Here is a 565438-nt window from a genome sequence, read left to right on the forward strand (position 1 = left end):
AATGTCACAGCAGTGGCACATGTGAACCGCCAAGGCGGGACAAGGAGCAGAGTCGCAATGGCGGAAGCCACCAGGATTCTTCGCTGGGCGGAAAATCACGTAAGCGCTCTGTCAGCTGTCTTCATTCAGGGAGTAGACAACTGGGAAGCGGACTTCCTCAGCAGACACGATCTCCATCCAGGAGAGTGGGGACTTCATCAAGAAGTCTTTGCAGAGATAACGAGTCTCTGGGGAATTCCTCAAATAGACATGATGGCGTCACGTCTCAACAAAAAGCTTCTGAGGTACTGTGCCAGGTCTCGGGACCCTCAGGCAGTAGCAGTAGATGCCCTAGTGACACCATGGGTGTTTCAGTCAGTCTGTGTTTTTCCTCCTCATCGCAAAGATTTTGAAGATTATAAGACAGAAAAGAGTACAGTTGATACTCATTGTTCCAGACTGGCCTCGAAGGGCCTGGTACTCAGATCTTCAGGAAATGCTCACAGAAGATCCTTGGCCCCTTCCTCTCAGGGAGGACCTGTTGCAGCAGAGGCCCTGCGTATTCCAAGACTTACCGCGGTTGCGTTTGACGGCATGGCGGTTGAATGCAGAATCCTAGCCGAGAAAGGTATTTCTCCGGAGGTCATACCTACTCTGATAAAGGCTAGGAAGGAGGTGACGGCGAAACATTATCACCGTCTCTGGCGGAAATATGTCTCTTGGTGTGAAACCAAGAATGCTCCTACGGGAGATTTCCATCTGGGCCGTTTCCTCCTCGTCCTACAGACAGGAGTGGATATGGGCCTAAAGTTAGGCTCTGTTAAGGTACAGATTTCGGCCCTATCTACATTCTTTCAGAAGTAATTGGCTTCTTTACCAGAAGTCCAGACTTTTGTGAAAGGAGTGCTGCACATCCAGCCTCCTTTTGTGCCCCCAGTGGCACCCTGGGACCTTAACGTGGCGTTACGGTTTCCTTAAATCTCACTGGTTTGAGCCCCTTCAAATGGTTGAATTGAAATTTCTCACCTGGAAGGTGGTCATGTTATTGGCCTTGGCATCTGCAAGGCGCGTGTCAGAATTGGCGGCCTTGTTTCACAAGAGCCCCTATTTGGTTTTTCATGTGGATAGAGTGCAATTGAGGACTCGTCCTCAATTTCTGCCTAAGGTGGTGTCTTCATTTCATATGAACCAACCTATCGTGGTGCCTGTGGCTACGAGCGACTTGGAGGACTCCAAGTCCTTGGATGTGGTCAGGGCCTTAAAAATTTATGTAGCCAGAACGGCTAGGGTTAGGAAAACAGAGGCTCTGTTTGTCCTGTATGCAGTAGAGATAAGCGGATTCGGTTTTACTCGGTTTTCAAAACGGCATCTTATTGGCTCACGGATGTCACGTGTTTTGGTTAGCCAATAAGATGCCGTTTTGAGAACGGAGTAAAACCGAATCCGCTCATATGCAGCCAACAAGGTTGGTGCACCTGCTTCGAAGCAGACTATTGCTCGCTGGATCTGTAACACGATACAGCAGGCTTATTCTACGGCTGGATTGCCGTTATCAAATTCGGTGAAGGCCCATTCCACTAGGAAGATGGGCTCTTCTTGGGCGGCTGCCCGAGGGGTCTCGGCATTACAGCTTTGCCGAGCAGCTACTTGGTCGGGTTCAAACACTTGTGCTAAATTCTACAAGTTTGATACCCTGGCTGACGAGGACCTTGCTTTTGCTCAGTCGGTGCTACAGAGTCATCCGCACTCTCCCGCCCGATCTGGAGCTTTGGTATAAACCCCATGGTCCTTACGGAGTCCCCAGCATCCTCTAAGACCGGTAAAATCTTTTTCTCCTAGTCCGTAGAGGATGCTGGGCGCCCGTCCCAGTGCGGACTGGATCTGCAAGACTTGTATATAGTTGTTGCTTACATAAGGGTTATGTTACAGTTTGGAATCGGTCTCTGACTGATACTGTTATTGGTTCATACTGTTAACTGGTTATGTGTATTCCAGATTATATGGTATGATTGGTGTGGGCTGGTATGAATCTTGCCCTTAGATTAACAAAATCCTTTCCTTGTATTGTCCATCTCCTCTGGGCACAGTTCTCTAACAGAGGTCTGGAGGAGGGGCATAGAGGGAGGAGCCAGTGCACACCCATACTAAAAGTTCTTTATAGTGCCCATGTCTCCTGCGGAGCCCGTCTATACCCCATGGTCCTTACGGAGTCCCCAGCATCCTCTACGGACTAAGAGAAAAAGATTTACCGGTAGGTTTAAAATCTTATTTTCTGTATTCTGAAGAGTCTCTGCCCATACACTTCAGAGCACACCGCTCTGACAGTAGACTAGACCAAGCTTGCCTGATAAGTCTCCTAGGTAACAGCATACCCTGTGTATTAATACAACAGTCCTGCACATTGGGGGTAATTCAGACCTGATTGCAGCAGCAAATTTGTTGGCAGTTCAGCAAAACCATGTGCACTGCGGGGTGGGGGGTGGGGCGGGGGGGCTTGGAGATGTAACACGTACAGAGATGTTAGGTTTGAGCGGGTTATTTTGTTTCTGTGCAGGGTAAATACTGGCTGCTTTATTTTTACACTGCAATTTAGATTTCAGTTTGAACACACCCCACCCAAATCTAACTCTCTCTGCACATGTTACATCTGCCCCCCCCGCAGTGCACATGATTTTGCCCAACTGCTAACAAATTTGCTGCTACGATCAGGTCTGAATTACCCCCATTGTCCATTAGCTATATACCACCACTAAGCGTGCAGAACAGATGAGGCAAATATCACATTAAACACATTCTTTATTCCAAACAGAAGTATACAGAATAGAGCAGAGATCCGATCCTCAGAGAGAAAGCCTCCATGCGCAGTTCTACTTATCCTATTGAAGCAATTAAAATCATTCATTTTCCTAAAACTTTAGGTTCATTTCTTTTTTACTTGGTAAAAGAATTGGTGCTTCTGTCCTGAAGCAGATTTAAACCCAAAGAGTTTAAAATATCAAACGGGATCATTTTGAAAAAAAACTTAGTTCAGACTGAAGTTAGAGGATCCCAACAGTAAATCAGGGGTCTCTGTCCAGCGAGAGATGGCTGCAAGTGACCAGTAGTTAGCCTGCTGCCCATTATCCCACCGTGCACACCTCCCAAACACACACAGCAGTTGCAAACCTATACAAGGGTGCAGGTTTCGAGGACAGGAAATTTATGTTTTAGGAGACCATTTGGAAAAGTAAAACAATCCATCGATAGAAAACACAGGTGCTCATGAAACTGCAGCAAGATGGGCCAACGTATAAGCATAGTAGCTTGTTTTCTGGGGGAGGGGGCAGTCTACCCCAACAGCTTACGAGTAAAAGGTGGACAAGTCTATCTCAGCATGTTCGGCTGCAGTCTGGCCCTGGATAGGAATACAGAGCCAACGTTTGCTATTGATGCAGAGATAACAAGATGGCCTTTGTTCCAAAAGTTCCTTTGTAAAGATGGTGTCTTGTAGAACCCAACTCTCTGCAATCAAATCGCCGGAGTGAGGAGTCGTAAGCGGTTATAAATGCAAGGTAAATGAATAAACTAGGCTAAATAAAAATAAATTACCCATAATATTTGGCTGCACAGAATGGCAGCTTGCCATGTGACCGGCACTAGCCCCACTCTGAATGGCCACTAATGAGCAACAGTCCAAGATAAAAACTAAGATATTCCTAAGGAGGAAGCCAAGCACTTGGTAGAATTCCAAGTCCGACTGTAACTAATAGGCAGAAATGTGCAGTCAGTTGGGAGCACAGGGGTGGCGGGGTGATAAAAACAGAAATTAAATTCCAAATATATATGATTAGCCCCTGTACCGCACTCTGTAAGCAGGGCCCCAGCTGAAGGTGGTGGTGGTGGGGCTCATTATCTCAAATGTCCATCAAGTCTCCTCCCCAGGGGACAGTGATGGTGAATGAGGTAATTTCCCGCGCCTGGTAAGACATCCTGGTACCGCAGAACACGATTCCGGCCATGGGTTAAGAAGATTCTTGTGTAGAAGAAAGTGGGATGAAGTCACCTTGTCCGCTCAGTTGTTTATTTTCTCAATCTCGTCAATGTCATTGGAATCGAGCTCCTCAATCTTCTTATCTAGAGGGGAAACGGGAAGGAGAGCATTTAGCAGAACCAGAAAGCCAGCTGCGTCCACCGCGTCAAGTCATTTACATAACAGATTAAATCTATATTTATTCCAAGACAATATGACACCTATTAAAAGCTTGACCAACTGCGCCATGCATCCCATGTAACTTCAATGTCTCCTCTTATAGACCCAACTCAGCCCCCTGTACAATAAATAAATAGTAACCTTAGCAGGCCCAGCCTGACGTTATGGAATGGGGGGGTCGTGTGGCAGCACCAATTAATGGATGCCTGGCAGCATAATTTAACTGTTGCTGCGATCGAGTGCATATGCTGCAGGAGCCCACCTTTCTGCCTGCAGCTTCCTGAGAGGTGAGCAAACACGTGCTAAAAAAGGTTCATGGCTTGGGCACTTCAACCCGGAATCTATATTGGTTTAGCTGCCACACATCCATGTGGAATTGCTGCTCTATAATGTACGTGTCAACCTGAGAGAGTAGAGGACAGACTGTAAGCCTGCCCCCTGCTGCAAGTAACAAATTGAGACCGGACAGTAAATACGTACTGAAGTGCTGCTGGATTTGCATCAGGATGTTCATGCTGTGTTTGCTGTCCACCATATTGATAGCCAGACCCCTCTTGCCGAAACGGCCAGTACGGCCTATTCTGTGGAGATAAGTCTCGTTGTCTGGATTGCCATCTTTGTCCACGGGGAGGTCAAAGTTTATCACCACGGAGACTTGCTCGACATCAATGCCTGGCGGAGGAAAAGGAACAGGTTTATACGCAGAACACGGCAAACTGTTAAATTAACGGGCCCATTAACGACTGCATATTTATAGCATATTCCAACACTTTCACAAGCGGCCAGGTAAAAAGCTTTTCCATTTTACAGTCTAGACATGCTACAAACACAACTGCCCCACTCCGGAAGGTTCCCTGATGTGTTGCAGTCAGGAGACCATAGGTGCATAACACCCCTATTTCTCATCGTCACTAGTGGTGCGAACCTTTGTTGCTGCTTCAATTGTACTAATGTGTTATATCGTGGGCGTCCTTGTCCCCTTGCACGCCCAAGAAACGTTCCCAGGTATATCCTGTGATCTTATGAACGCTGCGCTTCTCCAGTGGGAAGAAATACAGCGTCAAGATTTAAATAAAAAAAAATAAAAAAATATAAACACGCATGCAGAATGAGCTCACCTCTGGCGCACACATTGGTGGTAACCAGCACCTTCTCTTTTCCTTCTCTAAATCGGTCAATGACCGCTGCCCTCTGCTCCACCATCATCTCTCCGCTAAGCAGCGCCACCTGGTGGCCCTCTTTGGACAGCTCACCTGCCAACCAAGATGCAGTCTTACGAGTCTGTACAGAACACAAAACACATGTATTAGACAGAACGATGGTTCCAATTCACAGACCCAGCCCCCCCGTTCTAGGTTCCAAACTCACGTGGCAGAAGATCATTGCTTGCGCGATGGTTATGACGCCATAGATGTTGCACAGTGCATGGAACTTCTCTTCCCGGCTGTTGCAGAGCACATAGTACTGCTTAATGGTGTCCAGCGTCTCCTCTTCTCGCTTCAGCTTGATGATGTTGGGCTCGGGGACCACTTTCTGAGCAAATTTCCACACCGAATCCTCAAAGGTAGCCGAGAACAGGAGCATCTGGCAGTCGCTCGGCAACATCCTACAATATAACAGCTCCCATCAAGTTCCACACACACACACACACACACACACACCGGCCACAGACAGACAGACAGAAGGGGCAGTTCCACCACTTACCTCTGGATACGGATGCTCTGGTCCTGGTGCCCCTGCGTTGCTATCATGACATCGGCTTCATCCAACACAAACACCTTCATCTTCTTGGGATCGATGAACTTCAGCTTGGAGCACCAGTCCAGCACCGTCCCAGGTGTTCCGATAACGATCTGTTCCGGGATTTTATAACCGCGCTCCACTGAGGACACAGCAGAGGAGAATGTTACATGACGGTATCAAAACCCAGACGGGAAACAAGATATTCTCTTCATAAGTATGAAGGCTTGTCTCAGAATGAGTTTCCATCACAATAATGCAGCCTGTCCATACTCTACAGCCATAGATCTCACCAGTTGACACTAAGCTATGCGAGACGCTTACTACCAAGCACTTAGCAGACCCTTCTGCATTATAATCTAATAACTACTGCGATACGGGTCTCCCATTGCTCAGACGTGCTGTTAGATCTTAGATCCACGTGAAACGCCCCCCCTACAAGTCTTGTGCAACTTCTGCCTAATGTACGCTTCTGGTTACTGCCATGGTAGAAGACAGGTGGAGTTACACAAGATTAAACACCAAGAGGTGTGTTTAGCTACAACGCCACCCCCCCCAAAAAAAAAACAAAAAAAAAAAAAAACACCCCATTGCCAGGCCAAGCCAGATCTACACAAGGTCTATGAATGTTTTGGATGACTGCTCAGGAAGTTCAGTTCTAGAATACAGGTCACCAATCAGAAGACCGCACTCTGCTCCCTGCAGAGAGAGCAATGTTTTCCACAAGCGGAACCCTGACAGTACAATGTCTCGTCACTGGCTCCTAGTCGATGCATGTTCTGCATTCTTAGGAAAAGTAAAAGCGATAGATCCACCCTGCAGATTAAGACATTTAAATATTCCCCATTGATGTTACACTGTCAAAGTCAAAAATATTACATAGAAAGAACATACAAACTACACACATTTAAGTCGCTATACTTGCAAATATGCGCAGCGAGCACAGCAATATATGGTAACACACGCATTTGCTCAGACATGGCACGGAGATGGATTCGGCGCTTGTTTCATACAGTACATGGTTATGATAATGTCGGGCACCAGACATCATGGAGATTTAGAATTGGCTGATGAATTGATGTCATGAATGTGTATTATTTGAACAGAACCAGATGCGCCCGTCATGTTTGGTATTGAAGCAAGCAGATTGATGTGTGGGTTAGTTTGAGGATTGTTGTGAAGTTGTGGGACATTGCAGCGGATAGATATGATTATATGTATAAAAGCGAAGATCATTTTGTTAGAACAATGAATGATCAAGCCAACCCTTTACTAAGATTTCAGGGCTGAACCTGATTAGCATATACAAAGCAAGAGAGACCCCTCCCCCAGGAACTAGGAAAACAGGCATGGCTAGAAAAGAAGTCAGTTTCAGTTTGCTTGGGGCCTCTGAGGACAGATATACTGTAGCTACTCACACAGCTACCTGGCACCCAGCAGCATGGCGGCTACATCCCCAGGACTGACCTCCAAACTAAAGGCTAAGTATTGAATTCACATGGCTAGATAAGGAAATATAGACAGATTGCTTTAAGGTCAATGGTGCTGGTTTAAATAGGATATTGTAACTTGTTTGTGTGATAGATCTGGGAATATGTGCTGGTAGCAATGGCAGGCTGATATGTGTGGTTACATTGTGATCTGGTCTTGTGATGAATATGCTCTGGTTATTGAGATACTGAAGTTGTTTGGAATGTGAAATTGAATAAGATGGTTCTAGGAAGTTGGATTGTAATTGTGAAAGGTGATTTAGATGGTTTGGAATTGTAAAATCAGAACATATGCATTGTTTTGAGGCTTGGACATTTTGGAATAAAATGGAGTCTTGTGTCTTCTGCTATGTGATTGTGGTGTAGCAGAGAGTGCCATGTGTTTGGACCTGCAAATCTAAAATGGCTGCTGCCGGGTATTTTCCCCTCCCCCTTTCAACCATGTGGTGCAGTCTTTGGAATCATGGGAGTTTTCCCAAAATGGAGTCTAGCTTCTGTCCCATGCGGTATTGTAGGGTTGTGTATATAGGGACAGCCAGTATGGGTAAGGTCAAGTATTTTCTCCACAAAGATTCTCAGCATTGACTAACTGTGCAGCGATTGTCTCTCACATGTGTAGTTTTATCTGCAATCATATTGTTCTTATTGTTATTGTGAGCCATATCTCTCTCTTCTCCTCTTTCTCCCTCATTTTCCCTTAAACGTAAATTGTATTGTATTTCCTGTGTAGTTATCTGGTTAGTTAGTCTATGTTACATTGGTAGTGTATAATTGTATTGTATTATTCTTTTGCAAGCATACCATCCAATATATATATATATATATATATATATATATATATATATATATATATATATATATATATATATATATATATATATATATATATATATATATATATATATATATATATATATATATATATATATATATATATATAAGGCGTTAGACCCTAAGCCCAGGTATCTGTGTATTTCTTATAGTGTTAAGTATTCTCAGAGCGTCGGTGACGCTCAAACAGCTTTTAAGTTAATAAGGTTATACTGTGCTGCATCTACACTCTATCACTACACTAAGGTCTTACTGCATAATACACTGTTTATGGTTTAGATATAAAGGTTTAACATTGTGAGCGTCAGCGCCGCTGGTGATCTCCTCGTGGTCCCGAGCGTCCGCTACGCTATAGCGAATCATTACGTTAGTCGGCAGCCAATAGCGTGCCTGCCTGTGATCTCTTGGCCGTGAGCGAACGTGACGCTTGAGCGTCTCGACTACGGCTAAGCGATTGTTACGCAACGTGCGTACCCTTACGGTACACCATACGTAAATAGCGTACAGTGTTCTTAGACCTCATAAAGGGTATTATATAAGATAAATATTTAGCTTTATCAACACCCATGTATTGTTTTAAAGTGGTAGCACGCACTACTCGGTGCAATTCTTCCGAGTGCACCATTACACTGCGGAACACGCATCCCGTGATAATCAGGCGTGTTCCATCAGCCATTACTTACACTTGTTTCCTCTGACAGCATAGGCCAGTTTCATCTCTGGATAGAACTTCCCCATCTGCTCAATGACTTTTCCTGTCTGCAATGCCAACTCATAGGTGGGTGAGAGACACAGGCACTGCAGGGAAACGAAGGGTTACAGATCAGTGCATGGTCTAGTACACAGGGACACACCCACATGCAACTATGGTTACAGATTATAAAATAAGAATTTACTTACCGATAATTCTATTTCTCGGAGTCCGTAGTGGATGCTGGGGTTCCTGAAAGGACCATGGGGAATAGCGGCTCCGCAGGAGACAGGGCACAAAAAAGTAAAGCTTTACTAGGTCAGGTGGTGTGCACTGGCTCCTCCCCCTATGACCCTCCTCCAGACTCCAGTTAGGTACTGTGCCCGGACGAGCATACACAATAAGGGAGGCATTTTGAATCCCGGGTAAGACTCATACCAGCCACACCAATCACACCGTACAACTTGTGATCTAAACCCAGTTAACAGTATGACAACAGAAAGGGCCTCTTAAAGATGGCTCCTTAACAATAACCCGAATTAGTTAACAATAACTATGTACAAGTATTGCAGATAATCCGCACTTGGGATGGGCGCCCAGCATCCACTACGGACTCCGAGAAATAGAATTATCGGTAAGTAAATTCTTATTTTCTCTATCGTCCTAAGTGGATGCTGGGGTTCCTGAAAGGACCATGGGGATTATACCAAAGCTCCCAAACGGGCGGGAGAGTGCGGATGACTCTGCAGCACCGAATGAGAGAACTCCAGGTCCTCCTTTGCCAGGGTATCAAATTTGTAAAATTTTACAAACGTGTTCTCCCCCGACCACGTAGCTGCTCGGCAGAGTTGTAATGCCGAGACCCCTCGGGCAGCCGCCCAAGATGAGCCCACCTTCCTTGTGGAGTGGGCTTTTACAGTTTTAGGCTGTGGCAGGCCTGCCACAGAATGTGCAAGTTGAATTGTGTTACAAATCCAACGAGCAATCGACTGCTTAGAAGCAGGTGCGCCCAACTTGTTGGGTGCATACAATATAAACAGCGAGTCAGATTTTCTGACTCCAGCCGTCCTTGCAATGTATATTTTTAAGGCTCTGACAACGTCCAACAACTTGGAGTCCTCCAAGTCGCTAGTGGCCGCAGGCACCACAATAGGTTGGTTCAGATGAAATGCTGATACCACTTTAGGGAGAAAATGCGGACGAGTCCGCAGTTCTGCCCTATCCGAATGGAAGATTAGATAAGGACTTTTATAAGATAAAGCCGCCAATTCAGATACTCTCCTGGCAGAGGCCAGGGCTAGTAACATAGTCACTTTCAATGTGAGATATTTCAAATCCACCTTTTTCAATGGTTCAAACCAATGGGATTTGAGGAAATCTAAAACTACATTTAGATCCCACGGTGCCACCGGAGGCACCACAGGAGGCTGTATATGCAGTACTCCCTTGACAAAAGTCTGGACCTCAGGGACAGAGGCCAATTCTTTTTGGAAGAATATTGACAGGGCCGAAATTTGAACCTTAATGGATCCCAATTTGAGACCCATAGATAATCCTGATTGCAGGAAATGTAGGAAACGACCCAGTTGGAATTCCTCCGTCGGAACCCTCCGATCCTCGCACCACGCTACATATTTTCGCCAAATGCGGTGATAATGTTTCACGGTGACTTCCTTCCGTGCCTTAATCAAGGTAGGAATGACTTCTTCTGGAATGCCTTTCCCTTTTAGGATCTGGCGTTCAACCGCCATGCCGTCAAACGCAGCCGCGGTAAGTCTTGAAAAAGACAGGGACCCTGCTGTAGCAGGTCCCTTCTCAGAGGTAGAGGCCACGGTTCGTCCGTGAGCATCTCTTGAAGTTCCGGATACCAAGTCCTTCTCGGCCAATCCGGAACCACTAGTATTGTTCTTACTCTTCTTTGCCGTATGATCTTCAATACCTTTGGTATGAGCGGCAGAGGAGGAAACACATACACTGACTGGTACACCCAAGGAGTTACCAGTGCGTCCACAGCTATTGCCTGTGGATCTCTTGACCTGGCGCAATATTTGTCCAGTTTCTTGTTGAGGCGAGACGCCATCATGTCTACAATTGGTCTTTCCCAACGGTCTATTAACATGTTGAAGACTTCTGGATGTAGACCCCACTCTCCCGGATGAAGATCGTGTCTGCTGAGGAAGTCTGCTTCCCAGTTGTCCACGCCCGGGATGAACACTGCTGACAGTGCTATCACGTGATTCTCCGCCCAGCGAAGAATCTTGGCAGCTTCTGCCATTGCACTCCTGCTTCTTGTGCCGCCCTGCCTGTTTACATGGGCGACCGCCGTGATGTTGTCCGACTGAATCAACACCGGCTTTCCTTGCAGGAGAAGTTCCGCCTGGCTTAGAGCATTGTAGATTGCTCTTAGTTCCAGAATGTTTATGTGAAGAGACTTTTCCAGACTCGTCCATACTCCCTGGAAGTTTCTTCCTTGTGTGACTGCTCCCCAGCCTCTCAGGCTGGCGTCCGTGGTCACCAGGATCCAATCCTGAATGCCGAATCTGCGGCCTTCTAATAGGTGAGCCTTCTGCAACCACCACAGAAGTGACACCCTTGTCTTTGGTGACAGGGTTATTCGCAGGTGCATCTGCAGATGCGACCCTGACCATTTGTCCAACAGATCCCTTTGGAATATTCTTGCATGGAATCTGCCGAATGGAATTGCTTCGTAAGAAGCCACCATTTTTCCCAGGACTCTTGTGCATTGATGTACTGACACTTTTCCTGGTTTTAGGAGGTTCCTGACCAGATCGGATAACTCCTTGGCTTTTTCCTCTGGAAGGAAAACCTTTTTCTGAACCGTGTCCAGAATCATTCCTAGGAACAGCAGACGAGTTGTCGGGATTAAATGGGATTTTGGAATATTCAGAATCCACCCGTGTTGTCTTAGCACCTCTTGAGATAGTGCTAAAGCTGTCTCCAGCTGTTCTCTGGACCTTGCCCTTATTAGGAGATCGTCCAAGTATGGGATAACTAATACGCCTTTTCTTCGAAGAAGAATCATCATCTCGGCCATTACCTTGGTAAAGACCCGAGGCGCCGTGGACAATCCGAACGGCAGCGTCTGAAACTGATAGTGACAGTTTTGAACAATGAACCTGAGGTACCCCTGGTGTGCGGGGTAAATCGGAACGTGTAGATACGCATCCTTGATGTCCAAGGATACCATAAAGTCCCCTTCTTCCAGGTTCGCTATCACTGCTCTGAGTGACTCCATCTTGAACTTGAACTTTTTTATGTAGAGGTTCAAGGACTTCAGATTTAGAATAGGCCTTACCGAGCCATCCGGCTTCGGTACCACAAATAGAGTGGAATAATACCCCTTTCCTTGTTGTAATAGGGGTACTTTGACTATCACCTGCTGAGCGTACAGCTTGTGAATGGCTTCCAACACCCTCTCCCTTTCGGAAGAGACGGTTGGTAAGGCAGACTTCAGGAAACGATGAGGAGGATCCGTCTCTAATTCCAACCTGTACCCCTGAGATATTATCTGCAGGATCCAGGGGTCTACCTGCGAGTGAGCCCACTGCGCGCTGTAATTTTTGAGACGGCCCCCCACTGTCCCCGAGTCCGCTTGAGAGGCCCCAGCGTCATGCTGAGGTTTTTGCAGGAGCCGGGGAGGGCTTCTGTTCCTGGGAAGGAGCTGCCTGTTGGTGTCTCTTCCCTCTTCCTCTGCCTCGTGGCAGGTACGACAAGCCCTTTGCTCTCTTATTTTTGTAGGAGCGAAAAGGCTGCGGTTGAAAGGTCGGTGCCTTTCTCTGTTGGGGAGTGACTTGAGGTAAAAAAGTGGATTTCCCGGCAGTAGCCGTGGCCACCAAGTCTGATAGACCAACTCCAAATAACTCCTCCCCTTTATACGGCAAAACCTCCATGTGACGTTTTGAATCCGCATCGCCTGTCCACTGTCGTGTCCATAAGGCTCTTCTGGCTGAAATGGACATAGCACTCACCCGAGATGCCAGTGTGCAAATATCCCTCTGTGCATCACGCATATAGATAAATGCATCCTTTATTTGTTCTAACGACAGTAAAACATTGTCCCTATCTAGGGTATCAATATTTTCAATCAGGGATTCTGACCAAACTACTCCAGCACTGCACATCCAGGCAGTTGCTATAGCTGGTCGTAGTATAACACCTGCATGTGTGTATATATTCTTTTGAATAACTTCCATCTTTCTATCTGATGGATCCTTAAGTGCGGCCGTCTCAGGAGAGGGTAACGCCACTTGTTTGGATAAGCGTGTGAGCGCCTTGTCCACCTTAGGGGGTGTTTCCCAGCGCGCCCTAACCTCTGGCGGGAAAGGGTATAATGCCAATAACTTTTTTGAAATTATCAACTTTTTATCAGGAGCAACCCACGCTTCATCACACACGTCATTTAATTCTTCTGATTCAGGAAAAACTGTTTGTAGTTTTTTCACACCATACATAATACCCTGTTTTACGGTATCTGTAGTATCAGCTAAATGTAACGTCTCCTTCATTGCCAAAATCATATAACGTGTGGCCCTACTGGAAAATACGTTTGAATTTCTACCGTCGTCACTGGAATCAGTGCCCGTGTCTGGGTCTGTGTCGACCGACTGAGGCAAAGGGCGTTTTACAGCCCCTGACGGTGTTTGAGGCGCCTGGACAGGCATTAATTGATTGTCCGGCCGCCTCATGTCCTCAACTGACTGTTTAAGGGAAGATAAACCATCACGTAATTCCACAAATAAAGGCATCCATTCTGGTGTCGACCCCCTGGGGGGTGACATCTGCATATTTGGCAATTGCTCCGCCTCCACACCAATATCGTCCTCATACATGTCGACACCACGTACCGACACACACCGCAAACTCACAGGGAATGCTCTAATGAAGACAGGACCCACTAGCCCTTTTGGGGAGACAGAGGGAGAGTCTGCCAGCACACACCACAAAGCGCTATATATACAAGGGATATCCTTATATTAAGTGCTCCCTTATAGCTGCTTTAATATATATATATATATATATAGCCATTAATGTGCCCCCCCTCTCTGTTTTACCCTGTTTCTGTAGTGCAGTGCAGGGGAGAGACCTGGGAGCCGTTCTGACCAGCGGAGCTGTGACAGAAAATGGCGCCGTGTGCTGAGGAGATAGGCCCCGCCCCTTTTTCGGCGGGTTCTTCTCCCGCTATTTTTCCAGTCAGGCAGGGGTTAAATATCTCCATATAGCCCCTATGGGCTATATGTGAGGTATTTTTAGCCTTGTATAAGGTTTATATTTGCCTCTCAGAGCGCCCCCCCCCAGCGCTCTGCACCCTCAGTGACTGCCCAGTGAAGTGTGCTGAGAGGAAAATGGCGCACAGCTGCAGTGCTGTGCGCTACCTTATGAAGACTGAGGAGTCTTCAGCCGCCGGTTTCCGGACCTCTTCACGCTTCAGCATCTGCAAGGGGGTCGGCGGCGCGGCTCCGGGACCGGACTCCACGGCTGGGCCTGTGTTCGATCCCTCTGGAGCTAATGGTGTCCAGTAGCCAAGCAGCAAATCCACTCTGCATGCAGGTGAGTTTACTACTTTCCCCCTAAGTCCCACGTTGCAGTGATCCTGTTGCCAGCAGGACTCACTGTAAAGAAAAAAACCTAAACTAAACTTTCTCTAAGCAGCTCTTTAGGAGAGCCACCTAGATTGCACCCTTCTCGTTCGGGCACAAAATCTAACTGGAGTCTGGAGGAGGGTCATAGGGGGAGGAGCCAGTGCACACCACCTGACCTAGTAAAGCTTTACTTTTTTGTGCCCTGTCTCCTGCGGAGCCGCTATTCCCCATGGTCCTTTCAGGAACCCCAGCATCCACTTAGGACGATAGAGAAATATATATTACAGTCTTTATTGACTATTACAGGTAGATGCAAACCACGATGAATCACAGAAGCCAACCAGCGATCAGGTTACATCTAGACAATGAAAGCATGTGTCCGTTTGGTTGCAAGATCTCCTGGTAAAATGCTATGAATAGAAGGAACCCTGATGTAGTGGACAGTTCTCCACCCATGTGTCCTTACGAATCCACTATATCCTGATAGACGGGATGCTGATGGTCAGAATAAAGACAGCGGTATCTCGACAGCCCCCCAGGAAGTACCCTAACCCTCCCCTGACCCCAACCCTCCCTTGTGGGTGCCTAACCCTAACTTCACCACTGCCTATACCTAACCCTCCCCGCTTGGTGCCTAACCATACCCTTCCTGTCCCTGCACCATAATCCACCTTCTAATAACCAACCCCCGCAGAAGGCTGGACAAACAATAAAGAATTTGACGCCGGGATACCGCCCTGACCTCAGTCAGTATTTTAAAAGCAGCCTTACGCAATCGATCGGAATTCCGAAAATTGGCATTTCGACCGCCAGGATCCCGTTTGGCGGCATTTTAACTGCACCCCGTCCTTACCTGTGGATATCTATTTGCAGGATTGACCCGAGAGAGCATAGCTAGAACGAAGGCAGCTGTTTTTCCTGTGCCGGACTGCGACTGAGCAATTAGGTTCTGGGGTCTGGGGAAAAATAAATAAAATAAAAATTATAATACCCTGCAAGGGAGAACACACACGGTACTGCAGGACTGGGTTTACAATTTACTTCAACGTTCCAGGGTCTGAAATCTCATTGTCAGGAAACAGCATATAAGCGCAAGTGTACGTGACTGGGCGTCCAGCAAATGCGCTATGGGCAGAACTTTACAATGAATGATCCATGGCACGAGCGCAGGTCGAGGCTTTACCCACACCCCCAGCACTACACACTTACGGCTCTGCCAGCATCATCGGCAACGCATTCTCTTGGATTTTAGACGGTCGGTTGAACCCCATGGCGTAGACCCCTTCTAGGAGCTGCGGCTTTCTGAAAACAGAGAATGTAAAAAGCTGTAAAAGACGGTCACAGAACTGGGGACTGAACTGTATTCCAGAAGTGTCAACACAAGGAGGGCGAGAAAATGAGAATGATTCTTTTACACGAACAGTGCTGCAATGTTAATTCTGTTAATTAATTTTAGCAGCAGGCTGTTCATACAATAATAAAGATTGTTAGTGTAGCCATAGACTAATTGTTCCTACGGTACTCGGGACGCTGGTCAGGAGAGTGGGGAATTATCTACTAAGCGCAGGCCTGATATAGCTCCGTGCAGACGCGGCTTCTTCCAGCCAGTTGCCGTGGAGACACAGGCGAGAGATTTGGCTCCGTAATGTAATTATCACTGTTCTCTTGCAGCGGCTGCATTTTACCAGGGAAGAAGCTGCCTAGCGTGTACCAGGGAGAGAACAGCCAATACATACATAACGTGTCAGGACATAGAATGATACCAAATGTGTTACTGATCAGACGGGGTCAAGCTAAAAAAAATGTAACCTACAGATTACAAGATGGGGCAGGGACATTAAGACCTACAGATCTGAGAATGTTCCTGACGGCTGGTTATGTACCGTACACAGCCCAATTAGTGTCGTACTACAGATCCCAGCACAAGGTTCCCGTTGGGTTTGAGTAATGTATGGGGGAGAGGTCTCAGTTATTGAGCGCCAGTACTTACAGCCTCAGCTCCTCAAAGGATTTGACAGAATACAAAGGAGAGTTCGGATCTCGCTGCAGAACTTCCACTTGGTTTGTGGTGTTAACCAGGTTATTTCGTATAAGTTTGTTGAGCAGCGACTGTGCAGCTTTGTCCTCTGAGAAAAGAAATAAAATGTATATACACATTATCCACCTCATTGCAGAGATAGCAGCACTGATTGTGAACATTTCTAGGTCAAACATAACCATCGTGTCCCCTCTTAGTACACATCACTGACGTGATCTGCCATCTATTCCATCTGCAATTGTGATACACCTACATTATCAGGCGGAGGTAGAGATGGACTCTAGGCCGTAACTGCATGCATGAAGATATAGGCATATGTTTGCCTGTATATAGGGCTGTACGCATTGGGACCACCCAACATGTACCAGGGATGTGGAGTCGGTATACTAAGCCTTCGTCTCCTCATCTTTCAGTGCTCTCTTTCATATGAGGCAGATGTATATTAGCAATAACAAATCTAATCTAGGAAAATGGCAGCACAAGGCATTTGCGTCACCGCCCCACATAAATTAGGCTACGACTGAACATAATGTATTTTTTGTACAAATTCTTAAAGATCTTTGCTAAATTCCATTCCAAAGTGAATAAGAGTCAAATCATAGAAGGGGGATATGACGGCAGAATCGGCACAATGCACCTGCATCACAAGTTGAATTGAATCCCCTACATAAATAATGGGGGGGGAAAAAAAATAATAGGATTTTAATTACCTACCGGTAAACCCTTTTCTCGTAGTCTGTAGAGGATGCTGGGGTCCACATTAGTACCATGGGGTATAGACGGGTATACCAGGAGCTATTGGCACTTTAAGAGTTTAATAGTGTGGGCTGGCTCCTCCCTCTATGCCCCTCCTACCAGACTCAGTCTAGAAACTGTGCCCGAGGAGACTACATACTTCGAGAGAAGGATTATACACAAATAGTGGTGAGATTCACACCAGCTCACACATACAAGGCACCTCAAGCCTTCTAGCTTGAAAACTCAACAGCTGAACAAGATTACTTACCAAGTAACAAAACAGTACTTACAAAGAACTAAGCAGTACTGAACTAAGTAACCACTGCAGGATCACGAAGCGTTGGGCAGACACCCAGCATCCTCTATGGATTACGAGAAAAGGATTTACCGGTAGGTAATTAAAATCCAATTTTCTCAAACGTCCTAGAGGATGCTGGGGTCCACATTAGTACCATGGGGATATACCAAAGCTCCCAGAACGGGAGGGAGAGCGACGGGAGGGAGAGCGCGGAGGCTCCTGCAGAACTGATTGACCAAACTAAGTCCTCAGAGTCCAAAGTATCGAACTTGTAGAATTTAGCAAACATGTTCAACCCCAACCAAGTAGGCGCTTGGCAAAGTTGTAAAGCTAAGACACACCGGGCAGCCAGAAGAACCCACCTTACAAGTAGAGTGGGCCAGATTTTGGACACCGCAATCCTGCCGTAGAATATGCATGCTGAATAGTGAACCTGATCCAGTGAGAAATAGTCTGCTTAGAAGCAGGACACCCAATTTTCTTGGGATGATACAGGACAAACAGAGAGTCCGATTTTCTGTGATGAGCAGTCCTCTTCACATAAATCTTCAAAGCCCTCACCACGTCCAAGGACTTTGATGGAATTGAGGAGTGAGTAGCCACTGGCACCACAATAGGTTGGTTGATATGAAAAGCCAACACAAAATTTGGAAGGAACTGCTAACGCGTCCTGAGCTCAGCTCTATCTTCATGGAAGATTAAATAGGGGCTTTTACAGGACAAAGCCCCCAATTCAGACACGTCGAGCAGAAGCCAAGGCCAACAAAGTGACAGCCTTCCATGTGAGAAACTTGACCTCAACCTCCCGTAGAGGCTCAAACTAATCAGACTGCAGGAACTGCAACACCACGTTAAGATCCCAGGGTGCCGTCGGCGCCGCAAAGGGAGGCTGGATGTGCAGAACCCCTTTCAAAAAGGTCTGAACCTCAGGGAGGGCAGCCAATTGTTTCTGGGAAAAAATATATATATATAGATAAGGCCGAAATCTGGACCTTTATGGATCCCAAACGCAGACCCATATCCACACCTGCTTGCAGGAAGAGGAGAAACCGTCCAAGTTGAAACTCCACCATAAGAAATTTCTTGGATTCACACCAAGACACATTTTTTCCCAAATGCGATGGTAAGGTTTAGACGTTACCCCTTTCCTAGCCTATATCAGGGTAGGAATAACCTTGCTCGGAATACCCTTACAGGCTAAGATCTGTCGTTCAACCGCCATGCCGTCAAACGTAGCCGCGGTAAGTCCTGATAAGTGAACGGTCCATTGCAGAAGGTCCTCGCGTAGAGGAAGAGGCCACGGTTCTTCCAGCAGTAGAGCCAGAAGATCCGCGTACCAAGCTTGCCTTGGCCAGTCCGGAGCAATGAGAATTGCCCGAACCCTTGTTCTTTTTAGGAGCTTCAGAATTCTTGGAATGAGTGGAAGTGGAGGGAATACATACACTGACTTGAACACCCACGGAGTTACCAGGGCATCCACCACCACTTCTTGTGGGTCTCTTGACCTGGAACAGTACCTCTGGAGTTTCTTGTTGAGACGCGAGGCCATCATGTCTATTTGAGGTACACCCCAACGACTGGTCACGTCTGTGAACACCTCCGGATGAAGGCCCCATTCTCCTGGAAGGAGATCGTGTCTGCTGAGGAAGTCTGCTTGCCAGTTGTCCACTCCTGGAAGGAAGATTGCTGGCAACAGCAACACGTGCCTTTCTGCCCAGAAGATTCTTGTCACCTCTGACATTGCAGCCCTGCTCTTTGTTCCTCCCTGTCGACTTATGTAGGCCACCGTTATCACACTGTCCGACTGTACTTGAATGGCCGGATCTTGCAGAAGATAAGCCGCTTGGAGAAGACAGTTGTACACGGCTCTTAGTTCCAGAATGTTCATTGGAAGAATGGCTTCCTGATTTGACCACCTTCCTTGGAAGGTTTCCCCTTGGGTGACCACTCCCCAACCTCAGAGACTTGCATCCGTGGTCAGAAGGATCCTGTTCTGGATTCGAACCTGCGGCCCTCCAGAAGGTGAGGCTTTTGCAACCACCAGAGGAGATAAATCCTTGCCTTTGGTGAGAGACGTATCCTCTGGTGCATGTGCAGAGGAGATCCCAACCATTTGTCTAGGAGATCCAGTTGGAAGGGTTGAGCATGGAATCTCCTGTACTGTAGAGCCTCGTAGGAGGCAACCAACTTCCCCAGAATGGGAATGCACTGATGAACAGATACCCGGGCAGGTTTCAAGACATCCCGGACCATGAATTGTATCACCAACGCTTTCTCTCTTGGAAGAAACACCCTCTGCACTTCTGTGTCGAGGGCCATTCCCAGGAAAGAATCTCCTCGTCAGCTCCAGATGTGATTTCGGAAGGTTCAGAATCCAACCGTGATTCCTGAGTAGTTGAGTCGTAAGAGTGATGGACTGCAATAACCTCTCCCTGGACACTGCCTTTATCAGTAGATCGTCCAGGTATGAAATTATGTTCACTCCCTGCCTGCGGAGGAGAACCATCATCTCTGCCATCACCTTGGAGAACGCCCTCGTTGCCGTAGAGAGACCAAACGGCAGTGCCTGGAACTGAAAGACTGTCTAACAGTGCAAATCAGAGATAAGTCTGATGCGGCTGCCAAATTGGAATGTGGAGGTACGCACCCTTGATATCCAGGGATACCAGAAACTCTCCCTCCTCCAGACCTGAGATCACTGTTCTGGGAGACTCCATTTTGCATTTGAACTCCCTCAGACAGGAGTTTAACGATTTCAAATTCAAAATTGGCCTAACAGAACCATCCGGTTTCGGTACCACAAAAAGGTTCGAATAGAAACCCTTGTTGTGCATATGAGGGGGAACTGGGACAATGACCTGTGACCCTTCCAATTTTTGGATGGCTTCCTGTGGGATAGCCCTGTCTGCTGGCAAGCCTGATTTGAAGAAATCGGTGAGGCGGAAGTTCTTGAAACTCCAGCCTGCACCCCTGGGACATAATATCCTGTACCCAGGGGTCCAGGCCAGACGACACCCACACATGGCTGAATCGTCTGAGCCTCGCCCCCACCGGTCCACCATCATGCTGAGGATTTTGATGTACCAGAAGCAGGCTTCTGGTCTTGGGAGCCTGCAGTAGCAGTTTTTTGGGGATTTTGCCCGCCATCCTCTAAAGAAGGTGTTATGCGGCTTGTTCTCTTGTTTTAGGAGTCCAAAAGGACTGTGACGTAGCTGAAGAAAAGGGTTTCTTTGTAGCAGGCGCAGCTGAAGGAAGAAAAGGTGACTTACCTGCAGTTGCCGGGGAAATCCACACATCTAGCGCTTCCCCAAATAGAGCCTGACCTGTGTAGGTTAGGTTCTCCACGCCTCTCCTTGATTCCGTGTCGGCAGACCATTGGCGCAGCCATAGTCCTCTACGAGCAGAGACCGATATGGAAGATATCCCTGCAGCCATCGAACCAAGGTCTTTCATGGATTCCACTGTAAATCCTGCAGAATCCTGTATGTTACGCAAGAACAATTCAACGTCACTTTTATCCATTGTATCCAGTTCCTCTAGTAACGTGCCTGACCACTTTACTATAGCCTTAGAAATCCATGCACAGGCAATAGTAGGATGTAGTATCGCCCCTGAAACCATGTATATGGATTTGAGCTTAGTGTCAATTTTGCGTTCAGCCGCTTCTTTCAACGCGGCAGATCCCGGGACAAGTAAAACCACCTTTTTTGACAGTCTGGATACAGACGTGTCAACTATGGGTGGATTTTCCCATTTTTCCATCTTCCTCAGGGAAGGGGAATGCAACCAGAACCTTTCTTGGGATCTGGAATTTTTTCTCTGGGTTTTCCCAGGATTTTTCAAATATAGCATTTAACTCTTTAAACGCAGAAAAGGTTAGCAAGGCTCTTATTATTTGTGAAGTAAGCCTCCTCAACCTGTTCAGGTATTGCGTCAGCAATATTTAACACATCTCTAATGGCTTCAATCATCAACTGCACCCCTTTCGCAAGAGATGCCGCCACCCCCCACCCGCAGCACGTCCCCATCACAGTCTTAGGTATCTGTGTAATCTTGCATAATCTTGGCAAGAGCACGTTTTTGAGAGTGAGTGCCAGAGGGCTCTGAAGGTGCCGACCCGGAGTTTTGTAAAACCCGAGTTGCAGTTTCATTCTCTGCTACCCTAGTAGAAATCATACCCTTAATAGAGGTTAACCACTCAGGTTCTCTTATTGGAATCTGTGCTAAACCAGAGCAATCCTGATTATATGGAATGGGATCATCCTGAAAGGACATATCCTCTGCAGCATATGATACAGAATCCCTAGACATGGCTTATGTGAGACAGCAAGCACCCCACACACACACAGGGAAATGGCAGAGTTTCCCCCCTAAGAATGCCAAGAGAGAGACAGAGTTCGGAGCCAATCCACACACAGCTCTTTAGGAGACAATGGACACCCTTTACCAGCGCCAGCTGTGTACCTTAATAGGTTACACAGTCTATTGCACAGTCTCTCCCCCCCCCCACAACCCTCTGGTACCGTACAGATAGCTGGAGTTGGAGGGACAGCTCTCCGTCAGCGTGTCTGCATGCAGGAAAGATTGCGCTGAACGCTGCTGGGTACGCTCCGAGAAGCTCCGCCCCCTTTTCTGGCACTGCTTCCCGCTCTGTTCGAATTTTATACTGGCCTGCGGAATTGTGCTGGCATTGTTCTGGGTTCCCCCTTAGGCTCGCCGCCCAGTGTAGGGGCTGGATCAGGGCGCCCCTCACAACGCCGCACTATGTACCGCTAGCCCCGGAGAGCAGTTAGTACTGCGCTCATACTCTGTCGACGCCATCTTCACACCAGCTCCCCGCTTGCCAGGGGGACTGGTGACTAACTCGCCACCGACATCTTCTGGCTCTGTAAGGGGGTGTCGGCATGCTGCTGGGGTGAGCGATCCCCTGTGGCGGGTAACGATCTATCCCCTCAGGAGCTCAGTGTCCAGTCAGCGGAGATAGTGGCTCAGACCCCGCAGGGCGGACACTACTCCCCCCCCCTTAGTCCCACACTGCAGGGAGGTTGTTGTCAGCAGCCTCTCTGTAAAATAATAAACTCTAAATAAATTTTTTTTTTTTTTTATAAAACACCCTTTACTAAAGAAGCTCTGTAGAGCTCCCCTATCTGTGACCGGCTCCACCGGGCACATTTTCTAAACCGAGTCTGGTAGGAGGGGCAAAGAGGGAGGAGCCAGCCCACACGCAAACTCTTAAAGAGCCAATGGCTCCTGGTGGACCAGTCTATTCCCCATGGTACTAATGTGGACCCCAGCATCCTCTAGGACGTGAGAAACAAAAAGCCTAAAAAAAAACTTTTTTTTATTTTAACAGAAACACAGGACAAACCTTAAAAATAAGATTTTACTTACCGATAAATCTATTTCTCGTAGTCCGTAGTGGATGCTGGGACTCCGTAAGGACCATGGGGAATAGCGGCTCCGCAGGAGACAGGGCACAAAATAAAAGCTTGAGATATCAGGTGGTGTGCACTGGCTCCTCCCCCTATGACCCTCCTCCAAGCCAGTTAGGATACTGTGCCCGGACGAGCGTACATAATAAGGAAGGATATTGAATCCCGGGTAAGACTCATACCAGCCACACCAATCACACCGTACAACTCGTGATCTGAACCCAGTTAACAGTATGATAATTTTAAAGGAGCCTCTGAAAAGATGGCTCAACAATAATAACCCGAATTTTTTGTAACAATAACTATATACAAGTATTGCAGACAATCCGCACTAGGGATGGGCGCCCAGCATCCACTACGGACTACGAGAAATAGATTTATCGGTAAGTAAAATCTTATTTTCTCTAACGTCCTAAGTGGATGCTGGGACTCCGTAAGGACCATGGGGATTATACCAAAGCTCCCAAACGGGCGGGAGAGTGCGGATGACTCTGCAGCACCGAATGAGAGAACTCCAGGTCCTCCTCAGCCAGGGTATCAAATTTGTAGAATTTAGCAAACGTGTTTGCCCCTGACCAAGTAGCTGCTCGGCAAAGTTGTAAAGCCGAGACCCCTCGGGCAGCCGCCCAAGATGAGCCCACTTTCCTTGTGGAATGGGCTTTTACTGATTTTGGCTGTGGCAATCCTGCCACGGAATGTGCAAGCTGAATTGTACTACAAATCCAACGAGCAATCGTCTGCTTTGAAGCGGGAGCACCCAGCTTGTTGGGTGCATACAGGATAAACAGCGAGTCAGTTTTCCTGACTCCAGCCGTCCTGGAAACATATTTTCAAGGCCCTGACAACGTCCAGCAACTTAGAGTCCTCTAAGTCCCTAGTAGCCGCAGGTACCACAATAGGTTGGTTCATGTGAAATGCAGAAACCACCTTAGGTAGAAATTGAGGACGAGTCCTCAATTCCGCCCTGTCAGAATGAAAATTTAGGTAAGGGCATTTACATGATAAAGCCGCCAATTCTGACACACGCCTAGCTGAAGCCAAGGCCAACAGCATCGACACCTTCCACGTGAGATATTTTAAATCTACCGTAGACAATGGTTCAAACCAGTGTGATTTTAGAAATCTCAACACAACATTGAGATCCCAAGGTGCCACTGGAGGCACAAAAGGAGGCTGTATGTGCAGCACCCCTTTCACAAATGTCTGAACTTCAGGTACTGAAGCCAGTTCTTTCTGGAAGAATATCGACAGGGCCGAAATTTGAACCTTAATGGACCCTAATTTTAGGCCCATAGACAGTCCTGTTTGCAGGAAATGCAAGAAACGACCCAGTTGAAATTCCTGTGTAGGGGCCTTCTTGGCCTCACACCACGCAACATATTTACGCCAAATGCGGTGATAATGTTTTGCGGTTACTTCCTTTCTGGCTTTTACCAGAGTAGGGATGACTTCTTCTGGAATGCCCTTGTCCTTCAGGATCCGGCGTTCAACCGCCATGCCGTCAAACGCAGCCGCGGTAAGTCTTGGAACAGACAAGGCCCCTGCAGTAGCAGGTCCTGTCTTAGAGGTAGAGGCCACGGTTCGTCCGTGAGCATCTCTTGAAGTTCCGGGTACCAAGACCTTCTTGGCCAATCCGGAACCACGAGTATAGTTCTTACTCCTCTCCTTCTTATGATTCTCAATACTTTCGGTATGAGGGGCAGAGGAGGGAATACATACACTGACTGGTACACCCACGGCGTTACCAGAGCGTCCACTGCTATTGCCTGAGGGTCCCTTGACCTGGCGCAATATCTGTCCAGTTTTTTGTTTAGACGTGACGCCATCATGTCCACCTTTGGTCTTTCCCAACGGTTTACAATTTGGTGGAAGACTTCTGGGTGAAGTCCCCACTCTCCCGGGTGAAGGTCGTGTCTGCTGAGGAAGTCTGCTTCCCAGTTGTCCACTCCCGGAATGAACACTGCTGACAGTGCTATCACATGATTTTCCGCCCAGCGAAGAATCCTTGCAGTTTCTGCCATTGCCCTCCTGCTTCTCGTGCCGCCCTGTCTGTTTATGTGGGCGACTGACGTGATGTTGTCCGACTGGATCAACACCGCCTGACCCTGAAGCAGAGGTTTTGCTTGAATTAAGGCATTGTAAATGGCCCTTAGTTCTAGAATGTTTATATGAAGAGATGTTTCCATGCTTGACCACAAGCCCTGGAAATACCTTCCCTGTGTGACTGCTCCCCAGCCTCTCAGGCTGGCATCCGTGGTTACCAGGATCCAATCCTGAATGCCAAATCTGCGGCCCTCTAGTAGATGAGCCCTCTGAAGCCACCACAGGAGAGACACCCTTGTCCTTGGCGACAGGGTTATCCGTTGATGCATCTGAAGATGCGATCCGGACCATTTTCCCAGTAGATCCCACTGAAAAGTTCTTGCATGGAATCTTCCGAATGGAATCGCTTCGTAAGAAGCCACCATTTTTCCCAGGACCCTTGTGCACTGATGCACTGAGACCTGTCCTGGTTTTAGGAGGTTCCTGACTAGCTCGGATAACTCCCTGGCCTTCTCCTCCGGGAGAAACACCTTCTTCTGGACAGTGTCCAGAATCATTCCTAAGAACAGTAGACGTGTCGTTGGAATCAGCTGCGATTTTGGAATATTTAGAATCCATCCGTGCCGACTTAGCACTACCTGAGATAGTGCCACTCCGACTTCTAACTGTTCCTTGGTTCTTGCCCTTATCAGGAGATCGTCCAAGTAAGGGATAATTAAGATGCCTTTTCTTCGTAGAAGAATCATCATTTCGGCCATTACCTTGGTAAAGACCCGAGGCGCCGTGGACAATCCAAACGGCAGCGTCTGAAACTGATAATGACAGTTTTGTACTACAAACCTGAGGTACCCTTGGTGAGAAGGATATATTGGGACGTGGAGATAAGCATCCTTGATGTCCAGCGACACCATATAGTCCCCCTCTTCCAGGTTCGCTATCACCGCTCTGAGTGACTCCATCTTGAATTTGAACCTTTTTATGTAAGTGTTCAAAGATTTTAGATTTAATATTGGTCTCACCGAGCCGTCCGGCTTCGGTACCACAAATAGTGTGGAATAATACCCCTTCCCCTGTTGTAAGAGGGGTACCTTGATTATCACCTGCTGGGAGTACAGCTTGTGAATGGCTTCCAGAACTGCCTCCCTGTCGGAGGGAGACTTTGGTTTTGTCTGAGTCTGCTTGTAAAGCCCCAGCGTCATGCTGAAGACTTGGCAGAAGCAGGGGAGGGCTTCTGCTCCTGGGAAGCGGCTGCATGGTGCTGCCTTTTTCCTCTTCCTCTGCCCTTGGGCAGAAAAGAGTGACCTTTTGCTCGCTTGTACTTATGGGAACGAAAGGACTGAGTTTGAAAAGACTGTCTTTTTCTGTTGATGTGAAGTAACCTGGGGTAAAAAGGTGGATTTTCCAGCCGTTGCCGTGGCCACCAGGTCTGTTAGACCAGCCCCAAATAACTCCTCCCCCTTATACGGCAATACTTCCATGTGCCGTTTGGAATCTGCGTCCCCTGACCACTGTCTGGTCCATAATGCTCTTCTGGCAGAGATGGACATTGCGCTTACTCTTGATGCCAGGGTACAAATATCCCTCTGCGCATCACGCATATATAGCAATGCATCCTTTAAATGTTCTATAGTTAACAGAATATTGTCCCTATCCAGGGTATCAATATTCTCAGTCAGGGAATCCGCCCATGCGACTCCAGCACTGCACATCCAGGCTGATGCGATTGCTGGTCGCAGTATAACACCAGTATGTGTGTATATACTTTTCAGGATATTTTCCAGCCTCCTATCAGCTGGTTCTTTGAGGGTGGCCGTATCAGGGGACGGTAACGCTACTTGTTTAGATAAACGTGTGAGCGCCTTATCTACCCTAGGGGGTGTTTCCCACCGTGCCCTAACCTCTGGCGGGAAAGGGTATAGTGCTAATAACTTATTAGAAATTAGCTGTTTTTTATCGGGGGAAACCCACGCTTTATCACACACCTCATTTATTTCCTCAGACTCAGGAAAAACTATTGGCAGTTTTTTCACACCCCACATAATACCCGCCTTTGAGGTATTTGTAGTGTCAGAAAGGTTCAATGCCTCTTTCATTGCCGTGATCATGTAACGTGTGGCCCTACTGGACATTACGTTTGTCTCGTCACCGTCGACACTAGATTCAGTATCTGTATCTGGATCCGTGTCGACCCACTGAGGTAGCGGCCGTTTTAGGGCCCCTGAGGGTGTCTGAGACGCCTGAACAGGCACTAATTGATTTGCCGGCTTTCTCATGTCGTCAACAGTTTTTTGTAAATTGCTGACATTATCACTTAATTGCTTAAACACAATCATCCAGTCAGGTGTCGACTCCCTAGGGGGTGACATCACTAACACAGGCAACTGCTCCGCCTCCACCTCATTTTCCTCCTCATACATGTCGACACACGCGTACCGACACACAGCACACACACCGGGAATGCTCTGATAGAGGACAGGACCCTACTTAGCCCTTTGGAGAGACAGAGGGAGAGTCAGCCAGCACACACCCAGCGCTATATATATACACAGGGATAACCTTATATAAGTGTTAATCCCTTATAGCTGCTGTTAATCTAGTTATTTGCTGCCAAAATGCCCCCCCCTTCTCTTTTTTACCCTGAATCAGATGCAGTACTGCAGGGGAGAATCAGGGAGCCGTCCTTCCAGCGGAGCTGTGAGGGAATAATGGCGCCAGTGTGCTGAGGAGATAGGCCCCGCCCCTTCACGACGTCCTTAACTCCCGCTTTTTTGTGTAAAATGGCAGGGGGAAAAATACATCCATATAGCCCTGGAGCTATATGTGATGTATTCCTTTTGCCAGCTAAGGTATATGTGTGTTATATTGCGTCTCAGGGCGCTCCCCCCCAGCGCCCTGCACCCTCAGTGACCGGAGTGTGAAGTGTGCTGAGAGCAATGGCGCACAGCTGCGGTGCTGTGCGCTACCTTAGTTTTGAAGACAGGATGTCTTCTGCCGCCGCTTTCACCGGACCTTCGTCTCTTCTGGCTCTGTAAGGGGGACGGCGGCGCGGCTCTGGTGACCCATCCAGGCTGAACCTGTGATCGTCCCTCTGGAGCTAACGTCCAGAGGCCTAAGAAGCCCAATCCACTCTGCACTCAGGTGAGTTCGCTTCTTCTCCCCTTAGTCCCACGATGCAGTGAGCCTGTTGCCAGCAGGACTCACTGAAAATAAAAAAACCTAACTAAACTTTTATTCTAAGCAGCTCTGGAGAGCTACCTAGTTTGCACCCTTCTCGGCCGGGCACAAAAATCTAACTGGCTTGGAGGAGGGTCATAGGGGGAGGAGCCAGTGCACACCACCTGATATCTCAAGCTTTTATTTTGTGCCCTGTCTCCTGCGGAGCCGCTATTCCCCATGGTCCTTACGGAGTCCCAGCATCCACTTAGGACGTTAGAGAAATGTATCATCAAGTATTCTCCAGTAACTAATGCACAATCCTACTAACCTCAGCCCTGCTGTACAAGCGTCACCCGCACCCTCCCCCCAGCACTGTACCGCTCCACTACCAGTCCTCCCCCCCCACCCCCCCCCAGCACTGTACCGCTCCACTACCAGTCCCCCCCCCCCCCCCCCCAGCACTGGACCGCTCCACTACCAACCCCCCCCCCCCCCCCCCCAGCACTGGACCGCTCCACTACCAGTCCTCCCCCCCCCCCCCCCCCAGCACTGGACCGCTCCACTACCAACCCCCCCCCCCCCCCTCCAGCACTGTACCGCACCACTACCAACCCCCCCTCCCTCCAGCACTGTACCGCTCCACTACCAACCCCCCCCCCCCCCTCCCTCCAGCACTGTACCGCTCCACTACCAGCCCTCCCCCCAGCACTGTATTGCTCCACTACCAGTCCTCCTCCCCTCCCTCCAGCACTGGACAGCTCCACTACCAGTCCTCCTCCCCTCCCTCCAGCACTGTACCGCTCCACTACCAGTCCTCCTCCCCTCCCTCCAGCACTGGACAGCTCCACTACCAGTCCTCCTCCCCTCCCTCCAGCACTGTACCGCTCCACTACCAGCCCTCCCCCCAGCACTGTATTGCTCCACTACCAGTCCTCCTCCCCTCCCTCCAGCACTGGACAGCTCCACTACCAGTCCTCCTCCCCTCCCTCCAGCACTGTACCGCTCCACTACCAGCCCTCCCCCCAGCACTGTATTGCTCCACTACCAGTCCTCCTCCCCTCCCTCCAGCACTGGACAGCTCCACTACCAGTCCTCCTCCCCTCCCTCCAGCACTGTACCGCTCCACTACCAGCCCTCCCCCCAGCACTGTACCGCTCCACTACCAGCACTCCCCCCTCCCTCCAGCACTGTACCGCTCCACTACCAGCCCCCCCCTCCCTCCAGCACTGTACTGCTCCACTACCAGCCCCCCCCTCCCTCCAGCACTGTACTGCTCCACTACCAGCCCCCCCCCCTCCCTCCAGCACTGTACCGCTCCACTACCAGCACCCCCCTCCCTCCAGCACTGTACCACTCCACTACCAGCACCCCCCTCCCTCCAGCACTGTACCACTCCACTACCAGCACCCCCCTCCCTCCAGCACTGTACCGCTCCACTACCAGCACCCCCCTCCCTCCAGCACTGTACCACTCCACTACCAGCACCCCCCTCCCTCCAGCACTGTACCGCTCCACTACCAGCACCCCCCTCCCTCCAGCACTGTACCGCTCCACTACCAGCACCCCCCTCCCTCCAGCACTGTACCGCTCCAACTAGTTAGTGAGTGTGTGTTTAGGGCAGACTAGATGGACCAAGTGGTTCTTATCTGCCGTCAATTTTTAGGTGTAGAATTTGCCAGTAGCGCTTGATTCCAGAGTTAAGAAACTCTACATAACTACATTTACCACTGCTGTGTCACGCCAATGTCACTCATTGAGACCAGCCTGGTCTTTCCCACTTTGTACTAAATAGTTAATGATGAAGCGTTTACAAGAAAAGTAATTAGCCTTAACCCTTCTACTGCTGCACCACACAAGACCACTAGATGCACCAATGACCACACAAGGATGGACCCAGGATTTATGCCCTAGCACTGGGTATACTGATCTACCAGATACTCCATCAGATCAGCGACCACACACGGCAATACAGTCCAGCTCACCTTTGTCGTCCTCCTCCGATTTCTCCTCACCGTCTCCATTGCTCGCCTTCTCTGCGCGATCACCAGCAGCTGCCAAGTCCGTGCCTGGAACAATCAACAGTAAGGAGATCGGCTGCAACAATCTAATACTACAGGTCAAGACATGTTACTCTGTCTGCTATAAACTAATACACAGTCCACCTGGCTACACCAGGCCACCCGCACAGTTACCACCGGTACACCGAGTACCTTCCTAGCTGCAGACAGCCACATAGGATCCTATCTACAGAAGGCCAGGTATGATCAGACATGCCAGCCAGCACTCACCGTTACTCTCAGGCTTGAGGGTCGGCTCCTTATCGTCTTTCAGTTGCAGCTTGTTGAACTACAGAGAAAGCAGGAACAGTGCTCAGAATTAAGGAAAGGCAGCGTTACACATAGACCTCAGCTTACCCTCTGACAGGGAAATATACAATTTCAGGATCGTTTCACAAACGACTTATCTGTAATCCTGGGAATCAGCGCACGAGAAGGAAGCAGACAATAGATTGAACAGGGCTCTAGCACCGTTCTACCATTTTGTCAAAACAAAATTCTGACTAAATGTACTCGCCGACTACAGTTTATTTCAGGACTAAAATAAGATTTTACTCACCAGTAAATCTATTTCTCGTAGTCCGTAGTGGATGCTGGGAACTCCGTAAGGACCATGGGGAATAGACAGGCTCCGCAGGAGACTGGGCACTCTAAAAGAAAGATTAGGTACTATCTGGTGTGCACTGGCTCCTCCCTCTATGCCCCTCCTCCAGACCTCAGTTAGGATACTGTGCCCGGAAGAGCTGACACAATAAGGAAGGATTTTGAATCCCAGGTAAGACTCATACCAGCCACACCAATCACACCGTATAACTCGTGATACTATACCCAGTTAACAGTATGAAATATAACTGAGCCTCTCAACAGATGGCTCAACAATAACCCTTTACTTGGGCAATAACTATATACAAGTATTGCAGACAATCCTCACTTGGGATGGGCGCCCAGCATCCACTACGGACTACGAGAAATAGATTTACCGGTGAGTAAAATCTTATTTTCTCTGACGTCCTAGTGGATGCTGGGAACTCCGTAAGGACCATGGGGATTATACCAAAGCTCCCAAACGGGCGGGAGAGTGTGGATGACTCTGCAGCACCGAATGAGAGAACTCAAGGTCCTCCTCAGCCAGGGTATCAAATTTGTAGAATTTAGCAAACGTGTTTGCCCCTGACCAAGTTGCAGCTCGGCAAAGTTGTAAAGCCGAGATCCCTCGGGCAGCCGCCCAAGATGAGCCCACTTTCCTCGTGGAATGGGCTGTTACTGATTTAGGATGCGGCAATCCAGCCGCAGAATGCTCCAGCTGAATTGTGCTACAAATTCAGCGAGCAATAGTCTGCTTAGAAGCAGGAGCACCTATTTTGTTGGGTGCCTACAGGATAAAAAACGAGTCAGTTTTCCTGACTCCAGCCGTCCTGGAAATATACATTTTTAAGGCCCTGACTACGTCCAGTAACTTGGAATCTTCCAAGTCCCTAGTAGCCGCAGGCACTACAATAGGTTGGTTCAAGTGAAAAGCTGATACCACCTTAGGGAGAAACTGGGGACGAGTCCTCAATTCTGCCCTATCCATATGGAAAATCAGATAAGGGCTTTTACATAACAAAGCCGCCAATTCTGACACACGCCTGGCCGAAGCCAAGGCCAATAACATGACCACTTTCCACGTGAGATATTTCAAATCCACAGTTTTAAGTGGCTCAAACCAATGTGATTTTAAGAAACTCAACACCACGTTGAGATCCAAGGTGCCACAGAAGGCACAAAAAAGGGGCTGAATATGTAGCACTCCCTTTACAAATGTCTGAACTCCAGGCAGTGAAGCCAGTTCTTTCTGGAAGAAAATCGACAGAGCCGAAATCTGGACCTTAATGGAACCCAAATTTAGGCCCATAGTCACTCCTGACTGTAGGAAGTGCAGAAAACGACCCAGCTGAAATTCCTCTGTTGGGGCCTTCCTGGCCTCACACCACGCAACATATTTTCGCCAAATACGGTGATAATGATTTGCGGTTACTTCTTTCCTGGCTTTTATTAGCGTAGGAATGACTTCCTCCGGAATGCCCTTTTGCTTTAGGATCCGGAATTCAACCGCCATGCCGTCCAACGCAGCCGCGGTGAGTCTTGGAACAGACAGGGCCCCTGCTGTAGCAGATCCTGTCTGAGCGGTAGAGGCCATGGGTCCTCTGATATAATTTCTTGAAGTTCTGGGTACCAAGCTCTTCTTGGCCCATCCGGAACCACGAGTATCGTTCTTACTCCTCGTTTTCTTATTATTCTCAGTACCTTTGGTATGAGAGGCAGAGGAGGGAATACATAAACCGACTGGTACACCCACGGTGTCACTAGAGCGTCCACAGCTATTGCCTGAGGGTCCCTTGACCTGGCGCAATATCTAGTTTTTTGTTTAGGCGGGACGCCATCATGTCCACCTGTGGCCTTTCCCAACGGTTTACCAACAGTTGGAAGACTTCTGGATGAAGTCCCCACTCTCCCGGGTGTCGGTCGTGTCTGCTGAGGAAGTCTGCTTCCCAGTTGTCCACTCCCGGAATGAACACTGCTGACAGTGCTAAGACGTGATTTTCCGCCCATCGGAGAATCCTTGTGGCTTCTGCCATCGCCATCCTGCTTCTTGTGCCGCCCTGTCGGTTTACATGGGCGACTGCCGTGATGTTGTCTGATTGGATCAGTACCGGCTGGTTTTGAAGCAGAGGCCTTGCCAGACTTAGGGCATTGTAAATGGCCCTCAGTTCCAGAATATTTATGTGTAGGGACGACTCCTGACTTGACCAAAGTCCTTGGAAATTTCTTCCCTGTGTGACTGCCCCCCAGCCTCGAAGGCTGGAATCCGTGGTTACCAGGACCCAGTCCTGTATGCCGAATCTGCGGCCCTCTTGAAGATGAGCACTCTGCAGCCACCACAGTAGAGATACCATGGTCCTTGGAGACAGGGTTATCAGCCGATGCATCTGAAGATGCGATTCCGACCACTTGTCCAAGAGGTCCCACTGAAAGGTTCTTGCATGGAACCTGCCGAATGGAATTTTGCTTCGTAAGAAGCTACCATTTTTCCCAGGACTCGTGTGCAGTGATGCACCGATACCTGTTTTGGTTTCAGGAGGTCTCTGACTAGAGATGACAGCTCCTTGGCTTTCTCCTGCGGGAGAAACACTTTTTTCTGTTCTGTGTCCAGAACCATCCCCAGGAACAGCAGGCGTGTGGTAGGAACCAGCTGTGACTTTGGAATGTATAGAATCCATCTGTGCTGTTGTAGCACTTCCCGAGATAGTGCTACTCCGACCAACAACTGCTCCATGGACCTCGCCTTTATAAGGAGATCGTCCAAGTACGGGATAATTAAAAACTCCCTTTTTTCGAAGGAGTATCATCATTTCTGCCATTACCTTGGTAAAGACCCTCGGTGCCGTGGACAGTCCAAATGGCAGTGTTTGGAAACAAATCTGAGGTACTCCTGGTGAGGATGGTAAATGTAATCCCCCTCCTCCAGGCTTGCAATAACCGCCCTGAGCGATTCCATCTTGAACTTGAATTTTTTTATGTATGTGTTCAAGGACTTCAAATTTAAAATGGGTCTCACCGAACCGTCCGGTTTCGGTACCACAAACAGTGTGGAATAGTAACCCCGTCCTTGTTGAAGTAGGGGCACCTTGACTATCACCTGCTGGGAATACAGCTTGTGAATTGCCTCTAGCACAGCCTCCCTGCCTGAGGGAGTTGTCGGCAAGGCAGATTTGAGGAAACGGCGGGGGGGGAGACGCCTCGAATTCCAGCCTGTACCCCTGAGATACTACTTGAAGGATCCAGGGATCCACCTGTGAGCGAGCCCACTGATCGCTGAAATTTTTGAGGCGGCCCCCCACCGTACCTGGCTACGCCTGTGGAGCCCCCGCGTCATGCGGTGGACTCAGAGGAAGCGGGGGAAGAATTTTGATTCTGGGAACTGGCTGACTGGTGCAGCTTTTTCCCTCTTCCCTCGTCTCTGTGCAGAAAGGAAGCGCCTTTGACCCGCTTGCTTTTCTGAAGCCGAAAGGACTGTACCCGATAATACAGTGCTTTCTTAGGCTGTGAGGAAACCTGAGGTAAAAAAATTTCTTCCCAGCTGTTGCTGTGGATACGAGGTCCCAGAGACCATCCCCAAACAATTCCTTACCCTTATAAGGCTCTATCTGCCTTTTAAAGTCAGCATCACCTGTCCAGTGTCGGGTCTCTAATACCCTCCTGACAGAATGGACATTGCATTAATTCTGGATGCCAGCCGGCAAAATATCCCTCTGTGCATCCCTCATATATAAGACAACGTCTTATGTTCGCAAAATAGTATCCCTGTTTGACAGGGTTACAGACCACGCTGCAGCAGCACTATCTGCAGGTCTCAGTCTAGTACCTGAGTGTGTAAATACAGACTTCAGGATAGCCTCCTGCTTTTTATCAGCAGGTACCTTCAAAGTGGCCGTATCCTAAGACGGCAGTGCCACCATTTTTGACAAACGTGTGAGCGCCTTATCCACCCTAGGGGATATCTCCCAGCGTAACTTATCCTCTGGCGGGAAAAGGTACGCCATCAGTAACTTTTTAGAAATTATCAGTTTCTTATCGGGGGAACCCACGCTTTTTCACACTTCATTCACTCATTGGATGGGGGAACAAAACACTGCCTGCTTTTTCTCCCCAAACATAAAACCCTTTTTTAGTGGTACTTGGGTTAATGTCAGAAATGTGTAACACATTTTTTATTGCCGGGATCATGTAATGGATGTTCCTAGTGGATTGTGTATATGTCTCAACCTCGTCGACACTGGAGTCAGACTCCGTGTCGACATCTGTGTCTGCCATCTGAGGGAGCGGGCGTTTTTGAGCCCCTGATGGCCTTTGAGACGCCTGGGCAGGCGCGGGCTGAGAAGCCGGCTGTCCCATAGCTGTTACGTCATCCAGCCTTTTATGTAAGGAGTTGATACTGTCGGTTAATACCTTCCACCTATCCATCCACTCTGGTGTCGGCCCACAGGGGGCGACATCCCATTTATCGGCATCTGCTCCGCCTCCACATAAGCCTCCTCATCAAACATGTCGACACAGCTGTACCGACACACCGCACACACACAGGGAATGCTCTGACTGAGGACAGGACCCCACACAGCCCTTTGGGGAGACAGAGAGAGAGTATGCCAGCACACACCAGAGCGCTATATAATGTAGGGATAAACACTATCACTGAGTGAATTTTCCCCAATAGCTGCTTGTATAAACAATATTGCGCCTAAATTTAGTGCCCCCTCTCTTTTTAACCCTTTGAGCCTGAAAACGACAGGGGAGAGCCTGGGGAGCTGTCTTCCAGCTACACTGTGAAGAGAAAATGGCGACAGTGTGCCGAGGGAGATAGCTCCGCCCCTTTTTCGCGGACTTTTCTCCCGCTTTTTTATGGATTGTGGCAGGGGTAATTATCACATATATAGCCTCTGGGGCTATATATTGTGATTATTTTGCCAGCCAAGGTGTTTTTATTGCTGCTCAGGGCGCCCCCCCCCCCCCAGTGCCCTGCACCCTCAGTGACCGGAGTGTGAAGTGTGTATGAGGAGCAATGGCGCACAGCTGCAGTGCTGTGTGCTACCTTGGTGAAGACTGAAGTCTTCTGCCGCCGATTTTCCGGACCATCTTCAGGCTTCTGGCTCTGTAAGGGGGACGGCGGCGCGGCTCCGGGAACGAACACAAAGGACGGGTCCTGCGGTCGATCCCTCTGGAGCTAATGGTGTCCAGTAGCCTAAGAAGCCCAAGCTAGCTGCAAGCAGGAAGGTTCGCTTCTTCTCCCCTTAGTCCCTCGTTGCAGTGAGCCTGTTGCCAGCAGGTCTCACTGTAAAATAAAAAAACCTAACATATACTTTCTTTCTAGGAGCTCAGGAGAGCCCCTAGTGTGCATCCAGCTCGGCCGGGCACAGAAATCTAACTGAGGTCTGGAGGAGGGGCATAGAGGGAGGAGCCAGTGCACACCAGATAGTACCTAATCTTTCTTTTAGAGTGCCCAGTCTCCTGCGGAGCCCGTCTATTCCCCCATGGTCCTTACGGAGTTCCCAGCATCCACTAGGACGTCAGAGAAAATTACATTAACATGAAACCGGAGATGCACTAACTCTTAACTAAAGAGAAATAAAAAAAAAACCACCCCAACTAAATTTCACAAAATTAACACCGGAAGTAGTTTTATATTTTCAAACCTGTTCTAGATATTTGTAGAAAATAAATGGTCTGCTGTGAAGGAAACAGGATTGTGTATTACACCAGTTTGCTATAACAAACATAAGGCATTTATTGGTATATATGGGAGCACTACAGTAAGTCAGACTCAGTATGTAACCCATTCTCATCCTACTGAGCCTAGATTACTAATGATATATGGGAGCACTACAGTAAGTCAGACTCTGTATGTAACACATTCTCAGCCTACTTTACTAAACACAGTTAAACAGGTATGCAAATTTCAAGAGAATTTTAGAGAAATGTTCAGCAATATCCATTACAGTATCATTAAGCCATTTTCAAGAGTTAACTAAAACATTGACTAAAATCCATGCTCTGTATCTTATGAAAAGCTTTTCTGTACTTCATGGTTTCTGTACTTATTAACAGTTTCTTATATAGTGCAGCATATTCCGTTGCACTTCACAATTAGAACAGAAATAAAATAAAACTGGTTAAAAACAGAGGTAGGCAGGCTGTATTATGTTCATTCCATAAACACGTTGAGTCCTACTGAAGAAAGGGCGCTATATAAAATTATAAAATGAAAGCGGAGATCCACTGACTAAAATGAAGACTAAACCAACTACAATTCTAAGTGACTAAGACTAAAACTAAATTGAAAATACTTGTCAAAAATTAACACTGTGGGGGGGGAATTCAGTTGTTTTGGGTGTCTAATTATCCTATCTAAATGGGACTGTTTAGACGCCCAATCAATTCTAACTATGGGGTCGATTCAATTCGGCAAATTATGAATAGCGCCGGGAATTAGCTCCCGACGCTATTCAATTCAGCTCCAGTTAAGTCGGCAATGGCCCGTTCTCGCCGACTAAACAGGTTGAATTGTCGGGAGAACGGGCATTCTCCGACTTAACTCCCCGGCACAAGGCTGATTCCCGACAGATTCAGCCTCGCGCCGGCCGCGCGGCAGCACTTTTGTCGGGTTTCTTCTCTCATCCCCTGGGGATGAGAGAAGAATTCCCGACAATTGCTGGTAACTAGCAGCTGAATTGAATAGCGTCGGGAGCTAATTCCCGGCGCTATTCATAAATTGCCGAATTGAATCGACCCCTATGCATATTGCACATGTCGTGCCCACACGGACAGCATTTAGACGTGTAAACTGGCTAACCCCATCTAAAGTCCAGCTTTGGGTATCCAACTACAGTGCATTCCTTCTCGCACCTCAGGAGGCTGCGCGAAATGTCATGCCTGTGGCTACCAGGAGTCTAAACGGAGCAAAAATTGAATTACTCCATCTTGCACCCCCTAGTGTTAGCAGCAGGTTAAAACAATTGAATCTGTCCCTGCGCTAGAGACACAGGAACCCCCCCCCCCCCCCCCCACACACACACTTTAGTTATTCATTTAGGTTACAAGTTTGCATTTAATGAATGACAATTCCCACAGATCCCCCACCCACAACAGTGAGATTTGGAGCAATGTCAGATGCCACAATTCAATGCTGTTGATAAGGAGATGGAAACCTCTTCCTCTTATTACAGAGATGTCTGCCTCAAAGTCCTACTCTTAGGATTAGGAGTGGGGAGTCCCTAAATCAATGTTTGTGCTTCTGATGCTCATGCAGGGACACTCAAACAATACACTAGTGCAGGAGTTCCCACACTGGTTCCTCAAGGCACCTTAACAGTCCAGGTTCTAAGTAGATCCATGCTTAAGCACAGGTGACTTAATTAGTACATCAGTCAGGTTGATTATAACATCTGTGTGGATATCACTAAAACCTGGACTGGTGAAGACGGAGTTTGGGAAGCGCTGCATTAGTGGCTGTATACTAATTCACTAACTGCAGAGCAGAACCACGGTAAAGGGAGCGCATGCAGACTGCGTTACTGCCACAGCTAACGCTACATACATAATATCTGTCACTGGCTGCAGAGCAGAACCACGGTAAAGGGAGCGCATGTAGACTGCGTTACTGCCGCAGCTAACGCTACATACATAATATCCGTCACTGGCTGCAGAGCAGAACCACGGTAAAGGGAGCGCATGTAGACTGCGTTACTGCCACAGCTAACGCTACATACATAATATCCGTCACTGGCTGCAGAGCAGAACCACGGTAAAGGGAGCGCATGCAGACTGCGTTACTGCCACAGCTAACGCTACATACATAATATCCGTCACTGGCTGCAGAGAAGAACCACGGTAAAGGGAGCGCATGCAGACTGCGTTACTGCCACAGCTAACGCTACATACATAATATCTGTCACTGGCTGCAGAGCAGAACCACGGTAAAGGGAGCGCATGTAGACTGCGTTACTGCCACAGCTAACGCTACATACATAATATCCGTCACTGGCTGCAGAGCAGAACCACGGTAAAGGGAGTGCATGCAGACTGCGTTACTGCCACAGCTAACGCTACATACATAATATCCGTCACTGGCTGCAGAGCAGAACCACGGTAAAGGGAGCGCATGCAGACTGCGTTACTGCCACAGCTAATGCTACATACATAATATCCGTCACTGGCTGCAGAGCAGAACCACGGTAAAGGGAGCGCATGCAGACTGCGTTACTGCCACAGCTAACGCTACATACATAATATCTGTCACTGGCTGCAGAGCAGAACCACGGTAAAGGGAGCGCATGTAGACTGCGTTACTGCCACAGCTAACGCTACATACATAATATCCGTCACTGGCTGCAGAGCAGAACCACGGTAAAGGGAGCGCATGCAGACTGCGTTACTGCCACAGCTAACGCTACATACATAATATCCGTCACTGGCTGCAGAGCAGAACCACGGTAAAGGGAGTGCATGCAGACTGCGTTACTGCCACAGCTAACGCTACATACATAATATCCGTCACTGGCTGCAGAGCAGAACCACGGTAAAGGGAGCGCATGCAGACTGCGTTACTGCCACAGCTAATGCTACATACATAATATCCGTCACTGGCTGCAGAGCAGAACCACGGTAAAGGGAGCGCATGTAGACTGCGTTACTGCCGCAGCTAACGCTACATAATATCCGTCACTGGCTGCAGAGCAGAACCACGGTAAAGGGAGCGCATGTAGACTGCGTTACTGCCGCAGCTAACGCTACATACATAATATCCGTCACTGGCTGCAGAGCAGAACCACGGTAAAGGGAGCGCATGCAGACTGCGTTACTGCCGCAGCTAACGCTACATACATAATATCCGTCACTGGCTGCAGAGCAGAACCACGGTAAAGGGAGCGCATGCAGACTGCGTTACTGCCACAGCTAACGCTACATACATAATATCCGTCACTGGCTGCAGAGCAGAACCACGGTAAAGGGAGCGCATGCAGACTGCGTTACTGCCACAGCTAAAGCTACATACATAATATCAGTCACTGGCTGCAGAGCAGAACCACGGTAAAGGGAGCGCATGCAGACTGCGTTACTGCCGCAGCTAACGCTACATACATAATATCCGTCACTGGCTGCAGAGCAGAACCACGGTAAAGGGAGCGCATGCAGACTGCGTTACTGCCACAGCTAACGCTACATACATAATATCCGTCACTGGCTGCAGAGCAGAACCACGGTAAAGGGAGCGCATGCAGACTGCGTTACTGCCACAGCTAACGCTACATACATAATATCCGTCACTGGCTGCAGAGCAGAACCACGGTAAAGGGAGCGCATGCAGACTGCGTTACTGCCACAGCTAACACTACATACATAATATCCGTCACTGGCTGCAGAGCAGAACCACGGTAAAGGGAGCGCATGCAGACTGCGTTACTGCCACAGCTAACGCTACATACATAATATCTGTCACTGGCTGCAGAGCAGAACCACGGTAAAGGGAGCGCATGTAGACTGCGTTACTGCCACAGCTAACGCTACATACATAATATCCGTCACTGGCTGCAGAGCAGAACCACGGTAAAGGGAGCGCATGTAGACTGCGTTACTGCCACAGCTAACGCTACATACATAATATCCGTCACTGGCTGCAGAGCAGAACCACGGTAAAGGAGCGCATGTAGACTGCGTTACTGCCACAGCTAATGCTACATACATAATATCCGTCACTGGCTGCAGAGCAGAACCACGGTAAAGGGAGCGCATGCAGACTGCGTTACTGCCACAGCTAACGCTACATACATAATATCCGTCACTGGCTGCAGAGCAGAACCACGGTAAAGGGAGCGCATGCAGACTGCGTTACTGCCACAGCTAACGCTACATACATAATATCAGTCACTGGCTGCAGAGCAGAACCACGGTAAAGGGAGCGCATGCAGACTGCGTTACTGCCACAGCTAACGCTACATACATAATATCCGTCACTGGCTGCAGAGCAGAACCACGGTAAAGGGAGCGCATGCAGACTGCGTTACTGCCACAGCTAACGCTACATACATAATATCCGTCACTGGCTGCAGAGCAGAACCACGGTAAAGGGAGCGCATGCAGACTGCGTTACTGCCACAGCTAACGCTACATACATAATATCCGTCACTGGCTGCAGAGCAGAACCACGGTAAAGGGAGCGCATGCAGACTGCGTTACTGCCACAGCTAACGCTACATACATAATATCCGTCACTGGATGTTCCTGGTAACGCCACATAAAGAGCAGGTCTGTGCATGCTAGAACCCACCTCAAACAGTGACATAATACCAGCAAATAGAACACGGAACATTCCAGGTTTTAAGGATAGCCATACCTGAGCACAAGCGAGTTAATTAGTACCTCATTTATATGGGATACGGTCATTAGGTCGACCACTATTGGCCAACATGGAAGGACAACATGCGTTTCACTCCATACATTACATAGCACTGTAACCGATGACCCTCAGTACTGACGACATACGTTACAGTGTTCACTCTAGAATCCGGGCAGGGCGCCGGACAGAGAGGCACAAGCATGTGCGGCTCTGCCGCGCGCACCGAAAATGGGACGAGACCACGCAAAGTAGGGGGTGGGGTCACTACGCATAATAAAAGTGGGCGGTTCAGCCCACAGATGTAAAAAAAGGGGGCGTGGGCGGCGTCACTGTTGGGGCGTGCCCAGCACCTACGGAGGTGCTGGGCTTCCCCCAAGCTCTCTCTCAGCATGAATGGATGCCGCGCGCATGCGCACGGCATCTTTACATGCTGGGAGCGCAGGAAGCTGGCGGCTGTTTTAGCAGGGCGCCGCAGAAAGGGCAGGGCGGGTTTTGCCCTGAAAAAAAAAAAAAAAAAACACAAAATCGAGAAGGGCGCGGCACCCTGCTAAAACAGCCTAGCGTGATCAACTACGTTACATTGACCTCATCTATACACGCTGAGAACGGCTGTACTTGTAGATGTCACCTCACAGACCCCGCATCTATCACCTATTGGAAAATAAGAATTTACTTACCGATAATTCTATTTCTCATAGTCCGTAGTGGATGCTGGGAACTCCGTAAGGACCATGGGGAATAGCGGCTCCGCAGGAGACTGGGCACAAAAGTAAAAGCTTTATGACTAGCTGGTGTGCACTGGCTCCTCCCCCTATGACCCTCCTCCAAGCCTCAGTTAGGATACTGTGCCCGGACGAGCGTACATAATAAGGAAGGATCTTGAATCCCGGGTAAGACTCATACCAGCCACACCAATCACACCGTACAACTTGTGATCTGAACCCAGTTAACAGTATGATAAACGTAGGAGCCTCTGAAAAGATGGCTCACAACAATAAACAACCCGATTTTTGTAACAATAACTATATACAAGTATTGCAGACAATCCGCACTTGGGATGGGCGCCCAGCATCCACTACGGACTATGAGAAATAGAATTATCGGTAAGTAAATTCTTATTTTCTCTGACGTCCTAGTGGATGCTGGGAACTCCGTAAGGACCATGCGGATTATACCAAAGCTCCCAAACGGGCGGGAGAGTGCGGATGACTCTGCAGCACCGAATGAGAGAACTCCAGGTCCTCCTCAGCCAGGGTATCGAATTTGTAAAATTTAGCAAACATGTTTGCCCCTGACCACGTAGCTGCTCGGCAAAGTTGTAAAGCCGAGACCCCTCGGGCAGCCGCCCAAGATGAGCCCACCTTCCTTGTGGAATGGGCTTTTACAGATTTTGGCTGTGGCAGGCCTGCCACAGAATGTGCAAGCTGAATCGTACTACAAATCCAACGAGCAATCGTCTGCTTAGAAGCAGGAGCACCCAGCTTGTTGGGTGCATACAGGATAAACAGCGAGTCAGATTTTCTGACTCCAGCCGTCCTGGAAACATATTTTCAGGGCCCTGACTACGTCCAGCAACTTGGAGTCCTCCAAGTCCCTAGTAGCCGCAGGCACCACAATAGGCTGGTTCATGTGAAACGCTGAAACCACCTTTAGGGAGAAATTGAGGGCGAGTCCTCAGTTCTGCCCTGTCTGAATGAAAAATTAGGTAAGGGCTTTTATATGATAAAGCCGCCAATTCTGAGACACGCCTGGCTGAAGCCAGGGCTAACAGCATGACCACTTTCCATGTGAGATATTTTAATTCCACAGTGGTGAGTGGTTCAAACCAATGTGACTTTAGGAGACTCAACACTACATTGAGATCCCAAGGTGCCACTGGAGGCACAAAAGGAGGCTGTATATGCAGTACCCCTTTGACAAACGTCTGAACTTCAGGCACTGAAGCCAGTTCTTTTTGGAAGAATATTGACAGGGCCGAAATTTGAACCTTAATGGACCCTAATTTTAGGCCCATAGATAGTCCTGTTTGCAGGAAATGCAGGAAACGACCCAGTTGAAATTCCTCTGTAGGGGCCTTCTTGGCCTCACACCACGCAACATATTTTCGCCAAATGCGGTGATAATGTTTCGCGGTTACATCCTTCCTGGCCTTGATCAGGGTAGGGATGACTTCATCTGGAATGCCTTTTTCCTTCAGGATCTGGCGTTCAACCTCCATGCCGTCAAACGCAGCCGCGGTAAGTCTTGGAACAGACAAGGTCCCTGCTGGAGCAGGTCCTTTCTTAGAGGTAGAGGCCACGGGTCCTCCGTGAGCATCTCTTGAAGTTCCGGGTACCAAGTCCTCCTTGGCCAATCCGGAGCCACGAGTATAGTTCTTACTCCTCTCCTTCTTATGATTCTCAATACTTTGGGTATGAGAGGCAGAGAAGGGAACACATACACTGACTGGTACACCCACGGTGTTACCAGAGCGTCCACCGCTATCGCCTGAGGGTCCCTTGACCTGGCGCAATATCTGTCTAGTTTCTTGTTGAGACGAGACGCCATCATGTCCACCTTTGGTTTTTCCCAACGGTTTACAATCACGTGGAAGACTTCTGGGTGAAGTCCCCACTCCCCCGGGTGGAGGTCGTGTCTGCTGAGGAAGTCTGCTTCCCAGTTGTCCACTCCCGGAATGAACACCGCTGACAGTGCTGTCACAATTTTCCGCCCAGCGAAGAATTCTTGCAGCTTCTGCCATTGCCCTCCTGCTTCTTGTGCCGCCATGTCTGTTTACGTGGGCGACTGCCGTGATGTTGTCCGATTGGATCAATACCGACTCACCCTGAAGCAGAGGCCTTGCTTGACTTAGGGCATTGTAAATTGCCCTTAGTTCCAGGATATTTATGTGAAGAGACGTTTCCATGCTTGACCACAAGCCCTGGAAATTTCTTCCCTGTGTGACTGCTCCCCAGCCTCTCAGGCTGGCATCCGTGGTCACCAGAATCCAGTCCTGAATGCCGAATCTGCGGCCCTCTAGAAGATGAGCACTCTGCAACCACCACAGGAGAGACACCCTTGTCCTTGGAGATAGGGTTATCCGCTGATGCATCTGAAGATGCAATCCGGACCATTTGTCCAGCAGATCCCACTGAAAAGTTCTTGCATGGAATCTTCCGAATGGAATCGCTTCGTAAGAAGCCACCATCTTTCCCAGGACCCTTGTGCATTGATGCACTGACACTTGTCCTGGTTTCAGGAGGTTCCTGACTAGCTCGGATAACTCCCTGGCCTTCTCCTCCGGGAGAAACACCTTTTTCTGGACTGTGTCCAGAATCATCCCTAGGAACAGTAGACGTGTTGTTGGAATCAGCTGCGATTTTGGAATATTTAGAATCCACCCGTGCTGACGTAGCACTACCTGAGATAGTGCTACTCCGACCTCTAACTGTTCCCTGGACCTTGCCCTTATCAGGAGATCGTCCAAGTAAGGGATAATTAAGACACCTTTTCTTCGAAGAAGAATCATCATTTCGGCCATTACCTTGGTAAAGACCCGTGGTGCCGTGGACAATCCAAACGGCAGTGTCTGAAACTGATAATGACAGTTTTGTACCACAAACCTGAGGTACCCTTGGTGAGAAGGGTAGATTGGGACATGGAGATAAGCATCTTTGATGTCCAGAGACACCATATAGTCCCCTTCTTCCAGGTTCGCTATCACTGCTCTGAGTGACTCCATCTTGAATTTGAACCTTTTTATGTAAGTGTTCAATGATTTCAGATTTAAAATCGGTCTCACCGAGCCGTCCGGCTTCGGTACCACAAACAGCGTGGAGTAATACCCCTTTCCCTGTTGTAGGAGGGGTACCTTGATTATCACCTGCTGGGAATACAGCTTGTGAATAGCTTCCAATACTGCCTCCCTGTCTGAGGGAGACGTTGGTAGAGCAGACTTCAGGAACCGGCGAGGGGGAGACGTCTCGAATTCCAATTTGTACCCCTGTGATACTACCTGCAGGATCCAGGGGTCCACTTGCGAGTGAGCCCACTGCGCGTTGAAATTTTTGAGACGGGCCCCCACCGTGCCTGAGTCCGCTTGTAAAGCCCCAGCGTCATGCTGAAGACTTGGCAGAAGCGGGGGAGGGCTTCTGATCCTGGGAAGAGGCTGCCTGCTGCAGTCTTTTTCCCCTTCCTCTGCCCCGGGGCAGAAATGAGTGGCCTTTTGCCCGCTTGCCCTTATGGGGACGAAAGGACTGAGTTTGAAAAGACGGTGTCTTTTTCTGCTGAGAGGTGACCTGGGGTAAAAAGGTGGATTTCCCAGCCGTCGCCGTGGCCACCAGGTCCGATAGACCGACCCCAAATAACTCCTCCCCTTTATACGGCAAAACTTCCATATGCCGTTTGGAATCCGCATCACCTGACCACTGTCGTGTCCATAAACTTCTTCTGGCAGAAATGGACAGCGCACTTACTCTTGATGCCAGGGTGCAAATATCCCTCTGTGCATCTCGCATATATAGTAATGCATCCTTTAAATGCTCTATAGTCAATAATATACTGTCCCTATCCAGGGTATCAATATTTTCAGTCAGGGAATCCGAACAAGCCACCCCAGCACTGCACATCCAGGCTGAGGCGATTGCTGGTCGTAGTATAATACCATATGTGTGTATATACTCTTAAGGATATTTTCCAGCTTCCTATCAGCTGGTTCCTTGAGGGCGGCCGTATCAGGAGACGGCAACGCCACTTGTTTTGATAAGCGTGTGAGCGCCTTATCTACCCCTAGGGGGTGTTTCCCAACGCGCCCTAACCTCTGGCGGGAAAGGGTATAATGCCAATAATTTATTAGAAATCAGCAGTTTTTTATCGGGGGAAACCCACGCTTTGTCACACACCTCATTTAATTCATCCGATTCAGGAAAAACTATGGGTAGTTTTTTCACACCCCACATAATACCCCTTTTTGTGGTACTTGTAGTATCAGAAATGTTCAAAGCCTCCTTCATTGCCGTGATCATGTAACGTGTGGCCCTACTGGACATTACGTTTGTCTCGTCACAGTCGACGCTGGAGTCAGTATCCGTGTCTGGGTCTGTGTCGACCATCTGAGGTAACAGGCGCTTTAGAGCCCCTGACGGTGTTTGAGACGCCTGGACAGGCACTAACTGATTTGCCGGCTGTCTCATGTCGTCAACAGTCTTTTGCAAAGTGCTGACACTGTCACGTAATTCCTTCCATACGACCATCCAGTCAGGTGTCGACTCCCTAGGGGGTGACATCACTATTACAGGCAATTGCTCCGCCTCCACATCATTTTCCTCCTCATACATGTCGACACAATCGTACCGACACACAGCACACACACAGGGAATGCTCTGATAGAGGACAGGACCCCACGAGCCCTTTGGGGAGACAGAGGGAGAGTTTGCCAGCACACACCAGAGCGCTATATATATACAGGGATAACCTTATATAAGTGTTTCTCCCTTCTATAGCTGCTGTATTTGTATTATCTGCCAATTAGTGCCCCCCTTCTCTTGTTTTACCCTGATTCTGTAGCAGGACTGCAGGGGAGAGTCAGGGAGCCGTCCTTCCAGCGGAGCTGTGAGGGAAAATGGCGCTTGTGTGCTGAGGAGATAGGCTCCGCCCCCTTTTCGGCGGCCTTTTCTCCCGCTTTTTTTAGGAAAACTGGCAGGGGTTAAATGCATCCATATAGCCCAGGAGCTATATGTGATGCATTTCTTTAGCCATATAAGGTTTAAAACGTGTTTTATTGCGACTCAGGGCGCTCCCCCCCAGCGCCCTGCACCCTCAGTGACCGGAGTGTGAAGTGTGCTGAGAGCAATGGCGCACAGCTGCAGTGCTGTGCGCTACCTTATTGAAGACAGGAACATCTTCTGCCACCGATTTTTCCGGACCTCTTCGCTCTTCTGGCTCTGTAAGGGGGCCGGCGGCGCGGCTCCGGGACCCATCCAAGCTGAGCCTGTGATCGTCCCTCTGGAGCTAATGTCCAGTAGCCAAGAAGCCCAATCCACTCTGCATGCAGGTGAGTTCGCTTCTTCTCCCCTTAGTCCCACGATGCAGTGAGCCTGTTGCCAGCAGGTCTCACTGAAAATAAAAAAACCTATTTAAACTTTTACTCTAAGCAGCTCAGGAGAGCTACCTAGCATGCACCCTTCTCGGCCGGGCACAAAAATCTAACTGAGGCTTGGAGGAGGGTCATAGGGGGAGGAGCCAGTGCACACCAGCTAGTCATAAAGCTTTTACTTTTGTGCCCAGTCTCCTGCGGAGCGGCTATTCCCCATGGTCCTTACGGAGTTCCCAGCATCCACTAGGACGTCAGAGAAAAGTGAAAGTAACCAGATGCCTGGAAGGTTTTTATGGAGAAATGTCCTAAGTGTGAAACAGCTGAACGTGTGCACCTAGAGGTGCGTGTACCGCACATTGCTGCAGACATTACACAGTCACAGTTATACGTCACGTTACAGCTGAACGTGTGCACCTAGAGGTGTGTATACCGCACATTGCTGCAGACATCACACAGTCACAGTTATACGTCACGTTACAGCTGAACGTGTGCACCTAGAGGTGTGTATACCGCACATTGCTGCAGACATCACACAGTCACAGTTATACGTCACGTTACAGCTGAACGTGTGCACCTAGAGGTGTGTATACCGCACATTGCTGCAGACATTACACAGTCACAGTTATACGTCACGTTACAGCTGAACGTGTGCACCTAGAGGTGTGTGTACTGCACATTGCTGCAGACATCACACAGTCACAGTTATACGTCACGTTACAGCTGAACGTGTGCACCTAGAGGTGTGTATACCGCACATTGCTGCAGACATTACACAGTCACAGTTATAAGTCACGTTACAGCTGAACGTGTGCACCTAGAGGTGTGTGTACTGCACATTGCTGCAGACATCACACAGTCACAGTTATACGTCACGTTACAGCTGAACGTGTGCACCTAGAGGTGTGTACTGCACATTGCTGCAGACATTACACAGTCACAGTTATACGTCACGTTACAGCTGAACGTGTGCACCTAGAGGTGTGTATACCGCACATTGCTGCAGACATTACACAGTCACAGTTATAAGTCACGTTACAGCTGAACGTGTGCACCTAGAGGTGCGTATACTGCACATTGCTGCAGACATTACACAGTCACAGTTATACGTCACGTTACAGCTGAACGTGTGCACCTAGAGGTGCGTGTACCGCACATTGCTGCAGACATCACACAGTCACAGTTATACGTCACGTTACAGCTGAACGTGTGCACCTAGAGGTGTGTATACCGCACATTGCTGCAGACATTACACAGTCACAGTTATACGTCACGTTACAGCTGAACGTGTGCACCTAGAGGTGTGTGTACTGCACATTGCTGCAGACATCACACAGTCACAGTTATACGTCACGTTACAGCTGAACGTGTGCACCTAGAGGTGTGTATACTGCACATTGCTGCAGACATTACACAGTCACAGTTATAAGTCACGTTACAGCTGAACGTGTGCACCTAGAGGTGTGTGTACCGCACATTGCTGCAGACATTACACAGTCACAGTTATACGTCACGTTACAGCTGAACGTGTGCACCTAGAGGTGTGTATACCGCACATTGCTGCAGACATCACACAGTCACAGTTATACGTCACGTTACAGCTGAACGTGTGCACCTAGAGGTGTGTGTACTGCACATTGCTGCAGACATTACAGTCACAGTTATACGTCACGTTACAGCTGAACGTGTGCACCTAGAGGTGTGTATACCGCACATTGCTGCAGACATTACACAGTCACAGTTATAAGTCACGTTACAGCTGAACGTGTGCACCTAGAGGTGTGTGTACCGCACATTGCTGCAGACATTACACAGTCACAGTTATACGTCACGTTACAGCTGAACGTGTGCACCTAGAGGTGCGTGTACCGCACATTGCTGCAGACATCACACAGTCACAGTTATAAGTCACGTTACTGGAGGGTTTCTTGTAGCTACTGTTTTACACAACCTACTATACATAAACATTTGCACCTCAAACTAACAGGAGAGTGAATAGTGATTGCAGAGTGAGCGTATGAGTACAGGCAGTCACTGGAAACACTGCACACAATTACCCGGCTGTTCCCCATTCCATGCAGGGGCGAGAGTGGTGGAGGCAGGAGTACAGGAGCAGGTATATGCACCCTACCTAACGTGGCCGTATGAAACTTGTTTCATCACAAAGAGCCAGTATACAGTGCTCCAGGCCAGAAAGAACACACGATACATTACGGGGGGTGAGCCGTCGGCACACATGTATGGCAAATGCTCTGCAAGAGAACAGGCGCAGCCATGACGACCAGTACCCAGAGGCGGTGTAACAGCCAATTACAACGCTGCCCCACACACTAACCACAAATCACTCATCAGTAATACAGGGGAATAGAGCGACACCAATCTGTGGCCCATCTATTACTAACAGAGAGCAAGCCTGACACCAGTGTAGCTGATCCCTATAGTAACACTTCAGGGACAGGAATCACCCCAATCCAGGGGCTACAGGAGGGATGGGGCGCTGGACAGGGATCACCCCAATCCAGGGGCTACAGGAGGGATGGGGCGCTGGACAGGGATCACCCCAATCCAGGGGCTACAGGAGGGATGGGGCGCAGGACAGGGATCACCCCAATCCAGGGGCTACACGAGGGATGGGGCGCTGGACAGGGATCACCCCAATCCAGGGGCTACAGGAGGGATGGGGCGCAGGACAGGGATCACCCCAATCCAGGGGCTACAGGAGGGATGGGGCGCTGGACAGGGATCACCCCAATCCAGGGGCTACAGGAGGGATGGGGCGCTGGACAGGGATCACCCCAATCCAGGGGCTACATGAGGGATGGCGTGCGGGACAGGGATCACCTCAATCCAGGGGCTACAGGAGGGATGGGGCACGGGACAGCGATCACCCCAATCCAGGGGCTACAGGAGGGATTGCGCGCAGGACAGGGATCATCTCAATCCAGGGGCTACATGAGGGATGGGGCGCGGGACAGGGATCACCCCAATCCAGGGGCTACAGGAGGGATGGGGCGCTGGACAGGGATCACCTCAATCCAGGGGCTACAGGAGGGACGGCGCACGGGACAGGGATCACCCCAATCCGGGTGTTACAGGAGGGATGGGGCACAAGACAGATCACCCCAATCCAGGGGCTACAGGAGGGATGGGGCGCGGGACAGGGATCACCTCAATCCAGGGGCTACATGAGGGATGGGGCGCGGGACAGGGATCACCCCAATCCAGGGGCTACAGGAGGGATGGGGCGCGGGACAGGGATCACCCCAATCCAGGGGCTACAGGAGGGATGGGGCACGGGACAGCAATCACCCCAATCCAGGGGCTACAGGAGGGATGGCGTGCTGTACAGCGATTACCCCAATCCAGGGGCTACAGGAGGGATGGGGCACAGGACAGGGATCACCCCAATCCAGGGGCTACAGGAGGGATTGCGCGCGGGACAGGGATCACCCCAATCCAGGGGCTACAGGAGGGATGGCGCACGGGACAGGGATCATCCCAATCCAGGGGCTACAGGAGGGATGGGGCACGGGACAGCGATCACCCCAATCCAGGGGCTACAGGAGGGATGGGGCGCGGGACAGGGATCACCCCAATCCAGGGGCTACATGAGGGATGGGGCACGGGACAGGGATCACCCCAATCCAGGGGCTACAGGAGGGATTGCGCGCGGGACAGGGATCACCCCAATCCAGGGGCTACAGGAGGGATTGCGCGCGGGACAGGGATCACCCCAATCCAGGGGCTACAGGAGGGATTGCGCGCGGGACAGGGATCACCTCAATCCAGGGGCTACATGAGGGATGGGGCGCGGGACAGGGATCATCTCAATCCAGGGGCTACATGAGGGATGGGGCGCGGGACAGGGATCACCTCAATCCAGGGGCTACATGAGGGATGGGGCGCGGGACAGGGATCACCCCAATCCAGGGGCTACAGGAGGGATGGGGCACGGGACAGCGATCACCCCAATCCAGGGGCTACAGGAGGGATGGGGCGCGGGACAGGGATCACCCCAATCCAGGGGCTACATGAGGGATGGCGTGCGGGACAGGGATCACCTCAATCCAGGGGCTACAGGAGGGATGGGGCACGGGACAGCGATCACCCCAATCCAGGGGCTACAGGAGGGATTGCGCGCGGGACAGGGATCACCCCAATCCAGGGGCTACAGGAGGGATTGCGCGCGGGACAGGGATCACCCCAATCCAGGGGCTACAGGAGGGAATGCGCGCGGGACAGGGATCACCTCAATCCAGGGGCTACATGAGGGATGGGGCGCGGGACAGGGATCACCTCAATCCAGGGGCTACATGAGGGATGGGGCGCGGGACAGGGATCACCTCAATCCAGGGGCTACATGAGGGATGGCGCACGGGACAGCGATCACCCCAATCCAGGGGCTACAGGAGGGATGGCGCACGGGACAGGGATCACCCCAATCCAGGGGCTACAGGAGGGATGGCGCACGGGACAGGGATCACCCCAATCCAGGGGCTACAGGAGGTATGGGGCACCGGACAGGGATCACCCCAATCCAGGGGCTACAGGAGGGATGGGGCACCGGACAGGGATCACCCCAATCCAGGGGCTACAGGAGGGATGGCGCACGGGACAGGGATCACCCCAATCCAGGGGCTACAGGAGGGAATGCGCGCGGGACAGGGATCACCTCAATCCAGGGGCTACATGAGGGATGGGGCGCGGGACAGGGATCACCTCAATCCAGGGGCTACATGAGGGATGGGGCGCGGGACAGGGATCACCTCAATCCAGGGGCTACATGAGGGATGGGGCGCGGGACAGGGATCACCTCAATCCAGGGGCTACATGAGGGATGGCGCACGGGACAGCGATCACCCCAATCCAGGGGCTACAGGAGGGATGGCGCACGGGACAGGGATCACCCCAATCCAGGGGCTACAGGAGGGATGGCGCACGGGACAGGGATCACCCCAATCCAGGGGCTACAGGAGGTATGGGGCACCGGACAGGGATCACCCCAATCCAGGGGCTACAGGAGGGATGGCGCACGGGACAGGGATCACCCCAATCCAGGGGCTACAGGAGGGATGGCGCACGGGACAGGGATCACCCCAATCCAGGGGCTACAGGAGGTATGGGGCACCGGACAGGGATCACCCCAATCCAGGGGCTACAGGAGGGATGGGGCGCGGGACAGGGATCACCCCAATCCAGGGGCTACAGGAGGGGTGGCGCACGGGACACCGATCACCGCAATCCAGGGGCTACAGGAGGGATGGCGCACGGGACAGGGATCACCCCAATCCAGGGGCTACAGAAGGGATGGGGCGCAGCACAGGGAACCCCCACCGTCCCGGGGCTGCAGGAAAGCCGGGGACTGAGTCAGTGACGAGGGGTAGACACAGGCCTGGGCCACACACAGGGGCTGTGGGTACAGGAGTGGCCCCCGGGGCAGCGCGGGTCAGAAGCCCATGGGGTGAGGTCCCGGGGCCCCAGCTCTCACCGTCTCGGCCGCCGCCTCCTGCTCATCCACAGCCTCTGCCCAGGAATCAGTCGCCATCGTGCTGCGGAATCACCACCGGAAGCCGCCTGTACCGGCCCCGCCCCGCCCGGTGCAGCCAAATATCGGCCCGGCCGGAAGCATATGCTGCGGACTTCCGTTCCGTGTCCATCCTACCCCGCCCCCTCATCGTGACGTCACCCGGGCGGCTGGGTGACATCACCATTACCTGGCGGCGGTGCTGAGAGCAGAGAGCGGCCACTTACCTGCCCCTCCCACGGCTCACCTGCAGAACGATTATACATCAATGGGTCGACCTGAATTAGGTCTACAGTCAATAGGTTGACCACTGCTGGTCGACATTGACATGGTCGACACAGAAAGAGGTTGACATGAAATTTTGATTATTATTTTTTTGTGTCGTTTCTGCTGCGGGGTACACTGGGCTCAAAAGGGAATGACATTGGGGTATAGAGTAGGATCTTGATCCGAGGCACCAACAGGCTCAAAGCTTTGACTGTTCCCAGAATGCCTAGCGCCACCTCCTCTGTCCCCGGTAGTAATGCCCCCAGTAGTAATGCGTCCCTGTAGTTATACCTCCAGTAGTAATGCCCCTGTAGATATGTCCCTGTAGTAATGCCCCTGTAGTTATGCTCCCAGTAGTAATGCCCCTGTAGTTATGCCCCCAGTAGTAATGCCCCTGTAGTTATGCCTCCAGTAGTAATGTCCCTGTAGTTATGCCTCCAGTAGTAATGCCCCTGTAGTTATGCCTCCAGTAGTAATGCCCCTGTAGTTATGCCTCCAGTAGTAATGCCCCTCTAGTTATGCCCCCAGTAGTAATGCCCCTGTAGTTATGCCTCCAGTAGTAATGCCCCTGTAGTTATGCCTCCAGTAGTAATGCCCCTGTAGTTTGTCCCCAGTAGTTTGCCCCCAGTAGCTTGCCGCCTTGTAGTTTGCCCCCAGTAGATTGCCCCAGTGGTTAGCCCCCTTTAGCTTTCCCTCTGTAGATTGCCCCCAGTAGTCCCCCCCCCCCCCCCCCAGTAGCTTGCCCCCAGTGGTTAGCCCCCTGTAGCTTGCCCCCAGTAGCTTGCCCCCAGTAGCTTGCCCTCCTGTAGATTGCCCCCAGTAGATTGCCCCCAGTAGATTGCCCCCAGTAGACGCACTGCAAATACAGTCAAACAAGTTAAAAAACAAAACATACTAACCAAGCCCCGCTCCCACGTCCGACCGCAGCAGTCCTCCTGGCGTCCGTTCCCCGACACTATGAGAGAGACGTCATGAAGTTTCTCCCATAGCGCGCACTGACAGAGCCGGAAGCCAGAGCTCAGTAGTGAGCTCCTGCCGCCAGCTTCCGCTGTGAAGAGAGAGACGGGCGCCCGCTGGTAACACAGTCTGAGCGGGCGCATGGCATCTCCCTGTGGCGCGGGGCACACATCGGGTGAGGTGAGGCAGAACTGCGTTCCGTCTCCAAGTGGAACTGACGGAACGCATTTCTGCCCCATTCCGGCTCACTTTAACCTCTGCTCGCCACTCTCTGGATACACTTCTTTTGCCACCCTCCGGGCACACTTCTCTCACCACGCTCTGGCTATACTTCTCTCGCCACGCTCCGGGCACGCTTCTCTTACCACGCTTCGAGCATGGTTCCCTAGCCACGCTTCGGGCACACTTCTCTCGCCACGCTTCGGATAAACTTCTCTCGCCATGCTCTGGGCACGCTTTTCTCGCCATGCTCTGGATGCTCTTCCCTCGCCACGCTCCGGGATACTTCTTTCGCCACACTCCAGGCATGCTTCCCTCGCCATGCTCCGGATACTCTTCTCTCGCCACGCTTCGGGCACACTTCTCACGCCATGCTCCGAGCACTCTTCTCTCGCCACGCTCCAGGCATGCTTCTCTCGCCATGCTCCGGGCACGCTTCTTTTGCCACACTCCGGGATACTTTTTTCGGCAAGCTCCGGGCACGCTGCTTTCGCCACGCCTCGGGCACGCTTCTCTCGCCACGCCTCCCTCGCCATGCTCCGGATAAGCTTCTCTCGCCATGTTCCGGATACACTACTCTCGCCACGCTCTGGGATACTTCTTTTGCCATACTCCAGGCATGCTTCTCTTGCCATGCTTTGGCAACGATTCCCTCGACACGCTCTGGGCACGCTTCTCTCACCACGCTTTGGCCACGATTCCTTCGACAAACTCCAGGCACGCTTCTCTCGACACGCTCTGTGCACGCTTCTCTCGCCACGCTCCGGGCACACTTCTCTCACCACGCTCTGGCTATACTTCTCTCACCACGCTCCGGGCACGCTTCTCTCGCCACACTCTGGATACACTTCTTTTGCCACGCTCCGGGCACGCTTCTCTTACCACGCTTTGGGCATGCTTCTCTGCCCAGGCTCCGGGCACACTTCCCTAGCCACGATTCGGCCATGCTTTCCACACCATGCTCCGGGCATGCTTCCCTCGCCACGCTCCGGGCACGCTTCTCTCGCCACGCTCCGGGCACGCTTCTCTCGCCACGCTCCGGGCACACTTCTCTCGCCACGCTTTGGCTATACTTCTCTCGCCACGCTCCGGGCACGCTTCTCTCGCCGCACTCTGGATACACTTCTTTTGCCACGCTCCGGGCACGCTTCTCTTGCCATGCTCCGGGCACGCTTCTCTTACCACGCTTTGGGCATGCTTCTCTGCCCAGGCTCCGGGCACACTTCCCTAGCCACGATACGGCCATGCTTCTCACGCCATGCTCTGGGCATGCTTCCCTCACCACGCTTCGGGCACGCTTCCCTAGCCATGCTGTGGGCACGCTTCCCTCACCACGCTTCGGGCACAGTTCTCTCGCCACGCTTCGGAAAAACTTCTCTTGCCATGCTCTGGGCACGCTTTTCTCGCCACGCTCTGGATACTCTTCTCTCGCCACGCTCCGGGCATACTTCCCTCGCCACGCTCCGGGATACTTCTTTCGCCACACTCCAGGCAATGTTCCCTCGCCACGCTCCGGATACTCTTCTCTCGCCACGCTTCGGGCACACTTCTCACGCCATGCTCCGAGCACTCTTCTCTCGCCACACTCCGGGATACTTCTTTCGCCAAGCTCCGGGCACGCTGCTCTCGCCACGCCTCGGGCACGCTTCTCTCGCCACGCCTCGGGCACACTTCCCTCGCCATGCTCCGGATAAGCTTCTCTCGCCATGTTCCGGATATGCTAGTCTTGCCATGCTCTGGATACGCTTCTCTAGCCACGCTCCAGGCACGCTTCTCTCGCCACGCTCCGGATACGCTTCTCTCACCACACTTTGGCCACGATTCCTTCGCCAAGCTCCGGGCACGCTTCTCTCGCCACGCCTCGGGCACGCTTCCCTCGCCATGCTCCGGATAAGCTTCTCTCTCCATGTTCCGGATACGCTACTCTTGCCACGCTCTGGATACGCTTCTCTCGCCACGCTCCAGGCACGCTTCTCTTACCACTCTCTGGATACGCTTCTCTCGCCTCGCTCTGGGCACGCTTGTCTCGCCACGCTCCGAGCACGCTTCCCTCGCCACGCTCTGGGATACTTCTTTTGCCATACTCCAGGCATGCTTCTCTTGCCATGCTTTGGCAACGATTCCCTCGTCACGCTCTGGGCACGCTTCCCTCACCACGCTTTTGCCACGATTCCTTCGACAAACTCCGGGCACGCTTCTCTCGACACGCTTCTCTCGCCATGCTTCGACCACGATTCCCTCAACATGCTCCGGGCACGCTTCTCTCGCCAGGCTCTGGGCCACAGATTACTATTCCCAATAGATGTTCACGTGGACAGTAGTAACCCACTCCTGCACCTAATCACCAACTTTTATACAAGTAAAATCTGTATAGATCTCACTCCTGAATCAGGTGGTCTCCTGGACCCCTGAGAGTGCAGGTCGTCTGTCACGGGTTGGTCTGATTGTGTTCCCGGTAATGACCTGGGTGAGCCAGTGGAGGGCGCAGGGAGGCAGATGTTAGGTGGCTTGAGATATGGACAAGTCATATGCTGGAGCACTCTGGAAGATTACACAGTGAGCACAGAGAATTGGCGAAACCTGAAGCAGAGGCGTGGATTCTAACTCGCCAGGGGTTTTCACCAGTGACCCCCGCCAGGGGATATGGTCTTCGCTGCGCCTGACGGGCAGGACACGGCCCTCTGCTCAGGTTCCTCTGTGGAGGATGTGAGACACTCGGGTATACAGGGATGCTTAAAACCGGATTATACTGAAGTGCTTAACCATCGATGGTGAGTCCGATGGTGACGTGAAAAGGTAAGTATATCGGAGTTGGTGAACTCAGGAGTGCTTGGGTAGCTGAGGATATCCGGAGCCTGTGAGGGAATCCTGGAGTGAGTACCGCAGACTGGTAACACACTGAGATGGAGATAGTGGAAGTCTCTGGCGGCAGGTAAGTAACCAGGAAAACAAATGTCAAGGGATGGTGGTGTACCTTGGGCGCCTGACCTTTCGGTGGACTTATAGCAGGACCAAAGCAATGGTCACCTCACAATACGAATAATTGTATGGGTGCGAATTTGCAAAACTAATAACATACAGGGTAATCATAAAATTAACACATTGTTTAATACACAATTTCATAAAACAATTTCATAAAACAATTAAAGCGTACCAAAACGGTAAGCTAGGAGCCGCAGGTGTTATAATGGGGCAGGGTGGTCGGAACCTTCACCCTGCTCTGGCCCCTAAGCTTATCTGTGGATCGATGTCCCCGGATGGATGATAATACGTGTGGAATGTTATTCAAAAAGAAGCTGAAAACGTACCGGTAGGGTAAATTAGGAGCCGCAGGTGTTTGAGAAAAGCAGGGTGGTCCAGACTTCACCCTGCTCTGGCTCCCAAGTATTACCACTGGTCGATGTCAGGTGTATAAGCAGTCAGAGTTCTTCCTAAGGTCCAGTTGCTGAAGATCAGGTAGCCAACGCGTTTCGAGATCTGTAATCTCTTCCTCAGGGCTCAATGGTCTCTCTCCTCTTCAGATTCGGCTTTTAAAGATGGTGGGAAATTAGTTCCAGGTCAAAAGGTCACTGAGACCGGAAGTGCTGAATAAAGTCTCAAAAAAGGTTTTTCAATACTGATTTACTTCATGTTCATAAGGTTGAAGTGCTTGTGAGAAAGTATACCAGTAAAATAGGTGTAAATAAGGTATTTAACCCGATATGATGTGAAAACGAGTGACCGGAAGTGAGTGTCGCCGGAAATTCGAAACCGGAAGTGACGTGGCGGGACGATCGGCCGCAAACGGAGTATAAAACTAAGTATATATGGGTGTTTAGACCACGCTAGTTTAAACAAGCTAGGTAGGGTGCTGGAGTGCATATACTGGGTAATGCAGGTACTGAAACATGCGCGAATGCCGTGACCGGAAGTGACGCTAGGAAATGCGTGTCACTGGCCGGAAGTGACGCTAGGGAATGCGTGTCACTGACCGGTAGTGACATCGCGGGAAAGGTGAAATGATGGTGAACTCTTGAGGACCAGTAAAATAAAAAGACTGAAAGGACATGCGTGATGATTATAATGCTGGGAAATAATATCCAGCTTGGACAGGTTGTAATAAATTTCAGTTTTAATCAAATGACGTGTGTGTCCTTGTACCGGAAATGACGCGATACTATGCGTGTCAAAAGGCTGGGGTGGGAATATAATAAAGGGTAATAAACCGCAGGTGACAATCAATAAAGGAAAGTGATCGGCTGTTAAAAATAATGTGTATGTGGAGTCCTACTTCCGAATTTGGGAATTATGAACTGCAGATACAAATTACTTATCAAATTCATCAAATTGGGAACTTTAGTGGAAATAAGGTGGCTGTGCTGATAAATTCAGCCAATTAGTCAAACGTGGGAGTGGTTGCTGAACACTCTCAAAAATAGTCCCAGAACAATGGAGTAAAATTTATAAATGAGTCCGATGTTCAAAATATGTCCATGAGTGCCAAAAAAAGTACTTGATGGAAGTTCATAATCGATTGATTGAATAGTCATATGTCCCCGAAAAAACATAAAAAGAGAACAGAAATGTGTGTTAGGACAAATTCTGTGGAACGCTAATTAATGTGGTGACTGAAAAAATATGCTAAACTATCAAATATAAAGAATGGACTTCTCACACATAGGGGTATATGCAATTCACGGCGAATCGCGGCAAATTATCGCCGTTTTTTAATTCGACACAATTCGACAGGTGAATTCCGGCAGGTGGCTGCCGGAATTCACCATATTCAATGAAAAACGGATTCGACAGTTCCGCGGGCGAAAAACGGCCGATTTGCCGGATTTTGCCGCGATTTAAAAAAAACGGGAAAAAAACGTAAAAAAAATGGCGTGGGGTCCCCCCTTCAAAGCATAACCAGCCTCGGGCTCTTCGAGCTGGTCCTGGTTCTAAAAATGCGGGGAAAAATTGGGCAGGGATCCCCCGTATTTTTAAAACCAGCACCGGGCTCTGCGCCTGGTGCTGGTGCAAAAAATACGGGGGACAAAAAGAGTAGGGGTCCCCCGTATTTTTTACACCAGCATCGGGCTCCACTAGCTGGACAGATAATGCCACAGCCGGGGGTCACTTTTATACAGCGCCCTGCGGCCGTGGCATTAAATATCCAACTAGTCACCCCTGGCCGGGGTACCCTGGGGGAGTGGGGACCCCTTCAATCAAGGGGTCCCCCCCCCCAGCCACCCAAGGGCCAGGGGTGAAGCCCGAGGCTGTCCCCCCCCATCCAATGGCTGCGGATGGGAGGCTGATAGCCTTGAGTAAAATGACAAGAATATTGTTTTTTCCAGCAGTACTACAAGTCCCAGCAAGCCTCCCCCGCAAGCTGGTACTTGGAGAACCACAAGTACCAGCATGCGGGAGAAAACCGGGCCCACTGGTACCTGTAGTTCTACTGGAAAAAAAATACCCAAATAAAAACAGTACACAGACACAGTGACAGTAAAACTTTATTACACACTGCCGACACACACATACTTACCTATGTTGACACGCCGACTGCCACGGTCTCCGACGATCCGAGGGTACCTGTGAAAAAAATTATACTCACCTTCCAGCGTCCAGAGGTACATCCACGTCCAGAGATACATCCACGTACTTGTTAAAAAAAAAAAACGAACACCCGTGCCATGCCGGACTGAAAGGGGTCCCATGCTTTCACATCAGACCCCTTTCCCCGAATGCCGGGACACCACGTGACTCCTGTCACTGAAGTCCCTTCAGCCAATCAGGAAGCGCTACTTCCGTGGCACTCACCTGATTGGCTGTGCGCTGTCTGAGCTGTCAGACAGCGCATCGCAAAGCCTCTCCATTACTTTCAATGGTGAGAACTTTGCCGTCTGCGGGGGTTACCCGCGGTCAGCCACTGACCGGCGGGTGACCTCACCGCTAGCCGCTAAGTTCCCACCATTGAAAGTAATGGACGGAGCTGTGCGATGCGCTGTCTGAGTTCAGACAGCGCACAGCCAATCAGGTAAGCGCAACGAAGTTGCGCTTCCTGATTGGCTTTAGAGACCTTTCTGTGACAGCTGTCACTGAGAGGTCTCTCTGCATTCGGGGTAAGGGGTCCCATGTGTAAGCATGGGACCCCTTTCAGTCCGGCATGGTACGGGTGTCCGTTTTTTTTTTTTTAACAAGTACGTGGATTTATCTCTGGACCCTGGCTGAGGTGAGTATATTTATCTTTTCTTTTCAGGTGTCTGTGGATTCTACATGGAGAAGAGGACCGATGTCGGCGTGTGAACATAGGTAAGTATGTGTGTGTCGACGTATGAAATAAAGTTTTACTGTCACGGTGTGTGTGTCCTGTTTTTATTTGGGTATTTTTTTCCAGTAGAACTACAGGTACCAGCGGGCCCGGTTTTCTCCCGCATGCTGGTACTTGTGGTTCTCCAAGTACCAGCTTGCGGGGGAGGCTTGCTGGGACTTGTAGTTCTTCTGGAAAAAACAATATTCTTGACATTTTACCAAGGCTATCAGCCTCCCATCCGCAGCCCTTGGATGGGGGGGACAGCCTCGGGCTTCACCCCTGGCCCTTGGGTGGCTGGGTGGGGGGGACCCCTTGATTGAAGGGGTCCCCACTCCCCCAGGGTACCCCGGCCAGGGGTGACTAGTTGGATATTTAATGCCACGGCCGCAGGGCACTATATAAAAGTGACCCCCGGCTGTGGCATTATCTGTCCAGCTAGTGGAGCCCGATGCTGGTGTAAAAAATACGGGGGACCCCTACTCGTTTTGTCCCCCGTATTTTTTGCACCAGCACCAGGCGCAGAGCCCGGTGCTGGTTTTAAAAATACGGGGGATCCCGTGTCAATTGTTCCCCCGCATTTTTAGAACCAGGACCAGCTCGAAGAGCCCGAGGCTGGTTATGCTTTGGAGGGGGGACCCCACGCCATTTTTTTCAGGGATTTCACCATTCCATCTATAAAAAATAAAAAAATATATTATTTTTAAAAATATATAAATAATACTTGTGCCTCCAAAAAAGACAAACCAAGTACCTAATCCCTTCTAATATAAATAGATCTGATATTACCATGAAAAAAACCCACAAAAAAAACATGTTTTAATTTTTTTTTATTGGTTTCACCCTCCAAAGTGTGGCGGATTGAAAATGACGAATTTGCTGTCTAAAAGCACTGCTGTCGAATTTCCAAACTTGAATTGAATATGCTTTTGTCGAATTGCAGCACTTGTATCATTGCAGAAAAGTCGAATTTGCAAAAAGTCGAATTTTGAAAGTCAGTTTTTTTGACGGAAAGCACTGAATTGCATTGACGAATTTTTTTTTTTGGCGAAAAATACCCGAAATTCGACAATTTCGGGAATTCGACCGCAATTGCATATACCCCATAATCTGTCCGAACATTTCAAACTGGAACACAACTGTTCATATACACACGTAAAAAGATTCGTAGGACTACTACATATAAAATCCACTTGGCGAGACAGGAATACGGAAATAAATCTTGCTAAAGCAGAAATGATAATGATCCATAGACTCCAGTCCCTGTGCCCCAAGGGCTTAAACAAAGACTTTGAGCTGAAATGGTTCTTACTATAATTTGATAGTTTAGCATATTTTTTCAGTCACCACGTTAATTAGCGTTCCACAGAATTTGTCCTAACATACACATTTCTTGATTGTCACCTGCGGTTTATTACCCGCTATTATATTCCCACCCCGGCCTTTTGACACGCATAGTATCGCGTCATTTCCGGTACAAGGACACACACGTCATTTGATTAAAACTGAAATTTATTACAACCTGTCCAAGCTGGATATTATTTCCCAGCATTATAATCATCAAGCATGTCCTTTCAGTCTTTTTATTTTACTGGTCCTCAAGAGTTCACCATCATTTCACCTTTCCCGCGATGTCACTACCGGTCAGTGACACGCATTCCCTAGCGTCACTTCCGGCCAGTGACACGCATTTCCTAGCGTCACTTCCGGTCACGGCATTCGCGCATGTTTCAGTACCTGCATTACCCAGTATATGCACTCCAGCACCCTACCTAGCTTGTTTAAACTTGCTGAGCGTGGTCTAAACACCCACATATACTTAGTTTTATACTCCGTTTGCGGCCGATCGTCCCGCCACGTCACTTCCGGTTTCGAATTTCCGGCGACACTCACTTCCGGTCGCTCGTTTTCACATCATATCGGGTTAAATACCTTATTTACACCTATTTTACTGGTATACTTTCTCACAAGCACTTCAACCTTATGAACATGAAGTAAATCAGTATTGAAAAACCTTTTTTGAGACTTTATTCAAAGGTCTCAGTGACCTTTTGACCTGGAACTAATTTCCCACCATCTTTAAAAGCCGAATCTGAAGAGGAGAGAGACCATTGAGCCCTGAGGAAGAGATTACAGATCTCGAAACGCGTTGGCTACCTGATCTTCAGCAACTGGACCTTAGGAAGAACTCTGACTGCTTATACACCTGACATCGACCAGTGGTAATACTTGGGAGCCAGAGCAGGGTGAAGTCTGGACCACCCTGCTTTTCTCAAACACCTGCGGCTCCTAATTTACCCTACCGGTACGTTTTCAGCTTCTTTTTGAATAACATTCCACACGTATTATCATCCATCCGGGGACATCGATCCACAGATAAGCTTAGGGGCCAGAGCAGGGTGAAGGTTCCGACCACCCTGCCCCATTATAACACCTGCGGCTCCTAGCTTACCATTTTGGTACGCTTTAATTGTTTTATGAAATCGTGTATTAAACAATGTGTTAATTTTATGATTACCCTGTATGTTATTAGTTTTGCAAATTCGCACCCATACAATTATTCGTATTGTGAGGTGACCATTGCTTTGGTCCTGCTATAAGTCCACCGAAAGGTCAGGCGCCCAAGGTACACCACCTCCCTTGACATTTGTATTCCTTTGGGGGTAAGAAGGAAAACCCCGTAGGTGTAACCTAGGCTGCCTGTTCACCTTCCAGCGCCCAATAAGTTTTCCAAATACCTGGCAAGTAACCAGGAAAGGCAGTTACGGCAGGACACAGGTAAACGGATCTCGGGAGCAAGCCTGGAGCCTTGACAGCGACGCTGGAGAACTTGCAGGAGAACTGACAAGTTGTTCAAGGCAGTGAGGACTCTGGGAAGCCTGCTTATATCCCCCCAGAAGGATGCTGATTAGTTGCTACCGGCAGCAGCAGCAGCAGCATGCACAGAACCAGGAAGTAATTACCTGGATACCTGGATCATGTGACTCTGACTCTGGATCATGTGACTCTGCCAGAGTCAGTGGAAATCATGCTAGTAACCATAGAAAGCACCAGCGGCTGATCTGCGGCACAGAATACACCAGCCTGCCAGTAAGTGGCGTGTGCGAGCAGTGCGTGAACTGTGGTTCCTGACATCGTCCTCCTGGTGAGCAGCATTTAGGTGTAGTCATGGGATATGGCCCTTGCTTCCTGCTCCCATCCGCGTGCCTTTCCCAGCCCACTTGGTGATGTCTAAGCTGCATTTCGCATACGCCCTGAGTCCCTGCGCACAATGTATTGGGCGTTCCTGGGCAGTGCCAGGGAAGGAGGTGGCTATGCAGATGCGAGAAGATGGTCCGTCATATGGACCTCTATCACTTGGAGTACCGCAAGGCTCATTCTTTGGCCCTCGCTAGTAAATGCATTGTCCCTTTAAAAATCTGGCATAAATGAGCTCAAAAGTGTCGGGTTTTACAACCTAATTCTTCGTACATAAACCCCTAAGTCTCCATTAGATTTCTTCTCTTGTTTTAATGCTAAGGCATCGTTATTGGCAATCTGGCCGTGGGACACGTAGCGGCAACACCTGTATTGGAACCTCTTGCACTGAAAAACATTTCACCTGTGCAGAACGGCCTTGCGATAATGGCCCTCATTCCGAGTTGATCGCTCGTTGACATTTTTCGCAGCGTAGCGATCAGGTGGGGAAAAAAAACGGCAATTATGCGCATGCGCATGGTACGCAGCGCTCATGCGCTAAGTACTTTCACACAAAACTTTGTAGTTTTACACAAGCTCCAGCTGCGCCTTTCAGTTGCTCGAGTGTTTGTTGTTTGATTGACAGGAAGTGGGTGTTTCTGGGCGGCAACTCAGCGTTTTCAGGGAGTGTGCAAAAAAATCGCAGGCGTGCCAGGTAAAAACGCAGGAGTGGCTGGAGAAACGGGGGAGTGGCTGGCCGAACGCAGGGCGTGTTAGTGGCGTCAAACCAGGAACTAAACGGACTGCAGTCATCGCAAGATAGGAGTAAGTATCGAGCCACTCTGAAACTGCATGGAATTTTTCACGCGCAGTTCTGCAAACCTTTCGTTCACACTTCTGCTAAGCTAAGATACACTCCCAGAGGGCGGCGGCCTAGCGTGTGCAATGCTGCTAAAAGCAGCTAGCGAGCGATCAACTCGGAATGAGGGCCAATCATTCCGAGTTGTTCGCTCGCAAGCTGCTTTTAGCAGCTTTGCACACGCTAAGCCACCGCCTACTAGGAGTGAATCTTAGCTTATCAAAATTGCGAACGAAAGGTTCCCAAAATTGCGAAAAGACATCTCTGTGCAGTTTCTGAGTAGCTCGAGACTTACTCTGCCAGTGCGATCAGTTCAGTGCTTGTCGTTCCTGGTTTGACGTCACAAACACACCCAGCGTTCGGCCAGACACTCCTCCGTTTCTCCAGCCACTCCCGCGTTTTTCCCAGAAACGGTAGCGTTTTTTCACACACTCCCATAAAACGGCCAGTTTCCGCCCAGAAACATCCACTTCCTGTCAATCTCACTCCGATCTCCAGAACGAAGAAAAAACCTCGTAAAGCCGTGAGTAAAATACCTAACTGCAGAGCAAATTTACTTGGCGCAGTCGCACTGCGGACATTGCGCATGCGCATTAGCGACTAATCGCTCCGTTGCAAGAAAAAAATAACAAGCGAACAACTCGGAATGACCCTCAATGTCCGTAGTTCCCCTCTGCCATTATCTGATTGACAGGTGGCGGCGTTGAGGGGGTGGGGAGGGGGCGGAGGTCGGGCTGCATTCGTGGAAACAGGGTCGTGTCGCCCCCGTTCTCTGGGAGGGAAGAGCCAAGGGTCTGCGGGTCACCACTGAGAATTATGAACCTTAAACAATATGTGGATTGTATGACACCCAATTCAGACTGCATGGATCGTTTCCGGGTGAGGGGAAGAGGGGAAGAGCTACAGCAAAGCGTTAATGATTTGCACGGACTTTTCCGATTCGCCCGCTGTAACTTGCACTTGTAGCCTAAAGTAAGTAAGAGAGACGTCCGGACGTCTCCTCTGATCTCTGTCTAATTGCTCCTTCAGCCAGCGTGCTGCTTCCATGGCACATTCAGGAGTCTGACATTTCTTCAATCTCTTAATTGTCCCAAAAAAAAAGAAAGGAAAAAATTATTTCCCAGAAGATCAGCGGCGTGCGGAGGGACCAGCTCAGTAATAATGAGCGTCACGTGGCAAAGAGGAGACGTCTTTATCCTCTCCAGACTGCGCGATGATTCCGTCTGTCGGAGTAGAAGAGTTATTCTCTCTCTGATCTCAGCAACCTGTCAGACCTCATCGTCTTGTAAGGGACCCCCAGTGTGGTCTAGGGGCGTGACTCTGAGATGTGAACAATCCACACGATCCATGTAACCATGGAAATCACAAATCCCTTATTCTGCGGGAACACTCGTACTATGGGGGTCATTCCGAGTTATTCGCTCGCTAGCAGTTTTTAGCAGCCGTGCAAACGCTATGCCGCCGCCCACTGGGAGTGTATTTGAGCTTAGCAGAAGTGCGAACGAAAGGATCGCAGAGCGGCGTCAAAGTTTTTTTTGTGCAGTTTTAGAGTAGCTCAAAACCTACTCAGCGCTTGCGATGACTTCAGACTGTTCAGTTCCTGTTTTGACGTCACAAACACGTTTTTCCTGGCACGCCTGCGTTTTTCCGAACTCTCCCTGAAAACGGTCAGTTGACACCCAGAAACGCCCACTTCCTGTCAATCACTCAGCGGCCAGCAGTGCGACTGAAATGCTTCGCTAGACCTTGTGTGAAACTACATCGGCCGTTGTGAAAGTACATTGCGCGTGTGCATTGCGCCGCATGCGTAGAAGTGCCATTTTTTTTTGCATCATCGCTGCGCAGTGAACATTTTCAGCTAGCGATCAACTCGGAATGACCCCTCATGTGGGGTGACGGTTTTCCCAGAATTAGTTGGACATAGGCGCTGATAGAGATGTACACAAATGCTGCCGCAGCTGTCTGGATTTGTACTGAGTCGCCCAGTGGCGGCGTCTCAGACACGCCACTATGCGTACAATGATGCAATCATCGGACGTGCATCGGTCAAACATCGACACGCCCTTGTAACTGTCGCAACACGCCTGCATTTAAGTCGCCTTCCCCGTCACCTCCCACAAATGCTCCCTGACTGTCAGTCACTTTGCAAATAAATCACACAGCACTTACACCCAGACGGCTACCTCCGAGACACAGAACCTGGATGCAAGAGATGTAGATTCCAGTGGGTGTTCCCACGAGGGTAACGGGGGGTGGTAAGACAGGTGCAGGCATGTTTGCAGTCAGCGGCTGTGTTTAATGATGCAATTGCAAGAACACAGGCTGCCATGCTCAGACGGAGATCCTGCGCCTCTGTGAGGTTGGTCCAATCTCTGATTGTGCGTCATAATACGCACAGCAATGGGTTAACGCCGCTGCAGGTGGCATCTCAGCAGGAAGACCATTGGCTGCGACATTAGCATAAAGACGCAGTTGCAGCTGCGTAAAAAGTTGCGGTCACGGCTGCAACTGCGTCCGCCTCCTGATCAAGATTAATGCTTTTTTTGCAATGCAATGTATTACGCATTCAATAAAAATACCTTGTAAAAACTATCAACCGGCTGCTGATTCTCCCGTGTGGTTGGGCTGGGGACAGATAGGCAATTAAAAATAAAATTTCTTCCTGTGGGATGCTTACCTGGGTTCTCGAAACTCCGGTCCAGTATGGTATTAAGGGGGTCATTCCGAGTTGTTCGTTCGTTATATTTTTCTCGCAACGGAGCGATTAGTCGCTAATGCGCATGCGCAATGTCCGCAGTGCGACTGCGCCAAGTAAATTTGCTATGCAGTTAGGTATTTTACTCACGGCATTACGAGGTTTTTTTCTTCGTTCTGGTGATCGTAATGTGATTGACAGGAAGTGGGTGTTTCTGGGCGGAAACTGGCCGTTTTATGGGTGTGTGCGAAAAAACGCTACCGTTTCTGGGAAAAACGCGGGAGTGGCTGGAGAAATGGAGGAGTGTCTGGCCGAACGCTGGGAGTGTTTGTGACGTCAAACTAGGAACGAAACTGACTGAACTGATCGCAGATGCCGAGTAAGTCTGGAGCTACTCAGAAACTGCTAAGAAGTGTCTATTCGCAATTCTGCTAATCTTTCGTTCGCAATTTTGATAAGCTAAGATTTACTCCCAGTAGGCGGCGGCTTAGCGTGTGCAAAGCTGCTAAAAGCAGCTTGCGAGCGAACAACTCGGAATGAGGGCCTAAATGCAGCCGGAGCATATGGACACTGTCCAACAACCACTGCTGGGTCCTGGTCTCTCCTCCAGTATTTCCCAGCAGGACATTCTGCCAGCTCATTTTCCCACCAGGATAATGGAGAAGAGATGGGCTACACTCCTTCCCTGTGCAGTACTCTGTCTGCACACCTCCTCAGATGGGGCACCATATACAGTATACTCGTAGGGGTATATTCAATTGAAGTCGAAAGCTGCCGTCTGTCGAAAAGATGGCAGTTTTCGACTTTTTTAGGTCAGAAGGGGTTCCGACCTATTCAATCTAACCCCAGATTATTCGACAAGTTGAGGAATTCGACTTGTCGAAAAGCACGTGGATCGGCGAAATAGCTGCCTAATCGCGTGCTTGTGTCGAAAACGGGGCCAAAACCGACAGGTTTTGGCCCCCGTTTCGACCATCTCAATTCGACTTTAAAAAAAGTCGAAGTGAGATGCGTGAGCAGAGACGGGGGACAGCCGCGGGCAGATGGGGGAGAGCAGTGCCAGAGGATGTACCACAGCCATCCGCTCACAGCACCGTCCACCCGGCTCCAGCAAGTGAGTCTTTGGGAGAGGCAGAGACGGGAGGGGTGGGTTGGGGGGAGAGGGGGGGAGAGCCGCGGGCAGACGGGGGAGAGCATTACTACAGCAGCGTCTATGCTCCCGCATCTCAATTCAACTTTTTTTTAACGTAGAATTGAGATTGCATTGAATAGCCCAGGTCGGATCCATTCCGACAAATGAATGTCGGAATGGATCCGACTTTAATTGAATATACCCCTTAGACACTATGGGGCATATTTACCAAAGCGCAAGTATTTAGAAGTGGAGATGTTGTCATAGCAACCAATCAGATTCTAGCTGTTCTCTTCTAGAAGGTGCTAGATAAATGATAAGTAGAATGATTGGTTGCTATGGGTAACATCTCCACTTCTAAAAAAAACTCACACTTTAGTAAATATACCCCTGTTTCAGAGCTTCATCGCGTGTACAAGTGTGAATGGTAGTTTGCCCTGAGCCCAGCGCCAGAGGAGGGCTAATGGCAGGACCAGAGGTGTGTGTGTGGTGCACATGACCTCCTCGGGTCCAAGGGGGGTCCACACTGCACACCCTGACTCCAGTTTTCCTGTTCTCCGGGGAGGCTTCATGCCCTATCCAAAGATGGCCACCAAGATCACTACTGTGTATGTGTGGGAGCAATCTTGAGACTGTATAGAGTGACACGGTGGGAGACAGAAGTCTCCTGCTTAGCGCCTATGAGAGACCTGGTTATTACCTGCAGAGAAATCTGTTCCAGAATCCCTGCACTGCTGCCCATTTGCAGCATACACTCACCGTCTGGTGCGCTGTATAAAACCCTTCTCCGCTCAAGCTCACCTCCATCTCCAGTGTGCATGCAACAGTGAGTACGGCGGTTCCTGCTATCTATCAATAAACCTCCACGTAATAATGGGCCTGATCTATAGGTGGACGCAAGCACCGAATGTTTTACTTATGAGCATGCATCTGAGACGCACTGTGAATGCGTCCCGTTGGTTACCTCCATGGAACGCAGATTGGAACTGCAAGGAGATCCATGCGGTTACCACAGGTGTTCCGGGGTGGTGACGGGGGTTGGTTTGCTCGAGTCGGCAGGCATGTCAGGGGCGTGGACACTGCGTCAAAAGATGCACTGGATGCAAAATACTGTCGGACATTGCAAGCAATCCGATGGTTCGCCTGATGTTGGCTCGATGGTGCGCCTTTGTGCGCACCACGGAGGAACAGTGCTACTCATTGGCTGCGGCGTTAGTATAATTTCGCATGTGACGGCTGCTACAAAAGTTGCAGCTGCTACAGCTTAGCGTCTACCTCTATCCCTTTGTCTTAGGGGTCATTCTGAGTTGATCGCTAGCTGCAATCATTCGCTGTGCAGCGATGAGGCAAAAAAATGGCAGTTCTGCGCAGGCGTATGCGGCGCAATGCGCACGCGCTACGTACTATTACAACGAACGATGTGGTTTCGCACAAGGTCTAGCCAAGCTTTTCAGTCGCACTGGTGGCCGCAGAGTGATTGACATGAAGTGGGCGTTTCTGGGTGTCTACTGACCGTTTTTAGGGAGTGTTCGGAAAAACGCAGGCGTGCCAGGAAAAACGCAGGCGTGGCTGGGTGAACGCAGGGCGTGTTTGTGACGTCAAAACAGGAACTGAACAGTCTGCAGTGATCGCAAGCGCTGAGTAGGTTTTGAGCTGCTCTGAAACTGCACAAAAAAACTTTGTAGCCGCTGTGCGATCCTTTTGTTTGCACTTCTGCTAAGCTAAAATACACTCCCAGTGGGCGGCGGCATAGCGTCTGCACGGCTGCTAAAAACTGCTAGCGAGCGATCAACTCTGAATGACCCCCTTAGACTTGTTATGTAAGTTTCCTTCCCTTTACCCCCTTCCTCCCCTCCTCTCCTCCTCATCACCATAATTACCTTCCCTTCTTTGCCCATATTCCCTTTATCCCACTCAGCGGCTGTTCCCCCTTCTTGAACTCATTTTGTTTGTACCCATCGTCACTTGTGTCTGATCTGAAAATACTGTATAAGATTTTTCTGTTGGTAACAGCATAATCTTTCAGTTACAAATTCTATCTTTATGCTTCTTTCATTGCGATAATTAACGTCTTTAATTAGTGCAACTTCCACTCATGCTAATTATTGCATTACCTTCCAGGAGCCTGTACCTTATTGCCGGCGGGCTTTAATTGCTAGAGATGTAAATTTGAGAATTAACGAGCAAGGTGCACTGACCACTTATCTGCGGCAGATGCTAATTGGACCGAACGCTGAGTGAGCAGCAAACGTAATTGAAATGGTAATTATCCGCCACATTCGGCAGCAGATTCTTGGCGACCGGACAGTGGTGTATTTGGAAGAGTGAGCGTTGGCAGCGGAGACGTGACTTGCAGAATTTATATGGAAAATAGAACTGTTACTGATTCATGCAAACAGTCCCACAAGCAAGAGCAATGCATTAACTAAGTGTGAGCCTATTTAAAGGTCCAAACAGGAAACAGTATGGCCGCCGGTGCTGCTGCATTGGTCATCTTAGCTGAGGCCAGTGGCGGCCTCCGGTGGTCAGGGTTAGAAGTAAAAATCGCACGTGAAGAGCCGCCCAGAAAGGAAAAAGATGCCCCTCGACGGTGGCGGATGACCCAGGGCTGCTCAGAATAATGCAGTCGCCATGTTTTAAGTCGCAGCTGACGTCAGATGCGCGCCCGAGAAAATGGGCAAGACACGCCTGCGTTTCCCCAACCACTCCCCACGAACGCCATGTGTACGAGCACGAATGCCCGCCATCTATTAAATCAACCTGCAAACGCATGCCGGCAAGATGCGATCGCAAAAGAATCGTGGGTTGCGCACGCGCAATGCGTTCACAGCGCAAGCGCAGTCGTCCGAGAACCGGCTGGTTTGCAGCTGAGGCTGAATAAGGCCAGTTCTTTAATCCATGAAATAAAATGAGCAATATATGTATCTGTAAGGAGTAGGAGGAAGCAATTACAGACGATGTAACATTTAACGGCTTCAAGAAATATTAAGTTGATTATGAAATTGGGCATGTAGTCATTATGCCCATGTTCAGAAATTCGACACCAGAATGTTGACGCGGCCGAAATGTAGACAGTGAAAATTTCGTTTTTCGCAATGCCGAGATAGACATAATGTTAATGGTACATGTCAGTGACGGGGTTAGGGGGTAATTCAGAGTTGATCGCAGCAGTAAATTTGTTAGCAGTTGGGCAAAACCATGTGCACTGCAGGGGGGGCAGATGTAACATGTGCAGAGAGAGTTAGATTTGGGTGGGGTGTGTTCAAACTGAAAATCTAAATTGCAGTGTAAAAATAAAGCAGCCAGTATTTACCCTGCACAGAAACAATATAACCCACCCAAATCTAACTCTCTCTGCACATGTTACATCTGCCCCACCTGCAGTGCACATGGTTTTGCCCAACTGCTAACAAATTTGCTGCTGTGATCAACTCTGAATTACCCCCTAGGTTGACATGCCGACTGTCGGGTTGCACAATGATTATGTTGACACGTCACCTGTCGTCATGATGTCCACGTTGATATTCTGAATGTCGGCACCCAGAAATTGCATGCTCTAGATTTTATGAATCGGAATGACCTCAAATACCTCTTACGACGTTAGAGAAAAGTCCTTCTCATCCCTAGTGCATTGGTTATAATTGGCTGCATAGTATCACGTGTAAGTAGCAGACAGGGCGTGAGACGCACACAAGTTGGTCCGTGGTCGCATCTGCGCCATAAATAGACGCCGGGGAATGCGCATGCAATGTATCCGGCCTGATCACACGGACCGAGGTAACAAGTGCGATTGGACCGCTTATTCTGTGAATCGGCCGTTTCTGGGCGGTGACCATTCGATTGCACAGAACTGTTCCGTCTAGTGGGAGTGACATGGCTGGTAAGCCAACTTGCGGACGGAGATGGAGCACCAATTTCAGGCCTTTTGCACCCAGCATGGGGCGAGTGTATGTCCAGCAGAGGTGCCGCTACCATTAGCCAGCTATAGACAGCTGCGTAGGCCGCCGGTACCTGGGGACAGAGCTGCTGCAGCGGCACGACACTACAATAAGGATGTCGCTGAAAGAGGCATACCTATTGCACTTTGATGCTTGCGGTGGCCGTGGATGTTGTAAACCAACACCCAACCCTTGTACTTTACCCCCATTCGCACTGGCCATTCTCCTGAGTCTGTGCTAGACAGCGTTGGTGGTTCAGGAAGCCAGGAGACAGTCCCTCCCTGCCAGGGAATGGAGTCTCAGCTCCGCCGACGGAAAATAGCAAAACTGCAACTGCTATCACTTGAATGCATGGTTTGCCGCCCAGCACAGGGCAAAGATGGTGGTCAGCGATGCGATTGCAATTCAATTGCGATCACATGCCTAAATAAGTGAAGCCTCCCTGCCTCCTCAGTCTGTCCGCGCAGGAAGACGGCCCCCCGACAGTTTCCTGTTTGCAGTGGCTGCATGTGATGTCATGTGGCCGCCCCGAACCAGACTCTGTTTTCCGACACCATGCCCCTGCACTCGCCATCCCTGCAACGCTGCATTTCTGCATTAGTTAGATGCGATCGCATCTCATTGCATGTGCAGTACAGCTGTTGCGCGAGAGTACTGGGCAGAAACTTGTCAGTATGCGATCCCATCTCTGATGTGAACCATACTGAATAAGGCCCACATAGTTACGGCTATTAAATAGGGGCTACTGGGGGTCATTTCGAGTTGATCAGTAGCTGAAAATGTTCGCTGCGCAGCGATGATGCAAAAAAAGGCACTTCTGCGCATGCGTATGCGGCACAATGCACACGCGCAACGTACTTTCACAACGGCCGAAGTAGTTTCACACAAGGTCTAGCAAAGCTTTTTAGTCGCACTGCTGGCCGCAGAGTGATTGACATGAAGTGGGCATTTCTGGGTGGCAACTGACCGTTTTCAGGGAGTGTTCGAAAAAACGCAGGCATGCCAGGAAAAACGCAGGCGTGACTGGGAGAACGCAGGGCATGTTCGTGACGTCAAAACAGGAACTGAACAGTCTGAAGTCATCGCAAGTGCTGAATAGGTCTGAAGCTACTCTGAAGCTGCACAATTTTTTTTTGCCGCCGCTCTGCGATCCTTTCGTTCGCACTTCTGCAAAGCTAAAATACACTCCCAGTGGGAGGCGGCATAGCGTTTGCACGGCTACTAAAAACAGCTAGCGAGCGATCAACTCGGAATGACCACCATTGTCACTACAGAGAAGTTTATCTAACTTGCTGCAGTTTATTTCCTTATAATATGCTTTATGCCCAGGCCAAGTAACTATATTATTCATTATAATAAGAATTTACTTACCGATAATTCTATTTCTCATAGTCCGTAGTGGATGCTGGGGACTCCGTAAGGACCATGGGGAATAGCGGCTCCGCAGGAGACTGGGCACATCTAAAGAAAGCTTTAGGACTATCTGGTGTGCACTGGCTCCTCCCCCTATGACCCTCCTCCAAGCCTCAGTTAGGATACTGTGCCCGGACGAGCGTACACAATAAGGAAGGATTTTGAATCCCGGGTAAGACTCATACCAGCCACACCAATCACACCGTATAACCTGTGATCTGAACCCAGTTAACAGCATGATAACAGAGGAGCCTCTGAAAGATGGCTCACAACAATAATAACCCGATTTTTGTAACAATAACTATGTACAAGTATTGCAGACAATCCGCACTTGGGATGGGCGCCCAGCATCCACTACGGACTATGAGAAATAGAATTATCGGTAAGTAAATTCTTATTTTCTCTAACGTCCTAAGTGGATGCTGGGAACTCCGTAAGGACCATGGGGATTATACCAAAGCTCCCAAACGGGCGGGAGAGTGCGGATGACTCTGCAGCACCAAATGAGAGAACTACAGGTCCTCCGCAGCCAGCCAGGATATCAATTTTGTAGAATTTTACAAACGTATTTGCTCCTGACCAAGTAGCTGCTCGGCAAAGTTGTAAAGCCGAGACCCCTCGGGCAGCCGCCCAAGATGAGCCCACCTTCCTTGTGGAGTGGGCATTTACAGATTTTTGGCTGTGGCAGGCCTGCCACAGAATGTGCAAGCTGAATTGTACTACAAATCCAACGAGCAATAGTCTGCTTAGAAGCAGGAGCACCCAGCTTGTTGGGTGCACACAGGATAAACAGCGAGTCAGATTTCCTGACTCCAGCCGTCCTGGAAACATATATTTTCAGGGCACTGACAACGTCTAGCAACTTGGAGTCCTCCAAGTCCCTAGTAGCCGCAGGCACCACCAATAGGTTGGTTCAGGTGAGACGCTGAAACCACCTTGGGGAGAAACTGAGGACGAGTCCTCAATTCCGCCCTGTCCGAATGGAAAATCAGATAAGGGCTTTTTCAGGATAAAGCCGCCAATTCTGACACGCGCCTGGCCCAGGCCAGGGCCAACAGCATGACCACTTTCCATGTGAGATATTTTAACTCCACAGATTTAAGTGGTTCAAACCAATGTGACTTTTGGAACCCAAAACTACATTGAGATCCCAAAGTGCCACTGGAGGCACAAAAGGAGGCTGTATATGCAGTACCCCTTTTACAAACGTCTGAACTTCAGGGACTGAAGCTAGTTCTTTTTGGAAGAAAATTGACAGGGCCGAAATTTGAACCTTAATGGACCCCAATTTCAGGCCCATAGACACTCCTGTTTGCAGGAAATGTAGGAATCGACCCAGTTGAATTTCCTCCGTCGGGCCTTACTGGCCTCGCACCACGCAACATATTTTCGCCAATTGCGGTGATAATGTTTTTGCGGTTACATCCTTCCTGGCTTTGATCAGGATAGGGATGACTTCATCCGGAATGCCTTTTTTCCTTCAGGGTCCGGCGTTCAACCGCCATGCCGTCAAACGCAGCCGCGGTAAGTCTTGGAACAGACAGGGTCCTTGCTGGAGCAGGTCCCTTCTTAGAGGTAGAGGCCACGGATCCTCCGTGAGCATCTCTTGAAGTTCCGGTTACCAAGTCCTTCTTGGCCAATCCGGAACCATGAATATAGTGCTTACTCCTCTCCATCTTATCAATCTCAGTACCTTGGGTATGAGAGGCAGAGGAGGGAACACATACCCTGACTGGTACACCCACGGTGTTACCAGAGCGTCTACAGCTTATTGCCTGAGGGTCCCTGGACCTGGCGCAATACCTGTCGAGTTTTTAATCATGTGGAAGACTTCTGGGTGAAGTCCCTACTCTCCCGGGTGGAGGTCGTGCTGAGGAAGTCTGCTTCCCAGTTGTCCACTCCCGGAATGAATACTGCTGACAGTGCTATCACATGATTTTCCGCCCAGCGAAGAATCCTTGCAGCTTCTGCCATTGCCCTCCTGCTTCTTGTGCCACCCTGTCTGTTTACGTGGGTGACTGCCGTGATGTTGTCCGACTGGATCAACACCGGCTGACCTTGAAGCAGAGGTCTTGCTAAGCTTAGAGCATTGTAAATGTCCTTTAGCTTCAGGATATTTATGTGAAGTGATGTCTCCAGGCTTGACCATAAGCCCTGGATATTCCTTCCCTGTGTGACTGCTCCCCAGCCTCGCAGGCTGGCATCAGTGGTCACCAGGACCCAGTCCTGAATGCCTAATCTGCGGCCCTCTAGAAGATGAGCACTCTGCAACCACCACAGGAGGGACACCCTTGTCCTTGGTGACAGGGTTACCTGCTGATGCATCTGAAGATGCGATCCGGACCATTTGTCCAGCAGGTCCCACTGGAAAGTTCTTGCGTGGAATCTGCCGAATGGGATTGCTTCGTAGGAAGCCACCATTTTACCCAGAACCCTTGTGCATTGATGCACTGAGACTTGGCTCGGTTTTAGGAGGTTCCTGACTAGCTCGGATAACTCCCTGGCTTTCTCCTCCGGGAGAAACACCTTTTTCTGGACTGTGTCCAGGATCATCCCTAGGAACAGAAGACACGTCGTCGGAACCAGGTGCGATTTTGGAATATTGAGAATCCAATCGTGCTGCCGCAACACTACCTGAGATAGTGCTACACCGACCTCCAACTGTTCCCTGGATCTTACCCTTATCAGGGAATTGTCCAAGGAAGGGATAACTAAAATTCACTTCCTTCGAAGGAATATCATCATTTCGGCCATTACCTTGGTAAAGACCCGGGGTGCCGTGTACCATCCATACGGCAGCGTCTGAACGGATAGTGACAGTTCTGTACCATAAACCTGAGGTACCCTTGGTGAGAAGGGTAAATTTTGACATGAAGATAAGCATCCTTGATGTCCCGAGACATCATGTAGTCCCCTTCTTCCAGGTTCGCAATCACTGCTCTGAGTGACTCAATCTTGAATTTGAACCTCTGTACGTAAGTGTTCAAAGATTTTAGATTTAGAATCGGTCTCACCGAGCCGTCCGGCTTCGGTACCACAACAGTGTGGAATAATACCCCGTTCCCTGTTGCAGGAGGGGTATCTTGATTATCACCTGCTGGGAATACAGCTTGTGAATGGCTTCCAAAACTGTCTCCCTGTCAGGAGGAGACATCGGTAAAGCCGACTTTAGGAAACGGCGAGGGGGAGACGTCTCGAATTCTAATTTGTACCCCTGAGATATCACCTGAAGGATCCAGGGGTCTACTTGCGAGTGAGCCCACTGCGCGCTGAAATTCATTGAGACGGCCCCCCACCGTGCCTGATTCTGCTTGTAAAGCCCCAGCGTATACTGAGGGCTTGGCAGAGGCGGGAGAGGGTTTCTGTTCCTGGGAACTGGCTGATTTCTGCAGCCTTTTTCCTCTCACTCTGTCACGGGGCAGAAATGAGGAACCTTTTGCCCGCTTGTCCACGAAAAGACTGCGCCTGATAATACGGCGTCTTCTCATGTTGAGAGGCGACCTGGGGTACAAACGTGGAATTCCCAGCTGTTGCCGTGGCCACGAGGTCTGAAAGACCGACCCCAAATAACTCCTCCCTTAATAAAGCAATACTTCCAAATGCCGTTTGGAATACGCATCACCTGACCACTGACGTGTCCATAACCCTCTACTGGTAGAAATGGACAACGCGCTTAGACTTGATGCCAGTCGGCAAATATTCCGCTGTGCATCACGCATATATAAAAATGCATCTTTTAAATGCTCTATAGGCAAAAATATACTGTCCCTATCTAGGGTATCAATATTTTCAGTCAGGGAATCCGACCACGCCAACCCAGCACTGCACATCCAGGCTGAGGCGATTGCTGGTCGCAGTATAACACCAGTATGTGTGTAAATACCTTTTAGGATACCCTCCTGCTTTCTATCAGCAGGATCCTTAAGGGCGGCCATCTCAGGCGAAGGTAGAGCCCTTACAAGCGTGTGAGCGCTTTATCCCCTCTAGGGGGTGTTTCCCAACGCACCCTAACCTCTGGCGGGAAAGGATATAATGCCAATAACATTTTAGAAATTATCCGTTGTTATCGGGGGAAACCCACGCATCATCACACACCTCATTTAATTTCTCAGATTCAGGAAAACTACAGGTAGTTTTTCCTCACCGAACATAATACCCCTTTTTTGGTGGTACTCGTATTATCAGAAATGTGTAAAACATTTTTCATTGCCTCAATCATGTAACGTGTGGCCCTACTGGAAGTCACATTCGTCTCTTCACCGTCGACACTGGAGTCAGTATCCGTGTCGGCGTCTATATCTGCCATCTGAGGTAACGGGCGCTTTAGAGCCCCTGACGGCCTATGAGACGTCTGGACAGGCACAAGCTGAGTAGCCGGCTGTCTCATGTCAACCACTGTCTTTTATACAGAGCTGACACTGTCACGTAATTCCTTCCAACAGTTCATCCACTCAGGTGTCGACCCCCTAGGGGGTGACATCACTATTACAGGCAATCTGCTCCGTCTCCACATCATTTTTCTCCTCATACATGTCGACACAAAAGTACCGACATACAGCACACACACAGGGAATGCTCTGATAGAGGACAGGACCCCACTAGCCCTTTGGGGAGACAGAGGGAGAGTTTGCCAGCACACACCAGAGCGCTATATATATACAGGGATAACCTTATATAAGTGTTTTTCCCCTTATAGCTGCTGTATAGTTAATACTGCGCCTAATTAGTGCCCCCCTCTCTTTTTTTAACCCTTTCTGTAGTGTAGTGACTGCAGGGGAGAGACAGGGAGCTTCCTTCCAACGGAGCTGTGAGGGAAAATGGCGCCAGTGTGCTGAGATAGGCTCCGCCCCTTTTTCGCGGACTTTTCTCCTGCTTTTTTATGGATTCTGGCAGGGGTTAAATGCATCCATATAGCCCAGGAGCTATATGTGATGCATTTTTTTGCCATCCAAGGTGTTTTTATTGCGTCTCAGGGCGCCCCCCCCAGCGCCCTGCACCCTCAGTGACCGAAGTGTGAAGTGTGCTGAGAGCAATGGCGCACAGCTGCAGTGTTGTGCGCTACCTTGTTGAAGACAGGACGTCTTCTGCCGCCGATTTTCCGGACCTCTTCTGCCTTCTGGCTCTGTAAGGGGGCCGGCGGCGCGGCTCTGGGACCCATCCAAGCTGAGCCTGTGATCGTCCCTCTGGAGCTAATGTCCAGTAGCCTAAGAAGCCCAATCCACTCTGCACGCAGGTGAGTTCGCTTCTTCTCCCCTTAGTCCCTCGATGCAGTGAGCCTGTTGCCAGCAGGTCTCACTGAAAATAGAAAACCTAATCTAAAACTTTCACTAAGAAGCTCAGGAGAGCCCCTAGTGTGCACCCTTCTCGTTCGGGCACAGAGATCTTAACTGAGGCTTGGAGGAGGGTCATAGGGGGAGGAGCCAGTGCACACCAGATAGTCCTAAAGCTTTCTTTAGATGTGCCCAGTCTCCTGCGGAGCCGCTATTCCCCATGGTCCTTACGGAGTCCCCAGCATCCACTTAGGACGTTAGAGAAAATAGGATGACACGGATCCTCTACTTGCTGTTACATATAATACATATGTATAGAATTGCAAAACCATTTTACAATCATTTTTTCAATTGATATTTTAATTGAATTTAGCAACTGTAATTTTTTTTTTTTATCGTTAAGAGTTTTGAAAAATTTACAGTAGACAATGCTGCCGTATTCTGTGGGGCATATTCATTATCCATGGGGCGTTCTGCGGGCTTTTAGCGGCAGGGTTAGGAGCTCAGAGCTAATAAATGACTACAAAAAAGATGAATATCGCCAAGTGGGCGCGCTGATATGAGTCGGTAATGCACATGCGCAAAATGATCAAATATTTATGATCACAGCCAATTGATTAACACACTAGAACAAATTTAAAACTATTTAGAATGTGGAGGGGGGACGCCCAGCACAGGGCTAGTCCGCTCCGCATGTCTGGCTTTGCCCCGCCGCACAAGTACAAAAGCATCGCACGACGGCGCTGCTTTTGTATCTGAAGAGTAGCTCCCTACCAGCACAGCTGACAGGGAGCGACCCCTCGCTCTTCGAGTTGCAGCGGTTGCGCGTGACGTCACGCAGCCGCCGCCGCGGACCACGCCCCATAAATGGCGGCCCGCCCAGCAAACGCCTACGTCTGTCAATCATCTCTGGCATGCGCCGGCGTACTGCGGCGCCTGCGCAGTTCAGACCTGATCGCCCGCTGAGCGAAAACCCATAGTGTCCAGATATTTGCAGTATATAAAGAGTTTATTGGAAGTATTTCTCTCCTCCTGACGTACAGAGGTCAAATAGAATCCCACCTGTAATCGTCCTCAGATCCAGACAGCAGTGTACGCTTCATTACCCACTGGCTTGTTGTTCAATTGTAGCCGGATATTGCTATTCCTATTCTGTTTTCTGTAAAGCCTTGTGTCTCCGAGCAGTAGACGTAAATAGCCGGCAGATTTTCCCAGCCGTCCATGATTTGGGAGAGTGCGGCTGTCCGGATGTGTAAAAAGCTCGCCCCTCGCTTGTGCACTGTAGCAACCACAGCTGGGTAATAATAATAGAATATTAATGGGTGTGAATATTAAAAGGACGCGAGTCTTAATGCGTCGGGGCGCTCCTCGGGCCAACATATCAGGCAGCCATACACACGGAGCGATCCGGTGCAAGACCCAACCACCACCGCCATCTGCATAGCGCTGCATGGGATCGGCAGCCGCTTCCCCTGATCTTTTGAACACGCAGTAAGATCAGGGGAAGCGACGGACGACACCACTGAGGAGCGTCATGCATTATATCGTGCATACACACGGAAAGATCGATCGAGAACGCCCCAATCGTTGGACAAATCGTTCCGTGTATTTGCATCTTTTAACAGCAGGGGTCTTCTGAGGTGATCAGAGGTGCAGGGTTCAGTTTATAAATAACCCTTGACTAGTTTCTCTGGCTATATAGTCCAGCGCAAAACTCCTAGCCCATCAAAGACACGGAGATGCAGCGGCACCCGCTCCATGTTAAATGTCAGCGTTCTGTGTGGCTGCGTCCAGGTTCAGTAAAAACGCTGTATGAGTAAAATGATGGGTTCAAAATCCAATTAGCCATGATTTAGTGACGAGTGGGAGTGAGTGCAGCTACGTGCCGCTCATACTGTACTGTCGGATTCGTGGATTATTATTCGCAGCCCCCATAGGAATCCAAAAATTTGGGGTGGGAGGGGGGCAAGTTCTGAGTGCCGGCGTTACTCTCAATGGCAAACCGCCTCCGTCGCATGTGGGGAAGAGTTAATTGGATTGAGCACTGTGGCCCAAATGTATTAAGCCTTAAAAAGTGATATAGGATAAAGAGAGATAAAGTATCAGCCAATCAGCTCCTAGCTGCCATGTTAACCCTCCGTCAGGCAAACCTCTGCGACTCCCGGGTTCAGGTGCCTGTTAGAAAATCGTCATTAGCACCTAATTAACTCAATTCCAGCGCTCTTAAAGTGATCAGTGACCTTCATGAGGACGTACAAAGAGAGAAATCCTAGAGGATGTTGGGGTCCACATTAGTACCATGGGATATAGACGGGTCCACTAGGAGCCATGGGCACTGTAAGAAATTAATAGTGTGTGCTGGCTCCTCCCTCTATGCCACTCCTACCAGACTCAGACTAGAAAATGTGCCCGGAGGAGCCGGTCACGCTTATGGAAGCCCCTGAAGAGTTTTCTACATTTATTTTCTCTGTTTGTTATTTTCAGGCAGGGCTGGATGGCACCAGACTGTCTTCTTCGTAGGACTTAGTGGGGGGAACGGCCCAACCTGTTGAGGGTTAATGGTCCCGTTCCCCGCTGACAGGACACTGAGCTCCTGAGGGAACTATTCGCAAGCCTCACCACGGCGATCGTACAGACCCGCAGCACGCCACCACCCCTAACAGAGCCAGAAGAATGAAGAGTGGTGAGTACGGAGCCGGCGTCCCGGTTAGCGCGGCGCGGGCCATTATGGCGGCACGGGGGTACGGAGATGCACGGCTTCTAACCGGGGCGGAATGCATCTCCAGACACAGTACCCGACTCCGTCACAGTACACTGTACACAGTACCGAAACTGGCAAACACAGCCTTAAAACGATTCTGCTCCATTTTAAGCACACAAATTACCTCAGCCAGTATAAAAAAAGCGGGAAGACCGTGCGCCATTGAAGGGGCGGGGCTTCACTATGAAAGGATCCAGCAGCACACCAGCACCATTTTCCCTCAGCAGTGGACATGCAGCTCCTCCGGTGTGACTCCAAATGACCTCATCGGTACCAGGGGGTCATAGCACGGGGGGAGCGATTACTAGTGTACTAAGTCCCCTATCAGGGTACTTAGTCTGCGACCCGGCTAAGCTTGGCATTAGCGGTAAGGGTGCGTTAGGGGCTGGCTCCAAACAACTCTGTGTCTCCCTGAAGGGCTCTTTGTTGGTTACTTGTGCTTAACCTTTTCCAGTGTGTGTGTGTGTGTGTGTGTGTGTGTGTGTGTGTGTGTGTGTGTGTGTGTGTGTGTACTGTCACATTTACATTATGTCAGGCAATGAGTGTGTTTCTTGTACCGCAGAGTGTTCCTCTTCACCAGGGGGCTCACTACTGGGTACTCAGGATTCATAGAATAGCGGGCTGAACCGGAGTGGGTTAATTCTCTTAAGGGAATGATCTCCACTCTTTCTACAAAATTGTCCCGCAATGAGAAAGAGACGCAATACTTAAAACAGACTGTGGATGAGTTTATGAACAGAGACTCAGTCCCCAAAACAGCGTCTCAATCCCCTCCCATTTGTCCGCAAAAGCGATCTCTGGCCCATATCCTGCAATCTAACTCTGACGCTGATGGGTCAGACTTGGAGGAGGGTGAGGTAGACTTGGAGGGGGTGGGGGATGCGGCTCTGTCACAGGGAATAGAGGCTCTCATAGAGGCTATCAGTGATGTTCTGCATTTTCCTGATACGGTGTCAGAGGAGTGTGAGGAATCTTATTTTAATGTCAAAACGAAGTCCTCAGTCACTTTTCCTGGGTCAAAGGAATTGAATACCCTGTTTGAAGAAACGTGGGTTAATCCTGATAAGAAATTTCAGATCCCTAAAAGGTTGCTCTCATCTTTTCCTTTTCCTCTGGACGATAGGAAAAAATGGGAAAATCCTCAGATAGTGGACGCATCAGTCTCTAGGCTGTCATGTAAAATTGTATTGCCTGTTCCTGGTGCAGCCTCCCTGAAAGACGCGGCTGATCGTAAAATTGAGACTACACTTAAATCATTGTACACTGCTGCTGTGGTGGCTCGGAAACCCACTATTGCATGTGCGTGGATCACTAAAGCCTTTGCAAAATGGTCAGGTAACCTAACTGAGGGATTAGATTCCTTATCTAGGGGGGATGTTGTTTTACTCCTGCAGCATATACAGGACTCTGCGAACTTTATGGTGGAAGCCATAACAGAAATAGGCTTGCTTAACGCATGCACCACCGCTATGGCAGTGTCGGTACGCAGGGGCTTGTGGCTACGCCAGTGGACTGCTGACGCGGACTCCAGGAAAGGCGTGGAAGGCCTACCATTCACAGGAGAGGCCCTGTTCGGAGATGAATTAGACAAATGGTTCTCCACAGCTACTGTGGGTAAGTCCACATATCTTCCTTCCGCAGCTCCCCCAACCAAGAATACTTGTTCAGCTTCTAAGTTACAGTCCTTTCGGACGGCCAAGTTCAAGGGCAAATCCAGAGGTGCTGCTATGTCCTCCAGCGCCGCAATAGGTAAACCACGCAAACCAGCAACTGCAGGTGCTCAGGAACAGAGCTCAGGCTCTGCTTCCTCAAAGACTTCAGCATGACAGTGGACCGCAGTGCCTGGAAGGCTGTCAGGTGGGAGCCCGCCTACAATTCTTCAGTCAGATCTGGTCACGTTCGTGCCAGGATCCCTGGGTCATAGATCTTTTTTCCCAGGGCTACAGACTGGAGTTCCAAATGCTCCCACCTCACAGATTCTTAAAATCAGGCTTGCCAGTTTCACCAGAGGCAAGTATAACTTTACAGCAGGCCATCCAAAAACTGGTACAGACTCAGGTCATTGTTCCAGTTCCACCTCATCTGCTCAACAAGGGGTACTATTCCAAATTGTTCGTAGTACCGAAACCGGATGGTTCGGTAAGACCGATTCTGAACCTCAAGTCTTTGAACCTGTACTTATGAGTATTCAAATTCAAGATGGAGTTTCTGATAGCGGTAACCTCTGGTCTGGAGGAAGGGGAATTCCTAGTGTCTCTGGATATCAAGGATGCGTACCATCACATTCCGATCTGGCCACTTCATCAGGCTTATCTACGGTTTGCACTGCAGGACTGTTACTACTAGTTCCAGGCCCTGCCATTTGTTCTCTCCACGGCACCGAGGGTGTTCACCAAGGTGATGGCAGAGATGATGTTTCTACTCCGCAAACAGGGAGTGAACATAATTCCATAGCTGGATGATCTTCTGATAAAAGCACCGTCCGGGGAAGGTTGCTGGACAGCATTGGTCTTTCAACCAAACTGCTCCAGGATCACAGGTGGATTCTGAACCTTCCAAAGTCTCACCTAGAGCCAACACAGGAGGCTCCCATTCCTGGGAATGATACTGGACACGGAGTCGCAGAAAGTGTTCCTTCCATTGGAGAAGACATTGGTAATCCAGTCAATGGTGCGGGATGTCCTGAAGCCAACCCGGGAGTCGGTGCATCTGTGCATTCGCCTTCTGGGGCAAATGGTGGCCTCTTACGAGGCTCTTCAGTATGGAAGGTTTCTTGCAAGACCCTTCCAGATCGATCTGTTGGACAAATGTTCCGGATCGCATCTTCATATACACCAGAGGATCCGTCTGTCGCCAAAAGCCACGATCTCCCTTCTGTGATGGCTACAGACTTCTCACCTCGTCGCGGGTCGGAGGTTCGGAATTCAGAACTAGATTCTGTTAACCACAGACGCAAGCCTCAGAGGTTGGGGAGCAGTCACTCAGGGGGTGCAGTTGCAAGAAAGATGGTCAAGTCAGGAAGTCATCCTCCCAATCAACATTCTGGAACTCAGGGCCATATACAACGCCCTTCTGCAGGCCTCACATCATCTTTAAGATCGGGCCATTCAGGTCCACTCGGACAATGTGAATTCTCCTCTGGGCACAAAGAATTCTCCTCTGGGCATTTTCAGCGGTCTTTATTCCAGGAGTAGACTACTGGGACGTAGACTTCCTCAGCAGACACGACCTGCACACGGGGTAGTGGGGCCTTCACCCGAAGGTGTTCAGGTGCTTGAGAAGTCGATGGGGATATCCACAGATCAACATGATGGCCTCTCGTCTCAACAAGAAGCTCAATCTGTATTGTTCCAGGTCAAGAGACCTACAGGCAGTTGCGGTAGACGCCTTGACGACTCCATGGGTCTACCAGATGGTGTACGTGTTTCCTCCACTTCCTCTGATTCCAAGAATTCTAAAGAGAATAAAAAGGAAAACGTTCAAGCAATATTCATTGCTCCAGACTGGCCAAGAAGGGCCTGGTATGCGGACCTTCTGGAGATGCTCCTCGAAGATCTGTGACCTCTTCCTCTTCGCGAGGATCTTCTGCAACAGGGCCCGTTCGTCTATCAGGACTTACCGCGGCTACGTTTAATGGCATGGAAGTTGAACGGCTGATTCTAGCCAGGAAAGGGATCCCTTATAAGGTTATCCCGACTATGATCCAAGCCAGGAAGGGGGTAACGTCTAAGAATTACCATCGTATTTGGAAAAAATACGTCTCTTGGTGTGAGAACAGAAATTATTCTGTGGTGGAATTTCATTTGGGACGTTTCCTGCTTTTTCTGCAGGCAGGTGTGGATGTGGGCTCCATAAAAGTCCAGATTTCGGCCTTGTCCATTTTCTTTCAGAAACAATTGGCTTCTCTCCCTGAGGTCCAGACGTTCTGGAAAGGTGTTCTGCACATCCAACCTCCCTTTGTGCCTCCCACGGCACCTTGGGCTCCAATCAGACTGGTTTGAACCGTTACAGGAGGTGGACGTAAAATATCTTACATGGAAGACTGTCACACTGATGGCATTGGCTTCAGCAAGACGTGTGTCGGAGCTGGGGTCTTTGTCTCACAAAAGTCCCTACTTAATTTTCCATGAGGACAGAGCTGAACTCAGAACTCGTCAGCAATTTCTCCCTAAAGTGGTGTCCGCATCTCACATCAACCAACCTATTGCGGTTCCGGTTGTCACCGACACCTCTGCTACATCAAAGTCTTTTAATGTTGTGAGGGCTTTGAAGGCAGTGGCGGATTTAGGGGAGAGGGGCACCAAGGCACGTATCCCCCCCCCCTGTCATTTAGGAATTTATATATTTTTTTTTTACTGCGCGCACCCACCCGACATGAGGCTGCTGGATGTCCCTTCCCTGTCAGCTGCTCTGCTCCACCTTCCTGCATTGCCAGGACAGTGTGTTCCTCTTCCTGATTGGCTCCCTGAAGAAATGTGACATGCAGTGAGTGCAGAGGAGCTGAGCAGGAGCTTCCCAGTTTCAGCCCCGCCGCTGCTGAGGGACAGCGCACCGGACCGGCAGCCCACAAAGGCACAGCGCACCGGCACCTCCGCGGCCGCCAAGGGTCCGGGACAGCAGCCGCTGGCGCCGCCCGCCAACGAGGGACAGCACACCCGCCAGCAGCCAGCCCACGCGTTACAAGGAAAGAAGACACACGCTGGTGCTGCGGACCGTACGCCCAGGCCAGCAAACAAGAAGACGCCAGGCCCTGCTTTCTTCACTGGTGGTCAGGTCAGTGTCTAGTGAGCGGTGTTTTGCTGGGTAACCAGGGTGAGGGTAGAAGGCCCAGGAATTTAGGAGCCTGCTGCTGAGGTGGGGGGTCTCAAGTGGTGAGGACAGAGGCCTGGTGCTGCTGGGGAGGGAGAACCGAGGAGTTGTGCTGTGAGTGACTGTGTATTGGAGGGAGAAAGCAGAAGAGCCTCCCGTTGACAATGGGAATGGGAATAAAGTGGGGGGCGGGGCCAAGCACTGGGCTGTAAAAGCCCATTGAAAAAAGACAAGAAAGCGTTACTAGTATAAGCAGGGCCGGCTCTAGGCATGTTCGAATAGAGCGGCCGCGCAGGGCGCCACCCTTAATGGGCGCCGCGCGCTGGCGCCGCCATATTCGAAGCTGGAGCCGGCCCCGTGCAGCATTGGCCCGGCCGTGTGTGCGCTATGCGCGCTGCGCGGCGCCGGTGTCTAACGTCAGACGCCGGCGCCGCGCAGCGCGCATAGCGCACACAAGTGGCCACCCGCACCCGCACTCGCCCGGCCGCACTCCCGCACTCGGACAGGCTCAGCAGTACTCCTCCCCCTCTCAGCGCCGCAGGTATTGGGGGGGCATATCTGGCACCGTGGGAGCATTTTTGACACACTGGGGGCATTTCTGGCACACTGGGGGCAGATCTGGCACACTGGGGGCATATCTGGCACACTGGGGGCATATATGGCACTGTGGGGGGCATTTCTGGCACTGTGGGGGCATTTCTGGCTCTGTAAGGGCATATCTGGCACTGTGGGGGCATTTATCTGGCATACTGGGGGCATTTATCTGGCACTGTGGGTGCATTTATCTGGCACTGTGGGGGCATATCTGGCACTGTGGGGGCATATCTGGCACACAGGGCATATCTGGCACTGTGGGGGGCATTTATCTGGCACACTGGGGGCATTTATCTGGCACACTGGGGGCATTTCTGGTACATTTCTGGCTCTGTGGGGGCATATCTGGCTCTGTGGGGGCATATCTGGCTCTGTGGGGGCATTTATGTATTTGGCACACTGGGGGCATTTATCTGGCACACTGGGGGCATTTATCTGGCACTGTGGGTGCATTTTTCTGGCACTGTGGGGGCATATCTGGCACTGTGGGGAGATTTATCTGGCACTGTGGGGAGATTTATCTGGCACTGTGGGGGCATTTATCTGGCACTGTGGGGGCATTTATCTGGCACTGTGGGGGCATTTATCTGGCACTGTGGGGGCTTTTCTGTATCTGGCACTGTGGGGGCTTTTATCTGGCACTGTGGGGGCATTTATCTGGCACTGTGGGGGCATTTATCTGGCACTGTGGGGGCATTTATCTGGCACTGTGGGGGCATTTATCTGGCACTGTGGGGGCATTTATCTGGCACTGTGGGGGCATTTATCTGGCACTGCTGGGGGGCATGTCATGTGTAGCTGGCACGGCTGGGGAGCATATCATTTAGTGTTCCCGCTAGGCGTTTGTGGCTAGGCAATGTGTCTAACAGGCTCTGCCTGGCGCAAAGTGTCTAACGTGCTCTGCCTGGCGCAAAGTGTCTAACGTGCTCTGCCTGGCGCAAAGTGTCTAGGAGGTTCTACCTGGTGCAGTGTGTATTAACTGCACTACTGTGTGGTGTAATGTGAATTGCCACTATTATGTGGCCACGCACCTTCCCCACGAAGCAACGCCCCTAAATTTTTGTTGCGCGCCTTTGGCGCGCACTGTCCATGCTTTACCATGTAGGTAGATGAGCAACAAGCATTACAGTATGTACATCATTTTGCCCTCCTAACTTAAAAATGTGCCCTCCCTGCCCTAAAAAGTGAACACTATCATGTAGCTGGCACTGCTGGGGGGCATATTGTGTGTAGCTGGCACTGCTGGGGGGCATATCATGTCTATCTGGCACTGCACATTGTGTATCTGGCACTATACTGGAGACATTATGTGTATCTGACACTATACTGGAGACATTGTGTGTAAGGAACACTACTGTGGCTGTTATGTGTAAGGCTGCTAATTGTGTGCGTAGAGGGGGTGTGAAAACATTTATTTATAGTCTAATAATAGGAAGTTATGAGGCCACGCCCACTTTCCAAGAGGCCACACCCACTTTTACTGGAGCGCACCTTCGACGCGCGCATGGGGGGGGGGGGGCGCGCTTTTACATGTTTTCGCTCAGGGTGCTAGTAGGCCTGGAGCCGGCCCTGAGTATAAGTGCCCTGATGACAGGGCCAGATGTGATTGGACAGCGGATCCAGGGCTGGATCCGCTGGTCCAATCACCCATACGCTGCGGCATCAGTGCTCACCTCCCTCTCCTCCTCACATTCCGGCGCCGTACCCTCCTCCGTTACCCCGCCGGGATGTGAGGCGCCCGCTTCCACACCCCCTCACACAATTGGTCACACCCACTGAAACTCGGTCACGCCCACTCCACTTCTAACTTCACCCCTCCTTGATAGCCCAACCACTTATGGTGCCCCCCCTGTAATTTTTTTCTGGATCCTGTTTGAAGGTGTATGTGAAGCGGACAGCTCGTCACAGGAAATCGGACTCGCTGTTTGTTCTTTATGATCCTAATAAGATTGGGTGTTCTGCTTCAAAGCAGTCCATTACATGCTGGATCAGGCTCACTATCCAGCATGCTTATTCCACGGCAGGTTTGCTGTGTCCAAAATCGGTACAGGCCCACTCTGCTAGGTCGGTGGGTTCTTCCTGGGCGGCTGCCCGGGGTGTCTCGGCCTTACAGCTCTGTCGAGCAGCTACTTGGTCGGGTTCGAACACGTTTGCTAAGTTCTACAAGTTCGATACTTTGGCCTCTGAGGACCTTCAGTTTGGTCAGTCAGTTCTGCAGGAACCTCAGCACTCTCCCACCCAGTTTGGGAGCTTTGGTACATCCCCATGGTACTAAATGGACCCCAGTATCCTCTAGGACGTAAAAGAAAATAAGATTTTATATACTGTACCTACCGGTAAATCCTTTTCTTGTAGTCCGTAGTGGATACTGGGCGCCCGCCCAGTGCTTCATTTTTCCTGCACTGTTACTTAGTAAAGTAATGTTGGTTCAGCTGTTGCTGTTCCTGGTTTGGTTAGCTTGGCTTTCCTCTTGTTGTGTGTGCTGGTTCGGAATCTCACCACTTTTCTTATCTATCCTTCTCTCAAAGTATGTCCGTCTGCTCGGGCTGAGTCAGGTAGGAGGGGCATAGAGGGAGGAGCCAGCCCACACTAACAAATTCTTAAAGTGCCCATGGTTCCTAGTGGACCTGTCTATACCCCATGGTACTAAATGGACCCCAGTATCCTCTACGGAATACGAGAAAAGGATTTACCGGTAGGTAATTAAAATCCTATTTTTACGGGCCATTTCAGCACAAAATCAGCACAGAAAACATGAACATGAGTATAAGTTTGGGTGCATTGTGGCTGAGAGGCCACCCTGGACAAACCTACGTATTTCCGCAAAATATCCACAACCTTTGTAATTTTCATTCATAAAATGAGAAAAATAAACAATAGATGAAAATAAAAGGAAAAACGAACCTTCAAAAGTCGGAGGAGTTTGGGCGCAGTGTACCTGAGAGGCCAGGAGGGGCACTACTGCACTCCACGCGGGCGGCGGGAAAAAAACCTTGGGGGTTTCGAACAGCACCTAGAGATAGGAAGGTACTAGGAAGGACATGTCACGATCTAGGTAATTCCTTATCAGTATTTACCTTCCAAATGCCTCCTGAGACTGTCCCAGTGTTCCAAGCCTGGATTCCATCTGCACTGTCTGTGTGCAGCACGCTGCATCTCATTGTCTCAAATCTCTTTACTGTGATTCTGGCAGCTTCATGGTTAAAGCTCACATTCAAGTTACAAACAATCTTTCCCTCCAAAAGCTACCATGGGCGCAGCCATGTTTTCCTAATCACATGTTACCTTTCAGCCTATCAGCTGCACTCTGACCCCAGCCTGATTACACAGCAGCTGCACTCTGGTCTCTGGTTAATCAGCCAGCCAATCCCTGCTTCCCAGCAGGTATAAATATCCTGTTCCTGGGGTGGAAAGATGTACGTGCTTCAATTGTCTTCAGTAATTCCAGTGTGCAGTTCTCCCATGGACTTTCTCTACAGTACAGCCTGACTCCCTGGTGATTATACTCTGCAGTGTAACCTGACACTCCAGTGATTAACCCTCTACAGTCTACCCTGATTCACCTGTGTCTGAACTCCGGCTTCCCAGCAGCCATTCCCAGCTTCTTCTCCAGCGATCCCCAGCATCACTTCATGCTTCACCTGTGCTTCTAAGTACAATAGTGCATTTCTATCTGCGAACCCCAGCTTCACTCAAAGCTTACCAACGATCCCAAAGTAACCATCGGTGTTCCGTCATCGATTCCAAGTCACCATCGGTGTTCCGTCATCGATCCCAAGTATTTCTCTGAACTGTGTTTCCTATTACCAGTACTAAGTCATCAGTATTCCTCTGAACTGTGTTTAATAAAACCTTTGAACTTTCCCTTGTTGTCGTGGTCACGCCTTCGGGCATTTGTTCTAAAGGTTCCCTGCATGTCCAAGAACCCTGTACTGCCTCCCAGGTACACATATACCTCAGCCCCTACAACTGAGGCTTCCCCCTGGTCAGCACCAGCCCTCAGTTGTGACAGGACAGACCCCTGCGCCCCCTTAGGGCGGAGAGGGGAACGAGAACAGCTTTGTGGCGCCTGTCAGGCCAGCTGCACCTGACTGAGGGTTAAAGGCTGTGTTTGAAAAATGGCAGGAGCTGGTTGGCTGGTGCTTTATCACCCTTTATCCCTCTCTACTCTATCACTTTTTAAGGCGCAATACACTTGGGCTTCAGTCGCATATTCAGTGCTTTAAGCACCCACTAGCCGTTGGTGCTCTAAACAACCATATAGAATGTGCTGTCACTTCCTGGTCCTGATCACGAAGGGAACATAGACACAACCGGTTGTGTCTATGTTCCCTTCGTGATATGGACCAGGATGTGACAGCTCGAGAGGGCAGTAGATAACTTCCGCCCTTACAGCACAAACGTTTTCCGTTTCTTTGAGGTAATTTTTTTTTTATCCTCGCGGGCTCGCTTCGCTCACCACGCATCGGGCTCAGTGTCTCGTTTCGCTCGCACAGATTACTATTCCAAATAGTTTGTGACATTGACCCAGGGGCTTATGGGAAAGGTCCTCTCCACGAAGGGTAACTAGATGCTACCGACTCGGCAGCCCTTGCTACATCCCCATTCCGGAACTTAAAACATGGCGGGTATGGTGATGGCTTTAAGTGCTTTAAGTGCGTGCCTTATTTTTAGCAGGAAGCCGCAGACAATGATCTGCGTGTAATGAATAGGCAGGAATGAGCGAGATCACATTACGGCTCTTTTCAGAGCCTGACGCGAGCTGTGCAAGTGCTCGCTATGATTTAATAGCTGCTATGATTCAGCGTTGCTCAGTTCTCGGCGGGAGGAACAATGGAAGCTCATGAATGTGGACAATGAGCTGGCGCATTTATATCTTGCAGCCTGAACTTGAACGACATGAAAAGATTTGTTTAACAAAATCTGGCAGCTAGACAGAGCTGCGCACAACGATCTTACTCGCTTTTGTGTTTATTATATACACTCCGCGCGCCGTGTGCCGGCGACCTTCGCCGTTGTTCGCAGAGAGCGGAGACAGTCTTTAGTAACTCAAGGTCACTTGCTGGAGAGGAATTTACTCTTTAAACGCCACCGTTTTCCCGTAATAATAGAAGCAGGGAGAGATCTTTTTTTGGCACAAATTAACTCATTGACACATGGAACGTGATGGGGATTGCTCAGCTGGCTGGTAGGAGGAAGGAGCGGGGAGTTCTCATCCTGGCCCTACATCTTGCCAACTTTTTGTCCAAGATGGCTCAAATAAGCTTCCGCCGAGGTGATCCGTAGCTCTAGCCTAACACAGTTCATTCCTCTATAAGATCACGCAATTTGTCCAGCACCGATCGCCGCATCCACAGGAACCAGCACCTTTATAAAACCTCACCTCCATCCGAACTCTGTCCCAATTGGTTGGTGTTAAACTCATGTTTTCCTGTTCCTGAGTTTTATTGGCAGATGCCTACAAGTTGGTAGGTGCGCAGAGGATGTGAGTAAGGGGGTTATATTGAAGCGGATGTGAGATTAGGTTATATTGAAGATAACAGGATACAGGTAATTATAATAGAAGATAAATAGCAGTCAATATGATCAAGTATCAGTCTCTCCTGGGCTAAGTACTGTACAGCAGTACCGCTCTGTGACGCTCCAATAACACAATGACAGGCTTGGGCATATGCAGACCAATTTTACAGAGCCACGTAAACAACACGCACCTGCAGTATAATCAGCCTGACCTTTAAGTCTGGTGACTCAGACAACTGATGTTATTGTGGCTGATGAGTCATGCACAATAACACTGAGAGACAGCTTGTAGCGTTTAACCATTTAACTATATTTCTAAGTTTGACAGCTTCCTCTTTCCCTACCTAAATCTGAATAGCCCATGCGTACCGTTTGACCAGTCTGAATGCAGCTGCACCCTGAGATCTGTCAGCAGGAGTGAGGGTAGAATCACTTACAGACACCTGTGGTAAGTCTCTTACTTTACCACATATCCGTTCCGCTAGCTTCATCTATTTAGGTGGCGTGGTCTCTGTAGGGAGCACAAATTTCATTGACAGTGCTGCTGACATCTCGAATTCAGGACTCAGGAGGAAGGATACATTTTACTGGTTGGAATGGTCCCATTCTATTTACCAAAAAAAAAAAGATAACGTGCGCGGCTGCTCATGGGCGTATATCTGTAGCTCCACCCACACCATCAGCAATCGGGCACTGTTCTAACCTGCCCTGCCTTGATGGCTGATTCATCAGGTGCCATGGCTTTTACTAGCAAAGTTAAGCAATCTTCAGCTTGCCTTTACCATGGGATATATATATATATATATATATATATATATATATATAAACATTCACAATGAATTGTTAATAAGGTGTTTTTGATCAGTTTAAGTCCATTATAGTCGGCTGAAGCTACTAACTCCTACGTGACTTTACTATATCAATAACACTGTCGGGTATATTGAAAGACACAGTATATTACTATTATATTATGGTTCTTATACCGTCAATTGAACGAGTATACCTCATTTGAGTATTAATTATTGAGTCCTCCGATCTATACATGAATTTTATATGACGGGAGTGAAACCAATCAATATTCAAGCCTCTAATTAACTCCGTCTATTCTCAGCAAATAAATGAGTGTTATTTATACATTAGTGAATGAGCAGACTGTACTATGGACGGAGATATAATCTCATACACTGAGTCCATGGAGATGAATTGTCCATTATTGATTCTCTGTGCCGGCAGGATAGCTCATATCATCGGGGCATTAATAGGTGGTTATTGTACAGGGTTCTCTCAAGATGATTATAGTCTCCATAATTATTTCAGTGCATGTATTTATATCAATAGACGGTGAATTTACCAGCATCATTAAAGTTATCAACATATGTGCAAGGTACAGGAGCCAGTGTACAATATGAATACAGGGTATACATGTGTATAGTGGCCCTCATTCCGAGTTGATCGCTCGCTAGCAGTTTTTAGCAGACGTGCAAACGCCATGCCGCCTCCCACTGGGAGTGTATTTTAGCTTAGCAGAAGTGCGAACGAAAGGATCGCAGAGCGGCAAACTTTTTTTGTGCAATTTTAGAGTAGCTCAATACCTACTTAGCGCTTGCGATCACTTCAGACTGTTCAGTTCCTGTTTTGACGTCACAAACACGCCCTGCGTTCGCCCAGCCACGCCTGCATTTTTCCTGGCACGCCTGCGTTTTTCCGAACACTCCCTGAAAACGGTCAGTTGACACCCAGAAACGCCCTCTTCCTGTCAATCACTCTGCGGCCATCAGTGCGACTGAAATGCTTCGCTAGACCTTATGTGAAACTACATCGTTCGTTGCAATTGTACGATGCGCGTGCGCATTGCGCCGCATGTGCAGAAGTGCCATTTTTTTTGCCTCATCGCTGCACAGCGAACGAATGCAGCTAGCGATCAACTCGGAATGACCACCATTACATATTACATAAGTGACCTTCAAGCCTCCGCACATGCGTTATATCTATAATCCACCAATATACTTACCTGGATTGAGAATATACATTTAATAACTAATTGTCACATATAAGATAATACGAACACGTGTGCGTGTGCTATCACATGTCAAAGCGTCTTGTCAGCCTCAGCGCGAGGCGTGATATTAACGTCTTTGCCTTATATTTGCCAGTGCTATAAATATATTTTGTGCATTATTATAGGGTAATAGATCATCAAGCAGGATATTATCAATATAACACTTGGGGGGTCATTCAGATCTGATCGCTAGGAGGCGATTTTTGCAGCCCTGCGATCCGATAGTCGCCGCCTACAGGGGGGTGTATTTTAGCTGTGCAAGTGTGCGATCGCATGTGTAGCAGAGCGGTACAAACAGATCTTGTGCGGTCTCTGCGCAGCCCAGAACTTACTCAGCCGCTGCGATCACACCAGCCTGCTCAGGACCGGATTTAATGTCAGACACCCGCCCTGCAAACGCTTGGATACGCCTGCGTTTTTCCAGACACTCCCAGAAAACGGTCAGTTGCCACCCACAAACGCCCTCTCCCTGTCAAATTCCTAGCGAACGCCCGCGCGAATGGATCCTTCGCACAATCCCGCTGCAGGGCGCCAATCCTCATTGCAGCGGTGCGACGCTCCGGTGTAGTGCGGCTCTGACGCATGCGCAGTTCAGAATTGATCGCCCGCTGTGGGAAAACGCACAGCAGCGTTCAGATCTGAATTACCCCCTTGGACACTATGTAATATGCAGCCATAGGAGTGAAGTTAATTGGTTACATAGGGTTGCACCCCCAACTTGAATTTAATCAATAAGTAGTATTCATAGGGACCGTCTCACAATTACGCCCCTGATAATTAATATCAGTGTGCAAATATACCTGACTAGTTTTTTTTAAGGATATGCAGCATGACTAGATAATACTGACACGGCCTGGGCAAGTGTAAATAGTATTTTAATGTTTGACCAACTACTTGCGTTTCATTTCCTGTCTCTGCTGATTCCTGTCAGCAAATGTGTACTCAGCGATCTGTACTTCTGTTTCATTAGTCAGAGGAGAGCGACATGTCTGCAAAAACCACTATTATACTAGTGTATATATCGGGAACGCGCCAGCTCACCTGGTGCAGCAAGAGCTGAGTATGGGAAGAGCCCGGAACTGTTGTTTGTTCCGGCAGTAAGCTGGTCCACCAGCAGTGCCACCCCAACCACACAACAGGGTCCGCACTACAATAACGTCACCTATACAGATGGGACCATTATTGCAGGCGCAGGGACTGTGTCATGTGACCTCGCATTTCCCAGACATCATCAATCACTTCTCAGGAGGAAATGAATAGCGTGGTGACTGGCCAGATCTTGTCTGTGCCCTCCTGACTCCAAATCTAATCCGGGCTTTAATGTCCTCTTATCGCCGAGGAACAGTTTCAATCTCATGTGAAAATGAAATAACAGGCTGGAAGATCTTTCTGCACTTGTATTCCGTTGTGGAATACTGAAGCGCGTTCCCCCTCCCCGGACAACGATGCACTGCGGAAGAGGCAGAAGTAGGCTTTGCATTGTATCCAGGGCCATCTTAACATACAGGCACACCATGATTTCATTTTAGGGGCCTTTGAGAAAAAGTGGGCTGGTGCCTCCGAAGCTCTGAGAGGCAGGTAGAGAATGTTGGCCGGCTGCTCTGATTGGGAAATACACACCATCAGAGCGGCCAGGCAGCTTTCTGTGTCTGCCTCCCCGCCTAATGCCAGGCAGTGAATGGCTGTCAGCAAGCTGCTTTGTGAATGGCTGGAGCTATCCACCTATCAGAATGCTGATAGCCATTCACTGCCGATGTGAAACTTTGCAGAGGTAAGTATTAAACAAGAGTGCATGCAGAAAATTTCTGAAAACCACCGCATGCGTTACACAGAGTGTGCGCACAACGGCGCTGTTGCGATCGGGACTGGCTGTATCACAAATGTGGCAGAAAAGTGACAGATGTTCCTGGGCGGTGGCTAGTAGTACGTGCAAAAATGGTCCCTTTCAATGGGCGCTTTATGGGAGTGTTGTGATCGTGTCAATGCCACCGCAGGCATCGGAGGTTGTGGCCAGATGGAGAAACTGCACCTGCCATATTGCTGCTTCATGTTTCGATGGTGCGACTGTTCAATAAATTGATGCAAACCATGGCTCCGCCCCCTAGAGCATGATGTCATGATTCCCATCATTGCTCAGCGGGGGAGGGACTCTGATAAGGCGGTCACATAGCCACGCCCCCTGCTCTTGCCAACAGTCAGTGTGTATGATCTGCCGCTTTGTAAGAATGAGCAGATAACTCATAGATAGGCTTCAATTGTTTTTTTTTTAATTAAAGATGTAATTAATAAAGTGTTTGAGCAAAGTCAATTACAAGATACATTAAAACTGTAGTTCCCTGCGCTTCTGCAATACCTCCAATAAAATAGATCAACACAGTGGTTCCCAAACGTTTTCACTTTAAGGCGCCACAAGTAGCTCATCCGTTTTATCGCCGCAACCCTAGGCCAAAAGAAGATACCTAACCTTATATCCCAACAGCTAAAAGAATAATAACAAATCAGTAAATTGAAAATAAATAAAATAAATTACTTCTAATAATTAGGCGCTGGGGGCGGGTCGGAGATGCAGAGACATGCGGACAGGTGATGATGAAGGCACGGGATGCGGAGACCCAGGGGGATGTGTAGAAATAGGGGGATGTGCTGGAGAGAAACAGGGAGGAGCGGATGAGGCTGAGAGATGCGGGGGGAGGCTGAGAGATACGGGGAGGAAGAGATGAGGCCGAGAGACACGGGAGGAGGCTGAGAGACACAGGGAGGTGGGGAGGAGGCTGAGAGACAGGGGTGGGGGGCTGAGAGACACAGGGAAGAAGGGATGAGGCGGAGAGACACACGGAGGGGGGAGGCTGAGAGACACAGGAGGGGATGAGGCTGGAGATATACAGGTGAGGAAAAAGTAGGAGAAACAGGGGTTCCTGGAGATTTAGCCAATGGCTGACCAGCCTGTACCTACGTAAAATGTAAGGATAAAAAAAAATTAGGAGTAAAATAAATATAAAATTATATATATTCATTTCTACACTACCTCTGCTTAGACAGGTAGCACGCAGCCCGCCCATATGATTTGCTGTCAGACCATCCACCTATGGCACCCCTGCATAAGCACTGCAGTACCCCCTGGTAGCTACCTGCGCCCCTGCTCCTGTACTTAACACTGTAGCTACCTGCGCCCCTGCACCTGTACTTAACACTGTAGCTACCTGCGCCCCTGCACCTGTACTTAACACTGTAGCTACCTGCGCCCCTGCTCCCGTAGTTAACACTGTAGCTACCTGCGCCTCTGCACCTGTACTTAACACTGTAGCTACCTGCGCCCCTGCACCTGTACTTAACACTGTAGCTACCTGCGCCCCTGCACCTGTACTTAACACTGTAGCTACCTGCGCCCCTGCTCCTGTAGTTAACACTGTAGCTACCTGTGCCCCTGCTCCTGTAGTTAACACTGTAGCTACCTGCGCCCCTGCTCCTGTACTTAACACTGTAGCTACCTGCGCCCCTGCACCTGTACTTAACACTGTAGCTACCTGCGCCCCTGCACCTGTACTTAACACTGTAGCTACCTGCGCCCCTGCTCCTGTAGTTAACACTGTAGCTACCTGCGCCCCTGCTCCTGTACTTAACACTGTAGCTACCTGCGCCCCTGCACCTGTACTTAACACTGTAGCTACCTGCGCCCCTGCACCTGTACTTAACACTGTAGCTACCTGCGCCCCTGCACCTGTACTTAACACTGTAGCTACCTGCGCCCCTGCTCCTGTAGTTAACACTGTAGCTACCTGCGCCCCTGCTCCTGTACTTAACACTGTAGCTACCTGCGCTCCTGCACCTGTACTTAACACTGTAGCTACCTGCGCCCCTGCTGCTGTACATAACACTGTAGCTACCTGCGCCCCTGCACCTGTACTTAACACTGTAGCTACCTGCGCTCCTGCACCTGTACTTAACACTGTAGCTACCTGCGCCCCTGCTGCTGTAGTTAACACTGTAGCTACCTGCGCCCCTGCACCTGTACTTAACACTGTAGCTACCTGCGCCCCTGCACCTGTAGTTAACACTGTAGCTACCTGCGCTCCTGCACCTGTACTTAACACTGTAGCTACCTGCGCCCCTGCTCCTGTACTTAACACTGTAGCTACCTGCGCCCCTGCACCTGTACTTAACACTGTAGCTACCTGCGCCCCTGCACCTGTACTTAACACTGTAGCTACCTGCGCCCCTGCACCTGTACTTAACACTGTAGCTACCTGCGCCCCTGCTCCTGTAGTTAACACTGTAGCTACCTGCGCCCCTGCTCCTGTACTTAACACTGTAGCTACCTGCGCCCCTGCACCTGTACTTAACACTGTAGCTACCTGCGCCCCTGCACCTGTACTTAACACTGTAGCTACCTGCGCCCCTGCACCTGTACTTAACACTGTAGCTACCTGCGCCCCTGCTCCTGTAGTTAACACTGTAGCTACCTGCGCCCCTGCTCCTGTACTTAACACTGTAGCTACCTGCGCTCCTGCACCTGTACTTAACACTGTAGCTACCTGCGCCCCTGCACCTGTACTTAACACTGTAGCTACCTGCGCTCCTGCACCTGTACTTAACACTGTAGCTACCTGCGCCCCTGCTGCTGTAGTTAACACTGTAGCTACCTGCGCCCCTGCACCTGTACTTAACACTGTAGCTACCTGCGCCCCTGCACCTGTACTTAACACTGTAGCTACCTGCGCTCCTGCACCTGTACTTAACACTGTAGCTACCTGCGCCCCTGCTGCTGTAGTTAACACTGTAGCTACCTGCGCCCCTGCTCCTGTACTTAACACTGTAGCTACCTGCGCCCCTGCTCCTGTACTTAACACTGTAGCTACCTGCGCCCCTGCTCCTGTACTTAACACTGTAGCTACCTGCGCCCCTGCGTCTGTACTTAACACTGTAGCTACCTGCGCCCCTGCACCTGTAGTTAACACTGTAGCTACCTGCGCCCCAGCTCCTGTACTTAACACTGTAGCTACCTGCGCCCCTGCACCTGTACTTAACACTGTAGCTACCTGCACCCCTGCTCCTGTAGTTAACACTGTAGCTACCTGCGCCCCTGCACCTGTAGTTAACACTGTAGCTACCTGCGCCCCTACGCCTGTACTTAACACTGTAGCTACCTGCGCCCCTGCTCCTGTAGTTAACACTGTAGCTACCTGCGCCCCTGCTCCTGTAGTTAACACTGTAGCTACCTGCGCCCCTGCACCTGTAGTTAACACTGTAGCTACCTGCGCCCTTGCGCCTGTACTTAACACTGTAGCTACCTGCGCCTGTACTTAACACTGTAGCTACCTGCGCCCCTGCGCCTGTACTTAACACTGTAGCTACCTGCGCCCCTGCACCTGTAGTTAACACTGTAGCTACCTGCGCCCCTGCGCCTGTACTTAACACTGTAGCTACCTGCGCCCCTGCGCCTGTACTTAACACTGTAGCTACCTGCGCCCCTGCGCCTGTACTTAACACTGTAGCTACCTGCGCCCCTGCACCTGTAGTTAACACTGTAGCTACCTGCACCCCTGCACCTGTAGTTAACACTGTAGCTACCTGCGCCCCTGCACCTGTAGTTAACACTGTAGCTACCTGCGCCCCTGCTCCTGTAGTTAACACTGTAGCTACCTGCGCCCCTGCTCCTGTACTTAACACTGTAGCTACCTGCGCCCCTGCTCCTGTAGTTAACACTGTAGCTACCTGCACCCCTGCACCTGTAGTTAACACTGTAGCTACCTGCACCCCTGCACCTGTAGTTAACACTGTAGCTACCTGCGCCCCTGCACCTGTAGTTAACACTGTAGCTACCTGCGCCCCTGCTCCTGTAGTTAACACTGTAGCTACCTGCACCCCTGCACCTGTAGTTAACACTGTAGCTACCTGCGCCCCTGCACCTGTAGTTAACACTGTAGCTACCTGCACCCCTGCACCTGTAGTTAACACTGTAGCTACCTGCGCCCCTGCACCTGTAGTTAACACTGTAGCTACCTGCGCCCCTGCTCCTGTAGTTAACACTGTAGCTACCTGCGCCCCTGCTCCTGTACTTAACACTGTAGCTACCTGCACCCCTGCACCTGTAGTTAACACTGTAGCTACCTGCGCCCCTGCACCTGTAGTTAACACTGTAGCTACCTGCGCCCCTGCTCCTGTACTTAACACTGTAGCTACCTGCGCCCCTGCTCCTGTACTTAACACTGTAGCTACCTGCGCCCCTGCTCCTGTACTTAACACTGTAGCTACCTGCGCCCCCTGCACCTGTACTTAACACTGTAGCTACCTGCGCCCCTGCACCTGTACTTAACACTGTAGCTACCTGCGCCCCTGCTCCTGTACTTAACACTGTAGCTACCTGCGCCCCTGCACCTGTAACTGTAGCTACCTGCGCCCCTGCACCTGTACTTAACACTGTAGCTACCTGCGCCCCTGCACCTGTACTTAACACTGTAGCTACCTGCGCCCCTGCACCTGTACTTAACACTGTAGCTACCTGCGCCCCTGCTGCTGTAGTTAACACTGTAGCTACCTGCGCCCCTGCTCCTGTACTTAACACTGTAGCTACCTGCGCCCCTGCACCTGTACTTAACACTGTAGCTACCTGCGTCCCTGCACCTGTACTTAACACTGTAGTTACCTGCGCCCCTGCACCTGTACTTAACACTGTAGCTACCTGCGCCCCTGCTGCTGTAGTTAACACTGTAGCTACCTGCGCCCCTGCACCTGTACTTAACACTGTAGCTACCTGCGCCCCTGCACCTGTACTTAACACTGTAGCTACCTGCGCCCCTGCACCTGTACTTAACACTGTAGCTACCTGCGCCCCTGCTCCTGTAGTTAACACTGTAGCTACCTGCGCCCCTGCACCTGTACTTAACACTGTAGCTACCTGCGCCCCTGCACCTGTACTTAACACTGTAGCTACCTGCACCCCTGCTCCTGTAGTTAACACTGTAGCTACCTGCGCCCCTGCTCCTGTACTTAACACTGTAGCTACCTGCGCCCCTGCACCTGTACTTAACACTGTAGCTACCTGCGCCCCTGCACCTGTAGTTAACACTGTAGCTACCTGCGCCCCTGCACCTGTACTTAACACTGTAGCTACCTGCGCCCCTGCACCTGTAGTTAACACTGTAGCTACCTGCGTCCCTGCACCTGTACTTAACACTGTAGCTACCTGCTCCCCTGCTCCTGTAGTTAACACTGTAGCTATCTGCGCCCCTGCACCTGTAGTTAACACTGTAGCTACCTGCGCCCCTGCACCTGTACTTAACACTGTAGCTACCTGCGCCACTGCACCTGTACTTAACACTGTAGCTACCTGCGCCCCTGCACCTGTACTTAACACTGTAGCTACCTGCACCCCTGCACCTGTAGTTAACACTGTAGCTACCTGCGCCCCTGCACCTGTACTTAACACTGTAGCTACCTGCACCCCTGCACCTGTAGTTAACACTGTAGCTACCTGCGCCCCTGCTCCTGTACTTAACACTGTAGCTACCTGCGCCCCTGCACCTGTACTTAACACTGTAGCTACCTGCGCCCCTGCTCCTGTAGTTAACACTGTAGCTACCTGCGCCCCTGCTGCTGTAGTTAACACTGTAGCTACCTGCGCCCCTGCTCCTGTACTTAACACTGTAGCTACCTGCGCCCCTGCACCTGTACTTAACACTGTAGCTACCTGCGCCCCTGCACCTGTACTTAACACTGTAGCTACCTGCGCCCCTGCTCCTGTACTTAACACTGTAGCTACCTGCGCCCCTGCACCTGTACTTAACACTGTAGCTACCTGCGCCCCTGCACCTGTACTTAACACTGTAGCTACCTGCGCCCCTGCTCCTGTAGTTAACACTGTAGCTACCTGCGCCCCTGCTCCTGTACTTAACACTGTAGCTACCTGCGCCCCTGCACCTGTACTTAACACTGTAGCTACCTGCGCCCCTGCACCTGTAGTTAACACTGTAGCTACCTGCGCTCCTGCACCTGTACTTAACACTGTAGCTACCTGCGCCCCTGCACCTGTACTTAACACTGTAGCTACCTGCGCCCCTGCACCTGTAGTTAACACTGTAGCTACCTGCGCCCCTGCACCTGTACTTAACACTGTAGCTACCTGTGCCCCTGCTCCTGTAGTTAACACTGTAGCTATCTGCGCCCCTGCACCTGTAGTTAACACTGTAGCTACCTGCGCCCCTGCACCTGTACTTAACACTGTAGCTACCTGCGCCCCTGCACCTGTACTTAACACTGTAGCTACCTGCACCCCTGCACCTTGACAATGCTAAATTCCTTTGTCGTATAAATAACCCTTATGAAGCTAAGAACACTGTACGCTGCTTACTTAAGAAATACCGTAATGATACGCTATTTGCGTAACGATCGCTCAGCCGTAGGCGAGACGCTCAAGCGTCACGTTCGCTCACGGCCCAGTGATCACAGGACACGTTATTGGTTATGTCTAGGGGAAAGATTCGCTGTAACGTAGCATACGCTAGAGACCACGAGGAGGTCACTAGCGGTGCAGACGCTCACAACACTATACCTTGATATTAAACCTTATACCGATGAAACACACAGAATACCTTAATGTGAGTACAGGGTGTAAATGCAACCTTGTGTAACCTGACTATCTACAAAGCTGTTTGTGCGTCACCGACGCTCAAGTGAACACTTAACACTATAGTAAATACACTGATACTGGTTTAGGGTTCCAAAGCCTATAATCTGTATTATATCTAGTATACTTGTAAAAGAGTAACACAGTACAAATGATACACTACAATATAACAAAGACTTCCTAACCAAACACCTAACTAAGGGATAAACTACAATGCTATCCTGGTCTAACACAATACAATACAATAATACTACGAAGTATTTAAGAGAAAAAGAGGAGAGGAGAGATAGAGAAAGAAAGAGAGATATTGGCTCACAGAAAGACAATGATTACGGAGAGAACTTACGCACAAAGGGTATGATCGCCAGCGCCTCGATATCCAGCTCCCGATTATCAGCAGATAACCGTTGATGAGAGAGTGAGAGCTGGATGTGGTCGGTCTGCCTATTTATGCCCCACACACAATGCAATCTCCTAGTCCCTACAATCCTACAGTTTATTGGACACAGGAATTCGGCCCTGTACTGTAACCAAAGGTCATAGGTTGATTCATACAGGTGGGCTGTGCTGATTTCCAACAGCTCAGGTGGGTGGGGAACTGGGTTTCCCGCCGCATACCTGAGTATGTGCAAATCATAGAAATGGACATAAACTTCTTATGTCCATAACTATTCGCACGAGCGATTAATACGCTCCAAACCAACACCGGAATATTGCTAATTAAATACTCTTCCGATGGGTATCAAACACTGCTGTATGACTCCTGTTAGACCCTTCGTGCAATACAAAGAGGGATTCCTCCGCTCAGGGACATTCTATCTAAACCAAACTTACAGAAACTATCAAAGGGATCATGATCTATAAACTACATTAATTGTGAACATTTGTAACTAATGAGTCGCACGCTACGATCACATAAACTCTACCGTAAATGCGCATACTGCGCGTGCGAGTGCACTCTATTGCGGGTATGCGCTTCCACGGGAGAGCGTACGCATGCGCAGCACGGACCAGTGTGCGGTGCAAATATGGCAGTGTGCACTAAGACATTTTTCTGACTTTGACAGTCCACCCTTTGGCAGTCAATAATAACTGCCACAAAATATTTAAGGAGAAAAATGTAAGTCAGGGGTTAATTGATTTCCATGGTTGGGTAGGGGAGGAGAGAGGAGAAGGTGTGAAGAGGGTATGACCTAGTGAGAAAGCAGAAGCATGTGTGTATGAGTCCATGTTTGGAGGGTCATGTATCATCGTGCCGTACGTGTGGTAAATCAAGCTTCGAGGTATTGCGAAGTATACATTTGAATTCCTTCTTATCCTGTGGTACAGGTCTGTGGATGGGCTGTCAAACTCTACCGAGCTCATTTCGGCTGTGGTTGTAACAAAATGGGGATGCACATTTTAGTTGATGATACATGAATTGGGGGGGGGTATGTGGTTGCTGCTATCTGTGCCTGTATTCCCTATCGACTATGTGTGTTATTGCCTGAGGGTTGCAGAGATGAAGATAAAGAACACTTACGAAAAATGCAATGATATTCTATGTCAGGGTAATGTACGTTCGTCGATTGAGGTCTTGATTGGTGTCGGTTGATTGGAGTCTTCTTCTTTGTGCTTTTGCTCATAAATCGTGAGTAAAGCATACAACGTCCATGGATTTACAAAAAAATGTTGGGCTAGCGTGGTTTTAAAGTTCCTAGGGAAACTGGGGTACCCATGGCATTGTCCATCAAAATCTTGTTTATCAGGTCGCCTGCTCTTCTTCTTTCCATCTTTCCGTTGTCGGCCCCTTGGCTCATCAAATCCTTCGTCTACGTGGGTCTTTGTACCTCGGAGGGAAACATAGAAATGGGTGAAAGGCGGACCGTATACTCATTACATCATTACGTCATGGTTTCTAGCATTGGGTCATAAATCAAATCCAGGTTAATTACAGTTTCCTCACTCCTCAAGCTCATCACTTTTGTACTTTGTTTGCACCTCATCAAAGCCTGCCCGCATCTAAATATCAATCCAATAGATATAACAACACCTAAGATACACAGGAGAAACTTTCCAACATCCATTATGACTCCTTGAGCCCAGTCTCCTAAACCGGAGAACCAATTTCGCGGGTTCAACCATGACACCCAACCAGTCAGCTCATTACCTACAGCAGCAAGGGTGAGATTGTGTTTTCGACGAAATTCCCACTTTAATTGCAGAATATCGTCCATCTTTTGGTCTATGACCTCTACCGGATCCTCTGTGCTATTTGTGATATACGTGCAACACTTTATGCCGTACTGTGTTGCCAATGTAACACAATATCCGCCTGTTACTGCTGTAAGATAATTAAGAACCATCCTATGCTGAACTAGTTCTGTTTTGTAAGCTTGAAGTTCTCTTCCAGTGTATCTAAACGTGTCATCATACATTTCAGTGATATTATCTAACAAATTGGCGAGTGCGGAAATGTATCTATAATTCATCACACCTCGAGCGGTGCGAGTGAAATCTAACGCTACCAGAACCTGAATCCCGGTGGATTCATGGATAAGATCAGAGGCCGGATGCTCTAACCTTTCTGACAGTTGTCTTTTAACAAGGTGCTCGTAGTGAGTGTGAGTATAAGGAGTTTGGGCACCACGGTGTATGTCCTTCATTTTGTCATGTGTAACAGTCATTACTTCAGGCAATACTTTTCCAATATAACACAATCCTTCAGAGTTTGGGGCAAGCCACTTGTACGCCTTTCTCCCGCATATGAAATATGCATCATCGGGGAGAACATAAGGGACGGAGAAGGACATGACCATATTACAAACCTTCCAGGTGAAATCTCCTGACCCTAATTCTTCCATCTGCTTAATGCACGTATCAGTTTGTACGATATGTGCACAGTATCCTGGTGATACCTCTCCAACTTTAGTAATCCTATTTCCTAAGGTATATCGATACCGGAATGATTTTCCTCTACTGGCTATGTGGCGTACGAGCTCTGTATCTGTAGGCATTCTATCTGCTCTGTGTGAAAAGGTCATGGTTTGGTTGCTCCATGACACTTCCCAATTTCCCGGTTTTCTAGGATTGGAGATGTTAAAACATAAGAGGGACCTATCCACATGGTATTGGTGGAGCTTCAAACTAGGAGGGCTGGAGATGTTAAACCTCCGGTCCACCGGTCTCCCACCACTTAGCTCAAGTACCTCCCCTAACGTTAAAGGAAATGGTACTAGCCCTGATTTACTGTGACCCTGAGGTACTTGAGAGCATACCCAACAATCTGTTTGGTTTAACACGTTACCCACTAAGGAGTGATAGTCACTCAATGGATGCCGGTCTATATGGATATTAAAACTAGATTGGCATTTCTTTATGCATCCATCTTCAACCAGATTATCACAGAGCCTACAGATACAATTTTCTTCAGCTAACAATCCATCACAATTTCTTCTATCGGATCGTTTTCTGATACTCGCCTTTGCTTGTTGGCTTGGTTGATCTTGGAAAACTACGCCTCCATCATCATAATCGGAACCCATTCCAGAACCTCTTTCGACCTCTATGGTACTCTCGCCGGAACAGACTGCTCTGGTCAACATCATGGTTAACATCAAAATCCGGACCACAGTCTCTTGGGGCAAGTCCATCTTTGAGGAGGAAATAGAGAAGAATGAGAAGGGGGAAAAAGAAATTTTAAAGGAGAGGGGATGGGAAGTGGAGAAAACAATAAAAGGGAGAGGGGAGTCGACAGCTGCTTTCGGTCTTCAAGGCTCAGGTGCCGCCTCAGTCCTCCTGGAACAGACACTCTAGTGATACAACCTCTACCGTCTGTTCCTTATCACGGGACTTCTCTGGATCAGCAACCTTCTTGCAGTGGGATGAATGGACCCAAGTCTCTCTCTCAGCAACCTTCAATGCTGTGGTGCTAGTCAATAAGACCTGGTATGGTCCTTCCCATCTATCAATAAGACAACCTGAGCGTAGAAAATTTCGTATCATTACATAATCCCCAGGTTCAATGTCATGACAATTACTATCTGGTAAATCAGGAATCACCAACTTCAGATTATCATTTTGATTCCTCAACTGTTTACTCATGTTAATCAAGTACTTTACAGTTACTTCATTGTTACATTTCAAATCATCCTGAGGGTTAATCATGACATGCGGTTGTCGACCAAACAAGATTTCAAAAGGGGACAGATTAAGAGGGGACTTGGGAGTGGTTCTGATGCTATACAAAACAATGGGTAAAGCTTCTGGCCACGTCAATCCTGTCTCTGCCATTACTTTACTCAATTTATTTTTAATAGTGCTGTTCACTCTTTCGACCTTCGCGCTCGCCTGTGGACGGTACGGAGTGTGCAGCTTACTATCAATTCCCATCAACTTACACATTCCTTGAAAGACATCACCTGTAAAATGGGTACCCCTATCACTTTCAATGATTCTAGGGATACCATATCTACATACAAATTCCTGCACAATTTTCTTAGCTGTAAACATAGCGGTATTTGTAGCTGTTGGAAAAGCTTCGACCCAATTTGAGAAAACATCTATACAAACAAGTACATATTTCAAATTTCTACATGGGGGTAATTGAATGAAGTCAATTTGTATTACTTGGAAAGGGCCGCCGGCAGGTGGGATATGGGATGGTTCTGTTGGTATTGCTTTTCCAATATTCTTTCTCAGACAGGTAAGGCATGACATTGCTCTTTTACTAGCATGAGAGGAGAATCCTGGGGCGCACCAGTATGCTCTTACCAACTTGCACATCCCCTCCTTGCCTAGATGAGTCAGCCCGTGAGCTGCTTCAGCCAGACACGGAAGGTATGCCCTGGGGGCCACTGGTTTACCATGTCCATCCGTCCAGAGCCCTGAGGACTCCTGGCCATATCCCTTTGCCCTCCAGACTGCCTTCTCCTGAGTGGAACACAAATTCTGCATTTCACACAACTTTTGTGTGTTGATGGTATTAAATACCATCAGTTGTGTGGTGTCTGTCCGTATGGGGGTAGCAGCTGCAAGCTTTGCAGCTTCGTCTGCTCGGCTGTTACCAAGGGATACTGGGTCTTGACTATATGTATGTGCTTTACATTTGATAACAGCCACTCTGTCGGGTTCCTGTATCGCTGTTAGAAGCCTTTTTATGTGAGCTGCATGCGCTATCGGTGTACCAGCTGCCGTCATGAAATTTCTGAGACGCCATAGCGCTCCGAAATCATGGACTACCCCGAACGCGTATCTAGAATCGGTGTAGATATTGGCAGACTTACCCTTAGCCAATTCACATGCTCTGGTTAGGGCGACCAGTTCAGCAACCTGGGCTGAGTGAGGTGGGCCTAGCGGTTCCGCTTCTATGGTGTCTTGGTCATCTACGACTGCGTATCCAGTACACAAGTCTCCCGAGTCTGACTGTCTGTGACAACTACCGTCCGTGTAGAACGTGAGTTCTGCATCTTCTAGTGGATTGTCACTGATGTCAGGCCTTGCGGTAAAATTTTGGGTCAAATATTCCATACAATCATGTGTATCTTCCTTTGCATTAAATCCTCCTTCCCCATCACTCTCACCTCCCACCCTTTGTGCCTGTCCAGGCACACCTGGGAGAAATGTTGCAGGGTTTAATGCACTGCATCTCCTTATGGTGATGTTTACGGGGGCCATTAGTGTTAATTCCCATCTCGTAAACCTGGCTGATGAGACGTGTCTGGTTTGGGCAGAATTCAATAAGGCAGATACCGCATGCGGTGTATGGATTGTGAGGTTGTGGCCTAGCACGACATCTTCGCTTTTCGTCACTAGCAATGCTATCGCCGCAACGCTACGCAAGCATGTGGGGAGGGATCGCGCTACCGTGTCTAGCTGAGCGCTGTAGTATGCAATTGGCCTGCTGGCATCACCGTGTTTTTGTGTTAGTACACCTGCTGCGCACCCAGCACTTTCTGTTCCGTATAGTTCAAAGGGTTTCCCATAGTCTGGCATACCTAGTGCTGGTGCCTGCGTTAGGCACTGTTTGAGTCTCTCAAATGCTGTTTCAGATTCGTCTGTATGCGAAATCCGATCAGGTTTGTTTGAAGAGACCATTTCCTGCAAAGGTAGCGCCAATATGGAAAACCCTGGGATCCAATTACGGCAATACCCACACATTCCTAAAAACGTCCTTATCTGTTGCTGGGTTTGTGGCAGTGTCATGTCTCTAATGGCTTGGATTCTATCAGCGGTCAGGTGTCTCAGTCCTTGTGTTAGACAGTGTCCCAAGTATTTTACCTTAGCTTGGCATAATTGCAACTTGTCTTTGGAGACCTTGTGACCTGTGTCTGAAAGATGAAACAGGAGCTGTTTCGTATCCTTCAGGGATGCCTCCAATGAATCAGAACACAGTAGTAGATCATCCACGTACTGTATCAACACTGATCCACTTTCCGGTTGGAAAGACTGTAAACAATCATGCAAAGCCTGAGAAAATATACTTGGACTATCTATGAAACCTTGGGGTAACCGAGTCCACGTGTATTGGACTCCTCTGTATGTGAATGCAAACAAATATTGGCTGTCAGGGTGCAGAGGTACCGAAAAGAAAGCGGAGCAGAGGTCAATAACAGTGAAAAATTTGGCAGTGGGAGGAATTTGCATTAGGATGACAGCTGGATTAGGCACTACGGGGAACTGACTCTCAACTATTTTGTTAATCCCCCTTAGATCCTGCACTAGCCTGTAACCCCTCCCCCCACTCTTTTTAACAGGGAAGATGGGACTATTTGCTGTGCTGGACGTTCTTACTAGAATGCCCTGTTGTAGCAAGCGCTCTATTACCGGGAAAACTCCTAACTCCACCTCTGGCTTCAGAGGATACTGTGGGATTTTTGGAGCTATCCTACCATCTTTTACTTGTACTACTACTGGAGCTACGTTTGCCATTAATCCAGTGTCCTGTCCATCTTTTGTCCAAAGTGACTCTGGTATCTGAGATGTCATCTCTTCTACTTGGGATGGATTCCTATTTGTCATAATGGAATGTGACATTAATTTTGATGGGGAGTCTAACATGTCTCGTACTTCCTGAGCGTGATTCTCAGGGATGTCCAAGAATACACCTTCAGGAGTACAATAAATGACGCAACCCATTTTACATAGTAAGTCTCTTCCCAGGAGATTGGTCGGTGCCGATGCAGCCAGCAAGAAGGAATGCTTGGTATGCAAAGGCCCTATTGTAATCTCGGCTGGTTTGCTAACAGGGTAGTGCTGGACTACTCCTGTTACTCCTATGGCTGGAACTGTCCTACCAGTGGTTCTCATGCCCACTGTCGAATTGATCACTGACTTGGCCGCCCCTGTGTCTACAAGAAAGTTTAAAGTTTTACCGGCTACATTGATTGCAATCTCTGGTTCGCTTCCAAGACTGGCAATCAATTTAACTGGTTGCAGATTACAGGTATGGCCACACCCCTATTGGGTATGCTGACCTCCCTGAATCCCGCTGGCAGCAACTACTTGTGAGGGAGTTAGCTGGGAACTACCAGAGGCATGCCAATCTCTGTTTGGGGGATATCTTTTTTGTTTCCCCTGTATGTGGCTCAAAACTCCGCCTCTGTGGACCCTGCTCCCAATGTCGTGTGTGGTGTTGTTGTCTAGGGGGTTGAAAAGATCTTTGTACATTTCTTACTCTACAGTCTCGTGCAAAATGTCCTGGTTTGTTACAAGAAAAACATGTTATTACACTTGCCTTACCCACAGGATTCGGTGGTACATACGCAGGCTGCCTTGTGGTCAGCGCCTGTATACTTACGGACATCAACTTATCACTTTGCGACTCCCTGTGCCTAGTGATATTTCTGTCGTGATCAATAGCAGCCTCTCTCAAGGTGGACACTGACAGACCTCGCCAACATGGCTGCGTGGTCTGTACCCTAGCTTTTAATGTTTCTTTCAAACCATCCATCAGTACAGATACTGCTACATCTCGATGGTTTGGGTTGGTCTTTATGTCTTCTATACCAGTGTACTTTGCCATTTCTAATAGTGCCCGGTGAAAATATTCTGTTGCCGTTTCGGACTCCTTTTGCTTAATGGAAAATATTTTATTCCATTTAACAACGGCAGGGAAATACTCCTTTAGCTGTAAATTTATCCTTTTTACATTATCCTTGTTGTACACGTCTGTAAGCGGTACATCTTTATCCAATGCACAATCAGCTAAAAACTGAGTTGCATCAACATTGGAAGGTAAACAAGCTCTTAGCAGTATCTGCCAATCCTTGTTGTTGGGTTCTACCGTGTTACCTAAATCCCTGATGTATTTTTGGCTAGCAACTAAGTCCTTCCTGGGGTCAGGAAATTCGGACACTATTGTTCTTAATTCCATTCTGGAAAATGGAGTATACATGGCAATGTTCCTTATGGGAGTGGCTCCAGACACATCTGTTTTTCCATTGGGAACTGCTATTACCCTTACAGGAGCAATTCTAACAGCCTCTTCCTGTGTAGATTCTACAGCTTGTTGTGGTACAATTGTTTCAGTGTAGTGCATGGTGCCGTACTTACCCGTTGACACGACCTCACCTATCCCTCCGCTAGGGGCTTTCACTAATCTCGTGGGTGTCGCTGTGCCTACTGTGGTCTCTGCTATGGTGGCTGCAAGAGAGAGAGCTGAAATTGTTGCTGAATCGTCTTCTTGATCACACTCCTGAGGAAGGTTCAAAACAGGGTACATCTTGCACGGGTTAATACTTGCATGAGTTATTTGGTTAACATCATTAACATTTACAGTGTTACTAAGAGTTTGTGTTTTACAACCCAGTGCGTTTCTCTCCGCAATCAACTTCTCTCCTGCAATGTATGGTGGAGGAGGAGCTGTGGCAATCAACTTCCTGACTGCCCCAGATCCCGCCGCCAGAGCCAAACCTCTTTGTATCTCACCTTCCTGGTGCCATAACTGTAAATAATCATGATGCTGAATTCGTCTCTTTGCTGATTTTACGAGACATATCCTCCTCCTTAAATTTTGTAACACCTCTGGACTGAAGCTACCTATTCTTGGGAACTTGTCCCTGTCTTGTACAGTCATTCTCTCCCATTCATCACATAAAGATTCGGTGTGAATTCCATATTTTTCACACATTACATATCGTGCCGACCCAACTGGTCGGTTCACAGAATCAACCTGAACCAGGGTTGATCGCCCCCTACCTGAGCAACTGGCCCCCATAGTCTGTAGGTGTTGCTTAGTCCTCCTTGGATTTTCTGTATCAAGGTTTTCAGCAAGCCTTTACAGACAACCAAATTACTCCACAGTAGGCCGGCGGTGGCGGTTTACCGAGTACCCCACTCACTCGCCCACCTCGACCAATACGACCTGTAAACACCGTTATGATGCCAGCGTACTCGATACAGGGCCCCTATGGAACCTTCAGTTTACTGGAACATATGAGGGTTACCCGCAGGACACTTACTCTTTCCAGTAAAGTTGGGGTTGTTAGATAGTTCCTGAGTGACCAGCGAACTTCCCTTCCAAAAATAAAAAATTACACAAATCACGTCAGAATGTACAAATAGCGTTTGTGACCACTTTACTCTAATGGTATTTAGGTCAGATTACTAACTACTGCACACAATTACGTGTGGTCCAATCGTTCAGTACACGAGCACTACTTGTCATGTACTGAAAGATCAATGGAATCGATGTTTCCGGCTGCGATTCCTTCAACCAGAGCTTGTATGGCCTATATGGGTTCTGCACCAACACCCCAGGCGTTGTGCCACTGGACTTTTATAGCGGACCTTTTACCTTACGACCTCCTGGTCTTGTTCCTTATGACCTCCTGGTCTTGTTACCTTATGGTCCGCTATAGTCTAATGCTCAAATATTATTTAACCAGAGATGCCTCCCTGGCCACCGTATATGTCACTTACACGTATGTTCCTTAACGAGTACCCGACTTTCCTTTTGGTTCCACCTTTAAAATTGTATAAACTTTTATATACAAAACACACTCACTCAACGCATGTACACTTTGTTTCTATATCTATTTCTGCGCAGAAATTGTCTTCAGGCCAAAAGTGTTACCAATTAGGAGCAGGATCTGTTAAACTAAATTTCAGATTTTCTAAAAACAGATTTGCGTTATTTACCGCGTCGCGTTATCTACCGCTGTGTGTTACTTATCGCTTTTGCGCTAATTATCGCTTTGCGCTAAAATCCACTTTATCACAACTTGAGCTACGTGGGCGTAACCAGACGCTACGTTGCGTAATGTACGCTGCGTGCGTCTGCCTTTTGGATTGCGTACGCTAGTCTTTGTTAGCGACACGTGTACGCAATGCAAAGGATCCACCGTAACACAATATATTTATCAATGTAGATGATCCCTGATCATCTACCGCAATCCACACTGACTGCCTTGTATCTCAGACAAACCGTGTGTTTGTTCTATACTTTAACTATTACCTCTACTTTTAAATAACAGCAAATCTCTTTTTTAGCACTTTCTATCAACTATAAAAAATTGGCAAACAGGAATAGTGATATACGAAATTTGAAAAAGAAATGCAGATAAATGTATGCGTACGCAAGACAAAAGAAAAATAAACAGTTTTAAAAGACACAAGCGTTTTGTTCTTACTTCCGGTTACCGGGTTCCTTCAGCACTCTTTGTCTAAGCGAAGCAGACGCTTATCCCGTCAGCACTGTGAGACAACCTCCCACCCTTTGCTGGAGGGATAATGTCTGCTGATCTACCTAGTGCAGATATGAGAAGTATAGGACGAGCCCGCAATTGACAATGCTAAATTCCTTTGTCGTATAAATAACCCTTATGAAGCTAAGAACACTGTACGCTGCTTACTTAAGAAATACCGTAATGATACGCTATTTGCGTAACGATCGCTCAGCCGTAGGCGAGACGCTCAAGCGTCACGTTCGCTCACGGCCCAGTGATCACAGGACACGTTATTGGTTATGTCTAGGGGAAAGATTCGCTGTAACGTAGCATACGCTAGAGACCACGAGGAGGTCACTAGCGGTGCAGACGCTCACAACACTATACCTTGATATTAAACCTTATACCGATGAAACACACAGAATACCTTAATGTGAGTACAGGGTGTAAATGCAACCTTGTGTAACCTGACTATCTACAAAGCTGTTTGTGCGTCACCGACGCTCAAGTGAACACTTAACACTATAGTAAATACACTGATACTGGTTTAGGGTTCCAAAGCCTATAATCTGTATTATATCTAGTATACTTGTAAAAGAGTAACACAGTACAAATGATACACTACAATATAACAAAGACTTCCTAACCAAACACCTAACTAAGGGATAAACTACAATGCTATCCTGGTCTAACACAATACAATACAATAATACTACGAAGTATTTAAGAGAAAAAGAGGAGAGGAGAGATAGAGAAAGAAAGAGAGATATTGGCTCACAGAAAGACAATGATTACGGAGAGAACTTACGCACAAAGGGTATGATCGCCTGCGCCTCGATATCCAGCTCCCGATTATCAGCAGATAACCGTTGATGAGAGAGTGAGAGCTGGATGTGGTCGGTCTGCCTATTTATGCCCCACACACAATGCAATCTCCTAGTCCCTACAATCCTACAGTTTATTGGACACAGGAATTCGGCCCTGTACTGTAACCAAAGGTCATAGGTTGATTCATACAGGTGGGCTGTGCTGATTTCCAACAGCTCAGGTGGGTGGGGAACTGGGTTTCCCGCCGCATACCTGAGTATGTGCAAATCATAGAAATGGACATAAACTTCTTATGTCCATAACTATTCGCACGAGCGATTAATACGCTCCAAACCAACACCGGAATATTGCTAATTAAATACTCTTCCGATGGGTATCAAACACTGCTGTATGACTCCTGTTAGACCCTTCGTGCAATACAAAGAGGGATTCCTCCGCTCAGGGACATTCTATCTAAACCAAACTTACAGAAACTATCAAAGGGATCATGATCTATAAACTACATTAATTGTGAACATTTGTAACTAATGAGTCGCACGCTACGATCACATAAACTCTACCGTAAATGCGCATACTGCGCGTGCGAGTGCACTCTATTGCGGGTATGCGCTTCCACGGGAGAGCGTACGCATGCGCAGCACGGACCAGTGTGCGGTGCAAATATGGCAGTGTGCACTAAGACATTTTTCTGACTTTGACAACCTGTAGTTAACACTGTAGCTACCTGCGCCCCTGCACCTGTACTTAACACTGTAGCTACCTGCACCCCTGCACCTGTAGTTAACACTGTAGCTACCTGCGCCCCTGCTCCTGTACTTAATACTGTAGCTACCTGCGCCCCTGCACCTGTACTTAACACTGTAGCTACCTGCGCCCCTGCTCCTGTACTTAATACTGTAGCTACCTGCGCCCCTGCACCTGTACTTAACACTGTAGCTACCTGCGCTCCTGCACCTGTACTTAACACTGTAGCTACCTGCGCCCCTGCTGCTGTAGTTAACACTGTAGCTACCTGCGCCCCTGCTCCTGTACTTAACACTGTAGCTACCTGCGCCCCTGCACCTGTACTTAACACTGTAGCTACCTGCGCCCCTGCACCTGTACTTAACACTGTAGCTACCTGCGCCCCTGCTCCTGTAGTTAACACTGTAGCTACCTGCGCCCCTGCACCTGTACTTAACACTGTAGCTACCTGCGCCCCTGCACCTGTACTTAACACTGTAGCTAACTGCGCCCCTGCTCCTGTAGTTAACACTGTAGCTACCTGCGCCCCTGCTCCTGTACTTAACACTGTAGCTACCTGCGCCCCTGCACCTGTACTTAACACTGTAGCTACCTGCGCCCCTGCACCTGTACTTAACACTGTAGCTACCTGCGCCCCTGCATCTGTAGTTAACACTGTAGCTACCTGCGCCCCTGCACCTGTACTTAACACTGTAGCTACCTGCGCCTCTGCTCCTGTAGTTAACACTGTAGCTATCTGCGCCCCTGCACCTGTAGTTAACACTGTAGCTACCTGCGCCCCTGCACCTGTACTTAACACTGTAGCTACCTGCGCCCCTGCACCTGTAGTTAACACTGTAGCTACCTGCGCCCCTGCACCTGTACTTAACACTGTAGCTACCTGCGCCCCTGCTCCTGTAGTTAACACTGTAGCTACCTGCGCCCCTGCACCTGTACTTAACACTGTAGCTACCTGCGCCCCTGCACCTGTACTTAACACTGTAGCTACCTGCGCCCCTGCTCCTGTAGTTAACACTGTAGCTATCTGCGCCCCTGCACCTGTAGTTAACACTGTAGCTACCTGCGCCCCTGCACCTGTACTTAACACTGTAGCTACCTGCGCCCCTGCACCTGTACTTAACACTGTAGCTACCTGCACCCCTGCACCTGTAGTTAACACTGTAGCTACCTGCGCCCCTGCACCTGTAGTTAACACTGTAGCTACCTGCGCCCCTGCACCTGTACTTAATACTGTAGCTACCTGCGCCCCTGCTCCTGTAGTTAACACTGTAGCTACCTGCGCCCCTGCACCTGTACTTAACACTGTAGCTACCTGCGCCCCTGCTCCTGTAGTTAACACTGTAGCTACCTGCGCCCCTGCACCTGTACTTAACACTGTAGCTACCTGCGCCCCTGCTCCTGTAGTTAACACTGTAGCTACCTGCGCCCCTGCTCCTGTACTTAACACTGTAGCTACCTGCGCCCCTGCTCCTGTACTTAACACTGTAGCTACCTGCGCCCCTGCACCTGTGCTTAACACTGTAGCTACCTGCGCCCCTGCACCTGTAGTTAACACTGTAGCTACCTGCGCCCCTGCACCTGTAGTTAACACTGTAGCTACCTGCGCCCCTGCACCTGTAGTTAACACTGTAGCTACCTCCGCCCCTGCGCCTGTAGTTAACACTGTAGCTACCTGCGCCCCTGCACCTGTACTTAACACTGTAGCTACCTGCGCCCCTGCACCTGTACTTAACACTGTAGCTACCTGCGCCCCTGCACCTGTAGTTAACACTGTAGCTACCTGCGCCCCTGCACCTGTAGTTAACACTGTAGCTACCTGCGCCCCTGCACCTGTACTTAACACTGTAGCTACCTGCGCCCCTGCACCTGTAGTTAACACTGTAGCTACCTGCGCCCCTGCACCTGTACTTAACACTGTAGCTACCTGCGCCCCTGCACCTGTACTTAACACTGTAGCTACCTGCGCCCCTGCATCTGTAGTTAACACTGTAGCTACCTGCGCCCCTGCACCTGTACTTAACACTGTAGCTACCTGCGCCTCTGCTCCTGTAGTTAACACTGTAGCTATCTGCGCCCCTGCACCTGTAGTTAACACTGTAGCTACCTGCGCCCCTGCACCTGTACTTAACACTGTAGCTACCTGCGCCCCTGCACCTGTAGTTAACACTGTAGCTACCTGCGCCCCTGCACCTGTACTTAACACTGTAGCTACCTGCGCCCCTGCTCCTGTAGTTAACACTGTAGCTACCTGCGCCCCTGCACCTGTACTTAACACTGTAGCTACCTGCGCCCCTGCACCTGTACTTAACACTGTAGCTACCTGCGCCCCTGCTCCTGTAGTTAACACTGTAGCTATCTGCGCCCCTGCACCTGTAGTTAACACTGTAGCTACCTGCGCCCCTGCACCTGTACTTAACACTGTAGCTACCTGCGCCCCTGCACCTGTACTTAACACTGTAGCTACCTGCACCCCTGCACCTGTAGTTAACACTGTAGCTACCTGCGCCCCTGCACCTGTAGTTAACACTGTAGCTACCTGCGCCCCTGCACCTGTACTTAATACTGTAGCTACCTGCGCCCCTGCTCCTGTAGTTAACACTGTAGCTACCTGCGCCCCTGCACCTGTACTTAACACTGTAGCTACCTGCGCCCCTGCTCCTGTAGTTAACACTGTAGCTACCTGCGCCCCTGCACCTGTACTTAACACTGTAGCTACCTGCGCCCCTGCTCCTGTAGTTAACACTGTAGCTACCTGCGCCCCTGCTCCTGTACTTAACACTGTAGCTACCTGCGCCCCTGCTCCTGTACTTAACACTGTAGCTACCTGCGCCCCTGCACCTGTGCTTAACACTGTAGCTACCTGCGCCCCTGCACCTGTAGTTAACACTGTAGCTACCTGCGCCCCTGCACCTGTAGTTAACACTGTAGCTACCTGCGCCCCTGCACCTGTAGTTAACACTGTAGCTACCTCCGCCCCTGCGCCTGTAGTTAACACTGTAGCTACCTGCGCCCCTGCACCTGTACTTAACACTGTAGCTACCTGCGCCCCTGCACCTGTACTTAACACTGTAGCTACCTGCGCCCCTGCACCTGTAGCTAACACTGTAGCTACCTGCGCCCCTGCACCTGTAGTTAACACTGTAGCTACCTGCGCCCCTGCACCTGTACTTAACACTGTAGCTACCTGCGCCCCTGCACCTGTAGTTAACACTGTAGCTACCTGCGCCCCTGCACCTGTAGTTAACACTGTAGCTACCTGCGCCCCTGCACCTGTACTTAACACTGTAGCTACCTGCGCCCCTGCTCCTGTAGTTAACATTGTAGCTACCTGCGCCCCTGCACCTGTAGTTAACACTGTAGCTACCTGCGCCCCTGCACCTGTAGTTAACACTGTAGCTACCTGCGCCCCTGCACCTGTACTTAACACTGTAGCTACCTGCGCCCCTGCACCTGTACTTAACACTGTAGCTAACTGCGCCCCTGCTCCTGTAGTTAACACTGTAGCTACCTGCGCCCCTGCTCCTGTACTTAACACTGTAGCTACCTGCGCCCCTGCTCCTGTACTTAACACTGTAGCTACCTGCGCCCCTGCACCTGTGCTTAACACTGTAGCTACCTGCGCCCCTGCACCTGTAGTTAACACTGTAGCTACCTGCGCCCCTGCACCTGTAGTTAACACTGTAGCTACCTGCGCCCCTGCACCTGTAGTTAACACTGTAGCTACCTCCGCCCCTGCGCCTGTAGTTAACACTGTAGCTACCTGCGCCCCTGCACCTGTACTTAACACTGTAGCTACCTGCGCCCCTGCACCTGTACTTAACACTGTAGCTACCTGCGCCCCTGCACCTGTAGTTAACACTGTAGCTACCTGCGCCCCTGCACCTGTAGTTAACACTGTAGCTACCTGCGCCCCTGCACCTGTACTTAACACTGTAGCTACCTGCGCCCCTGCACCTGTAGTTAACACTGTAGCTACCTGCGCCCCTGCACCTGTAGTTAACACTGTAGCTACCTGCGCCCCTGCACCTGTACTTAACACTGTAGCTACCTGCGCCCCTGCTCCTGTAGTTAACATTGTAGCTACCTGCGCCCCTGCACCTGTAGTTAACACTGTAGCTACCTGCGCCCCTGCACCTGTAGTTAACACTGTAGCTACCTGCGCCCCTGCACCTGTACTTAACACTGTAGCTACCTGCGCCCCTGCACCTGTACTTAACACTGTAGCTAACTGCGCCCCTGCTCCTGTAGTTAACACTGTAGCTACCTGCGCCCCTGCTCCTGTACTTAACACTGTAGCTACCTGCGCCCCTGCACCTGTACTTAACACTGTAGCTACCTGCGCCCCTGCACCTGTACTTAACACTGTAGCTACCTGCGCCCCTGCATCTGTAGTTAACACTGTAGCTACCTGCGCCCCTGCACCTGTACTTAACACTGTAGCTACCTGCGCCTCTGCTCCTGTAGTTAACACTGTAGCTATCTGCGCCCCTGCACCTGTAGTTAACACTGTAGCTACCTGCGCCCCTGCACCTGTACTTAACACTGTAGCTACCTGCGCCCCTGCACCTGTAGTTAACACTGTAGCTACCTGCGCCCCTGCACCTGTACTTAACACTGTAGCTACCTGCGCCCCTGCTCCTGTAGTTAACACTGTAGCTACCTGCGCCCCTGCACCTGTACTTAACACTGTAGCTACCTGCGCCCCTGCACCTGTACTTAACACTGTAGCTACCTGCGCCCCTGCTCCTGTAGTTAACACTGTAGCTATCTGCGCCCCTGCACCTGTAGTTAACACTGTAGCTACCTGCGCCCCTGCACCTGTACTTAACACTGTAGCTACCTGCGCCCCTGCACCTGTACTTAACACTGTAGCTACCTGCACCCCTGCACCTGTAGTTAACACTGTAGCTACCTGCGCCCCTGCACCTGTAGTTAACACTGTAGCTACCTGCGCCCCTGCACCTGTACTTAATACTGTAGCTACCTGCGCCCCTGCTCCTGTAGTTAACACTGTAGCTACCTGCGCCCCTGCACCTGTACTTAACACTGTAGCTACCAGCGCCCCTGCTCCTGTAGTTAACACTGTAGCTACCTGCGCCCCTGCACCTGTACTTAACACTGTAGCTACCTGCGCCCCTGCTCCTGTAGTTAACACTGTAGCTACCTGCGCCCCTGCTCCTGTACTTAACACTGTAGCTACCTGCGCCCCTGCTCCTGTACTTAACACTGTAGCTACCTGCGCCCCTGCACCTGTGCTTAACACTGTAGCTACCTGCGCCCCTGCACCTGTAGTTAACACTGTAGCTACCTGCGCCCCTGCACCTGTAGTTAACACTGTAGCTACCTGCGCCCCTGCACCTGTAGTTAACACTGTAGCTACCTCCGCCCCTGCGCCTGTAGTTAACACTGTAGCTACCTGCGCCCCTGCACCTGTACTTAACACTGTAGCTACCTGCGCCCCTGCACCTGTACTTAACACTGTAGCTACCTGCGCCCCTGCACCTGTAGTTAACACTGTAGCTACCTGCGCCCCTGCACCTGTAGTTAACACTGTAGCTACCTGCGCCCCTGCACCTGTACTTAACACTGTAGCTACCTGCGCCCCTGCACCTGTAGTTAACACTGTAGCTACCTGCGCCCCTGCACCTGTACTTAACACTGTAGCTACCTGCGCCCCTGCACCTGTACTTAACACTGTAGCTACCTGCGCCCCTGCATCTGTAGTTAACACTGTAGCTACCTGCGCCCCTGCACCTGTACTTAACACTGTAGCTACCTGCGCCTCTGCTCCTGTAGTTAACACTGTAGCTATCTGCGCCCCTGCACCTGTAGTTAACACTGTAGCTACCTGCGCCCCTGCACCTGTACTTAACACTGTAGCTACCTGCGCCCCTGCACCTGTAGTTAACACTGTAGCTACCTGCGCCCCTGCACCTGTACTTAACACTGTAGCTACCTGCGCCCCTGCTCCTGTAGTTAACACTGTAGCTACCTGCGCCCCTGCACCTGTACTTAACACTGTAGCTACCTGCGCCCCTGCACCTGTACTTAACACTGTAGCTACCTGCGCCCCTGCTCCTGTAGTTAACACTGTAGCTATCTGCGCCCCTGCACCTGTAGTTAACACTGTAGCTACCTGCGCCCCTGCACCTGTACTTAACACTGTAGCTACCTGCGCCCCTGCACCTGTACTTAACACTGTAGCTACCTGCACCCCTGCACCTGTAGTTAACACTGTAGCTACCTGCGCCCCTGCACCTGTAGTTAACACTGTAGCTACCTGCGCCCCTGCACCTGTACTTAATACTGTAGCTACCTGCGCCCCTGCTCCTGTAGTTAACACTGTAGCTACCTGCGCCCCTGCACCTGTACTTAACACTGTAGCTACCTGCGCCCCTGCTCCTGTAGTTAACACTGTAGCTACCTGCGCCCCTGCACCTGTACTTAACACTGTAGCTACCTGCGCCCCTGCTCCTGTAGTTAACACTGTAGCTACCTGCGCCCCTGCTCCTGTACTTAACACTGTAGCTACCTGCGCCCCTGCTCCTGTACTTAACACTGTAGCTACCTGCGCCCCTGCACCTGTGCTTAACACTGTAGCTACCTGCGCCCCTGCACCTGTAGTTAACACTGTAGCTACCTGCGCCCCTGCACCTGTAGTTAACACTGTAGCTACCTGCGCCCCTGCACCTGTAGTTAACACTGTAGCTACCTCCGCCCCTGCGCCTGTAGTTAACACTGTAGCTACCTGCGCCCCTGCACCTGTACTTAACACTGTAGCTACCTGCGCCCCTGCACCTGTACTTAACACTGTAGCTACCTGCGCCCCTGCACCTGTAGTTAACACTGTAGCTACCTGCGCCCCTGCACCTGTAGTTAACACTGTAGCTACCTGCGCCCCTGCACCTGTACTTAACACTGTAGCTACCTGCGCCCCTGCACCTGTAGTTAACACTGTAGCTACCTGCGCCCCTGCACCTGTAGTTAACACTGTAGCTACCTGCGCCCCTGCACCTGTACTTAACACTGTAGCTACCTGCGCCCCTGCTCCTGTAGTTAACATTGTAGCTACCTGCGCCCCTGCACCTGTAGTTAACACTGTAGCTACCTGCGCCCCTGCACCTGTAGTTAACACTGTAGCTACCTGCGACCCTGCACCTGTAGTTAACACTGTAGCTACCTGCGCCTCTGCTCCTGTAGTTAACACTGTAGCTACCTGCGCCCCTGCACCTGTAGTTAACAATGTAGCTACCTGCGCCCCTGCGCCTGTACTTAACACTGTAGCTACCTGCGCCCCTGCTCCTGTAGTTAACACTGTAGCTACCTGCGCCCCTGCACCTGTACTTAACACTGTAGCTACCTGCGCCCCTGCACCTGTACTTAACACTGTAGCTACCTGCGCCCCTGCTCCTGTAGTTAACACTGTAGCTACCTGCGCCCCTGCTCCTGTACTTAACACTGTAGCTACCTGCGCCCCTGCACCTGTACTTAACACTGTAGCTACCTGCGCCCCTGCACCTGTACTTAACACTGTAGCTACCTGCGCCCCTGCATCTGTAGTTAACACTGTAGCTACCTGCGCCCCTGCACCTGTACTTAACACTGTAGCTACCTGCGCCTCTGCTCCTGTAGTTAACACTGTAGCTATCTGCGCCCCTGCACCTGTAGTTAACACTGTAGCTACCTGCGCCCCTGCACCTGTACTTAACACTGTAGCTACCTGCGCCCCTGCACCTGTAGTTAACACTGTAGCTACCTGCGCCCCTGCACCTGTACTTAACACTGTAGCTACCTGCGCCCCTGCTCCTGTAGTTAACACTGTAGCTACCTGCGCCCCTGCACCTGTACTTAACACTGTAGCTACCTGCGCCCCTGCACCTGTACTTAACACTGTAGCTACCTGCGCCCCTGCTCCTGTAGTTAACACTGTAGCTATCTGCGCCCCTGCACCTGTAGTTAACACTGTAGCTACCTGCGCCCCTGCACCTGTACTTAACACTGTAGCTACCTGCGCCCCTGCACCTGTACTTAACACTGTAGCTACCTGCACCCCTGCACCTGTAGTTAACACTGTAGCTACCTGCGCCCCTGCACCTGTACTTAACACTGTAGCTACCTGCGCCCCTGCACCTGTAGTTAACACTGTAGCTACCTGCGCCCCTGCACCTGTACTTAATACTGTAGCTACCTGCGCCCCTGCTCCTGTAGTTAACACTGTAGCTACCTGCGCCCCTGCACCTGTACTTAACACTGTAGCTACCTGCGCCCCTGCTCCTGTAGTTAACACTGTAGCTACCTGCGCCCCTGCACCTGTACTTAACACTGTAGCTACCTGCGCCCCTGCTCCTGTAGTTAACACTGTAGCTACCTGCGCCCCTGCTCCTGTACTTAACACTGTAGCTACCTGCGCCCCTGCTCCTGTACTTAACACTGTAGCTACCTGCGCCCCTGCACCTGTGCTTAACACTGTAGCTACCTGCGCCCCTGCACCTGTAGTTAACACTGTAGCTACCTGCGCCCCTGCACCTGTAGTTAACACTCTAGCTACCTGCGCCCCTGCACCTGTAGTTAACACTGTAGCTACCTCCGCCCCTGCGCCTGTAGTTAACACTGTAGCTACCTGCGCCCCTGCACCTGTACTTAACACTGTAGCTACCTGCGCCCCTGCACCTGTACTTAACACTGTAGCTACCTGCGCCCCTGCACCTGTAGTTAACACTGTAGCTACCTGCGCCCCTGCACCTGTAGTTAACACTGTAGCTACCTGCGCCCCTGCACCTGTACTTAACACTGTAGCTACCTGCGCCCCTGCACCTGTAGTTAACACTGTAGCTACCTGCGCCCCTGCACCTGTAGTTAACACTGTAGCTACCTGCGCCCCTGCACCTGTACTTAACACTGTAGCTACCTGCGCCCCTGCTCCTGTAGTTAACATTGTAGCTACCTGCGCCCCTGCACCTGTAGTTAACACTGTAGCTACCTGCGCCCCTGCACCTGTAGTTAACACTGTAGCTACCTGCGACCCTGCACCTGTAGTTAACACTGTAGCTACCTGCGCCTCTGCTCCTGTAGTTAACACTGTAGCTACCTGCGCCCCTGCACCTGTAGTTAACACTGTAGCTACCTGCGCCCCTGCACCTGTACTTAACACTGTAGCTACCTGCGCCCCCTGCGCCTGTACTTAACACTGTAGCTACCTGCGCCCCTGCACCTGTACTTAACACTGTAGCTACCTGCGCCCCTGCACCTGTAGTTAACACTGTAGCTACCTGCGCCCCTGCGCCTGTACTTAACACTGTAGCTACCTGCGCCCCTGCACCTGTAGTTAACACTGTAGCTACCTGCGCCCCTGCACCTGTAGTTAACACTGCAGCTACCTGCGCCCCTGCGCCTGTACTTAACACTGTAGCTACCTGCGACCCTGCACCTGTAGTTAACACTGTAGCTACCTGCGCCCCTGCACCTGTACTTAACACTGTAGCTACCTGCGCCCCTGCTCCTGTAGTTAACACTGTAGCTACCTGCGCCCCTGCACCTGTACTTAACACTGTAGCTACCTGCGCCCCTGCTCCTGTAGTTAACACTGTAGCTACCTGCGCCCCTGCTCCTGTACTTAACACTGTAGCTACCTGCGCCCCTGCTCCTGTACTTAACACTGTAGCTACCTGCGCCCCTGCACCTGTGCTTAACACTGTAGCTACCTGCGCCCCTGCACCTGTAGTTAACACTGTAGCTACCTGCGCCCCTGCACCTGTAGTTAACACTGTAGCTACCTGCGCCCCTGCACCTGTAGTTAACACTGCAGCTACCTCCGCCCCTGCGCCTGTAGTTAACACTGTAGCTACCTGCGCCCCTGCACCTGTACTTAACACTGTAGCTACCTGCGCCCCTGCACCTGTACTTAACACTGTAGCTACCTGCGCCCCTGCACCTGTAGTTAACACTGTAGCTACCTGCGCCCCTGCACCTGTAGTTAACACTGTAGCTACCTGCGCCCCTGCACCTGTACTTAACACTGTAGCTACCTGCGCCCCTGCACCTGTAGTTAACACTGTAGCTACCTGCGCCCCTGCACCTGTAGTTAACACTGTAGCTACCTGCGCCCCTGCACCTGTACTTAACACTGTAGCTACCTGCGCCCCTGCTCCTGTAGTTAACATTGTAGCTACCTGCGCCCCTGCACCTGTAGTTAACACTGTAGCTACCTGCGCCCCTGCACCTGTAGTTAACACTGTAGCTACCTGCGACCCTGCACCTGTAGTTAACACTGTAGCTACCTGCGCCTCTGCTCCTGTAGTTAACACTGTAGCTACCTGCGCCCCTGCACCTGTAGTTAACACTGTAGCTACCTGCGCCCCTGCACCTGTACTTAACACTGTAGCTACCTGCGCCCCCTGCGCCTGTACTTAACACTGTAGCTACCTGCGCCCCTGCACCTGTACTTAACACTGTAGCTACCTGCGCCCCTGCACCTGTAGTTAACACTGTAGCTACCTGCGCCCCTGCGCCTGTACTTAACACTGTAGCTACCTGCGCCCCTGCACCTGTAGTTAACACTGTAGCTACCTGCGCCCCTGCACCTGTAGTTAACACTGCAGCTACCTGCGCCCCTGCGCCTGTACTTAACACTGTAGCTACCTGCGCCCCTGCACCTTTACTTAACACTGTAGCTACCTGCGCCCCTGCACCTGTACTTAACACTGTAGCTACCTGCGCCCCTGCTCCTGTAGTTAACACTGTAGCTACCTGCGCCCCTGCACCTGTAGTTAACACTGTAGCTACCTGCGCCCCTGCACCTGTAGTTAACACTGTAGCTACCTGCGCCCCTGCACCTGTACTTAACACTGTAGCTACCTGCGCCCCTGCTCCTGTAGTTAACACTGTAGCTACCTGCGCCCCTGCACCTGTAGTTAACACTGTAGCTACCTGCGCCCCTGCTCCTGTAGTTAACACTGTAGCTACCTGCGCCCCTTCACCTGTAGTTAACACTGTAGCTACCTGCGCCCCTGCACCTGTACTTAACACTGTAGCTACCTGCGCCCCTGCACCTGTACTTAACACTGTAGCTACCTGCGTCTCTGCACCTGTAGTTAACACTGTAGCTACCTGCGCCCCTGCACCTGTAGTTAACACTGTAGCTACCTGCGCCCCTGCACCTATAGTTAACACTGTAGCTACCTCCGCCCCTGCGCCTGTAGTTAACACTGTAGCTACTTGCGCCCCTGCACCTGTAGTTAACACTGTAGCTACCTGTGCCCCTGCTCCTGTACTTAATACTGTAGCTACCTGCGCCCCTGCACCTGTACTTAACACTGTAGCTACCTGCACCCCTGCACCTGTAGTTAACACTGTAGCTACCTGCGCCCCTGCACCTGTAGTTAACACTGTAGCTACCTGCACCACTGCTCCTGTACTTAACACTGTAGCTACCTGCGCCCCTGCACCTGTACTTAACACTGTAGCTACCTGTGCCCCTGCACCTGTAGTTAACACTGTAGCTACCTGCGCCCCTGCACCTGTACTTAACACTGTAGCTACCTGCGCCCCTGCACCTGTAGTTAACACTGTAGCTACCTGCGCCCCTGCACCTGTACTTAACACTGTAGCTATCTGCGCCCCTGCACCTGTAGTTAACACTGTAGCTACCTGCGCCCCTGCACCTGTACTTAACACTGTAGCTACCTGCGCCCCTGCACCTGTAGTTAACACTGTAGCTACCTGCGCCCCTGCACCTGTAGTTAACACTGTAGCTACCTGCGCCCCTGCACCTGTACTTAACACTGTAGCTACCTGCGCCTGTAGTTAACACTGTAGTTCCCTGCGCCTCTCCCAATGGCTTTTACGGTCCACAGTAGGGAACACTATAGAAGGCAGTATGCGCATAAATAGGCATTAGAGGCGGATGATGATCTCTGGGTGGCTCCGTTCTCCTCTTGTGCTTGGAAAATATATTATCATAGCTACAAAAGCCATAATTGCTAATCTCACTAATGACCATATAATGGATATATATCTCTTCTCTCTCTCTATACAGTACACTGCCCTCATCCGGGCATCCTCTGTCACTAGGGGGGGTATACAGTACACCACCTTATCCAGGCAGACTCTGTCACTAGGGAGGGTATACAGTACACCTACTTATCCGGGCAGCCTCTATCACTAGGGCGGGTATACAGTACACCACCTTATCCGGGCAGCCTCTATCACTAGGGAGGGGTATACAGTACACCACCTTATCTGGGCAGCCTCTATCACTAGGGAGGGTATACAGTGCACCACCTCATATGGGCAGTCTCTGTCACTAGGGAGGGTATACAGTGCACCAACTTATATGGGCAGACTCTGTCACTAGGGATGGTATACAGTACACCACCTTATCCGGGCAGCCTCTATCACTAGGGAGGGGTATACAGTACACCACCTTATCTGGGCAGCCTCTGTCACTAGGGAGGGTATACAGTGCACCACCTCATATGGGCAGCCTCTGTCACTAGGGAGGGTATACAGTGCACCACCTCATATGGGCAGCCTCTGTCACTAGGGAGGGTATACAGTGCACCACCTTATCCGGGCAGCCTCTGTCACTAGGGAGGGTATACAGTACACCACCTTATCCGGGCAGCCTCTGTCACTAGGGAGGGTATACAGTACACCATCTTATCCGGGCAGCCTCTGTCACCAGGGAGGGGTATACAGTACACCACCTTATCCAGGCAGCCTCTGTCATTAGGGAAGGTATACAGTAAACCACCTTATCCAGGCAGCCTCTGTCACCAGGGAGGGTATACAGTACACCATCTTATCCGTACAGCCTCTGTCACTAGGGAGTGGTATACAGTACACCACCTTATCCGGGTATCCTCTGTCACTAGGGAGGGTATACAGTACACCACCTTATCCCGGCAGCCTCTGTCACTAGGGAGGGTATACAGTACACCACCTTATCCGGGCAGCCTCTGTCACTAGGGAGAGGTATACAGTACACCACCTTATCCGGGCATCCTCTGTCACTAGGGAGGGTATACAGTACACCACCTTATCCCGGCAGCCTCTGTCACTAGGGAGGGTATACAGTACACCACCTTATCCGGGCATCCTCTGTCACTAGGGAGAGGTATACAGTACACCACCTTATCCGGGCAGCCTCTGTCAGTAGAGAGGGTATACAGTACACCACCTTATCCGGGCAGCCTCTGTCACTAGGGGGGTATACAGTACACCACCTTATCCGGGCAGCCTCTGTCACTAGGGAGAGGTATACAGTACATCACCTTATCCGGGCAGCCTCTGTCACTAGGGAGGGTATACAGTACACCACCTTATCCAGGCATCCTCTGTCACTAGGGAAGGTGTACAGTACACCACCTTATCCGGGCAGCCTCTGTCACTAGGGAAAGGTATACAGTACAACACCTTATCTGGACAGCCTCTGTCGCTAGGGAGGGTATACAGTACACCACCTTATCCGGGCATCCTCTGTCACTAGGGAGAGGTATACAGTACACCACCTTATCCGGGCATCCTCTGTCACTAGGGAGAGGTATACAGTACACCACCTTATCTGGACAGCTTCTGTCACTAGGGAGGGTATACAGTACACCACCTTATCCGGGCAGCCTCTGTCACTAGGGAGGGGTATACAGTACACCACCTTATCTGGACAGCCTCTGTCACTAGGGAGAGGTATACAGTACACCACCTTATCCGGGCAGCCTCTGTCACTAGGGAGGGGTATACAGTACACCACCTTATCCGGGCAGCTTCTGTCACTAGGGAGGGGTATACAGTACACCACCTTACTCGGGCAGCCTCTGTCACTAGGGAGGGTATACAGTACACCACCTTATCCGGGCAGTCTCTGTCACCAGGGAGGGTATACAGTACACCACCTTATCCGGACATCCTCTGTCACTAGGGAGGGGTATACAGTACACCGCCCTTATCCGGGCAGCCTTTGTCACTAGGGAGGGTAAACAGTGCACCACCTTATATGGGCAGCCTCTGTCACTAGGGAGGGTATACAGTACACCGCCCTTATCCGGGCAGCTTTGTCACTAGGGAGGGTATACAGTACACCACCTTATCCCGACAGCCTCTGTCACTAGGGAGGGGTATACAGTACACCACCTTATCCAGGCAGCATCTGTCATTAGGGAAGGTATACAGTAAACCACCTTATCCATAGTAACATAGTAACATAGTATCTGAGGTTGAAAAAAGACAATTGTCCATCGAGTTCAACCTATTTGTGGTGTCCTCTGCATGATGATTTGACTAAATAGTAACTATAATGCATGACTATGCACCATACCCCTGGATATCCTTATCCAATAGGAATTTATCTAACCCATTCTTAAAGGTGTTGACAGATTCCGCCATTACAACTCCCTCGGGCAGGGAATTCCAAACACGTATTGTCCTTACCGTGAAAAAGCCTTTACGCCGTATTGTGCGGAATCTCCTCTCCTCTAACCTGAGCGAGTGTCCACGAGTCCTCTGTGTTGATCTAACCAAAAACAGGTCCCGCGCAAGCTCTGAGTATTGTCCCCTTATATATTTGTAGATGTTGATCATATCCCCTCTTAGTCTCCGCTTTTCCAATGTAAACATGCCTAGTCTTTCAAGCCTTTCCTTGTATTCCATCGTCTCCATGCCCTTAATTAGTTTGGTCGCCCTCCTTTGTACCTTTTCAAGCTCCAGGATATCCTTTTTGTAGTACGGTGCCCAGAACTGTACACAGTATTCAAGGTGTGGCCTCACTAGGGATTTATATAATGGGAGTATAATACTCTCGTCCCTAGCATCAATACCCCGTTTTATGCATGCTAATATCTTATTAGCCTTCTTTGCTGCAGTCCTACTTTGGGTACTACTGCTTAGCTTGCTATCTATGAGGACACCTAAGTCCTTTTCCAGTACAGAATCCCCTAGTTTTACCCCATTTAGTAGGTAGGTGTAATTTTTGTTCTTGTTACCACAGTGCATTACCTTACACTTGTCTGTGTTGAAGCACATTCTCCATTTGGCTGCCCATGCTTCTAATTTAACTAAGTCGTTCTGAAGAGACTCTGCATCCTCCTCTGTATTTATAGCCTTACACAATTTGGTATCATCTGCAAAAATTGACACCATGCTCTCTAGACCTTCTGTTAGGTCGTTAATGAAAATATTGAACAATAGCGGTCCGGGCAGCCTCTGTCACTAGGGAGGGTATACAGTACACCACCTTATCCGGGCAGCCTCCGTCACTAGGGAGTGGTATACAATACACCACCTTATCCGGGCAGCCTCTGTCACTAGGGAGGGTATACAGTACACCAACTTATCCGGGCAGCCTCTGTCACTAGGGAGGGGTATACAGTACACCACCTTATCCGGTCAGCTTCTGTCACTAGGGGGGTATACAGTACACCACCTTTACAGGGCAGTCTCTGTCACTAGGGAGGGTATACAGTACACCACCTTATCCGGGTAGTCTCTGTCACCAGGGAGGGTATACAGTACACCACCTTATCCGGGCATCCTCTGTCACTAGGGAGGGGTATACAGTACACCACCTTATCCGGGCAGCCTCTATCACTAGGGAGGGGTATACAGTACACTACCTTATCCGGGCAGCCTCTGTTACTAGGGAGGCTATACAGTACACCATCTTATCTGGGCAGTCTCTGTCACTAGGGAGGGTATACAGTACACCACCTTATCCGGGCATCCTCTGTCACTAGGGAGGGGTATACAGTACACCACCTTATCCGGGCAGCCTCTGTCACCAGGGAGGGTGTACAGTGCACCACCTTATCCGGGCAGCCTCTGTCACTAGGGAGAGGTATACAGTACACCACCTTATCCGGGCAGCCTCTGTCACTAGGGTGAGGTATACAGTACACCATCTTATCTGGGCAGTCTCTGTCACTGGGGAGGGGTATACAGTACACCACCTTATCCGGGCAGCCTCTGTCACTAGGGAGGGTATACAGTACACCATCTTATCCGGACAGCCTCTGTCACTAGGGAGGGTATACAGTACACCACCTTATCCGGGCAGCCTCTGTCACTAGGGAGGGTATACAGTACACCATCTTCTCTGGGCAGTCTCTGTCACTAGGGAGGATATACAATACACCACCTTATCCGGGCAGCCTCTGTCACTAGGGAGGGTATACAGTACACCACCTTATCCGTGCATCCTCTGTCACTAGGGAGGGGTATACAGTACACCTTATCCAGGCAGCCTCTGTCACTAGGGAGGGGTATACAGTACACCACCTTATCCGGGCAGCCTCTGTCACTAGGGAGGGTATACAGTAGTGATGTGCACCGGAAATTTTTCGGGTTTTGTGTTTTGGTTTTGGGTTCGGTTCCGCGGCCGTGTTTTGGGTTCGACCGCGTTTTGGCAAAACCTCACCGAATTTATTTTGTCGGATTCGGGTGTGTTTTGGATTCGGGTGTTTTTTTCAAAAAACCCTAAAAAACAGCTTAAATCATAGAATTTGGGGGTCATTTTGATCCCAAAGTATTATTAACCTCAAAAACCATAATTTACACTCATTTTCAGTCTATTCTGAATACCTCACACCTCACAATATTATTTTTAGTCCTAAAATTTGCACCTAGGTCGCTGGATGACTAAGCTAAGCGACCCTAGTGGCCGACACAAACACCGGGCCCATCTAGGAGTGGCACTGCAGTGTCACGCAGGATGTCCCTTCCAAAAAACCCTCCCCAAACAGCACATGACGCAAAGAAAAAAAGAGGCGCAATGAGGTAGCTGTGTGAGTAAGATAAGCGACCCTAGTGGCCGACACAAACACCGGGCCCATCTAGGAGTGGCACTGCAGTGTCACGCAGGATGGCCCTTCCAAAAAACCCTCCCCAAACAGCACATGACGCAAAGAAAAAAAGAGGCGCAATGAGGTAGCTGTGTGAATAAGATAAGCGACCCTAGTGGCCGACACAAACACCGGGCCCATCTAGGAGTGGCACTGCAGTGTCACGCAGGATGTCCCTTCCAAAAAACCCTCCCCAAACAGCACATGACGCAAAGAAAAAAAGAGGTGCAATGAGGTAGCTGTGTGAGTAAGATAAGCGACCCTAGTGGCCGACACAAACACCGGGCCCATCTAGGAGTGGCACTGCAGTGTCACGCAGGATGTCCCTTCCAAAAAACCCTCCCCAAACAGCACATGACGCAAAGAAAAAAAGAGGCGCAATGAGGTAGCTGTGTGAGTAAGATAAGCGACCCTAGTGGCCGACACAAACACCGGGCCCATCTAGGAGTGGCACTGCAGTGTCACGCAGGATGTCCCTTCCAAAAAACCCTCCCCAAACAGCACATGACGCAAAGAAAAAAAGAGGCGCAATGAGGTAGCTGTGTGAGTAAGATAAGCGACCCTAGTGGCCGACACAAACACCGGGCCATCTAGGAGTGGCACTGCAGTGTCACGCAGGATGTCCCTTCCAAAAAACCCTCCCCAAACAGCACATGACGCAAAGAAAAAAAGAGGCGCAATGAGGTAGCTGTGTGAGTAAGATAAGCGACCCTAGTGGCCGACACAAACACCGGGCCCATCTAGGAGTGGCACTGCAGTGTCACGCAGGATGGCCCTTCCAAAAAACCCTCCCCAAACAGCACATGACGCAAAGAAAAAAAGAGGCGCAATGAGGTAGCTGTGTGAGTAAGATAAGCGACCCTAGTGGCCGACACAAACACCGGGCCCATCTAAGAGTGGCACTGCAGTGTCACGCAGGATGGCCCTTCCAAAAAACATTCCACAAACAGCACATGACGCAAAGAAAAATTAAAGAAAAAAGAGGTGCAAGATGGAATTGTCCTTGGGCCCTCCCACCCACCCTTATGTTGTATAAACAGGACATGCACACTTTAACCAACCCATCATTTCAGTGACAGGGTCTGCCACACGACTGTGACTGAAATGACGGGTTGGTTTTGACAATGCTAAATTCCCTTGTCGTATAAACAACCCTTTATGAAGTCTAAGAACACTGTACGCTGTGTACTTAAGAAGTACCGTAATGGTACGCTAGTTGCGTAACGATCGCTCAGCCGTAGGCGAGACGCTCAAGCGTCACGTTCGCTCACGGCCCAGTGATCACAGGACACGTTATTGGCTATGACTAGAGTAATGATTCGCTATGGCGTAGCGGACGCTCGAGACCACGAGGAGATCACCAGCGGCGCAGACGCTCACAACGCTATACCTTTATGTCTAAACCTTATACCAATGAAATTCACAGAATACCTTAATGTGAGTACAGGGTGTAAGTGCAACCTTGTGTAACCTGACTAACTACAAAGCTGCTTGAGCGTCACCGACGCTCAAGTGAACACTTAACACTATAGGAAATACACAGATACTGGTTAGGGTCCAAAGCCTATTAACTGTATTATATCTAATATATTTGTAAAAGGGGATAACAGTACAAATGATACACTACAATATAACAGAGACTTCCTAACCAAAATACAATACTATCTAATACAATACAATACTAGTCTAGGGGAGATACGAGAGAGAGAGAGAAGGGAAAGAGAGAGAGAGACGGAGAGAGATGAGAGAAATTGCTCACAGTAAGACAATGATTACGGAGAGAAACTTACGCACAAGGGTAAACGATCGCATGCGCCTGGACATCCAGCACCCGATTTTCAGCAATGAGAACCGTTGAAGAGTGAGAGCTGGATGTGGTCGGCCTGCCTATTTATGCCCCACACACAATGCAATCTTACAGTCCCTACAATCCCATTGTCCATTGGACGTCGGAATTCGGCCCTGCATCATAACAAAAGGTCATAGGTTGATTCATACAGGTGGGCTGTGACGATTTCAAACAGCTCAGGTGGGTGGGGAACTAGGTTTCCCGCCGCATACCTGAGTATGAGTAAATAGTAGAAATGGACATAAACTTCTTATGTCCATAACTATTCGCACGAGCGATTAATACGCTCCAAACCAACACCGGAATATTGCTAATTAAATACTCTTCCGATGGGTACCAAACACTGCTGTATGACTCTTGTTAGACCCTTCGTATAACACAAAGAGGGATTCCTCAGCTCATGGACATTCTATATTAACCAAACTTTCAGAAACTATCAAAGGGACCATGATCTACAAACTACATTAATTATGAAAATATGTAACGAATGAGTCGCACGCTACGACTACATAAACTCTACCGTAAATACGCATACCGTGCGCCCGCGGGTGCACGCTATTGCGGGTATGCGCCTTCACGGGAGAGCGTACGCATGCGCAGCACGGACCAGTGTGCGGTGCAAATATGGCAACGTGTATAGGGATATTTTTCTGACTTTGACAGTCCACCCTTTGGCAGTCAATAATAACTGCCACCTTCTAAACCATTTCAAAAGGAGAAAAATATATGTCAGGGGTTAATTCATTTCCATGGTTGGGTGAGGGAGGAGAGAGGAGTAGGTGTGAAGAGGGTATGACCTAGTGTGATAGCAGAAGCATGTGTGTATGAGTCCATGTTTGGAGGGTCATGTATCATCGTGCCGTACGTGTTGTAAATCAAGCTTCGAGGTATTGCGAAGTATACATTTGAATTCCTTCTTATCCTGTGGTACAGGTCTGTGGATGGGCTGTCAAACTTTACCGAGCTCTTTTCGGATTTTGAACAAAATGGGGAGCACATTTTAGTTGATGATACATGAATGGGGGAGGTATGTGGTTGCTGATATCTGTGCCTGTATTCCCTATCGTCTATGTGTGTCATTACCTGAGGGTCGTAGAGATGAAGATAAAGAACACTTATGGAAAATGCAATGATATTCTATGTCAGGGAAATGTACATCTGTCGTCGAAGTTGTGTTCGGTATCTGTTGAGAGTCGTCTTCTTTGCGCTGTATTGCTCCTTGGGCATGAGCAAATAGCTTTGTCAGAGCCATCGGATTTACAAAAAAATGTTGGGCTAGCGTGAGTTTAAAAGTACTAGGGAAACTGGGGATCCATGGCAAAGTTCATCAAATGTCCATTTCTCAAGTGGTCAAAACTTCATCTTTGGTGCTTGTCTGTTGTCTGTTTAGCGTCTCGTCAACTTCCTCGTCCAAGGGGGTCTTTGTATCTTGGAGAAAAGCAGAAAAACAGGTGAAAGAAACGGACCGTATAATCGCATTTTCATCACATTCTGGTTTCTATCATTGGGTCATAAATCAAATCCAGGTTAATTACAGTTTCCTCACTCCTCAAGCTCATCACTTTTGTACTTTGTTTGCACCTCATTAAAACCTGCCCGCATCTAAATATCAATCCAATCGATATAACGACACCCAAGATACATAGTAGAAACTTTCCAACATCCACTATGACTCCTTGAGCCCAGTCTCCTAAACCGGAGAACCAATTTCGCGGGTTCAACCATGACACCCAACCAGTCAGCTCATTACCTACTGCAGCAAGGGTGAGATTGTGTTTTCGACGAAATTCCCACTTCAATTGGAGAATATCGTCCATCTTTTGGTCTATGACTTCTACCGGATCCTCGGTGCTATTTGTGATATACGTGCAACACTTTATGCCGTACTGTGTTGCCAATGTAACACAATATCCGCCTGTTACTGCTGTAAGATAATTAAGAACCATCCTATGCTGAACTAGTTCCGTTTTGTAAGCTTGAAGTTCTCTTCCAGTGTATCTAAACGTGTCATCATACATTTCAGTGATATTATCTAACAAATTGGCGAGTGCGGAAATGTATTTATAGTTCATCACTCCTCGAGCGGTGCGAGTGAAATCTAACGCTACCAGAACCTGAATCCCGGTGGATTCATGGATAAGATCAGAGGCCGGATGCTCTAACCTTTCTGACAGTTGTCTTTTAACTCGGTGCTCGTAATGAGTGTGAGTATAAGGAGCTTGGGCACCACGGTGTATGTCCTTCATTTTGTCATGTGTAACAGTCATCACTTCAGGCAATACTTTTCCAATATAACACAATCCTTCTGAGTTTGGGGCAAGCCACTTGTACGCCTTTCTCCCGCATATGAAATATGCGTCATCGGGGAGAACATATGGGACGGAGAAGGACATGACCATGTTACAGACCTTCCAGGTGAAATCTCCTGACCCTAATTCTTCCATCTGTTTAATGCACGTATCAGTTTGTACGATATGTGCACAGTATCCTGGTGATACCTCTCCAACTCTAGTAATCCTATTTCCTAAGGTATATCGATACCGGAAAGATTTTCCTCTACTGGCTATGTGGCGTACAAGCTCTGTATCTGTAGGCATTCTATCTGCTCTGTGTGAAAAGGTCATGGTAAGGTTGCTCCATGACACTTCCCAATTTCCCGGCTTACGGGGGTTGGAGATATTAAAACATAAGAGGGACCTATCCACATGGTATTGGTGGAGCTTCAAACTAGGAGGGCTGGAGATGTTAAATCTCCGGTCCACCGGTCTCCCACCACTTAGCTCAAGTACCTCCCCTAACGTTAAAGGAAATGGTACTAGCCCTGATTTGCTATGACCCTGAGGTACTTGAGAGCATACCCAACAATCTGTTTGGTTTAACACGTTACCCACTAAGGAGTGATAGTCACTCAATGGATGCCGGTCTATATGGATATTAAAACTGGATTGGCATTTCTTTATGCATCCATCTTCAACCAGATTATGACAGAGCCTACAGATACAGTTTTCTTCAGCTAACAATCCATCACAATTTCTTCTATCGGATCGTTTTCTGATACTCGCCTTTGCTTGTTGGTTTGGTTGATCTTGGAAAACTACGCCTCCATCATCATAATCGGAACCCATTCCAGAACCTCTCTCGACCTCTATGGTACTCTCGCCGAAACAGACTGCTCTGGTCAACATCACGGTTAACATCAAAATCCGGATCACAGTCTCTTGGGGCAAGTCCATCTTTGAGGAGGAAATAGAGAAGAATGAGAAGGGGGAAAAAGAAATTTCAAGGAAGAGGGGATGGGAAGTGGAGAAAAACAATAAAAGGGAGAGGGGAGTCGACAACTGCTTTCGGTCTTCAAGGCTCAGGTGCCGCCTCAGTCCTCCTGGAACAGACACTCCAGTGATACAACCTCTACCGTCTGTTCCTTATCACGGGACTTCTCTGGATCAGCAACCTTTTTGCAGTGGGATGAATGGACCCAAGTCTCTCTCTCAGCAACCTTCAATGCTGTGGTGCTAGTCAATAAGACCTGGTATGGTCCTTCCCATCTATCAATAAGACAACCTGAGCGTAGAAAATTTCGTATCATTACATAATCCCCAGGTTCAATGTCATGACAATTACTATCTGGTAAATCAGGAATCACCAACTTCAGATTATCATTTTGATTCCTCAACTGTTTACTCATGTTAATCAAGTACTTTACAGTTACTTCATTGTTACATTTCAAATCATCCTGAGGGTTAATCATGACATGCGGTTGTCGACCAAACAAGATTTCAAAAGGAGACAGATTAAGAGGGGACCTGGGAGTGGTTCTGATGCTATACAAAACAATGGGTAAAGCTTCTGGCCACGTCAATCCTGTCTCTGCCATTACTTTACTCAATTTATTTTTAATAGTGCTGTTCACTCTTTCGACCTTCGCGCTCGCCTGTGGACGGTACGGAGTGTGCAGCTTGCTATCAATACCCATTAACTTACACATTCCTTGAAAGACATCACCTGTAAAATGGGTACCCCTATCACTTTCAATGATTCTAGGGATACCATATCTACATACAAATTCCTGCACAATTTTCTTAGCTGTAAACATAGCGGTATTTGTAGCTGCTGGGAAAGCTTCGACCCAATTCGAGAAAACATCTATACAAACAAGTACATATTTCAAATTTCGACATGGGGGTAATTGAATGAAGTCGATTTGTATTACCTGGAAAGGGCCGCCGGCAGGTGGGATATGGGATGGTTCTGTAGGTATTGCCTTTCCAATATTCTTTCTCAGACAGGTAAGGCATGACATTGCTCTTTTACTCGCATGAGAGGAGAATCCTGGGGCGCACCAGTATGCTCTTACCAATTTGCACATCCCCTCCTTGCCTAGATGAGTCAGCCCATGAGCTGCTTCAGCCAGACACGGAAGGTATGCCCTGGGGGCCACTGGTTTACCATGTCCATCCGTCCAGAGCCCTGAGGACTCCTGGCCATATCCCTTTGCCTTCCAGACTGCTCTTTCCTGTGTGGAACACAACTTCTGCATCTCACACAACTTTTGTGTGTTGATGGTATTAAATACCATCAGTTGTGTGGTGTCTGTCTGTATGGGGGTAGCAGCTGCAAGCTTTGCGGCTTCGTCTGCTCGGCTGTTACCAAGGGATACTGGGTCTTGGCTATATGTATGTGCTTTACATTTGATAACAGCCACTCTGTTGGGTTCCTGTATCGCTGTTAGAAGCCTTTTTATATATGCTGCATGCGCTATCGGTGTACCAGCCGCCGTCATGAAATTTCTGAGGCGCCATAAGGCTCCGAAATCATGTACTACCCCGAAGGCGTATCTAGAATCGGTGTAGATATTGGCTGACTTACCCTTAGCCAATTCACATGCTCTGGTTAGGGCGACCAGTTCAGCAACCTGGGCTGAGTGAGGTGGGCCTAGCGGTTCCGCTTCTATGGTGTCTTGGTCATCTACGACTGCGTACCCAGTACACAAGTCTCCCGTGTCTGACTGTCTATGACAACTACCGTCAGTGTAGAACGTGAGTTCTGCATCTTCCAGTGGATTGTCACTGATGTCAGGCCTTGCGGTAAAATTTTGGGTCAAATATTCCATACAATCATGTGTATCTTCCTTTGCATTAAATCCTCCTTCCCCATCACTCTCACCTTCCACCCTTTGTGTCTGACCAGGCACACCTGGTAGAAATGTTGCAGGATTTAATGCGCTGCATCTCCTTATGGTGATGTTTACTGGGGCCATTAATGCCAATTCCCATCTTGTAAACCTTGCTGATGAGACGTGTCTGGTTTGGGCAGAATTCAATAAGGCAGATACCGCATGCGGTGTATGGATTGTGAGGTTGTGGCCTAGCACGACATCTTCGCTTTTCGTCACTAGCAATGCTATCGCCGCAACGCTACGCAAGCATGTGGGGAGGGATCGCGCTACCGTGTCTAGCTGAGCGCTGTAGTATGCGACTGGCCTGCTGGCGTCACCGTGTTTTTGGGTTAGTACACCTGCTGCGCACCCAGCACTTTCTGTTCCGTATAGTTCAAAGGGTTTCCCATAGTCTGGCATACCTAGTGCTGGTGCCTGCGTTAGGCATTGCTTAAGTCTCTCAAATGCTGCTTCGGATTCGTCTGTATGCGAAATCCGATCAGGTTTGTTTGAAGAGACCATTTCCTGCAAAGGTAGCGCCAATATGGAAAACCCTGGGATCCAATTACGGCAATACCCACACATTCCTAAAAACGTCCTGATCTGTTGCTGGGTTTGTGGCAGTGTCATGTCTCTAATGGCTTGGATTCTATCAGCGGTCAGGTGTCTCAGTCCTTGTGTTAGACAGTGTCCCAAATATTTTACCTTAGTTTGGCATAATTGTAACTTGTCTTTGGAAACCTTGTGACCTGTGTCTGAAAGATGAAACAGGAGCTGTTTCGTATCCTTCAGAGATGCTTCCAGTGAATCTGAACACAATAATAAATCGTCCACATACTGTATCAATACTGATCCACTGTCTGGTTGGAAAGACTGTAAACAATCATGCAAAGCCTGAGAAAATATACTTGGACTATCTATGAAACCTTGGGGTAACCGAGTCCACGTGTATTGGACTCCTCTGTATGTGAATGCAAACAAATATTGGCTGTCAGGGTGCAGAGGTACCGAGAAGAAAGCGGAGCAGAGGTCAATAACAGTGAAAAATTTGGCAGTGGGAGGAATTTGCATTAGGATGACAGCTGGATTAGGCACTACGGGGAACTGACTCTCAACTATTTTGTTAATCCCCCTTAGATCCTGCACTAGCCTGTAACCCCTCCCCCCACTCTTTTTAACAGGGAAGATGGGACTATTTGCTGTGCTGGACGTTCTTACTAGAATGCCCTGTTGTAGCAAGCGTTCTATTACTGGGAAAACTCCTAACTCCACCTCTGGCTTCAGAGGATACTGTGGGATTTTTGGAGCTATCCTACCATCTTTTACTTGTACAACTACTGGAGCTACATTTGCCATTAATCCAGTGTCCTGTCCATCTTTTGTCCAAAGTGACTCTGGTATCTGAGATGTCATCTCTTCTACTTGGGATGGATTCCTATTTGTCATAATTGAATGTGACATTAATTTTGATGGGGAGTCTAACATGTCTCGTACCTCCTGAGCGTGATTCTCAGGAATGTCCAAGAATACACCTTCAGGAGTACAATAAATGACGCAACCCATTTTACATAGTAAGTCTCTACCCAGGAGATTAGTTGGTGCCGCTGCAGCCAGCAAAAAGGAATGCTTGGTATGCAAAGGCCCTATTGTAATCTCGGCTGGTTTGCTAACAGGGTAGTGCTGGACTACTCCTGTTACTCCCATGGCTGGAATTGTCCTACCAGTGGTTCTCATGCCCACTGTCGAATTTATCACTGACTTGGCCGCCCCTGTGTCTACAAGAAAGTTTAAAGTTTTACCAGCTACATTGATTGCAATCTCTGGTTCGCTTCCAAGACTGGCAATCAACTTAACTGGCTGCAGATTACAGGTATGGCCACACCCCTATTGGGTATGTTGACCTCCCTGAATCCCGCTGGCAGCGACTACTTGTGAGGGGGTTAGCTGGGAACTACCAGAGGCATGCCAATCTCTGTTCGGGGAATATCTTTTTGTTTCCCCTGTATGTGGCTCAAAACTCCGCCTCTGTGGACCCTGCTCCCAATGTCGTGTGTCGTGTCGTTGTCTAGGGGGTTGAAAAGATCTTTGTACACTCTTTGTTCTACATTCTCGTGCATAGTGTCCCGGTCTGTTACAAGAAAAACATGTCATTACACTTCCCTTACCCACAGGATTCGGTGGTACATACGCAGGCTGCCTTGTGGTCAGCGCCTGTATACTTACGGACATCAACTTATCACTTTGCGACTCCCTGTGCCTAGTGATGTTTCTGTCGTGATCAATAGCAGCCTCTCTCAATGTGGACACTGACAGACCTCGCCAACATGGTTGTGTGGTCTGTACCCTAGCTTTTAATGTTTCTTTCAAACCATCCATCAGTACAGATACTGCTACTTCTCGATGGTTTGGGTTGGTCTTAATGTCTTCTATACCAGTGTACTTTGCCATTTCTAATAGTGCCCGGTGAAAATATTCTGTTGCCGTTTCGGACTCCTTTTGCTTAATGGAAAATATTTTATTCCATTTAACAACGGCTGGGAAATACTCTTTTAGCTGTAAATTTATCCTTTTTACATTATCCTTGTTGTACACGTCTGTAAGCGGTACATCTTTATCCAATGCGCAGTCAACTAAGAATTGAGTTGCGTCGACATTGGAAGGTAAACAAGCTCTTAGCAGTATCTGCCAATCCTTGTTGTTGGGTTCTACAGTGTTACCTAGATCCCTGATGTATTTTTGGCTAGCAACTAAGTCTTTCCTGGGGTCAGGAAATTCGGACACTATTGTTCTTAATTCCATTCGGGAAAATGGAGTGTACATGGCAATGTTCCTTATGGGAGTGGCTCCAGACACATCTGTTTTTCCATTGGGAACTGCTATTACCCTTACAGGAGCAATTCTAACAGCCTCATTCTGCGTAGATTCTACAACTTGTGGTACAATTGTTTCAGTGTAGTGCATGGTGCCGTACTTACCCGTTGACACGACCTCACCTATCCCTCCGCTAGGGGCTTTCACTAATCTCGTGGGTGTCGCTGTGCCTACTGTGGTCTCTGCTATGGTGGCCGCAAGAGAGAGAGCTGAAATTGTTGCCGAATCTTCTTCTTGATCACACTCCTGAGGAAGGTTCAAAACAGGGTACAACTTGCACGGGTTAATAATAGCATGAGTTACTTGGTTAACATCATTTACATTTACAGGGTTACTAAGTGTTTGTGTTTTACAACCCAGTGCGTTTCTCTCCGCAATCAACTTCTCTCCTGCAATGTATGGTGGAGGAGGAGCTGTGGCTATCAGCTTCCTGACTGCCCCAGATCCTGCCGCCAGAGCCAAACCTCTCTGTATCTCACCTTCCTGGTGCCATAACTGCAAATAATCATGATGTTGAATTCGTCTCTTTGTTGATTTTACGAGACATATCCTCCTCCTTAAATTTTGTAACACTTCTGGACTGAAGCTACCTATTCTTGGGAATTTGTCCCTGTCTTGTACAGTCATTCTCTCCCATTCATCACATAAAACCTCTGTGTGACTTCCGTATTTTTCACACATGATGTATCTTGCCGACCCGACTGGTCGGTTCTCTGAATCAACCCGAACCGAGGTTGATCGCCCCCTACCTGAACAACTGGCCCCCATAATCTGCAGGTGTTGCTTATTCCTCCTTGGATCTTTATATCAAGGTTTTCAGCGAACCCTTACAGCAAACCAAATTATTCAAAAATAGGCCAGCGGTGGCGGTTTACCGAGTACCCCACTCACTCGCCCACCTCGACCAATACGACCTGATCACACCGACGTGGTGCTGGCGTACTCGATACAGGGCCCTACCAAAAGAACCTTCGGTTTACTGGAACATATGAGGGTTACCCGCAGGACACTTACTCTTTCCAGTAAAGGTGGGGTTGTTAGATAGTTCCTGAGTGACCAGCGAACTTCCCTTTAAAAATAAAAAATTACACAAATCACGTCAGAATGTACAAATAGCGTTTGTGACCACTTTACTCTAATGGTATTAGGTCAGATTACTAACTACTGCACACAATTACGTGCGGTCCAATCGTTCAGTACATAAGCACTACCTGTTATGTACTGAGAGATTTAATGGAATCGATGTTTCCGGCCGCGATTCCTTCAGCAAGAGCTTATGGCCTATATGGGTTCTGCACCAACACCCCAGGCGTTGTGCCTCTTGTACCTTTATAGCGGACCTCTTTGTCTATTTTACCTGTTACCTTATGACCTCCTGGTCTGTTACCGTCTGTTAATGACCTCCTGGTCTGTTACTGTTAATGACCTCCTGGTCTGTTACCGTTAATGACCTCCTGGTCTGTTACCTTATGGTCCGCTATACTCTAATGCTCAAATATTATTTAACCAAGGATGCCTCCCTAGCCACCGTATATGTCACTTACACGTGTGTCCCTTGACGAGTACCCGACTTTCCTTTTGGTTCAACCTCTAAGTTATATAAACTTATGTGATAAAAACACACTCACTCAACACATGTACACTTTGTTTCTATATCTATTTCTGCGCAGAAATTGTCTTCAGTCCAACTGTGTTACCAATTAGGAGCAGGATCTGTTAAACTAAATTTCAGATTTTTCCAAAAATAGATTTGCGTTATTTACCGCGTCGCGTTACTTATCGCCTTTGCGCTAATTATCGCTTTGCGCTAATTCAACTTTTCGTGACTTGAGCTACGTGGGCGTAACCAGACGCTACGTTGCGTAATGTACGCTGCGTGCGTCTGCCGTTTGGATTGCGTACGCAAGTCTTTTGTTAGGGACACGTGTACGCAAAACAAAGATCCACCGTAACACAATTTCTACCTTTATCAATGTAGATGATCCCTGATCATCTACCGCACACCACACTGACTGCCTTATCTCCCAGACAAGCCGTGTGTTGGTCTATACTTTAACTATTACCTTTACTATGAAATAACAGCAAATCTCTTTTAGCACTTTCTATCAACTATAAAAATTGGCAAACAGGAATAGTGATATACGAAATTTGAAAAAGAAATGCAGATAAATGTATGCGTGCGTGTATACGCAAGACAGAAGAGAAATAAAACAGTTTTAAAAGACACAAGCGTTTTGTTCTTACTTCCGGTTCCCGGATTCCTTCAGCACTCTTTATCTAAGCGAAGCAGACGCTTATCCCGTCAGCACTGCGAGACAACCTCCCACCCTTTGCTGGGGGGGATAATGTCTGCTGATCTACCTAGTGCAGATATGAGAAGGATAGGACGAGTCCCCAATTGACAATGCTAAATTCCCTTGTCGTATAAACAACCCTTTATGAAGTCTAAGAACACTGTACGCTGTGTACTTAAGAAGTACCGTAATGGTACGCTAGTTGCGTAACGATCGCTCAGCCGTAGGCGAGACGCTCAAGCGTCACGTTCGCTCACGGCCCAGTGATCACAGGACACGTTATTGGCTATGACTAGAGTAATGATTCGCTATGGCGTAGCGGACGCTCGAGACCACGAGGAGATCACCAGCGGCGCAGACGCTCACAACGCTATACCTTTATGTCTAAACCTTATACCAATGAAATTCACAGAATACCTTAATGTGAGTACAGGGTGTAAGTGCAACCTTGTGTAACCTGACTAACTACAAAGCTGCTTGAGCGTCACCGACGCTCAAGTGAACACTTAACACTATAGGAAATACACAGATACTGGTTTAGGGTCCAAAGCCTATTAACTGTATTATATCTAATATATTTGTAAAAGGGGATAACAGTACAAATGATACACTACAATATAACAGAGACTTCCTAACCAAAATACAATACTATCTAATACAATACAATACTAGTCTAGGGGAGATACGAGAGAGAGAGAGAAGGGAAAGAGAGAGAGAGACGGAGAGAGATGAGAGAAATTGGCTCACAGTAAGACAATGATTACGGAGAGAAACTTACGCACAAGGGTAAACGATCGCATGCGCCTGGACATCCAGCACCCGATTTTCAGCAATGAGAACCGTTGAAGAGTGAGAGCTGGATGTGGTCGGCCTGCCTATTTATGCCCCACACACAATGCAATCTTACAGTCCCTACAATCCCATTGTCCATTGGACGTCGGAATTCGGCCCTGCATCATAACAAAAGGTCATAGGTTGATTCATACAGGTGGGCTGTGACGATTTCAAACAGCTCAGGTGGGTGGGGAACTAGGTTTCCCGCCGCATACCTGAGTATGAGTAAATAGTAGAAATGGACATAAACTTCTTATGTCCATAACTATTCGCACGAGCGATTAATACGCTCCAAACCAACACCGGAATATTGCTAATTAAATACTCTTCCGATGGGTACCAAACACTGCTGTATGACTCTTGTTAGACCCTTCGTATAACACAAAGAGGGATTCCTCAGCTCATGGACATTCTATATTAACCAAACTTTCAGAAACTATCAAAGGGACCATGATCTACAAACTACATTAATTATGAAAATATGTAACGAATGAGTCGCACGCTACGACTACATAAACTCTACCGTAAATACGCATACCGTGCGCCCGCGGGTTCACGCTATTGCGGGTATGCGCCTTCACGGGAGAGCGTACGCATGCGCAGCACGGACCAGTGTGCGGTGCAAATATGGCAACGTGTATAGGGATATTTTTCTGACTTTGACAGTTTGGACCCCCACCAAAAAAGAAGCAATTAATCTCTCCTTGCACAAACTGGCTCTACAGAGGCAAGATGTCCACCTCATCATCATCCTCCGATATATCACCGTGTACATCCCCCTCCTCACAGATTATCAATTCGTCCCCACTGGAATCCACCATCTCAGCTCCCTGTGTACTTTGTGGAGGCAATTGCTGCTGGTCAATGTCTCCACGGAGGAATTGATTATAATTCATTTTAATGAACATCATCTTCTCCACATTTTCTGGATGTAACCTCGTACGCCGATTGCTGACAAGGTGAGCGGCGGCACTAAACACTCTTTCGGAGTACACACTTGTGGGAGGGCAACTTAGGTAGAATAAAGCCAGTTTGTGCAAGGGCCTCCAAATTGCCTCTTTTTCCTGCCAGTAGAAGTGCGGACTGTGTGACGTGCCTACTTGGTTGCGGTCACTCATATAATCCTCCACCATTCTTTCAATGGTGAGAGAATCATATGCAGTGACAGTAGACGACATGTCCGTAATCGTTGTCAGGTCCTTCAGTCCGGACCAGATGTCAGCATCAGCAGTCGCTCCAGACTGCCCTGCATCACCGCCAGCGGGTGGGCTCGGAATTCTGAGCCTTTTCCTCGCACCCCCAGTTGCGGGAGAATGTGAAGGAGGAGATGTTGACAGGTCGCGTTCCGCTTGACTTGACAATTTTCTCACCAGCAGGTCTTTCAACCCCAGCAGACTTGTGTCTGCCGGAAAGAGAGATCCAAGGTAGGCTTTAAATCTAGGATCGAGCACGGTGGCCAAAATGTAGTGCTCTGATTTCAACAGATTGACCACCCGTGAATCCTTGTTAAGCGAATTAAGGGCTCCATCCACAAGTCCCACATGCCTAGCGGAATCGCTCCGTGTTAGCTCCTCCTTCAATGTCTCCAGCTTCTTCTGCAAAAGCCTGATGAGGGGAATGACCTGACTCAGGCTGGCAGTGTCTGAACTGACTTCACGTGTGGCAAGTTCAAAGGGCATCAGAACCTTGCACAACGTTGAAATCATTCTCCACTGCACTTGAGACAGGTGCATTCCACCTCCTATATCGTGCTCAATTGTATAGGCTTGAATGGCCTTTTGCTGCTCCTCCAACCTCTGAAGCATATAGAGGGTTGAATTCCACCTCGTTACCACTTCTTGCTTCAGATGATGGCAGGGCAGGTTCAGTAGTTTTTGGTGGTGCTCCAGTCTTCTGTACGTGGTGCCTGTACGCCGAAAGTGTCCCGCAATTCTTCTGGCCACCGACAGCATCTCTTGCACGCCCCTGTCGTTTTTAAAAAAATTCTGCACCACCAAATTCAAGGTATGTGCAAAACATGGGACGTGCTGGAATTTGCCCATATTTAATGCACACACAATATTGCTGGCGTTGTCCGATGCCACAAATCCACAGGAGAGTCCAATTGGGGTAAGCCATTCCGCGATGATCTTCCTCAGTTGCCGTAAGAGGTTTTCAGCTGTGTGCGTATTCTGGAAAGCGGTGATACAAAGCGTAGCCTGCCTAGGAAAGAGTTGGCGTTTGCGTGATGCTGCTACTGGTGCCGCCGCTGCTGTTCTTGCGGCGGGAGTCCATACATCTACCCAGTGGGCTGTCACAGTCATATAGTCCTGACCCTGCCCTGCTCCACTTGTCCACATGTCCGTGGTTAAGTGGACATTGGGTACAGCTGCATTTTTTAGGACACTGGTGAGTCTTTTTCTGAGGTCTGTGTACATTTTCGGTATCGCCTGCCTAGAGAAGTGGAACCTAGATGGTATTTGGTAACGGGGGCACACTACCTCAAGAAATTGTCTAGTTCCCTGTGAACTAACGGCGGATACCGGACGCACGTCTAACACCAACATAGTTGTCAAGGCCTCAGTTATCCGCTTTGCAGCAGGATGACTGCTGTGATATTTCATCTTCCTCGCAAAGGACTGTTGGACAGTCAATTGCTTACTGGAAGTAGTACAAGTGGGCTTACGACTTCCCCTCTGGGATGACCATCGACTCCCAGCGGCAACAACAGCAGCGCCAGCAGCAGTAGGCGTTACACGCAAGGATGCATGGGAGGAATCCCAGGCAGGAGAGGACTCGTCAGAATTGCCAGTGACATGGCCTGCAGGACTATTGGCATTCCTGGGGAAGGAGGAAATTGACACTGAGGGAGTTGGTGGGGTGGTTTGCGTGAGCTTGGTTACAAGAGGAAGGGATTTACTGGTCAGTGGACTGCTTCCGCTGTCACCCAAAGTTTTTGAACTTGTCACTGACTTATTATGAATGCGCTGCAGGTGACGTATAAGGGAGGATGTTCCGAGGTGGTTAACGTCCTTACCCCTACTTATTACAGCTTGACAAAGGCAACACACGGCTTGACACCTGTTGTCCGCATTTCTGTTGAAATACCTCCACACTGAAGAGCTGATTTTTTTGGTATTTTCACCAGGCATGTCAACGGCCATATTCCTCCCACGGACAACAGGTGTCTCCCCGGGTGCCTGACTTAAACAAACCACCTCACCATCAGAATCCTCCTGGTCAATTTCCTCCCCAGCGCCAGCAACACCCATATCCTCCTCATCCTGGTGTACTTCAACACTGACATCTTCAATCTGACTATCAGGAACTGGACTGCGGGTGCTCCTTCCAGCACTTGCAGGGGGCGTGCAAATGGTGGAAGGCGCATGCTCTTCACGTCCAGTGTTGGGAAGGTCAGGCATCGCAACCGACACAATTGGACTCTCCTTGTGGATTTGGGATTTCGAAGAACGCACAGTTCTTTGCGGTGCTTTTGCCAGCTTGAGTCTTTTCAGTTTTCTAGCGAGAGGCTGAGTGCTTCCATCCTCATGTGAAGCTGAACCACTAGCCATGAACATAGGCCAGGGCCTCAGCCGTTCCTTGCCACTCCGTGTGGTAAATGGCATATTGGCAAGTTTACGCTTCTCCTCCGACAATTTTATTTTAGGTTTTGGAGTCCTTTTTTTTACTGATATTTGGTGTTTTGGATTTGACATGCTCTGTACTATGACATTGGGCATCGGCCTTGGCAGACGACGTTGCTGGCATTTCATCGTCTCGGCCATGACTAGTGGCAGCAGCTTCAGCACGAGGTGGAAGTGGATCTTGATCTTTCCCTAATTTTGGAACCTCAACATTTTTGTTCTCCATATTTTAATAGGCACAACTAAAAGGCACCTCAGGTAAACAATGGAGATGGATGGATACTAGTATACTTATGGATGGACTGCCGAGTGCCGACACAGAGGTAGCTACAGCCGTGGACTACCGTACTGTGTCTGCTGCTAATATAGACTGGATGATAATGAGATGAAATCAATATATATATGTATGTATATATAATATCACTAGTACTGCAGCCGGACAGGTAGATAATATATTTATTAGGTAATGATGACTGATGACGGACCTGCTGGACACTGTCAGCTCAGCAGCACCGCAGACTGCTACAGTAAGCTACTATACTATAGTAGTATGTACAAAGAAGAAAGAAAAAAAAAAAACCACGGGTAGGTGGTATACAATTATGGATGGACTGCCGAGTGCCGACACAGAGGTAGCTACAGCCGTGGACTAACGTACTGTGTCTGCTGCTAATATAGACTGGATGATTGATAATGAGATGAAATCAATATATATATGTATGTATATATAATATCACTAGTACTGCAGCCGGACAGGTAGATAATATATTTATTAGGTAATGATGACTGACGACGGACCTGCTGGACACTGTCAGCTCAGCAGCACCGCAGACTGCTACAGTAAGCTACTATACTATAGTAGTATGTACAAAGAAGAAAGAAAAAAAAAAAAAACCACGGGTAGGTGGTATACAATTATGGATGGACTGCCGAGTGCCGACACAGAGGTAGCTACAGCCGTGGACTAACGTACTGTGTCTGCTGCTAATATAGACTGGATGATTGATAATGAGATGAAATCAATATATATATGTATGTATATATAATATCACTAGTACTGCAGCCGGACAGGTAGATAATATATTTATTAGGTAATGATGACTGATGACGGACCTGCTGGACACTGTCAGTTCAGCAGCACCGCAGACTGCTACAGTAAGCTACTATACTATAGTAGTATGTACAAAGAAGAAAGAAAAAAAAAAAACACGGGTAGGTGGTATACAATTATGGATGGACTGCCGAGTGCCGACACAGAGGTAGCTACAGCCGTGGACTAACGTACTGTGTCTGCTGCTAATATAGACTGGATGATTGATAATGAGATGAAATCAATATATATATGTATGTATATATAATATCACTAGTACTGCAGCCGGACAGGTAGATAATATATTTATTAGGTAATGATGACTGATGACGGACCTGCTGGACACTGTCAGCTCAGCAGCACCGCAGACTGCTACAGTAAGCTACTATACTATAGTAGTATGTACAAAGAAGAAAGAAAAAAAAACCCCACGGGTAGGTGGTATACAATTATGGATGGACTGCCGAGTGCCGACACAGAGGTAGCTACAGCCGTGGACTAACGTACTGTGTCTGCTGCTAATATAGACTGGATGATTGATAATGAGATGAAATCAATATATATATGTATGTATATATAATATCACTAGTACTGCAGCCGGACAGGTAGATAATATATTTATTAGGTAATGATGACTGATGACGGACCTGCTGGACACTGTCAGCTCAGCAGCACCGCAGACTGCTACAGTAAGCTACTATACTATAGTAGTATGTACAAAGAAGAAAGAAAAAAAAAAACCACGGGTAGGTGGTATACAATTATGGATGGACTGCCGAGTGCCAACACAGAGGTAGCTACAGCCGTGGACTACCGTACTGTGTCTGCTGCTAATATAGACTGGATGATTGATAATGAGATGAAATCAATATATATATGTATGTATATATAATATCACTAGTACTGCAGCCGGACAGGTAGATAATATATTTATTAGGTAATGATGACTGATGACGGACCTGCTGGACACTGTCAGCTCAGCAGCACCGCAGACTGCTACAGTAAGCTACTATACTATAGTAGTATGTACAAAGAAGAAAGAAGAAAAAAAAAACACGGGTAGGTGGTATACAATTATGGATGGACTGCCGAGTGCCGACACAGAGGTAGCTACAGCCGTGGACTAACGTACTGTGTCTGCTGCTAATATAGAGTCTAGACTGGATGATAAATTATTGATAATGAGATGAAATCAATATAATATCACTAGTACTGCAGCCGGACAGGTACTATATATATTTATTATGTAATGACTGATGACGGACCTGCTGGACACTGTCAGGTCAGCAGCACCGCAGACTGCTACAGTAAGCTACTATAGTAGTATGTATAAAGAAGAATGGAAAAAAAAAAACCACGGGTAGGTGGTATACAATATTATATATATATATTATATACAATTATATATATATATATATATATATATATATTAAACTGGTGGTGATTGATTATTAAACTGGTGGTCAGGTCACGTTGCAACTTGCAACTAGTACTCCGAGTCCTAAGCAGACAATCACAAAATATATTATTATACTGGTGGTCAGTGTGGTCACAACAATGGCAGTGTGGCACTGACTCTGGCAGCAAAAGTGTGCACTGTACGTTATATGTACTCCTGAGTCCTGCTCTCAGACTCTAACTGCTCCCCACTGTCAGTGTCTCCCCCACAAGTCAGATAATTAATACAATACACAGTCACACTATCTAATCTATATCACTTCAGCAAGTAGTATAGTAGTATAGTAGTACTCCTCCTAATAGTAATAATGCTCCCCAAAATACTGTGTCTCTCTCGTCTCTACTGTGTCTCTCTCTTCTCTAAACGGAGAGGACGCCAGCCACGTCCTCTCCCTATGACTCTCAATGCACGTGTGAAAATGGCGGCGACGCGCGGCTCCTTATATAGAATCCGAGTCTCGCGAGAATCCGACAGTGGGATGATGACGTTCGGGCACGCTCGGGTTAACCGAGCAAGGCGGGAAGATCCGAGTCGCTCGGACCCGTGAAGAAAAAACTGAAGTTCGGGCAGGTTCGGATTCAGAGGAACCGAACCCACTCATCTCTAGTATACAGTACACCATCTTATCTGGGCAGTCTCTGTCACTAGGGAGGGGTATACAGTACACCACGTTATCCGGACAGCCTCTGTCACTAGGGAGGGTATACAGTATACCACCTTATCCGGGTAGCCTCTGTCACTAGGGGGGTATACAGTACACCACCTTATCCAGGCAGCCTCTGTCACTAGGGAGGGGTATACCGTACACCACCTTAGCCGGGCAGTCTCTGTCATTAGGGAAGGTATACAGTACACCACCTTATCCGGGCAGCCTCTGTCACTAGGGAGGGTATACAGTACACCACCTTATCCGGGCAGCCTCTGTCAGTAGGGAGGGTATACAGTACACCACCTTATCCGGGCAGCCTCTGTCACTAGGGGGGGTATACAGTACACCACCTTATCCGGGCAGCCTCTGTCACTAGGGAGAGGTATACAGTACACCACCTTATCCGGGCAGCCTCTGTCACTAGGGAGGATATACAATACACCACCTTATCCGGGCAGCCTCTGTCACTAGGGTGGGTATACAGTACACCACCATATCCGGGCAGCCTCTGTCACCAGGGAGGGGTATACAGTGCACCACCTTATCCGGGCAGCCTCTGTCACTAGGGAGGGTATACAGTACACCATCTTATCCGGGCAGCCTCTGTCACTAGGGAGGGGTATACAGTACACTACCTTATCCGGGCAGCCTCTGTCACTAGGGAGGGTATACAGTACACCACCTTATCCGGGCAGCCTCTGTCACTAGGGAGAGGTATACAGTACACCACCTTATCCGGGCAGCCTCTGTCACTAGGGAGGATATACAATACACCACCTTATCCGGGCAGCCTCTGTCACTAGGGTGGGTATACAGTACACCACCTTATCCGGGCATTCTCTGTCACTAGGGAGGGGTATACAGTACACCTTATCCAGGCACCCTCTGTCACTAGGGAGGGGTATACAGTACACCACCTTATCCGGACAGCCTCTGTCACTAGGGAGGGGTATACAGTACACCTTATCCAGGCAGCCTCTGTCACTAGGGAGGGGTATACAGTACACCACCTTATCCGGGCATCCTCTGTCACTAGGGAGGGAAATACAGTACACCTTATCCGGGCAGCCTCTGTCACTAGGGAGGGTATACAGTACACCACCTTATCCGGGCAGCCTCTGTCACTAGGGAGAGGTATACAATACACCACCTTATCCGGGCAGCCTCTGTCACTAGGGAGTGTATACAGTACACCACCTTATCCGGGCAGCCTCTGTCACTAGGGAGGGTATACAGTACACCACCTTATCCGGGCAGCCTCTGTCACTAGGGGGGGGTATACAGTACACCACCTTATCCGGGCAGCCTCTGTCACTAGGGAGGGTATACAGTACACCACCTTATCCGGGCAGCCTCTGTCACTAGGGAGGGTATACAGTACACCACCTTATCCGGGCAGCCTCTGTCACTAAGGGGGGTATACAGTACACCACCTTATCCGGGCAGCATCTGTCACTAGGGAGGGTATACAGTACACCACCTTATCCGGGCAGCCTCTGTCACTAGGGAGGGGTATGCAGTATGCCACCTTATCCGGGCAGCCTCTGTCACTAGGGAGGGTATACAGTACACCACCTTATCCGGGCAGCCTCTGTCACTAGGGGGGGTATACAGTAGACCACCTTATCCGGGCAGCCTCTGTCACTAAGGAGGGGTATACAGTACACCACCTTATCCGGGCAGCCTCTGTCACTAGGGAGGGTATACAGTACACCATCTTATCCGGGCAGCCTCTGTCACTAGGGAGGGTATACAATACACCACCTTATCCGGGCAGCCTCTGTCACTAGGGAGGGGTATACAGTACACCACCTTATCCGGGCAGCCTCTGTCACCAGGGAGGGTGTACAGTGCACCACCTTATCCGGGCAGCCTCTGTCACTAGGGAGGGTATACAGTACATCACCTTATCCGGGCAGCCTCTGTCACTAGGGTGGGTATACAGTGCACCACCTTATCCGGGCAGCCTCTGTCACCAGGGAGGGTATACAGTACACCACCTTATCCGGGCAGCCTCTGTCACTAGGGTGGGTATACAGTACACCACCTTATCCGGGCAGCCTCTGTCACTAGGGAGGATATACAATACACCACCTTATCCGGGCAGCCTCTGTCACTAGGGTGGGTATACAGTACACCACCATATCCGGGCAGCCTCTGTCACCAGGGAGGGGTATACAGTGCACCACCTTATCCGGGCAGCCTCTGTCACTAGGGAGGGTATACAGTACACCATCTTATCCGGGCAGCCTCTGTCACTAGGGAGGGGTATACAGTACACCACCTTATCCGGGCAGCCTCTGTCACTAGGGAGAGGTATACAGTACACCACCTTATCCGGGCAGCCTCTGTCACTAGGGAGGATATACAATACACCACCTTATCCGGGCAGCCTCTGTCACTAGGGTGGGTATACAGTACACCACCTTATCCGGGCATTCTCTGTCACTAGGGAGGGGTATACAGTACACCTTATCCAGGCACCCTCTGTCACTAGGGAGGGGTATACAGTACACCACCTTATCCGGACAGCCTCTGTCACTAGGGAGGGGTATACAGTACACCTTATCCAGGCAGCCTCTGTCACTAGGGAGGGGTATACAGTACACCACCTTATCCGGGCATCCTCTGTCACTAGGGAGGGAAATACAGTACACCTTATCCGGGCAGCCTCTGTCACTAGGGAGGGTATACAGTACACCACCTTATCCGGGCAGCCTCTGTCACTAGGGAGAGGTATACAATACACCACCTTATCCGGGCAGCCTCTGTCACTAGGGAGTGTATACAGTACACCACCTTATCCGGGCAGCCTCTGTCACTAGGGGGGGGTATACAGTACACCACCTTATCCGGGCAGCCTCTGTCACTAGGGAGGGTATACAGTACACCACCTTATCCGGGCAGCCTCTGTCACTAGGGAGGGTATACAGTACACCACCTTATCCGGGCAGCCTCTGTCACTAAGGGGGGTATACAGTACACCACCTTATCCGGGCAGCCTCTGTCACTAGGGAGGGTATACAGTACACCACCTTATCCGGGCAGCCTCTGTCACTAGGGAGGGGTATGCAGTATGCCACCTTATCCGGGCAGCCTCTGTCACTAGGGAGGGTATACAGTACACCACCTTATCCGGGCAGCCTCTGTCACTAGGGGGGGTATACAGTAGACCACCTTATCCGGGCAGCCTCTGTCACTAGGGAGGGGTATACAGTACACCACCTTATCCGGGCAGCCTCTGTCACTAGGGAGGGTATACAGTACACCATCTTATCCGGGCAGCCTCTGTCACTAGGGAGGGTATACAATACACCACCTTATCCGGGCAGCCTCTGTCACTAGGGAGGGGTATACAGTACACCACCTTATCCGGGCAGCCTCTGTCACCAGGGAGGGTGTACAGTGCACCACCTTATCCGGGCAGCCTCTGTCACTAGGGAGGGTATACAGTACATCACCTTATCCGGGCATTCTCTGTCACCAGGGAGGGTATACAGTACACCACCTTATCCGGGCAGCCTCTGTCACTAGGGTGGGTATACAGTACACCACCTTATCCGGGCAGCCTCTGTCACTAGGGAGAGGTATACAGTACACCACCTTATCCAGTCAGCCTCTGTCACTAGGGAGAGGTATACAGTACACCACCTTATCCAGGCAGCCTCTGTCACTAGGGAGGGTATACAGTACACCACCTTATCCGGGCAGCCTCTGTCACTAAGAAGGGGTATACAGTACACCACCTTATCCGGGCATCCTCTGTCACCAGGGAGGGTGTACATTGCACCACCTTATCCGGGCAGCCTCTGTCACTAGGGAGGGTATACAGTGCACCACCTTATCCGGGCAGCCTCTGTCACTAGGGAGGGTACACAGTACACCACCTTATCCGGGCATCCTCTGTCACCAGGGAGGGTGTACAGTGCACCACCTTATCCGGGCAGCCTCTGTCACTAGGGAGGGTATACAGTGCACCACCTTATCCGGGCAGCCTCTGTCACTAGGGAGTGTATACAGTACACCACCTTATCCGGGCAGCCTCTGTCACTAGGGAGTGTATACAGTACACCACCTTATCCGGGCAGCCTCTGTCACTAGGGAGGGTATACAGTACACTACCTTATCCGGGCAGCCTCTGTCACTAGGGAGGGTATACAGTACACCACCTTATCCGGGCAGCCTCTGTCACTAGGGAGGGTATACAGTACACCACCTTATCCGGGCAGCCTCTGTCACTAGGGAGGGTATACAGTACACCACCTTATCCGGGCAGCCTCTGTCACTAGGGAGGGTATACAGTACACCACCTTATCTGGGCAGCCTCTGTCACTAGGGGGGGTATACAGTACACCACCTTATCCGGGCATCCTCTGTCACTAGGGAGGGTATACAGTACACCACCTTATCCGGGCAGCCTCTATCACTAGGGAGGGGTATACAGTACACTACCTTATCCGGGCAGATTCTGTCACTAGGGAGGGGTATACAGTACACTACCTTATCCGGGCAGATTCTGTCACTAGGGAGGGGTATGCAGTACACCACCTTATCCGGGCAGCCTCTGTCACTAGGGAGGGGTATACAGTACACCACCTTATCCGGGCAGCCTCTGTCAGTAGGGAGAGGTATACAGTACACCATCTTATCCGGACAGTCTCTGTCACTAGAGAGGGGTATACAGTACACCATCTTATCCGGGCATCCTCTATTACTAGGGAGGGGTATACAGTACACCACCTTATCCGGGCAGCCTCTGTCACTAGGGAGGGTATACAGTACACCATCTTATCCGGACAGCCTCTGTGACTAGAGAGGGGTATACAGTACACCATCTTATCCGGACAGCCTCTGTGACTAGAGAGGGGTATACAGTACACCAAGTTATCCGGGTTGCCTCTGTCACTAGGGAGGGGTATACAGTACACCACGTTATCCGGGTTGCCTCTGTCACTAGGGAGGGTATACAGTACACCACCTTTTCCGGGCAGCCTCTGTCACTGGGGAGGGGTATACAGTACTCCACCTTATCCGGGCAGCCTCTGTCATTAGGGAGAGGTATACAGTACACCACCTTATCCGGGCATCCTCTGTCACTAGGGAGGGGTATATAGTACACCTTATCCGGGCAGCCTCTGTCACTAGGGAGGGTATACAGTACACCACCTTATCCGGGCAGCCTCTGTCACTAGGGAGTGTATACCAGGGGTGTCAAAGACAAGGCCCGCGGGCCGAATCCGGCCCGCCAGACCTCGTCTGATGGCCCGCGGTGCCGCCGCCATGAAACCCCCTTCTCCCGAGTGCCCAGCTCGGGGGGGGGGCGGGGTTTCGCGGAATGACGCGATTGCGTCGTGACGTCACGGCGCAAACGCGTCATTCAACGAAACCCCGTCGGAGGAGGGAGAAGAAGGGAGCCGCGCAGACGAGGAGGGAGAGGCGGCTGAAGAGCGGCGAGAACCGCTTCAAATGTAAGTCAGCCCCTCTCCCTTCCTCTCTTTCTCTCTCTCTCCCTCCTTCCACCACCTGCCGCTATGTGTAAAATGGGGACCTGTGCCTGCCACAATGTGTAAAATGGGGACCTGTGCCTGCCATAATGTGTAAAATGGGGACCTGTGCCAATGTGTAAAATGGGGACCTGTGCCTGCCACAATGTGTAAAATGGGGACCTGTGCCTGCCACAATGTGTAAAATGGGGACCTGTGCCAATGTGTAAAATGGGGACCTGTGCCTGCCACAATGTGTAAAATGGGGACCTGTGCCAATGTGTAAAATGGGGACCTGTGCCTGCCACAATGTGTAAAATTGGGACCTGTGCCTGCCACAATGTGTAAAATGGGGACCTGTGCCAATGTGTAAAATGGGGACCTGTGCCTGCCACAATGTGTAAAATGGGGACCTGTGCCAATGTGTAAAATGGGGACCTGTGCCTGCCACAATGTGTAAAATGGGGACCTGTGCCAATGTGTAAAATGGGGACCTGTGCCTGCCACAATGTGTAAAATGGGGACCTGTGCCTGCCACAATGTGTAAAATGGGGACCTGTGCCAATGTGTAAAATGGGGACCTGTGCCTGCCACAATGTGTAAAATGGGGACCTGTGCCTGCCACAATGTGTAAAATGGGGACCTGTGCCAATGTGTAAAATGGGGACCTGTGCCTGCCACAATGTGTAAAATGGGGACCTGTGCCTGCCACAATGTGTAAAATGGGGACCTGTGCCAATGTGTAAAATGGGGACCTGTGCCTGCCACAATGTGTAAAATGGGGACCTGTGCCTGCCACAATGTGTAAAATGGGGACCTGTGCCAATGTGTAAAATGGGGACCTGTGCCTGCCACAATGTGTAAAATGGGGACCTGTGCCAATGTGTAAAATGGGGACCTGTGCCTGCCACAATGTGTAAAATGGGGACCTGTGCCTGCCACAATGTGTAAAATGGGGACCTGTGCCAATGTGTAAAATGGGGACCTGTGCCAATGTGTAAAATGGGGACCTGTGCCTGCCACAATGTGTAAAATGGGGACCTGTGCCTGCCACAATGTGTAAAATGGGGACCTGTGCCAATGTGTAAAATGGGGACCTGTGCCTGCCACAATGTGTAAAATGGGGACCTGTACCTGCCGCTATGTGTAAAATGGGGACCTGTGCCTGCCACAATGTGTAAAATGGGGACCTGTACCTGCCGCAATGTGTAAAATGGGGACCTGTGCCAATGTGTAAAATGGGGACCTGTGCCTGCCACAATGTGTAAAATGGGGACCTGTGCCAATGTGTAAAATGGGGACCTGTGCCTGCCACAATGTGTAAAATGGGGACCTGTGCCAATGTGTAAAATGGGGACCTGTGCCTGCCACAATGTGTAAAATGGGGACCTGTGCCTGCCACAATGTGTAAAATGGGGACCTGTGCCAATGTGTAAAATGGGGACCTGTGCCAATGTGTAAAATGGGGACCTGTGCCTGCCACAATGTGTAAAATGGGGACCTGTGCCTGCCACAATGTGTAAAATGGGGACCTGTGCCAATGTGTAAAATGGGGACCTGTGCCTGCCACAATGTGTAAAATGGGGACCTGTACCTGCCGCTATGTGTAAAATGGGGACCTGTGCCTGCCACAATGTGTAAAATGGGGACCTGTACCTGCCGCAATGTGTAAAATGGGGACCTGTGCACTATAAAAGGGGGCACATGGCTGGGCACTATAAAAGGGGGCACATGGCTGGGCACTTTAAAAGGGGGCAGATGGCTGGGCACATATAAGGCAGGTGGAGCGGTAAATTTTGGATATACTGACCTACAGATACAACCGGCCCTTTGATGGGGACCAAACTGCTGATGCGGCCCCCGATGAATTTGAGTTTGACACCCCTGGTGTATACAGTACACCACCTTATCCGGGCAGCCTCTGTCACTAGGGAGAGGTATACAATACACCACCTTATCCAGGCATCCTCTGTCACTAGGGAGGGTATACAGTACACCACCTTTTCCGGGCAGCCTCTGTCACTAAGGAGGGTATACAGTACACCACCTTATCCGGGCATCCTCTGTCACTAGGGAGAGGTATACAGTACACCTTATCCGGGCAGCCTCTGTCACTAGGGAGGGTATACAGTACACCACCTTATCCGGGCATCCTCTGTCACTAGGGAGGGGTATACAGTACACCTTATCCGGGCAGCCTCTGTCACTAGGGAGGATATACAGTACACCACATTTTCTGGGCAGCCTCTGTCACTAGGGAGAGGTATACATTACACCACCTTATCCGGGCAGCCTCTGTCACTAGGGAGGGGTGTACAGTGCACCACCTTATCCGGGCAGCCTCTGTCACTAGGGAGAGGTATACAGTACACCACCTTATCCGGGCATCCTCTGTCACTAGGGAGGGGTATACAGTACACCTTATCCGGGCAGCCTCTGTCACTAGGGAGAGGTATACAGTACACCACCTTATCCGGGCAGCCTCTGTCACTAGGGGGGGTATACAGTACACCACCTTATCCGGGCAGCCTCTGTCACTAGGGGGGGTATACAGTACACCACCTTATCCGGGCAGCCTCTGTCACTAGGGAGGGTATACAGTACACCACCTTATCCGGGCAGCCTCTGTCACTAGGGAGGGGTATACAGTACACCACCTTATCCGGGCAGCCTCTGTCACTAGGGAGGGTATACAGTACACCACCTTATCCGGGCAGCCTCTGTCACTAGGGGGGGTATACAGTACACCACCTTATCCGGGCAGCCTCTGTCACTAGGGAGAGGTATACAGTACACCACCTTATCCGGGCAGCCTCTGTCACTAGGGAGGGTATACAGTACACCATCTTATCCGGGCAGCCTCTGTCACTAGGGAGGGTATACAATACACCACCTTATCCGGGCAGCCTCTGTCACTAGGGAGGGGTATACAGTACACCACCTTATCCGGGCAGCCTCTGTCACCAGGGAGGGTGTACAGTGCAGCACCTTATCCAGGCAGCCTCTGTCACTAGGGAGGGTATACAGTACATCACCTTATCCGGGCATCCTCTGTCACCAGGGAGGGTATGCAGTACACCACCTTATCCGGGCAGCCTCTGTCACTAGGGAGGGATATACAGTGCACCACCTTATCCGGGCAGCCTCTGTCACTAGGGTGGGTATACAGTACACCACCTTATCCGGGCAGCCTCTGTCACTAGGGAGAGGTGTACAGTACACCACATTATCCAGTCAGCCTCTGTCACTAGGGAGAGGTATACAGTACACCACCTTATCCGGGCAGCCTCTGTCACTAAGAAGGGGTATACAGTACACCACCTTATCCGGGCATTCTCTGTCACCAGGGAGGGTGTACAGTGCACCACCTTATCCGGGCAGCCTCTGTCACTAGGGAGGGTATACAGTGCACCACCTTATCCGGGCAGCCTCTGTCACTAGGGAGGGTATACAGTACACCACCTTATCCAGGCATCCTCTGTCACCAGGGAGGGTGTACAGTGCACCACCTTATCCGGGCAGCCTCTGTGACTAGAGGGGTATACAGTACACCACGTTATCCGGGTTGCCTCTGTCACTAGGGAGGGGTATACAGTACACCACGTTATCCGGGTTGCCTCTGTCACTAGGGAGGGTATACAGTACACCACCTTTTCCGGGCAGCCTCTGTCACTAGGGAGGGGTATTCAGTACTCCACCTTATCCGGGCAGCCTCTGTCACTAGGGAGGGGTATACAGTACACCACCTTATCCGGGCAGCCTCTGTCATTAGGGAGAGGTATACAGTACACCACCTTATCCGGGCATCCTCTGTCACTAGGGAGGGGTATATAGTACACCTTATCCGGGCAGCCTCTGTCACTAGGGAGGGTATACAGTACACCACCTTATCCGGGCAGCCTCTGTCACTAGGGAGTGTATACAGTACACCACCTTATCCGGGCAGCCTCTGTCACTAGGGAGAGGTATACAATACACCACCTTATCCAGGCATCCTCTGTCACTAGGGAGGGTATACAGTACACCACCTTTTCCGGGCAGCCTCTGTCACTAAGGAGGGTATACAGTACACCACCTTATCCGGGCATCCTCTGTCACTAGGGAGGGGTATACAGTACACCTTATCCGGGCAGCCTCTGTCACTAGGGAGGGTATACAGTACACCACCTTATCCGGGCATCCTCTGTCACTAGGGAGGGTATACAGTACACCTTATCCGGGCAGCCTCTGTCACTAGGGAGGGTATACAGTACACCACATTTTCTGGGCAGCCTCTGTCACTAGGGAGAGGTATACATTACACCACCTTATCCGGGCAGCCTCTGTCACTAGGGAGGGGTGTACAGTGCACCACCTTATCCGGGCAGCCTCTGTCACTAGGGAGAGGTATACAGTACACCACCTTATCCGGGCATCCTCTGTCACTAGGGAGGGGTATACAGTACACCTTATTCTGGGCAGCCTCTGTCACTAGGGAGAGGTATACAGTACACCACCTTATCCGGGCAGCCTCTGTCACTAGGGGGCTATACAGTACACCACCTTATCCGGGCAGCCTCTGTCACTAGGGGGGGTATACAGTACACCACCTTATCCGGGCAGCCTCTGTCACTAGGGAGGGTATACAGTACACCACCTTATCCGGGCAGCCTCTGTCACTAGGGAGGGGTATACAGTACACCACCTTATCCGGGCAGCCTCTGTCACTAGGGAGGGTATACAGTACACCACCTTATCCGGGCAGCCTCTGTCACTAGGGGGGGTATACAGTACACCACCTTATCCGGGCAGCCTCTGTCACTAGGGAGAGGTATACAGTACACCACCTTATCCGGGCAGCCTCTGTCACTAGGGAGGGTATACAGTACACCATCTTATCCGGGCAGCCTCTGTCACTAGGGAGGGTATACAATACACCACCTTATCCAGGCAGCCTCTGTCACTAGGGAGGGGTATAGAGTACACCACCTTATCCGGGCAGCCTCTGTCACCAGGGAGGGTGTACAGTGCACCACCTTATCCAGGCAGCCTCTGTCACTAGGGAGGGTATACAGTACATCACCTTATCCGGGCATCCTCTGTTAACAGGGAGGGTATGCAGTACACCACCTTATCCGGGCAGCCTCTGTCACTAGGGAGGGATATACAGTGCACCACCTTATCCGGGCAGCCTCTGTCACTAGGGTGGGTATACAGTACACCACCTTATCCGATCAGCCTCTGTCACTAGGGAGAGGTATACAGTACACCACCTTATCCAGTCAGCCTCTGTCACTAGGGAGAGGTATACAGTACACCACCTTATCCAGGCAGCCTCTGTCACTAGGGAGGGTATACAGTACACCACCTTATCCGGGCAGCCTCTGTCACTAAGAAGGGGTATACAGTACACCACCTTATCCGGGCATCCTCTGTCACCAGGGAGGGTGTACAGTGCACCACCTTATCCGGGCAGCCTCTGTCACTAGGGAGGGTATACAGTGCACCACCTTATCCGGGCAGCCTCTGTCACTAGGGAGGGTATACAGTACACCACCTTATCCGGGCATCTTCTGTCACCAGGGAGGGTGTACAGTGCACCACCTTATCCGGGCAGCCTCTGTCACTAGGGAGAGTATACAGTGCACCCCCTTATCCGGGCAGCCACTGTCACTAGGGAGTGTATACAGTACACCACCTTATCCGGGCAGCCTCTGTCACTAGGGAGTGTATACAGTACACCACATTATCCGGGCAGCCTCTGTCACTAGGGAGGGTATACAGTACACTACCTTATCCGGGCAGCCTCTGTCACTAGGGAGGGTATACAGTACACCACCTTATCCGGGCAGCCTCTGTCACTAGGGAGGGTATACAGTACACCACCTTATCCGGGCAGCCTCTGTCACTAGGGAGGGTATACAGTACACCACCTTATCCGGGCAGCCTCTGTCACTAGGGAGAGGTATACAGTACACCACCTTATCCAGGCAGCCTCTGTCACTAGGGAGGGTATACAGTACACCACCTTATCCGGACAGCCTCTGTCACTAAGAAGGGGTATACAGTACACCACCTTATCCGGGCATCCTCTGTCACCAGGGAGGGTGTACAGTGCATCACCTTATCCGGGCAGCCTCTGTCACTAGGGAGGGTATACAGTGCACCACCTTATCCGGGCAGCCACTGTCACTAGGGAGGGTATACAGTACACCACCTTATCCGGGCATCCTCTGTCACCAGGGAGGGTGTACAGTGCCCTACCTTATCCGGGCAGCCTCTGTCACCAGGGAGGGTATACAGTGCACCACCTTATCCGGGCAGCCTCTGTCACTAGGGAGTGTATACAGTACACCACCTTATCCGGGCAACCTCTGTCACTAGGGAGTGTATACAGTACACCACCTTATCCGGGCAGCCTCTGTCACTAGGGAGGGTATACAGTACACTACCTTATCCGGGCAGCCTCTGTCACTAGGGAGGTTATACAGTACACCACCTTATCCGGGCAGCCTCTGTCACTAGGGAGGGTATACAGTACACCACCTTATCCGGGCAGCCTCTGTCACTAGGGAGAGTATACAGTACACCACCTTATCCGGGCATCCTCTGTCACTAGGGAGGGTATACAGTACACCACCTTATCCGGGCAGCCTCTATCACTAGGGAGGGGTATACAGTACACTACCTTATCTGGGCAGATTCTGTCACTAGGGAGGGGTATACAGTACACTACCTTATCCGAGCAGATTCTGTCACTAGGGAGGGGTATGCAGTACACCACCTTATCCGGGCAGCCTCTGTCACTAGGGAGGGTATACAGTACACCACCTTATCCGGGCAGCCTCTGTCAGTAGGGAGAGGTATACAGTACACCACCTTATCCGGGCAGCCTCTGTCACTAGGGAGGGGTATACAGTACACCACCTTATCCGGGCATCCTCTGTCACTAGGGAGGGTATACAGTACACCACCTTATCCGGGCAGCCTCTATCACTAGGGAGGGATATACAGTACACTACCTTATCCGGGCAGATTCTGTCACTAGGGAGGGGTATACAGTACACTACCTTATCCGGGCAGATTCTGTCACTAGGGAGGGGTATGCAGTACACCACCTTATCCGGGCAGCCTCTGTCACTAGGGAGGGGTATACAGTACACCACCTTATCCGGGCAGCCTCTGTCAGTAGGGAGAGGTATACAGTACACCACCTTATCCGGGCAGCCTCTGTCACTAGGGAGGGGTATACAGTACACCATCTTATCCGGACAGCCTCTGTCACTAGAGAGGGGTATACAGTGCACCATCTTATCCGGGCATCCTCTATTACTAGGGAGGGGTATACAGTACACCACCTTATCCGGGCAGCCTCTGTCACTAAGAAGGGGTATACAGTACACCACCTTATCCGGGCATCCTCTGTCACCAGGGAGGGTGTACATTGCACCACCTTATCCGGGCAGCCTCTGTCACTAGGGAGGGTATACAGTGCACCACTTTATCCGGGCAGCCTCTGTCACTAGGGAGGGTATACAGTACACCACCTTATCCGGGCATCCTCTGTCACCAGGGAGGGTGTGCAGTGCACCACCTTATCCGGGCAGCCTCTGTCACTAGGGAGGGTATACAGTGCACCACCTTATCCGGGCAGCCTCTGTCACTAGGGAGTGTATACAGTACACCACCTTATCCGGGCAGCCTCTGTCACTAGGGAGTGTATACAGTACACCACCTTATCCGGGCAGCCTCTGTCACTAGGGAGGGTATACAGTAAACTACCTTATCCGGGCAGCCTCTGTCACTAGGGAGGGTATACAGTACACCACCTTATCCGGGCAGCCTCTGTCACTACGGAGGGTATACAGTACACCACCTTATCCGGGCAGCCTCTGTCACTAGGGAGGGTATACAGTACACCACCTTATCCGGGCAGCCTCTGTCACTAGGGAGGGTATACAGTACACCACCTTATCTGGGCAGCCTCTTTCACTAGGGGGGGTATACAGTACACCACCTTATCCGGGCATCCTCTGTCACTAGGGAGGGTATACAGTACACCACCTTATCCGAGCAGCCTCTATCACTAGGGAGGGGTATACAGTACACTACCTTATCCGGGCAGATTCTGTCACTAGGGAGGGGTATACAGTACACTACCTTATCCGGGCAGATTCTGTCACTAGGGAGGGGTATGCAGTACACCACCTTATCCGGGCAGCCTCTGTCACTAGGGAGGGGTATACAGTACACCACCTTATCCGGACAGCCTCTGTCAGTAGGGAGAGGTATACAGGACACCATCTTATCCGGACAGCCTCTGTCACTAGAGAGGGGTATACAGTACACCATCTTATCCGGGCATCCTCTATTACTAGGGAGGGGTATACAGTACACCACCTTATCCGGGCAGCCTCTGTCACTAGGGAGGGTATACAGTACACCATCTTATCCGGACAGCCTCTGTGACTAGAGAGGGGTATACAGTACACCACGTTATCCGGGTTGCCTCTGTCACTAGGGAGGGGTATACAGTACACCACGTTATCCGGGTTGCCTCTGTCACTAGGGAGGGTATACAGTACACCACCTTTTCCGGGCAGCCTCTGTCACTAGGGAGGGGTATACAGTACTCCACCTTATCCGGGCAGCCTCTGTCACTAGGGAGGGGTATACAGTACTCCACCTTATCCGGGCAGCCTCTGTCATTAGGGAGAGGTATACAGTACACCACCTTATCCGGGCATCCTCTGTCACTAGGGAGGGGTATATAGTACACCTTATCCGGGCAGCCTCTGTCACTAGGGAGGGTATACAGTACACCTCCTTATCCGGGCAGCCTCTGTCACTAGGGAGTGTATACAGTACACCACCTTATCCGGGCAGCCTCTGTCACTAGGGAGAGGTATACAATACACCACCTTATCCAGGCATCCTCTGTCACTAGGGAGGGTATACAGTACACCACCTTTTCCGGGCAGCCTCTGTCACTAAGTAGGGTATACAGTACACCACCTTATCCGGGCAGCCTCTGTCACTAGGTAGGGGTATACAGTACACCACCTTATCCAGGCATCCTCTGTCACTAGGGAGGGGTATACAGTACACCTTATCCGGGCAGCCTCTGTCACTAGGGAGGGTATACAGTACACCACCTTATCCGGGCATCCTCTGTCACTAGGGAGGGGTATACAGTACACCTTATCCGGGCAGCCTCTGTCACTAGGGAGGGTATACAGTACACCACATTTTCTGGGCAGCCTCTGTCACTAGGGAGAGGTATACATTACACCACCTTATCCGGGCAGCCTCTGTCACTAGGGAGGGGTGTACAGTGCACCACCTTATCCGGGCAGCCTCTGTCACTAGGGAGAGGTATACAGTACACCACCTTATCCGGGCATCCTCTGTCACTAGGGAGGGGTATACAGTACACCTTATCCGGGCAGCCTCTGTCACTAGGGAGAGGTATACAGTACACCACCTTATCCGGGCAGCCTCTGTCACTAGGGGGGGTATACAGTACACCACCTTATCCGGGCAGCCTCTGTCACTAGGGGGGGTATACAGTACACCACCTTATCCGGGCAGCCTCTGTCACTAGGGAGGGTATACAGTACACCACCTTATCCGGGCAGCCTCTGTCACTAGGGAGGGGTATACAGTACACCACCTTATCCGGGCAGCCTCTGTCACTAGGGAGGGTATACAGTACACCACCTTATCCGGGCAGCCTCTGTCACTAGGGGGGGTATACAGTACACCACCTTATCCGGGCAGCCTCTGTCACTAGGGAGAGGTATACAGTACACCACCTTATCCGGGCAGCCTCTGTCACTAGGGAGGGTATACAGTACACCATCTTATCCGGGCAGCCTCTGTCACTAGGGAGGGTATACAATACACCACCTTATCCGGGCAGCCTCTGTCACTAGGGAGGGGTATACAGTACACCACCTTATCCGGGCAGCCTCTGTCACCAGGGAGGGTGTACAGTGCACCACCTTATCTAGGCAGCCTCTGTCACTAGGGAGGGTATACAGTACATCACCTTATCCGGGCATCCTCTGTCACCAGGGAGGGAATGCAGTACACCACCTTATCCGGGCAGCCTCTGTCACTAGGGAGGGATATACAGTGCACCACCTTATCCGGGCAGCCTCTGTCACTAGGGTGGGTATACAGTACACCACCTTATCCGGGCAGCCTCTGTCACTAGGGAGAGGTGTACAGTACACCACCTTATCCAGTCAGCCTCTGTCACTAGGGAGAGGTATACAGTACACCACCTTATCCAGGCAGCCTCTGTCACTAGGGAGGGTATACAGTACACCACCTTATCCGGGCAGCCTCTGTCACTAAGAAGGGGTATACAGTACACCACCTTATCCGGGCATCCTCTGTCACCAGGGAGGGTGTACAGTGCACCACCTTATCCGGGCAGCCTCTGTCACTAGGGAGGGTATAGAGTGCACCACCTTGTCCGGGCAGCCTCTGTCACTAGGGAGGGTATACAGTACACCACCTTATCCGGGCATCCTCTGTCACCAGGGAGGGTGTACAGTGCACCACCTTATCCGGGCAGCCTCTGTCACTAGGGAGGGTATACAGTGCACCCCCTTATCCGGGCAGCCTCTGTCACTAGGGAGTGTATACAGTACACCTCCTTATCCGGGCAGCCTCTGTCACTAGGGAGGGTATACAGTACACCACCTTAACCAGGCAGCCTCTGTCACTAGGGAGGGTATACAGTACACTACCTTATCCGGGCAGCCTCTGTCACTAGGGAGGGTATACAGTACACCACCTTATCCGGGCAGCCTCTGTCACTAGGGAGGGTATACAGTACACCACCTTATCCGGGCAGCCTCTGTCACTAGGGAGGGTATACAGTACACCACCTTATCCGGGCAGCCTCTGTCACTAGGGAGAGGTATACAGTACACCACCTTATCCAGGCAGCCTCTGTCACTAGGGAGGGTATACAGTACACCACCTTATCCGGGCAGCCTCTGTCACTAAGAAGGGGTATACAGTACACCACCTTATCCGGGCATCCTCTGTCACCAGGGAGGGTGTACAGTGCACCACCTTATCCGGGCAGCCTCAGTCACTAGGGAGGGTATACAGTGCACCACCTTATCCGGGCAGCCTCTGTCACTAGGGAGTGTATACAGTACACCACCTTATCCGGGCAGCCTCTGTCACTAGGGAGTGTATACAGTACACCACCTTATCCGGGCAGCCTCTGTCACTAGGGGGGGTATACAGTACACTACCTTATCCGGGCAGCCTCTGTCACTAGGGAGGTTATACAGTACACCACCTTATCCGGGCAGCCTCTGTCACTAGGGAGGGTATACAGTACACCACCTTATCCGGGCAGCCTCTGTCACTAGGGAGGGTATACAGTAAACCACCTTATCCGGGCATCCACTGTCACTAGGGAGGGTATACAGTACACCACCTTATCCGGGCAGCCTCTATCACTAGGGAGGGGTATACAGTACACTACCTTATCCGGGCAGATTCTGTCACTAGGGAGGGGTATACAGTACACTACCTTATCCGGGCAGATTCTGTCACTAGGGAGGGGTATGCAGTACACCACCTTATCCGGGCAGCCTCTGTCACTAGGGAGGGGTATACAGTACACCACCTTATCCGGGCAGCCTCTGTCAGTAGGGAGAGGTATACAGTACACCACCTTATCCGGGCAGCCTCTGTCACTAAGGAGGGGTATACAGTACACCACCTTATCCGGGCAGCCTCTGTCACTAAGAAGGGGTATACAGTACACCACCTTATCCGGGCAGCCTCTGTCACTAAGGAGGGGTATACAGTACACCACCTTATCCGGGCATCCTCTGTCACTAGGGAGGGTATACAGTACACCACCTTATCCGGGCAGCCTCTGTCACTAGGGAGTGTATACAGTACACCACCTTATCCGGGCAGCCTCTGTCACTAGGGAGTGTATACAGTACACCACCTTATCCGGGCAGCCTCTGTCACTAGGGGGGGTATACAGTACACTACCTTATCCGGGCAGCCTCTGTCACTAGGGAGGTTATACAGTACACCACCTTATCCGGGCAGCCTCTGTCACTAGGGAGGGTATACAGTACACCACCTTATCCGGGCAGCCTCTGTCACTAGGGAGGGTATACAGTAAACCACCTTATCCGGGCATCCACTGTCACTAGGGAGGGTATACAGTACACCACCTTATCCGGGCAGCCTCTATCACTAGGGAGGGGTATACAGTACACTACCTTATCCGGGCAGATTCTGTCACTAGGGAGGGGTATACAGTACACTACCTTATCCGGGCAGATTCTGTCACTAGGGAGGGGTATGCAGTACACCACCTTATCCGGGCAGCCTCTGTCACTAGGGAGGGGTATACAGTACACCACCTTATCCGGGCAGCCTCTGTCAGTAGGGAGAGGTATACAGTACACCACCTTATCCGGGCAGCCTCTGTCACTAAGGAGGGGTATACAGTACACCACCTTATCCGGGCATCCTCTGTCACTAGGGAGGGTATACAGTACACCACCTTATCCGGGCAGCCTCTGTCACTAGGGAGGGTATACAGTACACTACCTTATCCGGGCAGCCTCTGTCACTAGGGAGGGTATACAGTACACCACCTTATCCGGGCAGCCTCTGTCACTAAGAAGGGGTATACAGTACACCACCTTATCCGGGCAGCCTCTGTCACTAGGGAGGGTATACAGTACACCACCTTATCCGGGCAGCCTCTGTCACTAGGGAGAGGTATACAGTACACCACCTTATCCAGGCAGCCTCTGTCACTAGGGAGGGTATACAGTACACCACCTTATCCGGGCAGCCTCTGTCACTAAGAAGGGGTATACAGTACACCACCTTATCCGGGCATCCTCTGTCACCAGGGAGGGTGTACAGTGCACCACCTTATCCGGGCAGCCTCTGTCACTAGGGAGGGTATACAGTGCACCACCTTATCCGGGCAGCCTCTGTCACTAGGGAGTGTATACAGTACACCACCTTATCCGGGCAGCCTCTGTCACTAGGGAGTGTATACAGTACACCACCTTATCCGGGCAGCCTCTGTCACTAGGGAGGGTATACAGTACACTACCTTATCCGGGCAGCCTCTGTCACTAGGGAGGTTATACAGTACACCACCTTATCCGGGCAGCCTCTGTCACTAGGGAGGGTATACAGTACACCACCTTATCCGGGCAGCCTCTGTCACTAGGGAGGGTATACAGTAAACCACCTTATCCGGGCATCCTCTGTCACTAGGGAGGGTATACAGTACACCACCTTATCCGGGCAGCCTCTATCACTAGGGAGGGGTATACAGTACACTACCTTATCCGGGCAGATTCTGTCACTAGGGAGGGGTATACAGTACACTACCTTATCCGGGCAGATTCTGTCACTAGGGAGGGGTATGCAGTACACCACCTTATCCGGGCAGCCTCTGTCACTAGGGAGGGGTATACAGTACACCACCTTATCCGGGCAGCCTCTGTCACTAGGGAGAGGTATACAGTACACCACCTTATCCGGGCAGCCTCTGTCACTAGGGAGGGGTATACAGTACACCACCTTATCCGGGCATCCTCTGTCACTAGGGAGGGTATACAGTACACCACCTTATCCGGGCAGCCTCTATCACTAGGGAGGGATATACAGTACACTACCTTATCCGGGCAGATTCTGTCACTAGGGAGGGGTATACAGTACACTACCTTATCCGGGCAGATTCTGTCACTAGGGCGGGGTATGCAGTACACCACCTTATCCGGGCAGCCTCTGTCACTAGGGAGGGGTATACAGTACACCACCTTATCCGGGCAGCCTCTGTCAGTAGGGAGAGGTATACAGTACACCACCTTATCCAGGCAGCCTCTGTCACTAGGGAGGGTATACAGTACACCACCTTATCCGGGCAGCCTCTGTCACTAAGAAGGGGTATACAGTACACCACCTTATCCGGGCATCCTCTGTCACCAGGGAGGGTGTACAGTGCACCACCTTATCCGGGCAGCCTCTGTCACTAGGGAGGGTATACAGTACACCACCTTATCCGGGCAGCCTCTGTCACTAGGGAGGGTATACAGTACACTACCTTATCCGGGCAGCCTCTGTCACTAGGGAGGGTATACAGTACACCACCTTATCCGGGCAGCCTCTGTCACTAAGAAGGGGTATACAGTACACCACCTTATCCGGGCAGCCTCTGTCACTAGGGAGGGTATACAGTACACCACCTTATCCGGGCAGCCTCTGTCACTAGGGAGAGGTATACAGTACACCACCTTATCCAGGCAGCCTCTGTCACTAGGGAGGGTATACAGTACACCACCTTATCCGGGCAGCCTCTGTCACTAAGAAGGGGTATACAGTACACCACCTTATCCGGGCATCCTCTGTCACCAGGGAGGGTGTACAGTGCACCACCTTATCCGGGCAGCCTCTGTCACTAGGGAGGGTATACAGTGCACCACCTTATCCGGGCAGCCTCTGTCACTAGGGAGTGTATACAGTACACCACCTTATCCGGGCAGCCTCTGTCACTAGGGAGTGTATACAGTACACCACCTTATCCGGGCAGCCTCTGTCACTAGGGAGGGTATACAGTACACTACCTTATCCGGGCAGCCTCTGTCACTAGGGAGGTTATACAGTACACCACCTTATCCGGGCAGCCTCTGTCACTAGGGAGGGTATACAGTACACCACCTTATCCGGGCAGCCTCTGTCACTAGGGAGGGTATACAGTAAACCACCTTATCCGGGCATCCTCTGTCACTAGGGAGGGTATACAGTACACCACCTTATCCGGGCAGCCTCTATCACTAGGGAGGGGTATACAGTACACTACCTTATCCGGGCAGATTCTGTCACTAGGGAGGGGTATACAGTACACTACCTTATCCGGGCAGATTCTGTCACTAGGGAGGGGTATGCAGTACACCACCTTATCCGGGCAGCCTCTGTCACTAGGGAGGGGTATACAGTACACCACCTTATCCGGGCAGCCTCTGTCACTAGGGAGAGGTATACAGTACACCACCTTATCCGGGCAGCCTCTGTCACTAGGGAGGGGTATACAGTACACCACCTTATCCGGGCATCCTCTGTCACTAGGGAGGGTATACAGTACACCACCTTATCCGGGCAGCCTCTATCACTAGGGAGGGATATACAGTACACTACCTTATCCGGGCAGATTCTGTCACTAGGGAGGGGTATACAGTACACTACCTTATCCGGGCAGATTCTGTCACTAGGGCGGGGTATGCAGTACACCACCTTATCCGGGCAGCCTCTGTCACTAGGGAGGGGTATACAGTACACCACCTTATCCGGGCAGCCTCTGTCAGTAGGGAGAGGTATACAGTACACCACCTTATCCGGGCAGCCTCTGTCACTAGGGAGGGGTATACAGTACACCATCTTATCCGGACAGCCTCTGTCACTAGAGAGGGGTATACAGTGCACTATCTTATCCGGGCATCCTCTATTACTAGGGAGGGGTATACAGTACACCATCTTATCCGGACAGCCTCTGTGACTAGAGAGGGGTATACAGTACACCACGTTATCCGGGTTGCCTCTGTCACTAGGGAGGGGTATACAGTACACCACGTTATCCGGGTTGCCTCTGTCACAAGGGAGGGTATACAGTACACCACCTTTTCCGGGCAGCCTCTGTCACTAGGGACGGTTATACAGTACTCCACCTTATCCGGGCAGCCTCTGTCACTAGGGAGGGGTGTACAGTGCACCACCTTATCCGGGCAGCCTCTGTCACTAGGGAGAGGTATACAGTACACCACCTTATCCGGGCATCCTCTGTCACTAGGGAGGGGTATACAGTACACCTTATCCGGGCAGCCTCTGTTACTAGGGAGAGGTATACAGTACACCACCTTATCCGGGCAGCCTCTGTCACTAGGGGGGGTATACAGTACACCACCTTATCCGGGCAGCCTCTGTCACTAGGGGGGGTATACAGTACACCACCTTATCCGGGCAGCCTCTGTCACTAGGGAGGGTATACAGTACACCACCTTATCCGGGCAGCCTCTGTCACTAGGGAGGGGTATACAGTACACCACCTTATCCGGGCAGCCTCTGTCACTAGGGAGGGTATACAGTACACCACCTTATCCGGGCAGCCTCTGTCACTAGGGGGGGTATACAGTACACCACCTTATCCGGGCAGCCTCTGTCACTAGGGAGAGGTATACAGTACACCACCTTATCCGGGCAGCCTCTGTCACTAGGGAGGGTATACAGTACACCATCTTATCCGGGCAGCCTCTGTCACTAGGGAGGGTATACAATACACCACCTTATCCGGGCAGCCTCTGTCACTAGGGAGGGGTATACAGTACACCACCTTATCCGGGCAGCCTCTGTCACCAGGGAGGGTGTACAGTGCACCACCTTATCTAGGCAGCCTCTGTCACTAGGGAGGGTATACAGTACATCACCTTATCCGGGCATCCTCTGTCACCAGGGAGGGTATGCAGTACACCACCTTATCCGGGCAGCCTCTGTCACTAGGGAGGGATATACAGTGCACCACCTTATCCGGGCAGCCTCTGTCACTAGGGTGGGTATACAGTACACCACCTTATCCGGGCAGCCTCTGTCACTAGGGAGAGGTGTACAGTACACCACCTTATCCAGTCAGCCTCTGTCACTAGGGAGAGGTATACAGTACACCACCTTATCCAGGCAGCCTCTGTCACTAGGGAGGGTATACAGTACACCACCTTATCCGGGCAGCCTCTGTCACTAAGAAGGGGTATACAGTACACCACCTTATCCGGGCATCCTCTGTCACCAGGGAGGGTGTACAGTGCACCACCTTATCCGGGCAGCCTCTGTCACTAGGGAGGGTATAGAGTGCACCACCTTGTCCGGGCAGCCTCTGTCACTAGGGAGGGTATACAGTACACCACCTTATCCGGGCATCCTCTGTCACCAGGGAGGGTGTACAGTGCACCACCTTATCCGGGCAGCCTCTGTCACTAGGGAGGGTATACAGTGCACCCCCTTATCCGGGCAGCCTCTGTCACTAGGGAGTGTATACAGTACACCTCCTTATCCGGGCAGCCTCTGTCACTAGGGAGGGTATACAGTACACCACCTTATCCGGGCAGCCTCTGTCACTAGGGAGGGTATACAGTACACTACCTTATCCGGGCAGCCTCTGTCACTAGGGAGGGTATACAGTACACCACCTTATCCGGGCAGCCTCTGTCACTAGGGAGGGTATACAGTACACCACCTTATCCGGGCAGCCTCTGTCACTAGGGAGGGTATACAGTACACCACCTTATCCGGGCAGCCTCTGTCACTAGGGAGAGGTATACAGTACACCACCTTATCCAGGCAGCCTCTGTCACTAGGGAGGGTATACAGTACACCACCTTATCCGGGCAGCCTCTGTCACTAAGAAGGGGTATACAGTACACCACCTTATCCGGGCATCCTCTGTCACCAGGGAGGGTGTACAGTGCACCACCTTATCCGGGCAGCCTCTGTCACTAGGGAGGGTATACAGTGCACCACCTTATCCGGGCAGCCTCTGTCACTAGGGAGTGTATACAGTACACCACCTTATCCGGGCAGCCTCTGTCACTAGGGAGTGTATACAGTACACCACCTTATCCGGGCAGCCTCTGTCACTAGGGGGGGTATACAGTACACTACCTTATCCGGGCAGCCTCTGTCACTAGGGAGGTTATACAGTACACCACCTTATCCGGGCAGCCTCTGTCACTAGGGAGGGTATACAGTACACCACCTTATCCGGGCAGCCTCTGTCACTAGGGAGGGTATACAGCAAACCACCTTATCCGGGCATCCACTGTCACTAGGGAGGGTATACAGTACACCACCTTATCCGGGCAGCCTCTATCACTAGGGAGGGGTATACAGTACACTACCTTATCCGGGCAGATTCTGTCACTAGGGAGGGGTATACAGTACACTACCTTATCCGGGCAGATTCTGTCACTAGGGAGGGGTATGCAGTACACCACCTTATCCGGGCAGCCTCTGTCACTAGGGAGGGGTATACAGTACACCACCTTATCCGGGCAGCCTCTGTCAGTAGGGAGAGGTATACAGTACACCACCTTATCCGGGCAGCCTCTGTCACTAAGGAGGGGTATACAGTACACCACCTTATCCGGGCATCCTCTGTCACTAGGGAGGGTATACAGTACACCACCTTATCCGGGCAGCCTCTGTCACTAGGGAGGGTATACAGTACACTACCTTATCCGGGCAGCCTCTGTCACTAGGGAGGGTATACAGTACACCACCTTATCCGGGCAGCCTCTGTCACTAAGAAGGGGTATACAGTACACCACCTTATCCGGGCAGCCTCTGTCACTAGGGAGGGTATACAGTACACCACCTTATCCGGGCAGCCTCTGTCACTAGGGAGAGGTATACAGTACACCACCTTATCCAGGCAGCCTCTGTCACTAGGGAGGGTATACAGTACACCACCTTATCCGGGCAGCCTCTGTCACTAAGAAGGGGTATACAGTACACCACCTTATCCGGGCATCCTCTGTCACCAGGGAGGGTGTACAATGCACCACCTTATCCGGGCAGCCTCTGTCACTAGGGAGGGTATACAGTGCACCACCTTATCCGGGCAGCCTCTGTCACTAGGGAGTGTATACAGTACACCACCTTATCCGGGCAGCCTCTGTCACTAGGGAGTGTATACAGTACACCACCTTATCCGGGCAGCCTCTGTCACTAGGGAGGGTATACAGTACACTACCTTATCCGGGCAGCCTCTGTCACTAGGGAGGTTATACAGTACACCACCTTATCCGGGCAGCCTCTGTCACTAGGGAGGGTATACAGTACACCACCTTATCCGGGCAGCCTCTGTCACTAGGGAGGGTATACAGTACACCACCTTATCCGGGCAGCCTCTGTCACTAGGGAGGGTATACAGTACACCACCTTATCCGGGCAGCTTCTGTCACTAGGGAGAGGTATACAGTACACCACCTTATCCAGGCAGCCTCTGTCACTAGGGAGGGTATACAGTACACCACCTTATCCGGGCAGCCTCTGTCACTAAGAAGGGGTATACAGTACACCACCTTATCCGGGCATCCTCTGTCACCAGGGAGGGTGTACAGTGCACCACCTTATCCGGGCAGCCTCTGTCACTAGGGAGGGTATACAGTGCACCACCTTATCCGGGCAGCCTCTGTCACTAGGGAGTGTATACAGTACACCACCTTATCCGGGCAGCCTCTGTCACTAGGGAGTGTATACAGTACACCACCTTATCCGGGCAGCCTCTGTCACTAGGGGGGGTATACAGTACACTACCTTATCCGGGCAGCCTCTGTCACTAGGGAGGTTATACAGTACACCACCTTATCCGGGCAGCCTCTGTCACTAGGGAGGGTATACAGTACACCACCTTATCCGGGCAGCCTCTGTCACTAGGGAGGGTATACAGCAAACCACCTTATCCGGGCATCCACTGTCACTAGGGAGGGTATACAGTACACCACCTTATCCGGGCAGCCTCTATCACTAGGGAGGGGTATACAGTACACTACCTTATCCGGGCAGATTCTGTCACTAGGGAGGGGTATACAGTACACTACCTTATCCGGGCAGATTCTGTCACTAGGGAGGGGTATGCAGTACACCACCTTATCCGGGCAGCCTCTGTCACTAGGGAGGGGTATACAGTACACCACCTTATCCGGGCAGCCTCTGTCAGTAGGGAGAGGTATACAGTACACCACCTTATCCGGGCAGCCTCTGTCACTAAGGAGGGGTATACAGTACACCACCTTATCCGGGCATCCTCTGTCACTAGGGAGGGTATACAGTACACCACCTTATCCGGGCAGCCTCTGTCACTAGGGAGGGTATACAGTACACTACCTTATCCGGGCAGCCTCTGTCACTAGGGAGGGTATACAGTACACCACCTTATCCGGGCAGCCTCTGTCACTAAGAAGGGGTATACAGTACACCACCTTATCCGGGCAGCCTCTGTCACTAGGGAGGGTATACAGTACACCACCTTATCCGGGCAGCCTCTGTCACTAGGGAGAGGTATACAGTACACCACCTTATCCAGGCAGCCTCTGTCACTAGGGAGGGTATACAGTACACCACCTTATCCGGGCAGCCTCTGTCACTAAGAAGGGGTATACAGTACACCACCTTATCCGGGCATCCTCTGTCACCAGGGAGGGTGTACAGTGCACCACCTTATCCGGGCAGCCTCTGTCACTAGGGAGGGTATACAGTGCACCACCTTATCCGGGCAGCCTCTGTCACTAGGGAGTGTATACAGTACACCACCTTATCCGGGCAGCCTCTGTCACTAGGGAGTGTATACAGTACACCACCTTATCCGGGCAGCCTCTGTCACTAGGGAGGGTATACAGTACACTACCTTATCCGGGCAGCCTCTGTCACTAGGGAGGTTATACAGTACACCACCTTATCCGGGCAGCCTCTGTCACTAGGGAGGGTATACAGTACACCACCTTATCCGGGCAGCCTCTGTCACTAGGGAGGGTATACAGTAAACCACCTTATCCGGGCATCCTCTGTCACTAGGGAGGGTATACAGTACACCACCTTATCCGGGCAGCCTCTATCACTAGGGAGGGGTATACAGTACACTACCTTATCCGGGCAGATTCTGTCACTAGGGAGGGGTATACAGTACACTACCTTATCCGGGCAGATTCTGTCACTAGGGATGGGTATGCAGTACACCACCTTATCCGGGCAGCCTCTGTCACTAGGGAGGGGTATACAGTACACCACCTTATCCGGGCAGCCTCTGTCAGTAGGGAGAGGTATACAGTACACCACCTTATCCGGGCAGCCTCTGTCACTAGGGAGGGGTATACAGTACACCACCTTATCCGGGCATCCTCTGTCACTAGGGAGGGTATACAGTACACCACCTTATCCGGGCAGCCTCTATCACTAGGGAGGGATATACAGTACACTACCTTATCCGGGCAGATTCTGTCACTAGGGAGGGGTATACAGTACACTACCTTATCCGGGCAGATTCTGTCACTAGGGCGGGGTATGCAGTACACCACCTTATCCGGGCAGCCTCTGTCACTAGGGAGGGGTATACAGTACACCACCTTATCCGGGCAGCCTCTGTCAGTAGGGAGAGGTATACAGTACACCACCTTATCCGGGCAGCCTCTGTCACTAGGGAGGGGTATACAGTACACCATCTTATCCGGACAGCCTCTGTCACTAGAGAGGGGTATACAGTGCACTATCTTATCCGGGCATCCTCTATTACTAGGGAGGGGTATACAGTACACCATCTTATCCGGACAGCCTCTGTGACTAGAGAGGGGTATACAGTACACCACGTTATCCGGGTTGCCTCTGTCACTAGGGAGGGGTATACAGTACACCACGTTATCCGGGTTGCCTCTGTCACAAGGGAGGGTATACAGTACACCACCTTTTCCGGGCAGCCTCTGTCACTAGGGACGGGTATACAGTACTCCACCTTATCCGGGCAGCCTCTGTCACTAGGGAGGGGTATACAGTACACCACCTTATCCGGGCAGCCTCTGTCACTAGGGAGAGGTATACAGTACACCACCTTATCCGGGCATCCTCTGTCACTAGGGAGGGGTATATAGTACACCTTATCCGGGCAGCCTCTGTCACTAGGGAGGGTATACAGTACACCACCTTATCCGGGCAGCCTCTGTCACTAGGGAGTGTATACAGTACACCACCTTATCCGGGCAGCCTCTGTCACTAGGGAGGGTATACACAGTACACCACCTTATCCGGGCAGCCTCTGTCACTAGGGAGAGGTATACAATACACCACCTTATCCAGGCATCCTCTGTCACTAGGGAGAGGTATACAGTACACCACCTTATCCGGGCAGCCTCTGTCACTAAGGAGGGTATACAGTACACCACCTTATCCGGGCATCCTCTGTCACTAGGGAGGGGTATACAGTACACCTTATCCGGGCAGCCTCTGTCACTAGGGAGAGTATACAGTACACCACCTTATCCGGGCATCCTCTGTCACTAGGGAGGGGTATACAATACACCTTATCCGGGCAGCCTCTGTCACTAGGGAGGGTATACAGTACACCACCTTATCCGGACATCCTCTGTCACTAGGGAGGGTATACAGTACACCACCTTATCCGGGCATCCTCTGTCACTAGGGAGGGTATACAGTACACCACCTTATCCGGGCAGCCTCTGTCACTAGGGAGGGGTATACAGTACACCACCTTATCCGGGCAGCCTCTGTCACTAGGGAGGGGTATACAGTACACCTTATCCGGGCATTCTCTGTCACTAGGGAGGGTATACAGTACACCACCTTATCCGGGCAGCCTCTGTCACTAGGGAGTGTATACAGTACACCACCTTATCCGGGCAGCCTCTGTCACTAGGGAGGGTATACAGTACACCACCTTATCCGGGCAGCCTCTGTCACTAGGGAGGGTATACAGTACACCACCTTATCCGGGCATCCTCTGTCACTAGGGAGGGGTATACAGTACACCTTATCCGGGCAGCCTCTGTCACTAGGGAGGGTATACAGTACACCACCTTTTCTGGGCAGCCTCTGTCACTAGGGAGGGTATACAGTACACCACCTTATCCGTGCAGCCTCTGTCACTAGGTAGTGTATACAGTACACCACCTTATCCGGGCAACCTCTGTCACTAGGGAGGGTATACAGTACACCACCTTATCCGGGCATCCTCTGTCACTAGGGAGGGTTATACAGTACACCTTATCCGGGCAGCCTCTGTCACTAGGGAGGGTATACAGTACACCACCTTATCCGGGCAGCCTCTGTCACTAGGGGGGGTATACAGTACACCACCTTATCCGGGCAGCCTCTGTCACTAGGGAGGGTGTACAGTACACCATCTTATCTGGGCAGCCTCTGTCACTATGGTGGGTATACAGTACACCACCTTATCCGGGCAGCCTCTGTCACTAGGGAGAGGTATACAGTACACCACCTTCTCCGGGCAGCCTCTGTCACTAGGGAGGGGTATACAGTACACCATCTTATCCGGGCAGCCTCTGTCACTAGGGAGGGGTGTACAGTGCACCACCTTATCCGGGCAGCCTCTGTCACTAGGGTGGGTATACAGTACACCACCTTCTCCGGGCAGCCTCTGTCACTAGGGAGGGTGTACAGTGCACCACCTTATCCGGGCAGCCTCTGTCACCAGGGAGGGTGTACAGTGTACCACCTTATCCGGGCAGCCTCTGTCACTAGGGAGGGGTGTACAGTGCACCACCTTATCCGGGCAGCCTCTGTCACTAGGGAGGGTATACAGTACACCACCTTATCCGGGCAGCCTCTGTCACTAGGGAGGGTATACAGTACACCACCTTATCCGGGCAGCCTCTGTCACTAGGGAGGGTATACAGTACACCACCTTATCCGGGCAGCCTCTGTCACTAGGGAGGGTATACAGTACACCACCTTATCCGGGCAGCCTCTGTCACTAGGGAGAGGTATACAGTACACCACCTTATCCGGGCATCCTCTGTCACTAGGGAGGGGTATACAGTACACCTTATCCGGGCAGCCTCTGTCACTAGGGAGAGGTATACAGTACACCACCTTATCCGGGCAGCCTCTGTCACTAGGGAGGTTATACAGTACACCACCTTATCCGGGCATCCTCTGTCACTAGGGAGGGGTATATAGTACACCTTATCCGGGCAGCCTCTGTCACTAGGGAGGGTATACAGTACACCACCTTATCCGGGCAGCCTCTGTCACTAGGGAGTGTATACAGTACACCACCTTATCCGGGCAGCCTCTGTCACTAGGGAGGGTATACACAGTACACCACCTTATCCGGGCAGCCTCTGTCACTAGGGAGAGGTATACAATACACCACCTTATCCAGGCATCCTCTGTCACTAGGGAGAGGTATACAGTACACCACCTTATCCGGGCAGCCTCTGTCACTAAGGAGGGTATACAGTACACCACCTTATCCGGGCATCCTCTGTCACTAGGGAGGGGTATACAGTACACCTTATCCGGGCAGCCTCTGTCACTAGGGAGGGTATACAGTACACCACCTTATCCGGGCATCCTCTGTCACTAGGGAGGGGTATACAATACACCTTATCCGGGCAGCCTCTGTCACTAGGGAGGGTATACAGTACACCACCTTATCCGGACATCCTCTGTCACTAGGGAGGGTATACAGTACACCACCTTATCCGGGCATCCTCTGTCACTAGGGAGGGTATACAGTACACCACCTTATCCGGGCAGCCTCTGTCACTAGGGAGGGGTATACAGTACACCACCTTATCCGGGCAGCCTCTGTCACTAGGGAGGGGTATACAGTACACCTTATCCGGGCATTCTCTGTCACTAGGGAGGGTATACAGTACACCACCTTATCCGGGCAGCCTCTGTCACTAGGGAGTGTATACAGTACACCACCTTATCCGGGCAGCCTCTGTCACTAGGGAGGGTATACAGTACACCACCTTATCCGGGCAGCCTCTGTCACTAGGGAGGGTATACAGTACACCACCTTATCCGGGCATCCTCTGTCACTAGGGAGGGGTATACAGTACACCTTATCCGGGCAGCCTCTGTCACTAGGGAGGGTATACAGTACACCACCTTTTCTGGGCAGCCTCTGTCACTAGGGAGGGTATACAGTACACCACCTTATCCGTGCAGCCTCTGTCACTAGGTAGTGTATACAGTACACCACCTTATCCGGGCAACCTCTGTCACTAGGGAGGGTATACAGTACACCACCTTATCCGGGCATCCTCTGTCACTAGGGAGGGTTATACAGAACACCTTATCCGGGCAGCCTCTGTCACTAGGGAGGGTATACAGTACACCACCTTATCCGGGCAGCCTCTGTCACTAGGGGGGGTATACAGTACACCACCTTATCCGGGCAGCCTCTGTCACTAGGGAGGGTGTACAGTACACCATCTTATCTGGGCAGCCTCTGTCACTATGGTGGGTATACAGTACACCACCTTATCCGGGCAGCCTCTGTCACTAGGGAGAGGTATACAGTACACCACCTTCTCCGGGCAGCCTCTGTCACTAGGGAGGGGTATACAGTACACCATCTTATCCGGGCAGCCTCTGTCACTAGGGAGGGGTGTACAGTGCACCACCTTATCCGGGCAGCCTCTGTCACTAGGGTGGGTATACAGTACACCACCTTCTCCGGGCAGCCTCTGTCACTAGGGAGGGTGTACAGTGCACCACCTTATCCGGGCAGCCTCTGTCACCAGGGAGGGTGTACAGTGTACCACCTTATCCGGGCAGCCTCTGTCACTAGGGAGGGGTGTACAGTGCACCACCTTATCCGGGCAGCCTCTGTCACTAGGGAGGGTATACAGTACACCACCTTATCCGGGCAGCCTCTGTCACTAGGGAGGGTATACAGTACACCACCTTATCCGGGCAGCCTCTGTCACTAGGGAGGGTATACAGTACACCACCTTATCCGGGCAGCCTCTGTCACTAGGGAGGGTATACAGTACACCACCTTATCCGGGCAGCCTCTGTCACTAGGGAGAGGTATACAGTACACCACCTTATCCGGGCATCCTCTGTCACTAGGGAGGGGTATACAGTACACCTTATCCGGGCAGCCTCTGTCACTAGGGAGAGGTATACAGTACACCACCTTATCCGGGCAGCCTCTGTCACTAGGGAGAGGTATACAATACACCACCTTATCCGGGCAGCCTCTGTCACTAGGGAGGGGTATAAAATACACCACCTTATCCGGGCAGCCTCTGTCACTAGGGAGGGTATACAGTACACCACCTTATCCGGGCAGCCTCTGTCACTAGGGAGGGTATACTGTACACCACCTTATCAGGGCAGCCTCTGTCACTAGGGAGGGTATACAGTACACCACCTTATCCGGGCAGCCTCTGTCACTAGGGAGGGTATACTGTACACCACCTTATCAGGGCAGCCTCTGTCACTAGGGAGGGTATACAGTACACCACCTTATCCGGGAAGCCTCTGTCACTAGGGGGGGTATACAGTACACCACCTTATCCGGGCAGCCTCTGTCACTAGGGAGGGTATACAGTACACCACCTTATCCGGGCAGCCTCTGTCACTAGGGAGGGGTATACAGTACACCACCTTATCCGGTCAGCCTCTGTCACTAGGGAGGGTATACTGTACACCACCTTATCAGGGCAGCTTCTGTCACTAGGGAGAGGTATACAGTACACCACCTTATCCGGGCAGCCTCTGTCACTAAGGAGGGGTATACAGTACACCACCTTATCTGGGCAGCCTCTGTCACTAGGGGGGGTATACAGTACACCACCTTATCCGGGCAGTCTCTGTCACTTTGGAGGGTATACAGTACACCACCTTATCCGGGCAGCCTCTGTCACTAAGGAGGGGTATACAGTACACCACCTTATCTGGGCAGCCTCTGTCACTAGGGGGGGTATACAGTACACCACCTTATCAGGGCAGCCTCTGTCACTAGGGAGGGTATACAGTACACCACCTTATCCGGGCAGCCTCTGTCACTAGGGAGGGTATACAGTACACCACCTTATCCAGGCAGCGTCTGTCACTAGGGAGGGTTTACAGTACACCACCTTATCCGGGCAGCCTCTGTCACCAGGGAGGGGTATACAGTACACCACCTTATCCGGGCATCCTCTGTCACTAGGGAGAGGTATACAGTGCACCACCTTATCCGGGCAGCCTCTGTCACAAGGGAGAGGTATACAGTACACCACCTTATCCGGGCAGCCTCTGTCACTAGGGAGGGTATACTGTACACCACCTTATCAGGGCAGCCTCTGTCACTAGGGAGAGGTATACAATACACCACCTTATCCGGGCAGCCTCTGTCACTAGGGAGGGGTATACAGTGCACCACCTTATCCGGGCAGCCTCTGTCACCAGGGAGGGTGTACAGTGCACCACCTTATTCGGGCAGCCTCTGTCACTAGGGAGGGGTATACAGTACACCACCTTAGCCGGGTTGCCTCTGTCACTAGGGTGGGTATACAGTACACCACCTTATCCGGGCAGCCTCTGTCACTAGGGAGGGGTATACAGTGCACCACCTTATCCGGGCAGCCTCTGTCACTAGGGAGGGTATACAGTACACCACCTTATCCGGGCAGCCCCTTGTCACTAGGGAGAGGTATACAGTACACCATCTTATCCGGGCAGCCTCTGTCAGTAGAAAGGGGTATGCAGTACACCTATCATCTGGGCAGCCTCTGTCACTAGGGAGGGTATACAGTACACCACCTTATCCGGGCATCATCTGTCACTAGGGAGGGTATACAGTAAACCACCTTATCCGGGCATCCTCTGTCACTAGGGATGGTATACAGTACACCACGTTATCCGGGCATCCTCTGTCACTAGGGAGGGGTATACAGTACACCACGTTATCCGGGCATCCTCTGTCACTAGGGAGGGTATATAGTACACCACCTTATCCGGGCAGCCTCTGTCACTAGGGAGGGTATACAGTACACCACCTTATCCGGGCATCCTCTGTCACTAGGGAGGGGTATACAGTACACCACCTTATCCGGGCAGCCTCAGTCACTAGGGAGGGGTTTACAGTACACCACCTTATCCGGGCAGCCTCTGTCACCAGGGAGGGTGTACAGTGCACTAGAGATGAGCGGGTTCGGTTCCTCGGAATCCGAACCCGCCCGAACTTCATGTTTTTTAACACGGGTCCGAGCGACTCGGATCTTCCCGCCTTGCTCGGTTAACCCGAGCGCGCCCGAACGTCATCATCCCGCTGTCGGATTCTCGCGAGGCTCGGATTCTATCGCGAGACTCGGATTCTATATAAGGAGCCGCGCGTCGCCGCCATTTTCACACGTGCATTGAGATTCATAGGGAGAGGACGTGGCTGGCGTCCTCTCCGTTTATAGAGAAGAGAGTGAGACAGTAGAGAGAGACACAGTAGTAATTTTGGGGAGCATTAGGAGGAGTACTAGACTAGTTACTTGCTGAAGTGATAGATAGTGTGAGTGTGACTGTATTATCTGACTTGTGGGGGAGACACTGACAGTGGGGAGCAGTTAGAGTCTGAGAGCAGGACTCAGGAGTACATATAACGTACAGTGCACACTTTTGCTGCCAGAGTGCCACACTGCCATTGTGACCACACTGACCACCAGTATAATATATATTGTGATTGTCTGCTTAGGAGTACTACTTGCAAGTTGCTGATAATGTGACCAGTGACCTGACCACCAGTTTAATAATCACCACCAGTTTAATATATATATATATATATATATATATATATATATATAATTGTATATAATATATATATAATATTGTATACCACCTACCCGTGTTTTTTTTTCTTTCTTTCTTCTTTATACATACTACTATAGTAGCTTACTGTAGCAGTCTGCGGTGCTGCTGAGCTGACAGTGTCCAGCAGGTCCGTCATCAGTCATTACATAATAAATATATCTACCTGTCCGGCTGCAGTACTAGTGTGATATAATATATATTGATTTCATCTCATTATCATCCAGTCTATATTAGCAGCAGACACAGTACGGTAGTCCACGGCTGTAGCTACCTCTGTGTCGGCACTCGGCAGTCGCTCGTCCATCCATAATTGTATACCACCTACCCGTGGTTTTTTTTTTCTTTCTTCTTTATACATACTACTATAGTAGCTTACTGTAGCAGTCTGCGGTGCTGCTGAGCTGACAGTGTCCAGCAGGTCCGTCATCAGTCATTACATAATAAATATATCTACCTGTCCGGCTGCAGTACTAGTGTGATATAATATATATTGATTTCATCTCATTATCATCCAGTCTATATTAGCAGCAGACACAGTACGGTAGTCCACGGCTGTAGCTACCTCTGTGTCGGCACTCGGCAGTCGCTCGTCCATCCATAATTGTATACCACCTACCCGTGGTTTTTTTTTTTCTTTCTTCTTTATACATACTACTATAGTAGCTTATTGTAGCAGTCTGCGGTGCTGCTGAGCTGACAGTGTCCAGCAGGTCCGTCATCAGTCATTACATAATAAATATATCTACCTGTCCGGCTGCAGTACTAGTGTGATATAATATATATTGATTTCATCTCATTATCATCCAGTCTATATTAGCAGCAGACACAGGCCCTCATTCCGAGTTGATCGCTCGCAAGGCGATTTTAGCAGAGTTACACACGCTAAGCCGCCGCCTACTGGGAGTGAATCTTAGCTTCTTAAAATTGCGACCGATGTATTCGCAATATTGCGATTACTAACTACTTAGCAGTTTCAGAGTAGCTTCAGACTTACTCTGCCTGTGCGATCAGTTCAGTGCTTGTCGTTCCTGGTTTGACGTCACAAACACACCCAGCGTTCGCCCAGACACTCCCCCGTTTCCCTGGCCACTCCTGCGTTTTTTCCGGAAACGGTAGCGTTTTTTCCCGCACGCCCATAAAACGGCCTGTTTCCGCCCAGTAACACCCATTTCCTGTCAATCACATTACGATCGCCGGAGCGATGAAAAAGCCGTGAGTAAAAATACTATCTCCATTGTAATATTACTTGGCGCAGTCGCAGTGCGAATATTGCGCATGCGTACTAAGCGGAATTTCACTGCGATGCGATGAAAAATACCGAGTGATCAACTCGGAATGAGGGCCACAGTACGGTAGTCCACGGCTGTAGCTACCTCTGTGTCGGCAGTCGCTCGTCCATCCATAATTGTATACCACCTACCTGTGGTTTTTTTTTTTCTTTCTTCTTTATACATACTACTATAGTAGCTTACTGTAGCAGTCTGCGGTGCTGCTGAGCTGACAGTGGTCCGTCATCAGTCATTACATAATAAATATATCTACCTGTCCGGCTGCAGTACTAGTGTGATATAATATATATTGATTTCATCTCATTATCATCCAGTCTATATTAGCAGCAGACACAGTACGGTAGTCCACGGCTGTAGCTACCTCTGTGTCGGCAGTCGCTCGTCCATCCATAAGTATACTAGTATCCATCCATCTCCATTGTTTACCTGAGGTGCCTTTTAGTTGTGCCTATTAAAATATGGAGAACAAAAATGTTGAGGTTCCAAAATTAGGGAAAGATCAAGATCCACTTCCACCTCGTGCTGAAGCTGCTGCCACTAGTCATGGCCGAGACAATGAAATGCCAGCAACGTCGTCTGCCAAGGCCGATGCCCAATGTCATAGTACAGAGCATGTAAAATCCAAAACACCAAATATCAGTAAAAAAAGGACTCCAAAATCTAAAATAAAATTGTCGGAGGAGAAGCGTAAACTTGCCAATATGCCATTTACCACACGGAGTGGCAAGGAACGGCTGAGGCCCTGGCCTATGTTCATGGCTAGTGGTTCAGCTTCACATGAGGATGGAAGCACTCAGCCTCTCGCTAGAAAAATGAAAAGACTCAAGCTGGCAAAAGCAGTAGCACCGCAAAGAACTGTGCGTTCTTCGAAATCCCAAATCCACAAGGAGAGTCCAATTGTGTCGGTTGCGATGCCTGACCTTCCCAACACTGGACGTGAAGGGCATGCGCCTTCCACCATTTGCACGCCCCCTGCAAGTGCTGGAAGGAGCACCCGCAGTCCAGTTCCTGATAGTCAGATTGAAGATGTCAGTGTTGAAGTACACCAGGATGAGGAGGATATGGGTGTTGCTGGCGCTGGGGAGGAAATTGACCAGGAGGATTCTGATGGTGAGGTGGTTTGTTTAAGTCAGGCACCCGGGGAGACACCTGTTGTCCATGGGAGGAATATGGCCATTGACATGCCTGGTGAAAATACCAAAAAAATCAGCTCTTCGGTGTGGAAGTATTTCAACAGAAATGCGGACAACAGGTGTCAAGCCGTGTGTTGCCTTTGTCAAGCTGTAATAAGTAGGGGTAAGGACGTTAACCACCTCAGAACATCCTCCCTTATACGTCACCTGCAGCGCATTCATAATAAGTCAGTGACAAGTTCAAAAACTTTGGGTGACAGCGGAAGCAGTCCACTGACCAGTAAATCCCTTCCTCTTGTAACCAAGCTCACGCAAACCACCCCACCAACTCCCTCAGTGTCAATTTCCTCCTTCCCCAGGAATGCCAATAGTCCTGCAGGCCATGTCACTGGCAATTCTGACGAGTCCTCTCCTGCCTGGGATTCCTCCGATGCATCCTTGCGTGTAACGCCTACTGCTGCTGGCGCTGCTGTTGTTGCTGCTGGGAGTCGATGGTCATCCCAGAGGGGAAGTCGGAAGACCACTTGTACTACTTCCAGTAAGCAATTGACTGTCCAACAGTCCTTTGCGAGGAAGATGAAATATCACAGCAGTCATCCTGTTGCAAAGCGGATAACTGAGGCCTTGACAACTATGTTGGTGTTAGACGTGCGTCCGGTATCCGCCGTTAGTTCACAGGGAACTAGACAATTTCTTGAGGTAGTGTGCCCCCGTTACCAAATACCATCTAGGTTCCACTTCTCTAGGCAGGCGATACCGAGAATGTACACGGACGTCAGAAAAAGACTCACCAGTGTCCTAAAAAATGCAGTTGTACCCAATGTCCACTTAACCACGGACATGTGGACAAGTGGAGCAGGGCAGGGTCAGGACCATATGACTGTGACAGCCCACTGGGTAGATGTATGGACTCCCGCCGCAAGAACAGCAGCGGCGGCACCAGTAGCAGCATCTCGCAAACGCCAACTCTTTCCTAGGCAGGCTACGCTTTGTATCACCGGTTTCCAGAATACGCACACAGCTCAAAACCTCTTACGGCAACTGAGGAAGATCATCGCGGAATGGCTTACCCCAATTGGACTCTCCTGTGGATTTGTGGCATCGGACAACGCCAGCAATATTGTGTGTGCATTAAATATGGGCAAATTCCAGCACGTCCCATGTTTTGCACATACCTTGAATTTGGTGGTGCAGAATTTTTAAAAAAACGACAGGGGCGTGCAAGAGATGCTGTCGGTGGCCAGAAGAATTGCGGGACACTTTCGGCGTACAGGCACCACGTACAGAAGACTGCTGCAACACCAAAAACGCCTGAACCTGCCCTGCCATCATCTGAAGCAAGAAGTGGTAACGAGGTGGAATTCAACCCTATATATGCTTCAGAGGTTGGAGGAGCAGCAAAAGGCCATTCAAGCCTATACAATTCAGCACGATATAGGAGGTGGAATGCACCTGTCTCAAGCGCAGTGGAGAATGATTTCAACGTTGTGCAAGGTTCTGATGCCCTTTGAACTTGCCACACGTGAAGTCAGTTCAGACACTGCCAGCCTGAGTCAGGTCATTCCCCTCATCAGGCTTTTGCAGAAGAAGCTGGAGACATTGAAGGAGGAGCTAACACGGAGCGATTCCGCTAGGCATGTGGGACTTGTGGATGGAGCCCTTAATTCGCTTAACAAGGATTCACGGGTGGTCAATCTGTTGAAATCAGAGCACTACATTTTGGCCACCGTGCTCGATCCTAGATTTAAAACCTACCTTGGATCTCTCTTTCCGGCAGAAACAAGTCTGCTGGGGTTCAAAGACCTGCTGGTGAGAAAATTGTCAAGTCAAGCGGAACGCGACCTGTCAACATCTCCTCCTTCACATTCTCCCGCAACTGGGGGTGCGAGGAAAAGGCTCAGAATTCCGAGCCCACCCGCTGGCGGTGATGCAGGGCAGTCTGGAGCGACTGCTGATGCTGACATCTGGTCCGGACTGAAGGACCTGACAACGATTACGGACATGTCGTCTACTGTCACTGCATATGATTCTCTCCCCATTGAAAGAATGGTGGAGGATTATATGAGTGACCGCATCCAAGTAGGCACGTCACACAGTCCGTACTTATACTGGCAGGAAAAAGAGGCAATTTGGAGGCCCTTGCACAAACTGGCTTTATTCTACCTAAGTTGCCCTCCCACAAGTGTGTACTCCGAAAGAGTGTTTAGTGCCGCCGCTCACCTTGTCAGCAATCGGCGTACGAGGTTACTTCCAGAAAATGTGGAGAAGATGATGTTCATTAAAATGAATTATAATCAGTTCCTCCGTGGAGACATTGACCAGCAGCAATTGCCTCCACAAAGTACACAGGGAGCTGAGATGGTGGATTCCAGTGGGGACGAATTGATAATCTGTGAGGAGGGGGATGTACACGGTGATATATCGGAGGATGATGATGAGGTGGACATCTTGCCTCTGTAGAGCCAGTTTGTGCAAGGAGAGATTAATTGCTTCTTTTTTGGTGGGGGTCCAAACCAACCCGTCATTTCAGTCACAGTCGTGTGGCAGACCCTGTCACTGAAATGATGGGTTGGTTAAAGTGTGCATGTCCTGTTTATACAACATAAGGGTGGGTGGGAGGGCCTAAGGACAATTGCATCTTGCACTTCTTTTTTCTTTAATTTTTCTTTGCGTCATGTGCTGTTTGGGGAGTGTTTTTTGGAAGGGCCATCCTGCGTGACACTGCAGTGCCACTCCTAGATGGGCCCGGTGTTTGTGTCGGCCACTAGGGTCGCTTATCTTACTCACACAGCTACCTCATTGCGCCTCTTTTTTTCTTTGCGTCATGTGCTGTTTGGGGAGTGTTTTTTGGAAGGGCCATCCTGCGTGACACTGCAGTGCCACTCCTAGATGGGCCAGGTGTTTGTGTCGGCCACTAGGGTCGCTTATCTTACTCACACAGCTACCTCATTGCGCCTCTTTTTTTCTTTGCGTCATGTGCTGTTTGGGGAGTGTTTTTTGGAAGGGCCATCCTGCGTGACACTGCAGTGCCACTCCTAGATGGGTCAGGTGTTTGTGTCGGCCACTAGGGTCGCTTATCTTACTCACACAGCTACCTCATTGCGCCTCTTTTTTTCTTTGCGTCATGTGCTGTTTGGGGAGTGTTTTTTGGAAGGGCCATCCTGCGTGACACTGCAGTGACACTCCTAGATGGGCCAGGTGTTTGTGTCGGCCACTAGGGTCGCTTAGCTTAGTCATCCAGCGACCTCGGTGCAAATTTTAGGACTAAAAATAATATTGTGAGGTGTGAGGTATTCAGAATAGACTGAAAATGAGTGGAAATTATGGTTTTTGAGGTTAATAATACTTTGGGATCAAAATGACCCCCAAATTCTATTATTAAGCTGTTTTTTAGTGTTTTTTGAAAAAAACACCCGAATCCAAAACACACCCGAATCCGACAAAAAAAATTCGGTGAGGTTTTGCCAAAACGCGGTCGAACCCAAAACACGGCCGCGGAACCGAACCCAAAACCAAAACACAAAACCCGAAAAACTTCAAGTGCACATCTCTACAGTGCACCACCTTATCCGGGCAGCCTCTGTCACTAGGGAGGGTATACAGTACATCACCTTATCCGGGCATCCTCTGTCACCAGGGAGGGTTTACAGTACACCACCTTATCCGGGCAGCCTCTGTCACTAGGGAGGGATATACAGTGCACCACCTTATCCAGGCAGCCTCTGTCACTAGGGTGGGTATACAGTACACCACCTTATCCGGGCAGCCTCTGTCACTAGGGAGAGGTACTGTATACAGTACACAACCTTATCCAGTCAGCCTCTGTCACTAGGGAGAGGTATACAGTACACCACCTTATCCAGGCAGCCTCTGTCACTAGGGAGGGTATACAGTACACCACCTTATCCGGGCAGCCTCTGTCACTAAGAAGGGGTATACAGTACACCACCTTATCCGGGCATCCTCTGTCACCAGGGATGGTGTACAGTGCACCACCTTATCCGGGCAGCCTCTGTCACTAGGGAGGGTATACAGTGCACCACCTTATCCGGGCAGCCTCTGTCACTAGGGTGGGTATACAGTACACCACCTTATCCGGGCATCCTCTGTCACCAGGGAGGGTGTACAGTGCACCACCTTATCCGGGCAGCCTCTGTCACTAGGGAGGGTATACAGTGCACCACCTTATCCGGGCAGCCTCTGTCACTAGGGAGTGTATACAGTACACCACCTTATCCGGGCAGCCTCTGTCACTAGGGAGTGTATACAGTACACCACCTTATCCGGGCAGCCTCTGTCACTAGGGAGGGTATACAGTACACTACCTTATCCGGGCAGCCTCTGTCACTAGGGAGGGTAAACAGTACACCACCTTATCCGGGCAGCCTCTGTCACTAGGGAGGGTATACAGTACACCACCTTATCCGGGCAGCCTCTGTCACTAGGGAGGGTATACAGTACACCACCTTATCCGGGCAGCCTCTGTCACTAGGGAGGGTATACAGTACACCACCTTATCTGGGCAGCCTCTGTCACTAGGGGGGGTATACAGTACACCACCTTATCCGGGCATCCTCTGTCACTAGGGAGGGTATACAGTACACCACCTTATCCGGGCAGCCTCTATCACTAGGGAGGGGTATACAGTACACTACCTTATCCGGGCAGATTCTGTCACTAGGGAGGGGTATACAGTACACTACCTTATCCGGGCAGATTCTGTCACTAGGGAGGGGTATGCAGTACACCACCTTATCCGGGCAGCCTCTGTCACTAGGGAGGGGTATACAGTACACCACCTTATCTGGGCAGCCTCTGTCAGTAGGGAGAGGTATACAGTACACCATCTTATCCGGACAGCCTCTGTCACTAGAGAGGGGTATACAGTACACCATCTTATCCGGGCATCCTCTATTACTAGGGAGGGGTATACAGTACACCACCTTATCCGGGCAGCCTCTGTCACTAGGGAGGGTATACAGTACACCATCTTATCCGGACAGCCTCTGTGACTAGAGAGGGGTATACAGTACACCACGTTATCCAGGTTGCCTCTGTCACTAGGGAGGGGTTAACAGTACACCACGTTATCCGGGTTGCCTCTGTCACTAGGGAGGGTATACAGTACACCACCTTTTCCGGGCAGCCTCTGTCACTAGGGAGGGGTATACAGTACTCCACCTTATCCGGGCAGCCCCTGTCACTAGGGAGGGGTATACAGTACACCACCTTATCCGGGCAGCCTCTGTCACTAGGGAGAGGTATACAGTACACCACCTTATCCGGGCATCCTCTGTCACTAGGGAGGGGTATATAGTACACCTTATCCGGGCAGCCTCTGTCACTTGGGAGGGTATACAGTACACCATCTTATCCGGGCAGCCTCTGTCACAAGGGAGTGTATACAGTACACCACCTTATCCGGGCAGCCTCTGTCACTAGGGAGGGTATACAGTACACCACCTTATCCGGGCATCCTCTGTCACTAGGGAGGGGTATACAGTACTCCACCTTATCCGGGCAGCCTCTGTCACTAGGGAGGGGTATACAGTACACCACCTTATCCGGGCAGCCTCTGTCACTAGGGAGAGGTATACAGTACACCACCTTATCCGGGCATCCTCTGTCACTAGGGAGGGGTATATAGTACACCTTATCCGGGCAGCCTCTGTCACTAGGGAGGGTATACAGTACACCACCTTATCCAGGCAGCCTCTGTCACTAGGGAGTGTATACAGTACACCACCTTATCCGGGCAGCCTCTGTCACTAGGGAGGGTATACAGTACACCACCTTATCCGGGCATCCTCTGTCACTAGGGAGAGGTATACAATACACCACCTTATCCAGGCATCCTCTGTCACTAGGGAGTGTATACAGTACACCACCTTATCCGGGCAGCCTCTGTCACTAGGGAGGGTATACAGTACACCACCTTATCCGGGCAGCCTCTGTCACTAGGGAGAGGTATATAATACACCACCTTATCCAGGCATCCTCTGTCACTAGGGAGGGTATACAGTACACCTTATCCGGGCAGCCTCTGTCACTAGGGAGAGGTATACAATACACCACCTTATCCAGGCATCCTCTGTCACTAGGGAGGGTATACAGTACACCACCTTATTCGGGCAGCCTCTGTCACTAAGGAGGGTATACAGTACACCACCTTATCCGGGCATCCTCTGTCACTAGGGAGGGGTATACAGTACACTTAATCCGGGCAGCCTCTGTCACTAGGGAGGGTATACAGTACACCACCTTATCCGGGCATCCTCTGTCACTAGGGAGGGGTATACAGTACACCTTATCCGGGCAGCCTCTGTCACTAGGGAGGGTATACAGTACACCACCTTATCCGGGCAGCCTCTGTCACTAGGGAGAGGTATACAGTACACCACCTTTTCTGGACAGCCTCTGTCACTATTGAGAGGTATACAATAGACCACCTTATCCGGGCAGCCTCTGTCACTAGGGAGGGTGTACAGTACACCACCTTATCCGGGCAGCCTCTGTCACTAGGGTGGGTATACAGTACACCACCTTCTCCGGGCAGCCTCTGTCACTAGGGAGGGGTGTACAGTGCACCACCTTATCCGGGCAGTCTCTGTCACTAGGGAGAGGTATACAGTACACCACCTTATCCGGGCATCCTCTGTCACTAGGGAGGGGTATACAGTACACCTTATCCGGGCAGCCTCTGTCACTAGGGAGAGGTATACAGTACACCACCTTATCCGGGCAGCCTCTGTCACTAGGGAGAGGTATACAGTACACCATCTTATCCGGGCAGCCTCTGTCACTAGGGAGAGGTAATACAATACACCACCTTATCCGGGCAGCCTCTGTCACCAGGGAGGGTATACTGTACACCACCTTATCCAGTCAGCCTCTGTCACTAGGGAGGGTATACAGTACACCACCTTATCCGGGCAGCCTCTTTCACTAGGGAGGGGTATACAGTACACCACCTTATCCGGGCAGCCTCTGTCACTAGGGAGGGGTATACAGTACACCACCTTATCCGGGCAGCCTATGTCACTAGGGAGAGGTATACAATACACCACCTTATCCGGGCAGCCTCTGTCACTAGGGAGGGTATACAGTACACCACCTTATCCGGGCAGCCTCTGTCACTAGGGAGAGGTATACAGTACACCACCTTATCCAGTCAGCCTCTGTCACTAGGGAGAGGTATACAGTACACCACCTTATCCGGGCAGCCTCTGTCACTAGGGAGTGTATACAGTACACCACATTATCCGGGCAGCCTCTGTCACTAGGGAGTGTATACAGTACACCACCTTATCCGGGCAGCCTCTGTCACTAGGGAGGGTATACAGTACACTACCTTATCCGGGCAGCCTCTGTCACTAGGGAGGGTATACAGTACACCACCTTATCCGGGCAGCCTCTGTCACTAGGGAGGGTATACAGTACACCACCTTATCCGGGCAGCCTCTGTCACTAGGGAGGGTATACAGTACACCACCTTATCTGGGCAGTCTCTGTCACTAGGGGGGGGTATACAGTACACCACCTTATCCTGGCATCCTCTGTCACTAGGGGGGGGGTATACAGTACACCACCCTATCCGGGCAGTCTCTGTCACTAGGGAGGGTATACAGTATACCACCTTATCCGGGCAGCCTCTGTCACTAGGGAGGGTATACAGTACACCACCTTATCCGGGCAGCCTCTGTCACTTGGGGGGGTATACAGTACGCCACCTTATCCGGGCAGCCTCTGTCACTAAGGAGGGGTATACAGTACACCACCTTATCTGGGCAGCCTCTGTCACTAGGGGGGGTATACAGTAGAGATGAGCGCCTGAAATTTTTCGGGTTTTGTGTTTTGGTTTTGGGTTCGGTTCCGCGGCCGTGTTTTGGGTTCGAACGCGTTTTGGCAAAACCTCACCGAATTTATTTTGTCGGATTCGGGTGTGTTTTGGATTCGGGTGTTTTTTTCAAAAAACACTAAAAAACAGCTTAAATCATAGAATTTGGGGGTCATTTTGATCCCAAAGTATTATTAACCTCAAAAACCATAATTTACACTCATTTTCAGTCTATTCTGAATACCTCACACCTCACAATATTATTTTTAGTCCTAAAATTTGCACCGAGGTCGCTGTGTGAGTAAGATAAGCGACCCTAGTGGCCGACACAAACACCGGGCCCATCTAGGAGTGGCACTGCAGTGTCACGCAGGATGTCCCTTCCAAAAAACCCTCCCCAAACAGCACATGACGCAAAGAAAAAAAGAGGCGCAATGAGGTAGCTGTGTGAGTAAGATTAGCGACCCTAGTGGCCGACACAAACACCGGGCCCATCTAGGAGTGGCACTGCAGTGTCACGCAGGATGGCCCTTCCAAAAAACCCTCCCCAAACAGCACATGACACAAAGAAAAAAAGAGGCGCAATGAGGTAGCTGTGTGAGTAAGATTAGCGACCCTAGTGGCCGACACAAACACCGGGCCCATCTAGGAGTGGCACTGCAGTGTCACGCAGGATGTCCCTTCCAAAAAACCCTCCCCAAACAGCACATGACGCAAAGAAAAAAAGAGGCGCAATGAGGTAGCTGACTGTGTGAGTAAGATTAGCGACCCTAGTGGCCGACACAAACACCGGGCCCATCTAGGAGTGGCACTGCAGTGTCACGCAGGATGTCCCTTCCAAAAAACCCTCCCCAATCAGCACATGATGCAAAGAAAAAGAAAAGAAAAAAGAGGTGCAAGATGGAATTGTCCTTGGGCCCTCCCACCCACCCTTATGTTGTATAAACAAAACAGGACATGCACACTTTAACCAACCCATCATTTCAGTGACAGGGTCTGCCACACGACTGTGACTGATATGACGGGTTGGTTTGGACCCCCCCCAAAAAAGAAGCAATTAATCTCTCCTTGCACAAACTGGCTCTACAGAGGCAAGATGTCCACCTCATCTTCACCCTCCGATATATCACCGTGTACATCCCCCTCCTCACAGATTATCAATTCGTCCCCACTGGAATCCACCATCTCAGCTCCCTGTGTACTTTGTGGAGGCAATTGCTGCTGGTCAATGTCTCCGCGGAGGAATTGATTATAATTCATTTTAATGAACATCATCTTCTCCACATTTTCTGGATGTAACCTCGTACGCCGATTGCTGACAAGGTGAGCGGCGGCACTAAACACTCTTTCGGAGTACACACTTGTGGGAGGGCAACTTAGGTAGAATAAAGCCAGTTTGTGCAAGGGCCTCCAAATTGCCTCTTTTTCCTGCCAGTATAAGTACGGACTGTGTGACGTGCCTACTTGGATGCGGTCACTCATATAATCCTCCACCATTCTATCAATGTTGAGAGAATCATATGCAGTGACAGTAGACGACATGTCCGTAATCGTTGTCAGGTCCTTCAGTCCGGACCAGATGTCAGCATCAGCAGTCGCTCCAGACTGCCCTGCATCACTGCCAGCGGGTGGGCTCGGAATTCTGAGCCTTTTCCTCGCACCCCCAGTTGCGGGAGAATGTGAAGGAGGAGATGTTGACAGGTCGCGTTCCGCTTGACTTGACAATTTTGTCACCAGCAGGTCTTTGCACCCCAGCAGACTTGTGTCTGCCGGAAAGAGAGATCCAAGGTAGGCTTTAAATCTAGGATCGAGCACGGTGGCCAAAATGTAGTGCTCTGATTTCAACAGATTGACCACCCGTGAATCCTTGTTAAGCGAATTAAGGGCTGCATCCACAAGTCCCACATGCCTAGCGGAATCGCTCCCTTTTAGCTCCTTCTTCAATGCCTCCAGCTTCTTCTGCAAAAGCCTGATGAGGGGAATGACCTGACTCAGGCTGGCAGTGTCTGAACTGACTTCACGTGTGGCAAGTTCAAAGGGCATCAGAACCTTGCACAACGTTGAAATCATTCTCCACTGCACTTGAGACAGGTGCATTCCACCTCCTATATCGTGCTCAATTGTATAGGCTTGAATGGCCTTTTGCTGCTCCTCCAACCTCTGAAGCATATAGAGGGTTGAATTCCACCTCGTTACCACTTCTTGCTTCAGATGATGGCAGGGCAGGTTCAGTAGTTTTTGGTGGTGCTCCAGTCTTCTGTACGTGGTGCCTGTACGCCGAAAGTGTCCCGCAATTTTTCTGGCCACCGACAGCATCTCTTGCACGCCCCTGTCGTTTTTTAAAAAATTCTGCACCACCAAATTCAAGGTATGTGCAAAACATGGGACGTGCTGGAATTTGCCCATATTTAATGCACACACAATATTGCTGGCGTTGTCCGATGCCACAAATCCACAGGAGAGTCCAATTGGGGTAAGCCATTCCGCGATGATCTTCCTCAGTTGCCGTAAGAGGTTTTCAGCTGTGTGCGTATTCTGGAAACCGGTGATACAAAGCGTAGCCTGCCTAGGAAAGAGTTGGCGTTTGCGAGATGCTGCTACTGGTGCCGCCGCTGCTGTTCTTGCGGCGGGAGTCCATACATCTACCCAGTGGGCTGTCACAGTCATATAGTCCTGACCCTGCCCTGCTCCACTTGTCCACATGTCCGTGGTTAAGTGGACATTGGGTACAGCTGCATTTTTTAGGACACTGGTGACTCTTTTTCTGAGGTCTGTGTACATTTTCGGTATCGCCTGCCTAGAGAAATGGAACCTAGATGGTATTTGGTACCGGGGACACAGTACCTCCAACAAGTCTCTAGTTGGCTCTGCAGTAATGATGGATACCGGAACCACGTTTCTCACCACCCAGGATGCCAAGGCCTCAGTTATCCGCTTTGCAGTAGGATGACTGCTGTGATATTTCATCTTCCTCGCAAAGGACTGTTGAACAGTCAATTGCTTACTGGAAGTAGTACAAGTGGGCTTACGACTTCCCCTCTGGGATGACCATCGACTCCCAGCGGCAACAACAGCAGCGCCAGCAGCAGTAGGCGTTACACGCAAGGATGCATCGGAGGAATCCCAGGCAGGAGAGGACTCATCAGAATTGCCAGTGACATGGCCTGCAGGACTATTGGCATTCCTGGGGAAGGAGGAAATTGACACTGAGGGAGTTGGTGGGGTGGTTTGCGTGAGCTTGGTTACAAGAGGAAGGGATTTACTGGTCAGTGGACTGCTTCCGCTGTCACACAAAGTTTTTGAACTTGTCACTGACTTATTATGAATGCGCTGCAGGTGACGTATAAGGGAGGATGTTCCGAGGTGGTTAACGTCCTTACCCCTACTTATTACAGCTTGACAAAGGGAACACACGGCTTGACACCTGTTGTCCGCATTTCTGGTGAAATACCTCCACACCGAAGAGCTGATTTTTTTGGTATTTTCACCTGGCATGTCAACGGCCATATTCCTCCCACGGACAACAGGTGTCTCCCCGGGTGCCTGACTTAAACAAACCACCTCACCATCAGAATCCTCCTGGTCAATTTCCTCCCCAGCGCCAGCAACACCCATATCCTCCTCATCCTGGTGTACTTCAACACTGACATCTTCAATCTGACTATCAGGAACTGGACTGCGGGTGCTCCTTCCAGCACTTGCAGGGGGCGTGCAAATGGTGGAAGGCGCATGCTCTTCACGTCCAGTGTTGGGAAGGTCAGGCATCGCAACCGACACAATTGGACTCTCCTTGTGGATTTGGGATTTCGAAGAATGCACAGTTCTTTGCTGTGCTGCTTTTGCCAGCTTGAGTCTTTTCATTTTTCTAGCGAGAGGCTGAGTGCTTCCATCCTCATGTGAAGCTGAACCACTAGCCATGAACATAGGCCAGGGCCTCAGCCGTTCCTTGCCACTCCGTGTGGTAAATGGCATATTGGCAAGTTTACGCTTCTCCGACGACAATTTTATTTTAGGTTTTGGAGTCCTTTTTTTACTGATATTTGGTGTTTTGGATTTGACATGCTCTGTACTATGACATTGGGCATCGGCCTTGGCAGATGACGTTGCTGGCATTTCATCGTCTCGGCCATGACTAGTGGCAGCAGCTTCAGCACGAGGTGGAAGTGGATCTTGATCTTTCCCTAATTTTGGAACCTCAACATTTTTGTTCTCCATATTTTAATAGGCACAACTAAAAGGCACCTCAGGTAAACAATGGAGATGGATGGATTGGATACTAGTATACAATTATGGACGGGCTGCCGAGTGCCGACACAGAGGTAGCCACAGCCGTGAACTACCGCACTGTACTGTGTCTGCTGCTAATATATAGACTGGTTGATAAAGAGATAGTATACTCGTAACTAGTATGTATGTATAAAGAAAGAAAAAAAAACCACGGTTAGGTGGTATATACAATTATGGACGGGCTGCCGAGTGCCGACACAGAGGTAGCCACAGCCGTGAACTACCGCACTGTACTGTGTCTGCTGCTAATATAGACTGGTTGATAAAGAGATAGTATACTCGTAACTAGTATGTATGTATAAAGAAAGAAAAAAAAAACCACGGTTAGGTGGTATATACAATTATGGACGGGCTGCCGAGTGCCGACACAGAGGTAGCCACAGCCGTGAACTACCGCACTGTACTGTGTCTGCTGCTAATATATAGACTGGTTGATAAAGAGATAGTATACTCGTAACTAGTATGTATGTATAAAGAAAGAAAAAAAAACCACGGTTAGGTGGTATATACAATTATGGACGGGCTGCCGAGTGCCGACACAGAGGTAGCCACAGCCGTGAACTACCGCACTGTACTGTGTCTGCTGCTAATATAGACTGGTTGATAAAGAGATAGTATACTCGTAACTAGTATGTATGTATAAAGAAAGAAAAAAAAACCACGGTTAGGTGGTATATACAATTATGGACGGGCTGCCGAGTGCCGACACAGAGGTAGCCACAGCCGTGAACTACCGCACTGTACTGTGTCTGCTGCTAATATATAGACTGGTTGATAAAGAGATAGTATACTCGTAACTAGTATGTATGTATGTATAAAGAAAGAAAAAAAAACCACGGTTAGGTGGTATATACAATTATGGACGGGCTGCCGAGTGCCGACACAGAGGTAGCCACAGCCGTGAACTACCGCACTGTACTGTGTCTGCTGCTAACATATAGACTGGTTGATAAAGAGATAGTATACTCGTAACTAGTATGTATGTATAAAGAAAGAAAAAAAAACCACGGTTAGGTGGTATATACAATTATGGACGGGCTGCCGAGTGCCGACACAGAGGTAGCCACAGCCGTGAACTACCGCACTGTACTGTGTCTGCTGCTAATATAGACTGGTTGATAAAGAGATAGTATACTCGTAACTAGTATGACTATAAAGAAAGAAAAAAAAACCACGGTTAGGTGGTATATACAATTATGGACGGGCTGCCGAGTGCCGACACAGAGGTAGCCACAGCCGTGAACTACCGCACTGTACTGTGTCTGCTGCTAATATAGACTGGTTGATAAAGAGATAGTATACTACTAATATTATATATACTGGTGGTCAGGTCACTGGTCACTAGTCACACTGGCAGTGGCACTCCTGCAGCAAAAGTGTGCACTGTTTAATTTTAATATAATATTATGTACTCCTGGCTCCTGCTATAACCTATAACTGGCACTGCAGTAGTGCTCCCCAGTCTCCCCCACAATTATAAGCTGTGTGAGCTGAGCAGTCAGACAGATATATAATATATATAGATGATGCAGCACACTGGCCTGAGCCTGAGCAGTGCACACAGATATGGTATGTGACTGACTGAGTCACTGTGTGTATCGCTTTTTTCAGGCAGAGAACGGATATATTAAATAAACTGCACTGTGTGTCTGGTGGTCACTCACTATATAATATATTATGTACTCCTGGCTCCTGCTATAACCTATAACTGGCACTGCAGTAGTGCTCCCCAGTCTCCCCCACAATTATAAGCTGTGTGAGCTGAGCAGTCAGACAGATATATATAATATTATATATAGATAATAGATGATGCAGCACACTGGCCTGAGCCTGAGCAGTGCACACAGATATGGTATGTGACTGAGTCACTGTGTGCTGTGTATCGCTTTTTTCAGGCAGAGAACGGATTATAAAGTAAACTGCACTGTCCTCACTAGTAAACTCTCTCCACTCAGTCTCTACACTTCTACAGTAACAGTACTCCTCCTAGTCAGCTCCAGTAAATCTCTCTCAGTCTCTTATAATCTAAACGGAGAGGACGCCAGCCACGTCCTCTCCCTATCAATCTCAATGCACGTGTGAAAATGGCGGCGACGCGCGGCTCCTTATATAGAATCCGAGTCTCGCGATAGAATCCGAGCCTCGCGAGAATCCGACAGCGTCATGATGACGTTCGGGCGCGCTCGGGTTAACCGAGCAAGGCGGGAAGATCCGAGTCGCTCGTACCCGTGAAAAAAAACATGAAGTTCTGGCGGGTTCGGATTCAGAGAAACCGAACCCGCTCATCTCTAGTATACAGTACACCACCTTATCCGGGCAGCCTCTGTCACTTTGGAGGGGTATACAGTACACCACCTTATCCGGGCAGCCTCTGTCACCAGGGAGGGGTATACAGTACACCACCTTATCCGGGCATCCTCTGTCACTAGGGAGAGGTATACAGTACACCACCTTGTCCGGGCATCCTCTGTCACTAGGGAGGGTATACAGTACACCACATTATCCGGGCATCCTCTGTCACTAGAGAGGGGTATACAGTACACCACCTTATCCGGACATCCTCTGTCACTAGGGAGGGTATACAGTACACCACCTTATCCGGGCATCCTCTGTCACTAGGGAGGGTATACAGTACACCACCTTGTCCGGGCATCCTCTGTCACTAGGGAGGGTATACAGTACACCACCTTATCCGGGCAGCCTCTGTCACTAGGGAGGGGTATACAGTACACCACCTTCTCCGGGCAGCCTCTGTCACTAGGGAGGGGTATACAGTACACCTTATCCGGGCAGCCTCTGTCACTAGGGAGGGTATACAGTACACCACCTTATCCGGGCAGCCTCTGTCACTAGGGAGGCGTATACAGTACACCACCTTATCCGGGCAGCCTCTGTCACTAGGGAGGGGTATACAGTACACCTTATCCGGGCAGCCTCTGTCACTAGGGAGGGTATACAGTACACCACCTTATCCGGGCAGCCTCTGTCACTAGGGAGTGTATAGAGTACACCACCTTATCCGGGCAGCCTCTGTCACTAGGGAGGGTATACAGTACACCACCTTATCCGGGCATCCTCTGTCACTAGGGAGGGGTATACAGTACACCTTATCCGGGCAGCCTCTGTCACTAGGGAGGGTATACAGTACACCACCTTTTCTGGGCAGCCTCTGTCACTAGGGAGGGTATACAGTACACCACCTTATCCGGGCAGCCTCTGTCACTAGGGAGTGTATACAGTACACCACCTTATCCGGGCAACCTCTGTCACTAGGGAGGGTATACAGTACACCACCTTATCCGGGCATCCTCTGTCTCTAGGGAGGGGTATACAGTACACCTTATCCGGGCAGCCTCTGTCACTAGGGAGGGTATACAGTACACCACCTTATCCGGGCAGCCTCTGTCACTAGGGGGGGTATACAGTACACCACCTTATCCGGGCAGCCTCTGTCACTAGGGAGGGTGTACAGTACACCATCTTATCCGGGCAGCCTCTGTCACTAGGGTGGGTATACAGTACACCACCTTCTCCGGGCAGCCTCTGTCACTAGGGAGGGGTATACAGTACACCATCTTATCCGGGCAGCCTCTGTCACTAGGCAGGGGTGTACAGTGCACCACCTTATCCGGGAAGCCTCTGTCACTAGGGTGGGTATACAGTACACCACCTTCTCCGGGCAGCCTTTGTCACTAGGGAGGGTGTACAGTGCACCACCTTATCCGGGCAGCCTCTGTCACCAGGGAGGGTGTACAGTGTACCACCTTATCCGGGCAGCCTCTGTCACTAGGGAGGGGTGTACAGTGCACCACCTTATCCGGGCAGCCTCTGTCACTAGGGAGGGTATACAGTACACCACCTTATCCGGGCAGCCTCTGTCACTAGGGAGGGTATACAGTACACCACCTTATCCGGGCAGCCTCTGTCACTAGGGAGGGTATACAGTACACCACCTTATCCGGGCAGCCTCTGTCACTAGGGAGGGTATGCAGTACACCACCTTATCCGGGCAGCCTCTCTCACTAGGGAGAGGTATACAGTACACCACCTTATCCGGGCATCCTCTGTCACTAGGGAGGGGTATACAGTACACCTTATCCGGGCAGCCTCTGTCACTAGGGAGAGGTATACAGTACACCACCTTATCCGGGCAGCCTCTGTCACTAGGGAGAGGTATACAATACACCACCTTATACGGGCAGCCTCTGTCACTAGGGAGGGATATACAATACACCACCTTATCCGGGCAGCCTCTGTTACTAGGGAGGGGTATACAGTACACCTTATCCGGGCAGCCTCTGTCACTAGGGAGGGTATACAGTACACCACCTTATCCGGGCAGCCTCTGTCACTAGGGAGGGTATACTGTACACCACCTTATAAGGGCAGCCTCTGTCACTAGAGAGGGTATACAGTACACCACCTTATCCGGGCAGCCTCTGTCACTAGGGAGGGTATACTGTACACCACCTTATCAGGGCAGCCTCTGTCACTAGGGAGGGTATACAGTACACCAACTTATCCGGTCAGCCTCTGTCACTAGGGAGGGTATACTGTACACCACCTTATCAGGGCAGCCTCTGTCACTAGAGAGGGTATACAGTACACCACCTTATCCGGGCAGCCTCTGTCACTAGGGAGGGGTATACAGTACACCACCTTATCCGGGCAGCCTCTGTCACTAGGGAGGGTATACAGTACACCACCTTATCCGGGCAGCCTCTGTTACTAGGGAGGGTATACAGTACACCACCTTATCCGGGCAGCCTCTGTCACTAGGGAGGGTATACTGTACACCACCTTATCCGGGCAGCCTCTGTCACTAGGGAGGGTATACAGTACACCACCTTATCCGGGCAGCCTCTGTCACTAGGGAGGTGTATACAGTACACCACCTTATCCGGGCAGCCTCTGTCACTAGGGAGGGGTATACAGTACACCTTATCCGGGCAGCCTCTGTCACTAGGGAGGGTATACAGTACACCACCTTATCCGGGCAGCCTCTGTCACTAGGGAGTGTATACAGTACACCACCTTATCCGGGCAGCCTCTGTCACTAGGGAGGGTATACAGTACACCACCTTATCCGGAGATCCTCTGTCACTAGGGAGGGTATACAGTACACCACCTTATCCGGGCAACCTCTGTCACTAGGGAGGGTATACAGTACACCACCTTATCCGGGCATCCTCTGTCTCTAGGGAGGGGTATACAGTACACCTTATCCGGGCAGCCTCTGTCACTAGGGAGGGTATACAGTACACCACCTTATCCGGGCAGCCTCTGTCACTAGGGGGGGTATACAGTACACCATCTTATCCGGGCAGCCTCTGTCACTAGGGTAGGTATACAGTACACCACCTTCTCCGGGCAGCCTCTGTCACTAGGGAGGGGTATACAGTACACCATCTTATCCGGGCAGCCTTTGTCACTAGGCAGGGGTGTACAGTGCACCACCTTATCCGGGCAGCCTCTGTCACTAGGGTGGGTATACAGTACACCACCTTCTCCGGGCAGCCTCTGTCACTAGGGAGGGTGTACAGTGCACCACCTTATCCAGGCAGCCTCTGTCACCAGGGAGGGGTGTACAGTACACCACCTTATCCGGGCAGCCTCTGTCACTAGGGAGGGTATACAGTACACCACCTTATCCGGGCAGCCTCTGTCACTAGGGAGGGTATACAGTACACCACCTTATCCGGGCAGCCTCTGTCACTAGGGAGAGGTATACAGTACACCACCTTATCCGGGCATCCTCTGTCACTAGGGAGGTGTATACAGTACACCTTATCCGGGCAGCCTCTGTCACTAGGGAGAGGTATACAGTACACCACCTTATACGGGCAGCCTCTGTCACTAGGGAGGGATATACAATACACCACCTTATCCGGGCAGCCTCTGTCACTAGGGAGGGGTGTACAGTGCACCACCTTATCCGGGCAGCCTCTGTCACTAGGGAGGGTATACAGTACACCACCTTATCCGGGCAGCCTCTGTCACTAGGGAGGGTATACTGTACACCACCTCATCAGGGCAGCCTCTGTCACTAGAGAGGGTATACAGTACACCACCTTATCCAGGCAGCCTCTGTCACTAGGGAGGGTGTACAGTACACTAACTTATCCGGGCAGCCTCTGTCACTAGGGAGGGTATACTGTACACCACCTTATCAGGGCAGCCTCTGTCACTAGAGAGGGTATACTGTACACCACCTTATCAGGGCAGCCTCTGTCACTAGAGAGGGTATACAGTACACCACCTTATCCGGGCAGCCTCTGTCACTAGGGAGAGGTATACAATACACCACCTTATACGGGCAGCCTCTGTCACTAGGGAGGGATATACAATACACCACCTTATCCGGGCAGCCTCTGTTACTAGGGAGGGTATACAGTACACCACCTTATCCGGGCAGCCTCTGTCACTAGTGAGGGTATACTGTACACCACCTTATCAGGGCAGCCTCTGTCACTAGAGAGGGTATACAGTACACCACCTTATCCGGGCAGCCTCTGTCACTAGGGAGAGGTATACAGTACACCACCTTATCAGGGCAGCCTCTGTCACTAGGGAGGGTATACAGTACACCACCTTATCCGGTCAGCCTCTGTCACTAGGGAGGGTATACTGTACACCACCTTATCAGGGCAGCCTCTGTCACTAGGGAAGGTATACAGTACACCACCTTATCCGGGCAGCCTCTGTCACTAAGGAGGGGTATACAGTACACCACCTTATCTGAGCAGCCTCTGTCACTAGGGGGGGTATACAGTACACCACCTTATCCGGGCAGTCTCTGTCACTTTGGAGGGTATACAGTACACCACCTTATCCGGGCAGCCTCTGTCACTAAGGAGGGGTATACAGTACACCACCTTATCTGGGCAGCCTCTGTCTCTAGGGGGGGTATACAGTACACCACCTTATCCGGGCAGCCTCTGTCACTAGGGAGGGTGTACAGTACACCACCTTATCCAGGCATCCTCTGTCACTAGGGAGTGTATACAGTAGACCACCTTATCCGGGCAGCCTCTATCACCAGGGAGGGGTATACAGTACACCACCTTATCCGGGCATCCTCTGTCACTAGGGAGAGGTATACAGTACACCACCTTATCCGGGCATCCTCTGTCACTAGGGAGAGGTATACAGTACACCACCTTATCCGGGCAGCCTCTGTCACTAGGGAGGGTATACAGTACACCACCTTATCCGGGCAGCCTCTGTCACTAGGGAGAGGTATACAATACACCACCTTATCCGGGCAGCCTCTGTCACTAGGGAGGGGTATACAGTGCACCACCTTATCCGGGCAGCCTCTGTCACCAGGGAGGGTGTACAGTGCACCACCTTATCCGGGCAGCCTCTGTCACTAAGGAGGGGTATACAGTACACCACCTTAACCGGGCAGCCTCTGTCACTAGGGTGGGTATACAGTACACCACCTTATCCGGGCAGCCTCTGTCACTAGGGAGGGGTATACAGTGCACCACCTTATCCGGGCAGCCTCTGTCACTAGGGAGGGTATACAGTACACCACCTTATCCGGGCAGCCTCTGTCACTAGGGAGAGGTATACAGTACACCAGCTTATCCGGGCAGCCTCTGTCAGTAGAAAGGGGTATGCAGTACACCTATCATCTGGGCAGCCTCTGTCACTAGGGAGGGTATACAGTACACCACCTTATCCGGGCATCATCTGTCACTAGGGAGGGTATACAGTAAGCAACCTTATCCGGGCATCCTCTGTCACTAGGGATGGTATACAGTACACCACCTTATCCGGGCATCCTCTGTCACTAGGGAGGATATATAGTACACCACCTTATCCGGGCAGCCTCTGTCACTAGGGAGGGTATACAGTACACCACCTTATCCGGGCATCCTCTGTCACTAGGGAGGGGTATACAGTACACCACCTTATCCGGGCAGCCTCTGTCACAAGGGATGGTATACAGTACACCACCTTATCCGGGCAGCCTCTGTCACTAGGGAGGGTATACAGTACACCACCTTATCCGGGCAGCCTCTGTCACTAGGGAGGGTATACAGTACACCACCTTATCCAGGCAGCCTCTGTCACTAGGGAGAGTATACAGTACACCACCTTATCCGGGCAGCCTCTGTCACTAGGGAGGGGTATACAGTACACCACCTTATCCTGGCAGCCTCTGTCACTAGGGAGGGGTATACAGTACACCACCTTATCCGGGCAGCCTCTGTCACTAGGGAGGGGTATACAGTACACCACCTTATCCGGGCAGCTTCCGTCAGTAGAGAGGGGTATGCAGTACACCTATCACCTGGGCAGCCTCTGTCACTAGGGAGGGTATACAGTACACTACATATCTGGGCAGCCTCTGTCACTAGGGGGGGTATGCAGTACACCTATTATCTGGGCAGCCTTCTATTATCAGCATTGGCCAATAACACAGTATATTTATATTACAGTCTTATTTTTGAGTACGTATCTGATCAGAGAAATAACACACACACACACACACACACACACACACACACACACACACACACACACACACACACACACAGACACACACACCTCCATTTTTTGTTGCAGCGCTCAAGACTCTGCATTAGCTAACCTGAGGGAGAATGTTACAATTCTCTGCCTGATCCTTTTACTTTATCCCCTCCCTGAGCGTCTCGCTGTCGGCAGCGAAGCCTGTTGCGTGTAACTTAATTATTTGTTATGACTTATTATTGACTGTCAGATGTCAGAGGATGTCTAATTGCCTTTCCAAATGCAGGGTGGGGGGTTGGTGGAATTGGGAGGGGGTGCTTGGTGAGAAGAGCAGTCTGTATACTAGGAGTTTCTATGGTAACCTATCTGACTATAGTGTCTCTGTGCAATGATGGTCACCCAGCCCGCCATAGCACGGAGTGCAGTGGGCTTCCAGGAGCAGAGCCCACCCTGGTGATCAGGAGGGGGGGGGGAGACAGTCCTCTCTCCCTCCAGCTGCTGCTTCTCTCGCAGACACATGTTGCTGATGCCTGTTTGCAGAACACTTGTTAGACTACACAAGCTCCTGGATTGATGCTGGAGGATTCTAGGGGGGGGGGGCTTCAGAGTAAATTAAGGGCTGGGGTCCATTTGCCAGGGACTCATCCAGCCTTCCTGGTTGTGTCACCCACACTTGTGCTATGCACAGTAGACTCACATCTTCCTAAAAGAAATCAGAGGATCTGTGGAGAGTTATCCCTGTACCCTGTCATCTCTTAAGTCCCCAGGACCCTCTGAGGAGGTGTTTGGGGGGCACTAGTTGCAACTGTCCCCTCTTCAGACAAGGACAGGTCCACCCTCGCTCCTCAGAAGACAGGAAAGGCTGTCTTCCCATTTCATCAAGTCTTCTGCACAGATACCTCCTAATAAGACCGCCAGTGTGACAGCAGCCAAGGTGAGTGGCCCCCTGGCATTTGCAGACCCTCTAACCCTTCTTGAGGGTTCTAGCTGTCCTCTGCGTTTTCTTCTGGAGATGTTGCTCTGTATAATTGCCTTTTGCATGTGTTTCATGAACTGTGCGTTGTCTCTGATGCCCTGAATGGATCCTTGGTGTTACCTAAGCAGCAGCAGGGGACCTGGGTGGGAGGCCCCAGTGGCGTGTAAGGGGTTAACAACGTAGGGCAATCCAGGATTTTCCTGCCCTAGTCATAAATGGTCTATGGGCTGCTGCAGCTGCTGGAACTCTCCAAGGTGCTGAAATTCAGACCCATTCATTACCAGACCAACCTTAATGGTGCCAGGGAGGCTCTTTCATATCTGCAGATGGATTTTCTGTGCTTTAAATCAAGCACTTCAATTAAGGTAATTAAAAGGCGGCTGTTCCTGGAGCAAAGTGCTGTCAGGATCTGAAGTAGCTTTCTCTCCTTCCCAGGGAACAAGTTATTGGTTCCATACATGTGATGTGATTACCAGGAATTTCCCTATAATATCTATAAGAATGCTTTTGGCTCTTTTCAGTTTAAATTGGGGTCACTATTTATGGCTGTCATTTTTTTTTGGCTGGTAAAGCCGCCTTATGGACTGACAGGGCAGACTGGTATTTGTAGTTCCACAATGGCTAGAGGGTCGCAGGTCGCCGTCCGCTGCGTTATAAGGTCTCTACAATGGATGGATCATGTACAGAGTTTTTTCTTTTTGTTAATGTTAAATGAGAAGCACTGCAAAAGGTATGAAGTTTTTATAACCTGAACATGATAGAACTGTAAATATAATGTTCAGTGTGATGAATCTGTGTCTATAATATTACACTGGAGATAAAAAGACTACATTGCCCTGTTATGTTTATTATACATCCCCTGGTCGTAACAATCTCCTAAATCTTTTAACAGATAGTGAAGCTGTAAAATGCACATTATGGAAAGTTTTAACAAGCCAGGTTGTCACTTATACCAATGCTGAAAAAAAAAACTGTCTAAAATTCACTTTGCAACCTAAATGTTCCCTAGTAATTTGCTCCATCCCCTCCCGAACCTTTGACGTAAATGCTACTAAAACGCACTTAAACCTCCTGTGAAATTGCTCGGCGTGCAGCGAGGTCTTAAACTCCCAATTAAATATGTCCTCAGGCAACAAGATCACTGAACTACAAACTCAGTATGGAGGAAATTTCACCAGCTCCCCCCCCTGCCAGGGACACAAACCCCCGGAACTGGGGGGACACCGTACATGTTTGTTTATGTCCTGGTTAAATTGGTTCTATGTTTTATTTTTATTTTTCAGCAATAAAGTCTACTCTTTAACTGATTTCTCTATGATCTGTGAACGACTCCTGTGTATTAGGTACAAAAGACTGAACACTGAAATTAATGAATTTGTGGTGTCCTTAGGCTGGTGATTATTCTGCTTTTTTTATTTTTTCATTTGTAATTTTGCTTTATAAAACAATAAGGTTTTGCGCCTCATCCTTTGTGCTAGGAGAATATTGACGTTTTGCAATTCCCATCTTATTTGCTTATTGCCATAAAGACCTCAGTGTGAACCTCTGCAGAGTGCCATGTCGAATGTAATATCGTAGATTAATGAGCCTGTTCCAAGTGACGCAGGTGTCAGCCTCAAGAAATAATAAAACGCAGGATTTTCAGGTCGATCCTCTAGGTGCATTAAACCGTCTCACCGCAGGTGGGTCAGTAGATGGCATTAGATCCATGCTTCTCTGCGGGTCAGTGGGCTCCTGACCTGCCTTCATCCTCACAGGGTTAAATATGATTAACCATTCTCTAATTCCACATTGCACCCAGACTTCCCCTATGGCTATCTCAGACTTTAGATAAGTTATTGAATCATCTCCCATGATTGCTAATGGAATATGAATATGATTATACTATGATTATAATTTACATGTTCACTGCTCGAGGTATTCCATAGAACTATATAATTAATTCGTCCCCCATTACTCAAATTCAATATTCATAAGAACGCAGCCCATGTTTATACAAGGTGACATCAACAAGGCATGAGGCACTTGGTGCCTCAGTGATGTCACTAGTTCCTAGGAAATTGATAGGCTGTACTGTAGTCTCAGGAGAATTCACTAAAAATGCAGGTCCCCGCTGTGTGTTAGCAACAAGTACTGTACACTTGAAATAATATGTATTGACATACTGACATATGTGGAGGCGATCTTACTGCAAGCTTCAAGGAAGATGCGTTGCTTGGTTGTTTGAGCCTCGTCTTATAGTAACAATTGAATAAGAGTATTGGAATACAATGTCTTTTAGATAAGTAAGTACTCCTTTACACTTTACATTGAACAGAGCTAGTGTAAAGGCCAGGACTAAGGCAATTTATGTATTTTACATTTTGTTGGTGTAGTTTTATGTAATTGACTTATTAAAACAATTACTCAGGGTTCCCTCTTTGTACAATGGCCAGTCTAGGGGCTACCTTGATTACTATGGTGACAAAGTAGAACCTACGATAGAGAGAGCTGGTGACTCTTCTATATCATCAAATAAATAACACTTTAGGGCCAGAATGCGAAACAGATTAAATACATCCTGAAAACTTAAACTGAACTCTTGAGACGATCCCCTTTACCACTTTGTTACTGTAGGTAGGGTCATTAGTCTGGTGGTCCCAGGTTACAATAAAATCCCTAGTGGATGTCTGTTATATACTAGCCATCGTAAGGGAGGTCTGGCTATGCATTAGCCACAAGATCGGAGGTTTGGCTCTACACCAGCCACCAAATTTCATATCTGCTATATACTAGCTACCAGATTGGAGATTTGGAGACCATGTTGTAGGATGTCGCAGTAGTGAAGGCGGGAGTTGATGAGGTTACAGTAATCAAGGGGGAAGATTATGAGGGTACAGTAGTCAAGGGGAGAGATTATGAGGTTCCAGTAGTTAAGGGGAGAGATTATGAGGTTTCAGTAGTTAAGGGGAGAGATTATGAGGTTCCGGTAGTTAAGGGGAGAGATTATGAGGTTTCAGTAACCAAGGGTAGTGGTTATGAGGTTACTGTAGTCAAGGGGGGAGTTGTGAGGTTACAGTAGTCATGGGGGCGTGGGGGGGATTATGAGGCTGCAGTAGTCAATGGAGGTAGATTATGAGCACTGTATGGTCATAGATTTTGGCACAGGTGTTGGTGGGGGAGCCAGAGTGAGGTAGAAGGGAAGGAGGCGGTGGTTAGTTGTTTAAGTTATTGGAGATACCACAAAGATTGGTGGACATAAGGTCCCAACAGGAAGTACATGGTGTTTAGAGGTGGCAGTGCCAGTATGGATGAAATGGGATTGAAATGCCAGTGGTCAGAAGAACGACTGCTACAACCTGATGGTGAGAATCCCGACAGGGGCTAGGTAAGTATATTTACCTTTTCCCATTGCCTCCCTAACCCTAACCCTCCCTTCCTACAGCCTAAACCTAACCCTTCCTCCTCCGCAGCCTAACCCTTCCCAGGTGGTGCCTAAACCTATCCCTCTCATCCTGCACCCTAAACCTAACCCTTCCTCCCCCCACAGCCTAACCCTCCCCGGTCATGCCTCAACCTAACCCTCCCTTCCCGCACCCTAAACCTAATCCTCCCTCCCCTACAGCCTAACCCTAACTATTGCCGGGAGTGCATAATCCTTACCAGGATTGTGTTCCTTGTCGGGATGCCGGCACCGGCATTCTGAGCAGTGTCCGGATTCCTGTGTTGGTACTTCGACTGCCGGGATCCCCACCTGATCCCATATGGATGGAACCAGATTTCAGGAGTCACAAGAAAACTGCAATAGTCTGCGAGTCGATTACAGTTTGTTGCAGACAGGCCTGGTGTGCCGAGCATACAGGAAAGGGGGAAAGTGGAAAGTTTGGATGAAGGAATGTGAACAGACATTGGGGACTGCGGTCTGAATTTTGGTGAAATGTTGTCAACAGCCAAGAAGAAGAGGAGGTGAGTGAGAAAGGTGACCAGGGAAGGAGATGTGTAGGAGAGGCATTGGTGATGGTGCAGGGCATTTGTAGCCAGAGGAAGAGGAGGAGGTGAGTGAGAAAGGTGACCAGGGAAGGAGATGTGTAGGAGAGGCATTGGTGATGGTGCAGGGCATTTGTAGCCAGAGGAAGAGGCGAAGGTGAGTGAGAAAGGTGACCAGGGAAGGGGATGTGTAGGAGAGGCATTGGTGATGGTGCAGGGCATTTGTAGCCAGAGGAAGAGGAGGAGGTGAGTGAGAAAGGTGACCAGGGAAGGAGATGTGTAGGAGAGGCATTGGTGATGGTGCAGGGCATTTGTAGCCAGAGGAAGAGGAGGAGGTGAGTGAGAAAGGTGACCAGGGAAGGAGATGTGTAGGAGAGGCATTGGTGATGGTGCAGGGCATTTGTAGCCAGAGGAAGAGGAGGAGGTGAGTGAGAAAGGTGACCAGGGAAGGAGATGTGTAGGAGAGGCATTGGTGATGGTGCAGGGCATTTGTAGCCAGAGGAAGAGGCGAAGGTGAGTGAGAAAGGTGACCAGGGAAGGAGATGTGTAGGAGAGGCATTGGTGATGGTGCAGGGCATTTGTAGCCAGAGGAAGAGGAGGAGGTGAGTGAGAAAGGTGACCAGGGAAGGAGATGTGTAGGAGAGTCATTGGTGATGGTGCAGGGCATTTGTAGCCAGAGGAAGAGGAGGAGGTGAGTGAGAAAGGTGACCAGGGAAGGGGATGTGTAGGAGAGGCATTGGTGATGGTGCAGGGCATTTGTAGCCAGAGGAAGAGGAGGAGGTGAGTGAGAAAGGTGACCAGGGAAGGGGATGTGTAGGAGAGGCATTGGTGATGGTGCAGGGCATTTGTAGCCAGAGGAAGAGGCGAAGGTGAGTGAGAAAGGTGACCAGGGAAGGAGATGTGTAGGAGAGGCATTGGTGATGGTGCCGGGCATTTGTAGCCAGAGGAAGAGGAGGAGGTGAGTGAGAAAGGTGACCAGGGAAGGAGATGTGTAGGAGAGGCATTGGTGATGGTGCAGGGCATTTGTAGCCAGAGGAAGAGGCGAAGGTGAGTGAGAAAGGTGACCAGGGAAGGAGATGTGTAGGAGAGGCATTGGTGATGGTGCAGGGCATTTGTAGCCAGAGGAAGAGGCGAAGGTGAGTGAGAAAGGTGACCAGGGAAGGAGATGTGTAGGAGAGGCATTGGTGATGGTGCAGGGCATTTGTAGCCAGAGGAAGAGGCGAAGGTGAGTGAGAAAGGTGACCAGGGAAGGAGATGTGTAGGAGAGGCATTGGTGATGGTGCAGGGCATTTGTAGCCAGAGGAAGAGGAGGAGGTGAGTGAGAAAGGTGACCAGGGAAGGAGATGTGTAGGAGAGGCATTGGTGATGGTGCAGGGCATTTGTAGCCAGAGGAAGAGGCGAAGGTGAGTGAGAAAGGTGACCAGGGAAGGAGATGTGTAGGAGAGGCATTGGTGATGGTGCAGGGCATTTGTAGCCAGAGGAAGAGGAGGAGGTGAGTGAGAAAGGTGACCAGGGAAGGAGATGTGTAGGAGAGGCATTGGTGATGGTGCAGGGCGTTTGTAGCCAGAGGAAGAGAAGGAGGTAAGTGAGAAAGGTGACCAGGGAAGGAGATGTGTAGGAGAGGCATTGGTGATGGTGCAGGGCATTTGTAGCCAGAGGAAGAGGAGGAGGTGAGTGAGAAAGGTGACCAGGGAAGGAGATGTGTAGGAGAGGCATTGGTGATGGTGCAGGGCATTTGTAGCCAGAGGAAGAGGCGAAGGTGAGTGAGAAAGGTGACCAGGGAAGGAGATGTGTAGGAGAGGCATTGGTGATGGTGCAGGGCATTTGTAGCCAGAGGAAGAGGAGGAGGTGAGTGAGAAAGGTGACCAGGGAAGGAGATGTGTAGGAGAGGCATTGGTGATGGTGCAGGGCGTTTGTAGCCAGAGGAAGAGAAGGAGGTGAGTGAGAAAGGTGACCAGGGAAGGAGATGTGTAGGAGAGGCATTGGTGATGGTGCAGGGCATTTGTAGCCAGAGGAAGAGGAGGAGGTGAGTGAGAAAGGTGACCAGGGAAGGAGATGTGTAGGAGAGGCATTGGTGATGGTGCAGGGCGTTTGTAGCTAGAGGAAGAGGAGGAGGTGAGTGAGAAAGGTGACCAGGGAGGGAGATGTGTAGGAGAGGCATTGGTGATGGTGCAGGGCATTTGTGGCCCCAGGAAGAAGAATGAAGGGAAGGGTAGAGCTGGGGGAAGACATGTTGGTGATGTTTCTCATATGTTTTCATGCTTTTGTTTTTATATTGTGACAAATATCTTCCTTGTTTAGTCACAGGACAATATCTCAAGTCCTGATAATAACGAAAATAATATGCATCTGAAACTTCCAAGGGTCAGTTGCACTAACCCTGGACGCCATGCTTAGACGGACATTCTGCACCACCATAGGGCCTGTGCAATGTCTGATGGTGCGTCTTTGTGCGCACCACTGCGGATTAGAGCTGCAGCCAGCGGGCATCTGGTAGGAAGTCCATCGCCTGCGGCATTAGCACAAAGACACGGTAGCGGCTGTGGAAAAGACGCTGATATGCGCACCATCGATCGGTCATTGGTTACACCATCGTACATTAGAGTAACCTTATGGTTGCTGAGAATGTCCGACGGTACATGGCTACCGGTGGCAGTGGAACAGCATCTTTTGACACAGTCCCTGACACCAACATGACCCCGGCATGACCGCCATCAATAGCCACAGCCCAATCACCGACGAGGAACACCTTTCAAAATTGCATGGATGTCCATGCAATTCTGATCTGCATTTACCGGTAGTAATCATTGGGGCACAAGCGGAGTGTGTCCTGGACACGTGTGTTATGATTCCTGAACTCCAGACCGGAGGAGATCTTATGACAGGGATCTGAGTTCAGGAAAATAAGCTGGTTGTGGGAGCTGGAAGGCCTAGTAACCCCTGGCGCCCTAACTCCGTTGTCTCGCCCGTGTTATCAGAAATCCCCTGCGAGACTATGGTTGCTTGAGCCCATGGCAGCCGCGTTCGAAGGGCGGATTATGTCTGCCCAACCCCGATGCCCCCGCAGGTCTTAATGGGAGACAAGGGGAAGTCCGAGACAGGGTGATAACAAGGGGCCCTCTAACTAAGCAACACGGCCAGGGGTTACAAGCTGACTTAACTAAATCAAAAGGTATGTGCGGATTTGCCGCCAGGAAAAAGGACAACCAAAGATCCACTGATCCGACACTCCTATCCGGCACCGCTGGACACCAGAGTGGATCTGTGGAAGCGGAATCCTCCGCAAAACTCCAGAACACAATATAAACAAAATAATAAATAGTAGCGGACTAGCCGCAACACACGGCTGCGCCGCGACTCACGAACACCACCAGATGTTAAAGGTGCTCGGTCAGACTCCAGGAACAGATGGTAACTTCTGAGTACAGGATCTCTGAGAACAGGAACAACCAAATAGACCGGGACTGGGAACTCTCTGCAGCAGACAAGGCAAACAGGAAACTATCACCGGCGTCTGTAGGAAGTCCTGAGGATGCCTTTATTCAGGCACCCTCCAATCAAGATCCAGACAGGACAATCAAAAGAAATGCCGTGCAGCTTGCATGCTGCACGGCCAGCACATAATCAGGGCAATAGGATAGACCCAGCAACGGGGAACGCGGCTGCACGTGGCGTCCCCGTTGCTAAGGCCAGAGGCGGCTCCGTGCGCCCAGCGTCTCAGCGTTGCCAGGGAGCCGGCGGCTGAACGCGCCCGGCGTCCCTGGTTGCTAGGCGCCGGGCCGCACGGCCGAGCGGACCCCGGCGCCTAACAACGTGGAGCAGTAAAACTTGCATTCTCCTCTGAATCACCCCCTAAATCTGACACAGGAAGTCTGGTGCAAATGGGCACAGGCAGCCCCACCTTGCACGTGATACTGTAGAAGAAAAGAAGCAAATCCAGGGTTATTACATTATTTTGGGGTGGTGCGGACGGTGCTCCGCACACAGCACAAGTCACCCGAGTGAGGGGGGGGGAATGTCTAGTTACGGCACAGCATATACCATACCTATCTTACGTCAGTTTGCCTCTGTCCTACTTCTACCCGTTCAAGCAGCACTTGTAGCTGTATCAGACATGACAGAGAGATGCCTAGTAATTGTGCTGCATTACTATTCAGAAAAGCAGTGTAATGTATGGCAAACATTTGTCAGAGTCTGGTGACAGCCTGACACAATGAAATTACATTAGGAAACCTATTTTCAGAAATTGCCTGTTGTGTCGCGCATAGGAAACAACGCAGGAATATGCAGCTGCCTAGAAGGCGTGTAATGTATTGTAGGATAAACGCAACACCTGTCAGCGCCGTGGCTGCTAGTCAGTGGGGTAGCCAGGAGGGGGCGCAAGAGAGCTACTGCTGAAGATGATGAAAGACAGTGAAAACAGGATGCGTTTAGCATCCTGGCAGTCAGGGTGCCGGCGGTCATGTGACCAGCGCCGGAATGCCGGATCACTAACAGCCGACATCCCGAAAGTTAGTATCAGGAATCACATCACAACATCACAGGAGTGTGGTCACAATGAGGCATTTTGTGGCGTCTGTCCTACGTGGCCCATCCACCCCTGGAAGGGAACTGGACCCCCTTCCCCAGCAGACTATACCGAGTGAGAAAATAACAGATCTAAGGGCTGATCCTGAGCTGGGAGCAAATAATAAGCAAGTAACTATGTACAACCTGGAGAAACCATGCTGCAGCGCAGGGGGGAGGAGGGGATACGGTTATTATGTTTGCATGCAGGGAAAATACTGGCTGCTTCTGCATGTAGCCCATAAGTTCTGGAGATGTCACACTGAGAGGGTGGGGCCGGTGGCATCAGGAGGAAGAGCACCGTCAAATGCCTCTGGGCAAGGAGTGTGTCGCACGGCTGTTTGGAAGCAGGCGCTCTGCAAGCTTCGCGCTCCTCCATCCATCTGCTGTTCTGCTCTAGTCTTTGTGTTGCAGCTGGCCTTCCTTGGGGATGGGGGGGGGGCAATGGCGCATCGCCAAACAGCGACAGGATGGTGCAAAAACGTCAATTGCACGGGCGTTCGCAAAGTGATTGACAGAAAGCGGACATTTGTGGGTGGTAACTGGCCGTTTTCTGGGAGTCTCAGGAAAACGCAGGCATTCCCGAGCGTTTTCAGGGCGGGTGTGTGACGTCAGCTTCGGCCCCGATCAGCCTGTGTGTATTACACTGTAGGAGTAAGTCCTGGGCTGCGCACACACTACACAGAGTAGAAAAATCATTAGATGGCGAGTGAGGTGCGAACGGATTTGCAGATGTTCGCACGGTCTACACAAGCAATCGCACACTTGCACGGGGCGGGTTTTCACTCTCCACGGGCGGCGGCTATCTGATCGCAGACCTCTGCAAAAATGCACAGCAGCCATCAGGTCTGAAACGGGCCCTTAGTTACATCCTCCAAGCACCAGAACCCAGGAATGGCGGCTCAGGGAGATAGTCAAAGCGTTTAATTTGATGGTCAAGAGTTCGTTTATCACCTAGATAAATATTTTCCTGAGGTAAACCCCTCACCCTGATAGACGGCAGCTTGTGATTGGTCCTTCCCTACGCGACCATTTACATTTGTTAAAAAATAATAATAATTAGCCAGTTACTGCAGAAGCAGCAGAGCATCGGTAATAATTCTTAGGTGGAAAAGGAGCTGTAAGACAACGTGAAGACTAGGGGCGGGATGTACTAAAGGAAAAATGCGGTAAAACCCCCCAAAACGGGGGTTTTAACGCATTTTCAAATCTACTAAGACCCTACCGCCGCATTTTCGCCGTCCAGGGTATCGGCATCTTTGGATGGCTATACCCTATAGAAGCCTATGCGCTTCTTATCGCCAACCGCCACCTCTGCCGCCCCCATCCCCCCGGCATACCTTCCTCCAGGCTGCCCTGGACCCGGAAGGTAATCTCCTCCTCCCCCTAGCAACGCATCCAGAGGTTCTTCCGGCTGGAGAGGGGAGGAGGAGGCGCCGGGCGTCTAGGCAGTGTAAAGTTCCCGGGGAGGTGATGGAGACCCCTCGCAGACCACCTCACATGTATCGCGGGGGGCCTCCATCACCGCATTGCGATATTGATCGCATATGTTAGTACATATGCAAGCAACATCGCTGTGGTAAGCGGCGAGGGGCAGCGATGTATCTTAATACATCCCGCCCTAGAGGTGTAAAACCAGTTTGGTCGCAGTCGCTCACAGATCTAGAAGCCCATCCGCAAATACAACTAAAGGACGCGCTTCCAAGGTTCCAAAAGCAATGCCAACTCTGCCTTTTGCTCCTTCAGGTTTCAGGCGCGCTCCTTTTTGACTTCACACTTATCTTTTTCTGTTTATTTCGTTTTCCTACAAGTGGAAACCCTTAAACTCGCCGCCGCTGATGTGGCACGACGCAGAGCGCGGGTAATTGTGGAGGCTTAGAGCAAGCAACACAGCGGGGATCTTGGCACAGACATTAGAAAAATTGTGACAAATGTCAGTAATCAGGGAAAATGGTTCTGTCACTTACGCGACAGGACGCCGTGAAAAGTTAGCTGTCTCTCTGTGGATGTCGGTTACAGCGCCGGGCAGGGATGAATGCAGCGGCGGCTAAGTACAAATGACTCATTACCCCTTTAGTTACTACAGTAACAGTTTTTGATTTTTTTTTGGGGGGGTTATAAATGTTCCTGTATTTCAGATTATAGTGATATACAGTATTTCCCTTACCGTTTAGGCGCGCATTTACCAAAATCCGCAATTAAAATGCAATAGCGGTGTGAAAATATTGCCCCAATTCGCAAGGTTGTCGCTGTCAGGGACTGCGAGCATTTACAAATGTTGGGGCGCTAGGAAAAAGCCCTGTGCCGGCGCTGGCCGAGACGTAAACTGATAACTACCATTATGGGTTTGCTTCCAGATTTGGACCCGGCGAGCGCACTGAAGTGGGCGTCCATCCGGCTGCGCAGTCTACAGTTGGGGGCTGATGGATTGGGATCCAGAGCATATCTCCCAACTTTTGGGAAGTAGAGATTTGGATCTTTGCGTGTGCCCAAAAAAGGGGCACGGCCTTGCAGTAGGGGGGGCTTGGCCTCACAGGGAATACCGTGCCTGAAAAAGCAGGACTGTCCTGCCAAAATCGGGACAGTTGGGAGGTATGGCAGTAAATAATGCAAAGCGTTAGTACATAGGGCCAAATTCAAAGTTGATTGCAAAACAACATTTTCCTCTAATGGGCAAAACCATTCTGCACTGTAGGTGGGGCAGATGTAACATGTGCAGAGAGAGTTAGATTTGGGTGGGTTATATTGTTTCTGTGCAGGGTAAATACTGGCTGCTTTATTTTTACACTGCAATTTAGATTTCAGTTTGAACACACCCCACCCGAATCTAACTCTCTCTGCACATGTTACATCTGCCCCACCTGAAGTGCGCATAGTTTTGCCCATGTTGTTTTGCAATCAATCCTGAATTAGACCCTTAGGCTACTATAGGCCCATCACAATCTGAAGGTGACATCAGGTGCTGGCCAAGCTCCGTAATGGTTAGTATTGCAGATCTTGGTGCATGTAACAGTTTATAAATGTTATGTTAACATTATAACTCTTGACATTCAGAGCATGTCGACATCAATCCGTGCCGACATATGTGGATGTCGACATCTTACATATTGACATTTTGATCATGTCAGCGTATCATGCCACTAGCAGACAGACAGTGATTTGCTCTGATTGCTGCCTGAATGTGCGGGGTATACCTCGGCGGATCAGAGCCTCAGCTGTGCCATTACCTCCTGCGGTGACTGTCACCCGCGCCAAGGATAGCGACGGGGCACCATTGATATTGTAATGCATTCTGCTGGATAACTGTAATGGATTCCCCTGCTTCCTTTATATCCATCTTCTGTTATCTTAGAGAAAATAGGACGCAGGAGCCAGTTCCCGTGTGTATGCACTGCTTTCATCTGCGCTTTTTGTAAGTCAGGATTCAATGGGTCTATGTGTCATTCTCCTGCTGATAAATGACATTGCCATGGCTCCATCAATGTTCGGCTGCAGGAAGAGACAACCAGACTCATGTTTCCAGCGCTGGTTTGGTCGGTAACTTGCACTGCAGGGTGACCTTTACCTAATAGGGATCCGGCAACATACTCTGATATCAGGTTATTTGCTTCCCATTCCTTCTTACTGTTGGGAGTGATGTGTGCGCAGGTGTTGTTGATATTGCAGCTATAAATTGCCATTATATATGCACTCACCAGCAGATGGCACCAGCTATGAACAGCCCAGTTACCTAACCAGTGGTGTTGGCTTATTGACGTACGACAGGTAAAGCCGTACTCACTGTTGTATGCACACTGGTGATGGTAGAGCTTGAGTGACGTGGAGTTCTGTACAGCATGGCTCCTTATGTCTCCACCTTAACATATTACAGTCTCACACACATACTAATTATATCACACACACACAGACTATATCTGGAGGGGGGAACTTGGCTGCACACCCTAATTACAAATATAACGAGAGGTGCTATCATGCTGAGACTTTTAGTTCCACAAGGAAAGAGAAAATGTAGTGCCGATCCACACTCTATAGTGCCAAGCACCGCTAATCAGTATGATTATAATAAACTCTGCAATCTAACATAGAGCAAAATCAAGGTGCTTTGCATAATTTGGCCCAAAAAAATACTGGCCCACCAACCAGCGTCCAGGTGACCTCATCTCTGGTGGGTTCCTAACATTAAGTTTATGTCCGGGGTGCAGGACCCCACCAAGCCAGCGAAGGCCAGCCACCACAAGGCAGCACACTAGCACACTATGGGGCAAATGTATCAAGCCTGGAGAAGTGATAAAGCAGTGATAAGTGGAAGGTGATAACGCACCAGCCAGTCAGCTCCTAACTATCAATGTACATATTGCAGCTGATTGGCTGGTGCTTTATCACCTTGCACTTATCACTGCTTTATCCCTTCTCCAGGCTTAATACATCTGTCCTTATATCACAAGATGGTCTATGCACATGCTCAGTAGTGGTCAGTTTGGTGGTCATCTTGATAAACATATCAGTAAGAGTCCACTCACTGACCGCATGGACCATGGCAACAGTCTCTCGACTCACCAACTTGGGCATGCTGTCACTGTCACGGTTCTTGGCATCTTTTACACTTGGAACTTTTAAATCTTGCAAAGTCCTTTTTCCAATCTTGGACTTCCATTCACATCATGGCTCCTGGATGTCCTAAGGCTCACTGAATACAATCTTTCTTCATCAGACCTCTTCGGTGGCTTGCCAATATTTGATCTTACAGAAGATCTTTTCTGTGGCTCAACTTCCACACTGGTAGCCTCTGGTTCAGGTACATCTCCAGCTGTTCGCATATCCACTGACACATATTTGTTCTGTGTATCAACCTCCAACTTTTCTACAACTCGCTCTGTTTATTTGAAGATTACATCCCTCAACTTGACAATCTTTCTGGTATTTGGATTCCATAATCTTTAACCGTTGCTTTCATGGCAAAAGCCAAACTTGATGCATTTCACTGATTTTGAGTTCCTCTTGCATCTTCATTCTCTGGCATATGCACATTGGTGGTCATTCCGAGTTGTTCGCTCGGTAATTTTCTTCGCATCGCAGCGATTTTCCGCTATTTGCGCATGCGCAATGTTCGCACTGCGACTGCGCCAAGTAAATTTGCTAAGAAGTTTGGTATTTTACTCACGGCATTACGAGGTTTTTTCTTCGTTCTGGTGATCGTAATGTGATTGACAGGAAGTGGGTGTTTCTGGGCGGAAACTGGCCGTTTTATGGGAGTGTTTGAAAAAACGCTACCGTTTCTGGGAAAAACGCGGGAGTGGCTGGAGAAACGGAGGAGTGTCTGGCAGAACGCTGGGTGTGTTTGTGACGTCAAACCAGGAACGACAAGCACTGAACTGATCGCACTGGCAGAGTAAGTCTCGAGCAACTCAGAAACTGCACAGAGAAGTCTTTTCGCAATATTGCGAATCGTTCGTTCGCAATTTTGATCAGCTAAGATTCATTCCCAGTAGGCGGCGGCTTAGCGTGTGCAAAGCTGCTAAAAGCAGCTTGCGAGCGAACAACTCGGAATGAGGGCCATAGGCTGTACTTTCAAAAGTTCTGAGATGTCTTACACTTGGTTTTCTCTTTGACCCTTCAGCATATGTTATGTCCTTTAGGGCATCTGTAGGAGAAAGTTTCTTGAGATGAACTGCTGTGGACACAGCTTCCACCCAAAACTGCTTTTCCAGGCCTGTTTCCTTTAGCATGTATCTTGCTCTCTTTACTAGTGTATGGTTGCTCGTTCACTTACAACATTCTGCTCAGGAGTATAGTCAAGGGCCAATTGATGCTCTGTTCCATATTTTCTTAAGAATTGGTCCTCCTTGCTGGTGAGATATTCTCCACTATTATGCGATCTCAGGGTCTTCAGTCTGTGACCTGTTTGATTCTCTACAAATCTCTTGTGCTCTGCAGACTGGACACAACCATGGGCAGAAATTTCCAGACTTTTGAATTGATGTCTTAATTTATTGTCTGTGCCACCTCGTAGCTGCATCGTAGTGCAAAGTCACTTGATTACTTCAATAGTCATTAAGGATTAGTAAGGTGCAATGGAGTTTGTAATAAGTTGCACAATATGAGGCATGGAGTTGCTCATTCAGTCTTTGGGCCTAATTAAGATCCGATCGCAGCAGCAAATTTGTTAGCAAATGGGCAAAACCATGCTGCACTGCAGGTGGGACAGATATAACATGTGCAGAGAGAGTTAGATTTGGGTGGGGTGTGTTCAAACTTAAATCTAAATTGCAGTGTAAAAATAAAGCAGCCAGTATTTACCCTGCACAGAAACAAAATAACCCACCCAAATCTAACTCCCTCTGCACATGTTACATCTGCCCCCCCTGCAGTGCACATGGTTTTGCCCATTTGCTAACAAATTTACTGCTACGAGCAGATCTGAATTAGGCCCTTTGCCTTTTTTTCAGGTTTAGTGCCTGAATCGCAGTGGTTTAACTATAGGTCAGGCAAGCCCCCCCCCCCCCCCCCCCCCCCGCCGAAAAAGTTTCAGGCACCCCCTCCCCATGGTTCCTGCTTGTTGTCAGGGGTTCTGCTCCTTGTCAGGGGATTCCCCCCCACCCGAGCCACCACCGCGGGTCTGCAGTCCTTTTACACCTGCCCTCATTGAAATGTCCTGCTCGTTGTCAGGAGACTTGCTTGCTGGCAGAGGATTCCCCACCTCCGGCTGCCGCGAGTCTGTGGTCCTGTTTACACCTGTCCCCATTAAAAATGTCCCTCCCAAAATGGCCACCACCTCCTCTAGCATCCTTAATAACTGTCTCCTCTGAGTGGGCTGCCATTCTGGGAGCGACATTTTCAGTGGGGTCAGGCCCAATGGGACAAGTATCTCAAGGTCCAGGCAGAGCCGTAGCAATAGGGCCCGCAGACCCCCAGTGCCCACGAGCCACCCAGCACTTCCAAGCCACCGCGGGGTCTGCGGGGGACTATTGCTATGCCACTGCCGAGTTGCACACCGCAGCTCAGGGTACTCGTGTATTGTACTCTTGTTAATTATGTGCTAAGATGCGTATTCGGTACATAACTGTGGAGCAAGACACATCATGGCGCATCTTTGCACGTCTGTAGATCCAATATCACTGACAAAATCTAATTTAAAAAAAAAATCTCATGTTGATTAAAATGATATGTGGCATGCCTATATTCTGTGTGCCACAGCGGCTGTATCTGCATACGAAATGCTACGCTACAGTGGTTTCCTATAAAACAGTGTAGCGTAGCATTTCGTATGCAGATACAGCCGCGGCTGCACACAGAATATAGGCATGCCGCATATCATTTTAATCTGCAGAATCTGCTTGTGCATCCTATTCACATAGTGATGCACATAAGATGCATTTCCGGCAAAAAATGGCACCTGTCGCTGACAGAGTTGTATGGGACCTGTCAGATGACCTGGCATTTCCCACTGCGTTGTGTAATGAGGGTATCGTTATAAATTTCTGCTTTCCCTCACCACACCGGAGCTGATATTATAACCAGTGGCGGCTGCAGTGCGGACCACACATTGCATGGTGATGGGGGGTTGGTTAACACATATAAACATACATGTAATGTTGTATGTAATATATGTGCTGGCTGTCTTACCCTGGGGATCAGCAGCGCTGTGCGTTTCACAGCCGCCATTGCACCTGGGACTCAGCATTTCGCCCGCTCCCAGTCTCCCATTGGCTAGTTTCACAGGAGTCTGGGGGCAGGCTTATAGAGAGAGTGTCCCGGGTGCATCGGCGGCTGTGAAACAGCGTTACTGGACCCCGGGGTCAGGCAGCCAGCACATATGTTACATACAGAGCCGGCCTTAGGCATAGGCAAACTAGACAAATGCCTAGGACATTTGTTATGCTTAGGGGCACCAGCAGCTTCTGCTGATTAAAATGATATGCAGCATGCCTATATTCTGTGTGTGACTGCGGCTGTATCTGCATACGAAATACTACATTGCAGTGTATTCCTGGAAATCACTGTAATGTAACATTTCGTATGCAGATACAGCCACAGTCACACACAGAATATAGGCATGCTGCATATCATTTTAATCAGCAGAAGCTGCTTGTGCATCCTAGCCACATATTAATGCAAATAAGATGCATTTTCATAAACAAAAGGCGCCTGACGTTAGCAGAGCTGCCAACTGACTCATGCCAGGCATCTCCTGCAGAACTAGAGGCGGTGCTAGGGGGCACCAGCCAAAATCTTGCCTAGGGCATCATATTGGTTAGGGCCGGCTCTGGTTACATATAACACTATATGCATGTTTATAGGTGTTACCCCCCCTCCTATGCAATGCGTGGTCTGCAGCAGCCACACTGATTATAACATATTTACCCCTGTTACTGGCTTATTACAGACAACACGCAGCCGCGTAACACAGATTCCTATTAATTATCAGAACATTTGAGCGAGGCACACCTGAAACTAAAAGCTGGTGAGAGGCAGAAGACGTTTCCAAAGGCAATTAGGTCGACGTTTTTTCCAACTCTGTAATTCCCCTGATATCCGCTCTTTGCAGGCGGATATTCCAGAACGGATTCATTACGGTGAAATCCTGTAAGAGAGAGCATATAATTATCTTTACACAGGTGGATTACTTTGTGTGCACATTCACTAACTCAGAACAATGAAGATGACTTTGATCTGTCGTAGATGTAAGGAGTGATATTAACTCCTGACGCTGCAAACATTTCCTGACGCTCAGAACAAATATAGCAGCCAGGAGAGTGATTCAACCCTGGGTCCAATACAGAGGACTGGAAATGTGTAAGAGTTGCCATGGGGCACTTGTGGACTCCCGTAATAAATACTCACATGATACTTCATTTAGTAGAATGACTATATTCTATATAAATTTATAGTTGTACTATATTATCCTGATGCATACATGGATGCAGAGGCACCTGTAGCTGGGCCTATCAGCAGTCGTTTCCCTGCAACTTTTTGAAAATGCCTCTACAAAGTCTTTACCCTATGGCCCTCATTCCGAGTCGTTCGCTCGGTAATTTTCTTCGCATCGCAGCGTTTTTCTGCTTAGTACGCATGCGCAATGTTCGCACTGCGACTGCGCCAAGTAATTTTGCTATGAAGATAGTTTTTTTACTCACGGCTTTTTCTTCGCTCCGGCGATCGTAGTGTGATTGACAGGAAATGGGTGTTACTGGGCGGAAACACGGCGTTTTATGGGCGTGTGGATAAAAACGCTACCGTTTCCGGAAAAAACGCGGGAGTGGCTGGAGAAACGGAGGAGTGTCTGGCCGAACGCTGGGTGTGTTTGTGACGTCAAACCAGGAAAGACAAGCACTGAACTGATCGCAGATGCCGAGTAAGTCTGAAGCTACTCTGAAACTGCTAAGTAGTTTGTAATCGCAATATTGCGAATACATCGTTCGCAATTTTAAGAAGCTAAGATTCACTCCCAGTAGGCGGCGGCTTAGCGTGAGTAACTCTGCTAAAATCGCCTTGCGAGCGAACAACTCGGAATGAGGGCCTATGTGCGGCTTATTGTACAAGGACTGAGACGCCCACTTTCAGCCTCTGTATACATCAAATCTTGGCAGGTATGCAAACACTTTCGCCAACACACCCGCAGCACTCTTATAACATGCCAATAAGACGGACTATCTCCGTACATGCGCTAATAGTGGTTTTCTCTGATTTTCTTTGATTGTTCTTTGGTCTTCATGATGAAGCTCTTATTTGGAATTGCACTAACCAGTGGTGGGAATTTTTGCAGACAGGTGTGTTTATTTTAAAATAAGCTGAATCACTTTGATTGTAAACATGTGGGCTTCAATCATTTAGTTATATATGTCTGGAGACAACTGGGTGCTCCAGGTTAAACCTTTTAGCAAAAAGTTTTACAATCAAATATTATTTCTTTTTTTTTTTGTGTGTGTTTAAGACAAACTGTTATAGGCCCTACACACTGGTCGATCTCACTGAAAGATATGAACGATCTCGTTCATTAATGAACAAGATATCGTTCATATCTTTCAGTGTGGAGTCACAAGCGATGAACGATGCATGGCCCCGCGCTCGTTCATCGATGGTGCCCCGTCGGCTGTGCATGCAGGCCAATATGGACGATTTCATCCATATTTGCCTGCACCTCTATGGAGCCGGGTGACGGGGGGAATGAAGGAACTTCACTCCCCCCGTCACTGCCCCCCCCCCCACCGCCGGGTCGCCCGTCGGCCGTATCCGCTGTCGGGCAGCTCGGTGGCGGATCTTCAAATGTGTAGGGCCCATTAGAGTTATTTGCAAATTATTTAATGCTGATCAATAGTATGGATTATGGAATAAACCTATTTTTTCTTTCAGTGAGACAAAGAAAATGTAAAAAATTGGGTGAATACTGGGGGCTGTAGATGTAAAGATCAGTAGGCAATTTATAGAATGATAAAAACACAGGTTGGTAGCCCAAAGGCCACCTTTCTTCCTGTTGTGATGTCATCAGCACGTTTCCTTGATTACACCCATTTTAAAGTATTTGTTAGCCATGACAGATGGCGGTTAGAATTGGGATGGAGCAAAGTTGAGTCTAGTAGGATGTGCCACATTGCTGCGCAGTAGGAGGGTAATTCAGAGTTGATCGCAGCAGCAAATTTGTTAGCAGTTGGGAAAAACCATGGTGGTCATTCCGAGTTGTTCGCTCGTTGCCGATTTTCGCTATGCTGCGATTCGTTGCTAAATGCGCATGCGCATGGTACGCAGCGCGCATGCGCTTAGCTATTTAACTAAAAACTTAGCAGTTTTGCTATTGTCTGTGCGGCGCTTTTCAGTCGCACTGCTGATCGGTGAGCGATTGACAGGAAAGGGGCATTTCTGGGTGGTAACTGAGCGTTTTCCGGGAGTGTGCTAAAAAAACGCAGGCGTGCCAGGTAAAAACGCAGGAGTGTCTGGAGAAACGGGGGAGTGGCTGGCCGAACGCAGGGCGTGTTTGTGACGTCAAACCAGGAACTAAACGGACTGAGCTGATCGCAATCTGTGAGTAGGTCTGGAGCTACTCAGAAACTGCATAGAATTATTTAGTAGCAGTTTTGCTAATCTTTCGTTCGCTATTCTGCTATGCTAAGATTCACTCCCAGAGGGCGGCGGCCTAGCGTGTGCAATGCTGCTAAAAGTAGCTAGCGAGCGATCAACTCGGAATGAGGGCCCATGTGCACTGCAGGTGGGGCAGATGTAACAAGTGCAAAGAGAGTTAGATTTGGGTTGGTTATATTGTTTCTGTGCAGGGTAAATACTGGCTGCTTCATTTTTACACTGCAATTTAGATTTCAGTTTGACCACACCCCACCCAAATCTAACTCTCTCTGCACATGTTACAGTACATCTGCCACACTTGCAGTGCACATGGGGGATCATTCCGAGCCGATTGCACGCTGCACTTCTTCGCAGCCGTGTGATCGGGTCGGAACTGAACATGCGTGGCGGCCGCATTGCACAGGCATGTTGCCGGGCAGCGACACCACATACGAAGAAAACGGTTGCAGTGTCGACCGCAAGAAGATTGACAGGAGGAAGGCGTTCCGGGGCATCAACTGACCGTTTTCCGGGACCGGTTCAGCGAACGCAGCCGTGTCCAGGTGTTTGGAGGGCGGATGTCTGATGTCAAATCCGGTAGTAGCTGCAGGGCTAGTCTTGTTTCACACAAAACTTTTTTACCATAGCAGGGCTGCACAAGCGATCGCAGCCCTGCTATGCTAAAATACACTCCCCCATATGCGGCGTCTAGTTGATCGCACGAGCAGCAAAAAGTTGCTACGTGCGATCAACTCGGAATGACCCCCTAGGTGCGCTGCAGGTGGGGTTGATGTAACATGTGCAGAGAGAGTTAGATTTAAGTGGGTTATATTGTTTCTGTGCAGGGTAAATACTGGCTGCTTTTGCATGTAGCCCACAAATGTTAGACAGCTATGCGCGCCACGCTATCTATTCTCCCTCCAGGGGGTCGTGGACCCTCAAGAGGGAGAAACGGTGTCGGTATGCTGGCTGTTGGGATTCCGGCGCCGGTATACTGTGCGCCGGGACCCCGACAGCCAGCAAACAGAAGACCACCCATTGGTAAGAAATCGGTTGAAACATATAGCAGTTTCAGGTCTTGCGCTACGACACAATCTGATTCTGATTTAAATGGATCCAGCAGATGAGATTGGCTAAGACCCACGCGGACAGGAAACAGGACAGGCGCTGAAACACAATGCCACCTACTTGCCAATAGATTGACCAATCTCACCACTTCAAACAATTAGTTACCCAGCCCGGCGCCCTCTTGCAGAAGCACGTTTATTAGTGATCCCTTCATTTTATAATGTCTGTGGAGCGTCCGCCTGCGAGCAGGGCCCTCCTACCTCTATGTAAGTAAATGTTTGTTCATAAAATGTCAATAAATAAAATAAAAAACTGAGACCCCCATGACATGAAGTTTGTGTGGGCAACATGATCCGCCCAACCCTTCTGTGATAGATCCCAGAGTAAAATAGATACAGGAACACATAAGTCAGTTCATCAGGATTTATTAGGAGTCAAAATGTTGGGGTAAAAAGTGGGACTGTCTGGGGATAGCGAGGACGGGAGCCCTAATATTAAATCAAATTAGAAACAATTTTATTTTGACGCCTACAAATATTAAATCAATTGCTCTTTCCAAGGGAGTAGGATTTGGGTAATCCCTCTTCTCGCCCCTTGGGGGTCATTCTGAGTTGATCGCTCGCTAGCAGTTTTTAGCAGCCGTGCAAACGCTATGCCGCCGCCCACTGGGAGTGTATTTTAGCTTAGCAGAAGTGCGAACGTTTTTATCGCAGAGCAGCGGCAAAAAATGTTTGTGTAGTTTCAGAGTAGCTGAAAACCTACTCAGCGCTTGCGATCACTTCAGACTATTCAGTTTCGGATTTGACGTCACACACCCGCCCAGCGTTCGCCCAGCCACGCCTGCGTTTTCCCTGGCACACCTGCGTTTTTCCGAACACTCCCTGAAAACGTTCAGTTGCTTCCCAGAAACGCCCCCTTCCTGTCAATCACTCTGCGGCAACCAGTGCGACGGAAAAACTTCACTAGAACCTGTGCAAAACTACATCGTTCATTGTGCCCGTACGTCGCGCGTGCGCATTGCGCCGCACACGCATGCGCAGAACTGACGTTTTTTAGCCTGATGGCTGCGCTGCGAACAAATGCAGCTAGCGATCAACTCGGATTGACCACCTTTGTTCAGTAACGGGAACACAGAGAAGGCGGCAGATTTACTAATAAAACGCGGTTTATTTGGATACTTCTTAAGACCGTGGTAAGTACGCGGCTCCGGAATCTCCAAGGATGAATGTTGTTCTTCTAGGACTCCCAGACTGATATCCCCGGGAGGGGAGATTGTGCAGAGGGAGAAATCTGTCTTTATATGATCAGGTTTAGGATCTTTGTGTTCTCAGAGGTCGTTGTAATTAATTTTGTTCCCTGCGATGTCAGTTCCCCCCACTCAGAGTCTTTATGGGTCCGCAAGCAGGAGAGGCGATAACTGAATTACCAGCATAACGGAGCATCAGAGGACGCGGTAATGCTGTTACCATAGATGTGAGAGGAAGAAAGCAGGCACGCCATTGGGCGATTACTCTATATTACAGCACAGACTATCGAGAGAGCATTATATATAGGACATAGGGAGACGCTGATCTGTATAACAGGTTGGATCGCAAATTACTGAAAATCAGTGCTTAAAGTGGTCCTAGAGAGGTGGTGGAACTCCCCCCCTCCCCCCGGCACCCATGTAGTAAAGCTATTGCGCGCTCCGTAGACGCGTGCCACTAAAAGGGGCGTGGTCTCAAAAAAGGCGTGGTCACAAAATAGTAATAATGCCCACAGTAGTAGCACCCCTAATACAAATAATGCCCACAGTAGTAGCACACCATAATACACATAATGCCCCAGCAGTAGCGCTTCTTATACACATAATGCCCACAGTAGTAGTGCTCCTTATACACATAATGCCCACAGTAGTAGTGCTCCTTATACACATAATGCCCACAGTAGTAGTGCTTCTTATACACATAATGCCCACAGTAGTAGTGCTCCTTATACACATAATGTCCACAGTAGTAGTGCCCCTTACACATAATGCCCACAGTAGTAGCACACCATAATACACATAATGCCCCCAGCAGTAGCGCTTCTTATACACATAATGCCCACAGTAGTAGTGCTCCTTATACACATAATGCCCCCAGCAGTAGCGCTTCTTATACACATAATGCCCACAGTAGTAGTGCTCCTTATACACATAATGCCCCCAGTAGTAGTGCTGCTTATACACATAATGCCCACAGTAGTAGTGCTCCTTATACACATAATGCCCACAGTAGTAGTGCTTCTTATACACATAATGCCCACAGTAGTAGTGCTCCTTATACACATAATACCCACAGTATTAGTGCTCCTTATACACATAATGCCCCCAGCAGTAGCGCTTCTTATACACATAATGCCCACAGTAGTAGTGCTCCTTATACACATAATGCCCCCAGCAGTAGCGCTTCTTATACACGTAATGCCCACAGTAGTAGTGCTCCTTATACACATAATGCCCACAGTAGTAGTGCTTCTTATACACATAATGCCCACAGTAGTAGTGCTCCTTATACACATAATGCCCACTAGTGCCCCTTACACATAATGGCCACAGTAGTAGTGCTCCTTATACACATAATGCCCACAGTAGTAGTGCTCCTTATACACATAATGCCCACAGTAGTAGTGCCCCTTACATATAATGCCCACAGTAGTAGTGCTCCTTATACACATAATGCCCACAGTAGTAGTACTCCTTATGGCCCTCATTCCGAGTTGATCGGTCGCAAGGCGAATTTAGCAGAGTTACACACGCTAAGCCGCCGCCTACTGGGAGTGAATCTTAGCTTCTTAAAATTGCGACCGATGTATTCGCAATATTGCGATTACTAACTACTTAGCAGTTTCAGAGTAGCTCCAGACTTACTCTGCCTGTGCGATCAGTTCAGTGCTTGTCGTTCCTGGTTGACGTCACAAACACACCCAGCGTTCGCCCAGGCACTCCCACCGTTTCCCCGGCCACTCCTGCGTTTTTTCCGGAAACGGTAGCGTTTTCAGCCACACGCCCCTGAAACGCCGTGTTTCCGCCCAGTAACACCCATTTCCTGTCAATCACATTACGATCGCCGGAGCGATGAAAAAGCCGTGAGTAAAAATACTTTCTTCATAGTAAAGTTACTTGGCGCAGTCGCAGTGCGAACATTGCGCATGCGTACTAAGCGGATTTTCACTGCGATGCGATGAAAAATACCGAGCGAACAACTCGGAATGAGGGCCTATACACATAATGCCCACAGTAGTAGTGCTCCTTATACACATAATGCCCACAGTAGTAGTGCTCCTTATACACATAATGCCCACAGTAGTAGTGCTCCTTATACACATAATGCCCACAGTAGTAGTGCCCCTTACACATAATGTCCACAGTAGTAGTGCCCCTTACACATAATGCCCACAGTAGTAGTGCTCCTTATACACATAATACCCACAGTAGTAGTGCTCCTTATACACATAATGCCCACAGTAGTAGTGCCCCTTACATATAAATGCCCACAGTAGTAGTGCTCCTTATACACATAATGTCCACAGTAGTAGTGCTCCTTATACACATAATGCCCACAGTAGTAGTGCTCCTTATACACATAATGCCCACAGTAGTAGTGCTCCTTATACACATAATGCCCACAGTAGTAGTGCTCCTTATACACATAATACCCACAGTAGTAGTGCCGCTTATACACATAATGCCCACAGTAGTAGTGCTCCTTATACACATAATGCCCACAGTAGTAGTGCTCCTTATACACATAATGCCCACAGTAGTAGTGCTCCTTATACACATAATGCCCACAGTAGTAGTGCTCCTTATACACATAATGCCCCCAGCAGTAGCGCTTCTTATACACATAATACCCACAGTAGTAGTGCTCCTTATACACATAATGCCCCCAGCAGTAGCACTTCTTATACACATAATACCCACAGTAGTAGTGCCCCTTATACACATAATGCCCACAGTAGTAGTGCCCCTTATACACATAATGCCCACAGTAGTGGAGCCCCCTATACACATAATGCTCACAGTAGTAGTGCTCCTTATGCAATGACCACTGTACTGGTAGTGCCCACAGTGGTAGCATCCCTTATATAGACCCCATAGTAATGGTGCCCCTTATGCAATGCCCGCAATAGTAGTGCCCCTTATGTCCCCAGGAGTGATGCCCCTTATGAAGTGCCCCCTTTACAATGCCCTCATTAGTAGTGCTCTCATTAGTAATGCCCTTAATGGTAATGCCCCTGTGTAGTATTGCCCCCAGTAGTAATGTCGCCTGTAGTAATGCCCCCAGTCATTTAGCCCCAGTAGTTATGCCCCCAGTAGTTTAGCCCCCAGTGGCAATGCCCCTGCTGTTATGACCCCAGTAGTGTACCCCCCCTTTAGTTTAGCCTCCAAGTGGTAATGCACCCAGTAGTTTAGCCCCTGTAGTTTAGCCATTTTGTAGTTTGCCCCATGTAGTTTAGCCCCCCAATAGTAATGCCCCCAGTAGTTTAGCCCCCAAGTAGTAATGCCTCCAGTAGTTTAGCCCCTGTAGTAATGCCCCCAGTAGGTTAGCCCCCTGTAGTTTGCCCCCTTGTAGTTTAGTCCCCAAGTAGTAATGCTCCCAGGAGTAATGCCCCCAGTAGTTTAGCCCCTGTAGTTATGCCCCGCGGTAGTTTGCCCCCTTGTAGTTTGCCCCCAGTAGTAATGACCCCAAGTAGTAATGCCCCCAAGTAGTAATGCCCCTGTAGTCATGCCCTCAGTAATAATACCCCCCTTTAGTTTGCCCCCTTGTACTTTGCTCACAGTAGTTTGCCCCCAGTAGAAGCACTGTTAATACACTCGCACATATAAAAAAAAAAACCCCCACCATACTCACTGAGCCCCGTCCCGCGTCCGACCGCTGTGATCCTTCCGGCATCCGCTCCTCGGCACTATGGGAGAGACGTCATGACGTCTCTCCCACAGCACACACTGACAGCGCCGGAAGCCGGAGCTCAGTAGTGAGCTCCTGCCTCCGGCTTCCGCTGTGGAGAGGGAGCCGGGTGCCTGCTGAGATTGCGCCGGGCACACATCGAGTTAGGTGAGCCGGATGAACTGGAACTGTGTTCCGTCTCCAAGTGGAACTGACGGAACGCAGTTCCGCCCCGTTCCGGCTCACTTTAACCACTGCTGAAAATAAAAAACGACCGATTTTCGTCAATCTTCGCATGCGCAGTAGCCACAACATGTGTACGCATACCCTCACAGTGCGATCGCATCACGGAAGGATGGTGGCCATCGTTGGGGCGGTTGCATAATGTCACATGCAGCCCCTGTGTAGCAACCTGGTCTGTGATTGAATTGGAATTGCATCGCTGGGCGGCACTTTGCACGCCGGGCGGTCTTGCCCTCTGCTGGGTGGCCCCAGCATGCGATAGGATGAGGAAAAAAGCCCTTTATGCACGGTTTTCATTTGTAACTTTCTTTTCCTATAGCGTAACACGGTTAGTCATTCTCCCTGTGCGTGACGAGGGTCCTCCGAGGGGCGGGATTTACACTGAAGACAAGAAAGCAGCGCTGCGGGCGTAAGATGCAGATTGTGACACGGAATAAAGCTTTAATGGCAACTGCCGCAATGTTCCTGTTTTCCTTTATTACCACCGCCAAGTACTCAGCCTGGCATCAGTATCTAGGGGCACAAGCAGTCATTTCCCTGATGTGTCCCCGCTGGAGCCCAAATGCTGCTCAGAAAGCAGAGAGAACATTACATCTGCGAGGAGAATAAAGTCACGCTACAGTTATTCTTTATTCCTCTGCATTTCCCCGTATTACGCTGATATAGTGACTGTGGAGCAAATGTCTCACACGGGTTTGGTGCAATTTGTTGATATTCAGAGGGCGGGATATATCATTTATCGCATCCAGGGTCGGACTGGCCCACAGGGGTACCAGGGAAACCACCGGTAGGCCCCACTGCCTGAGGGCCCACTCCTTCCTCTAGGGATCAGGTTCCAGACTATGCACTTGTATTATACATGGTAGATATGTTGCATTACACTGCACTAGACTATTGTGTATTTCAAGCCTCTGTGGAGGCTGGCCACACCCCCTTTGTAGCCTGGCCACACCCCTAAGTATAGGCCCCTGTAACTGCATTCCCCCGGTGGGCCCCTCATGCCCCAGTCCGACACTGATCACCCCCCCCCCCCCCCTTATCACAGGCATAGCAGTATTTATTAACACCGTATGCATGAATACTTACAAATAATTTCACCAGAGACTTCCGGATTTATGACCCAGGAGTCCTGTTGTGCATGTGTGGCTGTCAGCCTGTACATGAATGAGCCGCACAGGGTGCAGAGAGGGATCTTTCTGGTTATGTGTGCCCTCCCTCCCCGCCTCCCCCTCCCGCAGCCTATCTGTAACCCTCCTATGTGTGCCCTCCCTCCCTGCCTCCCCCTCCCGCAGCCTATCTGTAACCCTCCTATGTGTGCCCTCCCTCCCCGCCTCCCCCTCCCGCAGCCTATCTGTAACCCTCCTATGTGTGCCCTCCCTCCCCGCCTCCCCCTCCCGCAGCCTATCTGTAACCCTCCTATGTGTGCCCTCCCTCCCCGCCTCCCCCTCCCGCAGCCTATCTGTAACCCTCCTCTGTGTTGCCTAAACCTCACCCCCCCTTCCCGTAGCCTAACTTAGCTTTTCTCTCCGGTGGCCTGGAAGGCACTCGTTCAGGATCCCAGCTGTCAGGGTGCCGGCATCGGGATTGTGATCTCATTCGGGATGCCGGTGTCTGTGTTGGGATCCCGGGGTCGGTGTTTCGACTGCCAAGATCCTGACCCCATGAATGTGTGGAACACACTGTAGTGCCCCAGTTGACATTGTTTCACACAGTGCCCCCAGTACACCTTAATCCACAGAACCCCAGTACTATAAGGGTAGTGTTCACAGCTGACATTATTCTACAGAGCCCCAGTCCACATAACACTATAAGCCAGTGCCCCAGTACACATTATGCCACTCTAATGCTATAAGGCAGTGCCCCAGTACACATTATGCCACTCTAATGCTATAAGCCAGTGCACCAGTACACATTATGCCACTCTAATGCTATAAGCCAGTGCCCCAGTACACATTATGCCACTCTAATGCTATAAGCCAGTGCCCCAGTACACATTATGCCACTCTAATGCTATAAGCCAGTGCCCCAGTACACATTATGCCACTCTAATGCTATAAGGCAGTGCCCCAGTACACATTATGCCACTCTAATGCTATAAGCCAGTGCCCCAGTACACATTATGCCACTCTAATGCTATAAGCCAGTGCCCCAGTACACATTATGCCACTCTAATGCTATAAGCCAGTGCCCCAGTACACATTATGCCACTCTAATGCTATAAGGCAGTGCCCTAGTACACATTATGCCACTCTAATGCTATAAGCCAGTGCCCCAGTACACATTATGCCACTCTAATGCTATAAGCCAGTGCCCCAGTACACATTATGCCACTCTAATGCTATAAGGCAGTGCCCCAGTACACATTATCCCACTCTAATGCTATAAACCAGTGCCCCAGTACACATTATGCCACTCTAATGCTATAAGGCAGTGCCCCAGTACACATTATGCCACTCTAATGCTATAAGCCAGTGCCCCCAGCCAACTATAATTTGCTTATAGCCTCCTCTACTTTACTTATAGCCACTACCAGCCTCCTATACTTTACTTATAGCCACTACAGTATCCTATACTTTACTTATAGCCTCCTCTACTTTACTTATAGCCACTACCAGCCTCCTATACTTTACTTATAGCAACTACCAGCCTCCTATACTTTACTTATGGCGACTAACAGCCTCCTATACTTTACTTATAGCCACTAACAGCCTCCTATACTTTATTTATAGCCACTAACAGCCTTATATAATTTACTTATGGCCACTAACAGCCTCCTATACTTTACTTATGGCCACTAACAGCCTCCTATACTTTACTTATAGCCACTAACAGACTCATATACTTTACTTATAGCCACTAACAGCCTCCTATACTTTACTTATAGCCACTAACAGACTCATATACTTTACTTATGGCCACTAACAGCCTCCTATACTTTACTTATAGCCACTAACAGCCTCCTATACTTTGCTTATGGCCACCCCCAGCCTCCAATACTTTACTTATGGCCACTAATAGCCTCCTATACTTTACTTATAGCCACTACCAGCGTCCAATACTTTACTTTTAGCCACTAACAGCCTCCTATACTTTGCTTATGGCCACCCCCAGCCTCCAATATTTTACTTATGGCCACTAATAGCCTCCTATACTTTACTTATAGCCACTACCAGCGTCCAATACTTTACTTATAGCCACTAACAGCCTCCTATACTATACTTATGGCAACTAACAGCCTCCTATACTTTACTTATAGCCACTAACAGCCTCCTATACTATACTTATGGCAACTAACAGCCTCCTATACTTTACTTATAGCCACTAACAGTCTCCTATACTTTGCTTATGGCCACTAACAGCCTCCTATACTTTACTTATAGCCACTAATAGCCTCCTATACTTTACTTATAGCCACTAACAGCCTCCTATACTTTGCTTATGGCCACTAACAGTCTCCTATACTTTACTTATAGCCACTGACAGCCTCTTTTATTTTATTATAGCCACTAACAGCCTCCTATACTTTGCTTATGGCCACTAACAGCCTCCTATACTTTACTTATAGCCACTAACAGCCTCCTATACTTTACTTATGGCCACTAACAGCTTCCTATATTTTACTTATGGCCACTAACAGCCTCCTATACTTTACTTATGGCCACTACCAGCCTCCTATACTTTGCTTATGGCCACTAACAGCTTCCTATATTTTACTTATAGCCACTAACAGCCTCCTATACTTTACTTATGGCCACTAACAGCCTCCTATACTTTACTTTTAGCCACTAACAGCCTCCTATACTTTGCTTATGGCCACTAACAGCCTCATATACTTTACTTATGGCCACTAACAGCCTCCTATACTTAACTTATGGCCACTAATAGCTGCATACACTGTCTTGCACTTTTATTTTGTACTTGTTTGGCGCTCAGGGTAATATCCCTACCATATTATGTACACCACACACGTCGCGCACAGCAAAATTAGCATGCAACATCGGAAGGATAACCATGAATTGCATTTCTAATTGAATTACATGGGGATTAGGTGAGCACTGCGTGAAAATATCCCATGAAGTGCACATTACTGTAACCCGCAATCACACAGTACCAGTGCCGTAACTAGACATTTTAGGACTGTGTGCAAGAAACAGCATCGGCACCCCCCCCCCCACACACACATACAAAACAGGGCTAGTGCGCGCCTGGTTAGAGCAGGTGAGAGGAACATGGGGGGAGGGCTACGGTTAGAGCAGGTGAGAGGAACGTGGGAGGAGGGCTACGGTTATAGCAGGTGAGAGGAACGTGGGTGGAGGGCTATGGTTAGAGCAGGTGAGAGGAACGTGGGGGGAGGGCTATGGTTAGAGCAGGTGAGAGGAACGTGGGGGGAGGGCTATGGTTAGAGCAGGTGAGAGGAACGTGGGGGGAGGGCTATGGTTAGAGCAGGTGAGAGGAATGTGGGGGGAGGACTAAGGTTAGAGCAGGTGAGAGGAACGTGGGTGGAGGGCTACGGTTAGAGCAGGTGAGAGGAACGTGGGAGGAGGGCTACGGTTAGAGCAGGTGAGAGGAACGTGGGGGGGAGGGCTATGGTTAGAGCAGGTGAGAGGAACGTGGGGGGAGGGCTATGGTTAGAGCAGGTGAGAGGAACGTGGGGGGAGGGCTATGGTTAGAGCAGGTGAGAGGAATGTGGGGGGAGGACTAAGGTTAGAGCAGGTGAGAGGAACGTGGGTGGAGGGCTACGGTTAGAGCAGGTGAGAGGAACGTGGGAGGAGGGCTACGGTTAGAGCAGGTGAGAGGAACGTGGGGGGGAGGGCTATGGTTAGAGCAGGTGAGAGGAACGTGGGGGGAGGGCTATGGTTAGAGCAGGTGAGAGGAACGTGGGGGGAGGGCTATGGTTAGAGCAGGTGAGAGGAACGTGGGGGGAGGGCTATGGTTAGAGCAGGTGAGAGGAATGTGGGGGGAGGACTAAGGTTAGAGCAGGTGAGAGGAACGTGGGTGGAGGGCTACGGTTAGAGCAGGTGAGAGGAACGTGGGGGGAGGGCTACGGTTAGAGCAGGTGAGAGGAACGTGGGAGGAGGGCTACGGTTAGAGCAGGTGAGAGGAACGTGGGGGGGAGGGCTATGGTTAGAGCAGGTGAGAGGAACGTGGGGGGAGGGCTATGGTTAGAGCAGGTGAGAGGAACGTGGGGGGAGGGCTATGGTTAGAGCAGGTGAGAGGAACGTGGGTGGAGGGCTACGGTTAGAGCAGGTGAGAGGAACGTGGGAGGAGGGCTACAGTTAGAGCAGGTGAGAGGAACGTGGGGGGAGCGCTAGGGAGGGAGCAGGTGAGAGGAATGTGGGGGGAGGACTAAGGTTAGAGCAGGTGAGAGGAACGTGGGTGAAGGGCTACAGTTAGAGCAGGTGAGAGGAACGTGGGGGGGAGGGCTATGGTTAGAGCAGGTGAGAGGAACGTGGGGGGAGGGCTACAGTTAGAGCAGGTGAGAGGAACGTGGGAGGAGGGCTACGGTTAGAGCAGGTGAGAGGAACGTGGGGGGAGGGCTAGGGAGGGAGCAGGTGAGAGGAATGTGGGGGGAGGACTAAGGTTAGAGCAGGTGAGAGGAACGTGGGTGAAGGGCTACAGTTAGAGCAGGTGAGAGGAACGTGGGGGGAGGGCTATGGTTAGAGCAGGTGAGAGGAACGTGGGGAGAGGGCTACGGTTAGAGCAGGTGAGAGGAACGTGGGTGGAGGGCTACGGTTAGAACAGGTGAGATGAACGTGGGGGGAGGGCTATGGTTAGAGCAGGTGAGAGGAATGTGGGGGGAGGGCTACGGTTAGATCAGGTGAGAGGAATGTGGGGGGAGGGCTACGGTTAGAGCAGGTGAGAGGAACGTGGGTGGAGGGCTACGGTTAGAGCAGGTGAGAGGAATGTGGGGGGAGGGCTACGGTTAGAGCAGGTGAGAGGAATGTGGGGGGAGGGCTACGGTTAGATCAGGTGAGAGGAATGTGGGGGGAGGGCTACGGTTAGAGCAGGTGAGAGGAATGTGGGGGGAGGGCTAGGGAGGGAGCAGGTGAGAGGAACGTGGGGGGGGCTTGGGATAGAGGTGAGCGGCACATAGAGGGGAGAGTTATGGAGAGAGCAGGTGAGAGGAATGTGGGGGGAGGGCTACGGTTAGATCAGGTGAGAGGAATGTGGGGGGAGGGCTACGGTTAGAGCAGGTGAGAGGAATGTGGGGGGAGGGCTATGGTTAGAGCAGGTGAGAGGAATGTGGGGGGAGGGCTATGGTTAGATCAGGTGAGAGGAATGTGGGGGGAGGGCTACGGTTAGATCAGGTGAGAGGAATGTGGGGGGAGGGCTACGGTTAGAGCAGGTGAGAGGAATGTGGGGGGAGGGCTACGGTTAGAGCAGGTGAGAGGAATGTGGGGGGGGGGGGCTTGGGATAGAGGTGAGCGGCACATAGAGGGGAGAGTTATGGAGAGAGCAGGTGAGATGCCCACCAGGGAGGGGGATGGGGGGGCTGTAATAATTCCCTATCTGTCCCTAACATACGGTGGTGGTGTGCGCTCCTGGGAATCCGACTCCTGGAGTGAGGAGCGCAGCGCTGACAGGTGCCGGTGCATGGGTCCCTGCTCCATCCTTGCACAATGCCTTCTCTGGCTCTTCCGTGGCTGCAGCTCCCCATCTCAGGCGTCAAACACTGGCTAAGAGGAAGAGGCTGTTCCTGCCTTGGGCGCGCATGATGATGTCACGCCCGGTGTTGAGGAGCGCAGGGATTGCTGAAGAGCATGCTCAGTCTCCTCCCCCGTGACAAGATCACCTGCTGCCGGGTGATGCCTCCAGTCCTCCGAGTCCACATACAGTAACGCTGGTGAGTGGAGCAGCACAGCCCAGTCTGGGGGGGGAGGGGGGGCGGGGTATGTAGAGCACGACACCTGGTAACTAGCAGCGATGGCTGGTGGGCGGTAGTGTGGTGTAGCCTGGCGGGTGCATGCAGAGATTTTTCTGCACCACAGCACATTGCGCTGTGTGCAGAGCACTTCTCGCCCATACCTAGTTACGGCCCTGCACAGTACAGAACCTGTGGCTACTAGAATCAAGAAAAGATCAAATGCTTTTTCATGACTTCACATAATCTACTTTTACACAACTGCCGGTGATATTAAGCTCGTGGATTTGTGGGACGAGATGGTGTCATTATTGAAAAGGGCAAAATTTGGACAGATTGGGACATGACTATGGAAGTGCAGATTAATGCGCAGATTTACCTAGACGGGGCTATTTCAGTTAGCAATCGTGGGTGGTGAATATTCATTAACAACTTAGCTGATGATTTTCTCCCCACAAAACTGCTCAGAAATTGTCTTTTTTTTTAATTACTTAATAAAGTTTAAAAAGTATTTTTAATAATATATTAAAATATTTTATAAATAAATATATATATCTGGGGGGTGTTTTGCACCACCCCCCCATCCCCCCCCTGTGTCCAATCGCCCCTCATTATAAAATAACTTCCCACCCCCCCATTGGCAATAGACCCCACAGTGAATACTAATAATTGTCCTCCGCACACCCCCTAGTAAAAAAAATAAAAAATTACGTTTTATAAGCCACCCTCCCCCGTAAAAAGACCCTTTTATGCACCCCCTACTCCTACCCTGTGACCAATGCATTTTTTTAATTATTTTACCCTCGCCCCTCCTCCAGCATCATTTAACTTTATTTTATGCCTCCATCACCCCTACTAGTGATAGATCTCCCCACTGTGGGTTACCCCACCCCCATGGGCATACACCCCCACTCCCATACGCAGAGCGCATGTGCTGGTGCAGGAACTAAGGGGCAGATGTATTAACCTGTAGAAGGCATAAGGAAGTGATAAACCAGTGATAAGTGCAAGGTGATAAACGCACCAGCCAATCAGCTCCTAACTGTTAATTTACATATTGGAGCTGATTGGCTGGTGCGTTTATCACCTTGCACTTATCACTGGTTTATCACTTCCTTATGCCTTCTCCAGGTTAATACATCTGCCCCTAAGTTCCTCTCCCCACACTGTGATCCCCGACGAATGAGCTCCAGAATGCTGGCCGCACGGCATTGTGGGGGCGCAGTTCCGGCAGTGATGTTGGCGGTCAGAGACCTTTGTGTTACTGCATCGGGCCTGGGGAGCGAGAGGAGATCCATTGATATGAATAATGAGAATGATTCTACAGTGTTGGAAAGACGGACTTTGGAAATGCACTTGGCAGACATTTAAGGGATCTTGCACAGAAATAAAAGCAGAGGAGTCCACATTTTTGGATGCGTTTCGTAAATTAAACTTTTACTGACTTAAAAAAGCATTTTTTTTTATCATTTTATTACTATTTTCAGATGAGCTCCCCTATCAGAGCCAGATGAACTTAAGGGTCACATGTATTTCATGAGAAATGCGACCCTTCTCCAGCAGTTACCTTATGCGTTTCGCCACTTTCCGCATGTAATTGTGAAATGTTGCATGTTTTGCTGGCTGAATGCGGCCTTAGGCGTGTGCTACCCCAGACTCATCACACAGCTGAGTGTATTGGCCGAGCTTTATCCATATAGGCTACTAATTCTGCAAAAGGTGATCTTACAAATCCAGTGTGGAATGACGAAGGAAAAGCAGATCCTGGAAATCGCATCGCCGGAACGTCACGCCTCAGCAAATAGGGCTGTTCCGCTGTAAAACTGGGCATTTAGGAGAAACCTTGCTCCTGTCTGTGGCTGGGTACTGGAAAGGTCTAGGCTATGGATGTGCATCTTCTGTCAGCCAGGGCGAGACTCGCTATAGCGTTATTCCCATGTATTATATTGTTACAAGATCCACATTTATATTCCGGTGATACAATTTGTTTTTCTCCCAGAATGTGACATGTCAGGTGCGGCTGCATGAAGTGACGGCTGCACAAGTCAGGGGGGCTCGTTACACGCTCCCCCAGGGAGGCCGCAGACACAAAACGCCTCCGCCGTGACTGGAAGCTCAAGACGTGAGAATGATTCCTCTCTACAAGTAATAAGGGCAGATAGATGTCAGCGCTGTGCTGTAAGCTCCTCGCTATTACTATTATCAGCGCCGTCGGTGTTGTGGAATTTATACTCCACCATCTGCCATTTACTAAAGTACTCTGGTCTGTACAATAGTCTGTCATTAGCTATTCACTGAGGACAGCCAGGTGCGAGCTCAGAGCGTTAATTACTGTGCAAATATATGTTCTCCCCACTCAGCTTCTGTGTCTCTGCTTCCCACTGCATAGATAGATAGATAGATAGATAGATAGATAGATAGATAGATAGATAGATACTATATATTGGCAGACAGACACAGATAGATAGATAGATAGAGAGAGAGACAGACAGACAGACAGACAGACAGACAGATAGATATGAGAACTTTAGATAGATAAACAAACAAACAAACAAACAAACAAACAGACAGACAGACAGACAGACAGACAGACAGATAGATAGATAGATAAAAGACATATTGATTAAGGTAAAATGATAGATACTATATATTGGCAGCCAGACACATATAGATAGATAGATAGATAGATAGATAGACAGACAGACAGACAGACAGACAGACAGACAGACAGACAGACAGACAGATAGATAGATAGATAGATAGATAGATAGAAATGACATATAGATTAAGGTATATAGATAGATAGATAGATAGATAGATAGAAATGACATATAGATTAAGGTATATAGATAGATAGATTAAGGTATATGATAGATAGATAGATAGATAGATAGATAGATAGATAGATAGATAGATAGATAGATAGATAGATAGATAGATAGATAGATAGATTAAGGTATATGATAGATAGATAGATAGATAGATAGATAGATAGATAGATAGATAGATAGATAGATAGATAGATAGAAGACATATTGATTAAGGTAAAATGATAGATACTATATATTGGCGGACAGACACATATAGATAGGTAGATAGATAGATAGATAGATAGATAGATAGATCCATTCATCTCGTGGCGTATATATTTAGTCCTCCTGATCTTCCTAATACATTGAATATTCCATACGGCAGGGACTGAGCTGCATAATACATTTGAGCCCTTTCTTCACGTTAATCATGTATTATCATATATGGTTAGTTTCGTACAATCAGATGAATATTGTAGAGTAATTATGCCATTTGCTGGCACTCACCACTGTAATCTGTAATTTCCTCTGTCAGTTTGAAAATGATCAGTTTAATGAGTGTATAATTTTGGGAAATTGTGACAGACATATCGCTCATGAGGCGGCCGGCCGCCATTCTCCATTGTTGGCGCGAAACAAATTGTAATCATGAATAATATGAATAATATGAATATAAATCATATTGAGTCATGAATCATGAGTAATAAAAACAATTGATAAAATAAATAAGTTGTCCTGATATTATGTGCTGGGAATGTCCGGTGTATTGGCCCCATCTGCCCTTCCTGTGTCATTCTGGCCATGCCCCCAGCATCTGTGCCCCACCCCCCGTGTATAGATGCTACACGCAGCACCTTATCCCAACTGCCACACCCCCCCCCCTCCTTCACCACCACCACCACCAGACACTGCGGGCTGCGGGTGAGACGGCTGTCCCCAAAAAATGGGACTGTTACGTGAAAATCTGGACTGTTGGGAGATATGCAATTGGCTGTTAGTGGCCATAAGTAAAGTATAGGAGGCTGTTAGTGGCCATAAGTAAAGTATAGGAGGCTGTTAGTGGCCATAAGTAAAGTATAGGAGGCTGTTAGTGGCCATAAGTAAAGTATAGGAGGCTGTTAGTGGCCATAAGTTAATTATAGGAGGCTGTTAGTGGCCATAAGTAAAGTATAGGAGGCTGTTAGTGGCCATAAGTAAAGAATAGGAGCCTGTTAGTGGCCATAAGTAAAGTATAGGAGGCTGTTAGTGGCCATAAGTAAAGTATAGGAGGCTGTTAGTGGCTATAAGTAAAGTATAGGAGGCTGTTAGTGGCCATAAATAAAGTATAGGAGGCTATAGTGGTCATAAGTAAAGTATAGGAGGCTGTTAGTGGCTATAAATAAAGTATAGGAGGCTGTTAGTGGCCATAAGTAAAGTACTGGAGGCTGTTAGTGGCCAAAAGTAAAGTATAGGAGGCTGTTAGTGGCTATAAGCAAAGTATAAGAGGCTGTTAGTGGCTATAAGTAAAGTATAGGAGGCTGTTAGTGGCCATAAGTAAAGTACTGGAGGCTGTTAGTGGCCATAAGTAAAGTATAGGAGGCTGTTAGTGGCTATAAGCAAAGTATAAAAGGCTCTTAGTGGCTTATAAGTAAAGTATAGAAGGCATTTAGTGGCCAAAAGTAAAGTATAGGAGGCTGTTAGTGGCTATAAGCAAAGTATAAGAGGCTGTTAGTGGCTATAAGTAAAGTATAGGAGGCTGTTAGTGGCCATAAGTAAAGTATAGGAGGCTGTTAGTGGCTATAAGTAAAGTATAGGAGGCTGTTAGTGGCTATAAGTAAAGTATAGGAGGCTGTTAGTGGCCATAAGTAAAGTATAGGAGGCTGTTAGTGGCTTTAAGTAAAGTATATGAGGCTGTTAGTGGCTATAAATAAAGTATTGGAGGCTGTTAGTGGCATAAGTAAAGTGTTGGAGGCTGTTAGTGGCATAAGCAAAGTATAGGAGGCTGTTAGTGGCATAAGTAAAGTATAGGAGGCTGTTAGTGGCCATAAGTAAAGTATAGGAGGCTGCTAGTGCCCATAAGTAAGGTATAGGACGTTGTTAGTGGCTATAAGTAAAGTATAGGAGGCTGTTAGTGGCCATAAGTAAAGTATAGGAGGCTGTTAGTGGCCATAAGTAAAGTATAGGACGCTGTTAGTGGCCATAAGTAAAGTATAAGAGGCTGTTAGTGGCATAAGTAAGTATAGGAGGCTGTTAGTGGCATAAGTAAAGTATAGGAGGCTGTTAGTGGCCATAAGTAAAGTATAGGAGGCTGTTAGTGGCCATAAGTAAAGTATAGGAGGCTGTTAGTGGCTATAAGCAAAGTATAGGAGGCTGTTAGTGGCTTTAAGTAAAGTATATGAGGCTGTTAGTGGCTATAAATAAAGTATTGGAGGCTGTTAGTGGCTATAAGCAAAGTATAGGAGGCTGTTAGTGGCTTTAAGTAAAGTATATGAGGCTGTTAGTGGCTATAAATAAAGTATTGGAGGCTGTTAGTGGCTTTAAGTAAAGTATATGAGGCTGTTAGTGGCTATAAATAAAGTATTGGAGGCTGTTAGTGGCTTTAAGTAAAGTATATGAGGCTGTTAGTGGCTATAAATAAAGTATAGGAGGCTGTTAGTGGCTATAAATAAAGTATTGGAGGCTGTTAGTGGCTTTAAGTAAAGTATATGAGGCTGTTAGTGGCCATAAGTAAAGTATATGAGGCTGTTAGTGGCTATAAATAAAGTATAGGAGGCTGTTAGTGGCTTTAAGTAAAGTATATGAGGCTGTTAGTGGCTATAAATAAAGTATTGGAGGCTGTTAGTGGCTATAAGTAAAGTATAGGAGGCTGTTAGTGGCTATAAGTAAAGTATAGGAGGCTGTTAGTGGCTATAAGTAAAGTATAGGAGGCTGTTAGTGGCTATAAGTAAAGTATAGGATACTGGTGTATTTATAAAGGGTGCAGTGTGTGCAAAGCACACGTGCCCCCAGGGTCCAGAGGAAGCCCACACCACACCCATTATGTTTAATACTTACCCTCCGGAGTCCAGCGGCGCAACAGCAGCGCTATTTTCCTGGTGTTTCCGGCATGTGCAGTAGGAAAGTCACTGGAAAAATGGCCGCCGCTCCATTTTCCCAGAGATCTGCGCATGCGCCCTACACTCTGAGACAGCGCTAGGGTCCCCTAGGACCCTAGTGCCCAGAGTCAATGCGCTGGCGGCTAGAGGGGAGGGGCCCAGATGGAGCCTGCACTGGGGCCTCCTCCTCTCTAAAAACGCCCCTGGTATAGGAGGCTGTTAGTTGCTGTAAGTAAAGTATAAGAGGCCGCTAGAGGGTGTCGCAGGGTTGATTTTTGTGACTTTATTATAGATGATGAAGAAATGATAGGGTGCGTATTTCAGCAAATCAATGTCTTTACAGTAGAGATGAGCGGGTTCGGTTTCTCTGAATCCGAACCCGCCCGAACTTCATGTTTTTTTTCACGGGTCCGAGCGACTCGGATCTTCCCGCCTTGCTCGGTTAACCCGAGCGCGCCCAAACGTCATCATGACGCTGTCGGATTCTCGCGAGACTCGGATTCTATATAAGGAGCCGCGTGTCGCCGCCATTTTCACACGTGCATTGAGATTGATAGGGAGAGGACGTGGCTGGCGTCCTCTCCATTTAGATTAGGGTTGAGACTGAGAGAGAGAGAGAGAGAGAGAGAGATTGACCTGAGGCTGTGATACTGTAGAAGAGAGTGCAGAGTTTAGTGACTGACGACCACAGTGACCACCAGACAGTGCAGTTGTTTGTTTTATTTAATATATCCGTTCTCTGCCTGAAAAAAACGATACACACAGTGACTCAGTCACATACCATATCTGTGTGCACTGCTCAGCCCAGTGTGCTGCATCAATGTATATATATATCTGACTGTGCTCAGCTCACACAGCTTATAATTGTGGGGGAGACTGGGGAGCACTGCAGTGCCAGTTATAGGTTATAGCAGGAGCCAGGAGTACATAATATTATATTAAAATTAAACAGTGCACACTTTTGCTGCAGGAGTGCCACTGCCAGTGTGACTAGTGACCAGTGACCTGACCACCAGTATATATAATATTAGTAGTATACTATCTCTTTATCAACCAGTCTATATTAGCAGCAGACACAGTACAGTGCGGTAGTTCACGGCTGTGGCTACCTCTGTGTCGGCACTCGGCAGCCCGTCCATAATTGTATATACCACCTAACCGTGGTTTTTTTTTCTTTCTTTATAGTCATACTAGTTACGAGTATACTATCTCTTTATCAACCAGTCTATATTAGCAGCAGACACAGTACAGTGCGGTAGTTCACGGCTGTGGCTACCTCTGTGTCGGCACTCGGCAGCCCGTCCATAATTGTATATACCACCTAACCGTGGTTTTTTTTTCTTTCTTTATACATACATACTAGTTACGAGTATACTATCTCTTTATCAACCAGTCTATATTAGCAGCAGACACAGTACAGTGCGGTAGTTCACGGCTGTGGCTACCTCTGTGTCGGCACTCGGCAGCCCGTCCATAATTGTATATACCACCTAACCGTGGTTTTTTTTTCTTTCTTTATACATACATACTAGTTACGAGTATACTATCTCTTTATCAACCAGTCTATATGTTAGCAGCAGACACAGTACAGTGCGGTAGTTCACGGCTGTGGCTACCTCTGTGTCGGCACTCGGCAGCCCGTCCATAATTGTATATACCACCTAACCGTGGTTTTTTTTTCTTTCTTTATAGTCATACTAGTTACGAGTATACTATCTCTTTATCAACCAGTCTATATTAGCAGCAGACACAGTACAGTGCGGTAGTTCACGGCTGTGGCTACCTCTGTGTCGGCACTCGGCAGCCCGTCCATAATTGTATATACCACCTAACCGTGGTTTTTTTTTCTTTCTTTATACATACATACTAGTTACGAGTATACTATCTCTTTATCAACCAGTCTATATATTAGCAGCAGACACAGTACAGTGCGGTAGTTCACGGCTGTGGCTACCTCTGTGTCGGCACTCGGCAGCACGTCCATAATTGTATATACCACCTAACCGTGGTTTTTTTTTCTTTCTTTATACATACATACTAGTTACGAGTATACTATCTCTTTATCAACCAGTCTATATATTAGCAGCAGACACAGTACAGTGCGGTAGTTCACGGCTGTGGCTACCTCTGTGTCGGCACTCGGCAGCCCGTCCATAATTGTATATACCACCTAACCGTGGTTTTTTTTTCTTTCTTTATACATACATACTAGTTACGAGTATACTATCTCTTTATCAACCAGTCTATATTAGCAGCAGACACAGTACAGTGCGGTAGTTCACGGCTGTGGCTACCTCTGTGTCGGCACTCGGCAGCCCGTCCATAATTGTATATACCACCTAACCGTGGTTTTTTTTTCTTTCTTTATACATACATACTAGTTACGAGTATACTATCTCTTTATCAACCAGTCTATATATTAGCAGCAGACACAGTACAGTGCGGTAGTTCACGGCTGTGGCTACCTCTGTGTCGGCACTCGGCAGCCCGTCCATAATTGTATATACCACCTAACCGTGGTTTTTTTTTCTTTCTTTATACATACATACTAGTTACGAGTATACTATCTCTTTATCAACCAGTCTATATATTAGCAGCAGACACAGTACAGTGCGGTAGTTCACGGCTGTGGCTACCTCTGTGTCGGCACTCGGCAGGCAGTCCGTCCATAATTGTATACCACCTAACCGTGGTTTTTTTTTCTTTCTTCTTTATACATACATAGTTACATAGACATCTCTTTATCAACCAGTCTATATTAGCAGCAGACACAGTACAGTACGGTAGTTCACGGCTGTGGCTACCTCTGTGTCTGCACTCGGCAGGCAGTCCATAATTGTATACTAGTATCCATCTCCATTGTTTACCTGAGGTGCCTTTTAGTTGTGCCTATTAAAATATGGAGAACAAAAATGTTGAGGTTCCAAAATTAGGGAAAGATCAAGATCCACTTCCACCTCGTGCTGAAGCTGCTGCCACTAGTCATGGCCGAGACGATGAAATGCCAGCAACGTCGTCTGCCAAGGCCGATGCCCAATGTCATAGTACAGAGCATGTCAAATCCAAAACACCAAATATCAGAAAAAAAAGGACTCCAAAACCTAAAATAAAATTGTCGGAGGAGAAGCGTAAACTTGCCAATATGCCATTTACGACACGGAGTGGCAAGGAACGGCTGAGGCCCTGGCCTATGTTCATGGCTAGTGGTTCAGCTTCACATGAGGATGGAAGCACTCAGCCTCTCGCTAGAAAAATGAAAAGACTCAAGCTGGCAAAAGCAGCACAGCAAAGAACTGTGCATTCTTCGAAATCCCAAATCCACAAGGAGAGTCCAATTGTGTCGGTTGCGATGCCTGACCTTCCCAACACTGGACGTGAAGAGCATGCGCCTTCCACCATTTGCACGCCCCCTGCAAGTGCTGGAAGGAGCACCCGCAGTCCAGTTCCTGATAGTCAGATTGAAGATGTCAGTGTTGAAGTACACCAGGATGAGGAGGATATGGGTGTTGCTGGCGCTGGGGAGGAAATTGACCAGGAGGATTCTGATGGTGAGGTGGTTTGTTTAAGTCAGGCACCCGGGGAGACACCTGTTGTCCGTGGGAGGAATATGGCCGTTGACATGCCAGGTGAAAATACCAAAAAAATCAGCTCTTCGGTGTGGAGGTATTTCACCAGAAATGCGGACAACAGGTGTCAAGCCATGTGTTCCCTTTGTCAAGCTGTAATAAGTAGGGGTAAGGACGTTAACCACCTCGGAACATCCTCCCTTATACGTCACCTGCAGCGCATTCATAATAAGTCAGTGACAAGTTCAAAAACTTTGGGTGACAGCGGAAGCAGTCCACTGACCAGTAAATCCCTTCCTCTTGTAACCAAGCTCACGCAAACCACCCCACCAACTCCCTCAGTGTCAATTTCCTCCTTCCCCAGGAATGCCAATAGTCCTGCAGGCCATGTCACTGGCAATTCTGACGAGTCCTCTCCTGCCTGGGATTCCTCCGATGCATCCTTGCGTGTAACGCCTACTGCTGCTGGCGCTGCTGTTGTTGCCGCTGGGAGTCGATGGTCATCCCAGAGGGGAAGTCGTAAGCCCACTTGTACTACTTCCAGTAAGCAATTGACTGTTCAACAGTCCTTTGCGAGGAAGATGAAATATCACAGCAGTCATCCTACTGCAAAGCGGATAACTGAGGCCTTGGCATCCTGGGTGGTGAGAAACGTGGTTCCGGTATCCATCATTACTGCAGAGCCAACTAGAGACTTGTTGGAGGTACTGTGTCCCCGGTACCAAATACCATCTAGGTTCCATTTCTCTAGGCAGGCGATACCGAAAATGTACACAGACCTCAGAAAAAGAGTCACCAGTGTCCTAAAAAATGCAGCTGTACCCAATGTCCACTTAACCACGGACATGTGGACAAGTGGAGCAGGGCAGGGTCAGGACTATATGACTGTGACAGCCCACTGGGTAGATGTATGGACTCCCGCCGCAAGAACAGCAGCGGCGGCACCAGTAGCAGCATCTCGCAAACGCCAACTCTTTCCTAGGCAGGCTACGCTTTGTATCACCGGTTTCCAGAATACGCACACAGCTGAAAACCTCTTACGGCAACTGAGGAAGATCATCGCGGAATGGCTTACCCCAATTGGACTCTCCTGTGGATTTGTGGCATCGGACAACGCCAGCAATATTGTGTGTGCATTAAATCTGGGCAAATTCCAGCACGTCCCATGTTTTGCACATACCTTGAATTTGGTGGTGCAGAATTTTTAAAAAAACGACAGGGGCGTGCAAGAGATGCTGTCGGTGGCCAGAAGAATTGCGGGACACTTTCGGCGTACAGGCACCACGTACAGAAGACTGGAGCACCACCAAAAACTACTGAACCTGCCCTGCCATCATCTGAAGCAAGAAGTGGTAACGAGGTGGAATTCAACCCTCTATATGCTTCAGAGGTTGGAGGAGCAGCAAAAGGCCATTCAAGCCTATACAATTGAGCACGATATAGTAGGTGGAATGCACCTGTCTCAAGCGCAGTGGAGAATGATTTCAACGTTGTGCAAGGTTCTGATGCCCTTTGAACTTGCCACACGTGAAGTCAGTTCAGACACTGCCAGCCTGAGTCAGGTCATTCCCCTCATCAGGCTTTTGCAGAAGAAGCTGGAGACATTGAAGGAGGAGCTAACACGGAGCGATTCCGCTAGGCATGTGGGACTTGTGGATGGAGCCCTTAATTCGCTTAACAAGGATTCACGGGTGGTCAATCTGTTGAAATCAGAGCACTACATTTTGGCCACCGTGCTCGATCCTAGATTTAAAGCCTACCTTGGATCTCTCTTTCCGGCAGACACAAGTCTGCTGGGGTTGAAAGACCTGCTGGTGACAAAATTGTCAAGTCAAGCGGAACGCGACCTGTCAACATCTCCTCCTTCACATTCTCCCGCAACTGGGGGTGCGAGGAAAAGGCTCAGAATTCCGAGCCCACCCGCTGGCGGTGATGCAGGGCAGTCTGGAGCGACTGCTGATGCTGACATCTGGTCCGGACTGAAGGACCTGACAACGATTACGGACATGTCGTCTACTGTCACTGCATATGATTCTCTCAACATTGATAGAATGGTGGAGGATTATATGAGTGACCGCATCCAAGTAGGCACGTCACACAGTCCGTACTTATACTGGCAGGAAAAAGAGGCAATTTGGAGGCCCTTGCACAAACTGGCTTTATTCTACCTAAGTTGCCCTCCCACAAGTGTGTACTCCGAAAGAGTGTTTAGTGCCGCCGCTCACCTTGTCAGCAATCAGCGTACGAGGTTACATCCAGAAAATGTGGAGAAGATGATGTTCATTAAAATGAATTATAATCAATTCCTCCGCGGAGACATTGACCAGCAGCAATTGCCTCCACAAAGTACACAGGGAGCTGAGATGGTGGATTCCAGTGGGGACGAATTGATAATCTGTGAGGAGGGGGATGTACACGGTGATATATCGGAGGGTGATGATGAGGTGGACATCTTGCCTCTGTAGAGCCAGTTTGTGCAAGGAGAGATTAATTGCTTCTTTTTTGGGGGGGTCCAAACCAACCCGTCATATCAGTCACAGTCGTGTGGCAGACCCTGTCACTGAAATGATGGGTTGGTTAAAGTGTGCATGTCCTGTTTTGTTTATACAACATAAGGGTGGGTGGGAGGGCCCAAGGACAATTCCATCTTGCACCTCTTTTTTCTTTTCTTTTTCTTTGCATCATGTGCTGATTGGGGAGGGTTTTTTGGAAGGGACATCCTGCGTGACACTGCAGTGCCACTCCTAAATGGGCCCGGTGTTTGTGTCGGCCACTAGGGTCGCTAATCTTACTCACACAGTCAGCTACCTCATTGCGCCTCTTTTTTTCTTTGCGTCATGTGCTGTTTGGGGAGGGTTTTTTGGAAGGGACATCCTGCGTGACACTGCAGTGCCACTCCTAGATGGGCCCGGTGTTTGTGTCGGCCACTAGGGTCGCTAATCTTACTCACACAGCTACCTCATTGCGCCTCTTTTTTTCTTTGCGTCATGTGCTGTTTGGGGAGGGTTTTTTGGAAGGGACATCCTGCGTGACACTGCAGTGCCACTCCTAGATGGGCCCGGTGTTTGTGTCGGCCACTAGGGTCGCTAATCTTACTCACACAGCTACCTCATTGCGCCTCTTTTTTTCTTTGCGTCATGTGCTGTTTGGGGAGGGTTTTTTGGAAGGGCCATCCTGCGTGACACTGCAGTGCCACTCCTAGATGGGCCCGGTGTTTGTGTCGGCCACTAGGGTCGCTAATCTTACTCACACAGCTACCTCATTGCGCCTCTTTTTTTCTTTGCGTCATGTGCTGTTTGGGGAGGGTTTTTTGGAAGGGACATCCTGCGTGACACTGCAGTGCCACTCCTAGATGGGCCCGGTGTTTGTGTCGGCCACTAGGGTCGCTTATCTTACTCACACAGCGACCTCGGTGCAAATTTTAGGACTAAAAATAATATTGTGAGGTGTGAGGTATTCAGAATAGACTGAAAATGAGTGTAAATTATGGTTTTTGAGGTTAATAATACTTTGGGAACAAAATGACCCCCAAATTCTATGATTTAAGCTGTTTTTTAGTGTTTTTTGAAAAAAACACCCGAATCCAAAACACACCCGAATCCGACAAAAAAAATTCGGTGAGGTTTTGCCAAAACGCGTTCGAACCCAAAACACGGCCGCGGAACCGAACCCAAAACCAAAACACAAAACCCGAAAAATTTCAGGCGCTCATCTCTACTTTACAGTGCTTATAGTGAACTTGTGAAATATATGTATTGAACACACTTTGCAGGAAACCGCTCGCATCCCCTGGATGTACAGTATGTGGGGGTTCTCCGATATCTGCTCTGGTTCCCCCATTTCTGATTGCAATCGCAGCCCCCATACAGTAGGTTTCCATAGGAGCTGCTATATAGTGAGATTTACCAAACTCTGGATCAGGACCATTGAGGAGCTTTCTCCTGTAGCTAACGCCATCCTGAGATGACGTTAGCCATTGTATCCTATAGTCCCACGTGTGGTCTGATGGCTGCACATGCGTAGTAGGCCGCCGGGGATCCTGCAGCAGAAAGTAAAGTGATCCCAAGACTTTACGCATCGCAGGGACGGCGCCAGTAGATGCTTTATAATACAGCCGGGCGGTTTATCATTTCTTAATGCCGCAAATGGCGGTGACAAGAAATCAGAATTCTGAGATCTAAAACCCAATTATTAATAACTGTGCCCCTTAGATGGGGTCCCAGGGGTGCTGCGCTGTATCCTGACAATTTTACATTCAATCAGGATTTTTTTCCTACTTTCCACCTCGCCCGCAGCCGCCGTTCCTCCCGGTGAAACCTGCGTTTACCTAACAGCCATTTCCAACCGAATAGCAAAAAGTTATGTCCGTGCGGTATTAAGAAGTCCCATGCCCTAGTTCACAAGGCTCATTGAACCCCCCCCCAGCGTGATTTACAGTAAATGTTTTTGGCTTGCTGTATTTCTGAGCTGCGGATCTGACACTTCAAGTGACGGAGGCCGGGATTACCATGATAGATAAGACACCCAGACATCAGGGGGAGGGGGCTGAGAGAGTGATCTAATGCTGAACAGATGAAGATGTAAAATGCGGGTGGTGTTTTTATTGTAGTTTTTTTTTATATATGCGCCGCACATTTAAAGAATGAAGACAAATGGTTGGCCAGAGGCTGCTGCCGGGAGCGGATAAGTGACAGCTCGCAGATAAGCCTCCTGCGCTCCCTGTCTTATTATAGAAGGGATTCTATTAGCCAGAGACATGTGACGATGGACTCAGCGCTGGGATGTTGTGTCTGCCTGTAGCGGGAATGCAATGCCAGGACACTCACTGTCACAAAGAGACATCGCAGCAATCAGCCGCCCATTCTGCCAGGCCCCACCATCCCCTTCCACCGTCTCATTTATCATGACCCGCTATATTGTCAGCCCTGTAAGTGCTCCAGGAACCTGCAGCCACTTCCCGCCATAGGACTGAATGAACGGACTCTTCTTGTAGATATTATTACTAGCATTGATTTCTAAATTACTAGGATCTGGGCCCGGAACAATAGCTCCAGAGACAAAGGGAAATCATCAATGTCTGTCCGAGGCAGAACCGCTGCAAGTACAATGGTTTCTTTGTGTGCAGCATGTGTAATAGTCTGCGGCACGTGTATAATAGTCTTCAGGACGTGTTGGTGGGAAATGAGCTTTTCACGTGGCCTTCTTAGAATGTTATTCCTTTCCCCAGTCTCACCGTAAACAGCAGTTTATAAAGCTGGAGCACAGTTAAACATGCAATGGTAGACTCTGACTGGCAGTGTAGGCTGGGATTTGTAGTTCCACACCAGCTGACGAGACACAAGTTGCCCTTGTGCAGTCTCCATCCAGGCCATCTACTCTCCAAGCCGGCTGCGCAGTAGACTCTGTCAGCACTAGGGTCACTAGGAGAGCCTAGCGCTGTGCCGGAGTCTAGTGCATGCCCGCAGGTCTCCAGTGAAATGGCGCAGAGGCCATTTTCCTGGTGATTTTTTTTTACTGCACATGCGCAAAATGGTGAGGAAATGACCGCCACTCCATTTTCCCAGTGACGCGGGACTCCAGAGGGGTAATGTAATGTGTGTGGTGTGGGCACAGCACACCTTTATGCTCTACCTGGCGTAATGTGTAAAAGGGGACTCTACTTGGCATAATGTGTAAAAGGGAACTCTACCTGGTGCAATGTGTAAAAGGGGACTCTTCCTGGCATAATGTGTAAAAGGGAACTCTACCTGGTGCCATGTGTAAAAGGGGACTCTACCTTTCATAATGTGTGAAAGGAAACTATATATCGCGTAATGTGTGACAGGGGCTTTACCTGCCGTAATGTGTAAAAGAGGCTCTACCTGGCGTACTGTGTAAAAGGGGAATCTGTCTGGCATAATGTGTAAAGGGGGATCTGTCTGGCGTAATGTGTAAAGGGGGTTCAACCTGGTGTAATGTATATAAGGGGATCTACCTGGTGTAATGTGTATAAGTGGCACTACTGTGTGGCGTAATATGAATTGGTATTATTTTGCAACCACGCCCCTTCCCTATGAAGCCACACCCCTATATTTTTGCTGCACTTTGGGTCTGATGCATAGTTGATTGTGCACTCATTTGCAGAGCATATCTTACATATTTTTTCACTGTGAATGTCCCAGAACTGTGCACACTAAATAAGAGCAATGCAGAGTCAGTGGTGGTTAAAGGTCAAACTGATTAGACTACAGGTGCATGTTGTTTACTTAGCTCTATAAAAGGGTCTGCATGTTGCCCAAGCCTGTCACTGTGTTAGTGGAGTCTTACAGTACTGCATGGCTCACATCCGGTACGCACTGTACACATGTCATGATGGTTTAACAATGGTGTTCACAGTTCAAATTAAGATGCGGAGAAAACGAATTCCAGTGGGTATTTCTGGGAGGTAACGGGGGGGGGGGGGGGGCGGGCGTAAAGTCCGATGGTGTGACCGATATCCATTCAATGTTGACATTAACATAACAGTAGCGCTGCGTACAAAACTGCACTCATTACTGCAATAGCATCCACCTCTGAATGATGCCCTAAATCGTCAATAGGCTGAGGCGCACTTTCGTTCCCTCACCACCAGCCCATAGTGGCGCATATGCAATAGTTTTGCCGGATCCGTACCGGGAAGCAAGGTGATAGCGCTAGATATTGCTATGCTTCCAGCTCTTCACTGGGATTGTTAAATCCAGACAAATTTGCTCTAGATTATCCCATCACAACTGCACTAAAAATGCAGATTGTGATAAATAATCCCCATTTAATTCCGTGTCAGTTCTTACAGGTTTCTTTTTTCCGCGTGAAATCCCTATTTATAAAAGCCAGTTGTTGTTTTTTACATTGTAACTTGCTGCGTATTGTAGATATTGCATTTAATTAAGGCAGATTAATTCAGGTCATAAAATCTTTGAATAAATATTCATGAAAAGTTTCACTGTACAGAAAATAAACAGAAGCGGCGCTTTGTGTTATTGTTGGTATGGCACGCTGTAATCGCTCTCTCTGGCGCTGCTTTGTGATAAATGTACAAAATGGGATTATAAGGAAATAACGTGGTGTGTGTAAAAATAGCAGAATAAATTAATATTGTTTAAAATACAAATAGATAATTTATATAAATATCAAGAAAAAAAACTGTATATTAGTACAAATACAATTATTTATATATATATATATATATATATATATACAATGTCCATGTGATCCGGCTCTTCTTTGGGATAAATTGCTGCACCGGGTGCCCCCGTGATAAATCAAGCATATAGGCAGTGGACGCAGCACTCCTGGTGTCTGGATTAATAAAAACTCTTAGCAGACAGGTAGTAACAGACAACATTTCAATGACGTTTAATATGTCATTTTCCTCAGGTCTAAAATAACAGTGGTACAGGTCTTACATTATAAAGTGTGCATCACCCTGTGAAAAAACGGCTCGCGGTCAGCGGGACGCCGCCCGCCCCCTCCAGCGTGCCACGTCACTTCCTCCGACCGTGCTCACCATCACCATGGTAACAGACAACAAAAAACAGAGAATGGCGGCTGCAGATAACAGATTGAACAGATCAGACAACGGAGTACCATACTAGCATTGAAACATGCCGCATTACACAATTCCATATATGTAACACTTCAAAAGTACATGCTTGTTAAAAACCATTAAGACTCAGATACAAGAAAATTAATGAAGCCAATGCCATAACTAGTAAGTATAGATAAACTATACACATACCAGTAGAAATACTGGACATAACATGCAGAATGGTATTAGCAAGTATACAATACACCTATGTGAACTTATAGGAAACTATTGTATCCATGGGACTCATTTAATCCTCGTGGAAATACCGTATCTAGACGGTAGATCCACCGTGCTTCAAGCCTCAAAAGTTTGGCCCCACGATCCCCCCCACGGATAGATGCTGGCACGTGATCGTTCATACGGTATTTAAGTGTGGTTAGTGGATGAGGATAGGAGGCAAAATGCCTGGCAACGGGCTGTTCACTAGTACCCTTGGTGATGGCCAATTTGATTGCCGACCTGTGGGCTGCCATACGTTCCTTGAACATGCATTGTGTCTTACCTATGTATGACAGCCCACAGGGGCATATCAATTGGTAAACCACAAAACTAGAAGTGCATGTTAATGTATGCAATATGTACAGTGTTTTCCCAGAGTGGGGATGCTGGAAGGTATCACCCGCAATCAAAAACCTGCATGTTGTGCAGGTGCAGCGAATACAACCCCTATGCCTACCCCTATTAGAAGTAATAGCAGTAGGATACTTGGTGACATCTGTTTTCACCAGAATGTCCCGGATGTTTTTACTGCGTTTATAGCAGGACAACAATTTAGTGTTACCTAACCGTAGCTCGGGGTCACTCTGTACAATAGGCCATAGTTGTTTAGATATTTGGTTTATGCCTGTACTGGCTGAATGATATTTCATCACCCATGGCATAATGGGACCGGAGTCGCTGGCACTCTGAGGTGGGCCTATTAGTGTGGCTCTATCAATATTTAATGCTTTTAGTTTAGCCTCCTGTAACAACTGCATGGGGTACCCACGCTCTCTAAATTGGGCAATCATCACATCCATTTGTGAACTGGCTGTTTCTGGATCAGATGTAATGCGTCTGATGCGCAAGAGCTGGGAAAACGGTAAGCCCCGTTTAAGGGGTTGGGGGTGAAAACAGATGTCATCAAGTATCCTACTGCTATTACTTCTAATAGGGGTAGGCATAGGGGTTGTATTCGCTGCACCTGCACAACATGCAGGTTTTTGATTGCGGGTGATACCTTCCAGCATCCCCACTCTGGGAAAACATTGTATATATTGCATACATTAACATGCACTTCTAGTTTTGTGGTTTACCAATTGATATGCCCCTGTGGGCTGTCATACATAGGTAAGACACAATGCATGTTCAAGGAACGTATGGCAGCCCACAGGTCGGCAATCAAATTGGCCATCACCAAGGGTACTAGTGAACAGCCCGTTGCCAGGCATTTTGCCTCCCATCGTCATCCACTAACCACACTTAAATACCGCATGATCGATCACGTGCCAGCATCTATCCTTGGGGGGGATCGTGGGGCCAAACTTTTGAGGCTTGAAGCACGGTGGATCTACCGTCTAGATACGGTATTTCCACGAGGAGTAAATGAGTCCCATGGATACAATAGTTTCCTATAAGTTCACATAGGTGTATTGTATACTTGCTAATACCATTCTGCATGTTATGTCCAGTATTTCTACTGGTATGTGTATAGTTTATCTATACTTACTAGTTATGGCATTGGCTTCATTAATTTTCTTGTATCTGAGTCTTAATGGTTTTTAACAAGCATGTACTTTTGAAGTGTTACATATATGGAATTGTGTAATGCGGCATGTTTCAATGCTAGTATGGTACTCCGTTGTCTGATCTGTTCAATCTGTTATCTGCAGCCGCCATTCTCTGTTTTTTGTTGTCTGTTACCATGGTGATGGGGAGCACGGTGGGAGGGAGGGGCGTGGCACAGCGTCACTTCCGGCACGCTGGAGGGGGCGGGCGGCGTCCCGCTGACCGCGAGCCGTTTTTTCACAGGGTGATGCACACTTTATAAGGTAAGACCTGTACCACTGTTATTTTAGACCTGAGGAAAATGACATATTAAACGTCATTGAAACGTTGTCTGTTACTACCTGTCTGCTAAGAGTTTTTATTAATCCAGACACCAGGAGTGCCGCGTCCACTGCCTATATATATATATATATATATATATATATATATATATATTTTAATGATGTGCACCGGACATTTTTCGGGTTTTGTGTTTTGGTTTTGATTCCACGGCCGTGTTTTAGATTCGGACGCGTTTTGGCAAAACCTCCCTGAAAATTTTTTGTCGGATTCGGGTGTGTTTTGGATTCAGGTGTTTTTTTACAAAAAACCCTCAAAAACAGCTTAAATCATAGAATTTGGGGGTAATTTTGATCCCATAGTATTATTAACCTCAATAACCATAATTTCCACTCATTTCCAGTCTACACCTCACACCTCACAATATTATTTTTAATCCTAAAATTTGCACCGAGGTCGCTGGATGACTAAGCTAAGCGACCCAAGTGGCCGACACAAACACCTGGCCCATCTAGGAGTGGCACTGCAGTGTCAGACAGGATGGCAGATTTAAAAAATAGTCCCCAAACAGCACATGATGCAAAGAAAAACAGAGGTGCAATGAGGTAGCTGTGTGACTAAGCTAAGCGACCCAAGTGGCCGACACAAACACCTGGCCCATCTAGGAGTGGCACTGCAGTGTCAGACAGGATGACACTTCAAAAAATAGTCTCCAAACAGCACATGATGCAAAGAAAAAAAGAGGTGCACCAAGGTCACTGGATGGCTAAGCTAAGCGACCCAAGTGGCCGACACAAACACCTGGCCCATCTAGGAGTGGCACTGCAGTGTCAGACAGAATGGCACTTCAAAAAATAGTCCCCAAACAGCACATGATGCAAAGAAAAATGAAAGAAAAAAGAGGTGCAAGATGGAATTGTCCTTGGGCCCTCCCACCCACCCTTATGTTGTATAAACAGGACATGCACACTTTAACAAACCCATCATTTCAGCGACAGGGTCTGCCACACGACTGTAACTGAAATGACTGGTTGGTTTGGGCCCCCACCAAAAAAGAAGCAATCAATCTCTCCTTGCACAAACTGGCTCTACAGAGGCAAGATGTCCACAACCTCCTCATCCTCCGATTCCTCACTCCTTTCACTGTGTACATCTACCTCCTCACAGATTATTAATTCGTTCCCACTGGAATCCACCATCTCAGGTCCCTGTGTACTTTCTGGAGGCAATTGCTGGTGAATGTCTCCACGGAGGAATTGATTATAATTCATTTTGATGAACATCATCTTCTCCACATTTTCTGGAAGTAACCTCGTACGCTGATTGCTGACAAGGTGAGCGACTGCACTAAACACTCTTTCGGAGTACACACTGGAGGGGGGGCAACTTAGGTAAAATAAAGCCAGTTTGTGCAAGGGCCTCCAAATTGCCTCTTTTTCCTGCCAGTATACGTACGGACTGTCTGACGTGCCTACTTGGATGCGGTCACTCATATAATCCTCCACCATTCTTTCAATGGTGACAGAATCATATGCAGTGACAGTAGACGACATGTCAGTAATCGTTGGCAGGTCCTTCAGTCCGGACCAGATGTCAGCACTCGCTCCAGACTGCCCTGCATCACCGCCAGCGGGTGGGCTCGGAATTCTTAGCCTTTTCCTCGCAGCCCCAGTTGCAGGAGAATGTGAAGGAGGAGCTGTTGACGGGTCACGTTCCGCTTGACTTGACAATTTTCTCACTAGCAGGTCTTTGAACCTCTGCAGACTTGTGTCTGCCGGAAAGAGAGATACAACGTAGGTTTTAAATCTAGGATCGAGCACGGTGGCCAAAATGTAGTGCTCTGATTTCAACAGATTGACCACCCGTGAATCCTGGTTAAGTGAATTAAGGGCTCCATCCACAAGTCCCACATGCCTAGCGGAATCGCTCTGTTTTAGCTCCTCCTTCAATCTCTCCAGCTTCTTCTGCAAAAGCCTGATGAGGGGAATGACCTGACTCAGGCTGGCAGTGTCTGAACTGACTTCACGTGTGGCAAGTTCAAAGGGTTGCAGAACCTTGCACAACGTTGAAATCATTCTCCACTGCGCTTGAGTCAGGTGCATTCCCCCTCCTTTGCCTCTATCGTAGGTAGCTGTATAGGCTTGAATGGCCTTTTGCTGCTCCTCCATCCTCTGAAGCATATAGAGGGTTGAATTCCACCTCGTTACCACCTCTTGCTTCAGATGATGGCAGGGCAGGTTCAGGAGTGTTTGCTGGTGCTCCAGTATTCGGCACGCAGTGGCTGAATGCCGAAAGCGGCCCGCAATTCTTCGGGCCACCGACAGCATCTCTTGCACGCCCCTGTCGTTTTTTAAATAATTCTGCACCACCAAAGTCAATGTATGTGCAAAACATGGGACGTGCTGGAATTTGCCCACATGTAATGCACGCACAATATTGGTGGCGCTGTCCGATGTCACAAATCCCCAGGAGAGTCCAGTTGGGGTAAGCCATTCTGCGATGATGTTCCTCAGTATCCGTAAGAGGTTGTCAGCTGTGTGCCTCTTGTGGAAAGCGGTGATACAAAGCGTAGCCTGCCTAGGAACGAGTTGGCGTTTGCGAGATGCTGCTACTGGTGCCGCCGCTGCTGTTCTTGCTGCGGGAGGCAATACATCTACCCAGTGGGCTGTCACAGTCATATAGTCCTTAGTCTGCCCTGCTCCACTTGTCCACATGTCCGTGGTTAAGTGGACATTGGGTACAACTGCATTTTTTAGGACACTGGTGACTCTTTTTCTGAGGTCTGTGTACATTCTCGGTATCGCCTGCCTAGAGAAATGGAACCTAGATGGTATTTGGTACCGGGGATACAGTACCTCAAGTAATTCTCTAGTATCCTGTGAATTAACGGTGAATACCGGAAACACGTTTAACACCGCCCAGGGTGCCAAGGCCTGAGTTATCCACTTTGCAGCAGGATGACTGCTGTGATATTTCATCTTCCTCGCAAAGGACTGTTGGACAGTCAATTGCTTACTGGAAGTAGTACAAGTGGTCTTCCGACTTCCCCTCTGGGATGACGATCGATTCCCAGCAGCAACAACAGCAGCGCCAGCAGCAGTAGGCGTTACACTCAAGGATGCATCGGAGGAATCCCAGGCAGGAGAGGGCTTGTCAGACTTGACAGTGACATGACTGGTTGGTTTGGGCCCCCACCAAAAAAGAAGCAATCAATCTCTCCTTGCACAAACTGGCTCTACAGAGGCAAGATGTCCACAACCTCCTCATCCTCCGATTCCTCACTCCTTTCACTGTGTACATCTACCTCCTCACAGATTATTAATTCGTTCCCACTGGAATCCACCATCTCAGGTCCCTGTGTACTTTCTGGAGGCAATTGCTGGTGAATGTCTCCACGGAGGAATTGATTATAATTCATTTTGATGAACATCATCTTCTCCACATTTTCTGGAAGTAACCTCGTACGCTGATTGCTGACAAGGTGAGCGACTGCACTAAACACTCTTTCGGAGTACACACTGGAGGGGGGGCAACTTAGGTAAAATAAAGCCAGTTTGTGCAAGGGCCTCCAAATTGCCTCTTTTTCCTGCCAGTATACGTACGGACTGTCTGACGTGCCTACTTGGATGCGGTCACTCATATAATCCTCCACCATTCTTTCAATGGTGACAGAATCATATGCAGTGACAGTAGACGACATGTCAGTAATCGTTGGCAGGTCCTTCAGTCCGGACCAGATGTCAGCACTCGCTCCAGACTGCCCTGCATCACCGCCAGCGGGTGGGCTCGGAATTCTTAGCCTTTTCCTCGCAGCCCCAGTTGCAGGAGAATGTGAAGGAGGAGCTGTTGACGGGTCACGTTCCGCTTGACTTGACAATTTTCTCACTAGCAGGTCTTTGAACCTCTGCAGACTTGTGTCTGCCGGAAAGAGAGATACAACGTAGGTTTTAAATCTAGGATCGAGCACGGTGGCCAAAATGTAGTGCTCTGATTTCAACAGATTGACCACCCGTGAATCCTGGTTAAGTGAATTAAGGGCTCCATCCACAAGTCCCACATGCCTAGCGGAATCGCTCTGTTTTAGCTCCTCCTTCAATCTCTCCAGCTTCTTCTGCAAAAGCCTGATGAGGGGAATGACCTGACTCAGGCTGGCAGTGTCTGAACTGACTTCACGTGTGGCAAGTTCAAAGGGTTGCAGAACCTTGCACAACGTTGAAATCATTCTCCACTGCGCTTGAGTCAGGTGCATTCCCCCTCCTTTGCCTCTATCGTAGGTAGCTGTATAGGCTTGAATGGCCTTTTGCTGCTCCTCCATCCTCTGAAGCATATAGAGGGTTGAATTCCACCTCGTTACCACCTCTTGCTTCAGATGATGGCAGGGCAGGTTCAGGAGTGTTTGCTGGTGCTCCAGTATTCGGCACGCAGTGGCTGAATGCCGAAAGCGGCCCGCAATTCTTCGGGCCACCGACAGCATCTCTTGCACGCCCCTGTCGTTTTTTAAATAATTCTGCACCACCAAAGTCAATGTATGTGCAAAACATGGGACGTGCTGGAATTTGCCCACATGTAATGCACGCACAATATTGGTGGCGCTGTCCGATGTCACAAATCCCCAGGAGAGTCCAGTTGGGGTAAGCCATTCTGCGATGATGTTCCTCAGTATCCGTAAGAGGTTGTCAGCTGTGTGCCTCTTGTGGAAAGCGGTGATACAAAGCGTAGCCTGCCTAGGAACGAGTTGGCGTTTGCGAGATGCTGCTACTGGTGCCGCCGCTGCTGTTCTTGCTGCGGGAGGCAATACATCTACCCAGTGGGCTGTCACAGTCATATAGTCCTTAGTCTGCCCTGCTCCACTTGTCCACATGTCCGTGGTTAAGTGGACATTGGGTACAACTGCATTTTTTAGGACACTGGTGACTCTTTTTCTGAGGTCTGTGTACATTCTCGGTATCGCCTGCCTAGAGAAATGGAACCTAGATGGTATTTGGTACCGGGGATACAGTACCTCAAGTAATTCTCTAGTATCCTGTGAATTAACGGTGAATACCGGAAACACGTTTAACACCGCCCAGGGTGCCAAGGCCTGAGTTATCCACTTTGCAGCAGGATGACTGCTGTGATATTTCATCTTCCTCGCAAAGGACTGTTGGACAGTCAATTGCTTACTGGAAGTAGTACAAGTGGTCTTCCGACTTCCCCTCTGGGATGACGATCGATTCCCAGCAGCAACAACAGCAGCGCCAGCAGCAGTAGGCGTTACACTCAAGGATGCATCGGAGGAATCCCAGGCAGGAGAGGGCTTGTCAGACTTGACAGTGACATGGCCTGCAGGACTATTGGCTTTCCTGTCTAAGGAGGAAATTGACACTGAGGGAGTTGGTGGTGTGGTTTGCAGGAGCTTGGTTACAAGAGGAAGGGATTTAGTTGGCAGTGGACTGCTTCCGCTGTCACCCAAAGTTTTTGAACTTGTCAATGACTTCTGATGAATGCGCTCCAGGTGACGTATAAGGGAGGATGTTCCGAGGTGGTTAACGTCCTTACCCCTACTTATTACAGCTTGACAAAGGCGACACACGGCTTGACACCTGTTGTCCGCATTTCTGTTAAAATAATTCCACACCGAAGAGGTGATTTTTTTTGTAATTTGACCAGGCATGTCAATGGCCATATTCGTCCCACGGACAACAGGTGTCTCCCCGGGTGCCTGACTTAAACAAACCACCTCATCGTCCATCAGAATCCTCCTTTCATTTTCTTCCTCAGCGCCAGCGACACCCATATCCTCATCCTGGTGTACTTCAACAGTGACATCTTCAATTTGACTATCAGGAACTGGACTGCGGGTGCTCCTTCCAGCACTTGCAGGGGGCGTGCAAATGGTGGAAGGCGCCACCTCTTCCCGTCCAGTATTGGGAAGGTCAGGCATCGCAACCGACACAATTGGACTCTCCTTGGGGATTTGTGATTTAGAAGAACGCACAGTTCTTTGCTGTGCTTTTGCCAGCTTAAGTCTTTTCATTTTTCTAGCGAGAGGATGAGTGCTTCCATCCTCATGTGAATCTGAACCACTAGCCATGAACATAGGCCAGGGCCTCAGCCGTTCCTTGCCACTCCGTGTCGTAAATGGCATATTGGCAAGTTTACGCTTCTCATCAGACGCTTTCAATTTTGATTTTTGGGTCATTTTACTGAACTTTTGTTTTTTTGGATTTTACATGCTCTCTACTATGACATTGGGCATCGGCCTTGGCAGACGACGTTGATGGCATTTCATCGTCTCGGCCATGACTAGTGGCAGCAGCTTCAGCACGAGGTGGAAGTGGATCTTGATCTTTCCCTATTTTACCCTCCACATTTTTGTTCTCCATTTTTTAATGTGTGGAATTATATGCCAGTAATATATCAATAGCAATGGCCTACTGTACCGTACTGCTATATATTATATACTGGTGGTCAGCAAAATTATGCACTGTCCTCCCACTGCATATACTGCGCACAACTTAAATGCACCACAGGTATGGATGGATAGTATACTTGACGACACAGAGGTAGGTAGAGCAGTGGACTACTGTACCGTACTGCTATTTATTATATACTGGTGGTCAGCAAAATTATGCACTGTCCTCCTACTATATATACTGCGCACAACTTAAATGCACCACAGGTATGGATGGATAGTATACTTGACGACACAGAGGTAGGTAGAGCAGTGAACTACTGTACCGTACTGCTATATATTATATACTGGTGGTCAGCACAATTATGCACTGTCCTCCTACTATATATACTGCGCACAACTTAAATGCACCACAGGTATGGATGGATAGTATACTTGACGACACAGAGGTAGGTAGAGCAGTGGACTACTGTACCATACTGCTATATATTATATACTGGTGGTCAGAAAAATTATGCACTGTCCTCCTACTATATATACTGCGCACAACTTAAATGCACCACAGGTATGGATGGATAGTATACTTGACGACACAGAGGTAGGTAGAGCAGTGGACTACTGTACCGTACTGCTATATATTATATACTGGTGGTCAGCACAATTATGCACTGTCCTCCTACTATATATACTGCGCACAACTTAAATGCACCACAGGTATGGATGGATAGTATACTTGACGACATAGAGGTAGGTAGAGCAGTGGACTACTGTACCGTACTGCTATATATTATATACTGGTGGTCAGCAAAATTATGCACTGTCCTCCTACTATATATACTGCGCACAACTTAAATGCACCACAGGTATGGATGGATAGTATACTTGATGACACAGAGGTAGGTAGAGCAGTGGACTACTGTACCATACTGATATAATACTGGTGGTCACTGGTCAGCAAAATTCTGCACTGTCCTCCTACTATATACTACAATGCAGCACAGATATGGAGCGTTTTTCAGGCAGAGAACGTAGATATTTTCAGCACACTGAGCACAGATATTTTCAGCACACTGAGCACAGATATTTGCAGCACACTGAGCACAGATATTTGCAGCACACTGAACACAACGGAGAGAACGCTGCACGTCCTCTCCCTATCATCTCCAATGCACGAGTGAAAATGGCGGCGACGCGTGGCTCCTTATATAGAATATGAATCTCGCGAGAATCCGACAGCGGGATGATGGCGTTCGGGCGCGCTCGGGTTAACGGAGCAAGGCGGGAGGATCAGAGTCTGCCTCGGAACCGTGTAAAATGGGTGAAGTTCGGGGGGGTTCGGATTCCGAGGAACCGAACCCGCTCATCACTAATATATATATATATATATATATTACACTGTGACAAACAGGGTAGTTTGTCCCAATGCTTTCTGTGAGTGTCTGCACTCTGCACACAGATACACAGGTGGAGCACATGGGTATAACTGATCAGCTAGTTAGTGCTTGGGAAGGAAGCAGGAGTATAATATAAAGTAGCTGTACTTGTCTTGGGGCCGGGGGACTGATGTCGCATCAGTTGGTCGGTGACTAGCTAGCAAACCAAACAACAAAACTTGGAACAGTGTAACAATTTAGGCCAGTAATACCCAAACTAGAGTATCACAATCTCTTCACGGCACCCCTAGGCCAAGAGTTTATTATTGATAAATTCTTAAACAGATAACCCCAGACACCCGATTTGGGGTCCACTGGTTTAGGGTGCTTTGCCTCATCCAACCTTTCCTTGAATGTCAATTCAGCTATACTTAACTTCAGAATCCTTCAGAAGTTGCCAATCACATGCTGCCATATTTCTATGAGTCATCTTCCCACCCCAAAATAAATAACTTGGAACAATTAATGGTCTAACAAAAGGTTTTTATTTTATTTTTATTTAATTTGATAATGATAGGAAAGATTTGTCATTATCATATATGTTTTGCAGAAGGGTCCACTTCAAGACAGGGAACGCTTGTGTGTCTGTGCAAAACGTTTATGGAGTTTTCATTTATATACAGTATCTGTAGTAGATATCTATCTATCTATCTATCTATCTATCTATCTATAGGTCTCATATCTATCCATCGATCGATCGATCTATCTATCTATCTATCTATCTATCTATCTATCTATCTATCTATCTATCTATCTATCTATCTATCTATCTGTCTGCCAATATATAGTATCTATCATTTACCTTAATCAATATGTCTTTTATCTATCTATCTATCTATCTATCTATCTATCTATCTATCTATCTATCTATCTATCTATCTATCTATCTATCTGTGTCTGTCTGTCTGTCTATCTATCTACTGTATCTATATGTTTGTCTATCTATCTATCTATCTATCTATCTATCTATCTATCTATCTAAAAGACTCATATCTATCTATCTATCTATCTATCTATCTATCTATCTATCTATCTATCTACTGTATCTATATGTTTATCTATCTATCTAAAGGTCTCATATCTATATCTATCTATCTATCTATCTATCTATCTATCTATCTATCTATCTATCTATCTATCTATCCATCTGTCTAAAGGTCTCATATCTGTCAATCTATCTATCTATCTATCTATCTATCTATCTATCTATCTAGCTATCTATCTATGGATCTATCTATCTATCTATCTATCTACATTAATCGATATGTCATATCTATCTATCTATCTATCTATCTATCTATCTATCTATCTATCTATCTATCTACTGTATCTATATGTTTTTATCTATCTATCTATCTATCTATCTATCTATCTATCTATCTATCTATCTATCTATCTATCTATCTATCTATCATCTTTATATTGTTTTGTTTTATGCAAAACATGCATTTTCATACTGGTAATGTGCACCAATTCAGGCCTCACATTCCCTCATTGGGTTCGACTCAATTCAATGCAGTGTTAGCGCCGGGAAGGAGGTCCCGTAGCTATTCAGTTGCTCTTATCACCAGTTGGGAGATGCCAGGTCTTGCGCTTTAAGCTGGGTGTTGAAGAACGAGAACCGGCATTCTCCGACTTAAGTGCCTGCCGCAATACTGTATGCGCTGCGCTAAAGACAGAAAACAGCATAATGAGACTAAATTAGACAGATTTAAGCTCGCACCTCAGGAGGGGTACAAGCAGAAATTCTCGAGTCGGGCTTAACATCGCAGTCAATTGAATTGCTCCGGGACCTCCTTCCCCGCGCATTTAACATAGCGTTAAATTGATTCGAGCCCTTATGTATAGACCGGTGTTTTTCAACATGGAGAATGACATACAGGTGCTGGGATGGCCGGGAAACAGCCTGAACCCCATAGAACATTTGTGGTTCCGTTTGTAAAAACTGGTACATCTGAGGCATCCATCCAATAAAAGAGAATTAATTGAGGCGATAATTGTCTCATGGCGCCACATAATAAAGAAGGAAGAGCTCCAACCATTGGTTGGCTCAACGCCACATCGCTGTACTGCTGTCTTGAAAATTATAGGATACCCAATGAAATACTGATAGGACAGTGACATCATAAGTACACAGGGATTTCCTCCCTAGTGTTGTTTTCACTGCATAACGGGGGTCATTCTGACCCAATCGCACGCTGCAGTTTATCGCAGCGGTGCGATCGGGTCAGAACTGCCCATGCGCCAGCACCGCAGTGCGCCGGCGCATGCCAGATGGCTGAAGGCCGTCGCTGTACTACGATCGCCGCTGCCTGACTGACAGGCAGAGGTGGTTGCTGGGCAGGGGGGAAGGAACGGTGGCGTTTGGCCGCCGTTTCCTGGGCGCGGTCCGGCCAACGCAGGCGTGGCCGGACCATGTGGGGAGTGGCCCGCAGCGGCTGCGTGACGTCCTACTCAGCCGCTGCGGACCGGGGAGCAACGAGTAGCTCCCGGCCAGCACGCTAAAGCTGAGCTGGCCGGGAGCTACTCCTAAAATGCAAAAGCATCGCCACTGTGTGATGCTTTTGCACTTCTGCAGGAGGGGGAACGGCACTGACATGCGGGGCGGGCTAGCCCTGTGCTAAGCATCCCCCCACATGTCTATTGTCATGATCGTAGCCCTGCAAAATTTTGCAGGGCTACGATCAACTCGGAATCACCCCCAACTTCCCTTGTATTGCAAATATTTGACCTCTGTTTATTGTGTTGAACTCAGCATTACATTTCCTTTCATTTGATATATGAAGTGAAACAGTTTTTATAAGCATTCCAAGTTGAAAAACATTCACATTTCTAAAAGCGTCCGCAATTTTGGCCACCACTGTAGATTTGCTCCTGCGGTTGCGGATTCTGCGCACCTCTGTCATCTTCCCTAATATTCTCCCTGATGCCGGAATAAATTAGGCAATATGATGATCAGATCTTACCTCCTGCCAGCTAAAGCGTTTCTCTGTAGCTGAATGTTTTACTTAATGTGAAGCTATAAGGATCCCAGGCAGCCGGCGGTGAGGGTTGTGCGCTGGTGATAAATTTCCCTGAACGCTCTGCAGTATCTGGCAGACGAGACGCTGATTTATCAGGGAAGCCGACTAGAATAGACATTGACAGCTCTTCTCGCTCTCTCCCTCCCCACGTCTCTGTCTGCTCTCTCTTTTTCTGGATCCATTGCAGCCTTTGTGGCCTGGGTTACGGCCTGCCGTACTGTACGTGCGCAGTGGTGGCATTACATGTCAGAGACTGGGAATTGAGGGGTGCGCAGCAATTTTGCCGTCTGACAGTCCAAACTTTAGGATAAGGGGGAGGGGATAGGGAAGCACGCCATCATTTCAAATATAATAAGAGGTTCTACCATGCTGAGACTTGTAGTGCCATGCACACAAAAAAAAGACAATGCTTGTGCACAGTCCTGCAAGAAATGCAGACGTGTATTGCCGGCCATCGCTGCACCACATAGGCGACTGGAGGAAAGTACACAACACGCTGCACTCCTCCTACCCAGCTCTCAGCATTCAGGCCCCACCGCTCGCTGTTCAAAACCGCGATTCACATTATTTTTCAGCAAGGGGCGGGGCTCTGTAAGGAGGCCAGGAAAGCACCCCCAAATTCATGACTCTCGATTCAATTCCCGTTCCTTCCAATTCCCCCGCCCCCCCCCCATCATCAACTTTGTCCTTTCTGGTACACCACATGCGATTGAAATGCCGACACAGCAGCGATTCTTTTCAGTGACGGAACTGCGAAGCAGCAGTAGGTGTAGCGGCTGCCCAGAAGTGAACACAGACTGCGTCCTCCGTAACAACCGCCACGCAAATGCGAGGAGTCTGAGTGCCTGAGTGGCAGCGCGGAAAGGCAGCACGCAGAGACACGCCCCCTAAGACGCTCACCACACCCCTGCATTGTTGCAGACACTCCACGTTACCTCCCCTAACTGGTATCTTCCTGTCAATCACTCTGCGACTGATTCCTCACTGCGAGCGGCACTGCAAAGGTACCTCGGCGCGTGCGCACTGAGGCCATGTCGCAATGCGAAGTCTACCGATAATTGGTCAGATGCTAATATACATATGCCAATATCACATATTATTCCAGAGCGGGGAATAATGTGGGTAAAGGCAGAGCTGGAGCCACACCTGTAACACAGTGCTACAAACAGGGTCGGACTGGCCCACAGGGCTACCAGGGAAACCACCGGTAGGCCCCACTGCCTGAGGGCCCACTCCTTCCTCTAGGGATCAGGTTCCAGACTGTGCACTTGTGTTATACATGGTAGATAAGTTTCATTACACTGCATTAAACTATTGTTTATTTCAAACCTCTGTGGAGGCTGGCCACACACCCTTTGTAGGCTGGCCACACCCCTAAGTATGGCCCCCTATCACTGCATTCCCCCGGTGGGCCCTTCATGCCCCAGTCCGACACTGGCTACAAATGTACCCGTAGATCCTCTAAATCCTGCATTGTCACATGCCACACTACAAGTCCCAGCATGCCAACAGATAGTCAGTGAGCCACAGCTGCTGCCTGCTCAATACGACTGTTCTCCAGGTATCAGAGTCCCTGGTGATCTCCCAGCCTATTGCCTCATACTCTGTATGTTCCAACTTCCTATAGGGCTGACTGGTGCCACGATGCCCGGACTGATGAACCGATTCACCGGGGCGCCCCTGCCCCTCACCGCAGCAGAGATTAGCGCCTGTGTCAGCGGCTATGCCCTTGGGATGACTGCTTCCCTCACCTACAGCAACCCAGAAGCTCAGCCTATTGAAGGTAATTCCCAAAAGTCACCGTACAGCTATCCATGCATGCAGAATCATTGTTACAGATAAAGGTATCCAGTGTGCATAGCAAGGAAGTGATACTGTGCAATTCTTACTACAATAAGATCATCTGCAGATTCTGAGAATGACATACAGCATACAGGACGAGGGCAGTGATACTGTGTAATTGTCCATATACACAGAAAAGGAACATATATTGCACAGATAATTCATTCAGCATACTGTACATAAGTAGAAGTGATACTGTGCAGTTTAATGCATATACTAGAATGATATACAGCATACAGAATGAGGGCAGTGGTAATATGTAATTGTCCATGTAGACAGAATAGGAACATAAATTGCACAAATAATTCATTCAGCATACTGTACATAAGTAGAAGTGGTACTGTGCAGTTTCCTGCAGTTTCCTGAGAATTATATACAGCATACAGAACAAGGGCAGTGGCACTGTGCAGTTGTCCGTGTATACAGAAGGAAAACTTATATTGCACTGAGAATTGAAGTCAGCATACAGAACTAGAAGTGGTACTGTGCAATTTCCTGCATATATTAGAATGATATACAGCATACAGAACGAGGGGGCAGTGGTACTATGTAATTGTCCATGTAAACAGAATAGGAACATATATTGCACAGAGAATTACCTTCAGAATACAGAACTAGTGGTACTGTGCTGTTTCCTATAGAGAACTATACTACTGAGAAATTATATAAAACATACAGAACATGGGCAGTAGTACTCTGCAACTTATCACACAGTACATAAAGAATCAGAATATATACAGATGATTATTCTGTACTCATACAGATGTAGAAGTGGTGCTATGCTGTTTTCTGCAGATACTGAGAAGGACATTCAGCAATGATATAGCGACGTCATCATTAAATAACCAACAAAACAAACACATTCTTTCACAGAGTCCTTTTCACACTAAGGAATATAGAGGGTCATTTAGTTGCCGGGGTGGATGCGACTGCAATTTTATTGACCGGCGGGGGTGGAGTTTCTGCATTACAGGGGCGGCGCCGGGAAAATGGGGGCAGACCGGGTCCGTTTTCAGGGCGGCTACGTGACGTCACATGCAGCCGCGCTGGAAAAAAAAATGGCCACTGACAGCCTGGCAGGGGTCAACATTAGATCTGATGCGTTCGCAATTAGATTGCGGATGCATCGGGAGGCAGCCTCACAAATGCTGGGTGGCCTTGCCCTGTGCTGGGTGGCCCCCAGCATGTGCAGAGATGAACGCAGATCTGGCTGCGTATGCAGCGATCTGGGTTCATCTCTGAATAACCCCCATAGTGTAATGGGTCTGAGGAGCCAGAGTTCCCCCTTTCACAATGAGGAATACAGTGTAATGGGTCCAAGGAGTCAGAGTTCCCCCTTTCACAATGAGGAATATAGTGTAATGGGTCCAAGGAGCCAGAGTTCCCCCTTTCACAATGAGGAATATAGTGTAATGGGTCCAAGGAGTCAGAGTTCCCCCTTTCACAATGAGGAATATAGTGTAATGGGTCCAAGGAGTCAGAGTTCCCCCTTTCACAATGAGGAATACAGTGTAATGGGTCCAAGGAGTCAGAGTTCCCCCTTTCACAATGAGGAATATAGTGTAATGGGTCCAAGGAGCCAGAGTTCCCCCTTTGACAATGAGGAATACAGTGTAATGGTTCCAAGGAGTCAGAGTTCCCCCTTATGCAATGAGGAATACAGTGTAATGGGTCCAAGGAGTCACAGTTCCACTTTCACACTAAGGAATACAGTGTAATTGGTCCAATGTGTCAGAGTACCCCCTTCATACTGAGGAATATAGTGTAATGGGTCCAAGGAGTCAGAATTCCCCTTTCGCACTGAAAATATAGTGTAATGGGTCCAAGGAGTCAGAGTTCCCCTTTCGCACTGAAAATATAGTGTAATGGGTCCAAGGAGTCAGAGTTCCCCTTTCACACTAAGGAATATAGTGTAATGGGTCCATGAAGTCAGAGTTCCCCTTTCACACTGAGGAATATAGTGTACTTGGTCCAATGTGTCAGAGTTCCCCCTTCATACTGAGGAATATAGTGTAATGGACCCAAGAAGTTAGAGTTCCCCTTTCACACTGAGGAATATAGTGTAATGGGTCCAAGAAGTCAGAGTTCCCCCTTTCACACTGAGGAGTATGGTGTAATGGGTCCAAGGAGTCAGAGTTCCCCCTTTCACACTGAGGAGTATGGTGTAATGGGTCGAAGGAGTCAGAGTTACCCCTTTCACACTAAGGAGTATGGTGTAATGGGTCCAAGGAGTCAGAGTTACCCCTTTAACACTAAAGAATTTAGGGCCTAATTCAGACCTGATCACAGAAGCAAATTTGTTAGCAGTTGGTCAAAACCATGTGCACTGCGGGGGGGCAGATGTAACATGTGCAGAGAGAGTTAGATTTGGGTGGGGTGTGTTCAAACTGAAATCTAAATTGCAGTATGAAAATAAAGCAGCCAGTGTTTACCCTGCACAGAAACAAAGTAACCCACCCAAATCTAACTCTCTCTGCACATGTTCCCCTTTAACACTGAGGAATATAGTGTAATGGGTCCATGAAGTCAGAGTTACCCTTTTCACATTAAGGAATATAGGGGGTCATTCTGACCCGATCGCATGCTGCGCTTCGTTGTAGCTGTGCAATCGGGTCGTAACTGCGCATGCACTGTGCCCGCATTGTGCAGGTGCGTTGTTGCCTGGCGACGGTCGTCGCCAGCAGCGACGCCGCTAGCGAAGGAAGCGGTCGCAGCGGCGACCGCAAGAACATTGACAGGAGGAAGGCGTTCCGGGGCGTCAACTCACCGTTTTCTGGGTGTGAAGATCCAAACGCAGGCGTGTGGAGGCGTTTGGAGGGTGGATGTCTGACGTCAATTCCGGGACCTTCATCGCTGGATCCATCGCACAGGGTAAGTAAGTCTGACCCTGGTCTTGTTTTACACAAAACTTTTTTAGCATATCAGGACAGCACAAGCGATTGCAGCCCTGCTATGCAGATATACACTCCCCCATAGACAGCGTCAAGTTGATCACACGGGCAGCAAAAAGTTGCTACGTGCGATCACCTCGGAATGACCCCCATAGTGTAATGGGTCCAAGGAGTCAGAAATCCCCTTTCACACTGAGGAATATAGTGTAATGGGTCCAAGGAGTCAGAGTTCTCCCTTTCACACTGAGGAATATAGTGTAATGGGTCCAAGGAGTCAGAGTTCCCCTTTCACACTGAGGAATATAGTGTAATGGGTCCAAGGAGTCAGAGTTCTCCCTTTCACACTGAGGAATATAGTGTAATGGGTCCAAGGAGTCAGAGTTCCCCTTTCACACTGAGGAATATAGTGTAATGGGTCCAAGGAGTCAGAGTTCCCCTTTTACACTGAGGAATATAGTGTAATGGGTCCAAGGAGTCAGAGTTCTCCCTTATACACTGAGGAATATAGTGTAATGGGTCCAAGGAGTCAGAGTTCTCCCTTTTACACTGAGGAATATAGTGTAATGGGTCCAAGGAGTCAGAGTTCCCCTTTCACACTAAGGAATATAGTGTAATGGGTCCAAGGAGTCAGAGTTCCCCTTTCACACTAAGGAATATAGGGGGGTCATTCCGAGTTGATCGTAGCTGTGCTAAATTTAGCACAGCTACGATCATCTTCCCTGACATCGGGGGGACGCCCAGCACAGGGCTAGTCCGCCCCGCATGTCAGTCCGCCTTCCCCCCGCACAAATACAAAAGCATCGCACAGCGGCGATGCTTTTGTATTTGTGGAGTAACTCCCGGCCAGCGCAGCTCCTGCGGCTGGCCGGGAGTTTATCGTCACTGCCACTGGTGGCAGCGGATGCATGAGACGTCATGCAGCCGCCACGGCCCACCCCCCCAACGTTGGCCGGACCGCGCCCCCTAAATGGCGGCTTAATGCCGCCGTCCAGCCCCCTCCCGCCCTGCGACCGCCTCTGCCTGTCAATCAGTCAGAGGTGATCGCTACTGAACGATGGCCTTCGGCCGTCCGGCATGCGCCGGCGCTGGTGCATGCGCAATTCCGACCCGGTCGCTGCACTGCGATAAACTGCAGCGAGCGATTGGGTCGGAATGACCCCCATAGTGTAATGGGTCCAAGGAGTCAGAGTCCCCCTTTCACACTGAGGAATATAGTGTAATGGGTCCAAGGAGTCAGAGTTCCCCTTTCACACTAGGGAATATAGTGTAATGGGTCCAAGGAGTCAGAGTTCTCCCTTTTACACTGAGGAATATAGTGTAATGTGTCCAAGGAGTCAGAGTTCTCCCTTTTACACTAAGGAATATAGTGTAATGGGTCCCAGGAGTCAGAGTTCTCCCTTTTACACTGAGGAATATAGTGTAATGGGTCCCAGGAGTCAGAGTTCTCCCTTTTACACTGAGGAATATAGTGTAATGGGTCCCAGGAGTCAGAGTTCTCCCTTTTACACTGAGGAATATAGTGTAATGGGTCCAAGGAGTCAGAGTCCCCCTTTCACACTAAGGAATATAGTGCAATGGGTACAAGGAGTCAGAGTCCCCCTTTCACACTGAGGAATCTAGTGTAGTAGGTAGGGTGAGACCTGAATTCTGCCTCACATTCAGCTTGTACTGGATCTCATACAATTATTCTGGATATATGGGAAACACTTATATATACTTTACATGTTAGCGACAATTATATATTAAACTGCTTAGGAGAAATCTGGATCAGTGTTGCAGAATCCTCGTTGAAAGCCAGTTCCTTGCTTCTGCCCCTTGCAGCCTGCAGGTGGCGATGTTTGCTATGGGTGTATTTGTAGAGGACTAGCTGCAATGCTTACAATGCAGGGAATCCAGAACTGATTTTATGTAGAAAATAAAAACAAGTAAGAGAACAGAAATGATGAAATGGCCACATACAGACTCAGATATCTATTTCTTAGACTCTTGCCGTGAAGTAGAGGAATGTGGTCATTACAGGTAAAATAACCACAATACCATTATGTCATCTTAATCAACAGAGAAGGAGAATAAGGAATTTAGGACTAGGTTTATCAACGCTTGGAGAGAGATTAAGTACCAGCCAATCAGCTCCTAACTGCCATGTTACAGGCTGTGTTTGAAAAAAGACAGGAGCTGATTGGCTGGTACTTTATCTCTCTCCAAGGATTAGTAGATAGACCCCAAAGTACCAGCCAATCGGCTCCTAACTGTCATTTTTCAAACACAGCCTGCAACATGACAGTTAGGAGCTGATTGGTTGGCACTTTCTCTCTCTCTCTCTCTCTCTCTCTCTCTCTCTCTCTCTCTCCACTTTATCATTCTCCAAGTTTTAATAAATCTGCCCCTATTAGGGATTAATGTATCAAGCAGTGAACAGAGTGGATAAGTGGACCAGTGGAGATGTTGCCCACGGCAACCAATCAGCAACCAATAAACCAATCGGCAACTATCATTTTATAGAATGTACGTGATAAATGCTTCCTTATAGCTGATCGGTTGCCATGGAAATGAAAAACAATAACTGTACATGGGATTATTTACATGTAACTTTGTGTCGTCCCCCCAGCGCTCTTCGTCTACCCCCTCAACGAGCACACAGTGGTAGTGGGGTTTGAGGCCGTTATCTGCAGACGCATCATCACCGTCCAGATTAAAGACAAGGCCAAAATGGATGAATCCTACTATGAGTACTGCAGCATGGCCAGCGGGAGACTTCCGGAGGGGAACGGTGAGAATTCGGGACAACGCTCCTCTAATGGTTCTGTTGCTATATGCGGGGAAGGATGGGGGGGGGGGGGGGGGGGGAGTGGGTTGGTTGCTATGGGTGCGGTTTACGTCCTCACAAAAGAAAATATAGGCCCTCATTCCGACCCGATCGCACGCTGCACTTCCTTGCAGCGGTGCGATCGGGTCTGGAATGCGCATGCGCACGTGCGTCGCTGCGGGCAACGACGCTGACAGCGGAGAAAGCGGTCGCAGCGGCGACCGCAAGAAGATTGACTGCAGGAAGGCGTTCCGGGACGTCAACTGACTGTTGGAGGCCGTTTTCGGGGAGTGGTAAAAAAAACGCAGGCGTGCCCAGGCGAACGGAGGGCAGATGTCTGACGTCAAAGCCGAGCCCATCATCGCTGGATCCGTCGCACAGGCAGTAGCGGATCTTGCTACAGGCACACGGGATTTTTGCTTGGGGCGCCGCCTTCCAGAGGGCGCCGGCGCCATCCGGAGGGCGCCGCACCATGGCAAGATCCGCTACTGTTTGGCAGTGCCCCCCGCTGTGAAGTGAACTAGACGCTACCCGTCTAGTTTCCCTTCATGGAGAGGACCTTTGCTGTGCGGTGCGCGATGATGTCATCACGCACTGCACAGCATTGTGGGACTGGCACAGACGCTAGGTGTCATAATTGACCTCTAGTGTCTATCTATGCTGTGCTATGGGAGATCCGAGGAGTGGCACCGGCGGAGGTCAGCAGCGGTCAGGAATCAGGAGCGGAGATAGTAGTATTATTTATTTATTTATTTTTATGTAAGCGGCGCTACTCTACAGGGGCACAACTCTACAGGGGGCACAAATGGGGGCACAACTCTACAGGGGGCATAACTGACCACGCCCCTGTATGAATCCACGCCCCTATTTTCGCCCGGGGCGCCACAAGGGCTAGAACCGGCCCTGCGCACAGGGTAAGTATGTCCAGGGCTGGTCTTGTTTTGCAGGAAACTTTTTTAGCATAGCAGGGCCGCACAAGCGATCGCACCCCTGCTACGCTAAAATACACTCCCCCATAGGCGGAGATTAGTTGATCGCACCAGCAGCAAAAAAGTTGCTTGGTGCGATCAACTCGGAATGACCGCCATAGTTATAGTGATACATTTCTGGAGAACCGAACTGCACATCTCTAATGGAAATACCAGTTCGCTAATATTATCTGGTGGGGGCTCTCTGGGATACCCGCCGCTCCATCTGTATCATAGTTCCCTATTGTGCCCGGTTAGATTGTAAGTTCTGCAGGACAGAGTCCAACTAAAGGTGTATGAATACGCTCAACAGTATTTATAGAAATATTGTTATTGTAATTATTAGTTATGGAAATGTCGCTAACAAACAATTGCGCGGATGTGACAGGCTTAGTAAACTTTAACGCAAGTTTAGAAGTCTAAATAGGACAGGGCGCTTGCTAGTACCTTAGTAACATAGTAACTAAGGTTAAAAAAAGACAATTGTCCATCGAGTTCAACCTATTTGTGGTCTCCTATGCAGTCTTATTATAGGACTAGTTATTTTTATGTTAGGACTAGTTCATTTAACTATAACTAGGTGCTTCATCGCGCCCTACGGGCGCTCTTCACACCGTCGCAAGGGGCTACGCCCCCTTATCCCTTGCATGCCTTTCTGGGGTTCAATATTTGTATTATATGGAGTATTACCTGCATTCCTTTGTTAGTGGTTAAATATTGCACAATGAAAGGGCGTGCGATGGTGAAGGAGGCGCAGCCCCTTGCAACGGCGTGAACAGCACCTGCAGGGCACGATGTACAGAATGTAGCGGGTGCGGGGGGGACTGCGGATGGTGTCTGTAGATGCTGCGGGTGGAGGGGGGGTGGAAGTGGGGGTGGGGCCCGGATGGGGAAGGGTCGGGAGGTGCTGCGGGTGGGGGAGGGGCAGAGGAGTGGGGGATGCAGATGGGGGAGGGGTCCGGAGGCACTGCAGGTGGGGGAGGGGCAGGGGTGCCACGGGTGGGAGAGGGGCAGGTGTGGGGATGTTGTGGATGGGTGAAGGGTTCCGGAGGTGCTGTGGGATGGGAAGGGGCGGGAGTGCCGGGGGTGGGGTAGGGGTCCGCAGGCGCCATGGGTAGGGGAGGGGCAGGTACGGGTGGTGCGGCGGATGGGGAAGGAGGTCCGGAGGTGCTGCAGGCGGTGGAGTGGCAGGTGCGGGGGTGCCATTGGTGGGGGAGGGGTGGGTGAGGGGGGGACCGCGGATGGAGGAGGGTGTCTGCAGATGCTGCGGGTGGAGGGGGGCAGGTGTGGGGGGAGACATATAAGGGTGGTGAAAGGTGGAGGGGGCTTGGAGGTGCTGTGGGTGGTGAAGGGGCGGAGGAGTGGGAGCCGTGGGTGGTGTAGGGGATCTGGAGGCACAGCGTGTGGGGTAGGGGTGGAGTGCCGCATGTGGTGGAGGGGAAGGTGCGGAGGTGTGGTGCATTGGGGAGAGGTCTGGAGGCGCTGCCGGTACTGTACCTGCCAAAAAGGTAGTTCGAGGGTATGCAGTAACAGGGCCAGGACAGGGGTGACAGGGTCAGAACAGGGTTGACGGGGCCAGGACAGGGGTGACAGGGTCAGAACAGGGGTGACGGGGCCAGGACAGGGGCGACGGGGCCAGGACAGAAATTACAGGGACAGGATAGGGGTGACAGGGCCAGGGTAGGGGCGGCAGGACCAGGACAGGGGTGACAGGGCCAGTATAGGGTTGACAGGGCAAGCACAGGGGTGACAGGGTTAGGATAGGGGTAACAGGGCCAACATAAGGGTGACAGGGCCAGGATAAGGGTGAAAGGGCCAGGATAAGGGTGAAAGGGCCAGGATAAGGGTGGCAGGGCAAGGCCAGGGGTGACAGGGACATGACAGAACACAGGGCACGGGAGAGATTGGTATTAGGGACAAAACAGTGGTGACAGACAGATGTGTCTTACCGGAGTCACTGCTGCTGGCTGCTGCTGTTCCACTCCAACCTGTTGGGATCTGCTGCTGGTGGAGACTTGGCATGGCTGACTCTCTTAGGCTGGAGTCCTGCTTCCTCTGCCCGTCCGCATCCCCCCCCCCCCCCCCTCAGTCACACACCGCAGACCTCGCGCAGCTGCCGGGCACTGTGGTAATGGGAGACTGGGAGTGACTGGTTAGCCCCCAGGAGATGCTGCGGCTGGAGGGAGGAGGGGGTCATAGCATGCACGTGGCGCGGACCTCGCGGCTGCTGGGCACTGTGGTAAGGGGGGACTGGGAGTGACTGGTTAGCTCCCAGGAGACGCTGCGGCTGGAGGGAGGAGGGGGTCGGAGCCTGCAAGCAGCTCGGACTTCTGCAGCGCTGCCCGCCAGCTAAAGTGTGTGAAGGAGCTGGGCGCACCTCACTGTGGGTGGCAGCGCTGCAGCTAGCGGTGGAGTTGCCGGGGCTGGAGATAACAGAGGCAGTACGGAAAGTGCACAGCGGCTGGTGCCCCACAAAACTGCAGCTAAGAAGCGTGGAGTGTGCTAGAAAGTGACGCTCCTCCGCGCCAGAGAGACCCTGCTGAGTATGCTGATGTGGGGGGTCAAGCACACAGTGAGCCGGTGCCCGTCTGTCTGTACGGCATACCCCCTCACATACCTCCCAAATGTCCCGATTTTCGCGGGACAGTCCCATTTTTTGGGGTCTGTCCCGCTGTCCCACCCGCGGGTCGCAGTGTCCCGCGGTGGGGGGGGGGGGGGGGGGGGCAGTTGGAAAGCTCCTGTACTCGCTGTTCTGCTTAGCAGAGCAGCGGAGAATAGTGGAGACAGAGGGAGAGGGGGCATCAGGGGGTACGGATTAAGGGGGGGGTTCCAGCAGCAGAGCCGGATTAAGGGGGGGGTGGGGTGGCAGGGGGTACGTACCATTGGCCCCACAGTTTTAGGGGGCCCCCCCGGCTCGAGTAGCTCTGTCCCAGCTCAGAAGCTCCCCCCCCCCGTCCTGCCAGCAACAACGGCAGCATTGTGCTACAGTCAGCACACGCTGCTGCATATTGGCAGGTCTGTGGTGTTACAGGGAGGCAGCAGTCTCCCTGCTTTCTTCTGCCTGTGCGGGTGTGTAGGGGGGAGCGACCACCTCCTCTGGATTTAGCCCTAGCTGAGGGGCCAAAATTCCATAAAAAAAAAAATACTGGAATTTGCATAAGGGGGCATGGCCTCGCGGGTGCTATTAGGCCACGCCCCAACCCCACAGCAGGCACAGCAATGAGATAGGGCTCCCCTGTCTCAAGTGCCCTGGGCCCCCCGGACTCATAATCAGCCACTGGGGGCATGCCAGCAGCTCACAGAGCGCTGGGCATGCGCCCTCATTGACGAAAACGGGGGCCCTCCCGTGAAGCCACACCCCCTTTTCGCCGAGTTTGTGTCCCTCCTTCTGCCTGAAGAAAGCTCCTGAAGAAAGCTGGGAGGTGTGCACCCCTGCCTGTGCCATGCCCATACTATCTGCTTCTGCTCCTAGTCTCCTATAGATTTGGCCAGATCTGTGACTCATTTGACTAACTCCTCCCAGTGTTGTGACTCCGCCCAGCGTTAGCAAATGAGTCACAAAGTCACAGATCTGGGCTATTGTATAGGAGATGCGTGCCTACGCACCATAACCCTGAATATTTTTATCCAATAGGAATTTATCTAACCCATTCTTAAAGGTGTTGACTGAGTCCGCAGTTACTACTCTCTCAGGCAGGTAATTCCAAACACGTATTGTCCTTACTGTGAGAAAACCTTTTCGCCTCAATGTGCGGAAACTCCTCTCCTCTAACCTAAGCAAGTGACCACGTGTCCTCTGTGCTGATCTTATAGAAAACAGGTCCCTCCTGAGCTCTGTGTATTGATCCCTTATATATTTGTAGATGTTGATCATGTCCCCTCTTAGTCTCCTCTTTTCCAGTGTAAACATGCCTAGCCTTGCAAGCCTTTCCTCGTATTCCAGCGTCTCCATGCCCTTGATTAGTTTGGTCGCCCGCCTCTGAACCTTTTCTAGCTCCAGGATATCCTTTTTGTAATATGGTGCCCAGAATTGCACACAGTATTCAAGATGTGGCCTCACTAGTGATTTATATAATGCACAGGTTCTCAAGCTCGGTCCTCAGGACCCCACACAGTGCATGTTTTGCAGGTAACCCAGCAGGCACACAGGTGTATTAATTACTCACTGACACATTTTAAGAGGTCCACAGGTAGAGCTAATTATTTCACCTGTGATTCTGTGAGGAGACCTGCAAAACATGCACTGTGTGGGGTCCTGAGGACCGAGTTTGAGAACCTATGATATAATGGGAGTATAATACTCTCGTCCCTTGCATCAATTCCCCATTTTATGCATGCTAATATCTTATTAGCCTTCTTTGCTGCACTCCTGTACCCAAAGCTGCTTAATTTGTTATCTATGTGAACTCCTAAGTCTTTTTCCAGTACAGAATCCCCTAATATTACCTCATTTAGTATGTAGGTGTTATTTTTGGTCTTGCCCCCACAGTGCATTACCTTACACTTGTCTGTGTTGAATCTCATTCTCCATTTTGCTGCCCATGTTTCCAGTTTAGTTAAGTCGTTCTGAAGAGACTCAGCATCCCCCTCCGTATTTATAACCTTACACAATTTGGTACCGTCTGGGAAAATTGACACCATGCTCTCTAGACCTACTGTTAGGTTGTTGATGAAAATGTTGAACAAAAGTGGTCCAAGTACAGACCCTTGTGGCACACCACTTAGTACTTTAGTCCATATTATTCATTTATTTTCATTTATTTATATTCATTTATATTCATTTATTTTCATTTATTTATATAGCGCCAGCATATTGCGTCACGCTGTATTTATAGCCTGTAGCTGTCACTGGTTAGTCTGGGTGTGTATAAGCATATTAGGGACGAGAAGCATTATGCGAACCCAATAAATATATTTTCAGCTACATTTGTGCAAAACAAAAAATAAAGAAATTAATAAAATAAAATATTTACATGAATTATATTATATTCTTTTATAAAATCTGCCTCTTCGCGAACATCCTTCTTCAAAACAGATTATTTCTGTGTTTAATCCCTGAATGCTCGTTGTGGTGCGGCGATATTTTCCAGGCCATTACTCCGAGCGTCTAGTTATTCGGCCACCAAGAGACACAACAGTGGTGTAGAAATGAGGCCTCGTCTCTCTAGCCCTGGGTGAAACGTGACTGTGAGATCATTAATGAGGTTCTGTAGTTGCTAAGGAAGACCTGCGTTGTTCCCTGAAGTCAGAGGGAGATAATGAGGGTTGTACACAAAGCAAGTGGAGAGTGCGCCACGCAGGATATAGAGAGTTTGGTTGGCTGCAGCTGGATCTCTCATAGAACTGTTGCAGAAATAGCATTTTTGTTGCTGTGCAAAATAATAGAAAACATCAGTTGTTTAATGATAATATAGCCTGCAGAGAAGACATCGGAGCTACAGATAGCAGGCATATATATATATATATATATATATATATATATATACATATATATATATATATATATATATATATATATATATATACATATATATATTATGGCTCCGGCAGTGAGACCGCACTTGTCCTATCTACAGTCTCAGCCCAGATCTTTCTTGTGTTCTGATATCAGATATTTTGCACAAAAAAAGTAGACTGCGGCTCCCTTATGTGGAATCACCGACAGGAGGACGACGATCTGATTGGCTGCAAATGGCAACGTTATTTTCATGTTGAATTTGTCCCACAATGCGATGAAATGCTTTGTTCCGCATATATCGCGCGTCAAGTCTGTGATTTGGTGATACATTGGCGGGAATTACAAAGAGGTCCACAAATGGGGAAAAAAATGCGTAACAGATTTAGGGGGTCATTCCGAGTTGATCGCTCGCTAGCAGTTTTTAGCAGCCGTGCAAACGCTATGCCGCCGCCCTCTGGGAGTGTATTTTAGCTTAGCAGAAGTGCGAACGGTTGTATCGCAGAGCGGCTACAAAAATTTTTTTGTGTCGTTTCAGAGTAGCTCAAAACCTACTCAGCGCTTGCGATCACTTCAGACCATTCAGCTCCAGATTTGACGTCACAAACCCGCCCAGCGTTCGCCCAGCCACGCCTGCGTTTTTCCTGGCACGCCTGCGTTTTTCCGCACACTCCCTGAAAACGGTCAGTTGCCACCCAGAAACGCCCACTTCATGTCAATCACTCTGCGGCAACCAGTGCGACTGAAATACTTCGCTAGACCCTGTGCAAAACAACATTGGGGGTAATTCCAAGTTGATCGCAGCAGGAATTTTTTTAGCAGTTGGGCAAAACCTAGGCCCTCATTCCGAGTTGTTCGCTCGCAAGCTGCTTTTAGCAGCTTTGCACACGCTAAGCCGCCGCCTACTGGGAGTGAATCTTAGCTTATCAAAATTGCGAACGAAAGATTAGCAAAATTGCGAATAGACACTTCTTAGCAGTTTCTGAGTAGCTCCAGACTTACTCGGCAACTGCGATCAGTTCAGTCAGTTTCGTTCCTGGTTTGACGTCACAAACACTCCCAGCGTTCGGCCAGACACTCCTCCGTTTCTCCAGCCACTCCCGCGTTTTTCCCAGAAACGGTAGCGTTTTTTCGCACACACCCATAAAACGGCCAGTTTCCGCCCAGAAACACCCACTTCCTGTCAATCACATTACGATCACCAGAACGAAGAAAAAACCTCGTAATGCCGTGAGTAAAATACCTAACTGCATAGCAAATTTACTTGGCGCAGTCGCACTGCGGACATTGCGCATGCGCATTAGCGACTAATCGCTCCGTTGCGAGAAAAATATAACGAGCGAACAACTCGGAATTACCCCCCATGTGCACTGCAGGGGAGGCAGATATAACATGTGCAGAGAGAGTTAGATTTGGGTGGGGTGTGTTCAATCTGCAATCTAATTTGCAGTGTAAAAATAAAGCAGCCAGTATTTACCCTGCACAGAAACAAAATAACCCACCCAAATCTAACTCTCTCTGCACATGTTATATCTGCCTCCCCTGCAGTGCACATGGTTTTGCCCAACTGCTAAAAGAATTCCTGCTGCGATCAACTTGGAATTACCCCCATTGTTCGTTGTGCCCGTACATCGCGCGTGCGCATTGCGCCGCATACGCATGCGCAGAACTGCCGTTTTTTTAGTTTAGCCTGATCGCTGCGCTGCGAACAAATGCAGCTAGTGATACCTGTGATATGTCTGTGCTGGTCCCGGGAGATGCGTCTCAGTGTGTTTGTCTTTATCCTGTCACGTAGGGCGGATTCTCCTGGATGAAGATTTGGAGAGAATCATTTTTGTGGCCAACCTTGGAACTGTGCCAGCCCAGGAAAGTATATCCGTGTTGATCAGCACTTCCTCCGAGCTCCCGACCCTCTCCAGCGGGGCCGTCCGAGTCCTTCTCCCTCCGGTCTGTGTCCCCCGAGTGTCGCACTGCACCCCGGAGGGCTCCCTGGCAACAGTGACCCCCCAGCGATTGTAAGAATAATATCATTGTTACACACCGCATTAAGTTGTATCACTAACTTGTCATTCTATTGTTCAGAGGTATACTGCTTCTGGCTCTCCTGATGTGGTAGAACTACAAATCCCAGCATCATGACTTACGTGATGGGACGTATAGTTCTATCACAGTTGGTGAGCCATATGGTATCACCACAAGACATTGGTTATTGGACTCTAGACTCAGATCTGGTATTTGTTCGTAGGAGAGAGGCCGGGCTGTCGGGAGGCAGCAAAAAGCTCTGCCTGGCCACCTTACTGGAGACAGAAGCCGTCAACGCCATAGAATATGAACTTACCTTCCATCTAGAGATCCGAGCGCCCTACCTTTTAGCAGGTAAGTAGTCGCTGTGTGGATACAAGAGTGAACCACAAGAAGAGATGATGTACAGGACAGGTACACTCAACCACATGGAGGCCAGACACAAATGGCTACATTTAGAGATTGATGGAACCCCAGATAGTCTCAGCTAGGTGGAAACTGACTAAACTACAGGTAAAGGCAACTGGAACTGCAAAACGAGACACTTTAACTACAGGGAGAGACAGCTTCATGTAGAGGTAGAAAACAGCATGGAGTATCACTAGAGACAGCCTTAAATACAAATGGAAAAAACATAAATTGCAGGTAGAGCCAGCCTCAACTACAGGCAGCAACAGCCTGAACTAAAGGTAGAGGCAGCCTCAACTACACACAGCAACAGCCTGAACTAAAGATAGAGGCAGCCAGGGCCGTCTTTCCGTGTGGGCTCAATGGGCTCTTGCCCAAGGGCCCCAGGAGTATAAGGGCCCTTGGCTGATAGCTGAGGGTCCCCTCTTTCCAGGGGTACCAGATTTTTGAAAATCGGCCTTGGGGAACCGGAGATATCCAACGTGAAAGCAGTGGTCCCCATCCGAGCCTGTTAATTGCTCTTCCCAGCCAGATATCTCAGGTTCTGTCTGACTTAGAGTTTTTCTGAGGTTATAATCCAAAAGCTGTGACTCTCCCCTTTTGCTGGACGCTGGCAGCTTGTCTCTACTGTGCCCAGAACCAGAGATATCAGCCTTCCAGCAGCTGGTCCCTGCTCCAGCTCCACGCGCCTGGTATACAGTTTTATATATTCATTGGAGGATTGCTCTGGTTCCTGAACTCTGAATCCCAAGTCCCCAAAACCTTCTGAAAGGTGGGAATCTCTAGTTTTTTATCCCATTCAAAACAAAGAAATATATTTTCAGGAACTTGAGATATCTGCAGTCAAGCAAGCTGCCCTCCCACCAGAAAATGATGAATATTAAGCCTACTCCACTATCCATCCCTCCCCTGTGTATTAAACACCCCCTACCATCCTGGAAGTCATGTACCGGGGCCCCTTCATTCAGCCCAATGCCCTCTTCTACAGTTTAGTGTTCTCCCTCCCGCCCCATCTGTGCAGTAAAGGAGCAATTATCAGAAATTACTGCTCCAGGTCCTACATGCTGAGCGGAAGATAAAACACCCCCTACCACCCACGGGACATCAAAGCTGCCGCTGATAGCACCCCCCCACCCCTACCGCTGGAGGATGGGTAGGGGGCCCAATGCATTGCTGTGCCCAGGGGCCTACACTGCCGTTAAGACGGCCCTGGAGGCAGCCTCAACTACAGGCAGCAACAGCCTGAACTAAAGGTAGAAACAGACTCAACTATAGGCAGCAACAGAATGAAATAAAGGTAGAGGCAACCTCAACTACACGCAGCAACAGCCTGAACTAAAGGTAGAAACAGACTCAACTATAGGCAGCAACAGAATGAAATAAAGGTAGAGGCAACCTCAACTACACGCAGCAACAGCCTGAACTAAAGGTAGAGGCAGCCTCAACTACAGGCTGCAACAGAATGAAATAAAGGTAGAGGCAGCCTCAACTACAGGCAGCAACAGCCTGAACTAAAGGTAGAGGCAGCCTCAACTATAGGCAGCAACAGCCTGAACTAAAGGTAGAGGCAGCCTCAACTACAGGCAGCAACAGCCTGAACTAAAGGTAGAGGCAGCCTCAACTATAGGCAGCAACAGCCTGAACTAAAGGTAGAGGCAGCCTCAACTACAGGCAGCAACAGCCTGAACTAAAGGTAGAGGCAGCCTCAACTATAGGCAGCAACAGCCTGAACTAAAGGTAGAGGCATACTCAACTACAGGCAGCAACAGAATGAACTAAAGGTAGAGGCAGACTCAACTACAGGCAGCAACAGCCTGAACTAAAGGTAGAGGCAGCCTCAACTACAGGCAGCAACAGAATGAAATAAAGGTAGAGGCAGCCTCAACTACAGGCAGCAACAGAATGAACTAAAGGTAGAGGCAGACTCAACTACAAGCAGCAACAGAATGAACTAAAGGTAGAGGCAGACTCAACTATAGGCAGCAACAGCCTGAACTAAAGGTAGAGGCATACTCAACTACAGGCAGCAACAGAATGAACTAAAGGTAGAGGCAGACTCAACTATAGGCAGCAACAGCCTAAACTAAAGGCAGAGGCAGCCTCAACTACAGGCAGCAACAGAATGAACTAAAGGTAGAGGCAGCCTAAACTACAGGCAGCAACAGAATGAACTAAAGGTAGAGGCAGCCTCAACTACAGGCAGCAATAGAATGAACTAAAGGTAGAGGCAGCCTCAACTACAGGCAGCAACAGCCTGAACTAAAGGTAGAGGCAGCCTCAACTGTAGGCAGCAACAGCCTGAACTAAAGGTAGAGGCATACTCAACTACAGGCAGCAACAGAATGAACTAAAGGTAGAGGCAGACTCAACTACGGGCAGCAACAGCCTAAACTAAAGGTAGAGGCAGCCTCAACTACAGGCAGCAACAGAATGAATAAAGGTAGAGGCAGACTCAACTACAGGCAGCAACATAATGAACTAAATGTAGAGGCAGCCTCATCTATAGGCAGCAACAGCCTGAACTAAAGGTAGAGGCAGACTCAACTACTGGCAGCAACAGACTGAACTAAAGGTAGAGGCCACCTAAACTACAGACAGCAACAGAATGAACTAAAGGTAGAGGCAGCCTCAACTACAGACAGCAACAGAATTAACTTGAGGCAGCCTCAACTACAGGCAGCAACAGCCTGAACTAAAGGTAGAGGCAGCCTCAACTATAGGCAGCAACAGCCTGAACTAAAGGTAGAGGCATACTCAACTACAGGCAGCAACAGAATGAACTAAAGGTAGAGGCAGGCTCAACTACAGGCAGCAACAGCCTGAACTAAAGGTAGAGGCAGCCTCAACTACAGGCAGCAACAGAATGAAATAAAGGTAGAGGCAGCCTCAACTACAGGCAGCAACAGCCTGAACTAAAGGTAGAGGCAGCCTCAACTACAAGCAGCAACAGAAAGAACTAAAGGTAGAGGCAGACTCAACTACAAGCAGCAACAGAATGAACTAAAGGTAGAGGCAGACTCAACTATAGGCAGCAACAGCCTGAACTAAAGGTAGAGGCATACTCAACTACAGGCAGCAACAGAATGAACTAAAGGTAGAGGCAGACTCAACTATAGGCAGCAACAGCCTAAACTAAAGGCAGAGGCAGCCTCAACTACAGGCAGCAACAGAATGAACTAAAGGTAGAGGCAGCCTAAACTACAGGCAGCAACAGAATGAACTAAAGGTAGAGGCTGCCTCAACTACAGGCAGCAATAGAATGAACTAAAGGTAGAGGCAGCCTCAACTACAGGCAGCAACAGCCTGAACTAAAGGTAGAGGCAGCCTCAACTATAGGCAGCAACAGCCTGAACTAAAGGTAGAGGCATACTCAACCACAGGCAGCAACAGAATGAACTAAAGGTAGAGGCAGCCTCAACTATAGGCAGCAATAGAATGAACTAAAGGTAGAGGCAGCCTCAACTACAGGCAGCAAAAGCCTAAACTAAAGGTAGAGGCAGCCTCAACTGTAGGCAGCAACAGCCTGAACTAAAGGTAGAGGCATACTCAACTACAGGCAGCAACAGAATGAACTAAAGGTAGAGGCAGACTCAACTACAGGCAGCAACAGCCTGAACTAAAGGTAGAGGCAGCCTCAACTACAGGCAGCAACAGAATGAATAAAGGTAGAGGCAGACTCAACTACAGGCAGCAACATAATGAACTAAAGGTAGAGGCAGCCTCATCTATAGGCAGCAACAGCCTGAACTAAAGGTAGAGGCAGACTCAACTACTGGCAGCAACAGACTGAACTAAAGGTAGAGGCCACCTAAACTACAGACAGCAACAGAATGAACTAAAGGTAGAGGCAGCCTCAACTACAGACAGCAACAGAATTAACTTGAGGCAGCCTCAGCTACAGGCAGCAACAGCCTGAACTAAAGGTAGAGGCAGCCTCAACTATAGGCAGCAACAGCCTGAACTAAAGGTAGAGGCAGACTCAACTACAGCAGCAACAGCCTGAACTAAAGGTAGAGGCAGCCTCAACTACAGACAACAACAGAATGAACTAGAGGCAGCCTCAACTATAGGCAGCAACAGCCTGAACTAGAGGTAGAGGCAGACTCAACTACAGAGAGCAACAGAATGAACTAAAGGTAGAGGCAGCATCAGCTATAAGCAGCAACAGCCTGAACTAAAGGTAGAGGCAGCCTCATCTATAGGCAGCAACAGCCTGAACTAAAGGTAGAGGCAGACTCAACTACAGCAGCAACAGCCTGAACTAAAGGTAGAGGCAGACTCAACTACAGACAGCAACAGAATGAACTAAAGGTAGAGGCAGACTCAACTATAGGCAGCAACAGCCTAAACTAAAGGCAGAGGCAGTCTCAACTGTAGGCAGCAACAGCCTGAACTAAAGGTAGAGGCAGACTCAACTACAGCAGCAACAGCCTGAACTAAAGGTAGAGGCAGCCTCAACTACAGACAACAACAGAATGAACTAGAGGCAGCCTCAACTATAGGCAGCAACAGCCTGAACTAGAGGTAGAGGCAGACTCAACTACAGAGAGCAACAGAATGAACTAAAGGTAGAGGCAGCATCAGCTATAAGCAGCAACAGCCTGAACTAAAGGTAGAGGCAGCCTCATCTATAGGCAGCAACAGCCTGAACTAAAGGTAGAGGCAGACTCAACTACAGCAGCAACAGCCTGAACTAAAGGTAGAGGCAGACTCAACTACAGACAGCAACAGAATGAACTAAAGGTAGAGGCAGACTCAACTATAGGCAGCAACAGCCTAAACTAAAGGCAGAGGCAGTCTCAACTGTAGGCAGCAACAGCCTGAACTAAAGGTAGAGGCAGCCTCAACTACAGGCAGCAACAGAATGAAATAAAGGTAGAGGCAGCATCAACTACAGGCAGGAACAGCCTGAACTAAAGGTAGAGGCAGCCTCAACTATAGGCAGCAACAGCCTGAACTAAAGGTAGAGGCATACTCAACTACAGGCAGCAACAGAATGAACTAAAGGTAGAGGCCGCCTCAACTACAGGCAGCAACAGCCTGAACTAAAGGTAGAGGCAGCCTCAACTACAGGCAGCAACAGAATGAACTAAAGGTAGAGGCAGACTCATCTATAGGCAGCAACAGCCTGAACTAAAGGTAGAGGCAGACTTGACTACTGGCAGCAACAGACTGAACTAAAGGTAGAGGCCACTTCAACTACAGACAGCAACAGAATGAACTAAAGGTAGAGGCATCCTCAACTACAGAAAGCAACAGAATGAACTAGAGGCAGCCTCAACTACAGGCAGCAACAGCCTGAACTAAAGGTAGAGGCAGCCTCAACTATAGGCAGCAACAGCCTGAACTAAAGGGAGAGGTAGACTCAACTACAACAGCAACAGCCTGAACTAAAGGTAGAGGCAGACTCAACTACAGGCAGCAACAGTCTGAACTAAAGGTAGAGGCAGCCTCAAATACAGACAAAAACAGAATGAACTAGAGGCAGCCTCAACTATAGGCAGCAACAGCATGAACTAAAGGTAGAGGCAGACTCAACTACAGACAGCAACAGAATGAACTAAAGGTAGAGGCAGACTCAACTACAGCAGCAACAGCCTGAACTAAAGGTAGAGGCAGACTCAACTACAGACAGCAACAGAATGAACTAAAGGTAGAGGCAGACTCAACTACAGCAGCAACAGCCTGAACTAAAGGTAGAGGCAGCTTTAACTACAGGCAGCAATAGAATGAACTAAAGGTAGAGGAAGCCTCAACTACAGTCCGCAACAGAATGAACTAAAGGTAGAGACAGACTCAACTATAGACAGCAACAGAATGAACTGAAGGTAGAGGCAGCCTCAACTACAGACGGCAACAGAATGAACTAAAGGTAGAGGCAGACTCAACTACAGCAGCAACAGCCTAAACTAAAGGTAGAGGCAGACTCAACTACAGACAGCAACAGAATGAACTAAAGGTAGAGGCAGCCTCAACTACAGGCAGCAACAGAATGAACTAAAGGTAGAGACAGACTCAACTATAGGCAGCAACAGCCTAAACTAAAGGTAGAGGCAACCTCAACTACAGGCAGCAACAGAATGAACTAAAGGTAGAGGCAGACTCAACTACAGGCAGCAACAGCCTGAACTAAAGGTAGAGGCAGCCTCAACTACAGGCAGCAACAGAATGAACTAAAGGTAGAGGCAGACTCAACTACAGGCAGCAACAGAATGAACTAAAGGTAGAGGCAGCCTCATCTATAGGCAGCAACAGCCTGAACTAAAGGTAGAGGCAGACTCAACTACTGGCAGCAACAGACTGAACTAAAGGTAGAGGCCACCTCAGCTACAGACAGCAACAGAATGAACTAAAGGTAGAGGCATCCTCAACTACAGACAGCAACAGAATGAACTAGAGGCAGCCTCAACTTCAGGCAGCAACAGCCTGAACTAAAGGTAGAGGCAGACTCAACTACAGGCAGCAACAGTATGAATTAAAGGTAGAGACAGCCTCAACTATAGGCAGCAATAGCCTGAACTAAAGGTAGAGGCAGACTCAACTACAGCAGCAGCAGCCTGAACTAAAAGTAGAGGCAGACTCAACTACAGGCAGCAACAGTCTGAACTAAAGGTAGAGGCAGCCTCAACTACAGACAAAAACAGAATGAACTAGTGGCAGCCTCAACTATAGGCAGCAACAGCCTGAACTAAAGGTAGAGGCAGACTCAACTACAGACAGCAACAGAATGAACTAAAGGTAGAGGCAGACTCAGCTACAGCAGCAACAGCCTGAACTAAAGGTAGAGGCAGATTCAACTACAGACAGCAACAGAATGAACTAAAGGTAGAGGCAGCCTCAACGACAGACAGCAACACAATGAACTAGAGGCAGCCTCAACTATAGACAGCAACAGAATGAACTGAAGGTAGAGGCAGCCTCAACTACAGACGGCAACAGAATGAACTAAAGGTAGAGGCAGACTCAGCTACAGCAGCAACAGCCTGAACTAAAGGTAGAGGCAGATTCAACTACAGACAGCAACAGAATGAACTAAAGGTAGAGGCAGCCTCAACGACAGACAGCAACACAATGAACTAGAGGCAGCCTCAACTATAGACAGCAACAGAATGAACTGAATGTAGAGGCAGCCTCAACTACAGACAGCAACAGAATGAACTAGAGGCAGCCTCAACTATAGGCAGCAACAGCCTGAACTAAAGGTAGAGGCAGACTCAGCTACAAGCAGCAACAGAATGAACTAAAGGTAGAGGCAGCCTCAACTACAGGCAGCAACAGACTGAACTAGAGGCAGCCTCAACTACAGGCAGCAACAGAATGAACTAAAGTTAGAGGCAGCTTCAACTACAGCAGGGGTGGGCAACATGCGGCCCGCGAACCGATCCTGCCTGGCCTGCTGTCTCCCATCAGTGTGCAGTGACAAGCGGCCCGCTTGTCATTACGCTACACTGCTGCCAGGCGTGGCGCCGCTGAGGAAATCCCAGTCATGTCACAGAGTCTGTTGACCGGGATTTCCGCTGTGATGTCATGCGCTGGGCGGCATGGGGGGCGGATCCACAGCAGGAGCGGTGAGCGGCGGGCAGCAGCAATGACTCCGGACAGCAGCAGTGACTCCTGGCAGCGGGGAGCAGCAGCAACTCTTTGAAGCACGGGCAGCAGGGATCAGGCAGCGGATCATCTTCCACTGTGACAAAAGGTAAACCCCCTGCCCAGCCAGTACCTGAAATGGATCTGTACGTAAGCTGCAATATGGGTTCGGGGGAGGTGGATAAAAACTGCTATATAGGTGGGGGGGGAAAGGGGGTAGGGACTGCTATATAGATTCAGGGGAGGGGAGGTGGTAGGGGGTTAGGGACTGCTATATAGATTCAGGGGAGGGGGGGGTGGAAGGGTGGTAGGGACTGCTACATAGGTTCAGGGAAGGGGGGTAGGGATTGCTACATAGGTTCAGGGAAGGGGGGTAGGGACTGCTATATAGGTTCAGGGAAGGGGGGTAGGGACTGCTATATAGGTTCAGGGAAGGGGAGTAGGGACTGCTACATAGGTTCAGGGAAGGGGGGTAGGGACTGCTACATAGGTTCAGGGAAGGGGGGTAGGGACTGCTACATAGGTTCAGGGAAGGGGGTAGGGACTGCTACATAGGTTCAGGGGAGGGGGGGAGGGGGGTAGGGACTGCTATATAGGTTCAGGGGAGGGGGGGAGGGACTGCTATATAGGTTCAGGGGACTGCGGTGCATGCGTAGTTCAAACCCGATTTACAAGATATTTTGTGTGTGGCCCTTGACTATTCACTGGAAGTGTAAAGTGGCCCCCCAGCTGAAACAATTGCCCACCCCTGAACTACATGCAGCAACAGAATGAACTAAAGGTAGAGGCAGTCTCAACTACAGCAGCAACAGCCTGAACTAAAGGTAGAGGCAGACTCAACTACAGACAGCAACAGAATGAACTAAAGGTAGAGGCAGACTCAACTATAGGCAGCAACAGCCTAAACTGAAGGTAGAGGCAGCCTCAGATAAGAACTGCTATATAGGTGGGGGGAAAAGGGGGTAGGGACTGCTATATAGATTCAGGGGAGGGGGGGGGTGGAAGGGGGGTAGGGACTGCTATATAGATTCAGGGGAGGGGGGGTGGAAGGGTGGTAGGGACTGCTACATAGGTTCAGGGAAGGGGGGTAGGGACTGCTACATAGGTTCAAGGAAGGGGGGTAGGGACTGCTATATAGGTTCATGCAAGGGGGCTAGGGACTGCTATATAGGTTCAGGGAAAAGGGTAGGGACTGCTACATAGGTTCAGGGAAGGGGAGTAAGGACTGCTACATAGGTTCAGGGAAGGGGGGTAGGGACTGCTACATAGGTTCAGGGAAGGGGGGTAGGGACTGCTACATAGGTTCAGGGAAGGGGGGTAGGGACTGCTACATAGGTTCAGCGAAGAGGGGTAGGGACTGCTATATAGGTTCAGGGGAGGGGGGTAGGGACTGCTATATAGGTTCAGGGGAAGAGGGGTAGGGACTGCGGTGCATGCGCAGTTCAAATCCGATTTACAAGATATTTTGTGTGTGGCCCTTGACTATTCACTGGAAATGTTAAGTGGCCCCCCAGCTGAAATAATTGCCCACCCCTGAACTACAGGGAGCAACAGAATGAACTAAAGGTAGAGGCAGCCTCAACTACAGGCAGCAACAGCCTGAACTAAAGGTAGAGGCAGCCTCAACTACAGGCAGCAACAGACTGAACTAAAGGTAGAGGCAGTCTCAACTACAGGCAACAACAGAATGAACTAAAGGTAGAGGCAGACTCAACTACAGGCAGCAACAGACTGAACTAAATGTAGAGGCAGTCTCAACTACAGGCAGCAACAGAATGAACTAAAGGTAGAGGCAGACTCAACTACAGGCAGCAACAGAATGAACTCAAGGTAGAGACAGACTCAACTATAGGCAGCAACAGCCTAAACTAAAGGTAGAGGCAACCTCAACTACAGGCAGCAACAGACTGAACAAGAGGCAGCCTCAACTACAGGCAGCAACAGCCTGAACTAAAGGTTGAGGCAGACTCAACTACAGGCAGCAACAGCCTGAACTAAAGGTAGAGGCAGCCTCAACTACAGGCAGCAACAGACTGAACTAAAGGTAGATGCAGTCTCAACTACAGGCAGCAACAGAATGAACTAAAGGTAGAGGCAGCCTCAACTACAGGCAGCAACAGAATGAACTAAAGGTAGAGACAGACTCAACTATATGCAGCAACAGCCTAAACTAAAGGTAGAGGCAACCTCAACTACAGGCAGCAACAGACTGAACTAGAGGCAGCCTCAACTACAGGCAGCAACAGCCTGAACTAAAGGTTGAGGCAGACTCAACTACAGGCAGCAACAGCCTGAACTGAAGGTAGAGGCAGCCTCAACTACAGGCAGCAACAGACTGAACTAAAGGTTGAAGCAGACTCAACTACAGGCAGCAACAGGCTGAACTAAAGGTAGAGGCAGCCTCAAATACAGACAGCAACAGACTGAACTAAAGGTAGAGGCAGCCTCAACTACAGGCAGCAACAGACTGAACTAAAGGTAGAGGCAGTCTCAACTACAGGCAGCAACAGAATGAACTAAAGGTAGAGGCAGCCTCAACTACAGGCAGCAACAGCCTAAACTAAAGGTTGAGGCAGACTCAACTACAGGCAGCAACAGCCTGAACTAAAGGTAGAGGCAGCCTCAAATACAGACAGCAACAGACTGAACTAAAGGTAGAGGCAGCCTCAACTACAGGCAGCAACAGCCTAAACTAAAGGTTGAGGCAGACTCAACTACAGGCAGCAACAGCCTGAACTAAAGGTAGAGGCAGCCTCAACTACAGGCAGCAACAGCCTGAACTAAAGGTAGAGGCGTCAGGACACTACTGTACTCCAGGATAGAGACAGCCTGAACAACAGTCGTATAATGCTTAAACTGCAGACAGAATCAGCTTGAGCTACAAGAGACAGACCAAAAGACACTCCATCTATTTTACAGGTGTTGAGAGTCCCACCCATGAGATCCGAGCCGACGCTGACCCTTCAGCTCCGTCTGCCAAGAGCATCATGATCACCCTAGCGAACAAGCACACGTATGACCGTCCCGTGGAGATCCTCATCCATCCCAGCGGTAATGGACATCTGTAGATACATTCAGCGAGGTCCCTGTAGTTTGGTTGTAGAATGATTTGAGGGAACGAGGGAGGATGTAATGTTTCCTGTGCCAGAAGATTCTTTTGTGTATTTGTATCAAGTACTTCAATATTGTTCTCAGTGAGTAGAGGGGGGAACTTCCATAGGATTCTCAGCAGATGTATGACTGCAATGCCCTGCTCACCCTGACAGTCACTGGCCTGCTGGTACCCGTAGCACCACATCAGCAAGCCTTGCTTCATTTTGGGATGGATGTGTTAATAGCACAATGGGGGTCATTCCGAGTTGATCGCTCGCTAGCTAGTTTTAGCAGCCGTGCAAACGCTATGCCGCCGCCCACTGGGGAGTGTATTTTAGCTTAGCAGAAGTGCGAACGCATGTGCAGCCGAGCTCTGCAAAAACAGTTTGTGCAGTTTCAGAGTAGCTCTGAACCTACTCAGCGCTTGTAATCACTTCAGCCTATTCGTGTCCGGATTTGACGTCATACACCCGCCCAGCGAACGCCCAGCCCCGCCTGCGTTTTTTTCAGCCACTCCTGCGTTTTTGCAAACACTCCCTGAAAACGGTCAGTTAACACCCAGAAACTCCCCCTTCCTGTCAATCTTCTAGCAGCCGCCAGTGCGAAGAAAAACTTTGCTAGAACCTGAGCACAACCACAAAGGGCTTTGTACCCGTACGTCGCGCGTGCGCATTGCGGAGCATACGCATGCGCAGAAATTACGTTTTTTCAACTGATCGCTGTGTTGCAAAAATCGTCAGCGAGTGATCAACTCGGAATGACCCCCCCCCATGTTCTGTCATGATACATGGACACGGGGCAGAGCTTAAATATTCTGCACTGCTGTAAACACTTTAATACCTTGGTTGCACACAGGGTATCCGGTCAGGTGGTATTCATGTGACCAGCGGTCGGGAGACCGACAGTCACATGACCTCCTCCAGCATCCCGACCCCTCACTATCCCAATGGTCGGCATGCCGACCAACAGCGACTATTTCCACTCGTGGGTGTCCACAACACCCATAGAGTGGGAATAGAACCCGCCCGCATGAGGGCTTGCTGCACTCGCCCCTCCCCGTTGGGACCCCGGTGTCGGTATGCTGCCGGGATCCCGGCGTCGGTAAGCTGACCGGTGGTCTCCTGACCGCCGGTCAGCCATACTGCACCCATCCGGTCTCTAGGGTGACCACTATTGGTCGACAGTAACTAGGTCGACAGAGTCTCTAGGTCGACATGTTCTAGGTCGACTGGTCAAAAGGTCAATGTCAGTTTTTCATTATTTTTTTCTGTTTTTGGACTTTTTCATACTTAACGATCCACGCGGACTACGATTGGGAACAGTAACCTGTGTAACGAGCGCAGCGGTAGTGGAGCGAGGCACCTTGCCCGAAGCATGGCGTGCGAAGCGAACCATACGAGGGGACACGGTGCACTAATTGGGGTTCCTGGTCACTGTACGGAGAAAACGACACAATTTAAAAAACAAAAAAACTCATGTAGACCCGTTGACCTGTCGACCAAGAACATGTCGACCTAGATACCCTATCGACCTAGAATCCATGCCGAACTAGTTACTGTCGACCAATAGTGGTCGACCTAGGTGTGGTCGACCCTCCATACCACACCCATAGCACAGACCTGATAGAGATGAATGCAAGAAACATTGGAATTAGGTCCAATCTATAGATGGTATTTTTGCGCTTAGTAAATAAGGCCCACCGTGACTATAAAGATCGGTTGGTATACATAAGAAGACGTACAAAGGCATCGGGGAAGGACACTTATCTGATGCAATCTTGGGCGTGGAGATATGCTGGTGGGAATTTGTCTGAGGGGAAGTCTATAAAGCTCCTTTCCTCTCTGATGTGAGGTGATTGCGTGGTGGGCCGCATAGAGGGGTTGAGGGCCGGCGATAAGAAGCTGAGGACGGGAATGGCCCTGGGCAGGGACACATGACAAGTGGACAGTAGTGATTGGAGCTCAGTGTATACAGAATTAGATGTATTCCTAGCCGGTACATGGTGCAGGGGACCACAGGCGTATGAGCGCAGAGATGTTACCAGGACACATGACTCTGGATGGGGAACTGAGATGAGCAACCCGGGAGTTGCAGCAGATGTTTCATTACAGTCTCAGATTTTTATTGCCGACATGAGATTAATGTCTGATTAATCAGACAGCGGCGGGCCTCGCAGGTCACATTGCTGTCATCTTATTGACTTGTTTGAGGCCTGTGCGTCACGGCGTCTGCTGTGACAGATGTTATTTACCAGCCCGCGTTACACTGTGTCACTCGGGGTGGATGTTAGCGATCGTTTATTGTGCTTACATAGAATATTATATTAGACTGAGCTGTAATGAAAGTGCTGGGGCGTTACCAGGTTATATGGAATCCGGGAACGCAGCGCGGTTTGGCTCCTGTCTCTCATGAGATGATGATTGACAGATAATTGTTACAACTATTTCTGTTGCCTTAAAGACTAAAATAAGAAATAATTATATATTCAGGTCCTTTTTCACCAGTCTGCTTGGAAGCTGGAGATTTCAGCTCTACCCTATTCACTAGAACTCAGGAGCCACACTTATTGCTACAGTGATAGGAACCAGGCGGCCCTAGGGCCACGTGCAGCCCTTCCAGCCTTCATCTGTGTCCCACAGCTCCTTACTGATTTATAGTCCTTTTCTGTAGCTGGTATCACTGGCTTACAGTGCCTGCAGATATATTATCACAGATAAGTGTCTCTTTCTCCGATGTGTGGGCTATTTATTATACAACGCATCTTTAGTCCAAAAATTATCAGCACTTTTCACCAATTTTTGCAACTTTGGATTCTCTTGTGTTATATATATATATATATATATATATATAAATCATGAAAAACGGAAAATACTGCGCCACAAATGAAAATAAAGACTTTGCAACCCAACATATATGGCTATTCTGTTTTGACACTCCCGATATATAGGGCGTCTGCTGATCCCCCAAGTAATACTGGGATGGTAAATCCCTGAATTATTTGAATTTAAGAAGGAAAGGGATGGGGGGTAGCGACCACTGGTGTCTAAAAATGAATTACAAAAATGCTTAAAACAATTAAAACATTTATTAAGAATTTACAAATCTTTTTTAAAAATTGGATAAAAGGTAATTACACATACATATAAAAAAGTGCAAAAAATGTAAAGTGCTTATCTGAGTCAGAGGTCAAATGATGACCAATGCGTTTCGTCACACAGACTTCATCAAGGGGTAAAGGCAGAGTGGGACTAGGCTCGTATATTTATACTTGTGCTGCTCGTAACTCAATTATGACATCATATCCTGGAGACACCACTAACTTCTCCAATGGCACTCTGGAGTCAGCAAGCCCTCCTAATGCTGACCCATCCATTTGAGTTATGCTGGGAAGTGGGTGGTCCAGTGTGTAGTGTGTCTGGAGTTGGTGATGGAATAAACAGCACAGCAGTGAACTCACATGTCTCTGTGTCTTGATGACTGGATTTACAAACATATGAACAAAACATGGTGTCAGAAGAAGTTTAACTTGGACTGCTCGTGCTCTCAGAGTGTGACAGAATCCTGCAGCAGTCTGTAAGGCTGTGATACTCAGTGTCTGCAAAACCTGCCATGTGCTCCTCTCTTAAAACAGTGAGTAACCATGGATAAACTGGCTCCTCCAACCGGCATGGAAAAGATTTAAGCAAAGGTTTAATATATATCTTGCTGCATGTGGAGCTGATACAGAGGCTAACAAAATGAAGGCATCCATTTTCCTCCATGTGATAGGAGAGGCTGTGCTGGACATTTATAATAGTTTTCAGTTTGCTGAGGGGCAGAATATGGTGCTATCTTCTATAATGCAAAAGTTTGAAGATTACTTTGTGCCAAGGAAAAATGTGACATATGAAAGATATAAGTTTTTCACATGTGATCAGAAGTCTGTAGATGGATTTGATCAGTATGTTACAGAGCTGCAATCACTCAGTAAAACCTGTGAGTTTGGTGATTTAAAGGATTCACTGATTAGAGATCGTATTGTCTGTGGAATACCTGATAATGGACTGCTGAGAGAGCAAGACCTAACACTAGACAAGGCAGTGACTATGTGTAGATCTGCAGAAATAACTAGATTTCAAGCCAAAAAGTTACACAAGGAAGCTGATGCTGATGTACATGTAGTGCAGAACACAGAGATAAGCAAACCTCCATTCTGAAGAATGAAGCGGTCTAAGCCACAGTCTAATAAGGAAATGTGTAGTAGATGTGGAAATGCTCACAATCCTAAAATGTGCCCGGCTTATGGTAAAACCTACATGAAATGTGGTAGACTTAATCACTTTACCAAATGCTGTAAAATTTCAAATGAAACAACCAATGTGCATGCTGTTAAACAAACAGAGGAATTCTTTGTGGATTGCATTGAACTTTGCAGTGCAGATAAGAAAGAATGGATTGTCCCTTTAACTGTGAACGAGATTGTCATTCCCTTTAAGCTTGATACTGGCGCGCAGGTGAATAAGACTTTTAGAGTAAACCCTAAAATTCATCCAGCCAAAGTGAAAGTTACAGGGTACACTGGGGAGGAAATTCCTGTGAAAGGTACATACTTAGTGACACTGAAATATAAGGGACAACAGTTTAAAACATCTCTACTGATTGTGGATAAAAATGTGCAACCGATTCTAGGATTAAGTTCCTGTGAGAAACTAAGCTTGCTAAAGAAAGTTTTTATGGTGACATCACAAGTAGAAGATGACTGCAAATCGATGTTTACAGAATACAGAGACTTGTTTGAAGGTCTAGGTTGTTTGCCTGGAGAGCATAAAATAAATATAGACACACAAGTTTCTTCAGTGATACACCCCTGTAGAAAAGTGCAGTTTGTGCTGAGAGAAAAACTGAAACAAGAGTTAAATCGCATGGAAGCCTTGGGAGTGATACAGAAAGTTGATGAGCCTACTGAATGGGTAAGCTCCTTAGGAATTGTTGAAAAGAAAAATGGACAATTCAGAATTTGTCTAGACCCCAGAGATTTAAACAAAGCTATTAAACAAGAACATTTCAAACTACCAACCAGAAATGAAATCATGTCGCAATTTGCGGGAGCAAAATGGTTCAGTAAATTGGACGCATCTTCAGGATTCTGGCAAATTAAGATAGATGAGGCCAGCTCAAAGCTTTGTACATTTAATACACCAGAAGGTCGATACAGATTTCTTCGACTACCATATGGAATATTGTCTGCTCCAGAAGTATATCACAAAAAGATACACATGATTTTTGAACATATTCCAGGTGTTGAAACAATGATGGATGACATTGTCTGTGGATCTACAAAGAAAGAACATGATTCTAGATTGAGACAAGTAATGGAACTTGTCAAGAAAGTGAATCTAAAGCTAAACAAGGACAAATGGGAACTTGGTGTGAATACACGTACCTTTATGGGCGATGTAGTCTCGGATAAAGGTGTAAAACCAGACCCAAGGAAAATATCAGCCATAGTAAACATGGAACGTCCTAACAACAAAGACGGTGTCAGAAGATTCCTAGGAATGAATACTTACTTAGGAAAGTTTATTTCTCAACTCTTTGACTGAACAGCCTCTCTTAGATGGTTGTTGGACAAAGATAACGAGTGGATGTGGTCACAAGAACAAGAAGAAAGTTGGCAAAACTTGAAACAGATCATTACAGAGCAACCAGTGCTAAAATTCTTTGATCTTGCGATAAGAATTTCAGCAGATGCTTCGCAATTTGGCCTAGGCTCAGTGCTTTTACAAGAACATGAGGATACATGGCAACCAGTAATCTATGCATCAAGAGCACTGACAAGTGCTGAAACAAGGTATGCTCAGATAGAAAAAGAACTTCTAGCGATCACATATGCATGTGAGCGATTTCATCAGTTTGTGTATGGTCAAACATTTACAGTGGAAACTGACCACAAGCCATTGATAGCTATCATGACTAAATCATTACATGACTGTCCCATGAGAATTTTACGAATGTTTATCAGACTACAGAAATACTGTATGATGTACACTTGCTGTACTGTCCCGGCAAATACATGTACATTGCTGATACACTTTCTCGTGCTGTGGACAAAAGTGAAGGTTCCAAAAGTCTGATGGATGAAGAGATAGAAGCCTATGTTAATTTGATCGTAGCTTCTCTACCAGTGTCTCTTGCAAGACAAGAACAGATTAGGAAAGAAACTGAGACAAATGACACAATGAAAGTGTTGAAAGATATCATTCTGAAAGGTTGGCCAGCAGAAAAACACGCGTGCCCGCTGTCTATCCATGATTATTGGATGTACTGCAGTGACCTTACAGTTGTCGATGGTATTATTTACAAAGGCAATAGGTTTGTCATACCTGCACGACTAAGAAAAACTATGCTGTGCAAGATACATGAAGGACACTTAGGAGAAGAAAAGTGTAAGCGGAGAGCGCGTGAAGTTATGTATTGACGAAGAATGAACCAAGACGTAGCACAGACTACAGCTACATGTGAATTATGTCTTATGTATAGACCGAAACAACAAGTCGAGCCACAGAGTCCTCACGCAGTGCCAGAGAGACCGTACCAGAAAGTTGGCGCAGATCTGTTTGATTGTAATGGGAAAACATACATTGTCGTGACTGATTATTACTCTAACTACCCTGAGGTGAAGACACTACATACAACTATTAGTAAAGCCGTAATCAATTGCATGAAGTAAATCTTTGCAAGGCATGGTGTTCCTATGGAAGTGTTCACTGACAATGGTCCTAATTTTTCCAGTGCTGAATTTAGACAATTTGCTGATGAGTGGGAATTTGTCCATACTACGTCAAGTCCCCACTATCCACGCTCAAATGGGTTGGTGGAAAGTTCAGTAAAAACTATAAAGAGTCTCATGAAAAAAGCTCAAGAAGGTAAAGAAGATTTCTACAAAAGTCTTTTAATCTACCGCAGTACACCTTTACAGAATGGACTTTCTCCTGCACAAATGCTGATGGGAAGGAGGATTAGGGCAAATCTCCCGATACATGATGAACTGCTTAATACACATAACTCAGCGTTGGTCAGACTGAGTAAGGAACGTCAACAGGCGAAACAGAAACTGTTCCATGACAGGCGAGCAAAACGCTTATCTGATCTAATATCGGGTGACCAAGTCCGTCTCAGAGATCACGAGAAAGGTATTTGGGTGCAGAAAGGTATTGTGCAAGCACAAGTAGCACCAAGATCTTATACTATACATACAGAGCACGGAACGGAAGTAAGAAGAAATCGGGTGGATTTAAGATCTCAACCTAACCATAATGAAGACAACATGACTGAAGAATACCCTTCATCTGACATGTATGATGATCCTGATAATGGTGAACAAACCACGATTCTAGAAAGGTCCAACATGGTCAATGAAATGCAGACTGTGTATGAAAGACCCAAAAGGGAAATACGTAGACCTGAGAGACTCATTGAAACGTGTTAGATGATTTTCTTAATATGACGTTGTTAATTGTTACATTGAAGCGTACAGGGCTTATCTTTAAAGAAAAGAGGATGTGATGTTAGTGTATTAGAATGCTTAGTATTTGTAGACACTCCCTTACTAATAGGTGTAAGCCTGAATCTTCAGTGATGGTCCCTGGGACCAGGGGGATGCTGGGAAGTGGGTGGTCCAGTGTGCAGTGTGTCTGGAGTTGGTGATGGAATAAAGCAGCACAGCAGTGAACTCACATGTCTCTGTGTCCTGATGACTGGATTTACAAACGTATGAACAAAACAATAAGGTTTGAGATAAAAATATGGTAAAAAAAAGGGGCAGACTAGATGGGCCAAATGGTTCTTATCTGCCGACAAATTCTATGTTTCTATTGGGGGTCATTCCGAGTTGAGCGCTTGCTAGCAGTTTTTAGCAGCCGTGCAAACGCTATGCCGCCGCCCTCTGGGAGTGTATGTTAGCTTAGCAGAAGTGCGAACGCAAGGATTGCACAGCGGCTACAAAATAATTTTGTGCAGTGTCAGAGTAGCTCCAGACGTACTCAGCGCTTGCGATCACTTCAGACCATTCAGTTCCTGTTTTGACGTCGCGAACACGCCCTGCGTTCGCCCAGCCACGCCTGTGTTTTTATCTGGCACGCCAGCGTTTTTCCGACCACTCCCTGAAAACGGTCAGTTGACACCCAGAAACGCCCACTTCATGTCAATCACTCTGCAGCCAGCAGTGTGACTAAAAAGCTTCGCTAGATCCTGTGTGAAACTACATAGTTCGCATTAATAGTACGTCGCGCACGCGCATTGCACCGCATACGCATGCGCAGAAGTGCCGATTTTTTTGCTTGATCGCTGCGCAGCGACCGAAAGCAGCTAGCGATCGACTCGGAATGACCCGCTATGTTTTTATGTAACGCCATCCAGCCCTGCAGGTAAGTATAACACCTTCCTGAGATTGATGATTTGCGCCGCCCCCATTGTACGCTACAGGGATGCATAAACTAAACGGTGGCGATAGCAGTGATCTCTCCGCTGTGTAATAGTTGATGGATGATGACAGAACTTATTTCTTGATTTTTTTTCAGCCAAAAGGTGAGAGAAAGTGTTTTGGACGTGTAACACACGGACCCCGGTGTGCATTGTGTTCATTTAATTTATTACTGAGATTAGGGTAATGTGCGGCCCTTTTATCAGGCTGTAGAGCCGCCCGCGTGTCCTCTAGAACACATCCATTTGCCTCTAGTGTATTATTACTCCTCATAACTTGCTACAACAAGCAGCAGAGCCCTTCAGAGCAGCCAGACCTCCACCCGGCAGAGCGGCACAACGCTGGTTTGCAGGCATTAGTCTTCTGAGCGGTGAATACAAGTGTAAGCAGGTCGTTGCAGTCTACCCCGGGGAACATGAATGTATAAATAAGAAATATGAGTGCCTATAACACAATGCAGGGTCTGACAATGTGTGATTACTGCGCACAGTGCGTCTGCATAGCGCCAGCAGCTACTACGTCATCACAATTGTAACACGTATACTAACACCCTGCGGGAGAAGGGTGGGGGGGACACCGCACTATAGGTGACCCACATACCCCTTTGTCAGTCCTATTTATACATAGATTATTGATCTTTTACCGCTCACGTTAAAAATAGCAATTACAAAGCCATGTACGTCAGGTACATAGAAACAATCAGTCACACACTGTCATTATTATGCGCCATACACGTCTCCATATTGAAATTCTACCATGACGTCTGCTCAGAAGTCTACGGCGTGATCCTTTCAATTATTTTATTATTGCCACAGATACCCCGGCGCCGGCTGTGAGATTTCCCAGTGTCTCCGGTGTAGGCCCCCTTATATATATTATATATATATTATACCATTGCATGGGGAAGCCTATTCAACAAGTATGGCTGAATGACTTCTGTCGCCACAATACCAAGGGATGGTTCTAAATCCGAGTGGGAGAAGGGACCTTCTGACGTCACTAGGGGAGGAGACACGTCACCAGGGAGAGGAGCTACGGCCGAACAGGGTACCCGAAAAGTACCCTCGCAGGCTCGCTTCGCTCGCCACCTGATTACTAAAGGTAATAGTTGGTGCCGTGGATAGTAGATGAACTATCCCGCTGGCCTAGCTCCTCCCCCTTGTGTCGTGGCTACTCCCCCTGACGTAAAAGGTCCCTTAGGCCACTTGAATCTAGCATCAACCCAATACCAAGTTTGTGAGGGGTGTGCATGACGTAGCCACGCCTCCACAACACATAGCCACGCCCCCATCCCACAACCAGCCACTCGCCTCTTCCTAAATGGGCCGGCTGACACCCCCCCATCCCACACTAAGAAGCAACAGCAATAGCTCTAATATAGTAATGCAGCAGGGGGCGTGACGCCATTATCGGAACGTCTCTGACACCATTGGCTGGCTCTGTGACCCGCGGAGGTTGCACAAGCCAGCTGCCACATTTGCTACGTAGAGGCCGGGGAATCTCTGTCTTTGGCGGAGATCCTAGCCTCGTCCCTCCCCCGCAACGCCTGAGACACCCCTCCGTTATAAGAAACAGAGGGACGTCGCCGCCCCCTTCTTGCTCCACAAATGGCATCAATCGTTGACAGTCTTATGCCGTCCTGCATCTGCCTTTGCATGGGTCCAGCGCACTCTCAAAGCACCAACAATTAAACTTTGCGGCTTGTGCTGCAAATCCTTCGGGATCTGAATGAAGGCCCGTGAGTGCAGACTCAGTTTGGGGGTATGCGATTCCACACCTGGTGCCCACACGTATTCTGTTATTGACAGCTCAGGATGGCCATAATACATTAATATTGCTAATTAAATGCTTTATTCTGTTCTGCCCGGCTCACACGTGCAAAGACTAGCCCGGTGAAATGGCAATTTAACCGTTACTGTTCTGGGTCTGTATCGGTGTAGCGGCTGGACGTCTCTCAGATGCCATGACAGTATTTTTTAGGATTATTGGCCCTCATTCCGAGTTATTCGCTCGCTAGCTGCTTTTAGCAGCCGTCCAAACGCTATGCCGCCTCCCACTGGGAGTTTATCTTAGCTTAGCAGAAGTGCGACCGAAAGGATCGCAGAGCGGCTACAAAAGAAGATTGTCCAGTTTCTTAGTAGCTCGAGACCTTCTCCTAGCTTGCGATCACTTCAGACTATTTAGTTCCTGTTTTGACGTCACAAACACGCCCTGCGTTCAGCCAACCACGCCTACGTTTTTCCAGCCACTCCTGCGTATTTATCTGGCACACCCGCGTTTTTTCACACACTCCCCGAAAACGGTCAGTTACCACCCAGAAACGCCCTCTTCCTGTCAATCACTCTGCGGCCAGCAGTGCGACTGAAAAGCGTCGCTAGAGCTTGTGTAAAACTGCATCGGCTTTTGTGAAAGTAAGACGCGCGTGCGCAGTGCGCCCCATACGCATGCGCAGAAATGATGAATTTTTTTTTTGCCTGATCGCTGCGCTGCGAACGAAAACAGCTAGCGATCGACTCGGAATGAGGGCCATTGTGCTGATAAGGGATGATTTTTATTCTTATGATAAGTGGTGACCAACCAAATCCTATTATTGCTGGAGTGAGAGACCTGTTGATAAATAGGGCAATAAATGAAAAGTGTCCTCGCCTAGACCTCATTCCGGAACCCACTGGGGAATCTTCTGCGAGCGACCACCTGACCACACAGTCACAATATATTCATTATGTGATCCGACACAGGGGGTCATTCCGAGTTGATCGCTCGCTAGCAGTTTTTAGCAGCCGTGCAAACGCATTGCCGCCGCCCACTGGGGAGTGTATTTTCGCTTTGCAGAAGTGAGATCGCCTGTGCAGCAGAGCGCCTGCAAAAACATTTTGTGCAAAACAAGACCAGCCCTGTAGTTACTCTTCCTGTGCGTTGATTCTAACGTTGGAGGGTTGGCTTTTGACGTCACACAGCCGCCCAGCGTTCGCCCAGCCACGCCTGCGTTTTCCCTGGCACGCCTGCGTTTTTCTAAGCACTCCCTGAAAACGGTCAGTTGACACCCAGAAACGCCCCCTTCATGTCAATCTTCTTGCGGCCGCCAGTGCGAATGAAAATGTCGCTAGAACCTGTGCAAAACCACAAAGGCCTTTGTACCCGTACGTTGTGCGTGCGCATTGCGGTGCATACGCATGCGCAGAAATGCCGATTTTTTTTTGCCTGATCGCTGCGCTGCGAACAACGGCAGCTAGCGATCAACTCGGAATGACCCCCAGAGTCCAATAGTAAATGGAGGAGCAGTGAGGGGTTACGCTCAGGGGTGCAATGCAGTACCCCATACACATGCTGACTTCACCGTCCTGACAGATCCAAACTAAAATCATTTGTAGCACATACATCCCTATGAACGAACAAGAGATTGCTAGCTCAGTGGGACGGCAGACGAATGCTGTCTAACACACTCCGCTCATGATGGAAGTTGATGGTCTGTGTTGCAGTCAGATTTCCATCCTGCCTAATAACTTGCTTTGTTATGTACAGAACCCCACCTGCCGCACATTCTCATGGAGGAGGGAGACATGACCCCGTACGAGTACGAGCAATTCCTAAAGGGAAAGAGCGACTTTATCCGAGGAACCAAAAAAGACCCCAGTGCAGAGAAAAAGGTAAGAAGCAGCGAAGTCTGTTCTGCAGATGGACGGGATCCTGCAAATGATCACACTATGCAGGAGTCGTGCACATCTCAGTCACATCTCCTTTTTCGGATAAATAGGTATAACTGGGCAGCAGCTGGGTGCCGCACAGAACTGCACTCTATTTACACCTGTGCATACGCAGATCCTGTATCTCTCACACCAAGGATACAGCTTGTGCAAAAACACCCTAATAGTGATGATGATTGCTTTGTGCTACCTCCATCCCCCTCCTCACATCATGTCACAGCCCCTATCACATGAAGTCCTGTCCTCACTCACACATCACTCATCTCCTGATATACTCTGTGCTGCTGGGGACCCTGCTCCTCCCACTATATAACTCCCAGTCTGTGACTTCCTGCTGCCTCCATTCCCCTCCTCACATCATGTCACAGCCCCTATCACATGAAGTCCTGTCCTCACTCACACATCACTCATCTCCTGATATACTCTGTGCTGCTGGGGACCCTGCTCCTCCCACTATATAACTCCCAGTCTGTGACTTCCTGCTGCCTCCATTCCCCTCCTCACATCATGTCACAGCCCCTATCACATGAAGTCCTGTCCTCACTCACACATCACTCATCTCCTGATATACTCTGTGCTGCTGGGGACCCTGCTCCTCCCACTATATATAACTCTTAGTCTGTGGCTTCCTGCTGCCTCCATTCCCCTCCTCACATCATGTCACTGCCCCTGTCACATGCAGCTCTGTCCTCACTGACACATCACTCATCTCCTGATATACTCTGTGCTGCTGGGGACCCTGCTCCTCCCACTATATAACTCTCAGTCTGTGGCTTCCTGCTGCCTCCATTCCCCTCCTCACATCATGTCACAGCCCCTATCACATGAAGTCCTGTCCTCACTCACACATCACTCATCTCCTGATATACTCTGTGCTGCTGGGGACCCTGCTCCTCCCACTATATATAACTCTTAGTCTGTGGCTTCCTGCTGCCTCCATTCCCCTCCTCACATCATGTCACTGCCCCTGTCACATGCAGCTCTGTCCTCACTGACACATCACTCATCTCCTGATATACTCTGTGCTGCTGGGGACCCTGCTCCTCCCACTATATAACTCCCAGTCTGTGGCTTCCTGCTGCCTCCATTCCCCTCCTCACATCATGTCACTGCCCCTGTCACATGCAGCCCTGTCCTCACTGACACATCACTCATCTCCTGATATACTCTGTGCTGCTGGAGACCCTGCTCCTCCCACTGTATAACTCTCAGTCTGTGGCTCCCTGCTGCCTCCATTCCCCTCCTCACATCATGTCACTGCCCCTGTCACATGCAGCCCTGTCCTCACTGACACATCACTCATCTCCTGATATACTCGGTGCTGCTGGGACACTGCTCCTCTCACTATATAACTCTCAGTCTGTGGCTTCCTGCTGCCTCCATTCCCCTCCTCACATCATGTCACTGTCCCTGTCAGATGCAGCCCTGTCCTCACTGACACATCACTCATCTCCTGATATACTCTGTGCTGCTGGAGACCCTGCTCCTCCCACTATATAACTCTCAGTCTGTGGCTTCCTGCTGCCTCCATTCCCCTCCTCACATCATGTCACTGCCCCTGTCACATGCAGCCCTGTCCTCACTGACACATCACTCATCTCCTGATATACTCTGTGCTGCTGGGGACCCTGCTCCTCCCACTATATAACTCCCAGTCTGTGGCTTCCTGCTGCCTCCATTCCCCTCCTCACATCATGTCACTGCCCCTGTCACATGCAGCCCTGTCTTCACTGACACATCACTCATCTCCTGATATACTCTGTGCTACTGGAGACCCTGCTCCTCCCACTGTATAACTCTCAGTCTGTGGCTCCCTGCTGCCTCCATTCCCCTCCTCACATCATGTCACTGCCCCTGTCACATGCAGCCCTGTCCTCACTGACACATCACTCATCTCCTGATATACTCTGTGCTGCTGGGGACCCTGCTCCTCCCACTATATAACTCTCAGTCTGTGGCTTCTTGCTGCCTCCATTTCCCTCCTCACATCATGTCACTGCCCCTGTCACATGCAGCCCTGTCCTCACTGACACATCACTCATCTCCTGATATACTCTGTGCTGCTGGAGACCCTGCTCCTCCCACTATATAACTCTCAGTCTGTGGCTTCCTGCTGCCTCCATTCCCCTCCTCACATCATGTCACTGCCCCTGTCACATGCAGCCCTGTCCTCACTGACACATCACTCATCTCCTGATATACTCTGTGCTGCTGGGGACCCTGCTCCTCCCACTATATAACTCCCAGTCTGTGGCTTCCTGCTGCCTCCATTCCCCTCCTCACATCATGTCACTGCCCCTGTCACATGCAGCCCTGTCTTCACTGACACATCACTCATCTCCTGATATACTCTGTGCTACTGGAGACCCTGCTCCTCCCACTGTATAACTCTCAGTCTGTGGCTTCTTGCTGCCTCCATTTCCCTCCTCACATCATGTCACTGCCCCTGTCACATGCAGCCCTGTCCTCACTGACACATCACTCATCTCCTGATATACTCTGTGCTGCTGGGGACCCTGCTCCTCCCACTATATAACTCTCAGTCTGTGGCTTCTTGCTGCCTCCATTTCCCTCCTCACATCATGTCACTGCCCCTGTCACATGCAGCCCTGTCCTCACTGACACATCACTCATCTCCTGATATACTCTGTGCTGCTGGGGACCCTGCTCCTCCCACTATATAACTCTCAGTCTGTGGCTTCTTGCTGCCTCCATTTCCCTCCTCACATCATGTCACTGCCCCTGTCACATGCAGCCCTGTCCTCACTGACACATCACTCATCTCCTGATATACTCTGTGCTGCTGGGACACTGCTCCTCTCACTATATAACTCTCAGTCTGTGGCTTCCTGCTGCCTCCATTCCCCTCCTCACATCATGTCACTGTCCCTGTCAGATGCAGCCCTGTCCTCACTGACACATCACTCATCTCCTGATATACTCTGTGCTGCTGGAGACCCTGCTCCTCCCACTATATAACTCTCAGTCTGTGGCTTCCTGCTGCCTCCATTCCCCTCCTCACATCATGTCACTGCCCCTGTCACATGCAGCCCTGTCCTCACTGACACATCACTCATCTCCTGATATACTCTGTGCTGCTGGGGACCCTGCTCCTCCCACTATATAACTCTCAGTCTGTGGCTTCCTGCTGCCTCCATTCCCCTCCTCACATCATGTCACTGCCCCTGTCACATGCAGCCCTGTCCTCACTGACACATCACTCATCTCCTGATATACTCTGTGCTGCTGGGACACTGCTCCTCTCACTATATAACTCTCAGTCTGTGGCTTCCTGCTGCCTCCATTCCCCTCCTCACATCATGTCACTGTCCCTGTCAGATGCAGCCCTGTCCTCACTGACACATCACTCATCTCCTGATATACTCTGTGCTGCTGGAGACCCTGCTCCTCCCACTATATAACTCTCAGTCTGTGGCTTCCTGCTGCCTCCATTCCCCTCCTCACATCATGTCACTGCCCCTGTCACATGCAGCCCTGTCCTCACTGACACATCACTCATCTCCTGATATACTCTGTGCTGCTGGGGACCCTGCTCCTCCCACTATATAACTCCCAGTCTGTGGCTTCCTGCTGCCTCCATTCCCCTCCTCACATCATGTCACTGCCCCTGTCACATGCAGCCCTGTCCTCACTGACACATCACTCATCTCCTGATATACTCTGTGCTGCTGGGGACCCTGCTCCTCCCACTGTATAACTCTCAGTCTGTGGCTTCCTGCTGCCTCCATTCTCCTCCTCACATCATGTCACTGCCCCTGTCACATGCAGCCCTGTCCTCACTGACACATCACTCATCTCCTGATATACTCTCTGCTGCTGGGACACTGCTCCTCTCACTATATAACTCTCAGCCTGTGGCTTCCTGCTGCCTCCATTCCCCTCCTCACATCATGTCACTGTCCCTGTCAGATGCAGCCCTGTCCTCACTGACACATCACTCATCTCCTGATATACTCTGTGCTGCTGGAGACCTTGCTCCTCCCACTATATAACTCTCAGTCTGTGGCTTCCTGCTGCCTCCATTCCCCTCCTCACATCATGTCACTGCCCCTGTCACATGCAGCCCTGTCCTCACTGACACATCACTCATCTCCTGATATACTCTGTGCTGCTGGGGACCCTGCTCCTCCAACTATAAAACTCTTAGTCTGTGGCTTCCTGCTGCCTCCATTCCCCTCCTCACATCATGTCACTGCCCCTGTCACATGCAGCCCTGTCCTCACTGACACATCACTCATCTCCTGATATACTCTGTGCTGCTGGGGACCCTGCTTCTCCCACTATATAACTCCCAGTCTGTGGCTTCCTGCTGCCTCCATTCCCCTCCTCACATCATGTCACTGCCCCTGTCACATGCAGCCCTGTCCTCACTGACACATCACTCATCTCCTGATATACTCTGTGCTGCTGGAGACCCTGCTCCTCCCACTGTATAACTCTCAGTCTGTGGCTCCCTGCTGCCTCCATTCCCCTCCTCACATCATGTCACTGCCCCTGTCACATGCAGCCCTGTCCTCACTGACACATCACTCATCTCCTGATATACTCTGTGCTGCTGGGGACCCTGCTCCACCCACTATATAACTCTCAGTATGTGGCTTCCTGCTGCCTCCATTTCCCTCCTCACATCATGTCACTGCCCCTGTCACATGCAGCCCTGTCCTCACTGACACATCACTCATCTCCTGATATACTCTGTGCTGCTGGGACACTGCTCCTCTCACTATATAACTCTCAGTCTGTGGCTTCCTGCTGCCTCCATTCCCCTCCTCACATAATGTCACTGTCCCTGTCAGATGCAGCCCTGTCCTCACTGACACATCACTCATCTCCTGATATACTCTGTGCTGCTGGAGACCCTGCTCCTCCCACTATATAACTCTCAGTCTGTGGCTTCCTGCTGCCTCCATTCCCCTCCTCACATCATATCACTGCCTCTGTCACATGCAGCCCTGTCCTCACTGACACATCACTCATCTCCTGATATACTCTGTGTTGCTGGAGACCCTGCTCCTCCCACTATATAACTCTCAGTCTGTGGCTTCCTGCTGCCTCCATTCCCCTCCTCACATCATGTCACTGCCCCTGTCACATGCAGCCCTGTCCTCACTGACACATCTCTCACCTCCTGATATACTCTGTGCTGCTGGAGACCTTGCTCCTCCCACTATACAGTGGGGATTGAAAGTTTGGGCACCCCAGGCAAAAATTAATTGTAATGTGAAAAAAGAAGCCCAGGAAAGATGGAAAAATCTCCAAAAGGCATCAAATTACAGATTAGACATTCCTATAACATGTCAAAAAAAGTTTGATTTTATTTCCATCATTTACACTTTCAAAAGAACAGAAAACAAAAAATGGCATCTGCAAAAGTTTGGGCACCCTGCAGAGTTAATACCTTGTACTGCCCCCTTTGGCAAGTATCACAGCTTGTAAACACTTTTTGTAGCCAGCCAAGAGTCTTTCAATTCTTGTTTGAGGTATCTTCGCCCATTCTTCCTTACAAAAGTCTTCCAGTTCTTTGAGATTCCTGGGCTGTCTGTGACGCACTGCTCTTTTAAGGTCTATCCATAGATTTTCAATTATGTTGAGGTCAGGAGATTGTGAAGGCCATGGCAAAACCTTCAGTTTACGCCTCTTGATGTAATCCACCGTGGATTTTGAGGTGTGTTTAGGATCATTATCCATTTGTAGAAGCCAGCCTCTCTTTAACTTCAGCTTTTTCACAGATGGCATCAAGTTAGCGTCCAAAATTTGCTGGAATCTTATTGAATCCATTTTTCCTTATACTCGTGAAATGTTCCCTGTGCCACTGGCTGCAATACAACCCCAAAGCATGATTGATCCACCCCCATGCTTAACAGTTGGACAGAGGTTCTTTTCATTAAATTCTGTGCCCTTCCTTCTCCAAACGTACCTTTACTCATTCCGGCCCAAAAGTTCGATTTTAACCTCATCGGTCCACAGAACTTTATTCCAAAATGCATCAGGCTTGTCTATATGTTCATTTTCAAACTTCAAACGCTGATTTTTGTGGTGAGGACGTAGAAGAGGTTTTCTTCTGATGACTCTTCCATGAAGACCATATTTGTACAAGTATCTCTTTATAGAGGAATAGTGTACCACAACTCCAGTGTCTGCCAGATCTTCCTGGAGGGATCGTGCAGTCAAACGTGGATTTTGACTTGCTTTTCTCACAATCCTGTGAGCTGTTCTGTCTGATATTTTTCTTGGTCTTCCAGACCTTGCTTTAACTTCCACTATTCCTGATGACTGCCATTTCTTAATTACATTCCGAACAGAGGATATGGGCATCTGATAACGCTTTGCTATCTTCTTATAGCCTTCTCCTGCTTTGTGAGCGTCAACTATTCTCAGTTTCAGTGTTCTACACAACTGCTTAGAGGAACCCATGGTGCTGATTGTTGGAGCAAGGTCAGATGAGTCTGGGCTTTTAAAACCTTTGAGATTGACATCACCTGGTCTTTCCAGACGATGATTGAGAACAATCCATGACACTGCCAGGTCTCAGCTGTCCAAAGGGGGCAGTACAAGGTATTAACTCTGCAGGGTGCCCAAACTTTTGTAGACGCCATTTTTTGTTTTCTGTCCTTTTGAAAGTGTAAATGATGGAAATAAAATCAAACTTTTTTTGACATGTTATAGGAATGTCTAATCTGTAATTTGATGCCTTTTGGAGATTTTTCCATCTTTCCTTGGCTTCTTTTTGCACATTAAAATAAATTTTTGCCTGGGGTGCCCAAACTTTCAATCCCCACTGTATAACTCTCTGTCTGTGACTTTCTGCTGCCTCCATTCCCCTCCTCACATCATGTCACTGCCCCTGTCACATGCAGCCCTGTCCTCACTGACACATCTCTCACCTCCTGATATACTCTGTGCTGCTGGGGACCCTGCTCCTTCCACTATTTAACTCTCAGTCTGTGGCTTCCTGCTGCCTCCATTCCCCTCCTCACATCATGTCACTGCCCCTGTCACATGCAGCCCTGTCCTCACTGACAAAGCACTCATCTCCTGATATACTCTGTGCTGCTGGGGACCCTGCTCCTCCCACTATATAACTCTCAGTCTGTGGCTTCCTGCTGCCTCCATTCCCCTCCTCACATCATGTCACTGCCCCTGTCACATGCAGCCCTGTCCTCACTGACACATCACTCATCTCCTGATATACTCTGTGCTGCTGGGGACCCTGCTCCACCCACTATATAACTCTCATTCTGTGGCTTCCTGCTGCCCCCATTCTCCTCCTCACATCATGTCACTGCCCCTGTCACATGCAGCCCTGTCCTCACTGACACATCACTCATCTCCTGATATACTCTGTACTGCTGGGGACCCTGCTCCTCCCACTATATAACTCTCATTCTGTGGCTTCCTGCTGCCTCCATTCTCCTCCTCACATCATGTCACTGCCCCTGTCACATGCAGCCCTGTCCTCACTGACACATCACTCATCTCCTGATATACTCTGTGCTGCTGGAGACACTGCTCCTCCCACTATATAACTCTCAGTCTGTGGCTTCCTGCTGCCCCCATTCTCCTCCTCACATCATGTCACTGCCCCTGTCACATGCAGCCCTGTCCTCACTGTCACATCACTCATCTCCTGATATACTCTGTGCTGCTGGGGACCCTGCTCCTCCCACTATATAACTCTCAGTCTGTGGCTTCCTGACGCTGCTTGGTTATGACCCGGATCGTTGTCATGACGCCACCGTCATTCTCTCGTTATGTCTCTGCAGACGGAGATAATCCGCAAGCGCCTCATTAAAGACATCTGTCACAACCCGGTGGTGATGCTGAATTTCTGCCCCGATCTCAAGACTCCCCAGACCGACCTCAGTAAGACGCAGGGGGAGTTCATCTTCCTCATCGACCGCAGCGGCAGTATGAGCGGAGTGAACATCGCCAGAGTCAGGGTAATGTGGGGCGACACCCCTGTGACATGGGGGCACGTATTGTAACCCTCTCATTCCTGCTCCAGATATATATTAAATTGCACAACCAGCCACTCTGCCACCTAGTGGTGGGGTACAGTAGGCACAGGGGATTGCAGGGGGCGCCCTTTCAGTTGGACGCAGAGGAACAGGACACCCCTGCTATAAACCCCTCTGTCGTACAGGTCTGTGATCAGTGTCTTCCTCGTCACAGAGCGGCTCATAGCTATAGATGCTTTGGGGCCTATTTATTAACAAGTGATAAAACTTGTTGCATATGATCAATGGTGCTCCAGCCAATCAGCTCCCAACTGTCATGTGTTTTTTTTTTTTTTTTTTAAATGACAGTTGGGAGCTGATTGGCTGGATCACCATTGATCATACGCAATTAGTTTTATCACTCACAACGTGTTTTATCTCTCGTTGATAAATGATCCGCTGTGGGGTCTTTTTATTGAGCCTTGGAGAGATCAAGTGGACGGTGATAAAGTAACAACTAACCAGCTCCTAACTGCCATGTCACAGGATGTGTTTGAAAATTGACAGTTAGGAGCTGATTGGCTGGCACTTTATCTCCGTCCACTTTATCTCTCTAGTGGACGATCCAGGGACCTGACGCAGTCAATTGCGTCATCATGGCCCCAAAAGTGGTGGTATATTTCTTTACATCTCCTCTCTCCTGTGCTACCTTTACTTCTGACTCTGTAAGGAGATCTGGAAAACCTGCACTGCCGAAGGACCAAACCCCTAGTAATTAGATGCCAACTAAATCCACGTAGATTATACAGAAAATGTTGCCGCTTTGTCAGTTGTGAAAAATAGGGACAATTCCAGGGTAATTCCCTAAAACCTGGAAAATAGGGATAGCTAGCCATATCAAGTAGTGAATGGCGACCTGCCTATCTGCCAATGGGGGTCATTCTGACCCGTTCGCTCGCTGCGTTTTAACGCAGCAGAACGAACGGGTCCCTACTGCGCATGTGCCGGCGCCGTAGTGAGCGCCGGCGCATGCCAGACGGCCGAAGGCCGTAACAGGGATACGATCGCCTCTGCCTGATTGACAGGCAGAAGCGATCGCTGGGCGGGAGGGGTCGGAACGGCGGCGTTTGGCCGCCGTTTCGTGGGTTTGGTCCGGCCAATGCAGGCGTGGCCGGACCGAATGGGGGGCGGACCGCAGCGGCTGCGTGACGTCACACGCAGCCACTACAGGCCAGGGAGCGATGAGTAGCTCCCGGCGAGCACGCTAAAGCTGCGCTGGTCGGGAGCTACTCTTGAAGTGCAAAGGCATCGCCGCTGTGTGATGCCTTTGTGCTTCTGCGGGGGGGGGGGTCGGACTGACATGCGGGGCGGACTAGCCCTGTGCTGGGCGTCCCCCCACATGTCAGTGTGAATGATCGTAGCTGTGCTAAATTTAGCACAGCTATGATCAACTCGGAATGACCCCCCAGTATTACCTACAAAGTAGGGGTACACCTGGCTGTGACCCCGTCCTCTGTTAAAAGTGGATGGAAAAATAAAGTAAGACAGTAACAACCCCATGAGATCATGTGCATTTCCCCTTTAATCTACATTTGTTAATAATATAAGATAAACAGGACGGTAATTAGTGTGACATTATGGGAAGACAGATTAGAGTTACTGGTGGATTCCGCTGAGTAAGCCCACGCCCAGTCCTGGCCGCGCCACGTAACCATTACACACAAAGCCGCCTCATTATTCTATGACCCGGCTCCCCACAGGCTGTGCTGGTCACTAGATCACCCCACGGCCTTCGGTAATGCCACCGCCGCCTCCAGCGATGTATTAGGGGCACCTTTATGTCTAGATATTGTTGCAGCGATACAAAAAAGAAAAGAAAAGTGAGGTATCGCCGTATTTATAAACAGAAAATCAGTGTCGTCACGGCGACTGAGCGCAATATTGAGTGACTGAGTGGAAAGGCGTCTGTAATTAGATTGTGGATGCATCAGAACTAAGGATGACCCCAGGCTGCCAGGCGGTCGGCCGCCATTTTTTTAAATTCGGAATGTCACGCAGCTGCCCCAGAAAAGCAACACAGGCCTATCCATAATGGCTGCACCCAGGCCCGTGGGTAGGGAGGGGCCCGCACTGCGCACCTTGCGCCCACTGATTTTACTCACCTTGCGATTGCCGGAGCCATTTTCCCAGTAATTTCTTCATAAATATGGCAACCCCGCTATTTTTCTGTGGATATCACCGGGAATGCGGTGCTTCACCATTTTCTTAGTAATTGCGCACATGCGCGGTAGACTCGGCGCAATACCTAGCAGGAGAAGCCCAGACAGACATACGTGCCCCCTCCTCTGATAAAACGCCATATTGTGGTCTTAACCAAGATTTAGCTCTAGTGAGTCACCGAGGCATGAGGTGCTCAGTGTCTCATGTGACGCACCTCACTCCTATTGAAGTCTCACAAATTGGGTCCAGAATACAAACTGGTTGAGCCCCACCCACCCTCTGCGGGTGGGGGGGGGGGGGGGGGGGGTTTCGGACGGACGAAACACATTTAGCTATTGACAGGCTCTTTCCATAGACAGCAACAGCAGCAGTGACCCCCACAGCCAGTGCAGATCTATTTACAAAGGCACCAGTGAATGTGCGGCGTGGGTCTATGTTATTGCTCGGTATCCCCCACCCGTTGCAGTGCTGCTGCGGCTGCGTTTTGTTAACACCTTGTTTAGACCAACTGGCCAAACTGCAGGAGACAGGAGCGAGCATTCTGCAAACAGGCTGTAGCCGCACGTCACCGGGCAGGGCCTAGAACTCCTTCTCCTGGCAACCGCAGCTCAAGTGATTATAAAATCCATTAGCAGTACCCAGGGGAGTCCGGGCGCTGAGTCTCTAGGCCCAGGTGCGGCATGGAGACACAGCTCTGTGTTAGGGAACGGCGTAGCTGGTCCTGATCATATGTGTGGCAGCACCTCCTCTCACGCTGGGCCCTTGGAGAACAGTGCGGAACCCAGGGACTAGTAGTTACAGTCATGTAAGGCCCCTCCCCGCAGGGACCCCTCTGTGTCAGGCGTCGACGTTTGTGGCTGCAGGTGCCGGGAGTTGTGATAACAGAACTCAAGGCAAACAGAGGCGCGGGAAGCGGAGGAAGCGCCAGAGTAATTTAGCTGCCCCACTGGGAATAAACTTTCCACGCAATTTAGAATCCTGCGGCGAATGCTATCCGCTCTCCTGCTGCTTGGGAAAATAAGCTTGCCATAGAAATGGTTTCAAACCGGCTGGAGATTTCTGCCGACGTCTTTCAGTCCAGTGTGCGATGATAATAGTCTCTTTGCGCACGTATACCACCCCCTCCGTCCTGCAGGCCATAAGCAGGCAGACCTACTGTAATATTCGTTTTTTACTTTGCTGAAACAGTGTTGCAGCACTTTGCAGTACAGCAATCCTTTCATGGGTCTTCACGCTGGCCTTCCAGCTGCTGTTCGGGGCGGCAGAGAGAAGTTGGGGAGGTTAAATACAACTTGTTGCGTCTCCCCTATGCACTATCGGGCTGCACAGTGACAAAACCTTGTTGCCCTGCAAGCTGCAAGCTTGGAGGCTGATAGAGAATGCTGCCTGGCTGATCTGATTGTGTGACCACCACCCATCCCTGCTCGGAGGCCCCTAGAATTGTGGGGTCCTGGGCAGCTGCCCAGTGTGCCTAGATGTCCCTGTGTATATTGCCATTGTAGACACACTGACCGCGTTCTGTGCTGCAGCTGTGGCCCATTTAGAATGTGCAGAGAGATTTATGTTTGGGAGGGGCGTGTCCTATCTGAACTCTAAATTGCAGCGTCGGAATAAAGCTGTTCAGCATGTGTGGGCTACATGCAGAAGCAGCCGGTATTTACCCTGCATGCAAAACAGTATAAATGTCAGCACGGTAATCAATCGCATTCGTGAAAGACAGCTCACATAGCGCACGACTGGCTACAAAGGTCCAGATGCAAATATCAGTGACAAATGGCGGCCATTTTATTGTGAAATAGGCGAAATGTAATAATTAGACCCCACAGAAAGAAGTGTAAGCTCTGGGCCTACCCAGCCGTGCCAGTACTGGAGGATGAGGCCTATCTTATGACAATACGCTAAATGCTCAGACTATGGGGCAGTTACTACTCAGATCACGTTCCGAGCTCTCGATCGATAGGGACCGTGGCGCAAACTGCTCATCTTTCTAGTGGGAGAAGAATCCTCTCTGATGATTGCAGACTAACGATCTTACACCTATCCCCCCATTGCAGATTGCCGTCCGCTCGGTCAGATCGATACTACAACGTGCAGGAAGCATTTGCTGGAGCTTTTTGTTCTACTTATTGGCCCTCATTCCGAGTCGTTCGCTCGGTATTTTTCATCGCATCGCAGTGAAATTCCGCATAGTGCGCATGCGCAATATTCGCACTGCGACTGCGCCAAGTATCTTTGCTATGAAGATAGTATTTTTACTCACGGCTTTTTCCTCGCTCCGGCGATCGTAATGTGATTGACAGGAAATGGGTGTTACTCTGCTAAATTCGCCTTGCGACCGATCAACTCGGCATGAGGGCCATTATCTCATTAAAAATGACCGTACTAAAAATAATCAATTGTGAAGTACGGACCTCAAGTGTCTATTGATGTGTGAATGCACAGGAAGCAAGCGTTCATTCTGACACAGGAGAAATGTCTTCATATGGCCAGCCTTAAACATCTCAGGGATCTATTTACTAAGCATTGGATGGAGATAAAGTCGTTGCAGATAAAGGGGGTCATTCCGAGTTGTTCGCTCACTAGCAGTTTTTAGCAGCCGTGCAAACGCTAGGCCGCCGCCCACTGGGAGTGTATTTTAGCTTAGCAGAAGTGCGAGCGAAAGTATCGCAGAGCGGCTACAAAATAATTTTGTGCAGTTTCAGAGTAGCTTCAGACTTACTCAGCGCTTGCGATCACTTCAGACTATTCAGTTCCTGTTTTGACGTCACGAACACGCCCTGCGTTCTCCCAGCCACGCCTGCGTTTTCCCTGGCACGCCTGCGTTTTTTCAAGCACTCCCTGAAAACGGTCAGTTGCCACCCAGAAACGCCCACTTCATGTCAATCACTCTGCGGCCGCCTGTGCGACTGAAAAGCTTCGCTAGACCTTGTGTAAAAATACATCGGCCGTTGTGAAAGTACGTCGCGTGTGCACATTGCGCCGCATACGCATGCACAGAAGTGCCTTTTTTTGCATCATCGCAGCGCAGCGAACATTTTCTGCTAGCGATCAACTCGGAATGACCCCCAAAGTACCAACCAATCAGCTCCAAACTGCTATGCCACAGACTGTGTGTGAAAAATTACAGTTAAGAGCCGATTGGCTGGTACTTTGGGCCTAATTCAGAGTTGATCGCAGCAGCAAATTTGTTAGCAGTTGGGCAAAACCATGTGGGTCATTTAGAGTTGTTCGCTCGTTGCCGATTTTCGCTATGCTGCGATTAGTTGCAAATTCGTGCAAGGCACGAAGGGCGCATGCGCTTAGTTATTTAACACAAAACATAGCTGTTTTGCTGTGGCTGCTGCGGTGCTTTTCAGTCACACTAGTGTTCGGTAAATGATTGACAGGAAAGGGGCGTTTCTGGGTAGCAACTCAGCGTTTTCCCGGCGTGTGCAAAAAAACACAGGCGTGTCAGGTAAAAATGCGGGAGTGTCTGGAGAAACGAGGGAGTGGATGGCCGAACGCAGGGCGTGTTTGTGATGTCAAACCAGGAACTAAATGGACTGAGCTGATCGCAATTCGTGAGTAGGTCCGGAGATACTCAGAAACTGCTAAGAATTATTTAGTAGCAATTCTGCAAAGCTAAGATACACTCCCAGAGGGCGGCGGCTTAGCGCGTGCAATGCTGCTAAAAGCAGCTAGCGAGCGAACAACTCGGAATGAGGGCCAATGTGCACTGCAGGTGGGGCAGATGTAACATGTGCAGAGAGAGTTAGAGTAGGGTGGGGTGTGTTCAAACTGAAATCTAAATTGCAGTGTAAAAATAAAGCAGCCAGTATTTACCCTGCACAGAAACAAAATAACCCACCCAAATCTAACTCTCTCTGCACATGTTACATCTGCCCCTACCTGCAGTGCACATGGTTTTGCCCAACTGCTAACAAATTTGCTACTGCGATCAACTCTGAATTACCCCCTTTATCTCCAGCGACTTTATCGCCATCCAAGACTTAGTAAATAGACCCCTCAGTGTAATGTAACACGTCACCACACCACCATAAGAGAGAGAGACGGAGCAGAGATATGAGACAGAGAAGATGTTTCTCTCAATTCAGAGGAGTATTCAGTTCACTATTCGCAATTAAGGTTAGCGCTGACCTGTCAGAGTCTAACGGAACCACATATTCACCTGGGACGATGTTGGGGCTTCACTGCAGGTAGTGGCGCTCTGACACATAGACCTGGTTTCAGGTGTACAGTGGGACCTGAAAGCCGGGAATGAAGAGTCAAGCCGAGGTCAAATCCAGAATCATGGGGTACTGATTCAGGAGCTGAGGTTAAAGGTAGAAACAGAGCGGGAGAAAGAGGAGAAAGCAGGGACCATGGGGGTCATTCCAAGTTGATCGCTAGCTGCATTTGTTCGCAGCGCAGCGATCAGGCTAAAAAATGGTAGTTCTGCGCATGCGTATGCGGCGCAATGCGCACGCGCGATGTACGGGCACAACGAGCGATGTAGTTTCACACAAGGTGTAGCGATGCATTTCAGTCGCACTGCTGGCCGCAGAGTGATTGACATGAAGTGGGCGTTTCTGGGTGTAAACTGACCGTTTTCAGGGAGTGTTCGGAAAAATGCAGGCGTGCCAGGAAAAACGCAGGCGTGGCTGGGCGAACGCAGGGCGGGTTTGTGACGTCAAAACAGGAACTGAATGGTCTGAAGTGATCGCAAGCGCTGAGTAGGTCTGAAGCTGCTCTGACACTACACAAAAAAACTTTGAAGCCGCTCTGCGATCCTTTTGTTCGCACTTCTGCTAAGCTAAGATACACTCCCAGTGGGAGGCGGCATAGCGTTTGCACGGCTGCTAAAAACTGCTAGCGAGCGAACAATTCGGAATGACCCCCAATGCGTGCTACTCTGACACTTTGGGATAACTTCAGCTGTAGAAATGTATTTATAGCTCTGTAGGATTTGTAGGTGCCTGACTGAGATCACGCATTGTAACCGCCCCAGGTCTTCCTATGAAGTGGCTGCGTTCCGGGTCTGGGACTCAGGGTTGACACCAATTAGGTCGAAACCACTTAGGTCAACACCAAATGGTGGACACACCTTAGGTCGGCACCTGAAATAGGTCGACCCGGACAAAAGGTGGACATGAACAAGGCGGACATGGAAAAAGGTCGACGTGAGTTTTTTATGTTTTTTGGGTGTCGTTTTCTCCATAATGTGACCGGGAACCCCAATTAGTGCACCGTGTCCCCTCACATGGCTCGTTACCGTTCCCAATTGTAGTTCACGTGGATCGTAAAGTATGAAAAAGTTAAAAAAATTAAGAAAAAAAATGTGAAAAACTCCTGTCGATCTTTTTCCACGCTGACCTTGTTTGTGTCGACCTATTTCAGGTTTCGACCTAAGGTGTGTCAACCAATTGGTGTCGACCTGGAATCCGGATACCCTGCATTCCTGTGCAGGTCATTCTTGTACCCTCACAGATAACCATCCGTTGGATGCCTCCTTCATCTTACTTTTAAGAAGACAAAGTTTGAGGGGGATGGGGAGGGGGGTGGTGGAGACAGACGGGGGATGCAGAGAGTGAGAGAGGGGGTGGGGGAGGGAGTGAAAGAGAGAAATACATACATAGGAAGAGAGAGAGAGAGAGAAAGGTGGGGCCCGGGGGGGGGGATGCAGAGAGTGAGAGAAAGGTGGGGCCCGGGGGGGGGGGGGATGCAGAGAGTGAGAGAAAGGGGGGAAGGAGAGGGAGTGTGGGAGAAATACAGACAGAGAAAGGCAGGGGGATGCAAAGAGTGAGCAAGAGAAGGGTAGGGAGTGAGAGAGACATAGAGAGAAAAAGGAGAGTGATGCAGAGAGAGAGAGAGTGGGGGTGGTATGAGAGAGAAAGACGTGGGGATGTCGAGTGAGAGAGACAGGAGAGAGGGAGTGGGAGAAAGGTGGCGATGCAGATATGGAGTGAGAGACGGGGAGTGAGTGAGTGTGAGAGAGAGAGAGAGAGAGAGAGAGAGGAAGAGATACAAAGGTGGGGATGGAGAGACAAAGGCAGGGGGGGATATAGAGAGGGAGTGAGAGAGAAGGGTAGGGAGCGAGAAAGAGGGAGAGAGAGAGAAAGGCAGGGAGATGTAGAGTGTTAGAGAGACGGGGAGGGGGGAGTGTGAGAGAGAGAAAGGGGGGAGTGAGAGAGAAGGAGGAGTGAGAGAGAGAGAAAGGGGGAGAGAGAGAGAAAGGCGGGGATGCAGAGAGAGAGAGAGAGAGAGAGAGAGAAAGGGGGGATGCAGAAAGAGAGAGCAGGGGGGTAAGGGGAGGGAGTGTGGGAGAAATACAGACAGAGAAAGGCAGGGGGATGCAAAGAGTGAGAGAGAGAAGGGGAGTGGTAGGGAGTGAGAGAGACAGAGAAAAAGGAGAGTGATGCAGAGAGAGAGAGAGAGGGGGGGTGAGAGAGAAAGACGTGGGGATGTAGAGAGAGACGGGAGAGAGGGAGCGAGTGGGAGAAAGGTGGGGATGCAGATATGGAGTGAGAGAGAGGGGAGTGAGAGAGAGAGAGAGAGAGGAAGAGATACAAAGGTGGGGGATGGAGAGACAAAGGCAGGGGGGATATAGAGAGGGAGTGAGAGAGAAGGGTAGGGAGCGAGAAAGAGGGAGAGAGAGAGAAAGGCAGGGAGATATAGAGTGTTAGAGAGACGGGGAGGGGGGAGCGTGAGAGAGAGAAAGGGGGGAGTGAGAGAAAGGAGGAGTGAGAGAGAGAAAGGGGGAGAGAGAGAAAGGCGGGGATGCAGAGAGAGAGAGAGAGAGAGAGAGAGAAAGGGGGATGCAGAAAGAGAGAGCAGGGGGGTAAGGGGAGGGAGTGTGGGAGAAATACAGACAGAGAAAGGCAGGGGGATGCAAAGAGTGAGAGAGAGAAGGGGAGTGGTAGGGAGTGAGAGAGACAGAGAGAAAAAGGAGAGTGATGCAGAGAGAGAGAGAGAGAGAGAGAGAGAGAGGGGGGGGGATGTGAGAGAGAAAGACGTGGGGATGTAGAGTGAGAGACGGGAGAGAGGGAGGGAGTGGGAGAAAGGCGGGGATGCAGATATGGAGTGAGAGAGAGGGGGAGGGAGAGAGAGATAGAGAGGAAGAGATAGAAAAGTGGGGGGATGCAGAGAAAGAGAGAGAGAGGGGGAAGGAGAGAGATAGAGAGGAAGAGATACAAAGGTGGGGGATGCAGAGAGAGCGGGAGGGAGTGAGAGACAAAGGCAGGGGGGATATAGAGAGGGAGTGAGAGAGAAGGGTAGGGAGTGAGAAAGAGGGAGAGAGAGAAAGGCAGAGGATGTAGAGTGTTAGAGAAACAGGGGAGGGGGGAGTGAGAGAGAGAGAAAGGCGGGGGATGCATAGAGAGAGAGGAAGGGGGAGGGAGTGAGAAAGAAAGGTGGGGATGTAGAGAGGGATTAAGAGAGAGAGAAAGGGGGAGTGAGAGAAAGAGAAAGTCGGGGAATGCAGAGAGAGAGGGAGAGAGAGAAAGGGGGGATGCAGAAAGAGAGAGCAAGGGGGGTGAATGAGAGAGATAAAAGCATGGGCATGCAGAGAGAGAGAGAGTGGGGGAGTGAGTGAGAAAGAAAGGCGGGGATGTAGAGAGGAAGGGAGAGAGAGAGAAAGGGGGGAGTGTGATAGAGAGAAAGGGGGAGTGAGAGAGAGAGAGAAAGGGGGAGTGAGAGAGAGAGAAAGGCTAGGGATACAGAGAGAGAGAGAGAAAGGGGGGATGCAGAAAGAGAGAGCAAGGGGGGTGAATGAGAGAGATAAAAGCATGGGCATGCAGAGAGTGAGAGAGGTAGTTTGAGAATTGTGGGAGATGCAGAAAGTGAGCGAGGAGAGTGAGTGAGCAAAAGAAAGGGAGAAATGTGGGGAGATGCAGAGCGCAAGACAGAGTGAGAGAGAGAGAGCGAGAAAAGACAGAGAGTAAGCAATAGACATAGGGCCTGATTCAGTGGTGGGATCCAATCCTTTTGCCACTGGGTTTTAGTGCGCAGTGGAGCATAGAAGACGCGCTAATTCCGGCACCGCTGGGACTTAGCGCGCAGTGGAACATAGAAAACACGCTAATTCCGGCACCGTTGGGTCTTAGTGCGCAGTGGAACATAGAAGCCACGCTAATTCCGGCACCGTTGGGTCTTAGTGCACAGTGGAACATAGAAGACGCGCTAATTCTTGCACCGCTGGGTCTTAGTGCGCAGCGGAACATAGAAGACACGCTAATTCTTGCACCGCTGGGTCTTAGTGCGCAGTGGAACATAGAAGACACGCTAATTCTTGCACCGCTGGGTCTTAGTGCGCAGTGGAACATAGAAGACGCTCTAATTCCGGCACCGCTGGGCCTTAGTGCGCAGTTGTACATAGAAGACACGCTAATTCCGGTACCGCTGGGTCTTAGGGGGTAATTCCAAGTTGATCGCAGCAGGAAATTTTTTAGCAGTTGGGCAAAACCATGTGCAGTGCAGGTGGGGCAGATTTAACATGTGCAGAGAGAGTTAGATTTGGGTGGGTTATATTGTTTCTGTGCAGGGTAAATACTGGCTGCTTTATTTTTACACTGCAATTTAGATTTCAGTTTGAACACACCCCACCCAAATCTAACTCTGTCTGCACATGTTATATCGCCCCCCCTGCAGTGCACATGGTTTTGCCCAACTGCTAACAAATTTGCTGCTGCGATCAACTCAGAATTACCCCCTTAGGCCCTCATTCCGAGTTGTTCGCTCGTTATTTTTTTCTCGCAACGGAGCGATTAGTCGCTAATGCGCATGCGCAATGTTCGCAGTGCGTCTGCGCCAAGTAAATTTGCCAATAAGTTAGTTATTTTACTCACGGCTTTATGAAGAAATTTCTTCGTTCTGGTGATCGGAGTGTGATTGACAGGAAGTGGGTGTTTCTGGGCGGAAACTGGCCGTTTTATGGGTGTGTGCGAAAAAACGCAGGCGTTTCTGGGAAAAACGCGGGAGTGTCTGGAGGAACGGGAGAGTGTCTGGGCGAACGCTGGGTGTGTTTGTGACGTCAAACCAGGAACAAAACTGACTGAACTGATCGCACTGGAAGAGTAAGTCTCGAGCTACTCAGAAACTGCACAGAAATTTCTAATCGCAATTCTGCTAATCTTTCGTTCGCAATTCTGCTAAGCTAAGATTCACTCCCAGTAGGCGGCGGCCTAGCATGTGCAATTCTGCTAAAAGCAGCTAGCGAGCGAACAACTCGGAATGAGGGCCTTAGTGCGCAGTGGAACATAGAAGACACGCTAATTCCTGCACCGTTGGGTCTTAGTGCGCAGGGGAACATAGAAGACACGCTAATTCCGGCACCGTTGGGTCTTAGTGCGCAGGGGAACATAGAAGACACGCTAATTCCGGCACCGCTGGGTCTTAGTGTGACTGAGACGCATGCGCAGTAGATAGAACATTGAATTTGTATCCTCCTCTGAAGCCTGACGCACCACACAGCTCCCCATTGGCTGGTGACCAGTGGGAGCTTGGGGCACCTGAAGATGAGTGAATATGACAGAACAGACAGACAGAAAGGAACACCGCACTCCCATCACCGCCCAGAGGAAAACATCTCCAGCCCACACATCCCCGTCTACACCCAGAGACGCGTTCCTATCCTGTATTTTACATGCAATAACTAACTGTATAATTATTTTCAAAGTGTAAAATATAATTAGCACCCAGTGAAGTCGCACATAACCGGTTATTGAGGCTGCAGCGTCTGCTGGAGCTGCCAGGGTGGGGGGAAATCAGATTAATGAGGAAATAGGAGGTTAGGTCCCTGCTGTAACAGAACCCAGACTCCCCTGTAGGGAGAGAGACGGTTAACCCTTTCCCCGCCACACCGGTATTCGTATCACTGCCAGCATGTTATATACACTTACTGTATGTATTTGATTCGTTTAGAACATGATGCGGGCGGGTGCGTGTCTGATATTAAGGCGAATACGTTTTTTTTTTCTACAGCGATTAATTATTTCTTTTTGTATTAAATCTGCTCTTTAATTGCTTTGGTGAGAGAGAATTTCCAATCCCTCGTACTTTGATATATTTGCATATAATTACGGATAACGTTGAGCCGCTTCCATCCCCAGCACAGGCAGGATGGAAGCAATTAGGAAATTGGGTTTGACAAAAAGGGAAGAGAATTTATAAGGAAACGCTGATGCTTTGTCACCGGCAGGGCCGTCTTACCAGCAGTGTAGGCCCTGGACAAAGCAATGCACTGTGGCCCTACACACCCATTCACGGGAAACAATTATAAATAAAAATTCTATCTAAAAATCATAACGCACCCCTCCTGCCGTCCTGCGTGCTCTCTCCAAATGCTTCCATACAGTGACTGGCTGCCAGCACTCTGATTGGTGGATAGCTCCAGCCATCAACCAATGATCATGTGGACAGCCATGTACTGCCTGACAAACTCCCCCCCCCCCCCCCTCAGCCTAGCCTACCCCTTGTTGAGAATGCTGCGCTCTGATTGGTTAATAGCTTCAGCCATGGAGCGTAGTGAAGGTGACTGGTGGGGTAAAGCATATGGAGTGCAGTGAAGGTGGCATAGGGTGTAGAGTGTGGTTGGTGTGAGGCATAGGGCGTGCTGTGGGGTGTATTGAAGATGTTTGGTGTGGAGTGTGGTTGGTGTGAGGCATAGGGCGTGCTGTGGGGTGTAGTGAAGTTATTTGGTGTAGAGTGTGGTTAGCGTGAGGCATAGGGCGTGCTGTGGGGTGTAGTGAAGATGTCTAGTGGATGAGGTATAGGGCGTGCTGTGGGGTGTAGTGTAGTGAAGATGTTTGGTGTAGAGTGTGGCTGGTGTGAGGTATAGGGCGTGCTGTGGGGTGTAGTGTAGTGAAGATGTTTGGTGTAGAGTGTGGTTGGTGTGAGGCATAGGGCATGCTGTGGGGTGTAATGAAGATGTTTGGTGTAGAATGTGGTTGGTGTGAGGCATAGGGCGTGCTGTGGGGTGTAATGAAGATGTTTGGTATAGAATGTGGTTGGTGTGAGGCATAGGGCGTGCTGTGGGGTGTAGTGAAGATGTTTGGTGTAGAGTGTGGTTAGTGTGTGGCATAGGGCGTGCTGTGGGGTGTACTCAAGATGTCTAGTGGATGAGGCATAGGGCGTGCTGTGGGCTGTAGTGTAGTGGAGATGTTTGGTGTAGAGTGTGGTTAGTGTGAGGCATAGGGCATGCTGTGGGGTGTAGTCAAGATGTCTAGTGGATGAGGCATAGGGCTTGCTGCGGGGTGTAGTGTAGTGGAGATGTTTGGTGTAGAGTGTGGTTAGTGTGAGGCATAGGGCGTGCTGTGGGGTGCAGTGAAGATGTTTGGTGTAGAGTGTGGTTGGTGTGAGGCATAGGGCGTGCTGTGGGGTGTAGTGAAGATGTTTGGTGTATTGTGTGGTTAGTGTGAGGCATAGGGCGTGCTGTGGGGTGTAGTGAAGATGTCTAGTGGATGAGGTATAGGGCGTGCTGTGGGGTGTAGTGTAGTCAAGATGTTTGGTGTAGAGTGTGGTTGGTGTGAGGCATAGGGCGTGCTGTGGGGTGTAGTGAAGATGTTTGGTGTAGAGTGTGGTTGGTGTGAGGTATAGGGTGTGCTGTGGGGTGTAGTGAAGATGTTTGGTGTAGAGTGTGGTTGGTGTGAGGCATAGGGCGTGCTGTGGGGTGTAGTGAAGATGTTTGGTGTATTGTGTGGTTAGTGTGAGGCATAGGGCGTGCTGTGGGGTGTAGTGAAGATGTCTAGTGGATGAGGTATAGGGCGTGCTGTGGGGTGTAGTGTAGTGAAGATGTTTGGTGTAGAGTGTGGTTGGTGTGAGGCATAGGGCGTGCTGTGGGGTGTAGTGAAGATGTTTGGTGTAGAGTGTGGTTGGTGTGAGGTATAGGGCGTGATGTGGGGTGTAGTGAAGATGTTTGGTGTAGAGTGTGGTTGGTGTGAGGCATAGGGCGTGCTGTGGGGTGTAGTGAAGATGTTTGGTGTAGAGTGTGGTTAGTGTGAGGCATAGGGCATGCTGTGGGGTGTAGTCAAGATGTCTAGTGGATGAGGCATAGAGCGTGCTGTGAGGTGTAGTGTAGTGGAGATGTTTGGTGTAGAGTGTGGTTAGTGTGAGGTATAGGGCGTGCTGTGGGGTGTAGTGAAGATGTTTGGTGTATAGTGTGGTTGGTGTGAAGCATAGGGCGTGCTGTGGGGTGTAGTGAAGATGTTTGGTGTATTGTGTGGTTAGTGTGAGGCATAGGGCGTGCTGTGGGGTGTAGTGAAGATGTCTAGTGGATGAGGTATAGGGCGTGCTGTGGGGTGTAGTGAAGATGTTTGGTGTAGAGTGCGGTTGGTGTGAGGCATAGGGCGTGCTGTGGGGTGTAGTAAAGATGTTTGGTGTAGAGTGTGGTTAGTGTGAGGCATAGGGCATGCTGTGGGGTGTAATCAAGATGTTTAGTGGATGAGGCATAGGGCGTGCTGTGGGGTGTAGTGTAGTGGAGATGTTTGGTGTAGAGTGTGGTTAGTGTGAGGCATAGGGCGTGCTGTGGGGTGTAGTGTAGTGAAGATGTTTGGTGTAGAGTGTGGTTGGTGTGAGGCATAGGGCGTGCTGTGGGGTGTAGTGTAATGGAGATGTTTGGTGTAGAGTGTGGTTAGTGTGAGGCATAGGGCGTGCTGTGGGGTGTAGTGTAGTGAAGATGTTTGGTGTAGAGTGTGGTTGGTGTGAGGCATAGGGTGTAGTGTAGGGAAGATGTTTGGTGTAGAGTGTGGTTGGTGTGAGGCATAGGGCGTGCTGTGGGGTGTAGTGGAGATGTTTGGTGTAGAGTGTGGTTAGTGTGAGGCATAGGGCATCCTGTGGGGTGTAGTGTAGTGGAGATGTTTGGTGTAGAGTGTGGTTAGTGTGAGGCATAGGGCGTGCTGTGGGGTGTAGTGTAGTGAAGATGTTTGGTGTAGCGTGTGGTAGGTGTGAGGCATGGGGTTTCTGATGTAGAGTGTGGTTGGTGTGAGGCATAGGGTGTAGTGTAGGGAAGATGTTTGGTGTAGAGTGTGGTTGGTGTGAGGCATAGGGCGTGCTGTGGGGTGTAGTGGAGATGTTTGGTGTAGAGTGTGGTTAGTGTGAGGCATAAGGCGTGCTGTGGGGTGTAGTGTAGTGGAGATGTTTCGTGTAGAGTGTGGTTAGTGTGAGGCATAGGGCATGCTGTGGGGTGTAGTGTAGTGGAGATGTTTGGTGTAGAGTGTGGTTAGTGTGAGGCATAGGGCGTGCTGTGGGGTGTAGTGTAGGGAAGATGTTTGGTGTAGAGTGTGGTTAGTGTGAGGCATAGGGCGTGCTGTGGGGTGTAGTGTAGTGGAGATGTTTGGTGTAGAGTGTGGTTGGTGTGAGGCATAGGGCGTGCTGTGGGGTGTAGTGTAGTGGAGATGTTTGGTGTAGAGTGTCGTTAGTGTGAGGCATAGGGCGTGCTGTGGGGTGTAGTGTAGTGAAGATGTTTGGTGTAGAGTGTGGTTGGTGTGAGGCATAGGGTGTAGTGTAGGGAAGATGTTTGGTGTAGAGTGTGGTTGGTGTGAGGCATAGGGCGTGCTGTGGGGTGTAGTGGAGATGTTTGGTGTAGAGTGTGGTTAGTGTGAGGCATAGGGCATCCTGTGGGGTGTAGTGTAGTGGAGATGTTTGGTGTAGAGTGTGGTTAGTGTGAGGCATAGGGCGTGCTGTGGGGTGTAGTGTAGTGAAGATGTTTGGTGTAGAGTGTGGTAGGTGTGAGGCATGGGGTTTCTGATGTAGAGTGTGGTTGGTGTGAGGCATAGGGTGTAGTGTAGGGAATATGTTTGGTGTAGAGTGTGGTTGGTGTGAGGCATAGGGCGTGCTGTGGGGTGTAGTGGAGATGTTTGGTGTAGAGTGTGGTTAGTGTGAGGCATAGGGCGTGCTGTGGGGTGTAGTGTAGTGGAGATGTTTGGTGTAGAGTGTGGTTAGTGTGAGGCATAGGGCATCCTGTGGGGTGTAGTGTAGTGGAGATGTTTGGTGTAGAGTGTGGTTAGTGTGAGGCATAAGGCGTGCTGTGGGGTGTAGTGTAGTGGAGATGTTTTGTGTAGAGTGTGGTTAGTGTGAGGCATAGGGCATACTGTGGGGTGTAGTGTAGTGGAGATGTTTGGTGTAGAGTGTGGTTAGTGTGAGGCATAGGGCGTGCTGTGGGGTGTAGTGTAGGGAAGATGTTTGGTGTAGAGTGTGGTTAGTGTGAGGCATAGGGTGTGCTGTGGGGTGTAGTGTAGTGGAGATGTTTGGTGTAGAGTGTGGTTGGTGTGAGGCATAGGGCGTGCTGTGGGGTGTAGTGTAGTGGAGATGTTTGGGGTAGAGTGTCGTTAGTGTGAGGCATAGGGCGTGCTGTGGGGTGTAGTGTAGTGAAGATGTTTGGTGTAGAGTGTGGTTGGTGTGAGGCATAGGGTGTAGTGTAGGGAAGATGTTTGGTGTAGAGTGTGGTTGGTGTGAGGCATAGGGCGTGCTGTGGGTGTAGTGGAGATGTTTGGTGTAGAGTGTGGTTAGTGTGAGGCATAGGGCGTGCTGTGGGGTGTAGTGTAGTGGAGATGTTTGGTGTAGAGTGTGGTTAGTGTGAGGCATAGGGCATGCTGTGGGGTGTAGTGTAGTGGAGATGTTTGGTGTAGAGTGTGGTTAGTGTGAGGCATAGGGCGTGCTGTGGGGTGTAGTGTAGGGAAGATGTTTGGTGTAGAGTGTGGTTGGTGTGAGGCATAGGGCGTGCTGTGGGTGTAGTGGAGATGTTTGGTGTAGAGTGTGGTTAGTGTGAGGCATAGGGCATGCTGTGGGGTGTAGTGTAGTGGAGATGTTTGGTGTAGAGTGTGGTTAGTGTGAGGCATAGGGCGTGCTGTGGGGTGTAGTGTAGGGAAGATGTTTGGTGTAGAGTGTGGTTAGTGTGAGGCATAGGGCGTGCTGTGGGGTGTAGTGTAGTGTAGTGGAGATGTTTGGTGTAGAGTGTGGTTGGTGTGAGGCATAGGGCATGCTGTGGGGTGTAGTGTAGTGGAGATGTTTGGTGTAGAGTGTGGTTGGTGTGAGGCATGGGGTGTCTGGTGTAGAGTGTGGTTGGTGTGAGGCATAGGGTGTAGTGTAGGGAAGATGTTTGGTGTAGAGTGTGGTTGGTGTGAGGCATAGGGCATGCTGTGGGGTGTAGTGAAGATGTCTAGTGGGTGAGGCATGAGGCATAGGGCGTGTTGTGAGACGTATGGATGATAGGTATGCTCCATGATAAATACAGCGGAGTGAGAAGTTGGGTAGATGGAGGATACTCTGTACATGGTTCTGATGCGGTTGTAACTTTGATGGTTTCACAACGGAGCGATTTTTGGTAGACTGCGCATGCATTGCGGCCACACTGCACACCCACCAAGGGGGTGTACTACATTTGGCCGGCTGTCGGGATCCCGGCACCCATCATACCAGTGCCGGGATCCCGACCGCCGAAATGCCGGCAGCGAGGTGAGCGCAAAAGAGCCCCTTTGCGATGCCGCTCGCAGTTAGGAACCAGTCGCATAGTGTTTGAGGGGAAGAGTCCATTTGGGGGAGGTAACAGGGAGGGGCTGCAAAAACAGGCGTGTCGTGACCATTTTCAGGGTGTGTCTCAGTGCGCAACTGCGATCTCATATGCATAAAACATGGCACCAGCGTCACGGCTTCCGTGATCATTCTGCGCTACCATGGAGGCACTCAGAGTCGATGTTCCTCGTATCTGCGTCGCGGTTATGATGGAGTACTGAGGGGTAAATGTATGAAGCAGTGATAAGAGTGGAGAAGTGAGTCAGTGGAGAAGTTGCCCATGGCAACCAATCAGCATTGACGTAACATTTATAATTTGCATACTATGAGATTATACGGAGCACCTGATTGGTTGCCATGGGCAACTTCTCCACTGGCTCACTTCTCCGCTCTTAGCCAGGACTGTGAGGAGTTACCTGTGTGGTGAAGAAACTCTATGACACCCGTAATGTCATATACAGTATGAGGGACCTATCCCCTGCTAACTATGGAGACAGACATTCTGCTGGACTGCATCCATTATTGATTACGCTATACATGTTCCCGGGTACATCACAAAATGTCCGCCGCCACTGTATATACGGCATGTTGATTTTAGAGGGATATCTTTCTGACACATTGCAATTTCATATATATCTCTGTTCGCTTCTGCCCGCAGGATGCCATGTTGGTCATTCTGAAAAGTCTCATGCCAACGTCACTCTTCAATATCATTGGCTTCGGTTCAACGTTCAAGTCTCTGTTTCCGTCTAGCCAGAGCTACAATGAGGTAAGTACATTATGTAGTTGTATGCCGCACAGTGCCATATATAGGCTAATGGTCAGGGGCACACACAGCCGATGATGTAGCCTGATTGTATTGCAGGATCGTTCTATAGGTAACTCTTCCTTTTGTTTCCGTTTGTTGGAGAAATGTAATATACTGTATAGTATAGATCCGTCAAAGACAAAGGCTGGCGCTGGGCGGGAGGGGGCTGAACGGCGGCGCAGTCCGGCAAACGCAAGTGTGGCCGGACCGTTGGGAAGGGCGGGCCGCGGCGGCTGCGTGACGTCACACACAGCCGCTGCGGCCGGGGAGCGACGCTAAAGCTGCGCTGGTCGGGAGCTACTCTTGAAGTGCAAAGGCATCGACACTGTGCGATGCCTTTGCACTTCTGTGGGGTGCCGGCACTGACATGCGGGGCGGACTAGCCCTGTGCTGGGCGTCCCCCCGTATGTCAGTGTGAATGATCGTAGCACAGCTACGATCAACTCGAAATGACCCCCTTTGGGTGTATACCTTATACACAGTTTTCTAGCTGCATGTGTGGTTAAACTGCGCATTGTCTTAAATATTTTTTCCATTTGCTGAAAAGGGTTTGGTAGATATTGTTCCTTAAACGCATTTATTATCGGTTATTTATATAGCGCACACATATACCGCAGCGGAACAATTGACATGCTTTTGGAAACAACCCTGTTTGCAACGATTTGTTACGGAAGTGAAATAAATAAAACACCCGCCCTTTGCACAGCTACACGGCCACTCCTTAGGGATCTCACTGGATATCTGCTCCATGATGTCCGGATAAGTCCCGTGCATGTTACCAGGGCGTTGTGTGTCAGCTAATTCCAGATCAAGAGAATCTGAGCTTTGATGAGAATCCCCCGGCGTCAGGGACACGGCGTCCTTTAATCACAGCGAGCGGAGCGCGGCCTCCGCTTTCATGAGATCCGCTATGAGAGTGCTGGTGAGGAAGCTGCAGTACAATGGGGGTCATTCCGAGTTGATCGCTCGCTAGCTACTTTTTGCAGCCGCGCAAACGCATAGCCGCCACCCACGGGGGAGTGTATTTTTGCTTTTCAAGCATGCGATCGCATGTGCAGCCGAGCGGTACAAAAACGGTTTCTGTCGTTTCTGAGTAGCTCTGGACTTGCTCAGCCGCTGCGATCACTTCAGTCTTTTTGGTGCCGGAATTGACGTCAGACACCCGCCCTGCAAACGCCTGGACACGCCTACGTTTTTCCAAACACTCCCAGAAAATGGCCAGTTGACACCCACAAATGCCCTTTTCCTGTCAATCTCCTTGCGATCGGCTGTGCGATTGGATTCTTTGTTAAATCCATCGCCCAGCACCGATCCGCTTTGTACCCATACGAGGTACATGTGCATTGCGGTGCATACGCATGCGCAGTAGAGACCTGATTGCTGCACTGCGAAAAACGGCAGTCAGCGACCAATTCGGAATGACCCACAATATACCGATGCCAGTGACCTGACTCACAGGGGTCCTTGCTTTGTGAGGCCAGTCTGAGGTGTCTGTCAGTGGGAATTATTTGTATGATAAATCCTTTTAGTTGGAAAATATTGTGGCTGATTCTGACAAGCACGCAATCCACACGCAATGCCGACGTAGTTGAGTGTTTTTTTGAAACTGCACAAGTGCAACAATTCCTGACAACCCCTAAGGTGCATGCGATACACAGAGTGGGTGCGTGGTCTGTCACTTGCTTGTTTTGCGGTATTCCCAACTCGGAATCAGCCCCATAATCTCATCAGCGGATTAGCAGGGAGGCAGTGCGTCCTGGCATGGCGTCACGCAGAGGAAGGGGGGGGGGGATACTGGGGACACTACTGGCAGCTGTGCAGACAGATTGGGTTCGAGAATCCCGACAGGGGCAGGGTATGTATACTTACCTTTCCCAAATGGCCCCCTAACCCTCCCCTGTGGTGCCTAAAGTTACCCCCCCCCCCCCTCCACACACACACACACACACACACACACACACACACACACACACACACACACACACACACAGCCTAACCCTCCCCAGGTGGTGCCTAACCCTAACTCCTCCTCCCCGCAACCTAACCCTCCCTCCACCCGCAGCCTAACCATAACCCTTCCCGGGGGTGGCTAACCATAGCGCCTCCTCCTAGCAGCCTAACCCTCCCACCCCCGTAGCCTAACCCTAACCCTCCCCGGGGGTGCCTAACCATAACTCCCCCCCCCCCCCCCCTACAGCCTAACCCTCCCACCTCCGCAGCCTAACCCTAACCCTCCCCTGTGATGCCTAAACCTAACCCCCCCTTCCCACAGCCTAACCCTCTCCGGGGGTGCCTCCTCCCGCAGTCTAAACCTAACCCTTCCACCCTGCAGCCTAAGCCTAACAACCCCCCCTCTGCAGCATAACCCTAACTCCTCCCCGCAGCCTAACCCTCCCACCCCCGCAGCCTAACCCTAACCATCCCCAGGGGTGTATAACCCTAACTCCTCCCTGCAGCCTAACCCTCCCACCCCCGCAGCCTAACCCTAACCATCCCCGGGGATGTATAACCATAACTCCTCCTCCCCGCAGCCTAACCCTCCCAGCCCCGCAGCCTAACCCTAACCATCCCCAGGGGTGTATAACCCTAACTCCTCCCTGCAGCCTAACCCTCCCACCCCCGCAGCCTAACCCTAACCATCCCCGGGGATGTATAACCATAACTCCTCCTCCCCGCAGCCTAACCCTCCCAGCCCTGCAGCCTAACCCTAACCAACCAGTGATGCCTATACCTACCCCCCCTCCCCCTTCCCACAGCCTAACCCTCCCCGGGGGTGCCTAACCCTAACTCCTCCTCCCTGCAGCCTAAACTTAACACTCTCACCCTGCAGCTTAAACCTAACCTCTCCCCCTCCACAGCCCCTTCCTCCCCTGTCCAGATCCCGTGCAGACTGCAGGTTGTGTGCCTGGAGCGTACAAAAGGCACTGCGGCAGCTATACTAGCAGCGACAACTAGAGGCAAGGGCCATGGGGCAGGAATGGTGCTGCCCCCACATCCAGGGGTGGATTGATCATAAGGCTCACTGGGAATATCCCTGGTGCTGCCGCCATGGTTAAACGGTATACCTCTGGTGCTGCCGCCATGGTTACACGGTATACCTCTAGTGCTGCCGCCATGGTTACACGGTATACCTCTGGTGCTGCCGCCATGGTTACACGTTATACCTCTGGTGCTGCCGCCATGGTTACACGGTATACCTCTGGTGCTGCCGCCATGGTTACACGGTATACCTCTGGTGCTGCCGCCATGGTTACACGGTATACCTCTGGTGCTGCCGCCATGGTTACACGGTATACCTCTGGTGCTGCCGCCATGGTTACACGGTATACCTCTGGTGCTGCCACCATGGTTACACGGTATACCTCTGGTGCTGCCGCCATGGCTCTGGTTCTGCCCTTGTCAGGCCACTTCTATACATTTTTCCGAGGCCACTTTCAGTCCCCAATCCGCCCCTATCCAGAGCCTGCTACTACGCATTTTAAATGTGTACAGTATGCTTAACAAATCAAGACTGAGAATGAACATTATTCAGTGTTTATTTCCCATCGGACACCTGCCTGCCTGTCTGTCCTGAGTGTAAGGGCCTCAGTGGCATATGCATACTGGTGCAGGGGAACGAGATACCGTATCTGAAACTGATGGCGTTCTTGAGTTGAAGAACATCGCCACCTGCTGTTCATTACTGGTATAGGGAGTATAAAGAGAGGCTCACATATGTTTACTAAAGTGCAGGTTTTCAGAAGTGGAAATGTTGCCCATAGCAACCAATCAGAGTCTACTAATCATTTATCTAGCACTTTCTAGAAGATAGAATAACCCCTTTTTGGCAAAACTCGCAGAGAAAGGGGTTACTAACGCTTCACAGTTTGCCCGCAAGTATCTAGGGAGTATTATTAATAAAAAGTAATATTTACCGTGCAAAATACAATTAGATACAGACATAAATACAAAATAAAGAACAAATTGAGACACACATGTTGTCTTCCTCTTAAAAAAAAATAATCAAATGGGACTATTTTTACTTGCCACAGTGTGAATGCAGGCATCAAGCAATGCGAAAAGATGGCCGCCACTCCAAGCACTAGACGCCACACATCAGTGGGGAGGCAGGGCCAGATTAAACCTTGGGGGGCCCGGTGCACTTAAGGCAGGGGGGTCCTTCATAGCTTGTCAGCACCGCCCCCACTATGGGACTGCACAGTGCAAGTGCTCAGGGGTGGGGGAAGATATTAGATTGTGTATATTAAATTTAAATCAATGGTGCTCTACTTACGCACTGGTGCAGGACTCAGGAGAACTTTCTGTATGCCCTTTTCTCTAATACCGATCGATCGCATCAGCTAACACTTTACAGTTTACACAGGACCCAGATACATCAATCTAGCCCTCTCCCCCCTCTTATCTCTTCTCTGATCAGGAAGCTAAGTGGGTAGCTCATGAAACCTGATAAACGTGTGTGTCTGCCTGCACCGCACACATTCTGGCTGCCTGGTTCTTCCTTCTGCTGCTGCACAAGAGGGAGAGCCAGTGATGTCAGTGTGTTCTGCCTGGGGGCACCCGTGTAGAGGGGGGCCTGGGGTACAGTATCCCCTGCATCCCCCCTTAATCCTGGCTGGAGCACAGCACCATTTATCATGCGCAAAGAGTTTTAAAACTTGTTGCATATTATAAAACTAGTGTTATTTCTATATTTTGGGGGTCTTTCATCATGTTGCTATAACTGTTGCACTCTAGTTTATTACATTCATTTTGCAATATAAGGTATTACAGTAAATGTAATTAATCGAGGCAAGCATCCTATGCACACCCTAAACACAACAAATTCTATTCTTGGCCGAGGTCTGGCTATAACTATATTCATATGACTAAGATTGTGTAAAGCACTACAGCCAGCCTGACTGCTATTACTTATATCACTTATCACTGATCTCCTCCTAAAGCTGCAGCCGTGCGGGATCCCTGGGCTGGTGGCATAGTAAGGATTGCCTTGTGTCTATTTACAGCAGCAAGTAATCCTCGCCTTAGTGTGAGGAGGGGATTCCTGCCCCGTGCAATGGCCTTGGCCCAAATAATATAACACAGAGGACGCTCAGGGGAATGTGAGAAATGGGAATGGCTGTCTGCGTCGCCTGTATCGATCCAACCGTACTATAGCTCTGAGTGGCACTGTGTTGTCGTTTCTGAGGCTTAAAGGAGCTTTAGAAGCACATTCAAGATCAGGAAAGGCTGATTCTTTGCTAAATGCCATTTGCAATACAGTATGTTAGCGGATTGTCAGATTGTGAGCCCAGTGGCCAAGGTCAATTAATAATATAAAAACTCCAATGCCCGCTCATGCTATTCCCAGAATGGCTTTTGCACCATTTCCCTCGCATCCCCCTTTTATTGAATATATATATATATATATATATATATATATATGACAAGAATTACTCTCCCACTGCGCTATTTCAAATAAAACACTAAAATTAATTAATTATATGGCTGCCTGTATCCTCTAAGTTCCCTGTTAGGAGGAACTAAATGTGTGAAAATATGAAATGAAATAGAGGAGATGGCGCCAAGGGAGTTATATCAACGCCCTACCTAAAAACGGACCCTCACAGTACTCTCCGGATAAATTACGTCAGATAACAAATACTAACATAAAAATTTATTAAAACAACATATAAACCCGACACAAATGTTCATAAGTATACAGAGTTGATACATTTACATTTCTCGCACAATTTGAACAATCAGTTTGTAGTGATGAGGAAAAAGCGTAGATATATCACTACGATTTCCTCCTTCTCCTTATTGTAGATTCGGAGGTAACATCAGATAATAGATAGATAAATAACCCAACGCGTTTCGTCTTGTTCCAAGACTTCATCAGGGGTAAAATCTCTTCATTTCAGAACATATTGTCAGCACATAAAAGGTCATTCAAAGATGTATGAACAACGTTTCAATATTTCAATGGGACTTGATTGATACAGCGAGGACCATACCTCATATATCATCAGCTTGAGTCTGACATTCAGATATTCGAATATGGGGAAGATTCATATGTGTATAGAATCTAACTGGTTCGCAAGCATAAGGAACCTCGTCGGTCAGCAGCTTGAACCTGACACTCAGAGACTCAGGAGTGAAGGCAATTCAAATGGGTATAATGTCTAACCAATTTAGAACACGTGGTAGACCCTCCAGTGGTGCAGTGCTGACAGCCAAGTCTCTGTATAATATATATATGTAAAATTATTATTATTTTCATAGTAGTACCACATTTAAAGATAAGTGCTGGTTGTTCTAACAAATTCAAAGTCTACAGTACATACAGCACCTAGACATAATATCCTAAAATGTGTCCATCAATTTACATATGATATAAATGTATGTTATGTTTCAGTGCTCAAAAAAATAGATTAACAATATATATATACCACATACAATTCCAAAAATATAATATAGCAGACAACCTCATTGGTCCACAATCCCTATCATCCATCTGTTATTTGTGTAGAGTGGCTGCCAATCATCTCACAGTAACACTTTCCATTGGGGAGTGCAGCTGTCAATCATCCCACAATACCTCCTGCAATTAATATAAAATTGATACTTTTATAGTATAAATGTTGATAGTGATTAACCTATAGTGTAATACATGTTCCAATGGAGGTTTGTAAGTAAGTCCTAATACCCTTTTATTATATGGATTATAGAAAATAATTATCAATAAATTGGTAACTAACTTAAATGTTAGTAAATTAACGTTAGGCTAGTGATGTCATACTTGTAGGCGTGGCCTGTTTCCTGAGTACATGTTAACAGACAAATGACCGGAAAGTCTGAGAAAACACATTTACAATACCGATTTGCTTGCAGAAACATTCAACCTAAAATACGATACAAGTTGCCTCGTATAATAAAGATGACTGATCAGTATGATAAATCTATGTAAAGGCTTCTATGCAAATCTTTCATCTCTCTTGTAGGAAAGTTTGGCCATTGCCTGCGAAAGCATCAAGCGACTTCGAGCCGACATGGGTGGAACGAACATCCTATCGCCTCTCAACTGGATCATACGGCAGCCGGTGTGCCGGGGATACCCACGTCTGCTCTTCCTGCTGACTGACGGCGCCGTCAGTAACACCGGAAAAGTGATAGAGCTGATCCGTCACCACTCATCCTTCACTCGGTAAATGGAAGTGAGGCCTCATTGCAGGGCCAAATAAAGGGCTACATGGGCCTGGGCCTATAATGAGAGGGGGAGGAGCTGTGACCAGTTCTGCATGGGTGTGGCCAGTGCTGGGTGGGTTTGGTCAGTTCCATGTGGGCGGGTAGACCACCCGCACTATCAGCCCCAATGTCTCCCTAAATACATAAAAATAGAAAAATTGCAGAATTTTATGAGAAATCTAAAATACAGTTTTTTAATAGTTATGATTTATGCCTGACAGTGTGATATGTTGCTCTCAGTCACTGCGGAGGTGTCACCCCCTGGAATGGTAACACCTGGGTGCGGCCCGCACCTCCCTTGTGACGCCTCTGCTTAGAGCAATGTTTTGCAAACTCTCAGGGCACAAAACAGAGGTGGTATTTGCTTGGTAAATAGAGAGAGTTGGAAAAGTCCCTGTGTTGTACCCATGTCAACCAGTCAGTTCCAAGCTATCATTTTCTAGAATGTGCTAGATAAATGTTAGCTACAATCTGATTGGATGCCGTGGGCAAAACATCCACTTTATTACAGAAGGTGTGGTAAGTCTCCCCATTACTTGGATAACTCTTATGTTGTCACTTATAACTTTATACGCAATGTTTGATAAAGGTATGTCACATATTTTATATTGTGTTTTACAGATGCTATAGTTTTGGCATTGGCCAGAACGCGTGTCGGCGACTGGTGCAGGGCGTGGCGTGCGTGTCCAAGGGGAGTGCGGAGTTCCTGATAGAAGGAGAGAGGCTGCAACCTAAGGTAACGGAAGAGACGAGATTTTGGTCAGTGGGTGGAAAGCGTAGCACCCTGAGGAACCCCCCCCCCCAAAGCCCAAACACAGGGAGAACATACAAAGCACCATAGCCAGACGTCAGCTTAAGGCCCCACCATGGGCGAGCGTGGTGCCACCATGTGGTGTCTGACATTATCCAAAGTGTCCTCTGGTTTTTGCAGATGTTGCAGTCCCTGAAGAAGTCCATGGCTCCTGTCCTAAGCGACGTCACCGTAGAATGGATCTTTCCAGAGAGCACTGAGGTCCTCATCTCACCCATCAGCTCCAGCTTCTTATTTCCTGGCGACCGCCTGGTGGGCTTTGGCGTTGTGTGCAGCACGGCCCGGTACCTCTCCAACCCGCGTACTGTGAGTGAGATACATTATGTCTCCCGAGGTGCAAACCCAGCCGGGGATGTGACCTGCATTTGTCTAGGGAGTCCGTGAGGTACCTTATACTCTATCTTCCTGTTTACTCCCTGGAAATCTGTCGTCTTTCCTCCTGTATGACAATCACAGGTACATTACAGCATACAGTATGGGGTGCCCACTGTGGGCACATCTTATGATCTGTTCTGAGGCCTGTGAAGGCGGCTAAGGGGCACCTGTGCCATGCCCAACCTGCACCCATTACAAATACACCACTGTGGGGTAGTCTGACCGCTGTCACTCTCCTGGCAGGGCCGTCTTTTCGTATGGGCTCAATGGGCTCTTGCCCAAGGGCCCCAGGAGTATAAGGGCCCTAGGATGATAGCTGAGGGTCCCCTCTTTCCAGGGGTACCAGATTTTTGAAAATTGGCCCTGGGGAACCAGAGATATCCGACTTCAAAGCAGTGGTCCCCATCCAAGCCTGTTAATTGTTCTTCCCAGCCAGATATCTGGGGTTCTGTCTGAATTAGAGTTTTTCTGAGGGTATACTCCAAAAGCTGTGACTCTCCCCTTTCAGTGGACACTGGCAGCTTGTCTCTACTATGCTTAGAACCAGAGATATCAGCCTTCAAGCAGCTGGTCCCTGCTCCAGCTCCACACGCCTAATATGCAGTTTTCTATTTTTGTTGGTGGATTGCTCTGGCTACTGAAGTCTGATCCCCAAGTCCCCAGAACCTCCTGAAAGGTGGGACTCTCTAGTTTTTTTTATCCTATTAAAGCTAAGAAATCTATTTCCAGGAACTGGAGATATCTGCAGTAAAGCACGCTGCCCTGACCCCCGGAAAATGATGAATATTAAGCCCACTCCACTATCCACCCCTCCCCTCTGTATTAAACACCCCCTACCACCCTGGAAGTCATGTACCAGGGCCCCTTCATTCAGCACAATGTCCCCTTCTACAGTTTAGTGTTTTCCTTCCCACCCCATTTGTGCAGTAAAAGAGTAATTAGCAGAAATGATTTCTCCAGGTCCTACATGCTGAGCGAAAGATAGAACCCCCCTACCCCCTGCGGGACATCAAAGCTGCCGTTGATAGCACCCCCACCCTTACTGCTGATGGGTGGGTAGGGGCCCCAGTGCATTGCTGTGCCCAGGGGCCTACACTGCTGTTAAGACGGCTCTGTCTCCTGGTGATAATGGTGGAGTACTGGGCATAGTACTGGGTGTGTGGGGCATAGTACTGAGTGTGTGGGGCATAGTACTGGGTGTGTGGGGCATAGTACTGGGTGTATGAGCAGTCAGTCCGCTGTCACCCTCCTGGTGATGATGGTGGAGTACTGGGCATAGTACTGGGTGTGTGGGGCATAGTACTGGGTGTGTGGGGCATAGTACTGGGTGTGTGGGGCATAGTACTGGGTGTGTGGGTGGTCTGATTCTCCTAGTGATGATGGTGGAGTACTGGGCATAGTACTGGGTGTGTGGGGCATAGTACTGGGTGTGTGGGGCATAGTACTGGGTGTGTGGGTGGTCTGATTCTCCTAGTGATGATGGTGGAGTACTGGGCATAGTACTGGGTGTGTGGGGCATAGTACTGGGTGTGTGGGGCATAGTACTGGGTGTATGAGCAGTCAGTCCGCTGTCACCCTCCTGGTGATAATGGTGGAGTACTGGGCATCGTACTGGGTGTGTGGGGCATAGTACTGGGTGTGTGGGGCATAGTACTGGGTGTGTGGGGCATAGTACTGGGTGTGTGGGTGGTCTGATTCTCCTAGTGATGATGGTGGAGTACTGGGCATAGTACTGGGTGTGTGGGGCATAGTACTGGGTGTATGAGCAGTCAGTCCGCTGTCACTCTCCTGGTGATGATGGTGGAGTACTGGGCATAGTACTGGGTGTGTGGGGCATAGTACTGGGTGTATGAGCAGTCAGTCCGCTGTCACTCTCCTGGTGATGATGGTGGAGTACTGGGCATCGTACTGGGTGTGTGGGGCATAGTACTGGGTGTGTGGGGCATAGTACTGGGTGTGTGGGGCACAGGGACGTGCAGTGAGGTAAACGGCTCAGGAGGCACTGGCTAGCACCATAGCCAGATTTACTGCAATATATGAGCCAAAACGTACATCTGGGCATTATACACAGGTGCAGCAGTATAACTCCTGGACATTTAATTAGTGTTAATCAGAGATGTGCGGAGAAGATAGATGGGGGGGGGGGGCACTGCCTCACCTGCCATAGACTTTTTACTCCAGACTTTTGGCTATAAAAATTATTAGAATAATGTAAAGAAGATATTTCAAACATATTCTTTGTATTTTTCATAAACTTTATACAGTCAAACCTCTTGTACAAACGTTAGTATGACAGGAAAGGCTCTGCCTCACCTGCCTCATCCCACCGCACGTCACTGGTGGGGCATAGTACTGGGTGTGTGGGGCATAGTACTGGGTGTGTGGGGCATAGTACTGGGTGTGTGGGGCATAGTACTGGGTGTGTGGGGCATAGTACTGGGTGTATGGGGCATAGTACTGGGTGTGTGGGGCATAGTACTGGGTGTGTGGGGCATAGTACTGGGTGTGTGGGGCATAGTACTGGGTGTATGAGCAGTCAGTCCGCTGTCACTCTCCTGGTGATGATGGTGGAGTACTGGGCATTGTACTGGGTGTGTGGGGCATAGTACTGGGTGTATGAGCAGTCAGTCCGCTGTCACTCTCCTGGTGATGATGGTGGAGTACTGGGCATTGTACTGGGTGTGTGGGGCATAGTACTGGGTGTGTGGGGCATAGTACTGGGTGTATGAGCAGTCAGTCCGCTGTCACTCTCCTGGTGATGATGGTGGAGTACTGGGCATTGTACTGGGTGTGTGGGGCATAGTACTGGGTGTGTGGGGCATAGTACTGGGTGTGTGGGGCATAGTACTGGGTGTATGAGCAGTCAGTCCACTGTCACTCTCCTGGTGATGATGGTGGAGTACTGGGCATTGTACTGGGTGTGTGGGGCATAGTACTGGGTGTGTGGGGCATAGTACTGGGTGTGTGGGGCATAGTACTGGGTGTGTGGGGCATAGTACTGGGTGTGTGGGGCATAGTACTGGGTGTATGAGCAGTCAGTCCGCTGTCACTCTCCTGGTGATGATGGTGGAGTACTGGGCATCGTACTGGGTGTGTGGGGCATAGTACTGGGTGTGTGGGGCATAGTACTGGGTGTGTGGGGCATAGTACTGGGTGTGTGGGGCATAGTACTGGGTGTATGAGCAATCAGTCCGCTGTCACCCTCCTGGTGATGATGGTGGAGTACTGGGCATCGTACTGGGTGTGTGGGGCATAGTACTGGGTGTGTGGGGCATAGTGTATGAGCAGTCAGTCCGCTGTCACCCTCCTGGTGATGATGGTGGAGCACTGGGCATCGTACTGGGTGTGTGGGGCATAGTACTGGGTGTGTGGGTGGTCTGATTCTCCTGGTGATGATGGTGGAGTACTGGGCATAGTACTGGGTGTGTGGGGCATAGTACTGGGTGTGCGGGGCATAGTACTGAGTGTGTGGGTGGTCTGAGTCTCCTGGTGATAATCATGCTTCTGTTTCCGTCTCTGCTAATGAATGGAATGGAGGAGATGTTTGCTGCAGCTGATCCTGGGCATTAATTCATGTCACGCTCCCTACAGATGTGCTATGACGGCTGCCACTCTGAGCTGCCGCCAGCAGCTGGAATCGGGCACTTCTGCTCCTTATTGACCCTTTTCCTGATAGCCGTGAGCAGCAGCACGCAGCCTGCCGAAGCACAGACGCTCCCAGAGACTGAGGGGGAAGCAGCAGAAATGTCCAGAGAAAAATAAATTTCTCTAACGTCCTAAGTGGATGCTGGGGACTCCGTAAGGACCATGGGGATTAGCGGCTCCGCAGGAGACTGGGCACAACTATAAAGAAAGCTTTTAGACTACTGGTGTGCACTGGCTCCTCCCACTAAGACCCTCCTCCAGACCTCAGTTAGATTCTTGTGCCCGGCTGAGCTGGATGCACACTAGGGGCTCTCCTGAGCTCCTAGAAAGAAAGTATATTTAGGTTTTTTATTTTCAGTGAGATCTGCTGGCAACAGACTCACTGCAGCGAGGGACTAAGGGGAGAAGAAGCGAACCTACCTAACAGGTGGTAGTTTGGGCTTCTTAGGCTACTGGACACCATTAGCTCCAGAGGGATCGACCGCAGGACCCGACCTTGGTGTTCGTTCCCGGAGCCGCGCCGCCGTCCCCCTTACAGAGCCAGAAGCACGAAGAGTCCGGAAAATCGGCGGCAGAAGACTTCTGTCTTCACCAAGGTAGCGCACAGCACTGCAGCTGTGCGCCATTGCTCCTCATGAACACCTCACACTTCGGTCACTGATGGGTGCAGGGCGCTGGGGGGGGGCGCCCTGAGGGCAATAAATAACACCTTGGCTGGCAAATATACATCATATATAGTCCCAGAGGCTATATAGATGTAAAATTACCCCTGCCAGTATTACAGAAAAAGCGGGATAAAGTCAGCCGAAAAGGGGGCGGGGCTTCTCCATCAGCACACTGGCGCCATTTTCTCTTCACAGTGCAGCTGGAAGACAGCTCCCCAGGCTCTCCCCTGTAGTTTTCAGGCTCAAAGGGTTAAAAAGAGAGGGGGGGGGCACTAAATTTAGGCGCAATATATGTATACAAGCAGCTATTTGGGGAAAAATCACTCAGTTATAGTGTTAATCCCTGCATTATATAGCGCTCTGGTGTGTGCTGGCATACTCTCTCTCGGTCTCCCCAAATGACTTTGTGAGGTCCTGTCCTCAGTCAGAGCATTCCCTGTGTGTGTGCGGTGTGTCGGTACGGCTGTGTCGACATGTTGGATGAGGAAGGTTACGTGGAGGCGGAGCAGAGGCCGATAAATGGGATGTCGCCCCCTGTGGGGCCGACACCAGAGTGGATGGATAGGTGGAAGGTATTAACCGACAGTGTCAACTCCTTACATAAAAGGCTGGATGACGTAACAGCTGTGGGACAGCCGGCTTCTCAGCCCGTGTCTGCCCAGGCGTCTCAAAGGCCATCAGGGGCTCAAACAACGCCCGTTACCTCAGATGGCAGACACAGATGTCGACACGGAGTCTGACTCCAGTGTCGACGAGGTTGAGACATATACACAATCCACTAGGAACATCCGTTACATGATCTCGGCAATGAAAAAATGTGTTACGCATTTTCTGACATGAACCCAAGTACCACATAAAAGGGGTTTTATTTTTGGGGAGAAAAAGCAGCCAGTGTTTTGTTCCCCCATCAGATGAATGAATGAAGTGTGTAAAGAAGCGTGGTTTCCCTCGATAAGAAACTGGTAATTTCTAAAAAGTTACTGATGGCGTACCCTTTCCCGCCAGAGGATAGGTCACGTTGGGAGATATCCCTTAGGGTGGATAAGGCGCTCACACGTTTGTCAAAAGGTGGCACTGCCGTCTTAGGATACGGCCACCTTGAAGGAACCTGCTGATAAAAAGCAGGAGGCGATCCTGAAGTCTGTATTTACACACTCAGGTTATATACTGAAACCTGCAATTGCCTCAGCATAAATAGTGCTGCTGCAGCGTGGTCTGACACCCTGTCAGATAATATTAATACGCTAAGACAGGGATAATATTTTGCTAACATTGAGCATATTTAAGACGTTGTCTTATATATAAAGGATGCACAGAGGGATATTTGCCGGCTGGCATCCAGAATTAATGCAATGTCCATTCTGCCTGGAGGGTAGTAGAAACCCGGCAGTGGACAGGTGATGCTGCATTTAAAAGGCACATGGAGATTCTGCCTTATAAGGGTGAGGAATTGTTTGGGGATGGTCTCTGGGACCTCGTATCCACAGCAACAGCTGGGAAGAAATTTTTTTTTACCTTAGGTTTCCTCACAAAAGCCTAAGAAAGCACCGTATTTTCAGGTACAGTCCTTTCGGCTTCAGAAAAGCAAGCGGGTCAAAGGCACTTCCTTTCTGCACAGAGACAAGGGAAGAAGGAAAAAGCTGCACCAGTCAGCCAGTTCCAGGATCAAATATCTTCCCTCGCTTCCTCTGAGTCCACCGCATGACGCTGGGGCTCCACAGGTGGAGACAGGTGCGTGGGGGGCGCGTCTCGGGAACTGCAGGGATCAGTGGGCTTGCCCACAGGTGGATCCCTAGGTTCTGCAAGTAGTATCACAGGGATACAGGCTGGAGTTCGAGATGACTCCCCCTCGCCGTTGCCTCACATCAGCCTTGCCTGCTGCCCTCGGAGAAAGGTAGTACTGGCGGCAATTCACAAACTGTACTTCCAGCAGGTGAAATCAAGGTACCCCTCCTTCAACAAGGCCGGGGTTACTATTCCAAAATGTTGTGGTACCGAAACCAGACGATTCGGTGAGACCCATTCTAAAATTGAAATCCTTGAACACTTATATACGAAGGTTCAAGTTAAAAATGGAATAGCTCAGGGCGATTATTGCAAGCCTGGAAAATTTCAGGGTATCACTGGACATCAAGGATACTTACCTGCATGTCCCTATTTACCCTCGTCACCAGGTGTACCTCAAAATTGTGGTACAGGATGGTCATTACCAATTCCAGACGTTGCCGTTGGTCTGTCCCCGGCACCGAGGGTATTTACCAAGGTAATGGCCGAAGTACTTATCCCGTACTTGGACGATCTCCTTATAAAGGCGAGGTCCAGGGAGCAGTTGTTCGTCGGAGTAGCACTATCTCGGGAAGTGCTACAACAGCACGGCTGGATTCTGAATATTCCAAAGTCGCAGCTGGTTCCTACGACGCGTCTACTGTTCCTGGGTATGGTTCTGGACACAGAACAGGATAAAAAGGGTTTCTCCCGGAGGAGAAGTCCAAGGAGTTGGCGTCTCTAGACGGAGACCTCCTAATACAAATACAGGTATCAGTGCATCTATGCACGCGAGCCTTGGGAAAGATGGTAGCTTCTTACGAAGAATTTCCATTCGCCAAGTCCCATGCAAGGATCTTCCAGTGGGATCTGTTGGACAAGTGGCCCGGGTCGCATCCTCAGATGCATCGGCGGATAACCCTGTCTCCAAGGGCCAGGGTGTCGCTGTGGTGGTGACTGCAGAGTGCTCATCTTCTAGGGGGCCGCAGATTCGGCATACAGGACTGGGTCCTGGTGACCACGGATGCCAGCCTTCCAGGCTGGGGGGCAGTCACACAGGGAAGAAACTTCCAAGGCCTATGGAAAAGTCAGGAGACTTCCCTACATATAAATGTTCTGAAACTATGGGCCATTTACAATGCCCTAAGTCAGGCTAGACCCCTGCTTCAACACCGGCCGGTGCTGATCCAGTCAGACAACATCACGGCGGTCGCTCATGTAAACCGACAGGGCGGCACAAGAAGCAGGATGGCGATGGCAGAAGCCACAAGGATTCTCCGATGGGCGGAAAATCATGTGTTAGCACTGTCAGCAGTGTTCATTCCCGGAGTGGACAACTGAGAAGCAGACTTTCTCAGCAGACACGACCTCCACCCGAGAGAGTGGGGACTTCATCCAGAAGTCTTCCAAATGATTGTACACCGTGGGGAAAGGCCACAGGTGGACAGGATGGCGTCCCGCCTCAACTAAAAGCTACAAAGATATTGCGCCAGGTCAAGGGACCCTCAGGCGATAGCTGTGGACGCTCTGGTAACACCGTGGGTGTACCAGTCGGTGTATGTGTTCCCTTCTCTGCCTCTCATATCCAGGGTAATGAGAATAATAAGAAGGAGAGGAGTAAGAACTATACTCATTGTTCCGGGTGGCCAAGAAGAGCTTGGTACCCAGAACTCCAAGAAATGATCTCAGAGGACCCATGGCCTCTGCCGCTCAGACAGGACCTGCTGCAGCAGGGGGCCTGTCTGTTCCAAGACGTACCGCGGCTGCGTTTGACGGCATGGCGGTTGAACGCCGGATCCTGAAGGAAAAGGGCATTCCGGAGGAAGTTATCCCTACGCTATTTAAAGCTAGGAAAGAAGTGAACGCAAACCATTATCACCGCATATGGTGGAAATATGTTGCATGCTGTGAGGCCAGGAAGGCCCCAAAGGAGAAATTTCAGCTAGGTCGATTTCTGCACTTCCTACAGTCAGAGGTGACTATGGGCCTAAAATTGGATTCCATGAAGGTCCAGATTTCGGCTCTATCGATTTTCTTCCAAAATAGAACTGGCTTCACTGCCTGAAGTTCGGACTTTTGTTAAGGGAGTGCTGCATAGTCAGCCCCCGTTTGTGCCTCCAGTGGCACCGTGGGATCTCAACGTGGTGTTGGATTTCCTGAAGTCGCATTGGATTGAGCCACTTAAATCCGTGGAGCTACAATACCTCACGTGGAAAGTGGTCATGCTGTGGGCCGTGGCGTCGGCCAGGCGTGTATCAGAATTGGCGGCTTTGTCATACAAAAGCCCTTATCTGTATTTTATATGGATAAGGCGGAATTGAGGACTCGTTCCCAATTCCTTCCTAAGGTGGTATCAGTTTCATGTGAACCAACCTATTGTGGTGCCTGCGGCTACTTGGGACTTGGAGGATTCCAAGTTTCTGGACGTAGTCATGGCCCTGAAAAGTATATGTTTCCAGGACGGCTGGAGTCAGGAAAACTGACTCGCTATTTATCCTGTATGCACCCAACGAGCTGGGTGCTCCTGCTTCTAAGCAGACTATTGCTCGCTGGATCTGTAGCACGATTCAACTTGCACATTCTGCGGCTGGAATGCCGCACCCTAAATCTGTGAAAGCCCATTCCACGAGGAAAGTGGGCTCTTCTTGGGCGGCTGCCCGAGTAGTCTCGGCTTTACAAATTTGCCGAGCTGTTACTTGGTCGGGTTAAAACACTCTTGCAAGAGTCTACAAGTTTGATACCCTGGCTGAGGAGGACCTAGAGTTGCTCATTCGGTGCTGCAGAGTCATCCGCACTCTCCCGCCCGTTTGGGTGCTTTGGTATAATCCCCATGGTCCTTACGGAGTCCCCAGCATCCACTTAGGACGTTAGAGAAAATAAGATTTTACTCACCGGTAAATCTATTTCTCGTAGTCCGTAGTGGATGCTGGGCGCCCATCCCAAGTGCGGATTGTCTGCAATACTTGTATATAGTTATTGTTTAACTAAAGGGTTATTGTTGAGCCATCTGTTGAGAGGCTCAGTTGTTATCATACTGTTAACTGGGTATAGTATCACGAGTTATACGGTGTGATTGGTGTGGCTGGTATGAGTCTTACCCGGGATTCAAAATCCTTCCTTATTGTGTCAGCTCTTCCGGGCACAGTATCCTAACTGAAGTCTGGAGGAGGGTCATAGAGGGAGGAGCCAGTGCACACCAGGTAGTCCTAAAGCTTTCTTTAGTTGTGCCCAGTCTCCTGCGGAGCCGCTAATCCCCATGGTCCTTACGGAGTCCCCAGCATCCACTACGGACTACGAGAAATAGAGTTACCGGTGAGTAAAATCTTATTTTTTCTTATCCCATAAAGCCCGTAGAGGAGATGCTGCAGAAAACTTCAGGGGGCGGGGCCGGGCTGTGACATCGACAAGTCCCGCCCCCACATCCGGAAACCGCTGCGATTTGCGGGTCTGCGGGAAGGGGGCGGGGCTAAAATGACGCTATTCATGTCATTTTAACCCCTTCCCCACTCCACGGACCTGCGGACACGGGAGAGTATGCGCCATCCTGCCCGCATCGCTAGGATGCGAGTAGGATGCGGGAGACCTGCCTACTCTTCCGAGGGTATGGGGGGCTAACCCAAAAAATGGGAGCTTCCCGCAGCTTCCGGGAGAGTAGGCAAGTATGGGTAAAATGCTGCGACTGTATGTGATTTGTGCTCGTATACGGGATACTGCTCTATTACATGTGCGGCACGGTTCTCCAGAAATCCGAACCTGCCCAAATTTTTGGGATCTGAACTGAACCAAAACCTTGTACGGGTCGGATTCCTGAAGGAGATCAGAATCGAGTCGCTGTTCGAGTCTTCCTGCAGTTCGGAATTCATATTTAAAATCCGAATTTCACTTTTGCATTGAGAAACTCCATGATTTTAGCTGTTTCTATCGTGTTTTTTTAGCAATTTTAAACCAAACCAAAATCCGTAACTGAACCAAAACACTTGAGGATGATTTAGAACCGAAACACGGGGGTCCACGCACAGCTCCAGATTTAATGTACATCCATGTAGGCATGTCAGTAAGGGATCCAGTCAGGATCCCAGCCGTCGAAAAACTGACGCCAGAATGCTGACACTGCTCGGAATGCTGGCGCCGCCATCCCGACTAGGATCACAATCCTGGCTCCGAAATCCCGAACGCTGGGATACCAAATGACTGTTTACTGGGCCGTCGGAGATGTCAGCTGTGGAGGGGGGCTAGGTTTAGGCTGCAGGGCGAGGGTTAGGCTGTGGTGTGGGAGGTTAGGTGTAGGCTGCAGGGAGGGGGGTTAGGTTTAGGCACCTTCACGGAGGGTTAGGGTTAGGCTGTGGTGCGGGAGGGTTAGGTTTAGGCACCACCAGGGAGGGTTAGGATTAGGCTGCGGGGGGAGGGTTAGGCTGCAGGGAGGGGAGGTTAGGGTTAGGCTGCGGGGGGAGGGTTAGGGTTAGGCTGCAGGGAGAGGGGATTAGGGTTAGGCTGCAGGGGGAGGGTTAGGTGTAGGCTACAGGGAGGGGGGGTTAGGGTTAGGCTGCGGGGGGAGGGTTAGGCTGCAGGGCGAGGGTTAGGCTGCAGGGCGAGGGTTAGGCTGCAGGGCGAGGGTTAGGCTGTGGTGTGGGAGGTTAGGTGTAGGCTGCGGGGAGGGGGGGTTAGGGTTAGGCTGCGGGGGGAGGGTTAGGCTGCAGGGCGAGGGTTAGGCTGTGGTGTGGGAGGTTAGGTGTAGGCTGCGGGGAGGGGGGGTTAGGGACGGGTTAGGCTGCGGGGGGAGGGTTAGGGTTAGGCTGCAGGGAGGGGGGTTAGGGTTAGGCTGCAGGGAGGGGGGGTTAGGGTTAGGCTGCGGGGGGAGGGTTAGAGATAGGCTGCAGGGAGGGGTGGTTAGGCTTAGGCACCTTCACGGAGGGTTAGGGTTAGGCTGCAGGGCGAGGGTTAGGCTGTGGTGTGGGAGGTTAGGTGTAGGCTGCAGGGAGGGGGGGTTAGGGTTAGGTTGCGGGGGAGGGTTAGGGTTAGGCTGTGGTGTGGGAGGTTAGGTGTAGGCTGCAGGGAGGGAGGGTTAGGGTTAGGCTGCGGTGGGAGGGTTAGGGTTAGGCTGCAGGGCGAGGGTTAGGCTGTGGTGTGGAAGGTTAGATGTAGGCTGCGGGGGGAGGGTTAGGGTTAGGCTGCAGGATGAGGGTTAGGCTGTGGTGTGGGAGGTTAGGTGTAGGCTGCGGTGAGGGGGGGTTAGGGTTAGGCTGCGGGGGGAGGGTTAGGGCTAGGCTGCAGCGAGGGGGGGTTAGGGTTAGGCTGCGGGGGGAGGGTTAGGGTTATGCTGCAGGGAGGGGTGGTTAGGCTTAGGCACCTTCACGGAGGGTTAGGGTTAGGCTGTGGTGCGGGAGGATTAGGTTTACGCTGTGGGAAGGGGAGGGTTAGGTTTAGGCACCACCAGGGAGGGTTAGGATTAGGCTGCGGGGGAGGGTTAGGCTGCGGGGGGCGGGTTAGGTTTAGGCTGCGGAAAGGGAGGATTACGGTTAGGGGGCCGTTGGGGTAAGGTAAGTATACTTGCCCCTGTTGGGATTCTCACCATCGGGATACCACGGTCAGTATTCTGACCGCCATCATCCCGAACGCAGGCATATCAATCCCATCCCATCAGTAAGGCGATGTGTGACCAATTTCAAGGCTGCTGACACAGGGATGAACACGTTGGAAAGTGTGAGAACGGGGGGCGTGGCCTGGCTGCTGAGAGGAACGGACACGTTTGTCCTGAGCTCCACTTCCCAGGAGGTCTAAATACCCTTATTTTCCCTACCTCAGCCCATAAAGTACCCCTACTTACAGCCTTCCCCCTGTACCATCCAGTGGGGTTCCCGGACAGCGGCTACGGAGTCGGGGAGCAACTTATAGGAGCTCCTGCAGACTGTGGCCTGTCCGCTCCCTCCAGACCGGGGCCTCAATTTTGGGCCGGACCCGGCGCGACTCCCTGGCGCCCCGCACGCAGCGGATAACACGTCCTGGCCAGCCACCGCAAGCCCCACTTACCGCCGGACCCGCCAGACTTGTCACACCGGCCCCTACCGCTGCCTCCGCTCACCCGCTCTGCCGGCGCTGGGCGCCTCTTCCACTGCACGGATCGTCCGGCGGCCATCTTGGAGACTGGCAGGTGCCCACAGCACGCTACACACCGCTGCCTGCGCGGCTGAGACAACTGCCCGGCTCTCTCATTCTATTAAGGGAAGCCCCATAATATCTGTCTCACCCTGCTAAATTTTTGACTTTTTGCTCTGGTGTATGGTCTTTTGCACGGTATGCCACAGAAGCGCCGGAAGGCCCCTGCTCCATGCAAACCCAGTATCATTAGGGCGTGGTAAAAAGCCGGTTCTCTCCCGAAACAACTGCCTGTGGAAGAAGGTACTCTGACCATGGCCGGCATATCTTCTGCTGACCCCCCTCTTTCGCTTAATGATGTGATCTCTATAGTTACCAAAACGATACAATCAGAGATGAGGTCGGCCCTTGCAGATTTTAAATCGGAACTTGCTGACCTTGGTTCCAGAACGGACACTCTCGAACAGAAGGTAGATGAAATATGTCAATATCAGAGCGTGATGGACCAAGAATTTACGGATCTACGGACTGACTTGGAATCATACAAAGACCATCTCGAGGACATTGAACATCGGAATAGACGGACAATATACGCATACGCAACATCCCGGAAACTGTAACTGCCGATTCACTCTCAGCCTACTTAGAGGACCTTTTTCTTCAACTAGTCTCTGACATTTCTGTGGATCTTCTCCATCTTGACCGGCCCATAGGGCTCTCCGCCCCAAACCGCCCTCGACTCAACCACCACGGGACGTTATCCTCCGCTTTCACTACTTTAAAGCGAAAGAGCAGATCATGACCGCTGTTAGAGGGCTCTCAACGGTCTCCTACTCTGGGTCTCAACTCCAACTTTTTCAGGATTTGGCCCCATCGACACTTAAGAAACGGAGAGATCTACTGAATGTCACCAAGACTTTGAGAACCCACTCTATCAAATATAAGTGGGGCTTCCCCTTTCAATTATTGGTTACCAGATATGGTACGACTCACATTGTTAAGACTACAGCCCAAGGTTATGACCTGCTGAAGTTGTTTGGTCTCCTAGAAGACGTTCCAGAAATATGCCGACAACAATCTGTTTCACCACATAGACCCGTGGCGCCGTCCCGGGACTGGTCCACGGCTTAATTGTATTTGTTCTGTTGTTATGGAAAGTTATGCTTTACATTTTATTAATGTTAATTCTCTAGGCACTTTTGACGCTCCCTAGTCATGTGTTTGATATTTGCTCTTTAGACAGCTCTGACGCTTTTATTTATTTTTTGATACAAGTTAGGCTCCCCTACTGGAGCACTAATACCCGTACATTGAATGATAATTCTTTCTCTTCTATCGATTTCAGTTGCGCCAGCTCCCTGCACTTGTTCTCTCCCTCGTTACTATTTGTAATGGGGAAGTGTCTGCTCAACTGCACCTAACTGTCACACTTGCTCTTCTCTATTTCGATATTGTTTATTCTTTCAGTCCTGTCTTTTTTGGCTGTCAAATATATGCATCGGACTCACTTATTTTTAAAACATTTTTTATTTATTTATTATGTTTTCACCCGTTCTTATTTCATGCGTTATAGTGTCAATGCATACCCTTTTTCTCCCTTAGGTCATCTCGTTCTCGTTGTTACCTAGTATGTTCACTATACTTCATCTGCTGCAAATTTTGTTGTTCTTATTCACCCATGTCTCCAGATGGATGTGTCTTAGCGACACTCTTTCTTTCCACCCTGGACCTGTCTCTAATTCTTCCTTCCTTTATCATTATCTTTAACCCCCTTCTTGGTCTCCTTCCCTGCTGTTCCCGCCAGTCGAGGTGTAGATCCTGTTTACTGCTGAGCTCATTTTCTTTTGACCCACCATGAAGTTGACAGTTTTGACTCTTAACGTAAACGGCCTCAACTCCCCAACCAAAAGAGCTATGGCCATTCAATATTTCCATAGACGTAACTCTAATATTATTATGTTGCAAGAGACCCATCTTAAAACACCCCATCCTTCCCTCACGACCAAACAATATCCCACGGTCTTTCACTCCTCAATGAATGCTAAACGTCGAGGCACTGCGATACCAATCCATCATAATACACCTATCACTATACATGATTCTATTTCTGATCCACTGGGCCGCTTCCTTATCCTCACGGGTACGTACAAACAAGCCCCAATCATATTAGCCTCAGTTTATGCCCCTAATGGTCAACAAGGTTCTCTCTACGCTACCTTCTTTAATCGACTTGCCCAAATACCCCCGGGGACTCACCATTATAGGAGGGGATTTCAATACTATCGTAGACCCCAAACTGGATAGATCTCGCTCCTCTGATACTCCCCCCAGGCATGCCAAGACATCCAAGACGCTTCTGTCACGACTAGCTCTCCACGACCTATATGATGCCTGGAGAATACAATACCCCGCTGCGAGAGGGTTCACGCACTACTCTCCCCCCCATGACCTGCACACTCGCATTGATTATTTTTTTGTAGCTCGTGCTACATCCCAAACTCTTCTCGGTGCTCAGGTTCTCCCCATCCCCTGGTCAGATCATTTAGCTATCGAATCGGAAATTTCTTCTCATATGGGTCCTCGCCCCGCTCGCCACTGGCGACTTAATGAATCCCTCCTCTTGAAACAATCCAATATTGAGGCTATTAACACAGCTCTCACGTATTTCTTTACCCTCAACACCACCCCTGGTATCCTCCCACCCACCCTATGGGAAGCTCATAAGGCTACTCTTCGGGGTACCCATATCAGTTTAGCAGCTGCATCTAAGAAAGTAGAGATGGCACGTATATTAGAGCTTGAAAAGTCACTAGCCTCCTTAACGGATCTTCACCATAACCACCCTAAAAGACGCACTTATTTAAAGATACTCGCTGTTAAGGGGCAATTGTCGCACATTTTGTCTAAAAAGGCAGTGCAGACTCTTTTGTGGGTTCGACAAACTTTTTACGAAAAGTCTGACACAGCAGACATCATCTTAGCCAGCAAGCTTCGCGCTAAACGCACTCGCAACCGTATCCTTATGCTGAAATGTCTTGACGGCACTGCTACTCACGATCCTCAAGTAATGACTAGGCAATTCCGTCAGTTCTTTGAATCGCTCTACAATCTTTCACATAGCCCCTCTACCTTGCCCCCAGATCTCACCTCTCTTACCCATTACCTGAATTCCTGCTCTTTGCCCACTTTATCCGTGACTCAGCTTCAAACCCTTAATGCAGGTATCACGGACGAGGAGATTAGGATAGCTATTAAATCGCTACGCCGCTCTGCAGCACCAGGCCCTGATGGCTTCACCGCCCTTTACTTAAAAAAATGTACAGACTCACTGCTCCCTATGCTTCGCCCCATTTTCAACTCATTACTGGAGGGAGGTTCGCTTGATGATGCCACCACCAGGGCCAACATTATAATTATCCCTTCACCACAGAGAGACCCTCTAGAGATGGGCAACTATAGGCCTATCTCTCTTCTAAACGTTGATTTAAAACTCTTTGCTAAGATTCTTGCCATGCGTTTAACCCCTATACTGACGACCTAGGTCCATCCGGATCAGGTGGGCTTCATCCCCAATAGACAAGCTTCCGATAATACGAGGCGACTGATCAATCTTATTCATGTAGCGACAACCCGCTCGCTGTCGAGCCTGGTGGTGGTACTCGATGCTGAAAAAGCCTTTGACAGGGTTGCCTGGCCGTTTTTGAGTCAAACCCTATGTCATATGGGATTTCGAGGCACTTTTCTCAATGGTATTAATTCTCTCTATCATAACCCCTCCGCCTCCGTATTGGTAAATGGCCTCTCCTCCGAGCCCTTCCAAATTAAGAACGGTACCCGACAGGGTTGTCCCCTTTCTCCTCTGTTGTTTGCCCTCATCATGGAGCCTCTCGCAGCGAGGATTAGACTTAATGACAGTATCACAGGCATAAAGGTGGGACACTCGGACCATAAGATAGCACTATACGCAGACGATGTAATACTGACATTGACCAATCCTACTGTCTACCTTCCGACCTTGTTCGCTGAAGCTCGCACTTACGGCTTTCACTCAAATTATAACATCAACACAGATAAAACAGAATTTTTAGATATCAATATCCCGCACTCAGATCTAACACTGCTTCAAACTGACTTTCCTTTTCGGTGGCAACCCGAAAAACTCAAATATTTGGGGGTGTATCTAACGAAATCATATCCCCGGTTATACGCTGCCAATTTCCCGAGATTGCTGGCCTCTATCAAATCGGACTTATCAACTTGGGACAAACAATATATATCATGGTTCGGTCGCACAGCGGCGGTTAAAATGAACGTTCTACCCCGCTTATTAAACTTGTGGCAGACGCTACCAATTCATATCCCCACCTCAATTCTTAAGAACTTACAGCGAGACATCTCAAATTTTATATGGGCAACCAAGAAATCAAGAGTTAAGATGCGAATACTGCAAAAACATCAATCCTCAGGGGGAGTAGGCATACCTGGTCTTATTAAATACTATCGAGCTACCCATTTAGCCTCTTGTATTCATTGGCATGCCCCTCCAAACCAGAAAATTTGGACACACATTGAAGCCCACACATTGTCGGTCTATTCCCCCTCTACCCTCTTATGGTGCTCCCGCGCACATCATCCACCAACTTCCTCCATTCTTCCTACGATACGGTTCACACTATCCACTTGGGATTTCTGTACACGCTTCTACAAATTTCGCTCGCTTCATCCCCTTCTGGTCCCATTATGGAACAACCCTGCTTTCATTCCTGGTATGGACCACTGTCAATTCCCACTGTGGACTGCCCATAATATTTTGTTCCCTCTGGATATAGCTCCCCTACACACTTTTCCGGACTTTGCTAACATACAATCGTGCTTTAATCTCCCCCACAGAGTCTTCTACCAATTTTTACAAATCCGACATTTTTACCACTCACTTAACCGTCCATCTCCGGGCACCCCCCCTTGCACCTACTTCAGCTATTGAATCCCTATGTCGTTCACACCACTTATCTAAAAACCTCATTTCGTCAATTTATCAAATTTTCCTATCTTACAATCAACCCACTAAGGAAACTCATGAACTGGCCTGGGAGAATGACACGGGGGAGGTTCTTACTCCCAACGAATGGTCTCAAATTAAACTAGCAATATCGAAATGTTCAATCTCAGTGCGCATTAAAGAAAATGCTTATAAACTGTATACTCGCTGGTACCTAGTTCCGACCCGACTGCGTGTTATTTTCCCTGATGCCTCGGATCTCTGTTGGCGACAGTGTGGCCAGAAGGGGTCTTTATTACACATTTGGTGGACGTGCCCTAGTATAAGCCAATATTGGCAGGAAATACACAAATTAATTAAAAATATCACTGACTTTGATATGCCCTCTTCACCTTTTTACCCTCTTTTAGCTAGACCGATCCCCAACCTTCCGCGACCCACACACAGATTGATTAATCATATACTTAACACCGCTAAATGTCAAATTGCAGCACATTGGAAATCTACCGCCCCCCCCCCCCCCTCCCCTCCCCTCCCTGCTACCATTAATGCCATATGGTCGATTTACAGATTGGAGCGAATCTCCTCAGTTATCCATGACACCCCGATTCAATTTGTTCGCGTCTGGTCAACTTGGACCGATTACAACGACGCCGAACCTCCCTTGTCAACCATCTGATCTTGCTTTGTGGACTTCTCAACTACTTTAATGTGGTGCATACACCTTGACTGGCTACCCCCCCCCCCCCCCCAACTACTTTTATCTTACCGCTACATCTCTGACTCCGGGATTCATAACCCTCGTCCTCCCTCCCCCTTTCTACTTCTTCCCCCTTTTCTCTCTCTCTCCCTCTTTGGAGAGAGAAATGACTACATAGGAATGGAAAGAGTTAAACATCCTGTGAGGGGTGGACCCAGCTGTGAGGAAAAGTACAGCCTTTGGAAAAGGAGGAGGGTTAGTATATATAGGGAATGCTAGGCCAGCTTGGTCTCTCTTGCTGCTGAATTGCCTTCCCTCCCTCCCGCCCTGTTGGTAGAGGTTCTGGCACGGAGTGCCTTGGCGTGAATTGTTGGCTGGTTTTATCGTTGGCTATTTATTGGCGGAAAAGAACGGCAGGTTGTAGTTTGTCTTGTTAGCTGTAGTGATCTACAGTTTGGTGTGGTTTAGGTGCACTCACCTCCATCGACTTTTAAGGCCGCTCGACCACCCGTCCGGGGGCAGCGGCAGGCACCCATCAGGGTGGGTAGTCACCGTGGGGTTTGAGTTGGGCACCTATTACCGATTTTATAGTTTGTATTTAAATTAGGATAGTTTTGAATTTTAACGTTTTTAAGGTTAGCGTCAGTTTCAATAGAGCCGTTCTTTTTTCTGCCACCATATGCCGGCTGAATCGGCATGTTAACAAAATTTTCAATCTATAGGTTTGCTAATGGTTAGGGTACAATAAATAGCTAGCAATTTTTCTGCCAAATTCAAGTCTCCGTGTCATTATTTCCTGGTATTAGAGGTAATGAATGCTTTACTTTGAATGAAGGGGTCCACAGAGTATCATTAGGAGGTTTAATACCCTTTCTACTCTCTTGTCTCTCTCTTTACATATTCCTTAAAGTTCTGTGTATTTTCTCTCACATTCTGTTACATGTTCTTCAGAATGTTGTTGACTAGTATATTCTTCTTCAAATAGACAAAATCTTATGTTTTATTTCAGTACTACTATGATATATTACACCTTTACTGATTTTTGATGATGTCTACTGGACCTCAAACTCAGTTTACAGTTTACAAGTGCTAACAATGTCTTGCTTGAGGTTCTCTAATAAGTCTACTGTTTATCCCACTTGGTGTAACCTAATTCTGCATTACCTAATAAAATATTCTTTAAAAAAAATAAAAAGGAAAGTGTGAGAACAGGTGATGTTAGGTCGTACTGTACATGAATGTCAGGGCTCTACAGTGATGTCAGGGCCGTACAGTGATTCCAGAGCCATACAGTGATGTCTGAGTGTACAGTGATGTCTGAAGCGTACAGTGATGTCTGAGTGTACAGTGATGCCAGAGCCGTACAGTGATGTCTGAGTGTACAGTGATGTCAGGGCCGTACAGTGATGTCTGAGCCGTACAGTGATGCCAGAGCCGTACAGTGATGTCATGGCCGTACAGTGATGTCTGAGCCGTACAGTGATATCAGGGCCGTACAGTGATATCAGGGCCGTACAGTGATACCAGACCCGTACAGTGATATCAGGGCCGTACAGTGATGCCAGAGCCGTACAGTGGTGTCTGAGCGTACAGTGGTGTCTGAGCCGTACAGTGATGTCTGAGTGTACAATGATGTCTGAGCCGTACAGTGATGTCTGAGTGTACAGTGATGCCAGAGCTGTACAGTGATGTCTGAGTGTACAATGATATCTGAGCTGTACAGTGATGTCTGAGTGAACAGTGATGCCAGAGCTGTACAGTGATGCCAGAGCCGTACAGTGATACCAGAGCTGTACAGTGATGTCTGAGTGTACAGTGATGCCAGAGCCGTACAGTGATGTCTGAGCCGTACAGTGATATCAGGGCCGTACAGTGATACCAGAGCCGTACAGTGATGCCAGAGCCGTACAGTGATGCCAGAGCGGATGTCTGTAAAAAGCAAAAGTGATCTAATAAATTAAAATTTAATATTTCTCCGGCAGGGTCCACAGATTATCCACAGGATAACAATGGGATATGATGAAACAACAGCGGATTTGCACCAATCGGTCAAAGCTTTTCGGCCTCCCAGCATGCATATATATCCCTGCCTCCTGGCACAGGCAAATCAGTTTTTTAAAACAACCCAACCTTCCTGGCGCTGTGATTAATCAGGTGAAGTGCCGCAATTCTCAGGGGTAATTGGTTATCATATCAGATTGAGGTAGCGCATTCTCATTTGTTTTTGCAAAAAAACATATTTCTCTTCTTTTTAAATCAGTTTTTTGTTTGGTGCGGCAGGAGCCGGACCATGGTAAGAGGGTTGCTGGTTTTAAGCTTTCTTATATTATTTTATAGTCTTACTATATTTTCTTGAGTCATCTTTCTAAACAGCGTCTTATACGTACCTTAGAAAGAGTCGCTCCAACAACTCTCCGCCAGGTCGCGACAACGCTTACCCACAAGTACAGTGCTGTTTCGGCGAGCGTCTGTGTCGGATATACCAGCAGGTCCAGCAGACGTTACCAGGCTGTGGAGCACGGGGAGAAGTTAAGGCATCGGTTCCGCTTAGAGGGGGAACACGGACACAGCCGCACTGTTTCTTCGGAGACTACCAAACAGTCGCTGACGCAGCTGCCACCTCGGGTGCACCAGCGCTAGGCCTTAGGGATAATAGGCTCCAGGAAGAGCATGAGGCCGCGATCCCCACGGTTGATGTTAGCAGTGGGGAGTCAGATGCTTTCCTGGTTGCCCCTCCCCCCGGTTCATGACCAGTTTCCTCCGAGTCTCCCACCATGAACTGTTTTCCCGCTTCCGTCTCAGACGCTGTATACGAAGGGGAACCAGTCGCAGCATAGGCGGCTGTGTGACTCGTGCGCCTGTGTTCACTGAGCGTCTGTGTTCACTATAGGTTCATGGAGCGGCAGTGTACACTAGTAGCGTCTGGATCCACTCAGCATTCACAAACATATTGATCGGTCCTGGAAGCGGGGTAAGTCTCCCTGTATCCCACTCTACTGAGTACGGGTAATACAGCATTAAGTCCCTATCTACCTTTTGAGTACGAATAGTTAGATAAGTGCCTATTGCATATAGGTCTGTATACTATTACTATTGTTTTCTTTCGCTATGCATCTGAATACGGTAGATCTGTTTAAACAGGATTCAGTAATATGTTCTCCTACATACTTGAAATGTATTTGTAGTTGATTATGTGCTCATATTGCTTATTATACGAATGTATAACACTGTGACTGACTGCTAGTGTGATTGCTGACTTTTCTATATATTCTTTCAGTTTTTTTCTATTCCGATCCTCAATGCTGGTGCATAGCAGGGTAGGATCGGATTGTATGTCACTTTAACAAGCTTAAAGTGATTACAGTCACTAATTGTGTAGTACACTGTGTAAGTGTTGATTATTTATCATGCCTAAGAGCGGCAAAGGTGAGGAAAATACACTCACAGCAACACCAACACTCATATCATGTTTGTCTTGCAAAGCTGGGTTAACCTCTCAGGATCTGGTTCAGGATGGTTTGTGTGCAAATTGTTTTAGCTTTCACCAGGGTCTCTTGAAAAATACAAGGCAGATTCAGGTGCAGGTTGATCCTCCTTGGGCTATGTTTGCACAAACATTATCCAGTATACAGTAGCTGAGCGGATAATTCCAACTCCTGTACTAGGGATAGGTTACACGATTAACCCTTACATGCAGCTTCCCACCTGCGGTTTATCACTTCCAGCAGTAGCCTCTCAAAAGAAACAGGCTGATAAGCCAGTGGTAAGTAAATCTACATCCTCACAGGCTACACATGTTTCAGATGAGGATTCATCGGAGGATGAAAGCTCAAAAAACTCTGGTTCGGCATACGAGGAGGAGGCGGAAGGTCTCAGCTCAGTGGATATAGCTGAGTTAATTAAGACAATGAAAGCCATTCTATCCTTGGAAGAATCAGCAGAGCCTGTGTTAAAAACCAAGGCACTTGTGTTTAAATGTCCTAAAACAGTTAAGACTGAGTTTCCTGGGTCAGATCAGCTGACGGAAATCATGGAAGAGGCTTGGGCTAAGCCCAGTAAGAAGTTTAGAATTCCTAGGAAATGGAATTCCAATTATCCTCTTCCAGCTGGGGATTGTTTAAAGTGGGAGGTGGCCCCCAAAGTAGATACGCATGTGATTCGATTAGTGCAAAAGTTTACATTACCTCTGCCTTCAACATCATTAAATGATGTCATGGAAAGGACAGTGGATGGTTTTTTAAAAACCATTTTTTCCCTGTCTGGGGCAGTCATAAGACCAGCCATGGCTTCAGCTTGGATGGCAAAGGCAGTGGCTGCCTGGGCTGATGCATTGGAAGGGGATCTTTCGATGGCATCTAGAGAGCAAAAATCACATATAGCACATATAAAACAGGCTGCGATGTTCTTGGAAGAAGCAGCTTTGGATATGGGTACAATTGCCTCCAGGGTATCAGCTTCAACAATAGTCGTTCGCAGAGCAGTTTGGCTACGTACGTGGAAAGCTGATTCAGAATCTAAGAAGGTTTGGAATCTTTGCCTTTTTCTAGAGATATTCCTTTTGGTAAAGAATTGACAGATATTTTGGAGTCAGAAGCAGACTCCAAGAAAGTAAAGTTTCCTTCCACATACAAATTCAAACCTAAAGTTCCAGCTTTTCAGCCCTTATGGTCTCAAGGAAAAAATGATGGCAAAGAGCCCCAATACAACAAGTCTGGTAAGACTAAAGAGCATTGGGCGACCAGAGGACCGGTTGGTAAAACAGAAAATAAGAGATCAGCATGATGGTGTGGGCCTCTACCTGGGGGGGGTGTGGTTCGTTTTATCGGCATCCGTTTGTGCGACAATGTTTTGAACGACCACGATAGTTCGAACAACACAACTCATCGACTGTCTGTATATCGGCAGTATCTTTAGTTAGACATGTATTTGATCGACCATAACAATTGATCGACAGCTACTTTATCGAATATTTTACTTAGACATGGATTAAGATCGACAGTAGTTTGTTCGACAACTGCGTTAGACCGACAGTAACTAGTTCGACATTAAATAGGTCGACTGCCATTAAATCGAACATCTTTTAGTTCGAAATGTGTTAGACCGACCACTCATTTGATAGACAAAACTTAGATCGACACTTAAAAGGTTCGAAAGGTAATAGGTCGACATACACAAGATCGACATAACTAAGGGCGACAAAACTTAGATCGACACTTAAAAGGTTCGAAAGGTAATAGGTCGACATACACAAGATCGACAAAACTTAGATCGACACTTAAATTGCACGACATGTAATAGGTCGACATACACAAGATCGACAAAAGTAAGATCGACACTAATTACTTTGACAGATAACATATCTAAGATATCTACATGTAAATATAGGCCAATATAGTTTCAGTGCATGCTGGGATGTGTAGTTTCTCCACACCTGGAGTGCCACAGTTTGGACATGCCTGACATACACAATACACATCTGCAACGCTGACACCCTCCCCCCCCCCCCGCTTTTCCCCACGATACCCTTCCAAAGTTAGACGCTGCCTCCATCCCCCCTAGTCACCCCCGCTGCCTGTCTACATTTACACGCCTAGCTAGACACCCCACTACATTATGCGCCCCATGTTTCACCGTGGCACTACAAGTAACACAACGCCCTGGCACTGCTCCCCGCTCTGGTAGCACAGTCACACCTTTTAAGAAACACCCCACCCATGTCTGCCAGCACACCTGGGCACCCGGCTGCACATCTGCAACGCTGACACCCTCCCCCCCCCCCCCCGCTATTCCCCACGATACCCTTCCAAAGTTAGACGCCGCCTCCATCCCCCCTAGTCACCCCGCTGCCCGTCTACATTTACACGCCTAGCTAGACACCCCACTACATTACGCGCCCCATGTTTCACCGTGGCACTACAAGTAACACAACGCCCTGGCACTGCTCCCCGCTCTGGTAGCACAGTCACACCTTTTAAGAAACACCCCACCCATGTCTGCCAGCACACCTGGGCACTCGGCTGCACATCTGCAACGCTGACACCCTCCCCCCCCCGCTATTCCCCACGATACCCTTCCAAAGTTAGACGCCGCCTCCATCCCCCCTAGTCACCCCGCTGCCCGTCTACATTTACACGTCTAGCTAGACACCCCACTACATTACGCGCCCCATGTTTCACCGTGGCACTACAAGTAACACAACGCCCTGGCACTGCTCCCCGCTCTGGTAGCACAGTCACACCTTTTAAGAAACACCCCACCCATGTCTGCCAGCACACCTGGGCACCCGGCTGCACATCTGCAACGCTGACACCCTCCCCCCCCCCCGCTATTCCCCACGATACCCTTCCAAAGTTAGACGCCGCCTCCATCCCTCCTAGTCACCCCGCTGCCCGTCTACATTTTCACGCCTAGCTAGACACCCCACTACATTACGCGCCCCATGTTTCACCGTGGCACTACAAGTAACACAACGCCCTGGCACTGCTCCCCGCTCTGGTAGCACAGTCACACCTTTTAAGAAACACCCCACCCATGTCTGCCAGCACACCTGGGCACCCGGCTGCACATCTGCAACGCTGACACCCTCCCCCCCCCGCTATTCCCCACGATACCCTTCCAAAGTTAGACGCCGCCTCCATCCCCCCTAGTCATCCCGCTGCCCGTCTACATTTACACGCCTAGCTAGACACCCCACTACATTATGCGCCCCATGTTTCACCGTGGCACTACAAGTAACACAACGCCCTGGCACTGCTCCCCGCTCTGGTTGCACAGTCACACCTTTTAAGAAACACCCCACCCATGTCTGCCAGCACACCTGGGCACCCGGCTGCACATCTGCAACGCTGACACCCTCCCCCCCCCCCCCCCGCTATTCCCCACGATACCCTTCCAAAGTTAGACGCCGCCTCCATCCCCCCTAGTCACCCCGCTGCCCGTCTACATTTACACGTCTAGCTAGACACCCCACTACATTACGCGCCCCATGTTTCACCGTGGCACTACAAGTAACACAACGCCCTGGCACTGCTCCCCGCTCTGGTAGCACAGTCACACCTTTTAAGAAACACCCCACCCATGTCTGCCAGCACACCTGGGCACCCGGCTGCACATCTGCAACGCTGACACCCTCCCGCCCCCCCGCTATTCCCCACGATACCCTTCCAAAGTTAGACGCCGCCTCCATACCTCCTAGTCACCCCGCTGCCCGTCTACATTTTCACGCCTAGCTAGACACCCCACTACATTACGCGCCCCATGTGGCACTACAAGTAACACAACGCCCTGGCACTGCTCCCCGCTCTGGTAGCACAGTCACACCCTTTAAGAAACACCCCACCCATGTCTGCCAGCACACCTGGGCACCCGGCTGCACATCTGCAACGCTGACACCCTCCCCCCCCCGCTATTCCCCACGATACCCTTCCAAAGTTAGACGCCGCCTCCATCCCCCCTAGTCACCCCGCTGCCCGTCTACATTTACACGTCTAGCTAGACACCCCACTACATTACGCGCCCCATGTTTCACCGTGGCACTACAAGTAACACAACGCCCTGGCACTGCTCCCCGCTCTGGTAGCACAGTCACACCTTTTAAGAAACACCCCACCCATGTCTGCCAGCACACCTGGGCACCCGGCTGCACATCTGCAACGCTGACACCCTCCCCCCCCCCCCCCGCTATTCCCCACGATACCCTTCCAAAGTTAGACGCCGCCTCCATCCCTCCTAGTCACCCCGCTGCCCGTCTACATTTTCACGCCTAGCTAGGCGGGGTGACTAGGGGGGATGGAGGCGGCATCTAACTTTGGAAGAGTATCGTGGGGAATAGCGGGGGGGGGAGGGTGTCAGCGTTGCAGATGTGCAGCCGGGTGCCCAGGTGTGCTGGCAGACATGGGTGGGGTGTTTCTTAAAAGGTGTGACTGTGCTACCAGAGCGGGGAGCAGTGCCAGGGCGTTGTGTTACTTGTAGTGCCACGGTGAAACATGGGGCGCGTAATGTAGTGGGGTGTCTAGCTAGACGTGTAAATGTAGACGGGCAGCGGGGTGACTAGGGGGGATGGAGGCGGCGTCTAACTTTGGAAGGGTATCGTGGGGAATAGCGGGGGGGCGGGAGGGTGTCAGCGTTGCAGATGTGCAGCCGGGTGCCCAGGTGTGCTGGCAGACATGGGTGGGGTGTTTCTTAAAAGGTGTGACTGTGCTACCAGAGCGGGGAGCAGTGCCAGGGCGTTGTGTTACTTGTAGTGCCACGGTGAAACATGGGGCGCGTAATGTAGTGGGGTGTCTAGCTAGGCGTGTAAATGTAGACGGGCAGCGGGGTGACTAGGGGGGATGGAGGCGGCATCTAACTTTGGAAGAGTATCGTGGGGAATAGCGGGGGGGGGAGGGTGTCAGCGTTGCAGATGTGCAGCCGGGTGCCCAGGTGTGCTGGCAGACATGGGTGGGGTGTTTCTTAAAGGGTGTGACTGTGCTACCAGAGCGGGGAGCAGTGCCAGGGCGTTGTGTTACTTGTAGTGCCACGGTGAAACATGGGGCGCGTAATGTAGTGGGGTGTCTAGCTAGGCGTGTAAATGTAGACGGGCAGCGGGGTGACTAGGGGGGATGGAGGCGGCATCTAACTTTGGAAGAGTATCGTGGGGAATAGCGGGGGGGGGAGGGTGTCAGCGTTGCAGATGTGCAGCCGGGTGCCCAGGTGTGCTGGCAGACATGGGTGGGGTGTTTCTTAAAAGGTGTGACTGTGCTACCAGAGCGGGGAGCAGTGCCAGGGCGTTGTGTTACTTGTAGTGCCACATGGGGCGCGTAATGTAGTGGGGTGTCTAGCTAGGCGTGTAAATGTAGACGGGCAGCGGGGTGACTAGGGGGGATGGAGGCGGCGTCTAACTTTGGAAGGGTATCGTGGGGAATAGCGTGGGGGGGGAGGGTGTTGCAGATGTGCAGCAGGTCAGGGTATTGTGTAGGTGGTGGATGTAAGGGCTAGGCAGGGATAGTGCTGTAGAGTGTTTTTCTATACTTGGCCTATTTATATGTCGATATATTAAATGTAGTGTCGGTCTATGGTTTGTCGATCTTCAGTAAGTCGATGTATTTGTTTGTCGAACAATTACATGTCGATCTATGTGTGGTCGGTCTATGGTTTGTCGATCTTATGTATGTCGATGTATTTGTTTGACGAACAATTTCATGTCGATCGATAAATTGTCGGTCTATAGTATGTCGATCTTCTGTAGGTCGATGTATTTGTTTGTCGAACAATTACTTGTCAATCTAAGGTTTGTCGATCTTCAGTAAGTCGATGTATTTGTTTGTTGCACAATTACATGTCGATCTATGTTTTGTCTGTCTATGGTTGGTCGATCTTCAGTAGGTCGATGCATTTGTTTGTAGAACAATTACATGTCGATGATTTGTTGGTCGACCTGACGTTGTTTCGATGTTGTGCATGATCGATCATTTGTGTGTCGATGTTTTGTTTATCGAGTATACGTATTGTCGATGGTCAGTGTTTGTCGATGTAGTGTGTGCCGATGTTAGTGTGATGTCGATCTTGTGTTTGTAGATGTTCGAACACTGTCGATGTAGATGTTGTCTATGTTGCGTGGTCGATGTTCGCATTGTCGATCAAGCGTCTGCCGATCCATCGACCGGATACCACCTGGGGGATCCGAGGGTGGGGCGCCGACTTCTTCAGTTTGCTCAGATCTGGCAGCAGTCTACCACAGATGCCTGGGTGCAGGAAGCGGTATCTCACGGTTATGCATTTGCCTTCAAAAAGTACCCTCCTCGAAGGTTTTTTTATGTACCAGCCCGTCTCAGGTAGAGACGAAGGCCAGGGCTTTGCAGAAATTGCTTCAGTCAGGAGTAATCATTCCAGTTCCTCCTGCACAGCGAGGACAGGGGTTTTACTCCAAACTGTTTCTAGTTCAGAAGCCAAATGGGTCATTCCGACCCATTCTCACTCTCAAGGTGCTGAACAAATACATTTGGGTACCTCGGTTTCATATGGAGACTTTCCGTTCCATCATTTTGGCCATGGAGCCAGGGGATTATATGGTATACCTGGATATCCAGGATGCTTGCCTACATGTTCCTATAGCTCGGTCCCATCAGTGCTATCTCAGGTTCGCTATCCTCCAACAGCATTTTCGGTTTCAGGCCCTACCTTTTGGGTTAGCCACAGCCCCCAGAGTATTTACCAAAATTATGGTGGTAATGGCAGCTTATCTCCGCCAGCAGGGGATAAGAATTTTTCCATACCTCGACGACTGATTTGCCTGAGCCAGGGGGCGGGTATATACGGACGGGCCCGTTGCATGCTGGGAGGCCGAAAAGCTTTGACGGATTGGTGCAAATCCGCTGTCGCTTCATCATATCCCAATGTATCCTGTGGATCCTGTGGACTCAGGAGAAATACCGTTATCAACGGTAAGTTCTTACCATAACGTATATATAATTGTCAAGCGCAGCCTTTCTTTTAATACTCTATGAGGTCTGTGTACTAAGCCTTGGAGAGAGATAAATGGGAGAGAGATAAAGTACCAGCCAATCAGCTCCTAACTGTCATTTTTGAAACAGCCTGTAACATGGCAGTTAGGAGCAGGTTCACTAGTACTTTATCTCTCTCCAAGGCTTGATACATCTGTTCCAATAACCACATCAGTGATCACAAATTATTTGGGAACAGCGATGTGACAGATTGGGCAGCGACCAGCTTGCTTTCTCCGTCTCCTGATCATAGCTGCCTTCCCGAAGAGAGCGGAGCTTCCAAACAGCCCGGATACCGCCGGCGGGATTCGCCATGGTAACGGAATGAGCTGTAACCAGATCACAAATCGCAGGCTACATTTATTTTAGGGATTCTTTTAAATCAGCAAAAATATTTCTGATCAAATAAGACGGCGGCTTGAAACCTCCACTTTTAATATATTTCTGGAACATATTTGTCTGAGAGTCTTTAGGGTGCCCCCTGCTCCCGATGTGTGTTTGTTATGGTGCTGGGTAAGTGGGTGGCTGGGTGCTCAGCTCGCAGGCGGCCGTGAAGAGAAATGCAATAAATCTTCAAGAGGGTTTAATTATTATACAGTGTGTTTATTCGTAATCCCTTTCAAATGAGAGTTCCGGATCCCACAACGGAACAAGCACAAAGCACACTATAAAGGTCTATGGGGGTCATTCCGAGTTGATCGCTCGCTAGCTACTTTTAGCAGCCGTGCAAACGCATAGTCGCCGCCCACGTGGGGAGTGTATTTTCGCTTTGCAGGAGTGCGAACGCCTGTGCAGCAGAGCGCCGGCAAACACATTTTGTGCAGGACAAGACCATCCCTGTAGTTACTTATTCTGCGTGATGATTGCTGCGACGAGTGACACGGTAATGACGTCAGATACCCGCCCAGCATACGCCCGGCCACGCCTGCGTTTTTCCAAACACTCAAAGAAAACGGTCAGTTGACTCCCAGAAACGCCCTCTTCCTATCAATCTCCTTGTGTTCGGCTGTGCGAATGGAATCGTCGCTAGAACCAGTGCAAAACCACGAAGGACTTCGTACCCATACGAAGCGCGTGCGCATTGCGGTGCATACGCATGCGCAGATTAGCCGTTTTTTTCACTGATCGCTACGCAGCGAACAACGGCAGCTAGCGATCAACTCGGAATGACCCCCTATGTACTAAGCCTTAGAGTGAGATAAAGTGGACGGAGATAAAATACCGGCCCACCAGCTCCTAACTGTCATTTTTAAAACCCGATTTTCGGGTGCCTCCTGGCCATTCCGGGAGAGTAGGCAAGTCTGTGCAGGATACACCGGTAGATTCTGGCATTAGCGTAGGGAAGTATAGCCCGCCACCGCACTATACCGATGGCTACATCCCGACCCCTCTAAATCCCAACAGTCGGCATGCCGACTAGCAGGCACTATTCGGATATAGTGGGGAGTATGTCCCTTGCGACGGAGGGGTGACAGTGCACGGGGTCTGCATCACTTACCTAAGATGCAGGACCCAAAAAGAAGTGTGCAGTGATGGTCTGGGGTACCAGCGGGGGTCACGTCAGACACCACTCTATGCTGCTGCTCCGCTGCCAGCTAACGGCTCCCAGAAGTGCCTGCTTGCTGGAGCAGATTACAGCTTGCGGCTTGCGTTCCACATTGGAACGCTGATCCTGAAAGCTCTGCAGCCGGCCTGTCAGACGTATGGATCAGCCTGTGCCGGAAAGCAGTGTGAGCCGGTCCAGCCGCTGGGTGGGTCCCCCTCTCTGTCTGCGGCTCAGACTCCAGCTCTGGCAGTCCCCCCCTAGTGGTGGCCCTGATGACAGTACAGCACTACAGTACAACTGTAGAGCACTTAGATATAACAGAATGGTGGGAGATGTATCAAAGCTTGAAGTATCGATTAATCAGCTTCTGTCATGTTACAGGTTGTGTTTGGCCTCTAGAGTAAATGTTTGTGTGTCTGAATTTGCAGTCACTACAGGGACAAGCCCGTGGCACTGCCATAACACGCCCATAAGATGGGCCAGCTCTGTTCCATCTCCCTGGCACCTTCCACCCACCACCCAGGAATAAACAATACATTTTCAAGACATTTCTTAGATGCATGCACAAAGAAAAATACTGCTCAATTGCGCCTGACGTCGCCATTACGTCCTACTCAGGCCACTAGCCCTGGAACTATCCCTTTAATTATGGGGAGATTTGGCAACTTGGCTGTAACTTTACACAGAGTGAAGAAGTAACTATTTCCCTATAGACTGTAATCTTGCGAGCAGGGCCCTCCTACCTGTTACTGATAATAATAAAATATGACAAAACTCACAAAACTGACTACAGAAGGCTTCCCCACACCATCAAGCAACATAGAAATTGGTCCAGTATCTCCCGCTAGTGAAGGAGGTCTCCCGGAAACATAATATTGTCATCTGGCAAAGGGTACTGAGTGTCTTCTTTCTGTCTCTCCCTGTGTCCGGTAGGACAAAAGACGGCGGTACAGTATGATGCGGTCTCAGGAGTCCGGGAGCTCGGTATTCTTCCAGTCACAAGACTCATCCGGAAGTGGGGGATCGAAGGGTCACCAAGACACTGGTCTGCCGTCAGAGCACAGCTCGGAATTCCTGGATACCAAAGAGGATCTGGCTGCAGAACATGATCCAGGTAAGTGGCCGTTGAAAGCTGTAGTACAGGGACACTGTACCGTTTACAGCACAGATACATGTAAAGCACTATCGGGTTATTATAGAGCTAGACGTATCTTGCACCAAAAAATTAACTGTAACATGGACCTTTGTATTTTTTACATACAATTGGAGGTATCTCAAGGATAGCTCTGCAAGGGTAGTAAATGCCAAGAAAGTTTTACTCCAGGAGAGTACAGTAGTAAATGCGGCTGTGTTACACAGGGAGAGAGCAGTAGTATATGTGACTGGTTACGCCGGGAGAGAGCAGTAGTATATGTGACTGGTTACGCCGGGAGAGAGCAGTAGTATATGTGACTGGTTACGCCGGGAGAGAGCAGTAGTATATGTGACTGGTTACGCCGGGAGAGAGCAGTAGTATATGTGCTTGTGTTACACCAGGAGAGAGCAGTAGTATATGTGCCTGTGTTACACGGGGAGAGAGCAGTAGTATATGTGTCTGTGTTACTCCGGGAGAGAGCAGTAGTATATGTGCCTGCGTTACTCCGGGAGAGAGCAGTAGTATATGTGGCTGCGATACACGGGGAGAGAGCAGTAGTATATGCGCCTGTGTTACACAGGGAGAGAGCAGTGGTATATGCGCCTGGGTTACACCGGGAGAGAGCAGTAGTATATGTGTCTGTGTTACACGGGGAGAGAGCAGTAGTATATGTGCCTGTGTTACATGGGGAGAGAGCAGTAGTATATGTGCCTGGGTTACACCAAGAGAGAGCAGTAGTATATGTGCCTGCGTTACTCCGGGAGAGAGCAGTAGTATATGTGGCTGCGTTACACGGGGAGAGAGCAGTAGTATATGTGCCTGTGTTACACAGGGAGAGAGCAGTGGTATATGCGCCTGGGTTACACCGGGAGAGAGCAGTAGTATATGTGCCTGTGTTACACCAGGAGAGAGCAGTAGTATATGTGCCTGTGTTACACCAGGAGAGAGCAGTAGTATATGTGCCTGCGTTACACGGGGAGAGAGCAGTAGTATATGTGTCTGCGTTACACGGGGAGAGAACAGTAGTATATGTGTCTGTGTTACACGGGGAGAGAGCAGTAGTATATGTTCCTGTGTTACATGGGGAGAGAGCAGTAGTATATGTGCCTGGGTTACACCAGGAGAGAGCAGTAGTATATGTGTCTGTGTTACACGGGGAGAGAGCAGTAGTATATGTGCCTGGGATACACCAAGAGAGAGCAGTGGTATATGTGCCTGGGTTACACCAGGAGAGAGCAGTAGTATATGTGCCTGGATTCTACCAGCTACTGAGCTCCTAGGCCTCTGGAAGTTTTTGGAGCCTGCAGTGTTTCCTGGGAGTCCTCCCATGGGAGGATGGATCCCCCTGGGGAGGAGGATGAAGGCGATCCCCAGGCTTCTGGGCCTAGTCTGGGCCTTTTTCCATCTGGCCCTTGCCAAAGCCCTGGAATCCTTGGAAAAGTGACAGTGGAGGCTTTGCTGAAGCCAGGGACTAAGTATGTGATCATGGCTGTCCCAGTGACTGCGGATTCTGCAAAGGGCCCTCAACTGGTGTCACCGTCGGTGGAGCCCACCAAACTGAGGGAAGCAGGCCTTTTGGGTGAAGTGTCCATGCTTACCAGCAGTGAAGGGGTGGGTGAGGATGCCCAAATTCTGCTGGAGAGTCCAGTGGAGCAATCCTCCTGCAGTGAAGATGAGTTTGCACAGATAGGGCTGGATGAATTGAAAAAGGAGCTACAGAGAATCCAAGGCCGGATCAGTGCTAAACGCAAAAAGCGGGGGTCCTGCCGGACCTGGGAGAGGCTGATCATCCGTGATGAGCTCCTTGAGTTGGCAGAGAAGCAGGGTGCCTGCAGACGTCGCATCACCATGTTGAAAGACCAGGCCCTGCTTAAGGAAAGTGAGGAAAAACTTACTGTTAACCCTTTAAAGGATGGTGGTCTGGCTCCAGTATTGAAGGGAGGTCCAGCAGTGGCTGCAGATAATCCGGTGACTGCTGCTGGTAATCCAGTGGTATCTGCTGGGGGTCTGGTGGTGACTGCAGAGGACCCAGCAGCTTGTGCTGATGGACCGGCGACCACTGACGGGAAGCCGCCAGTGATTGATGCAAAGAAAAAGGCAGCTGAAAGAGCACTAGAATGTGATGAGACTGTGAAGCTAATGGGAAAAGGTGGTGTGGATGCCGTGGCAAAAGCTGGAGATGGCTGCTGCAATGGCATAGATTCCAAGATGGCGATGGTCTCAGACAGTGCAGTGAGACCTTTCAAACTAACTCTGGAGTATGCGTTCCACAGTGTGGTTCATGGAGGGGAGGCGTCTCTCTTTGGGCAGCAGCCGGGTGGTGACGGAGCAGGGGGCATGGAGGCTGCTGGGACATCGGCTGACGCCATGTCTCTGGTGACCACTGCAGCTCTCTGTGGTCCTGTTCCCCCGATGCTAGCCCTAAAGGCAGCGTGTGTGGGTCCGGCGCGTGTCGGGGGACTGTCATCAGTTGAAGGAGGTGCTGAGGCTGGTCCCCTGAATAAGTTTACAGCAGCGGGTTTAGGCCTGGCAACTGGGGAGACTCCAGGGGGCGTGGCCAAAGAAGCACAGGAGGGACTGATATCAGGGAAACCCAGTGTGTCTGTGTCTGCAGGAAAGCTGGCACAAGGACTCCCTGCATTAAACAAGAACACTTTAACCCCTGCGCAGGCAGAGATTGCGGACTCTGACTGGGAGGATTTGGATTTGCCTGCAAGAGCAACTGCTGCAATTAATTTAATTAAAGAGAACCAGTTAAGGTTGTCAAATATTTATGAAGCTGGTAATGCAGAGAATGTGGGTGCAGTTATGCAAACCCCAGCAGTGTCGGACTGGGGTATGAAGGGCCCACCGGGGGAAAGCAGTGATAGGGGCCCATACTTAGGGCTGTGGCCAGTCTACAAAGGGGGTGTGGCCATCCTCCAATAGTCTTGTGCATTGTAATGCAACATATCATGTATAATACAAGTGCACAGTCTGGAACCTGATCCCTAAAGGAAGGAGTGGGTCCTCAGGCAATGGGGCCTACCGGAGGTTTCCCCTGTACCCCTGTGGGCAAGTCCGACCCTGAACCCTATTGATTATGCCTTTAGCTCCTCCTCATTTTGTAAAACCAGGATCTGTGTCATATGCAAAGGTGGCCTCAGATGCTGCACAGTCAAGTGTGGATACTGGGCCAAGGGCAGGAGGGGGGCAACCCATAAAAAAGACAGAACGTCATCCAGTTCAGATGGGCTGGAGAAGGGGAGCCCCCTTCAAAATCAGATTTTTTGGAAATATTTTCTTTGGGTTTTGAGGCTATAGACCTATACTCCTGTATACACCCCATTAAGACCCCTGAATATGATCTTAGTTTTGTTTCACTGAATGGCGTTCAGGTGTTTGGAAAGAAATGGGAGCAAAAAAGATCAGAAGAGCCCTGTGACAGGACGGTTCCGTACGAAAGCACTCGCCGCTTTCGCGTCCCGTCTCCTGCGCACAGATTGGAAAGTCAAGTCACACGAGGCCTGACCACATAAGGGATTCCCGCTTACCGTCAGTAACCACCTGTTACTGACTCCACCCACTGCGTTGTGGGCGGGTTTATGCTGCCACCACCAAACTCCTAACCTGCCGTGGCGTTTGGAACCAAGGTTCTACTCTGTATGTGCCGACGCACTGCCTTACCACACCTGTGTGGTGCTGACGAATCCCCACTAGCCACTTGCTAGGCCTCTACCGGTAGCTGGCGGAGGGCGGAACTTGGAGACGTTAGTTGCTTCCCTGGACAGCCGGAGGACGGGGCTACGTTTGGCCTAACCCTGTAGGTCACAAGATGAAGCAATCTTCTTGAGGCAATGATGTTTATTTGCTCAATGATAACCTTTAAAAAGGCTCCTCCCTATTGCTAGGGGCAACAGCATACAATCAGATGTTTCAGCAGAATAAAGATGGTACAACTACAAATCTGGAGGCACGCAGGTCTCCTTTTTATGTCAATTTTCCACACAGTATCACAGGGGGGTAAGCCCTCCCTGTCTTCTCCAACCAATCAGGTTATTTTACAAAATACCAATAAATCACATTTTACAAGGATATAAGTGCAATAAAACAATATTCTCCTTCCTGTGACACAGACGTTTGGTATCAGATTGACATTCACTATTGATAAATTTATCACATAGATTCAAAATACAAATGTTTCTGTCTCATTCACATCTCCAGGCAAACCCAGTGTTTGAGATTACAACAGGAAGGCTACAATACAAACAAACAGTCTTCCTTCCTGCATCGGCTACCCAGGGCTCGCACATCAACCAAATCAGGTACATGAAACAAGTTCCAAGCCCATAGACCCAGTGATTAGCATCTCTCTCTAAGGAATTTACACATCAAAAGGTATTGTCCTTCACACCTCTCTGCTAGGACAGGGCCATTAGCATGCCACTTCCTATTTCCAGAGGATAAGAGATGATTATTCAGACATCTATAAGAGTAAGTGCATTTTTCTCTTTAAATATACAGATGACCACATCTTGAATATAAAATAAATACAGTTAAACATGCAATCCTACAATTGTGCACAGAGCACTACATATGACATGTTAAAACACATCATTAAACAAACTTTTAAACAGTCCGCGCCCAGCGCCGTAAGTACGTTTAACAGTGACGCCAAGCGCCTATTGTCCGCAACATGGCGTCGGGCACTAGGGGTTAACCCCTTCAGTGCCGCGGCGGCCATTTTCCACGTGGCTGAGGCCTTTCCGGCCACACTCCTGCCCCCCCCCCCCCATTCAAGCGGGTCAACCAGGGACCCATGTCTCAACGATTTGGGTCCTGGTCCCGCAGTCCCTTGTGTTGAAGGGGGACGCTACCTAGGGGTTCATCCATAGTGTAGTGGGCCCCTCTTCGTGGGTGCACAATGTTCAAATAGTCCACCTGAAGTCCAAGTTCAAGGCTCCACCACAAAAGTCTGTCCAATTTCCCCAAGGTAGATTGCAGCCACCGAACTGGTGGGTGGTAAGTCACCACGGTGGGGGGGGGGGGGGGGGGGGCGGTTACAAACAAGTGCCACCCAAAGTGTCCCAATTGTGGCATACCCCACTTCCCACCATAGCAGTTTCCTGCTCAAACAGGTCACAGGGTGCTCCTGCCCATATGGCTCTTTCTGGCTCGGTACTGCTCCCAGTCCGTGCAGTGGCGCAGTAGTTCGTAACACACAGTCCTGGTCAAGAATGTGCGCCATCAGCACTGGAGCGGGTACCCTAGCCTCCTTCAATGACTGGAATGCCAACTCGCAAGCGGGTGCAAAGTCCACTGACTTGGGAATGCCCTTCCTAGCCATCTCTGTCATACCTATCTGGCAACTGTCTGCCCGAACTGTCAGACCTGCCCTCCAATCCTCCTCCGTCGACCTATGACTCGGGAAACCTACCCTGTCACCTAGGCCTACTCCTTCCTCCTCGTCCGCTACCTGTGCCACAGTGATGGCGGCCAGACCACCAGCCTCTGGATCCTGTGTGGCATCCACTACAGGGAGGCTGCGTGTCTTCCCCGATCTACTGCGCACAGGCAGGGGACCTGCTATGTCCACAGCAACTTGCTGCAAGGGTTCTCCTATGGGCAGAGGCCCAGAGACAACACAACCGCTGGAGTGCCCCAGCTGCCAACACATGGCACCAGCCCTACAGTTGGTCTGGGCGTCATCCGACATTCCAGACCAGGGTAAGCACTGTGTCAGGCACTTCAGGGTACGGTCTATCTCAGGGTTACTGTCCAAAGGGGTTTCGCTGGCAACCGACACCGGTTGCGCAGGAAAGTTCCCTGGGGGGACCAGTTGGACACATTCCCTATCTGGTCTATCCCCTCCCACTTTCCTGGCTACCCTGTACCTTAACCCTTCCCGCCAGGTCAAACTTCCCGCCCCAACCCTGTCAAGGCCGCTGCCAGAGTGGCGCCTCATGCCTTTCGGGGATGGGTCAGAGAGTTGAGCCTCCCTAAACTCCTGCCTGTGGCCCTCAATCTCTCCTAAATTGGGACACTCTACAGGGGGATCTAGGTGGGGACTACTAGGGTCAGTCTGGTAGGGGTCAGTCATGGAAAAGTCAGGGTGGTTTCTCATACTCACCGCCGGAGTTGGCAAACCACTTGGGTCAGGAGCATCATTGGGCACCCCCACAGGATCAAACGAGCTGGAACCGACATCCTCTGCGTTGCTAGGGGATGTAGACATACCAGAGGCAAAAGGCATGCGGGGTCGATGTGCTGATCTAGCCGCTGTAATCTTTTCCTCTGGGCTGGTTGAAGCTGTGGTTGGCTGTGCTGGCAGTTGTCTAGCAGCTGTAGTCTTTTCCTCTGGGCTGGGCTGTGCTGGAGCAGCTGATGTCAACGGTGGTTGTGGAACTTGACTCCGGGGAATGGCACCAACAAACGTAGTGACGATCCCACCACCCAGATCATTTCCTAGGACCACATCAGTTGGGAGACCATCCATGACGGCAACTTCTCGCAACTCTGGTCCAGCTCCCCAGTCCAGATAGACTCTTGCCATGGGAACCGCTTTCTCTGTTCCATCTGCCAGGGTGACCTTGGCAGTTCGACCCTGCAATACTGCAGCAGGATCTATAAGGTGGGGGCTCACCACAGTGATTGAGGCCTCAGAGTCTCTTAGGCCTTCCCCCTGCAGGGGTCCCACGTGGACTGGCTGCAGGTGCCTCCACATGTTGTGTAGGGGCTGTTTGGCCATGCAGGTGACTCTCTCCGCAGAGTGCACCTGTCTCTCGCCACACTCCATCGGACTGACTGGAGGGGGAACAGTCTCTGTAGGCTCATCTCCTCTCGTCAAACAAGCGATCCGGGCTCCAGCACTCGGATTTGGGGCACGAGTCTGGGGTGCTTGGGATGCAGGACAGTTCATCCTCAGATGTCCGATTTTCCCACAGCCGTAGCACTTCTTCTCCAGTCGTGGCACCGATGATCTCTGATCAGTTGCAGGGACGCTGCGGTGCGGTTGCTGGCCAAGAGCACCCGGGTTGGAAGATGCTTGTCTTTGGGGGTGATGAGCTGAAGAGGGGGGTCCCCTTGGTGGTGCAGTCTTTTGGAGCTGGCTGGGCGCTTCTGCCCCCGTGGCCGAATTGCCACATATTTGTCTGCTAACTGGGCAGCCATCTTTAAGCTGGGTGGCTCCCGATCTAGCACCCACTCCTTCACTTCTGGGGCGCACCTGCGGTAGAACTGCTCCCTGCAGATCAGGTTGATCAGTGCGTCCCATGTAGTGGCTTCCGAATCCTTCACCCACTTCACCACGTACTGCCGCAGCTGATTGGCGAACTGCTCATGGGTGCTGCTAGGATTCTTGGGCAAGTCTCTGAACTTCTTCCTGTAAGACTCTAGAGTGATGAAGAATCGCTGGAGGAGGGCCTTCGCGACATCGTCGTAGTTCCCACAGACCTCCGTGTCCACTACTCGATAGGCCTTCAAGGCCTCTCCATGCAGAGTGGGCACAAGGTGTCTCACCCACTCTGACTTGGGTAGATCGTGTAGTTTGCAAGTCCTTTCAAAAACTTGTAAATGTCCATCAATGTCCCCATCACTGTCTGCAAACTTGGCAAACTGAATACGTCCTGATCTGTGTACAACAGCTGACAACGGCTCCCGGGGTACCACGGCCTGTGGTGCCCGCTCATCACGCCACATCTGGATGATGATCAAGCGCTCTTGCTCCGTTGCCCTTTCCCCCAATTCCGCTAGCCGATCTGCTAGGCTATCCGTACTGCCCTCCCTGGGACGTTGGGATCCTGGCCCTGCTAGGGATTGCTGGGAAACATTGCTGCTGTGAGAGAGAGCGGGGCTTGTGGATCTCACCGGTTCTGTACGAAGGTCCACTGGTGGGCCGTCCTCTGCGATGCTGACGCCGTCAGTGCTTTCCACCTCCGCCCGATGGGACTCCTCCCAGCTCCTGAGCGCCGCCTGCATGACGCTTCTGGACGCGTTGAAAGGGATATCCACACCCTTCTCCTGGCATACGATCTCCAGATCATCCTTGGACATTCCGCTGAATTCCGCCATCTTGTGCGTTCTCCTGCGCTGCAGTTACTCCTCTCCTGAGTAACTCGGCTTCTCCAATCGGGTGATGAAAAGCCGCCTGGGAATATCCCACCGCTATGCCAACAATTTCTGTGACAGGACGGTTCCGTACGAAAGCACTCGCCGCTTTCGCGTCCCGTCTCCTGCGCACAGATTGGAAGGTCAAGTCACACGAGGCAAGACCACATAAGGGATTCCCGCTTACCATCAGTAACCACCTGTTACTGACTCCACCCACTGCGTTGTGGGCGGGTTTATGCTGCCACCACCAAACTCCTAACCTGCCGTGGCGTTTGGAACCACGGTTCTGCTCTGTATGTGCCGACGCACTGCCTTACCACACTTGTGTGGTGCTGACGAATCCCCACTAGCCACTTGCTAGGCCTCTACCGGTAGCTGGCGGAGGGCGGAACTTGGAGACGTTAGTTGCTTCCCTGGACAGCCGGAGGACGGGGCTAGGTTTGGCCTAACCCTGTAGGTCACAAGATGAAGCAATCTTCTTGAGGCAATGATGTTTATTTGCTCAATGATAACCTTTAAAAAGGCTCCTCCCTATTGCTAGGGGCAACAGCATACAATCAGATGTTTCAGCAGAATAAAGATGGTACAACTACAAATCTGGAGGCACGCAGGTCTCCTTTTTATGTCAATTTTCCACACAGTATCACAGGGGGGTAAGCCCTCCCTGTCTTCTCCAACCAATCGGGTTATTTTACAAAATACCAATAAATCACATTTTACAAGGATATAAGTGCAATAAAACAATATCCTCCTTCCTGTGACACAGACGTTTGGTATCAGATTAACATTCACTATTGATAAATTTATCACATAGCTTCAAAATACAAATGTTTCTGTCTCATTCACATCTCCAGGCAAACCCAGTGTTTGAGATTACAACAGGAAGGCTACAATACAAACAGTCTTCCTTCCTGCATCGGCCACCCAGGGCTCGCACATCAACCAAATCAGGTACATGAAACAAGTTCCAAGCCCATAGACCCAGTGATTAGCATCTCTCTCTAAGGAACTTACACATCAAAAGGTATTGTCCTTCACACCTCTCTGCTAGGACAGGGCCATTAGCATGCCACTTCCTATTTCCAGAGGATAAGAGATGATTATTCAGACATCTATAAGAGTAAGTGCATTTTCCTCTTTAAATATACAGATGACCACATCTTGAATATAAAATAAATACAGTTAAACATGCAATCCTACAATTGTGCACAGAGCACTACATATGACATGTTAAAACATCATTAAACAAACTTTTAAACAGTCCGCGCCCAGCGCCGTAAGTACGTTTAACAGTGACGCCAAGCGCCTATTGTCCGCAACATGGCGTCGGGCACTAGGGGTTAACCCCTTCAGTGCCGCGGCGGCCATTTTCCACGTGGCTGAGGCCTTTCCGGCCACAAGCCCTATAGTTTATTTAAAACAAACATAATTACCAGACAGGACAGGGTTAAGGTTACAGTCCTAGTGAGAAACGAGTCTCTACCACCATCAGACATAACTTTTTGGCTGTCTAGATATTATGCAGTTCTGTCCCCCCTTATTGAGTTCAACCACACTAAGGGAGTTTGGAGTGGGGCTTATTCTGTATTTGCTAGACTCCGTCCTTATGGTGCGGAGACCCTGCATTTGCCTTCGGCTGCCTACATTGGACAAGACAGGCTCCAATCTTTCTATCAGGGGCAGCCCAGGACCACAAATGTGGGGATTTTCGTCATTTCAGTGGTGCTTGTACCGTGATTAAATGTGCATTATGTGGTCAGATGGGGCATAGCTCAAAAGCAGCATCGGACTGGCCCACAGGGGTACAGGGGAAACCTCTGGTAGGCCCCACTGCCTGAGGGCCCACTCTTTCTTCTAGGGATCAGGTTCCAGACTGTGCACTTGTATTATACATGGTAGATATGTTGCATTACACTGCACAAGACAACTGTGTATTTCAATCCTCTGTGGAGGCTGGCCACACACCCTTTGTAGGCTGGCTACACCCCTAAGTATGGGCCCCTATCACTGCATTCCCCCGGTGGGCCCTTCATGCCCCAGTCCGACACTCCTCAAAAGAATGTACAAAAGTAAAGTGCAACCTTTGTGGCATCGAAGGACATACATACAGTAGATGCCTCAATGCTGCACACAATACAGTGTTATGCACACCAGTGCCAGCAGGAATGTACTGGTGTCTGAACGGTGAGGGCTGCAAAACAAATGAACTCACAGACAGACTGGGGAATATGACATTACATACACAGAAGGTGATAGGGTAACAAAATAAACACAAAGTGAACAGAGAAGCCCAAAGGCTAAGAAACTGGGTGTCTCCCTAATATTAGGAATGTTCAGATGGAAAGAAGCAAGATGTAGTGATTTAATACGTAGAGAACCCGAAATGCTGTTGCTAAGGGCAACAGCAAAACCCTAAAGGGTTACCAACGGGTGTGGCAGTAAACTCCTTGGTCAGAGATGGAATAATAGACACAAGGAGAGTCTCCACAATCCTTGTCCTCACTTGCAGTGCACTGGTTCAGCTTACTGCCACTAAACTGACACCTGAACACCTTGCACAGTGAGAAAGGATTTTGGCAGGCAAGTCTGAGAATACAGCCGCAAACTTGCTAGGTTCACAGAGTAGCAAAAGAACCCCAGCAGGTTAAACGACTGACTCCAGTCTTACTGCTAGGTCTGGATTGGCAGAGTGTAATACCAAATCCCAAGGCCTATTTGCAGTAAGCAACAACAAATACAAAGTTTACACAGTACTAGCTAGCTTTCAGGAACTGACTAACCAACAAAGATTCAGCAGCATCTGCCTAACCTGAGAAGAGGGTTTATATAGCAGGTGCTGTCCACGCCCCACTCAGACCTCACAGACTGTGAGCACAAAAACCAGCACCGGATCCCCTGCCATGCACAGAGCCTGTAACCACTGCACAGCAAAAGACCCGAACCGGAGTATCAGCTACGCTCATGTTACTCCGCTAGCACTTGTCTCCCGGTTGCCATGACGACGTGGCAGCACAGAGCAGGAGACCCTAACAGTACCCCCCCTCTGACGAGGGGTCAAAGAACCCCTACCACCGGGTTTATCGGGGAACTGCGAGAAGAAAGAGCGTAACAGTCTGGGGGCATGAAAATCACAACTGCGCACCCACGACCGCTCATCCGGGCCATACCCCTTCCAGTGCACCAAAAATGACAGCCGACCCCGAACCATCTTGGAGTCAAGAATCCTTTCAACAACAAACTCCCTCTGGCCACGTATCAGAAGAGGGGAAGGTCTTCCACTGGAAGAAGGATTACTAATCGCCCGTTTTAAAAGGGAACAATGAAATGTTTTATTGATACCCAAAGAACGGGGTAGATCTAACTGAAATGCCACCGGATTGATAACCCTAGTGATCTTATAAGGACCGATGAACCGGGGGCCTAACTTATGAGATGGCTGTCTCAACTTCAAATTCTTGGTAGACAACCAGACGAAGTTCCCTAATTTGAAGCTGCAGGGTCTTTTCCGCTTTTCAAAAACCCTTTTGGTCACTAATGACACAGACACAAGGGCTTTCTTCACTTTCCTCCAAATACCTCTAAGGACCGAAACCACAGAGGAACCACCAGGCGTGGAGTCCAGGGGGTCAAAAGAATTGGCCTTAGGATGATGCCCATACACACAAAGGAAGGGAGAGATCCCTGTAGCAGAGTGAGCCGCGTTGTTATAGGCAAACTCCGCCATGGACAGATGAGCAACCCAGTCAGTCTGACACTTGGAGACATAACACCTGAGGAACTGCTCCAAGGACTGGTTCACCCTGTCAGTCTGCCCATTAGACTGCGGATGGTAGCCTGACGACAAGCTGACAGAAATCTGGAGATCGGAACAAAATGCCCTCCAGAATTTGGCCACAAACTGGGATCCGCGGTCAGAGACCACATCAAGTGGCAACCCGTGGAGGCGCACAACATGCAGCATAAATAATTCAGACAGGCGTCTGGCCGATGGCAGCCCAACCAATGGAACGAAGTGCGCCATCTTCGAAAACCTGTCAACGACAACCCAGATGGCTGTCATCCCCGAGGATTTGGGCAAGTCCACCACAAAATCCATTGAAATGTGGGTCCATGGCTTAGATGGAATAGAGAGTGGATGTAATGGGCCAACAGGAACCCCTCTAGGAGTCTTATTTCGGGCACAGATGTCACATGCCCGAACCCACTGATCCACATCCCTAGCCACCGAGGGCCACCACACCGCCCTAGATAGCAACTCCCGAGTTCTGGCAATACCCGGGTGACCTGCCGACTTCTTGGCATGGAATTCCAGGAACACTCGCTGTCTTAACCTAGGAGGCACAAACAAAAGACCTACCGGAAGGTCTGGAGGAGCCTGCTCCTGTGCTCTAAGGACTAATGACAAGAGGTACTGGGTAATACCCACTTTAATACATGATGGGGACACAATGGTCAATGGCTCCTCGGTGGTCTCCTGGATTGGAGCAAAACTCCGCGAGAGCGCATCAGCCTTGATGTTTTTTGACCCAGGGCGATATGTTATCAAAAAATTAAAGCGAGCAAAAAACAAAGCCCATCGTGCCTGCCTGGCATTGAGGCGCTTCGCTGACTCTAAATATGCCAAATTCTTATGGTCGGTGAGAATTGAGACCACAAACTTAGCCCCCTCAAGCCAGTGTCTCCACTCCTCGAGTGCATCCTTAATAGCCAACAATTCCCGGTTACCCACGTCATAATTCATCTCGGCAGGCGAAAATTTACGGGAAAAGTAAGCACAGGGATGAAGGCGATTATCAGACACCCCCATCTGAGAGAGCACTGCCCCAATACCCATCTCAGAGGCATCCACCTCCACCACAAAAGGACGCTCTGGATCTGGGTGTCGCAGCACCTTGGCCGAGACAAATGCCCTTTTGAGACGGGCAAAAGCCGCTTTGGCCTCACAAGACCAGTGAGCAACATCTGCCCCTTTCTTAGTGAGTGCCACCAAGGGCGCCACTATAGACGAAAATCTAGCGATAAATCGTCTAATCAAATTTGCAAAGCCCAGAAAACGCTGAAGCGCCTTCAAACTAGTGGGCTGCACCCAATCCAGGACTGCCTGTACCTTGGAACCCTCCATTTGGAAACCTTCTGGGGAGATTATATATCCTAGAAATGCGATTTGCTGAACTTCAAATTCGCACTTCTCCAGCTTCGCCCCAAGCCGGTGGTCTCTGAGTTTCTGGAGGACTAAGCGTACATGCTTCCGATGTTCCTCCAGGGAATGGGAGAAGATTAGGATGTCATCTAAGTATACAACTAAGAATCTATCCAAATATTCCCTGAGCACATCGTTCATGAAGTCCTGGAAGACTGCCGGGGCATTACAGAGCCCAAAAGGCATCAACAAATATTCATAATGCCCTGAGTGGGTATTAAAGGCAGTCTTCCATTCATCCCCCTCTCTTATACGGATTAGATTGTACGCACCGCGTAGGTCAATCTTAGAAAAAATGGTGGCAGTACGAAGCTGGTCAAACAAGACCGAAATGAGAGGCAGTGGGTATGAGTTTTTAATCGTGATACGGTTCAATTCCCTGAAGTCGATGCAGGGTCGCAACGAACCGTCCTTTTTACCCACGAAGAAGAACCCCGACCCAACTGGAGACTGTGAAGGTCTGATAAATCCCTTAGCCAAGTTCTCCTGAATGTACTCTGCCATAGCCTGAGTCTCAGGACGTGACAGGGAGTACAACCTGCTCTTGGGAAGCTTAGCATTTGGCAACAAATCAATGGCACAGTCATAGGGGCGACGGGGAGGTAGTACCTCTGCAACTCTTTTGGAGAACACGTCCGCAAAATCTGCATAACATCCTGGCAATCCTGGCAAACTTAGCTGCGAAAGCCTGACTGGAAGGCTCAAGCAACTCCTGAAACAATCAGTACCCCAACTAAGAATCTCCCCAGAGACCCAGTCAAATTGAGGATTGTAGGCCCTTAACCAGGGTAACCCCAACACCAATGGGGCAAAAGTACAGACAGTCACATAAAAGGACAATTTTTCAGAGTGTGTGGCTCCAATAGACAAAGAAATCTGGCTAGTGCAAGAGGTAATTTTACCCTGGGATAATGGTTCCCCGTTTAACCCACAAATCTCAATTTCCGATGCCAAGGGTACTAAGGGAACAGAGTGTTTCAGGGCAAATTGGCGGTCCATAAAAACCCCGTCGGCCCCACTGTCCACAAAGGCCTCAGTCTTGACAGTTTGACCGAGGATCTTCAAGGTCACTGGAATGATAAAAGTCTTCTTGGGAAATTCTGACTTCTGGCCTGACAGGATATTTCCCATCACCCTCAGGCCCTGAAGTTTTCCGGCTTTTCTGGGCATGATACTACCACATGACCTTTATTCCCACAGTACAAACATAACCCCTGCTGTCTCCTCCGCGTCTTCTCACGCGAGGAGAGGCGGGTAGCCCCAATCTGCATAGGCTCCTCGGAAAATTCCTCAGAGTCTGAGGTTCCCTTGGGAAAGAAGGAAACCTCGGTCTCCCTTTCAAGCCTGCGCTCTCTCAGCCGTCTATCCACCCAAATGGATAACTGCATGAGCTGATCCAAGCTATCAGGCAAGGGATATTGTACCAGTTGGTCTTTTAACTGGTTAGAAAGACCTCTTCGGTACTGGTGTCTCAGGGCTGGGTCATTCCACTGGGTATCATGGGCCAACCTCCGAAACTCCGTACAATAAACCTCAACTGGCCTTCGCCCTTGCTTAAGGATCGAAATCTGAGCCTCGGCTGAGGCCGTCTTGTCAGGTTCATCATACAACATGCCCAGTGCCGTAAAAAAAGCATCAACACTTTTAAGCGACGGACAGTCAGGCTGCAACCCATATGCCCAGACCTGTGGGTCTCCTTGTAGCAAGGAAATCACTATGCCCACCCGCTGAATCTCCGACCCAGAAGACTGAGGCCTAAGCTGGAAATATAGCTTGCAGCTCTCCTTGAAACAAAAGAACTGCGAGCGATCTCCAGAAAAACGATCCGGGAGATTTACTTTCGGCTCCTTAACCCCTGAAGGTACTGCTGCTGCGGGAGCTCTGCCAGCGGCCTGCGAGGTGTGCATTTTAATGGACAAATCATTAAATTGTCGAGTCAGGACCTGCACCTGATCGACCACCTGTTGCAAAGTATTTTGAGGGGTATGCTCCATATTCCCACAAAATTTCAACAGGAGTATTAGGCTGCTGAATATGTTATGCACACCAGTGCCAGCAGGAATGTACTGGTGTCTGAACGGTGAGGGCTGCAAAACAAATGAACTCACAGACAGACTGGGGAATATGACATTACATACACAGAAGGTGATAGGGTAACAAAATAAACACAAAGTGAACAGAGAAGCCCAAAGGCTAAGAAACTGGGTATCTCCCTAATATTAGGAATGCTCAGATGGAAAGAAGCAAGATGTAGTGATTTAATACGTAGAGAACCCGAAATGCTGTTGCTAAGGGCAACAGCAAAACCCTAAAGGTTACCAACGGGTGTGGCAGTAAACTCCTTGGTCAGAGATGGAATAATAGACACAAGGAGAGTCTCCACAATCCTTGTCCTCACTTGCAGTGCACTGGTTCAGCTTACTGCCACTAAACTGACACCTGAACACCTTGCACAGTGAGAAAGGATTTTGGCAGGCAAGTCTGAGAATACAGCCGCAAACTTGCTAGGTTCACAGAGTAGCAAAAGAACCCCAGTAGGTTTAACGACTGACTCCAGCTGCTAGGTCTGGATTGGCAGAGTGTAATACCAAATCCCAAGGCCTATTTGCAGTAAGCAACAACAAATACAAAGTTTACACAGTACTAGCTAGCTTTCAGGAACTGACTAACCAACAAAGATTCAGCAGCATCTGCCTAACCTGAGAAGAGGGTTTATATAGCAGGTGCTGTCCACGCCCCACTCAGACCTCACAGACTGTGAGCACAAAAACCAGCACCGGATCCCCTGCCGTGCACAGAGCCTGTAACCACTGCACAGCAAAAGACCCGAACCGGAGTATCAGCTACGCTCATGTTACTCCGCTAGCACTTGTCTCCCGGTTGCCATGACGACGTGGCAGCACAGAGCAGGAGACCCTAACATACAGGGGTGGAGGTGGTAGATGTTGTAGAGGTAATTGGTGATAATAGTACGATGGAGATTATTATAAACCAAGACATGTCACACCAATTAGAAGTGGGAGGTGGTAGCGAGGGAAAGCAGGTGAGAGGAGGTAAGAGGAACCAAGATGGGACCAGTGGACAACCTTTTCAGGCTGTGAAGGAAGGTGGCAAAGTAAAAGCTAAAACAAAAAATACAAATGTAATTTGTAAAAATAAGTTTGATGTTCTGTCTTCCTCTGAAGATGAGGGGGAGGGTGAAGGTGAGGTTGTGTTGGTGGGTGGCAAGGAACTTATCTTTGTCCCCAACATCCCTAAGGCCAGAAGAACCAAAAAAGATTCCAAGTTACTGATGAGTGAGGTGGCTGTGCGAGTGGAGCCCAAGGGTAAAAGGGGGAGGAGTGGGAAGGTTGCTTTAAAGGTTAAGCAAGTGTCCCATCAGGATGAGTTGGAGTGGGATCCAGCTGGGACAGGGCTCAGTCAAGCCTTGGAGTCCCTATTAGAGGAACAGAAAGTAGTGGGACAGAGTGGTGAAGGGAAAGACTACCAGATGCCAGTGGAAGAGACCCCCAGCCAAGAACTTGAGCATCTGGACACTCCTTCATTGGACCCCCCTAAGGGGAATGATGGTGAAGGTGGCCTGGGTGTCATTCCAAAGCCCCCTGATCCGGACCCTACCCCAGAGAAGATTGGGTGTGGAGCCAGTGTTGACAAAAGGGAGGTTTCTGTCATAGTAGGGCCTAACGGCCCACATGGTGGGGTAGTGGACCCTGATGCTGGTGGTGGTTGTGGTGTGGAGGAGGGTGTTGGGGGGAGGTGGTGCTGGATAGCGATGATATTAATCCTTTTAGATTATCCTGCAAGCGATTGGGGTCCTCTGACGTGGACTGTGAGAAACAAGTAAAGAGAAAGTACAATGGGTCCTATACGATGTGCCACCATTAATGTGGCTTCCGTGCTTTCTGAACTAGTTCATTTTATGGCCTTTAATTTTTTCGATACGTTTGATGTAAATTTTTATTTTTGAAAGAGACCAGGGTGGGCGATTTGGCCACACTCCATCGGACCAAATCCCAGTGGAGGATGGGGCAATCTTTCTGGTCTCTTTCGGCCGAGCTGTACGGTGGGTTGGCAGTACTTTTTACTGGTATGGTAACTGTTCACAGTATTATAGCGCTGCAGGTAGGTAGGTGCATGGTCCTGGATGTCAACTTGAGAGGACATGACCTGGGGCTGATTAACATCTATGGGCCCCAGTCAAAGTGGGACAGGAATTGTCTTTTCAGGGAGATAAAGCCATTTCTTTTTACAGCCCAGCAGATTGTTTTTGGAGATGATTAGGCCTAAATACAGAGGAGACTCCACAGCAACCCTGGGCTATGATTCCAACTTTTTAGCTAGCATGATTAGAGAGGCAGGTCTGGTGGATGTGCATGTTTACCATTTCCCAGACCTCACGGGTTACACTTATCATTATTGTACCCGTAGGTCTAGGATAGATAGGTTTTTCGTTAAGGTGTCCTCAAAAACTTTGTCTCCTGAGACAAAGCCAGTAGAGTTCTCTGATCACGTTTTTCTGAGTGTTACTTTAAATGTTTAAGAAACCCCTCAGAAAGGGCGGGGCCTTTGGCGTTTGAACTCTGAGCTCCTAAAGGAGGAGAGAGTCAGACAGTCCTTTAGAGACTTTCTTCAATTACAAGAGACACTTCTGGAGGCTGGCTGGAGTAGATCTGAGTGGTGGGAGGAGTGTAAAAAGAGGACCCGGAAGTTTTTCCAAAGGCTGGTAGCCAGGAAAAGCTTGTCAAAAAGGTGCGTGTACCAGTGCTTGAGAAGGAGACTTGATCTCTTGATTTCTGAGTGTGGAAATAGTGGGGAAATCTCTCGAGTGAAGGCTCAGATGAAGGAATACCAGTACAGTCATCTGTCTGCTTTGATTCTGGAGAGGGATTACGGAAAATACCACTCACCTGATTCCGACCAGAGTTGTAGAAGATCGGTCAATCTGAGGGAGGTCCGGGGCCTGTATGATGAACATGGTACTCTTTGTGAGGATAAGGAGGGTATCTTGGGAGTCATTGGGTCTTACTACTCCAACCTTTTATCTGAGCAGCCACTTATCAGAGAGAGGATGGAGTGTTTCCTGAGGGAGACACCTGGGTTTGTGGGGCTTGATCCCTCTTTTGACTCTTTGGGTAGTGATGTAACGGTGGAGGAAGTCAAGAATGCCATAGACAGTCTGTCTATGAAGAAGTCTCCAGGCCCAGATAGATTAACATCTGAATTCTGTAAAGTGTTTTCTGACATCTTGGCTCCTCATCTTGTAGAGGTATTTAATGAAAGCCTGGGTGAGGGGTTGCTCCCTCCCTCTATGAGATCTTCCACCCTTATATTGTTGTCTAAAGGTAAGGATCCAGCCCGTATTGAGAATTGGCACCCCATCGCTCTTTTCAATACGGACATTAATATTCTGCCAAAAGCACTCTTCAAGCGGTTGATGGAAGTTTCCGGGCTGTTGCTCTCCCCGTCTCAGCATTGCACCGTGAAGGGCCGCAGCACCTTTAGTGCTGTCCTTGGCGTCCGGGAGACTGTGGAACGATGTTGTGCTGAAAAGTGGGGGAAGTATTTGCTGGCATTGGATCAGTCCAAAGCTTTTGACCGTGTGTATCATCAGTATTTGTGGGCTGTATTGGAAAGGTATGGTCTTCCTGTGCGGGTGGTAGATTGGCTGTGTGTCATTTATAATCAGACCGAGAGCTTCCCACTGGTTAACGGCTGGGAAGGCCCTGCTTTTACTGTTGACTCGGGTGTCCGTCAGGGATATCCTTTGAGCCCCCTTTTATGTGTTTGCAATTCATCCTTTCATGAGGAGGATTGAGAGTGGCACTGTAGAAGGGGTGCAGCTGGGCCCTGAGTCTCCATTAAGGGTGGTGGCCTTATGCAGATGACGTCACACTTGTCCTGTCATCTGTGGCAGAGGCACGTGGCATGGAACATCTTATCTGTGAGTACTCTGAAGCTTCGTGTTCCAGAGTCAACCAGGACAAGTGTGAAGCTTTCTGGATGGGAGAGGAAGGTGATGAGTTTGCCCTTCCGGACAGCCTCCCCCGGGCCAGCCCAGAGATCAAAATTTTAGGTATAAGATTTCGCCGTGGTGATTATGCCACTCAAAATTGGGAGAAAAGGCTTGAAGATGCTACCAAGAAGGTACAGTCTTGGAGAAAGTGGCAGCTTTCTTACAGGCAGAGGATTGACTTGTGCAAAACTTACCTGATCCCTTTGTTTCTCTATGTCAGCTACGTGTGCTTTTTGCCAGAATCCTTGTGGACCAGGATGAATTCTTTATTCTTCCTATTATTATGGGGGAATAGAATGAATCCAGTCAAGAGGAGGATTACTTACATGTCGAGGGAACAGGGTGGCCTAAGTATGGTCAACCCTGTGGTATTTTTTGCTTCTACCTTTATAAAACATAACCTTGGGAGTTTATTTTTAGATTCCCCCCTAGATGGGTAGAGAGCTTTTGGGCCTGGGTGTTTCCCTTCCTTGAGCTCTGGTTTGATGGTGGTCAAGTGAAAAATTTTCGGGTCCAGCATGGCTACCTCCCGATCTACGTCATCTTGTGCTTGAAGATGACAAGGCGTTGGGGGCTGGAAGAGGGTGAAGTTAAAAACTTCTCCAGAAGGGAGTTTGAGAGAAGAATTTTGCGAACTCACTTCTTTGTTCCGCTGTCGCTAAGGGACTGCCCGGGTAATGTTTGCTCAGATGGGTTGTCTCTGATCAATTCTCAGAGGATCCCACTGAAGTTCAGGGACATTGCTTGGCTCTCCTTTCATGGGAAGCTTTACTTGAAGGGTAATCTCAAGTTTAAAAGTGCCGGTGATCGTGGCTGCCCGCGTGAGGAATGTCAAGGGGAGGAGGAGACGTTAGACCATTTTTTTCTTGAGTGTCCTTTCAATGTAAAAGTTTACAAGGGAGTTTCAAGAGCCTTACGCATCCCGTGCTTTTCTGGGCTTAGTTACCCTGAGTGGGCTTATGGGGCATTTAAAGGGTATAGGATATTTGATTTGATTACTATTTTTATAGTTAGCTTACCTGTTAGACATCACACGTGGAGAGCACGGTGTCAGGTATCCCTTAGACAGAAAGTTCTCCCCTGCGAAGTGGTGGTGGAAAGCATTCTACACGAGGTGAAGAGGTTGATGGATATGGATAAGGAGTGGATGGATGCAGTTGGGTGGTCCAGGATTTGGCGTCACCTGAAGCCTCCTTGAGTGGGTGGCAGACATCTTCTCCTCCATCTTTTGGCTTCTATTTTTCTCACTCCCTGTAGATTTTGGACTTGATTTTTTTGTTTAAAATGGTTTACATGCGGCTAAAAGCCCTTTACTTTCTCTCTACTTGTATTTAATGTAAGTGGTTTGTGGTGCTGTGGTTAGATTTGTACGTTGTGTATAGTTGTGTGTTGTCTAGTATAGGCTGTTAGGCTTAACAAATTGTTAAGCCATGGAAATTATATATGTAAGATTCTGTTGATTTATATTTATATGTTGTTTTCAGACATAATTGTGTTTTGGCTTGCTTTTATGCTTTATTTATTTATTGTATGTTGCAAGTTTTATAATAAAAGAATCAACCAGGAGAGAGCAGTAGTATATGTGTCTGGGTTACATGAGGAGAGAACAGTAGTATATGCACCTGGGTTACACCAGGAGAGAGCAGTAGTATATGTGCCTGGGTTACACCAGGAGAGAGCAGTAGTATATGTGTCTGGGTTACACCAGGAGAGAACAGTAGTATATGCGCCTGGGTTACACCAGGAGACAGCAGTAGTATATGTGCCTGGGTTACACTGGGAGAGAGCAGTAGTATATGTGTCTGGGTTACACCAGGAGAGAGTAGTAGTATATGTGCCTAGGCTACACGAGGAGAGAGCAGTAGTATATGTGTCTGTGTTACTCCAGGAGAGAGCAGTAGTATATGTGCCTGGGTTACACTGGGAGAGAGCAGTAGTATATGTGCCTGGGTTACACCAGGAGAGAGCAGTAGTATATGTGTCTGGGTTACACCAGGAGAGAGTAGTATTATATGTGCCTAGGCTACACGAGGAGAGAACAGTAGTATATGTGCCTGGGCAGTGCCGTTTCTTGCGGCGGGCGAGCCGTGCAACCGCACGGGGCGCCCGCCGCGGCACTTCTTGAGAACTCTCAATCCCCTCTCCTCCCGAGTGCCCAGTTCGGGGGGCGGGGTTTTGCGGAATGACGCAATTGCGCGAGCTGGGCACTCGGGAGGAGGGAGGAGGGAGAAGGGGGAGCCAAGCCGCGGCGCCGCGCAGACGAGGGAGAGGCGGCTGAAGAGCGGGAAGAACCGCTTCAAATGTAAGTCAGCCCCTCTCCCTCTCTCCCCCTCCCTTACCCCCACCACCACCACCTGCCGTACTGTGTAAAATGGGGACACCTGTCTGCCGGAATGTGTAAAATGGGGACTCTTGCCTGCCGGAATGTGGAAAATGGGGATGCAGTCTGCCGTAATGTGTAAAATGGGGGCGCGTGCCTGCCGTAATGTGTAAAATGGGGGCACGTGCCTGCCACAATGTGTAAAATGGGGATACCTGTCTGCCGGAATGTGTAAAATGGGGACTCTTGCCTGCCGGAATGTGGAAAATGGGGATGCAGTCTGCCGTAATGTGTAAAATGGGGGCACGTGCCTGCCGTAATGTGTAAAATGGGGACAATTTCCTGCCGCAATGTGTAAAAGGGGGACACTTTCCTGCCGCAATGTGTAAAATGGGGACACTTTCCTGCCGCAATGTGTAAAATGGGGGCACGTGCCTGCCGCAATGTGTAAAATGGGGACACTTTCCTGCCGCAATGTGTAAAATGGGGACACTTTCCTGCCGCAATGTGTAAAATGGGGACACTTGCCTACCGTGCTGTGTAAAATGGGGACACTTGCCTGCCGTGCTGTGTAAAATGGGGACACTTGCCTACCGTGCTGTGTAAAATGGGGATACTTGCCTACCGTGCTGTGTAAAATGGGGACACTTGCCTGCCGTGCTGTGTAAAATGGGGTCGCGTGCCTACTGTAATGTGTAAAATGAGGACTTTTTTTTTTTATTATCCTGTGGTGGCCGTGATGATGAGATCAGATGAGGCCACGCCCATTTTAACGAGGCCATGCCCCCTTGCCGAGAGCGCGCGCGCCGAAGCATGCTTTTACTCTTTATATCTATGGGGGGCGCATTTTTTTTATGGGGGGGGGGGGGGCGCATTTTTAAATCTTGCACTGGGAGCCAAATTGGCTAGAAACGGCCCTGTGCCTGGGTTACTCCGGGAGAGAGCAGTAGTATATTTGGCTGGGCTACACGCGGAGAGAAGAGTAGTTTCTGTGTCTGGGTTACACCAGGAGAGAGCAGTAGTATATGTGCCTGGGTTACACCAGGAGACAGCAGTAGTATATGTGCCTGGGTTACACCAGGAGAGAGCAGTAGTATATGTGCCTGAGTTGCACCAGGAGAGAGCAGTAGTATATGTGTCTGTGTTACTCCGGGAGAGAGCAGTAGTATATGTGGCTGGGCTACACGCAGAGAGAAGAGTAGTTTCTGTGTCTGGGTTACAACAGGAGAGAGCAGTAGTATATATGTCTGGGTTACACCAGGAGAGAACAGTAGTATATGCGCCTGGGTTACACCAGGAGACAGCAGTAGTATATGTGCCTGTGTTACTCCGGGAGAGAGCAGTAGTATATGTGTCTGTGTTACTCCGGGAGAGAGCAGTAGTATATGTGGCTGGGCTACACGCAGAGAGAAGAGTAGTTTCTGTGTCTGGGTTACAACAGGAGAGAGCAGTAGTATATATGTCTGGGTTACACCAGGAGAGAACAGTAGTATATGCGCCTGGGTTACACCAGGAGAGAGCAGTAGTATATATGTGCCTGGGCTACACCAGGAGAGAGCAGTAGTATATGTGCCTGGGTTACACCAGGAGACAGCAGTAGTATATGTGCCTGGGTTACACCAGGAGAGAGCAGTAGTATATGTGCCTGAGTTGCACCAGGAGAGAGCAGTAGTATATGTGTCTGTGTTACTCCGGGAGAGAGCAGTAGTATATGTGGCTGGGCTACACGCATAGAGAAGAGTAGTTTCTGTGTCTGGGTTACAACAGGAGAGAGCAGTAGTATATATGTCTGGGTTACACCAGGAGAGAACAGTAGTATATGCGCCTGGGTTACACCAGGAGACAGCAGTAGTATATGTGCCTCGGTTACACCGGGAGAGAGCATAGACTACTGCTATGTGTCTGGGTTACACCCGGAGAGAGTAGTAGTATATGTGTCTGGGTTACACCAGGAGACAGCAGTAGTATATGTGCCTCGGTTACACCGGGAGAGAGCATAGACTACTGCTATGTGTCTGGGTTACACCCGGAGAGAGTAGTAGTATATGCGCCTGGGTTACACCAGGATACAGCAGTAGTATATGTGCCTCGGTTACACCGGGAGAGAGCATAGACTACTGCTATGTGTCTGGGTTACACCCAGAGAGAGTAGTAGTATATGTGCCTAGGCTACACGAGGAGAGAGCAGTAGTATATGTGTCTGTGTTACTCCAGGAGAGAGCAGTAGTATATGTGTCTGTGTTACTCCAGGAGAGAGCAGTAGTATATGTGTCTGTGTTACTCCAGGAGAGAGCAGTAGTATATGTGTCTGGGTTACACCAGGAGAGAGTAGTAGTATATGTGCCTGGGCTATACGAGGAGAGAGCAGTAGTATATGTGCCTGGGTTACACCAGGAGAGAGCAGTAGTATATGTGCCTAGGCTATACGAGGAGAGAGCAGTAGTATATGTGTCTGTGTTACTCCAGGAGAGAGCAGTAGTATATGTGTCTGTGTTACTCCAGGAGAGAGCAGTAGTATTTGTGTCTGTGTTACTCCAGGAGAGAGCAGTAGTATATGTGTCTGTGTTACTCCAGGAGAGAGCAGTAGTATATGTGTCTGTGTTACTCCAGGAGAGAGCAGTAGTATATGTGTCTGGGTTACACCAGGAGAGAGTAGTAGTATATGTGCCTAGGCTATACGAGGAGAGAGCAGTAGTATATGTGTCTGGGTTACACCAGGAGAGAGCAGTAGTATATGTGCCTGGGGTACACCGGGAGAGAGCAGTAGTATATGTGTCTGTGTTACTCCAGGAGAGAGCAGTAGTATATGTGTCTGGGTTACACCAGGAGAGAGTAGTAATAATAATAATAATAATAATAATACTTTATTGTCATCAATAGTTCAATGAACAATCAACGAAACTAAAAAGCAAGCATATACAGAGACCATAAGAACAGAGCGAAGAGAGCACTCCTAAACCCAAGACATTCCCAATTGTCAATTTATCTCGGTCCTATCTGGTTTAACATGTTTATTGCTTTTGGGAAAAAACTACCCCTTAACCGGTTTGTCCGACAAAGAATAGAACGGTAACGCCTATTAGATGGCAACACAGAAAACATCCCCCCATTTGGATGAGATAGATCTCCCAGAATACTTTTCACCTTAGTGAGGAGCCTTTTTTCATATATATCCTGAATACAGGGCAGGCTGACTCCAATTACTCTACTTGCAGTTTTAACCACTCTCTGAAGGGACTTACGTTCTATAGCAGTACAGTTTCCAAACCATACCATAATTCCGTATGTGAGGACACTCTCTAAAATTGCTGAATAAAAGTTTACTAAAATCTCCTTACGTATCCCCGCCATGCGCATTTTCCTCAATAAAAACAGGCGTTGTTGAGATTTTTTAACAACACATCGTGTATGGATACCCCAAGACAGGTCATTGGAGATGTTAATACCCAGGAATTTAAAGGACTCAACTGTTTCCACAACCTGGTTATTTACGACTAGGGGACAAGAAGGCTGCATGTGAATTTTCCTAAAATCTACAATCATTTCTTTTGTTTTTTTTACATTTAAAATTAAATGATTAGTTTGACTCCAAGCTTCTAACCTAGCGACCTCAGATCTATATTCTGACTCATCGTCCTTACTTATTAAACCTACGACTGCGATATCATCGGCAAATTTAATAATGTGAACTGACTCCGAATTTGAATGGCAATCATAGGTAAACAGAGAGTACAGCAGGGGACTCAGTACACAACCCTGAGGCACCCCTGTACTGATTACAAGTTCGCTTGACAGGGAATTGTACAATCTAACAGATTGGGGCCTGTTAGTCAAGAAATCCAAGATCCATCTACATACAAAGTTATTCAATCCCAACTCAGATAATTTAGACACTAATGATGTTGGGATTACTGTATTAAATGCCGAACTGTAATCCACGAACAAAATTCTCGCAGAGGAACATGTGGATTCTAGATGGGTAGCCACACGATGAATCAAGGTGATAGCAGCGTCATCTGTCGACCTATTTGCTTTATATGCAAATTGAAAAGGATCCAGATTGGCTGGGATACTTTTTTTTATGTGTCCCATAACCAATCTTTCAAAGGCCTTCATTATAAGAGATGTCAGAGCAATTGGTCGGTAATCGTTTGGCTCACTGGCCTTACCATTTTTGGGGACCGGGACAATAATAGATGACTTAAAACACTTAGGCACATGACAAGTGGCAAGAGAAAGGTTAAAAATTATAGTAAAAATCCCAGCCAACTGCTCAGCACATGTCTTGATAACATTTCCCGGAATCCCATCTGGGCCGGGGGCCTTACCTGATTTAGAACTGGCAAAGCACCGTCTGACAGACAATTCATCCAGTACCAGGGGCTCCACGTTCTCCAGATTCCCATCCCAGTCTACAGGGGAAACAGCCATGCTATCAAAACGAGAGTAAAATATGTTTAATGTCTCCCCTAGGGAACTGTCAGCCTCTTTATGAGAGGGGTTCTTATTATAGTAGTATATGTGTCTAGGCTATACGAGGAGAGAGCAGTAGTATATGTGTCTGGGTTACACCAGGAGAGAGCAGTAGTAGATGTGCCTGGGTTACACCAGGAGAGAGCAGTAGTATATGTGCCTGGGGTACACCGGGAGAGAGCAGTAGTATATGTGTCTGGGGTACACCGGGAGAGAGCAGTAGTATATGTGTCTGGGTTACACCAGGAGAGATTAGTAGTATATGCGCCTGTGTTACACCAGGAGAGAGCAGTAGTATATGTGCCTGGGGTACACCGGGAGAGAGCAGTAGTATATGTGTCTGCGTTACACCAGGAGAGAGCAGTAGTATATGTGCCTGGGTTACACCAGGAGAGAGCAGTAGTATATGTGCCTGGGGTACACCGGGAGAGAGCAGTAGTATATGTGTCTGGGGTACACCAGGAGAGAGCAGTAGTATATGTGTCTGGGTTACACTGGGAGAGAGCAGTAGTATATGTGTCTGGGTTACACCAGGAGAGAGCAGTAGTATATGTGCCTGGGTTACACCAGGAGAGAGCAGTAGTATATGTGTCTGGGTTACACCGGGAGAGAGTAGTAGTACATATGTCTGGGTTACACCAGGAGAGAGCAGTAGTATATGTGCCTGGGTTACACCAGGAGAGAGCAGTAGTATATGTGCCTGGGTTACACCAGGAGAGAGCAGTAGTATATGTGCCTGTGTTACACCAGGAGAGAGCAGTAATATATGTGTCTGGGTTACACCGGGAGAGAGTAGTAATATATGTGTCTGGGTTACTCCAGGAGAGAGCAGTAGTATATGTGCCTGGGTTACACCAGGAGAGAGCAGTAGTATATGTGCCTGGGTTACACCAGGAGAGAGCAGTAATATATGTGCCTGGGTTACACCAGGAGAGATTAGTAGTATATGTGCCTGGGTTACACCAGGAGAGAGCAGTAGTATATGTGCCTGGGTTACACCAGGAGAGAGCAGTAGTATATATGTCTGGGTTACACCAGGAGAGAGCAGTAGTATATGTGTCTGGGTTACTCCAGGAGAGAGCAGTAGTATATGTGCCTGGGTTACACCAGGAGAGAGCAGTAGTATATATGTCTGGGTTACACCAGGAGAGAGCAGTAGTATATGTGCCTGGGTTACACCAGGAGAGAGCAGTAGTATATGTGCCTGGGTTACACCAGGAGAGAGCAGTAGTATATGTGCCTGGGTTACACCAGGAGAGAGCAGTAGTATATATGTCTGGGTTACACCAGGAGAGAGCAGTAGTATATGTGCCTGGGTTACACCAGGAGAGAGCAGTAGTATATGTGCCTGGGTTACACCAGGAGAGAGCAGTAGTATATGTGCCTGGGTTACACCAGGAGAGAGCAGTAGTATATATGTCTGGGTTACACCAGGAGAGAGCAGTAGTATATGTGTCTGGGTTACTCCAGGAGAGATTAGTAGTATATGTGCCTGGGTTACACCAGGAGAGAGCAGTAGTATATGTGTCTGGGTTACACCAGGAGAGATTAGTAGTATATGCGCCTGGGGTACACCGGGAGAGAGCAGTAGTATATGTGTCTGGGGTACACCGGGAGAGAGCAGTAGTATATGTGTCTGGGGTACACCAGGAGAGAGCAGTAGTATATATGTCTGGGTTACACCAGGAGAGAGCAGTAGTATATGTGTCTGGGTTACTCCAGGAGAGATTAGTAGTATATGTGCCTGGGTTACACCAGGAGAGAGCAGTAGTATATGTGTCTGGGTTACACCAGGAGAGATTAGTAGTATATGCGCCTGGGGTACACCGGGAGAGATTAGTAGTATATGTGTCTGGGGTACACCGGGAGAGAGCAGTAGTATATGTGCCTGGGTTACACCAGGAGAGAGCAGTAGTATATATGTCTGGGTTACACCAGGAGAGAGCAGTAGTATATGTGTCTGGGTTACACCAGGAGAGAGCAGTAGTATATGTGCCTGGGTTACACCAGGAGAGAGCAGTAGTATATATGTCTGGGTTACACCAGGAGAGAGCAGTAGTATATGTGCCTGGGTTACACCAGGAGAGAGCAGTAGTATATGTGCCTGGGTTACACTGGGAGAGAGCAGTAGTATATATGTCTGGGTTACACCAGGAGAGAGCAGTAGTATATGTGTCTGGGTTACACCAGGAGAGAGCAGTAGTATATGTGCCTGGGTTACACCAGGAGAGAGCAGTAGTATATGTGTCTGGGTTACTCCAGGAGAGAGCAGTAATATATGTGCCTGGGTTACACCAGGAGAGAGCAGTAGTATATGTGTCTGGGTTACACCAGGAGAGAGCAGTAGTATATGTGTCTGGGTTACACCAGGAGAGAGCAGTAGTATATGTGTCTGGGTTACTCCAGGAGAGAGCAGTAATATATGTGCCTGGGTTACACCAGGAGAGAGCAGTAGTATATGTGTCTGGGTTACACCAGGAGAGAGCAGTAGTATATGTGTCTGGGTTACTCCAGGAGAGATTAGTAGTATATGTGTCTGGGTTACACCAGGAGAGAGCAGTAGTATATGTGCCTGGGTTACACCAGGAGAGAGCAGTAGTATATGTGTCTGGGTTACTCCAGGAGAGATTAGTAGTATATGTGCCTGGGTTACACCAGGAGAGAGCAGTAGTATATGTGTCTGGGTTACTCCAGGAGAGAGCAGTAGTATATGTGTCTGGGTTACTCCAGGAGAGATTAGTAGTATATGTGTCTGGGTTACACCAGGAGAGAGCAGTAGTATATGTGCCTGGGTTACACCAGGAGAGAGCAGTAGTATATGTGTCTGGGTTACACCAGGAGAGATTAGTAGTATATGCGCCTGGGTCTCACCTGGAGGTAATTCTCTGGGGGCGGAGACTTTGCAGAAGGACATGGGTGTGCTGTGAACAGGTTGTTTGGTGGTGAGCTCCAGCTGCTGCTGCTGCAGGTGCATTTTACAGGGGGTTTCCTGACTGGCTTCCCCAGGCGTGATGGATCCCCCCCGGGGGAGAAAGCTCTCTGTGTATGGACATTAATCAGAGCACTGAACTAACCCTGGAGCCACAGCAATATCGGCAGGTAACCAGCCAGAGGCAGTGGGGACCAGCTGTTCTAATGGTGCTCCAAGGCAATCGGAGCTGCAAGCAGACAACCCCAAACTGAATGATCATACGCGCACGCAGAGGGGGTTTCCGAGTACCTAGAAACCCTCCCTGGCCGCCAATCTATCGTGGGGAACCGAGCATCTAATGTATTTCTAATCCTGCAGAAATAGGTAAAACCTCCCCCACATCCCCACAGTAAGTGGCGGCAGACAGTAGTGATCTGCCTTGCCCGCTGGGCGGCGACAGCGGAGGCTGACCGCTGCAGGTACAGCGGTCTATGGGGAGGGGAGGAATGTCGCTGCTGAGAGCCGGGGTACAGTGAGGACAGCCAGCGGCAGCAGCGGAGGCTGACAGCGGCTGTAACAGGGCAGGAGCGTCTTGAGGCTGGCCGCAGCGCTCAGGCTGGAATGAGTGGAAAGCAGCTCCACTCAGGCGATGTGCGAGAGGTGAGAGGAGCTGGTACAGCTACACTAGCGGCGCTGCTTGTAACTTCATTCCCGGCCAGACACTGACTCCATAATCTCTGTGAAGCACAGCAAGGTGAGACGTGCCGGGGGCGGGCACCGGTACTCAATAGCAGTGACCAGGGGGAGTGCTGTCCATCTATGTGGGAGGGGAGGAATGTCGGTGCTGTGTATTTCTGTCTATGGGGAGGGGAGGAATGTCGGTGCTGTGTCTGTCTATGGGGACGGGAAGAATGTCGGTGCTGTGTTTGCCTATGGGGAGGAATGTTGCTGTGTCTGTCTATGGGGAGGGGAAGAATGTCGGTGCTGTGTTTGTCTATGGGGAGGGGAGGAATGTCGGTGCTGTGTTTGCCTATGGGGAGGGGAAGAATGTCGGTGCTGTGTCTGTCTATGGGGAGGGGAAGAATGTCGGTGCTGTGTCTGTCTATGGGGAGGGGAAGAATGTCGGTGCTGTGTTTGTCTATGGGGAGGGGAGGAATGTCGGTGCTGTGTTTGTCTATGGGGAGGGGGGAATGTCGGTGCTGTGTATTTCTGTCTATGGGGAGGGGAGGAATGTCGGTGCTGTGTTTGTCTATGGGGAGAGGAAGAATGTCGGTGCTGTGTCTGTCTATGGGGAGGGGAGGAATGTCGGTGCTGTGTTTGTCTATGGGGAGAGGAAGAATGTCGGTGCTGTGTCTGTCTATGGGGAGGGGAGGAATGTCTGTGCTGTGTCTGTCTATGGGGAGGGGGGAATGTCGGTGCTGTGTATTTCTGTCTATGGGGAGGGGAGGAATGTCGGTGCTGTGTCTGTTTATGGGGAGTAGAGGAATGTCGGTGCTGTGTCTGTCTATGGGGAGGGGAGGAATGTCTGTGCTGTGTCTGTCTATGGGGAGGGGGGAATGTCGGTGCTGTGTATTTCTGTCTATGGGGAGGGGAGGAATGTCGGTGCTGTGTCTGTCTGTTTATGGGGAGTAGAGGAATGTCGGTGCTGTGTCTTTCTGTCTATGGAGGGAAGGAGGGTTGCTGGGGAGGAAATGATGTTCCCAGGTTGTCTGTCCTATGGAGGGGGAGGGTATTCAGAGCCAGTTAACCTACCAGTATATTTTTGGATTGTGGGGTGAAACCGGAGTACCCAGAAAAATCCCAAGCAAGTACAGGGATAATATACAAACTCCACACAGTTCCCATGTTGGGATTCGATCCCATGACCTCATTACACCATCCATACTGCTGTACAGTCGACAGAGGGTTGACATTGGATATTGCTAATGTGTCTTAGCACAATGGTTAAAAATACGTAAATTACGACAGCGCTGAACCTAATAAGTTGCAGCTAAACAATTCACTTTAATCACTACATGGTTCCACAGTATGCAACTACATTATAAAATAATTCTTTTTAGCGTATACCTTATACAATTCCCATAAAGTAATACATTTTTACATTGGTCTGTAACCAATTATTTGGAAACCCCCATTTCAAAATCCTGCGTTTGCCACTGATGAGGGTGCTCCCTCGAGTGAGTCAACTCCAGGTAATTGTGTAATGGTGAACAGTACAACTGTCCCTGTGAAGGGATTGTTCTTACAGCTACTAAATTTGGAATGATTTAAAGCGTACTTGAAAGTTGGAACAAGAACAAAAATCACAGAATTTTAAGACATGCTCTATGCACCAGAAATGGAAACAAATCTTATTGCCATCAGGGTCTTAGAGCAGAGAAGCCACAGAGTACACTTTGGTAATGGGAAAATAGATAGTACGAAACAGAAAAAGGATTGTAACAGCCACAGGCACAAGTTGTCAGCAACTGTACATCCTTGATACGCAGCACTGTTATGCAATGATGACAACTGAGTCACAGTCACTGGAACCATGGCACAGAAGATTTCTTCACATAGGATATGACAGTGTTCAAATACCACAGGGCAGGATGGTCACAGGAATGTCAGTGACTAACACAGAGAAGCCTGTATGTGAGAGCTGCATATTAGGGAAATAAGTCATCAACCATTTCCCAAGTCAAAAATCTGAAGTAGCAAAGAAGCTTGCAGACTACAAAAGATTTGTGGAGAATGAAACCGGTCACAGACTCATGACCCTGAGATCTGATAATGGTAGAGAATATCTGCAGAACAAGTATGTGTTACTGGACATGCCAACAGCTGAAGATGTATCTGAACTAGAGGCTACCAGCGTGGAAGTTCAGCCACAGAAAAGGTCTTCTTGAAGATCAAATGTCAGAAGGCACCAAAGAGATATTATGAAAAATCCACATATATAGCTTTCAGTGAGCCACAGTACGTCCAGAAGCCAAGGTAAAGAGATGACTGGTGGTAGAGGAAGTCCAAGATAGATAAAGAGACTTTGCAAGATCTAAAAGTCACAAGTGTGATGTCAATAATCTTAAGAGTGACATCATCAGTCCTAACTTTGTGAGTCAAAAGAATGTTTCTATGGTCCACACTGACACTGAGTGAACTCTTACTGATATATCTCACAAGAATACAAGACCAAAGTCACGTGATGTGTTATGTATAGTATATGTATGTACGGTATATTTTCTTATGTGCATAAACCTACCTTCTTTACAGGTTGTTACAGGGGGGCTGTGTTTAAATGTTTGTATAAGATGGATAAGCTTGTAGTGACGGGGGTGTTAAAAGTGGAGGGCACTACTGTGCAGACTCCATATTGTTCTTCCTGGGAGGCCTTATTCCATATACCACGATGGCCCCCTCCTAAGTACTGCGCACACTTGGCACCATCTTGTGTTAGAACGCCACAGTGGGAGACACTTGTCTTCCACTTAGCTTCAGAGAGACCTGCGATTACCTGATATTAGCAAGCGCTTCCAGAACATCCTGAACCGCTACCTGCAAGTTGCATACACTCACCGGCTGGTGAGCTGTGTGACACCCCGCTCCATAGCCAGAGTGTGTATAACAGTGAGTACGGCTGTACACTGTGTAACATCACTAGACCACTCCACTGGTTAAGCAACTCGGCTGTTCGAAGTTGTAAGGTATCCGCTGGTGTGTACAGACACTGCGACATCCTCAGGCCTATACATACGTATTTCCAACAGTAAAGACTATCAATTACAGATGGAAATATATAATAAATGTAAAAATTTGCAAGAACACATCCTCCCTTTACTTGATCAAAGCTTGCATGCCTCAACGCTCTCCCATTATCCGTCTCTCAGCTTAAGGAGGAGTAAGCGCAAAATGCATGCAAATCTACATGTGGATGGATGCGGAGGAAATCGTGGTGCAAATGTACAGCAAAGAGATTTGTGCTGTGCAACAGAGACAAACTCACGCCGCCCAACTCTACCTTTGGTTCTATGGGGGTCTTTCCGAGTTGATCGCTAGCTGCATTCATTCGCTGTGCAGCGATGAGGCAATAAAACGGCACTTCTGCGCATACGTATGCGGTGCAATGCGCACGCGGGTTGTACTATTACAACGAACAATGTTGTTTTACACAGGGTCTAGCGATGCTTTTCAGTCGCACTGCTGGCCGCAGAGTGATTGACAGGAAGTGGGCGTTTCTGGGTGTCAACTGACCATTTTCAGGGAGTGTTCGGAAAAAACGCAGACGTGCCAGGAAAAATGCAGGCGTGGCTGGGCGAACGCAGGGCGTGTTTGTGATGTCAAATCAGGAACTGAACAGTCTGAAGTCATCGCAAGCGCTGAGTAGGTCTGGAGCTACTCTGACACTGCACAAAATTATTTTGTAGCCGCTCTGCGATCCTTTCATTCGCACTTCTGCTAAGCTAAAATACACTCCCAGTGGGAGGCGGCATAGCGTGTGCACGGCTGCTAAAAACTGCTAGCGAGCGAACAACTCGGAGTGACCACCATAGGCAGTTATACTACTAACAGCTGGCAAGTTCTGTCCTACCAGCACCTATCCGTTATTATTACCCATTGATGACAATATGAACCAGCAAAAGGAGAGGACACTCTGACCTATAACAGCCATCATCCCCAGGATAGAGTGCAGTAATCTTTGCATTCCCCAGACCCAGGGCCAGATTAACAATGGGGCGGATGGAGCTACAGCTCCAGGCCTCCACATAAAAATAGGCCCATCCTCATGGCAGCATGATGATCACTAGCCACCAGCTGGCCACATGGTCTGTCATAAAGTATAAATATTAAGATTATATTTCTATTTTTCTCACAAAATGATGCAATTTTTTTTATATTTTTGCATATTTAGGGAGACATTGGAGCTGATAGTGTACACGCCCATATGGTTCTGGCCACACCCACACAGCACTGATCACACCTCTCATTTCTTACAATAAGCCCATGAATATTTTCAGCTCCGGGCCCATGTGGCCCTTAATCCGGCCCTATCCAGATCACAGGACATGTGTGGTGTCGTCCTGCTCCTGATACTGCAAACGGCCTGCAAGACAACGGGGCTGATTATGAGTTAGGAGCAAAACAAAAGAGAGCACAAAACTTCACACCTTGGTAATACGTTGCTGCGCGGCAGGGTGGGGGTCGGGGGGGGGGGGGGTGTAAAATGTGAGGACTAGATTTGGCTGGGTCGAGTCTAAAGTCAAATCTAAATATCAGTGGTAGTCACAAGCCTGGTGCACTCAGATACCTAAACGCCCTATCTTCTTCTGCTGCAGCCGATCTTGGCTTTCAACGTAGAGCCTACAGCACCAGTCAGATCGCTGACCAACAGCCCTTGCCGAGGTCCCACCCTGCCAGTGACCCCAGTGCATCCCTGGAGAGGAGCCCACTATGCAGAATAGAAATCCAGGATTTACAGCCAATGGACAACTCAACCGCGGACATTCATGACTCACAGGTACCACCGCAGATGTGTTATTATTATCCCTGTGCATGCTGACGTGGCACACTGTGATAGTACACTCCCTCTACATGCTGACGTGGCACACTGTGATAGTACACTCCCTCTACATGCTGATGTGGCACACTGTGATAGGACACTCCCTCTACATGCTGATGTGGCACACTGTGATAGGACACTCCCTCTACATGCTGACGTGGCACACTGTGATAGTACACTCCCTCTACATGCTGACGTGGCACACTGTGATAGTACACTCCCTCTACATGCTGACGTGGCACACTGTGATAGGACACTCCCTGCGCATACTGACATGGTACACTGTGATAGGACACTCCCTGTACATACTGACGTGGTACACTGTGATAGTACACTCCCTCTACATGCTGACGTGGCACACTGTGATAGTACACTCCCTCTACATGCTGACGTGGCACACTGTGATAGTACACTCCCTCTACATGCTGACGTGGCACACTGTGATAGTACACTCCCTCTACATGCTGACGTGGCACACTGTGATAGTACACTCCCTCTACATGCTGATGTGGTACACTGTGATAGGACACTCCCTCTACATGCTGATGTGGCACACTGTGATAGTACACTCCCTCTACATGCTGACGTGGCACACTGTGATAGGACACTCCCTCTACATGCTGATGTGGCACACTGTGATAGGACACTCCCTCTACATGCTGATGTGGCACACTGTGATAGTACACTCCCTCTACATGCTGACATGGCACACTGTGATAGGACACTCCCTCTACATGCTGATGTGGTACACTGTGATAGGACACTCCCTCTACATGCTGACGTGGCACACTGTGATAGTACACTCCCTCTACATGCTGACGTGGCACACTGTGATAGTACACTCCCTCTACATGCTGATGTGGTACACTGTGATAGGACACTCCCTCTACATGCTGACATGGCACACTGTGATAGGACACTCCCTCTACATGCTGACGTGGCACACTGTGATAGTACACTCCCTCTACATGCTGACATGGCACACTGTGATAGGACACTCCCTCTACATGCTGACGTGGCACACTGTGATAGGACACTCCCTCTACATGCTGACATGGCACACTGTGATAGGACACTCCCTCTACATGCTGACGTGGCACACTGTGATAGTACACTCCCTCTACATGCTGACGTGGCACACTGTGATAGTACACTCCCTCTACATGCTGATGTGGTACACTGTGATAGGACACTCCCTCTACATGCTGATGTGGCACACTGTGATAGTACACTCCCTCTACATGCTGACATGGCACACTGTGATAGGACACTCCCTCTACATGCTGACGTGGCACACTGTGCTAGGAAACTCCCTCTACATGCTGACGTGGCACACTGTGATAGGACACTCCCTCTACATGCTGACGTGGCACACTGTGATAGGACACTCCCTCTACATGCTGACGTGGCACACTGTGATAGGACACTCCCTCTACATGCTGACGTGGCACACTGTGATAGGACACTCCCTCTACATACTGACGTGGCACACTGTGATAGGACACTCCCTCTACCTGCTGACGTGGAACACTGTGATCGGACACTCCCCGTACATGCGGACGTGGTACACTGTGATAGGACACTCCCTGTACATGCTGACGTGGTACACTGTGATAGGACACTCCCTCTACATGCTGACGTGGAATACTGTGATCGGACACTCCCCGTACATGCTGACGTGGTACACTGTGATAGGACACTCCATCTACATGCTGACGTGGCACACTGTGATAGGACACTCCCTGCGCATACTGAAGTGGTACACTGTGATAGGACACTCCCTGTACATGCTGACGTGGTACACAGTGATAGGACACTCCCTCTACATGCTGACGTGGCACACTGTGATAGGACACTCCCTGCGCATACTGACGTGGTACACTGTGATAGGACACTCCCTGCGCATACAGACGTGGTACACTGTGATAAGACACTCCCTCTACATGCTGACGTGGCACACTGTGAAAGGACACTCCCTGCACATGCTGACGTGGCACACTGTGATAGGACACTCCCTGCGCATGCTGACATGGTACACTGTGATAGGACACTCCCTCTACATGCTGACGTGGTACACTGTGATAGGACACTCCTTCTACATGCTGACGTGGAATACTGTGATCGGACACTCCCCGTACATTCTGACGTGGTACACTGTGATAGGACACTCCCTCTACGTGCTGACGTGGCACACTATGATAGGACACTCCCTGTGCATACTGACGTGGCACACTGTGATAGAACACTCCCTGTACATGCTGACGTGGTACACTGTGATAGGACACTCCCTCTACATGCTGATGTGGCACACTGTGCTAGGACTCTCCCTGCACATGCTGACGTGGCACACTGTGATAGGACACTCCCTGCGCATACTGACGTGGTACACTGTGATAGGACACTCCCTGTACATGCTGACATGGTACGCTGTGATAGGACACTCCCTGTACATGCTGACATGGTACACTGTGATAGGACACTCCCTCTACCTGCTGACGTGGAATACTGTGATCGGACACTCCCCGTACATGCGGACGTGGTACACTGTGATAGGACACTCCCTCTACATGCTGATGTGGCACACTGTGATAGGACACTCCCTGCGCATACTGACATGGTACACTGTGATAGGACACTCCCTGTACATACTGACGTGGTACACTGTGATAGGACACTCCCTCTACATGCTGACATGGAACACTGTGATAGGACACTCCCTGCGCATACTGACGTGGTACACTGTGATAGGACACTCCCTGCGCATACAGACATGGTACACTGTGATAAGACACTCCCTCTACATGCTGACGTGGCACACTGTGATAGGACACTCCCTGCACATGCTGACGTGGCACACTGTAATAGGACACTCCCTGCGCATGCTGACATGGTACACTGTGATAGACCACTCCCTGTACATGCTGACGTGGTACACTGTGATAGGACACTCCCTGTACATGCTGATGTGGCACACTGTGATAGGACACTCCCTCTACATGCTGACGTGGAATACTGTGAACGGACACTCCCCGTACATGCTGACGTGGCACACTGTGATAGGACACTCCCTCTACGTGCTGACGTGGCACACTGTGATAGGACACTCCCTGTGCATACTGACGTGGTACACTGTGATAGGACACTCCCTGTACATGCTGACGTGGTACACTGTGATAGGACACTCCCTCTACATGCTGACATGGCACACTGTGCTAGGACACTCCCTGCACATGCTGACGTGGCACACTGTGACAGGACACTCCCTGCACATGCTGATGTGGCACACTCTGATAGGACACTCCCTGCGCATACTGACGTGGTACACAGTGATAGGACATTCCCTGCGCATACTGACATGGTACACTGTGATAGGACTCTCCCTGTACATGCTGACGGGGCACACTGTGATAGGACACTCCCTGTACATGCTGACGTGGTACACTGTGATCGGACACTCCCTCTGCATGCTGATGTTGGACACTGTGATAGGACACTCCCTATACAGGCTGATGTGGCACACTGTGATAGGACACTCCCTGTACATACTGACGTGGCACACTGTGCTAGGACACTCCCTGTGCATGCTGATGTGGTACACTGTGCTAGGACACTCCCTGTGCATGCTGACGTGGTACACTGTGATGGGACACTCCCTGTACATGCTGACGTGGCACACTGTGCTAGGACACTCCCTGTGCATGCTGACGTGGTACACTGTGCTATGACACTCCCTGTGCATGCTGACGTGGTACACTGTGATGGGACACTCCCTGTGCATGCTGACGTGGCACACTGTGATAGGACACTCCCTGTACATGCTGACGTGGTACACTGTGATAGGACACTCACTCTACATGCTGACGTGGTACACTGTGCTAGGACACTCCCTGTACATGCTGACGTGGTACACTGTGATAGGACACTCCCTGTATATGCTGACGTGGAATACTGTGATCGGACACTCCCCGTACATGCTGACGTGGTACACTGTGATAGGACACTCCCTCTACGTGCTGACGTGGCACACTGTGATAGGACACTCCCTGCGCATACTGACGTTATACACTGTGATAGGACACTCCCTGTACATGCTGACGTGGTACACTGTGATAGGACACTCCCTCTACATGCTGACGTGGCACACTGTGCTAGGACACTCCCTGCACATGCTGACGTGGCACACTGTGATAGGACACTCCCTGCACATGCTGACGTGGCACACTGTGATAGGACACTCCGTGCGTATACTGACGTGGTACACAATGATAGGACACTCCCTGCGCATACTGATGTGGTACACTGTGATAGGACTCTCCCTGTACATGCTGACGTGGAACACTGTGATAGGACACTCCCTGTACATGCTGATGTGGTACACTGTGATCGGACACTCCCTCTGCATGCTGACGTTGGACACTGTGATAGGACACTCCCTGTACATGCTGGCGTGGTACACTGTGATAGGACACTCCCTCTACATGCTGACGTGGTACACTGTGATAGGACTCTCCCTGTGCATGCTGACGTGGTACACTGTGCTAGGACACTCCCTGTACATGCTGACGTGGTACACTGTGATAGGACACTCCCTGTACATGCTGACGTGGAATACTGTGATCGGACACTCCCTGTACATGCTGACGTGGTACACTGTGATAGGACACTCCCTCTACGTGCTGACGTGGCATACTGTGATAGGACACTCCCTGCGCATACTGATGTGGTACACAATGATAGGACACTCCCTGCGCATACTGACGTGGTACACTGTGATAGGACTCTCCCTGTACATGCTGACGTGGCACACTGTGATAGGACACTCCCTGTACATGCTGATGTGGTACACTGTTATCGGACACTCCCTCTGCATGCTGACGTTGGACACTGTGATAGGACACTCCCTGTACATGCTGACGTGGCACACTGTGATAGGACACTCCCTGTACATGCTGACGTGGCACACTGTGCTAGGACACTCACTGTGCATGCTGACGTGGTACATTGTGATGGGACACTCCCTGTGCATGCTGACGTGGCATACTGTGATAGGACACTCCCTGTGTATGCTGACGTGGCACACTGTGCTAGGACACTCCCTGTGCATGCTGACGTGGTACACTGTGCTATTACACTCCCTGTGCATGCTGATGTGGTACACTGTGATGGGACACTCCCTGTGCATGCTGACGTGGCACACTGTGTTAGGACACTACCTGTGCTTGCTGACGTGGTACACTGTGCTAGGACACTCCCTGTGCATGCTGACGTGGCACACTGTGATAGGACACTCCCTGTACATGCTGACGTGGAACACTGTGATAGGACACTCCCTGTACATGCTGATGTGGTACACTGTTATCGGACACTCCCTCTGCATGCTGACATTGGACACTGTGATAGGACACTCCCTGTACATGCTGACGTGGCACACTGTGATAGGACACTCCCTGTACATGCTGACGTGGCACACTGTGCTAGGACACTCACTGTGCATGCTGACGTGGTACATTGTGATGGGACACTCCCTGTGCATGCTGACGTTGGACACTGTGATAGGACACTCCCCCTACATGCTGATGTGGCACACTGTGCTAGGACACTCCGTCTACATGCTGATGTGGCACACTGTGATAGGACACTCCCTGTACATGCTGACGTGGTACACTGTGATAGGACTCTCCCTGTGCTTGCTGACGTGGCACACTGTGCTAGGACACTCCCTGTGCATGCTGACGTGGTACTGTGATAGGACTCTCCCTGTGCATGCTGACGTGGTACACTGTGATAGGACTCTCCCTGTGCTTGCTGACTTGGTACACTGTGCTAGGACACTCCCTGTGCATGCTGACGTGGTACACTGTGATAGGACTCTCCCTGTGCATGCTGACGTGGTACACTGTGATAGGACACTCCCCCTACATGCTGATGTGGTACTGTGTTATGGAACCCTCCATGTGCATGCTGACGTGGTACTGTGTGATGGGACTCTCCCTGTATATGCTGACGTGGTACACTGTGATAGGACACTCCTTTTACATGCTGACGTGGCACACTGTGTTAGGACACTCCCTGCGCATACTGACGTGGTACACTGTGATAGGACACTCCCTGTGCATGCTGACGTGGTACACAGTGCTAGGACTCTCCCTGTACATGCTCTCGTTGTACACTGTGATAGGACACTCCCTGTACATACTGATGTGGTACACTGTGATAGGATACTTTCCGTACATGCTGACGTGGCACACTGTGATATGACTCTCCCTGTACATGCTGACGTGGCACACTGTGATGGGACTCTCCCTGTGCATGCTGACGTGGTACTGTATGATGGGACTCTCCCTGTACATGCTGACGTGGAACACTGTGATAGAACACTCCCTGTACATGCTGACGTGGTACTGTGTGATGGGACTCTCCCTGTGCATGCTGACGTGGTACTATGTGATGGGACTCTCCCAGTGCATGCTGATGTGGTACTGTGTGATGGGACTCTCCCAGTGCATGCTGACGTGGTACACTGTGATAGGGCACTCCCTGTGCATTCTGATGTGGTACTGTGTGATGGGTCTCTCCCTGTGCATGCTGACGTGGTACTGTGTGATGGGACTCTCCCTGTGCATGCTGACGTGGTACAGTGTGATGGGACTCTCCCTGTACATGCTGACGTGGTACTGTGTGATGGCACTCTCCCTATACATGCTGACGTGGTACTGTGTGATGGGACTCTCCCTGTGCATGCTGACGTGGTACTGTGTGATGGGACTCTCCCTGTGCATGCTGACGTGGTACAGTGTGATGGGACACTCCCTGTGTATGCTGACATGGTACTGTGTGATGGGACTCTCCCTGTGCATGCTGACGTGGTACTGTGTGGTGGGACTCTCCCAGTGCATGCTGACGTGGTACACTGTGATAGGGCACTCCCTGTGCATTCTGACGTGGTACTGTGTGATGGGTCTCTCCCTGTGCATGCTGACGTGGTACAGTGTGATGGGACTCTCCCTGTACTTGCTGACGTGGTACTGTGTGATGGGACTCTCCCTGTGCATGCTGACGTGGTACAGTGTGATGGGACTCTCCCTGTACTTGCTGACGTGGTACTGTGTGATGGGACTCTCCCTGTGCATGCTGACGTGGTACTGTGTGGTGGGACTCTCCCAGTGCATGCTGACGTGGTACTGTGTGATGGGACTCTCCCTGTGCATGCTGACGTGGTACTGTGTGATGGGTCTCTCCCTGTGCATGCTGACATGGTACTGTGTGATGGGACTCTCCCTGTGCATGCTGACGTGGTACAGTGTGATGGGACTCTCCCTGTACTTGCTGACGTGGTACTGTGTGATGGGACTCTCCCTGTGCATGCTGACGTGGTACTGTGTGGTGGGACTCTCCCAGTGCATGCTGACGTGGTACTGTGTGATGGGACTCTCCCTGTGCATGCTGACGTGGTACTGTGTGATGGGTCTCTCCCTGTGCATGCTGACATGGTACTGTGTGATGGGTCTCTCCCTGTGCATGCTGACGTGGTACTGTGTGATGGGACTCTCCCTGTGCATGCTGACGTGGTACAGTGTGATGGGACTCTCCCTGTACATGCTGACGTGGTACTGTGTGATGGCACTCTCCCTATACATGCTGACGTGGTACTGTGTGATGGGACTCTCCCTGTGCATGCTGACGTGGTACTGTGTGATGGGACTCTCCCTGTGCATGCTGACGTGGTACAGTGTGATGGGACACTCCCTGTGTATGCTGACATGGTACTGTGTGATGGGACTCTCCCTGTGCATGCTGACGTGGTACTGTGTGGTGGGACTCTCCCAGTGCATGTTGACGTGGTACACTGTGATAGGGCACTCCCTGTGCATTCTGACGTGGTACTGTGTGATGGGACTCTCCCTGTGCATGCTGATGTGGTACAGTGTGATGGGACTCTCCCTGTACTTGCTGACGTGGTACTGTGTGATGGGACTCTCCCTGTGCATGCTGACGTGGTACTGTGTGGTGGGACTCTCCCAGTGCATGCTGACGTGGTACTGTGTGATGGGACTCTCCCTGTGCATGCTGACGTGGTACTGTGTGATGGGTCTCTCCCTGTGCATGCTGACATGGTACAGTGTGATGGGACTCTCCCTGTGCATGCTGACGTGGTACAGTGTGATGGGACTCTCCCTGTGCATACTGACGTGGTACTGTGTGATGGCACTCTCCCTGTACATGCTGACGTGGTACTGTGTGATGGGACTCTCCCTGTGCATGCTGACGTGGTACTATGAGATGGGACTCTCCCAGTGCATGCTGACGTGGTACTGTGTGATGAGACTCTCCCAGTGCATGCTGACGTGGTACACTGTGATAGGGCACTCCCTGTGCATGCTGACGTGGTACTGAGTGATGGGTCTCTCCCTGTGCTTGCGGACATGGTACTGTGTGATGGGACTCTCCCTGTGCATGCTGACGTGGTACAGTGTGATGGGACTCTCCCTGTACATGCTGACGTGGTACTGTGTGATGGCACTCTCCCTGTACATGCTGACGTGGTACTGTGTGATGGGACTCTCCCTGTGCATGCTGACGTGGTACTATGAGATGGGACTCTCCCAGTGCATGCTGACATGGTACTGTGTGATGGGACTCTCCCAGTGCATGCTGACGTGGTTCTGTGTGATGGGACTCTCCCTGTACATGCTGACGTGGTACTGTGTGATGGCACTCTCCCTGTACATGTTGACGTGGTACTGTGTGATGGGACTCTCCCTGTGCATGCTGACGTGGTACAGTGTGATGGGACTCTCCCTGTACATGCTGACGTGGTACTGTGTGATGGCACTCTCCCTGTACATGCTGACGTGGTACTGTGTGATGGGACTCTCCCTGTGCATGCTGACGTGGTACTGTGTGATGGGACTCTCCCTGTGCATGCTGACGTGGTACAGTGTGATGGGATACTCCCTGTGCATGCTGACGTGGTACTGTGTGATGGGACTCTCCCGGTGCATGCTGACGTGGTACTGTGTGATGGGACTCTCCCTGTGCATGCTGACATGGTACAGTGTGATGGGACTCTCCCTGTGCATGCTGACGTGGTACTGTGTGATAGGGCTCTCCTTGTGCATGCTGACGTGGTACTGTGTGATGGGACTTTTCCTGTGCATGCTGACGTGGTACTGTGTGATAGGGCTCTCCTTGTGCATGCTGACGTGGTACTGTGTGATGGGACTTTTCCTGTGCATGCTGATGTGGTACTGTGTGATGGGACTCTCCCTGTGCATGCTGACGTGGTACAGTGTGATGGGACTCTCCCTGCACATGCTGACGTGGTACTGTGTGATGGCACTCTCTCTGTACATGCTGACGTGGTACTGTGTGATGGGACTCTCCCTGTGCATGGTGACATGGTACAGTGTGATGGGACACTCCCTGTGCATGCTGACGTGGTACTGTGTGATGGGACTCTCCCTGTGCATGCTGACGTGGTACTGTGTGATGGGTATCTCCCAGTGCATGCTGACGTGGTACACTGTGATAGGGCACTCCCTGTGCATGCTGACGTGGTACTGTGTGATGGGACTCTCCATGTGCATGCTGACGTGGTACTGTGTGATGGGACTCTCCCTGTGCATGCTGATGTGGTACACTGTGATGGGACTCTCCCTGTGCATGCTGACGTGGTACTGTGTGATGGGACTCTCCCTGTACATGCTGACGTGGTACTGTGTGATGGGACACTCCCTGTGCATGCTGACGTGGTACTGTGTGATGGGACTCTCCCTGTGCATGCTGACGTGGTACTGTGTGATGGGACACTCCCTGTGCATGCTGACGTCGTACTGTGTGATGGGACTCTCCCAGTGCATGCTGATGTGTTACACTGTGATAGGGCACTCCCTGTGCATGCTGACGTGGTACTGTGTGATGGGTCTCTCCCTGTGCTTGCGGACATGGTACTGTGTGATTGGACTCTCCCTGTCCATGCTGACGTGGCACAGTGTGATGGGACTCTCCTTGTACATGCTGACGTGGTACTGTGTGATGGCACTCTCCCTGTATATGCTGACGTGGTACTGTGTGATGGGACTCTCCCTGTGCATGCTGACGTGGTACAGTGTGATGGGACTCTCCCTGTGCATGCTGACGTGGTACTGTGTGATGGGACTCTCCCAGTGCATGCTGAGATGGTACAGTGTGATAGGGCACTCCCTGTGCATGCTGACGTGGTTCTGTGTGATGGGTCTCTTCCTTTGCATGCTGATGTGATACTGTGTGATGGGACTCTCCCTGTGCATGCTGACATGGTACAGTGTGATGGGACTCTCCCTGTACATGCTGACGTGGTACTATGTGATGGCACTCTCCCTGTACATGCTGATGTGGTACTGTGTGATGGGACTCTCCCTGTGCATACTGACGTGGTACTGTGTGATGGGACTCTCCCTGTGCATGCTGACGTGGTACAGTGTGATGGGACACTCCCTGTGCATGCTGACGTGGTACTGTGTGATGGGACTCTCCCTGTTCATGCTGACGTGGTACACTGTGATGGGACTCTCCCTGTGCATGCTGACATGGTACAGTGTGATGGGACTCTCCCTGTACATACTGACGTGGTTCTGTGTGATGGGACTCTCCCTGTACATGCTGACGTGGTACTGTGTGATGGGACTCTCCCTGTGCATGCTGACGTGGTACTGTGTGATGGGATTCTCCCTGTGCATACTGACGTGGTACTGTGTGATGGGACTCTCCCTGTACATGCTGACGTGGTACTGTGTGATGGGACTCTCCCTGTGCATGCTGACGTGGTACTGTGTGATGGGATTCTACCTGTGCATGCTGACATGGTACAGTGTGATGGGACTCTCCCTGTACATACTGACGTGGTTCTGTGTGATGGGACTCTCCCTGTATATGCTGACGTGGTACTGTGTGATGGGACTCTACCTGTGCATGCTGACGTTGTACTGTGTGATGGGACTCTCCCTGTGCATGCTGACGTGGTAAGTGTGATGGGACTCTCCCTGTGCATGCTGACATGGTACAGTGTGATGGGACTCTCCCTGTACATGCTGACGTGGTACTGTGTGATGAGATTCTACCTGTGCATGCTGACGTGGTACTGTGTGATGGGACTCTACCTGTGCATGCTGACGTGGTTCTGTGTGATGGGACTCTCCCTGTGCATGCTGACGTGGTACTGTGTGATGGGACTCTCCCTGTGCATACTGACGTTGTACTGTGTGATGGGACTCTCCCTGTGCATACTGACGTGGTACTGTGTGATGGGACTCTCCCTGTGCATGCTGACGTTGTACTGTGTGATGGGACTCTCCCTGTGCATGCTGACGTTGTACTGTGTGATGGGACTCTCCCTGTGCATGCTGACGTGGTACTGTGTGATGGGACTCTCCCTGTGCATACTGACGTTGTACTGTGTGATGGGACTCTCCCTGTGCATACTGACGTGGTACTGTGTGATGGGACTCTCCCTGTGCATGCTGACGTTGTACTGTGTGATGGGACTCTCCCTGTGCATGCTGACGTTGTACTGTGTGATGGGACTCTCCCTGTGCATGCTGACGTTGTACTGTGTGATGGGACTCTCCCTGTTCATGCTGACGTTGTACTGTGTGATGGGACTCTGCCTGTGCATGCTGACGTTGTACTGTGTGATGGGACTCTCCCTGTGCATGCTGACGTTGTACTGTGTGATGGGACTCTGCCTGTGCATGCTGACGTTGTACTGTGTGATGGGACTCTCCCTGTGCATGCTGACGTTGTACTGTGTGATGGGACTCTACCTGTGCATGCTGACGTTGTACTGTGTGATGGGACTCTCCCTGTTCATGCTGATGTGGTACTGTGTGATGGGACTCTCCCTGTACATGCTGATGTGGTACTGTGTGATGGGACTCTCCCTGTTCATGCTGACGTTGTACTGTGTGATGGGACTCTCCCTGTTCATGCTGACGTTGTACTGTGTGATGGGACTCTGCCTGTGCATGCTGACGTTGTACTGTGTGATGGGACTCTGCCTGTGCATGCTGACGTGGTACTGTGTGATGGGACTCTCCCTGTGCATGCTGACGTTGTACTGTGTGATGGGACTCTCCCTGTGCATGCTGACGTTGTACTGTGTGATGGGACTCTCCCTGTTCATGCTGACGTGGTACTGTGTGATGGGACTCTCCCTGTGCATGCTGACGTTGTACTGTGTGATGGGACTCTCCCTGTGCATGCTGACGTTGTACTGTGTGATGGGACTCTCCCTGTTCATGCTGACGTGGTACTGTGTGATGGGACTCTCCCTGTGCATGCTGACGTTGTACTGTGTGATGGGACTCTCCCTGTACATGCTGACGTTGTACTGTGTGATGGGACTCTCCCTGTGCATGCTGACGTTGTACTGTGTGATGGGACTCTCCCTGTACATGCTGACGTTGTACTGTGTGATGGGACTCTCCCTGTACATGCTGACGTTGTACTGTGTGATGGGACTCTGCCTGTGCATGCTGACGTGGTACTGTGTGATGGGACTCTCCCTGTGCATGCTGACGTGGTACTGTGTGATGGGACTCTCCCTGTGCATGCTGACGTTGTACTGTGTGATGGGACTCTGCCTGTGCATGCTGACGTGGTACTGTGTGATGGGACTCTGCCTGTGCATGCTGACGTGGTACTGTGTGATGGGACTCTGCCTGTGCATGCTGACGTTGTACTGTGTGATGGGACTCTGCCTGTTCATGCTGACGTTGTACTGTGTGATGGGACTCTCCCTGTACATGCTGACGTTGTACTGTGTGATGGGACTCTCCCTGTGCGTGCTGACGTGTACAGTGTGATGGGACTCTCCCTGTGCGTGCTGACGTGTACAGTGTGATGGGACTCTCCCTGTTCATGCTGACGTTGTACTGTGTGATGGGACTCTCCCTGTGCGTGCTGACGTTGTACTGTGTGATGGGACTCTGCCTGTTCATGCTGACGTTGTACTGTGTGATGGGACTCTCCCTGTTCATGCTGACGTTGTACTGTGTGATGGGACTCTCCCTGTGCGTGCTGACGTTGTACTGTGTGATGGGACTCTGCCTGTTCATGCTGACGTTGTACTGTGTGATGGGACTCTCCCTGTGCATGCTGACGTTGTACTGTGTGATGGGACTCTACCTGTGCATGCTGACGTTGTACTGTGTGATGGGACTCTCCCTGTTCATGCTGACGTTGTACTGTGTGATGGGACTCTCCCTGTGCGTGCTGACGTTGTACTGTGTGATGGGACTCTGCCTGTTCATGCTGACGTTGTACTGTGTGATGGGACTCTCCCTGTGCATGCTGACGTTGTACTGTGTGATGGGACTCTACCTGTGCATGCTGACGTTGTACTGTGTGATGGGACTCTCCCTGTGCATACTGACGTTGTACTGTGTGATGGGACTCTCCCTGTGCATACTGACGTGGTACTGTGTGATGGGACTCTCCCTGTGCATGCTGACGTTGTACTGTGTGATGGGACTCTCCCTGTGCATGCTGACGTTGTACTGTGTGATGGGACTCTCCCTGTGCATGCTGACGTGGTACTGTGTGATGGGACTCTCCCTGTTCATGCTGACGTTGTACTGTGTGATGGGACTCTCCCTGTGCGTGCTGACGTGTACAGTGTGATGGGACTCTCCCTGTGCGTGCTGACGTGTACAGTGTGATGGGACTCTCCCTGTTCATGCTGACGTTGTACTGTGTGATGGGACTCTCCCTGTGCGTGCTGACGTTGTACTGTGTGATGGGACTCTGCCTGTTCATGCTGACGTTGTACTGTGTGATGGGACTCTCCCTGTTCATGCTGACGTTGTACTGTGTGATGGGACTCTCCCTGTGCGTGCTGACGTTGTACTGTGTGATGGGACTCTGCCTGTTCATGCTGACGTTGTACTGTGTGATGGGACTCTCCCTGTTCATGCTGACGTTGTACTGTGTGATGGGACTCTCCCTGTTCATGCTGACGTTGTACTGTGTGATGGGACTCTCCCTGTGCGTGCTGACGTTGTACTGTGTGATGGGACTCTGCCTGTTCATGCTGACGTTGTACTGTGTGATGGGACTCTCCCTGTTCATGCTGACGTGTACAGTGTGATGGGACTCTCCCTGTGCGTGCTGACGTGGTACACGGTGTTGGGTGAGTAACATAAACTGTCCTTTTGTCACCGTCAGTACGATTACACATGACACTGTACCATGTGTCGGCACATACTGTAATAGGTCATCAGAATCATAACAAAGTGGATTGTAAAATGCATTAAACCCATGATGCCTCCCATTGCCTGGTGCTGGCGTAATCAGTTCAGCGTGGTGTCTCAACAGAGCGCTGAAATGTAGCCACATCCGTGTATGGGCGACGTGGCTCTACAGCGTTCACACTAAGGAGCCAGACTGCGGTATGTGGCCGGGATCTCGTGGTCAGGTTCTATTCCCGCAGGTTCTATTCAGTTCTTTTCACCCCCTTCCACACCCGTTCTGCTGACGGGCGTAGTATAATTTTAGCTCCCTACCCCCGGGGTAGCAAGGGCGCCCAACCCTTTACGCAGCTAAACCTGAGTACTATGGGCGCAATATGCGCGATAGGGGGAATCACTTTAGAAAGGAGACAGGGCGTGATATATCATTTGAGTACTGCCCTATGGGTGTCCCATGGCCACAATAAAGCATATTACTAGGGATAGCTTACTGCTTAGTAGGATCTCATAATAAAGGACTGAATAATATAACGTCAGAGAATAGGTGGTACATATGCCATTTAGATCACACCTTTTATGCGAAACGTGCCACGGAGCCTCCATGTGTCTACATGGACTGTGTGATTGCTTTACACTCACTCTGACCACTGGCGTCACAAGGTGGGCGCAGGGGGTGCGGCGTGCCCTGAGGGGTGACACCAAAGTGCCAGCTCCTGTTCAATGACAGGAGTCGGGTGCTGCACTGTAACATTATGTGCAGCAACCCGGCTTCTGTCACTGTGTAGGAGAAGGCAACAGAGACACGCTAGACTCCAGGGGCAGCCCGCAATTCCCGGACCACCGACGAAAATGCGGGTCTGGCGCAGAGCCACGCCCCCTCTCGCGAAGCCACCCCCCCCCACTCTGTGACATCTCCATCCAATCACATACTAACCTGCTACATAGAATGTGTGACTGCGCTGCACTCACTCTGTGACATCACCATCCAGTCACACACTAACCTGCTACATAGACTGTGTGACTGCGCTGCGCTCACTCTGTGACATCACCATCCAGTCACACACTAACCTGCTACATAGACTGTGTGACTGCGCTGCGCTCACTCTGTGACATCACCATCATATCACACACTAACCTGCTACATAGACTGTGTGACTGCGCTGCGCTCACTCTGTGACATCACCATCCAATCATACACTAACCTGCTACATAGACTGTGTGACTGCACTCACTCTGTGACATCACCATCCAATCACACACTAACCTGCTACATAGACTGTGTGACTGCGCTCACTCTGTGACATCACCATCCAATCACACACTAACCTGCTACATAGACTGTGTGACTGCGCTGCGCTCACTCTGTGACATCACCATCCAATCACACACTAACCTGCTACATAGACTGTGTGACTGCGCTCACTCTGTGACATCACCAGCCAATCACACACTAACCTGCTACATAGACTCTGTGACTGCGCTGCGCTCACTCTGTGACATCACCATCCAGTCACACACTAACCTGCTACATAGTCTGTGTGACTGCGCTCACTCTGTGACATCACCATCCAATCACACACTAACCTGCTACATAGACTGCGTGACTGCGCTCACTCTGTGACATCACCATCCAATCACACACTAACCTGCTACATAGACTGTGTGACTGCGCTGCGCTCACTCTGTGACATCACCATCCAGTCACACACTAACCTGCTACATAGACTCTGTGACTGCGCTGCGCTCACTCTGTGACATCTCCATCCAGTCACACACTAACCTGCTACATAGACTGTGTGACTGCGCTCACTCTGTGACATCACCATCCAGTCACACACTAACCTGCTACATAGACTGTGTGACTGTGCTGCGCTCACTCTGTGACATCACCATCCAGTCACACACTAACCTGCTACATAGTCTGTGTGACTGCGCTGCGCTCACTCTGTGACATCACCATTCAGTCACACACTAACCTGCTACATAGACTGTGTGACTGCACTGCGCTCACTCTGTGACATCACCATCCAGTCACACACTAACCTGCTACATAGACTGTGTGACTGCGCTGCGCTCACTCTGTGACATCACCATCCAATCACACACTAACCTGCTACATAGACTGTGTGACTGCGCTGCGCTCACTCTTTGACATCTCCATCCAGTCACACACTAACCTGCTACATAGACTGTGTGACTGCGCTCACTCTGTGACATCACCATCCAATCACACACTAACCTGCTACATAGATTGTGTGACTGCGCTCACTCTGTGACATCACATCCAGTCACACACTAACCTGCTACATAGACTCTGTGACTGCGCTGCGCTCACTCTGTGACATCACCATCCAGTCACACACTAACCTGCTATATAGACTGTGTGACTGCGCTCACTCTGTGACATCTCTATCCAATCACACACTAACCTGCTACATAGACTGTGTGACTGCACTGCGCTCACTCTGTGACATCACCATCCAATCACACACTAACCTGCTACATAGACTGTGTGACTGCGCTCACTCTGACATCTCCATCCAATCACACACTAACCTGCTACATAGACTGTGTGACTGCGCTGCACTCACTCTGTGACATCACCATCCAGTCACACACTAACCTGCTACATAGACTGTGTGACTGCACTCACTCTGTGACATCACCATCCAGTCACACACTAACCTGCTACACAGACTGTGTGACTGCCCTCACTCTGTGACATCACCATCCAGTCACACACTAACCTGCTACATAGACTGTGTGACTGCGCTGCGCTCACTCTGTGACATCACCATCCAGTCACACACTAACCTGCTACATAGACTGTGTGACTGCGCTGCGCTCACTCTGTGACATCATCATCCAATCACACACTAACCTGCTACATAGACTGTGTGACTGCGCTGCGCTCACTCTGTGACATCACCATCCAGTCACACACTAACCTGCTACATAGACTGTGTGACTGCGCTGCGCTCACTCTGTGACATCACCATCCAGTCACACACTAACCTGCTACATAGACTGTGTAACTGCACTCACTCTGTGACATCACCATCCAGTCACACACTAACCTGCTACATAGACTGTGTGACTGCGCTGCGCTCACTCTGTGACATCATCATCCAATCACACACTAACCTGCTACATAGACTGTGTGACTGCGCTGCGCTCACTCTGTGACATCACCATCCAGTCACACACTAACCTGCTACATAGACTGTGTGACTGCGCTGCGCTCACTCTTTGACATCTACATCCAGTCACACTAACCTGCTACATAGACTGTGTGACTGCGCTGCGCTCACTCTGTGACATCTCCATCCAATCACACACTAACCTGCTACATAGACTCTGTGACTGTGCTGCGCTCACTCTGTGACATCACCATCCAGTCACACACTAACCTGCTACATAGACTGTGTGACTGCGCTCACTCTGTGACATCACCATCCAGTCACACACTAACCTGCTACATAGACTGTGTGACTGTGCTCACTCTGTGACATCACCATCCAGTCACACACTAACCTGCTACATAGACTGTGTGACTGCGCTGCGCTCACTCTGTGACATCTCCATCCAATCACACACTAAACTGCTACATAGACTGTGTGACTGCGCTCACTCTGTGACATCACCATCCAGTCACACACTAACCTGCTACATAGACTGTGTGACTGCGCTGCGCTCACTCTGTGACATCACCAGCCAATCACACACTAACCTGCTACATACACTGTGTGACTGCGCTCACTCTGTGACATCACCATCCAGTCACACACTAACCTGCTACATAGACTGTGTGACTGCGCTCACTCTGTGACATCACCATCCAGTTACACACTAACCTGCTACATAGACTGTGTGACTGCGCTGCCCTCACTCTGTGACATCTCCATCCAGTCACACACTAACCTGCTACATAGACTGTGTGACTGCGCTCACTCTGTGACATCACCATCCAATCACACACTAACCTGCTGCATAGACTGTGTGACTGCGCTCACTCTGTGACATCACCATCCAGTCACACACTAACCTGCTACATAGAATGTGGGACTGTACTGCGCTCACTCTGTGACATCACCATCCAGTCACACACTAACCTGCTACATAGACTGTGTGACTGCGCTCACTCTGTGACATCACCATCCAATCACACACTAACCTGCTACATAGACTGTGTGACTGCCCTCACTCTGTGACATCACCATTCAGTCACACACTAACCTGCTACATAGACTGTGTGACTGCGCTCACTCTGTGACATCACCATCCAGTCACACACTAACCTGCTACATAGACTGTGTGACTGTACTGCGCTCACTCTGTGACATCACCATCCAATCACACACTAACCTGCTACATAGACTGTGTGACTGCGCTCACTCTGTGACATCACCATCCAGTCACACATTAACCTGCTACATAGACTGTGTGACTGTGCTGCCCTCACTCTGTGACAGCACCATCCAATCACACACTAACCTGCTACATAGACTGTGTGACTGCGCTCACTCTGTGACATCACCATCCAGTCACACACTAACCTGCTACATAGACTGTGTGACTGCGCTCACTCTGTGACATCACCTTCCAGTCACACACTAACCTGCTACATAGACTGTGTGACTGCGCTGCCCTCACTCTGTGTCATCACCATCCAGTCACACACTAACCTGCTACATAGACTGTGTGACTGCGCTGTGCTCACTCTGTGACATCTCCATCCAGTCACACACTAACCTGCTACATAGACTGTGTGACTGCGCTGCGCTCACTCTGTGACATCACCATCCAGTCACACACTAACCTGCTACATAGACTGTGTGACTGCGCTGCACTCACTCTGTGACATCAATATCCAATCACACACTAACCTGCTACATAGACTGTGTGACTGCGCTGTGCTCACTCTGTGACATCACCATCCAGTCACACACTAACCTGCTACATAGACTGTGTGACTGCGCTCACTCTGTGACATCACCAGCCAATCACACACTAACCTGCTACATAGACTGTGTGACTGCGCTGCGCTCACTCTGTGACATCACCATCCAGTCACACACTAACCTGCTACATAGACTGTGTGACTGCGCTGCGCTCACCCTGTGACATCACCATCCAGTCATACACTAACCTGCTACATAGACTGTGTGACTGCGCTGTGCTCACTCTGTGACATCTCCATCCAGTCACACACTAACCTGCTACATAGACTGTGTGACTGCGCTGCGCTCACTCTGTGACATCGCCATCCAGTCACACACTAACCTGCTACATAGACTGTGTGACTGCGCTGCACTCACTCTGTGACATCAATATCCAATCACACACTAACCTGCTACATAGACTGTGTGACTGCGCTGTGCTCACTCTGTGACATCACCATCCAGTCACACACTAACCTGCTACATAGACTGTGTGACTGCGCTCACTCTGTGACATCACCAGCCAATCACACACTAACCTGCTACATAGACTGTGTGACTGCGCTGCCCTCACTCTGTGACATCACCATCCAATCACACACTAAACTGCTACATAGACTGTGTGACTGCGCTCACTCTGTGACATCACCATTCAGTCACACACTAACCTGCTACATAGACTGTGTGACTGCGCTCACTCTGTGACATCACCATTCAGTCACACACTAACCTGCTACATAGACTGTGTGACTGCGCTGCCCTCACTCTGTGACATCACCATCCAATCACACACTAACCTGCTACATAGACTGTGTGACTGCCCTCACTCTGTGACATCACCATCCAATCACACACTAACCTGCTACATAGACTGTGTGACTGCACTCACTCTGTGACATCACCATCCAATCACACACTAACCTGCTACATAGACTGTGTGACTGCGCTCACTCTGTGACATCACCATCCAGTCACACACTAACCTGCTACATAGACTGTGTGACTGTGCTCACTCTGTGACATCACCATACAGTCACACACTAACCTGCTACATAGACTGTGTGACTGCGCTGCGCTCACTCTGTGACATCACCATCCAATCACACACTAACCTGCTACATAGACTGTGTGACTACGCTCACTCTGTGACATCATCATCCAATCACACACTAACCTGCTACATAGACTGTGTGACTGCGCTGCGCTCACTCTGTGACATCACCATCCAGTCACACACTAACCTGCTGCATAGACTGTGTGACTGCACTCACTCTGTGACATCACATCCAATCACACACTAACCTGCTACATAGACTGTGTGACTGCCCTCACTCTGTGACATCACCATTCAGTCACACACTAACCTGCTACATAGACTGTGTGACTGCCCTCACTCTGTGACATCACCATCCAATCACACACTAACCTGCTACATAGAATGTGTGACTATACTGCGCTCACTCTGTGACATCACCATCCAGTCACACACTAACCTGCTACATAGACTGTGTGACTGTGCTGCCCTCACTCTGTGACATCACCATCCAGTCACACACTAACCTGCTACATAGGCTGTGTGACTGCAGTGCCCTCACTCTGTGACATCATCATCCAGTCACACACTAACCTGCTACATAGAATGTGTGACTGCACTGCACTCACTCTGTGACATCACCATCCAATCACACACTAACCTGCTACATAGACTGTGTGACTGCACTCACTCTGTGACATCACCATCCAGTCACACACTAACCTGCTACATAGACTGTGTGACTGCGCTGCGCTCACTCTGCATAAGGATTTCAAAATATAAACTGATATGTGGTCAATATGTCGACATTCAGACTTTAGATACCAGAATGCCGACATGGTCTAACCGTTGACAGTGAATAAAGGACTGTGGACCGGGGCACGGTAGTATTAGGTGTACAGGAAATACTATAAAGCTATGCTGACACGCTGACTACCCCTGATAAAGGTGCTGGCTAATAAAAGTGTAATCATTATTATCTTTCATTGATACAACGACAACGTTCCATTGTGTGTGAATTATGTTACAACCTACACACAAAGGTCTTACAGAGCCGACACTGGTGACTTTCCCGACGTAAGCTGAGAATCAGTGCAGTACACACAAACATCTGCACAGGAAATAATCTGTGATAATAATATAATAATCTGGGCCTTTCCTCTCATTGGTTACACAATGTAACGCAGTAACGCACGCGTACGCTATGTGTGGAGATACTTCTCGCCTTCCCATTGCCACATCGTGTTGGCGCGCTCGCTGTGTGCCACTGCGCTTAGAACGTCGGAGGGAAAGAAACTTTAAATAAAATACATCTCGCCCTGTACATAATTCATGTGTAATAACGCACGTTCCCCTCCGCCATACTTATCACTTCCCCAGAGACGGTGGGGCTGGTGGAGGCTGTTGGAATGGCGTGCGCAGTAATTGGCTTCCTCCCTGATGATAAGCGTCTCCTCTCCAGGCAGCTGTCACTCGCTCCCTATCCTGTGTATTCTGCTCTCCCAGTGAGGGCCCCCTAGAAACGGGACACTATATAAGGAGACTTCTACGGAGTTGCCATAGCAACGCAGCTCAGGTTAAAGACTTCCTTGCATCTCATTTGCAGCTTTTCCGACGCAACCAAGAAAAGAGCCTGGCGCCCATCCCGCGCCACGGACATTAATCCCAGCACAGCCCGTGTAATCCTCTGCAGCGCTGGTGTCCGACCGTCTCCTCCTTGGGAACCAGGGACTATTTTTTCCAAGGAAGATCTTGCTACCGAGGGAGGAGATTGTTGGGAACAGCCGCTGTTTCCTCACAGTAACACCTTCCACACCTTACTGCATGTATTCTGCCATCAGTGAAGAGGAAAGCGGAGACGCACGACAAGGAAATGTCATATCTGAGTACACAGCTGTAGAGATGTTGGGCACCTAGACCCTAGGTGCCCAACATCTCTACCGCTGTATACTAGAGAAATGATGCATTGTTTGGGTTTAGACATGCAAGGTCATACTGCATATGGCCACAAAGCAAGCCAGGATAAGGCCGCAGTATCTCCCGGCAGGCGCGGATGCTGGGGGGTGTGGCCTTAGGAGGGGGCGTGACTACATCCTATCGTCCTGTACAAGCCACACTTTAAGGGGACATGGTCATGGTATCGCAGGGGCATGGCTGCACTTCCCTGCACACCTGGGCTCTTACAGAGACCTGGGCCCGGCTATTCCACATAAGCCCCCATCCGATCTTGGTGACATCTGACTCTCCTTGTGACTGAAGAGCCACTCCCCGGCCGAGTACACTAAGGGGGTGATTCCGAGTTGTTTGCTCGCTAGCTGCTTTTAGCAGCATTGCACACGCTAGGCCGCCGCCCTCTGGGAGTGTATCTTAGCTTAGCAGAATTGCGAACGAAAGATTAGCAGAATTGCGAATAGAAAATTCTTAGTTTCTGAGTAGCTCGAGACTTACTCCTACACTGCGATCAGCTCAGCCCGTTTCATTCCTGGTTTGACGTCACAAACACGCCCTGCGTTCGGCCAGCCACTCCCCCGTTTCTCCAGACACTCCCGCGTTTTATCCTGGCACGCCTGCGTTTTTCTGCACACTCCCAGGAAACGGTCAGTTTCCGCCCAGAAACACCCACTTCCTGTCAATCACACCCCGATCACTTCAGCGATAAAAATTCTTCGTTCTGCCATGAGTAAATCTACTAAGTTTTGAGCTAAAATACTTAGCGCATGCGCACTTCGTACCATGCACATGCGCATTTTCGCATTAATCGCTCCGTCGCGAAAATCGGCAACGAGCGAACAACTCGGAATGACCCCCTAAGAACAAACCTCCGTAGCGTCAAACACAAAACAACGCGTATATAAATGTCTGCTTCCAGTGTACCTGTGAAGGGCAGGGATCTCACTCCAGTGCAGTGATAGTGAACCTTGGCACTCCAGCTGTTGCTGAACTACACATCCCAGCATGCCCTGCAACAGTTTTAGCGTAGGCAAAGAGCTGGATTGCCAAGGTTCCCCATCACTGCCTAGTGTATAAATGCAATTTTGGACCATATTTCACATCGCTACACTCACGATAAGTCTCTTCGCCTGCGGCACATATGTAAACAATACGGAGTCCAACTCGAGTCAAGATGGCCGAATTTGGGAACATGCACAATAAATCATTACTCAGTGGGGCTTTATGGAACCAGCTTTGCACAGCGGTCGCTGGGCAGGAGGGGGGCGGGCCGGCGGTGTTCGCCCGCTATTTTGGGGGCACGGTCCGGGCAACGCAGGTGTGCCCGGACCTGTGCGGGGGCCACCGTGCGATGCTATCGCACACGTGCAGCGGGGGGAGGGACAGACATGCGGGGCGGACTAGCCCTATGCTGGGCGTCCCCCCGCATGGCAGGGTGGCTGATCGTAACCGTGCAAAACTTTACACGGCTACGATCAGGGCTGAAATAGGCCCATTGTTAGTTTCAAACATTTGTAATGTCCGACTCTCCTGACAGAAACCTGCGGCAGCGGTTATTGCGCTCGGACACAGGGGAACCGCAGAGCCCCTGTACTTACATTTACGAGTATCTCCTGACGACATCCGTTTTCAGTGGATTTCCCACAAAAGTGAGTTTAATAAATATCCCACTTAACGCTTTAATGCCAAATCTACATATAATAAAACTGGAAGGGCTGTGACATAGCAATTTATATTGGGCGGGATGTACTAATGTACATCGCCGCCCTGCGCCACGATGCTGATCGCATATGTACTAACATATGCGATCAGCATTGCGGAGGACAACTCTTCCGATAAGAGCTGTCCTCCGCGATGCACAGCGGCAGCCTGACTTCCGGGATTCGGCCCCAGAAGTCAGTCTGCGCATGCGCGGGGTGACGGGGGCGGCCGCAGGGCATGCTGGGAGGGATCCGATCGGATCCCTCACACAGCGCCGCGGAGAGAAGCCCATAGGCTTCTATGGACTATCGCCAGCTAAAGCTGGCGAACCCCGCCGCGGCGCTGACCTGCCGGCCAGAGGATAGTACATCAGGAAAATGCGGTAAACAGGGGGTTTACCGCATTTTCCGCTTAGTACATCCCGCCCTTTGTCTGTCTGTCTGGTGCTTTTACTGTTGTATAACTTAGTGACCTAGAAAGAGACTGAGGTGTGTATGAGCTCGATGTGACATCAGGGAGAGGAGACATAAAGGAAAAACCGCACGCTGAACACTCGGCGCACTGAAAGTTGGTGTTCCGATCATGCTTCTGCGGAACTTCCCTCTGCCCAAGTTATGCAACACAACCCGACTTACAGTTACTGCTCTGCAGAGGAACCTGATTGAGACAGAGATTCTAACGGGATGTGGCGCAGGTGAGACTGTGTTTATAAAGATTCGGTATGATATACCGATGGACAGGAAGTACCCTAATCCTCCCCTGCTCCTACCCTAACCCTAACCCTCCCTTGTGGGTGACTAACCGTAACCGTCCCTGGTGGAGCCTAACCCTCCCTGGTGGTACCTAATCCTAACCTTCCCTTCCCCCATTGCCTAAACATAACCCTCCCTGATTGGTGCCTAGCCTCCACTTGTAAGGGTCTAACGCTAACCCCCATCTCCCTGGTACCTAACCATCACCTTCCCGTCCCTGCACCCTAACCCCCCTACCTCCCACCCCCATGGCAGGATGCGAGCACGTCCTGCTAACAGAACGTACGGGATTCCAGGCGTTGGTATTTTGACACCGGGATCCCGAGCTCCGTCATGATTGGGATGCCAGCATCGTGCCGTCGGTCGGGAGTCCAGCGTCGGTATTTCAACCACCGGGATCCCGTCAGAAGGCATTATAATTACATTCTGTATATACCACGTATACCCCTTACCCCCAACAAGTTTCCTGTGACTGCTTCTTTATGACAGTCAACAAGTCGCAGGGGCAAACGCTCAGGGCTGCAGGCGTTGATCTCAGAATCAGCTGCTTCTCCCGTGGGCAGCCGTACGTGGCTTGCTCGCGAGTTAGTAGCCCCAAGCATCTTATTGTGTTATTCCCTGAAGGAAAAACTGCAAATATTGTTTACAAAGAAATGATGTGATCAATGTGTGCAATATAAAATATACATCACAATATTATATGGCACTACTGTCTGCGTAACATTAGTTCCGCTGAGCAAAAACAGACAACCACGCGAGCGAAGCCGCGGGCAAACGCTAGTGATATAATACATCCCTTTCTAGGTGTTAAAGTGTTTTATGTCTCCTCAACCGGCTTTTATTTCATGGTATTTATGTGTCTGATTAGATCATTGTCATGTTATTGACCCAAAGTCACGTAATGGTTCAGCTCAGGCTCTTTCCTGTCCAATATTCTAATTCTGAAGCCGCCTCTTTGCTGCAAACCAAAGACCCGTTCCCCGGAGCATCATTTCTGAAATCGCCAGCAGCAATGACTGATAATTAGCACGTCACACTGATCACTGTGTTTAATCTGGGAGGCGATCATTCAAAGTATCAGTATTAGAGTAAAGCCCAGTACTCACGGGCCGATCAAGGAGAGATGCGTGCTGAGCGAACCGCTCAGCACACATCTCTCCTGCCGCTCAGCACAGCGCGATCTGTGCTGAGCGTGCGGGGGGAGACGGGGGGGCCGCTCACTTCACCCAGCGGGTGAAGTGAGCGACCCGCTAGATTGGCCTGCATGCAGGCCAATCTAGCAGCGGCGATAGCGATGTGCGGGGCCGCGCATCGCTATCGCCGAGGGGGCTACACACGGAGCGATCCTGCCGATATTCTAAGCAATCTAGTCAGATTGCTTAGAATATCGCTCCGTGAGTACCCCCTTTAACCCTGTGCATCCGCTGCCAAAGCGATCAGTGAGCATGGCCACTTATAAATGCCCGGGGGTGCAGACGTTACACGTCCCACGGCCGCGGGTGGACCACCTTAGCTGTCAGAGCTGTGCGTGCCCGTGTAAGCTGTCCAAAACTGCCCTTTCCAAAGTCTTTTCACACCCCCGGCTACTTCCATGTCAGAAATAAATAAGTGTACCCTAATTTTTGCATCAAAATTAGATGGTTATTTAAAAAATTTAAGGGAAAATAATCTGAAATGATTAAAATGGATATTACAACTTTCAAATCCTAATATTTAAAAACGCACGATATTACCAGTTTACGACTCAGAAAAACACTCTTACCGCCATTAGGCAGATTGTTCTTAAGCACTGATACTACAGATCAAAGCAAGAATTGGAACACTCCATGGTTGTAAGGCGTTGCTAGCGAGTATCAGTTCTTGTAAACCTTTCTGTCAAATAGCAGCAACAGTGTGTTTCTGAGTTTCAAACAGCTGCTTTTCAGCAAAGGTCACTTGTATCAATCTGTAACTTCTGCAGCACAGTATTCCAACTTTACATTTTGCAGATTTTTGGACTGCTAAAAGCTTTACAAAAATCTGCAGAACGTTGCACCATTGCAATTATTTGGTGACAGCTGTATATATATTGATATAAATTGCAGAGCATTTCATGCTTGGACACAGACGTTTGCCCCTCAGTGCCTTGTTAATCAGAGTGAAATTGATTTGATAAATGATTGCAAAGTGCAACGTATTTGTAGCGTTTCCCTGGACGTGTTTATTCATAAATCCTGATGTGATCCCACAATGATCCAGACATTACAGTAACTGGAATATACTCCTGTCCCTTGGGGTCAGGCCAAGTGGCCGGATTAGCCTGGGCGCTGGCGGCTTTTCCAACTCTGTACGCTGGGAAAACATTTACTCATTTAGGTAATTATGTAACAAGTGGCAATGTTTGCAGTCTGCAGCTTCACCAGCAGTTTCATCTCAAAATTTAAAGCAGCAATAATATTAGAGGCAAAGCCTGACCTTTTTTATTTTATTTTATTTTAATAAGTAAATACACCCCTTAGCATTGCCAAATTTCTGTGAAAGTTTGTCCCACTTTTTAAGTAAGTATGGGTTATTGATGAATGTGCGGAAGTGGCCGCTGCTGCACAAACACACCCACTGGTGCAGATGGATTAAGTATGAAATCTCGGCAGTCAGGGTCCTGACAGAAGGCCGACAGTGGAATCCCAGCGCATCCCATTAAGTATTTTAACACCACAACTTTCCCTAACACACCCCTCCCACAGCCTAACCCTAACCGTCCCCTCCCACAGCCTAACCCTAACACACCCCTCCCACAGCCTAACCCTAACCGTCCCCTCCCACAGCCTAACCCTAACCTCCCCTCCCACAGCCTAACTCTAACCGTCCCCTCCCACAGCCTAACCCTAACCTCCCCTCCCACAGCCTAACCCTAACCGTCCCCTCCCACAGCCTAACCCTAACCTCCCCTCCCACAGCCTAACCCTAACCGTCCCCTCCCACAGCCTAACCCTAACCTCCCCTCCCACAGCCTAACCCTAACCGTCCCCTCCCACAGCCTAACCCTAACCTCCCCTCCCACAGCCTAACCCTAACCCTCCCCTCCCGCTGCCTAACCCAAACCATCCTCTCCCGCAGCCTAAACCTCCCTTCCCACAGCCTAACCCTCCCACTGCCTAAACCTAACTTCCCCCTCCCAACCCTAACCCTCCCCTCCTGCAGCCTAACTCTAACCCTCCCCCTCCCGCAGCCTAACCCTCCCCTCCCGCAGCCTAACCCTAAGCGTCCCCTCCCAAAGCCTAACCCTAACCCTCCCACAGCCTAACCATAACCATCCCCTCCCGCAGCCTAACCCTAACCTTCCATTCCCGCAACCTAAACCTAATCTTCCATTCCCGCAGCCTAGCCCTAACCCACCCCTCCCACAGCCTAACCCTAACCCACCCCTCCCGCAGCCTAACCCTAAACGCCCACACACACACATCCTAACCTTAACCCCACTACTCACTGGCGGGATGTGTCGTGATCCTGCTGTTGGGATACAGAAAAGCTCACGGGACTGCAGGATATTTCACCTGCAGGAGTGTAGAATCTTCCACCGTGCGATGAGGTGGGTTACCTGATAAATGTGACATAGACTCAGAAGTTTTTCCACTTGTGAGCAGTATTCTCAGCTCCAGTCCTCAAGTGCCCCCCTCACAGGTCATGATTTCTGGATTTCTTTAATCATGCACAGGTGAGCTAATCTATTTTCCTGGGTCAGTAATTATTCCAACCTGTTTCCACAGATAGAAATCCTGAAAACATGGCCTGTCAGGGGTACTTGAGGACTGGATTTGAGAACCAAAATCTAATCCTGTAGGAACATATTATGTAAATATGTTGGTGAGAGTGGGGATGGGGTAAATTCAAGCCTGTATGTTCAGTTGGTCACTTTTCCGGGCACGACCCCATGTGATTGACGGGTGTGGTTCATCAAATCAACAGTGTCTAGGTCGACAGTCACTAGGTCGACATGGATGGAAGGTCGACAGGGTTTCTAGGTCGACATGTGCTAGGTCGACAGGTCTAAAGGTCGACATGAGGATTTTTTTTTTTTGGGTGTCGTTTTCTTCGTAGAGTGACCGGGATCCCAAATTAGTGCACCGCGTCCCCTCGCATGGCTCGCTTCGCTCGCCATGCTTCGGGCATGTTGCCTTCGCTCCGCTACCGCTTCGCTCGGCACACTTTACCGTTCCAATCGTAGTCCATGTGGATCGTTAAGTATGAAAAAATTCAAAAAAAGATTATTTTTTTTAAAAACTCATGTCGACCTTTAGACCTGTCGACCTAGCACATGTCGACCTAGAAACCCTGTCGACCTTCCATCCATGTCGACCTAGTGACTGTCGACCTATAGTGGTCGACCTAAACATTGTCGACCTAGACACTGTCGATCTTCAGACCGGATCCCGTGATTGACACTGGTAGGTCGGACACAGCCAATCAAGTGGGTCGGTGTATGAGTCTACAGCTGCTTCTCCTAATGTTACTGTGATTCAGTTATTATTGGTTTAATCGTGAATTCCACAGTGGAGACCTGCCTGTGGCAAAATCCTTCCTAACGTCATATTGAAGTGTCTCTTATAATTAGCAAATGCATCAGTGACAAGTAGTCCAGCGGGAGAGCCCTTTCTCAGGAGCCATCTCCAGCACTGCCTGGCACTAAGTACCCAAATAATGCCAGCTTGCTGGTCTGGGGGTGCAGCCAAGGCCGCAAAAAGGTTTCCCTGCCAAATGGTCCTGCGCAACAGACAGACAAATGGAAAATGATCTGATGCAGATGAAAATGGGGAAACAGACTTACACCCAACCACAGCCCAAGTCACAAGTTTAAAATCATCTATATTTAAAGATACATTTTGCTGCAACGTCCTCCTTCCTCAGGCTCTGGATTCACCTGCCCTAGCCAGGTATCAGCATTAAAACCAAAGTAGTTTTTTGCAGGGACAGTGACCTCTTATCTATCTCTCCTTTGTGCCAACTGTGAGTAAACTAGATGGATTATTTGCTTCTTATTTGAAAGCTCACACCCATCTACACAGATTGGCAGAATTGATGTGTGACATACAAAGGTATTGTGGGGAAGGGAAGTCAAACAATAGAACTGTACTGAATGAGGAGCTATGAAAAGAAGCACTGCTAGCACCATTATAGAAACAAGGTCAATGCAGTATACTAAGTGCAAAGGATATGCCTAAAAATAAGTCTATTTTTGCTTATGCCCAGACCTGCATAGGATGTAGTTATGTGATCCTGCCAACCCAGGACCCCTGTCACATATAATTTACGCCTCTTCGGTCACACGTGTATATATGTTTGGAATGCGCATGACTGCGTAGCTTGTACTTCCATGCGCCCATTTTTGCGCATTTAAACTAGAGATGAGCGCCGGAAATTTTTCGGGTTTTGTGTTTTGGTTTTGGGTTCGGTTCCGCGGCCGTGTTTTGGGTTCGACCGCGTTTTGGCAAAACCTCACCGAATTTTTTTTGTCGGATTCGGGTGTGTTTTGGATTCGGGTGTTTTTTTCAAAAAACCCTAAAAAACAGCTTAAATCATAGAATTTGGGGGTAATTTTGATCCCAAAGTATTATTAACCTCAAAAAACATAATTTACACTCATTTTCAGCCTATTCTGAACACATCACACCTCACAATATTATTTTTAGTCCTAAAATTTGCACCGAGGTCGCTGTGTGAGTAAGATAAGCGACCCTAGTGGCCGACACAAACACCGGGCCCATCTAGGAGTGGCACTGCAGTGTCACGCAGGATGGCCCTTCCAAAAAACCCTCCCCAAACAGCACATGACGCAAAGAAAAAAAGAGGCGCAATGAGGTAGCTGACTGTGTGAGTAAGATTAGCGACCCTAGTGGCCGACACAAACACCGGGCACATCTAGGAGTGGCACTGCAGTGTCACGCAGGATGTCCCTTCCAAAAAACCCTCCCCAAACAGCACATGACGCAAAGAAAAAAAGAGGCGCAATGAGGTAGCTGACTGTGTGAGTAAGATTAGCGACCCTAGTGGCCGACACAAACACCGGGCCCATCTAGGAGTGGCACTGCAGTGTCACGCAGGATGTCCCTTCCAAAAAACCCTCCCCAAACAGCACATGACGCAAAGAAAAAAAGAGGCGCAATGAGGTAGCTGACTGTGTGAGTAAGATTAGCGACCCTAGTGGCCGACACAAACACCGGGCCCATCTAGGAGTGGCACTGCAGTGTCACGCAGGATGTCCCTTCCAAAAAACCCTCCCCAATCAGCACATGATGCAAAGAAAAAGAAAAGAAAAAAGAGGTGCAAGATGGAATTATCCTTGGGCCCTCCCACCCACCCTTATGTTGTATAAACAAAACAGGACATGCACACTTTAACCAACCCATCATTTCAGTGACAGGGTCTGCCACACGACTGTGACTGATATGACGGGTTGGTTTGGACCCCCCCCAAAAAAGAAGCAATTAATCTCTCCTTGCACAAACTGGCTCTACAGAGGCAAGATGTCCACCTCATCTTCACCCTCCGATATATCACCGTGTACATCCCCCTCCTCACAGATTATCAATTCGTCCCCACTGGAATCCACCATCTCAGCTCCCTGTGTACTTTGTGGAGGCAATTGCTGCTGGTCAATGTCTCCGCGGAGGAATTGATTATAATTCATTTTAATGAACATCATCTTCTCCACATTTTCTGGATGTAACCTCGTACGCCGATTGCTGACAAGGTGAGCGGCGGCACTAAACACTCTTTCGGAGTACACACTTGTGGGAGGGCAACTTAGGTAGAATAAAGCCAGTTTGTGCAAGGGCCTCCAAATTGCCTCTTTTTCCTGCCAGTATAAGTACGGACTGTGTGACGTGCCTACTTGGATGCGGTCACTCATATAATCCTCCACCATTCTATCAATGTTGAGAGAATCATATGCAGTGACAGTAGACGACATGTCCGTAATCGTTGTCAGGTCCTTCAGTCCGGACCAGATGTCAGCATCAGCAGTCGCTCCAGACTGCCCTGCATCACCGCCAGCGGGTGGGCTCGGAATTCTGAGCCTTTTCCTCGCACCCCCAGTTGCGGGAGAATGTGAAGGAGGAGATGTTGACAGGTCGCGTTCCGCTTGACTTGACAATTTTGTCACCAGCAGGTCTTTCAACCCCAGCAGACCTGTGTCTGCCGGAAAGAGAGATCCAAGGTAGGCTTTAAATCTAGGATCGAGCACGGTGGCCAAAATGTAGTGCTCTGATTTCAACAGATTGACCACCCGTGAATCCTTGTTAAGCGAATTAAGGGCTGCATCCACAAGTCCCACATGCCTAGCGGAATCGCTCCGTGTTAGCTCCTTCTTCAATGCCTCCAGCTTCTTCTGCAAAAGCCTGATGAGGGGAATGACCTGACTCAGGCTGGCAGTGTCTGAACTGACTTCACGTGTGGCAAGTTCAAAGGGCATCAGAACCTTGCACAACGTTGAAATCATTCTCCACTGCACTTGAGACAGGTGCATTCCATCTCCTATATCGTGCTCAATTGTATAGGCTTGAATGGCCTTTTGCTGCTCCTCCAACCTCTGAAGCATATAGAGGGTTGAATTCCACCTCGTTACCACTTCTTGCTTCAGATGATGGCAGGGCAGGTTCAGTAGTTTTTGGTGGTGCTCCAGTCTTCTGTACGTGGTGCCTGTACGCCGAAAGTGTCCCGCAATTTTTCTGGCCACCGACAGCATCTCTTGCACGCCCCTGTCGTTTTTTTAAAAATTCTGCACCACCAAATTCAAGGTATGTGCAAAACATGGGACGTGCTGGAATTTGCCCATATTTAATGCACACACAATATTGCTGGCGTTGTCCGATGCCACAAATCCACAGGAGAGTCCAATTGGGGTAAGCCATTCCGCGATGATCTTCCTCAGTTGCCGTAAGAGGTTTTCAGCTGTGTGCGTATTCTGGAAAGCGGTGATACAAAGCGTAGCCTGCCTAGGAAAGAGTTGGCGTTTGCGAGATGCTGCTACTGGTGCCGCCGCTGCTGTTCTTGCGGCGGGAGTCCATACATCTACCCAGTGGGCTGTCACAGTCATATAGTCCTGACCCTGCCCTGCTCCACTTGTCCACATGTCCGTGGTTAAGTGGACATTGGGTACAACTGCATTTTTTAGGACACTGGTGAGTCTTTTTCTGACGTCCGTGTACATTCTCGGTATCGCCTGCCTAGAGAAGTGGAACCTAGATGGTATTTGGTAACGGGGGCACACTGCCTCAATAAATTGTCTAGTTCCCTGTGAACTAACGGCGGATACCGGACGCACGTCTAACACCAACATAGTTGTCAAGGACTCAGTTATCCGCTTTGCAGTAGGATGACTGCTGTGATATTTCATCTTCCTCGCAAAGGACTGTTGAACAGTCAATTGCTTACTGGAAGTAGTACAAGTGGGCTTACGACTTCCCCTCTGGGATGACCATCGACTCCCAGCGGCAACAACAGCAGCGCCAGCAGCAGTAGGCGTTACACGCAAGGATGCATCGGAGGAATCCCAGGCAGGAAAGGACTCGTCAGACTTGCCAGTGACATGGCCTGCAGGACTATTGGCATTCCTGGGGAAGGAGGAAATTGACACTGAGGGAGTTGGTGGGGTGGTTTGCGTGAGCTTGGTTACAAGAGGAAGGGATTTACTGGTCAGTGGACTGCTTCCGCTGTCACCCAAAGTTTTTGAACTTGTCACTGACTTATTATGAATGCGCTGCAGGTGACGTATAAGGGAGGATGTTCCGAGGTGGTTAACGTCCTTACCCCTACTTATTACAGCTTGACAAAGGGAACACACGGCTTGACACCTGTTGTCCGCATTTCTGGTGAAATACCTCCACACCGAAGAGCTGATTTTTTTGGTATTTTCACCTGGCATGTCAACGGCCATATTCCTCCCACGGACAACAGGTGTCTCCCCGGGTGCCTGACTTAAACAAACCACCTCACCATCAGAATCCTCCTGGTCAATTTCCTCCCCAGCGCCAGCAACACCCATATCCTCCTCATCCTGGTGTACTTCAACACTGACATCTTCAATCTGACTATCAGGAACTGGACTGCGGGTGCTCCTTCCAGCACTTGCAGGGGGCATGCAAATAGTGGAAGGCGCATGCTCTTCACGTCCAGTGTTGGGAAGGTCAGGCATCGCAAACGACACAATTGGACTCTCCTTGTGGATTTGGGATTTCAAAGAACGCACAGTTCTTTGCGGTGCTTTTGCCAGCTTGAGTCTTTTCAGTTTTCTAGCGAGAGGCTGAGTGCTTCCATCCTCATGTGAAGCTGAACCACTAGCCATGAACATAGGCCAGGGCCTCAGCCGTTCCTTGCCACTCCGTGTGGTAAATGGCATATTGGCAAGTTTACGCTTCTCCTCCGACAATTTTATTTTAGGTTTTGGAGTCCTTTTTTTTCTGATATTTGGTGTTTTGGATTTGACATGCTCTGTACTATGACATTGGGCATCGGCCTTGGCAGACGACGTTGCTGGCATTTCATCGTCTCGGCCATGACTAGTGGCAGCAGCTTCAGCACGAGGTGGAAGTGGATCTTGATCTTTCCCTAATTTTGGAACCTCAACTTTTTTGTTCTCCATATTTTATAGGCAGAACTAAAAGGCACCTCAGGTAAACAATGGAGATGGATGGATTGGATACTAGTATACAATTATGGACGGACTGCCACGGTTAGGTGGTATAAAAAAACCACGGTTAGGTGGTATATATTATAATAATAATACAATTATGGATGGACGGACTGCCTGCCGACTGCCGACACAGAGGTAGCCACAGCCGTGAACTACCGCACTGTACACTGGTTGATAAAGAGATAGTAGTATACTCGTAACAACTAGTATGACACTATGACGACGGTATAAAGAATGGAAAAAAAACCACGGTTAGGTGGTATATATTATAATAATAATACAATTATGGATGGACGGACTGCCTGCCGACTGCCGACACAGAGGTAGCCACAGCCGTGAACTACCGCACTGTACACTGGTTGATAAAGAGATAGTAGTATACTCGTAACAACTAGTATGACACTATGACGACGGTATAAAGAATGAAAAAAAAACCACGGTTAGGTGGTATATATTATAATAATAATACAATTATGGATGGACGGACTGCCTGCCGACTGCCGACACAGAGGTAGCCACAGCCGTGAACTACCGCACTGTACACTGGTTGATAAAGAGATAGTAGTATACTCGTAACAACTAGTATGACACTATGACGACGGTATAAAGAATGAAAAAAAAACCACGGTTAGGTGGTATATATTATAATAATAATACAATTATGGATGGACGGACTGCCTGCCGACTGCCGACACAGAGGTAGCCACAGCCGTGAACTACCGCACTGTACACTGGTTGATAAAGAGATAGTAGTATACTCGTAACAACTAGTATGACACTATGACGACGGTATAAAGAATGGAAAAAAAACCACGGTTAGGTGGTATATATTATAATAATAATACAATTATGGATGGACGGACTGCCTGCCGACTGCCGACACAGAGGTAGCCACAGCCGTGAACTACCGCACTGTACACTGGTTGATAAAGAGATAGTAGTATACTCGTAACAACTAGTATGACACTATGACGACGGTATAAAGAATGAAAAAAAAACCACGGTTAGGTGGTATATATTATAATAATAATACAATTATGGATGGACGGACTGCCTGCCGACTGCCGACACAGAGGTAGCCACAGCCGTGAACTACCGCACTGTACACTGGTTGATAAAGAGATAGTAGTATACTCGTAACAACTAGTATGACACTATGACGACGGTATAAAGAATGAAAAAAAAACCACGGTTAGGTGGTATATATTATAATAATAATACAATTATGGATGGACGGACTGCCTGCCGACTGCCGACACAGAGGTAGCCACAGCCGTGAACTACCGCACTGTACACTGGTTGATAAAGAGATAGTAGTATACTCGTAACAATTAGGATGACACTATGACGGTATAAAGAATGAAAAAAAAAACCACGGTTAGGTGGTAGGTATATAATAATAAATAATACAATTCTGGTCGGACGGACTGCCTGCCGTGTGCCGACACAGAGGTAGCCACAGCCGTGAACTACCGCACTGTACACTGGTTGATAAAGAGATAGTAGTATACTCGTAACAATTAGGATGACACTATGACGGTATAAAGAATGAAAAAAAAAACCACGGTTAGGTGGTAGGTATATAATAATAAATAATACAATTCTGGTCGGACGGACTGCCTGCCGTGTGCCGACACAGAGGTAGCCACAGCCGTGAACTACCGCACTGTACACTGGTTGATAAAGAGATAGTAGTATACTCGTAACAATTAGGATGACACTATGACGGTATAAAGAATGAAAAAAAAAACCACGGTTAGGTGGTAGGTATATAATAATAAATAATACAATTCTGGTCGGACGGACTGCCTGCCGTGTGCCGACACAGAGGTAGCCACAGCCGTGAACTACCGCACTGTACACTGGTTGATAAAGAGATAGTAGTATACTCGTAACAATTAGGATGACACTATGACGGTATAAAGAATGAAAAAAAAAACCACGGTTAGGTGGTAGGTATATAATAATAAATAATACAATTCTGGTCGGACGGACTGCCTGCCGTGTGCCGACACAGAGGTAGCCACAGCCGTGAACTACCGCACTGTACACTGGTTGATAAAGAGATAGTAGTATACTCGTAACAATTAGGATGACACTATGACGGTATAAAGAATGAAAAAAAAACCACGGTTAGGTGGTAGGTATATAATAATAAATAATACAATTCTGGTCGGACGGACTGCCTGCCGTGTGCCGACACAGAGGTAGCCACAGCCGTGAACTACCGCACTGTACACTGGTTGATAAAGAGATAGTAGTATACTCGTAACAATTAGGATGACACTATGACGGTATAAAGAATGAAAAAAAAACCACGGTTAGGTGGTAGGTATATAATAATAAATAATACAATTCTGGTCGGACGGACTGCCTGCCGTGTGCCGACACAGAGGTAGCCACAGCCGTGAACTACCGCACTGTACACTGGTTGATAAAGAGATAGTAGTATACTCGTAACAATTAGGATGACACTATGACGGTATAAAGAATGAAAAAAAAAACCACGGTTAGGTGGTAGGTATATAATAATAAATAATACAATTCTGGTCGGACGGACTGCCTGCCGTGTGCCGACACAGAGGTAGCCACAGCCGTGAACTACCGCACTGTACACTGGTTGATAAAGAGATAGTAGTATACTCGTAACAATTAGGATGACACTATGACGGTATAAAGAATGAAAAAAAAAACCACGGTTAGGTGGTAGGTATATAATAATAAATAATACAATTCTGGTCGGACGGACTGCCTGCCGTGTGCCGACACAGAGGTAGCCACAGCCGTGAACTACCGCACTGTACACTGGTTGATAAAGAGATAGTAGTATACTCGTAACAATTAGGATGACACTATGACGGTATAAAGAATGAAAAAAAAACCACGGTTAGGTGGTAGGTATATAATAATAAATAATACAATTCTGGTCGGACGGACTGCCTGCCGTGTGCCGACACAGAGGTAGCCACAGCCGTGAACTACCGCACTGTACTGTGTCTGCTGCTAATATAGACTGGTTGATATTTAAAGAGATATTAGTAGTATACAACAATACTATACTGGTGGTCAGGCACTGGTCACCACTCCTGCAGCAAAAGTGTGCACTGTTAATTAATATAATTGTACTCCTGGCTCCTGCTAACAACCTGCAGTGCTCCCCAGTCTCCCCCACAATTAATTATAAGCTTTTAATTTATACATTGATGACTGTGCAGCACACTGGGCTGAGCTGAGTGCACACAGACTGAGTCACACTGTGTGACTGACTGTGCTGTGTATCGTTTTTTTTTTCAGGCAGAGAACGGATATAGCAGAGAGAAGTGAACGGATATATTATATTAAATAAAAGTTAACTAGCAACTGCACTGGTCACTGACTGTGGTAAACTAACTCTGTCTGCGACTCTGCACAATCTCTCTCTCTCTATCTAATCTATCTCTATTCTAATGGAGAGGACGCCAGACACGTCCTCTCCCTATCAATCTCAATGCACGAGTGAAAATGGCGGCGACGCGCGGCTCCTTATATAGAATCCGAGTCTCGCGATAGAATCCGAGCCTCGCGAGAATCCGACAGCGTCATGATGACGTTCGGGCGCGCTCGGGTTAACCGAGCAAGGCGGGAAGATCCGAGTCGCTCGGACCCGTGAAAAAAAACATGAAGTTCGGGCGGGTTCGGATTCCGAGGAACCGAACCCGCTCATCTCTAATTTAAACCCCATAAACCGGCGGATGCTCAACCAGATATCCCAAGTGTGCACCTTCCCACTCCCCAAAAAGATGTAATTTCTGTTCCACCTTAGAGCTGGTTGTCATTGGGGTGCATGCAATCCAATTAAAAGGACTTGTTTTGCCTACTTGATTACTCTCAAAAATGTCCAGGAGACTCCTGAAATCCAGGAGTTCTGCCATACTCCTAAGAGAGTACTGTGCGAAACGCGTCAGCTCGTCTGCATCCACTACTTTGTTCTTGCAACTCCACCTTGAAAAATCAGTCTGCGCCTATTTTGCGGATCCACCTGTACGTGGTGGAAACTATAAATGTGTCACCTCGATGTCCATCCCACCAGCCCCATCTTTGTTTGTTTCTACTTTTCAGTCTCTCTCCTGAGCTAAACGCATTGCTGCTGAGGATCTGAGAATATATGCAAATGTCGCAGGTGGAACTTGGTAGGAAAATGGGTGAAGTTTAGGCAAAAAGGGGGTGGATGGTATAGGTGGGTCATATTTTGGAGAGGTGAGTGATTTTGGAGGCAGAAGAACTGGTGCTAATGAGGCACTTTTACTACACCAGGTCGGGTCGGTACCGGCTAAGAAGCAGCGCGCTATACAGACCGCAGTGTTTATGTCGGCTGTCTGTGTTATATTCTATGCTTTCTGTGCACCAGTTATCACTAACGTCCCCGTGATTATGATGCAGCTCGTACTGTATATATCAATAATTTCTGAAAATGTAATTTTCTATTTAGAAATGTTTTGTGTACATCTGAGAAATTCCAAAGCAAATTCTGATGTTCTTTGTGAGGTTTGTTCAGTCCTGGGCTGGTAGAGGCCGGGTGGCTACCTGACTATTACTGACCGTTGAGCAGAATAATGGCTAGAGCGTCAGTAAACTGGGGATTTTTTTCAGTGTCGACCCCTTGGAATGCTACGAAAAAAATCCAAATGTTTACCCTGATCTAGCCATTATATTTATAATTACTGGTGCAGGACCTTGGTGTTTATATGTCTTAATTTTATTACTGTCATAGCTGTCTATGAATTACTGGTGGTGTTTACGGGATCATTAAATATTTTAGGTGTTGTGAAATCCCTGTAACGTTTTCCTATTATCACCGAGCAAGTTAATTGGGCTTATAACTCATAAATTGGAGTGGGCCACTCAGGGGAGTGAGCCTTCAGATCTGCTCGGCATTGAAGGGGACACTGCTGTCCAATCTCACAAAAATTTTACCAAAATTTGTTTATGTATTTGTTTTTACCACACCAGATGAACCTTTTAAATTGTGATGTCACGGTATTGAAATGCCATCTTCTGGTGGGTGTTCCGCTCCCTGAAGACCTCGCTCAGTCTCCACCTTCTCTCCGGACCCAGCTGCTGCTGTGATTTGTCCAGCTGGATCTCGCACATGTTGTATCGTTTTTGTTTTTTAATAACATTATTTTTGCAAAATGATGTTGCCTGGTGTGGTAAATGCTCAGCTAAAATTATTTAAATTTTACTGGGGGGCAGATGTCCCCTTTATGGTTAAATCTAGGGCTTTTGAGCAGTGATCTCTTGCTGTCTGAAATGTTATATTAGAGACGTTCACCAGTAATTATAAGGTTGTAATGGTCCTTCATCTTTTTTCTCCCTTCCATCCATCGATCCACCCAACCCAAATTCATCCATCTATCCACCCATTCATTCATCCGTTCCATCCATCCATCCATTCACCCACCCATCCTTCCATCCATCCACCCATCCCTCCATCCATATCCACCCATCCATTTTCTGGATTCCATCAGTCATCATTGTCCATAAGTCCATTTGTCAGCACCACAAAGATTAGGGGTGCCGGGGCAAGGCGCCCCTCTCTTCTCCAGCAGAGCTGCCTCTCATTCTGCCATGATGGGGAAACCCCACTGACACATGAGGGTCTACAAGGAAGTTCCTCCACCCAGCCGGAGGCCACTCTCTCTCTGAAATCCTCCACTGACAGTCAGCCTTTCAGCAGTCCAGGGGATCTGGGTGAGACCATCTTCAAAGGTCAATGTTCATCTGTGAATGATGGGAGGTGTTTGTGGGGTTGTTATATTCAAGTTAATGCAACCAAAACATGAAAGACCCTAGGAATAGCCCAACCCAGCCAGTTGAGTTATATTTCCACACATGCAGCATTGTGGACTTATTAATGGCATATAGTTATCACCCAACTTTGCAGTGGCCCTGTTGGGCGCTTGATCACACCACCCTCTAGAGATTTGTCCTCCTCTGCACACATCAATGTAGGGTTGACCATTGACCAACAATGATTAGCAACCATCCATGGTGTAATGGCAATGGTAACTACTTTTACCATCGATGGGAGTCCACCGATTTTTGAATATCGTGCCAGAGTCCCAATGGCTAATGCTGACTGTGGTCTTCGCATGCGCGGAGTTAAACCATCAATGGCTTAATCATCAATGGCTTAGTACTGATGTTTTAAAACCAATGGCCATCGATGACAAAGCCTTTGGGCCTCAACCTTAGATTGAGGGGGTCTTCTAGAGACTTTTCTCAGCGAGTGATCCTGCACCTGCAGGTTTGTTGTGTGAATTTGGAGGTTCAATATCAAGGCGACGGGTGACTTCGCTCTTGAGAGGCCGAGTCCCAGTGATTACTACCAGTGTGATTTTGAACGCCGTGAACTGGTATCTCAGTGAGCGTTCTTGGGTGGCAATATGGTGGCGGGTGGGTAATACTGACGGTTCTTTGTGTTCTCATATTCTGCATTATTTTAACTTTTTTCAAATAAGTGATATTTTACTTTTAGATTTTGTCGCCTTCTTAAGTCTTATTACAAAAAAGTAAATGTCATTTTCAGTGTATAGAATTTCAGCTGAAGGTTGCGCAGTCAGCTTACAACCCCCCCAAATCCTTAACTGACATTATCACTGAGAACGTGTGTTCGCATATTTTTCAGCAGATAATATGAGAAATAAAATCAAAGCACAGAGCAAGTCCCCCGTCGCGGTGCAGCCATCCATTATTTAACTCACAATATTATGAATGAGCGCGGAGGCCCGCGGGGGGCTCATTCATACGCACTATGTGAAACGCGATGCTCAGCCTGCAGAATACATCAAATTAATCCAATAAAAATACATTTCGTTCTCGCAAACCAAACTAATTCTTCACTGCAAAATGTATCCAGTTGTGTCCTTCTATAGATTACATAAAGTGAGAGACGCAATCAGATTGTAAGCTTCTCGCCACCGTATTTGCAAATGTTTATTGGACTTGGGGGTCATTCAGATCTGAACACTGCTGTATTATTATTATTATTATTATTATTAGGTATTTATATATATATCGCACACATATTCCAGAGCAGTTTACAGAGAATATTTGTCCATTCACATCGGTCCCTTCCCCCATGAAGCTTACAATCTATTCCCTACCACATGGACACACATACTGGCTCACCCAGAGGAAATCCAAACAAAACATGAGGATAACATACAAACTCTACACAGATGTTGCATTGGTGGGGATTTGAACTCATAACCTCAGGGCTGTGAGGCAGCAATGCTGACCACTACACCAACTGTGCTGTCAAAGTTGTTAATGTTTATTTAATACTATGAAAGTGACTTTCTTGTGGCTGTGGGCAACAATTCACACAGGCTACATGCATTATAAGTAGAGATGTGCGCTGACCCCCGCGTTTTGGTTTTGGTTCTACTTTGTCATCGTGTTTTGGTTTTGGCAAAACCACCCTCAAGTATTTTGACTCGGATTCGGTTTTTGGTTCGGTAAAAAAAAATTTTTTTATTTTTTTTAAAATTACATTTAAAAAATTTACAATAGAAAACTGAAACCTAGATTTAAAATCCGGATTCCGAACTGCGGGAAGATCTGAACCAGGACTCGGACCGCTTTTGGTTCAGATCGGATCCACAAAATTCGGGTGGATCCAGATTTCTGGAGAACCGATCCGCACATCTCTAATTATAAGGTTCTATAAGGTTCTAGTGCTGGGATCGTATGTTCTGCGTAACCTAAGAGGGTGTCTTTTGCCCTGTCCGTGTCTTCTCCATAGATTGCCATCATCTGTGCTTCACCTTCGAAACAGAGACGGCGTCGGAGTCACTCTCCCAGGAGCAGTGCCCTGAGACCAGGGGCCCGGCCCCCCACTCGTACTCCATGTGCAAGGCGGTAGTCCGGGGCCTGAAGAATAATCAGCCCATGCAGTGGGAAATCGCATTTAACATCCAGGATCTGTTCCGGGAGCGGGAGAGCAGAGAGGACGACGAGAGCGACCTGTGGAATGAGACCTTCCATCACCTGGCCGCCAAGTCCATTATCCGAGACTTTGAGCAGCTTGCGGAGAGGGAGAGTGAGATCGAGCATGGTAATGAGAGAGCCTGTGCCTGTTCAATACCCCGCAGCAGAGAGGGCCTGATTCAGACTAACCCGCTGCTGCGTCTGTTGCCAGAGACGCGGGTGCGATAATATGTAAATGTTAGCGTCAGCCTCCCCCTGGTGTACTAGCCCGTGCCTGAGCGTGCAAGCCCTGAGATGCCCACATTCTGCGAGCCCTGCACGCTGTACCCCGCCGGTGGTTCCAGACAGTCCACAATTGGCGCATGCATCTGCCTTATAGCAGTGAAATAAAGCAGCCAGTATTTACCCTGCAGAGAAACAATATAACCCATCCAAATCTAACTCTCTCTGCACATGTTACATCTGCCCCACCTGCAGTGCAGCATGGTTTTTCCCAATTGCTAACAAACCGGAATAACCCCCACAGTCTGTAAGCATGGTCATCGCACATTGGGAGTTCAGGGCCCCATTCATAGATTGAAGGGGGTGTGGTCACACCATGCAGGGGGGCGTGGCTGGGCCCCTGCGGCAGGTCCGGAACCCCAGGCTGTCCCTGCTAGGGAAGCTGCGGTTCTCCTTATCTCACCTGCTCCAAGACCCCATTGTGCGGTCAGTAATATGCCCCGCCCCTTCCCATCTCAGTGTTAGGCTGCATCATCTGAAATATTCACATAAGCAGCAATAGCAGACAGGACGTGACATGAGAACATTATCTGCCCACTTCTCTGCTCTGCACATAGGATAACGAGGTGCAGAAGGGAGGCCCAAGAATACAATGTTCTCAAATTGATATTCAAAGTAAAAGTGCATTTTATGTGCATGATTTTGATCTGTATGATCCTCTGATCACTGTGTTATATTTCTCTTCATATTCTTCAATGTAACATTTCATCCTTGTGACCCAGAGCTGCTTGTAAAATGCAGTAATAGGGAGACGTGATACTGAATACACAGGAGATATGTAACATAATCCTCAAATGGGCCAACTGCTGTTTCAGACAGATAAGATACGCTGGTCCTGATTCTGCATGGTATCCTAATGCTTGTTCTGTAGTGAGAGGCCTTGTGGCGGCGTCTGTGAGATGGGACATTTCCGTCACCTTCAGATGCACCATGGAAAGGTACACCAGTCCTATGGCAGGTGAGGTTTCTACATCTGACTGGTGCCTCCTGTGCGAGCGGCTGTGCCTCTGCTAAGCTACCTCATGTAACCTCTCAGGAACACCACTGACATCCGCAGCTCTTCTGCCCTAATCTGTGCTGTGCCTCTGGGGCAGATGTATTAAGCCTGTGATAAGTGCAAGGTTATAACGCACCAGCCAATCAGCTCCAATATGTAAATTGGCAATTAGGAGCTGATTGACTGGTGCGATATCACTTTGCACTTATAACTGGTTTATCACCACTGTATCACTTCTCCAGGCTTAAGACATGTACCTCTCTGTGTGGTAACGATCAGGATGTAAGCGCTGTATGACGCCGACTCACGTGCTGTATGACGCCGACTCACGTGCTGCATGACTCAGACTCACGCGCTATGTGACTCCGACTCACTTGCTATGTGTCTCCAACTCACGCGCTCTGTGACTCCAATTCACTCGCTATGTGACTCAACTTACGCGCTGTGTGACTCCAACTTACGCGATGGGTGACTCCGACTCACGCGCTGTCTGACTTCGACTCACGTGCTGACTCTGACTCACGCGATGTGTGACTCAGACTCGTGCGCTGTATGACTCCGACTCACACGCTCTATGACTCCAACTCACGCGCTATGTGACTCCAACTTACTCGCTGTGTGACTGTCTCATGCACTGTATCACTCCGACTCACGCACTCTGTGACTCCAACTCACGTGCTGTGTGACTCCGACTCACGCACTGTGTGACTCCGACCCATGCACTGTATGACTCCGACTCACGCGCTCTGTGACTCCAACTCACGCGCTATGTGACTCCGACTGTCTGACTTCGACTCACTCGCTGTCTGACTCTGACTCACGCGATGTGCGATTCCAACTCACACGCTGTCTGACTCTGACTCACGCGCTATGTGACTCCAACTCACGTGCTGTCTAGATCAGACTCACGCGCAGTCTGACTCCGACTCACGCGCTATGTGACGCCGACTCATGGGCTCTATGGCACCGACTCATGGGCACTATGGCTCCAACTTAGGCACTGAGTGTCTCCAACGCACGGGCTCTCTGACTCTGCCTCACTTGCTGTGTGACTCTGAATCAAGCGCTATGTGACTCTGGCTCACGTGCTGTATGACTCCGACTCACGTGCTGTATTTCTCCGGCTCACGTGCTGTGTGACTCCCAACTCACGCGCTGTGTGACTCCGAGTCATGCGCTGTATGACTCCGACTCACGCACTGTGTGACTCTGACTCACACGTTGTGTGACTCCGACTCATGGGCTCTATGCCTCCTACTTTGGCACTGTGTGTCTCACAAAATGTGTGACTCCAGCGCACAGACTCTCTGACTCCGCCTCACATGCTGTGTGACTCAGACTCACGCGCTGTGTGACTCCGACTCACAGACTCTACAACTCTGTCTTGGGCACTGTGTATCTCTGACTCACGTGCTCTGCAACTCCGACTCTCGCGCTGTATGACTCTGATACAGTCGCAAACTTAACACATCAGCCAAGTACGTGTGGCACAGACACTGCGCACACCTCTGTATCAGAGTGTCAGGGTCAGAGACGGCATCTGCGGTTAGGCTGCAATTAGGGATATTATAGGCTAAAACAGTAGTGTTGTCATTCTGACTGTCGATGCGGTCAATGTCAGCATTCTGAAAATGTCAACAATGTGCCAGTGTTGGCATTGTGGATGTTGACGTGTCATCTTTTGACATTCTGAACATGTCGGCATTATGTGTTGACATAATGTTTGTTGAAATGTCGTACCAAAACCGGCAAAGTCCATGCCCTAATGAACATTTCCTGCGTGCATTCTTCTCTGCAGGTGTCGGGCGAAGATTCCAGCTGAACGCCATCCACGCCAGCAAGGCTTGCAACGTCATCAGCAAGTACACGGCTTTCGTACCTGTCGACCTGAGCAGCAACTCCTACCTGCCCAGCGTGGTGGAATACGCCAACACAGGTAATGGCGGGAGATGGCCTGTCACTGTCCTCTTCCACCCTCACGATCCTCCTCCAGTACTGTACTCTGTAGAACTTATTCCTGTCCCCGGATCAGACGTCCTTTTTTCTTGTCGGCTTCACTGTGTCTCTTTTTTTTTTGCTTCCCTTCTGTGTCCTAGTTCCCGAAACCCACTGTCTCCTGCGACCTGTCCTTCTGTTGTGTTAACTGTGAGTGTTTCGTCTGGCCCTCTCTCTCTGTCTTTGTCTGGAGGCTTCTCCCACTGACTGAAGAGGATGCCCTCATTCCCTGCTAGGTGCCGCTCTCAAGCAGGGTTCTCAGCGCAGCTTAAGTTCCGGAAGTCGCCGGCTACGAGGTTTCTCCATCGGCCTGGGGCGGTCGCAGTCGACATGCGTGTCGGAGTCATCGGATGAACGATTTTACAGTAAGGCGCTGTCATTCCCCTTATTCCGTCATTAGTTACGCAGATGTGTTTGAATGAAAACGGGGTCGCTAGAGACACCTCCCGGATTTATCAAGCCTTGGGGAGTGATACATTGCACGGTGATAAAGTATCGACCAATCAGCTCCTAACTGTCATCTTTCAAACACAGCCTGTAACATGACAGGAGCTGGCTGGCTGGTACTTTACCACCGTGATAAATCTGGGCCAGGGTTGGAGGGGAGGAGCCTTCTCGCTAAGGCAGTCAGTCACGCCAGACCGCAGGAATGGCTGCAGCAAATAGCTGCACGAATGGGGCCCAAAGCAGCTGACAGTCCTGTCAGCGTCTGATAGGTGCGTCACAGGCGTTCATTGGAATTGGTGGAAAGCATGCCCAGACGCTGGCAGTTCTCTGACGGCGTGTGTGTTCCCACCTACGCCTGGCATGGAGTTTGTATTTGGATTTAACCACTCAGGTCAGGGGGTCAGATCTGTCAGTGTATTAATGTCCCTCATTCACAAAATAGTGGTGCCTTCCCGCTCAGTCCAGTGGGGTGTGTATGTGGCACGTGTCACGGACCATGATATGAAGATAGCAGGATGTGAAAGGTGCAGAATATGGGGCTGATTCTGTGCTGGACAGATCTCGCTTCATGGACGCAAATGGCGAGTTTTTACATACAGCGCAGACACAGAAGCAAATGTATTTCTGTCTGTATGCGTCCTATTCTGAGTTGGGCGGATATGTCTGGCCTGTGCCACATTCTACACACCTGTGCTTCCCTCTCTACACCTGTGCCGTCCTTTTCACGCCTGTGCCACCCTATCCACACATATGCCGCACTCTCCAAACCTGTGCCGTCCTTTTCACACCTGTGTCGCCCTATCCACACATGTGCCGCACTCTCCAAACCTGTGCCGTCCTTTTCACACCTGTGCCTCTCCACACCTGTGTCGCCCTATCCACACCTGTGCCGCCCTCTCCACACCTGTGTCGCCCTATCCACACATGTGCCGCACTCTCCAAACCTGTGCCGTCCTTTTCACACCTGTGCCGCCCTCTCCACACCTGTGTCGCCCTATCCACACATGTGCCGCACTCTCCACACCTGTGCCGTCCTTTTCACACCTGTGCCGCCCTCTCCACACCTGTGTCGCCCTATCCACACATGTGCCGCACTCTCCACACCTGTGCCGTCCTTTTCACACCTGTGCCGCCCTCTCCACACCTGTGCCGCCCTCTCCACACCTGTGCCGTCCTTTTCACACCTGTGCCGCCCTCTCCACACCTGTGCTGCCCTCTCCACACCTGTGTCGCCCTATCCACACCTGTGCCGCACTCTCCACACCTGTGCCGCCCTCTCCACACCTGTGCCGCCCTCTCCACACCTGTGTCGCCCTATCCACACCTGTGCCGCCCTCTCCACACCTGTGCCGCCCTCTCCACACCTGTGCCACCCTATCCACACATGTGCCGCACTCTCCAAACCTGTGCCACCCTATCCACACATGTGCCGCACTCTCCAAACCTGTGCCGTCCTTTTCACACCTGTGCCGCCCTCTCCACACCTGTGTCGCCCTATCCACACCTGTGCCGCCCTCTCCACACCTGTGCCGCCCTCTCCACACATGTGCCGCACTCTCCACACCTGTGCCGCCCTCTCCACACCTGTGCCGCCCTCTCCACACCTGTGTCGCCCTATCCACACCTGTGCCGCCCTCTCCACACCTGTGCCGCCCTATCCACACCTGTGCCGCCCTCTCCACACCTGTGTCGCCCTATCCACACATGTGCCGCCCTCTCCACACCTGTGTCGCCCTATCCACACCTGTGCTGCCCTCTCCACACCTGTGCCACCCTCTCCACACCTGTGCCGCCCTCTCTACACCTGTGCCGCACTCTCCAAACCCGTGCCGCCCCCTCCAAACCTGTGCTACCCTGTCCACACCTGTGCCACACTCTCCACACCTGTGCCGTCCTCTGCACACCTTTGACGCTCTCTCCACACATGTGCCGCACTCTCCAAACCTGTGTCGCCCTATCCACACCTGTGTCGCCCTATCCACACCTGTGCCGCCCTCTCCACACCTGTGCCGCCCTCTCCACACCTGTGTCGCCCTATCCACACATGTGCCGCACTCTCCAAACCTGTGCCGTCCTTTTCACACCTGTGCCGCCCTCTCCACACCTGTGTCGCCCTATCCACACATGTGCCGCACTCTCCACATCTGTGCCGCCCTCTCCACACCTGTGGCACCCTCTCCACACCTGTGCCGCCCTCTCCACACCTGTGCTGCCCTCTCCACACCTGTGCCGCCCTCTCCACACCTGTGCTGCCCTCTCCACACCTGTGCTGCCCTCTCCACACCTGTGCCGCCCTCTGCACACCTTTGACGCCCTCTCCCCACCTGTGCCGGACTCTCCCCACCTGTGCCGCCCTCTCCACACCTGAGGCACCCTCTCCACACCTGTGCTGCCCTCTCCACACCTGTGCCGCCCTCTCCACACCTGTGTCGCCCTATCCACACATGTGCCGCACTCTCCACATCTGTGCCGCCCTCTCCACACCTGTGGCACCCTCTCCACACCTGTGCCGCCCTCTCCACACCTGTGCTGCCCTCTCCACACCTGTGCCGCCCTCTCCACACCTGTGCTGCCCTCTCCACACCTGTGCCGCCCTCTCCACACCTGTGCCGCCCTCTGCACACCTTTGACGCCCTCTCCCCACCTGTGCCGGACTCTCCCCACCTGTGCCGCCCTCTCCACACCTGAGGCACCCTCTCCACACCTGTGCTGCCCTCTCCACACCTGTGCCGCCCTCTCCACACCTGTGCTGCCCTCTCCACACCTGTGTCGCCCTCTCCACACCTGTGTCACCCTCTCCACACCTGTGCTGCCCTCTCCACACCTGTGTCACCCTCTCCACACCTGTGCTGCCCTCTCCAAGCCTGTGCTGCCCTCTCCACACCTGTGCCGCCCTCTGCACACCTTTGACGCCCTCTCCCCACCTGTGCCGCCCTCTCCACACCTGTGGCACCCTCTCCACACCTGTGCTGCCCTCTCCACACCTGTGCTGCCCTCTCCATGCCTGTGCTGCCCTCTCCACACCTGTGCCGCCCTCTGCACACCTTTGACGCCCTCTCCCCACCTGTGCCGCCCTCTCCACACCTGTGGCACCCTCTCCACACCTGTGCTGCCCTCTCCACACCTGTGCTGCCCTCTCCACACCTGTGTCACCCTCTCCACACCTGTGCTGCCCTCTCCACACCTGTGCTGCCCTCTCCACACCTGTGCTCCCTCTCCACACCTGTGCCGCCCTCTGCACACCTTTGACGCCCTCTCCCCACCTGTGCCGCCCTCTCCACACCTGTGCTGCCCTCTCCACACCTGTGCTGCCCTCTCCACACCTGTGCTACACTCTTCACACCTGTGCCGCCCTCTCCACACCTGTGCTACACTCTTCACACATGTGCTGCCCTCTCCACACCTGTGCCACACTCTTCACACCTGTGCCGCCCTCTCCACACCTGTGGCACCCTCTCCACACCTGTGCTGCCCTCTCCACACCTGTGCTGCCCTCTCCACACATGTACTGCCCTCTCCACACCTGTGCCACACTCTCCACACCTGTGCCGCCCTCTCCACACCTGTGGCACCCTCTCCACACCTGTGCTGCCCTCTCCACACCTGTGCCGCCCTCTCCACACCTGTGCTGCCCTCTCCACACATGTGCTGCCCTCTCCACACCTGTGCTGCCCTCTCCACACATGTGCTGCCCTCTCCACACCTGTGCCACACTCTTCACACCTGTGCCGCCCTCTCCACACCTGTGGCACCCTCTCCACACCTGTGCCGCCCTCTCCACACCTGTGCTGCCCTCTCCACACATGTGCTGCCCTCTCCACACCTGTGCCACACTCTCCACACCTGTGCCGCCCTCTCCACACCTGTGGCACCCTCTCCACACCTGTGCTGCCCTCTCCACACCTGTGCCGCCCTCTCCACACCTGTGCTGCCCTCTCCACACATGTGCTGCCCTCTCCACACCTGTGCTGCCCTCTCCACACATGTGCTGCCCTCTCCACACCTGTGCCACACTCTTCACACCTGTGCCGCCCTCTCCACACCTGTGCTCCCTCTCCACACCTGTGTCGCCCTCTCCACACCTGTGCTCCCTCTCCACACCTGTGTCGCCCTCTCCACGCCTGTGCCGCCCTCTCCACACCTGTGTCACCCTCTCCACACCTGTGTCGCCCTCTCCACACCTGTGCCGCCCTCTCCATGCCTGTGCCGCCCTCTCCACACCTATGTCGCCCTCTCCACACCTGTGCCGCCCTCTCCACACCTGTGCCGCCCTCTCCACACCTGTGCTGCCCTCTCCACACATGTGCTGCCCTCTCCACACCTGTGCCGCCCTCTCCACACCTGTGCTCCCTCTCCACACCTGTGTCGCCCTCTCCACACCTGTGCTGCCCTCTCCACACCTGTGCTGCCCTCTCCACACCTGTGCCGCCCTCTCCACACCTGTGCTGCCCTCTCCACACCTGTGCTGCCCTCTCCACACCTGTGCTGCCCTCTCCACACATGTGCTGCCCTCTCCACACCTGTGCCGCCCTCTCCACACCTGTGCTCCCTCTCCACACCTGTGTCGCCCTCTCCACACCTGTGCTCCCTCTCCACACCTGTGTCGCCCTCTCCACGCCTGTGCCGCCCTCTCCACACCTGTGTCACCCTCTCCACACCTGTGTCGCCCTCTCCACACCTGTGCTGCCCTCTCCACACCTGTGCTGCCCTCTCCATGCCTGTGCCGCCCTCTCCACACCTGTGTCGCCCTCTCCACACCTGTGCCGCCCTCTCCACACCTGTGCTGCCCTCTCCACACCTGTGCTGCCCTCTCCACACCTGTGCCGCCCTCTGCACACCTTTGACGCCCTCTCCCCACCTGTGCCGGACTCTCCCCACCTGTGCCACCCTCTCCACACCTGTGGCACCCTCTCCACGCCTGTGCTGCCCTCTCCACACCTGTGCCGCCCTCTCCACACCTGTGCCGCCCTCTCCACACCTTCCTGAGTACATGAGGCTGAGCCAAATGTTGCTCCTGGACTGCGTGAAATTGAAAATATCCTTATTTGCCCGTATGCAGTGTTATGAGTACCTCAATATGTGCAGCTATGTGTACGCTGGATTTGCGCCCATTCTTGTGTACCCCAGTGCACACTGTCTTATACTTGGTGCACACAGATACTTCTAGAAACAGGTGTATCTACACTTGTGACCCAGACTTCGGTGCCAGCCAGCTTCCATTGGCTAGTTAGCTATCTGCCCATCCCCCAGGCTCCTGTGTCTGACACAGAGTCTGGGGGGTGGGCTGGCCTGTCACGTCTGTGCGCTACCAGACTGGTCCCCGGTGGCTTACTGCTGACTCATGGCCTGCGTTTGGTTGTGCATTTGGTGTAGCTCCCCTCTTTTAGTTCTGGACTGCTCTGCAACCCAACTTTCACAACCACCACTGGATGTGAGAAAAACTAAATAAAAAATCCAGTAACTTTGCAGCTTGGCAAAACCATGCTGCACTGCAGGGGGAAGATGTAACATGTGCAGAGATGCTTATATTTGGCAGGGGGGGCAGTGAAAGAATAGAGCTGTCTGGCATTTGTGGGCTACATGCAGAAGCAGCCAGTATTTACCCTGAGTGCAAACACAATACATGTGTTTGCCCCCATGCATTGCACCATGGTTTGTTCCAGATGCAAAGTTACTGCTTTCTTGTTTGCCCCTAGCTGAGAATCAGCCCCACTGTCTGTAGTGAGTGCGGGGAAAATCTGGGACATCAAGGACTAATATGCAGAGTAATACTATATGTACAGTGATATGTAGAGTAATATATATAAATAGGATGTGATAAGTCAGTTACTTTGTTTTATGGCAGATGTGGATGAGATTGCAACTTCGCCCTGCACAACGCCCGTTTCGTCCGGATGGGAGCGCTGCAACTTCCCACAAGGTGCGTACTCAAATGGCGACTGGCCCACACTTTCTGTTTCTTGCTTAAAAGAAGAGTGCACAGACTTTGATTGCATTCCACACAGTCTGTGTCTTGGGCTGGTACTACGCACCAGGCATGACCTACGTACAAACACAATGCTTTTCTCTTTCAGCCGCTCCGCGCAGTCCCTCCGTCTCCTCGTCCCATTCTCAGAGGTCCATAGAGAGCCTCTTTGCAGCCAGGTAAATGAGGTGCAGAGGTTTCTGCTGACGGCTTAACCTGTGTTCTGGTGAAATCCTCATTTGTCCTCTCATTGTAGGTTGAGCTTAAACAAGACCCGGCTCCTGACTCGCGCAGCTAAAGGATTTATGATTAAGTCGCCAGGGAAAGGAAGTGAGGAAAGCGAGAGTGACTACATTGACTACTTACCTCTGGTAGGTAGGAGATTGGGGAACTGCAGCTTTGTGATTACATCCCAATGTTTTATAGTTATCCAGCTGTAAGCCTCTCCGCCTGCGCTGCAGCGGGGTAATAATTAGGGTATTGGTGGGATAATGAGTTGTCGCTCGACTTAAACTTCTTTTTTAAAGGGTTGCATACGTTATCTATATGTACATGTAGTGTACGTTTGTATGATTTAATCAGAGATACCATCAACATTGTACATTGTGATAGGAAAACAATATAAATAATTAATAAATGTTTTATAGCATAGAAAAGACACTATTAGGGCTATTTCACACACACCAGTTTTCGCCGGGCAGCAAAAAGCAGATCATTTTTTGCTGTGTACCTTTTTTTCACACAACTATGTAACTAGATAGGTGCTTCCAGATGGCACAGTTGCCGTGTTACAGCCATCAGTATCCACTGACGGCTGTAACACGACAACCCGCAACATTCAACACGACACAAAGCCATTGCGTGTGAAAGCCACTGATTCACGGCCAAAAATCGGCTTTTTACCGTCGGGTAAAAACTGGTATGCATGCAATAGCCCTTACTGTATAACAAGTGATCAAGCAATTAGTCAAACGCTTTCCATGGAATGCAATTCCAAAGACAGCGATCCATAAGACATCGAGACTACAGCCTATCACGACATTAGGTACTGATGACATCACTGAGGTATTGAGAACACTGTAACCTATGATTAAATACTAGTGATATCAGTAGGGCACTGACAATATAGCCTATTAAGGCAATAGATATCAGTGACAACAGTGAGGCACTGAGAATACAGCCTATAAATTCAGTCGGAGTCCGTTAGATCACTGAGGCACGGAGAATACGGCCCATAAGAACACATGTGCCCCTGGAGCACTTCTGTGTGCATAAGACCCGACAGAGGTCTTATGCACACAGAAGTGCTCCAGGGGCACTTTAATCAAACACAATTGTGGCCACTGAAGATAATGTGAAACGTACGTCTGCAGTAATGTAGGTGGCTGAAACGTTTTGTACTTTTGTGTAACCTTTATGTTCCTTTAGGTATTTTGTACTTCTAGAAACAATTTTCTAAACTAATTTATTTGCCATATATGCATTAATCAGTATCTGGTATCATGTACCTGAACTCTGTGCTTATTACTCTAAAATGCCTCCATTGTAGGTCTCGCTGCAGTTGGCATGTGGGGCATTCCTTCTAACCCAAGCCTTTGCGGATGCCGCCAATATCCCCATGGACAAGCTCAAGTGGACGTCTCCATTCAGCAGCCACCGCGCAGCTCTAAGCCCAATGTCCCACAGTTCCTCTCCATCTCGAAAGGATGCCGGCCTCCCCTCGGCCACCGGGCAGTTCCTAGCCCCCGATGATGACTATCACGGCACACTAAATGGATGTGGGGAAGATGTGTGCCAGCAAACCCGAACGCGACACTTATCCAGCAGCGCCTTGGACAGTCCCTCTCGCTCTGCAAAGTCGGAGAACGAGCTGTCCCTCCCCGTTCTCCCTGTTCGGCGGTTCTCTTCTCCCGACAGCGGTCAGGACTCTGCCTCCACACACACAGACAGTGGCTTAGGGTCAGAATCAGAAAGCACCGAGGTCCAGTCCTGGATGGAGAGCATAGAGGAACAGCGCAAGTCCCATCCAGAAAGCATGGTGTGGGCTACAGCGGTTGCCCTGGCCTGGCTAGAGAACAACTCAGCTGCCTACTTCACTGAGTGGGAGCTACTAGCATCCAAGGCCGATAGGTGGTTGTGTAAGCAGAGAATCCCAGAGGGACGCACGCTGGCTACAGTCAAGTCGGCAGCCCAGCAATTTTTCGTGTTGCTCCGGCACTGGGATGAGAACCTGCAGTTTAATGTCTTGTGCTACAACCCTAGCAGCGTGTAGGAGCGACGAAGGAATAGGAGCGGTGATAAGCAAAATGCCTGTGTGTTGTGGTATGGGTGTTTTGTGAAGAGTTGTATCAGTTCACTCAATGTGCTGGGTTTGACGTGACGTCTCTGCATGTTGGCCCTGACTGTTTTTTTGTTGTCGGCGGAGAGCGCGTGAAGGGGTGGTCAGCCATCAGAGAGGAACGTGTTGGAGAGGGGACTATGTGGTGCTAATGGGTGTGTAGTGGGTTTTTCAGGAGGTTGGGGGCCTTGAGCTACCAGTAGGTGAGCAAAGACTGTTCAGTCAACGAGTAGAGCCTGGGTGGGCCGCCCAATGGGCAAGGTTGCATGTTCGTCTGCTTGTAAATCTCTGTGTGTACGACAGTACTTATTACCTCTTCTTGTGCTTCATCACTGATACAGCCAAGTGTATATGTATGTATGGTGGTCTGCTACATCGCTCTCTCTCTCTCTCTCTCTCTCTCTCTCTGCATGACCTTATGTGATTATGGTGGTCTGTCCCACTGCCTAGTGTGATGTACTTAACATCTCTGGGTATACGGTGGTCTTCCAGCCTTCTGTTTATGTTTGCTGATGAGGGGAGCCCTGGGCACCTATCCTTATCCGTATACGCAGGTCTGCCCCTGTACCCCAGTTGTGCCCCACTAACCAACACACCACCCCCACCCCGCGCGTGTGGTGTGCCCTTTTCGAGTATGTACTGAATGTAAGCAGCCACGTGATAATCTATTTACTGTGGTGTCATTAAGGGAACTGGGTTAGGATATCATATGCAGGAATATGGGATCAGCTCTATGCATGGGGGTCCGGGGGTCTTGTGTTTGAGGTTCATTTACTCAAAATAATTTTTAGTTGGTTGTGTGTTTCTTAACGATTGTTTTGCTGGGTTGGTTCTGTGTGTTGGGTGTGAGTTTTTGAAGTTTGGTTGTTGTCCCGCTTTCCGCAAGTTGCACATGAGGTCCGCCCTCTGTATTCTATGTCCTGATCACTGCATCTTAAAAGTAACGCGTTTCGCAGGGTCTCACGACAGACGAGATTCTATTTTTCACTTTGATTATACATAGCACAGACTGTCTTCCTCTAATGCATCACACTTTGTATATACGTTGTTTATTTGTTTGAAAAAGGCTGTCTTCTGATTACATTTTATCTTAGGTAGACAACAGTAGCACTAGGGATAGTTGCAGATGGAACACTGAAGACTAGGGAATTTGCAGGTTTGGACAGAAATCCTCATCAGATCACAGAGAGATTTCAAACTGTATAAACACCCAAAGAACTGCGGCCAAATTATTTTCCATGTTTCCCATAAAGTGGTATTCAATATAATGACACCATGTACTACAATATATAACATGTAAAAATTACAGATTGGATGATGTATGTAATCCCTACTTTGTAGAAGATACATAGCATACGTACAATACACAACAGCTAGCCTCAGCGAAAGTACACAGCATACGTACAATACACAACAGCTAGCTTCAGCAGAAGTACACAGCTTATGTACAATACACAACAGCTAGCCTCAGTGTAAGTACACAGCATACGTACAATATACAACAGCTAGCCTCGGCGGAGGTACACAGCATAGTACAATATACAACAGCTAGCCTCAGCGGACGTACACAGCATACGTACAATACACAACAGCTAGCCTCAGCGGAAGTACACAGCATATGTACAATACACAAGAGCTAGCCTCAGCGGAAATACTCAGCATGCGTACAATACACAACAGCTAGCCTCAGTGTAAGTACACAGCATACGTACAATATACAACAGCTAGCCTCGGCGGAGGTACACAGCATAGTACAATATACAACAGCTAGCCTCAGTGGACATACACAGCATACGTACAATACACAATAGCTAGCCTCAGCGGAAGTACACAGCATATGTACAATACACAAGAGCTAGCCTCAGCGGAAATACTCAGCATGCGTACAATACACAACAGCTAGCCTCGGCGGAAGTACACAGCATGCATACAGTACACAACAGCTAGCCTCAGTGGAAGTACACAGCATACGTACAGTACACAACAGCTAGCCTCTGCAGAAGTACACAGCATACGTACAGTACGCAACAGCTAGCCACAGCGGAGGTACACAGTATACGTACAGTACATAATAGCTAACCTCAGCGTATATACACAGTATACGTACAATACACAACAGCTAGCCTCAGCGGAAGTAAACAGCATACGTACAGTACACAACAGCTAGCCTCAGCAGAAGTACACAGCATATGCACAATACACAACAGCTAGCCTCAGCGGAAGTACACAGCATACGTACAATACACAACAGCTAGCCTCAGCGAAGTACACAGCGTACGTACAATACACAACAGCTAGCCTCAGCTAAGTACACAGCGTACGTACAATACACAACAGCTAGCCTCAGCGGAAGTACACAGCATATGTACAGTACACAACAGCTAACCTCAGCGGAAGTACACAGCATATGTACAGTACACAACAGCTAACCTCAGCGGAAGTACACAGCATACGTACAGTACACAACAGCTAACCTCAGCGGAAGTACACAGCATTTGTACTATACACAACAGCTAGCCTCAGCGGAAGTACACAGCATGCGTACAATACACAATAACTAGCCTCGGCGGAAGTACACAGCATGCATACAGTACACAACACAAGCCTCAGCGAAAGTATACAGCATATGTACAGTACACAACAGCTAGCCTCAGCGGAAGTACACAGCATACGTACAATACACAACAGCTAGCCTCAGCGGAAGTACACAGCATACGTACAATACACAACAGTTAGCTTCAGCGGAAGTACACAGCATACGTACAGTACACAACAGCTAGCCTCAGCGGAAGTACACAGCATATGTACAGTATATAACAGCTAACCTCAGCGGAAGTACACAGCATTTGTACAATACACAACAGCTAGCCTCAGTGGAAGTACACAGCATTTGTAGAATACACAACAGCTAGCCTCAGCGGAAGTACACAGCATATGTACAATACACAACAGCTAGCCTCAGCGAAAGTACACAGCATATGTACAGTACATAATAGCTAGCCACAGCGGAAGTACACAGCATACGTACAATACACAACAGCTACCCTCAGTGGAAGTACACAGCATACGTACAGTACACAACAGCTAGCCTCAATGGAAGTACACAGCATTTGTACTGTACACAACAGCTACCCTCAGTGGAAGTACACAGTATACGTACAGTACACAACAGCTAGTCTCAACGGAAGTACACAGCATTTGTACTGTACACAACAGCTAGCCTCAGCGGAAGTACACAGCATACGTACAATGCACAACAGCTAGCCTCAGCAGAAGTACACAGCATACGTACAGTACACAACAGCTAGCCTCAGCAGAAGTACACAGCATACGTACAGTACACAACAGCTAGCCTCAACGGAAGTACACAGCATTCATACAATACACAACAGCTAGCCTCAGCGGAAGTACACAGCATACATACAATGCACAACAGCTAGCCTCAGCAGAAGTACACAGCTTACGTACAATACACAACAGCTAGCCTCAGCAGACAAGGGTAGAACAACTCAGTGTAATTAGAAGCAGCGGAGAGTTGCAATGGGTGGAGTCAATTCAGCACTCACTAATCCTGTACTGAACTTATGGGCAAGCAACAGAGTCACTGAAGGGTAGACAGAGACAAGGGAGTGCGCACTGGATAGTGCACTTGGATAGCGCCAGGGGTAATACAAGAGGTTAGAGGGCCCTGCACGTGAGTGCTTACATACACAGAACATATATTACACATGTGGTCAGGCAGTCACTGGAATATCTCTCTATTCAGCATGGTCAAACCTACACTGCTGACAGCCGTACCCAGCGGAGCTCATTCTGATTCACTCACAAAGCGGATGTAGTGGCCGGCAGGTGCCAGATTTATCACCTTATGCTAATGAGAATTTCCGTAGCGCTATAGCGTGGGGTCAAGCCCCTGCAAGTGGAAAGCCAATCTGCCCATTGATTATATTCCGTCCTCCTCAGACTCAGCCCCAGTATGTCCCGTTTGCTAATCCAGATAACATAATGCCACACAACGGCTCTCCAGTGTGGGGTGAGTCCCAAGATGTCAGCATGGACGGAACATGTTTGGTGGCCTGCGACCCTCTGCAAGGTCATATAATATTCAGCAAAATGCACAGTAAAATAAAACCAATCTCCTTGGACTGACTAGATGGCAGGCCATTTCTCATGGATAGCTTTCTTGAAGGATAGAGATAATTGCGCCAGTATTCCGCAGATGGTAAAACTCTCTTCCCGTATGACAAAGAAAACATGACGGCTTCTCGTGACGTCTTCCCAGGCTGGTGGTCTGCTTGTCATGGGCATTAAATGACACATTACAAGTGTGATGTGTAGTCTCAGCAGAAACCTGTAAGTGCTCAGCAGACACCATGAAACGCGTGGCAGCAGACACCATGAAACGCGTGGCAGCAGACACCATGAAATGCGTGGCAGCAGACACCATGAAACGCATGGGAACGGACAGCTAAAATGATGTGTTGCCAGACACGGATGTCATGACAAAGGTCAGCATGTAATGGTCTGTAATATGAAGGACTGTAATAGCACGCTGTGTCTGCATACCATATACACTGATAGTTGGAACCCTCCAGTGCCCACTGGTAGCACCTTTGTGCCTTCTGTTTATTGGGCTTTGTTTTATGTGGGGCTGTGAGAGGTTTGGGCACCAGGTATTATTTTTCTGTCTGCATCTTGGAAACATTGATACTTGTGTTCAGTAAAGTGATATTTTGTGAACAAACTGTGTTTTGGTCAATGGATCTCTAACCCTGGCGCACAGGAGACGGCAGGAGCTACAGTAGGTGACTTTCTGCATGCACTATATAAAATATCTGATTTATACATGGGCCATGTTCTGCGTCACCCCTCTACAGCAAGTCAGGACAGACGTAGCTCTCTCACAGAGCAGACACAGAGTGACCGACAGCTAGCTAGGCTTGCTGTGCAGAAATGTACTGTGAATTCAAAACATTTACCCAAAGCTTACATCACTGTGCAGACATCAGATAGATAGATAGATAGATAGATAGATAGATACTATAGATAGGCAGAGAGACACAGATAGATAGATAGATAGATAGATAGATAGATAGATAGATAGATAGATAGATACGATAGATACGATAGATACTATAGATAGGCAGACAGACACATATAGAGAGATAGATAGATAGATAGATAGATAGATAGATAGATAGATAGATAGATAGATAGATAGATAGATACTGTAGATAGGCAGACAGACACAAGTAGATAGATAGATAGATAGATAGATAGATAGATAGATAGATAGACGGATAGATAGATAGAATTAGATAGATAGATAGATAGATAGATAGATAGATAGATAGATAGGCAGACAGACACAGATAGATAGATAGATAGATAGATAGATAGATAGATAGATAGATAGATAGATACTATAGATAGGCAGACAGACACAGATATATAAATAGATAGATAGATAGATAGATACTATAGATAGGCTGACAGACACAGATAGATAGATAGATAGATAGATAGATAGATAGATAGATACTATAGATAGGCAGACAGACACAGATAGATAGATAGATAGATAGATAGATAGATAGATAGATAGATACTATAGATAGGCTGACAGACACAGATAGATAGATAGATAGATAGATAGATAGATAGATAGATAGATAGATAGATACTATAGATAGGCAGACAGACACAGATATATAGATAGATAGATAGATACTATAGATAGGCAGACAGACACAGATAGATAGATAGATAGATAGATAGATAGATAGATACTGTAGATAGGCAGACAGACACAAGTAGATAGATAGATAGATAGATAGATAGATACTATAGATAGGCAGACAGACACATAGATAGATAGATAGATAGATAGATAGATAGATAGATAGATAGATAGATAGATAGATAGATACTGTAGATAGGCAGACAGACACAAGTAGATAGATAGATAGATAGATATGCAGGCAGATAGATAGATAGATAGATAGATAGATAGATAGATAGATAGATAGATAGATAGATACAGGTGAAACTCAGAAAATAAGAATATTGTGTAAAAGTTCATTTATTTCAATAATTAAATTTAAAAGTTGAAACTAATATATTATATAGACCCATTACATTCAGAGTGAGATATTTCAAGCCTTTATTTGTTATCATTTTGGTGATTGTAAACCCCAAATCCAAACTCTCAGAAAATTAGAATATTGTGAAAAGGTTCAAAATTGTAGCCTCTAAAGGGCCCTACACACTGGACGATCAGCCGCCGAGCTGCCCGACGGCGGATACGGACGACGAGCGACCCGGCGGTGCGGGGGCGGGGGGGAGCAGTGACGGGGGGAGTGAAGTTTCTTCACTCCCCCCGTCACGCGGCTCCATTGAAGTGCAGGCAAATATGGACGAGATTGTCCATATTGGCCTTCATGTACAGCCGACGGGAGACCAGCGATGAACGAGCGCGGGGCCGCGCATCGTTCATCGCTGGAGCCTCCACACTGAAAAATATGAACGAGTTCTCGTTCATTTATGAACGAGATCGTTCATATCTTTCAAACAAATCGGCATGTGTGTAGGACCTAAAAGTGTCACACCCTAATCAGCTATTTAATCCAAACCACTCTGGACTTAATAAAGCACAGTGGACCAACAACATCAGATGACATGGCTCCCCAAATCAACACAGACTGTGGAACCTTCACACTGGACTTCAAGCATCTTGGATTGTGCGCCTCTCCATTCTTCCTCCATACTCTGGGACCTTGGATTCCAAATGAGATACCTTGGTCAGCCCAGGTAAGATGCTTCTGACATTGTTTGTTGTTCAGGAGCGGCTTGACAAGAGGAAAACGACATTTGAAATCCATGTTCAGGATCCGTCTGTGTGTGGTGGCTCTTAATGCACTAACTCCAGCCTCAGTCCACTCCTTGTGAAGCTCCCCCACACTTTTGAATGGCCTTTTCCTGACAATCCTCTCCAGGCTGCGGTCATCCCTGCTGCTTGTGCACCTTTTCTTCCATACTTTTCCCTTCCACTTAACTTTCTATTAATGTGCTTTGATACAGCACTTTGAGAACATCCAACTCCTTTTGCAATTTCCTTTTGAGGCTTTCCCTCCCTGTGGAGGGTGTCAGTGATGGTTTTCTGCACAACTGTCAGGTCAGCATCTTCCCCATGATTGTGAATTGTACTGAACCAGACTGAGAGACCATTTAAAGCAGGGGTGGGGAACCTTTGGCCCTCCAGCTGATGTTGAACTACACATCCCAGCATGCCCTGCAACAGTTTTAGCATGGCCAAATAGCAAAACTGTAGCAGGGCATGCTGGTCTGTGTAGTTCAACAACAGCTGGAGAACCAAAGGTTTCCCATCCCTGATTTAAAGGCTCAGGAACCCTTTGCGGGTGGTTTGGATTAATTAGCTGATTAAGGTGTGAAACTACAATTTTGAACCTTTTCACAATATTCTAATTTTCTGAGATTTTGGATTTGGGGTTTTCTTAACCTGTAAACCACAATCACCAAAATTATAACAAATAAAGGCTTGAAATATCTCACTCTGCATGTAATGCGTCTATATAATATATTAGTTTCACCTTTTAAGTTGAATTATTGAAATAAATGAACTTTTGCACGATATTCTAATTTTCTGTATTTCACCTGTATAATGTAACATTCTCTGTGATCACTAGCCACGGCGTGATACATATTCCCACGTGCGGGGTGAGGGAGGGGGTTACATACGTGCTAGAGATTACTCTGAAACAATTTAATCAAGAGAATGATAATCTGAGGGTATTTCTGCTGTGTATGAGATGACAGACAGCGAGCGTCGTCTCTCCGGGAACTGGGTGACCTTTCACTAATGATTCTGCACACTGTATCTGTGATGGTGACAGCACTCTACCTCCGTGTTATCTAATAACCGTCATCCATTCCCTGACCTACATGGATGTGATGATGAAGAAGGGAGTATAGGGGGGTCATTATGGTAGGGCGCTGCAGAACTCTTGTAGTGGCTTAGAAATAACATACACTAGTAATAATAATAATAATGATAATAATAATAATAATAATAATAATAGTAAAAATAATAAATAATAATCCTGTTACTTCATTTGAATTTTAATTGTTTCCTCCCACACAATTGGTGCATTGAACTTTGTCATACAGCGCATGTCAGTAAGGGGACTGATTGTCATACAGCGCATGTCAGTAAGGGCACTGATTGTCATACAGCGCATATCAGTAAGGAGACTGATTGTCATACAGCGCATGTCAGTAAGGGCACTGATTGTCATACAGTGCATGTCAGTAAGGGGACTGATTGTCATACAGCACATGTCAGTAAGGGCACTGATTGTCATACAGCGCATGTCAGTAAGGGCACTGATTGTCATACAGCACATGTCAGTAAGGGCACTGATTGTCCTATGGCTCATGTCAGTAAGGGAACTGATTGTCATACAGCGCATGTCAGTGAGGGCACTGATTGTCATGCAGCGCATGTCAGTGAGGGCACTGATTGTCATGCAGCGCATGTCAGTAAGGACACTGATTGTCATACAGTGCATGTCAGTAAGGGAACTGATTGTCATACAGCGCATGTCAGTAAGGGAACTGATTGTCATACAGCGCATGTCAGTAAGGGGACTGATTGTCATACAGCGCATGTCAGTAAGGGGACTGATTGTCATACAGCGCATGTCAGTAAGGGAACTGATTGTCATACAGTGCATGTCAGTAAGGGAACTGATTGTCATACAGCGCATGTCAGTAAGGGGACTGATTGTCATACAGCGCATGTCAGTAAGGGAACTGATTGTCATACAGCACATGTCAGTAAGGACACTGATTGTCATACAGCACATGTCAGTAAGGGGACTGATTGTCATACAGCGCATGTCAGTAAGGGGACTGATTGTCATACAGCGCAAGTCAGCAAGGGTACTGATGGTCATACAGCACATGTCATTAAGGGCACTGATTGTCCTACAGCTCATGTCAGTAAAGGAACTGATTGTCATACAGCACATGTCAGCAAGGGCACTGATTGTCCTACAGCTCATGTCAGTAAGGGCACTGACTGCCATACAGCTCATGTCAGTAAGGGAACTGATTGTTATACAGCACATGTCAGCAAGGGCACTGATTGTCCTACAGCTCATGTCAGTAAGGGGACTGATTGTCATACAATGCATATCAGTAGGGGGACTGATTGTCATACAGCCCTTGTCATTAAGGGGACTGATTGTCATACAGTGCATGTCAGTAAAGGGACATTGAGGATTGGCGTTTATTTAAAATGTCACAAAATGTCACAAATTGACTTTTATTTATGAGCCATTAGCTTTAACCAAACTGTCGGTATTAGATCTAGTTAACAGAGTGGATTCACAAACATCAGATTATGAATAGCACATAGCAAAACACATGGGAAATTGTTACTTTAAATAGATATTTTCTTAGGAACTGAACCTGATACACATCTACTACGAGAGACGTGAAAAGGCTGTGTCACATTGCTGATGTAGCGGAGGCAGTGCAATACATTGATGATGTTCCAGTGGCCGTGCGATACATTGACGATGTTCCAGAGGCCGTGCGATACATTGACGATGTTCCAGAGGCCGTGCGATACATTGATGTTCCAGAGGCTGTGCGATACATTGATGATGTTCCAGAGGCCGTGCGATACATTGATGATGTTCCAGAGGCTGGGTGATACATTGATGATGTTGCAGAGGCAGTGCGATACATTGATGATGTTCCAGAGGCCGTGCAATACATTGATGGTTCAGAGGCTGTGCGATACATTGATGATGTTCCAGAGGCTGGGTGATACATTGATGATGTTGCAGAGGCAGTGCGATACATTGATGATGTTCCAGAGGCCGTGCGATACATTGATGGTTCAGAGGCTGTGCGATACATTGATGATGTTCCAGAGGGCGTGCAATACATTGATGATGTTCCAGAGGCTGTGCGATACATTGATGATGTTCCAGAGGCCGTGCGATACATTGATGAAGTTCCAGAGGCAACTTGACCAGGTCAGGAATTGGGCGATCAAACAGGTTGAGGCCTTGTAGATGTGATCCACGTGTGAGTATGAATCCACTGATACAAGGTGTTCCTAAATTTACTAAGATGGGAGTTCTATTTAAGATGGGATGTTTTCCATAGCAGCCAATCAGACTCTACTTCTCATTTATCTAGCACCTTCTAGAAGATAATACCTGGAATCTGATTGGTTGATATAGTACATTTACCCCTATAAACCAAAAATAGCAACGGGAGAAAAAGAAACCTCATGCCAAGTCATGGAGGGCTCTCCAGCATGATGGGAATACAGGACATTGCAAGGGGACAAGCCATCCCAACACAGTCTAGAGCACCAGATATAGGGGTCTATTCATAGAGCAGGGAAAAGAGTGGAGAAGTGAGCCAGTGGAGAAGTTGCCCATGGCAACCAATCAGCTGCTCCGTACAATTGTATAGTATGCAGTTTTTAAATGTTACTTTAATGCTGATTGGTTGCCATGGGCAACTTCTCCACTGGCTCATTTCTCCACCCTTTTCACTGCTTCATGAATAAACCCCATAGTAAGTCAAAGCAAAAGCATTCTTAGCCCTGCCCTTTGTACCTTAGATATGTAGAAACAGTAGTTCATCACACATGGCACAGATGGGGCAGAGTTCCTGCAACAGCTATTGAGAGGATAGAGGGCAATCGTCCAGCACAACTTTGGCAGAGGTCATCATTGAAGGTGACCTCCCAGAGCTCACCCAGCATCTTGGAGAAGAGAACTTCCATCACCATCACATCTAAACCATCCTCATCACCCAATGCAGCGGGATAAGACACAAGGGCATGAGAGAGGGCATCAGCAACAGTCTCATCTATAGACCATATCCAGGGTGATAGCGGAGCTTCATCATAGAGAGCTGTAATCTGGCAGAAGCCGTACTTCAGTCAGTCTCCACATTGACAGGGTGTCCACAAATGAAGTCATGAAACTTTTTTCCAGGAAAATAACAGTGCCGAGAACTTCATACAGGCCTGTGCAATGTTTTTGTCAAAAACCAGATGATCAATCTGTCAGAGATTCTGAGCCATCCATGTCACTCTTTCCACACCATGTAGACTGACGGAGGCTGGTGGCAGGGCACCGGAGCTGTGGTTAGCGTGTCTTTACTGCACTAGCACTTACTCATAACTAATGAACAACATGGCCGCCGGATGGATTACAGGGCCAAGACTGGTCGGTACAAAGGTCTCTTCTGTTAACTGCTATACACATCTACAGATAGTCAGGTGTGTGTGTGCGTGTGTGTGTGTGTGTGTGTGTGTGTCATACTTGCCAACTCTCCCTGAAAGGCACAATGGGCCTGATCCATATTTGTACACAAATCTGATAGTTTCAGAACAAATACAATGTTTGGGGGTCTGTGTAGGCACAAGACCAATTATGCACAGGCGCAGAACGGGTCTTGTGATGTCACTAATGCTAAGTGGAGGCGTCTATCTCCCACAGACGCCTCCTGCTACAACTGAATTTTAATAAGACAGAATTGCGCAGCTGCTTTACTGCGTCTCTGCAATTCCATACAAACATGAATCGGGCACAATGATCCCTACGGCTAAATACATTTTCAAACAGGGTTTCTTGTGGCTTCTCATACGGAACCCCATATGAGTAGAACATAATACATAAACAAGCCCTGAAACGCATCCGCGTGTTCTTGTCAACAAATACAGTAGATCTTACCGAGCAACAATGCTCAGGCACAGCTGTACACCCCACTGTACTACCGCGCTCACAAGTGTTGCTTTCACAATCTCCCTGCAATGCTTTCTCTGGGGTAGGCAAGTGTGGTGCGTGTATGGGAGGCAATTACGTTGCTGCCTGTCGGTATCCCGGCGGTCAGGATACTGACGCCGAAATTCCGACACCCGGTGAAATGCCAGCGGTCAGAATCTCGACAGCCGCCCAGAACCCCGTGGTGGAATAGATTAGTGTGGTGAGCAAAGGTCGCCACCGGGCCCAAAGCTTGGCGAGTGCAGTGAGCCCCCGAGGGGGCATGCTGCGCTTGCCGACGGTTATCCAGCTGTCAGGATTCTGGCGTCCATCTGCTGACCGCCGGGATCCAGACAGCTGTCGTATTATACTGATTCTGTGTGTATACGTAACAAGTGTCCTTTAATTCAGCATTTAATGACAGTAAGTGCAAACCTCGGCCACAATGCCACAATAAGCAGCCTTTGGTCCGTCGTGTCTCTCTTCTCCCCTGGAGTCTCAGAACTGGGATTTCTATAGTCTGCTGATCAAAGTGACAGCCTGCGCGTAGCGGCTATATATAATCTCTCTCTGCCAGAACAGCCGCCCAGGTGCCGGAGAAAATGGAAGAAGCCTGATTCATCCCTTCTGTTGTGTTGTGCAGGCGGTGGTGTCACACATTGTACTATTGTCATAAACACAGAGGAGAGAAAGAACATTCACGCTGCCGCAGATCATCTGCCCCAATACAATCCTGCACTGAATGCCTGCAGGTGGCATTATGCAGAATTCAGAGCCTCTCGCCGCGCTCTTACTCACTGGGCAGGCGACGAGGCGTCTTCATACCGAATGTTTATTTAGAAGCAGGGAAAGCAGCTGTCGCTGTGTAATCCCCCAGCTCTGGATACGGGTGGAATGCTGGTGACATTTCATTTGTTTTTATGCCGCAATAAAGAAATCGCTTATTGCCGCAACTTAATAAAGTATCGCAGGGCCAGCTGAGGATTATAGAACTGGAACGGTAAGGGTTAGCCACAACTGTGATCCCGTATTCAGTTACAGCGCTGAAATATGCAGAGGCTTGTATAAGAGGCTGGTCCTCCAATAGCCAAGCACCGGCTGCTTTGGTAAATCCTGGGTCTTGCAGCTTGAACTGTGCAACTTCCACAATATACGGTCACTGTGTCTGCGGTACTGCGAGAAAAAACTCAGCACAAGCACGTCCACAACCATAGGTGTAACTATAGTGAGTGCAAGGGTTGTCGTCGCTATGGGGCCCAGAGGCTTAGGGGGGCCTGGACCCACGTTATAAGGTTGCATACCAGTTCACTAGAATTGCCTGCAATTGGGTATGATCCATTGCCCAGTCTCATTGTGTGACATCACATTTTTAGTGAGAGGTTTGTGTAGTGGATGTTTCAATGGTAAGGGGGCACTGGAATGTGGCATAATCTGATCTGCTCATTGTAATGTGGAGGGCACTATAATGTTAAATAATAAGTACTGGGATACTGCAATTTGGCATAATTTGAACTGGAGGCCACTGTAATGCAGGGCTGTCTTTTCATATGGGCTCAATGGGGAGTCACCCAAGGGCCCCCGGATTCTAAGGGTACTAGGCTGATAGCTGAGGGTCCCCTCTTTCCAGGGGTACCAGATTTTTGAAAATCGGCCCTGGGGAACCGGAGATATCCGACTTCAAAGCAATGGTCCCCATCCAAGCCTGTTAATTGCTCTTCCCAGACAGATAGCTCGGGTTCTGTCTGATTTAGAGTTTTCCTGAGGGTATACTCCAAAAGCTGGGACTCTCCCCTTTCCTGGGACACTGACAGGTTGTCTCTATTATGCCCAGAACCAGAGATATCAGCCTTCCAGCAGGTCCCTGCTCCAGCTCCACACACCTGGTATGCAGCTTTATATTTTCCGGTATCCGTTTGGATGGTCGACCATGTTATGGCCGACAGTCATTAGGTCGACCACTATAGGTCGACATTGACATGGTCGACATGGACACATGGTCGACGCATGAAAATGATAGACACATGAAAAGGTCGACATGAGTTTTTCACATTTTTTTATTTTGTGGAACTTTTCCATACTTTACGATCCACGTGGACTAAAATTGGGAACGGTAATCTGTGCCGAACGCAGCAGTAACGGAGCAACGCACCTTGCTTGAAGCATGGCGAGCGAAGCGAGCCATGCGAGGAGATGTGGTGCACTAATTGGGGTTCCCCATCACTTTACGCAAAAAACGACACCAAAAAAAGGAAGAAAATCATGTCGACCTTTTCATGTGTCAACCTTTCATGTGTCGACCATTTTCATGTGTCGACCTTTTGTCCATGTCGACCATGCCAATGTTGACCAATAGTGGTCGACCTAATGACTGTCGACCATAACATGGTCGACGTCCCCAGCACCACCTGAAAGGTGTCCCCAGTACCTCCTGAAAGGTGTCCCCAGTACCTCCTGAAAGGTGGGACTGAGAAATCTATTTCCAGGAACTGGAGATATCTGCAGTCAAGCAAGCTGCCCTCCCACCAGAAAATTATGAATATTAAGCCAACTCCACTATCCACCCCTCTCCTAAGTATTAAAGACCCCCTACCACCCTGGAAGTCATGTACCGGGGCCCTTCATTTAGCCCAATGCCCTCTTCTACAGTTTAGTGTTCTCCCTCCCGCCCCATCTGTGCAGTAAAGGAGTAATTAGCAGAAATTACTGCTCCAGATCCTACATGCTAAGTGGAAGATAGAACACCCCCTACCGCCCGCAGGGCATCAAAGCTGCCGTTGAGAGCACCCCCCACCTCTACCGATGGAGAATGGGTAGGGGCCCCAGTGCATTGCTTTGCCCAGGGGCCTACATTGCTGTGATGTGGCACAGTATGGACAGGGGGCACTGTAATGTGGATCATATGAACTGATAACACTGTATGGTATAGTGGGAATTGTGGCACTGTGTGGCATACCGTGTACTGGCAGCCCTACAATGTGACATCATGTAAACTAAGGGACTACAATGTGACATAGCATGAACTGGGGAACTTACTATGGTTCAGGAAAGGAACTAGGGCACCACTATGGTGCACTACATTACCTAGGGCACCACTATGGTTCAGGAAAGGAACTAGGGCACCACTATGGTGCACTACATTAACTAGGGCACCACTATGGTTAAAAAATGAGCTAGGGCACTACCATGGGGCACTACATTACCTAGGGCACCACTATGGTTCAGGAAAGGAACTAGGGCACCACTATGGTGCACTACATTAACTAGGGCACCACTATGGTTAAAAAATGAGCTAGGGCACTACCATGGGGCACTACATTACCTAGGGCACCACTATGGTTCAGAAAATGAGCTAGGGCACTACTAAGGGGCACTACATTAACTAGGGCACTACTATGGTTCAGAAAATGAGCTAGGGCACTACTATGGGGGCACTACATTGACTAGGGCACCACTATGGTTCAGAAAATAAGCTAGGGCACTACTATTGGGCACTACATTAACTAGGGCACCACTATGGTTCAGAAAATGAGCTAGGGCACTACTATGGGGGCACTACATTACCTAGGGCACCACTATGGTTCAGAAAATGAGCTAGGGCACTACTATGGGGGCACTACATTGACTAGGGCACCACTATGGTTCAGAAAATGAGCTAGGGCACTACTATGGGGGCACTACATTGACTAGGGCACCACTATGGTTCAGAAAATGAGCTAGGGCACTACTATGGGGCACTACATTACCTAGGGCACCACTATGGTTCAGAAAATGAGCTAGGGCACTACTATGGGGGCACTACATTGACTAGGGCACCACTATGGTTCAGAAAATGAGCTAGGGCACTACTATGGGGCACTACATTACCTAGGGCACCACTATGGTTCAGAAAATGAGCTAGGGCACTACTATGGGGCACCACTATGGTTCAGAAAATGAGCTAGGGCACTACTATGGGGCACCACTATGGTTCAGAAAATGAGCTAGGGCACTACTATGGGGCACTACATTACCTAGGGCACCACTATGGTTCAGAAAATGAGCTAGGGTACTATCATGGGGCACCACTATGGTTCAGAAAATGAGCTAGGGCACTACTATGGGGCACCACTATGGTTCAGAAAATGAGCTAGGGCACTACTATGGGGCACTACATTAACCAGGGCACCAGGTAATTCATGTGCACAGTCTGGAACCTGATCACTAGAGGAGGAGGGGCCCCAGGCAGTGCGGCCCACCGGTGGTTTCCCCTGTACACCTGTGGGCCAGTCCGACCCTGGTGTAGGGGGTCCCCTGCAATAGTGCCAACCAGCCCCAGGACGGGCAGCACAGGACTGGTATCCCTAGGGAAGTGGCACTCAAAAACAAATGTGTCCCCTCTAGGGACAACTAGCCCTAGACTGATAGCATTGGGGCAATCCCCTCACCCCTGGACGGTGAATGTGGGGTTAATAATTTGTTATTTTGAATTAAATATTCTTTTTTACTGGCATACTACAACAAACACTGCCATACTAAATTTTAAGGGCTGCCAGAGCATGCTGGTACTTGGAAAACTACAAGTGCCATCATGCCCTGGAAGACAGGGACCTGTAGTGCACCTTTAAAGAAAATATTGCAATGAAGACAGGACATGCACAGCGTTGTAAAATACTGTAATCCTTGTAAATTAAACATCCGCAGACCATCAGTTTATGAATCGATTCCTTTGGGAAGGGTGCTCCTTGGTCCATGTAGCATTCATAAACATGGCAAAAAACCTTATGGGACACATTGCACCCATAGGGACGCCAATAACAAGGTCACTTGCGGATGCTGCCATTGAAGAGAATAGGAGCACTCTGATTGGCCAGAGCATGGGACCTTCCCCACGCTAGCTGCTGCTTTTGGATCCAACGATGGTATTCTCTGTCATAGGCCTCTATGATGGATGCAATGCACTGAGAGTTACCAAGTTCTGAAATGCTAAGCATACCGGAGACTGGCTCCGCAGCTAACGCCATCTACAGATGCCGTATAATACAAGTGCACAGTCTCGAACCTGATCCATAGTGGAGGTGAAGGGCCCCCAGGCAGTGGTGCCCACCGGTGGTTTCCCTGGTACCCCTGTGGGCCAGTCCGACCCTGGCTGCATATCCGTGGTGAGCGGGACTGTGCAAACACAGAAGTCTCGGCACTGAAGTGAGCACATAGCAGAAATGGGCTCTGTGTCCCTGCCGTGGCCGCTTCATACAATCTGGGGGCGCTAACATCGCACCCAAATCACATTGCAAATGTAATGATTGATAAATGGCCCCCTTAGTGAACTGTGCTGGCCCCAGATATGTACATACAAGAGCCAACTAGCTATTTTTTATTTAAAAACTATATATTTTTTAATGTATGAGCCGGCGCAGCCACGTACGTTCCTGCTGAGGCTGACCCAGCAAAACAGTAAGTTAACTCTTACCGCTCCGGCCCCTAAAAACCAGAGCAGATGAGTATTGCTTAGCTTCCCCGACGATATATATTTTTAACATTGCAGAGATAAGGTTTTTATTTTGAATCATCACCGCAGTATCCTACATATTGCCGAGATAAAAGCTGTGATTGGTAAATAGTCCCCATATTATTAAAAAGAGAGGTGCGGCAGAGGGAGATGGGGATGTTTTTGCAATTCAGGTATTCTACATAGCGCAGGCGCCTCAGGCAATGATGGGGTTACAAGTCTTGCACCAGGAATTGCCATCATAGACGCACCGCGCTGAATCACAGCTGGAAGAGTTAACAGCGTATAACAGGCTGGGGATGAAAGCAGATTACTCCTACCTCCAGTGACTTAACCTGTTCTGTCCTTGAGGATCAAGACGCTGGAAGACACGCAGGTATTCCAGCCTCAGATTAGATCCATGTCGGTTTAATCGTCCTGACTGGTTCCCATAGCAACATTCAACGTGGCGCCAGCTTCCTGACGAATACCTGGATAGTGATGGCGGAGGAGAGGATACGAAGGAGAAGGGTGACAACCCCATACATTATCTCTGTATATATCCCCTTATAGAGAACACCACCACCACAGTGGACCTACCTTCCTATGCGTATATCTCCCATCCAGTATTATAATGACAAGAATGCATAGTTCTATACAGAAAAACAAAAAGTGCAGATGCACACTCTATAGTACCAAGCACTGCTAATCAGAATAATTAGACTAAACTCTGCAATCTAACATAGAGAAAAGGTGAGGTGCTTAGCATAATTTTCGGCCACAAATATGGGCCCAACAACTCCTGACAGTGTCGGCCAGTCTCCCAGTGCCACCCACTTCCTGACTGAAGTGGGCGGCTGGTTGGTTTGATGACGCATTGAGTTGCATCATCCTAGTAGCGTCGTCCTTGTGAATAGCGGCTTTGAACAGTAGTGGGTTGGGGGTCACAAAGCCATGTAGCCCCTCCCCTTTCTGTAAAATGCCGCAAACTACGGCTTTACCCACTTAACTGGCAGTGTCAGATTACATGCAATCGCTCCGCTCCACTGTGTCCCCCAGTTCTTGACAAGGAGATTCCGTTCTGCATACAGGCATAATATAATATTTAAAAATATATTTTAAACACATTTTAAACTATAAAAATAAAAACATAAAAATGATATGAGCGATTCTGAAGGGAAAAATCATCAGCTAAGTGGTTAAACAGCAGGGATTGGTGCCAGGATGTCTAGAATGCGGGGGCTTTGCCCCATGCCCGTTGCAGTGAGTTTCTCCCTTTGGGACTCCACCAAAGGGTGGTTGAATAAAAGTATGCAGCAGATGATGGCAACAACCTGGTGAGCCAGTCTAACCGCTACCGCCGTCGCCTGGTCGACACCCCCTCCTCGTCGTGACAACCCCCACGCACCGCGGACACCCCCCAGCAGGATAATATACTCTCCAGTCCAGGGAGCCGGTCCGCGCTGCTTCAGGAGGCTGCTGGTCGCCGGTTCCTTCTCCTGCGCTGTGACCCCCGGTGCTGTAAAGTGTGCTGCCGCTTTGCAGCGTCACTTTACTGCACCAGGGTCACAGCGCAGCACATGGGGGACCAGGCGCCTGCCAGCGCTCACCGGAGCAGCGGACACCGGATCCCTGGACAGGTGAGTATGTTTTTTGTTTTTATTTTTATTACTTTTTTTTTCTTTTTACACTGTGATCAGCTTGTGTGTCCATCGGATACACAGAGCTGATCACTCTGTCGGGGCAGAGAAAGCTGGGCAAAATGGTGCTTATTGCAGTGCTGCCCTGTGAACTCGCCAGCCTGAGCTGGTGTTATCATCACAGGGCACACCGGTATTTTTTCACATTTTTATTTTTAGTAAATTCGGCCACATCACATTTCCCATTGTAAGTATGTGGGGAATGCGATGTGGGTTACTAATAAAAAGTGAATTAAAGTGTTTGGAGCAGTTTTTCATGAAAACTGCTCGAAATGCTCTTTATTACATTCAGGTGATACTATGCAGGAACCTAGGGGGTCATTCTGACCCGTTTGCTCGCTGCTGTTTGTTGCAGCCGAGCGAACGGGTATCTACTGTGCATGCACCGGCGCCGTAGTGCGCCGGCGCATGCCAGATGGGCGAATGCCGTAGCAGGGCTGCGATTGCCTCTGCCTGATTGTCAGGCAGAGGCGGTTGCTGGGCAGGAGGGGGCGGAACGGCGTCGTTTGGCTGCCGTTTCGAGGGAGCAGTCCGGCCAACACAGGCATGGCAGGACCGAACGGGGGACGGGCCGCAGCAGCTGCATGACGTCACACGCAGCCGCTGCGGGCCGGGGAGCGGAGAGTAGCTCCCGGCAAGCACGCTAAAGCTGCGCTGGCTGGAAGCTACTCTTGAAGTGCAAAGGCATCGCCGCTGTGCGATGCCTTTGCACTTCTGCGGGGGGGGGGGGGGGCGGCACTGACATGCGAGGCGGGCTAGCTCTGTGCTGGGCGTCCCCCCGCATGTCAGTGTGAATGATCGTAGCTACAATCAACTCAGAATGACCCCCCTAGACTGTTAATACGGAGTCCTCTATATACTCTTGGTGGTTGCATCGTGATTACTTCACCCACTGCAGGATCTGGAAGGACCCTAAAAGAACAGTCAGTAGGGAACTAATGGGCCCTAATATTATAAAGTACTCAGACAGGGTACTGAGGGCAATGGGCACCCATCTTGCAGATGGTAATGACTGTCGGCGGGTACAGGGCTGTTTCTAGCCAAGTTGGCTCCCAGTGCGAGATTTAAAAATGCGCCCCCCATGACATAAAAAAATGTCCCATCCCCCCCCCCCCCCCCACACCTAGATAAAAAAAAAAACTTGCGCGTGCACTCGGCAAGGGGGCGTGGCCTCATCTAAATGGGTGTGGCCTCATCTGAAAAGACTACCTCACAATCCAGTTTTTGACCCTGCTCCAACAGATCACGACCAACACATGAAGAAAAAATTCTACCATATTAAGCCCCACACAGTAATGCCCCCTGCACCATATTATGCCACACACCGCAATGCCCTTGATATATTAAATCCCTACACTACGGCAGGCAAGAGTCCCCATTTCACACATTACGGCAGGTGTCCCCATTTTACACATTGAGAGAGAGAGAGAATACTTACAGAGGCGATTACCGCTCTTCGGCCCGCCTCACCAGTCGCTCCTCGCGCCGGCCTTTCCCTCTTCCTAACTTGGATCCCCCTCTGTACTCCGCTCGGGGGGGTTCGTGGAGTGACGGGGTTGCATCGTGACGTAACGGCGCAACCGCGTCATTCCGTGAAACTCCGCCCCCCAAGCGGGTTACTCGGGGGAAATAGGAGTGGGAAGCAGGGAGCCACAGTTAGTGCCACGGCGGGCGCCCAGTGCGGTTGCACTGCTCGCCTGCCCCAAGAAACGGCCCTGGGCGGGTACCATGGAAAGTTGGTAAAATACATTGGTCCCCATAAGGTGAAATTCCATTACCTCTTGCCGAAGCTCCTGCCACATCTTTAGTACGGTATCCTTATTGGATCTAATGCAGGTCTCAGAGCAGAGACTGCAGTCATTTGAGCTGCTGTGACAAAGTTAGCCCTGCCCCTAATTATGAATTTACCAATGCACACACTGCCTTTTGCAAAGCAAAGCCGTGCGCCTGTCAGCCATTCTGTGCCGGCCCATGTTAGGGAAGCCCCTTTCTTTACTGTTTATTATTCCGCTGTAAAACAAAGAAGCACTAAAAGCACAAAGTGCATACCCGGGGGGTGTCAGGCTGCCCGGCACAGCTGGCTGCACACAGGTATAACGAGCTCCGGTCTCCCGCGCCGGAGGCCGCAGCCGCATGATGACATCTGGTAGTTACATCTGGATTTAGCAGTGAATAATAGATAAGCATTTAATAAGTGCAGATATAATTAATAGCAGTGTGGTCAGCAATCACCTAAGTGACTGCTCTGTGCAGCGGCTTCCAGACACACGGGTGGTAATGGAGCAGGGAGAGATTATACATCATAGTCAGCGACCGAGCGGCTGCGTTACTCCGGGAATGTCATTATCACAAGTGTCTCTGTCTTACAGGGACATTACAGTAACTGTGGCCTCTGCAGTCACCAGTCATTCTTACTGTGGGATCCACAGCGCCGGTCACCCATACCCAACCCGTGTCTGTGTATATAGCACATTGCAGTCACACGCAAGGGGGACACTGTGTATACTGCAGGCAGGAGGGAGGGGACACACCGTGTATACTGCAGGCAGGAGGGAGGGGACACACTGTGTATACTGCAGGCATGAGGGAGAGGACATACTGTGTATACTGCAGGCATGAGGGAGGGTACACACTGTGTATACTGCAGGCATGAGGGACAGGGGGACATACTGTGTATACTGCAGACATGAGGGAGGGGCACACTGTGTATACTGCAGGCATGAGGGAGAGGACATACTGTGTATACTGCAGGCATGAGGGACAGGGGGACATACTGTGTATACTGCAGACATGAGGGAGGGGCACACTGTCTATACTGCAGGCATGAGGGAGGGGACATACTGTGTATACTGCAGGCATGAGGGAATGGGGACATACTGTGTATACTGCAGGCATGAGGGAATGGGGACATACTGTGTATACTGCAGGCATGAGGGAGGGTACACACTGTGTATACTGCAGGCATGAGGGACAGGGGGACATACTGTGTATACTGCAGACATGAGGGAGGGGCACACTGTGTATACTGCAGGCATGAGGGAGAGGACATACTGTGTATACTGCAGGCATGAGGGACAGGGGGACATACTGTGTATACTGCAGACATGAGGGAGGGGCACACTGTCTATACTGCAGGCATGAGGGAGGGGACATACTGTGTATACTGCAGGCATGAGGGAATGGGGACATACTGTGTATACTGCAGGCATGAGGGAATGGGGACATACTGTGTATACTGCAGGCATGAGGGAGGGGACATACTGTGTATACTGCAGACATGAGGGAGGGGCACACTGTCTATACTGCAGGCATGAGGGAGGGGACATACTGTGTATACTGCAGGCATGAGGGAATGGGGACATACTGTGTATACTGCAGGCATGAGGGAGGGGACGTACTGTGTATACTGCAGGCATGAGGGAGTGGGGACATACTGTGTATACTGCAGGCATGAGGGAGGGCACACACTGTGTATACTGCAGGCATGAGGGAGGGCATACACTGTGTATTCTGCAGGCATGAGGGAGGGCACACACTGTCTATACTGCAGGCATGAGGGAGGGGACATACTGTTTATACTGCAGGCATGAGGGAGGGGACATACTGTGTATACTGCAGGCATGAGGGAGGGGACATACTGTGTATACTGCAGGCATGAGGGAGTGGGGACATACTGTGTATACTGCAGGCATGAGGGAGGGCACACACTGTGTATACTGCAGGCATGAGGGAGGGCACACACTGTGTATTCTGCAGGCATGAGGGAGGGGACATACTGTTTATACTGCAGGCATGAGGGAGGGGACATACTGTGTATACTGCAGGCATGAGGGACAGGGGGACATACTGTGTATACTGCAGGTATGAGGGAGGGGACATACTGTGTATACTGCAGGCATGAGGGACAGGGGGACATACTGTGTATACTGCAGGCATGAGGGAGGGGACATACTGTGTATACTGCAGGCATGAGGGAATGGGGACATACTGTGTATACTGCAGGCATGAGGGAGGGGACATACTGTGTATACTGCAGGCATGAGGGAGTGGGGACATACTGTGTATACTGCAGGCATGAGGGAGGGCACACACTGTGTATACTGCAGGCATGAGGGAGGGCATACACTGTGTATTCTGCAGGCATGAGGGAGAGCACACACTGTCTATACTGCAGGCATGAGGGAGGGGACATACTGTTTATACTGCAGGCATGAGGGAGGGGACATATTGTGTATACTGCAGGCATGAGGGAGGGGACATACTGTGTATACTGCAGGCATGAGGGAGTGGGGACATACTGTGTATACTGCAGGCATGAGGGAGGGCACACACTGTGTATACTGCAGGCATGAGGGAGGGCACACACTGTGTATTCTGCAGGCATGAGGGAGGGCACACACTGTCTATACTGCAGGCATGAGGGAGGGGACATACTGTTTATACTGCAGGCATGAGGGAGGGGACATACTGTGTATACTGCAGGCATGAGGGACAGGGGGACATACTGTGTATACTGCAGGCATGAGGGAGGGGACATACTGTGTATACTGCAGGCATGAGGGACAGGGGGACATACTGTGTATACTGCAGGCATGAGGGAGGGGACATACTGTGTATACTGCAGGCATGAGGGAGTGGGGACATACTGTGTATACTGCAGGCATGAGGGAGGACACACACTGTGTATACTGCAGGCATGAGGGAGGGCACACACTGTGTATTCTGCAGGCATGAGGGAGGGGACATACTGTTTATACTGCAGGCATGAGGGACAGGGGGACATACTGTGTATACTGCAGGCATGAGGGAGGGCACACACTGTGTATTCTGCAGGCATGAGGGAGTGGGGACATACTGTGTATACTGCAGGCATGAGGGAGGGCACACACTGTGTATTCTGCAGGCATGAGGGAGGGCACACACTGTCTATACTGCAGGCATGAGGGAGGGGACATACTGTTTATACTGCAGGCATGAGGGAGGGGACATACTGTGTATACTGCAGACAAGAGGGACAGGGGGACATACTGTGTATACTGCAGGCATGAGGGAGGGGGGCATACTGTGTATACTGCAGACATGAGGGACAGGGGGACATACTGTGTATACTGCAGGCATTAGGGAAAGGGGGACATACTGTGTATACTGCAGGCATGAGGGACGGGGGACATACTGTGTATACTGCAGGCATTAGGGTAAGGGGGACATACTGTGTATACTGCAGGCATGAGGGAGGGGACATACTGTGTATACTGCAGGCATTAGGGACAGGGGGACACACTGTGTATTCTGCAGGCATGAGGGAGGGGACATACTGTGTATACTGCAGGCATTAGGGACAGGGGGACACACTGTGTATTCTGCAGGCATGAGGGAGGGCACACACTGTGTATACTGCAGGCATGAGGGAGGGCACACACTGTCTATACTGCAGGCATGAGGGAGGGACATACTGTATATACTGCAGGCAGGAGGGAGGGGACACACTGTTTATACTGCAGGCATGAGGGAGGGGACATACTGTGTATACTGCAGACAAGAGGGACAGGGGGACATACTGTGTATACTGCAGGCATGAGGGAGGGGGGCATACTGTGTATACTGCAGACATGAGGGACAGGGGGACATACTGTGTATACTGCAGGCATTAGGGAAAGGGGGACATACTGTGTATACTGCAGGCATGAGGGACGGGGGACATACTGTGTATACTGCAGGCATTAGGGAAAGGGGGACATACTGTGTATACTGCAGGCATGAGGGAGGGGACATACTGTGTATACTGCAGGCATTAGGGACAGGGGGACACACTGTGTATTCTGCAGGCATGAGGGAGGGGACATACTGTGTATACTGCAGGCATGGGGGAGGGGGGACATACTGTGTATACTGCAGGCATGAGGGAGGGGACACACTGTGTATACTGCAGGCATAAGGGAGGTGACATACTGTGTATACTGCAGGCATGAGGGAGGGTACACACTGTGTATTCTGCAGGCATGAGGGAGGGTACACACTGTGTATTCTGCAGGCATGAGGGAGGGGACATACTGTGTATACTGCAGGCATTAGGGACAGGGGGACACACTGTGTATTCTGCAGGCATGAGGGAGGGCACACACTGTGTATACTGCAGGCATGAGGGAGGGGACATACTGTATATACTGCAGGCATGAGGGAGGGGACATACTGTTTATACTGCAGGCATGAGGGAGGGGACATACTGTGTATACTGCAGACAAGAGGGACAGGGGGACATACTGTGTATACTGCAGGCATGAGGGAGGGGGGCATACTGTGTATACTGCAGACATGAGGGACAGGGGGACATACTGTGTATACTGCAGGCATTAGGGAAAGGGGGACATACTGTGTATACTGCAGGCATGAGGGACGGGGGACATACTGTGTATACTGCAGGCATTAGGGAAAGGGGGACATACTGTGTATACTGCAGGCATGAGGGAGGGGACATACTGTGTATACTGCAGGCATTAGGGACAGGGGGACACACTGTGTATTCTGCAGGCATGAGGGAGGGGACATACTGTGTATACTGCAGGCATGGGGGAGGGGGGACACACTGTGTATACTGCAGGCATGAGGGAGGGGACACACTGTGTATACTGCAGGCATAAGGGAGGTGACATACTGTGTATACTGCAGGCATGAGGGAGGGTACACACTGTGTATTCTGCAGGCATGAGGGAGGGTACACACTGTGTGTTCTGCAGGCATGAGGGAGGTGACATACTGTGTATACTGCAGACATGAGGGAGGGGACACACTGTGTATACTGCAGGCATGAGGGAGGGGGGACATACTGTGTATACTGCAGGCATGAGGGAGGGTACACACTGTGTATACTGCAGGCATGAGGGAGGGGACATACTGTGTATACTGCAGGCATGAGGGAGGGTATACACTGTGTATACTGCAAAGCAAAATGGTACCAGGAATTTCCCGTTACAGAGGGTAAGAGGTGACCCCCCTGTGAGGCGCTGTCTCCACCAGCTACAGCAAAATGTAATATTTAGGGAGTGTAAATGCCGCTGCCCTGTACACCTAGCAGAAATATAACCCCAACAGGGGCGCGGTGATGTCATCTAATATTACATATGAAACATGTCAGAGCCTCCAACATGGCCGCTTCCACCAGGGACACAATGCTCTGCTCCTGGGCTTACTGCCCGGCCTCTGACAGCAGTCACCTGCGCTAACAACTCCCCTCTCATCAATGAATCAGTTCATCACAAATGGACGGGGTAGTGTTGGTGGGTCTGCTTTATGTGTACGTGTGCAACTGCCAGTCCTTGTCGCAGAAGGGGTTAACGATGAATAGTAAGCTCTTAGGGGGTCAGGGGTTCTCTGAGCTGTGGGCAACAGGAAAGGGGCGCAGCAGGATTACAGGCATCTGACCGCAATGCCTGTTGCTATGGAAACTATCGGCAGTATCCCAGTTCCTCATGTATCGGAGGCCTCTGAGAAAGCAGAAGATTGCAGCACCCCTTGTTTACCGATGTCTCCATACCTGATATTTCCTGGGGGTGGGGTGGGGACAGCGGGATAAGACATTGCAATATGGTGGCTGCATAGACATCACGCCTCTAGATAACAATTCTGGAGACATTTTTTTTAATACAAATCAAATTTTTGTGACGGAACCGGCTTCAGCCAGGGGCACCATGATGCTCAAACCTTGGGAATGGCCATTCCGCACTGTATTTGCGGAAGGAAAAATCATTTGATGTTTTTGTACTGCGTATGATTACGGCTTGGGGGGCACGGTGCGATTTGGGACACAGGAGACTGGGATGTCAGTGGGCATTCTGTCAGTGGGCATTCTGTACATGTCGTGGCAGCGACTGCATCCAAATACGCATTTGCATTGACACCAGCGGCCATTTTGCGACAGACATAGGCATGCTTTATCGTTCGGCGGTGAGACCGATTGTGCGACTTTTTATTCAAAGCGGGGAATTAGTGACGCAGCTGGTGGGCTTCTCCGTGCGAATTCCAACGGCTGCGGCAGAAGCAGAAATTCTCAGTCACCGCTGCATTCGCGTCCACCTCTGAATACGGCCAAAAGTCTTTTTTTTGCCATAAGAACAAGGATTTTTTCGCATTTCCAGTCACTTTGATGGGATTTTCCCCACGGAAAAGGAAGAGGGGGGGGCGAAATAAAAACTGTGTGTGAGAAAAACATCTTCACGGCGTTCCAAATAGACCAAATACACCCCTCCCCCCCCCCCCGAACCACCGCACACATTAGATTCAGTTGGGGGGGGGTCTTAGCTGAAGCATTCCTGAGGCACAAATACCTTGTCCCACCGATACACTTCAGCGGTGCCCCCATGACCGTTATCCCAGCTCTTTTATATCAACCAATCTACATTTCATTTACAGAGGCCCTTCAGTTACATTACTATACATCTGACTTGTCGCATAGCATTATATGGCTCAGCGCTCTCCGGCCTGGGGTGGAGAATTCCCCCCGTATAGCCTTTGTTATTCCTCAGTGACATGGACTCGCAGCCTCTGGGAACGTGGAGCAGATGTAAACCTGCTTTTTCCCTCATAATTACAGCTCAGAGGCTGCTGTGTACAGCGGGGCGGCCGCGTCACCAGGGCTGAGCCGTGCCTGCGCTCTGTTTACACACTCAGCTGAGCTGGAATCTCGAGGCTTAGGCACTGGGGAACTCCTCAGCAATATGACAGGGAAAGACTGCTCTGATAAACGAGGCGCTGTGTGCCAGGGCCTTCCCTGTAAACAGCGCTCCGGCAGATACACGGTGGGGGAGGGGGGGTGTAGGACAGGTGCCAGCGCTGCGTAGGTTACTGGTAAACATTTAAATCCTCAGTTATTTTAATCCTGCATGAACAAAGAGAAGCAATCAGGATCTAAGGCAGAAGGTTCTCAAACGCGCTCCTCAAGCAGCCTAACGCTCCAGGTTTTACGTTTATCCATGCTTGGCCACAGGTGACTTGGAGCCATGGATATACCTAAACCCTGGACCGTTGGGGTGCCCTAAGAACCGTGTTTGAAAATCGCTGAAGGTCAGAACTGCGCTATAAAGAATATTGGGGGTCATTCCGAGTTGATCGCTAGCTGCAATTGTTCGCAGCGCAGCGATTAGGTAAAAAAAAATGGCAGTTCTGCGCATGCGTATGCGGCACAGCAAATGATGTCGTTTTGCACAGGGTCTAGTGAAGCATTTCAGTCGCACTGCTGGCCGCAGAGTGATTGACATGAAGTGGGCATTTCTGGGTGGCAACTGACCGTTTTCAGGGAGTGTGCGGAAAAACTCAGGCGTGCCAGGAAAAATGCAGGCGAGGCTGAGCGAACGCAGGGCGTGTTTGTGACGTCAAAACAGGAACTGAATAGTCTGAAGTGATCGCAAGCGCTGAGTAAGTTTGGAGCTACTCTGAAACTGCACAAAATTATTTTGTAGCCGCTCTGCGATCCTTTCGTTCTCACTTCTGCTAAGCTAAAATACACTCCCAGTGGGAGGCGGCATAGCGTCTGCACGGCTGCTAAAAACAGCTAGCGAGCGATCAACTCGGAATGACCACTATTATCTTCCATTTTATTTGTATTTTTCTGTCACCAAATCTCAGTTACGACAAATATCGATTTGCAAACGCACAGTCCTGCGGCGCGAATGCCTGTGTGCTTAAAATGATGCCTGTTGCTACACCTGTCTGGTACTTTGCCATGCTCCTCCCACTCTGTCCATGATGACGTGCGCAAACTGCACTTGTCGTGCGGCAGACACGTCTACTCCTGATCATCCTCACGCATACATATAGGTACGCGTGGAGCACGCAGTCACAAAATAGCAGACGTTTACACCGTGTTTTTTTTTCTCACGTTCATAACTGAACCTTATTGCCTTTACATGAAATACTAGCATGCATAGGGGAATATGCCATTGCTATATTTATACAGTGTATATCTATACATATACTGAAACTGTAAGGGTTGTGTCTGTACTTCTAGGGACTGTTTATGAATTACGGAGACAAAAAAACCCTGGAATCTTTGTCTGTCTGTCACGCAAAAACCACTGGATGCATTTGGCTCTCATTTTCGCTATTGCATAGCTTAGTGACCTAGAAAGAGACTGAGCTACAGTATGTGTGATCTACATCAAGGAGAAGAACAATCAAGAAAAAACCAGACGCTTGACACTTGGCGCATGCAACGTGCAGTTTCCTCAAGACCAAAATTACTATATGTATATAAATATATATGTACAATATATACATATATTGCACACCCCGAGAAACACTCAGGGGGGCAGGCGTAGATCTCAGGACCAGCTGCTTCTCCCATGGTCAGCTGTACGTGACTTGCTCACGTGTTAGTAGCCCCAAGCATTTTTTGGTGTTAATCCCTGAAGGAAAATCTGCAAATATTGTTTACAAATACATTTTGTGATCGAATGGACCTAGTTCAGACCCAGTCGCAAGCAGGCGATTTTTGCACTGCTGCGACCAGGTAGTCGCCTCCTACCGGGTGAGGGGGTATTCACTGTGCAGGGGTGCGATCGGATGTGGAGAGAGCTGCACAAACCAAAGTTTGTGCAGTCTCTGCACAGCCCAGGATCTACTCTTGACGTGCGATGATCGGGGCCGGAGCTGACGTCGGAAACCCTTCTTCCAAACGGGTGGACACGCCTGCGTTTTCCTGGACACTCCCTTGAAATGGTCAGTTGCCACCCACAAACGGCCTCTTCCTGTCAATCTTCTTGCGATCGCCGGTGCGATCGCTTTCTTCGTTCATCCTGTCACGCCTGCGCATTGCAGTGCACACGCATGCGCAGTTCAGACCCGATCGCAGCTGAGCGAAAACGCACATAGGTGATCGGGTCTGAATGACCCCCAATGTGTACAATATAAAATACACATCACAATATTATATGACACTACTGTCTTTGTAACATTAGTTCTGCTGAGCAATAATAGTCAGCCACGCGAGCGAAGCCGCGGGCAAACGGTAGTATGGGCCTGTTTTGCTTGCCGGCGCTATCCCCATGTTGAATGGGAAAACGGGGGGAGGGCAAGGGGTATCCGGTCTTCAGGTCGACACACTTAGGTCGAAACTCATTTATGCCGGAGCAGCGTACTGGGCATTGCTGCACACAAATAACACGCTTCTTTGGGGTTTATTTCCCCTCAACGTTGGTCGTGTATAATAGGTGTCAGTTACCGACTTTCTCTGTCCACCTCCTCCCAGCCAAAGTTGTTATTGAATCTGAACGTCGTCAAGTCATCTGTTGCCATAGCAGCCAGGTGTCTGGTCTCCCGGGGTCTATTTCCCTCCCGCGCTGGTGCTGCCTGCAAGCTAATGAGGCTTCTCGACGTGTGAAGATGAGATAGCAGCAGCCGAGCACCTGACCCCCACCTGCATGGAGGAGACGCAGGGAGGCATCACTCAATATGACCCGGTTAACCCGTGCGCCACCAAGGGACCGCGCTTCAGTGCTGAATCCGGTCATATCGTTATTTAGGTGAGGAAAAAAAAATATATTTTCCAATAAGTTCAAACCTTTGTTCTCATATTACATCAGATCGTCTCCATAGTGGCTTCATGGCTCCGCTGTACCCCCAAAACAAGATGGCAGCCTCTCAGGACGCACAGAGAAGGGGCCTGAAGAGCTCAGTCCAAAGTGGGACAGAGGCCTTTCGAGATTCCTGGATCTGACTGGACAGAAGCCTAGGCCAGTCCAAAATATTTACTGCTTCTTTATATACCGCTGGAGATGTCCATCGATGGTTCCTAACATCGGTGGGAAAGCACTGCGCAGAATGCAATGGCCTTCCACCATCAGACCTCCCACCACCGGAGTTCTGCATCCGTGGTCCCCCATTGGTGGCAAAACTAGTCACCATCATCCTCATACCATCGATAGCTGCAAGACCCTACATTTCCCACAGCAGGCGCAGCACCCATAGGTTTCTATGGGGATGCAAAGCATTTTGGAGTTAGCACTCACAGCTAACACCATCTGAAGATGGCGTTCGGCGCTGTAGCCCATGGATGTACAGCACGTGCATGGTCAGTAGACTGCGCCATGCACAAGATTCCTGGTAGAGGAGCGATTAGACTGCTGATTAAACACATCGCAGGGATACCATATACCGTAATGCAGTATTGCGCCCAGATTGCACTGGAAATGCGATTATTGTTAAATAGGCCCCATAGTAACAGTGTAACTTGACATATCACATATACAATATAGTGTAAATTGATAGCAATAGAAATAACATATAACGATGAAATGACAGACGAGGTAGGACACTGCGATGGTAAGACAACCTTGTAGAGAAATTGGTGGTGCGGCACCGGGAAGGGAAGCTTGACACTCAGTGAGCCTGTATACAAGGTAAGGGTGAGCGTACACTATTAGTGTTGCTGTGAAGACTAGGGAAAAAAAAGGTAAAGAGCACAGGTGGCATTGACAGTGCTACAGGAATAAAAAGACGGAGGGTCCTGCATGTGAGAGTGTACATACAGAGGGGAGGGGTGAACAGATGGCGGGTGACTGGGGAGAACAGCAGGTTAAAATCACCAGCCAGTTATCGGTTCAATATTATGTTAGTGGAACATCCAGTTTGAAGGTTTCTGGATATTGTAGAACGCTCTGGACAGAAATGCGGCTGACGTGTGTGATGTGTACTGACACATACAACAGACCAGCAGACAGCTGGGGTGATTACTGTGGAATAATGAAAGCAGCAGGATCTTGGCACGGAGAGAGTGGAAAGGGGGCACCGGAGCTGGTACAGGCTGCCAGTCTGACGCTGTGCAGGCTGCTTATTACAGTTTCTCTTCAGCAGCACAGGCCATGAATAATGTAGAGGAACTTGGATGTACTGTGTGGTGTTTACATCCTAATGAGGCCGAGAGCTGCCTGATAACCGCACACATATCCTATCAATTATACATTCCCTGCACCTCCCAGACAGGGGACGGAGGCCTGCAAGACCCAGGAACACACGCTCACAATTCCTCTTTACCGGAAAACTCACTATATCGCCGGAATTCCGACATCTGCAGCGGCAAACGCAGGTTTTCTAGAGAGGGGTTTCTAAATGCCATCCACAATCTCCTTCTCTGCAGAACATTGGAGCAAGTGCGGGATTCTGGGGGAGCGGCAGAAGAACCTAGTAACCACACGGACATTAATGTAAACATTGGTCTTTTTATACACTGGATACAGTATGGAATACACAGTATTAATAAGTAACATTATAGAGGGTCTATAGTATAGGCTGTAGCAAACATATTTACACTAGGTGCTTCATCGCGCCCTACGGGCGCTCTTCACACCGTCGCAAGGGGCTACGCCCCCTTAACCCTTGCATGCCTTTCTGGGGTTTAATATTTGTATTATATGGAGTATTACCTGCATTCCTTTGTTAGTGGTTAAATATTGCACAATGAAAGGGCGTGCGATGGTGAAGGAGGCGCAGCCCCTTGCAACGGCGTGAACAGCACCTGCAGGGCACGATGTACAGAATGTAGCGGGTGCGGGGGGGACTGCGGATGGTGTCTGTAGATGCTGCGGGTGGAGGGGAGGCAGAAGTGGGGGTGGGGCCCGGATGGGGAAGGTTCGGGAGGTGCTGCGCGTGGGGGAGGGGCAGAGGAGTGGGGGATGCAGATGGGGGAGGGGTCCGGAGGCACTGCAGGTGGGGGAGGGGCAGGGGTGCCACGGGTGGGAGAGGGGCAGGTGTGGGGATGTTGTGGATGGGTGAAGGGTTCCGGAGGTGCTGTGGGATGGGTGTGCCGGGGGTTGGGTAGGGGACCGCAGGCACCATGGGTAGGGTAGGGGCAGGTACTGGTGTTGCGGCGGATGGGAAAGGAGGTCCGGAAGTGCTGCAGGTGGTGGAGGGGCAGGTGCGGGGGTGCCATTGGTGGGGGAGGGGTGGGTGAGGGGGGGACCGCTGATGGAGGAGGGTGTCTGCAGATGCAGCGGGTGGAGGGGGGCAGGTGTGGGGGGAGACGTATAAGGGGGGTGAATGGTGGAAGGGGCCTGGAGGTGCTGTGGGTGGTGAAGGGGTGGAGGAGTGGGAGCCACGGGTGGTGTAGGGGATCTGGAGGCACAGTATGTGGGGGAGGGGTGGAGTGCCGCATGTGGTGGAGGGGAAGGTGCGGAGGTGTAGTGCATTGGGGAGAGGTCTGGAGGCGCTGCGGGTACTGTACATGCCATAAAAGGTAGTTGGAGGGTATGCAGTAACAGGGCCAGGACAGGGGTGACAGGGTCAGTACAGGGTTGACGGGGCCAGGACAGGGGTGACGGTGCCAGGACAGGGGTGACGGGGCCAGGACAGGGGTGACGGGGCCAGGACAGGGGTGACAGGGCCAGGACAGAAATGATAGGGACAGGATAGGGGTGACAGGGCCAGGGTAGGGGCGGCAGGACCAGGACAGGGGTGACGGGGCCAGTATAGGGTTGACAGGGCAAGCACAGGGGTGACAGGGCCAGGATAGGGGTAACAGGGCCAGCATAAGGGTGACAGGGCCAGGATAAGGGTGAAAGGGCCAGAATAAGGGTGGCAGGGCAAGGCCAGGGGTGACAGGGACATGACAGAACACAGGGCACGGGAGAGATTGGTATTAGGGACAAAACAGTGGTGACAGACAGATGTGTCTTACCGGAGTCACTGCTGCTGGCTGCTGCTGTTCCATTCCAACCTGTTGGTATCTGCTGCTGCTGGAGACTTGGCATGGCTGACTCTCTCAGGCTGGAGTCCTGCTTTCTCTGCCAGTCCGCATCCCTCCCCCCCTCCTCAGTCACACACCGCAGACCTCGCGCAGCTGCCGGGCACTGTGGTAAGGTGAGACTGGAAATGACTGGTTAGCCCCCAAGAGATGCTGCGGCTGGAGGGAGGAGGGGGTCATAGCATGCACGTGGCGCGGACCTCACGGCTTCCGGGCACTGTGGTAAGGGGAGACTGGGAGTGACTGGTTAGCTCCCAGGAGACGCTGCGGCTGGAGGGAGGAGTGGGTCAGAGCCTGCAAGCAGCTCGGATTTCTGCAGCGCTACCCGCCAGCTAAAGTGTGTGAATGAGCTGGGCGCACTCCACTGCTGGTGGCAGCGCTGCAGCTAGCGGTGGGGTTGCCGGGGCTGGAGATAACAGAGGCAGTATGGAACCTGCACAGCGGCAGGTGCCCCACTAAACTGCAGCTAAGAAGCGTGGGGTGTGTCAGAAAGTGACGCTCCTCCGCACCAGAGAGACCCTGCTGAGTATGCCGATGTGGGGGGTCAAGCACACAGTGAGCCGGTGCCCGTCTGTCTGTATGACATACCCCTCACACACCCCCATACCTCCCAAATGTCCCGATTTTCGCGGGACAGTCCCATTTTTTGGGGTCTGTCCCGCTGTCCCACCCGCGGGTCGCAGTGTCCGGCGGTGGGGGGGGGCAGTTGGAAAGCTCCTGTACTCGCTGTTCTGCTTAGCAGAGCAGCGGTGAATAGTGGAGACAGAGGGAGAGGGGGCATCAGGGGGTACGGATTACTGGGGGGGTTCCAGCAGCAGAGCCGGATTAAGGGGGGGGGGGGGGGTGGCGTGGCCAGGGGATACGTACCGTTGGCCCCACAGTTTTAGGGGGCCCCCCGGCTGGAGTAGCTCTGTCCCAGCTCAGAAGCTCCCCCCGTCCTGCCAGCAACAGCGGCAGCATTGTGCTACAGTCAGCACACGCTGCTGCATATTGGCAGGTCTGTGGTGTTACAGGGAGGCAGCAGTCTCCCTGCTTTCTTCTGCCTGTGCGGGTGTGTAGGGGGAGCGACCACGTCCTCTGGATTTAGCCCTAGCTGAGGGGCCAAAATCCCATAAAAAAAATAAAAATAAAAATCGGAATTTGCATAAGGGGGCGTGGCCGCGCGGGCCGCGATTAGGCCACGCCCCCAACCCACAGCAGGCACAGCAATGAGATAGGGCTCCCCTGTCTCAAGTGCCCTGTGCCCCCCGGACTCATAATCAGCCCCTGGGGGCATGCCAGCAGCTCACAGAGCGCTGGGCAAGCCCCCTCACTGACGAAAACGGGGGCCCTCCCGTGAAGCCACGCCCCCTTTTCGCTGAGTGTGTTTCCCTCCTTCTGCCTGGAGAAAGCTCCTGCAGAAAGCTGGGAGGTATGCACCCCTGCCTGTGACATGCCCATACCATCTGCTTCTGCTCCTAGTCTCCTATAGATTTGGCCAGATCTCTGTGACTCATTTGAATAACTCCGCCCACTGTTGTGACTCCGCCCAGCGTTAGCAAATGAATCACAAGGTCACAGAATAGGGCTATTATATAGGAGATAAGATAAGTGGTCAGGAAAAGGTTAAACATACATAAATTAAATACACAAACATAATAGAACTTATACAGCATTCTCTCAGCATGCATTCTTCCACCTCCTGGTAAGGCTCCTGTCTCTTCTTACTGGCAGTTACTCTCTAGTCCAGTGCACTGACTGAGGGCTCAGATCCACACATACAGCAAACTTGGTAGAAGAAGCTGCTACCACTGGGCATGTGCAGCAGCTCTGCTCTGTCCCTTACACTGCATGATGTGGCAGCAGCTCTAGTAATTGTGTTAGATAACATTGCTATTGTTGTAATTTGAGCCACTTGCCAAGTGGAGGGGGGGTTTCTGAGCAATGGGTGCAGTGTGTACAGCGTACACGGCCCCCGGGGTCCAGGGGGCCCACACCGCACCCATTTTTTTTTCAATACTTACCCTCCGGAGCCTCGCGTCGGCAGCAGCAGCGCAGTAGAAATCACCATGAAAATGGCATGTCGGCCATTTTCCTGGCGTCAAGACAATCACTGGGAAAATGGCCCCTGTGCCATCTTCCTAAAGACCTGCACATGTGCAGTAGATTTTTTTCTAGAGGTTATTAGTGTAAGCCACTAGTGGGCCTATCACTAAAAGTAGGGCTTAGTGTGTGGCGCACTCTTTTGAAATGATTATACAGTATTTAAAATTTAACTTTTATTTCCAAACTTAAAATGAGTCACTATGATCAGGCATAATATTTCATCCGATAGCCTGAAAGTGCAAAATTGATAAAGAGAGATTGCCAATGGGACTAGAATATTTAAATAATGTCAAAGACCATAAGTTTAGAGGCTTCTAGTGGCTTACACTAATAACCTCTAGAAAAAAACACTGTAACCCAGCTTAGTGGCGCACCTCCAACCCTAATTCATTCTTACCAAGGGCCTTCCTCGGTCCTGAGTATTGCTTTACTGATTGGTTGGTTTCACATGAATACCCTCTTAATAATTTCTCTATACCTGTGCATTGTCCTTCGGACTTTGTGTCCTCTCCCCAAAATACCTGCATGTGTAGTAGACACTGGGACAGCGCTAGGGTCCTCTAGTGACCGTAGTGCCCAGAGTTTACATCGCTGCCAGCAAGAGAGCAGGGGGCCGATACGGAGTCTACACACGGGTCACTATAATAGTGTTTCTGATTGTCTACAGGTGCCTGGTGATATGTCTACTGTATGTGCTAGCCATATAGATATGTGTTAAAGGCACGTTACCCCCACCCAACTCACACTGGGGTCCATAACCTTTATCCAGTTCCATCTGGTCAGCAGAGCTGACCTTCTGATGCTGCAGCCGACCGTGCGCCTGGCTGGCCTGACTGCAGGATATCTGCTTGCCGGGTGTTCATTACATGTATCTGGAAAAGTGTTCATTACTTTCCATTACACAACATGGACCTGGCTAGACGAACCAGGGACCCGACTGTCGGACCATGCGGCACTGGACCTAGCACTTCAGCGGGCCTTCACCCCAGCACGGTGCACCTAATGCGTGGAAAGATCAACGCCGGCAATAGACGGTTGTCAGAGGATGGCTGTCTCGTCTCGCTCACCCAGCTGCATGTGAAGAGACGCACAGCTCCTCCTTCAACACAACTGTTAAGTTACCATTTATTAATCACTTTCATATCATATCTCAGTCTGTGGCTTCCTGCTGCCTCCATTCCCCTCCTCACATCATGTCACTGCCCCTGTCACATGCAGCAGGAAGCCACAGACTGAGAGTTATAGAGAGGGAGGAGGAGGGTCCCCAGCAGCACAGAGTGTATCAGGAGAGGAGTGATGTGTCAGTGAGGACAGGGCTGCATGTGACAGGGGCAGTGACATGATGTGAGGAGGGGAATGGAGGCAGCAGGAAGCCACAGACTGAGAGTTATATAGTGGGAGGAGCAGGGCCACCAGCAGCACAGAGTATATCAGGAGATGAGTGATGTGTCAGTGAGGACAGGGCTGCATGTGACAGGGGCAGTGACATGATGTGAGGAGGGCAATGGAGGCAGCAGGAAGCCACAGACTGAGAGTTATATAGTGGGAGGAGCTGGGTTCCCAGCAGCACAGAGTATATCAGGAGATGAGTGATGTGTCAGTGAGGACAGGGCTGCATGTGACAGGGGCAGTGACATGATGTGAGGAGGGGAATGTGTTTTGTTCATACGTTTTTAAATCCAGTCATCAGGACACAGAGACATGTGAGTTCACTGCTGTGCTGCTTTATTCCATCACCAAGTACAGGCACACTGCCCACTGGACCACCCACTTCCCAGCATCCCCCTGGTCCCAGGGACCATCACTGAAGATTCAGGCTTACACATGTTAGTAAGGGAGTGTCTACAAATATTAAGCATTCTAATACACTAACATCACATCCTCTTTTCTTTAAAGATGAGCCCTGTACGCTTCAATGCAACAATTAACAACGTCATATTAAGGACATCATCTAACACGTTTCAATGAGTCTCTCAGGTCTGCGTATTTCCCTTTTGGGTCTTTCATACACAGTCTGCGTTTCATCAACCATATTGGACCTTTCTAGAATCGTGGTTTGTTCACCATTATCAGGATCATCATACATGTCAGATGAAGGGTATTCTTCAGTCATGTTGTCTTCATTATGGTTAGGTTGAGATCTTAAATCCACCCGATTTCTTCTTACTTCCGTTCCACGCTCTGTACATATAGTATAAGATCTTGGTGCTACTTGTGCTTGCACAATACCTTTCTGCACCCAAATACCTTTCTCGTGATCTCTGAGACGGACTTGGTCACCCGATTTTAGATCAGATAAGCTTTGTGCTCGCCTGTCATGGAACAATTTCTGTTAAGCCTGTTGACGTTCCTTACTCAGTCTGACCAACGCTGAGTTATGTGTATTAAGCAGTTCATCATGTATCGGGAGATTTGCTCTAATCCTCCTTCCCATCAGCATTTTTGCAGGAGAAAGTCCATTCTGTAAAGGTGTACTGCGGTAGATTAAAAGACTTTTGTAGAAATCTTCTTTACCTTCTTGAGCTTTTTTCATGAGACTCTTTACAGTTTTTACTGAACTTTCCACCAACCCATTTGAGCGAGGATAGTGGGGACTTGACGTAGTATGGACAAATTCCCACTCATCAGCAAATTGTCTAAATTCAGCACTGGAAAACTGAGGACCATTGTCATGCAATTGATTACGGCTTTACTAGTAGTTGTATGTAGTGTCTTCACCTCAGGGTAGTTAGAGTAATAATCAGTCATGACAATGTATGTTTTCCCATTACAATCAAACAAATCTACGCCAACTTTCTGGTACGGTCTCTCTGGCACTGCGTGAGGACTCAGTGGCTCGACTTGTTGTTTCGGTCTATACGTAAGACATAATTCGCATGTAGCTGTAGTCTGTGCTATGTCTTGGTTCATTCTTGGCCAATACATAACTTCATGCGCTCTCCGCTTACATTTTTCTTCTCCTAAGTAGCCTTCATGTATCTTGCACAGCATAGTTTTTCTTAGTCGTGCAGGTATGACAAACCTATTGCCTTTGTAAATAATACCATCGACAACTGTAAGGTCACTGCGGTACATCCAATAATCATGGATAGACAGCGGGCACGCATGTTTCTCTGATGTCCTAAGTGGATGCTGGGACTCCGTAAGGACCATGGGGAATAGCGGCTCCGCAGGAGACTGGGCACAACTAAAGAAAGCTTTAGGACTACCTGGTGTGCACTGGCTCCTCCCACTATGACCCTCCTCCAGACCTCAGTTAGAATCTTGTGCCCGGCTGAGCTGGATGCACACTAGGGGCTCTCCTGAGCTCCTAGAAAGAAAGTATATTTTAGGTTTTTATTTTACAGTGAGATCTGCTGGCAACAGACCCACTGCAGCGAGGGACTAAGGGGAGAAGAAGCGAACCTACCTAACTGGTGGTAGCTTGGGCTTCTTAGGCTACTGGACACCATTAGCTCCAGAGGGATAGACCACAGGACACGACCTCGATGTTCGGTCCCGGAGCCGCGCCGCCGGCCCCCTTACAGAGCCAGAAGCAAGAAGTGTTCCGGAAAATCGGCGGCAGAAGACTTCTGTCTTCAACAAGGTAGCGCACAGCACTGCAGCTGTGCGCCATTGCTCCTCATGCACACCTCACACTCCGGTCACTGATGGGTGCAGGGCGCTGGGGGGGGGGCGCCCTGAGGGCAATATAATACACCTTGGCTGGCAAATCATCACAATATATAGTCCCAGGGCTATATATGTGATAAATTACCCCTGCCAGAATCCATGAAAAAAGCGGGAGAAAAGTCAGCCGAAAAAGGGGCGGGGCTATCTCCCTCAGCACACTGGCGCCATTTTTTCTTCACAGTGCAGCTGGAAGACAGCTCCCCAGGCTCTCCCCTGTAGGTTTCAGGCTCAAAGGGTTAAAAAGAGAGGGGGGCACTAAATTTAGGCGCAATATGTGTATATAAGCAGCTATTGGGGGAAAAATCACTCAGTTATAGTGTTAATCCCTGCATTATATAGCGCTCTGGTGTGTGCTTGCATACTCTCTCTCTGTCTCCCCAAAGGACTTTGTGGGGTCCTGTCCTCAGTCAGAGCATTCCCTGTGTGTGTGCGGTGTGTCGGTACGGCGGTGTCGACATGTTGGATGAGGAAGGTTACGTGGAGGCGGAGCAGAGGCCGATAAATGGGATGTCGCCCCGTGTGGGGCCGACACCAGAGTGGATGGATAGGTGGAAGGTATTAACCGACAATGTCAACTCCTTACATAAAAGGCTGGATGACGTAACAGCTGTGGGACAGCCGGCTTCTCAGCCCGCGCCTGCCCAGGCGTCTCAAAGGCCATCAGGGGCTCAAAAAACGCCCGTTACCTCAGATGGCAGACACAGATGTCGGCACGGAGTCTGACTCCAGTGTCGACGAGGTTGAGATATATACACAATCCACTAGGAACATCCGTTGCATGATCTCGGCAATGAAAAATGTGTTACACATTTCTGACATGAACCCAAGTACCACATAAAAGGGGTTTTATGTTTGGGGAGAAAAAGCAGCCAGTGTTTTGTTCCCCCATCAGATGAGTGAATGAAGTGTGAAAAGAGCGTGGGTTCCCCCGATAAGAAAATGGTAATTTCTGAAAAGTTACTGCTGGCGTACCCTTTCCCGCCAGAGGATAGGTCACGTTGGGAGATATCCCCTAGGGTGGATAAGGCGCTCACACGTTTGTCAAAAAGGGTGGCACTGCCGTCTTGGGATACGGCCACTTTGAAGGAGCCTGCTGATAAAAAGCAGGAGACTATCCTGAAGTCTGTATATACACACTCAGGTACTATACTGAGACCTGCATTTGCCTCAGCATAAATAGTGCTGCTGCAGCGTGGTCTGATACCCTGTCAGATAATATTAATACCCTAGACAGGGATAATATTTTGCTAACATAGAGCATATTAAAGACGTCGTCTTATATATGAAGGATGCACAGAGGGATATTTGCCGGCTGGCATCCAGAATTAATGCAATGTCCATTCTGCCAGGAGGGTATTAGAGACCCGGCAGTGGACAGGTGATGCTGCCTTTAAAAGGCACATGGAGATTCTGCCTTATAAGGGTGAGGAATTGTTTGGGGATGGTCTCTGGGACCTCGTATCCACAGCAACAGCTGGGAAGAAATTTTTTTACCTCAGGTTTCCTCACAGCCTAAGAAAGCACCGTATTTTCAGGTACAGTCCTTTCGGCTTCAGAAAAGCAAGCGGGTCAAAGGCGCTTCCTTTCTGCACAGAGACAAGGGAAGAAGGAAAAAGCTGCACCAGACAGCCAGTTCCCAGGATCAAAAATCTTCCCCCGCTTCCTCTGAGTCCACCGCATGACGCTGGGGCTCCACAGGTGGAGACAGGTGCGGTGGGGGTGCGTCTCGGGAACTTCAGGGACCAGTGGGCTTGCCCACAGGTGGATCCCTAGGTTCTGCAAGTAGTATCACAGGGATACAGGCTGGAGTTCGAGGCGACTCCCCCTCGCCATTACCTCGCATCAGCCTTGCCTGCTGCCCTCGGAGAAAGGGAGGTAGTACTGGCGGCAATTCACAAGCTGTACTTCCAGCAGGTGAAATCAAGGTACCCCTCCTTCAACAAGGCCGGGGTTACTATTCCAAAATGTTGTGGTACCGAAACCAGACGGTTCGGTGAGACCCATTCTAAAATTGAAATCCTTGAACACTTATATACGAAGGTTCAAGTTCAAAATGGAATCGCTCAGGGCGATTATTGCAAGCCTGGAGAATTTCATGGTATCACTGGACATCAAGGATGCTTACCTGCATGTCCCTATTTACCCTCTTCACCAGGAGTACCTCAAAATTGTGGTACAGGATGGTCATTACCAATTCCAGACGTTGCCGTTGGTCTGTCCCCGGCACCGAGGGTATTTACCAAGGTAATGACCGAAATAATTATCCCGTGCTTGGACGATCTCCTTATAAAGGCGAGGTCCAGGGAGCAGTTGTTCGTCGGAGTAGCACTATCTCGGGAAGTGCTACAACAGCACGGCTGGATTCTGAATATTCCAAAGTTGCAGCTGGTTCCTACGACGCGTCTACTGTTCCTGGGTATGGTTCTGGACACAGAACAGGATAAAAAGGGTTTCTCCCGGAGGAGAAGTCCTAGGAGTTGTCGTCTCTAGACAGAGACCTCCTAATACAAATACAGGTGTCGGTGCATCAATGCACGCGAGCCCTGGGAAAGATGGTAGCTTCTTACGAAGAAATTCCATTCGCCAGGTCCCATGCAAGGATCTACCAGTGGGATCTGTTGGACAAGTGGTCCGGGTCGCATCTTCAGATGCATCGGCGGATAACCCTGTCTCCAAGGGCCAGGGTGTCGCTGTTATGGTGGCTGCAGAGTGCTCATCTTCTAGGGGGCCGCAGATTCGGCATACAGGACTGGGTCCTGGTGACCACGGATGCCAGCCTTCGAGGCTGGGGGGCAGTCACACAGGGAAGAAACTTCCAAGGACTATGGAAAAGTCAGGAGACTTCCCTACACAAGACCCCTGCTTCAACACCGGCCGGTGCTGATCTAGTCAGACAACATCACGGCGGTCGCTCATGTAAACGACAGGGCGGCACAAGAAGCAGGATGGCGATGGCAGAAGCCACAAGGATTCTCCGATGGGCGGAAAATCATGTGTTAGCACTGTCAGCAGTGTTCATTCCCGGAGTGGACAACTGGGAAGCAGACTTTCTCAGCAGACACGACCACCACCCGGGAGAGTGGGGACTTCATCCCGAAGTCTTCCAAATGATTGTACACCGTTGGGAAAGGCCAGAGGTGGACATGATGGCGTCCCGCCTCAACAAAAAGCTACAAAGATATTGCGCCAGGTCAAGGGACCCTCAGGCGATAGCTGTGGACGCTCTGGTAACACCGTGGGTGTACCAGTCGGTGTATGTGTTCCCTTCTCTGCCTCTCTTACCCAGGGTAATGAGAATAATAAGAAGGAGAGGAGTAAGAACTATACTAATTGTTCCGGATTGGCCAAGAAGAACTTGGTACCCAGAACTCCAAGAAATGATCTCAGAGGACCCATGGCCTCTGCCGCTCAGACAGGACCTGCTGCAGCAGGGGGCCTGTCTGTTCCAAGACGTACCGCGGCTGCGTTTGACGGCATGGCGGTTGAACGCCGGATCCTGAAGGAAAAGAGCATTCCGGAGGAAGTTATCCCTACGCTAATTAAAGCTAGGAAAGAAGTGAACGCAAACCATTATCACCGCATATGGCGGAAATATGTTGCGTGCTGTGAGGCCAGGAAGGCCCCAAAGGAGGAATTTTCAGCTAGGTCGATTTCTGCACTTCCTACAGTCAGGGTTGACTATGGGCCTAAAATTGGGTTCCATTAAGGTCCAGATTTCGGCTCTATCGATTTTCTTCCAAAATAGAACTGGCTTCACTGCCTGCATTATCAGTGCAGGGAACCTGCAGGAATAAGAAATGCACTGATAATGCAGGAAAACATGGCATGCTGATCCATTAGAAACAGATAACACAAGGCAAAAGAAAAAGCTTTTTGAAAAATGCTAGATCTTGACCTCAGATTATTTTGAATGGGCTAAACGACTTATCCTTCAAGATTTGGCAACTTCCACACCCCTAGCCAGCAAGAGGTGAACTAGGGAAGAACCAATATTGGAATCTACAGGATTAAAGGAAGGGATACTACAAGCGTAATTGGGTGGGCACTGCTGACACCCCACTAGGTCCGCCGCACCTAGGCGGATTAAAATTTCTTTTACATTATACTGTATATGTGATTGAAATTTCTGATAATCCATTTGATCCCTACGGGACTTCACTATATACCAATTCTTTCTTTGAGGACATCGTGTTATATCGGAACAAGGAAGTACTGCTGATAAACTGTCCAGTGAGGAGAACTTTCCCTTTCCACATAAAGAAATAATACCCGTAGTGACCCAGGGAGTGCACCCCAGCAAAACCATAGAACTAACATTCTGTGGCTGGACTGCCGCACCCTAAATCTGTAAAAGCCCATTCCACGAGGAAAGGGGCTCTTCTTGGGCGGCTGCCCGAGGGGTCTCGGCTTTACAATATTTGCCGAGCTGTTACTTGGTCGGGTTCAAACATTTTTGCAAGAGTCTACAAGTTTGATACCCTGGCTGAGGAGGACCTAGAGTTTGCTCATTCGGTGCTGCAGAGTCATCCGCACTCTCCCGCCCGTTTGGGATCTTTGGTATAATCCCCATGGTCCTTACGGAGTCCCAGCATCCACTTAGGACGTCAGAGAAAATAAGATTTTACTCACCGGTAAATCTATTTCTCGTAGTCCGTAGTGGATGCTGGGCGCCCATCCCAAGTGCGGATTGTCTGCAATACTTGTTTATAGTTATTGCCTAACTAAAGGGTTATTGTTGAGCCATCTGTTGAGAGGCTCAGTTATATTTCATACTGTTAACTGGGTATAGTATCACGAGTTATACGGTGTGATTGGTGTGGCTGGTATGAGTCTTACCCGGGATTCAAAATCCTTCCTTATTGTGTCAGCTCTTCCGGGCACAGTATCCTAACTAAGGTCTGGAGGAGGGCCATAGTGGGAGGAGCCAGTGCATACCAGGTAGTCCTAAAGCTTTTCATGGTCCTTACGGAGTCCCAGCATCCACTACGGACTACGAGAAATAGATTTACCGGTGAGTAAAATCTTATTTTTTCTGCTGGCCAACCTTTCAGAATGATATCTTTCAACACTTTCATTGTGTCATCTGTCTCAGTTTCTTTCCTAATCTGTTCTTGTCTTGAAAGAGACACTGGTAGAGAAGCTACAATCAAATTAACATAGGCTTCTATCTCTGCATCCATCAGACTTTTGGAACCTTCACTTTTGTCCACAGCACGAGAAAGTGTATCAGCAATGTACATGTATTTGCCGGTACAGTACAGCAAGTGTACATCATATTTCTGTAGTCTGATAAGCATTTGTGGAATTCTCATGGGACAGTCATGTAATGATTTAGTCATGATAGCTATCAATGGCTTGTGGTCAGTTTCCACTGTAAATGTTTGACCATACACAAACTGATGAAATCGCTCACATGCATATGTGATCGCTAGAAGTTCTTTTTCTATCTGAGCATACCTTGTTTCAGCACTTGTCAGTGCTCTTGATGCATAGATTACTGGTTGCCATGTATCCTCATGTTCTTGTAACAGCACTGAGCCTAGGCCAAATTGTGAAGCATCTGCTGAAATTCTTATTCTTTTCGCAGGATCAAAGAATTTTAGCACTGGTTGCTCTGTAATGATCTGTTTCAAGTTTTGCCAACTTTCTTCTTGTTCGTGTGACCACATCCACTCGTTATCTTTGTCCAACAACCATCTAAGAGAGGCTGTTCGTTCAGAGAGTTGAGAAATAAACTTTCCTAAGTAAGTAATCATTCCTAGGAATCTTCTGACGTCGTCTTTGTTGTTAGGACGTTCCATGTTCACTATGGCTGATATTTTTCTTGGGTCTGGTTTTACACCTTGATCCGAGACCACGTCGCCCATAAAGGTAAGTGTATTCACACCAAGTTCCCATTTGTCCTTGTTTAGCTTTAGATTCACTTTCTTGACAAGTTCCATTACTTGTCTCAATCTAGAATCATGTTCTTCCTTTGTAGATCCCCAGACAATAATGTCATCCATCATTGTTTCAACACCTGGAATATGTTCAAAAATCATGTGTATCTTTTTGTGATATACTTCTGGAGCAGACAATATTCCATAAGGTAGTCGAAGAAATCTGTATCGACCTTCTGGTGTATTAAATGTACAAAGCTTTGAGCTGGCCTCATCTAGCTTCATTTGCCAGAATCCTGAAGATGCGTCCAATTTACTGAACCATTTTGCTCCCGCAAATTGCGACATGATTTTTTTTGTGTAAACTGTTTTTATTGATTAAAGCAGCAGACAAAACATTACAGCAATACTTTTCCAAAAAAAAAAAGGGGGGGGACAAAAACATCACATATCATATATGTCAGTACACTATACATAGAGCGCCCAGAGTATAAAAATAATTTGTCTGCTTCGCTTACAACATCAGAACTTATAAAGGAGGAACATTTTAACAAAACAGCATAGGAAAATGGGAAAGAGGAAAAAGAGAGAGAAGAGAAGAAGGAAAAAGGAGAAGAGAGGGAAAATTAAGACGGGTAGAGTCAGGTGTGAGAGTCTGCGCAGTAGAGACAGTTTGTTTGGGGGACGGAGGGGGGATCTCCACCAATTAAGGGTTTGAGACATATTATAGAGACATCGGAATATGGATATGAATATGAGGGGGGTTATGTCGCCATGTAGGACCGATACAAAGGTGTGTCCTTAAAGTCGTACCAGGGAAACCAAATAGCTATAAAGTTAACGGTTTTCCCGGATGAGAAGGAGACAAGGTCTTCCATATCTAAAAAATAATCAACCTTTATGAACCATAATTTAATCGAGGGTGGTGAGGTGGATCTCCAAAGGATTGGAACTACCGCTTTAGCTGCGTTGCTAAGATGTCTCAACAGGGAATGTTTGTAGGAGTGTGTTACTGCGGGGGGGTGATTGAGGAGCCAAAAACCTTGGTCTTTCGGGATCTCATCTCCCACTATCTGTTCGGTGCATTTAAATACCTCTGCCCAAAATGGAGTTATAAGAGGGCAATCCCACCAAATATGTATAAAACTCCCTGGGGCGTTTTTGCATCTCCAGCACAGATTCGAGAGAGAGGGAATCATTTTATTGAGACCACGAGGAGTCCTATACCACCTATATATAAGTTTATAGAGGGTCTCTAATGTCGATAAGCATAGAGAACTCGCCTGGGCATTCTTAAATACGGAATCCCAGTTAATCTGCGTAGGTTGCCCTGACAGTTCCTTCTCCCAGGAAGCCAGAAAGGTAGGAGGTTGTGGGAAAAAGTTTCCCATGATAAGCGCATAGATTTGTGAGATAGTATGTGTGGGAGAACTGGGAGAGGTGCATAGTCTTTCAAACCCGGTGAGGTCCCTAGTTATGTCAGAGAGGTTCTTAGAAGATGATATGAAATGATGAACCTGCAGGAACCTCCAAAACTCAGCACTATGTAGGTTCCAAGAAGACTGTACATCTGAAAAGGAGCGCACCCTACCCGAGCTCACCAGCTGACCGACTCTAAAAATCCCGGCTTCCGCCCATGGAGCAAAAGCTGTCCCGTGAAGACCTGGAGCAAACTCGGAGTTATAGAGAAGGGAGGTTAGGGGGGACCATTTGGAGGATATATGGCTCTGGGATCTCAGCGTGGCCCATAATTTGAGCGTGGGGGAGACCGTGGGGTGTGAAACCTTCGGGAGGGTAGGAAGCCAAGGTGCAATTTCAATATAATGTGGGAGACAGCCCTCCTCTAGTAAGACCCATTGTTTGCGGTCTTTAGCACGCGTCCATTCCAGAATCCTATTCAAATGTACTGCGTGGTAGTAGTTAGGAATATGTGGGAGTTGTTGCCCCCCTTGATGTTTTCTCCTAAATAAAATGTCGTGTTTAAACCTGGGTGTCTTACAACCCCATACAAACGCGCAAATAAGATTCTGGACGTCTCGGAGCCAAAGCAGGGGGATGTGTATCGGAAAGGTCTGGAGAAAGAATAGTATCCTAGGGAGGGCATTCATTTTGACAACGTTAATCCTGCCGAACCAAGACAGTCTTAGTTTCTTCCATTTCTGGAAGTCTACGCGAAGCCTAGCCAATAAGGGGTTAAAAGTTAGGGGGAATAATTTGGATAAATCGTTGGTCAGTAACACCCCCAAATATTTTAATTTGTGATCATGCCAGGTAAAAGGGAAGGCATGTTTCAGGCCCTCTACTATATCAGGAGGAGTAGTTAAATTCATGGCAATAGATTTGGAATAATTTATTTTGAAGTTAGAGAGGGCTCCAAACTTCTCAAATTCTGCCATCAAGTTTGGCAAAGAAGTGACCGGTTTTGTGATTATAGCGAGTAGATCGTCGGCATATAAAGCCAGTTTGTATTCAGTCCCTTTTACCAACAAACCCGAAATACTTGGGTTAGCCCTAATGCTTCGAGCTAATGTTTCCATGCAAAGGACAAAGAGCAATGGAGATAGTGGACAGCCCTGTCGCGTGCCATTGGAAATTGGAAAGGAATCAGAAAGGGAGCCATTAATCCTAATTTTGGCGGACGGGGAGGTATAAAGAGATAGGATTCTGTGAAGACAGGCGTTACCGAGTCCCAGATGCTTCAGTATACCAGCCAGAAAGTCCCAGTCCACTCTGTCAAATGCTTTTTCAGCATCGGTCGACAGTATGATTGATGGGGATGAAAGCTGGCCGGCATAGTGAATCATGTTGAGCACTTTAGAGGTATTATCCCTAGCTTCTCAGGCTATAAAACAAATCCCGCTTGATCTCCATGTATCAGACCAGGTAATAATAGTTTAAGGCGGTTTGCAATCAGTTTGGCAAAAAGTTTTATGTCTATATTTAATAGTGAGATTGGTCGGTAACTGGAGCAAAGACTAGGGTCTTTACCCTCCTTGGGTAGAACTGCAATATGGGCTTCGAGAGATTGTGGGGAGAAAGGCGATTGTTCTGATATGGTATTAAAGGCTCTCGTGAGTATAGGGACTAATTTCTCTTTAAAAGCTTTGTAATAGGCAATGGTATATCCATCAGGGCCGGGACTCTTGCCGTTGGGAGAGGATTCAATAGCTTTCCTAACCTCCTCAGTAGAAAAAGGGGCATCTAGATCTTCTACTTCTTTTGTGGATAGCGTGGGGAAGTCTAAGGCCCGTAAGTAGTCAGCTATGGCTGTTTGATGAGGCAACTTGTCAATTCTTCCGGTCGGACCAGAGAGGTTATACAGAGTGGAATAATATGCCCTAAAGGCCCTAGCGATGTGGGGCGTCTGGTGTTGGGATTGGCCGTGGCTATTTTTAATTGTGTGAATAAAAGTAAGAGCACGTTGTTCTCTAAGAGCTTTGGCTAGTAATTTCCCAGGTTTATTGCCCCATTGATAGTATCTGCTACGGCACTTCCGATTAGAAAACCTGACTCTATCAGAGACTAACTTATTCAGATCAGCCCTAGCAGCTTCGAGATCGGCATAATGTTGTGGGGTTGGGGATTTCTTGTGTAGAAGCTCGAGAGATTGTATTCTAGACAATAAATCACCCCGAAGTTTCTCCCTTTGCTTTTTGCGGAAGGATCCTATCTGAACACAAACCCCCCTAATGACACATTTGTGAGCTTCCCAGACTGAGACTTTGGAAATATCATCTAAGTCATTGGTACAAATATAATAATCTAAAGCACTGTCGATTCGTGACCTACAGTCTGCGTCCTGCAGAAAAGTGTCGTTAAAACGCCAGGACCATAGGCGATGTGTACTGGGAGGCAAGCGTAAAGTGAGGTTAACTGGGGCATGATCTGACCACACAATCTGTCCTATAGAGGCATCAGAAAGGAGGTGTAAGTGCCGGTGGCTCAGAAACAAGTAATCAATTCTGGAATATGTCTAATGTGGGTGTGAGAAAAAGGAGTAATCTATCTCAGTAGGATGTGTCAGTCTCCATGTGTCAATCAGCTGGTGGTCGAGCAGGGTGCGCCTCATTCCCTTATGCTCCTTCTCCGGCCTGCAGGAAATCTTTTTAGAATTGTCCTGGCGGGGATCTAGGGTACAATTTAGATCACCTCCCATCACCACCACCCCCTCCAAAAGAGGTTCCGCGTTATCTAGAACTGAGGATATAAAGGAAGGTTGTTTAGCGTTAGGAGCGTATATGTTCAAGAAAGAGAAACGTTGACCATGTATGTCGCATTTCACCAGCAACCCCCTACCCTCAGCTATTCTATGGGAGGCAACATTAAGGACAGGCAGGTGGCGAGCCAGTAATATAGCCACACCCAATGTCTTACCAGCAGAGTTATTAGACAGGAAAACATGGGGATAATAGTGACATTTTAGGGACGGCACGTGTCCCATCTTGAAATGTGTTTCCTGAATAAAAGCAACGTCAACTTTCTCATCTATAAGCCATTTAAGAAGTTTAGACCTTTTCTCAGGAACATTCAACCCTTTGCGACATGATTTTATCTCTGGTTGGTAGTTTGAAATGTTCTCGTTTAATAGCTTTGTTTAAATCCCTGGGGTCTAGACATATTCGGAGTTGTCCATTTTTCTTTTCAACAATTACTAAGGAGCTTACCCATTCAGTAGGCTCATCAACTTTCTGTATCACACCAAAGGCTTCCATGCGATTTAACTCTTGTTTCAGTTTTTCTCTCAGCGCAAACGGCACTTTTCTACAGGGGTGTATCACTGAAGAAACTTGCGTGTCTATATTTATTTTATGCTCTCCAGGCAAACAACCTAGACTTTCAAACAAGTCTCTGTATTCTGTAAACATCGATTTGCAGTCATCTTCTACTTGTGATTTCACCATAAAAACTTTCTTAAGCAAGCTTAGTTTCTCACAGGAACTTAATCCTAGAATCGGTTGCACATTTTTATGCACAATCAGTAGAGATGTTTTAAACTGTTGTCCCTTATATTTCAGTGTCACTAAGCATGTACCTTTCACAGGAATTTCCTCCCCAGTGTACCCTGTGACTTTCACTTTGGCTGGATGAATTTTAGGTTTTACTCTAAAAGTCTTATAGTCTTGAAATGATATTAAATTCACCTGCGCGCCAGTATCACGCTTAAAGGGAATGACAATCTCATTCACAGTTAAAGGGACAATCCATTCTTTCTTATCTGCACTGCAAAGTTCAATGCAATCCACAAAGAATTCATCTGTTTGTTTAACAGCATGCACTTTGGTTGTTTTACTTTTAATTTTATAGCATTTGGCAAAGTGATTAAGTTTACCACATTTCATGCAGGTTTTACCATAAGCAGGGCACATTTTAGGATTGTGAGCATTTCCACATCTACTACACATTTCCTTATTAGACTGTGGCTTAGACTGCTTCATTCTTGAGAATGGAGGTTTGCATGGCTCTGTTTTCTGCACTACATGCACATCAGCTTCCTTGTGTAACTTTTTGGCTTGAAATCTAGTTATTTCTGCAGATCTACACATAGTCACTGCCTTGTCTAGTGTTAGGTCCTGCTCTCTCAGCAATCTCTCTCTGAGTCCATTATCAGGTATTCCACAGACAATACTATCTCTAATCAGTGAATCCTTTAAATCACCAAACTCACAGGTTTTACTGAGTGATTGCAGCTCTGTAACATACTGATCAAATCCATCTACAGACTTCTGATCACACGTGAAAAACTTATATCTTTCATATGTCACATTTTTCCTTGGCACAAAGTAATCTTCAAACTTTTGCATTATAGAAGATAGCACCATATTCTGCCCCTCATCAAACTGAAAACTATTATAAATGTCCAGCACATCCTCTCCTATCACATGGAAGAAAATGGATGCCTTCGTTTTGTGAGCCTCTGAATCAGCTCCACATGCAGTAAGATATATATTAAATCTTTGCTTAAATCTTTTCCAGTTTTCAGACAAGTTACCAGACATCAGCATGCCGGTTGGAGGAGCTAGTTTATCCATGGTTACTCACTGTTTGAAGAGAGGTGCAGACGACAGGCTTTGCAGATACTGAGTATCACAGCCTTACAGACTGCTGCAGGATTCTGTCACACTCTGAGAGCACTAGCAATCCAAGTTAAACTTCTTCTGACACCATGTTTTGTTCATACATTTGTAAATCCAGTCATCAGGACACAGAGACATGTGAGTTCACTGCTGTGCTGCTTTATTCCATCACCAAGTACAGGCACACTGCACACTGGACCACCCACTTCCCAGCATCCCCCTGGTCCCAGGGACCATCACTGAAGATTCAGGCTTACACATATTAGTAAAGGAGTGTCTACAAATATTAAGCATTCTAGTACACTAACATCACAGAATGGAGGCAGCAAGAAGCCACAGACTGAGAGTTATATAGTGGGAGGAGCAGGGTTCCCAGCAGCACAGAGTATATCAGGAGATGAGTGATATGTCAGTGAGGACAGGGCTGCATGTGACAGGCGCAGTGACATGATGTGAGGAGGGGAATGGAGGCAGCAGGAAGCCACAGACTGAGAGTTATACAGTGGGAGGAGCAGGGTTCCCAGCAGCACAGAGTATATCAGGAGATGAGTGAAGTGTCAGTGAGGATAGGGCTGCATGTGAGAGAGGCAGTGACATGATGTGAGGAGGGGAATGGAGGCAGCAGGAAGCCACAGACTGAGAGTTATATAGTGGGAGGAGCAGGGTCCCCAGCAGCACAGAGTATATCAGGAGATGAGTGATGTATCAGTGAGGATAGGGCTGCATGTGACAGAGGCAGTGACATGATGTGAAGAGGGGAATGGAGGCATCAGGGAGCCACAGACTGAGAGTTATATAGTGGGAGGAGCAGGGTCCCCCAGCAGCACAGAGTATATCAGGAGATGAGTGATGTGTCATTGAGGACAGGGCTGCATGTGACAGGGGCAGTGTCATGATGTGCGGAGGGGAATAGAGGCAGCAGAAAGCCACAGACTGAGAGTTATATAGTGGGAGGAGTAGAGTCCCCAGCAGCACAGAGTATATCAGGAGATGAGTGATGTGAGGACAGGGCTGCATGTGACAGGGGGCAGTGACATGATATGAGGAGGGGAATGGAGGCAGCAGGAAGCCACAGACTGAGAGTTATATAGTGGGAGGAGCAGTGTCCCCAGCAGCACAGAGTATATCAGGAGATGAGTGATGTGTCAGTGAGGACAGGGCTGCATGTGACAGGGGCAGTGACATGATGTGAGGAGGGGAATGGAGGCAGCAGGAAGCCACAGACTGAGATTTATATAGTGGGAGGAGCAGGGTCCCCAGCAGCACAGAGTATATCAGGAGATGAGTGATGTGTCACTGAGGACAGGGCTGCATGTGACAGGGGCAGTGACATGATGTGAGGAGGGGAATGGAGGCAGCAGGAAGCCACAGACTGAGAGTTATATAGTGGGAGGAGCTGGGTTCCCAGCAGCACAGAGTATATCAGGAGATGAGTGATATGTCAGTGAGGACAGGGCTGCATGTGACAGGGGCAGTGACATGATGTGAGGAGGGGAATGTGTTTTGTTCATACGTTTGTAAATCCAGTCATCAGGACACAGAGACATGTGAGTTCACTGCTGTGCTGCTTTATTCCATCACAAGTACAGGCACACTGCACACTGGACCACCCACTTCCCAGCATCCCCCTGGTCCTAGGGACCATCACTGAAGATTCAGGCTTACACAGATTAGTAAGGGAGTGGCTACAAATATTAAGCATTCTAATACACTAACATCACATCCTCTTTTCTTTAAAGATAAGCCCTGTACGCTTCAATGCAACAATTAACAACGTCATATTAAGAACATCATCTAACACGTTTCAATGAGTCTCTCAGGTCTGCGTATTTCCCTTTTGGGTCTTTCATACACAGTCTGCGTTTCATCAACCATATTGGACCTTTCTAGAATCGTGGTTTGTTCACCATTATCAGGATCATCATACATGTCAGATGAAGGGTATTCTTCAGTCATGTTGTCTTCATTATGGTTAGGTTGAGATCTTAAATCCACCCGATTTCTTCTTACTTCCGTTCCACGCTCTGTACATATAGTATAAGATCTTGGTGCTTGCACAATACCTTTCTGCACCCAAATACCTTTCTCGTGATCTCTGAGACGGACTTGGTCACCCGATTTTAGATCAGATAAGCTTTTTGCTCGCCTGTCATGGAACAGTTTCTGTTTCGCCTGTTGACGTTCCTTACTCAGTCTGACCAACGCTGAGTTATGTGTATTAAGCAGTTCATCATGTATCGGGAGATTTGCTCTAATCCTCCTTCCCATCAGCATTTGTGCAGGAGAAAGTCCATTCTGTAAAGGTGTACTGCGGTAGATTAAAAGACTTTTGTTGAAATCTTCTTTACCTTCTTGAGCTTTTTTCATGAGACTCTTTACAGTTTTTACTGAACTTTCCACCAACCCATTTGAGCATGGATAGTGGGGACTTGACGTAGTATGGACAAATTCCCACTCATCAGCAAATTGTCTAAATTCAGCACTGGAAAACTGAGGACCATTGTCAGTGAACACTTCCATAGGAACACCATGCCTTGCAAAGATTGACTTCATGCAATTGATTACGGCTTTACTAGTAGTTGTATGTAGTGTCTTCACCTCAGGGTAGTTAGAGTAATAATCAGTCACGACAATGTATGTTTTCCCATTACAATCAAACAAATCTGCGCCAACTTTCTGGTACAGTCTCTCTGGCACTGCGTGAGGACTCAGTGGCTCGACTTGTTGTTTTGGTCTATACGTAAGACATAATTCGCATGTAGCTGTAGTCTGTGCTATGTCTTGGTTCATTCTTGGCCAATACATAACTTCATGCGCTCTCCGCTTACATTTTTCTTCTCCTAAGTGGCCTTCATGTATCTTGCACAGCATAGTTTTTCTTAGTCGTGCAGGTATGACAAACCTATTGCCTTTGTAAATAATACCATCGACAACTGTAAGGTCACTGCGGTACATCCAATAATCATGGATAGACAGCGGGCACGCATGTTTTTCTGCTGGCCAACCTTTCAGAATGAGATCTTTCAACACTTTCATTGTGTCATCTGTCTCAGTTTCTTTCCTAATCTGTTCTTGTCTTGCAAGAGACACTGGTAGAGAAGCTACAATCAAATTAACATAGGTTTCTATCTCTGCATCCATCAGACTTTTGGAACCTTCACTTTTGTCCACAGCACGAGAAAGTGTATCAGCAATGTACATGTATTTGCCGGGACAGTACAGCAAGTGTACATCATATTTCTGTAGTCTGATAAGCATTCGTTGAATTCTCATGGGACAGTCATGTAATGATTTAGTCATGATAGCTACCAATGGCTTGTGGTCAGTTTCCACTGTAAATGTTTGACCATACACAAACTGATGAAATCGCTCACATGCATATGTGATCGCTAGAAGTTCTTTTTCTATCTGCGCATACCTTGTTTCAGCACTTGTCAGTGCTCTTGATGCAGAGATTACTGGTTGCCATGTATCCTCATGTTCTTGTAACAGCACTGAGCCTAGGCCAAATTGTGAAGCATCTGCTGAAATTCTTATTCTTTTCGCAGGATCAAAGAATTTTAGCACTGGTTGCTCTGTAATGATCTGTTTCAAGTTTTGCCAACTTTCTTCTTGTTCGTGTGACCACATCCACTCGTTATCTTTGTCCAACAACCATCTAAGAGAGGCTGTTCGTTCAGAGAGTTGAGAAATAAACTTTCCTAAGTAAGTAATCATTCCTAGGAATCTTCTGACGTCGTCTTTGTTGTTAGGACGTTCCATGTTCACTATGGCTGATATTTTTCTTGGGTCTGGTTTTACACCTTGATCCGATACCACGTCGCCCATAAAGGTAAGTGTATTCACACCAAGTTCCCATTTGTCCTTGTTTAGCTTTAGATTCACTTTCTTGACAAGTTCCATTACTTGTCTCAATCTAGAATCATGTTCTTCCTTTGTAGATCCCCAGACAATAATGTCATCCATCATTGTTTCAACACCTGGAATATGTTCAAAAATCATGTGTATCTTTTTGTGATATAGTTCTGGAGCAGACAATATTCCATATGGTAGTCGAAGAAATCTGTATCGACCTTCTGGTGTATTAAATGTACAAAGCTTTGAGCTGGCCTCATCTAGCTTCATTTGCCAGAATCCTGAAGATGCGTCCAATTTACTGAACCATTTTGCTCCCGCAAATTGCGACATGATTTTATCTCTGGTTGGTAGTTTGAAATGTTCTCGTTTAATTGCTTTGTTTAAATCTCTGGGGTCTAGACATATTCGGAGTTGTCCATTTTTCTTTTCAACAATTACTAAGGAGCTTACCCATTCAGTAGGCTCATCAACTTTCTGTATCACACCAAAGGCTTCCATGCGATTTAACTCTTGTTTCAGTTTTTCTCTCAGTGCAAACGGCACTTTTCTACAGGGGTGTATCACTGAAGAAACTTGCGTGTCTATATTTATTTTATGCTCTCCAGGCAAACAACCTAGACCTTCAAACAAGTCTCTGTATTCTGTAAACATTGATTTGTAGTCATCTTCTACTTGTGATTTCACCATAAAAACTTTCTTTAGCAAGCTTAGTTTCTCACAGGAACTTAATCCTAGAATCGGTTGCACATTTTTATGCACAATCAGTAGAGATGTTTTAAACTGTTGTCCCTTATATTTCAGTGTCACTAAGCATGTACCTTTTACAGGAATTTCCTCCCCAGTGTACCCTGTGACTTTCACTTTGGCTGGATGAATTTTAGGTTTTACTCTAAAAGTCTTATAGTCTTGAAATGATATTAAATTCACCTGCGCGCCAGTATCACGCTTAAAGGGAATGACAATCTCGTTCACAGTTAAAGGGACAATCCATTCTTTCTTATCTGCACTGCAAAGTTCAATGCAATCCACAAAGAATTCATCTGTTTGTTTAACAGCATGCACTTTGGTTGTTTTACTTTTCATTTTATAGCATTTGGCAAAGTGATTAAGTTTACCACATTTCATGCAGGTTTTACCATAAGCAGGGCACATTTTAGAATTGTGAGCATTTCCACATCTACTACACATTTCCTTATTAGACTGTGGCTTAGACTGCTTCATTCTTGAGAATGGAGGTTTGCATGGCTCTGTTTTCTGCACTACATGCACATCAGCTTCCTTGTGTAACTTTTTGGCTTGAAATCTAGTTATTTCTGCAGATCTACACATAGTCACTGCCTTGTCTAGTGTTAGGTCCTGCTCTCTCAGCAATCTCTCTCTGAGTCCATTATCAGGTATTCCACAGACAATACTATCTCTAATCAGTGAATCCTTTAAATCACCAAACTCACATGTTTTACTGAGTGATTGCAGCTCTGTAACATACTGATCAAATCCATCTACAGACTTCTGATCACACGTGAAAAACTTATATCTTTCATATGTCACATTTTTCCTTGGCACAAAGTAATCTTCAAACTTTTGCATTATAGAAGATAGCACCATATTCTGCCCCTCATCAAAAACTGAAAACTATTATAAATGTCCAGCACATCCTCTCCTATCACATGGAAGAAAATGGATGCTTTCGTTTTGTGAGCCTCTGAATCAGCTTCACATGCAGTAAGATATATATTAAATCTTTGCTTAAATCTTTTCCAGTTTCCAGACAAGTTACCAGACATCAGCATGCCGGTTGGAGGACCTAGTTTATCCATGGTTACTCACTGTTTGAGCAAAAGTGGAGAGGAGCACACGGCAGGCTTTGCAGACACTGAGTATCACAGCCTTACAGACTGCTGCAGGATTCTGTCACACTCTGAGAGCACTAGCAGTCCAAGTTAAACTTCTTCTGACACCATGTTTTGTTCATACATTTGTAAATCCAGTCATCAGGATACAGAGACATGTGAGTTCACTGCTGTGCTGCTTTATTCCATCACCAAGTACAGGCACACTGCACACTGGACCACCCACTTCCCAGCATTCCCCTGGTCCCAGGGACCATCACTGAAGATTCAGGCTTACACATATTAGTAAGGGAGTGTCTACAAATATTAAGCATTCTAGTACACTAACATCACAGAATGGAGGCAGCAAGAAGCCACAGACTGAGAGTTATATAGTGGCCGACCTGTGCCGACATCGTAGGGTCCTGCACCCCAGGCCCATACCTAGTATTAGAGACCCCCAGTGACGGAGAAGCCTTGTCGATCGGCCTGGGGGCTTAACCCTATATCTGCAGATATATACGCAACTAAGATCTCCGTATTATCTGACTATTATTATGTAGTAATATTATTCACTCGGTGTGCATTAGGGAACACAGTTTTTTCCTACACAGAATTACCCCTCCCCTTTTAGCACCTGAGTGACATTACAATCTGATTGAGCAGCTTTCCACTTTGTGTATTGTATATAGAGAGGCATAAATGGGTCAGCATTAGGAGGGATTGCTGACTCCAGAAGTGCCATAGGGGAAGCCAGGGGTATCCCCAGGTAAGCTGGCTCTCAGATGCTGTAGGTGCCATTACCATGTGGCCTTACACTGGGAATTTAACCCAGATATATTTGTAATTATTTATGGGGTGGGTGTGGGGTGCGGTGGCCCCTGTGTCGGTGTGGCTGGGCTGCTTCAGGTCGGCACACCCTAACACTTTATTAACACTTATTATTTTTCCTATCACTTTGTATATATTATTTTAATCACACCACTTACATAGCACTTCTGTGCTTCTTATTAACCCTTATTAATTCTCACCTGTGTGCTGACCCGGGGTGGCCGACCTGTGCCGACATCGTGGGGTCCTGCACCCCAGGCCCATACCTAGTATTAGGGACCCCCAGTGACGGAGAAGCCTTGTCGATCGGCCTGGGGGCTTAACCCTATATCTGCAGATATACGCAACTAAGATCTCCGTATTATCTGACTATTATTATGTAGTAATATTATTCACTCGGTGTGCATTAGGGAACACAGTTTTTTTCCTACACAGAATTACCCCTCCCCTTTTAGCACCTGAGTGACATTACAATCTGATTGAGCAGCTTTCCACTTTGTGTATAGTACACTAACATCACAGAATGGAGGCAGCAAGAAGCCACAGACTGAGAGTTATATAGTGGGAGGAGCAGGGTCCCCAGCAGCACAGAGTATATCAGGAGATGAGTGATATATCAGTGAGGACAGGGCTGCATGTGACAGAGGCAGTGACATGATGTGAGGAGGGGAATGGAGGCAGCAGGAAGCCACAGACTGAGAGTTATATAGTGGAAGGAGCAGGGTCCCCAGCAGCACAGAGTATATCAGGAGATGAGTGATGTGTCAGTGAGGACAGGGCTGCATGTGACAGGGGCAGTGACATGATGTGAGGAGGGGAATGGAGGCAGCAGGAAGCCACAGACTGAGAGTTATACAGTGGGAGGAGCAGGGTTCCCAGCAGCACAGAGTATATCAGGAGATGAGTGATGTGTCAGTGAGGATAGGGCTGCATGTGAGAGAGGCAGTGGCATGATGTGAGGAGGGGAATGGAGGCAGCAGGAAGCCACAGACTGAGAGTTATATAGTGGGAGGAGCAGGGTCCCCAGCAGCACAGAGTATATCAGGAGATGAGTGATGTATCAGTGAGGATAGGGCTGCATGTGACAGAGGCAGTGACATGATGTGAGGAGGGGAATGGAGGCATCAGGGAGCCACAGACTGAGAGTTATATAGTGGGAGGAGCAGGGTCCCCCAGCAGCACAGAGTATATCAGGAGATGAGTGATGTGTCATTGAGGACAGGGCTGCATGTGACAGGGGCAGTGTCATGATGTGCGGAGGGGAATAGAGGCAGCAGAAAGCCACAGACTGAGAGTTATATAGTGGGAGGAGCAGGGTCCCCAGCAGCACAGAGTATTTCAGGAGATGAGTGATGTGAGGACAGGGCTGCATGTGACAGGGGGCAGTGACATGATGTGAGTGTTAGGCGCCGGGGTCCGCTCGTCGGTGCGGCCCGGCGCCTAGCAACCAGGGACGCCGTGCGCGTCCAGCCGCCGGCTCCCTGGCAACGCTAGACGCCGGGCGCACAGAGCCGCTCTGACCTTAGCAACGGGGACGCCACGTTCAGCCGCGTTCCCCGTTGCTGGGTCTGTCCTAAATTACCTGATTATGTGCTGGCCGTGCAGCATGCAAGCTGCACGGCATTTTCATTGATTACCCTGTCTGGATCTTGATTGGAGGGTTCCTGAATAAAGGCACCCTCAGGACTTCTTACAGACGCCGGTGATAGCTTCCTGTTTGCCTGTGTCTGCTACAGAGAGTTTCCAGTCCTGCTCAATCCGGTTGTTCCTGTCCTCAGAGATCCTGTACTCGGAAGTTTGCCATCTATTCCTGGAGTCTGACCGAGCACCTTTAACATCCGGTGGTGTTCGTGAGTCGCGGCTCAGCCGTGTGTTGCGGCTTGTCCGCTTACTGTTTATTATTTAGTTAATTTGTGTTCTGGAGCTTTTGCGGAGGATTCCGCTCCCACAGATCCACTCTGGTATCCAGCGGTGCTGGATAGGAGTAACGGATCAGTGGTTCTTTGGTTGTCCTTTTCCCTGGCGGCTAGTCCGCACATACCTTTGGTTAAAGTTAGTTAGCTTGTAACCCCTGGCCTGGTTGCTTAGTCAGAGGGCCCCTTGTTATCACCCTGTCTCGGATTTCCCTTTGTCTCCCATTAAGACCTGCGGGGGCATCGGGGTTGGGCAGACATAATCCGCCCTTCGAACGCGGCTGCCATGGGCTCAAGCAACCATAGTCTCGCAAGGGATTTCTGATAACACGGGCGAGACAACGGAGTTAGGGCGCCAGGGGTTACTAGGCTCTCCTGCTCCCACAACCAGCATATCTTCCCAGTACTCAGACCTCTGCCATAAGATCTCTTCTGGTCTGGAGTACGGGAATCATAACATTATCACCGGCCAGACAAAAGAAAAAATTTAAATTAACAGGAGTTAATTTTTTCACTTATTCAGTTGGGAGATTTTGTCGGCCTCATGAATCCCGCCGGTATTGGGCCAAATCCTGGCCAGCTTCTAGTTAGTCAGATTCAAGAACTTACTCAGATGGTTCAGGATCTGTCCCTCCGGGTGAGGTCACAGGAAGATCTGTTACGGACTTCCCCGAGGGTCATCCCTGAACCAAAAATGCATCTGCCTGACCGTTTTTCTGGGGATAGAAAACAGTTTTTTAATTTTAAAGAGTCTTGTAAACTTTATTTTCGTTTAAGACCAGTCTCCTCAGGTACGGAGGCTCAGCGGGTTGGAATTATTATTTCTCTGCTTCAGGGGGATCCTCAGACCTGGGCTTTTGGTTTAAAGACAGACGATCCGGCCTTATCGTCTGTAGACGCCTTTTTAAAATCTTTAGGGCTATTGTATGACGACCCTGATAGAGAGGCGTCCGCTGAGAGTCAGTTGCGTGCTCTTAGACAGGGTAGGAATCCCGCAGAGAATTATTGTACGGAGTTTCGCCGTTGGTCGAACGACTGTGGATGGAATGACCCAGCCCTGCGCAGTCAGTTTCGCCTCGGCTTATCTGAATCTATAAAAGACAGTCTCCTTCAGTATCCCGCTCCTGAGACTCTCGATAAACTCATGGAGCTCTCTATTAAGATAGATCGTCGGCTCAGAGAGCGGAGGGCTGAAAAAGGGGCATCTGTCGGGTCTTCTCCTTGTGTGCTTTCCATTCCTGTAGACATGGAGGAGCCTATGCAGATAGGTCTCTCCAAATTGTCTCCTGAAGAAAGAACCAGGAGGCAAAATTCTGGTCTTTGTTTATACTGTGGAGGTAAGGGACATTTTGCCCGTAGTTGTCCGAACAAATCGGGAAACTTCCTGACCAAGTGAGTTGTGAGGGGGTTCACTTTGGTCTGCAGCTCATCTCCTCAAATAATTCACTGTTAGTTCCTGCTAAAGTTTCCTTTGGCAGCCTCTGTTCCTCGGTCTCTGCTTTTGTGGACAGTGGAGCTGCAGGGAACTTTATGGATTTAACATGGGCCAAGGCCTTAGGTATTCCTCAGTTAACCTTGGGTAGGTGTGTCACCATGCATGGTTTAGATGGGAGTCCCTTGTCCAATGGGGTTATTTCTCTAGGTACACCTCCTGTTTTACTCTCGGTGGGTGCCCTGCATTCTGAAAAGATTGAGTTTTTCCTTACTCATTGTCCAGCAGTTCCTGTGGTTCTGGGTCACCCTTGGCTGGCCTTTCATAATCCCATCATTGATTGGCAGTCGGGGGAGATCTTACAATGGGGTACCATCTGTAGGAAAGAATGTATTACGCTTCCTATCCGAGTAGCTGCCGCCGTTCCTGCACCCATTCCTGAGGAATATCAGGATTTTGTCGACGTGTTTTCCAAGGGCAATGCGGATATTCTGCCTCCCCATAGGCCTTACGATTGTGCCATTGAGCTAATTCCTGGTGCCACGTTGCCTAAAGGAAGGTTATATGCATTGTCTGGTCCTGAAACTGTGGCCATGAATGAGTATGTGAAAGAAAGCCTTGGGAAAGGTTTTATCAGGCCATCTAAATCCCCATTAAGTGCAGGTTTCTTCTTCGTAGAGAAGAAGGATGGTTCACTCAGACCCTGCATTGACTTTAGAGCTTTGAATAAAATCTCAGTAAAGAATACTTACCCTCTGCCGCTGATCTCTGTCCTCTTTGATCAGCTACGTTCGGCTGTGATTTTTTCCAAAATTGACCTTAGAGGAGCATATAACCTCATCAGAATCAAGTCAGGGGATGAGTGGAAAACGGCATTCAGTACTCAATCAGGCCACTATGAGTATCTGGTTATGCCATTCGGCCTGTCAAACGCTCCGGCAGTTTTCCAGGATCTCATTAATGATGTGCTCCGTGAATTTCTTGGAAGATTCGTTGTAGTCTACTTAGACGATATTTTGATATATTCTGACTCTGAAGAACAACATGTTACCCAGGTGCGTCAGGTGCTAAAGAAATTACGTGAAAATCACCTATATGCCAAACTGGAGAAGTGTGAATTTCATGTCACGGAGGTATCCTTTTTAGGGTACATTATTTCCCCTCGGGGATTCCGTATGGAACCGAAGAAGCTCCAAGCCATCCTTAGTTGGGCGCAACCCACCAATTTAAAAGCAATTCAGCGCTTTTTAGGGTTTGCAAACTACTATAGAAGATTTATTCACTCTTTCTCTGACCTAGTTGCTCCCATTGTGGCACTTACTAAGAAGGGAGCAGATCCTACCAATTGGTCATGTGAAGCTGAGTTATCTTTTCAGGCCTTGAAACAAGCCTTTGTCTCAGCCCCTGTCCTTAGACATCCCAACCCAGAATTGCCTTTCATTGTTGAGGTTGATGCCTCGGAGGTTGGAGTAGGGGCTATCCTTTCTCAGAAGGATCCAGATTCCCTTGAATTACATCCTTGTGCCTTTATGTCCAGGAAATTCTCATCTGCAGAATCCAACTACGATGTTGGTAACCGGGAATTGCTGGCGATTAAATGGGCTTTCGAGGAGTGGAGGCATTGGCTTGAAGGAGCGACCCATACCATTTCAGTTTTGACTGATCACAAAAATCTTCAATACATTGAATCTGCCAAACGACTGAATGCCCGGCAGGCTCGTTGGGCTTTATTTTTTACTCGTTTCAAATTCATTATCACCTTCAGGCCAGGTTCCAAGAATACTAAGGCAGATGCCCTGTCACGCAGTTTTCTTCCAGTTCAAGACAACAGTCCGGTTACTCCCATACTTCCGTCTTCAGTCATTCGGGCAGGCCTCACACAGGATGTATTTACCCAGTTAAAGCTGCTTCAACATCAAGCTCCTGGAAATACTCCTGCTGGTCGTCTTTTTGTCCCTGAGTTTTTGAGAGCTACTGTTTTGGCGGAGTTTCATGATAGCAAGGTTGCCGGGCATCCGGGAATCGCTAAGACTTTGGAATCAGTCTCCCACTCAGTATGGTGGCCTGGTCTTTCCAAAGACATTAAAGAGTTTGTTTTTTCTTGTCAGGTCTGTGCACAGCATAAAGTTCCCCGTTCTTTGCCTATAGGTCAACTTATGCCCTTGAATGTTCCCCTTAGGCCATGGTCGCATATCTCCATGGATTTTGTGGTGGACCTCCCTCTGTCAGCCGGATGCCGAGTCATATGGGTGGTAGTGGACCGTTTTAGCAAAATGGCCCATTTCATTGCTCTTCCCCGATTGCCATCTGCCCAGGGATTGGCAGTCTTGTTCCTCCGCCATGTTTTCAGACTCCATGGCTTACCCACTGATATTGTCTCTGACAGGGGTCCACAATTCATTGCACAATTTTGGAAGTCCTTTTGTGCTTCGTTGAAGATGAAATTATCATTAACCTCCGGCTATCATCCCCAATCCAATGGACAGACTGAGCGAGTTAACCAATCTCTTAAACAATATTTGCGTTTGTACTCGGCCAAACTCCAAAATGACTGGTCTGAGTTTCTTCCATTGGCGGAGTTTGCTTATAATAATGCCTGTCATTCCTCCACCAATGTGTCTCCATTTTTTGCAGTTTTTGGTTTTCACCCCAGAGCTAATTCATTTTTTCAACATTCCTCTGTCTCCTCTCTGGCCCTGACCTCTCATCTTAAACTTATTTGGAAAAAAGTGCACCTGGCTCTCAGAAAAGCAGCATTCCGGGAAAAAAGATTTTCTGACAGACTCCGGCGGCCGTGCACTTTTAAAGTAGGAGACAGGGTGTGGTTGTCGACTCGCAACATTAAACTCCGACAAACCTCAGCCAGATTGGGTCCTAGATTTATTGGACCATTTCTCATTATCAAAAAAGTCAATCCAGTTGCTTTCCGGTTACGCTTACCAAAAACTTTACGGATCGGAAATACCTTCCATTGCTCATTGCTTAAACCTTATGTTTCGTCCAGTAGATTTCCTCGTAGAATATCTCAGGGGAGATCTCCAGTAAATGTACAGGGTCAGCAGGAGTTCTTGGTGGAGGAGGTTCTCGATTCCAAGTTGTCCCGGGGTCGGCTTTATTTTTTGGTACATTGGAGAGGTTATGGGCCAGAGGAAAGGTCTTGGGTCCTGGATGAGGACCTTCATGCCCCAAGGCTCAAAAGGGCATTTTTTCGAGAATTTCCTCAGAAACCTGGCTTTAGGGGTTCCTTGACCCCTCCTCAAGGGGGGGGTACTGTTAGGCGCCGGGGTCCGCTCGTCGGTGCGGCCCGGCGCCTAGCAACCAGGGACGCCGTGCGCGTCCAGCCGCCGGCTCCCTGGCAACGCTAGACGCCGGGCGCACAGAGCCGCTCTGACCTTAGCAACGGGGACGCCACGTTCAGCCGCGTTCCCCGTTGCTGGGTCTGTCCTAAATTACCTGATTATGTGCTGGCCGTGCAGCATGCAAGCTGCACGGCATTTTCATTGATTACCCTGTCTGGATCTTGATTGGAGGGTTCCTGAATAAAGGCACCCTCAGGACTTCTTACAGACGCCGGTGATAGCTTCCTGTTTGCCTGTGTCTGCTACAGAGAGTTTCCAGTCCTGCTCAATCCGGTTGTTCCTGTCCTCAGAGATCCTGTACTCGGAAGTTTGCCATCTATTCCTGGAGCCTGACCGAGCACCTTTAACATCCGGTGGTGTTCGTGAGTCGCGGCTCAGCCGTGTGTTGCGGCTTGTCCGCTTACTGTTTATTATTTAGTTAATTTGTGTTCTGGAGCTTTTGCGGAGGATTCCGCTCCCACAGATCCACTCTGGTATCCAGCGGTGCTGGATAGGAGTAACGGATCAGTGGTTCTTTGGTTGTCCTTTTCCCTGGCGGCTAGTCCGCACATACCTTTGGTTAAAGTTAGTTAGCTTGTAACCCCTGGCCTGGTTGCTTAGTCAGAGGGCCCCTTGTTATCACCCTGTCTCGGATTTCCCTTTGTCTCCCATTAAGACCTGCGGGGGCATCGGGGTTGGGCAGACATAATCCGCCCTTCGAACGCGGCTGCCATGGGCTCAAGCAACCATAGTCTCGCAAGGGATTTCTGATAACACGGGCGAGACAACGGAGTTAGGGCGCCAGGGGTTACTAGGCTCTCCTGCTCCCACAACCAGCATATCTTCCCAGTACTCAGACCTCTGCCATAAGATCTCTTCTGGTCTGGAGTACGGGAATCATAACAGTGAGGAGGGGAATGGAGGCAGCAGGAAGCCACAGACTGAGCGTTATATAGTGGGAGGAGCAGTGTCCCCAGCAGCACAGAGTATATCAGGAGATGAGTGATGTGTCAGTGAGGACAGGGCTGCATGTGACAGGGGCAGTGACATGATGTGAGGAGGGGAATGGAGGCAGCAGGAAGCCACAGACTGAGAGTTATATAGTGGGAGGAGCAGGGTCTCCAGCAGCACAGAGTATATCAGGAGATGAGTGATGTGTCACTGAGGACAGGGCTGCATGTGACAGGGGCAGTGACATGATGTGAGGAGGGGAATGGAGGCAGCAGGAAGCCACAGACTGAGAGTTATATTGTGGGAGGAGCTGGGTTCCCAGCAGCACAGAGCATATCAGGAGATGAGTGATATGTCAGTGAGGACAGGGCTGCATGTGACAGGGGCAGTGACATGATGTGAGGAGGGGAATGTGTTTTGTTCATACGTTTGTAAATCCAGTCATCAGGACACAGAGACATGTGAGTTCACTGCTGTGCTGCTTTATTCCATCACCAAGTACAGGCACACTGCACACTGGACCACCCACTTCCCAGCATCCCCCTGGTCCTAGGGACCATCACTGAAGATTCAGGCTTACACAGATTAGTAAGGGAGTGGCTACAAATATTAAGCATTCTAATACACTAACATCACATCCTCTTTTCTTTAAAGATAAGCCCTGTACGCTTCAATGCAACAATTAACAACGTCATATTAAGAACATCATCTAACACGTTTCAATGAGTCTCTCAGGTCTGCGTATTTCCCTTTTGGGTCTTTCATACACAGTCTGCGTTTCATCAACCATATTGGACCTTTCTAGAATCGTGGTTTGTTCACCATTATCAGGATCATCATACATGTCAGATGAAGGGTATTCTTCAGTCATGTTGTCTTCATTATGGTTAGGTTGAGATCTTAAATCCACCCGATTTCTTCTTACTTCCGTTCCACGCTCTGTACATATAGTATAAGATCTTGGTGCTACTTGTGCTTGCACAATACCTTTCTGCACCCAAATACCTTTCTCGTGATCTCTGAGACGGACTTGGTCACCCGATTTTAGATCAGATAAGCTTTTTGCTCGCCTGTCATGGAACAGTTTCTGTTTTGCCTGTTGACGTCCCTTACTCAGTCTGACCAACGCTGAGTTATGTGTATTAAGCAGTTCATCATGTATCGGGAGATTTGCTCTAATCCTCCTTCCCATCAGCATTTGTGCAGGAGAAAGTCCATTCTGTAAAGGTGTACTGCGGTAGATTAAAAGACTTTTGTTGAAATCTTCTTTACCTTCTTGAGCTTTTTTCATGAGACTCTTTACAGTTTTTACTGAACTTTCCACCAACCCATTTGAGCATGGATAGTGGGGACTTGACGTAGTATGGATAAATTCCCACTCATCAGCAAATTGTCTAAATTCAGCACTGGAAAACTGAGGACCATTGTCAGTGAACACTTCCATAGGAACACCATGCCTTGCAAAGATTGACTTCATGCAATTGATTACGGCTTTACTAGTAGTTGTATGTAGTGTCTTCACCTCAGGGTAGTTAGAGTAATAATCAGTCACGACAATGTATGTTTTCCCATTACAATCAAACAAATCTGCGCCAACTTTCTGGTACAGTCTCTCTGGCACTGCGTGAGGACTCAGTGGCTCGACTTGTTGTTTTGGTCTATACGTAAGACATAATTCGCATGTAGCTGTAGTCTGTGCTATGTCTTGGTTCATTCTTGGCCAATACATAACTTCATGCGCTCTCCGCTTACATTTTTCTTCTCCTAAGTGGCCTTCATGTATCTTGCACAGCATAGTTTTTCTTAGTCGTGCAGGTATGACAAACCTATTGCCTTTGTAAATAATACCATCGACAACTGTAAGGTCACTGCGGTACATCCAATAATCATGGATAGACAGCGGGCACGCATGTTTTTCTGCTGGCCAACCTTTCAGAATGATATCTTTCAACACTTTCATTGTATCATCTGTCTCAGTTTCTTTCCTAATCTGTTCTTGTCTTGCAAGAGACACTGGTAGAGAAGCTACAATCAAATTAACATAGGTTTCTATCTCTGCATCCATCAGACTTTTGGAACCTTCACTTTTGTCCACAACACGAGAAAGTGTATCAGCAATGTACATGTATTTGCCGGGACAGTACAGCAAGTGTACATCATATTTCTGTAGTCTGATAAGCATTTGTGGAATTCTCATGGGACAGTCATGCAATTATTTAGTCATGATAGCTACCAATGGCTTGTGGTCAGTTTCCACTGTAAATGTTTGACCATACACAAACTGATGAAATCGCTCACATGCATATGTGATCGCTAGAAGTTCTTTTTCTATCTGAGCATACCTTGTTTCAGCACTTGTCAGTACTCTTGATGCATAGATTACTGGTTGCCATGTATCCTCATGTTCTTGTAACAGCACTGAGCCTAGGCCAAATTGTGAAGCATCTGCTGAAATTCTTATTCTTTTCGCAGGATCAAAGAATTTTAGCACTGGTTGCTCTGTAATGATCTGTTTCAAGTTTTGCCAACTTTCTTCTTGTTCGTGTGACCACATCCACTCGTTATCTTTGTCCAACAACCATCTAAGAGAGGCTGTTCGTTCAGAGAGTTGAGAAATAAACTTTCCTAAGTAAGTAATCATTCCTAGGAATCTTCTGACGTCGTCTTTGTTGTTAGGACGTTCCATGTTCACTATGGCTGATATTTTTCTTGGGTCTGGTTTTACACCTTGATCCGAGACCACGTCGCCCATAAAGGTAAGTGTATTCACACCAAGTTCCCATTTGTCCTTGTTTAGCTTTAGATTCACTTTCTTGACAAGTTCCATTACTTGTCTCAATCTAGAATCATGTTCTTCCTTTGTAGATCACCAGACAATAATGTCATCCATCATTGTTTCAACACCTGGAATATGTTCAAAAATCATGTGTATCTTTTTGTGATATACTTCTGGAGCAGACAATATTCCATATGGTAGTCGAAGAAATCTGTATCGACCTTCTGGTGTATTAAATGTACAAAGCTTTGAGCTGGCCTCATCTAGCTTCATTTGCCAGAATCCTGAAGATGCGTCCAATTTACTGAACCATTTTGCTCCCGCAAATTGCGACATGATTTTATCTCTGGTTGGTAGTTTGAAATGTTCTCGTTTAATAGCTTTGTTTAAATCTCTGGGGTCTAGACATATTCGGAGTTGTCCATTTTTCTTTTCAACAATTACTAAGGAGCTTACCCATTCAGTAGGCTCATCAACTTTCTGTATCACACCAAAGGCTTCCATGCGATTTAACTCTTGTTTCAGTTTTTCTCTCAGTGCAAACGGCACTTTTCTACAGGGGTGTATCACTGAAGAAACTTGCGTGTCTATATTTATTTTATGCTCTCCAGGCAAACAACCTAGACCTTCAAACAAGTCTCTGTATTCTGTAAACATTGATTTGCAGTCATCTTCTACTTGTGATTTCACCATAAAAACTTTCTTTAGCAAGCTTAGTTTCTCACAGGAACTTAATCCTAGAATCGGTTGCACATTTTTATGCACAATCAGTAGAGATGTTTTAAACTGTTGTCCCTTATATTTCAGTGTCACTAAGCATGTACCTTTTACAGGAATTTCCTCCCCAGTGTACCCTGTGACTTTCACTTTGGCTGGATGAATTTTAGGTTTTACTCTAAAAGTCTTATAGTCTTGAAATGATATTAAATTCACCTGCGCGCCAGTATCACGCTTAAAGGGAATGACAATCTCGTTCACAGTTAAAGGGACAATCCATTCTTTCTTATCTGCACTGCAAAGTTCAATGCAATCCACAAAGAATTCATCTGTTTGTTTAACAGCATGCACTTTGGTTGTTTTACTTTTCATTTTATAGCATTTGGCAAAGTGATTAAGTTTACCACATTTCATGCAGGTTTTACCATAAGCAGGGCACATTTTAGAATTGTGAGCATTTCCACATCTACTACACATTTCCTTATTAGACTGTGGCTTAGACTGCTTCATTCTTGAGAATGGAGGTTTGCATGGCTCTGTTTTCTGCACTACATGCACATCAGCTTCCTTGTGTAACTTTTTGGCTTGAAATCTAGTTATTTCTGCAGATCTACACATAGTCACTGCCTTGTCTAGTGTTAGGTCCTGCTCTCTCAGCAATCTCTCTCTGAGTCCATTATCAGGTATTCCACAGACAATACTATCTCTAATCAGTGAATCCTTTAAATCACCAAACTTACATGTTTTACTGAGTGATTGCAGCTCTGTAACATACTGATCAAATCCATCTACAGACTTCTGATCACACGTGAAAAACTTATATCTTTCATATGTCACATTTTTCCTTGGCACAAAGTAATCTTCAAACTTTTGCATTATAGAAGATAGCACCATATTCTGCCCCTCATCAAACTGAAAACTATTATAAATGTCCAGCACATCCTCTCCTATCACATGGAAGAAAATGGATGCTTTCGTTTTGTGAGCCTCTGAATCAGCTTCACATGCAGTAAGATATATATTAAATCTTTGCTTAAATCTTTTCCAGTTTCCAGACAAGTTACCAGACATCAGCATGCCGGTTGGAGGACCTAGTTTATCCATGGTTACTCACTGTTTGAGCAAAAGTGGAGAGGAGCACACGGCAGGCTTTGCAGACACTGAGTATCACAGCCTTACAGACTGCTGCAGGATTCTGTCACACTCTGAGAGCACTAGCAGTCCAAGTTAAACTTCTTCTGACACCATGTTTTGTTCATACATTTGTAAATCCAGTCATCAGGATACAGAGACATGTGAGTTCACTGCTGTGCTGCTTTATTCCATCACCAAGTACAGGCACACTGCACACTGGACCACCCACTTCCCAGCATTCCCCTGGTCCCAGGGACCATCACTGAAGATTCAGGCTTACACATATTAGTAAGGGAGTGTCTACAAATATTAAGCATTCTAGTACACTAACATCACAGAATGGAGGCAGCAAGAAGCCACAGACTGAGAGTTATATAGTGGGAGGAGCAGGGTTCCCAGCAGCACGGAGTATATCAGGAGATGAGTGATATGTCAGTGAGGACAGGGCTGCATGTGACAGGGGCAGTGACATGATGTGAGGAGGGGAATGGAGGCAGCAGGAAGCCACAGACTGAGAGTTATATAGTGGGAGGAGCAGGGTTCCCAGCAACACAGAGTATATCAGGAGAAGAGTGATGTGTCAGTGAGGACAGGGCTGCATGTTACAGAGGCAGTGACATGATGTGAGGAGGGGTATGGAGGCAGCAGGAAGCCACAGACTGAGAGTTATATAGTGGGAGGAGCAGGGTCCCCAGCAGCACAGAGTATATCAGGAGATGAGTGATGTGTCAGTGAGGACAGGGCTCCATGTGACAGGGGCAGTGACATGATGTGAGGAGGGGAATGGAGGCAGCAGGAAGTCACAGACTGAGAGTTATATAGTGGGAGGAGCAGGGTCCCCAGCAGCACAGAGTATATCAGGAGATGAGTGATGTGTCAGTGAGGACAGGGCTGCATGTGACAGGGGCAGTGACATGATGTGAGGAGGGGAATGGAGGCAGCAGGAAGCCACAGAATGAGAGTTATATAGTGGGAGGAGCAGGATCCCCCAGCAGCACAGAGTATATCAGGAGATGAGTGATGTGTCAGTGAGGACAGGGCTGCATGTGACAGGGGCAGTGACATGATGTGAGGAGGGGAATGGAGGCAGCAGGAAGCCACAGACTGAGAGTTATATAGTGGGAGGAGCAGGGTCCCCAGCAGCACAGATTATATCAGGAGATGAGTGATGTGTCGGTGAGGACAGGGCTGCATGTGACAGGAGCAGTGACATGATGTCAGGAGGGGAATGGAGGCAGCAGGAAGCCACAGGCTGAGAGTTATATAGTGGGAGGAGCAGGATCCCTAGCAGCACAGAGTATATCAGGAGATGAGTGATGTGTCAGTGAGGGCAGGACTGCATGTGAGAGGGGCAATGACATGATGTGAGGAGGGGAATGGAGGCAGCAGGAAGTCACAGACTGAGAGTTATATAGTGGGAGGAGCAGGGTCTCTAGCAGCACAGAGTATATCAGGAGATGAGTGATGTGTCAGTGAAGACAGGGCTGCATGTGACAGGGGCAGTGACATGATGTGAGGAGGGGAATGGAGGCAGCAGGAAGCCACAGACTGAGAGTTATATAGTGGAAGGAGCAGATTTTGTAGTCGCATATATAAATAAAATTATTACTACTATTTCTGAAAACCAGGACATTAAAAAAAAAAAAAAAAACCACAAGCATCTGCGACCTGTCAATAGTATGGGAGCCTCTATAAATCTTGTATCATCTAGTAACTTTAGGTGAATACGGGCACATTTTGTCATAGAAAATAAAGCACACACACACACACACACACACACACACACACACACACACACACACACGTGAGAAAATGCTTTCAAAAAGCTTAAATAAAGGAAAACTACTTAAGTTACAGTAGCTCAGATGTAAAAAAAAAAAAACAGTGTTGCTTCACTTAGTAGTTCCTCCAGACACACTTCCTAGGAGAATGACCTCACGTATGGCAATAGACAATGAAAAAACAACATAGTGTGTATTGTCTTAACAATTAATAGCACATATTAAAAAGAACTGTTGGCAACACATACCAACATGGGTCTACAGCCCGTCCCACGATCCATGCCCAGAATTCATACAGATCTTCACATTCAGTTATAAAAGTATCACACGTACAAGAATAAAATACATATGTGCTTTTCTGTCCATTATAGAACCAGGGTATAGTCCTTTAAATTCCAACGCATTTCATCTACAATCCAGACTTCCCCATGGAACTCCCTGACCCCATAATGGACAGATAAGTGTATATCTTTTATTGTATGTGCTCCTTACCATTGGCCATTCTAAATCATTTTTAGAATTGAACGTGAAAATACTGCAGCCAAGAACAGAGCGCTGGGTAATGGTGACAGGAGACACCGCAGCCAGGAACAGAGCGCTGGATAATGCTGACAGGAGACACTGCAGGCAGGAACAGAGCGCTGGGTAATGCTGACAAGAGACACTGCAGCAGGGAACAGAGCGCTGGGTAATGCTGACAGGAGACACTGCAGCCAGGAACAGAGCGCTGGATAATGCTGACAGGAGACACTGCAGCCAGGAACAGAGTGCTGGGTAATGCTGACAGGAGACACTGCAGCCAGGAACAGAGCGCTGGGTAATGCTGACAGGAGACACTGCAGCCAGGAACAGAGCGCTGGGTAATGCTGACAGGAGACACTGCAGCCAGGAACAGAGCGCTGGGTAATGCTGACAAGAGACACTGCAGCCGGGAACAGAGCGCTGGGTAATGCTGACAGGAGACACTGCAGCCAGGAACAGAGCGCTGGATAATGCTGACAGGAGACACTGCAGCCAGGAACAGAGTGCTGGGTAATGCTGACAGGAGACACTGCAGCCAGGAACAGAGCGCTGGGTAATGCTGACAGGAGACACTGCAGCCAGGAACAGAGCGCTGGGTAATGCTGACAGGAGACACTGCAGCCAGGAACAGAGCGCTGGGTAATGCTGACAGGAGACACTGCAGCCGGGAACAGAGCGCTGGGTAATGCTGACAGGAGACACTGCAGCCGTGAACAGAGCGCTGGGTAATGCTGACAGGAGACACTGCAGCCGGGAACAGAGCGCTGGGTAATGCTGACAGGAGACACAGCAGCCAGGAACAGAGCGCTGGGTAATGGTGACAGGAAACACTGCAGCCGGGAACAGAGCGCTGGGAAATGCTGACAGGAGACACTGCAGCCGGGAACAGAGCACTGGGTAATGCTGACAGGAGACACTGCAGCCGGGAACAGAGCGCTGGGTAATGCTGACAGGAGATACAGCAGGCAGAAACAGAGCACTGGGTAATGCTGACAGGAGATACAGCAGCCGGGACAAAGCGCTGGGTAATGCTGACAGGAGACACTGCAGCCTGGAGCAGAGTGCTGGGTAATGGTGACAGGAGATACTGCAGCTGGGAACAGAGTGCTGGGTAATGCTGACAGGAGACACTGCAGCCAGGAACAGAGCGCTGGGTAATGGTGACAGGAGACACTGCAGCCGGGAACAGAGCGCCGGGTAATGCTGACAGGAGACACTGCAGCCAGGAACAGAGCGCTGGGTAATGCTGACAGGAGACACTGCAGCCGGGAACAGAGCGCTGGGTAATGCTGACAGGAGACACTGCAGCCGTGAACAGAGCGCTGGGTAATGCTGACAGGAGACACTGCAGCCGGGAACAGAGCGCTGGGTAATGCTGACAGGAGACACTGCAGCCAGGAACAGAGCGCTGGGTAATGGTGACAGGAGACACTGCAGCCGGGAACAGAGCGCTGGGAAATGCTGACAGGAGACACTGCAGCCGGGAACAGAGCACTGGGTAATGCTGACAGGAGACACTGCAGCCGGGAACAGAGCGCTGGGTAATGCTGACAGGAGAAACTGCAGGCAGGAACAGAGCGCTGGGTAATGCTGACAGGAGATACAGCAGCCGGGACAAAGCGCTGGGTAATGCTGACAGGAGACACTGCAGCCTGGAGCAGAGTGCTGGGTAATGGTGACAGGAGACACTGCAGCCAGGAACAGAGCGCTGGGTAATGGTGACAGGAGACACTGCAGCCGTGAACAGAGCGCTGGGTAATGCGGACAGGAGACACTGCAGCCGGGAACAGAGCGCTGGGTAATGCTGACAGGAGGTACTGCAGGCAGGAACAGAGCGCTGGGTAATGGTGACAGGAGACACTGCAGCCGGGAACAGAGCGCTGGGAAATGCTGACAGGAGACACTGCAGCCGGGAACAGAGCACTGGGTAATGCTGACAGGAGACACTGCAGCCGGGAACAGAGCGCTGGGTAATGCTGACAGGAGATACAGCAGGCAGAAACAGAGCGCTGGGTAATGCTGACAGGAGACACTGCAGGCAGGAACAGAGCGCTGGGTAATGCTGACAGGAGATACAGCAGCCGGGACAAAGCGCTGGGTAATGCTGACAGGAGACACTGCAGCCAGGAACAGAGCGCTGGGTAATGTTGACAGGAGACACTGCAGCCGGGAACAGAGCGCTGGGTAATGCTGACAGGAGACACTGCAGCCGTGAACAGAGCGCTGGGTAATGCTGACAGGAGACACTACAGCGGGGAACAGAGCGCTGGGTAATGCTGACAGGAGGTACTGCAGGCAGGAACAGAGCGCTGGGTAATGGTGACAGGAGACACTGCAGCCGGGAACAGAGCGCTGGGAAATGCTGACAGGAGACACTGCAGCCGGGAACAGAGCACTGGGTAATGCTGACAGGAGACACTGCAGCCGGGAACAGAGCGCTGGGTAATGCTGACAGGAGACACTGCAGGCAGGAACAGAGCGCTGGGTAATGCTGACAGGAGATACAGCAGCCGGGACAGAGCGCTGGGTAATGCTGACAGGAGACACTGCAGCCTGGAGCAGAGTGCTGGGTAATGGTGACAGGAGATACTGCAGCTGGGAACAGAGCGCTGGGTAATGCTGACAGGAGATACAGCAGGAAGGAACAGAGCGCTGGGTAATGCTGACAGGAGACAATGCAGGCAGGAACAGAGCGCTGGGTAATGGTGACAGGAGATACTGCAGCCGGGAACAGAGCGCTGGGTAATGCTGACAGGAGACACTGCAGGTGGGAACAGAGTGCTGGGTAATGCTGACAGGAGATACTGCAGCCGGGAACAGAGCACTGGGTAATGCTGACAGGAGACACTGCAGGTGGGAACAGAGTGCTGGGTAATGCTGACAGGAGATACTGCAGCCGGGAACAGAGCGCTGGGTAATGCTGACAGGAGACACTGCAGCCGGGAACAGAGCGCTGGGTAATGCTGACAGGAGATACTGCAGCCGGGAACAGAGCTCTGGGTAATGCTGACAGGAGATACTGCAGCCGGGAACAGAGTGCTGGGTAATGCTGACAGGAGACACTGCAGCCGGGAACAGAGCGCTGGGTAATGCTGACAGGAGGTACTGCAGCCGGGAACAGAGCTCTGGGTAATGCTGACAGGAGATACTGCAGCCGGGAACAGAGTGCTGGATAATGCTGATAGGAGATACAGCAGGAAGGAACAGAGCGCTGGGTAATGCTGACAGGAAACAATGCAGGCAGGAACAGAGCGCTGGGTAATGCTGACAGGAGACACTGCAGCCGGGAACAGAGCGCTGGGTAATGCTGACAGGAGACACTGCAGGCAGGAACAGAGCGCTGGGTAATGCTGACAGGAGACACTGCAGCCAGGAACAGAGCGCTGGGTAATGCTGACAGGAGACACTGCAGGCAGGAACAGAGCGCTGGGTAATGCTGACCGGAGATACTGCAGCCGGGAACAGAGCGCTGGGTAATGCTGACAGGAGACACTGCAGGCGGGAACAGAGCGCTGGGTAATGCTGACCGGAGATACTGCAGCCGGGAACAGAGCGCTGGGTAATGCTGACAGGAGACACTGCAGGCAGGAACAGAGCGCTGGGTAATGCTGACAGGAGACACTGCAGGCAGGAACTGAGCACTGGGTAATGCGGACAGGAGACACTGCAGCAGGGAACAGAGTGCTGGGTAATGCTGACAGGAGATACTGCAGCCAGGACAGAGCGCTGGGTAATGCTGACAGGAGATACAGCAGGCAGAAACAGAGCGCTGGGTAATGATGACAGGAGATACTGCAGCCGGGAACAAAGCGCTGGGTAATGCTGACAGGAGACACTGCAGCCTGGAGCAGAGCGCTGGGTAATGGTGACAGGCGATACTGCAGCCGGGAACAGAGCGTTGGGTAATGGTGACAGGAGACACTGCAGGCAGGAACAGAGCGCTGGGTAATGCTGACAGGAGACACTGCAGGCAGGAACAGAGCGCTCGTTAATGCTGACAGGAGACACTGCAGCCAGGAACAGAGCGCTGGGTAATGCTGACAGGAGATACAGCAGGCAGAAACAGAGTGCTGGGTAATGCTGACAGGAGGTACTGCAGGCAGGAACAGAGCGCTGGGTAATGGTGACAGGAGACACTGCAGCCGGGAACAGAGCGCTGGGTAATGGCGACAGGAGACACTGCAGCCGGGAACTGAGCACTCGGTAATGCTGACAGGAGACACTGCAGCCGGGAACAGAGCGCTGGGTAATGCTGACAGGAGATACAGCAGGCAGAAACAGAGCGCTGGGTAATGGTGACAGGAGAAACTGCAGGCAGGAACAGAGCGCTGGGTAATGCTGACAGGAGATACAGCAGCCGGGACAGAGCGCTGGGTAATGCTGACAGGAGACACTGCAGTCAGGAACAGAGCGCTGGGTAATGGTGACAGGAGACACTGCAGGCAGGAACAGAGCGCTGGGTAATGCTGACAGGAGATACAGCAGCCGGGACAGAGCGCTGGATAATGCTGACAGGAGACACTGCAGCCTGGAGCAGAGTGCTGGGTAATGGTGACAGGAGATACTGCAGCCGGGAACAGAGCGCTGGGTAATGCTGACAGGAGATACAGCAGGAAGGAACAGAGCGCTGGGTAATGCTGACAGGAGACAATGCAGGCAGGAACAGAGCGCTGGGTAATGGTGACAGGAGATACTGCAGCCGGGAACAGAGCGCTGGGTAATGCTGACAGAAGACACTGCAGGTGGGAACAGAGCGCTGGGTAATGCTGACTGGAGATACTGCAGCCGGGAACAGAGCGCTGGGTAATGCTGACAGGAGACACTGCAGCCGGGAACAGAGCGCTGGGTAATGCTGACAGGAGATACAGTAGGAAGAAACAGAGCGCTGGGTAATGCTGACAGGAGACAATGCAGGCAGGAACAGAGCGCTGGGTAATGGTGACAGGAGATACTGCAGCCGGGAACAGAGCGCTGGGTAATGCTGACAGGAGACACTGCAGGTGAAAACAGAGCGCTGGGTAATGCTGACAGGAGATACTGCAGCCGGGAACAGAGCGCTGGGTAATGCTGACAGGAGACACTGCAGCCGGGAACAGAGCACTGGGTAATGCTGACAGGAGACACTGCAGCCGGGAACAGAGCGCTGGGTAATGCTGACAGGAGATACTGCAGCCGGGAACAGAGCTCTGGGTAATACTGACAGGAGATACTGAAGCCGGGAACAGAGCGCTGGATAATGCTGACAGGAGATACAGCAGGAAGGAACAGAGCGCTGGGTAATGCTGACAGGAAACAATGCAGGCAGGAACAGAGCGCTGGGTAATGCTGACAGGAGACACTGCAGCCGGGAACAGAGCGCTGGGTAATGCTGACAGGAGACACTGCAGCCAGGAACAGAGCGCTGGGTAATGCTGACAGGAGACACTGCAGGCAGGAACAGAGCGCTGGGTAATGCTGACAGGAGACACTGCAGGCGGGAACAGAGCGCTGGGTAATGCTGACCGGAGATACTACAGCCGGGAACAGAGCTCTGGGTAATGCTGACAGGAGATACTGCAGCCGGGAACAGAGCGCTGGATAATGCTGACAGGAGATACAGCAGGAAGGAACAGAGCGCTGGGTAATGCTGACAGGAAACAATGCAGGCAGGAACAGAGCGCTGGGTAATGCTGACAGGAGACACTGCAGCCGGGAACAGAGCGCTGGGTAATGCTGACAGGAGACACTGCAGCCAGGAACAGAGCGCTGGGTAATGCTGACAGGAGACACTGCAGGCAGGAACAGAGCGCTGGGTAATGCTGACAAGAGACACTGCAGGCGGGAACAGAGCGCTGGGTAATGCTGACCGGAGATACTGCAGCCGGGAACAGAGCGCTGGGTAATGCTGACAGGAGACACTGCAGGCAGGAACAGAGCGCTGGGTAATGCTGACAGGAGACACTGCAGGCAGGAACTGAGCACTGGGTAATGCGGACAGGAGACACTGCAGCCGGGAACAGAGTGCTGGGTAATGCTGACAGGAGATACTGCAGCCAGGACAGAGCGCTGGGTAATGCTGACAGGAGATACAGCAGGCAGAAACAGAGCGCTGGGTAATGGTGACAGGAGATACTGCAGCCGGGAACAAAGCGCTGGGTAATGCTGACAGGAGACACTGCAGCCTGGAGCAGAGCGCTGGGTAATGGTGACAGGCGATACTGCAGCCGGGAACAGAGCGTTGGGTAATGCTGACAGGAGACACTGCAGGCAGGAACAGAGCGCTGGGTAATGCTGACAGGAGACACTGCAGGTAGGAACAGAGCGCTGGGTAATGGTGACAGGAGACACTGCAGGCAGGAACAGAGTGCTGGGTAATGCTGACAGGAGATACTGCAGCTGGGATAGAGCGCTGGGAAATGGTGACAGGAGACACTGCAGTAAGGAACAGAGCGCTGGGTAATGGTGACAGGAGACACTGCAGCCGGGAACAGAGCGCTGAGTAATGCTGACAGGAGACACTGCAGGCAGGAACAGAGCGCTGGGTAATGCTGACAGGAGATACAGCAGCCGGGACAGAGCGCTGGGTAATGCTGACAGGAGACACTGCAACAAGGAACAGAGCGCTGGGTAATGCTGACAGGAGATACTGCAGCCGGGATAGAGCCCTGGGTAATGGTGACAAAAAACACTGCAGTAAGGAACACAGCGCTGGGTAATGCTGACAGGAGATACTGCAGCCGGGAGCAGATCGCTGGGTAATGGTGACAGGAGATACTGCAGCCGGGAACAGAGCGCTGGGTAATGCTGACAGGAGACACTGCAGCCGGGAACAGAGCGCCGGGTAATGCTGACAGGAGACACTGTAGTAAGAAACAGAGCGCTGGGTAATGCTGACAGGAGATACTGCAGCCGGGAACAGAGCGCTGGGTAATGATGACAGGAGACACTGCAGTAAGGAACAGAGCGCTGGGTAATGAGGACAGGAGACACTGCAGGCAGGAACAGAGCTCTGGGTAATGCGGACGGGAGATACTGCAGCTGGGAACAGAGCGCCGGGTAATGCTGACAGGAGATACTGCAGCCGGGATAGAGCGCTGGGTAATGCTGACAAAAAACACTGCAGTAAGGATCAGTGCGCTGGGTAATGGTGACAGGAGACACGGCAGCCGGGAACAGAGCGCTGGGTAATGCTGACAGGAGATACAGCAGCCGGGAACAGAGCGCCGGGTAATGCTGACAGGAGACACTGCAGCCAGGAACAGAGCGCTGGATAATGCTGACAGGAGACACTGCAGCCAGGAACAGAGTGCTGGGTAATGCTGACAGGAGACACTGCAGCCAGGAACAGAGTGCTGGGTAATGGTGACAGGAGACACTGCAGCCGGGAACAGAGCTCTGGGTAATGCTGACAGGAGACACTGCAGCCGGGAACAGAGCGCTGGGTAATGCTGACAGGAGACACTGCAGCCGTGAACAGAGCGCTGGGTAATGCTGACAGGAGACACTGCAGCCAGGAACAGAGCGCTGGATAATGCTGACAGGAGACACTGCAGCCAGGAACAGAGTGCTGGGTAATGCTGACAGGAGACACTGCAGCCAGGAACAGAGTGCTGGGTAATGGTGACAGGAGACACTGCAGCCGGGAACAGAGCTCTGGGTAATGCTGATAGGAGACACTGCAGCCGGGAACAGAGCGCTGGGTAATGCTGACAGGAGACACTGCAGCCGTGAACAGAGCGCTGGGTAATGCTGACAGGAGACACTACAGCGGGGAACAGAGCGGTGGGTAATGCTGACAGGAGGTACTGCAGGCAGGAACAGAGCGCTGGGTAATGGTGACAGGAGACACTGCAGTCGGGAACAGAGCGCTGGGTAATGCTGACAGGAGACACTGCAGCCGGGAACAGAGCACTGGCTAATGCTGACAGGAGACACTGCCGCCGGGAACAGAGCGCTGGGTAATGCTGACAGGAGATACAGCAGGCAAAAACAGAGCGCTGGGTAATGGTGACAGGAGACACTGCAGGCAGGAACAGAGCGCTGGGTAATGCTGACAGGAGATACAGCAGCCGGGACAGAGCGCTGGGTAATGCTGACAGGAGACACTGCAGCCTGGAGCAGAGTGTTGGGTAATGGTGACAGGAGATACTGCAGCCGGGAACAGAGCGCTGGGTAATGCTGACAGGAGACACTGCAGCCGGGAACAGAGCGCTGGGTAATGCTGACAGGAGACACTGCAGCCGGGAACAGAGCGCTGGGTAATGCTGACAGGAGATACTGCACCCGGGAACAGAGCTCTGGGTAATGCTGACAGGAGATACTGCAGCCGGGAACAGAGCGCTGGATAATGCTGACAGGAGATACAGCAGAAAGGAACAGAGCGCTGGGTAATGCTGACAGGAAACAATGCAGGCAGGAACAGAGCGCTGGGTAATGCTGACAGGAGACACTGCAGCCGGGAACAGAGCGCTGGGTAATGCTGACAGGAGACACTGCAGCCGGGAACAGAGTGCTGGGTAAGAACAGAGCGCTGGGTAATGCTGACAGGAGATACTGCACCCGGGAACAGAGCTCTGGGTAATGCTGACAGGAGATACTGCAGCCGGGAACAGAGCGCTGGATAATGCTGACAGGAGATACAGCAGGAAGGAACAGAGCGCTGGGTAATGCTGACAGGAAACAATGCAGGCAGGAACAGAGCGCTGGGTAATGCTGACAGGAGACACTGCAGCCGGGAACAGAGCGCTGGGTAATGCTGACAGGAGACACTGCAGCCGGGAACAGAGCGCTGGGTAATGCTGACAGGAGACACTGCAGGCAGAAACAGAGCGCTGGGTAATGCTGACAGGAGACACTGCAGGCGGGAACAGATCGCTGGGTAATGCTGACCGGAGATACTGCAGCCGGGAACAGAGCGCTGGGTAATGTTACAGGAGACACTGCAGGCAGGAACAGAGCGCTGGGTAATGCGGACAGGAGACACTGCAGCGGGGAACAGAGTGCTGGGTAATGCGGACAGGAGACACTGCAGCCGGGAACAGAGTGCTGGGTAATGCTGACAGGAGATACTGCAGCCAGGACAGAGCGCTGGGTAATGCTGACAGGAGATACAGCAGGCAGAAACAGATTGCTGGGTTATGGTGACAGGAGATACTGCAGCCGGGAACAGAGCGCTGGGTAATGCTGACAGGAGACACTGCAGCCAGGAACAGAGCGCTGGATAATGCTGACAGGAGACACTGCAGCCAGGAACAGAGTGCTGGGTAATGCTGACAGGAGACACTGCAGCCAGGAACAGAGCGCTGGGTAATGGTGACAGGAGACACTGCAGCCGGGAAAAGAGCTCTGGGTAATGCTGACAGGTGACACTGCAGCCGGGAACAGAGCGCTGGGTAATGCTGACAGGAGACACTGCAGCCGTGAACAGAGCGCTGGGTAATGCTGACAGGAGATACTACAGCGGGGAACAGAGCGGTGGGTAATGCTGACAGGAGGTACTGCAGGCAGGAACAGAGCGCTGGGTAATGGTGACAGGAGACACTGCAGTCGGGAACAGAGCGCTGGGTAATGCTGACAGGAGACACTGCAGCCGGGAACAGAGCACTGGGTAATGCTGACAGGAGACACTGCCGCCGGGAACAGAGCGCTGGGTAATGCTGACAGGAGATACAGCAGGCAAAAACAGAGCGCTGGGTAATGGTGACAGGAGACACTGCAGGCAGGAACAGAGCGCTGGGTAATGCTGACAGGAGATACAGCAGCCGGGAGAGAGCGCTGGGTAATGCTGACAGGAGACACTGCAGCCTGGAGCAGAGTGTTGGGTAATGGTGACAGGAGATACTGCAGCCGGGAACAGAGCGCTGGGTAATGCTGACAGGAGATACAGCAGGAAGGAACAGAGCACTGGGTAATGCTGACAGGAGACAATGCAGGCAGGAACAGAGCGCTGGGTAATGGTGACAGGAGATACTGCAGCCGGGAACAGAGCGCTGGGTAATGCTGACAGGAGACACTGCAGGTGGGAACAGAGCGCTGGGTAATGCTGACAGGAGATACTGCAGCCGGGAACAGAGCGCTGGGTAATGGTGACAGGAGACACTGCAGCCGGGAACAGAGCGCTAGGTAATGCTGACAGGAGACACTGCAGCCGGGAACAGAGCGCTGGGTAATGCTGACAGGAGATACTGCACCCGGGAACAGAGCTCTGGGTAATGCTGACAGGAGATACTGCACCCGGGAACAGAGCTCTGGGTAATGCTGACAGGAGATACTGCAGCCGGGAACAGAGCGCTGGATAATGCTGATAGGAGATACAGCAGGAAGGAACAGAGCGCTGGGTAATGCTGACAGGAAACAATGCAGGCAGGAACAGAGCGCTGGGTAATGCTGACAGGAGACACTGCAGCCGGGAACAGAGCGCTGGGTAATGCTGACAGGAGACACTGCAGCCGGGAACAGAGCGCTGGGTAATGCTGACAGGAGACACTGCAGGCAGGAACAGAGCGCTGGGTAATGCTGACAGGAGACACTGCAGGCGGGAACAGAGCGCTGGGTAATGCTGACCGGAGATACTGCAGCCGGGAACAGAGCGCTGGGTAATGCTGACAGGAGACACTGCAGGCAGGAACAGAGCGCTGGGTAATGCTGACAGGAGACACTGCAGGCAGGAACTGAGCACTGGGTAATGCGGACAGGAGACACTGCAGCCGGGAACAGAGTGCTGGGTATTGCGGACAGGAGACACTGCAGCCGGGAACAGAGTGTTGGGTAATGCTGACAGGAGATACTGCAGCCAGGACAGAGCGCTGGGTAATGCTGACAGGAGATACAGCAGGCAGAAACAGAGCGCTGGGTAATGGTGACAGGAGATACTGCAGCCGGGAACAGAGCGCTGGGTAATGCTGACAGGAGACACTGCAGCCTGGACCAGAGCGCTGGGTAATGGTGACAGGCGATACTGCAGCCGGGAACAGAGCGTTGGGTAATGCTGACAGGAGACACTGCAGGCAGGAACAGAGCGCTGGGTAATGCTGACAGGAGACACTGCAGGCAGGAAAAGAGCGCTGGTTAATGCTGACAGGAGACACTGCAGCCAGGAACAGAGCGCTGGGTAATGCTGACAGGAGATACAGCAGGCAGAAACAGAGCGCTGGGTAATGGTGACAGGAGACACTGCAGGCAGGAACAGAGTGCTGGGTAATGCTGACAGGAGATACAGCAGCCGGGACAGAGCGCTGGGTAATGCTGACAGGAGATACTGCAGCTGGGATAGAGCGCTGGGTAATGGTGACAGGAGACACTGCAGTAAGGAACAGAGCGCTGGGTAATGCGGACAGGAGACACTGCAGCCGGGAACAGAGCGCTGGGTAATGCTGACAGGAGACACTGCAGGCAGGAACAGAGCGCTGGGTAATGCTGACAGGAGATACAACAGCCGGGACAGAGCGCTGGGTAATACTGACAGGAGACACTGCAGCCTGGAGCAGAGCGCTGGGTAATGGTGACAGGAGATACTGCAGCCGGGAACAGAGCGCCGGGTAATGCGGACAGGAGATACTGCAGCCGGGAACAGAGCGCCGGGTAATGCTGACAGGAGATACTGCAGCCGGGAACAGAGCGCTGGGTAATGCTGACAGGAGACACTGCAGTAAGGAACAGAGCGCTGGGTAATGCTGACAGGAGATACTGCAGCCGGGATAGAGCCCTGGGTAATGGTGACAAAAAACACTGCAGTAAGGAACAGAGCGCCGGGTAATGCGGACGGGAGATACTGCAGCTGGGAACAGAGCGCCGGGTAATGCTGACAGGAGATACTGCAGCCGGGATAGAGCGCTGGGTAATGCTGACAAAAAACACTGCAGTAAGGATCAGAGCGCTAGGTAATGGTGACAGGAGACACGGCAGCCGGGAACAGAGCGCTGGGTAATGCTGACAGGAGATACAGCAGCCGGGAACAGAGCGCCGGGTAATGCTGACAGGAGATACTGCAGCCAGGACAGAGCGCTGGGTAATGCTGACAGGAGATACAGCAGGCAGATACAGAGCGCTGGGTAATGGTGACAGGAGATACTGCAGCCGGGAACAGAGCGCTGGGTAATGCTGACAGGAGACACTGCAGCCAGGAACAGAGCGCTGGATAATGCTGACAGGAGACACTGCAGCCAGGAACAGAGTGCTGGGTAATGCTGACAGGAGACACTGCAGCCAGGAACAGAGTGCTGGGTAATGGTGGCAGGAGACACTGCAGCCGGGAACAGAGCTCTGGGTAATGCTGACAGGAGACACTGCAGCCGGGAACAGAGCGCTGGGTAATGCTGACAGGAGACACTGCAGCCGTGAACAGAGCGCTGGGTAATGCTGACAGGAGACACTACAGCGGGGAACAGAGCGGTGGGTAATGCTGACAGGAGGTACTGCAGGCAGGAACAGAGCGCTGGGTAATGGTGACAGGAGACACTGCAGTCGGGAACAGAGCGCTGGGTAATGCTGACAGGAGACACTGCAGCCGGGAACAGAGCACTGGGTAATGCTGACAGGAGACACTGCCGCCGGGAACAGAGCGCTGGGTAATGCTGACAGGAGATACAGCAGGCAAAAACAGAGCGCTGGGTAATGGTGACAGGAGACACTGCAGGCAGGAACAGAGCGCTGGGTAATGCTGACAGGAGATACAGCAGCCGGGACAGAGCGCTGGGTAATGCTGACAGGAGACACTGCAGCCTGGAGCAGAGTGTTGGGTAATGGTGACAGGAGATACTGCAGCCGGGAACAGAGCGCTGGGTAATGCTGACAGGAGATACAGCAGGAAGGAACAGAGCACTGGGTAATGCTGACAGGAGACAATGCAGGCAGGAACAGAGCGCTGGGTAATGGTGACAGGAGATACTGCAGCCGGGAACAGAGCGCTGGGTAATGCTGACAGGAGACACTGCAGGTGGGAACAGAGCGCTGGGTAATGCTGACAGGAGATACTGCAGCCGGGAACAGAGCGCTGGGTAATGCTGACAGGAGACACTGCAGCCGGGAACAGAGCGCTGGGTAATGCTGACAGGAGACACTGCAGGCAGGAACAGAGCGCTGGGTAATGCTGACAGGAGACACTGCAGGTAGGAACAGAGCGCTGGGTAATGGTGACAGGAGACACTGCAGGCAGGAACAGAGTGCTGGGTAATGCTGACAGGAGATACTGCAGCTGGGATAGAGCGCTGGGAAATGGTGACAGGAGACACTGCAGTAAGGAACAGAGCGCTGGGTAATGGTGACAGGAGACACTGCAGCCGGGAACAGAGCGCTGAGTAATGCTGACAGGAGACACTGCAGGCAGGAACAGAGCGCTGGGTAATGCTGACAGGAGATACAGCAGCCGGGACAGAGCGCTGGGTAATGCTGACAGGAGACACTGCAACAAGGAACAGAGCGCTGGGTAATGCTGACAGGAGATACTGCAGCCGGGATAGAGCCCTGGGTAATGGTGACAAAAAACACTGCAGTAAGGAACACAGCGCTGGGTAATGCTGACAGGAGATACTGCAGCCGGGAGCAGATCGCTGGGTAATGGTGACAGGAGATACTGCAGCCGGGAACAGAGCGCTGGGTAATGCTGACAGGAGACACTGCAGCCGGGAACAGAGCGCCGGGTAATGCTGACAGGAGACACTGTAGTAAGAAACAGAGCGCTGGGTAATGCTGACAGGAGATACTGCAGCCGGGAACAGAGCGCTGGGTAATGATGACAGGAGACACTGCAGTAAGGAACAGAGCGCTGGGTAATGAGGACAGGAGACACTGCAGGCAGGAACAGAGCTCTGGGTAATGCGGACGGGAGATACTGCAGCTGGGAACAGAGCGCCGGGTAATGCTGACAGGAGATACTGCAGCCGGGATAGAGCGCTGGGTAATGCTGACAAAAAACACTGCAGTAAGGATCAGAGCGCTGGGTAATGGTGACAGGAGACACGGCAGCCGGGAACAGAGCGCTGGGTAATGCTGACAGGAGATACAGCAGCCGGGAACAGAGCGCCGGGTAATGCTGACAGGAGACACTGCAGCCAGGAACAGAGCGCTGGATAATGCTGACAGGAGACACTGCAGCCAGGAACAGAGTGCTGGGTAATGCTGACAGGAGACACTGCAGCCAGGAACAGAGTGCTGGGTAATGGTGACAGGAGACACTGCAGCCGGGAACAGAGCTCTGGGTAATGCTGACAGGAGACACTGCAGCCGGGAACAGAGCGCTGGGTAATGCTGACAGGAGACACTGCAGCCGTGAACAGAGCGCTGGGTAATGCTGACAGGAGACACTGCAGCCAGGAACAGAGCGCTGGATAATGCTGACAGGAGACACTGCAGCCAGGAACAGAGTGCTGGGTAATGCTGACAGGAGACACTGCAGCCAGGAACAGAGTGCTGGGTAATGGTGACAGGAGACACTGCAGCCGGGAACAGAGCTCTGGGTAATGCTGATAGGAGACACTGCAGCCGGGAACAGAGCGCTGGGTAATGCTGACAGGAGACACTGCAGCCGTGAACAGAGCGCTGGGTAATGCTGACAGGAGACACTACAGCGGGGAACAGAGCGGTGGGTAATGCTGACAGGAGGTACTGCAGGCAGGAACAGAGCGCTGGGTAATGGTGACAGGAGACACTGCAGTCGGGAACAGAGCGCTGGGTAATGCTGACAGGAGACACTGCAGCCGGGAACAGAGCACTGGCTAATGCTGACAGGAGACACTGCCGCCGGGAACAGAGCGCTGGGTAATGCTGACAGGAGATACAGCAGGCAAAAACAGAGCGCTGGGTAATGGTGACAGGAGACACTGCAGGCAGGAACAGAGCGCTGGGTAATGCTGACAGGAGATACAGCAGCCGGGACAGAGCGCTGGGTAATGCTGACAGGAGACACTGCAGCCTGGAGCAGAGTGTTGGGTAATGGTGACAGGAGATACTGCAGCCGGGAACAGAGCGCTGGGTAATGCTGACAGGAGACACTGCAGCCGGGAACAGAGCGCTGGGTAATGCTGACAGGAGACACTGCAGCCGGGAACAGAGCGCTGGGTAATGCTGACAGGAGATACTGCACCCGGGAACAGAGCTCTGGGTAATGCTGACAGGAGATACTGCAGCCGGGAACAGAGCGCTGGATAATGCTGACAGGAGATACAGCAGAAAGGAACAGAGCGCTGGGTAATGCTGACAGGAAACAATGCAGGCAGGAACAGAGCGCTGGGTAATGCTGACAGGAGACACTGCAGCCGGGAACAGAGCGCTGGGTAATGCTGACAGGAGACACTGCAGCCGGGAACAGAGTGCTGGGTAAGAACAGAGCGCTGGGTAATGCTGACAGGAGATACTGCACCCGGGAACAGAGCTCTGGGTAATGCTGACAGGAGATACTGCAGCCGGGAACAGAGCGCTGGATAATGCTGACAGGAGATACAGCAGGAAGGAACAGAGCGCTGGGTAATGCTGACAGGAAACAATGCAGGCAGGAACAGAGCGCTGGGTAATGCTGACAGGAGACACTGCAGCCGGGAACAGAGCGCTGGGTAATGCTGACAGGAGACACTGCAGCCGGGAACAGAGCGCTGGGTAATGCTGACAGGAGACACTGCAGGCAGAAACAGAGCGCTGGGTAATGCTGACAGGAGACACTGCAGGCGGGAACAGATCGCTGGGTAATGCTGACCGGAGATACTGCAGCCGGGAACAGAGCGCTGGGTAATGTTACAGGAGACACTGCAGGCAGGAACAGAGCGCTGGGTAATGCGGACAGGAGACACTGCAGCGGGGAACAGAGTGCTGGGTAATGCGGACAGGAGACACTGCAGCCGGGAACAGAGTGCTGGGTAATGCTGACAGGAGATACTGCAGCCAGGACAGAGCGCTGGGTAATGCTGACAGGAGATACAGCAGGCAGAAACAGATTGCTGGGTTATGGTGACAGGAGATACTGCAGCCGGGAACAGAGCGCTGGGTAATGCTGACAGGAGACACTGCAGCCAGGAACAGAGCGCTGGATAATGCTGACAGGAGACACTGCAGCCAGGAACAGAGTGCTGGGTAATGCTGACAGGAGACACTGCAGCCAGGAACAGAGCGCTGGGTAATGGTGACAGGAGACACTGCAGCCGGGAAAAGAGCTCTGGGTAATGCTGACAGGTGACACTGCAGCCGGGAACAGAGCGCTGGGTAATGCTGACAGGAGACACTGCAGCCGTGAACAGAGCGCTGGGTAATGCTGACAGGAGATACTACAGCGGGGAACAGAGCGGTGGGTAATGCTGACAGGAGGTACTGCAGGCAGGAACAGAGCGCTGGGTAATGGTGACAGGAGACACTGCAGTCGGGAACAGAGCGCTGGGTAATGCTGACAGGAGGCACTGCAGCCGGGAACAGAGCACTGGGTAATGCTGACAGGAGACACTGCCGCCGGGAACAGAGCGCTGGGTAATGCTGACAGGAGATACAGCAGGCAAAAACAGAGCGCTGGGTAATGGTGACAGGAGACACTGCAGGCAGGAACAGAGCGCTGGGTAATGCTGACAGGAGATACAGCAGCCGGGAGAGAGCGCTGGGTAATGCTGACAGGAGACACTGCAGCCTGGAGCAGAGTGTTGGGTAATGGTGACAGGAGATACTGCAGCCGGGAACAGAGCGCTGGGTAATGGTGACAGGAGATACTGCAGCCGGGAACAGAGCGCTGGGTAATGCTGACAGGAGACACTGCAGGTGGGAACAGAGCGCTGGGTAATGCTGACAGGAGATACTGCAGCCGGGAACAGAGCGCTGGGTAATGGTGACAGGAGACACTGCAGCCGGGAACAGAGCGCTAGGTAATGCTGACAGGAGACACTGCAGCCGGGAACAGAGCGCTGGGTAATGCTGACAGGAGATACTGCACCCGGGAACAGAGCTCTGGGTAATGCTGACAGGAGATACTGCACCCGGGAACAGAGCTCTGGGTAATGCTGACAGGAGATACTGCAGCCGGGAACAGAGCGCTGGATAATGCTGATAGGAGATACAGCAGGAAGGAACAGAGCGCTGGGTAATGCTGACAGGAAACAATGCAGGCAGGAACAGAGCGCTGGGTAATGCTGACAGGAGACACTGCAGCCGGGAACAGAGCGCTGGGTAATGCTGACAGGAGACACTGCAGCCGGGAACAGAGCGCTGGGTAATGCTGACAGGAGACACTGCAGGCAGGAACAGAGCGCTGGGTAATGCTGACAGGAGACACTGCAGGCGGGAACAGAGCGCTGGGTAATGCTGACCGGAGATACTGCAGCCGGGAACAGAGCGCTGGGTAATGCTGACAGGAGACACTGCAGGCAGGAACAGAGCGCTGGGTAATGCTGACAGGAGACACTGCAGGCAGGAACTGAGCACTGGGTAATGCGGACAGGAGACACTGCAGCCGGGAACAGAGTGCTGGGTATTGCGGACAGGAGACACTGCAGCCGGGAACAGAGTGCTGGGTAATGCTGACAGGAGATACTGCAGCCAGGACAGAGCGCTGGGTAATGCTGACAGGAGATACAGCAGGCAGAAACAGAGCGCTGGGTAATGGTGACAGGAGATACTGCAGCCGGGAACAGAGCGCTGGGTAATGCTGACAGGAGACACTGCAGCCTGGACCAGAGCGCTGGGTAATGGTGACAGGCGATACTGCAGCCGGGAACAGAGCGTTGGGTAATGCTGACAGGAGACACTGCAGGCAGGAACAGAGCGCTGGGTAATGCTGACAGGAGACACTGCAGGCAGGAAAAGAGCGCTGGTTAATGCTGACAGGAGACACTGCAGCCAGGAACAGAGCGCTGGGTAATGCTGACAGGAGATACAGCAGGCAGAAACAGAGCGCTGGGTAATGGTGACAGGAGACACTGCAGGCAGGAACAGAGTGCTGGGTAATGCTGACAGGAGATACAGCAGCCGGGACAGAGCGCTGGGTAATGCTGACAGGAGATACTGCAGCTGGGATAGAGCGCTGGGTAATGGTGACAGGAGACACTGCAGTAAGGAACAGAGCGCTGGGTAATGCGGACAGGAGACACTGCAGCCGGGAACAGAGCGCTGGGTAATGCTGACAGGAGACACTGCAGGCAGGAACAGAGCGCTGGGTAATGCTGACAGGAGATACAACAGCCGGGACAGAGCGCTGGGTAATACTGACAGGAGACACTGCAGCCTGGAGCAGAGCGCTGGGTAATGGTGACAGGAGATACTGCAGCCGGGAACAGAGCGCCGGGTAATGCGGACAGGAGATACTGCAGCCGGGAACAGAGCGCCGGGTAATGCTGACAGGAGATACTGCAGCCGGGAACAGAGCGCTGGGTAATGCTGACAGGAGACACTGCAGTAAGGAACAGAGCGCTGGGTAATGCTGACAGGAGATACTGCAGCCGGGATAGAGCCCTGGGTAATGGTGACAAAAAACACTGCAGTAAGGAACAGAGCGCCGGGTAATGCGGACGGGAGATACTGCAGCTGGGAACAGAGCGCCGGGTAATGCTGACAGGAGATACTGCAGCCGGGATAGAGCGCTGGGTAATGCTGACAAAAAACACTGCAGTAAGGATCAGAGCGCTAGGTAATGGTGACAGGAGACACGGCAGCCGGGAACAGAGCGCTGGGTAATGCTGACAGGAGATACAGCAGCCGGGAACAGAGCGCCGGGTAATGCTGACAGGAGATACTGCAGCCAGGACAGAGCGCTGGGTAATGCTGACAGGAGATACAGCAGGCAGATACAGAGCGCTGGGTAATGGTGACAGGAGATACTGCAGCCGGGAACAGAGCGCTGGGTAATGCTGACAGGAGACACTGCAGCCAGGAACAGAGCGCTGGATAATGCTGACAGGAGACACTGCAGCCAGGAACAGAGTGCTGGGTAATGCTGACAGGAGACACTGCAGCCAGGAACAGAGTGCTGGGTAATGGTGGCAGGAGACACTGCAGCCGGGAACAGAGCTCTGGGTAATGCTGACAGGAGACACTGCAGCCGGGAACAGAGCGCTGGGTAATGCTGACAGGAGACACTGCAGCCGTGAACAGAGCGCTGGGTAATGCTGACAGGAGACACTACAGCGGGGAACAGAGCGGTGGGTAATGCTGACAGGAGGTACTGCAGGCAGGAACAGAGCGCTGGGTAATGGTGACAGGAGACACTGCAGTCGGGAACAGAGCGCTGGGTAATGCTGACAGGAGACACTGCAGCCGGGAACAGAGCACTGGGTAATGCTGACAGGAGACACTGCCGCCGGGAACAGAGCGCTGGGTAATGCTGACAGGAGATACAGCAGGCAAAAACAGAGCGCTGGGTAATGGTGACAGGAGACACTGCAGGCAGGAACAGAGCGCTGGGTAATGCTGACAGGAGATACAGCAGCCGGGACAGAGCGCTGGGTAATGCTGACAGGAGACACTGCAGCCTGGAGCAGAGTGTTGGGTAATGGTGACAGGAGATACTGCAGCCGGGAACAGAGCGCTGGGTAATGCTGACAGGAGATACAGCAGGAAGGAACAGAGCACTGGGTAATGCTGACAGGAGACAATGCAGGCAGGAACAGAGCGCTGGGTAATGGTGACAGGAGATACTGCAGCCGGGAACAGAGCGCTGGGTAATGCTGACAGGAGACACTGCAGGTGGGAACAGAGCGCTGGGTAATGCTGACAGGAGATACTGCAGCCGGGAACAGAGCGCTGGGTAATGCTGACAGGAGACACTGCAGCCGGGAACAGAGCGCTGGGTAATGCTGACAGGAGACACTGCAGCCGGGAACAGAGCGCTGGGTAATGCTGACAGGAGATACTGCACCCGGGAACAGAGCTCTGGGTAATGCTGACAGGAGATACTGCAGCCGGGAACAGAGCGCTGGATAATGCTGACAGGAGATACAGCAGAAAGGAACAGAGCGCTGGGTAATGCTGACAGGAAACAATGCAGGCAGGAACAGAGCGCTGGGTAATGCTGACAGGAGACACTGCAGCCGGGAACAGAGCGCTGGGTAATGCTGACAGGAGACACTGCAGCCGGGAACAGAGCGCTGGGTAATGCTGACAGGAGACACTGCAGGCAGGAACAGAGCGCTGGGTAATGCTGACAGGAGACACTGCAGGCGGGAACAGAGCGCTGGGTAATGCTGACCGGAGATACTGCAGCCGGGAACAGAGCGCTGGGTAATGCTGACAGGAGACACTGCAGGCAGGAACAGAGCGCTGTGTAATGCTGACAGGAGACACTGCAGGCAGGAACTGAGCACTGGGTAATGCGGACAGGAGACACTGCAGCCGGGAACAGAGTGCTGGGTAAGAACAGAGCGCTGGGTAATGCTGACAGGAGATACTGCACCCGGGAACAGAGCTCTGGGTAATGCTGACAGGAGATACTGCAGCCGGGAACAGAGCGCTGGATAATGCTGACAGGAGATACAGCAGGAAGGAACAGAGCGCTGGGTAATGCTGACAGGAAACAATGCAGGCAGGAACAGAGCGCTGGGTAATGCTGACAGGAGACACTGCAGCCGGGAACAGAGCGCTGGGTAATGCTGACAGGAGACACTGCAGCCGGGAACAGGGCGCTGGGTAATGCTGACAGGAGACACTGCAGGCAGAAACAGAGCGCTGGGTAATGCTGACAGGAGACACTGCAGGCGGGAACAGATCGCTGGGTAATGCTGACCGGAGATACTGCAGCCGGGAACAGAGCGCTGGGTAATGTTACAGGAGACACTGCAGGCAGGAACAGAGCGCTGGGTAATGCGGACAGGAGACACTGCAGCCGGGAACAGAGTGCTGGGTAATGCGGACAGGAGACACTGCAGCCGGGAACAGAGTGCTGGGTAATGCTGACAGGAGATACTGCAGCCAGGACAGAGCGCTGGGTAATGCTGACAGGAGATACAGCAGGCAGAAACAGAGCGCTGGGTTATGGTGACAGGAGATACTGCAGCCGGGAACAGAGCGCTGGGTAATGCTGACAGGAGACACTGCAGCCAGGAACAGAGCGCTGGATAATGCTGACAGGAGACACTGCAGCCAGGAACAGAGTGCTGGGTAATGCTGACAGGAGACACTGCAGCCAGGAACAGAGCACTGGGTAATGGTGACAGGAGACACTGCAGCCGGGAACAGAGCTCTGGGTAATGCTGACAGGTGACACTGCAGCCGGGAACAGAGCGCTGGGTAATGCTGACAGGAGACACTGCAGCCGTGAACAGAGCGCTGGGTAATGCTGACAGGAGATACTACAGCGGGGAACAGAGTGGTGGGTAATGCTGACAGGAGGTACTGCAGGCAGGAACAGAGCGCTGGGTAATGGTGACAGGAGACACTGCAGTCGGGAACAGAGCGCTGGGTAATGCTGACAGGAGACACTGCAGCCGGGAACAGAGCACTGGGTAATGCTGACAGGAGACACTGCCGCCGGGAACAGAGCGCTGGGTAATGCTGACAGGAGATACAGCAGGCAAAAACAGAGCGCTGGGTAATGGTGACAGGAGACACTGCAGGCAGGAACAGAGCGCTGGGTAATGCTGACAGGAGACACTGCAGCCGGGAACAGAGCGCTGGGTAATGCTGACAGGAGACACTGCAGCCGGGAACAGGGCGCTGGGTAATGCTGACAGGAGACACTGCAGGCAGAAACAGAGCGCTGGGTAATGCTGACAGGAGACACTGCAGGCGGGAACAGAGCGCTGGGTAATGGTGACAGGAGATACTGCAGCCGGGAACAGAGCGCTGGGTAATGCTGACAGGAGATACAGCAGGAAGGAACAGAGCACTGGGTAATGCTGACAGGAGACAATGCAGGCAGGAACAGAGCGCTGGGTAATGGTGACAGGAGATACTGCAGCCGGGAACAGAGCGCTGGGTAATGCTGACAGGAGACACTGCAGGTGGGAACAGAGCGCTGGGTAATGCTGACAGGAGATACTGCAGCCGGGAACAGAGCGCTGGGTAATGGTGACAGGAGACACTGCAGCCGGGAACAGAGCGCTGGGTAATGCTGACAGGAGACACTGCAGCCGGGAACAGAGCGCTGGGTAATGCTGACAGGAGATACTGCACCCGGGAACAGAGCTCTGGGTAATGCTGACAGGAGATACTGCACCCGGGAACAGAGCTCTGGGTAATGCTGACAGGAGATACAGCAGGAAGGAACAGAGCGCTGGGTAATGCTGACAGGAAACAATGCAGGCAGGAACAGAGCGCTGGGTAATGCTGACAGGAGACACTGCAGCCGGGAACAGAGCGCTGGGTAATGCTGACAGGAGACACTGCAGCCGGGAACAGAGCGCTGGGTAATGCTGACAGGAGACACTGCAGGCGGGAACAGAGCGCTGGGTAATGCTGACCGGAGATACTGCAGCCGGGAACAGAGCGCTGGGTAATGCTGACAGGAGACACTGCAGGCAGGAACAGAGCGCTGGGTAATGCTGACAGGAGACACTGCAGGCAGGAACTGAGCACTGGGTAATGCGGACAGGAGACACTGCAGCCGGGAACAGAGTGCTGGGTATTGCGGACAGGAGACACTGCAGCCGGGAACAGAGTGCTGGGTAATGCTGACAGGAGATACTGCAGCCAGGACAGAGCGCTGGGTAATGCTGACAGGAGATACAGCAGGCAGAAACAGAGCGCTGTGTAATGGTGACAGGAGATACTGCAGCCGGGAACAGAGCGCTGGGTAATGCTGACAGGAGACACTGCAGCCTGGACCAGAGCGCTGGGTAATGGTGACAGGCGATACTGCAGCCGGGAACAGAGCGTTGGGTAATGCTGACAGGAGACACTGCAGGCAGGAACAGAGCGCTGGGTAATGCTGACAGGAGACACTGCAGGCAGGAAAAGAGCGCTGGTTAATGCTGACAGGAGACACTGCAGCCAGGAACAGAGCGCTGGGTAATGCTGACAGGAGATACAGCAGGCAGAAACAGAGCGCTGGGTAATGGTGACAGGAGACACTGCAGGCAGGAACAGAGTGCTGGGTAATGCTGACAGGAGATACAGCAGCCGGGACAGAGCGCTGGGTAATGCTGACAGGAGATACTGCAGCTGGGATAGAGCGCTGGGTAATGGTGACAGGAGACACTGCAGTAAGGAACAGAGCGCTGGGTAATGCGGACAGGAGACACTGCAGCCGGGAACAGAGCGCTGGGTAATGCTGACAGGAGACACTGCAGGCAGGAACAGAGCGCTGGGTAATGCTGACAGGAGATACAACAGCCGGGACAGAGCGCTGGGTAATACTGACAGGAGACACTGCAGCCTGGAGCAGAGCGCTGGGTAATGGTGACAGGAGATACTGCAGCCGGGAACAGAGCGCCGGGTAATGCGGACAGGAGATACTGCAGCCGGGAACAGAGCGCCGGGTAATGCTGACAGGAGATACTGCAGCCGGGAACAGAGCGCTGGGTAATGCTGACAGGAGACACTGCAGTAAGGAACAGAGCGCTGGGTAATGCTGACAGGAGATACTGCAGCCGGGATAGAGCCCTGGGTAATGGTGACAAAAAACACTGCAGTAAGGAACAGAGCGCCGGGTAATGCTGACAGGAGATACTGCAGCCGGGAACAGAGCGCTGGGTAATGCTGACAGGAGACACTGCAGCCGGGAACAGAGCGCTGGGTAATGCTGACAGGAGACACTGCAGTAAGGAACAGAGCGCTGGGTAATGCTGACAGGAGATACTGCAGCCGGGAACAGAGCGCTGGGTAATGCTGACAGGAGATACTGCAGCCGGGAACAGAGCGCTGGGTAATGATGACAGGAGACACTGCAGTAAGGAACAGAGCGCTGGGTAATGAGGACAGGAGACACTGCAGGCAGGAACAGAGCTCTGGGTAATGCGGATGGGAGATACTGCAGCCGGGAACAGAGCGCCGGGTAATGCTGACAGGAGATACTGCAGCCGGGATAGAGCGCTGGGTAATGGTGACAAAAAACACTGCAGTAAGGAACAGAGCGCTGGGTAATGGTGACAGGAGACACGGCAGCCGGGAACAGAGCGCTGGGTAATGCTGACAGGAGACACTGCAGCCGGGAACAGAGCGGGGATTGGTTGCTTACAGAATTGCCATATTCAGCCAGGAGTGACATGGAGAGGTGACACTGCTGGTCCAGATAAATGGGGCTAGGAGCCTGATGTGTGACAGACGGTGTGTTCCATACAGACCCATGTTGGTATATATAGTATATTACCAGTAATTATTTGTAATGTATATTATTAATTGGTTAAAACAATATACACTAAGGGGTCTATTTTTCTAAATCTTGGAGAGAGATAAAGTGGACGGAGATAAAGTATCAGCCAATCATCTCCTACAGTAACTGCCATGTGACAGGATGTGTTTGAAAAAATGACAGGAGCTGGTTCTCTGATACTTTATCTCTCTCCACTGAGGGGGAGATGTACCAAGTGATAAAAGTGGAGGTAAGCCAGTGGAGAAGTTGCCCACGGCAACCAATCAGCACTGACGTAACATTTATAATTTACATACTATAAAAGTATACAGAGCAGCTGATTGGTTGCCGTGGGCAACTTCTCCACTGGCTCACTTCTCCACCCTTTTCACTGCTTAGTACATGTTCCCCTAATAATCTCTATCCAAATCTTAGCAAATAGACCGCTAAATTGTTTCTTCGTTTTCCTATTACCACATAATGAATATGCAAGTTTATATTTACCTGGAGACTAATAATAAGGGCAGCAATACGGTGTATTACACTTCAGCTACTATTATTCAGTTATTTCCCTCTTATTATTTAATGCGCTTCATTCTCTCCCTCGTTTATATCTATCTGCGACTCCCGATGGCGGACGATTGGTGATTGTGAGCAGCCACCTCGCCCTCATTTGTTGTTTATAAACACGATTCATCACAGCGTCATTTTATTTCCATTTTATAATCCACTAAGGGGGACATTGCTAAGCAGTGATAAGAGCGGAGAAGTGAGCCAGTGGAGAAGTTGCCCATGGCAACCAATCAGCACTGAAGTAACATCTATAATTTGCATACTATAAAATGATACAGAGCTGCTGATTGGTTGATGGGGAAATTTCTCCACTGGCTCACTTCTCCGATCTTATCACTGCTTAGTAAATGTACCCCTAAAATCTGGGTAGTTGATCGTATCTAGGCGTCACGGTTTTCATATATTCTGTACTTTAGGAAGATCTTCAGCTGGTGAAGTCCCCGGGCTTCCTGCTCAATAAAATCCTCCCAAATATGGGCCCTCATTCCGAGTTGTTCGCTCGGTAAAAATCTTCGCATCGCAGCGATTTTCCGCTTAGTGCGCATGCGCAATGTCCGCACTGCGACTGCGCCAAGTAAATTTGCTATGAAGTTAGGATTTTTACTCACGGCTTTTTCTTCGCTCAGGCGATCGTAGTGTGATTGACAGGAAATGGGTGTTTCTGGGCGGAAACAGGCCGTTTTATGGGCGTGTTGGAAAAAACGCTACCGTTTCCGGAAAAAACGCAGGAGTGGCCGGAGAAACGGAGGAGTGTCTGGGCGAACGCTGGGTGTGTTTGTGACGTCAAACCAGGAACGATAAGCACTGAACTGATCGCAGATGCCGAGTAAGTCTGGAGCTACTCAGAAACTGCTACGAGGTGTGTAATCGCAATATTGCGAATACATCGTTCGCAATTTTAAGATGCTAAGATTCACTCCCAGTAGGCGGCGGCTTAGCGTGAGCAACTCTGCTAAAATCGCCTTGTGAGCGAACAACTCGGAATGAGGGCCATGGCTTCACCTGTGACAGGATTCCACTTATATATACACATCAGTAGTTAGGTGCATGACTGAGGGAGCAGCTCCATACAATGATGAGGTCTCTGTCTAATCTTCCCAGGGCCCTGTCCCTGACATCGGAGACAAATCCCAGCTCCTTCATCTGCGTCTCAGCTTCCTCAGGACAGGAAGTCTCTGAGTACAGTGTCACAGGCCCCCGTCACCTATCCCTGCAATGTGTCTGGTGTTTATACTGGAGACACGGAGGAAATGTCATCAATCTGATATATACCTGCTAATCGCGACCAAAATCCTCCACACAAATGCGGGAAACACAGTGATCTACGAGGGGGGGTCGTTAAGAGTATAATTTACGTGCTGGATGGAGTTATTGGCGTTCGTTATGGGGCGAAAGCCGGCTGCAACCAGTTGCAGCACGACATACACAGTGCTTTGCTGCGATGCGTATGCCCGTGCGTATGAATTACGGCAAAGATAAGAGTGGCTACTTCTGTATATGCACTGGCAGTGTTCTT

At 49.6% G+C, this 565438-nt stretch overlaps 2 protein-coding genes across 2 annotated transcripts; one reads left to right on the forward strand and one right to left on the reverse strand.

The window, feature by feature from the left end:
* Positions 1-2757: 2757 nt before the first annotated feature.
* On the reverse strand, positions 2758-52888 carry LOC134965789 (ATP-dependent RNA helicase DDX19B). Its single transcript, XM_063942154.1, has 12 exons — positions 52771-52888; positions 30514-30571; positions 30208-30291; positions 16511-16646; positions 15730-15822; positions 15374-15476; positions 8913-9027; positions 5873-6050; positions 5537-5774; positions 5287-5449; positions 4649-4840; positions 2758-4092 (listed from the first exon to the last, which is right to left on the reverse strand). Exons 1-12 carry the CDS (start codon positions 52825-52827, stop codon positions 4031-4033), a joined length of 1479 nt encoding a protein of 492 aa, XP_063798224.1. The 5' UTR covers positions 52828-52888; the 3' UTR covers positions 2758-4030.
* A 156625-nt stretch (positions 52889-209513) lies between these two features.
* Positions 209514-471430, forward strand: VWA5B1 (von Willebrand factor A domain containing 5B1). Its single transcript, XM_063942155.1, has 22 exons — positions 209514-210074; positions 274366-274521; positions 280080-280241; positions 288496-288715; positions 288946-289076; positions 299637-299768; positions 311794-311918; positions 319760-319936; positions 338295-338405; positions 345425-345627; positions 346290-346404; positions 346600-346785; positions 377681-377861; positions 412200-412381; positions 452199-452421; positions 454478-454789; positions 457740-457877; positions 458173-458301; positions 464229-464303; positions 464458-464527; positions 464605-464719; positions 465898-471430. Exons 2-22 carry the CDS (start codon positions 274383-274385, stop codon positions 466618-466620), a joined length of 3849 nt encoding a protein of 1282 aa, XP_063798225.1. The 5' UTR covers positions 209514-210074; positions 274366-274382; the 3' UTR covers positions 466621-471430.
* The last annotated feature ends 94008 nt before the right edge of the window (positions 471431-565438 follow it).

This window comes from Pseudophryne corroboree, chromosome 10 (assembly GCF_028390025.1).
Source record: "Pseudophryne corroboree isolate aPseCor3 chromosome 10, aPseCor3.hap2, whole genome shotgun sequence".
In the NCBI taxonomy this organism is placed as follows: domain Eukaryota; kingdom Metazoa; phylum Chordata; class Amphibia; order Anura; family Myobatrachidae; genus Pseudophryne; species Pseudophryne corroboree.

What these genes read in the sequence shown, in the direction of transcription:
- LOC134965789 (XM_063942154.1), bottom strand. Translation starts at nt 52,827, where the DNA reads ATGGCGACTGATTCCTGGGCAGAGGCTGTGGATGAGCAGGAGGCGGCG. An exon ending in CCTCAAGCCTGAGAGTAACG is followed by an intron (nt 30,292 to 30,513) that starts GTGAGTGCTGGC and finishes TGATTGTTCCAG; the next exon opens with GCACGGACTTGGCAGCTGCT. An exon ending in TGCTGTCAGAGGAAACAAGT is followed by an intron (nt 6,051 to 8,912) that starts GTAAGTAATGGC and finishes CTGTGTCCTCAG; the next exon opens with TGGAGCGCGGTTATAAAATC.
- VWA5B1 (XM_063942155.1), top strand. Translation starts at nt 274,383, where the DNA reads ATGCCCGGACTGATGAACCGATTCACCGGGGCGCCCCTGCCCCTCACC. An exon ending in GGTGGAATACGCCAACACAG is followed by an intron (nt 457,878 to 458,172) that starts GTAATGGCGGGA and finishes ATTCCCTGCTAG; the next exon opens with GTGCCGCTCTCAAGCAGGGT. An exon ending in ACATTGACTACTTACCTCTG is followed by an intron (nt 464,720 to 465,897) that starts GTAGGTAGGAGA and finishes CCTCCATTGTAG; the next exon opens with GTCTCGCTGCAGTTGGCATG.